This window comes from Eumetopias jubatus, unplaced genomic scaffold (genome assembly GCF_037043125.1).
Source record: "Eumetopias jubatus isolate StellerSeaLion01/CBP00866 unplaced genomic scaffold, mEumJub1_p1.0 scaffold_9, whole genome shotgun sequence".
Lineage (NCBI taxonomy): Eukaryota > Metazoa > Chordata > Mammalia > Carnivora > Otariidae > Eumetopias > Eumetopias jubatus.
This window is the reverse complement of record NW_028274815.1, coordinates 32,950,226-33,465,092: the sequence shown is the minus strand read 5'-3', so window position 1 is coordinate 33,465,092 and position 514,867 is coordinate 32,950,226. Positions and strand designations below refer to the sequence as shown.

General features: G+C 40.1%; 1 protein-coding gene and 2 pseudogenes across 6 annotated transcripts; all 3 read left to right on the top strand.

Moving 5' to 3' along the window:
* Window positions 1–27,782: 27,782 nt before the first annotated feature.
* SLC8A1 (solute carrier family 8 member A1) lies at window positions 27,783–340,516 on the top strand. Of its 6 annotated transcripts, XM_088026404.1 has the most exons (11): window positions 28,199–28,418; window positions 47,120–48,951; window positions 274,722–274,828; window positions 278,051–278,071; window positions 278,509–278,526; window positions 278,641–278,655; window positions 282,379–282,447; window positions 286,729–286,859; window positions 290,773–290,872; window positions 312,796–313,071; window positions 337,048–340,516. In XM_088026404.1, the coding sequence occupies exons 1-11, from the start codon at window positions 28,350–28,352 to the stop codon at window positions 337,422–337,424; spliced, it is 3,015 nt and encodes a 1,004-aa protein (XP_087882530.1). In that variant the 5' UTR covers window positions 28,199–28,349; the 3' UTR covers window positions 337,425–340,516. The 6 variants fall into 6 exon arrangements, with proteins under 6 accessions (XP_027972927.1, XP_027972926.1, XP_087882530.1 ...); XM_028117126.2 differs by lacking the exons at window positions 28,199–28,418; window positions 274,722–274,828; window positions 278,641–278,655; window positions 282,379–282,447 and adding exons at window positions 27,783–27,984; window positions 275,372–275,475; XM_028117125.2 differs by lacking the exons at window positions 28,199–28,418; window positions 274,722–274,828; window positions 278,641–278,655; window positions 282,379–282,447 and adding exons at window positions 27,783–27,984; window positions 275,372–275,475 and having other exon boundaries at window positions 47,117–48,951.
* On the top strand, window positions 231,959–232,928 carry LOC114219588 (small ribosomal subunit protein eS28 pseudogene; annotated as a pseudogene).
* Window positions 340,517–442,866: 102,350 nt separating the features above from the next.
* Window positions 442,867–443,783, top strand: LOC114219676 (Y-box-binding protein 1 pseudogene; annotated as a pseudogene).
* Window positions 443,784–514,867: the final 71,084 nt, after the last annotated feature.

Sequence of the window (514,867 nt, the reverse complement as noted above, 5' to 3'; positions counted from 1 at the left end):
GCAACTGAATCAGAGATACTTAGGATATTTGTTTGCCAGATGGAAGGTGGAAAAGGGTTTGGATGAACTAGGTGTCGGGGATTAAGGAGAGCACCGGGTGATGTATGGAAATGTTGAATCAGTGAATTGTACACCTGACACTAATATTACACTGTATGTTAACTAACTGGAATTTAAATGAAAACTTAAAAAAAAATGTAGGAACTCAGGGCTTACACCTCCAGAATGAGAATCTTTGAGGATAGGTTCTGCAAATCTCCATTTTGATCAAGCTTCTCAAGTGATTCTAATGTACCTCAAAACTTAAGACACTCTGTTGTAATAGCTCTTCCAACTCTGAAATTCTAACTTTGAACTACATAATCTCGATTCAGAAATCACCAATCAAAGGAAGAATCAGAAGATTGTGTGGAGGAATCAGAAACCTGGACCCCTCTTTCGGGGTTTGCCCAAGGCAAGGAATGCTCTGAATTTTGAGAGAGACAGAGAGGGGTGGAGCTATGAAGAGCTGAGATCCCACTTTCCAGCCTGTAAACACAACTTGTCTACAAGTGTTAAGACTTGTGAACCACCAGTTCTCCTTAGGTTTATTTTCAAGAATAAATAAATTACTTTGTTTCCTTCCTCTACCCATAAGCCCAGTGGCAAAGATTATGATCATTCTCTGCGAGATGAGATTTTATTAGCCCAAATCAAGCTATGTTCTTTTATGGGGAGAGAAAAGGGATCTAAGAGTTACTGTTACTCTTTCCCAGACACACTGTTAGATGCTCTACAAATGTGATCTTGTTGAATGTTAACAGCTAGTCTGCAAGAAAGGGGTCATTCCTATTTGTATGAATAAGAAAACTACAGCTCAAGCACATAAAATAATCTTGCATAAAATCACACAGCTAACATATGGCAGGGATTCAAACCCAGGTATGACTGAATTCAAAGCCTATTTTGTCCTCCCAACACCATGGCACTTACAAATAAATATGGCATTCATTTGTATGTGCAGTGACATTCAAAACCTAAACCTTAAAAAGATATATGATATATGATATGATATGATATGATATGATGTGATATACCTCAGATCTAATAAATTGCCCTTTCTAATGTCTATTGCTCCCCATGGCAACTCATGTTCTTTAAAATACTAAAAGCATACGCTTTTGTGCAAACACACACACACACACACAAAAGGAGAACATTTGCTTCCTTTTGGAAAAGGACTCTGAATGACGCCATCTTTCTAAAACAGTTGTATCTAAGGGCAAAGAATACACTCCTTTCGCCCCCTCCCACATAAAGGATATCTCCATAATTAGAAGATTGTGGATGTGATGCTTTGCATTGCTAGGCATTCGTGCTGAAGCATCAGACAGTGATGAATCTCTTCAAAATATAAGATTACACAGTGGGTGCTGGTGACAAATGCTGCGCGATATTGTGGTCTTCATCTCTTAGCATATCATTGAGTTCATTCATTCCTGACAACGTATGGACTGGTAAAAGATGTGTATTTTGGAGCAGTCAATTACTCAGCACAACTTGAAAATGAACCCCTTTCACCCCAATAAGACCTGTTGGTAGGATTCAACTAACACACTCAACCTCCTTCATCAAAGCATCAACTTTGATGCTTTGATGAAGGGCAACTAACAACTAACATTTGGCAACCAAAAGCACTTCATCTGGGGAAGAGAGCAACATTTGGTTTCCTTTTTCAATGCTTCACGAGGCTTTTTGTTTTGGTTCTAAACAATACACATTTGTAGCCTCTGTACTGGCACCACAGAAAATCAGAACATAATTTGAAAAAACAATAATGAAAATACGCAGTTTTTATCTTAGGATCTTTCTTTCTCCCATTTTTCTCCCATTCCTCAGTAAAGTCAAGTCACTATGGAAACCTTATAATGTGATGTATCAACAGATGTGGCGTCAGGAAGAAATTGCCCTGCTACGTTAATTAGCGACCCACGGGTGGGGACTGAGGATAAGCATTTATACAGCTATTAAAAGGGCCACTATGAAGAGACAAACAACGCAAGGGATATTAAATAGGCTTGTATTTTTCTCCCAATAGTCTCGGCTTTTAAAATGGTTTCCACAAATCCAGAAGTGTTAAGATGTCAAAGCAGCTTGTTCAAAGCTAAGATGGAAACATTTATCATTATTACTTTAGTGAAATTTCCCAATTAGAAATGAAACTAGTGTTTTCAGAAATAGGAACATGAAACCTCTATTTATTGCCCCTGGACTGTTTTCTCTTTCTAACCAGGTTGAGAAATTTCTGTTTCCTCATCTGTGGAATAGAAGAGGTATTTATCACTATTATCTCTGTATCAGGAAACCTTGAGAAAAAAAGTGGTATCCAGCCAGGTGACCAAGAGAAAGATTTTTATGAGTTTAAAGAACATTTATGATTTTCCTAAGCCTGAGAAAATTCATGATTAGAAGATAAATAGTATACCAAAAATGTGGGGTTCAGGTTCTAGAGGAGCAATGGAATTCACTGTGATTATATACTATAAGCATAAAAAAATTACACAAAAAAGCAGTTTTAAATGTGTAAGTTAAAATTACATACAAAACCCCACAAATTCTGACATCTCTTGAACATTTATTTTCTTAAAATGCTGATTTAGAATTTAATTCCCCCAAAAAAGGACCTCAGAAATTCAGTCAAATATTTTAAATGTTTATTCAATAATAACCACATGTCTAAATGTTTACACATTCTGAATTAGTGGTCCCAGCTGATGAAGCTTGAGAGTTTTCCTGAAATGTGAAATTAGTTGATTGATAATAAAGCGCAACATCCAGTGAAATGGATGTGAATTTCCTTAGAAAGTCCATCAAAGAATAAAATCATATTGAAATCTGGTTATCTCGGAGATTCTTTGGAACCCATTAGAAACTGATCTTTTAAAAAGGAGAGAGAACGGGCTCCCTGCTCCTTGGGAGGCTGCTTCTCCCTCTGCCTCTCTCTCTCTCTCTCTGTCTCTCATGAATAAATAAATAAAAAGGAGAGAGAAATGCACTCTATATGTATAGGAGAGTTTTTCAATGAGAAAACTAACCACCTGGGTTTTACTACTCAAACAAAATCATAGGCTCTTAAATGGACAGTGCATTTGATTCTCTAACACATGTTGCTTTAAAGACTTTTTTTAATGTTTGGATTTAAAAATACTAAGATGACTACCCAGTGCAATTTGTCGGGATAGTTTAGCTCTGTAAAGGTCATATTGAGTTTAGTTGGCCTCAGCAATATGTAAACAGGGACAGAAAGACACCTGGTTCAGCCCAGTACTATGCTGATTAAATAACAGGTTGTCCTCACTGTGACAAGTAGAACAGCCTCAAACAGGTGGCTTGTTTTGTTTTGCAGAAAAATGGTAAGTGTGTGTGTGTGTGTGTGTGTGTGTGTGCGCGTGCGCGCGTGCACACACACGCAGTTGGAGGTGGCGGGGGAGGGTGGGGGGGATGTGTGTGTGGAGAGTAGAAAAACTGAGTGAGAAAAGGACTTTTATCAGAATAAAGAAATTACCTCTCAAACAATATTAATGAACAGGAAAAAGAGAGGGAGAGTAAAACAACCCTCCAGAAGTTATAATACTGGATTTTCACAGTTTGATAACAAAATGTGTTCCCAAAGGAGGCAGACTGGAATAATAACAAAGCCATGTATACAGCATTTTTTTCTGAAAAGCTGTTAACACATGGTGATCATCTCTGGCTTTTTCCCCGAGCTGCAGTCCAAACAGCTCCTGAGAAGTACTGCATCACAACTATTCTGGAAATTTGCTATGCCGTATCAAGCTACTCTAAGTCAGAAATGGACCTTTACCGAACATATCCTGGGCCTCTTGGAACTTTATTAACCAATGTCTTTGCGTTCAGTTCGCATGTTGGACAAATCTCCCCCTATATACAAACACATGTGCACACACACACACACACACACACATCTACTGACACTCAGCAGTTCAACTCAAGGGTAAATTACTCAGGCGGCTTAAGTGTACAGAGCAGAGAAAAACTCAGTGAAGTTCATCTTCAGCCAGAGGAAGGAAACTTTCCATGCCAGCTGACCCCTTTTCTTCCTTCAGCAAAAGGTCAAGAGTCTTTTTCATTTGGGTGGTGACTATAAAGTTGAGCAATCATTTCTAAAATATTGTTTACGTGGCAAGAAATTACCTCTTTTTAATAATGTGAGACAAAGAAATAGGGAGGGTGTTGGGGGAGAGGAGCAGATGGATTATTTTACAGATAACCACCTGACGGAGAAAGGATTGAATTGATTTACTTGCATGCATTCAGAGGGTTCCAAGAATAGGGAGTTACAAAACCTCAGTTCCCAATCTAGGACTACATCGTAACGTCTTTCATCTTTTAAGATAATAGAAACCTGACATTTTCTTCAGACTCCAATGGCAGCTTAGCCTACTAAGAATAAATTTTAAGAGGTTATGTTGCCCAAGAAATTTACCTGTTTAACAAGCGTTCTGTTCCTGTTTTCAGAGAACAGTATTATGTGTTTTTAAACATTGAATGTTACAAATATTGCATGACACTGTCATTGCAATACTATGTTCGCTGTAGGTAAGACGCACCCATCCATTAATCATAACCATGTTTTCCAGACCAAAATATCAGAGAAAATAGACTGTTAAATTTTATTCATTGATTTAATGGTTCACTCGCCCCTTTAAAAATTTAATGTGTACTTAATATGCAGTGGGCATTAGGTTTGGTGATATTAACAAAGGAGTGAACAAGACAGACTATGGAAAGGTGATTATATTAGACCATCTGAAATGGATGATCACTATTCCCAGATACTCAGAAATCAAGAGAATAATTCATGTCCTCCATCCCAATTAGCTTTTCTTGGACAGAAAAGAAATGTACATTTCTCATAAGATACTCTACTCTTCTTGATATAGTCATACCATCAGGACAGAAGTTAATACTGGAGGTGCAGCCTCCAATGTGCTCCCCACTTTCTTATGGATTTTAACAACCATACCGCATGTCAATAATGCTCAGATTTTTATTTCAGGCCACAACCCTGTGTTCCAGACTCACATATTCACCTGAGAAGTCAACATCCCTTCTTAGATACCTAGTAGGTATCTCAAACCTCATACATTCAAAACAAAACTTCATGTTTAAGCCCTGGATTCCCTATCTTAGTAAATAGCACCTACATCCACCCAGTTGCTCAACAGAAAGATCCACTTACCTTGTTGACTTACTTTTTCATATATCCCAGTTTTGATCCATCAACTAATTCTGCTGTCTCTGTTATCCAAAAAGATCTCAAATTGGACCCCTCTTCTCCCACTTCTGACCTCTTAGTGAAAGCCACTGGCAACTCTCCCCACACTGGTCTTCCTACTTCCATCATGCTCCTGAGGCAGTTCTCCACAGTGGAGTGATTCTCTTTAAACTCAACACTCTTCTACTCAAAACCTTCCAAGAGCTTCCAGCACTCTTAGAAAAAATGGTAACAGCCTCTCCTGGTCTTTTTCACATTTTCTCTATCTCTTTCACTTGTTCTCTTTGCTCTAGCCACACTGGCTCCTGCTCTTTCCTCAAAGGCAAGTGATCCAAGTTTCTTCTGACCTGAGGGAATCAGCGTGTTCTATGATCTCTACCAGGACTGCTCTTGCCCCAGAAACAGACATTCTCCTTTCTTTATTCAGATTTCTGGGCAAATGTTACTTGCTGAGGGAGGCCCTCTCTGACCGTCTCACCTGAAAACCTCCTTTGTCCCTCTCTATCCCTGTAACTTGATTAAGTTTTTTTCTAGGGCGATTGTTATCTAACATTAGATTATATATGTGTTTCTTGTCAGTCTTCCTCAGCTAACACACACCTCAGAAGGGTAAGACTCAACTTCTCTATCCCTAAATGAATGCATTGACTCTAGAGGGTATCAAGAATTCAGCCTCCTTGCACATGCAGTCAGGGAAAGGAGTCCGGACAAGAGCACATGGTGTCCTTGGGAAATGGACAGCACTCTGTTTTAGGCCCTAGGCCCAGAGATTTTGTAGGGTCCCCACAGGGGAAAACAAGGGAAAATAGGTTGTTGCAAATTGGATGATATGAAGAATATGCACATAGGAAAAGGTCATAGTTTTTGTTTTGTTTTAAAAGATTTTATTTCTTTATTTGACAGAGAGAGACACAGCGAGAGAGGGAACACAAGCAGGGGGAGTGGGAGAGGGAGAAGCAGGCTTCCCGCCAAGCAGGGAGCCCAATGCGGGGCTCGATCCCAGGACCCTGGGACCATGACCTGAGCCGAAGGCAGACACTTAACCGTCTGAGCCACCCAGGTGCCCCAAGGTCATAATTCTTAAAAGAGAATCTTACACAACTGACTTCTAAAAATTGCTTTTAATTTCTCATTACTTATTTAGTCCCACCCTTTGAAACAGAACAAAGGCTCTTAGAGATAAAACAAGTCTGGGAATATGTTAAGGTTGTTAACTATATTTTTAATAGAAAATTGCTGAGGGGAGCAAAATTCCTCCAAATTCCTCAAAAATTCTGAGGCATCATAGAAAGCTATGTGTTGTGTTTTTTTTTTTTTTTTTTGAAGACAGAACTGAAAATAGGGGAATCTACAGCTTATGTAATTACCTAAAGGAAGTCTAAGTCTTTCTAAAAGAAACTAAGGTTTCTTTTGTTTTTTTCCTCATCTATCAGTGTAAGACAGCTGTTCTCAAAGTGTGATCTGGGTGCTCCTGAATATCTCAGAAATTCTTTCAGGGGCTCCATAAGGTCAATGCTCTTTTCTTCATAATAATATAAGATGTTATTTTCCTTTGTCATTCTCGTTTTCTCACAAGTGTACACTGGAGTTTTCCAGAGGTTACATGGTGTGTGATATTGTGACAAATCAGATTAAATGGAAAATCAGATATGCAAATCCAGCTGTAGTCTCTTAAGCCAAACATTAGAAATATTTGCAAATATGGAAAACAAGACCATTCTCATTGCTAACTATTTTTGTTATAGAAAATGTAGTTATTTGGGTAAAAATTTATCATTTATGTTAACATGTAGTGGGTATATTATTGTTCTCTTTATTGAATAAATAACCACTTAATAAATTCTTAATTTCTAATAAATATCTATAGATATAACCACATAACCAAAGATCTGTTTGATCCTCACTAATTTTTAAGAGTATAATGGGGTCCACAAAGTTTGAGAACTGCTGATCTAAGACACTAAACTATCAACACATAGATTCCTCAATAAATATTTTATAACTTAAATTTAAGATATAAACAAATAAAGGAGTTATGATAAAGACATAGTTAAATACCTTGGTTACCTTAGTTAAATATATTTCTGAGGACTCCAAGAAAATAATGATTTTTTTTTTGCATTCATTATGTCTACCTCTTTCCACAAGGTTTTTAGTGTATACTCAAGACAATTGTTTCAGCTTATTTGCACATGCAATTAACTAAAGCTTTGCAAACATGAATCCAAATGGGAACCCATAGAAAATCTGAAGATCTAACACTGTGGTCATGAGCACAGGCTCCCCGAAAACTGCCTACATTTACTCAACCCTTCTATGCCTCAGTTTCTTTAACTTTAAAATGTAGATACTATTAGTACCTGAATCAAAGGGCTGATAAGAAGATTAAATAATTTCATACTTATGAAGTGTCCAGAACAGTGCTAGGTACATTCAGTAAGTGTTAGCTACTATTATAGTTAATATAGAAATGGTAGCTAACATTATAAACGTTACTGAGAATAATATCAAAATATTAGAAGGAACCGTGGAGGAAAAAAGGGAAGCCGATATCAACACTTTAGGACATACTGAGATTTCAAAGTAATTAGAAATTGAAAGATAAATTTAATCTTACCATTGAGACAGTATCCTTTTCTGAGAAATCATATATGTTTTTGTCCAAGAGTAAATTTCCCTTTCTGGTACTCTCTCATAACCATGTGATAATGATTTATTATGCAGATTAAACATATGCCCCAAAGAAGAAAACAAAGACTGTATTATGAAGATTAGTAATTATAGAAAAGATAATCTGTTAAGGCTAAGAATATCATCTCTTGATAACATTGTTTCCTGAGCCAGAACACCATATTTAAAATCATCTGGCTAGAGGGCAACTGTCCTGGTAAAGGATAATGGGAGTCAGTGAGAGCCAGCCTCGGAGGAAGACAGCCTGTTGAGAGAGCCAGTCTTACCATTTGCACCATGGAAAGGACAGCAGTGGAAATAATCTTAAATGGAATGCTCTAAATCACGTAATTTTTTTTATTAGTACCATGACTAGATCTTGTAAAAGTTATATTCTAGGCATGTTTTCAGTCCTAAACTGGTTTATATCTACTTCTATATTGAATATCAATTCATATTGGAATTAGGATCACTAAATAGAGATTTCAGAGTGGCAGAATTTGGTTCAGTGTAAGAAGAAAACAGGAAGGATCAGAGTTGTCTACCCACCTTGCCTGAGGAAATGAGTTCCCCAACATTGGATGTATAAAAGGAAAAGTGTATTTTTCTATCAGGAAAAAAAATCATAGGTCCATCTGATTATACTCCTTACCCATAGCATTAATACTCAAACAAATCCATTAAACTTTCAGTTGTCTATAATGGAAATAAAATGTTCTATGTGGCATTTCATATTCTGGACAACTCTCATTCATTGATTCAACGAATATTTATAGGGCAGACATTCTTTTAGGAACTTTAAATATAGCTGTAAACAAAACATAAAATCTCTGCCTTTACATGACGTATTATTTGAGACAAGGTGGATTAATAATTAGTAAGTCAAATATGTATATTCAGAAGGTGGTACGTGCTTTGGAGAAAAGCAAAGCAGGGAGGAGGAAAAGGAATGTCAGAAAGGAGACGAGGGGTTGTTAGCTGGTTAAATAGTGAGGGAAAGATGTTTCCAGAAGAAATAGAAGAAATGGGAGTGGGGATTTTAGGAAGATTTATATTTGGCCATTGACTGAAATATGCTATCTGAAATCACACCAAATAAATTTATTTTTATTTATAATTAGGTATTTATTAGGTTTAAGTCTTTAATAATCCAAGATAAATATCTTCAGTTTTTGTTATCATTTACCATGTGCTAGGACTTGTAGATCCTCTTTGTCTCAGGTCTGTCCCTTGGACATACTCAACCAGGAACACTATACTCAAAAATGCAGAGCAGAATGGGAAAATTACCACCACCTGTCTTCTGTGTTCTGTCTTCCGGTATGCACAGTACTTCCTTCGGGATGCTCTCCCGACTCCTAAATCTGATTTAAGTGTCTCCTCGTGGCATTATCTTAGCTGTATTGTGCTGTATCATGGACCGTCTTAGACTTGGCAGACTCCAGGCTGTCTTCTAAGCCATGAACTTCACAACAGGGGCACCTGCGTGGCTCAGCTGTTAAGCGTCTGCCTTCGGCTCAGGTCATGATCCCAGGGTCTTGGGATCGAGCCCCGCATCGGGCTCCCCGCTCCGCGGGAAGCCTGCCTCTCCCTCTCCCACTCCCCCTGCTTGTGTTCCCTCCCTCGCTGTGTCTCTCTCTGTCAAATAAATAAATAAAATCTTTAAAAAAACAAAACAAAAAACAAAAAAAAACTTCACAACAGGTAGTGTGCACGTTCTATTCCATAACTGTGCTTGACGCAAGGAGGTGCTCAGGAATTTTTGTTGAGTTGGATGTACTAATATCCCTTACAAATCTAGTAGTCTATAATTTTGCTCTCCACTGATTGGATATGTAAACTCCAGAAGGGCAGTAAGTTTTCTTGTGCTATACTCACAGTACCTAGAACAGGCCTGGTATGTCCTAGACATTCAGAAAACATTTGTTGGAGGACTATACATCTTTGAAACAGGCAAGAACATCATATGTAAGTCAGAAGGTCGCTGTTGACAGCACTTGGCCTTCTATACGACTTTGATTCCTCTGCTTTCATGCCCATGCTTCTAATACTGGCTTAGACATAGGTCAAGTATGTTCATAGTGCATCTCAGTACATTCCTGCCCCAAGCCAGAAAAGTGCTCTCTCCTATATACTTGATGCCCCATCCTTTTCATTTATCAGATGATGCATCATAGATTGATAAACATCTTTTACAATGTCTTAATTCTTAAAGATTTGCCAGTGTGATATAGAAACATGTATATTAAAGTTTTGTCTTAGAATGTTTTGACTAAAAAAACGAATCTTGCCCTATCTTGCCAAACTTATCTGATATTTTCACTATTTGTAATTTCAAACAACCTGTTTTCAGCACACTGCAACTGCAGTGATCATTCCAGATTTCCTGTCAACTTTCTTGCCTTGGGGTGAATGAATAAGGTATTTCCAGACCGATATCTAAGGTCAGTTACTTCTTACTGTAATGAAGGGTGTGCTTCCTCTATGTGACTGATGGAAAACCTTTGTGTTTAGGCAGCAATAGCAGTTCAGTGTGCTTGGCTCACAATTTATGACCGTCTCAGTACCTAGGGTGGTGGAGGAAGTAGAATGTGCCTCTTTCAAAGGAGCTGAAGCTGTGCTAGGTGCACAAGAGCTTAGACAGTGATGGATAAGGTAATCTATTCCAACAGAAATGTGGTGGCAGAGAGTTAAGTAAGATATTCTCTGTGTGGTTAAGACTTGTCAGGTAAGACTTTCAAGGTAGAAAAGAGGTGAATGAGACCGAGAGGAGATGCAGTGGTCAAGCAGGCAAAGAAGGGACTTGAGAGTCAAAAGTCCCGGGTCCGATTCCCAGTTTAGGAGTTTATTAGCTGTGTGAACATGGGCTTTCCTCTCATCTGTAAAGTGAGGTTATTGATACTTAACACCACAGAGTGGTTCTAAAGATTAAATAGCATACTATGTATGCTATACTATGTATAGAGTCTCCATGGACTACAGAACATTAGCAGTGGCAAAGGCTTCTGTTTGAGAAACTTGACCTTCAATGTAAAGCTTCCAGCAGTCCAGTTCGGTATAAAAGCAGCAATTTCACAGGTGATAAGAAGCATCGAGTCCAGACATAAAATTTTAAAAGTGGGAAGGTAGAAATCATTTCAATAGCAAAACCACTTCACTGTTTGGGATCTGCACCATGATGTTTAAGGGAAGAGGAACGGGTGAGGCACATTAGCTTAAGTGACAATGAACAGGGATAGTCTTTATTTACAAATTGAAAATTGATTTATTGGGTTTTTTGCGATTAAAGAAATGTTTTTTATTGTTGGTTGGAAATACTTCTTTAATCATAATCATGTTGTTAATTGTGAAAAAATTCACATGTTAATGAAAGTAAGTAAAGTAAAAGAGAAAATTACTCAAATGTCACAGTCCAGAAATCAATAAATATAAGTAACATTTGAAAGGATAAGCTTTCTTAATTTATATATATATACATATATCTGTATCTATTCTTATGAAATTATTCTTTTTACAATTATAGCATTTAACTCTACATGATATTTTGTAACCTGCTTTTAACACAATATATGTTTATGTCAGTATCGATCTATATTCTATACGATCCATAGATCATTCTGTTCATGTCAACATGGATCTAGAATTCCATTTTTAATGGCAACTCGTGGTTAACATGTGTTACACAGCCTATTGGTAGACATTTAGATTGTTTGCAATAATTTTTAGCTATTATAAACAATGCTGTATTGAATTTCTGTGCATTTATATTTGTGCATACTTTTTAATTATTCTCTTTGGCTAAGTTGCTTGATGTAGAATTACTCTGACTAAAGGCATGTTAAAAATAAAAAGTTTGTCAGCTTGCCCTCTAGAAAAACTGCTTGGACTTAAACATAAGAGGAAATTTTAAGTCTCTATAAAGTATGGAGCTCTAACTGAATCAAAGCTGTTTTTAAATTTTTAATTAAATGCTGTTTTAAAGGGGTGGGTTACATTAAAAAGTGGATTAAGCCAAGTAAGAGCAAATAGGGAAAGAATGTGCATAAGCAGGATTAGTGAAAGCATTAAAACTGTTCAAATCAAACTTCAGGGTAACCAAATAGTTGATGAGAGTGTAGAGGAGGAAAAAATAATTTTCCTTCTACTTTCCTAGGTTCTTGGCTGAGATCCCCTGTAATAAAATACAGATTGACAGGAGAAAAACAAACAGAAGTTTAATAACATGTATACCTCCTGTATACACGGGACATGCAGAAAAACTGAGTAACTCCCAGAATGGCCCCAACCATCACCTTAAATGCCATCTCCATATAAAGACAAAAGAAAAATGCTGGGGGTGGGGGGAAGCAGCCAGTTATGGAAGGTCATCAAGAAAAGCACAGAAATCAAGTTTATTGTTGTTATTTGGATTTAAGTACAAGGCTTCTCCATTGATAAGAGTTTCTAGAGATTTGGTCATTCCCCTTCTCCGATATAGAGGGTAAGACACTCTTACAAATGGAGATTTCCCTATAAAAGTAAATGTTTCTTACAACATGGTAGCTTCTATTCAGTTTTCAGAGCTTCTCCTGTGTTGCCTGCTTCTGAAAAATCATCACTCTAAAATAATCCTTGTACCAAAACATATTTTGGGGTGGCAAATTCTGCTTCCCTTCAAGAGAAAGTTCTGCTTTTAAGAATTCCAACTAGTAAATTATGAAGTAATGACAGATAGAATATTTTCAATTTGAAATCTCCAATGAAATTAAGGATCCAGGCAATAATCATCAACGGCTGCTGAAAACATTAGGTGGGGAAGTTTATGATAGATGAATCAAGCTGATGATACCTGAACACACCAAAGGAGAGCAAACAGATATTATTTGCTTTTTGATATGACAAAATGGAAGATATACACAAAAGACTCCCTATCACACAGTCATGCTAGATAAGCAACAAGTTTATAGAAAAGATAGAAGACAGAAATCTATTAAATGCATTACCACAGTAATGCATTCAGTAAATTCCAGAATGTGTGAAACTTGACAGAACAAAGGACTTGACTTCTAAGGATATTAAATTGTAAAAATAGAGAGGAAGAATTTATAAAGAGCTTCTTCAAGACATCTCATACATATGTAATGTTTTAATGTTATTTGGATCACTGTTCTCACAAACTACCTGCAAACATATTGTTTATTCAGAGAATCAGAGAAATTTCTACACTGGATATCTGATGAAATTAAGTAATTATTGCTAAGTGTGACAATGTTGTAGTTATGAAAAACAAAGAGCTCTCTTTTAGAAATACACATTGAAGTATTTACTGATGAAATAGTGTAATATCCAGGAGTGGCGTTGAAATATCAAACCTGGACATTGGAGGGAGATCCAGATGTCACAGAATTGACAATTTGTTGTTAACTGGTGAAGCTGAAGGTGGGTATGTGGGGACTAGCTCTACTTCTCTCTTTACTTTTGCTTATGTTTGAAACTTATTACCATAAAAAGTGAGGAATGTATTTAAACATAGATTATTGTTATACAAAAGATTTATGCACACTGGGAATTCATGAAATGCAGAGAAGAAAATCTAATTTTAATTAAGAGAAAATAAAATAAAAATAGAAAATTGTGATACTCTAAAAATTCTTTTGGTTTCAGGAGGAACGGGCACCGCTAGGAACCACGTGGAAAGACATGAAAAATCTTCATAATCAAAATAATTGAGTGATTATTGACTTTATTTAGATGGACGGGAAAGAACCCTTTTCTGTAAAAAGCAGTCACAGTAAACAGTAAAAAATACATGAACACTGCTTATTTTTAAATAAATCAATACCAGGAAGTCAGTACTATCTGAAAGTTATCTTTCCAGAGAAAATGAATGACTATAATCCCGATCATGGAGGAGGTTGCTGATAATTCCATATCATCTCTCTTATAAGATGCAGTATAGACCAAATGATGGAACATGAGCTTTGAAACCTAGAGTAAGCACTGAGACTTTATATCCTGAAATCTCAACGTTTTAATGGAAGAAAGAAGGAAAAATCAGTTCCAGATACCCATTTTACAGATATTCAACCTGAAATCTAGGATCCTGAAGTAGTTTGCTTATTGTTATACACATAGTTAATAATAACTAAATGAATTTTTCACAGTAATATGGTCATATATGAAAAAGTCTTCATTCCCATTTTGTTATTAAAAATTCTTTTGTGAGGATTACAAGGTGATAGCCATAAAAATTTAATGTCATGAATATAATAGATAAAGGTGGTGAATTTACATAGTAAGTTCAAAAATATCAAAGGAAACTGCTATTGTTTTCTTTGGGAAAAAGTGGAAATTAATCAAGATTTAATTAAAGCAAACAGCATTCTGGGAGGAATAAGAAGGATAGAGTTGTTTATGTGAATGTCAGTTGCAGAGAGACATTTCATGAAGGAGCGTAAGGTCGCAAATCATCGTTCTGTAGAAGAGGCAAAAGGAGACAAAGATGGCAGTTGGCAATGTTTTTCAGAGGAGAGAGAGCATTTAGGGAAGTGAATGGAACAGTTTAGAGTTGGCCCTTCTGCCATTGTCCTTAAACAATTAATAGCACCATCACCTCTCATGAGAAGCAACTCTAACCATCAGGGTGCTGACCTTTGTTTAGGAGGACAGTGCTGCTGTGTGATCTACGGGCCACACTTTATAAAGCAGCTCCTTTCACTTTGAGCTGATCTTTAGCAGTGGTATTGGGTTTGCCTCCGTCCCCCATCACACTCTCAGCTCTGTGCACTGGGAGACATTTTCAAGACAGGCAGCTTGGGCTTAATGGTGAAGTCTTTGGACAGATAAAAATTGAAGCTCAACAACCCTCCTGAGGGTCAGATACAAACTGTAAGGGGCACAATAAACACTCTGTTCTACCAGTTTAGACTCCAGCCAGCCTTGGGGATCTACTCCACTCTTTTCACAGGATTTAATTAACTGTTCCCCTGGTGGGATTTCACTCTCAGATTAATCCATCTTTTAAAACACTTACCCAGCTTCTTTCTTTCTCTGTACATTTTGTTTTTAGAGTACTTGTTCCTATAAAATATATGATTAATTCACCTCAATATCTAGACACTACTATACATAGTGCTTTCTTGGGCCCTTTATAAAGGAGTTAATGATGTCAAGTAATCATAGTTTTTTCAGGTACATCATACATGTGAATAAAGAAAGTAGAATCATCCACTGGAAATATAAAGACCAAGTCAAAATTCCCAGCGTCTGTGCTTGTTGGGCTGGGGAGGGGAGGAGGCCATATTCAACCAACTAACCAAAATGAGCTATAGGTCTGAGTACTTTGGAATGTAAGAAGGTACAGAATCACATTTCCTGTCATGTTTATAGGACCAAATGATTCTCAGAATAATCTTGAAAGAGACAGAAAGTTTATTAGTATTTCCAGTTTGCAAGAGAAGCAAAGCTCCGTGCTGTTATGACCTTTTTAAAAAAGATTATCTATCTATCTATCTATCTATCTATCTATCTATCTATCTATTTATTTAGAGAAAGAGAGAGAGAGAGAATGTGAGTGGGGAGGGGCAGAGGGAGAGAATCCCAAGCAGACCCCGATTCATGGCTCAGTCTTCCAACCTGATCATGACCTGAGCCAAAATCAAGAGTTGATTCCTTGACTGACTGAGCCACCCAGGTGCCCCGAGTGCTGTTATGATCTTTAATGAAGGAGCAAAAGGTAGCAAATCATTGTTCTGTAGAAAAAATAAAACGAGACAAAGTTGGCAGTAGCTAGGTAGTAGCAAAACTGTAACTACACGCTCTAAAACTGTAACTACACGCTCTTTCCGCTCTTCCAGTATGTGGTCATCCAATTGGCTATAAAAGCTGCAGGGAAGACCCTTGAGTCGTGTTGGAATGATCTGCCTCCAGTGGAGCTCTGGTGCAGCCCTTTCCTACAGTGGTTCCTTAATACCAGATCAGAAAATTATGGTCGATTTCCGTTCTTGAAAGAGCCTCATTATTATAATTGACTCCTTCATAGTTATTGTTAAGTTTCAATCTCCTAATAGATTCAAATTTCTCCCACAACTCCTGCCCTTGACACCGCAGGCTATATTTGCAAGTATTGGACAGTTATGAACTTGGAGAGGTGATCGATTCCTTCAGATCCAATTTCCCTCTTTTCCAACAAATATGCGGCGGCAACTTCTTCATTATTCTGAAATAAAATTAATTGATAATATAACCTATTCCATACGTAATTTTTAAAAATTTTATAAAATGTTCTAATTATAAAATGTTGGTTAACAAGCAACATTGCCATCAGTGAAGTGATTTTCCAAAATGGTGAACAGCTCTTTTTAAAATTCAAATAAAACAAAGTACAGCCTTTCCTCAATATACACAATAGTTTTATTCCTGGAAAAATCTGTGTAAGTTAAAACATGCCAAAAATACTTCGCTCTTATACAAAAACTAGTGTAAGCTTCTAGACTCAGATAATAAGTTTTTCGCCTATATGAGGGCTTCGTAGAACATCTGAAAGTTATATGAAATAAAGGACAATTATTCACTGTATGGGACTGGCTCATGCATTGTAAGATGTGTTGCATTCCTGGCCCTAGCCCAGTAAATGTCTGTAGCAACTTCCATATTATTGTGACAACAACAAAACATCCCCATGAATTTCCAAATTGCCCCTAAGCAGCCCTACCACCCCAATTGAGACCCAGTGCTCTAGAGACTTAGGGAAGGAAGGGGATATTGTCTACCTTCTGCCCACCCTCTTTCCTCTACATTCCCGTACTATTCCAGTAGGAAAGAAGGATGGCTGCTGAGCCATCTCATTGGTTATATGTTCAGTGTGGTTAGATAAAGTCCTCAACTGTTCCCACGGGGGAGGGACCCTTTACTCAGCATCTTTTCCAGGCATTGAGCAACTTCTGTGTGATTGGATTATTATTTTGGGTCTTAGTTCCTGTGGTGGAACCCTTGGCAGGTATACAAGCCCAATCTCATTTCCCTGTTGCAGCCCCATTTCTGAAACCACTACACCCCATTTCTCCCAGGTGGTCTTTCCACCATCCCAGGACTATATAATGCAAAAGTAGACTGGAGACTCAGAAACCAGCTAGCAGTCTGTGCTTCTTCCAGTCTTTAAAGCAATTCGTCTGGGAGCCTCCTCTCTTTACCTCAAAGAGGAGGACCTGGTTGAGTATTGTCCTCCCACAGCTCCTGGCAGAGCGTGTAATACACCAGGCTTAGTTGCTTATTTGTTTATATACCACAATGCAGAAATCTTAACTTTGGTAGAAATATAGGAATCTTTTAGTTATGAAATGCATTGTCTCCATGCCAGAATTAAGCCAGAATTAATTTGTTCACTTTGGCTATCAATACTTCTTTTTATCCATAAATATAAGAGAGTAATTTGTAAGAGCATTTCTGGAAGATATGTAGATAAAAAAAGAACAGATTCTTCTAAAAATGGTCATCTTCCTGCATTAGAAATTATATAATTTGTTTAATGTCTCTTTTATTCCCCAAGATGAAAGCCCCATTTTTTCATGTGTTCATTGATGATTCCTATGTCTAACATAGTCCCTTGCTTAATAGTTACTTTTAAAAACTCAATAAATAAGTGATCGCATGAATAAATGATTTTTATCTTTGATTGTATAGCTAACAGTTCACTTCCAAAATTCAAGCCTATTTCCACAAATTCAAGCACACATCTGCTCTGACCATAAGATACTTTCTCTCACAGAAAAAAGAAAGATGTTTCCAAACTTGTCAGAAATATTCATTAGGCATTTTTTCTAATATCAGTATGAATGAAATTTTATTTAAGCATATGTATTAAAACTTAATCTTAATAATCAAATGTATTAAATTTATTTAAATAAAATAAATAACATTTCACTTTAAAAGAAAGGGATGAAGATCTAAAAATCTAGCACATGCTTTCCATTTTAAAAATATATCCTACAATGTCAAGTAGTGTTAGTGTAAATTAACACTAGATTTCTCCTAATGATGAATGTACAATCTTTTGGTTTGTGTCAGAATATGGGTGTGTCACCAGCGATGTCAGAAATACATAGGAAAAATCAAGCTAATTGGCTCATCTTGGATCTGTTATTCAACAAATAAGACTGCTTTTAGCAAATCAGTGCTCTTCTGAATGTGTGTGTGTTCAAAAGACAATAAATATTTGATTAAATGTTCTGACTACATTCAGATTTCCTTAATTGATTCTGTATATTTCTAAAATAATATTAAAAGCAGCTGTAGTTAGGGGAAGCAAGAGGCTCTTTATAAAGGCCATCCTTTGTCAAACTTAGCTCCATTTGGCTTTCCCACACAGTAGATTTAAATGTCTGGTGATTTACTAGTAGAGTGGCTGTGAAGGTGGGGTAAGGGGGAAAGGATCTTACCACCTGCTGCCCACCTACAAGTCAGATCTATGTCATAGAAAGGATACCAGATACTCCCAGTCTCCTATAACCTATTAAAAAGGCAGCCACACATCAAGGGGGTCAGGCAGTGGGAGGAGTGACTCTGAGGTACAAAGAATAAGGGGATGCGTTGTCTGAAGACAATTTAAAAACAATAACAAAACCAACTAAGGGTTGTCCACTCTTCATTATCACCATGCACCATCGCAGTGATGAAATACTCTCCTTGTCTGCTGGAGCAGATGACCGCCCCCTGCCCCCGCCGCCTTTAGCATGCCACCCTCAAAGGAGACTTGTTTCCTAGAACACTAGCAGCCTTACAGAAATCATATGTGCTCCAATTGGAACTATCCAGAAGGATTCCCGTGAAAGTGAAAACTCAGTAATTTTAAAAAGTACTGGGCTGGGAAAGGAGCAGTAACGAGACTCTGCTGAAGATCTGAGCCAAGGAGAAGAATAACTATATTCCCTTACTTCTCCAGTCATTGCTTAGAGTCCTCAAACTGGTTGGGGTTTCTGCAAGATGACTATAATCATCTCCTTACTCGTCTCTTTATCCCTGACCATGGTCACTTTGACACATCTCATACCTTCCTCAAGTTGTACCTTCATGAAATGCATATTTGGCTATAGCACTCATGTGCTCAGAAATCTTCAGAGTCTAATTCTTACTATGAAGCTGAACTCCTAGAGGTATCTAATTCATGTTTTTAACCACCCCAGGACTCAGTTCATGTCACTGAATGGAGTAGTCACTCACTGTTTGCTGCCTGAATGATTTACAAGTTCAGCCAATAAATGTGCTACAGAGTTTCCTTTACATGATTGCCCTATAATAAGGCATGTTCCATTAAATTTGCATCATTTATTCAACACGTATTTATTGATCACCTCCTTTGAGTTAGGTTGGCATTTTGCTGTGAATATTTCCATCTAAAATCTTTCCTTGAGCAATTTCTGGATTCAGAGATTTTTTTTTTTTGACAAAAGAAACAGGAAGACAAAAACCAAATGTCTCTCAAGATCTGTATGATACATGAATCAAGTATCTTTTTTAGGTCTCAAATCTATCATCATTCTTTTTGAAAGAGAGCAGTGCATGGGTCATACTCTGCATTAGCCTTTGAGCCTCAAAGGAGACTTGAAACCAAGTATATAAGATTTGGCCAATAAAAGACCATGAAGGTTAAATAAAATTAGAAAAAAACAACAAAAAACAAGAAGTCAGCTATTATTTCCATGTGTTTTTGCAAATTTGCAAATAGTGATTTTCCAATAATTATATATTTAGCCACAGTTAAGATTTGTGTATGCAAGTGTGTGAGTTTGTGCAGGAGTGTGTGTGTAGGAGTGCAATGTGTATGTGTGTGTATGCGTGCATGCTCTATTGTGTGATCTCAGAGAAGAATATAGGAAGAAGGATATAGGAGGCGTGACAAACTCATGGAAAGAAGCACTGGAACCATCAGTAAGCTACGCACATGTTATTCCCCTCCCTCCTCACCAGTGCTGTTGACTTTGTGGGAAGATGTTCCCTGCACGAGAGCTCACTTGTGAAGTTTGCCATCCAGTTGCATTAAAGCACCATTCTTTAAATAAAACCCAAAGGGGTGGTCAGAATTCTTGCAACAGTTCTGCCTTAGAAAGAATACAATCATTTTATATGCCACTTCTGGGAACTATCTGTCGTTTTGGAACAATGCTTGGATTTATATCAGATGAACATGCACCTGAATGCAGAGGCGCAAACCTGTGGCTGAGCCTCTGCAGCTGAGCCTGACCAAGGCTGGCTGCTTTGAGGTGGGAATTCCTCAAGATACCGCGACTCACTCACCGCAGAAACAAAGTATCAAACAAACAAGACACTGTGCTCTATCCTTTCATCTGTGTAGTACTCTCAGAGGGATGGCATGGTCAATGAGAAATTGTGACTTCACTGAGGTGTCTGCAAAACTGACCACCTAAACTCATACTTGCTTCCTGAAGTCACTAGCTTGTTTTCCTTGCTTCATTTCTCCATAGCAGTATCTCCAGCTGATACCCTAGCATGAGTCCATTTGTTTATTTTGCGTACTGCCTCTTCTTTTTCCAGTGCAATGTAAGTCCCAGAGGATGGGAAATTTAACTGATGTTTTCTCTATTGTATCTCTAGGTCTGGGACAGTGCCTGGCTCAGGGTAGGCCCTCATCAATAGTTGTTGAATAAATACATGAAGGAATGAATGAGAAAATGAATTAATATGACTATTCTCAACTGCGTTTTGTCTCTGCTCTGCTCAGCTTTTTGCCTTTAGCAAGAGTTGCTTGATGACTGACTTTGAGCATATCAGAAAATTCACAGGTCCCTCGATTTTTGAAAAATAGTCAATGAGAAAATTAATTATGTGCCTAAAGAGACTCTCTTAACAGGAAATAAGAGATTCTCTGACATTCTTACAAAGTGGGCCAAATGAGCTTAGAAGTAATTCCTGAGATAATTGACAAAGGGTCAGCTTACCCTTGTAAGCCTGGGGCTTGGTCAGATTGCCATCACTGTGTGGTCTGGTCTCCTGCAATGTCCCCCACAGACAATCTGTCTGTCATCGCAGAGCAGGTGGCCAGGCAGGATTGTGGGTGTGGATATGGTATGGTCGTCATTTGCTAACTAGGGCCTGCACTATAGCTACAAGGTGTTTGCTCCTGAGTTGCAATTTGCACTGGACAGGGGCCAAAGAGTTTACTTTACCCTAGAACCCAAATCCATCTTCTGTCAACACAGGGCAGTCCTTTACAGGGCACAATATGTGCTTTATTAATTCATCAACCATGTACCCAAAACTGCTCTACATGCTGGGGATTGAGTGTTCAACAAAACAGAAAGAGGCCCTGCAGTCAACGGACTCACTTTTCTTGATCATCTCTTCCAATCTGCTTATCTATCTTTGTCAATTACAAAACCGACTTGGGCCCCTTAGAAATGTAAAAAGGCTCTCAAGTTTCCAAGAAGAGTCCCCATTTCTATATTCTGTTAAATATCAATGTTTGATGGGACAGCAGAATACAAGCAGCATTGTGGCAGATGTAAAGGGATTTTTTTCACTCGTCTTTACCACTAATTAGCTATTTGATCTGAGGCCAGAGGTTCTCAGCTCTGGCTGAAACTTAGAACCACAGAGGGAACTTAAAAATTTTCCCATGCCCAGACTCCACTTTCAATCAATGAGGGCCAAATTTCCAAGAGTGGGTCTGGGCTTCCATATTTTGAAACAATATAACTGATACTGTGTAGCCAGGGTGAGACAAATCTCCTTGATCTCAATCTGTAAAATGAGGGTAATCATAATTCCCTCCTTAGTTCCTAAGGATTTCTTAAATAAAAGTTAGGTGGTAGATGGCAAATAATTTTAATATCTACACAAATAACTAGTACAAAGCACCCCGGAGCCTTCATCTTCAGTCTCTTTTGGTAGAGAGTCCTTGAATTGATGTTGAGGAAAGTTTATGCAAACTTAGCAAAAAAGTTTATGTCACAGATAAGGTCATCTGTTAATATAAATGATAGGACAGGGGCTCCTGGGTGGCTCAATCGGTTAAGTGTCTGCCTTTGGCTCAGGTCATGATCTCAGGGTCCTGGGATTGAGTCCCACATTGGGCTCCCTGCTCCTGGGGGGGTCAGCTTCTGCTTCTCCCTCCCTGCCCCCTGCCCGGCTCATGCTCTCCTTCTCTCTCTCTTTCTCTCAAATAAATTAATAAAATCTTTAAAAAATATATAATTGATAGGACAAGCAAAATCTTCATTGTAGTGAAATTTGTTTAACTCTATTGGAAATTATGCCCCCAGATTATAATGGAGATGGGATGAAGTTAATACTCAGACATAAAGGAAAAGAAATATTGCGACCCAGCAAGAATGTTGCTTTGTTTTGGAAAGCAAATTAATGCTCAGAGACTGAGGGGGTTTTTTGCCAGCAATTTATTTAACACAGGTTCACTGTGGGAATTCCACAAGTCAATAGCATACAGGATGTCTCTTAATAAAGCCAATAAAGAAATAATATACTCCGAATCAATGATAGATTAATCACATGATTGTTCCAGGCAAGAGGAGAGGAAAGGAATAAAGTCCACATTCAGTAGGGTTGAACCTTTATAGGAGTTGGTACTTGGGAGAGACAGGTTAGCCAACTGCGAGCTGAGGTCCAGCTATCAGTGCAAAAGGTAAAGTTCCCTGTTGCTAGAGCATGTTGCTAGGGAACGGTAGCTCTGGTGTTGATGGACAAGATGAGCTTTGCCAAGAGCTGCTGCATGATTTTCACCTCTGCCAATAAGAGTTGCCTTGACCAAGGCAAGAGCTAATGCCCCAAGGTCTTTGGAGAGCTATTTTAGATGAGAAGGAGTGGCCTTGCCCAGACTGAACACTCTCATATAGGCCTCACAAACTCTTGGTATTTATAGTCTAAATGTCCCTTTGACATGGTTGCTTCTTTATATGTTTCTATCGAGAAGATCCTCCCCCTCCCCCCCGCCCGGCTGCGGGGGTGGCCTCCAGCAGCTGAACTGCTGACTTCTTATTGGTGAGAGGAGAGGAGATGGTGATTTCCTGACACAACTTACTTCATTCTTATAACAAAACAAATTTACTTCTAAAAACAACTATTTGTTTTGGTCTTTGTCATAAATAAGTGGATTTGAAATTGTACCAAACCAGTATATAACAGATGTGGTGCTCCCTGTATCAAACATATAACTACACTCTGTACTTACAGATTTAGAAAGTATGCAACAGCTTCTTTCATTACTGAGAAGGAAAGTACTCTCAAAGTGTAGAGCATTCACTTTCCTGGATTTATTTCTTGCATAGAATTCTGTATACTACAAATGATAGCATAATCATTATTGAAAATGAGATGGCTGATTATGTGGAACCTAATTATACAGATACTTTTTTTAATTTTATGAATATCATTTTTATGGAACTTTACCAACAATAGTAATAACAACAGCATTACTTATTGAATAATTACTATAATCAGGGACTATGTCAAGCACATTATATACATTTTATCCTTCCTATAACTCCTTTAAGGAAATTCTATAATCTAGGTTTTCCAGACAAAGATACTGTGACTCAGAGAGATTAAAGAACTTCCCTAAGATCACACAGCCAGAGGTGAGATTCAAACCCAGATATTCTGACTCCAAATCCTTAACTCTTAACAGTTTCGGTTCTTTTCTGACCCACTAATTGCTCTAGATAATGATTCGGCCATGAAGTTAGTCACTGGTAAAGTTGTGGGACAGTGACTAGAGAATGTCCTTACTGTGTTAAGGGGCAGAAATGGAAAATAAGTGTGTCAGGATTTTGTACAAGCCCAATCCTTGACCATAAATTGCTCAAATATGGAAGTGCAGGTCCCTGATCCAAATACTGTGACAAATTCAGAGGAAGTGGGTTGACCCCCCTGCCCAGTGAAGAAATTATGGGTTAGAACTGTGAGTCTACTGGGGAGGCAGTAAGGCCCCAGTAGTAGGGCCAACTACTAGATGGAATTCAGGGTGGTGCTGAACTAGTCAAAACAAAACAGAGAAGTAAAAGTTTACTTGCAGGAACAAGACCACAGTGAGGAGAAATAATAGTGCTTAGAAATCAACAAAAAATTCCCTGCAGTCACACTTGAAGCAAAAAACCCTGGATCCAATCAGCAGCAATGGAAACCCAAAACACAAATCATGCCAGTGATCTAGCTGGAGTTCCTAGGTGTGGAAGAATGGCTAATGCTGAGCTCCACGTGGTATGCTTGCTACGCTACTGTCTTCTTATATGGAAATCAGTATCCAACTGAGCTCAAGGGTGAGCAGATAGTTGAGTATGAAGGTTGGCAGAGAAGGAAATGAGGTGGGGAATACTAACTCTATATGAACACACTTGCGAAGACCCAAGGCTAGAAAAACAAGGATGGTAACTCTGACCTACACGATTCAAAGTAAAAATGAAAGAAATTACAACAAAGTACTTGTTTTTCTTATGTTGAAAAATTATCAAGAGCTTTAGTAAAATATTAAATATATTATAAAATTTTCATAGCCCTGATCATATGTCCAGTTTCTCTGTAGACTGGATGAAAAAGTAGGGCCTAATTCTCAACACTTATACTTGGTCTGAAAGTGAGTTTGCTAAAAGATCTCCTGAAGGTTTGTAGGGAATTAGTTCATGAAAATCTGAACCATCTTTAGAATATATGAAATCTTAGTGATTTCCCTGTGGAGTCCCCAAAATGGTCATGCCCTATTGCTTCAGATACATAACAGAAGAGACCCAGATCCCATATCTCTGAACCCTAAGCCCGAAGAAAAGAATGGCAATCAAGATTCAAGAATACAATTAAGAAATAACTATTGGCATTGGAATGTAAATCACCACCTTCCTACATACAATATTTCTTCTTTCCAAAGCCACAGCCTGCAGAAACCACTCTATTTCCTTACCTAGAGCCTTGTGCCAGTGATGTAGCCTTTGATAATTCTTGCAATAAAAATCCAGTCATGTATGACATTTAGGAGGGAGCAAAAGGTTTGACTTGCCGTGGGGCCCTGGAACCCTTATAAAGATGCCTTTAATGATAAATGAAAGGAAAAAAAAAATTAAGGATTCAGAAATTGAGCCAAATCAGAAAGGGTGTGCCAAATCACTAGGCATTAGGCTGCCTTTTAATGGTTCTAGGTAAAGAGAGGACCTTAATGTAAATCCCCCCCAAATTCAAATTAACCTAATACCAGACTAGATTGGAAAAGAAGAGGAGTAAAGAGGACCAAGATGAAGCCTTAATGCTTTCTCAGCTACTGACAAGGTGAATTTTGGACAGCACTGGAATATAGACATTTAAGAACCGGGCTGGTGTCACCCATGTCACAAGCATGCTTACACTTCCAAGAAAATCTGAGCTTTCACCAAGTAGTCCCTAATAGCAAGAATAGGCCACGCCCCTTCCACAGAATCTATTCCAGTGAGATGTAGTCCGCTCACATTTTCATTCAGCTCTTTTGCTAAGTTCCTTCAGTTAGCCTGGTCCTATTTCCTGTGGAGGGGTGGGGGGAGTTTTTAGTTACAGGCCATGCTCTGTGTCATTTAGAAAACAGCCACTCTTCTCTCTAAGTCCCTTTCATTGAGTGTGAGCCAAACGTCTGCCTCTCACACTCCCTTGAAATCAGTACCCTAAGTAATTTTTGGCTAAGGATATGCTCTCACAGAGAGATGGTGACCTTCTGTGTCTCCCCACATGTCATTCTGTTTACACCCACTAGTCAGTGCAGTCTAACAAAAAGTCTGTGGCAAGTCAAGAATATTTATCTCCTACGAGGAAAGGAAAATGTTCTTAGGCGAGAATGATTCCTGGGAATATACAAGACAAGAAGAAGCTTGGTTTCCTCCATCAAGCTGGGTATCCCCGAGCATTAGATGGACACAGCAGACCCTTGTTAATTAAAGCACAATCTTCATCCAGGCAGTACCAACAGCACTCGTAAGTTTGCTAGAAATACAGATCCTAGGCCTTCTCCAGATCAGCTCCAGAAGAACCTGCAATCCCCAGGTGATTCATATTCACATTCAGGGTTGAGGGGTACTGGCACAGAACAGTGGTTCTCAACCTTGGGTACAGGTAAGAATCAACCTGGGAATCTTAAAAAAAAGTTACTGATGACTGGGTCCTACCCCCAGAGATTCCAAGTTAATCAGTCTGGGGTGTGGCATAAGCACTGGGATTTTTAAAAGCTCCCCAGGAGATTCTGAAGCAGTCAGGGTTGAGAGCCACCGGCCTCATAGTCAAACAGTGGGATTCGTGGAGTCAGAATCGCCTTTCCCCTGTGGCCTGGCGGCCAGAGAGCTGCAGAGTAAGTAGTGGGGAGATCTCTGCTAAGGACTTAACTTTCTGCCTGGTGCTCTGTTCCTCTCAGCTTCTCCACACAGCTGTCCCTGACCCCTCACCCTTCTGCCAAACTACACCAGTGGTGAACGTCAACTGGTGCTTTAAAGACGCAAGCTCCGAGTCACCCTTGAGGACTACAACATCAGAGTCTCAAGATGGGATGCTAAAATCTGCATTTTTTAAAAAGTGGTTCTTTAAGATTTTATTTGACAGAAAGAGATACAGCGAGAGAGGAAACACAAGCAGGAGGAGTGAGAGAGGGAGAAGCAGGCTTCCCGCGGAGCAGGGAGCCCAATGGAGCCCAACGCAATGTGGGGCTCCATCCCAGGACTCTGGGATCATGACCTGGGCCGAAGGCAGACGCTTAACGACTGAGCCACCCAGGCGCCCCCTAAAATCTGCATTTTTAACAAGCTTCCCAGGTGTGTCTGATGTGCAGCCAGGTTTGTGAACTCCACAGTGGGTCTAGCCTTTCATCCTGCCAAGTCATTAAGGATTTGTAAGGATGAATGAGCTGTCAAGAGAGCAAGGGCCTGGTGCAGTGCTCCTTTATTAATTATGGGGAAGTGATGTATTGGCAATGATAATGCTTCTCTTGGAAAGGCCAATGAATGGTTCGTCGATTGCTGCATTAGATTTTTCCCAACTCAACCTTAATGCTCAGCTTTTACTCCTCTGTGTAGTTTAGAAGCCGAACGGCTTTCGCGTTAAACAGCTTCTTGGTCTTTATTCCCAGGTGAGCTGCAATCTTTGAGGGAAATACCAACACGGAGAATCTTTCCGAGATCTTGGCTGGGGAACACCTCTCCCCTCACCCCCACATCCTTATGTGCTTGTGTCAGCAGCTTCTAGCCACGGTACTGCTGTGCATGTCTATACATAGGAAAAACACAGGATATAAGAGAAAATCATTGATACATCCCCAGGTCCCTTTGCTAAACGAAAGCTTCCTTTCGCAGAGGGCTAGAAAGCGGAGGAAGAAAGATATATCTGGATGAACAATTTCAGAGGTGAGAAATGGGTAGGCAAGTCAGGGTGAGGGTTCTGCCTGTGGGAGAGGCGAGGAAGGTTGAAAAGAAAAGTTGCAGCTCCCGTCTGCGCGTGTAATCGATGGGCTGGGTGCCCGCCCCGGAGAGCGCTAGCGCGCGGCCAGAACGCACTGCGGGGCCCAGGGCCGGGAGCAAATCGAAAAACCTCGGCGGCGGAGGCTGGGAGGCTGGGAGGCTGGAAAGGCTCCCCGCCCGCTCGGGGCTCCAGAAACGCGCCGGCTCTCCTCCCGGGCGGTCGCCGAGGGCGCCGGGACTCGGCGGGCCGCGGAGGCGGCGGCGGCGGCGGCGGCGGGGCCGAGCGCGCGTGTGAGCGAGTGCGAGGCTGCGGGCGGCGGGCGGGCGGCAGGCGGGCGAGTGTGCGCGGGAGGGAGGGGGAGCGCGCGCGCCGCCCGGGCCCCGGCCCTCCCAGCCTCCCGGCCTCCGCGCCTGCCTCCCGCCCGCGCGCACCGGCTGCCCGCAGCCGCCGCTCCCGCTCGCGCCGGCGCTGCACGGGAGCCTGCCCGGCGCCGCCGCCCGCTTTGTGCTTCCCCCCAGAAGATGGGAGCGACCTCTTCCCGGTCGGGAGCTATTTAAAAGGAGGGAGTGCGCCGTATTGCCTGCTAGCGTGGAGGAACTGGGGAAGGATCCATCCACACTCCCCCAAACCAGGTAGGATCTTATAATGGGCAGCAGGAGGGATTTGGTCAGCTACCGCCAACTATTTTCCATTTCTTGTTCGTAAGGCTACACTTCCCTCCGCTTGGGCGAAGGACCGGCTGCTGAATTGTGTGTGTGTGTGTGTGTGTGTGTGTGTGTGTGTGTGTGCGCGCGCGCGCGTGTGTCCCTACACGTTTTCTGGGGTGTCCACGCTTCTCGGGGAGCGAAATTGCTCGGGCTGGTGCGTCTGGGCGTGAGTGTGCCCGCCTGCCAGTGCCGGCTGCCGGAGGTAAAAAGGGCTGCTAAGGAGAGATGCTGCACCCTGCACGGCGCTGGGCTCTGAGGCTTCAGGGCGCGAAGAGCTAAGTCCACCCGGAATGCAGCGCTGCTGGGGATCCAGGCGTCCCCACCCACTGGGCTCTGCTCCGCGGTCATCCCACCTCCTGGTAATCCTTGGGGTCTTCCCCAAGGCCACACTCGCGAGTCTCTTTTTTCCGGCCAGGTCTGGGTGCTCCTTCACCACCGACTGCGGAGAGGAGGGAGTTGTGGCCGGGGCAGGAGGAACAGGCAAGGGGGGATTACAGCGGGGAGGGGGGCGGGGAGTGGGCTGAAGGGTCCGGGTCTCTGGGCACGATGCCGGGGTGTGCACGTTGGGGATTCTGCACACACAGGCATCTCTCTCCCCCACGAGATTCGAAGGGAACTTTGCAGCTGCATTATCTGCCTCTGGAGCTTTGCTGGCTCTTGGGGAAATGGTCTGTGTTCTGAGATGTGAGGATATCCTTCTTGGCTCCTCCTTAATGAAGAAGAGGGAGGTCTTATGGGTGGACGGTCAGCTAAAGAAACCAAATCTGCCCAGAGGATGCTTTTAAAAATACAGTGTGTGTGCATCCTTGATTTTAACACCCCCCCTCCCCATGGATTCTGTTGACTATTTGATGAATGACTGGGGCTGGCAATTTGTATTTCCCTCTCCAAAGTGGCAGTGGTTGGGTTGAAAGCAGAGTGATCAAATTTAACAAAGCATTTTTTGAAGAGAGCAATAGTGCGTGGTGTCCGCATTCATCGGAAAGAAAGTCATGCTTTGCACTAGGTTATCTCTTTACCCCCCCCCCCCCCCCAGCCTGGCTCCCTTGCTGGCACTCTGTATCTCTCCTGCTAGTCAGCCACTAGTGGTTGTGACTATAACAATACAAACTTTGTCCTGCTGGAGGTGTAAAGACTAAAAAGAGAAAAAAGGATATCAGTAGGAGGTGTAGTGGAAGAAGCTTTTTAAAAAATGACAGATGTGGTAAAGACAGTACTGGCATCCAGATCATGGAGGAGCTAGCAGAGTAGGTGGAGATTCTGATCAGATCTGGTTAAAGGCATAGGCTGAGTATCTCCAAATATGAGCAATTGGAGCACCCACAATCCAGCATCTGTGGGAAGATTTGCTAAGGGAAATGGGGAAATGGGGAGCAACCAGGAGGGGATTCTGCAAGTATGCCTCCCACCCATGCCCCCCCCCCCGTAAACACACACATGCACACACTTGCATGTTCTCTCTCTCTCTCTCTCTCTCTCAAAGCTACCCCTGCAGCAAGTCGAGAAAGGAGGATAGAAATGTATCTAGATGTTTCATTCATTTCAGATAAAGCAAAACCAGAATAGGGGTGAAGGCTGTTAGGTTCCTCTTTCAAATCCTGTGTTACTTGGATTTAGCTCTATGGGTTTGCTAAACTTGCTTAATTGGCTGCTTAGGCTGGTGTGAAAGGAGGAAGGAAAGGAGAGCTAGCTCTATCTTTGGGGCCTTGTGAGTGAGAAGGTGGGGGAAGACCCACTTACTTGATCAAGAAGCAGGATGTGTTTTCTTAAATGGTTTTCATTTTACAAATCCTGCCTGTTTGAAGAATTCCATTTGATTCTGAGGGCTATTTTGCTAAGATTTCTCCCACCTACTAAAAAAAGAGCCCTGATTTTTTTTTCCTCCCTAAAATGGCTGTTGTCTTGTATTAAATATGGAATGATTAATTACTAGGGAATTAAAGAACTGGATAGAGGTAAACCATTATTGACTATTGAGCTGTGCAGGGTTGCAAAGGATGCAAGTGTCCATGACAATCCGACTTCATTTACTCTGTCCTGAAAGCTTCACAGGGCTGGAAGAGGAGAGTGATGAATTAAAAGAATATGAAGGCTGTGCTTTATATCTATCTATCAATCTGTCCATCTACCCATCTACCTACCTATTTATCCATCTGTCTTTCTAGTCTTTCTATTTTATCATTACTATTGAATGGTTTCTGCTATATCATTTTGGATTAAGATTAAGAGCTAGCTAACCATTTTGTTGACCATGAAGGGGAAGAGAAGTGATAGCAGTGCTTTTACTCCAAATAAAATTACAAAAGGAAGATGAAGTATAGTCAGGACTGTATGCAGGATTTACATTAATTGCTCTTTCAAGCTTACTATGTTTTGAAAAAAAAAATTCCAAGAGAGCTTCAGCATTTTGTTAGCAAGCTATATTTAACATGTTTTTTATCAGACAAAAATAGACTTTTATTTATCTTGCAAAGTAAACGCACGGTTTCTTCCCTATCAGTATTTAATCCGTTTCTTTGAAAAAAAAATAAATGATGATAAAAGCTCTGCAGATCCAATGAGGTTACATTCCTGCTTTAAAGCAAGTTAAAGCATTCATTTAGGTCATGGATGTGTTTCTCCCAAAGTAAGTGCATTATAGGACTTTGCCATCTGATTTTTGTGTTGCAATACAGTGAAAGGAGCCCTTTCTCCATAACACCTTCAGGTAGAGAGAGCATAGCATGGAGGTTAGTAGCAAGTGGTCTACCCCATCAGCATGGAAATAACCAAGGTCCGGGCTGAAATAGAAATTAAATCTGGAAAAAGAAATATATGATTAAAAGAGGGTGGTAGAGCACCTATCTTGCATGTTTTGTATTTTTGCAGGGTGAATGTGTGTTGCTTCTAACCAAAAATTAAATTGTTGCTTTACATTTGCTGAGAATTTAGGAATCAACGTGTTGCAATCCCTCTCTTCTTCCTGTTCCTTTCATCCCCCCACACTTTTTTTCTTATAAGGGATAGATGTCTCTTGCCAAAACATCTTCCAATATTGTCCATACCTCATACTTAGACCCCTCATCATAACCTCTACCAGATAGTCTCCCATCTGATCAAATTCTCCTGCTCCCTCTTGTGGCAAATATTCTCCCTGACTTTCCCTAGATTTCAGAATCACAGAACATCGCTCACAGCTCCCTTAGCTGCCTATCACTTGGGTTCTAATTTCAGTAATACTTGTGGCTAACCAAGCCAGTGGGTTGATGAACTAGCCATTTCAAGTTTTCTCTCTGAACAAAGGGATGTCTATCCCCTGGAGACATACTTGAGATTTAGTGGAAGTAAATGTCAGATGCTTTGTGACCCATTGGGTTGGAATAGATTCAGGAAATGTGAGCTTTCAGAGTTGGCCTCTGAGATTTTGATTTGGACTCAGAGCTAGTCCGGTGGGGCCTCATTAAATGCAGTGAGATGATTTTCAGTTTTCTTTCTTTCTCTTCCAAAAGATACCTCTTTCCCTGTGTGTCTGGGTCTGTGTCTCCATCTCTCTCTCTCTTTACTGCCGCCCTCCCTCCCTCCTTAGGCTCTCATGCGTGCGTGCGCACACACACACACACCACAAAATATATTTCCTACAACACATATTTTGAAGACTTAAACTAATCAATAATTAGGTTCTCAGTGAAGTTTGTAAATCAAACAACCTATTTTCTGAACTGGAGACTTCTAGGGTAAGCTACTCTCACTGGCATGTTTTCATCAGGAGCAGGTCAGAATACAGATGAGGAGATCGGGTGCCTTCTTCCAGTGTGTTGACTCAACTGGGGAGACAGTTGCTTGCAGCCCTTGCTGCCTCAAGTGTTTTGTGTAGACTCTCCTTGCTGGCGACTCTTATTGAACTCTAAGTGTTTTATATCCACTCTGTGATAGTCCTTTGATCTGCCTAGCCAAGAGAGTGTAGTACAGAACAAGAGAGACAAAGGTTCAAGAGAATCACATTTTCTCTTTATCTGAAACTGTCTAGCCAATTTCAGGAGGAGGAGGAGGAGGACGTGTGGAAGGAGAAAAGTCCTGACTGGCAGCTGAAGTGAAGGAAATGTGTTTGTGGTCAAGGGCCAGTGCATTATAGGCAGCCACGTGTAAAGTGATCTGGAGGTGGGCGGTGCAAAACATCCTTGGGGTGGAAGCATTTATCCATCCACCAACATAAGATCAGAAATTCTCACTATTAGACATTAATTCGAATTCAGTAATTCTATCTAGTAGATCCCTAATAAAATGCAATGACATCACTTAGGAAAGAGCTACCTTTAATTCTTTTTTTTTTAAAGATTTTATTTATTTATTTGAGAGAGAGAGAATGAGAGATAGAGAGCACGAGAGGGAAGAGGGTCAGAGGGAGAAGCAGACTCCCTGCTGAGCAGGGAGCCCGATGTGGGGCTCGATCCCGGGACTCCAGGATCATGACCTGAGCCGAAGGTAGTCGCTTAACCAACTGAGCCACCCAGGCGCCCAGAGCTACCTTTAATTCTTATAGACCACTGTCATTTGTTTGTCTGCTAACTTGTATTGGTTTATCAGGTCAGCTGACAGAAAAGTCCTGAGGGCCTGGAACACAGGAAGGTACAGAGGAAGTGAAAGTAGTTTTTGAAACTGGGTTGGTGCCCAGTTTGTGCCCTCAGAGGCTCCTTCTGGTGGGGAAGTGTGAGGACCTGCGTGCCCAGCAATGGGGCCGCTGACAGAGGGAGTAGAGAGTAGCCAGACAGAGACAGCGATGCACTCCCACACTGAAATTTTACTTCTGGGGCAGCAAAGCTATCAAAAATTTGATCCTTTCTGGAAAATGTAGCCTTTTGAATTCTTCTGAGAATGGGCAAATTATGTTCCCCAGTGAGAAATGATATCTTTAAAATCTTGAATGGCTTCTACTATATGCTGTTTTGGAATATTCATACCAGTAACCTATAAAATACACATGCAATACCAGTTCAGACAAATGGTTTCTTGCATATATAATAGAGATAGAAAAATAAATTTAAATATTAGAATTCATCTTAATTTAAAAAAAAGACCTAAAACATAATCACTCAGTGGATGTCATTACATGTGAAGTCAGAATAATTAATAATTTCTTCATGGAATCTAACGTGAGATGAAGTCAGACAGACAAGAGGGTGATTCAGCAATTTACTACAAACCAACTGTGATATTTATTGAGCACTCACTGTATGCAAGGCACTGCCCTGGGCTTTTCAGAGAATGCAGATGATGAAGAGGAGTTATTTGACATTTGCTGAGTGCCCATTGTATGCCCAGGGCCAATCTAAGCACTCGGAATGTGTTTTCTCATTTAATGCTTATAAGTGCCCTGCAAGGAAGCAGCCTTATCATGATATAAAAATGAAGACTATGGCTCTGTTAAATAACTTACCTGAGGGTTAATAGGTGATAGTACGAGTTTTTGATGCTGTTCAAAAGCCATGTTCTTTGTGCCATGTTCTCTCTTCTTAAGGTTGTCATGGTCTAGAACACCTAAATGATGAACCAACTGGGAAATATTGCTACAACTGTCTAATGAGCAAAATGCTGCAGAGTTGGAAGGAAGAAGAGAATATTGGAAGAGGCTTCATGGGGGAGGAGGCATTTCAGTTTATTTTCCAAGAGTGAAAAGGGCTTCTAAAATAAATAAAGCCAGGTGGTGCAGTCAGTTAAGCACCCGATTCTTGGTTTCGGCTCAGGTGATGATCTTAGGGTTGTAAGATCCAGCCCCGCGGCCAACCCCGCATGGGGCTCCGTGATCATATTCAGCTTGAGACTCTCCTCTGCCCCTCCCCGCCACTCCCTGCTGCCCACGCACACACAGGCGCTTGCTCTCTCTCAAATAAATAAATAAATCTTTAAAAAAAATAAATGAAGCCTAGCTATTTTTGAAGCCTGTAAACCAGCCCCAGCTAATTTATGACAAGGACAACCCTGGGGCAACATTAGGGCTTTTCAGATCAGCTGTGTGTCCCAGTCAGAACCATGCCATGGGAACCGTGGATCTGGAACAAAGGATAACATACGCCACTGCTCACACGCATTTTACAAGTGAAGCCAAAATTCAGGGTGAATTTCCAGCATGGCCTTTAAAGAGAGATACTGTAACAGTCTGAGAGGTCAGGCAAAGGACAGACCACCTGCCATCCCCTTCCTCCCTTAAATTTGATGGTTATGTTTTCTGGGCCATTACAGGTGATTTTCCTTTTTTTTTTTTTTTTTTTTTTTTTGAGCACCGAATGGCTCTGGTGCTTTCTCCCTTGAGATTCTTGAACTCCTGCTCATTACCACTTCCCCATAAAGCACAGGACCCAGGGCCTGCTGCAGCTCTGCCCTGCTCGATGTAGAGCATCTAGTTCCAAGAGCAAGTTTAGAGAATCCGACTGCTTCCCCTTGCCTGCAAACCTAAACTTCCTGCATAGACCCACGGTAGAGCCCCCAAAGTGAATAGCACTGGGCAGAGGCAAAAGGATAGAGTCTGGAGACGTGCTAAGTCATATATCATATGTCTCTCAGAAGTTCCAAGTCACTCTTCCAAAATAACCTACCTGCCAGATATTGGGGGACGTGAGCTCCCTAGAGCTGAAATTTGTGAATTGGTCCTGGGCAGAGTTGGTGGCTCGTCACTGCCTCTCTCCTCTCTCCTCCTGGCCCTGCACCTGTCAGCAGCCCCTTCTAAGAGCTTCTCCTTCTCCGTGCTCTTGCTGCTTAGAACCACAGCTAGCTCTGGAAGGAACAGCAGAAATCAAATAGTTCTTTCTAAACAAATGAGCAAATGAAGGCCACATGAAAATAAATGACTTTTGAGAGTGAAATAGGAGATAGTTGAATTCAGATCTAGGGTTCTGAGGTCATGTCACCAAAGTCACATCTTCCTTTTTTGTCTGACAAGTGGAAGGCCTCCAGGAATGCATCTGTGTTTTCTGGCCTCAGGAGTCCCTGGATGTCTCCTAATGGTTCCCCAAGGTGGAAAGAGAACGGTGACTTTGGCTTCTAGGTTGAGGGTATTGATTAACAAAGTGAGGGACCCTGGAATACCCAGGCTACAGTTCTCTGAAGTCAACAGGCATATCATGACAGTCATAATATTTATTTGGATCCAACAAATGGCATATTTAAGATCGTGCTGGGTACTTCACTTCTCTGGGCCTCATTCTGCTCATCTATTAAATGGGAATGACAATAGTAAAAAGCCATGTGGGTTTTTTTTTGAGGAATAATACATTAATACTTGTAAAACATTTGGAACAGTTTCTGGCACGTGAGTCCTCAATAAGGATTTGTTCTTATTTCTTGAGATGAATAGTGAGAGAGTCTCTGTCCCTGCCTGCGTGCCTTCATATGAACATGCTAACTGTGGGAGTTTGCCACACAGAGGAGGAAGATAAGGACACATATAATGACATATACCAGAGGTCACAAACCTGTTTTTCAAAGGGCCACATAGTAAACACTTTTGGCTTCGTGGACCACAGGATCCGTGACCATTACTTGTCATAGCTGTCACACCCATTGACAATCCTTAAGTGAATGGACATGCTGTGGGCCGTAAAACATTATTTATTGACACTGAAATTTGAACACCGTATAATTTTCACATCACTAAACGTTGTTTTTTTTCATTGTTTCAATTATTTAACAAAGTAAAAAAAAAATTAATGAAATGGGCCTTAGAAAACTAGGTGGCGGGCTACATTTGACCTGTTGGCCCTAGTTCACCACCTCCTGACACACAGCTAGACTGTGAGAGACACAAAGGCAATATCAGTGAGCTTGAAGAATCCCAGCAGTTGGGGTTGGTGTCGTGCAAAGAGAGGTGGCCTAGAAACTGAGACCTGGTTTTAGAGCCTAACTCTGTCAAATCGGAGATGTGTGCCTTTGAAAAAGTCTTTAAAGTTATCATGGCCTGAGTTTTTGTGTTGGGAAAAAGGGGGTAAGAGGCAGAGTTAGGTGGCTTTCAGGGGCTTTCCTAGCAGTAAAAGCAGTTTTATGAAGGGAAATTGGACATTTAAGATGGATCATGGCGGGCAGATAGAAAAGCATGAGAAAGGAAAACATGGTACATATTTGGGTAATTTTTATTTAGTAGCTCAGTTGATTACTAGGGACAGTAACCTGGGAACGTAGACACATGCTGTATTATGGATGATGACCTTGAATGCCAAATTGAGGGATTAGGGTATTAGGTATTCCTATTGTTAGCAAAATTCCCCAGTTTTACAGATCAGGTTGAGAAAGGGAAAATGCCTTGTCCAAGGCCACAGGACTGGTACTTGAGAGCTGAGACCAGCACTCATTTCTTTTGGACCCCGGACCAATGATCCTCTGTCCACCACATTGCCCCCAGCACCGTGGTAGAATGAAATTAACTGCAATTACATGATTGTGACCTCAGAGGGGCAAGTCTCAAAAAAATAACAGAAGCCACTTTGAGTGTTTTCTTTTTTTAAAAAGAGATTTATTTATTCCAGAAAAAGAGAGAGAGAGAAGGGGGAGGGTCAGAGAGAGAGGGAGAGAGAGAATCTCAAGCAGACTCCCCACTGAGCAAGGAGCCGCGTGTGGGGCTCAATCCCAGAATCCTGAGGTCATGATCTGAGCTGAAGTCAAGAGTCGGCTGCTTAACCAACTGAGCCACCCAGGTGCCCACCCACCCTGTGCACCGCTTCGCCATCCCCGCTTTAAGTATTTTCTGAACATGATCTCATTCCTCCCCCACAGCATATCTAAGAAGGTAGGTCTGTGAGTAACCCCATTACAGAGAAGGTGAATTGCAAAAAGTTTAACCCAAGACCTGGCCCTCCAACAATCTTTGGCCTGCCTTTTTGCTGACTATCTTTATTTTCAGCTCACATGTTATTTCTTCAGCAAAAAACCTTCCCTGATACCCTAGTAGGTCAGGTCCTCCATTACTTAGTCTTGGAGGACAGTGTTCTTGCCTATACAACATTTAGCAGAGTTGATAATGATGTTTCTTTTGGAAATAACAAATTAACCTCTGTCCTCTGTCTTCCCAGCTACATAATACATTCCAGGAGGGGAGAGATTGTATCTGTTTACTTCATGGCTCTAGCCCCCTGTCTCTCCCACTCCAGGCACGTAATAGACATTCAGGGTTTGTTGAATGAATGAGTGACTGAGTGTTCTCACGTAAGTCATTGATATTGATGAAAGCAGTCCTTGCTTAAAAGGCAGAAGTTACTGTCTTCACTTGCTAATGAAATAATTAAATGATTGGCATTTCTTCCTCCACTGACTTTTTTTCTCAACTCTTCCAGAGAAGGTGGATTCTTCAAATATCCTTCGAATATAGGTATATGGGATTGGTGTAAAGGGCATATTCATTAGATGCTTTATCTAGTGGAGAAACTATGTTTCATAAACTGTGCTCAGGGATTTGTATAAAAATTTCATGTTTTCCTATAAGCTACTCAATTATTCCTATAAATACTAAAGTTTGGCCAGTTCCTTTCTAAGCTGCTTCCATTTAAAAAATTTATTTGTTCTATGTACATATATACCTGGTCTTAGAGCCATGTCACTGTGTATATTGTCAGAAACTTTAGAAAATTGTTGTACAGAATACTGACGAAGGGTCACTATTACATGAGCATCTATTAACTTGAATCTAAAAAAAATATTTTTTTCTTCCTTCTACTTTTTTCAGGAGCATCTTATTCTTTCAAAGACTGTGATTTGACACTATGCAGGAAAATTTAAAAGACTTACAAACTTCAAGTTGATAGGGTTCCATCTCCTGAAAAGTAATCTACTTGAAGATGAAGCTTAATGACTCAGGGAAAAAACTGATGAAATTCACCAGCTTCTGCTCACATAACCAGCATTTTCCTTGTTAAGAAAGATTTTTTTTTTAAAAGGCATTCTGGATGTTCCTATCATGTAGCTTGAAATTAGATTCTGTGTTAAATATCTCTAGTCCCAAGAGACAGACTAGAATGCAGAAAGTGACCACAAAGATTTACCCTTGAGTTGAGGTGAACAAAGGGAGTGGTGATACCCCATAAAGACCCTATGATTTAAAGAGCACAATTTTCCTCACCACCCAAGGATTCAGGTTTGGGGTTTATGTTTCTACATACTGTCTACTTTATTCAGGAATTGTGCATGGAACCTGGATAGAAGGTCTCCAAAGACTTCCATTTATCCTGGGTCTTTGTCACGTATTGATGTAGGGTCCTAGCAGTCCTTAGCTGTTGCTATTTAAAGAGGGCAGAGCTAGCCCTTGGCAAAGTTATGAAGTAGGTGTAAGTTACTCCCAATGCTTTAACCTCCTCTTTTCGGGGCCCCTGTGATCTCCCATTAGGGTTCATTCTTCTCCATCGTCCGCCCTCCTGTCTCCCCCCAACTCACCAAGGGCCTCCATATTTTGATGCTGTCTGGAGTCCCAATCTGTGAGAAGGAAAGCCCTTCTGATATATTATTTCACATTGACGTTTTACTGATATGGCAAGAAACACTATCTTCTAATTTTTAGGCACTACCTTTGGTCAAGCATCTTGTCTCAGTGCTCTGCAGTCTGTATTTGCTAAAGATACCCCATGCCCCTTCTTCTCTCTACCCAGTTCTGCCCTTTATGCCAGTGCCCCTAAGGGGTGGTGCCAAGACTGCCTATATCAAATCAGCTGGGGTGCTTACTAAAGTTCAAATTTGGGTTTCCTCTTTAGAGCTACTGTACATCTGATGGTAGCACCCAGTTATCTGCATATTAATGAATTTCCCAGGTGATTCTTAGGTGAACTTAAGTTGAAGAAGCAGCACTCTATGCCTTTATGCACATCATTCCTTCCTTCTGGAATGTCCTCTCACTCTCTCTAGCTTTCATCATCCTTCCAATCCTCTCCTTCTAGGGAATCTTCCATATCCTTCCTAGTACTCATGGCCATTTGAGTAAATAGTTGAGTTGCTTGAACACTGTCAGTTCATCAGGCACAGGTGCAATTATCTTTGTAAGCCCCTCAGCGTTTGGTTTGGTGCTTTGCGCACAGACGCCACTCAATGAATGCTTGATGAATAAATGACTGGTTCACTTTCTAGAAGTAGAAATAGAGAGACAGCTGTCCTTCACTCAGAAAAACACACACACGTTTCTTAAGGTTAAATGTCAACAAGCTAGTGTGGAAAATATTTTTAGGTAGTAAATCTTTTTTGGTGACCCAGATATAAATGCATGCATGTGACCTCATTTTTTAGTTCCCAGTGTGTAAGGTCAGACATCAAAGAAAGGTGGCTCTTTCTCTTCAGAGTGGATGGTGACAAATTATTATCTGAAATAGTTATTATTGTCCATCACAAGGCTCCTGAAAGATGCACAGAGTACAGACAAGGTGATCCAAGGCCCTGACTCCGGGAGTTCATGACACTTGAAAACCCTGGGTGGTAGAACTATAGGCTGAGCAGTCTGAGGTTTCTAGAAACCTGGTTGTGTTAACCCAAGAGCTCAGGTGCGTTAACCTGGGAATGAGGTGGTCACTTTGAGTGTGTCAAGGTGTACCCATGATCTCACTCTCTGAATGCCCAGAAAGTCTCTCCTTTTCTGGGATTCTCTAGAAATGAAAGAGTTCTGTACCAGAAAGGAGACTCACACCTTGACTTTTGTAATACCCCACTAGAATGTGAGCTTCTTGGAGGATATTATCTTATTCATCTTTTTAAGACAGTATCTGGCATATGTGAGTGGCTAAGAAAGCTTGGCAGACACAACCATGAATGAATGTGTTGTTTTCCTGTCACTTTGAATTACTTACTGGTTTAAAATTAAAAAAAAAAAAAAAAAAGTCTTGACCCCAAGACAGCAGATTTGTGAGCTCTGCTGAAATTCTTGAAAAAAAAAATACTGATTTATTGTTATTAGAGCAAAGTATTCACTTCTTATGCTAAAATTCAGTATCATTCTCCCCAACTCCACCCATCTTTTATTTTAATTTTGCTTACCCACTGCTAGGATTCCTTTCTCTATTTTCCTTTCTCCTGACCAAATGGAAAAACCTTGAGATTATTACACGACTTTGGAGTGATTTCAGACCTCAGATTTTAGCTGATGATCCCCCAAATGGATCATCTTTCCCTTGCTACAGTGATGAATAGGAGTGCTTACAAAACCCTTGCTCAGCGGGTGGGGAGGCATGAGACAGGAGAGGCAAACATGAAGGCTCTTGAGAAGGTAGTGCAAACGACATGCATTTATTCAGGGGGAAAGCAGGGCAGCATGGAAAGGTTATTCTGCACTAAGTATCTAAGTAGGGAGCTCTCTGCTACCAGAGAACAGTATTGTTCACCTAGGTAGCGAAAACAAATAAAAAGATGCTGCCATTTTGGAAAGCGCGATGGCATAATTAACGCGAAGTGCCTGGATCAAAATCCTAGTTCCCTTCTGTTTGTACAATGTCAGTCAGTTTACTTTTATGAACCATTTATTTTTCTCATTTCTAAAATGAGAACAATAATACCTCCTTCCGGTATTGTTAGAAAGGTTAGGGACGGTGAATGCAAAGCAGTCAGTGAAGCACCTGGGACAAAGCAAGTGCTCAGTCAATGGTTTCAGTCATTATTGTCATAAATGCCAATTTATGACCATAAGTGGGGCCCTTACTCTGTCCTTGGCACTGGCAAAATTAATCTGAGGATAGTCCTGGCCCAAGATTAGCAGAGCAGCTTCCCTTTGAATTCCTCTCTATTTATTTACTATTGAAAGACTCTCTTTATTCCCCAGCTTTCTTTCTCTTACTCCTATTTCCATGCCGGTATGCAGAGTTGATAAATTTAAATTCGTGATGCACTTTCCCTTTTATGAGGCTTCTATAATGGAGCTCATTTTTGGTTGGTGCTTGACCAGATGTCTTCTTATTGCACTGGAGGGAGAAGATATGCTTTGTTGAGGATGTCTGAAATATCCCGACCCTCTCAACAGAGCAGATGAACTTGGCATTCCAAAAGAAATCAGCAAGCTAGGGCTCATGGAGGAGGACCCGCCCCCAGGTTGCTGGGGGAAATGTCAGAGCCCCATCTCTATGCTGGAGGTCAGTTTTTCCAGCCTGAGGTTCTCTGCCCATAAGCCTGCATCACATTTCCTCTCCTCCATTTAATACTGCCATTGGCTTTTCAGTGTGATACTGGCATCTGCTCATTTTAGGGGTGTCTGCTTCACGCAGGGCACATTTTTAAATGCAAATGCCTAGTCCCAGCTCCCAGATTCTGATTCACCTTCAGAGATTTGGTGAGTCAGCACATGACCTGATGAGAATTATTTTATTCATTCAATAAGCAGGTGCTATGTATCATTTATGTGCCAGATTCTGTTCCAGGAACTGGGGATCCATCAATGAACAAAAGAGATAGAGACAGAAATCTCCTCCTGTACGGAGTTTACATCTATCAGAGAGAGAAAGGCAATAAACAGAACCATGAGATAAATTATATTAGCACATAAAGAGGAAGAAGTTCTACACAGAAAAACAAAGTAGGGTAAAGGGCCATGGATTACATCTCATGACTTTTCAGTAAGTTCTTCATTATTTAAAATCCTAAATTCATCTCTCTGTTTTTGGCCGCATTGCCTGACCACCACCCCAGTGTCTTCCTTTGATGAATGAGGTGAGTGTTTCCTGCCACGGCACAGGATCCTGACTGGAGTCTCATACGTTCAACCAGACGGCGAGAGCCCCTTAAATGACCTCTCGCTGCCTGGACTCTAGAGGACCTGTCCCAATTTATTAAGCAACAAAGAGGAAATTCTCTCTTTGAAAATAAAAAGAAAGTAACAGCAGAGAGTCCTTGTGGGAAGAGAGCTCCATTGTAACACGGGGTCACAGTCTGTTGGCCAGACCAGTAATTCGCACCCTAGATGGATGGTCAGGTAAGGAAAGTCATCCTCTGGCATCATCTCTTTGTCTAAAAGCATTCGAAAGTGCTTGTCTCGGTAGTGGATAAGAACTTAGGGTTGCTTTAATGTTGCCTTAGAAACAAATTAATGGCTTTGCTTTGATGCTTTCAGTCAGCAAGAATTACATAGAAGGGAATTCCAGGTCCTGATGAGGGAGAGTCAAGGAGTTCCTTTGAATCACCCCAGCTGACAATCAATAGAATGAGATTCGGTCGCCTTGCGCCTGGGGCTGGCGGGAATGCCAAGCGTATTTCTTCTCTCCGAGCCAGGTCCTCCTTGGTGGTCAACCCTGGCTCCAGCTTCCCACAAGGAACCCATTGCTCTGCAGCCTGATGACTCTTCAGGCCTCCGCAGGGGGTGGGGGGGGGGCTCTTCCTCATGCTTTACAAAGGCAGTTTGCCAAAAATCTGTCTTGCAGGTGCATGGATTCAAAATAAATAGTGAGCAGAAGACAATCTGGGTCTTCTTGCTATGGTGCTGAAGCCTCATTTGGATGACACAATGGCTATTCCTAAGCAAGAACTGGCTGAGGACGTAAGAGTTGATCTGAAAGCACCGTGAAAACCAGCCTACCCTTACAGAGTTCAGGAGACCAGGGCAGAATATAAAAAAAGCCAGGCAGCAGAACAACATAGTAGCAGCCTTTATTTCCTGCTGAATTTTTATGGAAATACACAGTTGAGGAGACAGTGGGGAGGGTCAGGTAGATCTGCTTGAATCTGATGATGGAGAAAAGATCCTGAAAGGAAAGAATGAAGAGGGCCATTTCATTTAGATGATATCTGTCCCCCCCCTCCTCCCAAACATTTGAATTTGGTATTAATTTAATAAAGAAAGAAACTGAAGTCCAGAGAATTCTTTCCAGTTGCTGCATTGCCTAAAACCTGTATTAGTGTTTTGTGTCCACTGATTTCACAAATTATAATTCTACCACCTTTTGAATATAATTGTGATGTTTTGGACTTAACCTCAGAAAGCCCCTTCCTTTTTCTCTGATCGGAATTTTTATAGATGCATCCACTCTTAGACATCTGTACCCTTTTGGCCAAGAGCAACTGCGAAATGCAGGTTGGGGGAGGGCTTCTTTTTTTGGCTGACCTAAGAGATTTTCCTGAGAATGTGTGCAGGAAGAGGTGGCCAGGTAATTGCTAAAAACCTGGCAGGTGAAGGGCAGCTGTCTCTAGGAGCGTGCCAGCCCACACGTTACATCACAGCTGTCAATGCCTGTCTGTTGGAGTCTCTAATCCATAAGATAAAAGCCAGGCTGTTGGAAACCTTCCATGGGACTTTTGCTACTGAGGCCCTCCTTACCCTGCATGGAAACCAAGAGGTTTGCCAATAGGCCAGTCCGAGCCCAAATCCAATACTCTCTGAGATGACTTCATACACTATCAGGGATGCTCTTATAGGGCAGTTAATAATATCAGTCTTAGCGACAGACCAGGGTTTGGATCTTAGTTCAGGAGTTTCCTATCTGTCTGACTTCCAACAAGCACTTAACCTGTCTGAGCCTCAGTGATCCCATCTCCGAAATGGGCTAATAATATCTACTGCATAGGGTCATTGTTAGGGCACTGTGCATTGCACAACTCCAGGTGGTGCCATTCTCATGGGCCGTAATGGAAATGACAACACCAGGAGCTGTGTAAAATAGCAATGCTGGCTAGTGTTAAGTATTAGGTATAATACTACATATAAAGAATTTAGCATAGTGTCTGCTATCATGTTTATGAATTAAACCTACTGTTACTCTCTCGGGCAACTGACCATGATTCGTTGTTGTGAGATTTTGACATTTGCTTCTAAGAAACAAAATAATTGGGGGCACAGGAAACACAATCCTCAAAGCCCTGGAGGTAAGAAAGTGTTGTCGTGGTCAGGGAATGGAAATAATTTCCATATTCTAGAACTCAGAGGCTAGATCCTAAAAGGTCTGAACAGCCTATTGAGGGGATTGGGTTTGGTTTTAGGGCAAGAGGCAACCCATGAAAAGCTTTAAGGGGGAGTAAGAGAGTCAGATCTGTGCTTCAGGAAGCTCATTTTGGCTAAAATGTGAAAATGGAAGGATGAGATTTGGCAGGAATTTGAAGGAAGTGGTTGATTATATCAGTCCTAGAGACAGGCACAGGTTGGAATCTCTGTTCTGTGTTTACTCTCTCTTTTCCCTACTCCCTGGGAGCAAATACTTAACCTTTCTGATTCTCACAGGTTCCCAAGACATTTGAAGTTGTAAATCTTCCAAAGGGTCACTACAAATTGTTTCTTTCTCCTCTTCTAAATTTGAGATCTCTACTGTATCGTTTTTTATACCTGCCAGGCATCAGGATCATTTATAATTCAGATTTTTTTTTATAAAAGGCAAAAACGGGTCTTCTTGTTTCCTCCCTTACCCCTATACTCTATTCTTCACGGAACCAGCAGAAAGATGTATTTAATAGGAAAAGCAGCTGATACCACACTTCTGATCAGAACCTCCCTGCGAGCCCCATCTCTTTCACAATCGAAGCCAGTGCCTTATGGTAGCCTCCATGCCCCTCATAATCCATCTCCAGTGTGTTCCCAGCTCCGGAGCCCTGTTCCCCTGGCTCATGGCCCTCTCATCACACTGGTTCCTCTGTGTTTCCTAGATGATGCAAAGACAAGTCCCACAGGGTCTTGGCATTTGCTTGGAATTTTCTTCCTGTAGATATCCACGAGGCTTGGTCTCTTACTTCCTTCAGGATTTTGCTCCAATGTCGCCTTATCGGAGAGGCCTTCCTTAACCATCCAGTATAAAATCCTGCATGCCATGTGTGTACACACACACACACACACACACACACACACACTCACACACACACTCATGCAGGCAGACTCCCTGTCCTAATTAACACTGCTTCCGCCCCTACCCCTCCAGCACTTTCTAGCATCTGACATTTACATTTATTTGTTTATTTCCTCCCTGATGGAATAGAAGGTCTGCAAGGACAGAGACTTTGTGTTTTTTTGTGTTTTTTTGGTTTTTAATTCTCTGATGAACTCTTAGGACCTAGAAGAGAGCCTAGCAAGTGATTCTAAAACACATAGTTAGGCGGCACTCATAAATATTTATGGAATAAATGGCTGCATGATGGATTTAGAGCTAGACCTTCCGCTACTCTTGTAGGTTGCTTCACTGTTGCCTTGTTTTAGGTGGTGATCCCACCCACGCCCTGTAGTGACTGAATAAGTAGACTCACTGACCATGAATCTTGCATATTTTGGAAATACGCCTTTTCTATTTTTCAGCCTTTTATGCAGAATGTAATTGTGCCATCACAACCCTCTGCTGTGTGTTCATCTGGGAAAAATGTCAGAGCTTATCTACCCATAGTGATGAGCTAAAAGGGGCTTTAGGCAAATGGTGGGCTCTTTGAGGGTCTGCCAGAATGTACTGGGCCAGGGGGTTCTTCCCGGGCCCTAGTGAATTTCCACTGCATGCCATGAGCAGCAAAGGTAGGTGAGTGTGTGGGTGGCTCTCAGACCACCCCAGGCTATGGAAGGCTCCAGTCTAGCTCCACTGTGAACTTTTTATCAGGCCACAAGGCTATGTTCTGACTTAGGACCCCCTTCTTGCCACCACTTTATCTGATGTCCGAACTGGCCTTCCAGGCCAGAGTTACCCTGACTTGGAGCAGACCCTCCTCTCTGTCAGCACCTTTCAAGCCTTAGAGGCAGAAGTGATGTATGGGCGGGGTGGCGTTTTGCCTGAGCTGGTGGGTGAATTCAGACCATGGTTTTTCAGTCGCCACTTGGCTTTGTTTACCAAGCTTTGTGCGGCTCAGTGACTCTGTTGCTCTATCTCTAATTGCCTCCAGCCCTTCATCATATGTATACTTTGTGGTCACTGCTGTTCTGCCACACGAGCTAATTTAGATGGAATTATTGCTCCTGTATTTTTTGGTCACTTGAACCCTCTGTAGAACTAATATGTGTTTTAGAATGACCATGGAAAGGATGACATCAACACCGAGAAGGAACATTTTATGGCTGGTAAAGCTGATTTCACAGCCTGCCAGACAGGAGTCTTAACACACAACTAAACCCAGGCCTGGTTATCTCCCTTTCCTGCTGTGGACAGCCTGCAGATTCTAAAGAGAGATCTGTCCCCAGATGTGAGGAGCTGTGCTTCAAGATCCAGATGCCCAGCTGCTAACATATCAGCAGCACTGGGCTTGCTGAAAATTAGGAGGAAATGTGCTTTCATCATAAAATGCTTTTAGGGTCGCCTGGGTGGCTCAGCCGGTTAAGCGGCTGCCTTTGGCTCAGGTCATGATCCCAGGGTCCTGGGATCGAGACCCGCATCCGGCTCCCTGCTCAGTGGAGAGTCTGCTTCTCCCTCTCCCTCTGCCTGCCGCTCTGCCTACTTGTGCTCTCTCTCTCTGTCAAATAAATACATAAAATCTTTAAAAACAAAATATGCTTTTAAAAACTGTACTTTGTGTGCGGAAAGATTGCATTACAGAATATTTTTTCCCCCTCAAGTACAACTACCATTGACTTTGTAAGAAAGCTTGAAGGTATCTCTGTGTTCCCAAGTAAGTTTGGAGCAATAGGACATGATTTCAAAAAATGAGGTAGAAGGTCTGCTCCAGAATTTAAGATCATCAAGAGGCCTTGTACTGGTTAAGTTTTTAGAGTCTGAACTTTAAAGCATCAATCTTAATAAGGTGATTTTGGTAATGAAACAGTTTCTGGAAGGTGATTGTACTAAACAAAATTTAAAAGAAAATCTGCATTAGCAACAAGGAGAAAATTATTTAATGCATCAAAAGGTTCCCCCCTCCCCATTGGCTCTTAGCATGCATAACTATGTATTCAACAAGGCAAGGCTATAATTGAACTTTTCATTTCCAGTAAGTCAATTGTGTACATTGCTCAGTGAATGGAGACTACAGGTAGAAAATCCACACACGGAGAGATTGAGTTATAAATTGTACAAAGGATTGCTTAATCGCTGATGGATACTTAGAATAATGATTCACTATAGGTGTTATGGTAGTCAAATATAAACAAATCATTGGTAAAAGCAATAAAAATCAGTAACTGGTCATGTTTTGGATCTGGCTCTGATGATGTGATTTTTTTTCCCCCACCCTCCCTCCATCTTATTTTTACCAGTAGGTTGGGACACTTGGAAGTCTACCGTTGTACAACATGCTGCCGTTAAGACTCTCACCTACCTTTTCGATGGGATGTCATCTGTTAGCCATTGTGGCTCTCTTATTTTCCCACGTGGACCTTGTAAGTGCTGAGACAGAAATGGAAGGAGAAGGCAATGAAACCGGCGAGTGTACTGGCTCATATTACTGTAAGAAAGGGGTGATTTTACCCATTTGGGAGCCCCAAGACCCTTCCTTTGGAGACAAAATTGCTAGAGCTACTGTGTATTTTGTGGCCATGGTCTACATGTTTCTTGGAGTCTCTATCATTGCCGACCGGTTCATGTCCTCTATAGAAGTCATCACATCTCAAGAAAAAGAAATAACCATAAAGAAACCCAATGGAGAGACCACCAAGACCACTGTGAGGATCTGGAATGAGACCGTTTCCAACCTGACCTTGATGGCCCTGGGATCTTCTGCTCCAGAGATTCTCCTTTCAGTAATTGAAGTGTGTGGCCATAACTTCACTGCAGGAGACTTGGGTCCTAGCACAATCGTGGGAAGTGCTGCGTTCAATATGTTCATCATTATCGCGCTTTGTGTTTACGTGGTCCCAGATGGAGAGACAAGGAAGATTAAGCATTTGCGTGTGTTCTTTGTGACAGCAGCCTGGAGCATCTTTGCCTATACCTGGCTTTACATTATTTTGTCTGTCATCTCTCCTGGGGTTGTGGAGGTCTGGGAAGGTTTGCTTACCTTCTTCTTCTTTCCCATCTGTGTCGTGTTCGCCTGGGTAGCAGATAGGAGGCTTCTGTTTTACAAGTATGTCTACAAGAGGTATCGGGCTGGCAAGCAGAGGGGAATGATTATCGAGCATGAAGGAGATAGACCATCTTCCAAGACCGAAATTGAAATGGATGGGAAAGTGATCAATTCCCATGTTGACAATTTCTTAGATGGCGCTCTGGTTCTGGAGGTCGATGAGAGGGACCAAGATGATGAAGAGGCTAGGCGAGAAATGGCTCGGATTCTGAAGGAGCTCAAGCAGAAACATCCAGAGAAAGAAATCGAGCAATTAATAGAACTAGCTAACTACCAAGTCCTAAGTCAGCAGCAAAAAAGTCGAGCATTTTACCGCATCCAAGCTACTCGCCTGATGACTGGAGCTGGCAACATTTTAAAGAGGCATGCAGCCGACCAGGCGAGGAAGGCTGTCAGCATGCATGAGGTCAACACTGAAGTGGCTGAAAATGACCCTGTGAGTAAGATCTTCTTTGAACAAGGGACCTATCAGTGTCTGGAGAACTGTGGTACCGTCGCCCTGACCATTATCCGCAGAGGTGGTGATTTGACTAACACTGTGTTTGTTGACTTCAGAACAGAGGATGGCACGGCCAATGCTGGGTCTGATTATGAATTTACCGAAGGAACTGTGGTCTTCAAGCCTGGTGAGACCCAGAAGGAGATCAGAGTTGGCATCATCGATGACGATATCTTTGAGGAGGATGAAAATTTCCTAGTGCATTTGAGCAATGTTAAAGTATCTTCGGAAGCCTCAGAAGATGGCATCCTGGAAGCCAATCATGTTTCTACACTCGCTTGCCTCGGATCTCCTTCCACCGCCACTGTGACCATTTTTGATGACGACCATGCAGGCATCTTTACCTTTGAGGAGCCCATGACTCACGTGAGTGAGAGCATTGGCATTATGGAGGTGAAGGTACTGAGAACATCTGGAGCTCGAGGAAATGTTATCGTTCCCTATAAAACCATCGAAGGGACTGCCAGAGGTGGAGGGGAGGACTTCGAGGACACTTGTGGAGAGCTCGAATTCCAGAACGATGAAATTGTGTAAGTTCTTTTTTTATACATACGTGTGGGGTCGAGTGCCTTGGTGGATGGGAGAGTGGGTGCAATTTTTTTTTTTTAAACTAAATGGTACACAAAGAATGGAATATTTGCTATACAAGACCGCTTTAAAACTATCCCTGCTATGCCACACTTATCAATATGCTCCATACAGAGATCTTAATTTGGTTTTATTTTTCACTTCCGTGCTTTTGCGTATTTTAAGTACATTATAGCAATTATGATAAAATGAGTTCTGTGACACAATTTATCAAACCGCTTATGATGGGTTGGAAAATTTGTATTCTATTTTGAATCACATAATATACACACAGAAAGGGAACATTTATTTATTTATTTATTTATTGAAAGCGAACATTTAGAACATCACATTAGGTCCCCAACTTTATTACTGAGTACAAATTGGGAAAGCTCAAAAAGGAAACACCTTTGAAAAGAATTTCCTGGTTACCAAGGCCGGCCTGGAACATTTTTTTGCTGCTTTTATCTGATGCTGTGTTTTTGTGACAATCTAAGATAATGTTTCTGCTTACATGCTAATGCTTAATTATGACTTGATGACCAGCCCTGCTTTTTTTAGTCTTATGCCAAAGTGGGAAAAGTCATATAGTTGTTATGGAAATCCAGTCTATTTTTATCTTCCGTGGTTAAGTAAACCCTTTTACCCTACTGATACAGTAACGGGGAGAGAATAAGATTCTGTCCAAGCATCCTAGTTGACAGGGAACAGGTCAAAGAAAAGAACTGGGAACAGTTTACTCTTCCTATTGGCACTTTACAGTGACACTTGCCAATGTTGTAACACCAAGTGCCTGGTTGTGCGATGATTCTGCCATGACAGCTGCTATTCAGAGCTATTCCTTCTTCCTTGCCTGGGAGGGGGCATTACACTCACCAAATGCAAACCAGAAAGCTGACTCAATGAGCAGTGTCCAAACTGGAAGGAAGGAAGGAAGGAGCGAGAAGAGGAAGGAAGGAAGGAAAGAAGGAAGGAAGGAAGGAAGGAAGGATATTATTTATGATATCTGTAGTACAGCAAAGGACATTCAAATGAATGATTATGTTGGTCGAATCTTTGGCAACTTAAAAATTTCCAGGAAAGAAAAAAGTACATATAACACAGTTTGTTCTAAAAATGGGTAACTCTTGAGTAAATGTTATGTGATATGTCAAATGCCAAGTACATTCTCTCCAAAATGAAATTTCTCCTGCTGAACGTGGAGGGTGGAGCGAGCCGGGGAGGAAATGGGCAGAGGGAAGAGATTTTCCTGCAGAGACCTTCCTCTTTACCTCTCTTTGATGTTGTATTATAGAGATGAACAATTACTGAGTGTGATATCATGATGAAATCAAGCAAAGCAGAGATTATAATATCCACCTTTAGATGTGTGGAGGGTAACTTTGGATGAATATCTATTTTATGTTGGTTCTTATATTGTTAATGTTCCACGTGTTGAAGTGTGTTTTGTTGGACATGTATTTTACTGAAAGATAATAATATAAAAGCAAATGAATATCCTGCATACTTAAGGAAGGATTTTCCCAGAGGACTTGCATTGAATGGGATCCTGACCATGTTAGCTCATAAACTTTATTCCTTTGTTAGGAATTCTTTCTCATTACATTTTCTAATCCTTTCAGTTATTGAACCCTGTTGTATTAGATAGCACTTGTAATCCATGTAAAAGTATATTGCATGTTACTAAAGGAGTACTGAATATTATTAAATGAACTCACAAGGGTAGCACTTAAATGTGACCAAATGGGTGTTTTGTCTTGTTTGTGTATTCATTTTACTTAGGATGTTTTCTCCTGAAAATTTGGTCTTGCTTTTTGTTAAGAATAATGGCTCTGTACTTGTTTATTTGAGAGGCAGTCTTTCCTTATCTATTCTGCTGTCCAGGACATTACCAAACTGTAAATAAATAACCTTTTTTTGGATACAGTATAGAAGAGGAAGAAGAAGGAAAAAAAAAAAAAGACTGACAGTGATTTGATGGAATAATTTATTCTGCCAAGCTCCATTTAAAACATTCACCCTATGCCATTAAATTGATTTAATTCTTGCTAAGGAAGGAATATTGCCAAATTCCAGCTTCAGAAATTTAAATATCTTGTGAAGATTGGTAAGAATGGGTAGAATTATTGGCATGCCATCTGTGTGTATGTGTGTGTTCTTAGGAGTATTCTAGATCAATCACTAGTTCCTAGTTTAATAAAACTCTTACTATATTTTATTCACTAAGTTAAAATACGAAATTTTATAGATGTCAAACATTTTATTTATCAGTGGAATAAAATTACAGCCCTCCATTTTTTTCTTTTTTCTAGAATTTTAATTTTAAAGAGTCTTCATCCTGACCTTATAGAGTGCTGACAAGCTTTGTAGATGCTTACTACATCTGTTGCTTAAATAAATTTGTGTAGGTGACTGGGACTTAGCCTTCAGCTAGGCACCGAGGATTACAACATAATGTTTCTAGAAAAACATGATATTATCAAAGGTCCCTTGTTTTTCTTCTTCTCCTCCTCCTTCTTCTTCATGGATCATTCTTCCTCTGGAAGTTGTTTCTAATGCCAGGTCCCCACAGTCAGACCCAAGCGACAGAGTCTGTCATCAGGCAGTGAAGCTGAACCATGTGGACTTCAACCCAGTTTTTCTTGAAAAATGAATTTATGTCTCATCCAATTACGTAGTTAATCTTGAGAGGTGACTTTCTTAAAAACCTACAATATATAGAGAGGACTGTTGATGCCACTGAACTTTATTAACTATTAAAATATTTTTTGTTGTTGTTTAATGTTGTGCACAAAGCCAGAATTTATGATTCTTTCCAGAGGACCATAAAGAGATGCTTGGAAAAGCCTGGATTTAAATCTTACCTATTTTAAAAAGCCATTAAGGAAGGTAGATATTTCTACCTTGGGTCCAATGTAATCAGGGATGGAGATCAAGAGGCAGTCAGCTTTATTGATTCTTTGGTTTCAAGAACAAGATAGATTCCTAATCTTATTTATTCCTGATCTTATTTTTGTAGAAGTCATTTAAATTTATAATTAACCATATCTTTGCCTATTCATTCACGTTTTTATATAAATGAGTTGAATTATTTCAACTTGACCTTTTTTAAGATCAAAATCTGTATCTGAGACAGATACTGATAAGTGATAAGTGGTGCTTGTCGTCTTAAATAAAGTATATTGTTGGCAAGACATTTTAAAATCATAATGCAAAACACATTAATCGATATAATTAACAATTAGCATGTGCTTTTGTATAAACTCAATCAGTGACAAATACTAAGCCCATGCCCGCTAATCTTGACTTTCAACAGGGAATTCTGCCTAATGTTAACAGCTAATAAAAAATAAATGAAGAACATGTTAATTTGATTTGTGGTTTGGTAGGTGATATCCACAAATTTGAAGGGCTACTAATGGTTGTTTTTTAATGATGCTAGTTTAGTGGTAATGATTATTATAAAATGTTGTTTGGTCTTCCAGGGTCTAACATGAGCTTGACTATTCTGGAAAATAATTAGGTTAATTAACTAATGTAGATACAAATCAAATTCAATTACTTAGTTATAACCCAATAGTAATACTTTTGGAGGAGGACTCAAAAGGTCATGAGCATTTACTATTACCTATTTAAAATACAGAGTTGAAAGATGAGGTATGCAGGTTGGAAAATGCATGGAATATATTGCTCAGCAAATCAGTTTCCTGGGGGCTCCTAGCTACAACATAATTTATTAATAAATGGATCTGTCCAAAATTAATTTTGTTTCCACAACTATTATGTTTTCAAGTATGATTGTGACTTCATTAACTTTAGGAAATATGATATGCAAGACATCCCAACAAATATAGTTGTTTGACACTAAATATTTATATTGCTTTTTCTGGAGAAAGAAAGAGAAAAGAAATAAAATTTCAGTATTACATAGGTTCTATGGAATTATTATTATTATACTCCAGGGAAAATAAATACTTTGTTTTTGCTACTTATATTACCAGTATTTTGTTCTTGCTGAATAGGATTCCAGGGAGCAAAGACCTAGCTTTATGAGAGAGCAATTCAGTTCAGAGAGTAGGACAAATGTGTAATACAAGAAAGCAGCCAACTGTAAAAAAAAAAAAAAAGAAAGAAAAAGACAAAGAAAAAAAGAGATGAAACAAAAATAGTAAGAAAACTTTTAGTGGTCAGAACAGAAGAATAATTTTGTGTCTTTGGGGGAATCAGAAACGATGAAAAGTACTACAGAAAATAATGTTAGATAAGAAAGGCCATTAGTACGTATATGAATCCAACATACTCAAGATTTACTTTATGGAAGAAGAATTTTATTTGCTACATTTAACCTATTAAAATGATGGAACCATGATTTTATATTGACATAAAACTTTCTTAGGTAATAAGCTAATGTAAAAAATTTAGATGAAATGATTTTAGGATTTTAATGGTTTTTTGCTTTGGTGGATTATCTTTTCAGACTGGAATATTGATCTCTTCTTAGATCCAAATCACATGTAGTATCATCTGCAAATCTAAATTATAACTACAAGAAGTGTTTTTATAAATGCATATGTTTTCATGAGTGCAGAACTATTACAAACATAAGACAGGGTAAGAGCCAAAAAATATTTTGACTTCCCATTCAGTATTGCCAGGAGCCTAAATTGATTATGTGCAGCAGGGTTGTTTACTATGTCAACCAAATTGCCATGTTTACTGTTGTAATCTCATTTTCCCACTGCTAATTAGAGTTTAGGGTTATAATATAGTTAGGTAAAGAAGTTTTATCTTAGCAAATGAGGAGATGTCATAGTTCAGACACACTGAAGTGTTTAAATTATGGATTCTTTTCTGTATCATCATTCAAGGCCATTCCATTGGGGGATGATTACTTCACTTGGTTAAGGCTAGAAAAGAATTTATATATCAATCACTCTGCACATGCTTAATAAGCTAACTGATTTGTGCCCAGTACTGGGCCAGTTATTATGAAGGGAACAGAAGAAATCTACTCCTTATACTCTAAAATGGGAGATGATGAGATAACTCATGTTTTGATAAGTACATACATCATTATGAAGACATGGTGGATGCTCTAGGAGAAGTCTTAATTTTGGGCAAAATATTTGCAGTTGCTTTTGAAGGACAGAAGCCATAACCGGAGAGAAAAATGTGGTGTTTTTTAGGATGGAGTGGTATCTTGGTAAACCTGAAAGTATGGACCATTTCACTAAATAGACAGGATGGTTATCAAACTGAATGAAAGACTCAATGAACATTGATTTTCTTTAATGGGATTTTAAATAGTCACGAAGGTATTTAAATTAATCTGAGTATATGCCCCTTTAAGCTAGTTACAGAAGAACAAACACCTAATGATTCTACTTATATGAGATACCTAAAATAGTCACTCCTAGAAGCAGAAAGCGGAATGGTGGTTGCCAGGGAGTGGGAGGAAAGGGGGAGGGGGTCCAAATCAACAGGTATAAAGTTTCAGTAATGCAAAATGAATTAGTTCTAGAGAGCTACTGTACAACATTGTGCCTATCATTAGCACTATCTGTTAAGAGGGTAAATCTCATGTTACGAGTTTTATATTAAATTAAATAAATAAATAAAAGAGCTGATCTACTTTTTTTAAAGAAAGCTCATGTGCTTGCCCCTCTCTACCAGATTGCCTCTTGTATTTCTGAAGAAAATTTACAAGATTTCTAATAACACTGGTCAATATTTTGTTTTGCACTTTGTGAATTAGTGCTTGTTCTCTAGGGATGGTTTTGACTTATTCATCTCTAGGGATGAATCCTGTACCCCCTTGAGCAGCCCTTAATTCATTGCACCTCCTGCTCTTGTCCCATTTTTTTCACAGTTAGCAGGGCACAGCCACCGTCTTGGTAAAGCCTGAGCAGATTTTATACTAAATAGTGAAGTGGGAAGATATTTTCTCTTTCTTTCTTTTCTTTTCTTTCTTTTCTTTTCTTTTTCTTTCTTTCTTTCTTTCTTTCTTTCTTTCTTTCTTTCTTTCTTTCTTTCTTTCTTTCTTTCTTTCTTTCTTTCTTTCTTTCTTTCTTTCTTTCTTTCTTTCTTTCTTTCTTTCTTTCTTTCTTTCTTTCTTTCTTTCTTTCTTTCTTTCTTTCTTTCTTTCTTTCTTTCTTTCTTTCTTTCTTTCTTTCTTTCTTTCTTTCTTTTCTTTTCTTTTCTTTTCTTTTCTTTTCTTTTCTTTTCTTTTCTTTTCTTTTTGTTTGTTTTGTTTCTTTCCTGAGGACACTGGTAACCCAGGGAAAGAGACTTAGGCATGCTTAATTCTTTTGAATGGAGCAACCTTGGGGGTCTAACACCTGTCATGGGATTATTGGTTGTTACGCTGCTCTGTTCTTACTAGCTGAGGTGTGGAAACTTACTTGTGGGTTACAGTATCTTGAGAACTGTAGAGGCTTTCCCATAAAATATCTCCATCATGTTCTGTCATGGTTCCTGACATCTGCTCATGGGAGGTTCATCTGGAGGGGATGGGAAAGCCGTTAGGCTCCTATTACATTATACACGCCACGTGATTCTTAAGTGTTATCTTTGCAAGGATAGAATAGAAGCGGCTTCGGGCCAGGTGGCAGGAAAGGAAGAGAGGACAGCCAAATGTAAGGCGGGTGAGTGGCACTAGCACTGATCTTTGTTTTTAAAAAGATTTTATTTATTTATTTGACAGAGAGAGAGAGAGAGAGAGAGCGCGCACAAGTAGGCAGAGAGAGAGGGAGAAGCAGGTTCCTCACTGAGCAGGGAGCCTGACGCGGGGCTTGATCCCAGGACCCTGGAATCATGACCTGAGCCGAAGGCAGCCGCTTAACCCACTGAGCCACCCAGGTGCCCCACTAGCACTGATCTTTATAACTGCTCAGGGCGTGCCCGCAGCGGGGAGCCCTGTGGGAAGGGCCGACCAAGGAAGCACATAGCTGTGGCAGGGAGTGGCTTTAGCTGCTGGCTTCCCACACGGCCTTGCACTTTCTGCTCTGGTAGTGGGGGAATCCAGAAGGCCCTGGGAAGGAAAGTAAGCAGTCAACAATATGGGCAGAATTAAAGGAAATCTCCTCCTTTGCTTCCTCTCCTGGCTCGACAGACTGCCTACGTAATAGCCATCTACTTGCCAAAGGCTGAGCCAGCCACGGCTCATTCTTTTCCCAGGCCTATACAGCTGTCTCACTGTAGAGCCAGGCGAAATAAACAATGCCTTTTCATTTCCTGCCTTTCTCCTGAGGATTTGTGCTCTAGATGACAGTTTCTTTCCTTCTTACAATGTCTCCGCAGGGCCAGATAGGGGAATGGACATTGTGTTCTTTGGTGACAGCTGAAGAGATGGAGGTAGGGGGCAAAAACGGAGCCCAACACAGAACTTTGCCTTTCAGGCTGGGGTTCATAGCAGAGCACCCTGGGGAATTTCACTGTACCTGGTGATTCCGATATTAATGAAACAGCCTGGGATATTGTCTTTCCAGGAGCCTGAGGCATGAGGGATCTGGAGTTCTGGGTACTCTTGAAGCCCTGCGATGACCCTTGAAACTAAGACCACTCCACTTTCCATGTTAGACTCCCTGAGATAAAGATGGACTTAGAAGGAGTCCTCAACCTGGATTCCACACCCAAGTTTGAGCTCTACCTTGGTTTCCTCCAAGCTTTGTGATTTTGAGGAAATTATTCAAGCTTACCTCATCTGTAAAATGAGGATGATGGTGGTAGATGGTGGCAGGGGTAGTGGTGATTGGGGTGGTGATGGTAGATGGTGGCAAGGGTGGTGGAGGCAGATGTGGTAGTGGTGGTGCTGTTGGAGGTGATGGTTTTGGATATGGTGGTGGTACCGGCGGCGGTGGTGATGGTGGTGCTGTTGGAGGTGATGGTTTGGGGTATGGTTGTGGTACCGGCAGCAGTGGTGATGGTGGTGCTGTTGGAGGTGATGGTTTTGGACATGGTGGTGGTACCGGTGGCGGTGGTGGTGATGGTGGTGCTGTTGGAGGTGATGGTTTTCGATATGGTGGTAGTACCGGTGGCGGTGGTGGTGATGGTGGTGCTGTTGGAGGTGATGGTTTTGGATATGGTGGTCGTCCAGGCAGCAGTGGCGGTCATGGTGGTGCTGTTGGAGGTGATGGTTTTGGATATGGTGGTGGTATAGGAGGTGATGACGATGGCAGAGATGGTAGTGATCCAAGATGTATTGAGAGCCAGGTTTTAGCTGTTTTTCTTACAGTGTTCATTTGATTTTATCTTCACAACAACTACATTAGCTAGGTGCTTTCATACTCCTTTTACAAATGGAGAAACTGAGGCTTCGAGAATACTAACTTTCTTAGCGTCATGCAGCTAATAGGGCTGGATCTAGAATTTAGCGGTAGGACTGCCTGACCGTAAAACCTGCACAGCTTCATACAGGGTTGTTCCTTTTCTGAACGGCCTTTCCAGGTGAGGATGAGCATGCAGGGGGCTTGTAATGCGGTGACCCTGACTACAGCATTTACTCATGCGGCTCAGAAGATGAGAAACTAGAGCAGCCATTTATCTTTTCTGGAACTGTTGAACATGCATTAACCACATTGTACCCCACCCACACTCTCTGTTAACCCAGAAGGGCCATGATTAAACTGAGTGTGAAAAGCAAGAAAAATGCTAATGTTAAAATTCTTCCATGTACCTGACTGGTTCAATTATTGTCCCTTGTGGTATTTGTTTTCCCTTTGTGCCTAAATGAAAAAGAAACTTCTTTATTAGTAGCTTCCTGTCATTGCCTGCCCTGGCCCTGTACCGTGGAACTTCCTTATAGGGCTGAACAGTGAATGTAGCTTTTCTCCATACTTAAAATAGCAGTTTCTTGGTCTGTCTTTCTTATGTATATTACAAGACAATGTAAATTAATGACAACAGAGAAGCAGTACCAGAGGATGCTTGTTACCTTGCGTCACTACAACCAACAGGTTACAAAAATCAATTCTCTGTCCCCCCAGAAAAGGTAAGAATTCTTAGTTAGGAAGTTTCCTAGAACAAGTGACCCACGTGGCAGTTCTTCTGATATAAACCTTCTCAGGGCAAATGGAATTTTTAGATACTTTGTTAAAAGTCCAATTCCAAGTCACTCTTGCTTCCAAACTACATTTTCTCTAGGGGACAAGAAGAGTAACAAAAAAACTTCTATATAAAATCAGATACACACATACTCATTTACCAAGATAAAGGTGGGAAAGTAGAATTAATTCCTGTTTACATAGAGTTTAATTTTTAGGGCGCAATTAAAAAAAAATACCCAGAGGACAGCTTTCATTCTCACACACAAAATGTTATAATCTTGACACAGTTTTTAAAATGAGCTATTTAGTTCAATGTGTGTATCTTTGAGTGTGAGACTTAGGTATTAGCTGAAAGAGGGAGAGAGAGCTGGGGGGGGGGGGGTGGAGAGAGGGGAGGGGGAGAGGGGAGGCAGGCTGAGGGACAGAGACAGAGGCAAAGAATTTGCAACCCTGATTAGATTTCAGTTATTACTAAAATGATGTGAAGCCTGAAGTTAGTCCAGATTCTTGCTCAAGCAAACAAAAGGCAGTAGGAGAGTACGGGGATTCACTCAAGCTGCTTCTTTACTAAAAATAGACAGCAACTCTGTCCTTGAAATCAGATGTACACACAACTGCCTCAGTATGTTTGGGGAGCCAGAGGAAACTTGTGGAATCTTCCCAGGTTTGATAGAAGGGGTAGGGCTGCTACCTTTCCACTGGTTGCTGCTTCTAGCAAATGTTTTATGAGCATCTGTTCTGTGTCAAGTTCCTTGCAAGATTATGGAAAAACAGTGGGGACAGAGGCATGGTCCCTGCCATGGAGAACCTCATGTCTTTTCCTCTACTTGAGGTGGAGGTGCAGATATTCAGCCAAGCACCAATGCGGATGTTTCACTACCTCTGTGCCTTCCTTGGCATCATTCTCTCAGTGCTCTTAGCACTGATGGGGCTCTTGCTGCTGGTGTTTAGGCTGGGAACAAATGATAATGAGCTGGCAGCATCGTCTGGCCACCTCTGACCAAAGCAGCCCACTCTGCCTCCTCTTCCCCAGGAGAGCCTTCTCCCTGCCCGTCTCCAGCCCACATGTCTCTTGTCACCGCCATTTGGCTGCCCTCTTTAATGGAGATCAGAGCAGTAGATATTGGGAGCAATTCAAATCTGATTCTTTGTTCATAGAAGTGATGAACCCAGAGGGGTGTGATGTGAGGAAATGTGGCCATATTGGTTTCACCTGGCTCCGTCTGTTTCCTCATCCTGTGCATTACCGAGGGAGGTTATGCCACTCGATCTGAGTCCTTCTTCTAAATGATATGGTTTTGTTGAGCATGAACAAGGAAGGCTATTACAGATACCATAGCTAGCTACCCAGGAATTTACTGGGGCTCAGTGCCTTCGGGGTCTCAGACTCTGGTAGGCTAGCATCGCAGAATATCCTGACATGGTGTTGAAGGCTATGGCTAAAATATCCTGCAAAACTTAATTGTTTGAGTAACTGAGGCCTATTCTATAGGTTTGAGTTCTTTCAGGAAAGGAACATCTTTCCTAATATTCCGTGGCTTCCATAGTCATTGTACACTCTATAGTCTCTTAAATTAATCTGTTTTTTATTTGGGTTTTAATTTAACCACTCATTCCTGCATATGAAGCCCTTGAGATATTTTGAGATGGATCCAGGGCTTGGGCCCTGCAGTAAAGTTTTCCAGTCTTCTGGTCTAAGTTTTGAGTCTTTGCATGTACTATATATATATTTATTACATATGTAACATAAATATAGAAAATATATTTTTTCCTTTTTTTACAGGGTATCAGGGAATCAGTGTGCCTAATTCTAACTATGTTCCTTTTAATTTTGTTGCTTCCCAAACTTGTGCATAGAATAAGAATGAATGGTAGGTATTCATTGTGGACAAAAATGACAACCTTATGAAGTCAAGTGCTTAGCATTTCTCTTAGTGGATGGGTTTCGTGACAGTTGTTAGGGCCACCCGGAGCATCTTCTGCAGCAATATAATTATTGAGAACACAGGCTTTGGGGCCAGATTAGCAGGGGTTTAAATCCTCCCTCTCACTCATAAACTGCATAAATGCATAAATATTTAACCTCTTTCCATTTCAGCTCCATCATCTATAGAATGAGGGTCATAATACCTATTATAAAAGATTACATCTGGTTAGCCAGTATCTGCCATATAGTAAGTACTTAGTAAATGTTCGTTGTTATTGTTCTCACTTTTACTTCCTTTCCCGATGATTGTTTGTACAAGTCTAATCTAGGCTTGCTGGGAATTAGGCACAGGTGCACCTCCTCTTTCTTCCTTTTCTTAAAAAAAAAAAAAGGACCTTGGATTTTGTGATTCTGTGTATGTGTATTTTGTGTGTATGTGCGTGCTTACATTTAAGGTAGGGGCACTCAAGGCATATAGTTTTCTTCTAATAGCCTAGTAAAAAGGATAGCTATGGAAAGTGATCAAAATTATAACAAGATGCTGTCCAGTGTGTGCCCCATGAATGCAATCATCATTTTGGTGGGGAAGGGGAGGAAAGAAGATAAAATGTGGAGCCCGGGGAGCTAGAGCTGCTAGGGAACATGGGAAGGGTCAGAGATACACGACTTTTTCCTTTTACATAACACTGTGCTGTTTACAAGGTGCCTGCATGTCTGTTTCATCTTCACACCAACCAGGCATTAGCACATCTATTTTAGGCCACAGGGAGTGCCACAGTGATTAATACGTAATAGAAGCTCAACAAACGGTTTTTTATTAGACAGCAGAAAGCAAGAAGGAAGCAACAAAGACTTTTACAGATGGGAAATTTAAGTTCCAAGAGTTAAATGAATTGTTCTAAGTGGCAGAGCCCAAACTAGAAACTGGCTACATTGACACCTCCTCTGGTAATCTTGACATTCCCCCAAGTGGGGTAGTCTAGGACTTAGCCTACGGCTCTTTCATTCGCTTGCCGCAAGTCCGACTCAGGAGAAGCTGCCTGGCTGGGTACCTGCTCATTCCCACAAAGCTTTCATGGCATCTCTTTGCCTTATTATCCTTTTAGAGAGTATTTTAACAAGTTTCCATCTAGATTGAATTGTTTGTCCAAGGAGGGAAAAATGTGTTGCATTTTGATTCCCTGTGCTCTGCATCTCCTTGACTCAGAGGGATGTCTCTGATGACTATAAATATGCCTGAGAAATTTTCATAAGACATATCGAATCATTCAGGATTAGAGTTGGGGGAGGGTTATGACTGAAATAGTAAGGATAATAATATATTTATCAAAGTAGTGGGTTGTTCACTTCTATTAAGGCTTCTATGAAATGAAATTCCTCATGTGATGCTGCCAGGATCACGTTCTTACTCTTAGCCCAGAACAAAAAGGTCTGTGGAATTGGGTGATTCCTGTTCCTTTTGCTGCCTTAAAAGAAGCCAGTTCCACTAGCAACTTACCCATGAATCCTTCTCATGCCTGACATGCCGCTGTTGTCCTTACTGTCTAAATTTATCTTTATTCCTCACCAACTGTGATACTGCATCCATCCATGTATTAGTGGACCATTTAATTCAGCACAAATCTATTAACTTCTTAATTGTGGCTTGTTTTGCACTTAACCTAGATATTTGAAGAATATCAGGAGAGTCCCCTTTTTCATCCAAGCTCAGAATTTAGTGGGGGAAAAAAGAAATATAATTATAATACAAAGTGATGTAATTCTGATTGATAGAGAGAGAAACAAAATGCCAGGGGAGTTCAGTAACTCTGGTCCATAGTTTACTACTTTAATTTTTTGTCTTCTTTCTTTTTCTTTTTTTTTTTAATGATCCCAGGACATGTTTGTTATAAAAACTAAATCCTCTTGGTAATTGTGGAAAATATGTGGAAATCTCATCTGAGCTGTCTGGAAATGTAATACATTTTTTCACAATTATGACCGTACTGGATATTCACAGCATGTTGACTGATTCCTTGATGGAAAATAATTCCTAAATAAACATGATTCATCTAAATTTGTATAGGTGTAGGACAGATGGGGTCATCAGATATATATTAAACCTTCATGTAGGAAATTTCAGTGTGTTAAAATCCAGTTAGTGAAACTGCTTCTCCTCGAATTTATTGATAATATAAATTCTGTAAATAAACATATTTCCCTGAATTCAGATGCACATTCTAATTCAACTCAGTAACTAACACAGTACATAAATCTGTGTTAGGAAGGCAATAAAAGCACTTAAAAATGTTTTTTTTTTTTAACTATAGTAGTTTTGTTTTAAAGAGTTCATTGCTTTGAACACATTTGTATTTTCAAAATTTTACCTTTAAATTCTTCAGCAAAACTAATCCTAACACTTGCTTTAGAACCAATTAAACTTTGTATTACACTGAGTTAAAAATAAGTCTTGGCTATGTTTTTCTTAAACTCAGAATTCCCAGTGATAGCTTGTGGGCCAGTCCTCCCCAAGTCCCTGCTCCTCTTTCGTGTTAAAGTCTGTTGCATTAAAACCAGGGACAAGATGCAGAGCCAGCAGAACCCGCTTTGCATTATTTCAAGAAGCAGTCAGATATCAACAGTCTAGGAAATTTTATAACCCTGATTTACAGACACTACTTTACCTTGCCCCCTGAGAGAGAAGTTGGTAAGTTAAAATTTTTATTTGGGGTCCTTGCCTTTTTCTATCTCCCTTTCCCTATTGGAAAATGTACTGCTTAGGGAAAAGCTAGATTTTGATGACTTTCTCCCTGCCAGAAGGGTGGTCAGTACTAAAATAAGTGAAGAGTATAATGTAGGAGACAATGGAATGCAGAAGGAAGCACACATGTTTGGACCTGAGTCCTCAGACCTAACTCTGTACTAACCTGACCCACGGCTTTGGGCAAGTCATTTCATTTCCCCGAGCTTTGGTTTTCTTGAAAACAAAATCAAGGAGTTGAAGTAAAGTTCTAGGTTTTCCTCTATCTCGAAAATGGTTGTTGTTCTTCTGAGAGAAAACATTAAAAAAATCACATAACACTGAAAAAGACTTACAGTCAAGTGTGAAGAACCTTGATTTGTATTTGTGTTTTTAAGTCACTCCCTGCCTTAGTTTTTTTGACATAATTTTTTATTAATAAGAAACATGTGGAGGGACGCCTGGGTGGCTCAGTCAGTTAAGCGTCTGCCTTCGGCTCAGGTCATGATCCCAGGGTCCTGGGATCGAGCCCCACGTTGGGCTCCCTGCTCAGTGGGTGTTTGCTTCTTCCTCTGCTGCTCCCGCTCCCTGTGCTCATGCGTGCTCTCTCTCAATAAAAAAATAAAATCTTTTTTTAAAAAAAGAAACATTTTGAAAGGCAACAGTATAAAAACAAGTAAGAGAAGCTTGCATCCTTTCTTAGGAAGCCCTGAAAAGTTCTGAACTTGCAAAATTATATATGTCCACGGGCATATATCTATGCCAGCGGTAAAGAGGTCGTATCAAGTTAGTTTCAATGTCTTATGTAAATTGACATTCCTGTCACCACATATCTAAGGAAACCACTTAATTTATTGTCCAAATGAGAGCATTTTTTCGAGTAAAAGGGGGCACTATAATAATTATGCAGGTATAATAATTACAAAATGTGGCGGAGCCAACCTTGTTTTGACCACGTGCTATGTGTGTGGTGTCTCAGAAAAGTAGAAAAGTAGAGATTGCTCTTCTGTTAAAGACATTTGTAATAAGAAGGCAATAGTCCTAAGAAATGAAAGACTTTGATGTTTCTGTCTATTTGCTTCTCTTGCCCACATCCTCTCCATTTTTTTCAATGAAGCTATTCAAAAATCATCTTAATACAACTTGGCTAGTAAACACGTCTGCTGGAATGGAGACAGATATGAGGAATTAATTAGATTAGAGACAATGGAAGAGGGAATCCATTATATCTAAACCACAACTCCAGTGGTTTGCTAGTCAAACCACATTGGCAGGGGTTTTTCTTCTTCTTCTTTTTTTCACATAGATTAAATAATTGATTTTTCTTCTGTGACTTCAGGGAACTTGTAGGCTTGCAGCCGAAACAGATTTGTGAGATTTTCAGTATAGTGTTCTCTGCATCACTCAAAAAGTTACCAATTTTGTCTTTATTTAAAAAAAAAAATCTCTCATGTCTCTTCCAGCTCTAAAATGCAATTATTCAGCAGTTACACCCTCATGAGACCCCATGACCTTGTCTTACCTTATTTTGCTCTTAGTCTTGGTTGTCCAAGCATAGGGATATGCCTCGTATGCTTCTAATCTACCACTCCTCTTTAGGCTATCCCCATCAGCTTCTTCATGCTGATGTCCACAGGCACTCCTCAGGGCTCTGTCCTTAAGTACTCTTCCATTCTCTTCTACCACAACTATCTGAGCCAGATCGTCCGTCAGAGGACACAGATCTGTGTCTTTTCTCCCCCAATATTGCCATCTGCAAAGGGTTTTCTCAAGTTGATGCCTATTGTCCTCTTATAAATAAACATCATTACTTACCTTCTTTATTTAACCAATAGCATGTTTCAAGATGGCTATAGGAGTAGAAAGAATAATAAATTGATCCCTAGGCATAAGCCAGTTCATTTCCAATCAAGTTAGCTCTGTTTTCTGTAATATATATATATTGACTTATCCTAAAGGTATGACAAATGAAGCTTATTTATTTATTCAAAAAGAAAAGGGAAAAGGTATTGCAAAAGTACATGAACAATGAATGAACCTCCAAGAGACTAAAACAAGTCCTTACTTAAACATAAGACTGTGGATGGAACAGAAAAACAATTGAAGAATGGAATATTTTAATTAATGAAGTAATAGGTAATTGTAGATCGGTGAAGGTGTGGACAATACAGAGTTTAAATCAATGAGGCAAGAATCAGAGTTAGTAGACCTGGAAATATTCTAAAGTAAGAGAATATCTGAGAGTTTTAATTGACCACAAGTTTGAAGTTACTCAGCACAGTGTACGGGTAGCACCATGTAATGGTCCCAATGTGCTTGGCAAACATCACCTACACTGTGTCATTAAGACATAGGTTGTTGCTACATCTCTTGGGACTTCTGTGGATGCAGATGTGTATAGATATTTGCATCCCCACAGTTTAGCTGTCTCTGTGGCTAGAACCTCAATAGTTCTCAGAGTTTTGACCTCAATATAGGATGTTGTTTTCCAATAAAATCAATACCTAAAATAAAAGACAGAAAAAAGACAGCAATTTCAGTCATGAGTTGTTCTGTATACACTTCGATTTGTGTTTCATTTTATAAAATACTTGAAGGATATGAATAATATTTTTACCTTGTAGAAATCAAGGTTTTAATTTTCTGTTTGTAAATTGCTCATACAGTTAAGGTGCTATTTAGACATTAGGTTATTTCTCTTGCATGATTGTCATAAATTTTCTTTTTCAGTTGGTATAAAATATAGTACTCAAGAAACAAATTTTATTAGCATCTTTTAGGTGGTAAACCAGTATGTATTATTACATGCAACATGCAGTGAGATAGCTCATCATATGCCTGCAGTGGGTCAAGTCAGTTCATGAGAACATAACGCATCTTCTTCTCTTTATATCTTTTATATTCCTACCTATTTATCCAGGAATGAGTAAATATAAATATCTGCCTTATAAACAAAGAAAGTTGGAATAAAACTTATTGACATACATTACACCTTTGTATGCCTTTGAGTTCCTACCTAAAAGATGTTGATTTATAGCATGCTGTGCAATGATATTATATATAATAAAGCTTCAGACAAGCTATAGGACATGAGTGTTCTCACTTGCACTTGATTCAGAAGACTCACGTGGTATTTGGAGAGAAGAAACGAATACAAGGTTTAAAGTAAATACATGCTAGTAATACCTGAATTCTTCCTGACTCTTTTTTATTAAGAAAAACAGGGATCTGGTTGTAACTAGATAATTTTAATAACCAACAGTAATGACCAGAAAAAAAACCCACTCTATATCAGTCTCTGATTTTTCAGAGGGCACTTAAATGGAATCAGTAGCAACAAAAGTGTCCATCGGTAGTTTTCATCCCTAGTAAAATTATGTTTGTGTCTTCCTAGTTGATACAATCATTATCATACTCCATTTTTATTGTTATGACTGATTTACACCTTTGCAATTTTAGCAGCTGTGGTTTTGTGGACATGTTTGCTGGTGAATTTAACAGGAATTTCGGAAACCAACAAAATTACTTGTTGTCTTTGATCTATTCAGGCAGTAATGCCTAAGAAGCTATTTTAGCAAGAAACAATCTGAATCTCCCTGCTCTTAAAGTAGTGTTCCTTTCCTATGGACAAGAAACAGCCTCAGTTAAGAGCACATGCCCCCTCCAAGGTAGTGTTAAATTTGTGGCAAGGAGAGCTATCACTTCCTAATTATTCTTGACTTTAGTTCAGTGCTTGGTATACGGTAAATAGATGATCGCAAAACGGACTTAAATGGACCTTAATGTCCCTCCATGTAAAACAGCGTTGGTGTTCTCAGGATTAAGAAGTAACACATTCATGAAAACTGGTTATATAGAGAGTAAAATACACTTAATACACCATCAGAATCACAAGCCAGCTCACCAATAGGGTTATGCAACTTCATAGGCAAGGGTCACAGGTGTAAGAGATCGCTTTCTCCATGACCTTAATGTGTTCCGACACATCACTGAGCAGGCTGTGTAATATGAAGAGAATAGGATGGCCGGGAGGAGTATGAGTTCTGGAATCAGGTGATTTGGTTCAAAACCCAGCTCACATACTTAACTTGGAAGGTGATGTGGGGCCAGTTACTTAGCGTCTCTCTGCCCTAGTTTCTCATCTCTTAAACAGGATAAATAGCTCTAAATCAGTAATTTTTACAAGAAGTAAATGAGATAATACATATAAAAAGGTTAGAACCATACCTGACACGTGGTAAAAACTCAATCCATGTTGACCATTGTTTAATTCCTGACTTTAAAGTAACTTAGGTGTCTGTATAAAAATAAATAAAACATTTTCAAAAGATAAGGAGAGAATTGTAAATAATCTCACAAACCAGAGATGATTACCTTTTACCTTTTAGTATATGTAATCTTTGTTTTGCTCCTGCAGGTCTGTGTTTAAAGTATTCTTACGTAAATAAAATTCTTTAAAATAATAGCTTAAAGCTGAATAATAGTCTATTATATACATACAGTTTTACTTCCTGAATCCCCTATTCTTGGTTTTTGTTTTGATATTGTTTTGTTTTCTTTTTACAAGTGTGTACACATAAATAACGAATATGTGTGAATATTTAAACATTTAATAACATTTAGTACATTTAATAGTTTAATGTAGTGAACATTTAGAAAAGAAAATCTTGGTTGACATCTTAAATTAATTCTTTAGGTTAAATCTTTAAATTGGAATAAATAGACCAAAATATATGTTAAGGCTCTTAATAACTTTTACCAAGTTATTTTAAGAGCATCTGTATCAATTTGCATTTCTAATGTCTATGCATAATTTTCTGATGAAACTGATTATTTACTAGAAAACCTTATTAGTGGGGCACCTGGCTGGCTCAGTGGGTTAAGCATCCGACTCCTGGTTTTGGCTCAGGTCATGATCTCAGGGTTGTGAGATCCACAGGGGGCTCCATGCTCAGCATAGAGTCTGCTTGAGATTCTCTCCCTGTCCCTCCCCCTCCCCCTTTGCCCCTCACCCTGCTTGCTGTCTCTCTCTCTCGAATAAATAAATAAAATCATAAAAAAAGAAAACCTTATCAGTGCTTATATATGGAAGTGCCACCTTTAAAATTTTTCTGCTAGTATTTATTGAGTGCCTACTATGTGCAAAATATTGTGCCAGTCATTATCATACTTTAAATTTGTTACCTTTAAAATGTGCCCGGATTCCAATATACCATTATTTTTCAGAAATTTTAAATTCCTCTCTTGAAATTATGTTGAGAACCATAGATAATATCTGTTTTTTAAAAATTTCATATGGCACTATCTGACCTGCACATTTACTTTATTCAAAAGTCTTAGTGCCAAACAACTTTAGGCTGGTCCCCAAATCAAATCCAATCTAAGGAAATTGTTGTTTTTCAAAATTATGTATCAAGCTTGCAGCTGTATTTCAGTATTATAGAATGGGAACATTTTGGTGTTGAAAATCTCATTTTGAATTCAATTCGCTGGCTTTAGGGGCATAGTTAAGTTAGTTATGTGTTGTTAGACTCAGTTTCCTTTTCTGAAAAATCACGAAATTCGTTCTTAACCAAAGTGCTGGAATGAGTGTCATGAGATAAGGTATGTGAAAATGAGAAATGAGAGAAAATGGTATTTGATAATATTATTTTTGGAAAATATTGGAGATAATTTGTAGGTGAGTTCAAAGAGTGGAAAGACATGTTAAAATGGCATGTTAGAATTATGATGAGGATTATATTTATATAGTACAAAAATCTCACTTACCACTCTACTAAGATGTTGACTTCACCCCGATTCAGCCAGTAACAAGTCAAATTGAAAGGTTTTGCTATGATTTCTGTAAGTTGAGGTAGTTTAGTGTTCTGATATTGATTTTTTAATTGCATCCTTTTGTTGCCCTCAGAGGGGTACTATCATAATCTAACAAAGCATCTCTAAGACTTACTGCCACAGGCGTTTGTGAAAACAGGCATGCATTCTTTCCCTTACCCCATGATTTATTGAGAAATTAAACCAGAAAATTTTTATTTAGTAGGTTTCCTCTAGTATTTGCTTTCACAGTTTGCCTCTCCATTTTCTCTTTCTTTTTCCTCCTCCTTCCCCTTCTTACTCTTCTCACCCTTATCCCATGGTTGCCCGTATACACTGGGGCTGTTTTTTCACACAGCTCCCAGCACTTCATTTTTGGGGGTGAAAGTACAGGAGGTATGCAATAGCACCATTAATAAATTTGCAGCTAAATTGGTTGGGCGATAGGCAGTTGTGAGACTGAAGGCAAAGCAGGAACAAGGGGCCCATACATGGAAGAGTACATTCTCATCACCACTTCTGCTCTTTAGATTGATAATGTCAACTGTTGGACAATATGGCACCGGAATGCATAATTTCTTAATTTCTACTGTATTCTGAGCAAGATGATTTCTATTTTAATTACTTCCAAAAACTTGAGCATCTTATTTTTCTTATTCCTTTGCACCCTCCAGCCACATTATTTACCACCACCTCCAACTTTTTTTCTCCTCAGCAAGCTAGAAGACAGAGGGAAGTTGTGCTGTGAGAATGAGTATTCTAAATTGTTGACTGCATACCCACACAGGATAAACTGAAGCTCTGATGTGGTATTTTGTGGGCAAGTTTCTGAAGGTTTGTGAATTTAAAAGTCTTTGGGGGGGGGTTCAAATTTATTTCTGGCCAGCTGTTTGCTTTGGACAATTCTGAAGCAAGAGTTCTTGACAAATTGCCTAAGAATCCATTATCTTTTGGCTATGAAGCAAGGCAGAAACCCTGATTTTTCTGTTGACTCCAAGTGTATTTCTAAGCCTGAATCTGCAGATTTGTTTTCCCAATAGAATAAAAGTTCAGAAAATAGCCCTATAAAAAAATATGACAAGGTACTTATAGGTGTTATTTTATTCAACAAATAGGCAATTTCAAATGAGTACCAAAAGCTGAACAGTGTGACTGTTTCAGGGAGATTTGATCTCTCTGAGGAAAGTACCTTGCATTCTTTGCTCAGGATCTCAAAAATAGGAAGGAAGAATTTTATAGACCTTTCTTGAATTGGTGTTTTGCAATCATATCAAAAGTGATGTTTAAATGTAATCATTTACTCTGATTTAAACATGTTATATAATTATAACATATTTTTCATTCCTGTGCATTTGCAGTTAAGTTACCAAGGAGAATTCATTTTTTAAGGCATCCTGAGGCTGTAAATTATTCCTCATATTTATGTCTTTTAATTCAGTTCTGCAGTTAAAATGTGTTCCAATGCTGTATCTTTCTACGTAGCAGAATTGGTCAAGCCCAAGGGACAAGTAATTTATATTGCTAAACCTTGATCAAGCTCATGAATTTTAAGTATCTAACTAGAGCTACTCCAAAATACGGGCCTTTGGTGCTGTTTTACCACTTCTGTGAGCATGAAGGCATGCTTCAGTGTGCCGTGGTTTGTTAATTAGTAGCTCTGTCATTGTCGTTTCAGTTCCCCCAGTTAGGCCACCTACTTGTCACTCTCTTCTTTCCCAAAGCTATCCTAATTGCTGTCTCCCTTGCCCAGATTTTTAGGCAGTTGAATTGTGTCTTATTGTGTGAAGGGAATGTCCCAAGTACCAAAGCCCCACGTGGTTTGCAAAGGGAAATGTAGAAAATAAAACATAATATAAGGTACAGCAAGCGTGGTGACTGGAGTTAATAATGCTATCTTGTATATTTGAAAATTGCTAAGGGTGTAGATCTTAAATGTCCTCATCACAAGAAAAAAAAAATGTGTAACTGTGTGTGGTGATGGATGCTCTCCACTTACTGTGGCAGTCATTTCACAGTATATGGTGAATCCCTGGGTTGTACATCTGCAACTAATGCATCGCTACAAGTCAGTCATGATAATCTTGCCCCCAAAAATAGATAAAAGAAAATGTTGATAAATTAAGGCCAGGGGGTTATCTGAGTGCCGGCATATCTTACAGAGAGCAACATAAGATAAAGACTTTGAAGGGTATAAGTTCAGATTCAGTGGGATCTGGGTCAACCCCGAACAGACTTTCATTAAAAACATATTAAACCTAATATTTGATGCCCCAGACTATGTCAGGAGCTGGATGCTTGGGACAAAAGAGATAAAGAAGGAAATTTGGAGGGATGAAGAAAATATGGCCTTTTCCATGGCCAATCTCATGGTCCAGTATGATAGAAGATTATTAAATTGTTATGGACAGAGATAACATATTTCTTACTTATTACTTATGGGATATACTCCTTGGTGCTGACACAGTTATTTGCCTACCCTTGTGAGTGAATAAATGCAAAGTGGTCAGTCATTATAGCAGGGAAGATCTACAGCTCAAAAAAGTCACCTCAGAAGAGACAGGAGACAATGTTGGCTCTTTGTGAAGAGAATTGGCCAGAAAAGCAAAGTGTGACTCCTCTTGACTCTTCCGTCTGCTGAAAGGGACCCTCCAGGAGAAGGTTAGGAAAGTCAGTTATTTAAAAGGTATTTATTGAATACATGCCAAGTGTCACAAAGTTGGGAACATGGAAAAGGTCTTTGTTGAAAGAAGCTGACGTTTCTGGAGGCAGAGCAATCAAAATGCAACGTGCCCAGAGCTGTGGGAGTTGCAGTTATAGAGTGGTGGTGTTTTCCCAGGGTTGGGGGTATGGGGTGGGAGAGGCTCCACTGAGGTGAAGGATTTATGACTTCCTAAAATAGAAATGAAATGGACACGGGCAACAGGCAGGGAGAGAGCAAAGTACCAAGAAAGGAGAAACCACTGAAATTTGGAAGTGAAGGAACTATAGATAGCATTGAGTTAAACATCTCCTTTCACAGATAAGGAAACAGTCTTAAAAGAAGCCTAGCAAGTGACCTACTAAGATCACACAGTAGGAACTGCCTAGAACTCACTTAGCCTAACCTTCAGTCCACTTTTTGCATTTGCATGATGAAGTAAGAAAATTAAACAGAAGTGGGAGAACACAATGCAGAGAGGGACCGACTTGTTCCTGTTTTATGTATATGCAGTCAGCCTGTGACATAGATATGGGGAATATGTATCATATGCTAACTTTCCTAAGTTTAAACCCTAAGTGGGAAATGTGGGACATTAAGTTCTTGTGCGGATGTCTCTGAGCTTCAGAGAAGTGACTCACCAAAAGGTTTTGCATGGAACTAACAGAGGATGAGCTGACAATGGTCACATTGTAGGCTTGGTGGAAATGCCCAACCACACCGGCTCTGTCTTCATGGCCAGGCCCTCAGTACCACACATGCAGCAGTGATGGGGGGCGGGGGCGAGCCCCTTGGCTTTCTCACAGCTCCCCCACACTGATCTCATCAGTCGGTCTGGGAAGAAACTCCACACCTCTGGCTGACTGGCATACCCTCCACACTCAGCCCTTAACCACAGGGCATGGCTTCGCATCCTCTCCCACACTTACCTGTCTGGTAGTGAAAAGCTATGGACGTTGATAGCTCTGCAACTCATTTAGAAGTTTTAAAATGTCCTGTTTGGCATTTATATATCTAATGTTACATTTACATGGCTTGGGGGAACATTCTGGCATCTTGCCAAAATAACTATGCATTCACAAAGAATTAGAAAGTCCAGGAATGCACAAAGCTCCAAGAGCAGTGATATCTTCTATTATCTTTCAATTGCATGTCAGAGGGAGCATGCTCTAAATGTTCCCTGAGACCCGACTTAGCATAATCTTTGGCTTATTTGTATGGATTTTTGAGGAAATGCATTATTTAAAAACTGGAGCTTCTCTGTATTTGTGTACATGCATTTATTGTAAAGATAGCTGACGACAGATGAATCCAATATTAATTACATTTTCCCACGAGTGGAAAACATTTAGAAGCTCTAAGCTATGGGAAGAGGAGGATGTATAGGTAGCATACATTGATGTAAGGCACATTGAATAAAGTGATTTTGTCAAGATTGTGATAGTCTTGGAGAACTCACCTAACAGAGTTTTCGAACTCATGCTAATTATTTTCAAGAAACAGGGCAAATTTATGGAAATTTAAATTAGATTTCATGTCAAAGCTTAATAATACAATCAGAATTGTATTGCCACTAGTGTGTTACATGGATTGACCAGAGTAGGAAAAAAAGTAGAGTGGACAGGGAAAAAATAAAACACGTTAGCTCAAGTATAAACACTGTATTTTCTTAAAATTGTTAAAGATTGAGACAGTTGAAGAATTATCTCATCCTTTCCATTCTAACACTTCTAAAAAGGAAACATGCCCAGACCAACCATAAACCATCATTCAAGCCCTGCAATGCAATGAAAATGCAATGTAAAAAGGTGAAGTACCTCCTCTGTTGGAAATTGGAAGATGAATTAGGGCACGAGGTCTCACAAGAATTCTAATTTGTAGAATGTGCTGGAAAAGGGCCAGCTGTTATATCATGACTCATCCATTTAAAAGATAACTTCTTAAAAACTACCATTTACAAGATATGGAAACATCCATGTCCTTTTCCTAAGCAATGTCTGTTTAAGACATTCCTTGGCTTTGTTCTACAGTGTTTCCCATATTTATCTTCTCTTGTAGTAATTGCTTTAGCAAATATAGGTATATGGCCCATCCTAATTCTAAGCCACTAATTCTGCCCTGACATCTCCACTTAGCAACAAAAATGAGATTCATTTGTGCTCTGAAATATGGCTATTCTGTCCAACAATTGGGCTATTTCTTATGGAAATTGGGCAGTATGTTTTCCTAGCATTTTTTTGCCTTCTACCTATGAGGACTACCTCATTTACATCATTGACTCCATTTCTCTGTTGAAATGAGCTACATCCTATGGGGCCAGGGAGGGGGAGTAGCATGGACTTGCTCAGTGGTTCAGTAAATTACAGAATTTTCATGGGATTATAAGTCCACAAACAGAGATAATTGCTGTTACCCATAAGCTTTCATCAGCTTCTGAATAAAGGGAAAAAACCAGTCTTTGTCAATTGCTTGGATTTAGCTTCTCTATAAAGCAAAATCACCATGGCACCCTACTTTCCAGCATTCATTTGAACAGTAATGGGGTCATTTTTACACAGTCTGTTTAGCTGTTCAGCAACTAGTTTTCTGGTTAATTATGCATTTCAAGCCAGGAAGCAAAGTACTCGTGCCAGCCTAAAACTGCTGAAATGCTTTAGTTCTACTTTCCAATCATGAAAATACAGGAAATGTCATTGTAAGTCAGACCCGTGGGCCTCAGTGTCTGTATTCTATTTTTTAGTGAATCTAGGGCATTGATGACCAGTGAAGAAATGATGATTCATGAATTTAGTTAAATATTTCTTGGATTTGTTTCCCCAATATGCACAAACTCTTTGGGATATCGAATTTTACAAATTTGATCGCTGTTGCATAGTATGGCCTTTTCAATTTACCATATTTATTTCAGAAAGTATATTCCTTGAAGGCATCGGCAAGAGGTATGTATCACAGATGGAGTGGAGAAGTGATCTTAGTGTTTGCAAATGACTGAAAACAGTGCCAGGTTTGGTGATCATCAGCATATACACACAAGGACAAAAAACAGAGAAAAAAGATTTGTTGTCAGATATGTATAGGGAGAAGCATTTCTCCCCGTAATGATTGACAAGTGAGAAAGCTGTGGAGAAATATCTTAAAATTCATGGATCTACTTTATCTTGATAGTCTCAGGTTAATATGCTCTGTTAGATACCAGTGGATCTGTAAATGCGTATTTATCTTAAATTTATGAAGCGTTACATTTTAAAATAATCAAGTGAAATAGTGACACAATGTTCAAAAGCAACAAAAACTTTCCACTTATTTCCTTGAGGGCACATAATGGCCCTGTCAGGAGTTTATTTTTACTTCATAGCTATATATTCGTGTTCTTGCTTTCAGAGACAATGCTATTATTATTCATTATTAGTTACACATTTGTTTTGGATGCCAGAGTGCTTTCTATGAATAGGTTCTGTACTTTTTCGGTCTCACACAATAAATGTTCTCTTACTAGTTTGAAGCTAATGTTGAATTTCAAGCCAACCCCGTATGAGCAGAGGAATAACAGAGAGAGGAAATTGTAACCGAAGCATTTTCCAGATTAGGGTGAAGATTGCCTAAAACAGCTAGGAGTCAGATGGTCAATGACTTGACTGTTTCAGACCAATTAAAGGGTTCTACTGAATTTCCTCCTATATGGAAAGTGAGGGCGAAGTCCTAAGCACTCCCTCGGTAGATAGTAATGTCTTCCTCAATATGGGAAACTGTGGCTAATGGACAAAGGTGTTGGTTCCTGTGGCTTGCGGGGAATGAGGGAGTGGAGTCTTGACTGGGGCTCTTTAGAAGGGCAGCCACTGAGAGCCCTCGCTGGGCTGTTTACACAGCTAACCACGGAGCAAATGAATTTCCTTCTTGAGTAATTAAGACTCTACTTTCTTCTTAATGCTTGAATTTAATGGGAGATTTTTTTGCTTTGGAAAATGTTTGCTTTTGAATCAAGGGAATTGGCATGCTACGCTGAATAATGCCAAATTGCTTGGTATTTTTGAAACTAGCCTCATTTTTAATGTTTCCTATTCAGTGAGGATTAACTTTAAATACCAATTTGAATCTAAATTTAAGTTCCAAAATGATCTCATGTGGTGCTATTGATGTGTCTTGTGCATAGAACCTATATCTTATAACATTCGAGTGTCATTTGTGAGAGGCGCAAATGCCTAATTGGGGGAGAAATCCGTGGCCTTAAATTTTGTGAACTGTGATTCGGAGCCATTAAGTCACAAATAACAACTATAAATGGTGCAGATGTGTCAGGAGCTAACAGCGAAGGCTTTAATCTGAGAGAGGCATTTTACTGAGCGCAGAGTTGCAGGAGTGAGTGAGGAGGTGTAGTCAAGGTGAGTAGCTGAAGGATGACTCTGGAATAGCACCTGCAAGTTTTCTTTTCCCTTCCCTGTGGTGGGAAGGGTAGGGTGGAAGCACTGCAGTGAGATGTGGTGGAGACAGTTTTTCTTTAGCCTGGAAACATGGCAGCCATGCGAAGGGGGAAAAATGAATACCAGTCTGGGTCATGACAGAAGTCGATGTGAAATCTGAGGTTCTATTTAGCCCCTGTGTTTTAATCAATAAAAGCCTAGAATTGTACACCAGAAGCTAGAAATCCAGATGTGGGACAGTTGGCACGTGGATTTTCAGTACCTGACTGCATACGCTATTTCAGCAAGCACGGACTTCTGTACTTAGACATGACTGATAAACTCAACAAAGATGAAAAATTTCCACTCATTTTAATGAATTACAGAGCCCTACAACCACACACACAAATTGCTGTGTCATTATATAGAAATAGATACAGATAGTTTTCCATAAGTATGGGATATGAAATTCAGTTAGTAAAACTTTACACTAATTGTAAATAGAATCTGATTTGGTTTTAGGGAATATTTTTCATTTAATGTACAAGGAAATACATATTAAAAACTCAAAAAGTTTTTTTTTTGCTAGTCCATTCATTCAAAACTAAATTCTTACAGTATGCAAAGAGTTTTAGTAAGCATTACAATGTTAACTTTAGTATGGGAGAAGAAATATATATAAATATCTATAATACAAAGAATCATGATAAAAATATCATCGAAGAAAAACAGTTAATGTGGAGATTTAAACCTAGAAAAATATGGGTAACATTCTAACAATCCAGATTGGGCAAAAGGAGTTCAGGAGGCAGAAAAGAGCATGAGCAAAGGCATAAAAGCAGAAAAACTTGCAGCAAACATGTTTAAAGAATAGTTCTCATTCAGTTTGCCTAAAGGAAAGGATCCTGAAAATAAGTGGTGTCTGGAAGATAACACTGAAGAGGTTAGCTGGGCTCAACTTTTCAAAGTCCTTAAATGCCAAGGTGATTTTTTGCTATTCAGAGGGCAAGTGGCTGAGCAGTTTTGAGCAGGAGCTTAAGGTTAGCTTCATGTTCTATGAAAGTTAATCTGATGGAACTTTAGTGTAAGTTTGTTAGTTGGATTAGAATTGGAAAAAAAAAAAACTTGAACATCGAAGGAAGGCAGAATGGAAAGAAGGAATATGCCTTGTTAGATCCCATGGCATTCAGAGATATTATGAACTCTAAGAACCTATAGGGCTTGGCAACCGATTGGAAGTCAAAAAAAAAAAAAAAAAAAAAAAAACAGGTAAGGAATAACCAGAAAGGAAGCTGAGGTAGAAAGGGGGAATTTTAGCGTTTCAGATCTTGGATTTGAATCAGTTCCTGAAAGATGGCCGTCCATGCATGCAGTAGCGTAAAGAGAAGGACTCCGGAATGGAGGGCAAGCCACTTCAAAGCCAGGGTACCAGAAGGTTCTTGATGCTGCCGTTTGAAATTTATAATCAAAAACAGAAACTACCAAAGAAATAAACAAATGAATAAAAATAAAAACAGAAAATATCAAAATTGGACATCTTACTTTGTGATTATATTCAAATTTCTAAGAATCTCAACCTGAAATGCCACATTAACTACAGTTACATGCATTGCATACAATGATGAACAGGATTTTTAAGTCTTTTTATTGCTAAATTTCACTAAGAAATGTGGATGAGGGATAAATGTAATTATTTGTTATCAGCTCTGTGTAGGTTATGGCTTTTGCAGTGATAAGTAAACTGTACAAAAGTGTGACTCTGCACTGGGTGTCCCAGGCTACAGAGCTGCAGGTGGAATTGAGCCCTAGACTAAGCAACGGGTTCACCATGCAGGGGAGAAAGCCAAAGAACAGGTGGATAGGTGGATAGAACTCTGTGAATACAAACTTAGTTTAAAGGCAACACTCAGTTGTCAGTTTCATTTCTGGCTGGGCCCCCCCGGGCTGGCACACAGTAGGCACTTAGTAAACATTTGTGGAATCAATGCATAAACCATCATTGATCAATGTATGGATTGTCAAACTTATAAAAAAAATAATAAAAAAGGCAACCTTCTGGGGCACCTGGGTGGCTCAGTCAGTTAAGCCTCTGGCTCTTGAGTTCAGCTCAGAGCTCAGGTTGTGATCACAGGGTTGTGAGTTCGAGCCCCCTATTGGGCTGTGTTCTTAAGGTGGAGTCTGCTTCAGATTTTCTCTCTCCCCCTTCTTCCTCTGCCCCTCCCCCACTCTAAATAAAGAAATAAATACATCTTTTTTTTTTTTTTAAAAGGGCAACCTTCAAAAGATACTGTCCATCATCTCTGAAGCTTATAAATTAGATGAGGGAAAAATGATTTTCAGGTGTCATGGAGAAAGTTGAAAGTTTTACTGTTCTAGATGTGGGGAAGGGTGGCTTCCCTGTATGCTGACTGTTCAAGATAACTTGGTTGTTACCTAACTTCAATGAGCTTCAGTTTCTCGTCTGCGTGGTGGGGTTTAGATCTACCTTGCGTGTTACCATGAGGGTTAAAGATGCTCTATGTAAACCACATGGCACCGAAGAGGCCCTCAAAGAGAGCCATTGTTAGGATTTCCTAGCATGTCACTAGGAGGTGGAGAGGGAATCAGACCCGAGATTTGGGTCTCTATCCTTGTCCAGCAGCCTGTTGATGATGCCATATTGTGTCCACTCACTGCAGAGAGGCAAAAGCTGCCCGAACCCACATGTTCAACCAGGGCCTTTCTCAACAGTAAACTCAGTGTGCTCTGGAGCAGGATGAAGTTAAATGAGGATCCTAAACCCAATGAAATGTGTATTTTTTGAAACAGATATTCGAACACATAACAAAATCAAAGCTGTACTTGGATTCAGCAGAAGCCTCAGATTTGATACTGTATCCCCATTTATTTCCCGCTGTTATAGAATTGTCCCTTACCTGTCCCATTCATAAAGAGGGCTGACAGCACATGGAAGGTGGGGTTGGGAGGCAGCAAAGTGAGATGATTTAGAGGTTAAGAGAGGCCAAGATCTATCCTCTTTGGGATTTAGATTTAGAGGTCAAAGGAAGCTCCTCTGGTGGTCAGTGGATGAATTAGGCCCTTGATAACATATTTTCCCTCTAAACTCAGAGTTTGTGCCTTCTTTCCTTCTACCTATGGAAAGATTGACTGTTTCTAAGTGTGAACTGGCCTAATAACATTGCAAATAGAAATAACTAGTAATTTACGAATACATTACTGTTTTACAAAGTCCCTCTTATTGTACTCATTCAGTGCAAACCTGCCCCAGAGAAGCTGCTCAGATATACAGAGTAGAAAGAGCATCAGAACATTTGACCTGTATGAGAAGACTTGCAATCAAGTGGATCACTTATTTCTGGGTGATCATTTCTTCATCTGGGAAATAGTGATAATTCTGCCGGCCTCTACAGATCACTGTGAGGTTTCAACATGAGGATGTGTGTGTTTTGTAAACTGTAACACACCATGCAAATATAAAATACAGATGTCTTCCTCACTGAGGATACCAGGACTCTGGTGGGGGTTCCCTTTCTGTCCCTTCTCCTGTCCTTCAAAGGTGGCTTTTCCCACTGTGTTTAATGCTCCCTGCCCATGTCCTGCCTTTCCTTATTACAAGGGGAATTGGCACTCTGGACCGTGCCCCCTTTGCCAGTTGGCAAGTGCTTAGAAGGCAGGTGCTCCGCTTCTGACATCACCACCAAAATCTCTCCCAGTGTTCAGAGAAGAGCCCTCCCCTGTCCCCTACTTGCAAGGAACCTGGCGCCTTTCTCTCCCATGGTGAGCTGTCCCTCCCACTTCGTTCACTGCTGAATTTGCCAGCAGGAATACCCTCTCATTTCCTCCCTCCCTGCTTTCTCTCCTTCTCCCCTTTCCTCCCCATCTGACCCACCAATATTTTACAGATGACCTTTACCCAGAGGCCAAGAGACAACAAAAGATTGGAAAAGAAGAATCCAATGAATGTATAGTTTAATTGCAAATGACTTTGCCGTGTTGCTAGGGACATTTTGACTGGCGTAGCGTCTAGTTTCCTTGGTGAATTCTCAGATAGCCCGGTCTGATTCCTTTTCTTTTTCTCTGCTGGATGAGTCTTCCCCTCAATTATCCACCCTCATCTTTCCGTTCTAGGATCTGCCTTCAGCCTCTAAGTCTGTTCTCCTTAAACTTAATATACCTATTTGTGAAATGGAATTTAATGTAATGACTAGTGATATAGGTTGTTAACTGGCTACGGAATTTCAAAAAAAAAAGGACGGTTTTCATTTTGTCAGTTTTAGCTTAAAATAGCATCCTGTTCTTCATCAGTGATTTTATTTTTTCTAGTGTTCTGAGTAAAAGAGAGAGGGGCTATTATTGAATATTAGTGTTTCCCACAGTATAGCATTTTTGGAAACAACAATTTAAGGCCCCTAGGGAACATTTAGATAGTTTTTCATTCTGGTGAGAGTCAGATGAAAAATTGCAGTCTCTTTATTTTTTGGATCCAGACCTTGAGAGACTGGGCCATTCTGGACCTGAGTAAAATTCCTTCAACTGATTTTTTTCTCTAAGGGTTCTGCAGAAATCATGCTAGAATAGCCCTGACATGGAGCAAAGTCCCAGGGACCACAACCAGTCTCGTATGTGGTCCTGCTGACATTGTTCCCCAAAGGACCCTGATTCCCAGGTGAGGGAGGTCCTCACAAAAGTCATGTCAGCCAATCTTGCCTTTGATTTCCCCAAAGTGTCTTGTTAGCCACAGTTTGCTGTTTCCTGCTAAGAAGCTCAAGCTCGGGGCAAATCTTCTAGCACTTCTGCAACTCTGGTCTAACCCAGTCAAAGGGAATGAAGTCATACTTGTCCTTTCTGCTTTTATACCCACGGAAATGTTAGCAAATAGAAGTGGACTTTCTAAATAGCAGCTAATCCCAACTGATGAATCTCTGAGAGATGCTCTCCCAGTTGGGGCTCTGGCCTATTTGTACCTCCACATTCCTCATTTCATTTTTAAAAGTTTTTAAATTGTTTTGCCAAATATGGATATCATATATCAGATATATGTTTGCATTATGGTGGACTTTATTGTTGTCCCACTCTAACACCACAGTAAAAAGGGATTTGCAAGCTCTAGGCCTGTACCATGCATGGCTACTGCAAAAACAGGACCCACTCGAACACATTCACCCACCACCCAAACCTACTTACAGGATAGATATGTGTTACAATTAAAAAGAAAAAAAATAGAACAGGGGCGCCTGGGTGGCTCAGTCAGTTAAGCATCTGCCTTTGGCTCAGGTCATGATCCCAATGTCCTGGGATGGAGCCCCACATTGGGCTCCCTGCTCAGTGGGAGCCTGCTTCTCCCTTGCCCCCCCACCATGCTCTTGCTTGCTCTCTCTCTCTCTCTCTCTCAAATGAATAAATAAAAAATCTTAAAAAAAATAGAACAAATGAATAGCTTCAGTGATGAACACCAACAGTGATTTGAAAAATTAAATGTAAATTTTAAATGGTAACAGGGCAAGAACTTAAGACTGACTCTCCTCACCCCTTTTGTTTCCCCAGCTAATAGTGAAAAAATAGTGACAAATAGGAGATTTGAGATATATAGATATAAATATACATAAAATATATACACACACACATAAACTCTCCTTTCAGTGAACAGCAATGCTTCTGTCGAAGCATTGGCTATGATAATACAGATTGGCCTGTTTGTTGATAAGCCACAGTGACAGGCTTTGTAAACGTCAGAATCTGTTGCTTCTTCCTAGGCCATCGGCCAGTCGTGATGGCTTAGGAGCAGTTGAAGAGCTTATGAGTATCACCGAAGCATAGTTTTTAACAGCAGAATATACAAAACAACTAAGTGTCGTTGTGAAGATGGTTCTGTAAGTTACAAGGGGAAACTGTACAACCAGGAAATATAATATTCTAAATGAATAATTATTGACAAAAAGATATTCATATATTTGATTTCATGAAAAAGGAAGATTATACAATATTGAGCATATTGTGATTGCATTTTTGTAAAAATGAAAAAGAGTATGTATGTAGGAAAAGCATAGGGAAGTTGCGTTAACAGTTGTTAACCTTTGGTGGTATGATAATGGACATTTTCTTTCTGTTTATTTATAAAATTTATAACGAACTTGTATTGATATCATAATTTTCCTAAGTTATTTAAAATTTAACAACATACGGTAGAAAAAAACCAATATACTACCAGTAATCAGGAACAGGAAAGGATCTAGGTAATATGGTATATTTGTTAGCAACATAGCTCAGAAGGCCACTCTACTAATAGAGCTAATAGACTTCTCTGGAAAGCCAGCCAGGTTGGAGCCCAGTCAGAGGAATTGAAAAAGCAGATCAGGACTTAGCAAAGAGGCACCAAGGCACACTCTTTACTCCTGTTGAACCTGGAATCTGGTTTGGGTTGAAAAGAAACTGGAAAGGAAACCATGGCTCTGTATTTTAAGAGCTAAAAGGCAATGGGTGTTGCTAGATTATCTTTCAATAGCTGCAATGGAAAAAATGCTGTTCTGCTAAGTGGGCACCCATGTCAGATGCACAGAGGGTCTCCCCATCCTGTGATTTCTTTGGCTTATGGAGAATCCATTGGCTCAGCTGTGTGATGTGTAAGTTCGGGGTCTCATGGGCCATAGCAGCAGCTACCCACCCATGATAAATTCAGAGTCAGGTCTGGATTCAGAGCACACTGTGTCCCACACTATGCGGGTCATGTGGCCCGCCATAGAGATCTGTGCAAATGCTGGTGATTCCCAGAGGAGAAAGAATATTTTCCTTTGACCCATGATCTCTATTTCTATTGATTCTCAGGGTGGTCATCTTGGTGAGAATCCTTTCCATTTCAGAAGGCTTTGCTCCACTTTTCTCAGGGTAGAGCCTGAGCATGGACATGTTTATGAAGCTGCATTAGTGATTCTCATGTGCAGCCAGTATTGAGAAGATTCATCTGGAACGGTCAGGCCCAGCAAATGTATCCAGATAGGTAATAATGACCATATAGAAACTTTCGAGTGCAGAGATGGTGCTCATGACGGGCGGGCAATGCTTTTCCTTGATTTTCCACCAGGGAAAGCAGATTTGTGGCTAGTCTTTTCCCTTGTCTTCACTGTGAGTGATGGAAAACTTGGTTGAGTTTTCCATCAACTATGGAATAAGACAAGCCAGCTAATCTTTGTTGGAACCAATCCTGAACTTTATTGTCCATAATTCTCATTTTATCAGCTGAGAAAACTGGACTGATGGCCATAAGCTAGACCATCCAATGAACACATTAGCTAATAACATGTTTACACCACTGATACCGAACACTGGAGTGTGGCTTAGAAGGAGAGAAAGGGGGAGAGTGGAGTCAGACACGTTATTAGACACTTGTTCTGTCTCAGGAATTGCTTTAAACACTATGTATTTATTTTTCTTTAATCCATAAAACAACAGTTCAGTTTTCTTCAGTTTAATAAAACTTGCTGATCCAGGACCTACATGAAGTGCCAAAGGATGCCCATCACATTTTCAGTTACAGAGCTAAGGATATTAACTTTCACGGGGCCATAGGAATTACAGATTTCAATCCTGGTCTTTCTGCCTAGAACCTGTCAAAATGTATGGAGACTGACAAAGTATACTTTGCCTGCACCATCCTTAGAGGTAAGTCCCTGTGGACTAGCTGGAGGACTGACCTAGAAAGTCAAGCTGTCATTGCTGGATTACTTGCTGTCGACACGGCCACCTATAGTTTCTTTGGCTTATTTCTTTTATATCTCTTTTTGGGTTTTACTTAGTTTTTAGAGACCATGGTGGCTAAAGGATGCTGCCTGACAAAGATCAAAGCTCATTTACACCAATAACTTCTCTTTTTAATGAAAACATCAGGTTCCAGAAAAATATAATGAGTTAATCAGGTACTTCTTATCACACTTTTCATTGTCAGCTCTTTCTTTTCAGGCTGTGTAGTCAATGGAAAGGTGTTGCTTGGCCTGTTATCCTTGTAGGCAGGCTTGTTTTGCTTGTTTCAAATTTCTGTCATTGTTTTCTAATGATCTTTAATTTGTATTAGATTACCGGAATAGAGGGGCGCCTGGGTGGCTCATTTGGTCAAGTGACAGACTCTTGATTTCTGCTCAGGTCCTGATCTCAGGGTCTGGAGATGGAGCCCCCTGTTGGGCTCTGTGCTCTGCGGGGAGTCTGCTTGAGATTCTCTCCCTCTCCCTCGGCCCTGCTTCCGCTGACACTCGCTCTAAATAAATAAATAAATCTTTAAAAAAAAGGATTACTGGAATAGAATGGTGGTATTATTATTACTGACAACAGAATTGAAGGTAGGCCTTACAAATGGTTTGCTGACCATCCACAGAGTCATGTAATCTTGGAGATATATGAATTAGCAACTGACATCCGGAGGAAAGGTGATAACCTCTCAGGTTGCTGCCTACTTAACAAATACTTCCTTTCTGAATGGAGGATATGAAGCCGACTAGTGGTCTTACTTACTGACCTAGGATGCATATTTGTTCCTGATTACATATTTCTCACATTTTCCCTTAGAGACCGATTGTTTAAAAAACATTTTGTCAAGTGTTTTGTTATTGTAGCAGAGATTCATTCCTTTAAGAGTGTTTTCAGCAAAACATCCAAGGTTTCAGGAAGTAGTATCTTCCATTTAAACCCTTGCCCATTTCCATGAAGTTGAAAGGAAATGCATAGGAAAACAATAGGAAACGTGCTGAACTTGCAGGACAATATGGACACTTCTAAGACTCTATTTAAAAGGCCATGTGTGTTCATTCTCCATGCATACTCTTAGTAAAAAATGAGTGGTTCTGCCCTTCATCTGTTCTCATTTACAGCAGGTCTTTCTTGGTTGAGCCTCCTGTGTAAGCCAGGATCCACTTCTGGAAAGCCTTTGAGTAAGTGATGGCTTTAATTCTCCCTTTTGAATCTTTTCTTTCCCAGTGCCTTAATTTTCAGTTCCCATCGTTCTGATAATAAGCAGGCATTTCTGAATATGGAAAATCCTTCCATTATGCCTTTGTTTCTTTTCTCTCCACTGCCTTTCTTCTCTTAGAACAGTAAATAGGTCTGGAATTTTAGGGAGTCTGAGGTCAACCTTTGTTCCTTCTTCCCCTCGCTCAAATGCTCCAAGTTGGTGGCATTTCCCATCAGGCCTTGGGCACACATATGGAACACCATAGACAGAAGAGCCAGTGGATTTGTCTTGAAAAATTGGGAAGAATCTGGCCTTTGCAGATTGGAGTATCAGTTATAAAAATTTAGGTTAGCACAGACCATTGTCATAAGACAGGCCTGGACACAGTTCTGGGTAAGTATGTTTATAGGCATTCTGCAATCGGAATAGCAAGGCTAGATCAGATTTAAGATCTGATTACCTAATACGAGAAAGAATTCAGTCAGTCAGGAGGCTCCAGCAGGATTTTTTGTTTTATCAAGAATTGATCAGTCGATTTTTGGTTTCTTCAACAAGGGTTTCCTACTTTGTATATCCATCACCTCAAAGGATTGTTTTGTTTGTTTTTATTGTTCTTGTTGTTGCTCTACCCTCAGAGGTAAGTAGATTAACTTTTAAGGTTCATTTTTGTCTTGCAAAGTATTATGTAGTTAGTCACTGTTTTCTGGACATCAGTGGTCTTTTAAAGCTATATCCAGGAGGCAGACATCATATTGTACCAGGGAGTTTTAGGGTTCACACCCTGCTGCGAAACTTTGTGGGAAAGAAGAGAGATCTTACCTCCTTAGCTCCAGAGTCTTTTATTTCTGTGTCCCATTTCCTCTCTGGGACTGGGGTAGAGTTCTTGGCACAAAAGATACTAACAATTAACTTTTTGGAATTTTTGCATAAGTGACAAATTCTATGGCCTTCAACTTCCCTAAACAAGCATAATGGGTAGATTAATATGTTCCTTCTTGGCAGGAATGGAAACTAACTGTTTTAAAAGAAGGAGGAAAAAACATGTTGTTGTGCTAGATCAGTGGTTGTTATGGCAGCAGGTACTCTAGACATATTGGAAAAAGAGGGAAAATGCAATCACCGTTCTCTAGAAAGGAAGAGAGCAGACATCAGTTTATGAACTCCCCCCCCCCACAAATCAATAAACATTACTAGATCTCTGCTATATGCTTACTATGATCTTATTGAAGAGTGCAGCAGAAACTTGATGATAAAATTAAATGTCATTTGCTTTGTCACAGTGATCTCTATTGCAGAAAATCACATACATACAAAAACCACAAGGAACACACATCATATTTTAAATACAATAGTTACATTTCACTACCCTGATAAATCCATGTTAGAGGAGTAAACATCTTATTAGTTTAGAGGTAAGAAGTCCCAAAGTGGAACAAATGTCTGCTTATTATCAGAGTGATGGGAGGAATGGTTGTCCTACCCCAAACCCAACCCCCTCCCCACCCCCCCCCCCAGAATGTAGGGATTTGTACAACATGTTGCAATGGCACTGGGTGTCCAGTTCTTCTTAGTGTTTAGGAGAGGATTTCTCAACCTGAGCACTCTTGACATTTGATCCCAGCTAATCCTTTGTTATGGGGGCTGTCTTGTGCATTTGAGATGTTTCACAGCATTCCTGGGCCCTGTTCCCTACATGCCAGTAGCATCCCCCAAATTTTGACAACTAAAAATGTCTCTAGACGTTGCCATGTCAGCTAGGGGGCAAACGGTCGCTGGTTTAGAACCACTGGTTTAGAGTAACCTACTTGTGTTCCCAGGGCTTGTAGTATCTGCAGGAGCCCACTGCCATGCCAAGGGCAATATGCCTAGGTATGAATGCTGAACTTTTCAACTTTCTGGTTGATTGGGTGACTCAGATGATGACTATCAGGGATTTAACCCACTTGGATTACACTCGTTCTTTGTCTAATGACAGAGCCTATTATATAAATAAATGACTGATTTTTTCCAACTGTGGTATTCAGTTGTGTTACAAGGTAAATTTTGACAAATCAAAGAACACAGGGATAATATTCCGAATCTTTACCTCTTTCCATTAAAATTTTTTTTTCCCTGATTGTTTTTGCTGGGAGCATCTTCATATGGGTTTATATGGAATTGGAAAGGATTTACCTAAATTGGAGTATATATCTGGAATGAAGATTTCACAATGGAAATAAGAAGAGTGTAATAATATTTTACTGCAAATGGGAGTGCAGATTGTTTTTATGGACTGAAAAACCATTGAATTAAAAGAGCGCAGATAAACATTTGGAGAATAGAAATCCTTCCTCTGATCTTGTAAGTGCCTGATAAATTTTATTTGTGAGATTTTATTATATTATAATGCCGGATAAAGTGACCACAAGCAAAGATTGCTAGGTTTCTAAATGTACACACTCTGAGAAATGACCCCAAAGTATAATAGAATATTCTTGGGTGGTTGTTGGGATTTTTAAGTTACTAAATAATACAGAGCTGTGAGTTTGGAAGAATGTTCTAATGGTCCCACTTTTTTGAATTTTCAGAAAGAGTAGAGGGGATGCTAACTTGTGTTTCATATATTATTACTTTGTTCCTCACATTTTATAATTCTGTAAAGAGTTATCAAATGTAAAAGATTAGACAGTTTTCACATTAAAAAAATGTGAATGAGCTTATATATCTGGGTTAAAAATGAAAGGACACTACAATTCAGTCAGTAGCAGCACTGCTCTGACAATTTATTTCTCTGCCCCGTTTTTTCTACTGTCTTATGTCCCCAAAAGCGTATGCATTTACTAGTACACTGTGATCATTAGGGTTCTCAGGAGGCACAAATAAGTATTTAATTTCATGCAGGGTAATAATAAGGGAACCCAGAGATGAGTAGTATAATCTGCCTCAGTATTTGTACACAGTAATGCCAGAAGCCCTCCTTTGCTCCATAAATCATAACCATGATGTTTCCCTTGTCCTCTTACCCACTTCCCTGTCTTTTCTTTGACTACTTTGATCATCAGTATGTCATTGCCAACACACAAGAGTGAATGTGAAGAAGGTAGACAGGATAGACAGAGTAGGTAAAATCTTGAAAAGTCTTGGAAGTTTCCAAGATGTTTTAACAAAAGCACCAAGCAAATTTGGTAGCTCTTTAGCAGTTAGCACTTATCTATAATTGATGGCCAGCTTGTTATATCGAGATATACATGATACCATATAGTGTTACAGAAATGCCTAGAGTCAGTTCATTTTGCTCACTTTCATCAGTAAATAAGCCTACACACTTATATGTCCTGAATTTATCAAGGCATTTCTCCTCCTTTCTGGAAATCTTTAGTAACAGAGAGGTTTCTAGCTGTTTTTGTTCTCTGTTCAGTAATGTCTGGGTGCAAGGGGTAGATAAGATGGCCTCTTGAGATGTCTTCTGATCTGAAATTCTATGATACAAGTTATTATAAAGATCTTTAGGTTCATGGATTTACCAGCATTTTGCTGTCTCCACTTGAAGACTGAATGAGAAGAAATGATGCTGAACATGGTCATGGATAACTTAGTTCAATTCTGTGTAAAAATATCCTAGTGGTACAGACATTTAGTCACTAGGATGATATTGGTAGCCATGGAGGATAGTGACTTGAGACTAAGGGCTCTGCTTGACCATGGGGAGCCCTGGCTCTTTGTCACTGTGTGGTACGGGTAAACCTCTTTGTCCACCTGACTTCATTTTATCAGCTGACAAATGCTTTCAGTGCCCCTAAATTTCCTCTAATGTTTGGTAAGTCTAGAGTCTGGGACTCAGAGTTTTACAGTGTGGAAGCGGGATGATTGCCGAGTGGCTCTTCTAGTCCCAGAAGACTTTGAAGTAAAAACTCTGGGAAAGAAAGAGCATGAAAGACATAATGCCCTCATAAATCTTGGGAGATTTACAGGAGGAGCTTTTTATGGTTAGTGTCAAATTCCTCATGGCTGTATGACTTCCCCACATTGAATGGGAAGAGAGAAATTAGGCTGTAAGCTCCTGGTTTACCATTAGCCTGAACAATGGGATTTTCTTAAAATAGGAGATCAGAGTTTCCAGAAAGTACTTCTAGTTCTATACTCTGCTTTTTCAAAATGTTGCATATTTCTACTTTATACAAATCCTTTAAGGTCATACCAGCATCACCTTCTCATTCTGAATAATAAACTACTTTTCCTCAAAGTAGCCTTGCCCCTAAAATGGAGTTATTTATATATATTTTAAGATATATTATGATACATATATATATATATATATTTTAAAAGAGAAAAGAACACTTGGCAGAACAGTAGAGGAGTACCCTTTAGGAGCCACATTTTTCAAGATAGAAAAAAATCAAGAGGAAATAAAGACAGTTTCTGTAAAATGAACTATCTAGATATAGCTCCACAGCATTCTAGACCTGCCTCAAGATACATGCACCAAGAGTCACTCAGTAGCTTCCATATTTACTATTTGCCCCTTCGGGCAGTTTCCTACCTGGGGTTAGAAATGCTAGGATATGATAAAACCTCTATCAAATTGGTTCGAGATCTTTGAAGAAATGTACCTCTCATTTTGTTAAGCAGCTTGTTTGGAATGATCACACCAAAGTATTCAGATTAAGAAAAATGCAGACTAGTGATATTAAAATGTTGCTGGGAGGAATGTTGTGCATCAGACTGTTAAAAGAATTAGTGGATGGCTTGGTGGGGTTAAGCTTGTGTGAAAATGCCTTACTCAACAGCATGGTCTATGTATAAGATAATGCTTGAGCAAGCATCAAGAACACCTGGAGGTTTGTTAAAACACAGATCGCAAAATCTAATCCCCAGAGTTTATGATTTAGTAGGTCTGGATGGTGCCCAAGAATTGCCATTTTAGCAAACTCTCAGGTAACTGATATTTCTGGTCCAGAGATCACATTTGGAGGACCACTGGGGTCATAAATATGCTCCTGTAGCTATTTAGGATAATTAGCAGGAAGTATGTGAGAAATTGCTATAAGTTTTGTAGCTGAGGTGAGTCAGCCCCATTTAAGATAACACCTTGTTCACAACGGAAAACTTTGAGAAACAAGTGGTGAATAATTGTGTGATTCTAATCCAAGAGATAGTTGCAAGATAAACAGAATCTTCCATTTAAGGAACACCAATGAAGAGAGCAGGGAAAGGCAGCTGAATCTGTCACTTAAACAACATCTGAAAATATTAAATTTTCTATGAATACTTATTTTACTACAGTGACAAAGTAGTGTAACCCAGATCTTCCAGAAAAATGTTTCTTTTACTCTTGTCCAACCATAAATTATGTTGTATCCATATAATGGAATATCATGTAGCCACTGAAAAGCATGATTTTGAGGAATTTTGAATGATGAGGAGAAAATGTTCATGACAGGCTGTTAACTGGTAGAATACCAAATTGTGCATGTGCATGTGTATGTGTGTGTGTGTGTCTATAAATTGGAAGAAAGGTTATTGGTTGTGGTAGTTTTTGGGAGACTGCATTATAGTAACAGTAATTTTCTTCATTATACTTTTCCATATTTCCCAGGTTTTTAAAGTTTCATAATAAAAATTTAGGTGAAGGGGCCCCTGGGTGGCTCAGTCGGTTAAGCGTCTGCCTTCAGCTCAGGTCATGATCCCATGGTCCTGGGATCGAGCCCCACATCGGGCTCCCTGCTCAGCAGGGTGTCTGCTTCTCTCTCTCCCCCTGCTCATTCTCTCTCTCTCTCTCAAATAAATAAAACGAATCTTTAAAAAAATTTATGTGAAAACAATTTCTTATAATTTAAACCTCTCTTCTTTGCTCCCCTACACCTGGTTATGAGACCCACAGACTGACATGGGTTAGGAAAAGAGTAACACTGGGGGACCGGGGGCTGCTCCTTCAGTTGGATGGGGTGGGACAGGGAGTTTTTTTTTAGGTGAGACATAAGATCTAAGTGGTAGACTTTTGATTTTTGGTAAGTGACAGAATTTTGTAACCTCGTTGAGTCCCATCCATATTAGAACACTTTCATTTCCTAAAACTTAGGCATCATGGTAAATATTTTAAAATGCCTGTTGTATCTCTCAGGGTAGGAAAACCCTGGAAGCTTAGGTTAGATTATAAACAGGAAATAACGCGAATTCATGGTTTAAGATTGCCACCAAAGGGTTTAGGAATTGGGTGTTCAGATCACCCTCTTAGGACACAAGGCATTTACCAGGTGATTGGGGATAAGGGATTCCGACCACTCTCTTGGGCAGCTAAAACATTAAGGGCTTAGTAAGGGGGGGGAGGAAATATACATATATAATAAATATAAATACATAAATAATTAAAGATACATACACATAATTCATTTGAGTTATCATTTGATTTGGCCCACACTTCTGAGCAAAACAAGATATTTAAAGATTTTATTTATTTATTTATTTATTTATTTATTTATTTATTTATTTGACGGGGGTAGAGAGAGAGAGAGCACAAGTAGGCAGAGGGTTAGACAGAGGCAAAGGGAGAAACAGACATCCTGCTGAGCAGAGAGCCAGACGCGGAGCTAGATCCCAAGACCCTGGGATCATGACCTGAGCCGAAGGCAGATGCTTAACCGACTGAGCCACCCAGGCGCCCCTAAAACAAGATATTTAGAAAAGGAAAACGTTTAACAAAAATGGTCAGAAAGCAGTGGGCTTAACAAAAGCAATTACCAAGGTGACATGAACTACTCACAATATTACACAGTGTTGCTTATGTATAAGGAGATTTTGTGTTGCCCACTCTCCTCAATAAAAGAGCTTAAATTTAAATCTTAAGCAGACCCTTTTTGTGGTCTAGAATCTTGAAGTCAGTATTGAAAGAGATGTTTTCCACTATTTTCTCCATTTGTTTTCATACTGTGAAGTGAGAGTTACAGTACTAATGTGATAATGTCATCTTCTAGGAAGTAGACCGGCAGAACACATCCTGCAACAACAAATACATATTTTATGTTTACTTGGGACACACACACATTAACATGATCCATAAACATTTCCAAATGGCTGCCATATTTTGTAGCAATTCAGGTTTGATCACTTTCATGCATTTAATTACACTCTCAAATGCAGTATCCTAATCATTGTAAAAGCAATCCCTAAAGCAAGTTACAATGATTTCCAAGTGGCTCCACTCATCAATAACATAAACATTTATTTATCTGGCCTAAGAGGAAACATTTTTCCACAGTGACTCTCTTTGAAAAACGATCATATAGTTTTCAGTCACAGTTGCCAGGGGTCAATCTGAGATGCTTTACCAGGATTGTGCTTTTATCTGTACAGTAATTTCATCTGTCTATCAGTTTGCCGAATTGATTAATTAGCGCAAAGGATTCCCTTAGTTAGTGGCCCAGCAGTCTCAACTAATTCTTAACTCTAAGTTAATATCTTGCTGGCAGCAGTCTAACTCAACATAATCAGCATAGCTAGTCGTATTATGAAAACACAACCATAAATTCTATGGTGCCCCTTTATGCAGATATATAGCAGTGAAAGTCAGAAATAACCAAAAAGGAACAATCAACCCCTCTTAGGTAGATTGGCTACAAAGTTATGTGTCTGGTTTCAATTTTCAATTAACTTTGTAATAACGTGGAAAAACATATTTGAAGTTTGAATACTTCAGCCAGTTCATGAAAAACTTATTTCTTCCCACCTTTACCCTGGGTGATACGTCAACTACATTTTTTTTGAGTGAGAGGATGTGTCAAAAGAGGACACATTTAAAAACACAGAATCAAAGTAAGGATCAACAGGTTCATTAATTCATTAATTATTCAACCATTGAGTACCTCTAATTTGCCAACCACTATATCTCACACTCATATGTCAACATGCTTATAACCATAGGACAAAAGATTGTGCATTCAATAATATATAAGGTAGTATTTGTGAGATAGTCAAATGAATCAATCAAGATGGACATAAAATAATTGCAGTAGAATCCTTCTAGTATTTTAAAAGAATAATTAAAATTTTTCTGTAAGTGAGGATCCAGCAGTTGTAATTCTGTTTTCTTATTTGCTTAAACCACACCCATAATGTACGATTTCAGTTTCAGTTTCTTTAAAGATAGTTAGTTGCAAGGCAATTTATTGGCAGAGTTCATCCATGTTTTTCCCAATCTCTTACAATTGTCTTGTTTACATAAAATTAGCTTTTTTATTTTTAAAGGTTTTTATTTATTTATTTTTAAAGATTTTTGTGTATTTATTTGAGATAGAGCAAGAGTGAGCGAGAGAGAACGCAAGAGGGAGGGGAGGGGCAGAGGGAGAGAGAGAAGCAGGCTCTCCACTGAGCAGGGAGCCTGACGCAGGGTTCTATCCCAGGACCCTGGGATCATGACCTGAGCCGAAGGTAGATGCTTAACCCACTGAGCTACCCAGGTGCCCCAAAATTAGACTGTTTTTTTAAAAAAATAGTATTAGTTGAGTATTTACAAAGCATTCTACTTGATTGGCATAGGATTAACTGTCTTTTTAAATAGTCCTTTTGCATTAGTTCATATAATATTTGATCAAATTATGTGTTGACAACAAGAGAAGGGGCATAGCATATTGGGAATAAATAAATGGACCCTTGGTGACTGTACAGGTCTGCCATCTCAGGCATACCTGGGAATAATCTACAAGGTGCAGGTGCTTAATGTGCCATGGAGAACATTAAGCTTATCATCAAGGTCATGATCAGTTCATCATTAAGTAGAGATTGGTTAGGGGAGCTTCTACTCTGAAGTCCTACTGAGCACCTACAATGTGCTAGGCTCTGTGGAAGGCCACTGTGTTTAGCTTACCTTGATGAATTCATAATCTAGTGAGGATAGAGATGTAAAGAAATAACTACAATTCAGTGTGTCAACTATACTCAAATTAAAAAAAGAAATAATTATAGTATTAAGTGCTTCAATAGAGGGATGTGTAAGTGTCTGAAATTGTGGAGTAAGGTTAGACTCGTTGTATGGCACCAGGAGGAATGGGGCACAGGAGAGGACATTTGACCTGAATTTTGCAAAATGAATAGAATTGTGGCAAACTGAAGAGGGAGAAGTCTGTTCTAGAAATAAAAGGTTGAGGGTTTACAAATTCATGGAGATAACGTAAGAAGTAGCAGCTGTGAAGTTTATCACACTGGAACCTCTCTGATTCTAGGCAGCTTATTATAATCACTTGAAGAGAAGTATAAAAGGAAACTTATGGAAGGACAAAGGAATGGAAAGGTTAGTTCCAGCTGGGCGTTTGGTGTTGGGGGTTTCGAGGGGTGGAACATGTGATGTTTGGGCAGGCTTCCTGGAGGAGGTGACAGTCATGCAGTAAACCGTCTCAGGTAGGGCTAGTGGTGTTGCAGAGGACAGCCAACCCCTGATTCTGATGTCTGGAGCAACCATAGAGGTTGTTGACGTGGATATACAAACTGATGAGCTTGGCTAGCCTGCTTGGAAATTTTTCTCTCTTTGGTCGCATCCTCTTATAGGAAATATAGAGTTTCATGGGGCCCGTGGATTCTGGTTGTTTCATTCTGGGGAAAACTTCAAACTCAGACCCTGAGAGGTGTGGAAACTCAGTGAGTCAAAGCTGAGGGAGGGAAAGAATCTGGCATGTCACAGAAAAAGAGACATTTTTACTGCCCTACTTTGGGTCAGATATGCAGGGTGATTTGTTGAAAAATAGCACATTCCCTAAAGAAGTAGGACACCTGGTAACCCTTATTTTAGTAGAAAGGCCAAATTTGGCTGTAGCCAGATTAGTAAGTGATTTCTGCTTTCCTGAAGTTGTGAAAAGCCCACTGAGATCCATGTGGACCCTCTTTATTCAGGAAATTCTATTAAGTATAATCATTGAAATCCTAATAAGTGTAGCAATAAAATAATTGAGGCGTTCATCACTTGCCAAGTTACTTTATTTTGCTTTATTAGGACGATGAAGTATGCTTCAAGTATGGCTGCCGGAACCCACTTGTGTGGAATAATTAGTGATGATTTCAGTCAAACTTTGACCAGCAAATCAAAGAATTATCTAAACATCTGTCTTAGAGCCCTTGGTTTAAAAAAAAGAAGTAGGATGACACAGATAAGGTTTTTTTTTTCCTTGTGAAACTTTTTTATGGAGACTAGAGAGTCTCATGAAAAAATCAAGTAAGTCACACATCCGTCACACATTAATGCCTACATTTGTGGCCTTTCATAGCAATTCTTATGACTGATTTATCCTTTTTCGAGGGTGTTTTGTGACACTCTTTGGAAGCAAGGACCTGGAACCCTTGACACGTAATTGAGTTTAACTCCTACTGCCTATCAGCATGGCTGGGGGTGGGGGGGCTTGACCCCTGTTTTGTTATAAGGAAAATAAGTACAGGAATAATTGTCTGGCTGACCTATTAATACTGCTATTAAGATGAAGCAACAAAGAGTGCTTTGCAAATTGCAAAGCGCTAAGCAAGTTAAAAGTATTAATTTGCAATTTTGCATAACCCTCACTGTGGACATTATGACACAATTATAGTGCCACAAAGTGCTGGTGTATGGTATCGAGTTACATAAACCAGATGTGAAATGCTTTAGTAATGTTCACAGCTCAACCAATATTAGATCTACCAGAGCTCTTTCTTAATAGTTCCACATGGGCAAAATAGTTGAGGGAGCTGTTAAACCTTTACGGTAGGTATGTATTTTACATTAAATTTAGCCTGAGAACTTCATTCTTTAACAGCAGCTCCTAGAACAATGCCTGGAACGTAGTAGGTGCTTAATAAATATTCAATGAGTAAATGAATGGATGCCAAGGCGTACAGGATTATTTTCTACAAAGCCTATGAGTTGAAGGTGAGTTTAGGGTGGGATTTATAAGGCAGTGAGAAGGGTTACAGCTGGGTGGAGTAAGAAATATTTCAGATGGCCGTGAGACTTTCAAGAGGTGAGGCTTTGGTCTTAGTCTTCAACTGCATGACCTTGAGTCGCTGCAACTTTCTGTAATAGGGAGAGGGTGGTAGAAATGGAGAAGCAGGGAAGGGACTAAACACTATTTGTGGATGCTTCCAGCTCTCACTCTGTAATGTAACACCTAAAGCCCAAAGACCAAATATGTGGAACCGAATATTTTAGTGTCTATGTGGACATTGAGTGAAACAACACCCAAGAATAAACAGTGTGGCGCTGCTCCAGGCTCTTACTTAGCATCTGAAGCACCCATCCCAGCAGCTGTGCTTAAGGAAAGCACTTCACATCTCTTTCTCATAATCCATATGTATCTGTTTCCTTTTGGCACATAACATATTGCCAGCAACATAGCGGCTTATAACAACATGCGTTTATTACCTCACAGATTCCATGGGTTAGAAGGCCTTGCAGTGTTTAACTGGGCCCTCTGCTCAGGGTCTCACAAGCCTGCAGTCAAGGTGTTGGCCAAGACTGGGGTCTTATCTGATGCTTGGGGTGTTCTTCAAAGTTCATGCTGTTGTTGGCAGAATTCTTTTCCTTGCATCCATAGACTTCATGGTGGCTCACTTATTCAAGGCCGGGAGGAGAGTTTCATGGCATGTCTTTTTTCAATGAAGGTCTGGACCCCCCTTTAAAAAGTTTACCTGATTAGATCAGACCCACCCAGGAAAACCTCTCTTTGATTAAGTCTAAGTCAAATTATTAGGGACCTAATACATCTGCATACTCCCTTCGTCTTTGCCATATTATATAACTTAGTTTTAAGAGTGGCATCCCATCACCTTTGCCACATTCTGTTGGTTAGAAGCAAGTAATTATCATGCTGGAGAAAAGGGGAATAAGCCATTGGAGGTCATCTTAGCATTTTGTCTATCATACCATAATAGAGAGTTTGGTGATTATCATGAGATAGAAGAAATACCTTTCCATTTTGAAAATAAGAATTGTTCAGAATATGGTGGACCAGAGAGATATTATGGGCCCCACGGTGCCTATATTAAGCATGTATAGGAGCAGCTAGCCAAGCTGCCCAACATCTTTGAAATAGTTCTCTTGGTAAGAGTATCATTGGTCCTGGGGCCCCTGGGTGGCTCAGTCAGTTGAGCATCGAACTCTTGATTTCGGCTCAGATCATGATCTCAGGTTGTGAGATTGAGCTCTGCATTTCTCCCTCTCCCTCTGCCTCTGTCTCTAATAAAAAAAAAAAAGTATCAATGGTCCCATTATCTCCCATTTCAGGGGGGATCTGCTGCTCAACCTGCCTATATGATTGCCTGGTTTTGCCATGCAAGACGGTGACATCGGCCTCAGCATGAGCATTTCTTATGAGGCACATGACAGAGTGTCAACAGAATGGGCCTTCCCTGGGTTTACAATGTCCATTTTTGTGCCTGTTTATGACTAGGAATTTGTTTATTTAGTTTTAAAAAGTTTTTTTTTAAAGATTTTATTTACTTGTCAGAGAGAGAGAGAGAGAGAGAGCACAAGCAGGGGGAGCAGCAGACAGAGGGAGAAGCAGGGTCCTCCCTGAGCAGGGAGCCCGATGAGGGACTCGATCCCAGGACCCTGGGATCTTGACCTGAGCCGAAGGCAGACACTTAACTGACTGAGCCACCCAGGCATCCCTATGACTAAGAATTTAAAGTTTGGCAGAATTTAATTTAAGATTCGCTTTCAGGGAAAAGCCCACTTGATAGTGAAATTGTAGAAGAGACCATAGCTACCATCTACCTCTAATTTCAAGTGACTGTGAATCTTTCCCAAAATATTAAGAAGCAAATTGGTTTAGGTCAGTTTATATAAGAAAGAATTCATTAGGGTGCTTAACATTGTTCATTGTCACACACTTGAGGTTGCCAAGAAATACTAGAAGGCTAGGTTAATGGTTAAGTCACAAATTTGTGTAGCAATTAGTGAAACTTAAAAATAGCATGATAATGATGTTGGAAAAATGGACTCTGGGGAAACTTTTAAGTTGGAAGGTCTGCCTCTTTTATTCAGAGTTCTAAATACCTTGCTGAAGAAGTCAACCTATAAACCTAAACATCTGGGTCCATACAGTTGCTGAATTTTTCAGTTGCTTTAGTTTCTTGAGGGCTGGCTCTCACCCTATTTAAAATCTCTAATACCTTTTAACAAAATAATTGGCTAGAAAACTCTAAATCAATTTCATTTAATTCTGTGGTAATGATCCAGAGTCGTATGTTTTACATGGAAGTTTAACGAGGATGAACAGTATTTGACATCATGTTGAAAATAGAACATATAAAAAATCTCCTAAAACTATCCAATTACAATATATCTCTTAAAAATGAACAGTACTTTACAAAATGGATTTATTGTAAGTTTGTTAGTTAGAAAAACCCCTGCTCCAGACTCCATTGTTTTATAATTGCCTACTTGGATTGAAAAAGAAACAAAACAAACCAACAGGAAGAGAAATATTACCAATATCTTGCATTCATCAAAGCCAAAGGCATAGATATCTGAATATTCGCTGTTCTACAACTCCATTTTTTTGTCTATTTGCTGTGTTTTGTGGTTGCTAATGAACTGATTGAGCACTCCTTCAATCTCTGAACGTCTTTAAAATATCAAGTGTGTCTTATGACCACTGTCAGCTGCAAACACAGCATCAATTAACTTACCAAAACAGAGTCTTTGGTGATTAATCCATAATGACAGGGCTGTTCTCCTGACTGATTAAATTCATTATCAAGCAGCCAGAGGTAGAGCACTTTCCATGGAAGATTTATTGCTCTGGAATTACCTTTCTCCCTCATCCTGATGAAGCTAGATCTGGTAAATAAAAAAGATGACAATGCAAGGGGCTACTTTTTAAAAGATAAGGATGGTTCTTTTTTAAAGAACCTATGTCTATGTTTCAGTGCCTCAACTCCAAAAAACTAAGTACCTCCTTAAACATATGTCATCTTTGGTTATTCACAAAGCAGTTGGAACTGCCTTATGATCACAAGGTGGAGTGATGGGGTTCTTGTAGATCCTGTGTGTGAGTCAGGCTGGGAAGCTGATGGTTCCTTCTCTTTCTGCTGCCCACTTGGTTCACCTCATCCTCAGCAAGGCCGGATTTGGATAATAGCTTCTAAATGGTTTCTTTGCCAGTTCTCCCCCTCTGTAAGCCTAATTCATAGCTGAATTCATATCTCCCTTGCTATGATCTAGTCTCCCTTGCGCAAAATTATTCACACACACACACACACATACACAGACACACACATCCCAGAATAGCCTATGCCTTTCCTGTATCGAAATTCTTTTAAATTCTATTCATTCACCCCATTCTTTCTTTAAAGTTTTCCTAATCACCTGAACCCAAAGTGACTTCCCTTTTATTGTCTGTATGATTTTTGGCATTTAAAGAGTTCTTTCTGTACCTTAACATTATTTCTGGATGTTCGTTGTGAATCCTCAGTGAACTTGGGGGTGCCCTCAGCATAAAAAAAAAAAAAAAAAAAAGCCCAGACTTTTACTTCATTTTTCATACTGGGTCAGGCAAGGAGTATATCTGTAAATAGACCAGTGTCTCTGAGGTTCCTTGGGAAGGTGACATGAACTTATTTTCTCTCAAGTTGCCTCCTATCCCATCTGATCCATACTCCTTTGAAGATTTATGAAGAATCCCTCAACCTACTGCTTTCGGGGCAGTGTTAGGAGATGTAGAGCATAAAGAGGAAAGAGAGAGAGAAAGGAGAGCTAGGGATATAAATATGATGGGATCCGGTATCTCTACACCACTTGCCATTGATCCTTACCTTGTTTTGTTTATCTACTGCTTGGTTTGTTTGCTGGCAGGAGAAATGAGAATTCTGTGCTCCAGATCTCACTGTGCAATTTTGTTTGTTATTCAAGTTTTCTGAGCATTCGCTTCCTTATCTGTAATTTAGATATATTAATACCTATTTCAGGTAAATATTGTCACATGTGTAAAACAACTTGCAAAATGCCTACCTTAAAATAGATACTCAAGAGATCTTAGTTTTCCTCCAAACTCTACATTAGTCTTGGACTCATTTTAGCAGGAAGGAAGGAGAGTGACCATAACTTTATTATTGGTGACTTAGGATATTATTCATATTGACACTGAATTACAGGCTGTAAATTTTGAGCGTGGGAGATTTAATGACAACCGTGATTATCTATTTTTGAAGATACATGCTTTTGCTGAGATTGACCCAAGCAGAGGAGCTGTGGGTGGAAAACTAGGTATAAGACAGTTTTGTATATTAGCAAAAGGACAGTCATGTTTGCAAGCGACATTCACCCTTTTATAAATTCACTCTGTTTTTTTCACCTATTTCACTTTCCCTCCCCACCCTTCCCCACTCTGGGAACCACCAGTTTATTCTCTGTATCTACAAGTCTGTTTCTGTTTCTGTTTTGTTTGTTTTGTTTCTTAGACTCCACATATAAGCAAAATCATACGGTACTTGTCTTTCTGTATCTAACTCACTTCACTTAGCATAATACCCTCTAGGTCCATCCATATTGCCAATGGCAAGATTTCATTCTTTTTTTTTTTTTTTGGCTGAGTAATATTTCATTGTATGCATATGCCACTTTATGTATTCAATGTATACCACCAGATACTCAATTGTTTATTCAGCTACCGATGAACACCTAGGTTGCTTGTATAACTTAGCTATTGTAAATAATGCCGCAGTAAACATAGGGGTGCACATACCTCTTCGAATTGGTGTTTTCATTTTCTCTGGGTAAATACTCAGTGGTAGAATTGCTGGATTGCATGATAGTTCTATTGTTAATTTTTTCAGGAACCTCCATACTCTTTTTCATAGTGGCTGCAATAATGTGCATTCCCATCAATAGTGCGTGAGGGTTTACTTTTCTCTACATCCTCACCAACACTTGTTATTTCTTGTCTTTTTGATACTAGCCAATCTGACAGGTGTGAGGTTATATCTCATTGTGGCTTTGATTTGCCTTTCCCTGTTGATAAAGGATGTTGAGCACCTTTTCCTATGTCTGTTGGCCATCTCTATGTCTTCTTTGGAAAAATGCCCATTCATGCCCTCTGCCCATTTTTTAATTGGGTTGTTTGTTTTTTGATATTAAGTTGTGTAAGTTCTCTATACATTTTGGATATTAACCCCTTATCGATGTATGATTTTCAAATATCTTCTCCCATTCAGTAGGTTGCCTTTTTGTTTTGTTGATGGTTTCCTTCACTGTGCAGAAGCTCCTCAGTTTGATGTAGTCCCATTTGTTTATTTTAGCTTTTGTTGCCCTTGCCTGAGGAGACTGGTCCAGAAAAAAATATTGCTAAGACCAATGTCAAGGACTTTACTGCCTATGTTTTCTTCTGGGAGTTTTATGGTTTCAGGTCTTAAATTCAACTCTTTAATACATTTGGAATTTATTTTTTTTTGTGCGTGGTGTAAGGCAGTGATCCAGTTTCATTTTTTGCATGTAGCTATCCCATTTTTCCAACACCATTTACTGAAGAGACTTTTCTCCATTTTGTCTTCTCGCCTCCTTTGTCATAGATTTATTGACCACTGATGCGTGGGTTGGTTGGTTTGTTTGTCTGCTTGTTTTTCTGAGCTCTCCATTTTACTCTGTTTATCTATGTGTCTGGTTTTGTGCCAGGACCATACTGTTTTGATTACTATAGCTCTGTAGTATAGTTTGAAATCAGGAAACATGACCTTTGCAGCTTTGTAAACTCACTCTTAATGTTGTGACAACACAAAATCTACTAAGAATAGCTTTTTAAAGGGACATTCTTCAGAGCAAAAAAGGAATAAAAAATGTTGATGGTATAAGTATTTTGACATTTCTGGACTCTGTTCTTCAGTTTACAGGTGATGACATAGTTTAATTTTTTTTTCTAAGTTGGTTGGGTAAGTTTCAGTCTCTAAGGCTGATAGGGATATTCTGTAAGAATTCATTTTTTTTTTTTCCCTTTAGCATTCTTCCTCCTTTGCATTCCCTCAACACCACTCCCCATAAACCACCTGGGATTCCCTTCCATTCACTAGTAGGTGAGGCAGTTTGCTATCCCTTCCTATGTTAAGATCAAAGCCAGGGATAATGACTTTCCATTGTTACACTGGGGAAATGAAACAACAAACTATCATCCTATAAACAATGGATTGTTAACTGCAGGGGAGGAAGTGTCTCCAGCAAGATTCCTTAGAACCCAGATTGATCCTGGAAATGTCTTCAACCTCGAAAGAATACAGGAAAATGTGGCCATTTCCAAGAATATTTGAACACTTTCAAGATACATTCTTTTGAAACAAAAAGCCAGAAAAGGTAGAGAGAAAGGAGGGGGGCGGGGGAAGAGTAGAGAGAGTATTCATAAAGTTGGCCACAAGAAAAATTAATTTCTTTGGCCCTCTTTGGGGCTCTTCAGCCCATAGGATGTGTAATCCAGCTGTCTTTGATGCTTGGTGTAGCAGTTTTATCTGTGAAGAAAATACTTAAGCATGACAAACAGGGAGATTTCCCAAAGGGAGGGGAGTTTGTGGCTTCTTAAAATGGAGAGCACTACGTGTGCTTGAGTAAAGCTGATTAATGAACCTCACTTGTAAATTTTGCTCCAGTTAACAGGTCCCCATGGTGGGGCATAAACACAAATTATGAGACATGGCATCTGAGGTTTTTTTCCTCCTTCTTTTCCTTTTCCTTCCCCGTAGGAGTTCTGTGACCATATATAGCCATGGCTTCAGTTTACAGTCTGTAGGATTAAAGTTTTCTCTTTAGATGCATAGATGAAAGTCTGGAGCTGAATGTGATTATTGTAAATATTCCTCGATTTCTGGTAGCAAGCGGTCTAATCCTTACTGCATTATGAGGGGCTTATCGTCATTTTCTTCTTTTTAAATTACTTGGCGTTTGCAACCATGCCCTGGAAAAGCACTGAATTTGCGCTGAAGGGCATAAACAATGCTTAGAAATTAAGAAATGGGTAGGACACTGCATCCTGATTTCATGGACGAATATAGCCCTGCTTTTGGTCCTCCGTGCCTGCCCCCCGAGACCGACTCCGAGCCTCGTTCTGTTGTAAAACTGTGTTGTCTGGCCGCTGGGCTGCTGCTAGGGCAACAGAGGACTGAGCCAGTGATGTCACATGCTCAGAATCTGCCTGCCAGAGACAGCCTTTCCACGGAACAGGGTCAACCCTACACAGAGACAATTTGGCATCCCCCATTCCAAAGAATTATCGCTTAACCTTTCATTTTTTCATATGCTCTCTTTAAATATATTTGTCTCTGTTCTATCTCCAGAATCAGAAAACATCTCATCGTAATAACAAGAGCTAGGGTTGATTGAGCATTTACTCTGTACAAGTTAGTATGCATTGTGCTCGACTCTCAGTAGCTCCTTCAGTTCTCACAAAAACCCTGAGGTAGAAGATACTACTTTTCTTCTGTTCCCTTTATGAATCGGGAAAGTGAGGCTGGAGAAAACTGGGACTCCAGCTTTGCCAGACACAAAAGCCTGTGTTGGGAAACACCAGAAATTATACTCAGCTTTCCCAGTCAGGTCCGTGATAGTTGACAGGGCTGCCCTGGACCTCTGGCCCTTTTTCCCTTGATCCCCACCCCCCAAGCTTCCTGATTTCTAAGGTTGTGATGTTTAGGTGAAAGACAAAAGTGTAGAAACTTTTTAAAATTGTGTTTATTTATTGATTTTTAAGTAAGTTCTATGCCCAGCGTGGGCCTTGAACTCACAACCCAGAGATCGAGCGTCGCATGCTCTGCTGACTGAGCCAGCCAGGCGCCCCCACAACAATGTAGAAACTTAATCTGAGAAATTTTCTTCAGAGCTGACCCCTACACTTGAAATTCAGGTTCTTGTGTAAAGACCCTGAAATGAAGTAAACTAGAATCATTCCAGGCGTGGGTTTGGGACTACTAGTATCATACTTAGAAATCCTTAAACACTGGGATTTTGCCAAAAGAGACACAATTTTGTGACACAGTTTTGTCAAGAGACCCCTCTGTTATTGCCCCCTTAAGACAAACCTTTCTGAAACTTGGAGGGGGCTGAGAGTCTTAAGCCTCCTAAGACCAGAAATGAAATTCAGGTGGTCCTTACAGCTGTGGAGGTGGTGTGCTTTCAGATAGCTAACTAGTGAGCTGGGTCAAAAACCAAAAATGCACTGAATTTAGAATCATGAGCTTTGGGGTTAAATTCCCCAGTATCCCAAGTTACTTAACTTCTCTGAGTTTCTGGGTTTTTTTGTTTGTAAAATGGAGATGATAAGAATAATGTGGTATTAAACACATTGTTAATACTGTGGTTGTCATCATTAAGTCCAAGTGCAGATGTGAAAGTGCTTGGTAAATTGTAAAACACTAGAGTTGGTATTAATTTCTTGAGCTACTGACCCAAGAGTACAATAGAGGCTCTCTTCGTTCTCACTGTAATGCGTTTATTATCTTAGTACTTTGTAGATTTAACTTATTTTGTAATTCATTATTAGAGATAAACACACTTTTTTAGCAAGAAGCTCAAGTCGTGGGATGCCTGGTTGGCTCAGTCGGTTAAGGGTCTGCCTTCGGCTCAGGTGTCCTGGGATCGAGTCCTGCGTCAGGCGCCTTGCTCAGCAGGGAGTCTGCTTCTCCCTCTCCCTCTGCCCCTCTCCCCTGCTTGTGTGCATGAGCTCTCTCTCTCTGTCAAATTAAATAAGTAAAATCTTTAAAAAAATAAAAATAAATTTTTATTTTAAAATAAAAGAAAATTAAATAAATAAAATAAAAATAAAATTTTATTTAAAAAAAAAAGAAGCTCAGGTCAGTCTGATAAGAATAAGATACCTAAGAAATAAAATTTCTACCGGGAGATTGTGTTAGAATAGGATAGGCTGTTAATTACACAGGATAAAGCAAAGTTGCTTTAAAAACGCTAGACCAGTGAGGCCAACACACAAGTTTGAGGTGAAATGAAGGGGAAATGAGACAAGAAGGCATTTGAGAGGTTTTTTTTTTTTTTTTGATACAGGAAGTTGCGGGGGAGTATACACCCCAGGGAAGGTTGGAAATGTAAATTGATTTCCTAGGGATCTGGTGTCCTATCCTCTCTTTACTTTTTTAGAAAAATGCCCGAGCCCTAAGAACTCACCAGCGTATGGTAGGGTTCTAGCAGAAGTTCTGAAAGGGTTATCACTCTGGCCCATACAGTGACTCAGTGACAAACACAGAGAAAAGAGATCCTTTTCCTTAATTTTAAGATGCACTATATCTCTGTTGAATCCGTTGCCCAGAATTTATATCCAGAAATTGCAGATGTGCAGCTGGTACTAGCGCGTACTGAAATGGCTGACAGCCACAGAAAGAAGGACAGGGGCCTTGGGGCTGGCTAGTCCATGACCCACTAAGCATGACATAGACAACCGAGATTTGGCCGGAGTACAGTGAAACACCCGAGGACAAATGATGGCTGAAAAATAAGACAAACTCCTAAAATTAGCATTGCTAACACTATCCAATTTTTCTTGGAGTGGAGCTGTTCAAGCCTGTGCACATTAACAATTAAGAGATTATGTGCTGATGTTTCTGCTCCCAGCTTAATGCTGTATGTCCTCAGCTAATGGCTGTCATATAGTTACATCTCTGAGCATCATGGAACTTTGCAGACATGGAGGACACAGCTCATCTTGGATGATGACAACATGAGCGGGGCAAAAACAAGTAATAATAGAAAATGTTCCTCAATTTTCATGAATGAGAAGGGAATTATCTTGGAGTTAACAAATCCCACCTCTTCCCAATAAACTTCAAAGTCAGAATATTAATAATAGCTAGGTTATATTAAAAGAATGATGATTATGTTGATTAAATTAATATTACTTTGATTATATTACTAATACTCTAATAATTAAATAATATTTAATTAATATTAAATAGATTATAGAAAGAATGTCGGATACACCTAAAGAACTGAATTTTGACTTAAACAGAATGGCAAGTGCATAGTAAGGATGTGGGAGACCCTTGGCACCAATTCCTGTGAACAAGATATGGAGGGTTTTGTTGCCTTCAAGTTTCATGTGCGTCAATGGGATAAAGTGTCTGTGAACAAAACTAGTGTAACCCTAGATGGCATTTTAACAGAAGCACTGTATCCAGATCCCTTAGATGTCATTGTCTCCCTATCTACCCTTTGTACTGGGTAGACCACAGCTCCCGTATTCAATTCCACTGTGGACCTGCATGTTCAGATGTCACTGACAGTCTAGAGGTCATCCCGACGGATGGTTTACCAATTACAGCAGAGTGGTACAGGCTGATAATACATGCACATTTGTCTCACTGGAGAGTGGCTGATTGGTATTCAACAGGATAAGGAAAAGACCTACTGTAGTTTAGTAAATTGTGTTTCTGTTGGAAGAAGCAATTTCCCGGCCCTTATCAGAAATCAACAGAGCAAGGATAGGAACGGGTCTGGACTTTATGTCAAGAAGCCACAACTTGGTGGGAAATCAGTAAGGGCAAAGGGGACGTGTAGATCCTATGAATGCAGAGGGCAAAGCATAGGTCGGAGTTGGATGTTAGAAGTCATAGCGTGGTGGCGGAGAAGGTGAGCTGGGGCCAATGTCAGGAAGTTCCGAGTTGGCTGGAAGACAGAGGCTGAAGCAGATTCTGGACTAGAGACTCAACATTTGATGTGCAGGAACTGAATGGAAGCAGAGATAAGGAGGAGGAACAAGGAGACCAGACGTCGCAGCTCAGAGTCCAGCACAAGTGAGAGCTCTAGGACTAGAGATCCTACGTGGTCCCATCTACTTGATGAAGCAAGAGTTGGTGTGAGCTTTTGCCACGTGGAAATTTGTCTTTGGGGACAAGTACACTGTCAGGGGCCGGGGCTCTCTAAGGGGACCGGCCTCAAACTCTACCAGTTTGCTTTCGTGAAATATCCCTGTGAAATCACCCAGAAGCAGAGCAATTCATCTCTCTTTTTTGACAACCCGCCTTCAAACCTTTAAACATCAGACACCGAAGGTTAAGGTCAGGTGAAACTTTAAGATGTTTAGTTTTAATATTTGTAATCTAAAACTGATAGATGAAGCCTTCTTAAGAGCGCTTTAGATTGATTAAACTTGTTAATTACTGTCAGTGGATTGCTGCCACACACTTTTTTTTAATTCCTTGATGATGACAGAATATCCCTAAAAATATAAGCTATATTTTTATTAACATTATCAAATGCCATTTATTAAAAAAAAAACAAGCCTAGAAATAATGCTATGGAGAGATCATAGCTTTGTATGAGCAGTTAGGAAGTAGTGAAAAGGATCCTGGAGTTGGAGGTACAAAAAAAAAAAGACCTATTTTTGGTCTGAGTAGTCCTCCAAGCATCTAAATGACCTTGAGCAGTTCCATAATCCTCTTTAAGCCTGTTGCCTCAACTATAAAATGGAGATAATCACATCTGCAGAACAGTGTATTTGTGAGGATGAAAATGGAGTATAAACATGATAATTAACATTTATTTCACACTTTATAATTTATAAAGCATTCCTGACATACATTATTCCATTTGATCCTCAGAATAGCCCTGTGAAGCAGTTTTCATTATTGTTGGTGTTATATTCTTATTTTCCTCATGAAATAATTCTCCCACAGGGCGCCTGGGTGGCTCAGTTGGTTAAGCGACTGCCTTCGGCTCAGATCATGATCCTGGAGTCCCGGGATTGAGTCCCGCGTCGGGCTCCCTGCTCGGCGGGGAGTCTGCTTCTCCCTCAGACCGGTCCTCTTCCCTCTCGTGCTCTCTCTCATTCTCTCTCTCTCAAATAAATAAATAAAATCTTTAAAAAAAAAAGAAATAATTCTCCCACAGATCACATGTTGGCAAAACTGGGACTCATAAAATGTGAGCCCCACAAATTTCTTTTGTGACTACTATGTGCTAGAATTATTTAAGAAACATTGGCAAATGTAATATTAATAAAACTAAAAGCTAACATTTATGGAGTGCTTACTATAAGTTGCTCTAAGAACATATGTGTGTTAGCGCATTCAACAGTGCCCTCATGGAGGCAGGTGCTCTTACTATCCTCATTTCACAAACAGGGATTATAGAGATAAAGGTGGTATATCCATTACCTGTTTTTAGGGAACTTATAATGTGCTGGGGAAGAATGACGACTGGGTTCTCTGGCTTTAAAATCTATTTTTTAAAGGTATAGTAAAGCATTTCTTACACCCTCAAGTACAATGCAAATGAGTGACATGTTTGTGTGTGTAAATGTAGGTATGGTCAGGTTGTTAGCTAAACAGGAACCCTGACCTATGTCATCTGCATAAGAAGGGCTATTCCTGAAGAGATCTTCCAAAGGGAACTCAGAGCCTTCCTACGTAGGAATTCTTAAGTGGTGTGATTAAGTCCAAGGGTAGAAAAATAACTAGTTGGCCACATATATCTAGGTGAAAAGTGAAATGGGCAGTTAATCATTTCTCTGTTGTATGTGAATGCCAAAAATTTGGATAATTGTAAACACAGAAGTCACTGATTTTATTTTCTGCAGGTTATTTAGATCTTTGAATTTATAATGATATATCTCTGAGGCAAATCCACATTAAGCTAAGTATCAAAATATGATGTATCAATATATAGCTGATAGAAGGACCACCAACTCGGGTGCTAGAAAGAAGGTCTTGTACCATTTTCATCTTTTTGGTCCAGTCATATGTAAAATCTGAGTGTAATTCTTTCCCAGCTGACCCTATGGTTTTCTGAGCTTCAAATGAGGGAAAGCATTTAAATACAGTCTAAAAATAGTAGAGTACCATAAATAACTCATTGAGAACATGGTCAGTGTGGACCAGTCCCAGAGTGGTGGCAGGCTTGAAAGAATACATGCCATGTAATATAATAATAGCATAAAATAATGCAAGTCCCTTACTTGATTTCTTGATTAAAGAGACATGTGCTCTAGCCATAAACTTAAAATCCCCTTTTCTTCTCTCTTCTGTTATCTGCACAAACCCTCAAGCTGCTCCCTTTCTTCTCTGAATAAAAACGGTTAAAAGGAATAAAAAATTGTGTCCGTTGCCTTTCCTCTTTCTTACCTCCTTATTTTTTCCTCCTAGTTTTCCCCATAAAAATTACCAAGAAACAGGCTGGCAAGTGGGGATCTTCATGGAGGGCAGTGTCTTCTTTAACAGATAGAGGAGAGGGGGCACCTGGGTGGTTCAGTCGTTAAGCATCTGCCTTCTGCTCAGGTCATGATCCCAGGGTCCTGGTATCGAGTCCCGTCCCGCATCGGGCTCCCTGCTTGTCAGGAAGCCTGCTTCTCCCTCTCCCACTCCCCCTGCTTGTGTTCCTGCTCTCGCTGTGTCTCTCTCTGTCAAATAAATAAATAAAATCTATTTTAAAAAAAGGGGGGGACGCCTGGGTGGCTCAGTCGTTAAGCATCTGTCTTCGGCTCAGGTCATGATCCCAGGGTCCTGGGATCGAGCCCCACATTGGGCTCCCTGATCAATGGGAAGCCTGCTTCTCCCTCTTCCACTCCCCCTGCTTGTGTTCGCTCTCTCACTGTGTCTCACTCTGTCAAATAAATAATAAATAAAAATAAAAAAAAAAAAACAGAGGAGAGGAAGCTGGGGATGGATTTAAAAAAAAAAAAATTCCCTCTTGTATATTTGTAAATGAGTGGGGCAGGGGTTTAGTAGTAAGAGCAGCGAGTACCTTTGTCATCTCCCAGCAAAGGTAATCTAATATCCGAGGATGGAAAAATATATTGAAAATATTTGGTGGACATACATGTGAATGGAACAAAGTACTTGTTTAGAGAAGGGACAAAAAAAAAGTTACTCAATTGTATTAGTATTAGACTGTGAACTTTTAGATGGAAAGGCTCTAATTTTTTTAGTTCTACTTGCCGTACCCTCTAGCTTATTTTATTCATAGTTTAAATGAATCATTAAAGCCTATTACCCTAAAAAAGCCCCACGGCTCTTAGTAGTTGGATGATTTCAATGAGTTTCACATTTGTTAAAATTAAGACCTCATGGTTTTAGAACTATTTTTTCTAAATTATTTTGTTTCTTTATGTTTCCATCACTTAATTCATCTATCGATCACTGAGAAAAATCATATCAACTGATATGTTTTAATTGCTTTTATCAACTGTTATTTCTTTTTTAAAAATCTGAACAGTATGGAATTATACGAGCCAACTATTATCAAATGGTTGTACTTTTATACATACTATCTTATACAGAGAGAAATAAAAGCTACTCTTATAAAAACTTTAGTGCTGTGGGTGCAGAGGTAACAAGGTGAAAAAAAAATCCAGGGTATTTCTAATTAGTCATTTTCAAAACAACTTATATTGTGCTCACAAATTTTTTTCTCCGCAGACTCACAGGCACACAGGTAAACGCTACCCCCAAAAAATGTCCCTTGGAAAATTTCTTGCCCTACTGAACAGGCAAATAATGTGAACGTCCAGAATCAATCAACCATAAAGAAATGAACGTTACAACTCAGGGCCCAAACACAAAGCTACCATTCCCTGCATTAGGCAGAGTCCATACAACAACCAGTTATACATAATCTAAGCCACGCCCATGGATTATTGCCTGCCAGAGAGGTGCAAATCTAAAGGAAGTCTCGGGCTCTGATGTGCTTGTTTCCATGCATATTTTAAGAAATGTATTGTTCATGGTATAAATAAATAATTACTGAACAACTGACGGTAAGCCGTGCTTTCTTTTGAGTTACTGCTTCAGGGTGCTTTGGAATTTAATGATAATAGCTTTGGGTTTTTAACCCTTTACCACGCGTGAGATGGTATGTCAGGTTATTTCTCGTGGATCATCTTGAGTCTTCACAGAGACCTCGCCAACGAGCTCAGGGGGCTATTGTGTAGCTTATGTGCATTTTAAAGCCCTTAGTTTAGTTGTGGCACAAAATAAGTGTTTAAGTAAATAGAAGTTAAGCTATCGTCACATAAATCATCCTCATCATGTCAGTGCGTCTAAACGTTGGGCAGGAAAAGGGCAAGAAGACAGCTTTTGCTATCACTTGTGTTTTTTATCCTTTGGGCAATAAGCTGTAAGTTTGAAAAAGAAACTATGTTGAATGTATGGCTTATCTCATTGACTGGAAGTAGGGTTTGTGCCTCTGAGTTTTATTTGCATGAAGAAGAATGATTGTAACACTCATCTGAGTCTAACCTTCACCAGTGAAAATGATCTCATTCCTCTAGATCGGGTGTGCAAATTGATACAGAAGAGTCCTAAGCCAGTAGTCCTGAATGGAAGCAGCACCTCCTAGGCTTACAGGTGTGGGGGCGGGATGACTTGGGATATCTGTGGGGGTCTGTTACTGTTATCCTAGTGACCATGAGGGAGCAGAGTGAGAATTTAGTGAGTGGGGGCTAAGGTGGCTTCATAAACTGCGTTGTATCGTGTGGCCTCAAATAACAAAACATGTCCTTGAGTTCTAGGTCACTCTGAGTGTCTCTGAGAAATCCACACAAGTAAAAATTCAGTTTATAAGTATCTGATCCATAGAACCTAAGTTCAAAATGCAGAGTAGTCTTGGCAGTGTTTCAGTCTATACCAAATGTTTGAGTAATGCCATTATGGTGTAAATCGAGGGAAGATTCTACTTGACTTGGTTTAGAATTGTGCCAAGAATTATTTACAATTTTGGAAAATCATATCGGCATTTGAGTTACCAAGGCAATACATCCATATCACTCGGCAGTTACAACTGTTGCAGGCAAATACGTAATTTTATTAACATGGTATATTGTTAATATTAAGAGATGAAGCATTTAAAAATATTTTGGTTTTTGCTGTCCTGTATATTAAAAAACAGTTGGTGGCACAATGACAAGTCCTTTCTTTCTTTAATTGGGGTTGGTAATTTGTCCTGGACATATTATTCCTACTTAAATTACGATTATTTGCATTTTTCCATTTTCACATAGACAGAAATCTGTCTGTCACTACTTATCCTAATACTGGCTTTTGGTTTTGTTTTCCTTTTCTCTTCTGGGACCCACCTAAATATTGCCTGTTTTTTACTTTTCAGTATTCTTTAGACAGGAATAGCTTCTAATCTTTTCTTTTACATCCATACTATTCATTATAGGAAGGCATAACCATCTGGCTGTCTAGTGAAATTAGTGAATAATTACATATTTTATTAATAATTATACAATATTTTATTATAAATTAGTTTCTTTTGTTTTTCATTTATATCACAAGCTAGGCATTTTACTACATATTTGTCTTTGATTAGGGATGTGGGTAAGTTTAATTACCTAAGAATTTCATTTCAGGATAATGAAGAAGGGTGTTATAAAACATTTGTTATAAAGGGGAGTTGGATCTGATAAGGTCGATAGACACCATTCAAAGTCAAACTGTGGAAACACTGCTAATTTAGAACCAATCCCTTAAACATTCATTCATCATTATTTTTTCCTAGGGGATAGTTTTCATGAGGTAAATGTATGAAACTGGTGTTGAATCGTGATAAAAAGATGATCAAATTGGATTATAGTTCATATGGGGACATACAGTTTCCTTTTGGGATCTCCCAGAATTGGCTGTGAGGAAGTTGAAGGGATTGCCATTCCTTCAAATAGAGCCATAGAAATACTTTTGGTTCCTGCTGGTGTGGACCTGTTTTAATTTATAGACTCCTGTGGTCTGGGTGACACACCTGGTCAAGGTAAATTGCCAGATGGAGAGGAGATAAGCCTGGAAAGACAAGTGGGGCCAGACTGGGAAGAACTTGGAGAATGCTCTTCTGTGGAGTTGTGGCTTCAACTTAAGTGACACAGGGCTACGCAACTTGTTAAGCAGGGAAGTGACAAGATGAAGCTTTTATTTTACAAAGATAGTCTGGACATAATGGGGAAAGCATTTTAAAGCTGGGAGCCAACTGGGAGAAAAGAAACCAGTTTTGCAAGTTATTTAGATTTTAACCAGAGGTGCTAATGGGGGTGGAAATGTGGACAGGGATTTAGAAGATATCCAGAAAAGAAAACTGATAAAACTTGGTGTCTGACAGGATACGGGCAGATGGAAGAAAGAAGCAGGAGAAAGACCTGGAAGTAAATGTGATCCCTAAGTTTCCACCTTGAGTAATGTCTTTCATCAAGGTAGAAGACTCTGGGTGGTAAGGAGATCTTGGCGGCCCTGCTAGGTTAGTTTGGCATGTGAGCCATTTAGCTTCAGATGCCTCTGGGACATCCAGATAGAGGTGCAAACTACTCCCGTATTAGTTGAAAGGTTGGGAGATAGATAGTGGAGATGTCCTATAAAGCTTGAAAGTAACATAAAGCATATTACCTACCTTGTGAAGTTAATCCAAGTTTCCAGATCATTTGATCTTCTAAGAGAAAAGAACCTGAAGAAGACCTAGTTTTTATATAACTTTCTTTAAAATTTTCCACTTGAACAAGTTTGTGCCATAGTCATTGGTTTTGTCTACAGCTGTCATTTTACCTGGGGGCAATGTGAAGTGGGGCCACGATCCAGTCCCATCAGTCCTCATCTCCATGGTGTGGAACCAGTTCCAGAATATTCCAAACCAGTTACCCTTGAGGCACTACTGTAAATTACTGCTGCACTAAATTTGACTGAAATAAAATTAAAAACAGCTGATATGATGCTTAAAAGAAAGAAGCAATATTCAAAGAGGAAGCTATACAGGTTTCAAAGAATCTTTTCCTAGGTGAATTATAAAAATAATCATGTAAAAATAATGTAGTGTCCCTCTTCGTTTCGTGTTACAAAATACAAAATGAAAAACCTCCCAACCCCACCCGCATTGTATCAATTCCTGATCTTTTCTCTCCAAATGAAATATATCTGACTATTCTTGAATGCCTCTTTTATTTCTTCACTGTAACAAATTCTCAAATAAAAACTTTCAGTTACCCCTTTCCCTACTACCTCCTCTCTCTTCACCCCAATCCAATTATTACCAGCCTTCATTTTCTGGTCTTAGAATGTTGTCTGAATGTTAGCACACTTATAAAGACCATCAGAGAACATTGTGGAGAACACATTTTTAGAACACTATTTTTATTCTTCTAAAACTCTTAATTTACTGACAACATCTAATGCAACATACAAAAGTAGTTGTATTTGTTAATTAACTGTGTGTTGCCTGTGTACTATATGTCAGGCATTGTACTAGATGCTAGGGGTGTAGTAATTAAAATGAGCAATGCGAGATTTGCCCTCCCAGAGTTATTAGTCTAGCAGAAGAGAAAATTAGACAAGCAATTATAATATGGTATAATAAGTTCTCTGACAGAACAAGTGTTGGGAATCTTGGCAGAATTACTTCTCATGGTTGCTGGGTGGGCATGGGCAGTCGTGGGAGAGACCCCCCCCATCTGTTCTGTATGGTCACTTCCGTGACTTTATAGTGGCCGAAGATGAAATCAATGAGTAGGGAAGCATCATGTTGCTGTCAGTCTATAGGCAGTTGAGGCACTTAGATTAGGCCAGTTTATAATGAATTCTTGATTGCACTTCAGGCCATCTTGATGGGCATATATAAAGCAGTGGGACCCCTTTATATCAAACTGCCAGATACAAATATTATTCTAAAATTTTTACAGGATTAGTAAGGCTATTTTTTAAAGAAACAAAATGGGATTCCTTTAGGAACTCTGCTAATGTGCATGACAATTTTAAAGTCTCAAGAGAAATGAAATGTTCACATTAGGTCCATAGTTGGCCAACAGGTTTTTCCGAATCAAAGCCCTAAGCCCTCTTACCCATCACAGAATCAATCTGTAATTTGACACTTGAAGTAAATGGCACATATAAAATGCCTAGATAGCTGGTCATAACCATCTAGTTCATTATCTGAACTGCTAGCAAGCACTTAATGCCCAGTGTGCTTAGAGAGTATCTTAACTATTAAGCTCCATTAGTGAACAAGGGTCTCTTGAATTCACTTGTTAACACCCTACTGAGATGGTCTCCGCTGTTGGGAAATCTTCAACTTGCTAAGGCTCTGGCTTCACCTCTTTTCCCTGCTCTGTCTGCTGCCATCAGAGACAATTGATAGCTTCCTGCCAGTGGACATTTCAAGACCTAGGAAAAATGTGCTCTTTGCACTGAATGAGATGCACACAGATCCATAGGCTCTCTTTGTACTCATTTTGCTCTGATTCTCCAAATGTCTGACTCACTATTTAGCTTTGAATGATTTCCTAGATTCACAAAGGGTGTGTCCTAATAAATCATCACATTGTGTGGCCCCAGGAGAGGGTGCTGGACCAATGCCAGAAAAGCAGACTTTGCCCTAATCCTGGGGAGGTCTTTGTAAGAACCAGGGTCCCGTGGAGTAGAGGGCTCAGTCTCTTAGTGGCTAAGAGTGTAGAAGGGGCTTTCAAGTTGGCTTCCTTGGGCTTAATTCCTTGACAGCTGTGTGACTTGGGGCAAATGACTGAACCTCTTTGTGCCTCAGTTTCCCAGTTTATAACGTGAGAAAAATAATAGTACCCACTCCACAGAGTTGGTAAGAATGAAGCATAAATAAAATAAATCAAGTGAAATGATTAGACAGTGTCTGGCGCACAGTACATTTTCAGGAAATGTTGACAGTTTTTATTATTCAATGAAGTGTGGGATCGCCATCTGTCTGATAAAGAGCTCTTACATAAATACCTGTTAACCACATACAAATATATAAGCTAGCTCTGCCTCTATGGTTTTTAAATTTCAACTTTGGTACCCTGAGCCTGAGTGAAAATACAACAGAGCTAGTTTTACCCCTCAGGACCTGGACAGCCTTTATTCACTCACTCCGCCTATATTTGTTGAGAATTTATTCTATGCTAGGCAGTACACTGGGGCATCAGAGATATAGTGGGATGCAAGATCAGAGTGTCCTCTTTCTGTCTGGAGGTTCAGTCAACTTTTTAACCTCCTGGAGCCTCATTTTCCTTATCTCTAAAACGGGCTAATGAGACGACCTCATAAAATTCTTAGGAGGATTGAATGAGTCAAACATAGAAGGCTCCTGGCACATGATAGTGGGCCCAGAATACATGTTAGTTCCTTTTCCTTTTCCCTTGAAGCCCTTTTTAGGGTCTCTAGCCCGTAGTTGATGCTCATTAGGTATCTGTTGATTTGAGACCAACTCTGGTTAAAAGATACTTAGTGTTCCCACCAGAACACCATTTCTTGATGTGGTGTTAGACCCTGACTTCTTCCAGTGAAGCCCACCTTAAAACAGAAGCAGAAACAGCAGCGCTGGTGCCATAAAGCACTTCTTCCCACTTCATGTTCCCACTGCCCAGAACTCTGACCTCTACTATCAGACACATGGTGTTACATTTTCTATTTGCATATATATCTTCATATTCCCAGTGGGCCTTCTTCCCCACGCGGGTTCTTGATGCCATATCCAATTCACTAGGACGTGTCCCTCCTAAAATATCTTTCCATTCCCTCTGCTCGTCATCTCTGTACTTCTTGACCCTAAACCAAGCTGTTCTGAAGCTTCTGGCCTGTCTGGTGTAGTGCACGGCCCCTTTTCTGTATCCCCTCTGGCTGCCTTTTGGTCTGTTCTCCGTCTGGAAGCTGGAACGATCCCGTCATCCCTCTGCCCAAAGCTTTCCAGGGCTCCCCATTGTGCTCAGGATAGAAACTCTTGTCCAGAATTAAAGGACTCTGCACGTACAACTAGCAGTGTCCAATAACAATATAGTGTGAGCCATGTATGTACCTTTAACTTTTCTAGTAATTACCTCAAGAAAGTAAAAAAATTCAGATGAAATTAATTTTCATAATGTCCTTTAACCCATTGTATTTGAAATGTTATCATTTAAACATGTCATCAATATACACAATTATTGATGTATTTTACGTTTTTTCATGCTACGTCTTCAAAATCCAGTGTGAATTTGACATTCACAGCCCATTTCACTTTGAACAGCTACATATGTGCTGAACACTCCCACCCCACCTCGACCTCCACTTGCTCTTCTTTCCTGCCCATTCCTGACCTTCCAGCCACATTGACCTTCCCGCAGTTCCCCCTCTCTGTCATGTTGTGAGGCTTTAGCACATGCTGTTTCACCCACACCCATCTCCACCCCTTCACCCAGTGCTTTCATTTACCTCTTAGGTACAAAGTGTCTCCCTTAGTGAAGCCTGCTGCAGTGTCCCTGTCTTTGTTGGTTCACTTTTTAAGCTTGAAGAAGCAGGTCCCTCCATCAGAGCACACACTCTAATTTGTCATTATGAATTCATTGGTGTGGTTATTTTATCAGCATCTGGCTCCCTAAGACATGAAGAACCCCATGAGAGTAGGGGCTGTGTCTATTTTTTCTCACCCTGTATTTCTTCCGCACCTAGAACAGTACCCTGGTCATTGTAGGGCTTGTTGAGTGAATGAATGAATGCATGCATGCATGCATACATGAACCAAACGCTTGTTGCATTAATTAACTTTTTTGATCCTCAGTTCAGTTCCACAAAGTAAAAAGAATAAGTAGGAGGAGACAGGGCTGGGTCTCAAACTCAGGATTTTCACACTCCAAACCCTTTGTTCTTTCCTTGATGCTGCAATGAAGAAGAAAACCCAAACTTATGAACTTTCTGATATATGCATTGCCTTTGATCTTCCCAAGTTCCCAAGCACCCAATTCTTTAGCTATCAGGATGTCTATGAAAATATGCTTTATGTGGACTATGGGTATTTCTGCAATCACACTTGTTAGGACACATTTAAACATAGGCACCATGTGGTAGGCTTTTTTTTTTTTTAATCCTCTGCCTGGATTTCAATTTTAATTTTAAAAAGTATATGCATTTGAGGAATGATGTAAAACCTGCTGCTAGTTACTGAATCTTGCTTGAATGAATAATGAATGAATGGGGGATGGGGATGGATGGATGAATGCATTTCTCATCCTTCCTCCTGTTTCCCCATCATAACAGGGATGAGGGCTAGGTCGCTACCAACACCCCCACCCCCCGTCTTTATTTATATTTTTTGCTTCAGTTGCATATAATTTCTGACATTCAGTGAGCAAAAATAATTTTGTGATGGATTCAAAAACACATCGGGATAAAATATTTGACAGTAGAGAGGAACTGTGCAACTCAAAAACAAAGATTTGTCTTCCTAACAGCTGAAATCTCCCTAAAGTCAGGCACGAGAAGAGAAAGGGAGCAGGGGAGCAAGAAGTCATCAGGCTGGACTTCCTTTAAGAGGAATGATGGGCACCAAAGGAAGGCCACAGAAGCCACCGGGGTCTGAATCTCTTTGAGTAGCATTCAGTGATGTAGCTGGCATTTTCTATGACAGTTAGTAATGTGAGGAGGGGGCTTCGGCACTGAGCACAGAAATATTGCTGTTTTCATCCTTTCTTTAAATACATTTAAGTATCTTTTAGAATGTCATTTCAAGGGTATGTGGTTATCATAAAAAAATACACTCTCCGGGTGATTTGTTCAGACGAAGCAAGCATGCTTTTTTAAATGCCCCCTACCCATTTCAGCGTCCATTTCTGAAAGGCCCACTGCAGGCTTCTGCAGGTGTACCTACCTGGCAGGCTAGCTGGTGTAGTGTAATTAGGCTCTGAAGACGTGTGCAGCATCCTTGTTTACAATAGGGCAAGGCAGCCGGTGACGAGAAGCAGAGAGGACATGACATGTACCTTTTGTCATTTTTTTAATAATTGGGGCTTATGGAGATGTAAGGCTTATATTTCTGTAATTAAACACTGGATTCTCCCCACGTTAACAGGCATGCGAAAGCAGAAGCAGGAAGAGATGACAGCCCCCCAAAAGCGGGCAGATTTACACAGGGGGATGTGCCCTAATGTCTCTCTCAGCTGTGTTTTAGTCTGGCCTTACCTTTGGCTCCTTCTCTGTCCAGAACCCATGACTGAGCTTGAGACCAACATCAGATAATTTTAACACTATGTGAATTCTCTGTGAAAGGTAAATTGGAACGTTTCATAATTCAAAAATATCTATGTATTTAAGAGGCATTCGTACAATTTGTATTTAAGATGTTATAATTACGTTACTAGGTTTTTTAAGTAACTTAGAAAAGCTGAACTAGATTTTATGTGCTCTTTGAGAACAAGAAGTGTTTGCTCATACCTCGATCCATGAATCTGCCGTAAATCTGGGTACGTCCTATGTGGCAGTCACTGCCATCGATGCTGAGGTGATGGAGATTAAGGGGGGAGGCAGGCATACCGTAGTATAAGTGTGGTGTTGTGTCTGTAGAAGGAGCTCTTTGGGAAGGTGTGTGTGCAGGGGGGGTTGGAGGGGTGGGGTGGGTACCATATAAACCAGACTGAGGTGAGGTGAAGCTCAGTAAGGCTTCCTGGAAGAGGAGGCCTCCTAGCTGCATCTGTAGGGAGAGTGGCAGAGCAGTGAGAAAAGACAGTGCGTGCACCACCACGAATGCCTTTGTACCCCTTGCCCTCAGCAGAGTGCCCGGCATCCGTAGGCTCAGTGCATTTTATGACCGAAGGACTGAAGGAGCCAAGAAGAGCATGAGGCTTTTCCAACAGATCCTACTTCAGGCGTTTATAGAACCTGGTTACATCATAATAATTTGGTGACATTGACAGATTTGAATCTCTGTTGTAATAAAACAACATAAACTACCAGGAAGAGCAAATGCCAAAGACACAGAATGATTGGGACTCACCTGTGGGTTTGTTTTGACATTTAACTGATGAGCTGGATCAGAGGACAGGTGTACTTTATATGCGTGCACCGCGAGCTAAGCAAAGCTGGATTCTGACTGACTTGGTGACCCAATCTTAGGGTCAACTGTTACCTAGACAGGTAAGTCCAGAAAATCAGTAAGAAGGGGGCAGACTCTCCATCTGAGAAGAATGGTGATAAGTGTCAAGTTCTCCGTGATATCGTGTGAGAGAAGAGCCTTCCTGTTTCTTCAGCTATTTCTTACGGTGTTACAGAAGTGTTGACTTACTCCCTTTAGATAGTACCCTTGAGATGGACCAAGGGAGCCACTTGCTGAGTGAACGAAAGGCTAGGCCATTAAGATGTCTTGTGCAGCACACTCCACCTTGTGGGTCAAAGGCAGTGAGAACTGAAGGTGACCTTGGAAGGAAAGCCCCACTTTAGAGATGAGTAACCTGAGCCCTGAGAGGCTAAGACACAAAGCGTGTTGTCACAATTCCGACTCCTCTGGATCACCTGGTTAGATGCTTTTCTCCCTATACCACCATTTCCCAGCATTACCACAAACACTAGATCCTTGTTTTTTGTTTGTTTATTGTTTTGTTTTTTGTTTTTCTGGGACAAGGGTTCTGCAGCCAGATTCTGCTGGGAGAAGCTGATTAAGGCTTCTTCCTATTAAAGGCTTTGAGAGATCTTGCAATAAAAGAGCTTGCTTATATCTTTATTCAATCCAGCACTTCCCATATGTATTTGCCAACAGAACACTTATTTTTTTCAAGAAGTACTTATTAATAGTTAATAGAAATTTTATTATGTATAACACTCTGTAGGAGGCACTTCTCTATGCCATGCTACCTGCTTACTCCCAAAGCTTTCCAGGGATTTCTGGAGGCAGTCTGAAGGGGAAAGGGTGCCAGCGGGGCCCTCCAAGTTCCCTATGTTTGTCAGAATTAAACTACAATACAAAACTAAGATGATGTTATATGTCAATTATATCTCAGTCTTAAAAAAGCAGAAGCAACCAGAGGAATACATAATAAGCAAATAAACAAAACTTAACGAGGTGTGTCTGGAAATGAAATGCCATAAACCACATTGAAGGTCAGATGTGAGAAGTTTTTCTTAATATTTCCTCCCTCCCTCCCTCTCTCTTATTTCTTCTTCTTTCTCTTTCCCTTTCCTTCCTTCCTTCCTTCCTTCCTTCCTTCCTTCCTTCCTTCCTTCCTTCCTTCCTCTCTCTCTCCCTTCCTTCCTTCCTTCCTCCCTCTATTTCTCTTTTTTCCTCCCTCACTCCCTCCCTCTCTTTCTCTCTAAGATTTGCACAAGTTTCAGAAGTACAAACACTACATTTTAGAAAAAAAGAGAAGGCAAATCGTCCAGGGCAAGATTCCCAAATAGCACAGCATATAAATTTACAGAACCAGCCATCCCTCCTTACTGTAGCCTGCAGAGTCACCTTCACGTGCTTCATTCGGCTGCTGCGAAATCAGTAACTAGTGACTGATTATGAGAAGTATGAAGGCTTTTAGGTCCCATTGCTCCTTTGACACATATGTCAATCTATTCTCACGGAATTCCCAGAACATGTATAAGCAGCATTGGCCTTATATTCTGCAGACGGGTGGGCTGCCCATGGGGTGTGACTCGAAGGTAAAGAAACAGTGCTTTGGACTGAAAAATGCCTTCTGTCGAATATGGAAATCTAAGGGAGAATACAAATGGCCCATAAACATATGATAATCTCACTCATAATAATGTAAATGCAAACTGCACTGAGAAACTATTTCTCATTCATAAGACGAACAAAAATTCAGTTGTTTGACATCACGCTCGGTTGCAAAGCTGGGAGGGAAAGAAGCACTTTTGTACATCTCTGGAATGCAAAGTGGTATAACCCTTATGGAGGACGATCTGGAAATAATTAACAGAATTAGAGATGCGTTTGTCCTTTGACCTGGCAACCTTATTTCTGGGACTCTGTCCTATAAAAACATCTGCACAAGAATGGAATGACTTATGTATAATGTTTTTCAATTGGGTGTTGTTTTTCATTGTTTGACCACTTACTGTGTATCGGGTCAGTAAAATAATATGCTTATTAAATGTCTAATTCCCTTTCCCTTCTCTGAGTCAGAGAGTCTGGGGCCTTGAGCAAGTAGCTCCTATGATGATCCCTGCCTCCCTTTCAAAGGGCTTTACCTGTGTTGAAGGGTGTGCAGCTTACAGGGTGGAACCGTAGTTAAGGTAGTGTCATTTACCACCATCAGAGACCGACTCAGGAGGTGAAAATGGGACACAAGCTTCCAGAGGGCTGAGTAGGAGGGGACTTGAGGAGAGGAAGTAGAAAAGTGTGTGGACAGTATTAAGGGAGAAGGGTGGACTATACCATGCCAAAAGTACACTGCAGTTGGGGATTCTTCTCGCAGTTCACAGCTCCAGAGAGAGAATGCTTTGTACTCATAATATTAGACTGTTGGACTCCATGTGTTAGTAACGTTATAGTGGGGACATGAGAGAAGGGAGGTTTGGGTGGCAATTGTTTGATAATGGTTTAGGGCCATTTTCCTTAATGAAAAACCAGCAGTCCTTGGAGAGCCTGCAAAGAACAAGAGGAGCACAGATGAAGCCAGGTTTTCATGGTGGAGTGACCAGGAGAGGGATGGGGCCACAAGGAAGGGCTCCGGGAGAAGGAGTGCTTTCTTTGCTTCATCTTTTTTTTTCTTTTTTTTAGCTCTCACGAGGTGGCCTCCAAGGAGTCTCAGAGACCTAGCCATATGACAGCCAGCACGTGTTTGAGGAAGGGAGGATTTGAGCAGGCAGAAGGTTTCCTGAAAAAACTCCCGTCAAGAAAAAATTTTTTTATCTAGCTCTGAAAGAGATTAACCCCCCCTCCCCCCAAATAACTTCGTAACTGGTGATAGAAAGTTATAGATGAATCAGGAGTAGGTCAGAAGTTGAACACAAAAGCATGGCTATGAAATCAGCCCTTCCGGAAGTCAAAGATAAAGACATTAAAAATAAGGTGGGATGTGGACTTTTTGTAAATGAGCTTTACACCCTGCCAGCTTTCAACACCCTCCTGGTTTCTTGTAGAAACATCAGATAAGCTACAAAGATTTGGAAGACTCTTACTTGTATAGACGCGACTGGAGAGCGGGGACTAGCCCACCTGGATCCAACAGACAAACATCAGTGCCTGTTTTTAATGACTTAGCACTCTGGTATTAATTTAAAGCAATACTCTCCTTCTTAAGTCAGTCAAGTCGTATGAAAAAATTAATTTTTTTCTGACTAAAATGTGACTATATCAGTAAGGTCCCTTAAGTCATTCTTTGCCTATAGCCAAAATTGCATCCAGATTTTTAGAGACCAAAGTTGTGTGTTATAGTCTTCATAATGTCTAGGAAATTAGATTTCACTCCCATTTGTGATAATGACTTCTGATGACTCATAGGCTTCTTTGAATTCCCAAAGATTATGGAAAGAGAATTTACCAGATTTGGCTAACAGGGAGAGATGTCCATTCCCCAGTGGAAGGAAAAACATGGGAACACATATGGTAGCTATTTGAGATATTCACTGGAATCTAATGCTCCACAATAACCATAATGGATTGTTCTTAGCTTTGGAAAATATTATTTCAGAGATAATAATCTTAATTTTCTGGGCTAAGTTTAGCTCCTGCTACTTTAATTCCCTAATTGAGTATGTTCTTAAATTGAATTGTTCACAGGGTACATTGACTCCAAACCCTAATACAACTGCAAGTTTCTTCTCTGAATTCTTGTGAATAAATTAAAAAAAAAAAAAAGCAATCTAAGCACACAAAAACCACTTATTTAATCTATTTCTGAAGGAATAAGTTGTCCCAGGTGCAAGGTATAACTATTAGGGTAGATTGATATAAGCAATGTCCATTTAAAAAACCTTTCCATTTTCCTTATATTAGCTTTTTGCTTCTTTTGGATAAGAGTTGAATTCTTTATAAATACACGTATACGTATTTTGCATAGTACAAGAGAGATCTCTGAAAACCCCTTAATTTGTATTTGTTATCCATTGCCTTTGGATCATAGGGGATCATTCGGATAATCTGCACAAGCTCAAATAGTCAGGTGCGCTAACCCATTCACTGTAATTCATGGAGTTTTTCAGTGTCACCATCAAATCTCCCCGCCCTGTCTTTCTTTAATTTAATGAGAAAGGAGCAGATTGTAACATATGTAGAGAGTTGCTGGGGAGTGTTTGGTCTGTCCTGGGGGGTAATGGGACTAAAATATAGGTTTTCTGGCTCTCTGATGAAAGCAGGAGTCAGTAGGCCGATCTCCTCAGATCTAATGCATTGCTGAGAACAGACACTAGAGTGGAGGTTAGGGCACTGAGGCATCTCAGAACGTAAGTCCCGTAAGTCCCGGGCTGCCAGGGAGCCACGTGGAAGGGGACGTGTTGTACCGGAGCCTCTATGGCTGGTGCATCCTTCCCCCCTTTAGGACTTCCCATTGCAAACACTGTCTTCATAGAGTTTGGATGAAACCCGTATCCTGAGTTTGGATGTCTACTCTGTGCAGAAATATAATTCAGATTCCATCTCTGCCTTCTAAAGTGGGTAAGACGTGGCCCCTGACATAAATAACAAACATACAAATATTATAAAATATAAGACAAAGTACAGAGGGAGGTTTCAATCTCAGAGAAAATTCAGTAATAATGCTTTACCTAAGATTGTCTACATTTTCTTAGTGTATTCAGTATTACTTGGAAGATGATTTAATGCTGTGCATTACAGTGAACGGAATAAGAACTTGGCTGTGAGGTTGAGGTTGATCTGTGTTTGCTTTCAGCTCTGTCACATAATAGCCCTGGGCCCTGGGACAGGTCACATCCTTCTTGTCACGTAATAGCCTTGGGCCCCGGGACAGGTCACATCCCTCTTGAAGTCCCAATTTCATCAACTATAAAATGGCAACAGTAATAATATCTTCTTTGCAGGAATAATTTGAGGATTAGAGATCATTTGTAGAAAGTGCCTACCAGAGAGTCCGGCTCATTACAGGCTTTCAGAAAATGGTAGTTTATACTCGTTACCCAAAGATTAGTTCTTGTGCCTTTATAATTTATAACATCTTTTAATTTTGTACAAGAGATACATTAAGCTTAAAATAATAATACACATAAAATGAATGCCAAATTACTGACCTTTTTCTTTCAGTAGATACATAAATGTTGGAGCAAATACAGCTTATGTTTTAAAACCTTAGAGTGCATTTTAAAAATTCCAATTCCAATTATTTATAAATTTGAATGTGCCTTTTTAGACCACACACACACATGCATGCATGCACGCGCACACACACAAAGGACATATTTACTGTGAGCCATTGTTTTATTTCTTTTTTTAAAAGAAATAGATCAACCACATGGTTGATACAAAAGTGAAAATACATGGACTTTAGAAGTAGAGAAATCTTGGCGCACCTGGGTGGCTCAGTCGGTTAAGCTTCTGCCTTCGGCTCAGGTCATGATCCCAGGGTCCTGGAATCGAGCCCCGCATCATCATCGGGCTCCCTGCTCAGTGGGGAGCCTGCTTCTCCCTCTCCCACTCCCCCTGCTTGTGTTCTCTCTCTCGCTGTGTCTCTATCTGTCAAATAAATAAATAAATAATCTTAAAAAAAAAAAAAAGAAATCTTGGCGTAAACTTCGGGTTAAACACATATCTCTGTTGGCTTTCACATTTGATAATTCTAAGCCCGTTTGCAAATATGTAAAATGGGGATAATGATAAATTGTTGTGTTCTTAGGAATAAAGAAGGTGATCTAGGAAAGCACCTGGTAGTCTGCCTTATAGAAGATACTTAGTAACTTTTACTTCACTAACTGTATATAACAGGTGAGGGAGGGGCAAAAATCTCATTATGAACAACTCCCTAGATGGGATAAAAAAAGACAAAATTTCCTAATTGTGCATTATTTCCTTTCAATATACTCTCCTACTCTCCTACTGACCCTTGAATCTTCCCTTGTCTCCACCATGAAGTGTGTGTTCTTCTCTCAGATTTCATTGCCGTTTTTTCCTTTTAAACAAGGCTACTGTGCTTGACAACAAATCGCTGCATTTATTTAATTTTACCTTCTAAAATAAAGAATGTAACAACCAAAAATATAAGTACATGGGGACTAAATAAAGATCTCTCTTCGGCCAATAAAGTTCAACCTCTTTTTCAGGGGTCATAAGTTAATGCAATGCACAATATTTTGAAAGTATTTAGTTTCCTTTATTTAGAAATTGTTAGCACAGAGTTTCGTTAAAACTAGTAGACGTTATACACAGCTAAAAGAAAATCTTAGTGTCACTGAAGGAAAATGACGTTTTCTCATGGAACGTTCCCCAGAGCTCTGTGATGTGGGTGTTATACTCATTTATAGGTAAGGAAACTAGCCGTCAGAGAGGTGAGGTAAGTAACTTCTTTGATGTCACATATACAGCAACAGGTGAAGCTAGACCTTGAACTCAAGTAGTCTGGCTCAGAACTGTGGGTTCTCCGCATTGTTCCATGCTGACTTCTTTGATAGTATGTGTAAAGGGCCTGCAGTGGGAGAAAGCGTGGCATAGGAGATTCTCAAAAAGATTCTGCCTTTCATGAGCTGAAATTTATAGGTTAGAAGCATGAAGTGTGGCTTTCTTTACTTTAAGAAGTGTTGAGGTAACACTGGTTTCAGTATTTATTGCAACTTCAACACCCAGTCACATCATTCTTAAATGATCTTATTCTAGCCTGAGAAAAATAACAACACACAGGTTTCTCTGGAAGGACTGAGATACTATGTCTCCCCTTACTATTGATTTACTGCATGTTTCTTATATGCCTTATATTGTGCTAAGGGTTTCATAAGTACTATATCCATTCAGTGCTCTACATACTCTAGAATGTGTCCACTATACCCCTAAAGATTAGCAAATAGGTATCTCAAATTTAACACGTCGGAACCCATTACACTCATTTTCTTACCCACACCTGCTGATTTCACCAAACATGATTACCATTTACCTAGTTCTTCTGAGCAGAAGCCTGGCAGTCATCCCTGATTCTTTTCATCAGTAAATTGGTTAGCTCCTCCGACAAAAAAAAAAAAAAAATGCCCTACCTATCCATCTCTCATCTCCACAGCTTGTCCAAGACACTACCCTCTCTCTCCAGTCTCCCCAGTTCTTTTCTTGCCCATGATCCACTCCCTCCTGTCAGCTCCACAGTGAATTCTCACACAGCAGCTGGAATGATCCTTTAAAGTCCAAGCTAGACCCAGCATTCTCCTGCTTAAAAACCTCCAATGTGTTTCTCTCACACTTGAAAAAAAAAAAAAAAAGCCAGACATGGGACAGATACTACATGATACCGCATATATGAGGAATCCAAAGTATCAGACTCCTAGAAGCAGAGAGTAGAACATGGTTGCCAGAGAGTGGAGGGAGGGGGAATAGGAGAGGTATTAGTGAAAGGGTACTAAGTTTCAATTTTGCAACATGGATTAAGTCCTGCATATCTACTGTGCAGCATGGTGCCTATAGTTAACAATAGTGGATAGTCTACTTAAAGATTTGCTAAGAGGGTGGATCTTATGTTGTGTTCTTATCACACACACATAAAAATTCATAACCCTTGGCTACAGGCCCCATGTGATCTAGCTCTACTCTCGTCCTCCCTTATGCCTCTTGGCTACACTGGCCTTCTTGATGTGCCAACCACTCCACACTCATTTCTGCCCCAGGACCTTTGCACTTACTATTCTCTCTGATAAGTTCTTTCCCAGCTAGCATGATGTCTCATTTTATTCAGCTCTCTGCTCATGTATCAGAGGCTTTTACTGCTCACTTAGGTTGAAGATGATACCTTCACCATCACCCATTTTCTGTCCCCACTACCCTAGTTTATTTTTATTTATTGTATTGATATTATTTTATATATGTTATTATTTGACTGTTTTTTTAATCTTCCTCTGGAATGTTTGTTTTATGAGATGAGAGCATCATTCTTGTTCACTGTGTATGCATTCTGTACGTAACAGTTTTGGGTACATAATAGGCACTCAAAGCATCATTGTTGAATGAATGAATAAATCAATGAATGAGTCCTACAGAGGGTAAGTTAGTTGCCACATTTCAATTCAAATAGCCAGTAAGTAGCAGAGACAGAATGTGAACCCAGGCACAGAAAACTACCCAAAGTCTGTCTAAAATGCTATCTATTACCTGGATGTGAAAGGTGTTCTTGGCACATGCTATACCTGGATGTGTAAACAAAAGGACATGTGGGAAATAAAAAATGATGTATGTGTTTTTCTACCTTTTAACCTGTCTGTATGAGGGCTGATTCCTCAGGAGAGTAAAAGCCATTCTGCAACTTGGTAGAGCACACATGCTGACTGAAAATATACTCAGATTATTGCTCAATTTAAAATCACTCCAAACTTGAAAGATCACTGAGCTCCAAGACTTTTTTTTTTTTTTTTGTCCTTCCCTCAGTTTATTCTCTGTAAATTTTGGTGCCTTTAGACAGGATGCAGACAAAACAACTTAGCCATACAGGTCATTCTTCTCTGTTTGGCACTCGGACTTTTTTCCCCTCTCGGCTTTCCTGTGGGCTGCATTCCATTTTTGGGACTGCGCTTGAAAGGCCAGACTTGGAAATTCCGTCATAGCATGAGTTCTGGTGAAAGAGAATAAAACATTGACTCAAGCTTTGCTCTCTTTCCCAGAAAGGGTCACACTAACTGATGGCAGGCTGTGACCCTGGGAGGAATGGGGCTGTGACCGCAAAGCAGGGCTTGTCACAACACTGAGTGCTGGGCCCCACTCCCAGAGATTCGAATTCATGCGGGGGAGAGCCCTGGAATTTCTATTTCTAACAAGTTCCTGGTGATGGTGATGTTGCTGCTGATCCACTTGAGCCCAGGGTACGGTGCATTTACTCATGATGTGGCAGGAAACAGCCCATCCCAACTCTAGCAAAAGAACAACCCAGGAAAGGGAGGGCTTAGCTATCTTGTCACTCACTCCATCAATCACTCACTGTTTGCAGTACAGGGGAACAACAATGACCCCACAAATAGAGGTGTATAGCCAGGCTTCCTGAGAAATGAACCGATTCAGAGTCTTAAGCCAGCTTTTGTTAGTTCTGGAGATTACAGTTGAGAGCCTACAAAAAATTAGAGGTTCTCAAGATGCAGATTTGCTTGCTGGTCAGTGTAAAGCACATTGGTTCAGAGTTAGGTATACTCAGACCCAAATTTGCTTTGTTTCTTTCTTTTATTCATAGGCTAACAACTCTGGGAATAAATTGGTGGTCCTGTCCCTGTCAGAATTGAAGGGTATCATTTTTCTTGTTTTTAACTGTATGGATTTTTTTTTTTTTCTCTGACATTCTCCCTGGGCTCAGAGTAATCTTCTGACTGCTCTCCTGCATAATTAAGAAAAAAACATGTTTTCTTCCCCATCACTCCAACTTCCTTTACAGGAAAACGGAAATACAATTTATGAAGCACTCCCAACATTTTTAAAGCATGTTTATTTTTAAAAATGTGGTCCTTGAGGCAAGGGTGTAGTGATTCCTTTTAAGGCATGTGATAGGAGGTAGGGATCTGGGAAGAGTAGCAGGACCCAGAGTGAATGCTTTTTGCTGTGCTTGCATTGGAACCAAGGGAGATGAAGTGTTAAAATACCTAACATTCACTGTCATCACCACGAAACATGAGAATGCACTACACAACAAAGATTATGTCTGGACTTTGGGAGAGCAAACAATATTGGAGAAGTGCTACCTTTCAAGCTTGGACTGCTCTAGTTGAACCAGTTATAAAAGGTGAAAATCTGTGGCTTATAACGTCTTGCCCCTTTTTGAAAACAGACAAACAAAACACAGACCATGACTCTCAGAGCTCTTGATAGTTCGCCCATCCTGACCTGTGCTCATTGGTTTGGTGTGGGTGTCAGGGCAAGGGAGATGGGGTGGAGAAGCATGGTTATGTGCCCTGGGATCTCACATGCTTATTACTGTGTTTAATACTTGGTTCTGAGTGTCAGGTTCAAGAATTCTTGGCATCAGTCCGGTAATCTAGGTCCTGCTAGGTACATGACCTACGCCCAAATCTGAATAAGAGTTTCCTGGCAGCCCCAACCACAAGATTTTAGGTTTGTGTATGTTGAGCTAGATTGGCCAAAACTCAGGCTACTGGGCGACCTGAAGTTTTGGGATTTCTTTTTCCTCATGGCATTTAAATATTGCTTCATAAGATTGCTTACTCTCAACAGATGCTTTTTTGAGTGCATTTCTTCCAGATGTTTTCCTCTCCAATAGTTTACATTAAAATAAATAGCAGATCTGGGTGTCTTCCTCAAAGACCAACTTTCTTAGAGCCAGAACCACTATGGTATGTTTGCAGTGGACACCTGGAGTGACCTGGTGTCTTGTCCCTTTGCTTTTGTGTCCTTGGGTGGCACAGGAGGGTTGGGTAGAAACTACCAGAAATTTGCACCGAATCCCTCCCTTCAGTGCATCTTACATCACCTGTGTTGGCATATACTCAGACCTTGACACCATAAAAGAATATTGCAAAAAATTCCAAACATCTTGTGCAGTCAGCAAGCTGATCTGAGTGGGTTGATACCTGTTCAGTGAACAGAGCAGTGCCTGGCAGCTACTGAGTGCTATATACAGGTTAAGTCAGTAGTTGTGCTGGTTAGAATCTCAAGCGACCTTAGAGGGGATGAATCTAGAATTTCCTAAAGTGCTGCTTAAAACTTGAGTTTTCAGTTCATAGGTAATGTTCATAGGCACGTTCCCAGGTGTTGGACAAGAAAAGGTGTGGCAGGAGGGGGTCAGCCTATGGCCAGATTGAGGAAATGAGTAGTTAAACAGAATTGAAAAGGTTAACTTGCAGCTGAACTCTTTAGAAGGTTGACTAGATGTTGCTCTCTCTTTTTAAGTAGATGTTTCCCAGGTTTTACATTCGATCATATATCTTTTGCCTTCCCTTTTTTTATAGAACATTTCACAGAGGAGTGAGAAATTTGAGGTAGCCCAACATCCTCATGTCACTCATCATTGAAATGAGGTCCTGAAAACTTAAGTCTTAAAAGCTCACGCGTATGTGGAAATTTCAGGATATAACTGGAAATGTTCCTATAGTCTCTTATTGTAATGTGGTGAGGACCGCTGCAGGGACACATCTCACCCAGGTATAAATCTAAACGTGGTTAGTACATTGAGCACAGTGTCAAGGATACTGCATACTGTTTGTATTTTCAGTGACCAGTCTTTTTGGTAACCCCCAAAACTCTCTGGGTCGCCACCATCTCAGACATAAAGTGTAAGCAGATGATAATGTTCACTGAAGTTTATTCTGTCAGAATTTAGAATCACCAAGTACAGTTGTAATGGTGTATATTCCAGTTATTAGTCAGAAAGTGCCACTATTTAAGTAAGTTCCCCAACTTGTGACCATAAACCACATAATAGCATGTGGACACCCCCCCCAAGAGAAATATAGAGAGAAAGCAAATTTTAACATTTTTCATTTAAATTTTCCAGAGACTGTGTTCCCAACTAGCCATTCATCCATCTCTCTTCCTGTTCACATTCTAACACTTTTTTTCCAATACCAGAATATATGCTACCGTCTACTAAATCCCATTATACCGATCTCCACAAAAACAAAATGTCTTTATCACAGTGAAAGTATAATGTAAAAAAATTTAAAACATGACTTACATACATAAAATGAATATGTGTCAAAAAATTCATTCAACTCATTTTTTACTTAGGGATCTAGTAAGATGGCTGGATGATTTTAAAGAGCTGAGTATGTGCAGTCCATTTAATAAATGTTAGAATAAAATTGCTGTGTTAGATATAGAAGTGGTTAATATATACCTTACAGGGAAATAAATCACAAGCTTTGGGGTTATCTTTACCTCTAGACAAAAATTATTTGTATCTCTACCAGACAGAATTTTCCAGGTTAATATGAAACTTCACTAAGTCTTGTACTTTTCATCAAAAATAAACAGAGTGAGTCAACAAAATGCACTTTCCCTATATAATTTGATAACCCTTGATTAGGTCTCTGCTCTCATATGCTACTGAAAGGACATGGTACCCACGTTTGCCTTCCTCTCTCTCTCTTTTTTAAAGATTTAGTTATTCATTTAAGAGAGCGAGAGAGAGCATGTGCGCTCATGAGCTGGGGGAGGGGCAGAGGGCAGAGGGTGAAGGGGAGAGAGATTCTCAAGCAGACTCTATGCTGAGAATGAAGCCCTGATGTAGGGCTTGATGTGACCCTGAGAACATGACCCGAGCCGAAACCAAGATCGGATGGCTTAACCAACTAAGACACCCAGGTGCCCTCACATTTGCCTTTTTCTAAGGTTATAAATGTTTTTCTTTATTATCATAAACAGTGTCCATGCTCTAGGCAGATAGGGTACATAATTTTAGAAGGATTCACTTACAGGTAAATCTACTTCAAGGATAAGAATTGTGTTCTTCCTTGGTGGTCCATGCAGTGGGATTTGACCTATGATCACTATTGCCCTATGGATGTCAGAAATGGAAGTCCTGCATTAATACTAATGTTCTAAAAATAACCTTATAGTTTAGAAGAGTACATTCACATACACTTGTATAATCTTAAAAACAATTTTAAGAAGTAGGTGATAGTAATTGTATTTTATACATAAAAAAGAGAAACTCAGAGAAGTGAAGGAACTTTCCCCAAAACATAATGTTAATATGTGGCAAAGATTACGACTAGAATTTAGATCCAGAAGCGTGATATTTTAACTGTGTGTTGATATTTTCTGGAATCTCAGAAGACCTCAAAGACACAATAGTGTGATTTGTTTTCTATTTTGAAAACACTGAAACATTTTTGTCACTTCTAGCAAAGAAAACATCCTTAATTCATAGAGGGTAAGTTAAGGAAGGACCTTGTAAAATCAGCAGTCATAGAAAGAGCTCTCCTTCATTTTATAAAGTAACCTGCAGAAATGCCGAGAGTTTCCATCTCAGTTACTTGACTTGGACTCCAGAGTAAACTAAATGAGTCGTGATGTTGTGATTCTAATCAGCAGGACAGTCAAGGCCAGGTAAGAAGGGAAGTGTTACCTCTGCCATGCTTGCTTATCCTAATTATTTATTCATCCAAATTTGAGACATGCTTTTGAAAATCAAGTTAACCCCAGGGAGAAGTGCTTGCTAGTGCTCTTTGAGCTCCTTCAGGAAGATGAATTAACCTGTTTCAGGGAACCAATGAATTGCTGATCTCACTTTTCTGCATATGAAAACATAGGCACAAAGGACCCGGGAGCACACAAAGCAAAACTAGTACTATGCCAGACAAGGAAATGGGCCAGGTTGCTCCCTCTCCTTGGTACCACTCCATTCCTTTCTTCTCCATACCACTCCACCCCTTTCTACTCTTGGGCATCAGCCCCTGCAAGCTCCTTCTCCCGTATGAATCACATAAAACATTTCATAGTAGGTTTAAAATGGCTGGTAATAGCTCAGAATGTAGACTTGCTCAAGGTAATTTGTCTTTGTGCAGGGATTGAAGACTTCAGCAAAAAGAACAAAAACTCAAGCATAACTTTCCAGTGTGTTTTGGGCAGAGATCTCATTGTCTCTGAAATAACTGCTTTAGACTTCTTCCTACCCTCAAGACCCATAAGGCTGATTAGCATGATGAATTTGCATTTTCCCTACTCCCACACTGAGCTGGCAATTTAGCAAGAAATGGATGAGCCCAGGCCAGACTTGGGAATTAAATTCAGTAAACCTTGAACACTGTGGGGCCCTTCTGCTGGGCAGAGGATTGCAGAGCAAAAATCCTAAGCCTGGGATTCTCAAGGAGGGGATGGGGAGCTGTGTTTGATACACCCAGCATCCCAACTCCTCTTTTGACCAATTTGCCCAAGTGATTCCCCAGAAATGAGACATTTGAAATAGGGTATTTGAAATGGACATGTTCCTCATGGCTATTAGAGGTATAGGTTGGTCAGAATCACAGACCACCATTTTTAATATGCAATGAGTACCTAATTTATCTTGACTAAAAAGCAAATTGGCCAAAAATTACCAGGGGTACAGGCCACAGTGAACAATGGGATGTTCTATTCTCTGCATATGAACATTTTTGTTCTGCCTCATGTACTATTTATTCTCAATAGACATCCAGACTGCAGGTTAGAGACTCTGAAAAGTCATGAAGTAATGAAATATATTTCTCTTTATTGACCAGCATTTTCAACTGAATTTGTGAAGGTATACACAATAGGTATACAATAGGGTACATTGTATATTGATTACTTTCTGCATCATGATATTTGTTCAAGATTTTTCTGACTGCATTTTGGCTCTGCCTAACTTTAGAGAACCCTGGCCTTCTCTGTAACTGGATCACTACAGCCCCTGAGAGAGGCTCAAAGCATTGCTGCTCCTTCTACTGAAGTACAATGTAACAAGAGAATGCATGTTACCTTTATCTAATCCCCCGCCATCTTTAAACAGGATACTGGGTCCCACATGAAGCATGACAGCCTTCGAGATAGCAGTTGCTGCTGGTAATGGCATCTTGGAATGAGTGACCTATTATTTCCATGCTTACTAAGAACTAAACAAAGAAACATGGAAGAAGATGCTTTAGAGAAATAGCTGCATTTGTTTATTAATTTGTTTGGTTCTTGAAATTTGGACAGATTCTGTGTGTGTGTATGGGATCTGTGTTGTGGAGTAGCTAATTTTCTTTGCCTTAGGAATATGAGAACAGTCCTTTATCTAAAGCCACCATTTTATTTTCCAGGAAAGCTCCTTGTCTCTAGCCTAGAGATAGTTCCATCAGAAGATCATGTATTAGTCATTTAAATTTTCATCCCTGTTTTTCATTTCAGTTATTTTTATATTTATGTTTACTTATATCTATCATGTATAGCATATTGTTTCCAGATCTTTCAAAACACAGCTATGACTTCAGGCTAAGCTAGTATTTTATTGGATTCCTGTAGTGTATAGTGTAATTTGGTCAGCCCCTATTAGGAAATTTTAAAAAGCAGAAAATCCAGTTACTGAAGACATTCACCATTTAGTTTCAAAGTAAGAATCGTCACTAGATTTTGTGATGGAAACTTGTTTTATTGTGACTTACTGATACAAACATGCCCATAGTCGTCAATTTTGCTTCTCAATAACTGTTGACATATATTTGAGTGCTTTCAGTAAGATCTGATGCCATGTGAGGAAGTTTACAGAGCAGCAATGGAATCAAAGCCATGATTTGTGGGCCAGAAGCTTTGACTTGGGTTGCATTCCATTCCAGAGTAATCTTCAGTTATCAGGTTCAGTGTTCTCAGAATAGCTGGGGTTCATTCATATTATCCAGTTTGGAGAAAGCTGGCTTTGGGACACCTGGGTGGCTCAGTCAGTAAGTGTCTGACTCTTGATTCAGCTCAGGTCATGATTTCAGGGCCATGAGATCGAGCTCTGGGATACAGGCTCCACACTGGGCATGGAGACTGCTTGAGACTCTCTGTCTCCCTCTACCCCTCCTCCCTCCCCCACCTCGAGTAAGTGCACATGTGCACTCTCTCTCTATCAAACAAAACAAAACAAAAAAACTGGCCTTCACACACACACACACACACACACACACACACACGCACGCACACATATCCTGTTGTTTGTTTTTACAAGTTAATAGGTGCCAAATTTATTTTTATGTGTGTCAGGATTTATCTTACAGGCAGGATAGCTGTTGTTCTATTGTAAATCCATAAATATTCCTGCCTTCTGGAAAATTTACCAGATACTGACCCACTAGGATTATCCATTGGCTGAATTTTAACCTCACTGAAGAATGTATATATGTGTGTGTATGTGTGTGTGTGTGTGTGAGAGAGAGAGAGAGAGGGAGAGAGAAGTTGGGAGAGAAGGTTAAAACAGAGCACAGCTTCTGAACTTTCATATTTTCTAGATTTATCTGAGCTGGGTGATACTGTTCCTGTTACTTTACTTCTCTGTGCCTTGGACCTCTCCTTTACAGTTATGTCTCATAATTAAACATGATTTTGTGAGCTAAATGCTAGTAAAACATATAATTTTCATGATTGATGATTTAGGATTATTGAATGAGAGATAGAAGTGGTAGGTGAAAAGGAATCAAGGAATTTCATGTTAATAAGTATTGTGGAAAATTTACAATAATTAAAAGAGGCAGACTTCCTGGAGTCATCAGGATGGTATATTTCTCCACAAATAGGGAGAAGAATGTCATATATTCCTAAAGGCATAAATAAGAATATAGGACTATAACTAACAAGAAAAATAAATTGATTGGAAACCAAGGGGGGGAAATGTCTAAGAGATGATGAGAAAAGTATCTAGAGAAAAAGAAAAGTAAGAGATTAATCCATATCAAATATTATCCCTGCATTCCTGCTATTTGGATCTACTAACTATGGGTGCATTATTAAAGATGGGCTGGATGGAGATGAATAGTTTGTTGTTTTTCTTGCTTTTTTACCCCTTGATAGGCTCTCTGTTGAGTCAGGTACTTTCTTAAAGCTTAGAGAATTCAATGCCATAAGGCAAGAAAGTAAAACTATTCTGCATGAATCAGCTCCTCAGAGTAGCATTCCAATATTTATAAAACAATATCACTCTTTATGATGATGCATCCTTTCCTGGAAAGTCATTCCTAACAAACTATTGCAATTCAGGTATAAATCTCAAAATACCACTCTGAGACAGTGAATTTATTTCCTTCCCCCCCTCCATTCTTAAAGTAAAAAGAAAAGAAAATTAATTTTATGTTTTTAAAGATAAACAATAGCAGAAAAATATACCCAGTACATTAATTAAGTAGTTAACACAATTACCATGCTTCTATTTAAACAGACATTTGCCTTGTTTCCAACTATCTTGAGAGAAATTGGTTGATTTTGTGCATTACAAAAATGTTCCTGTTTTCTTAGGCATAAGGTCAGTATTTACTGAATATCTATTTGGTATACTGTGTTGGTGTATCATATTGGATGCTCACTACCCCCTATGAAGTAAGCACTATTATCCCCATTTTCCAGATAAGGACATGGAGGCTCAGGGAGTTAACTTACCCGGGGTCAAGAATAAAACTCCGGTATCTGACACCAAACTCTGTGATCTTTCCATGAATTTAATATTATATTTTTTCATTTTTTTTATTTAAAAAGGAAGCAGGAATAAAAATACTAAGGTGTCCTAAATTGGAACATGCTGGCAAGACACAGAGGTTTGTGCCTGTTTTGGTGGTAAACCAAAGTGAACCTAGCAACCCGTATCTATGATAGCATCTCCAGAAATGGAGCCTAGACCAGGAGCTGGAGGAGTCCCAGTGGAAAGGGCCAGTTTAAGTAACCTCCCTAAGGGATGTGAAGTTATTTTTCAGAGAAGAGAAGTTTGGTTAAACAAGATTTATCTAGAACTCTAGGGAGTCCTCTGAACTAATTTAGACCTTCCAGGGGTATTCAGAACTGACTGTCTATAGTATGGGGCATTCTGAGCTTTTTTAGTGAACATCATTATAAACTGCAGGCAGAGTGGCCCCTGCAAGGCCTTTGCTGTCTTGGTTACATCTTCATTCATGCATTGATCTGTTTAGCCATTTGAGTGTATAGAATATGTCAGACACTGGTGCAGTATGATATATAAATACATCCCCTGTCTTCAAGTGGAGGAGATGTGCAAACACGATTACAAGGCTACATTACAATGTAGCATAATCACCATACTAGAGATGCTCACATCTTCAGGGTTCCACCCAAACTGGTCCTACCGAGGCCAAAGTCATCCTTGAGGTTGGAGCAAAGTGGAGAATCTCAGAGACCAGCCATTTGCCCTGAGCCATAGGTAGAGATTTTAGTTTGTCACCATAGCATGCCATCGTAGGGAGATAATACAGCCCTATCTTCTCTGACTTGTAAATCCCATTTTTTTTTTTTTTTTTTTTTGAGATGTAGCTTGAACATTACCCTCTCTGTGGACTCCTTCCTTCCTCCCCACTGATTCTCAAGCATCTGGTTCATCTACCAACTAGCAGTGTTTTCCAAACTCATTCATTTATCTCTTTCTTGACTCTTTTTCCATAGGCCCATTCCACTCACCCCAATAAGGTCAGATTTCAAAGAGCCTATATTCACATAGAGCCAGCTAATCATGAAAAAGACAGAGCCTCAAAACACATTCATTTCCTGTTCAGAAAAGAAAATCAGCTTATTTCAAATTACTTAAAATTCTGTGAGCCCGGCAGTTTGTAGGAAAGGCTGATCCTGGGCTGGCTTTGGGGTCCATGGAAAGAACCATTCCCAGTCTTCTTTTGGGGCTGTCACATTTCTAAGTTTGAAAGGAAGGTACTTTTATATTATTCACATGATTTGTAAGAAAATACAAGGGAAAGAAAGCTCTGCTCGTCATATTTCTTAAAAGAAGTTGGTTTACTATCATTTCTTATTTTCCTATTTATGGACAGCGTTCTTTGCAGATTTAACCTGACCAAACAATGTAAATTTCACCACAGTTAAAGAGCGACCATTTTTACGTAATTAGAGGAGGTGTGTTTTCCAGATGAAGCCATGTTTGAATCTGAAAGAAATCAATAAGCAGTAAACATTAGTTCTTTGAGTGGTTATTTATGCTTTGATATTTTAGGAAATTAGAAAAATTTATGAACATGTTGCTAACTTTCTGAGTATATATCTGTATTTTTTCTCAACAACTTAAATTTCTAAGATAGTAGGAATGAAAGCCACCTGTAGGAAGATGAATATATATATAAAAAATATATATGAAATCCAACCACCTGGCTGGTTCAGTCAGTAGGACATGCGACTCTTGACCTCAGGATTGTGAGTTCAAGCCCCACGTTGGGGGTAAAGTTTACTTTAAAAAAAAAAGACCTTTAAAAATATATATAAAATCTATCTATCTATCTATCTATCTATCTATCTATCTATCTATCTATCATCTATCATCTGTCTATTTATCTTAACTAGAAACTCATTTGGGGCTCAGAATATGGCTGTTTACAAACCTGGAGCACTGGTGTCCACCTGGAGGTTGAGATCCATGAGTTGATATAAATAAGTGTTTTGGCTTTTTGGTGACAGGAGGGATGAACAACTTTTACTGAGGCCTTGGTAGGGGTCAGGGAGAGAAAAAGGTAGTGGCCGGATGGCATGAAGTGTTCCACCCAATCCCAGCAGGCTGAGGGATGAGTTTTAGGATCAGAATGAGAGAGAATGACTATAGGAAGGACACTTCAGCAGTTCTCTGTCATTGGATTTAATTTAAATGTTCCAGATACAAATTAGATATCTTTTCCCTTCACTATATTGGTGTTATCTGCCTGAAAATAGGACACATCCTTTCATCAATGGTTTGAGAATTTTGTCATTATAATCCTCCGCTTCAAGTATTCATATTTATGGCTGAATAAAAATGTTTTGGGAGACATTTTAAGGGCATTCTTCTTAGAGTGATTCTTGCCCTTAGAGGGCTTTTCTTCTTTCTCCATAGTAGAATCACAGAGAGTGCTTTTGGTACTGGTACCAATAAAAAACAGCTTTTAAGAATGTTAATGCATACTCATTATTTATTACAAACTAAATTGTATCATAAATTTCATTTTTAGTATTATTTTAAAAATATGCCCACTGACTGTTAAAAATGTCCTTGTCCAGATATGTGACCTTAAGCTATACTAAGATATCTATATATAAAGCTGAAATGACAATACATGTGACAGTACATTGTTGAGTGTGTTTGAATGGGCTAAAAGGCGTGAAAGCCTCATACAATATTCAGTACATGGTAGTATTACCTTCCTCCATCTACAACACACTGGACTGGAACTTGGGGTGGGGGCGGAGGATCAGATACAAGCTTTTCTGGGAGAAATGACTAATGTCCCTGAACCCCGTTTTATTTGCTTCTGAAATAAGGTGGCTGGATAATCTTTACGGCTCCTTTTAACTAACTCTAACATTCTGTGTCTCTATGTATATGTTGATGATGGCACAACATAATGGGATATCTATTAGTATGCAGATAGATATATTTAAAATGTGATGATTACTGACTCCAAGCTAATAGGGGACAGCTGATTATATGCTGAAATAATACTAAGTTATGGAAGCCCTAAAAATCTAAATTGGTGTGTTTTTTTTTTGTCGTTGTTCTTCCTTATACTATTGAGAACATAGGGTGATCAGAAAAATGTATGTTTTCCATTACAAAGCAGAATATACTCAAATGGGAGGCCTGGGTCTTGAGTAAAATAGACCCGAGAATCCCCATAACATTGGTTGCCTCACCATTCTGACAATGAAATTCTGGAATGAAAGAGACTTTTTATTGAGTGCAACAAGCATTTTTGTTAAGAGTTTTCTCCCCCACAATTTATCATCCTACTCAGCCAACCTTCAATCCAACTGGAAGCCCTAAAATTCTAACATAACTTAGAAGCATTAAAAAAAAAAAAAAGTGAGGAAAGAAGACTGTGTGTTTGTTTCAGCTTGTACAGTATGGTGTTAAAAAGTACGTTCACAGGGCTAGTTGGCTTTTTCTGTCTATGAACAAACTTGGCAGTCCCCAAGGGTATCTCTTAAGCTTCTTCTGCTTCACATTGCCATTTTGGTCAAAAGTATTCATGTAAAATATATTGCTTTGTTTATCTGATAACAGATAGCCCTGGAAAAGCTAATCAGTCTAACATAATTCAGGGAAATATCAGAGTGACTCAACTGGATGGTTAATTTTGGTAGTCTGGGATTATAAAATCACTTCAGAAGATTTTTAAACAGGTTTGAAATTCCTTTCCCATAAGAAAGTCTGTATATATTTGACCTTTGGAGTTCAGCCAACTTTGTTCTTCTTTTCTACAGCATTCTAGAGAATTATGTTCCTAACCCATTTTTGACTTGCTGATCTTTTTTCCACCCTAGCTTCACCACACAGTGCTGAAACATAAAGTTAAAAGAATCAGAATAAGAAGTTTAGGGAAGAGTGGAACCCTTTCATGAGAATGGACTGGCTTGATAAAGGTACATAAGAAGGCGCAAGGGGAAACACGCTTCTTCCCCCTGAGGTGTACTAGAGAGTGAGGATAATCATGTTGCCGTTTGAACTGAAATATGTGGTAAAGTGAAGGGTAAATCCAGAGTCAGGACTTGCAGTGCCAAAGGTTCAAAGCCACTTAATGAAAAACAGAAGGTCTTCACCATCTCAAAAAGCATTTCCTAAGCAGCCAATTGCATGTGGTGCTGAGAAGAGAATTACATAGACCCAGCCCATGACCTTTACAAAGACATAAAAGGATTTAGAAATAAAATGCTTATAGTTTGCCACGTCACCACAGAAATCCTTCAGTAAATCTCTGTTTAGAAAAACCATCATAAGGGAACATAATTGATAAGGTTCTGTACAAAGCCCATTCCATTCAATGGAGTTAACGCACACAAAACCCCACTAATATATAGAACATTTTGATTATCCTGAGGGTTCTTTGCTGTGGGGTTGTGTATGCATCAGAATGGGCCATGGAAGTGAATCTGAGAAGTACCAAGCACAGCTGAGCACTGGTGGAAATATTTTCAGTGTTGTGTGTGTGTGTGTGTGTGTGTGTGTGTGTGTGTGTGTGTGTGAACTAGATTATTCTCTGAACTTCCTGTAGAATCTGAAGTTAAGAGCACTGTCTAGACAGTTCAGTTTTTCAGCTTTACTGATAATAATATTTATAAAAAGCCCACATTTACTGAGAATGTATCATGTGTCAGACACTAAGCTTAGCATGATTTATGGCATTCTCTCAATTTGTATAACATTGATATTATCACCCTCCTTTTCCAAGAGAGGAAACTGAGGTACAAGGTGATTAGGTCAACTTCCTGAAATCATGAGCTGGTAAGTGCTGATAGAGGCAGGATTTGAGCCCTTGACTGTGGGCGTACAAAGCCAGGGCTCCTGGCCTGCACCTATATGGCTCCACAAACAGCATAATAAGCCCCTTACTATAGTTGAAAAGAAAAATGATTTATGATTGTCTTGAGACAAGTGTATCCACTCCATGTTGTATGTGGCTCTTATTTGCAGGTAACTGCATAGTATTAGATCAGATACTTATCTCTCGATATTGGCCTGGGTTTAGCAAATGCATTCAATAGATCACAAATTAGTGAATTTAGCCATTTGTCTAGAATGTCTTAATTTACTGAATCATAAACAGTCAGTTCCTTAGCAGTCAATGCAAAAAAGGGACTATATTTTCATTTTCTTTCCTTCCCTGAGCTAGTTCTTGGTGAAATGATGACAATTTCTGCATTCGACTTTGCAAATACAAGCAACAGACTCAAAATATGAGATGTTCTGTGTACAGTTTCCTGTCTTTGGGATTGTAATCTGTTGGTGTACATGCACCAAGTTGGAGTAACTGGCTGATTTGGTAATTCCAGGAAAGCATCAGGTTCCACGCTTATGTCTTCTAGCTTTCTCTTTCATTTTAGCTTATTAAATGTAGTCAGCCTTTGAGATTACCTTTATCATTCACTGGTTATTTTATTCTTTTCATACATTTAATCCAACAACATGTGCAGTTTTTGAACAAATAAGACTAAATCTCAGGGAGTTTAGCCTGAAGAATAGCAGGAAGAACTGGTCTTGGTGAGACATGACCATTTATCTTCATCATTTTAATGTGTTTCTTCTACCAGTCTCGCTTCAGGCAAAAGCAGATACTATCATTATCATGACTCTACTACTCAAATGGAAAAAACACACCGCCACCTAATGTCATGAACCCAGGAAGTCAGAAATGGGTCTTGAGAATAACCCTAAATTCTAATAAACAAGGCTATATAGATCATTCAAAAAATATCATTTAAAACTCAGCTTTCTTAAGATATGGCATCTACTTTGAAAAAAAAAGACTCATGCTCCACACCCTTTTTTATTTAGAAACATTAGTTTATGTTTCTGATGTTTTAGCTCCTGCTCTTTAAATAACTTGGGTTTTTTTTTCCCCCTTTTATTATTAGCTCAGTACTTTCCCAGGGTAAGCAATAAATAAAGTTGGAGTGTTAGTTGCAAATTCCCTTCCTTTCTCTCCTCTCTATCCTACCTCAGACTTATTTGTAGACCAGGGCATCATCCCACAGCATGCTAGGACGCGAGTCAGCCTCACGTGCAGTGGTAAGAGATTGGGGAACCCTTGCAACCTGGGAGTCTTGTGAACTCAAGAGCTTTCACTTTAAACTAAGCAGGGGCCTTCAATGGAGACAAAAGAGCCAGGCACAAGAACTTGAATTTGCAATGCCACATTTTTGCTAATGAACCCACTAGAACAAGTGATTAGAGGTCTTGGCTCATTTCGAAGATACGTCCTAGGGCTGATTCGAAAGAAAAATCATCGGTAACTTCTCAAAGCTTTTCCTTCTTTCTTCCCATCCTCCTCTCCACACGTGTTAGATAAAGATTCTGTTGAACATCTTGAAGGCTTTTAGGTTTAGCTGGTGATCTTCTAATAGCTACTTTATCAAGTAGCAGGAGGAAGCTCAGCCTTTGGCCAGAGAAATTAAAAATTAAAACACACCTGCATTTATTGGATTTCTTGACTTGGCCTTCAGAAAGGGAACACTGTAATTATACAGATAGAAATGTAAATTACTTTGTTCTGTAGAATACAGGAAAGGAGATGGAGGTCTAGGAAGATTTTTTGGAAGTTGGTTGGATCTAAAGATTATATATAATTTCAGTTGGCCAGAGTGTGTGAGAGTGTTCAATTCAAAGGAAGTTGTAGAAGAAATGGTTCAGCTTGGTGAAATTCCATGTCTGTTTTCAGTTGTAGGGTAAGGAGATTAAATTAGAGAAGTGGAATAGGTCCAAATCATAAAGGACCAGGGGAGACACATCAATGTGTTTGGATTCAACTCTGCCTGCTGATTAGATCTGTCCTTGGGTAGACAAGTGGCATAATCTACCCTATGCTTTAGGAAGGTACCTGGTAATAGTGTGGAGCACAGATTGAAGGGGATGAGGCTAGAGGCAGGCAGATCAGATAGGAATTCTCACAATAGTCTAGGTGAGGGATTTTGATGGCCTAAAATAGGAGAAAATTGGATTTGCTGTGTTGTTAGGACCAAATTTGAAAACTTGACTGAATGTGAACTATGAAGATGAAAGAGCCAACAAAGATGATGTTCTTGTGAACTGCAGTGCTTTCAAATGGTCTGGAGAACACAGAAAGAGTTCACTTTTGGACATGTTGGATTTCAAATGCTGTCAGTGGCAGGTAGAAACGTATGTATCAGGCCAAAAAAGACAATTGAGAGCTGGAAATTGAGATTAGGGAGTTAGAAGGGAGAAGTTATAGTTAGAGCCAACAGATGAAGTGACATTACCTACAGAAAGACTATGAAGATACAAAAGGACTGGAAGAGAACTTTGAGAAATGCTTTATTTACAGGGGTTGGTGGAGGAAGAAAATGAAAGAAAAAAGATAAGGACTGGTTAGAGGCAGGGGGAGGTGAACCTCTAGTAGCACATCAGCTGTAACAAGGGAAGGGAAAGTTTCAAGGACAAGGGTGAATAACTATTCCTAGTAATGGAACTATCCTTGGGGAGTTTGTAACTTTTGTGGATCAGGCTAATGAGTTATATTTATTCATATGGTGCTTTGAGTCACAGGGAATTCCTTAGATTGCTTAATGTTCTTTCTTATCACACTATTTACCAGCCTTGATATTCTCTCATCTCAAATAATCCAAACCTATGAATTCCTAAGACTCAAAAGCCTAAATCTTCAGCTACTTTTGCTGAAAATGATCTTGTTCTTTCTTCCCTCAATCCCTGTAGTTGATATAGTTAGTTCTCTTTTCACATGTGTATATCTTATTTCACCAACTAGACTGTATGATTTTCAGGGCAAAGTCTGTATTTTAAATTCATTCATTTCTGCCTCAAAGTTTAGCAAAATGCTTTGTATGAAGAAAGTACTCAAAACTTTTTTTGTTTTTTTTTTTTTTTGGAAAAAGCTATGATGTGAAATTTTGTAATATGTATTAGGTATCATAAAATGATTACCACCTTTGACACATTAATACCTCTTCTGGGATTATATTTTATAAGAAGGATAGGAAATGTGGAAACGTCATACACACAAACATATTTGCCAGAGTCCTATTCAAAATAGTTCAAAGGCCCAATATTGTAACAACTGAATGTTTATGTGAATTATATAAATATTTCATTCAATGGAATTATACAACTGTTAAAAACCATGAAGACTATTTACCAACTTAGAATTGTGATTATTATTTTTTTAAAAAACAGGACACAAAGTAATTCGTGCACTATGGTTTCAAATGTATAAAATGTGCATAGGAAAATATTGGAAGAGAATAGATAAAAATAAATTTTAAGAGGTAAAATTCCAAGTAAGTGGTTTCTTTCTTTTTTAAAATTTGCTATAATATATTATTGTAATAAGTCATCATACATCAAAACGATGTTTTATTTTCCTATGAAGGACCTAGTACTGGGCAGTGAACTTGGAAGGTTATTTGGGCCATCAGAAGTTTCTATTAATGAACCAAGGTCTTGGGGTCAATACCTGTGCACTCTGGTTAGGACCCTTCTCTCTTATTTCCACACATTCATCTTTAAACTCACATTGTTGATCCAGATAGATCAAATAGATTTGACTAAGGCCATACACTTAAGGTACAGACCCTTCTGGAAGTGGCTCAAAATCTTATTTACTTGTTTGTTTGTTCATTTATATATTTATTTTTATTCAAGTATAATTAACATACAGTGTTATATTAGTTTCAGGTGTACAATATCAGGATTCAACAATTCTATACATTTCTCAGTGCTCATCGTGATAAGTGTACTCCTAATTTGCATTATCTATTTCCCCTATTACCCCATCCAAAAAGTGTCCTTTTTAAATATACAAGTTCGTACCAGGCTGTCATGATTCATTACTGGCCCATGGTAGTGACCATCACTGTTGAGCTGCACCACCAATTTGTTTCAGCTTATGATGTTGGACAGGGTGACCATCTTGTCCCCTAACAGTTGGCAGTTCTAAGGGCAAAAGAGAAAGAAAAAGTAAGAAGAGTCAAGAGGGTGGAAATCCAAGAAGAGGGGAGCAAGCAAATATGTGGGCTGTGCAAGAAGTAGGAAGAGACAAGAAAAGACCAAGAGCAAAGCATAAAGATTTTTCACTCTAAGATAAGTGTGTCTGCCTCCCTCTGATGCCTTTTTCTCCACTTCTGAAAAATCTCTTCCCTGCTGCTCCATGGAGCCTTTCAGACAGAAGCACTGTATTTTCAAAAGCCATGACTATTTTTGGTCTTTCCTCTAATCAATATTCTGAGATGGTCTTGACAAGAAAGAGACCTGCTCTCTTCAATCGCAGAGTATACTATACCAGAAGTGGGAACCTCAGGCTCACAGCCAAGACACAGGACAAAATAATGTGGTAAATAGAATACTCATAATAGGAAGGGGAAATGAGAATGTAGGCTTATAAGTAAACTATAGGACACATGCCCCAGGCACCATTTAGCCTTTACCACGTAAGGTCCCTAGCTCTGAATTTGAAAAGGTGCTGATGAGCGGGTTCTATATCTCTGCTACCTAGGCTTGCCTGAAAAATCCAGAGCAAATGATCCCTGATTCCAGCACCACACAAACTGCATGACAGCTCATACAGGTACATAACATGTGCTTGTGAATCGAGTAGGTTCAGTTTAGAGCTGCAGGTTTTCTCTGTTGGGCTACTGAAGAAGACAGGCCATGCTTCCTGACATAATGCAGGCCCAGTTGGGAGCCCCAGCACAGACATTAGTGTGCATTTACCTTTCTACTTGCTGTAGGTAATCTATAAAGGTCAGCAAAACTTAAAGAGGGTATCAAAGCAAAGAGGTGTTTATTCTTTATGACAGTAAATCAGATACCTCTCAATTCAGGTTTCAGGACTGGATCTGAAGGGAACTGAAACAAGGTTTTTTTGTTGGTTTTTTTTTTTTTCTAATGGTATTCTTGTAACATAAAAATACATATTATAATGTATAATAATGAAATATTAAATAGGTACAACCTTCTTCTATGCTCACGTGGCTCATAAATTGGTTAATAGCCTTCTAGAGGAAGTAGCCATTCCGCCTAGACTTTTTCAGGCATGCCATTAGCCAGATTATTGATCTGCACTCCCCATTTGAAAGGAAAGAGCAACGCCCCTCGGTTAGACTGGGACTCCTCCCAAGTTCCGGGGGCCTAACAGGCCTCTCAAAAAAAAAAAAAAAAATGTTCTCCTTCTGACCTACCTCAGGAGGTCAGGTTTTTTTCATTGTATTTACTGGAAAGGGCAGAGCTGTGTTTCCCTTAAATCACCAAGCATCAACCAAGAGCCTAACAGGTAAACTGCTTTTTTCAGGTCCTGCAACAGAAAATATGTTATATTCTCCATACAAGAATTAATTGCAGGTTTTCTCTACAGAGTTTGTGGGGAGAAAGCAGGCCTTTAAATAAATTAAATAAATAAATTGGGTCATTATTTAAGGAAAGAGTAGGAAGGGATGTGTTGGGAATTTCCAGGGAATAAAGAAAAGGCGTTGGAGTGCCCAGTGCTGAGGACTATGCTGAGCACACCGTCAGGGTCTGGAGGGAATGACAGGAAAGAAATAAGCAAGGACTAAAGCTTGTGGCACAGACCGTGGGCCACATGGTCTGATCTCCATGCCATGCTGTCCTCCCATAGCAGGGGGTGAGGTAATGGCAATACTCACCTGAAAACAACCTGCACCCTCCGAAGATGCTGTGGAGAGGCTTGTATAACAAGTCATGGCGCCGTGACATTTCCGGTTAAACCAAGAGCTTGGCAAGATACAGCTTTTGTGAGTAATGAAAAGTTTTAGTATGTTTCCGATGAGCTCCAGATTTCAGACTTGGATGCTACTATTTAAAAGAAAGAGAGAAAGGGAGGGAGGACGGAAGGCAGGGGGACAGAGAGAGAACGAGAGGGAAAGAGAAAAAGAGAGAGAAAACAGAAAGCGGCCATATTGTGGAAACTAAAACCTTACATTCTTAATAAATGCATGAGCTACTTCACTTTGAATCATATTTAGAACAGGAATTTTTGACATTTCCTGTTATAGTGACAAGAAAGAGAAAGGACACTTGTGCAGAGTTAGAAGAGAAGAAAATGGAAGGCTTTGTCCTATTTAGGCATACAACAGGAAATTTAAATAATCCTGTGGTGTGGATTTAGGAAGTGCCTCTGAGATAGCCTCATTTTTTTTTTATTTTTTATTGTTATGTTAATCACCATACATTACATGCTTAGTTTTTGATGTAGTGTTCCATGATTCATTGTTTGTGCATAACACCCAGTGCTCCACTCAGAACGTGCCCTCTTTAATACCCATCACCAGGCTAACCCATCCCCCACCCCCCTCCCCTCTAGAACCCTCAGTTTGTTTCTGAGAGTCCATCATGAGATAGCCTCATTTTAACCTTGAACACCGTCTTACAGTTGTCGGTTCAAAACCAGACCGACTCTCATTCTCATTCCTTGGTTTTTGTGAGCATTTCCCCTGTTTTAAAATGTAGGCCTTTCTTACCTTCGCCTATAATGATGTTGATTAGTGCCACCTCTTTACTTCCAATCTGGTGGCTGTTTAAATGTTAAAAGCTCTTTACTGATTTTTTTTTTTTAAGATTTTTATTTATTTGAGAGAGAGAGAATGAGAGATAGAGAGCATGAGAGGGAAGAGGGTCAGAGGGAGAAGCAGACTCCCTGCTGAGCAGGGAGCCCAATGTTGGGACTCGATCCCGGGACTCCAGGATCATGACCTGAGCCGAAGGCAGCCGCTTAACCAACTGAGCCACCCAGGTGCCCAAAAGCTCTTTACTGATTTTTAAGCTCATCCTATTTCATTCTCATGGATTTCTGTTTAGATATCTCTATTTATTATATAAGTTTATTTATAAATAAGATGAGACAATCTCAATTTCATGAGACAATCTCTGTTTATACATACTCTAATTATTAATAGTGCCCCTTTTACTCACCAAGTGTCCCACTTTAGAATGTAAGTCATATGGTAACTCTGTTTATCAGCGAAGTGTGCATGGAAATGAGAAAGATATTTTTACAGACTCCTTCTTATTCTAATCATTCTTATAAAAAAATTACACTCACAAAACTAGAATTACCTCTCTCATCATTTTCTGATTCAGAGACAAAATAAGCCCCTTGGTAGGAGAGCTATCTGACATCCTTTCAAATCACTTAAACAATTTGGAATATTTCTAAATCCCTACAAGGCATTTAGAATCTAGTTCCACGCTCCCAGAGGCTGCTTCGGTAGGAGAATTCGTTTTTGTTCTATTTCCCCTTCCAGAAACTGGGCAGAGGGACAAATGATCATCGAGTTGCAGCTGTTTTGGTCATATGCTCCTTTATAGTGCCGCTCTGTTAATTTTGCATTATGCTCTTTCCTGGTACTTGAATTTTGCCGTACAAATATTTGTGGAATGGGTGTTAATAGAATTCTTAAATTGGGGATGTTAAAGAGAAGATTATGATAAGCAAGTGAGCCAGAAATCCAGATTTGTTTTATGTCCAATAGATTATTCAGTCAGGGTTATTTTTAGCTAAGGAAATTGACCCTTTTTTTTTTTTTTGTAAACCAGATGAAATAATTTGAGACTCAAAAGAGACAATTCTATTTCCAAGACCTTTGAACTTTTCACTGACAGTTTTTTATGAGGGTCAAAGTCTTAAGTTCCTTCTGTTTGTATTTCAGATCCTGAAAGGAAGTATTGATAAAAATCAGGATGATTATTTATCAAATATTTACTGTGTATGAATGTCAATCTTTATAGCTTTTCAAAGAAAATAATTATCAATTTTGTAATTTGTGATAGAGTAGAAGGAAAGCATTATGGTGCCTATGCGGTATTGCTTTACAAAGAATTGGGAATGTAGTGGCGCCTGGGTGGCTCAGTCATTAAGCGTCTGCCTTCGGCTCAGGTCATGGTCCCAGGGTCCTGGAATCGAGCCCCACATCGGGCTCCCTGCTCAGCGGGAAAGCCTGCTTCTCCCTCTCCCACTCCCCCTGCTTGTGTTCCCTCTCTTGCTGTGTCTCTCTGTCAAATAAATAAACAAAATCTTTAAAAAAAAAAAAACAAAGAATTGAGAATGTTTCTATAAATATTATCCCCTCTGTCAGTAACCTTAGAATTTACCTGTCATTAATTTTAACTGTTAATCAATTGAGTTTTAAATTATAAAATCCCTCGGACTAAAATTTTAGTAGGAATGGAATGGACTATGACTCCTCCTTCTTGAACAATGCTAAATACATCTCAATTTATTTATATTTAAATATGGGTATAAATCTATCATAAAGGATTGTTCTAAGGATTAAGTAGAAATATAAATACATTTATATTTTTAGAATATTACATAATTATTTAAAAGATTATATGGTAGATATGTGTGTATATAGTAATATGTGTATATGTGTATATATACACACACATATATATGTATATTACCCAATACATGATATATAACAGGGTCAATACAAGTAGCATTTATATGATCATCTTTGATGTTATTTCATACTAAATTGATTAAATTGATATTGTTCAAACTTGGCTTAATAGCAACTAGGGAAGTATTACATGTGAGAAAATTATGGCTTACTTGTCCTTCAACAAACATTTATGGATTAACCATACTTACTGTGGGATAGTTCCTTAGAATTAAAAAAAAATGAATAACATAGTTTTCTGATTCAAGAAACCTAGCTGTTGAACCAAGGGGGATACCTGGAAAACCCTGTTCTTATATTATACAAAGCCACAGAGCAGCTTCCTGAAGTCATTACTGATGCAGTCTTTTTTTAACCTCATTCGGTGAAGTATAACAGGAGTAAGGAAAGTCAAAGAAATTGATTTACTGCTTAAGAGTGTGTGAATTTTATGAATAAATGTTGTATCAGCTCCAGTAGCAGACATCACGGTCCTTTCCATTTCCATAGAGCCTCAGTAGCAAATTTTAAGGTGATCAATGAATAGCAGGATTCCTTAGTTGAAGCAGACAGTAGAAGCTTAATAAATGCTTGAGAATTGATGTAATGAGTAGGAAATACTTTATATATCTGTATCTCCAGTGACTCATGACATAGAAATATAACCCATCCCCGTGCCTTAGTGAGAGCCTTCTGGTTTCAGATCACTGCCTGTCTGAGCATATCAATCTTGAGGCTCAGTTTTTTCTGATAAACAGAGTCCCAGTTACAACTGATGCAAATGGTCATGATGGTCATAAATGTCTTAGATAATTGACTTGTGCAAACCATACACCAACATATATGAAAAATCAAGTACATTTCTTATACAGATGTCTTCCGTGCAATGTTAATTATTTCAGAAGGGAAAATCCAGCTGTTGGATTTATATGACAAAAAGATATATACTAGGACGTAGGAAAAATCAAGTTTCATATGCTGTTTAATTTGTAGATGAGGAAATTTGAGACAGTGGAACCATAAGTAGATGTATAACCTTGAAAAAATACAGACCCAAATCTAACGCAGGCTTTCCAACTCTCAGACTAGGGATTTTACAGACTTTTACCTTTGATTTGCATGGCTCTTTCTCACTCGCAGTCCCTCCACCTGCATGATTCGAATAGGAAGCCCAGTGGGACAGGCTGTTAGAATGGGGAATAAAAGCTATTGATGACAAACAGCTAAATTGGCTAATTTTGTTCTGATGGGATGTTCTGAGGGCACAGGGAGGAAAGAAGTCAGCCACGTGTGATTTTAATGCATTTTCATTAGTTCACCAAATTCTTTTTTGAGGAGAGTCTTAAAAGATCAAGTTTAATAAATATTGAAAATGGAGGAAAATGTCCCTTTTAAGTATGATCTGTGTTACCTGATCCATTTAAGATCAAGCCATTCCTCACTGTCCTTGACAATGAGACACACATCAAAGTGATTCAAAGAGGAAATGTTAAAGAGTTTAAAGAAACCTAATACTGCTCATCTGAAAGTGATTTCCTTATTATACTAGTCCGCCCCCTGCCCCCCTCATCCTCAGTTTCACTTTCCGTGGTTCCAGTTAACTTCTGTCCACTGGGTTCCGGAAGCAGGCGATCCTCCTTCTGACTTACTTCTGAAGGTCAGTAGTAGCCTAATGCGATGTCATTCACCTCTCTTCATCTTATCATGTAGGCATTTTATCTTCTCACATCATCATAAGAAGATAAGGATGAGTACCATAAAGTAAGATATTTTGAGAGCTAGAGAGACCATATTCACAGAATGTTTATTACAGAATATCGTTATAATCGTTCAATTTTATTATTAGTTATTGTTGTTAATCTCTTACTGTGCCTACTTTATAAATTAAACTTCATCATACATATGTATACACAGAAAAACACAGTGTATGTAAGTTGGGTTGGGTACTAGCCACGGGTTTCAGGCATTTACTGGGGGTCTTGGAATGTATCCCTGTGGATAAGGGAGGACTACTGTATTTAATAAATTTCTGAGCTTAGGAAGATTCCATTCTTTTTCATTTTTAACATCAAGTTGTAGTTTGATGTGGATTTGTTTAGGGTTATCCTAAGCTATCTTGAAACATACATGAAAGTAGACTATATAGGGTCAAAAAGGCATCAGCTAGTCCCAGGCAAAGTGGACCAGCCAACTAAGCGCTGGAGTGCTATGAGACATAATGGTTTGGGGAATTATGTAATAATGGAGGATAAAGTTGTCTCCCTCCTACCCACCCCCTGCCGCCCTTCAGCATGGCCAATATTTTAATCAGTATTTTGATGAAGACATTGGATGTTTATTAAGTTTGCATTGAATAACAGAATAATCACTCAATTTTTTTCTGGAATAAATTGAATAATATGTGTTATGCATGCAAATATATGGCACTTAAGTTAAAAATAAAAAACAACTGCAACTGCATAGGCTGTGACTTAGATAATGGTGATGATGGTGGTGATGGTAACAACAGTGACAACAAATACTAATATTAATTGAATCCCAACTCAATGCATGGTTCTACACTTGGCAGTTTATCTACATCCTGCATCCTCGCAACCTCCTTACAAAGGAGGTACCTTAATCCCCACAAAAAGATAGAGCAACCATCCACTTATTCAGGAAAACATTGATTGAATACTTCCTCTTTGCTCAAATGACAGAAAGGTCAATGTACTGAAGGTGAATAATAGAGAAAGTTCTTCCTGGATCCTGAGACTACCCTTGTTCCTTCTGTTATACCATTTATCTTCACATAGGCTAAGTGTACCTCCTAGTATGTTGCACATAGTAGGGGATCAAAAAAAATATTTACGTCCCATGTTTTTAAAGTGCAGCATTTAGGAAAAATAATGACATTTTAGTCCATCGTAAGCCATTGCTCACCTAAAGGAACTCATAAATTCTTGTAATCTATGTTGATAACACATATTGGTTTTTTGGAGGCAGCAAGGGTGTTGAGGAGAAGAAATGTAAAGGTTCAAAGGAAACTGCAATGTTCAGCTCACATCAGGAATACTGTGCTCTGCACCACGTTTTCACGGGGACATGGACCACCTCTCTCCAGAGAAAGGTGATCAAAATTGTGAAATATCTAGAAGTCATATTATGAAAGAAACGATGAGAAATTTGGACAAAGAATTAGGACTTAGGAGTTCTTGGTAGCTTCTTTCAGTTATTAAAAGAGTTGCTCTCTAGAGGAGTTTGTTTGTAGCTCCATGGTGACTAAAGGAGAGCTGAATGAAGGAGAGTAGTGTGTAATGTGAGCAGCTTTATGACAGGCAGGATTGCTCACACTTGGAATTATGGCATGGGCTGGTTAGTGAGGCATGCATTCTTTCATTAATTTAATTATTTGTTCAGGAAACATGTATTGAACATCTCCTATAAAGAACATATGGCCCAGGGAAGGATCGATACTGCCAAAGCTGGAGCAACCAGGTAACAAAGGAAGCTCTTAAGAATTAATTGAATAGCAACTGTAAAGATCCATGCTGCAGGGAACCAGAGAGAGGAATAAAAGCCTGATGATGTAAAGTGAGACACAGTTGGTCCCTTAGTCCAGCTGCCTTGGAGCAGAGTGAAGGAAAGCAAAATTAAATAGAGTCAATGTTGAGCAATCTGTGTCTTATTCTAAATGGTATTACCTGCTAGAGGCTTCATGAACACCTGCTAATTGTTCCACTTAGGAGACTGGAAATTCTCATTGTAATCGCATGCATCTCGTAAAATGATTTGTCATTTTGATTTCTCTCTGATGTGAAAGGAAGCCATTCTCGCAACCCCTTATAAACAGGAGTGTGCCAGGAAATAAAGACCCTCTCATTGTGTCTCCCTGTATTCCCTACTCAGCTGCCTGCTCATGCCTTACTTTCCAATCCAGGTTCCTGCAAGCTGAAAGTCCTCCAGTGGGCATTTTTATAGTAGACAAACCCATGGAATGGTTGTTCAAATCCGAGTCACTCTAACATCCATAGGAATTCTATACCTCGGGCACCAATCTTATATTCAAACATCTCTTTAAAAGGGTGAGAAGGAAACAAAACAAAACAACTTCCAAATAATAACCTTTCAAGCACTGCACACAGAAGGCACTTAATACAACAGTTAGGTTCCTGCCTGATCCATCCTCATGTAACTTCAAGAGTCCTAATGACTGACTTTCAATACAGGTATTTTTTCCTTATTGGTTACACTTGGTAGATAAAAATAATAGCATTATTTTTGGATCAGTTCCCATGAATAGCTCTACGTTTTACTTAGACAGCAATGGTCTACATTTATATGGGGCATTAAACTCCATATGGGTAGAGGCAATTTTGTATAGTGGTTAAGTGTGTGAGTGAGTTTTGGAGATGATTCTAGTCTTTTCACTTACTGCTCATGTGACCTTGGGAAAGGTACCAAGTCTTTGTTTCCTTCTCCGCAAAATGGGGATAATAATACTACTTGCCTCATAGAGTTGTAGTGAAGGTTATTAAGCTAACTAATGTGGTACCTAGAAATAGTTTGGTATAGTTCATGGTACATGGTAAGTGTGAAATTGAAGCCAGCACCTCGGAAATTGGGCTGAGTCTCAGAATCACCTGGAATGGCTTTTTAAAAGTACAGATGTCCACCCCACTTCCACGAGGGTCTCTGATTAGGCAATTCTGGGATGGGGCTCAGATGCTCAAATTTTGAGTCATTTGTCCAGGAAATTCTGATGCACACCAGAGTTTGAAATTCACCTGGTGATTTGGATTTTTTTGCCCTTCAAAACTTAGCACTTGTTACCATGGATCCATATTTAAACCACTCTTTTCCAACCAAATCATGGTTGGCCCCTTGTGGCTCTCATACATTTCTCAGCCCTGACCCCACCAGGTAATCTGCACTGTCCATGTATGCTGAATATCCGCGCAGTGACCTCAAAGAATGCAGAACCCACTTCAAGGCAGGAAGCAAATGCCAACATCAGTTTTCTGGCATGATGAAAATAAAACGCAATTTCTAAAAATTGAGGAAATGGGACAGTTTATTGTCTTATTTACATGCTGCCATGATTTTCAGACAAAAATAGTCCTTTTGAATAAGGATCACTTAAAGTGATAGACTTAAAGGATTTGAGGAATTTTAGATTCAAATTAAAAATGGAGCTTGTTTCATTTTTCAGTTGTTTTTATCTTTTAAAAAAAGCACAATGCAGAATAACCTTTTAAATAAATATTCTTATCTTTCTAATTATTACATGTTCTATTTTTAAATCATTGGCACATAGCCCGTGTATGTTTTTGTTTTAAAGGATATTGAGCCAACCTGTAAATTCACCAATAGTTATGTAGAGTTGTTGCAGGTTTTCTCTAATAAAAGCTGCTTTCAGTTTTTTTTTTTTTTATTTCTATCAGTGCCTGGTTTGTCAGTGATTTGTTGACATGAGTCAGAATTCTACTCTAGCCTAAACCAAAACAGCTATTTTTCCTAACTCAGAAAAAGATGAATCATAAAACCAATATGATTACATGATGTGGGTAGCTTATTTTATTCCCAGTGCCTTGCATCAGTCTGAGAAATGATGGATACTGTGTGTCTCCAGCCTGAAGTAAAAATCAGGGAGAAGTTGAGCAAGAGAAGTTTGAAAATGAGATCTGTACTTGAGTCAGGGAGATTTACCTCAAGTTCAAAGTTGAACTTTTTAGTTCCTTATCAACTTAATTCTGGAAGAATTTATTTTCAGTAGTATTTCACTAATTAATATTGCTAAAGTGAACGTTACAGTTTAACAAAATTTTTGAACACCTACTGCAAGCCAGTGAACAAAATTAATTCTCTGTCCCCATGGAGCTTATATTTGAGTAGAAGGGGGAAGAAATAAATGGGTCAGGTGGTGAAAACATAAGGCAGGGTAAGGGGGATACAGAGAGTTTGAGGGATGGCAAAGACCCTGAAACCTGGTTGTTTTCTCTTATCCTGATGAGGCTGAAATTAGATCTTGGCCACTTTGAGATGCTGGACGGGGTAATATGTGGAGAGAAAATGCCAAACGAGGCAGGGAACTGTTTTGGATGGCAGCCATGCAGGGCTCTGCATGTCAGGCAAGACTCCCGTTTGGAAATATGCTCAGAGTGGATCTGAGAAGAAGCGGAAGTGAGGAGGATTGCCTAAGACTACTATCGGGCAAAACCTGTGGGAGGGGAGTCGACATCGGCCTCATAGATTATTGTCTTCATTTTGTGGTGGCTTCTTTTTTCTTCTGCTTCCTGCAGGCGGGGGGTGTTTGTTAGAAAGGCACATTCCGGACCCCATCCAAGACCTACTGAATCAGGAACTCTGGAGGTGGAGCCTTGCAGTCTGTGTCTGATAGGACCATCAGGTCATTCTAGAGCCTTGTTTTTGAAGAGGCTCCTAGCCTGTGAAGGAACTTAATTCTGTCTTCCATTCCTTCTCTTGGAACAATTTCACTAAATAGGGCTGTTGACCAGCCCCCAAGGACCCCCTCGTTAAGGTAAGGAAGCTCTTTGAAGTTGTCTGTAGGATCTTTAGGGATCCAATGGTAGGGAAAAGTCTCTCTTGTGGGTGACTTGGGTACACCATTTCTTGTTTTCCATCCCATAGCATAACAAAACCTACTCAAGTGTTAATAAAATTATGATTCCATTAAGAGAAGCCTAGAATGAAAAGAAACGAGGATTACAAAAAAAAAAAAAAAAGGCACACAATCAAATGGGCCAATATAGAAGGCACCTATGGAGGCAAAGCTAGGTTGAAGTTCCCAAGGTTTGCTAAGCTCTTAGGCACATCACATCAGAGCAGTTGTGTCCACGATGCTGGGGCAGCCAGATGTGCTGAGAATGTATTAGAATGTGGCTGTCCTCTCCGCAGCCTCCAGCTTCAAACTGCCTAGGTTCAAACCTTTGTTCTATAGCAGCACTCAAAAGATAAAATTTTTATCAAACATATTTTACAGGTTAGGAAATGGGGGCACTATGGCTCTGTTTCATCATCTTTAAGATGAGGATAATGTTAATAATGATGATAACAGATCATTGTTGAGTGCTAAGTACCACGCACTGTACTAAGCATGTTAAATGCATATGCCATTTACTACTAACATCACTGTAGGTTAGATATAACCTACTGTACTAACATCACTGTAGGTTAGATATAATATATTATTATTCCCATTTTGAAGATGAGGAAACTGAGCCCAGAAAAATTAAATAACATGCCCGAGACCATACTACTAGCTTAGTGGAAGAACTGGTATATAGGACCAGTGTGGCTTAACTACTCTTACACATTAATGTAACGTTGTTCTAATTCTAATTTTAAATTCACCATTTTTCAAAGGTAGTATAGAAACACATCTCGAAGCCAAATATCAATGACTTCTTGAATTATCTGCCAGCAAATACCTTTTCATTTTTCCAGGTACAACTTCTATGCCTTCCTCTCTGTGAAGGCTTCTCCTGACTCTCCCCTGAAAGTTCCTATTTCACCCGCTTACACTGATGATCTGTCTCTCTCTGACCAATAAAATGAAGCATAGGGGTTGTTTTATTTACTTGTCTATTTCTAACACTGGCATGTATTCCTTCCTTTTCTCTTGCCACATCCTTGCATTGGTGCACATGACCAAGGGCTATGTTTTAAGGTGCAAGCAATACTCTGTGACGTGAACTGACGTACAAGCCTGTGTGTGCAGCAGATGGAACCATATAACGGAGGAGGCTTTCATTAAAAAAAAAGAGAGAGAGGGTAAGAGAGTAATGGAGACTTTCATTGGCACTTGGTGAAAGACTTTTCAAAATGGCAGTAGATAGTATTCTGAGAATCCAGAATGTCATTGGGCTTACAGCATCACACATCACACTCCAATTATGTTAGCTTTCTGCACATTGGTTATCTTTATGCCTTTTTTCACTGAGCTATCTTTAAGCAGACTTCTCCAGGTTTTTCATTGAATTAGGGTGTGAAAACTTGAAAAACAAACCCATATAATACTATACTACTTCCCAAGACTACATTCAAAACCCAGGTAATAACTGGCAAAGGGGTAGAGGGGGAATCAGAAGTGAGTAGTCTCAAGTTTGGTAATTTTTTAAACCTCATCTATTAAATGGAGGGCCCGGAGGCTCTCAAGAATCAGTAGCCTTGGAATTACAAGTGTACTTGCTCAACCCAGTGCGTTTCCATTCACAAATATATCTGGGAGATGCTGCAGGCGGATTCTGAGAAAAATATAATTCAGTCCCTAGAAGACCATACTGACCAAATCAACCGGGTTTATCCTTTCTAATATTCCTGATAAGGTAGTCTAGTCTTCTGTTTTCTAAATTCCTTTTGTTTGCTTTTGAATTCATTTTGTTTATGCTTAAGTATTTAGGGAACATCCACTTTTTCCTTGGCTGAGTTTTTGTTCAGATTAACTAAACTCATTTAAGTTCACAAGTCATTTAAGAATGATATATGGAAATATTCAGGGTCTGCAGCTTCTTTGTGAAATTTAAAGAGAAAGCATGCTTTTTCCCAAAGAATTGAGTGGAATAACTTGACAAGTATACCTCCTCGTCCTGTTAATCTGTAGTTGTATATTGATTTTACAATCACTTTATTTGGCCCTTGTAATGATTTCATTAACAACAGTCCTGATCGCAGTGTAACCTCCCAGGCGTTGTTGGCCTATATATCACCAATAACTAGTTGGTTTATAGGAATATCAGTAATTTTACCAAAGAAATTTTTTTCTGAATGAATGATCATGGGTAAAATGTTGGCCTCTATAATTCTGTAAAAGTACAATCTGACATCAACAGGCGTTTCCTTTTCATTAAACAGTTGAATATCAATGAACATTTAAATGGATATATGTAGTTCTGGAACTTTTAGTTTATACTGAGTGTTCTGGGCATTACTATTATTGTTATTTTTTGTAATACCATATGACCTATGTAAGAATTCAGACTTTTTATCAAAAATTAACTTAGAAATGCTGGTTAGTCATTAAAAATGGTGGAGAAATTTTCTTTACAAGTTGATGTCCTTGAATTCATGCTTATCGCTATTTTAAAAGAGAAACAAACTTTGACAATGGAAAATCCTTTGTTGCGGAAGTTCATGATCTCAGCTAAATTGTTATCATGCTCAAACAAAGAAAATATGCTCTTAATTTTAATATTTATAATGAGCTAAGCAGACTTCTTATGTAAAATGTATTTACTAGTATTTATCCAAATTCTGTGTTCATACACGATGCTCATATTAATGCAAAAAATCCTTCTAATCCCTTAAGCTCTTTGACTGCCTCTAGGTGTTTTGCAGTAAAGTGAACACATTGCTTTGTGGAGGTATCTAAACTTATTCAAGTGGTGTTCCTTTTAGTAAATTACTTTTTTCTAGCAAGTTTACCTCCTAGTCTCCTTATGCCCTTGAACTGTAAAAGAAAGTCTGGTTTACTCCAGAATCATACCAGTATGAATGGATCCTGGCTTATAGGCCAAATATGTTTTTATTGACTGTGATAAGCACAAACCAACACTTCCCCTTGCACCACACATACTATGTAAAAGGAGTTCTACACACCCACAGAGCTTGTCTTGCCAACAGAAACTCAGGTCCTGCTTGGAGAACAAAAGGCTTCCATATCATGTTTTTTTCCACATAAGGTTTGAATACAAAGCCTGTGAACTTTTTTCTGCATAGACGGTCTATAGTACACAATTTAAATTGGCCTGGGACCAGTGCAATTACTTACCTTGGTTGCATGCCCAGGTTCATTTCTTGATACAGACCAGTGATAAATGTTCTCATTGCAAGAAGCTTTTAAATATTCCCCCCACTTTTGTTTCTTAATGTATTGTAAGCATGTGCCAAAGGCTACATAGAACCAAGGTAAAATTTAGATAAATTCATATCTCTAGGACCCTATTACTGGAAAATCATTTTCTAAGATGATTGCTACTCTAGCTTCATGAAAAGACTCTAGATAAATATTCCAGAAGGTTTATTTTGGATAAGAAAGTGCCATTAAAGATATGTGATCCCTTTTTGTTTGTAATTATCTATTTTGACCAGTTCTTCAGGCAGAAATCATGCTTTGGAGCTACATTTTAAGTTACATATCAACTTTAAAATTGACTGCATATTTTCCCTTTGCTAATGCTAGTTCAGAACTAATTCATTTGGATCTAGCAAATTCAGACAGAAAGGCAGTTATAACAGATTTAGACAATTGAAATTCAAAAGCATTCCTAGGATAGAAAGTAGTTATTTATTTACTTAGCTCAGGCCAATCTAATGTTATGGAGGCAGCAACCTTGATTAACCTTCTGCTTATTCAGAAACTGCTTTGTTTTAGAATTTAACAGCAGCAACAATAATAAATTAACCATATGATTATGCTGATGAGCACCATATTAACAAATTGAAATAGAAAAACATATGATCATCTTAATAGAAGTAGAAAAAGAATGAATAAACTAAACATCCATTCCTAATAAAAACTCAGAAAAACTGGGGAAGTTCTTTGATCTAATAAAGGGTATATATGAGAAACTTACAACTAGCATCACACATAATAGTAAAAGACTGCTTTTTCCCTACGATCAGGAGCAAGAGAGGATATCTGATCTCACCAGTTTCATTCAACATTATACTGGAGATTTTAGCCAGTGCAATAAAGGGGAGAAAAAAAGCATCCAGATCGAAAAGGCAGAAGTAAAACTATGTATTCACAGAAAACATGATTGTCTATATTGAAAATTCAACAGAATCTACAAAAGTAGAACTAATACTAGTAAGGGAATTTAACAAGTTTGCAGGGTTCAAGATCAGTATGTAAAAATTAATTGTATTTCTATATACTAGTAATAAATGAAAATAGACCTTAGAAAATCAGTACCATTTACAAAATCATGAGATACTTGAAGCTAAATCTGACAAAAGATGGGCAAGACCCATACCCTGAAAGCGTCAAAACCTAAGTGAGAGAAATGAAAGAAAACCTAAATAAATGGAGAGATGTACCTTTCATGAATGATCAATATTTTTAAGATATTAGTTCTTTCCAAATTGGCAAAAGATTCAACATAATCGCAGCAAAAATCCCAGTAGCCTTTTTTTTTTTTTTTTGGTAGAAATTGTCAAGTTCTTTCTGAATTTCTAAAATTCATTTGGAAAGGCAAAGGATCTACTCAACAGCTTTGAAAACAAAGTACGAAATTCGATGGTTAACACTACCTGGTTTCAAGACTTATTCTGTAGCTGCAGTAATCAAGATAGTGTGGTAGTGGCATAAAAATAAAAGATCAGTCAAACAAAATGGAGATAATAGAAATAGATTTGCACATATGAACAGCTTTTTTTAATGAAAAACTTTTTTTTAAAAACAAAAATGCAAAGGCAGTTCAGGGAAGAACAAATGTTGCTGAAAACATTGCAAAGAAAGATACCTCATACTATATTGCAAAAATTTATTCAACATGGATTTAACCTAAACTATAAAACTTTTAGAAGAAAAACAAGAAATTCTTTGAGACGTTACGTTAGGCAAAATATCTTAGGTGCCTGACCAAAAACATAATGAAAATTGATAAAATTTAAACCTATTTTTGTAGAACTGTTGGAGATTCAAACCAATCTATAGTGACAGAAAGATCAGTGGTTGCCTGAGGAGGGAACAAATAAGTGTCTGAGGAAATTTTGGGGGGTGAATCATTATGTTCATTATCTTGATTGACGCAATATTTTCACAGATATATATTTCCAAATTTACCAGATTTGTAAAATTGAATACTTTAAATATGTTCAGTTTATTGCATGTTAGTGGTATATCAATAAAAATGTTTATTAAAAAACTAGAGCTATAGACATTGAGGATATGAAAATAATTATGAAAAATTATAAGATATAAAACTGACCTATATTTGCTGCAATTAATAAAGGCTAATACTATATCTGACAAGCCATGATTCTAAATCTAAAAGTAGGAGCTTTTGCTTCTGTTTATATGATCAGCTTGCTATCCAATGGTATCTTGTATTTTTCAATGAATGTGGTCCATTGGTTTTGGAATTAGAAGTCTATCCTTAAAAATATCTGTGAAATTTACAGGATACACGAGGAGAATGTGCCTGTATCTATAGTCAAATACTGAATAAAAATGGAATTAAGTTAAAATGTTACAGAATGAAATTTTCTGGACCACTGTTAGAGAATGTACACTCCACAACTCTAGAGAAAACCATCACTGTAATATATGGTGAAAATGGTGCTTCTCAAAATTGTTCATCATGATGACCCTGGAACATAAACATGATCTATTTTTACAGATTTCAACTTCATGAATTAGGAAGGAAATGGGGTGATTCAAAGTGCCCTGTTATTAATAGGACTTTTCTCTGAGGTAAACATTTGGTGAAAACAAGCTCAGCAGATATGCCTTTGGAAGTGATGCACCTGTAAACTTTGCAACAGGGCAGAGGTGACTTTCTTGTTTCAGATGTAAAGTCAACAGCCTAAAGCTTGAGAATAAATTCTAAACCATGAATTTTATGGCTGGTCTAGAGAGAAGATGCTGATTTAATAAATCACAATCAATGAAAAGAAGCTGTACCTCTTTGAGCTACAAGGACATGGGCACCAAAGGGGAGGGGAGAAAAGTAAATCAAGATCCCATGCATATATTTCCTTCACAAGCTTCCTTTTGTACTGATTCATATTTGATGTAGAAAAATTGGATATTTTCTGAGTTCCAAAGATGATAAGGACAACTAGGTTTTGTTTTGTTGTGAATTCTAAAAGATATTTTTGTAGGAACAAGTAATAATGAACCAGTCTTACAATCAGAATATTCAAAATGAAGTCTATTTTTAACATTTTTAATTATGGAAAGGATCTGTTTTCATTGTGGGAAAGTTAGAAGATAAAGATAAGAGAACAAAACAAAGCAAAACCCAGATCCTCCTGTAATTCCACTGTGGGGATACAATTCTTAATATGTTATGGATGTCCTTCCAGATATTTTCTTTATATATCTATATCTATATCTATATTAAATATATATATATATCTTTATATATATATACACATACACATACATACCTAAATATAAAATGTATTTATATATTTTATATATTGTGTATATATATTTATATGTATTATATACATTTATAAATATATATATATTTTTATATATTTATATATATTTTATATTTAGGTATATCTATCTATATAGACATACATATTTATAGCCGTCTATCTATAGACATCAGACCTTAAATATGGCCTTTATCCTTTTAACAAATTATCAAACTCTCCATGTCAATAAATATACATCCATACCACCATTTTAATGCCTTCAATTGTTCCATTATATATGAATGCACCAAAAAATTCCTAACCAATCTCAAGGCTGTTAAGGTCTGTTTATTTTTAATTTCTCTTTCATTTTTCTGAGGTATCAAAGATTTCCTCTATCACATGATTCTAGCAAAAAATAGATTAAAAAAACTACAGTTCTGAATTTTCAATGGCAAAGTGCTTTGGAGTCATGCCTGTTGAACTGTTAATTTTACAATGCTGTTGAACACTAAGTGCTTTTTAGTGGTCATTACATGATATTTATGTACAAATTCTAGGCATCACTGTTGTAACCACAGTAACAGAATTAGGCCTTTTTCTTTGGCTGACCTCTCAGGGAACCCCATTCATTTTCCTCAGTTTCTAAGTCTATACATTGATACTAATTTATGAAATTTATTTTAAATATAAAGGAACCTTATCTGTTTAGACAATTCGTCAATAAACATTAGGTCAAAGGACACCAAGTTTTTCTTTTAAGCTAATGTAAAAATACCTTAAGATCTCTAGCTGGCGCTTGCATACCATGAGGGTATATGCCTGCTAAGCTGCATTTTGACACTAACATATGACCAAATCCAATTGTTGCCCATGTGGCAATGAGCTATTGTGGAAAATGTATTCTATGGAGAGGAAGGAGACTAAAGGGGTAATCCCTGAAATTTGTGAACTTGGGGAGGTCTCAGCCTCTCTGGGGCCCAGACTGTTCATCTTTAAAATGAAGGAGTTGGAGAAGGGAGCTCTAAGTTCCTCCAGTGCAAATATTCTATGCTTCTGTCATAGAGAACTCTGGAGCCCATGCCTTTAGTCAGGGCCCTGTTACAGACCCATATACTTCATCCCTGGCTGTTTGGATTGTATCCCTGGCCACTGACCTCATCTTATCTACTGTTTTTTCTCTCTTACCTGGTTTCTCTTCTGGTACCTAGATCATAACTGTGCCCCTCGGGTACTTTCTTTTTTTTTTTTTTAATTTAAACTCAATCAGCCAACATATAGTACATCATTAGTTTCAGATGTAGACTGCAGTAATTCATCAGTTGCATATAACACCCAGTACTCATCACATCACGTGCCCTCCTTAATGCCCATCACCCAGTTACCCTATCCCCTCCCACTCATCTCCCCTCTAGCAACCCTCAGTTTGTTTCCTAGAGTTAAGTTTCTCTCATGGTTTGTCTCCCTCTCTGATTTCTTCCCAGTGTTCCCTTCCTTCCCCTATGATCCTCTGTCTGTTTCTTATATTCCATATATGAGTGAAACCGTACGATAATTGTCTTTCTCTGATTGACTTATTTCACTCAGCATAGCCACTCTGCAAAACAGTATGGAGGTTCCTCAAGAAGTTAAAAATAGAGCTACCCTACAACCCAGCAACTGTGCTACTAGGTATTTACCCCAAAGATACAGATGTAGTGATCTGAAGGGGCACCTGTACCCCAATGTTTATAGCAACAATGTCCATAATGGTCGAACTATGGAAATAGCCCAGATGTCCATCTACAGAAAAATGAATAAAGAAGATATGGTGTGTGTGTGTATATATATATATATATATATATATATATATATGTGTGTTTATATATGTTTATATATAATGGAATATTATTTGGATACTTCCTTTATTTTGCTCTTTCTTTCCTCACTCTCCAGTTATGCCCTGTCTTTTGCTTATGTTCTATGAAACTTGCCATGTCCCATTGGGTTAACCCAACTATTTTTGGTCCTGGTAACCCTTGGCCTGTACCACAAGCATGTAGCCTGTGACCTATGCATCCAAGACTGGTGAGGGTAAGTTGGGTCTGCTTCAACTCCATACATCCAGAAGAAGAGAAAAGCTTCAGCACCTAGCAATCTTGTACATAGTAATTGCTTACAAGATGTTAGTACTGACACATGCTATAACATGATCTTGAAAACATTATGCTAAGTGAAAGAAGGCAATCACAAAAAGCCATACACTGTATGATTCCATTTATATGAAATATCCAGAATAGGTCAATACATAGAGACAGAAAGGAGGTTAGTGATTGCTAGGGCTGGAGGAAGGGGAAAATAGGAGTCACTGGTAATCAGGACAAGGCTTTCTTTTTCAGGTGATCAAAATGTTCTGGAATTATAAAGTGATGATGGTTGCCCAACCTTGTGAATACACTAAAAACTACTAAATTATACAGTTTAATAAGGTAGATTTTATGGTATGTAAATTATATCTAAAAAAATTTGGTTAAAGTATTCAGGTAACCATTATTTGTATAATATGAATTGCTTAGACATTTGGAAATATTTCAACAACCAGTTTTAGGGAGATGGTCAGGACCGTGTAGGTACAGCCAAAAACACAGCTGCTTTTTATCTGGGTGCCTTCCAGGGCCTAACATCCTTCTTCCCTAGGGAGGCACTTCTCTTGTTACTGTTGAGAGAGCACAGCAAATGTCTGCAAACTTTATTCCTGGGTTGATAATGTGTTTCCTGTCTAAAACATTAAAATGCATCTTGACTAAGAAGGTAAAGAGGCAAGAAATGAGATTCAGCCTGAAGCACAGTTCCCTTGGTATCTGGCCCCTCAAGGCTAAAGCTAAAGATATTTTGCTAAAGCAAAATAGATAGATATAGATAGATAGATAGATAGATAGATAGATAGATAGATAGATAGATAGATAGATAGATAGATGATAGATGATAGATAAGGCAACATCAACAATAACAAAAACAAGTTGGGTTTCACTGGCCAGTTTTTTTTTTTCTTAAAAAGAATTGATTCAACTGGATTGATTCACTGGGTCCCCGAGCTTTAGGTTGAATAAACATAATCTCAATATCTTCAGTTAGCTTTAGAGTTCAACTATCTATGAGACCCAATGCCCCAAATATTTTGGAAGGCCATATTCCCTATCCACTTCCCCCAGGTAGGTTTATACCTCGTCATCTTACCCGCTGAGAGCATGTCCTATTTTTAAAGGCCTCCAGAGAAGACGCTTCTTCAAAGAGATGGGATGACAGAGCTTTGCCCTATGCAGCGTTCCCTGTGGAGCTAATTGGCCAGGTGTCTGATCTCCATGGCGTCTACCTGGCTCCCTCCTCCCCCACAGGACTGAACCGCTCTCAGAAATAATTGTGAGCCCAATACACCTTTAGGGCTTTGTTGTTATTTTGTTTTGATTATTTTTCCGACAGAGAAATTCCTTCTGCTTACGGAGTCAAGTACAGCATTAGGATATCAGTGATGCTCCCCAGAAGTCCCGGTGGCTCAGAGCTTCACAGCCTCACTTCCCAAGCTGCTGCTTCTCATTCACCGCCCCACACAAAGGACCCAAGTTCACCCAAGCTGTGGAGTCGCTGGTTACTTTCCATCACACGTTGCCTCATTGTATCCTCTGACTGACTCTTCCACGTCATCCTCTCTGTCTTTTCCTGGCAGATTGGAAGGTATCAGGCACAGTCTTGTCACTTTGCAGAAGAGGAAACTAAGGTGAGGTACAGACTTGCCCAGGATGATCCAGTGAAGTAGTGATTGATTGAGATCCAGATCTTGAGGCGCTAGCTGAGAGGCTCCCTACTCCCAGCATGCCACGCCGTCATTCCATTGCATTCCCATCATGCCAGTTAGATTCATACCCCTTTCACAACAGTAAGAATTACTAAGATGATATCACTGCAGCAATATGTGGGCATTTTCTGCTCCAAAACTAGCCAAAGGCAGATACCACAAAAAAAGATCCCCTCTTGCTTTAGTAGGGACCAGAAATTCTCTGGTATATTGAGCCAACACAGGTTTCTTAGACGTTAAGAAACAAAACTCTCTTGAGTAGTGTTTGTTTTGATTTGTGTCATTTCATTTCATTATTTCTTTTTTCTGAATGTCTTAGTGCTTTGTTTTGTTTTGTTTTTCTTGCTCTTAATGACACAGAACTGGCAATTGTCTTCGGAGTTGGTTGCTCTGGATGTTACATAGTCACAACCCTGTGCCGTCAATGGCAGCCAACCCAGACTCAGTACTGACTGTCCATCTTCCCCTCTGGATGGTTCCAGGGGCTTTGCTGTTATCACATGCCACTGAAAGACACAAACTAGATAGAACATGAGATAATAGGCCTACATTGACATTTGTGGGTTTGCTTTGCTTCCTTTATATGAACTGTGTTACTAACCAGACGCCTCTGGGAAACAGGAGCTTAGATTGCCCTTGCTAAGAAATCTAACCAGAAACTGTATCCTTCTGTCCAATTTCTGATACCAAAACCAAAGGCTCTTATTATAGGGTTTTGGGTTTTCTTTGGTTGAATTATTTATATTATTGTTTTTAAAATTTATGGATTGAAAGAGAAGAAGCCTTTATTATAGTAAATTCAGGAACACTCTGCATTAAATAACAACCAAAAAAATCAGAGATTTGCCCTCTGATTTATCACAGAATTCCTTTAGCATAGATTGGTGGAAAGGATTAGCTTCCCCATCCTACAGATAGGAAAACTGGAGCAACGATGTTGTTTCTCACAGCCAACCAACTGTGGAGCCTGGCCTCTGCATCAGATCTGCTGATTTCCACTTCTGTGCAGGAACTGACATTGTGGTTTAAATTAAGAAACTGTATTCTAAAAGGAAAGGTTTGCCATTATTTGGGCCAAGGCTTACTGACTTTGGCAGTGGGACCAAGTGTCACACTTTACTTTGGCAACTGTGGGTATTCCAGTCCAATTGGTATATATCTCCAAGGACTTTCCCCGTGGACCTCTTTTTGGCTTCCATTTACAAAGTGTTAAGGGATAATAACATCTACCAAGTACATGTCTAAAAAATTTGCACTGAAATGTTCCATGCTATGCACCCCCTTCTCCATTCCTCTTCTTTTTAGATGTCCTCGAATGCCCTTGAACCTCTGTATTCTCCAGGCATAGACTCATTGTTCTGCCTCCAAATTACACTCTTCTCTCTTCCTGCCTCCTTAATAAGATAAATCACCCAAACATCTTCAACTTACAACCCTGTTACATGAATCCAAATGCTGACATTATTTTTGCTCTACCACTTGACGCCAAGACCACAACCCTACAGCTCTGCTCCTCATCTCCATTCCAGAAATATGAACTCTCCCCAGCTTCCCTCTTACTTGGGTCCCCTAAGCTTATCTGCTTGCTGGCTTGCCATCCTGTTTATGCGTGGTCAGATGTCAGATGCATCTGTGTAGGAACATGAGCATCTCAGAATAGAGTGTCTTGGAAATGTATTCATCCTCACAAAACCTGTAGGGGAAAAGACACAGCTGCTTAAGAGAATGCATTAAGGTGAGCCAAGCTACAAAATGCGCTATTCTGCTTGAATTCATTTACAGAGTTTTATGTACACACACTCCGTTCTGTCATTCTCTAGTATGAATGTGCTTATAATGTCAAAAAAAAAACAGTAAAAATTCCCTTTTAAAAAACTGTTATTTATTATTGGAAGAGTCTCATCTTTTTACGAATAGCCCTACTCCATCTGAATTATTCGGAAAGATAAGCTTTCTTTCTTTCCTTTTAATGCACCTGGTAAATAAATATATCTATGGAAATTTGTTATGTCAGTAAAGTAGTTAGATGTTTATCTTTGGAATGTGCAAGTATCTTTTCCACTAGCTGAGGCCAGCAAGGTAAATTGTTACAGTTACCAGGAAATGTGAGGACATTGGCAGCTCATTTGTTTACCTAACAAACTTTTCCTGAGCACCTACTGTGTGGCTGATGGTCATCACGCCCTCTGAAGTGTGAGTAATCCCTTTTCCTAAACTTTGCTCTCTAATTTGATCCTTCATTTCACTTATTATTAACATGTCTGTTTCCTGCCTAGACCAAAGATTCTCAACCAGGGCCAGTTTTTTCCCCCGGGGGACATTTGGCAATGCCTGAAGACAGTTTTTTATCGTCACAATTGGTAGGTGCTTCGATATCTGGTGGGTAGAAGTGCTACGGGTGTATAGTGGTTAGAAGCCAGGGATGCTGCTAAACATCTTACCATTCACAGGACAGCCCACCACAACCAAGCCTTGTCAGCCCCAAATGTGAATAATACTGAGGGTGAGAACCCCACCCCAGACTATATGCTCTTGGGGAACAGGGACTGTGTCATAATCATCTTTTTAATTTTAATTCTGCTATAGTTGACATACAGTGTTATATTAGTTTCAGGTATACAATATAGTGATTCAGCAATTCTATACATTACTCAGTGCTCATCACAATAAGTGTACTCTTCATCCCCATCACCTAGTTCACCCATCTCTCCACCCCCACCTCCTCTCTGGTAACCATCCATTTGTTCTCTATAGTTAAGAGTCTGTTTTTTGGTTTGTCTTTTTTTTTTTTTTCTGTCCATTTTGTTTCTTGAATTCCACAAATGAATGAAACCATACAGTAATTTTTCTTTCTCCTATTTATTTCACTTAGCATTATACTCTGATATCCATCCATATTGTTGCAAGTGGCAAATTGCTGTCACCTGGGAAGTTTTTAGAAAGGCAGAATCTCAACCCCTACTCCAGACCTACTGAAGCCCAATCTACATTTTAACAAAACCCTCTGGTGATTCATACGTACATTAAGGTTGAGAAGCCCTGACTGAAAGGGTTTTAGAGTTAAATGGATGGATAGGCTGAAGATGCTCAGAAGCAAAGGTCCAAGTTCATCTGGCGGCAAGGGGCACAGGAATTCCATCTGGATTTACCTGTGTAGCTTGAGGTTTAGGCGAGCAAGGGTGCAGCCTGGAAAATAGCTGGACCTGGGGACTGAGAGCCACAGCCGGTAACCCAGGAGTAACCATGCAGGACCAAGAAACTAGAAGGCCGGGGTGGTGATGAATGGGCAGGCGCTGAGGCACGAGTGGCAGCGGCTGGGTCGAGGGAAAGGGGTGGGACAAGACTCTGGGCGGTCCGTGTGGAAGAGAAGGACTGCCAAGCAGCGCCAAGGAGGCTGACAGTGGGGAAGGACAGGCCATGAGCCAAACCCAGGAGAGACCAAGGCTCTGAGACTGTGGGGGTGAGAGGTAGCAGCCCAGACTGGCTACAGGCCGTTCATTCCATTGTCTGGGTGGCTTGAGTTCATTAGGGGAATCGAGTTACTCAGAATCCTTATACAATAGCTCACAGTCCTTCCAGGACCTGATAATGTGGTAATTAACATGGGGATTCCAGGAATGCCTTGGATTTGAGTTCTGTCTGTAGCAGGCCGATATGTCTGGAATCTGGATATTGGAAATTGCTATTCCAACATCCTCCTTATTTCCTTCACCAAGAATCAAGTGGCCTAAAAATCCAAGCGAAAGGGCAAATATGAACTAGACTCAGGAAATTTCTGAGGAGCTCGTTCTGGTAGCATTTGTCAGGTTTCCCAGCAGTCCTTTTGTATTTGCCTGTGGTCAAAATACTACCATTGTTTTGGAATATTGTGACATTATGAAAACATATGACACATATTAGAAGACTTTGATATTGTGTGTTTGTTCACCAGCCACTGGAGCCAATTTTTAAGGCAATGGTGACTTAACCAAGCTCTCTTGGTAAATGACATCTTGTGGTTCAAAGGCTCTTGTCACAGCCTAACCATGGCCTGGGCATTTTACTTGCTCTGGAAGATGAAGGAGAGTTGCCAGCTGGCCAGACTGTGCCTGGATGCAGACCCATGTCCCTTAGTAGAGTCACTTGAGTTACTTGGAGGAACCTAGCATCCCATGGTCAGCTGAGAATGGTACCTCTGGAAGCCACTTGTCCAAAATAAATCAGATTCTGGCAAAGTATAGTCACAGTACCCAGGTTCAGTTCATTTTGCTAGTGCTTGCGGTCTGTAAAGAGGGAAGAATTTGAAAATGCCTTATTGGCTTTGCCTCTTTTAGATGTTTAGATCTCCATGGACTCCCAGAGCTAGGCTGGCAAGCTCTCAGATCCTGTGGAGCCAAGTTCAGAATGGCATGGATAAGGAAACAGAGACTTGAAGTCAAAGTAGCCTAGAGGCCATGAGTTTGAGTGTTGGATTCATTACCAGCTTAGCCACTAACTGGCCTTGTGACCATGGGCAAGTTCTATCAACTCCTCCATGCTTAATTTCTTTATCTCTAAGTAAGGCCTTATAACACCTGGTTTATAGGGTTGATCTAAATCCTAAATGAAACAATACATATAAAGTACTTAGCAAATTCTTGACATACAGAATTCAAGGAACAAAGGTTAACGCTGTTTTATTGTTGTTACTGTGCAAGGTCACGGAGCTAGTCAGTGCAAGAGACGGGCTGCAAAACTGGACCGCCTGACTCCCAGTCACGGGAACTTGCTGCTCCTCCCCCCCCACCCTGTTCCTACAAAATTGTAGGGCCCAATCACATTTTCCCATTTCTCTTCACCTTGGAAAATCCAGGTCCTCCAAAAAGATGATGATTAAATATTGATTTTTCCCGAATTTGAAACAAGTTGCCTTAACGTACCAGTGAGAGACAGGTCACCCCTTCCCAGCTCTTTGGTCTACATATTTGGTTAAATAGCTCTCCATATGGCTCTTTAAGATCGTCAAAGCAAAAAGATTCTCTCTAAGGCTAAACAAAGAATGAGCACTGCTGTAGCTGGCTACTGTCTTCAGCCTTTCCCTGAGGAGGCTGCTTAGCGCATTTGCTTCTGGATAGCCATCCCTTGCCCAAATACCCTAGTCCCTTTCAGAGATCAGGGTGACTGGGTTTCTGGTCCCAAGTTTGAGCTCAGTTTCTAGGCTGTGGCAAAATTCAGAGCTGCAGCTCAGAGCTTGTGTCTGAGGCTTGAACTGCAGAGAATTCCTTCGCTTGTGGGGTACGGTGGGACTCAGAAGAATTCTAGTCTCCTGTGCATCCCTTGTTTCAGCCTTCTTCTGAGGAGCTGAAACAACGCTTTATCATGAGCCAGCCTAGGGAACAAATAGCAAATGTACAGTGTCCTCTCTGTAGAATTAAACATTCTAGATTTCAAGCACCCAACTTTCTAATGCAGTGAAACAGAAAGACTTCGGAATCATCCAGAGCTGGATGGGAAACCCTGGCTCCACAGTTTACTAATTGCTTGATTTTCTGTTAATTATGTGACCTCTCAAAGCCTGCCTTCTCATGTGTAAAGTGAGTATAATAGCAATAATGACTTTGTAGGATTGCTGTGTGGATAACATGAGATAGTATTCAACACACGTCTGGCATATGCTAGAGGAACTTAAGTGTCCTAGATTTTATTGAGAGAGCAGTTGGTGCATGAGGAATTAAAAAAAAAAAAGAAAACAAAACAAAACCGTGCTTGTTTTCGATGTTTGTCACCAAAGCAAGTAGCTGGTTTTATGTCTTTCCCTTTGGAAGTACTAGCATAATGTGCTCAGCTCTTTCCCAAGGGCCAGGACTGTGATGGAAGCAGCTATGTGTGCATGGGGTTCAGGAGGCTCAGGGATGCTCGCAGGGAGATTCTTCTGGAGACTTTGTCACTGTTTTGTTTGAAGGCAAAAATACAGAGTGATGGAATTGAAGGTGAAGGAGGATGGAGGCGAGAAGCCAGGCTTCCAGTTCCCTGGATGACCACCCCCGAGAGTCCAAATGTTCCCTCATCACCTCTCAGTCCTCCTTCCTGAGAAGCAAGCCAGCAACATGTCACTTTCCTACATCTCCCTCCCCTTCTTCATGTCACATCCAGTTTCAGGACAGGATTAACATACGTCCCAGGAATGTTGACCTCTCGTTGAACAATCCACGCGGGGAATAAGTTGATCCACAGTTTCTATTAGAGAATGAGGGTGAGAGAGAGGAAGCAAGGAGGAGAGCCTGACCGCTGACAGTGCAATCTTGTGGCTAAAAGTGCCTTTAATAGTTGTTCACCACTCTGTGGAAAGCAGGCAAATCACTTAGGCAATCAACTCCTTTCGTGGATAATGAGTATGGACATCTTTCCCGGGATCCTGATGGCACAAGATGTAGAAACAAATTGTTTATGACACAGAGCCACAGAAACATTCGCTGGTAGGATCAGTGCAAGCCCCTCACATAGCTCTGCTGCCCAGGGAGCTGGCTTATGCGGTGCCCACCAGCCTCAGATCCAGGTCACCCCCAGCTTCAGATCCAGGTCACCCCCGGAGAGATGCCGGGCTAACTGCCTTGCTGGAGAATCAAGTCTAGAACTTTGCTTTTTGTTACTCTTTGATTAGCCTGCACCTCTGTGCCCAGTCGGTCCAGGTTCATTGCCACTCTTCCTACTCCCTATATGTGGCCAGGACGGGTCGGTGGGGGCAAGAAGGTATGAGTCCAGGGCAGAGTATGGACGAATTGAATAGTTGTTGTAAATGTCTAAATCATTCAGTCAGAGTGCTCTATATAAATATTTTAAAAATCTAAATAAACTATCATTTATTGTATTTCACCATCAATAATAGTACTCTGCGAATATATTTAATATATCATATAAGTTTTTATAGCCTTCAGCCTGCTGTCCTGTGCCATCTCTCATACCATCCTTACAATAGTGCCCCACAATATGTAATTTATTACCATTTTACAAGTTCAACGCTGACCACAATGTTGAAACCATAGCTTTTTAACTTCTTTTAAAATGGAGTAAATGGTAGGACTTCTCTGGAACGAATCTAAAAAAGATTAAACTAATTAATCATTTTGGGGGACAGCAAAATATTGGTGATTATTGTCTGTATATAGTTTCTTTTCCCCCTGAAATTAATACTTCCATCCATTCCCCATATGCCTCACGCCCCATCCCCTAGTTAGCTGCTCTTTTTTAATAAAAACAGAAGATTTCATTCATAAGCCCAATTAAACTAAAGCTGCTGAAAATAAAATATATCCCATTTTCCAAACCTTATAACCAAATCCATTTATGGGAAGAAAATAGCAAGAAGTCAGTGTGACTCCCAGTAGGAAGCAGGTGGAAGCAATTTACTGGACAGAGTAGCCATTTTATGTTTGGGATGTGTTCCCCATTTCTACCATCCACACACTAATTAGCCTAGTGAAAAACACTAGGGTTTTTCAGAATGTGGATTTCATAGTTCTCCCATTCTGTATGAAGCTCATTCTTAAAGCATACCTCTTTCTCTTAGTTGAGCACAGATTTCTTCAGTTTACATATTACAGTAGTAGTCCCTCCTCTTTAAGGGATTGATTGAAGATGAGTCGTTAAGGGTTCACTCATTCCCTGAAATTGTCAATCTATATCAGTCTAATGCTAAGATTATCACCCTTCCAGTAAAGTGTTTTAGGGTTTCTAAGTTCATATTTACATATGTAAAACAGCTGGATGAAAGATCCAGACTGCATTATTTTTCCAAACTTGCAAATGATGGGCACCATATTGTCTTTAGACATGTGATTAGATATTTGCTTTACACATGTGGAAATAACATACTTGCTTTTATCTCAGGATATATTGACAAATTAAAAAAATACATATATATATATTTTTAAAGATTTTATTTATTTATTTGACAGAGAGAGGGAACACAAGCAGGGGGAGCAGCAGGCAGAGGGAGAAGCAGGCTCCCTGCTGAGCAGGGAGCCCAATGCGGGACTGGATCCCAGGACCCTGGGATCATGACCTGAGCTGAAGGCAGAGGCTTAACGACTGAGCCACCCACGCGCCCCTAAAAACATTTTTTAAATTTCTTTCAGAAAAATACATAGAGTTGGGGAAACAGGCTCCCGTTCCACTTTCTTACAAGGTAAAAAGTGCTCAGTCTAGGTAGAATCTTGTATCTGAAAGAGATCTTAGAATTAGATTCTTAGATACTAAGAGTCACATAGCAAGAAGATGGCATATCTAGGACCACAGAGCAACTTCTTCAAAAGCCTGAGAGTCTCCCAATAAAAATATTATTTAACCCATATTTAATGTCATGTGGCCACTGGGTCTAAAACTGGGAATTCAGAGATGGATAGGATATAATGTCTGCCCTCAAGGAATCCACCTGCTATTCCTATGTCTTTGACCTAGCTCCTAGTGGGAAGACCAGGAGAATATCACATGTATCCTTGGCCTTCGGTTCAGTACAACATTTAAAAAAAGCTTTCATTATAGTCATGTGACCCAGACCAGCTGTGAGATCAGGGAGAGCTGGATTATGGGACTGTTAGGGGACAACCATACCAAAGTGTGGTGCTTGGTGTCAGTAAGGCCTGGAGGGAGTCTCTGGTGGAGTGGCATAAAAGAGTACTTGGAGAGGTCCATCTAATGCTTTGTCAATTATTTGGGTAAAAATACTGGTTGATAATGAACTTGATGATAACATACGTACAAGAAAGAGAGCAAAAACTCTGTGACAGTTTCAGTATTAACAAACAATTCCTACGGAAGGGAAAACGAGTTAAAAATAAAATAAGGAAAAGTAACAGGAATAAATATAAAATGCTACATGGAGCTATCTAACTTGATGATAAATACATTTAATTAAAAAGGCTTAGCTGTTTTATTTCCATTGAATGTTTTTAGCAGAGTTTTGTCTTTATTTTGTTTTATTTGGTAAAAAGAGAAATAAAAAAGAATCAGTAAAATGTAGGAAACTGTACTACGAATATATATTAAGGGGTGGGTTTATTGCTGCCTTAAAGCAACAGTTTGAATTTTGTACATTTGATAGTAAATCTTTTATATTCAGTATTTTGTTTCAAGACATTTGCAGAAGAAATGGTGGATGTTTTAAGTATATCATAGCTATGCCTTGAGTTTCATCTGTTCGCGTGTATTTGTCTATAGAAAACATGCAGTTTAGCATTCAGGTCCAACATCAAATGTCCAGTTACCAAAAGTCACCAAAAGTTAATGGAGAGTTTGAAGAGACCACCAATGAGTTTTTCCCACCCATGTGGTTAATAGGGGAAAATAAGTAAATGTTTCTTAAAGCTACAGAAGGTAGCAAAGTCTCATTTTAACTGGAAGTGTAATAGAGCTCCTAAATGAGGCATACATATTTATAAAAAGAAATCAGTTTACTGCTATTGCTTGGCTGGTGTTTTCTTTACTCTCTCTTTAAATAACTGGGAGTGTCTCAGGAGTTAGACTGTCACAACTGCATATTTCAGGTTGCTCCCCACAAGGAGATGTCATTCCTAGAAATTTGGGGACCTACTCCTTCTGCCCTTGGGCTCTCTTAGTTAAGGAAAGAATACCTGAAGCACTTTCTGGCATACTTTTTTTTTTTTTTTCTTTAAATCACTTTTAATATTCTTCAGTTGCCATAGAGTGAGTACTAATATACAAGGCAAATCAGAGTTGACTAAATGGGTTAAGAGAGTGGATTGAAGCCTGTTCCTCATTTCTTTGCAAAATTGAGTAAAAGATGAGGTTTTCTAGACAAAACTCAAGACCAGTTCTACACACAGTAAGGGCACTTCCCAAATTCTCAATATGGCGCCTGGACACTCGGCAATTCTCTCTTCACCACCAGCAGGCACACCCTGAGTCTTTCCCCCATCTCCTGCTCACAAAAGTAAGAACTCTGCTTTTCAGTCTTACTGTAGCTGTGTCTCTAGATATAATACATGCTAAATGTATATTGTTTGTGGATGGACTGATAATAAAGTGCTTATGTTCACAGGAGCTTATTAAATTGAATTTAAAGGGTTAATAATCTTTTGGTCACATTATTGCTAGATAGGACTTATCAAAATTCCATGTCAACATGTCATGATTCACAGGTGCTTCTTGTATCATATTTCCTTCCTGTGATCAAAATCTTGTCTTGGGCTATCATCCTGCCTTCTAGCATTCATCACATAGATGGATTTCAGAGCATCACACTAAATAAACACAGCGAATATCAAGACAGAATTTCCCATTTCTTTAGTCATGTTTATAGATAGATTTTTTTTAAATAAACTTAAAAAAATAAAAATTTAAAAATGAATCCTGTAAGCATGATGACAGTATATACTAAATCATTACAACTCCCTTTATGATTTTTACATTCAATATATTTATTTTAATCCATTATTAATACTGTTGTCTTTATGGATTCATCGTGTCATCATTTTTCTCATATATATGCTGTGTATCTAAAGAAATTTGGGAGTAGTTCTGAACTTAACATAATCTAACTTTCCTTGTGTTCTTTCTTTTCTTCCGCAAAAGTCATCTATTTAGGACTCTACGTTTGTTACATACGGAATACATGTACATGCAAAGGTAGACTATTTAAAATTGGGTTCTTTAATAACATCTTTTCATTATTAGGAAACAAAAATACAACCAGTAAGTGTTATACCTTTTTAATCACTGCCTTTAGGGCAGGGGTGGGAATGTGAGTTGCATTTAATTTTATTTTAATAACCCAGGAAGTCATTTCTTTGCCATTTAAATATATAAAATTTAACTAATTCAGAAGTGTAAAAAATGTAAAAGATGAAACTCCACTTTAAACCTCTGCTTAGAAAAAAGAGTTGGGGCGCCTGGGTGGCTCAGTCGTTAAGCGTCTGCCTTCGGCTCAGGTCATGATTCCAGGCTCCTGGGATCAAGCCCCGCATCGGGGCTCCCTGCTTCGCGGGAAGCCTGCTTCTCCCTCTCCCACTGCCCCTGCTTGTGTTCCCTCTCTTGCTGTGTCTCTCTCTGTCAAATAAATAAAATCTTTAAAAAAAAAGAAAGAAGTAAGAGTTAACAGCTCACTGGTTTGGATAGATGCTTCTAGATCTTTTCTAGGCACTTATATACATATGTAGATATACATATAGAGTGCTGTTTATTTAGAACTATATTTAATATGCAACTGGATTCTTTTTTATAACCCAAAAATGTGTCCTGGATATTGTGTCAGTAAATTTAGGTCTACCTCCTTTTTTAAAATGTTTGCTTAGATTCAAACCCTAGCTAAGCCACTTAATATCTCTGCTACTCTACGTCATTTTTAAAGTGGAGACAATAACTGAAGATTGTCGTTATGAAGATTAACTGAGTGTGTGAAAAATACTTAGAACAATTTCTGGCAGAGAGCAAACAATGTATGGTAGGGGAATAGTCCCATATTGATTGACATTTAAGTTGTTTCTGGGGTTTTTGTCTTTAAACAAAAATGTTACATAAAAAATTTTTATACACTTATGCAACAGTCTGTAAAATAAAGTCTTTGAAGTAGAATTGCTGGGTTACAGGGCATGCATAAATAATCTCCTTGCTAGTTTTGACCATAAAGATATCTCATTGCAGTTGTAGGCAAATCATAGCACATTCTAGTTGGTTTCTCTCGTACCATTTTGTGCTTTATTTAAAACACTGAGCAGGGGTGTGCCTGGGTGGCTCAGTTGGTTAAGCGTCTGCCTTCCGCTCAGGTCATGATCTCAGGGTCCTGGGATCGAGCCCCGCTTCAGACTCTGCTCAAGGGGGAGCCTGCTTCTCCCTCTCCCTCTGCCCTTCCCCCCTGCTCGTGCTTGCTCTCTCTCATGCTCTCTCTCTCTTTCACTCAAATAAATAAATAAAATCTTAAAAAAAAAAATAAAACATTAAATAGCTTGTCATGGATTCTATTAATCCCAACACTTTCTATACAAAAAATTTACTAAACCTGCCACATAAACCTTTATATAATAATCGAAAATGCCTTGAACTCTGTACCAATCAATACTGTTTCTAAAGTAACATCCGGATACCTTGTTTTACAACAGATTCAATAACATCAAGAGTTTGACCTTTTTTTTCTTCTTGATGGCAGAAAATTATGTAAGTGAATAGGACATAGATAAGTCTATAAAACCTATTCTATCTATATGCTTCTGACCGGACAGCAGTGCAATAGCCACCTTCAAATTGTACCCAGTTGAGGACTTTTCAATTGCCTTCAAGAAACCAGAGAGAAAGAAAGTAGGTCAACAGCTTAATAGAATTGCTTTCTCTACCCTTCACTTAGTGTCAATACAGTGATTTTTCTGGTACTTACAAAGCCCTATAAAGCTAGATATTAAAAATTCTCTGATATTAAGGGAAGATAGAAGTGTGTAAATTTCACCCAGAGGACGTGCTTCTTTTGAGAAAAACTGGATTTTTAAATATGCATGATTGAGTCTTCCCCTGATTTGTGTACAAACTCTAAACTCCTAGTTTGAAGTTTACTTAATTGAACACAATGACATCAGCACAACTTTATTTAAAATCCACAATTATTGCTGCCAGTTATTTTTTCAGAAACTCTATTTATTCACTTACTTTTTTTATAAAAATTCTTCCGTATGGCAAATATTTACTTAGCTCCTACTATATGTTAGCATACATGTTCCTTTGTGAGGCTTTCATGCCCATGGCATATACGGAAATAAGAAAGGAGACAAGCCTAAAATATAAATGCAGATTGTGAAAAAATGTGCAAAATTAAAAGGTTCAGGAGAGGACTGAACAGGGCACCTGATTTGGATTCCTTTGCTAAGGAAGTAGCATTTAGATGGAAACCTGTAGTACAGGTAAGATTCAGGAAAATGAGCAGTAGAGAGGAAAAGCATTCTAGATGAACAAACAGCATGTGCAAAGATTTTGTAGCAGGAAAAAAATGTGCTCTACTCAAAGAAGGGAAAGAAGGCCACTGGAACAAAATGATGGAGTAAGTAGCTCAGAATTAAGATGGAGAAGCACACAGGCCCTCTCTCACGTGATTGATGGTCTTTCAAAAATCAGTTGAGGATGAATTTTCAAATGCCTATTGTCTCTGCCTTTCCTGAAAGTCCACTAGATGAAGGAAGAGAGGCTTGGATTACTGCATTTGGTAAGACAATAGGCAAAATAATAGAACATTCTTTTTATCCCCTGTTGACACTATTCGAGGTCTAAAATCCCCTGGCCCAGGCTTTTGCTCTGAAGGCTTAAGAAAAGACAAATCAAAAAATATAAGTGGTGTGTTGAGAAGGGAACCATGATTTTCTGAGGCTTCCAAGGTTTTATTGACTTAAAAGATCACAATCATCCCTCTGGGTGCACTTCTATTAGGTCTTCTGTCCATACCATATTCTGTTCTGAAATGAGCTTTCCTTGGATGCATTTATCCCCATGATGGATAATCATGTAAATCATGGCAGGTGACCAGGTCTGTCTCTGGAAACAGCTGTCCGCGGCAGCACGACTCCACACCAGCTCAGACACTGGAGACAAAGCCCAAAGCCCCACATGAGATTCCCTGGTTCTTTGGGTTTTTAAGTTCTATCGCCTCACTTTCCAAAGGCCATTATGATGCAGGAGGAAGAAAAATGACAGAGCGGATGGGTCAATAGTCTGACTTGGCCGTCGTTGGCATTTGAAGTGTCCTCCAGTGTGTGTTGACGTCGTAGGTAAAAAAGTCCTGAAGAAACCTATTTTCATTTGTCATTGCCTTGATGAGAGCACATAGGTTATAGAAAGAGAAAACTCTGTATATTGATCTCATGCTTCGGTTTTCCTTCCTCTTTTCTTGATTGCTTTCCACTGTTTCCCATGTAACACTCTTTATGTAGTTTATCTTTAACTCATAAGTACATGTAAAGACTAAACTAAAATAATAAACAGCTAACCATATGGTGCTATAGGTTAATGTGGCCTCAGATTGCTGACATATGTGTGTTGTACAGGTGTTCTTAATGATTTTCAACTTGTACGATTTTAAAAGTGAGCAGGTGGGTGGTGATAGAGATAAAGCTGCCTTTTCCAATCATCAGTGTATTGTTGTGACTCAGTATGACCTCAATCTCATGGTCAAAATTAAGAGTGAATCCACTTTAGCTTGTTTTATGAAACTATGATAAGAAGTTTACATTAACTGAAAGGTCCAATGGATAAATGCACTAATGTAAAATAACAAAGGACCTTTTGAGGGACATGGGAAGTTACTCTTTAAATATTTGAGGTCCTGTGGTGTTTCAAAGGTGACTGAAGCAACACTACTTTGGAGTGACATGGTGGCAGAGTCACCAGGAGGCCTTTGCAAAATGCATATCCCCATTATGACATTGATAGACGTGCACCCCACTTTCCTGTCTCTATGGGGAAAATACCCCAGTGACTCATCTACACACGGGAGTGGATCATATTGTGACAGTGGAACCCTGGGTTTTATCAAGGGACTCTTAGTTTGGGATCCAGGTAATGACCAGAATTTTAGCAGGGAAACCTACCTCCCTATTGCTCATGGACAGACTTTGTTTTTATTTTTAAAATTGTGTTCAACACAGTAAGGCCCTCAGATGCAAAGCCGTGGAGTCATTAACTCTCAAAGTCACTCACGTAACACTTTGGACTCGCCTTCCCTTTGCTTCATCTGTGGCTTTACATTGTAGGCTGGCAAGTTTGTTTGAGAAAGCACTTCTTATAATAAAAAACACAGATGTTTAGTTGGCATAAACTTCGCTTGCCGGTATATGGCATTGAATTTTTATGTCTAGAAAATCTGCCCAGCGGTTCTACGTTTCTGTCATGGGCTCAAACCATGGGGGTAAATATCAGAGTTGCCGGGGGAATCAATTAGAGTTTAACCAAATTGCTTGAAATATCTTTGGTTTCGTTTTTGTTATTTAACTGCTGTGTATCAAAGGTGAAGACGGGGAGGTACTGATATGAACCACTTTCGAATATCTGTGAAAACAGAGGAAAAGTCATTACTTCTCATAAAATGTAGTAAAGGGATCATTAGGGTCCTTCAAACCCTGATGACTAAAACATAAAATTACCTACAGCAACTAGAATCCTCTTCTAGTTTTTAAAAAATGCATGGTTGTTTTTAGAGACCCAATTTCCCTTTGCTGGAATTCTTTTATTTGTGAGCATCTAACAAAGCCTCATAGGACAGTGAACCTGGATAATGAGAAAGCCATAAGACCTCTCAGGAGATACATTATTGCAAATGTGGCCCTGATTCTGCCATGGTCTTTCTCTCTGATGATTCATCAGCTTGGCTTCCTCATCTATAGGAAGAGAAGGAGTCATCACTATAGAAAGAACCTAAGTTTAAAATCCAGTGTTCTCGCCACACCTTGTGAGAATTAATACTATAAGTGGGTCAAAGGGAAGACATAGAATTTGCCTAAAACTCTCCTGAAGCCAGTATTACCATATATGTCAACTAGAATTTAAATAAAAACTTGAAGAAAAAAAAAAAAATTTGCCTAAAACTGTATTATCTCACCTATGTTCCAAACTATGATAAAAACACAGAAAATTTTTGAAAAATAGTAATTTTTTGATTTTCATATCACATTCCTCATTCATTCAACTGATATTTGAACTTTAATACAATCCAGTGCCATCAGGACATAGCAGGGAGGAAGACACAGAGTCCTTGATTTAGTGGAGCCGACTGTCTAGCCTGCAAACTGAGACCGAATCAAGGGCAAAAATTCTCCCTCCTTCCGGTTCCCTCCAAGTGCCCTTACATTGTCCCAGATGCGCTCTTCTGGATCTCTTATCCTACAAGAAAACACTTGCTCAAGACTTCTTGTAGGTCCAGCTACCTACCAAAATATGTTTGTCCTCCACCCCACTCCTCAAGCCGTATCTCTGTCCACTAATCTGATAAAAAATATATAATTTTTGCTAATCTTTTATTGCCATGTTACCTTTCCAGGGTACCAGTGTGTATTTTAGTGAGATCGTCTGGACACGGTAGCTCAATGCTGCAGATAATCTACAAGTAAGGCATATAGGGCTTTAAAGGTCCCAGGCAAAAAATTCATTAGAGGCTCTTTGGGATTCCCTCACCTCCCCACTCAACGTGAAATTATGTTTGTAACTCAAAGAGGAAAGATTTTGCCCTTTGCCTTGTAACACAATCCATATTCATAAATCTTATAACCAGAAACAGTATTCCCAATAATTTAACATTTTTATCAGATTCTATCAAATTATTCTTTGAAAAATTAGGATTTGGTTAATCTACCTGCTTTCCTATTCTTTAATAGCTTCCATTCCTGTACTTTCCCCAAAGGGGAAAAATGATATTGTTTATGATTTTATAATGCATTTGAGCGACAAAGAAAAAAAAATCACTGTAGCTGAGCATTAAATTTAGCTCTTAAGACTATGTTTTTATAGAACATGTAGTAATAGTCTAAGTCAAAATATCAGGTCATTTAGTAGAGGTATTTTAGAAGTGAAGTACTTTTTGAGGTTCTCTGGGGAAAAAAATGTGGTTCTGTTTTTGTTTTTGTTTTTACTTTTACCCAGTGGTATGCTGGTAGACTATCCCCTCCAAAGATTTGTGGCAATTGTCTATTCCCATGATGTCAATACTTGTGTGATGGATGACTTCAAGTGCCCAACATGAATTTACCGAACACAGAGTTGGAAGGGGTATGCATAACTGATTCTCAAGAGCCAGGATACTCTGGCTTGTGCACAACACAGGAGTTAGGCTCACTTTGAAGATATCCTCCGTGTGTGTGTCTCAGCCGAGGGAGAAGGTGAAGTCAGGGGGCAGGTGGTGGGGGAGAACTTTGCCCAAATTATGGCGAACAAGAACATCTCATCTCATTCTTGGGAGCCACGCTGAAACCGAACTTTCCCCGGTGGAACTTCTGTCATTTCTCTTTTTCTTCAACTGAACATACATTCCCTTTGAAGGCTATTTTTAAAAACCCTTTTCTCTGTGTTAGATTTTTTAATGACACATGATTTAGCTTTCCCGAAATACGGTTCTGTTCAATAAAAACAAGGCAGATGAAAAGTTCATTTCGTGTGCGAAGCCCTAGAAACAATTCTCCAGGAGGGTATTTATTTGCTTTTTAAATGAGAATTCATGAGAGCACTGTCATGAATCCAGACTCCGTGGCAGTTTTATTATCAGAACAGACCACCTCGCCTTAAGTAGCACATATGGTTGGCAGAGTCTGCAGGGGGCAGTAGGGCTGAGGACAGTGGAAGGGGAAAGAAGTGGTTTCTAAGCCAAAGGATCAGGACCTGCTTTCACACTGCACTCCACTTCTTTTTCTTGTTCTTGTTGCTTCAGACCACCACCCATTAAAGTTTTATGACCTGGTGTGTGCTCCTTCCCTTTCCAGAATCCCTGCGGGAACCGTTATCAAGTGTGGGGCTTGGCGGGGCAGAGCTGGTGAAGCAAAGGGAAAAGTGCCTTCTGTTTCCATCCTTCCTCTCTGCTCTCTAGAACCAGCCAGGAGTTAAAGAAGTAACCAAGGGTTGACTCGTTACTGCTGCGCTACCCCATCTTTCTGCAGAGGGAGAAAGTGCCCAGCTCCGAGTCACACTGTGAGTTAAGTAGAGCAGGTGGGAGGAGAGGAGACAAACTTGAATCCTCCCACTTGCCAGGATGGCTCTTCACAATCACACCCTGCAGAGCCCCCATTTTAGTTTCCTATCCTTCCATCTTCATCTCTCATCCACCCTGTCCCTCACTCCAGGCTCATGCCCCTGTCCTCCTGGGGTAGTGAGCTGGAGTTATGAACCCCCTTGTCCTCGTCCATATACACACATACAGACACACAACCTTTCCCCTGCCTGATTGGCTGAGAGGGTAAGGAATCGAATTATCCTCAGCAGCAAGCTTCTGGGCGGGAATATTCCTGGCATGCCAGGTATTTTTCCTCTTGGAACAATAAAACATCATGAGTTTGTATTCTTAAGTCTCTGGTTCAGGGGCATTATAGATAATGTAAGCTTTTGTAAGTGCCTAGCTCTCACTGTTTTTTCTGAGAACATACATAGACTGCTGCCAACCCACAAACATGTTTTGGAAGCAGAACAGTTTTGTATGCTCTTGACTCACTGACATCTCAACGAACCACTTAGTTCTACAGCTAGGCTGGCTTGTATTGCTCTATAATTATTACATTTGTGTTTGTCTTTTCTACTCAACTGAACACCCCAGTACTGCACGTTATACTGTGGTTTTGTCTCAAGGTGGTATTGTTCAGTACAGGTTTACTGACAGACTGGGAACATGGTGAGTCTTATATCCTTTTAAATATTCTCTGCCAGACAAACAAGATTGGGAAGCTCAGTATAACATCACTTATTCGGTTCCAAGTTGTTTTAAATATCTTTTAGGGAGTGGGGGAGGGGAGCCTGATGGCCTGTTCCACCTCTGGAAGAGGACAGACACTACTTACGCACCCTTGGAAGTCACAGTTTAAAGTCTGACTCCACATGGCATTCATAACGGCCTGAAGGCATGACTCCATCCTGCCCATTGTTGAGGGATGTCTAAGTGGAAAGTTCAAGGAAGAACACATGCGCAGAGCTGGCTCAGTCATAACTTTGGTCTGACCAGTTAAACCCACGTGACTTAGGAGACATGATCCATGCAGTCTGAGAATCATCAGTTGCTCCGAGTTGCACATGGTAGGTCCATGGTTATTTGGTTTCAACCGGAAGTTACCTTAAGGATGGTTCTCAATGGACTGTGTGTGAATGTAGTTGTCCATCTTAGCTCAAGACTATGTAGAAGGTCATCAGTGGACAAAGACACCAGTATAAGTTGCTTGATGCGGAGTTCATTAGACTGGGACTTCAGCCCAGCTGCCTTAGAACTTAAACTTGCCATCTTACAGACCAACCATTACTGTGCAGTCAAGTTTTTCAATTGGAAAAAAAATATATATATATATTTATATTTATAATAGATATATGTAAATAATAAATAACTTTTTAATTGAAAGCTTCAGAAGAAATGGCAACAAGATGGGCGTGCAGGGCTTTATACAGATAAAAATATTTTTTCAAAATTAACCTCCTGAGCATCTAGGCAATACATATTTTCAGAGGTGGTCTATAATACGGGCAAGACCACTGCTTCTCTTAAATCACTAGAATTACACGAACAGTTACAAGTCCACTTTTCCTGGACTTCACCAAAATCCCCAGGTGCATGGCCATACAGCTTTGCTTTTCAGGAAAAAAAAAATTGAGGGAGGGGATGGGTAACTCTGCCAAACCACTGACTGTTCCAGTTATTTTCCTTCTGCGTGATCATAGCTCTCTGTCTGCAAAGCCTTCCTCGTCCACGAAAGCCTAACTCTATCCCATCTTCAGTGTCTATTGCTGGGAAGGCTTTTTATGGATCGGGTAGGGCCTTCAGATTCTTCCAGAGATGGAGTTGTTTTGCATGTGGCAAAAAGGACAGCCGAAGTGAAGCCCAGAATAAAGAGCTCTGGATCGGACATTTTCAAGGACTGGGTGCAAGAGACAATGAAGCAGCGTCTATTTTCCCTCTTCATACTTTGTCTTTGTTTTTGTTTTGTTGTGTGATTCTGGAAAGGGCAGGCCTATAGAGTGTTGGGATGAGGTAAAACTTCCTCGGTGTCACTGGAAGCTGACAGCTCTTGTGTAGGCGTCTTTCAGAGGGAGGCTCTGAACAAACACATTTAAAGCCGTCCCTGATGAACCGTAAAACGCTCTCCAGATAACTGTTTGTTTTTCTCTTTTATGTCATTGCCTGTCAGAGATCCACGTGTTTTACCATTTGTTTAACTTGTTTCTCAGCTTTATCAAGAAAAAAACAAAGATAGTGCTAGCATCCAGCTCTCACTCTGACACCAGTACCACTGGATGAGAAGTCATGAAATCAGTGGAGACACCAGCTTTATGTCCTTCACATTCCTATCCTCCTCTTCCCATTGGGGGGAAGAAAAGGGAAAGTGTTTAAAGTTTTGGGATTTTCTTTTGTCACTGAATAGGCGGTTTTTTGAACATCATGTAACAACCTCAGTAGCTCCTTAATGTCTTGTGATCTGGGAGAATATTTAACTTAACAAAGAAAACTAGTGGCTTGATCAAGAACCAAGGCTGTTTTGAGAATAAGCGAATGAGAGAGAAAACTGATGAAAATTAGATCCTTCCAGGAAGAAGCTTCCATGAGGCAGGACCAATGGAGCATACGCTCAGGCCATCGCTGCATGGACAGAATAATCAGCCTAGCTCCAAGGTTTTCAATATTCTTGCAGGGGAGGGGCACACGGTCAGGGGTGTGGGAAGGATGTCTGCTTCTTCTGGGTTTATACTGGCTCAGAGGTCAAGCTTCCCTTGCAGTCAGGGTTTGGATACTTCTTTTTTTTTTTGGTGGGGGGCATAGTTCTTTTTTTTTTAATGTTATATTAATCACCATACATTTCATCATTAAACTGAGGGTTGCTGGAGTGGTGGTGGGTGGGAGGGATGGGGTGGCTGGTTTTGGATACTTCTAATAGCTGTCCTTTATTGCTGGGCAGAGAAGATGATGATCCCTTCTAAAATTCCTGGTGACTGGTTCCACCAAGAGCAAACAAGACCTCACTCTTTCCCCCAAAAGCTACAACATGTCTTTCTTTTGGTACTAGACTGAATCAAGCAAAACAAGGGTGTGAAATGAAACCGATACATCTTACCTAGCATGGCAGTTGGTGGAAGGAAGTTCTCTTGAGAGCAGAATTGTCCAGTTTCCATTTATATTTTTAATCTCGGATAATAATAATAATGTTAGCAGCCTGTATGTGCCCGAGTGCATGACCAAATGTACATAAGCAACAGTCAAAAGTAGACAGCCTTTGCATTTCAGTAAGTGTGACGCTTGCTCACAATATGATACTCAATGTTCTGGCTCGCACAGAGATACAGAAGTTGTAGTCTGTATCCCCTGCTGGGTGAGAAAAAGACTTCATAGGGCAACTGTAACACCTGTTCTTCCCTCTTCCAAATATTGGTTGGCTTTACTGTGTTTTGTACCTGGGGTAAGAAAGCTGATTATTAGTGGAGTTGATCCCGGATCAGAAATTACTTCCTGCTACTACTCCAATCTTAAGGATTTACAGAATGTTTCCTTTCAGATTTAGATTTCCCAGCATTCTTCTGAATTAATAAGAAAAATAAATGCCCTAGAAGAAGAAGAAGGAAAAAAGGAAAAAAAAGCAGAAACAGTGGCATTTTATTGCCTTTTTTTTATTTTGTTGTTAAAAGGAAGCGAGCTGACGTGCCCGCTCTAGTCATAAAGTTGTACTCTTCTGTTAGTGTGACTGGACTGATGCATAGAAGCCAGGAGTGAATCTACCGTTACTACACTACTTAGAAGAAAAAACAGAGTCCTGTGAATCACCAGCTTTGAGTATTAGATTAGGAAGAATCCAGGAGGGCTTTATTCTACCCAGGATACAAGTGAAGACAAAGCCTCAAAAGCACCAGGATGAAAAATCACTTCCTGAAGATCAGGGAACATTTACCTTTAATAAGCACCATTAGCTGATCCTGGCTACAGAAATTCTCCTGAGAACTGCCGTGGAAACAATCACTGCTCTCTGCTTTACTTCCTTAAAAAAAAAAAGAGAACTCTGTTTTAGATGCTAGGCCTCCCTCTTTCCCAGAAATTCCCAGCTCCACATGCTTAACGCTTTCTTTTGTTAAGTTGCCTAAAGAGAGCAGAGCCCTACTTCTGCTCTAGAAATGAACGTCTTTCTCTGTGGGACCCGGCCAGGACCCTGGCTCTGCCGGGGAAGGTGGCTCTCCATTCAGAGCGACTTTCACAAATACTGGTTGGGACTCCAAAGCCATGAGACAGAGCTCCCCAGCCCTGGCTGATTTGATTTGCCACTCCAGAGCTATTCTTGGCCATGGGGCCTGGGTGGACACGGCCTATCAGACTTTTCCCTGTTTATAGCACCTTTCGACTCAGGCACTGAGAATGCTGACCAACACGGATGCTTTTTTTGTTCTTATTGCCTTTTCCAGAAACTGTGTAGAAGGCAAAACAGCTCCCATTCCTCATTCCAGCCATGCCATCTGAGAGCACATTTCCCAGACCCTTTTTCCACATGACCACAAAAATGTCTTGGGGATGAGAGTCTTTGAAAAGACTTAAGAGTTTCTCCTGCCTCTGCCCTGGGAATGGAGCCATGTTTGCAGAAACCAAGAGTCTCTCCTGTTAATGAGTGGTTCAGTCGATGTTTGGGCAAAGTATGTATTTCACAGGTGATCTTATTAAACCTCGCGGTAATTCATTTGTTCTTTCCATCAAACCTGTGCTGGCAAGTTATAAGCGCCAGACGAAATAGGAGGTACAAAGATGGATCGACACCATTCAGGTATCACCTTGTCTTAGGAGCTTTTCCCAATACTGCCGATCTGGATCCCTTGTCTCTCCTCCATTCACTCCATTTATCTCTATCACAGAGCTAATGGCATCATATTTTAATTGTTTGGTGCTTGACTTTCCTGGCAAAAGTGTGAGCTCCTCAGAGCAGGGATTACATTTTTTATTTCGGCATTCCCAGTGCCTGGATGTCGCTCACTTTTCAAAAGGAAAGAATGAATACATGAATGGGTTCATGAAGCATGCAGGATGGCATTGCAACTCTGGGACTTATCAGACTTTAGTGATTGAAGGCAAATGTGATATTTGTGTTTTTCACCACTGAGTCTTTTTAACATCAAGAAAGAGTAGTTATCTAAAAATGGAATACATATTTCCAACTACGCATGTGAAAAATTCTCCGTGGAGCTTTTCAGAAATGGATTTTTGTTATTTTTCCATTAGAACAGATGTTTTATTCTGTGACTACGCATGGTGAAATTAAATTTCAGGACTTTTAAGGAAGAGAAAATAACCTGCTATTTTCTCATTCTAATATTTCCTCAGGTTTTATTATCACTAGATTCTTTTATAATAGCATTCATATTTTAGGGTCCTGTTTTAGTCAGGTTTACATTGTCAATGTTCATGTCTGCTTTTGCAATTTATGGGGGCCAGAGATAATCCTAAAAAGCTGCAACCCATATCCCAAAGTCTAAGATTTCCAATTCTTTATTGTCCTCCTCTGACTTCTCAATATGGCATTCAATGCTGTCCGTAGTTTGCAATTCAGAAATGCCTTATTCATTAAAAAACAAAAACAAAAACAAAAAACACAACAAAAAACGGATTCCATAATTTTAAATATCATATGGTCTGCATACCACATACAAATACAATTGTGTATTAATTGGGTTATTTTTTTTGTCAGAATAGAAAAGAGGCAGGGGACTTTTTTTTTTTAATTCAAACATTTATACAGTGCTTTCTCTGTGCCTGACATAATTCTAACATTTTACAAATATAAATGAATGTAATGCTTCTAACAATCCTATGATATTATTGCTACCATTTTATAGATAAGTATACTAAGGAATAAAATGTTAATGTCAGAGGATTGAAGCATAAGTGAGCAAAGCAAAGGCTAAAAGCAAATGCAAACAATAGGAGGGTCAAGAGCTGGAGCTCTTTAGTGAAGTCTGCATATTAGAGGCATGTTGGAGCCAAAAACCAGAATGTGTCCATTTTTTACCCTGGTAACAGATTTTAGTTTGTATACCAGTGTATACACCACCTATATACCAGGCTTATCCCATTTTCAAGACTGATACAATGACTTTTTCTCTTTAAAAGAAGGTCTGGAACAGGATTTCCAGTGCACACTTGGAAAGAGAGGTGTCAGACCCTATCGAACATGGAATCAGATAGAACACTTCCAAAACCATATCCATGTGTAATACAAGTTGGTTAGTTTGCCGTAAAAGCCTTGCTTTGTTCCTCAATGACAACATTAGGAGTCATTCCACTGAGTCTCAGATATCACAATGCCCAAAACTGATACTGTATTAATCACGTCTCCTTACAGTGAAGAAGTTACCCACCCCAACACTAGGTTATGCGATTTTTCTCTCAGTTTCTGGCACTTGCTTTTTTGTCCAAGAGTCATTTTCTGTTTCACTAGCGTCTAAGTCGCTCGTTTAGAAACCTATATTATAGATCATCGCTAAATTGCCCAAGTGCCCTGTGAATGTCTGAATGCTATGAGGCTATAGTAAGCATAAGAGAACCAAAAATTGATGGTTGAAGGAAAAGCTGTCTAAAATGAGAATGAAATTAATAGCAGCCCCAGGAGGATCAGCTCTGGACTCTCCGTGATGTCGGGCACAAAGAGACCACAGCTGTAAACCACTCATAAATAGCTGTGGACCACACATTTCAAAATGTCTACATCAGTGGGAAAACAGTTTTGATTCTTAAAATTACAGACTTGATTCAGGGTTTTGGCCTTGTAAAATAATCAAGCTGTCACGTCTTAAAAGTCTGAGATCAAATTTAAAATTCCATGGCTCTGGAGTAACCATTAAGACCCAGAGCAACCAATCTTTAAGCATCTGGGCTTAGAAGACGAGTAAAAAAAAATGTAGGGGGAAATCATTATAAAATAAGAAGGGAAAGAAGCTGTAAAAAAGGAATACTGATGAAACTGTACAAGATTTTTAAGAGCGCCGTTGTCAAGTAGGGGCGGGGGGGGTGTTTCTGTTTTTTTATAATTTTTAGTTACAGAATAGGAGCTTGATGTACAGAAAGAAAAGAGGGATAAAGGGCTACCTTGTAATAAGTCCAGGCATCCCATCAGTTTATGCCTTGTATGAAAAAGCAGAAGAGAGGTCAAAATGCCCTTAATCTCCAAAGCTTACTCTCCAACACTGAAAGGATATTGCTTTGCCCACATTTGGCATGAGATAGTTTTCCCCCCACTTGTGAATGAATAATATACAAAACAACTCTAATTTCCCCATATCATCATTTTTGTGATGCCTTTATTTTGAGTGATAGAAGTAAACAAATTGGAGAGTTGATGGCTGCTATAAATAACCATTGCATATTTTAAAAGTCAGAAACCAGTGATGTGATAAACAAGATTATAAAAACAAAAAGATGTGCTAATTCACTTCAGGAAAAATTGAGGTACCTATAGATTGCCTGGCCAAATCCTAGCTCCATCATGGAGAGCTGGGTAAGTCACTTTGCCTTTCTGTGCCTTGGTTTCCCTGTCTGTACAATGGGGATAATAGTTACCTTATGAAATTTGTTGTTAAAATTAAATACTAGTAGATACAATATTTGTATGTATTTAGGACAGTGCCCAGAACTTAGGGAGCAAACTATCTACGTGCTTGTTGTTGTTCTCATTCTTAGTTTTTTATTTATTCATGCAGTCAAATGAATAAGTGTTACTGATCTTCTCACAGCTAATGTTTGTTGAACATTTACAAAATTTCCGCCACTGTGCTAAATACTTGGCAGTGATTTTTTCATTTAATTTTCATGACGACTTCATGAGGTAGCTACTATTACTGTCCCTATTTGAAAGATGGAAAAGCTACAAATGTGGCACAGAGAGGGAAAGTAACTTGTCAGAGTAACAGAGCTAGCAAGTGGTAATAGTAGAACCAGAATATGCCCATTTGGTCATTGTCATTGTCAGCAGAAGCCATTTATACTTTCGTTCTATGAGCTTCTTCTTCTCTCCCCTTGCACGTTGTGCTGTGATGTTGATGCAGCAGGGTTCCATCGTTGATTTGTAATTTACATGTCACATTATGTTTGGTTGAATAACTTTAGGCCGCTGAGTAGAATCTCACTGTCCTTCTATTGAGACTTTCTAACCTAGACCACATCACTCAAAATAGCCATTGTAAGCTGAACCACCACAAAATGTTAAGCTTTCCCCATAAAATTTTCAGTGTAAGTTGGGCATTGGCAGTGTCCAGAAGAAATCCTCTAAAGTGAATCATTTTAACCATGAGAAATGCCTCATAGAGATGTAAGCAAAGCAGAGAAACAAAAAATCCTTGCACTCTGGAATAAAGATGTCCAGGAAAAACAACGACCTCTCTAAAACGCATTTTGAAAGATTAACGAAGTAGTAGTTTCCTGAAATTATCAACACACTGAATAAGACAAAGAAATCTCAGGAAACAAACTGAGAGTTGCTGGAGTGGTGGGGGGTGGGAGGGATGGGGTGGCTGGGTGATAGACATTGGGGAGGGTATGTGCTATGGTGAGTGCTGTGAATTGTGCAAGACTGTTGAATCACAGATCTGTACCTTTGAAACAAATAATGCAATATATGTTAAGAAAACAAACAAAAAAAGAAGATAGCAGGAGGGGAAGAATGAAGGGGGGGAATCGGAGGGGGAGACGAACCATGAGAGACAATGGACTCTGAAAAACAAACTGAGGGTTCTAGAGGGGAGGGGGGTGGGGGGATGGGTTAGCCTGGTGATGGGTATTAAAGAGGGCACGTTCTGCATGGAGCACTGGGTGTTATACGCAAACAATGACTCATGGAACACTACATCAAAAACTAATGATGTAATGTATGGTGATTAACATAACAATAAAAATTTTTTAAAAAAAGACAAAGAAAGAGAAGTCCTGTTCTTCACCACACCCCTACCTGAATATTTTATATCCTCCATTTTGCTGACCTTGATATGAGTTGAAATCACTAGATTGTTTTGGTAGCTGAGAGGCTCCGTCCTTTAAAGCCACAGTGTCCATGAAGAAGGAATGAGCCGGCATCTTTTTTCTGTTGGCTAGAGAAAAATGCGTCGGGAATAAATGTTCTCTGAAATGAGGAAAATGCATTGAATCTGTTTAAGGGTCTTTTGTTTTCACCCATTGTCTCATGAAGCCTTGGAGATTTGATTGGGAACCTAATCTCACTATTGTATCCTCGGTGTTTACCACATGCAGCAGTTTAACCAACTTCTCTTATGAAGACCTCCACTTAAGGAACATGTAGTCACAAGGAGAGGCCCTAAAGATCAGGCGGCAAGACCCTTTGCTCTCTGCTCTCTCTTCCTCCTCTGGCTTAGAACAGGTACAAGAACATGAAGCAAGGGAAAGCCGCTGTTAGCTCCCCAAGGTACATTTCCCAAATATTTGCCAAATTTGCCAATATAAAGCCATCGGATTGGCAAAATTGAGACCAGATTTCACCTGTTTGATTTTTACAACTAGCCATATAGATCTGTTCATCAGTTAGAATAGAGACGTCTTTGATGCCCAGTCAGCTCTCGTGATGGATAACAAAAGCTCTGGCGGATGAATCGTTCAGAGGCTAATTGCACTGTGCTGTGTACAGGGGTCCAGCCCGGGGGTATTCAGCCCCCATAGCTTGAAGGAGGTGACTGTCAGGCAGAGAAGTTAGCACATCCCTCTCTGTACCCCTCACCTCACATGCATCTGGGCTGACCTCCCTGCAGAACATCCAGACTCGAATCTGGATGGCCCAGTGCCCTGCCTTATTAATGTATTTCTCACTTTACAAAGCACCTTTCACATAATTATCCCATGTGATCCTCACAACAGCCCTTCGAGGTAGACAGAGCTAGGTTCTTCTGTGTTCATTGTAAAGCCAGGGGAAATCAGGCTACTTGGGGACTGCGGCTTACCCAAGCTTACATGAAGGCCAAATGATGAGAGAGGCCTCAGACCCAGGCCTTCTGGCTTTAGGTCGCCTTCTCTTTCCAGACTTCCAGACAATCTGCTACTGTGGAGGAAAGCAGACTGCACCCCAAGCAACATAGAATATATCACTTTTGGAAATTAACTTTAAGAATTTTCTCCATAGGTAGTAGACTGGCTTCTTTGCAAAAACTTGCACACTTTATTTAAGGTTGGAGTGACATTTGTAGCCAATGGCTAACTCTGTGGATCCTTCACATAAAACAGTTCTCTCCTCTGCAGATAATAAGGATTTGAGGCTCATAGCCTTTCCATCCTGTAGGTACCTCGTGGTCAGAATTAGTAACTTAACTACAGTGGTGTGGGCAGATTCTTCAGCCTGTTAGCTTGTTCCAAGATGATAAAAACTGTAATACAGTAGTTTCCACTCAATTTTAATGTGCTCTAATTATAAAACACAAGTATATATTTCCTGTCCCATTTATTTAAAATAAGGCAGTATTGGGGAATTTAGCCATTTGTCATATATTTCGATACCAATTTATTAACCTTTGTATATTAAGTAAAAATGTTTCAGAGATGATGCCCTTCTGCAGTCAAGAAAGGAATGAATTCATATTTTCTGAGTCTACCTACTGCTTATGGAAAACAGGCACTTTGTGCCATTATAATTTCATATCTATATATAGCCTCAATTTAATATAAGGGGAAAACCAAATGGTCGATGCACAACACAGCTTCAACCCTTGTCCATTTGTTGAGGGACCTTTGGAAAAGCCAGTCCCCACTGAAAACAATCAGATTATATGTAGGAGCACTTTGAGTTTTTATTAAGTGTTTGCTGTTCTTTTTTCTATGGAGATGTGTAACTTATAGTCATTTTTATTTATTGAGGTGTCCCTGGAGCATTTTGATTTACTGTCCGTAGTGAAATTAGTTTTCTGATGAAAAAAAACCCAAGAATCCCTGTATCTGGATTCTCTTCAGCACAAATAGAAGCCTGCTGATCGTGCTGTTGCACGTATCATTACCTAATCTTTTGTAAAAAACTATTAGTGTGCATTTAAAAAGTCAAGTGGTCAGGAGAGTTTCCCATCTCTTGATCACAGCCCCCCCCCAACACACACAGAATCTCTAGGTCTCTCTGATATTCTCATTTTCCAGCCAGCCCCATTCTGTGGCTTTTCACATGGCTGTGGTTGGAAAGTCTTGGGACACAATTTCCATAGCCCTTCAGTGTGGAAGCTGGACAGCCTAGCTTTGGCATGACTCATTTATTTTAACCCTAGACATTATGTTTATTTACACAACAAGCAAATTTGGATAAATCAATACACGTAGGTGGGGCTAAGCACAGAAGATGCTGTGCGCTAGGTTTCTTTGATGGAAGGCAGTATGGGAATGTCATCAAAGAAGGCAAACAGCTCGGAAGGCAGTGGCCCCCAGTGTCTTCTGTCCAGAAGGACTGCCCCACATCCTCCTACGGTCCTCTCATCTGAGACTGCTCAGTGAAGGAAACGTGCCAATGTGACAAAATGAGCTAGCAGCGGTGCGGAGCTTTCTTTATAAGGGGCTGAAGGGCAGGGCTGTAAATGGGGGTACGCAGACCCTTCTGTGAGTACCGACACCCAGCAGTCCTGGGAGACATGGAGCCCCCCCAGAGAAGCAGGACCACCTCGCTGTGCTCTGGCCAAGACAGAAGACGTTCGGCCAACTGAGCTAAAAATGAGTCGAGAGGAGCATGATGTATGAACTTATTCCTTCAGCTTCCTCTGCTGTGTGAGTGTCCCTGACCCTGAATGAATGACTTAGAAATTTCACCCCATCCTGAGGCATTAAATCAGAGAGAGGAAAAGTTCATAGAAATGCTGTGGTGTTATTTAACGAACTTACTTAGTGAATTACCGGTTACTGAGCCTCACTTTCAAAGTATATGCTTAGCCCTTATCAGTCCTTATTAGAACTACGAAATGATACCGCATTTTGGATACTCTGTAAAGTACTTTGTGGCTTTCCACATCACTTATACTCAAAATGAAGTTTCTGACATCAAGCTTTTATTTATTTTTTTTAACCACAGATTAGGGAGCAGGACTAGGATGTGTGTGCCTTGTGCAACTTCTTCTTGGGTCCTCTGTTCCTAGGAAGCATCTCCTTGCGTGTCTTTTTTTTTTTTTGCATGGCAAATTTCTTTTCTTTTTTTTATTATGCTATGTTATTATTAAGAGTATTTGAAATATGTGCCTCTTCCCACACAGAGTGCAAACTAACTCTGCATAACACATCTTGTAGTATGCACAGGGCGTGGGTCAATGCTCCCTATCTGATTTGCCACAGGCAACAGAGTGAGCTCCAGGTTGAAATTAGCTCAGGCTAATTTAGAGCCACTTATTTAGCATATGTTCTGTAAGTAAAACATAGAATTACAAGCATAATGGTGAACAAGAAGTGGAAAATGTTAAAAGGGCAATGCCTGGTGCATTGCCGCCGACGCTGGGCTGGAAATCAGGATCGCACGCCTATTCTAACTTGGCCAGTGGTAAAGTAGGGTGACCTTCGAGACCTATGTGGCGGGATCTGCAGAGACGCAGTGACCTGACACCATCCACATGGCACAGTCTTTGAATGGTTGGTACCAGGATCGTGTCTCTTGCCTCCTACATTACTGAAATACTTTGATCATCTAGGGAGTCTCTGTTGTCATTTCTCAAGATGCTTTCATCTTTGTCCGCAAAGGAATTCATATGAGAAAAGAGGAAGTACGGAGGATTCTAGGAGGGAGAGAATGTGTGCGTAGAATCTTTCTATCCCTTGTCTGTTTCTCGTCTCGGCCACCAGCCAAAGTAACCTCCCTACCCAATAATGTTCTGATTTCAGGGACAGGGACCTAGTATGGCTCTAGCTTAGGTGCTCCAACTAAATATATGTTGATGAGATGAAAGAATAAAAGAATGAATGAGCACAGGGGAGAGCCATGAGATGGAAAGGGGAATTAAAAAATCACCTCTGGTCATCAGTAAAAGTTGACTCGGCAGGAAAACCAATGAGTGAGTGGGACACTTGGAGAGAAGGGTTTTCCGTGTGTGTCTTTTTCGTTGCCATATTAAAGTGTCTTTCACAAAATTGGTCCTCAACTCATATGTGTCGAATCCATTCTCCCAGCAAATAGTTGCAGGCCTCTGATGTGTAAGGCACTGTGGTTGGCTTATGGGAATTCCCTGCCCTTGGGTTTCTTCTGCATTCTGGTGGCGGAGACACATCATCCACCAGGAGAATAAGCAAACAAATGCAGTGTCAGGTAGCACAAGGGACATGAAAAATAAATAAATATGTTCAGTTTGGGGGATAGAGAGGGAAGGAAGGGGTTGGTCAGAGGGAGCGAGGGTGGTCAGAGTTCTCCGAGGAGGTGACGTGTCATCTGGGCCTGGAAAGAAGGGAGAGAACAAACCACGGGAAGGGCTTAATAGGAACCAAGGTGAGAGCTGTCTTAGGGAGCTTGAGGAACATCAAAGAAGGGGTGCTGCTGGAGCCCAGGGGCCCCGGAGGCAGTGGAGTGAGGGCCATGGTGAGGGGCTTGGGGTCTTGTTGTAAATGTGAGAGAAAGGTATTAAAGAGTTTTGAACATGGGAGTGATGGAATATGACTGAGTTTTTAAGGCTAACTCCGACTGCTCTGTGGAGGATAAACCTGGGGACAGGGCACATGTGGGGGTTAGGGCCACAGGGGACCAGTGAGGAAGGATTAGTGCATAATCCAGCTGAGAAGGGATGGGCCAGAATGACAGTAGTAGCAGTGAAGATGATTTTTAAAAAGTGGGGACTTTAGAAAACCAGCCTGAACTATTTAAAGGGTCCTGGAAAGATAGAACCAACCTGAGGCCCCACAAAGATAGCCTCCTCCAGCTAGCCTCTTATCTGGATTCTTTGAATCTCTGGGAACCTCCCTCCTCACCACGTTTTACCCCGTGTGGTGGGCAGAGTAATGCCCCTACACGCGCGCGCACACACACACACACACACGCGCGCGCACACACACACGTCCAGGTCCCAATTCCCAGCACCTATGAATGTGTTACCTGCCCTGGCAAAGGGGACTTGGCAGATGTAATTAAGTTAAGGACTTCAAGATGGGGAAATTCTCCTGGATTTCCCAGTGGGTCCAGTCTAATTGCATGGGTCCTTAGAAACAGAGAACCTTTCTTGTCTGGACTCAGAGGCAGATGTGACTATGGAAGAATGGTCAGAGAGACACAGTGCTGCTGGCTTGGAGGAAGGGGGCCATGAGCCAAGGATGCGTGTGTGGCCTCTAGAAGGTAGAAGAGGCAACACAACAGATTCTCCCTCCAGCCTCCAGAAAGGAACACAGCCTGGCTGACACCCTGATCTCAACCTGATGATATCTGTCTAGGCCTTCCACCCCATGGAACTGTAAGATCATAGATTTGTGTTGTTTTAAGCCACTGCATTGTGGGGGTTCGTCACAGCAACATTAGAAAATGAATACAACATCCTGTACCATCCCTTTTTTCAAAGCTCCTGGCCACCACCTTGGACCTGAAGCTAGAGCTGGAAAGTTCCTGATCCTATGGTGGAGAAAGTGAAAAGATCCTGGCATTAAAAAAACTGGGCTCTTGGGCACCTGGGTGGCTCAGTTGGTTAAGCGACTGCCTTCGGCTCAGGTCATGATCCCGGAGTGCCGGGATCGAGTCCCGCATCGGGCTCCCTGCTCAGCAGGGAGTCTGCTTCTCCCTCTGACTCTCCCCCTTCTCATGCTCTCTCTCTCTCTCTCTCTCTCTCAAATAAATAAATAAAATCTTTAAAAAAAAAAAACTGGGCTCTTGAATTTCCCCATAGACACAGTGGTGGTAATTATGGGGTTCTGCACTCTGCCCAATGCCTCAAGGATAGCATGGTTCACACCAGGGCTGGCTTGGAAGCCTACTGATCATTTATCTTGGGGGGTTTTGTATAGACTAGGGGCTTTAGTCTAGGGACTCTTCGTTAGGGAGCCCTCAGGCTCTCAGACACTCCAAAAGGCAAATGGTATGAGATATGCCATTCATCCTCCATGCCACGTGCCCTGGGAGGCTTCACCCTTTCCATGGCTCAGCTTAGTCGGTGCTTTACAAAGAGCACCAGTCAACATGACCCATGAGAAGTAACTGAAAGGCAGTGTGGTGATGGGGAGTACCAACCTGTAAATTCTGCTGAGCCCAGAACTCACCAGCCCTCATGCTCCTTTGTAATCAGGAGCTTCCTGCTCCAAGACCTGACTGATGTTCATATCCAGACTGATCTTGCTAAGTCCTCTCTTGCCTTAAAATTCCTCACCCGTTTCTAGAACTTCTCTCCTTTAATAGAAATGGTCAATAATAGAGTTGAGTTGTAAAGCCTTCTGAATGCTCACTACTCTTTTCTGCCAGTTTCCCTGACTTTCTCAGGGCGTATAGACCTGTCATCCTCACGCTTTTCATAGGAATTTGAGGGTCTGGAAACCTTGTGGACATCATGTGTTCATATCTGGAGTTCTTTGGCTGTCCAAATTGTGTTTCTGAATCTCATGCCGCTCTCTAACTGCAAGCGAGGTTATTTGGGGTAGCAATGTGTTCTTTGCGGAGGTTAATAGCTTTTAACAAGTTTATTCCATACTTTATCTTTTGGGGATGATTTGCTTCATGTGTTTTCTTGCTATTGAAACTTCGTTTCCTTAAATTTTGGACTCACTCTGACCTCTCTTAGCTCTGGGGCTGTCACTCACTGGGGCGAGCAGGAGAGTAGGGTGCCTTTCAGGACTTCAGAGTTTGCTGATACGATGCAATTGTTTCCAGAAAGTAGCTTACCAACTGTGACCTATTTTCTGCCCTTATACATGTGCACAGGAATCCAGATGGTTTGATTAAATATAGCCTCTCCTGGTTCTAAAGGGAACACTTTTCAGCATGGAACATAGAGAATAAGCCACATGATTCCCATTAACATTAATGGGGAGTACCAATGCATTCTTCATATTCTGAGCTGCAAATGCAACCCTAATGCTTGCTAGAGGGACATTTCTTCCATTTATCATCTAGCATCTGGCTCCTCGTGTTGTGCAAGTGCATGAAAAATTTCTTGCCCCAAGAATATGCATTTAGGGGCAGCTGGACGTAGACCAGCACTTCTCAAACTTGGGTTGCCATTAGAACCATCTAGTGAGTTGCTAAGAATGGAGATTCTGGGGCCCTGTTTTCAGGAATTGCACTGTAGTGACTCAGGCAGGGCCCAGGAACCTTCATCTTTAGCACCTGTCGCATGAGCACTGTGGATTGGAGTCTGGGAAAAGCCATTTCTCCCCTAACTTCCGGTTGCTCATTTGACTATAAGACTGCTAATGTCAGCACGATAAGATGGTTTCCGGGATTAAAAGCGTTAAAGTATGTAAAACACCCACCATGATTCAATAATTGTGCTTTCCTTCTCCCTCCCATCCCACTGACCAAGAGGCAAGTGCTCAAAAGGCAAAGCAAGCCATCTTTAACCTGTCGTTTTCATGCCATCCCGCTGACTGGACACAGGGACTCAGGAAAATATGCAGGAAGGGCCCCGATTGTCACAGGGGAGAGCGTCGCTGCCCAACAGTTCCCTGCGTGCTGGACACACTCCTGAAATTCACTGAAGCTGTTTCTCCTCCTATAATACAAGACAAATAATATCTACTTTGTAGAGTTGTTCTGAGAGTTCAAAATATGGTTAGTAAAATGCCTTGCATCCCCCTCCCCACCCCTGCATAGCAGGTGCCTAATCAATGGCAGCTTCTATCATTTTTTTCTCGTTCATTAATTCATTGAACAAATAGTTGCTAAATACCTTCTGCACATCAGGCACTACAGTGGCTGCTGGGACAGACAGTCAATGTAAGTGTTTCTTGCTTTCACAGAGCTTACCACTGAGTGGGGGCAGGTGGGTTAGGACAGTACTGTGTGTTGAGTACTTAGTGTCTCTTTCTGGACTGGTAATAGCAGAGACAACTCTAGGACTTGAGAAGAAGAAAAGCATCGCGTGCAGAAACGTGGCATGGCAGGAAAATGTGAATGAAAAAAATTTGTATGTGTCATGAGCTCACTTACTAAGCAAATATTATTAAGTTTCTAGGATGTCAGTCCATATAGTCTCCCAGCCTACATCCCTTTACTTCTTTTACTTACAAATGATAAGGGTTATAGCTGAAGTTATCTAGAGACATAAGACTCATCGAGGTGACTCAAGCAAAGGTAGTCTTTGTCCCACAGGGAAAGGATGCAGGGTCTTTTTAATATATCAGCAAAGCCCTTGCTCTTTCGTTTTCTTGTTTTATATTCCAGTTAATGAAAGTGTCTCAACATCACTGATGGTGGAAGAGTCCTTTATTTTTTTTAACCCTATTTTTAACCACTTTGCCCACCTTTTGGCCCAACAAACCTAATGAACTGGGATTCCCAAAGTTTGCTGATAGGTGATGAACCCCATCACAAAACAAACTGCAAACAAGAAGAAAAGCCCCTGGCCTCTGCCCTTTGGCTGTACGTCTTTTATTTCCGGAGGGCTTAACAAATAACCTGTGTTGACAGGATATCACATCCTTTGTCAAACCGTTTCAAGCCATTTATTGATGAGGAGCCATGCCTTTCAAACTATCCACGTTAGTGAGAGTAGAAGCAGAGTACTAATTTGATCCATAACCCACTTGAGGGTTATGGCATGCTTAATGATGCAAGAAATAGTGATCCATAGGCATCAACCTGCAGCTTAGCCAATATCATTAGCCTGATGAGGAGAAAATGTGCAATGATCCGAGGAAAAGGATGTGGTACGAAATGTACACGAATCTGTGAATGGTCTCCGGTATGGAGCTGGTATTTAATCAAACTGGCTTCTCCTAATTGTTCCTTTGGGAAATTTTGTCTTAGGTGATGGTAGAAGAGAAGGTGGCAGGCGCCATTCTCCACAGCCTTCTAACTTTCTAGTGTCTAGAAGCAGTGGGCAGACTTCTTTCCAATGGTCTCAGAGTTGTTTCTGTTTTCCCTCCTTGCTATACAGGGTCCTTACCCCAAACCTGAAAGTCACGGGTGGAAAGGAAATACAAAGTGACTCCTCATTATCAGATGATTGTGGGCCTTGGGCTAGGAATTTCAGGGCAATATGGTCAATGAGAAAAATTTGAACCTTGCACTGAGTGGGGTTGATTCTCAGATAGTGATAGACATACTGGGTTCAGGCTGGCAAGCTGAAGAGTAGGGAGCCTGGGAATATAGTTCTGCTGCAGTTTTGAAAAAAAAGAAAAAAGAAATACCTACATATGGTGGCTCAGAAGAGACATCCTTTTAGCATTTTTTTTAAAATGCCACATTTATTTAAAATTAAGTTGAAATATGCTATGTCCACCAAATTCTAGAAACTTTTTGAACTCAGTCTTCTAGGGGAACAAAAACGATAGGAATTCTAAGTTCTTTATCCTCTCCTTGTTGAAGTTAGTGGTGAGTATGAATTGATATTAGAATGGCTCCTGTTGGGAAATTAATTTGGCCTGCTTACCTTAAATGGATTGAGCTGAATAGATTGGAAGATTTGGCCTTGGAAAGTTTTTATAATGGTTATTTTAGTGCATGTTGAGATCTTTGGCTTTTAGTAGATTTTTTTTTTTCTTTTTGCCTGGGACTTCCCTAGATAAATAATTTCATGCTATAGAAATGTCATGCTCTCAAATCTTGTTTCCAGTAATGTGTGAGGGGAGGCACGGTGTAAATAAAAATTAATCATTTTTCAACATCTAAGCAGCAGCCTGAATGCCACGTGGGAATGAATTACTGCCTTTGGTCCTGAAGAACATCACATAAATCATTGAAAAATTGATTCTGTTGCTGCAGAGTTGCAGGCTTTTGATAAGGGCCTCCCTTCATCCTGTGTAATCTTCGGGTCATGCACCTGTGGGAAATAAAGAGTTCTGCAAAACGAATGAATCTTTTCCACCAGTTTTATGATCTGCCCACCTCTCTCCAACTTTTTAGTTACTTTCCATTGACCTTTGCTCAGAGAATTTTCTTCCTGTATCCGTGAGGGGGAAAAAACTAATTTTGTTCCAAGTCAAGGATAAGAGCAATAGGAAAGTCAATTTTCCCCTGAAGAAGTGACAGTCTACTGGGTGTCTTATTAGTAATAAGCAGTAAGGATATCGGATAGGTGCTATAAGAAGCATTGGCCTTAGTATCCTAAGACCTGAGTTTGAATCCTGGATCCAGATAGTTTTAACCTCGGGCAAATGAGGATAAACCAGGTTTTGCTGCAGGAATAGGCAACTCCAAAAATCTCAGTGGCAAAAACAACAGAGACTTCTTTCTTGTGCATGCTGCATTCCATCAGCCTCCTCTGGGGGCTCTGCTCTGCCCTGTCCTCACTTCAAGACACAAGATGCTGGACGATCCTTCTTCTGAAACTTCACTGTTCGTGGTGGCACAGGGAAGGGAAGGTGGCTTCTATAGGCTTCCACCCAAAAGCAACACATGTCTGTCTCCTAATATTTCATTAGCCAAAGCAAGTCATCTGGCCTTATCTCATTTCAATGGGAAGGTGAAGTGCAAACCTCCCCTGTGCCCAGAGCAGTGAAAGCACTGGTGTTCCACCCCTTTAAGCCTCAATTTTCTTACCTACCAATTATATATACTGCGCTTCTCTGAGTGTTGTGATTAATGAAATGTGGGCTCTATCTCTATTGAATAATAACGCATTCAGCTGCTATTATGTGTCACTTACCCTGCTCACAATGCACTGTATTATTTTATATTGTGTTCACGACAACCCTATAACCTAGGTATTATTATCTCCTCTCTACATATGAAACTGATGCTTAGAAACGTGCAGTAACTTTCTCATGAATCAATCAGCAAATAGTGGAGCTATCTATGACTTCAATTTATCCTTGCCAACTGACTCCCCAACCTGCTCTATAGGTTGTTCAAACCTTAGATCATTATGATCTCTGAAGGGAGGTTTACATCATGGAACCATTTTAATAAGAGTTGGCATGGCCATATCATGAGATCAGTTCAATACTTAAATATCTTAACATCTTGAAATTACCAGAGAACCATTTGCTAAGAACAATGTTACTGCACTGATCCCTAGTCACCTCTCTTCCCACTTCATTCTGTGTTTCCAGGTGCACCTCCTCCTATCCAACTTAGTTGGTGAGCAAGGTGGCAGGAGAGCTAAATATATTCAAAATTTTAGCCGTTCCCCCGTGATATCCACATCATTTGTTTAGAGCAGTTTGGCTTAGAACTGCTATTTTGGACTCCATGCCCACCAGTTTCTATCGTATATGCATTATGAGACTGAACGCTCCATGAGCAACCATGTGCCATGTTCATCAGGAATCAACAGCAGTTCCCGGCACAAAATAGGGGCTCAGAAAAATATTTCTTGACTGTATAAATGAATGCTGTTATATTTTATCTTTAAAAAGGACAGAGTTAGGGTTTCTATTTTATGGCTCAAGAAGAGTTTACAAACCAGTACACCAAAAGGGGCTAGGAAATACTAGAATTTTATGCATTGGATATCCAAGTCAGATATTGTTAGAATTCCCAGTAAATCAGCGATCATGTTTGCCAGCTAGTCTTCATTCCACTACTGGCTTTGGTCATCATCAAGCCTCAAGAAAGTCCATACCAACTTCACACTTGGAGAGGAATGAGAACCAGCGGTTTAAAGGAGACAAAGTATTTGTCCCTTCTTGCAGTGTGCCAAGAACTGTGGTGGGTCGTGGCAATATAGTAATGAACAGAGCAGACGTATTCCCTGTCTCCATGGAGCTTAGAATTTATTTGTGGAGCAAGCACCAAATAGGACACAAAGGAAGACAAAATTGTAAACTTCAGTAGGAGTAATAAAGGAATGTCCTTCTCTTATCTACCCCCCAAAGCTCCCTTTATATCTGCCCCATCATCATCTTTTGTTTGTCTTAGGAATACATAAGAAAATCTTTTATACTTCTTGAAAAATCCAGTGCAGAGACTGAGTTGCATCCCTGTGCAGTGCCCACTCCCGCATTTTCCCCTTTAAATAATTCATTCACACCTGCACACAAATGAAGGCATCGTATCTTGACATCCAGAATAGCATGGGATTTTCCACCACTGAATGGCTGATGTAAAAGCTTCCTCATTTTCAGGGTCTACCAGACCTCCTGTCTCAAACTAGCATTGCCTAAATCTCTAAGAGCAGGAAATCAAATCCTCCTAGTGAGACCTTAGAGTTGAAGTCACCCAAATCACCCTAAAATTTTCATCACATTTTGTTTGAGCCCTTCAACCCCAGGAGAACTTCAGCAAAATACCAATAGAGCAGATTCTAATGCATTCTCTTAGATTGGTGCCTCTGCTTAGTATGAAGGAGAAACCTTTTCAGCCAAGGGGGAAAATAAACAATAAATAGAATCTGAAAGCAGCTGAGAAATGATTGCCTCTGTGAGCACAAGCTGTTAGTGTGTGTGTACGCAGAATACCAATGGCCCAGGCTTCCCCTGGTCTTGCCAAAGAGAAGCTCCACGGGGACTTGTGGGTAATTGATCTCAACACCTCCAGTGAGCACACCTGGGACTGGCCTGCCAGGTAGTGTGATAGACCCACCCCACCTTTCTACTACAGAAGATCCTTATAGCCAAGATTTCCTAAAGCACAGGAAGGGCCATTTTGATGTGGTTCTGTTGCAATCTTCATATGCACAATGTATTTAGTTTGTAAAGAAGAATATATAGAATTCCTTCAATTTCTATCCCTTCCTGTTTCTCTATTCTCTATCTCCAAACTCTAATTCCAGCTGTGGCTACATTGGGTAATTCTACCCCTTTTAATTTGTGGATGGAAACAAGATGAAAAATTCATGAAAAAACTTTGAATTCTGAAATGTTTGCTACATGTCTTAGGTTTGATTATGAGGGAGAGAAAACTGTATACCTAGCTCTGTGGTCTGTAAGAGTCCAGATATATAAAAGGAGCCACTTTGTTTCATGTAGAAGATCTAAAACAAACAAAACCACACACACACACACACACACACACACACACACACACACACACACACTCACATTAAACTTCTTATCTCAGAAAGGAAAGATAACATATTCCAGTCCTATCACATGTTAGACTACGTCATAATAGGGTTTGAAAGGAACCCAAAGTTAACATCTCAGTCTCTTCTTTACTAGAAATGTGAGCTCATACTACCTTTCCTCCAGTAACTGTGGATATAACTGATATAAATTTGATGTTTTTGAACAAGAGAGAAGGCTTCTAAAGATAGTTCATTTATTTTGGTCTTTGCTGCTTGCCTTTGTGTCTGATCAGCCTAGATCAATCGGGGTAGTTTGGAAGCCCACAGGACAAAAGGGTGTTAAAATTGATCTGGTCAGGTTGGTCAAGAAGCTGTGAGTTGTGCATTCTGTAGCTGAGATGGGTTTTCAGTGAGCTCTGCACATCCTTTACCTGGTCCTTCCTTACGGGTTTTTTCCTTGAGAAGCCAGCTTCCAGAATTAGATGAACAGGTTGTGGGGGATAACTCACATTTGTCTATGAGGAGGAATGAGAAAGAGAAAAGAGAAAGAGAGGAAGAAAGAAAGAAAATGAAACCTCTGTTTCCTTTGTTGGGCTAAGGAAATGAGTTATTGTTTATGTGTAAATGTTAGTTGGGTGGCAATATATTAAAGCGTTTTTTTTTTTTTAAGTGTTCCGATAGAAGCTGTCAACACCCTAGTTTAAATTAGTCCATTGAATTTATTATCAGCTTTCTCAGATGTGAGACATAGGACACATGGATTTTGGTAGGAAAGCTTGTTGGAAAAGGTGCTAAATGCCATCCACTAGGGCTTAATGTAGTGAGAGGGTCCCTGGGCAGCCAGCAGTGAGCATGAAGGTATTGAATGCCTATGAAAAGATTAATAGAAGAAGATACATGGTCAGGGGGAAATTAGAGCTCATTTACTCTGAGTGCTAACCTACATGATTTGCTATATTCCAAGTAGAATGACTGTTTCCTGTTTCTAAAAATCAAAATCTAAATAAAATAAGGATTTACTCTACTGATGATACTCAGTGACCAACCAAACTGTCACAAAAGTGGGTCAAGAGAAAGAATGGTTCTCTTGTGGGTATCAAGATTGAGAAAAGGGTGGAGGAAGGAGTGGGAAGGAGCCCTTACAACAGCATGGAAGGAAATGGCTATTCAAACAAGGCCATAGATAGGGGGTAGATAGATAGATCTCACCCTTGAGTGGATCTTGATGTCAGGATGGGGTAGGAGGAGCCGTTGCAGACACGAAAGATCCAAATCTTAGGTTTTTCAGCAGCCAACTGTTTGTAAGGGAAGGGCTGCCTCATCTCCATCCTTGGAAACGTTCCAGTTCAGAACCTCAGCCAGAAGTATCATAGACAGGATTTCTCTCATTAGTTGAAAAGGTAAATTATATGACCTCCAAGGTCCATTTCAACACTTAGGGGCCCAGACATCTAAGTTAGAGACTGCCTCTGGACTCTATTAAATCATCATATTAGTACCTTATGTCTGTCTCATTGGCCCAGAACCCTTGGAAGGAGGTCTCCTTGCAGTACTTCTCAATTTATAAGAATTTATCTGTAGGGGCGCCTGGGTGGCTCAGTTGTTAAGCATCTGCCTTCGGCTCAGGTCATGGTCCCAGGGTCCTGGGATCGAGCCCCGCATTGGGCTCCCTGGTAGGCGGGAAGCCTGCTTCTCCCTCTCCCACTCCCCCTGCTTGTGTTCCCTCTCTCACTGTGTCTCTCTCTGTCAAATAAATAAATAAATCTTTAAAAAAAAATTATCTGTAGAACTGAGCCAAACTCTCAACAAAATAGATTAGAGTAGCATTGTTTCCATTTCTTTTTCTTTCTGGTTCAATTACAGCCACTGGGGACATCGTCTGGAAGTTTGATTTTATATTGAAAAGATCAAAGCCCTTAAAATACACTTTTAACTGAGTCCAGAACCCCAAACTGGGTCTTGGGTGGAAAGGGAGGAAGAGGTGATGGTAGGAGCCTTGGTGCAAAAGACCATATTTCCAAGTTCTAGGACCAGTGTGACCCAGAGAATCTAAGAAGGAAATGTGGATGGCAGTTACTTTATTTCGTTTTGATGTCTGAAAGGCAAGTGGGTTCCCATGCATCGAGAAGTGCTTTGTTCTTGCTCTTGGCACACCCGCTCTCCCCGACAGGGGCTAGAACCCACCCCAGCGACCTGCTCAATGAATGAGGGAAAAAATTGCTGAGCATTGCATCTGATATTGGAGATGTCAGCCTTGCAGGCAGTCACGAAGGCTGGAGGTTGTAATTTGAACAAAATGTCACTGTTTATAGAGATTTTTTTTTTAATGCACTTTTTCTGTGATGATAAATCACAGGCCTGCGCAGGGGATAATAACACAAAATGTTTGACAGCTTTTCTTACAATTGTTTGGCATTCTGTTTGCCTAATTATTGTCAGCATCACCCACACTGGTAAATTGTTGTTGAAGAGAGCTCAGTGGTGACTGTCAGAGTGTGCATCTGCCATTCTGCTCCTGTCACTGGGGTTAGCTTTTGCACATCACCAGTCTTTGCTATGTGAAAGGGTTAATTAACCTTGGAGTCCTGTGTCCATGTGCGGATGTGGTTCTACCGTCCCACCAGATAGGAGGACAAAGCAGAAAAAGTTGATGGAGAATTTCCACAAGGTCTTATTTTAAAAAAGGATAATTCAGTTCAGTTACGTTCTTTGACACACTGAGGGAAGTGCAGAGAAATCACTTGCCTTATGGGTATGGATTGGGAAATTATCTATTTATGTAATCACCCTGCTTTGAAAAGGAAGGGAATTAATTGCTTTAATTAACTCCAGTAAAAACTAGATTGTCGCAGGGGGAGTGTTGACATAATGTGCTTGGCCATGATCTGATATGCTCTTGGAAATAGTGGCTATCTCTCTAATCATTTTTCTTTCTCTGGGACCTCGCTTGATGATGTTCCTGCCATAAACTAAGGCTTCCTATGAGGAGGATCCAAAAAAAAAAAAAAAAAAAAAACAAGAAGGAAAGAAAGGTCACAGAAAGGGTGGTAAAGAGCTCATTTCCGTAATTGTCATTGATTCGTTGATTTTTTTTTTTTTAACCAGGAGTTTCGTTATTATTTCTTACTTTTCCTCTGACTTTGGCCCATCTAACTCTCCCCCAGGAGCTGATGACAAGTGAATGGGACATAATGAGTCAAATGCCATCACTGTTTAGGAGCTGCATGAAGGGAACTTGTTTAAAAGACATTCCCCTGCAGTATATCTAAAAAGGTTTTCTGAAATACATGAAAGAGTGTGGGTGTGTTAGGAAGCCTCCATAGTACACCAGCGTTCATTTAAAATGAGCTAAGTTTGGGGCACCTGGGTGGCTCAGTCGGTTAAGCAGCAGACTCTTGATTTCGGCTCAGGTCATGATCTCAGGGTCCTGGGATGGAGCCCCTGGGGCTCCCTTCACAGCAGGGAGTCTGCTTCTCTTCCTCTCTCTATGCCCCTCCCTCCACTCATGTGCTCTCTCTAAAATAAGTAAATCTTTAAAAAATAATAAAATAAAATGAGCTAAGATCTGCAAGCAGTTTTCACCATGCCTTTAGCTAAAATACAACTAGAAAGATTATAACAGACTATAAGATTTAGGCTGAGAACTATGAATATGTTCTATGCCCACATATATATAAATTATATGAACACATATATACATATACACATACATATAAGTAATGTATTTCTTTATTGATGGGCTCAGTCCCATTTTTGGGCAGGTGGAGCTGCAGAGATGGTGGGGCTGGACTTTCGACGGGCTCATCTACTGTTCTAAATTGTAGCAGTATTTTCCCTCCACCCCTCCCCATTGCTACCCCCAACTACAGAGAGGGCAACGCCAGAGTGTGGTGTGACAGGCCGTCCCGTCTCAGGTCGCATGTTGGAGGAACAGACCCAGCGTTCCCAACCCTGTGGTTGCAGGAAGTGCCTTTGGCCTCACTGGTGCAGTAGGTCTGGGTGTGTTCTGGAGAAAGCCCAGCTCAGGACTGAAGACAGGCTCTCTGGCTTCTCTACAGACTATATGGTTCCCCGACTGCTTGGCTTAAGCATGAGGAAGCTTTGAGTGTGTCAAAAACAAAAATAAAAAACAACCAAAAAAAACTTATCAAGCTCATGTATAGAACAAAAATGTGCCCAAGAGGGAATGTATAATTTAATAAAGAAGGAACAAGAATACTACATAGATCCAATAAAAGACTATAGATGGTAAAAACAGAATTATTTCCATTAAAGAGCATTTGAAACAAGGGTTGTCTTTTACGTTCACTTGGGCATTTTTGTCCTATAAATGCATGCACACGTAGAGGGCTGTGTCATAACCATTGTGTATTCTCAAACTCAGGAAAGCGTATCTGGACCAGTGAGCCTTGGTTTTAAAACATATTAGAGTTACCCCCTTAGAACTCCAAGCAGCCACCCCAAAAAGTAATTTCATATTCTTTATCTCTCCTGGCTTCTTCCCCAGAACTTGTGAAGTGTCCTTAAGACTGTGTTGAATGTTGACATGACATTCAGTTAGGAGTGGGAGGGACCAATTATCACTGGATGTGCATTTTAGGAATTAAATTAAAATGTTGTGTATCTTATGGTTTTATTAAATTTCTTACAAGGTTACAAGGTGACTTTTCATACAAATATTGTCATGTCGCTACTCCATTGTGGTTATCCCTCCTGTGGCTTATGTTAGTTTTTTGTGTCCCAGCCTAGCACCAGAAACAGTGCCTAGGGCCTGTCAGCCCCACTCTCCCTGCTTGCAAACAGGATGACCATACCATGGCCCGAACTTCCATTTTGACACACACATGGACACAAGTTGGCACCACTGAGGGCACCAAATGGAGTCACTGCCTCCATCTTTTTAGTGGATCTCTTGGGCTCATAGTAATCACATTTCCTCAATTAATTGATGGGAAGAGTATGGCATTTTGTTTACTTTTTGGCCACAACTCTTGCCTCAGAGCCATATTTTGGAAGTTACTCTTAACATAATTTGTCAACCAAGGCAAAGGAGACATCCCTAAATTATTTTCATTCTTCTCTTAATTCTGCACATATTTTCCATAACAAAATCATGGAATTTTAAAGCTGGAAGCTGTCCCTTTTGAAATGAGAAAACCAAACTCCAGAGAGGTGAAGCGACAGACCTGAGATCCCAAAATTGCAAACGGAAGACCCCCCAAGGACTCGGTTCCCTAACACTGAGTCCAGAACACCATCCCCTACTCTACCCTAGCCTTCTGTTTAGTGGAGATCTTCTCTATACACAGTTGGTTGGAAAAATGTTTCACATCGTCCCTTTGAATGTACATGACAAGAGATAATCCAATAGCTAGGAGGTATCGTGAGCTTCTAGGACCTCCCAGAAGCTGAGGCTCTGGATCCCTGCCATGGACTGCATCTCCAGCTGGTTTTCTGCCCACTCACAGCCTGCGAATGTGCAGATGGTGAGGATATCATCATTTCCACCATGGAGGTGGGGGAGAGAAGAGCCACTGTTTCGTGTCAGTTTATTTCTAATTCCTTGTTGTTTGTCATGTTAAAATCCTCTCACATTTGCAGATGTTAACCAACAACTAGGAGGAAAGACTTCTTGTTTCAAGTGCAGCCATGGAGATGGCATTAAAAAAAAAATCTGTCATTTATGGGGGGTGGGGAGAAGAGAAAGAAAGCAGAAAAGAAAGGAAATCTAGAAGAAATAGAAGAATTGGGAGAAAGAGAAGATGGAAGGAATGGAAGAAGGAATGACAGAGCTCAATCCCATACTGTTCTTATTAAATGGTGCCTCGTGCATCAACCCAAATGTTCACTCTTTGATATAATTGTCTACTCACTAACATATGCAAAATTACAGTTGCACAGTGTGAGCTCTCAAGTAGATATGTCCATATTACCATAATGAGCCTGTCAATCTTGTTGCAAATGAACAGAAACCAATATGCCCGCAGAAGTTCACAGTCTCCTGAGAGTTGGGTGGATCTGAGATGTTTACCAACTATGCAGACTGACTAGATCTCACAAGGGTGGCATTACCTTGGAGTATGTGTCTTGATGGTTAAAACACAATTTTCTGGAGTGAAACTTGAAATACAAAAAACAAGATAATGTTTCACCCTGTGGTATAAAGAAAATGATATTTTTGAGAGTTGAAAACAGTAATTCTTTGCTACATTTAACTTCATGTTTTCTGATGACCTTTCTGAAGAGGCCATCTGTATGATGGGGCAGCGGAACAGCCTGCAAGGAAAAAAGCACCTTATTTAACGACTCAAGTTAAGAGCAGCTTGATAGGCAGTGTTATTAATTCAACTTCCCAAGTCTGGGCACTGCGCATTGGCTACCTTCTTACAAAGTGGTGTTCTTTTTGATCCTTCCCATGAAGGGAAATGACTTAAGACCCCAATCTCATTTCTATTTTTAATCTATTGATGACTTAGCAATTGGGAAGAACTCTTCTTTTCTTCTTTTTAATGTGTAATTACCAGTGCTAACATTTGCCTTCTGATTAGGTGCAAACTTTCCAAGGAAGTAAGAGCTGGTTTGCAATCTCATTTTATCCCCCTTCAAAACAAGCAACTTCTACAGTGACAGGTTTGAAGAGACACATTAGAAAAAGGCATTTTTCTTTAAAAAAAAAAAACTTGCAAACAAACTTACAGATGTAGAAAGAACTGTTTTATATATTGGTTTTGTCAAACTTCATTGTGCTCGCCTCGGACTCAATAAAAGAATAAACTACAAAGTTCAACATGTGAAACCAGAGTCACATTAAGAAACTATAAATTCTTATATGGGCACATTATAGAAAATTTGGAGACAGAAATTAAAAGAAGGAAGAAGACAAGAATCCCTAGTTTTCATATCTGTCATTAATGATCCCTATTTACTTATTGTTTGCTAAAAAGTTTTACAGATGTGTAATCATACTGCATATATGGTGGTGGAAAAACAACATTTTTCTCACTAGAGCTTATAACGAGAGCATTTTTCTATACCATGTACTGTAAACGTCTTGAACAGGATCATTTGAAACTCCACTTCATTTGTGTGTAATACCTCATATGTGTTAAAGTTAATGCAGGGGAAATAATTGCATTTGGATATGTGGTTGGATTAGATAAACTTCCAAGAGGAAAGAGATGTAAGTCAGATGAGGCTTACTTTGTATTTACTTGTTAAATGGTGACCTCCATCAGTCAGACAGACTCAGTTACTCACCCTTTCCCCCAACCTCCAGGCATTGCCCCTATCTGGAAAACACAAAGTAAACATAGGCTGAAAGCTCGAATTAAAAGATCCCCCATGTGGGAGGTGGGTGGCTGGGTGGCTGGGTCAGTGAAGCATCTGACTCTTGATTTTGGCTTAGGTCATGATCTCAGGTTCATGAAATTGAGGTTCTTGGGCTCTGTGCTCAGTGAGGAGTCAGCATGAGATTCTCTCTCCCTCCCCCTCTGTCCTTCCCCCCCTCTGAAAAAAAAAAGAGAAGAAAGAAAGAAAGAAAAGAAAGAAAGAAAGAAAGAAAGAAAGAAAGAAAGAAAGAAAGAAAGAAAGAAAGAAAGAAAGAAAGAAAAGAGAGAGAGAGAGAGAGAAAGAAAGAAAGGAAAGAAAAGAGAGAGAGAGAAAGAAAGAAAAAGATCCCCTATGAGACCGCTTCCTCGTGCAGCTGGTCAAAGAAGAGAGGTTTAAGTAATAAGGGAATCGTGAGACAATCTGTAGACCTTCCAAGTGATTGACTAAGATGTTGACCCGCGTGGGCTAAGTTTATTCCTCAGGGACTCCAATGCCGATCTTTGGAAGAAAGACTGTTCTATTCTTGTTTTTCTCCCTTTCTGCTGGCCACCTGTTCCTGCTCTTCCGAAAAGAAGGACGCCCCACGACAAGGGGGAGGTTATCCACGTTAACCTGATGCCAACCAGCCACTTCTCTTTGTTTAAGTCTGTTTACACAGTCTCTTTGGCAACATGAAGTAGAAATTGATTTTTTTTTTTTTTTTTTGTATCACTGACTAGCAGGTTTTGTTTTTCCTTTGCCTAAAGCTTATCCACCTCACACACTGAATTTTTTCTAGTGAGATTTTTTTCTTTTTTTAATTTTAAGAAGAGAATTATTTTCACGTCCTGGTATTTTAGTAATATCCCATTCTGACATCCAGTATTTTAGGGAGTTCCTTAAAACAAAACCTGCAAAATGTTTATGGAATAATGCATTTCTTCTTTATTACAACTTGCTAATGTTGAACTCTTCCCAGTAATTTCAGGAGGTTCTGTAGATCAGCACCTATGCTGCTTCCTGATGCCTTCATGCAATGGCTTATAGGGCCCAGGGCCCGAGAAGCCGAGAAAACGGAAGAGCCTTAGTGGGAATCAAACTCTTACCTCCCTTAGTTCCATCATCCCATTAGTGGAACTACTGAATAGCCATAGGCACTTTTTTGCATACAAATATAGTTCAGGGTTGTTTTTTCAACTATCCAGCACTGAAGCACTCTGAGAAAACATCCCGTCTGTCCTTCCCCAAACTCCAAATTAAGTCCGGACCATAGACTTGGTTAGGAGAAAGTTTCTTCAGTAGCAGATCACTGCAGTGGTGACCAAAAAATATTCCAAACGCATCTCTATTGAAAAGATGGAAATTAACTGGACCAGTCATTCTTAACCAGAGGCACGCATCAGAATTATCTGGGAACCTTTCTCCAAACACATGAGTAACGCTTGGGATTCAGATCCTCTTGTCATAGGACCAGGGCATATGTATGTTGAAAATTTGTCCAGATTATTTTATTGTAAAGCGCTAGTTAATAATCACCAACTTTAATGACAGTGATAATGTTAAGTACCTGTTTTTGGCCAAGCATGTCTTACATAGTTTCACCTAGTTAGTACTTATAATCTCTTCTTAATGCATATGCTATTTTCACTCTCTAGATTAAGAAATTGAGCTTCAAGATGGTAAGTGATTTGTCTAATGTCACTTACTGATAGGGCAAGTATTTTAACTCAACCTAATTCCAAAATTCTATTCTCTTTACACTATATTAAAGTTCTTCCTCCCCTAATAACAAAGCAACACCGAAGAAGCCATTCTCTATATTTCCAGACAATATTTATTCTGCTAACATTTTTAATATTCATCACAATATCCATTTAACAATTAAGGAATTGTTTCATAGGTTGTTAAGTCAGGGTACAGAAAAATGGCTCGGTTTGAATTACTTTAAAAATGTCACACACACATGCACACACACGTTTTGAGAGTAGATCCCTAGATTAATAGATTTGGATGTGTACTTTTAATACAGCCTCAATACTTTTCTTTAAAACAAATATTAGTACTTACCAAAACACCTTTTTTTTTGTTCAAATAAAATCCACAAATTGAATATCATGAGTCATTTCCAGTGAAGTCTCCACCCTTCCTTGTCTTAAATAAGGTCTTGGTAGCTAATCAGATTGGGAAGCATTTTGAGCCACAGAATACATTATAGTTCGTCAGTACTCTCAGTATTTAAATGATTCTTGGGCAATTTTCACTACCATACGACCTGAGAAACAAAACAGAGGTAATAGTCACCCTAACTTTACATAAAAACATTTTTTAAAAAACCAGTTTTTTAAAAGCTTATTTTTGGAGGATTCATCTAAAAAAATGCTTCTCAGGGTGCGAAATGGAAGAAAGGCAACACGCCCTCTGCCTCTTACCACCTGTTGGAGACTGGGTGGGTAAGCCCAGGCCTCTCCACCTACCTGAGAAGCACGAAGGCTTATGAAAGTATGAAATGTGGTGAATGATGGGAAAGAACCACACAGGCACTAACCAGTGTGTAATGGGACACATTGGTTTTTTTTATTTGTTGGCACTTATCCCAAGTAAAGATACTTAAAATTTTATAACTGATATTCTATTTATTTCAAAAGGTATTGAGAGAAACTACTTCCAAGAATGTATGGGCATTTGTAGAGCAATAGGCCTGTTTTCCATTTGGTTGACATTGTAACAGAGATATTTCTGATGAGCTAATGGCAGCCCTGAGAGGCGCCACACCAAAGGAATTCATCTGCTTAAGTTGTCAGGGTGGTATGCAGCTCTTAGCTTGGTCTCCTTCAGCAGTCATTGTTTTGTTTTATTAAAAAATTTTTTTCAAAAATAATTTTTTTCATCTGTCTATAAAATCTTGAAGAAAATTGGAAGGAGCCATAATTCCATCTCCAGAGCAATAGAGTTTTGTGAAATTTGGGTTTCATCTGTGTGTGTTTCCTAGAGGTATTGCAGCAGGTCACAAAGGCCTCCAGGACCCAGTCCTGTGACAATTGGCAAGCTTATCCTATCTTCAGCTCTGCTAGTCATCTTGTTCTCGCTGAATGTCCCTAGAAATAAAAATCTTTTGCCCCTGGTAATGTGGAATCAAGATAGAAGACATCATCAGGTATAGATTTGTTTGTTTTGAAATTGCTTATGACCAAAATGTTACTTTACAATGAACAAATAATATAATACTTTCAAAACCAGAAATGACCTAAGGTTCCTAAGATTAGAGCTAGATCTTCTCTATCAGTAAGCGGTAGGCCCACCTTCAGGTTTCTCCCTGGCTACCATCGTCTTAATTTGCTTATATATATGCAATTTATTCCCAACTATATATCACTAAAAGGAAATTTATTAAACCTAGGGAAAAAACTGACCTTTTTTAATCCCCCCAATAAGACCTCAATAGGAAAACCTTATAATAAATTTCAAATGACCACAAAAAAAGGCACCCCATAGTTTGTACTTTATTTTTAATCTACAATCTGGAACATTTTGTTTGCTTAATATGCCTGAGTGTCCTCAAAAACTGAAGATTTTATTTATTTATCCCCTAGAAAGTGATTTTTTAAAAAAATTCTATAAATAGTTTTGGTGGAATAGAGAACTAAGATTCAAAAAAATCAAGCAATCTGTTTTAATGGACTCAGAATCACTACCTTGCAACAAGTTTGAAGTCAGGGAATACACACTTACAAAATATTGTTGCAGCATTTTATGGGAATTGAACGTAGTTGACACAAGTTAATTTTTTCACCTCTAAATCTATTATAGGTGATAGTGGAAATACCACTGAACATGGAGTCAGAGAATCTATATTTTATTTTATTTTTTTTTTAAGATTTTATTTATTTATTTGAGAGAGAGAGAGAATGAGAGATAGAAAGCACGAGAGGGAAGAGGGTCAGAGGGAGAAACAGGCTCCCTGCCGAGCAGGGAGCCCGATACGGGACTCGATCCTGGGACTCCAGGATCATGACCTGAGCCGAAGGCAGTCGCTTAACCAACTGAGCCACCCAGGCGCCCGAGAATCTATATTTTAATCACAGTTCTACTCTTTATTACCTGTAAGACCTTTAGCGAGTCACTGAACTTCTCTGCAATTTGGTTTAATTCTTGACCTCACCTTTAAAATGAGGGCTGGAGGAGCTAATCCCTAAGGTCCTTTTCTCTTGTAAAGTCTAGTTATTTATGCATTTTTATTAGAATTCTGTGTGCAAATTTGCATTTTCTATTAACATATTAACAAAAAATTTAAAACAGAGCTATGACCTGGAGTGATTAAAATGTTTATCATTTGAATGCAGGCCAATATAGCTAATGTGACATATATGCCCTGAGCCTTTTTTCTTCATTTTTGTAGCACCATCTGCTACTGTAGCATTTGGGAGAGTTTATTTAAATAATCACATTAGTGAAATCCATGCCTCAGACCCATCTCTACACACACACACACCCCCCCAAGAAACACACATACACATATACACACACCTTTGTTGTATTCTTTTTTTAAAATTCTTTTTAAATTTTATTTTATTATGTGATGTTAGTCACCATTCATTACATCATTAGTTTTTGATGTAGTGTTCCGTGATTCATTGTTTGCGTATAACACCCAGCACTCCATTCAGTAGGTGCCCTCTTTAATACCCATCACCAGGCTAACCCATCCCCCCACCCCCCTCCCCTCTAGAACCCTCAGTTTGTTTCTCAGAGTCCGTAGTCTCTCATGGTTCGTCTCCCACCTCCGATTTCCCCCCTTCATTTTTTCCCTTCCTACTATCTTCTTTTTTTTTTTTTTTAACATATAATGAATGTATTATTTGTTTCAGAGGTACAGGTCTGTGATTCATCAGTCTTACACAATTCACAGCTCTCACCATACCTTTGCTGTGTTCTAAAATTGCTTCGGTCAGGCTTCTTCTGCATTCTGACATGAAGCATTTTCAATCACCTGTCAATTGATGTGAAACAAAGCCCCTCTGGGATTTGGCCTAACCTGGAGACTGACTGGTCAGGGCCATGGTGGGCCTCAGCTAAGCAGTGTACTCACGTGCACCTGCCATGCTTTCTGGGGGCAATAGCCTTCTTCCTTCAAGGCTATAGAAAGCCAATGACCTGTGCTTGGAAAATTCCCCAAGGCTCAAAGCTTTCACATAGTTCAGAGCTGATTCTAAGGTACCAAATCCCCACTGCTGCCCAGAATGATGACCAAATTCTCCTCTGGGGTAATCTACAGGAAATGGCCTTTCCACTCCAGCATGTTTTCACACGAAAATGACGGTTTTCTACCCTTTAGAGATTACATTTCAGAAAATGTGGGGAAAGAAGGAAGACTCTGAGGCAATGATGGAAAATGCTCATTTTTTTTTTCAACAGAAGTCTGTTAGGCTGCAGGCTTTGTCGGGCACTTGCAGCAAGACCGGGTCTGCACAGCCCTAGTTGCCTCTGACCATTTTCCTTGCAAGTGACAGAATTAAAAACAAATAAAAAAGTATGTTCTCAAAAGTGTCGTAATAGAAGCCCATGAACAAGTAGTCAGAATTTTTAAAAACTGGTATGCTTAAGAGAACGCAAACCTCCCGTGAACAGACTGAGTGTGGAAGCATATCAAAGCAATATGCGTTCACCATCTACTTTCTGAAATGAATTAAACAGCAGCTACTTTTCCTTATAAAAGGTCTGTTTGGAAGGCAGTACTGGAAACACCACACACTCAACTGGCAGATCTTAAGGGTGATGGGCAGAGGGATCGACTGCTGAGCAGACTGACCAGCCCAGTGTTTGGGCCCCCACCTTGCTCTGATCTGAGGTTCTGCTTACTGAAATTCAAGAGGAACTGCAATGAGCAAAATCTCTCATGGGGACTGGTTGGAAGCATTGACAAAGGAACCATATTGAATAAAATCCAAGTAGAAAAACATCATTGCTCTATTGGACTCTGGCTAAAAGTTTTATGATTACAGGGTAAACCCAATAAAAGCAGACATTATTAAGTGGTGTCAAGACCAGCGTCTGCATAGTTCAAGTTTTCCCTGTTCAAAATGGGTTTCTAAAGGAAGGTCTGGATGAACGTGTATCATGTGCTTGTAGTGTGGGTGTAACTGCCCCTCAGCAAGAAATGCAACTATAGTCTCTATCTGGAGCATGCGTTTGGTGGTTTGTTTGTTTTTGTTTTTCCCCCATCTGCACTTATGTGTGTGTTCAGCTTAAAACTTAAATTATTGACTAGCGAGGAAAAGAAATACTTAAAATCTACTAAAACTGTTAAAAGAAGAGAGGTTAATCGAAGAGCTATTTTATGAACCAATCCAAGATAGGTCATGTAGGATAACAAATACAATCTCAGGCTGCTGAGACAAACCTATCAAGTCCCAATTCAGCTACTTCCTTACTGTGCAAACTTGGACAAGTTGCTTGACCTCTGTAAACGTCAGTTTCCTCATTTACAAAATGGGTTTTATGGAATAAAATAAGGTAATATATATAAAACATTCAACATCTCTCTGACACATAATTATATAATTATATTAAGTATTATAGTAATATGCAAGGCGTCATTGCCGCTTAGAAACCGAACATGATGTCTGTCTGGGGACATTTGGCATTATTTTAAAACATTTGTTTGCGTTCATCACAATATACATCTCAAGAGAGCAGCAAATAGCGCAGGGAAGGAGTGATTTATTTATTTTTTAAAAATCTGAATGTAGTTGACACACAATGTTACATTAGTTTCAGGCGTACAACAAAGTGATTTAATAAGTTTATACATTATGCTATGCTCATCACAAGTGTAGCTCCCATCTGTCATCATATACTGTTACAATATCATTGACTATATTCCCTAGGCTGTACCTTTTATTCCCATGATTTATTCATAACATAACTGGAAGCCTGTATCTCTTACTCTCCTTCCCATTGTGCCCCTTCCCTTCCCTTGCTTCCCTCTGGCAACCATCGGTTTGTTCTCTATATTTATAGGTCTGATTCTGCTTTTCGTTTGCTTGTTTTTTATTTTTAAAATTTTTTTAAATACTTATTTATTTGAGAGAGAGAGTTCACGAGTGGGAAGAGGGGCAGAGGGTGAGAGGGGGCGGAAAGCAGACTCCCTGCTGAGTGGGGAGCCCAACTCAAGGCTGATCTCACCACCCTGAGATCCCTGAGATCATGACCTGAGCCAAAACCAAGAGTCAGATGCTTAACTGACTGAGCCACTCAGGCGTCCCATAGATTCCACATATAAATGAAATGGTATGGCATTTGTCTTTCTCTGTCTGACTTACTTCACTTAACATATTACCCTCCAGGTCCATCCATTTTGTCACAAATGACAAGATCTCATCCGTTTCTACGGTTGAGTAATATTCCATATATATATATATGTGTGTGTATATATATATGTCTTATTTATCCATCCACCTATGGTTGGACCTGTGGGTTGCTTCCCCATTTTGGCTATTATAAATAATGCTGTAAAAAAACATAGGGGTGCACACATATAAGGAGTGATTATTTTTTTAAAAATGAGTTACCTTTATAAATAAGATGAAACCAAATGAAAATATTAATGCAAAGACATGCCTTCTTTGGTTTGGTTTCTTCTGCTAAATTAGGTGGTTCAAGCGGGTCTCGTATATTAATGGTTCTTTCCCAAGCAGAAACAAATAGATATGTAGAGCATACAGTCAGAACGTGCAAAAATTTTACCTTGTCAAATTCCATGCTTGCTAAAATTTTCCTCCCAAGCACTCTGTCTTGAGAAATTCTCACTAATCTCCTTTAGATTTACACATTGATCTTTCCAGGTGGGCATTTACTATTTATGTTTACTTTTACTGTTAATTCTGTCACAAGATAAAAATGGCTTGAACATTTCTCTTCATTTATAGGCACTTAATGTGACTATGTAATATGTGTTGGGAGCAGGGAGGGGTAGAGGAGGGATCAGGCATAGACTCTCAAAACTTAAAGAGGAGGGTGTCATACTGGGGAGAAAAATCTGTACGTAGAACAGCACAAGGCATAGAATTCCAATCAATGTGCCACTTCCATGAGATTGGGTCAATTCAAGTGGGAATGATTCTCAATTGATACTGAATTCCTTTTCTTTTGATTTTTCATGGCCATTTCATATGGTGTGTATCACAGCCTATTTCAGGTTACTCCATTATATTGGTTGCCTATTTTTAACATAGCCATTTATATAATTCTTTCAAGAGCTAGGAAGCTACCTTTGAACACTGTAAATAGTCAAGTGGCCTTTGATTTACTAGATTTCCTAGATTCCTTATCACTTGGCAAATATATAAAACAGACATTTTCCAAAGAATGAGCGCACTAAGTCTTATCCTCCAGACATTCCTTCCCTTTGTTAAACACACCCACAGTCTCCTCTGGGACTCTAGTGACTCTTTCCTGGGTAGGAAGCCGCCTCAGGATCTCAGGAGTGCCCCCCTGTGGCTGCTCTACAGTGTAATGGATCTTAAAAATACCCGGCAGTAGGAAAAAGGCCTTGATCATGCCTAGAGGGGCTGAAACTGACTGGTGCTTTGTGTCAGATTCCTCTCTCTCTCTCTCTCTCTCTCTCTCTCTCTTTTTTTTTTTGTTTGTTTTTCATATCATGCACAACACTTGGCTACCCAACTCCAAAAACAACATTCTCTCACAGCAGTTGCCAGGGAAAAACATGAGGTGGAAAAATCAGAATAACGTCTCCCCTAAGGGCGAGATTATACAGGAAAAGTCACTGGACAACTCCCAGCCTGGGCTTCATAGGTTGGCAGGAAAGGCGGTCATTACCTTAGCTATGTTGGGAAATTTAAAGAGATAACAGATGTGAAACGCTCAGAATGAGACTCTCACATAGTAGGTGCTCAATGAATGAAATGGTGGTGGTTAGCCTGGGGCCCTCCTCGTTTGCATTGACTCTCTCCTGATTCACCTCCCATTGCTAAATCCAAGGGCTCAGAGCTTCTACTTACTTTCTAATCCCCTAGGGAGAAGGTCTGGAAGGCTTCAAATTTTCTAAATCGGAAAGCTTAGAGGAAGCAATCTCGCTGGAATGTAACGCTTGCAGCTGCGTTTTCACAGCTTTCCATTAAATTGCTCAAATGTTCATTTTTCGTATCAGAGAAGGCGGGCTGCTGATGGAGAGTTGGCCCTCCGACTCCAGAACCTTCTGCACTCAGTAATTACTCAGAAATGTCACAATCTGCCTGCAAGCTGTCCCCATTCTACTTTCTTACTTTCCTTTTGCATTGCTCCTGATTCAAGTGGTCCTCTTGAGGTCTTGGAAATGCTTCTCCGGCACTTAGACATATCAGAGGGTGGCCCTAGAGCATGGAAATTCTTCTCTCCTCTGAATATCTTTATCTACCAGGGAAAGAAAAATAGATTCAACTATAATGCACAGCAGAGTTGGTGCCTTCTCCATGGTGAATATATTTCAGGTGCATGGGCCGATCCATCACAAAGGAGAAGCGCAAGACTCCCCTTCAGGAGACATAAGGCCCTGGTATCATTTTGCATTCCTTTGATGGTTTTCCCAGAGTGAGGTTATGGGCTGCAGCCTCCATTTGAATGGACTTCTTAGTCTAAAACAGGTAAAAACAACCCTAAAGCCATGATGTCCCTAATATTTTGATATTGAAATTTAGAGTTCAGAAATTATTCTAGTTTCTTTCCACAAGTCGAAAAGAACTCCAGTAAGTAACTGACTTAGTTTGGTCTAAAAATTTAGGGGCTACCTTGGTTTCCAAAGCATTGTGGCTACTTACTGTAGAAACTACGGGTCGTGAAATGACTCCTTCATGTCACTGGCCCTGCTCCTGCTGACATTCAGTAGGCACTTGTATGCATGTTCGTTGAAGGAACAAATGATTTGTCATAATTGCACTATCTCTTCGGAGATCCCAGATTTAGAAAAATAATCTTAACCCCCATGGAATAAAGAGCAGAGCCCCATTAGCTTTGCTTTTCTCAAATGGAGATAGCACAAAGTAGCCTCTGCATTTCAAGTTTCTCCTTCTAGTCTGGCTAACTTGGCTCAGAGCCACAAATTTAGCTTCTTTTCTTTCTAAGCGAGCCTAGCAAGTCTTGAAACGCGTGATGGTCGCATCCCTCTTTGTCTTTTGCTGTTACTGAGTAATTACAGGCATGGTCTCTTAAAAATCTCTGGTCTTCGGTTTGCTCCTGACAGGATGGATAAAGTGATACCATGAGTAAATGTTAAAAGAGGCGCCTGACGCAAAGAACCAGCGGCAGCTGGTTTCCTAACATTTTTAGGCCTTTGACATTCAAAGCAGTATCTACGCCATTCTGTTTCCTATGTAGAGCTTCACAGAGGGAGTGTCCAGTTGCTGGGGGCAGCCATTGTTCTTGGTAGTGGATGGAGATTTATAATGATAGCCTTTTCTGCTCCGAGCTCATGCCACAGGGAGAAGCTACGTAAACACGGGCGGCCTGATGGGGGGACATCCAAGATGACAGTGAAATTCCAAGTTACACAAAGCCATTTTACTACTGATGGAATGGGCTTTATTTGCAAATATGAAATGAAATGTAGACTTTTTACCCTTCTGTCTTAGTTCATTTCCTAAAATGATATTTACAAAGACCTAGACAGGCCTACTTAAATGTCTTTGAGGTTTTCAGTTCTGGCTTGTCGTAAAATTCTAGTGGACTCATTTCTCCTCAATAGTCACATAAACGTTCTCTCCCCAACCCTCTCTCACTCTCTCTTTTCTCTCTCTCTCTCACACACATACTACACATCTTTTCCTCTGTTTAAGGAAGTCATAAGACCTTGCTGCTATGTAGAACAATATCTGTAGTCAAAATTGAGACTGTATAGTCCCTTTATGTTCATTTCTTGGGAGTCTGCCCCAAAGTCAAGAGCAAGCTATAGGAAATACACCAAACCATTGAGTGGAACATTGCTTGAATTGTAGAATTATACATAATTATTTTTTTTTATCCCAAATATTCAACAACATAAATGTGTTAATTTCATAGTCAGAAAAAAAATACCTATATCTATCTGTCTGCTCTCACTGGATTTGGACAAATTAGCAGATATTTATGCTGGAAAAACTCCCACCCCTTCTGGATCCGAAAGGTGACAAGCCAGAGTCTGTGGGCGCCTTCTTTAGAAGTAGAAGGTTTCTCATGGCTGTCACAGGCTCGGAATTGGGCTTACAACGGATCACTCTCACACCCTTCCTTGTCTCCCATGTGGAGGGTAGTTTGCAGAATTTGGAAGGACAGAAAGGTTATTCATATCCCAAAGCTGGGGGATGGCAAAGAAGAAATGTAAAGGGAATTAATATTTATGGCAGCCTTCTACACCCCGTATACTTTACTCAGGCTATGTCTTGTAATACCTGTGAGGAAAGAATTCATTATCTGTTTTAAAAGTGACACACATGTGCGTCTATATGTGTGTGTAGATGCAAGTACATACTGGAACAGTGTTCCATTGAGTATGTGCTCAATACATATTTATGGGATGAATTATTCTAGGAATATAGATTTATATAACTTTGAGCATCTTCTATACCTGTATATCTATACAAAAAGTGTTCATAATCACATTCATCTGCAAACACGAGAATGATAGAAAGATGTCTCCTCTGAGACTTGCTGAATGTGGCTGGCACATTTTTCCTTCTCCACTGCTGCAGTGGAGTTCAATTCAAAAATTCCTCTTAACCAATCCAAATAATATCATTTTCCAGCTGTGGTGTTACATTGGGGCCAGTTCAAGTGCCAAAAGCCAAACCCAAAGGAAGCCAAAACAATCCACATCTTGAACGGTGAGAGTATTTTCCACCCATCATCACCACATGACACACTGTCTCAGGAGCCTCCTAGAGCCTGGGGAGTCCTCCGCGCTGCCAGAGACTCAGCCCAGAGCCTGCCTCACCATCAGCCCTTAACGAGCGTTACATAATAAGTATTCTCTGTCTCTGGGAGTACCCATTTCCTACTCATAATTTATGACCATGAGGGCTTTCTTTCCCCGCATATAATGCCATAACTATGTGCTCAAAATAATATACTGAAATCCCAACCATCATCAGATAGCTTTAAATTCAGTCTTATCGATGGGTTTCCCAGGCTCTTGTCGTGGAAGTGAACACCAATTTCACAGTTGGCTTTATTATGAGACATCAAAGTACAGAAGAGGTGAAGCAATGATTACAAATCAAAAAAACTGTCCCCTTTTTTATTATATTAAGATATTAGTTCAGTTTCTGAAGTGCAAAGTAGTAATCCCCACGTAATCAATAGATTTTGTGAGGAGACACATACTTTAAGGGAGTAGTTGAAATTTTATTTCATTTAGCAAATTGGACTAGTTCATTTGAAGACAGAAGTGGGCAATAAAGGTCCAGATATTCAAATCCAGAGCTTGATTTTCTTGCTCCATGAAAGAATGCACCAGCTTTAACTGGTGGGGAGGTGGGCAGTATTCCCAAGGTGGCACAGTGATTGAGTGTGGGGAGGAGAGTCAGGGACCTGCGTTTTGGTCCAGCCACATGAACTTGTGTACCGTGGACAAGTCGTTTACCTTTGTGGACCTCGGTTCCCTCATCTGGAAAGTAAGGGGCTAGAATAGACATCTTTCAGGTCTCTCAGCTCTGAAAACATTGTAGCTCTAGATTTGTTTACTTTCTTTTTTTTATAGTTTTTTTTAAAGATTTTATTTATTTATTTGAGCGAGAGCAGGAGAGGGGGGAAGGTCAGAGGGAGAAGCAGACTCCCCGCTGAGCGGGGAGCCCGATGCGGGGCTCGATCCCCAGACTCCAGGATCATGACCTGAGCCGAAGGCAGTCGCTTAACCAACTGAGCCACCCAGGCGCCCTTGTTTACTTTCTAACAGCAGAGAGACCAAAGAAGACAGAAACTAGAAAAATCTTCAGATAACTCCGTGATCTCAGTATGCACCACCCGACAGCTAAGACTATGCTTCAACCAATGATAGGGGTAGTGATTGAAAACAATGTTAAAGATAAACACTGAAAAGGTAGCATTTGGGTGCTTCACTTACCTTTAAACAAACCGTCTTGATGTTCCTTTATGTATGCTTGACATTTACTGATTGTTGTTTCCTATTCAGATGAAGGTTACCCGTGTGGTTTTAGTAAGATTTTAGTCACAAACTTCACTAAATAATTTAAAATTAGTCTCCATAAAATTCTTCTTTTTTTCCCTCTTACAGTTTCATTAAAATTTATTTGGGAAACTATATGGGCCTCAATAATAGAATTGTGTCTTATGTTTTGGAGCTGTTTCCATGGCAACAATGACAGGTGCAAGTTCTGGTGTATGCATATGTTCCTTTAAAAAGCTACTGCAATTACCACTGTAAAGGTAAATTCCATTGCAAATAACACCTAAGTACCTACATTGTTACTCTTAGAAGAGAAGGACTTCTAGAGCTAATGACATACATTAATCTCCAGAAGAAAAAAAATTTTTCACAAAAGAAATTCTTTGAACAATATTTGAGCTACTTTATGTAATAGAAACACACTTAACTTCATAGAATATGCAGATTTAAGGAATTTGGAAGACTTACTGCAATGCTGCGACTCCGGGGGTATTGCCAGCAAGAAACAGAAGAGGAAGTTGGACAGTAACAAAGTGATTAGGGCAGCTTCTACAAAGGCCATCCAGTTTGAGGATAGGCATCAAGCCTCTGTTTTTCTATCTAATCTTACTCTCCTAATCTTCAGCCTCTGTGCATAGATAGATGCCATATAAACAACACATCATTCTGAATATATATACCTTGTCATTCCTTGAAAATAAGTTGGAAACCAAAACAATAGTGATCTGTGTATTCACATGCTCCATCTCTCTTAAAATAACATACTTTGTCTGTAATCGGAACATCTATGTGCCCACCAAAAGTGGACCCCCCCCCAACCTATATGCCCCTGATTTTCTTTGCCTTTCGTTACAATCCTATGACTTAGGTGCCCAGATAGAGTTGAAGGTTCAAAAGACGGAGCACAGATAGTATTTTGGGTCACATCCAAGGTCTCCTCAGGGTGCCTATTTCCACAAACCCCTAACTAGATTCTGACCCTTCCTGTACTTGACCTTTAATGATCTACCACCTCTCTCAAGCCTTGCTTTACTCTTTGAACTGGACCCATTCATTGCCCGCTAACACCTTCCTGGCCTGCTCTTAGGACACAGCATCATTCTATTAGATTGTGAGCTTCTGCATCTCAGAAACTTTATCTTACTCCTGTTGACCACACCCCTCCAGTTCCTAGTCCAGTGCCTCCCACATTATAGGGGGCCCAGGCCAGAGCCCAGGGACAGCCAGACCTGGCTCCAGTGTCCCTGTCCTGGGCCAGATTCACATTCAAACAGGAATGCTGAAGAAAAGAAGATAGGTTTCCCAAAGTGTAAGATGCTTTCGCAGGTGTCAGTGAAGGTAGGTGCTGCTGGCTCTCAATGAGAAACGCACACACCCAACAGCAGTCTAACCTGAGGGGTTTGTCTTCCAAGTGAGATTTATGTGAAGGAGATGAGAGAATGCAATTGCCCAAAGCTCGGGGGAGAAGATCCGTGTAAGGAGCTCTGCAGAAGAATGAATGTTAAGAGAAAAGTGAGAGTACCAGATTCACAATAGTTGGGGAAACCCATCTGAAGCGAATCCCGGAAGAAAAGAATGGGTATTTTGACCTCAAATCAAGAAGAAAGGAAAAGAGGGGATGAAAACATAGCACGAGTACAGCCATTTTGAGAGAAATAGACAGTCACTTCTCCTATGTGCCACCCATGAATAAAGTGGGAAGATTTGGAGTCCTGAGCCACCAAAAAGATCTGTAGTTGCGTATCAGGTACTCCCACCAAAATTAGAGGTTAATGCTAAAAGGGTAATGGATATTTTCCATTTCTTTTATGTATATTAAACTCTTCAAAAATTTAACTCAATTTTTGCTTTATATTTTTCATACCACCTTTTTTCAGTTCAGAAAAAAAAACTGTGCCAAGAACCAGTACATCTCTTGCATTAAGTGGCATTTACTACTATTGTGGAAATACTGAGTATTCTTTATCATGTGTCCTAAGATGAAACAGACCAGGAAGATTTTAGCAAGCAGTGGTGGGTCCAGTTCAGAGAATCAAGCAAGACTTGAGAAAGTTGGCAGATCATTAAAGTTCAGTCTTGATTTCCACCTTCCCTCTTGGTTTGGTGATACAATCTGAGCATTTAACTACTTGTACCTCGAAACAGGTTTGTTTTAAACTGCTTGTAGCCATATCCATCAATTCTGCCTTCCGTATATATGGCAGCAGATATCTGCATATGGAAAACTCCCTCCCACATGAAGCTTTCAAACAAAGACAAAGGGACTCTTCTAAAGGGAGAGCAAAGTCATCCTTTTAATTTATTTATAAAAATACATTTAGCTCTTGTTTCTTGTAGGCTATAAAGTAAATATGATAAAGAGCCAGATTTGATTTATATACCAGATTTGCCTTGAATTTTATATTAAATATCTATATAGGCTCATTAATCCTAAACAGCACTCAATTAATTATAATTTTAAAGGAAAATTGAACAATGCATGAACATTTCCCATTCACTGAGCCATTCATAATGTGCTCCGGCCTGTCACGCACATCCTTTTAGTGATCAAGTAAAAGTGGAGATGGAAAGTTATAATTATCTCATTTGTTGAGCTAAGATTGTAAAACAGATAAGAGCAAGTGTTTATCTTGTTTTACATTGTAGATCAAAGTAGTGCTTCTCATCTGACCTGGGATGTAATACATGAGTTGTTAGGATGAAAGCCATCCTCTGGAATGTACATTAAGGGGACTAGAAGGAACTGATGAGGGTCAGAGCATTCTAGGAAGTGGGAAAGGCACAAACAAAGTCAAAACAACTGGAAGGCAGGAGTGCCCAGGGTTTGTTTAGAGTTGAGGATTTGTATACAAAATGGGGGAAACAGGGCAAACCTAGCAAAAGCTGAATCTTTAAAAGAACCCATAACGTTTCTGAACTTGCTGGGACTCACCATAAGCAAGTACCCTTCTCATAATACAGTGGCTTGTCTTTGAGCCTGGAGTCTGTAAAAAGGTCCCAAACTGCGGACCTAGAGATATATTGTAGCCGCAGCTCTGTTGCCAACTTTGGAACTTATTAAAAAAAAAAAAAAAAAAATCAGTTCATCTTCCTAGACCTTAATTCCAAATCTGAATAATGAGTTTTGTTTGACTGCTCTCTTAAGACTTTTTACAGATCAAAAGTGTCGGAATCCATCGAGTAAGACAGGAACTAACCCAGCTTTTTGTACCAATGTCACGGTCATTAGTAACTGGACTGTCATGGATGTATGTTATTCACAGCTTCAACCTACATACTTTTTCCTAATGCTCTTTCTTTTACCCATGAATAATTGCTCCTTAAGGGAGCAAACACAGAATACAATGGGGCAAAAAGATAGTGTGTATGACACACAACACAAATGTGGCCAGGCTGTTTCCAGAACATTTTTAGAAAAGTATTGTCATCAGGTTATGCTCAGGAGAGCCTAGTGAACCTTTCCAGGAGAGAACATGGAGCCGAAATGCAGGGACAACAATGATGCAGTGCTGTGGAAACAGAGATCTATCAGTATTTCTTTCAGAGATTTGTCAGCAGAGCATCTTGCAGATAATATGGACTCCTGATTGACTACACAAATGAAGTTTTGTAGCTGCATAGAAAGAACCAAAGAGAGAGAAATGCAAGGACAAGTTCTCCTAGCTTTGAAAAGATTTAAGGGGTTTCTCGGACAATGGATTTTTTTGAACTGTTTTCTCTGTTTAATTAGTTCCCACGTTGTGTTCTTAAATACAGATTATATTTATTTATGGGAAAATAGATTTCTCGGAAGTGGCATTTTTATTTCCCTATTTTTTATAATTATGAAAATGGTATTCTTTCAACTTAGTGGGGTCAGAGGCCATTAGCTATCTCTAATTGGCACCTTTTCGACTCAAGGTTTATCCCTGTTAATTGCACATGGAACAAATTCAGTGATGTGTGAACAGTAGCCAGGTCAACAGCTTTCTGGAACACAGTCAAAATGAAAGGTTGAAATCAGTCAGCTTGGTCATTATGGTTATTAGGTTACATATAAAAATAAATACAACATATTAACATGTGAACATTGTAGCATATAACCATTATGAAATTAATCATGACTGCCACATCATAGCCTTTCAATCAGTAATGGTGTGCATACGTGAAAGAACAATTGCTTTCCCTTCCTTAAAGGTTAATAAAAGGGAAGCAATTTTAGCACAACACGCTATTTGCAAGAACTAAAAAGTGAGCACCCTTCATGTAAAATACTTAGCAAATAATGTCTGTAAGTCTAGGTGTCACTTGATTCCATCACCACCATTCCCACCATGATTTGGTGATATAGTCTAGAATTCTCAATTATTTGTGCAGCAAAACAGGCTTGTTTTAAACCACTTCTAGTCACACACCCCCATTTGCGCTCTCCATATAGACCCCAGTAGGTCTGTGTATGTGAAAAGCTCCCTGCCGCCCAAACCTTTAATGAGGACCAGAATATGGCAATATTAGAGTTAGCCCATGATGAAGACCTAGGGGTCTTTTCATTAAGTGCAGTTCAGTGATGCCAATCCACCAGTGCCTTTGCCCGTCCCCGCAGTGGGGCTTTCGACATCCTGGGGTTTGGGCTGCAACCGTTGGCCTCTGCTGTCAAATTACCCCGCTTTGTTTCTCAGGCAGCTGCAGCTGCTTCCAGTTGGCTCTAATTCCAGCGTCATGCCAGTGTAGACTGCAGCCTTTTCCACATTGTCGCATATCCCTAAGAGCTAAAACTAACTCCATCTTGCTGCTTTACGTATGTGAGTTCTCATGTAGGCATCTCTGGTTCTTTCTTGTTTTGTGTGTAGGTTGTCTATACGCAGGCATAGCTAAAGCCAGGATCTCTTGCAGGGAGAAAAAAAGATAACACATATATGATCCCAGAACTTGGGTATCCTTTACATTGAGATGAAATTAGATGGAGAATGACTGACTTTGAAGATTTCTATATTTCATAGCAGAGAGCTATGTCAGGGCTTTGTCAATAATTTTATTTGCGAAGAGCAGTAATCAAGGCAATTTTTTTTTAAATAAATGATTGCATTTGGAGAGAGAAAAGTCACTTTAAGCACGCATTACAAATATGCTAATTACATTTCCTCTTTAAGGTATTCATGTGTCAGCATAAGCTGGATTCTATATATGTATGGCTAGACCCTAAGCCCTTTGAAGGCAGGGAGCAGCTCCTTGTTCTCTGAGTTGCCTACAACCTAGGCACAAACTGAGTCTAAACAACACAATTATCTCTTTGGTCACAGTAATTAGCATGGCCCTGGCCTTGTTGCAGAGCCTGGTGCTGGCTGTAGGGGATCAGAGATAAAAGACCGAATCCCTGATTCCGAGGAACCTCATCAAGGAGATACATTAATGGTTATTTGCACATGGTATGATTGAGCTATAAAGAAAGAAACAAAACACTCTATGAGAACACAGATTATGGAACTCACTCAAGCCTGAGCTGCAGTTTGGTGAGAAGGAAAAGAGTGAGGGAAGACATCCTATTATGGATAGAGTCCCTAGTTTCTATTGCTAATAATTTACAACACCTATAAAACAAAGAACCATAAAGAAACTTAAGTGTTGCATTAAAAGGCATGAACTCCTTGTTATGTAATAAGAGTTCAAAGAAATGATCAGAGCTTTGACACCCAGTAAGAATAATCAAGAAAGGTCCTATGGAGAATGAGGGTCTCAAAGTACAGCTGTCCGTTACTTCATTTAAAACTCAATGGTGAGCTCTCCACCCGACCGCCGCCGCGCCGTCATCATGGACACGAGCTGTGTGCAGCCCATCAAGTTGGCCAGGGTCACCAAGGTTCTGGGCAGGATCAGCTTGCAAGGACAGTGCACGCAGGTGCGCGGGGAGTTCATGGAAGACACGAGCCGCTCCATCATCTGCAACGTGAACGGGCCATGAGCGAGGGGGACTTGCTCACCCTATTGGAGTCAGAGCGAGAAGCTCGGAGGTGGCGCTGAACTTGTGTCTGGGTCCTGGATGTCTGGGTCGACCACTTGGCTCACAGGGATGATCCGCGATTGTTAATAAAGCGTTTATGTTGTATGTAAAAAAAAAAAAAAAACTCAATGGTGAGCGCCCCCCAAGCAATGACCCTGTTGTTAAAACATCTCCCCGTTGTGATCATTTTCCAGGTGTGCATTTTTCAAGCGAGCTACTTTGATACAAAACAGTATTAGGTTTGCTTCATCCACGTGTTTTATTACACCTCCTGGCCATTACATTAGCTGTGTTACATCAGTTGCCCCTATTAATAGATGTTCATTAATGGCACTTCCATTAACTAATTTCAGGATTAGACTAAAAGCCACCAAGTAATCTTTTAGATCATTCATTAACAGTGGGATGCCGGCATTTGCTACTTTTTATGGACATTCGAGTGTGGACACATTAGTGAAGAATGCTTCCACTTCATGTCTAACAAGGAAACAAAATTCAGGTCAGTCCAATACCCACACTGTTGGTTCTCCTCTGCCCCCAGAGCGGAAGGGATTAGGGTAGGAGAATCCAGGTCTTTTCCAGAATCCTAAGTGTCTATACCTGACTCCTCTGTGGAGGTAGGATCCAGAGGTAAGGTCTGTATACAGAAACCAGGTTTTTCTCAAGTGCCTTGACATTCTAGGCCTTTCCTGTGCCTGAGCAGGTGTGTGGCTCCCGCAGTCTATGACTTTGCAAGCCTCCATTTCAGTTTTGTATGGAACACAGAGCTGACCCTTGAAACCATAGAAGTTTGCAGTATAGAGAGTACACATGGTATATAATGCCTCCAAACCTCCATCTTCTTGAGTCTTGGAGCATTATGTAATTACAGAAGTGCTGTATAGTCTCAGCAAGGCTAAGTTTGAGCAATTATGTTGCGAGAGTTGAACCAGACTGATAGGCCATCCCTTGCCCCGCCTATCATCCAGCAGGCTCCCCTGTGTTTGTAAATGAACTGTCTTATCAAGGCCCAACTTTTAGAGGGAAAACAATAAAACCCACTGTCATCTCATGTACTTTAAAACAGGCAAGTTAGCCGGAATAATTAGAAGGGGAGCTGGCTCATGAATTCATCATACACCTATACGGAAAAAAAGAGTACTGTTTCCCATCTTATTTTCTCCTCCACTGAGCCAGTGGAGCTCACCAATTCTGTGAAAGCATCAGGATTGGCAAAGTATAAATAGAGTAATGCTAACGCCGAAGCTCACCGTTCAAGTGATGAACGTACTTGTCTATGTCTGGCAGCTCCTAGGATTACACCAGATGAATCTGTTTATCCAAGTGAGGCAGAGGTAAAGTGTGATGCTTAAGGAGAGGCGTCATCTTTGGGAGGGGCTTTCACCTCCCCACACCAGTCTCCATCTGAGAAAAAAATAAAGGGTTTGATAGGCAGAGACAGACAGCAGCTTCAAGATGCGTCCCACCTGATTTTCCCCTTGAGCCCCATGGAGAGAAATTATGCATCCTGCACTGGGTGTAAGAGGGATTCTGCAGGATTCATTGGGATCTCTGACTCCATCCCACCTCTCATGCCTTCTCCCCAGTCACCACATTCTTTTGTTTACAGAAAAAGGGAAAGAATAAGAGAATGGGCTAAATGCCATTGTCTGGCAAAGAGAAAGTTATTAGTAGCCATAAACATAGCAATAAGCACTAGGACCTGTTCAGTGCTGTGAACGGTTTGTACACTACTGCTATGTTCCAGGCATTATTTTAACTATTTTATGCACTTTTTTTCTCATTTACTAGTCTGATGCAATCTGGAGTGCAATATTGTTTTGCATTCCCATTATACAAATGAGAAACTGAGGCTTAGCAAGGTGGCATGTCATTTAGTCACCCAACTAACCAAAATTAAAAGCACTGCAATGCAAATGCTTATGCTCTTTTCTGTATCCCTTGCTGCTGGCAAATATATTCCTTGGTTTCTCATGAAACAATCACTCAGAGGATAAAGTGAAATACAGTTGGAAGTCCCACGGTTATCCGCTCTAAACCTAAGACTTCAACCCTCCAGGGAAGCTGTTGTGTTCAATGGAAAAAAAAACAAGGAACGAGAAATTATAGACCTGGGTTCTAGTCCCCCAAAGACATGAACTTCACTGTCATCTTCTGGAGAAGATAGGGTAATATTCCTGCCTCAAAGAATTGTGAGAATTAAACAAATATTCTTCAACCCTGCAGTGACTCAGAATCATTTGTGCAACTAAAAACAAAACAAAAAAACCAAAACACTATACTGGCCTAGCTCTAACCCAAAGCCTAAAGAATCTGAGTGTCTAGTGGGTGGTGAATGGGAACACAGAAGCAACTATGTATTTTCTCGTTGCCATGGGTGATTAAGATGCACCACCATGGCTGGTAATCACTGGATTAGACGAGGTATGCGCACCTCATACCACTTAGCCCAGTGCCAAGCACGTATAAAATATTCCTCTTTTCCAGCTGTGACTTCTTTAACACCTCCATGAGGTTCAGCTCCCTTTCTCATAAAGTGATGGAGTTGTAGCTCTTGGTATCTTCCGGTTCTAAATAGTGAAGTTAGGAGGGGCTTTTCGGAAAGCCTGATTTGTGCCAAATCTGCAAGAGAGGCAAGGTCCAGCCTCTCTTTGACTCTGCCTCTCTTGAAACCTCTCATTAACAGAGTCTCAGTCTTTTTTAACCTCCCCAGGACCCCAACCACACTCTAGGAGGTAGCGTCATCTCATGCTAAGCCCAGATCTTTGCCGTTCAGTTAAAATAGAGCTAAGTGATCCGTTAAAATGACTCTATCTCAGTAGACAATTAGCTATCATTTCCCTGCCAGATATCATGTATGAGTCCCCGTGAAATGAAAATTTCAGGCCCTTTCGTATCTTTGTGGTAGATATATTTATAGCTGAGCTACTTTGGACCCATACCAACTTAGGTGGCTCTCTGTGTAGCTTCTGGGCAAGACCCGCTCTGGTTCTTGGAGGTTCGTTCCTGCTTTGTCTCTGACAGTCTCAGAGACAGGGCAAACCTCTTGTGCATCCTCCCCCAATTTTCCTATTGTAAATCAGAATATGCTCACTTCGAATACACTGACAATCCAACAAATTAGCGAAAAAGTCGTTCTTGCAATAAAAATACTTAATGGAAATGGATCAAACAGATATTTAATCATTTGTATATATAACCTATTCACTGCTGCTTGCTTTCCTGAGGCCAACATTTAGTGCATTAGATAATCTGAGGTAGTGATTGGCACAGCACCAGGGACTAGTTACAAATGGGTCTTCCCCGATGCCCCACCCCCCCCAGTCATCTGCATAACCTAGGAAGAGATGGAGGCTGTATGGGGCGCAAGAGGATTTTAATTTTTCCCCTAGGAAGGTAAGAGCATTCAAATAGCAGCGACCAATACTTAAGTGCACTCAGACATTCTCTTAAGAAAACATTATATATATATATATATATACATTCTTTTTTAAACTATTAAGAAGAAAGGGGGCTCTTCCTGAGCTCCCTCCCTCCTTCATCCAGTCTGAGCCTGTTACACCGTTCTTATACCCATCAGGCAGCCTGTCAGGAGAAGGAGGAACAAAGAAGACAGAGCGGAGAAGAGAGAGATGAATGCAGACAGCTGTAAGCCAAGCAGAGTTTTAACCGCCCTCATATCCAGGCCCTAAAATAGACGCAAAATGGCACATGCTTATATTTCATTGGCCAGGTTAAGAGTGAGCAGAAATTAATAGCTGAGTGCCTTTTTCTTAATGAAGTACTGCTCTGTCAGGGAAAAAAAAAAAAAAAACCAAACCAAACCAAACAAAACAGAAGGGCCGGGAGATGAAACCCGTCTTTGGACCAGGTGGCTAGCAGGCCTGCAAGTGGCAAGCCAAATGCACGAAGACCTGTGCCCAGCTTAGGGCCCTCCCAGCAGGCACCCCAGCCCTGAGGGCTAGAGCCTCAAGCCTGAGCCTGACTCACGCATGTCCTTCCGAAACACTGCTATTCTTCCCTCACTCGGGGCGGGAGGGGGGTGGCGAAGGAGCCACGCTGGAGAGCTGCACTCCCCTGGGAGCCCTGAGGCACAGTTGCCTTTTGTCCTCCTTTCTTGCCTCTCTGTTACCTCCATGCCCCTACATGTTCTCCTCTCTCCACCACTTTCCTCCCTCTTCTTTCCCTGCTTCTCTCCTCTTCCTTTGTTTCTGTCTCTTCTTTTTCTTTTTTTTTTTCTTTAAAGATTTTGTTTATTTGTTTGAGATAGAGTAAGAGAGAGAGAGAGAGAGCACAAACAGGAGGCGCAGCAGAGGGAGAGGTTAGAAGCAGGCTCCCCGCCGAGCAGGGAGCCCGATGCGGGGCTCGATCCCAGGACCCTGGGATCATGACCTGAGCCGAAGGCAGACGCTTAACCCACTGAGCCACCCAATCGCCCCAGTCTCTTCTTTTTCTTCAAAGAAAAGCCTCTTAAGGCATGGCCATGGTTATTCTTTTTGGTTCATTGTTGGCCAGTTGCAAGGTCCGAGGTTCAAAGATGGAAGAACAGCCAAGGGACTTTGGCCTCATTTGCCTGAGATGAAAAAAGGAAACATAAGAAATAGCGTTATACACAAACAATGAATCATGGAACACTACATCAAAAACTAATGATGTACTGTATGGTGATTAACATAACAATTAAAAAATTTAAAAAAAAAAAAAGAAATAGTGATCCCGCTCTCTCAGGCAAGACAAAAATCATCTTATTTACTTGCAGTTTCAGTCAAATTCCGCCTAACCAAACTTGGCCAGAAAGATAGATAAAAAATCATCCTGTCATAGGGGAGCTGTGCTGGGGCTGCATCCCAGTTTCCAAGCCATCTCTTGGATGGCAAACTGACTTAGATGACATCTCTCCTACGGACCTAGTAAGACTAGTGAAAATACTGATTTGACTCCTTTATGGCTATTTCTAAAACTTAAAAGAAAACGGGCTGAAGTGGCTTCAGAAGACGTTACTTATGAGATAGGCTAAGAATTTATTTGGAATGAAGACCAAAGGGGAAAAAATGCCTTGTAATGGGGGTTTCGAGGCCTTTTAAAAAACGCCAGTAAGTTCTATCGTAGATCAGCAAGCGTCGCTGAAGGAGACTGTAACCATACACTTCAACTGCATTTGTCATTCTGCTGCTTGGGAATACTTCGTGAGCATTGAATTGGACAGAGAATTTCTGATGTTTCCAATCCTCTCTACGGGTTGATGAGAAATTTAAGAAAATGTTGCTGATATTTTGAATGTTTGGAAAGAACTCCCTGCTGTCCTACCCACAGCGAACTTGCCATGTGCTGACAGGAGGAGATGAGGCAATTGCTACGATTATTCCTTGGAAGCCTCTGCCAGTTTCTGAAATGCAATTCCATGCAGGAAGCCTACAAGGTCAAGTGAGAGCTACTCTTCTTCACTTTCCCTTTTTTGGCATGCTCTGCTCTTCCTCCTCTGTGCACATACACACCCCTTAGGATTCATCTCTACCGCCCCACCTCTCTCCTGCATCCCTTTTGAAAGGGGTACATTGACTGGGTTCCCCCAAACTAGGAGAGTCCTATCTGCACTCCCCCCTCTTTAGCTGCACCAACAGAGAGTTGTGTGAGTATGGCGATGATACCAGCCCAAGCAGGCTGATCCCTGGCTGCAGGTGGAAATAGGATTTGAGTTTGACGGTTATAGAAAGGAAAGCCCAGTTTCCCTCTGATGCACCGGCAGATCTTGCTTTCTAAGTCAAAACTTTAGCGTAAGTTAAAAAAAGCACTCGGGGGTAACTCCCTGCCACAAAAGCTGGGCACGCAGCCAGGACGCTGTGCTCATTAGCCTTGGGGTGAGCCAAGATTCCCAGAACACACTGGTCAGCATTTTTCATCCAAAGATGGGGGTGTCCTGGTGAAATCTAAGATACAAGAAACAAGGTTACCAATCTCTGCAAGCAAGGACTTTAATTGGTTTTTCCTCCCACAAGAATGTTTTCATCTTATATAAAGCATTCTAGGCCCTAGATAAATGTGATCATCCATAAAATCAGAAAAGAACACAGGCTAATGCCTGCAGTATGCTTCCTCTTTTTTTCCCTTTGCTCTGTAGACATAACATTCAATAAATAAAAATGTATAGTGGTAATCCTAACCTACTTGGTCATGCCAAATTTGTTGTCATTCAGAGACCATTTTTTCAAGCTGCTTATATTTTATTCAAAAAATGCTATGCCTAATTTATTGCCATTCCCTTGTTCACAATGCAGTAATTACACACAATTTGCAACGAGTTTATCAAAGCAAAACACAACTAGCATCAGGAAATAAGATATTTTTAATGTAAATCAAGTAGTCCAGGCATCCTAATAGGTAGAAGAGGGGAGAAATACCAATAATGTGACATTTAGATCCAAAATGGTTATTAATTAAAACTTTCGTTAATAACAGTGCCAGAATTAAGTCAGTTTTCAAATGAACCATAAGTAGTTGAAATATGACCTCCCATGACATTCTGAAGTGTGTGTCCCTTTGCTACCACAATGAGACAATTTGGTTGTTCCCTCCCTCTTAATACTGGTTCTGGATGTGAAGACACGCCTTCATGCAATCCATTCACCACATGTTTGTTTCAGAATACAGAAATGCTTGCTGGTAGGTAAATATAAATTAACCATATGGTTACTTAACATGCTTCACTTTTCAACCTCAGGTCTGTTGCCATGCAGGGATGACTTCGATGGGCTTTTCAGTTAAGTTACATAACTGTATGACATTAGCATTATGTGTGTCAATGTTGTGATTAAAATCTTCAAACTAGTGGTTTCACAGACTGACAGATGGGATAATTTTAGCAGAGCCTTACCTTGTTGTTCTATTTAAGTTGGCTCCCGCACATGGTCTAGGGTGGAGTTTGGGATCACAGTTCCCTCTACAGTGTGAATCCTCTGAACTCAGAAGATGACGGCTACTTACCTAAACATAAGAAGCTTTAGGGCCGGGAAGAGAGGCATCTGAGAAACTATACAGGACAGAAGAGAAGCCAGAAAGCAGCGGAATCCTGAAGGAGAGGTCAGGTCATGAAATAACATGCACTAGGAAGGCATAGGTGTCAACCCACCGTCACCCATTAACACCTTAGGGCAAGTTATTTTGTCAGGTATCAGACCAGCACAGCTGAGTTTGTTAGGATCATGAAGGACAGGGAACCTGGGTGGCTCAGTCGGTTAAGCGTCTGCTTTCGGCTCAGGTCATAATCCCAGGGTACTGGGATTGAGTCCCACGTCGGGCTCCTTGCTGAGTGGGGAGCCTACTTCTCCCTCTGCCTCTGTCCCTCCACGCCCCCCCCCCCCCGCCACGGCTCATGCTCTCTCTGTCTGACAAATAAATAAATAAAATCTTAAAAAAAAAAAAAAAAGGATCATGAGGGACAGAAGGGAACTTCCATTGGTTTTGGGGCTGGGAGCCATGAAATATGATTAGCTTCAGCAATTATAGGATAAAAATAATAAGAACTAACCTATATTAAGCTCTTTCTATATGCATACTTTTATAAATGTTTTAGCAGGGCAAGAAAGGGAAACCGTTGAAGTACCCATACTAATCAGCACAAAAAAGAAATTAGGAAAATATTTATAGTGCATTTCAGAATTCATGAGACCCTGCCTGACTTTACAGCATTCCTGAATTTGAAAGTAGAGACTGACCCAAGCTGTTCCTCTGCACCCCAGGAATTGATCCTATAATCATTACCATATCCATAGAAACAAAAAATGAGGAGACAAAAAGTGAGCCAGCAGCCTACTCTGTGTGAACTGGAGAGGGGAGAAAAACAATGGACTCCTAGCTGACATTTGTGTTCTCTTGTGCAGACCTCACACTGCTGGGGTTGCTTTGCTTTCTCTGAAGTTAGAGGCACAGTGTGGTCCTGGTCTGGAATCTGTAATGAACACATACTTGGCATGTTAACATACTCAGATGGCATGGTCCTGGATCAGAAAAGTAGTAGGAGCATCTGAAAGTGGCTTCCTACTCAGGATTAGACTCTCAGCCCCAGATATCCTTCCATTTACCCACTAATCACCCACTCAAAATGCCCACCAACCGCATTCCTTTGAATGTTGGCCTGGAAATCCTCTGTAAAACACTGATCCATTAACATAATATACCAATAGATGACCTGCGAAGCAGTTTCTGAACACCTGGCTCAGGAAACACAAAAGACAGCAGACATATAGGTAGGGAGAGTTGAGTGATTGAGGACAACTCCCCAACAGGGCTTGCTGATCTAGAGGGAGGTGCTGTTTGGTTCCTGCTCCAAGGGGCCTTGGATGATCAAGGAGACACACTGAGGGCACCAGGAGATTGAGGAAAGAGCAGACCCCAGAGACAGTGAGGAAAACTTCGCCTGATTCATAACCAGAAGAGGCTATAATTCCTCCATTAGCATCCAACACTGGTGTGTTTTGGTCTTGCACATGTGAGGGTTCACGTGTGCATGTGTGTACCTATTCATGTAGGGACATGTACAGAAAAAGACAGATGTGGAAGCAGATGCACATGCCAATTCCTAATACCCATGAAACCAGGCTTCTCCAGGCTTCTCCGGGCACACAGTCATTATTCCCACCACTAGTGGCCACACTCAGGCTTTCTGAGGATTTCTGAATATCCATGATCATCTGTGGCGGTTCATTTTCCATGGCCCATTTAATTGAAAGGTGGTGCGGTTACTGTTTTTCTTTTAGGAAAGTGGAGTTTATTGCCCTGCTGTCTCTGGAAATTAGCCACAGCTTGCAAATTTGGAACATCCAAAGCAAGCATGATAAATTATCCCCAGTGTAATATCCCCAGTGCTTCTGCCAAAAGAAAGGCTTGGCAGCCTTTGAGAGTTGACGCAACTCTCTTCTGTGTCGCACCAGCTGTGAAGTGGACTTCCCCCCATCCCATCCCGCCCTTTTACCAAACCACAGAATAAAATGATCACTTTTGAAAAGCATTTAAGATGAAGGGGGGAAGAATGCACTTGGGGTTGTTTCCCAGATGCTGGGCTGGTGTTAGGCAAAATTGTGTAGAAATGAAGGGATTTTGGTACCCCAAGTTTACTCGGTGCCCTACTGCTTCCCTTCATTTACTCATATATCCAGGTATATATATACTCATACATCCATATAGATATAGATATGATAGCATGAATGCCTCCCTCTTACACAACATTGCAGGCAAGAGCCATCCATGTCATTGATTACATTCACCAGCTGCAATTATACATTAAGTTCCATAATTAGTTGTTGGTGAGGGCTTTGTCTCTTTTTGAAAGACTACCGCAGTAACTAGCAAGTACAGGGTTCTGGGAACCACTTACTCCATCTACTGGTAAAACACATTCTGTCTTGAAAAGGCTATTATTTCTCTTAGCTGTAGACCATAGGTACGGTGGGGGTGGGGTGGGGTGAGATGGGGGGGGAGCAAGGAATACAGTTCTAAATAGACCTCTTGAACCTTTAGCAGTAGCTTTCATTCCTGAGTCACTTTGTGATCGCCCCAGCAAATGATCTACGCATGCTAATATCACCAGGAACTGGATGAGGCTGGAAATTAGAAATGGAAAATGTGCCATCGATTCCGAAGTCAAAGAGGGGGCCTGCAGGGAAGAGTCAACTTGGTCATCTACTTTAGATTATAAAGATTTAAAGCTGGCAAACCACAGTTGAGTTCTTAAATTTTGGCCAATATTGATCTGGAGCTAATGAGGATGTCACTTCCACAAATCAGACATGAGTGTTCTGTTGAGCTAACTGGAGGCAGCGGCTGGCCCTGACTTAGTCTTCCCTCTCTTGCCCACCCCCAACCCCGCCTCCACACATACCCTGTGTGGTCCCAAACTTATAGACCCATCCATGGGACATGTGCCTGCTGGAAGGAGACAGCACAGCTGAACAAAGAGGAACTCGGAATCCAAGACACTTCGCTTAGGGATTTGAAAATTGTTAATGTTTCTTTCCTAGAGGAAAGAAAGGGGCTAGAGGTATTTACTCTTTAGTGCTTCTAAATCCTTCCTTCCTTCTTCGAGATGCTCATGACGCCTTCAAGATACTGCATGTCTTCTCACTAACACTGGGTGGTAAGGAGCAGATAGTCCTCAGGAAAAGGCGCTGTCCCTCTCATGCGCTCCCTTAGGATGCCTAGGGATTATGTCCTCTCCTCAGCCCCCTTTCTGGGTCATAGTGAAATTCTTATCTTCTCCTCCTCCTCCTCGTCTTCGTTCCTTATTTAAATTCCATAAAATATGTATAGATTTCAAAAACTAAGACAAATGCAATGTGCTGGAGAATATATTATGAATTCATTCAAAATTCCTTTTTATATCTTTTTTTTTAAAGTTTTTAATTTTAATTCCAGTAGAGGTAACATACAGCGTTATATCAGTTTCAGGCGTACAGTCCAGTGATTCAGCACTTCCATACGTGACTCAGTGCTCCTCAGGACAAGGGCCCTCCTTCATCCCCATCACCTGTTTCACCCATCCCCCACCCACCTCCCCTCTGGTAACTGTCAGCTTCTTCTCTATAGTTAAGAGTCTGTTTCGTGGTTTGTCTCTTTTTTTCCCTTGGTTCATTTGTTTTGTTTCTTAAATTCCACGTATGAGTGAAATCATATGGTATTTGTCTTTCTCTGACTGACTTATTTCGCTTACCACTATAGTCTAGTTCTATCCATGTTGTTGCAAATGGCAAGATTTCATTCTTTTTTATGGCTAACTAATATTCCATTGTGTGTATATGCCACATCTTCTTTGATTTCTGCTTTAAATTTTGGTCACTGAATTTTAATTTAGTATAGAATCATGTTATTATATACAGTTCCATATTTTATTCATGTGTCACTTTTTAGGCTTTTATTGTGGTATTCATGAATCGCTCAACACTTCACTGATTTTCTAAAAGTAACATTCTTTCACTTGTCCCCACGATTCTGTCTACTCCTGTGAAATAAAAGAGGATTATTAGTCCCTTGGAACGGGGCTTTTTCACCCATCATGTTGCTGAGTTAACCCTGTTAAGGATGATTTGATTTTTTTTCACGTTCCAGATCTGTAAGAGTTTCACAGTGCTGACCCCTAGAGCCCTGACCATTTGAAGTACCTTCAAGAGCTGTTCCTTTGACTTTCATAACAGTTTCAGAAGTCCGCTGCTTAGCTTTTTCCATTGCCCCTAACGGATCCTTTTATGGCTTGTCTTTCTCTTCCTACTACCTAAATATGAAAATCTCCCAAGATGCTGCTGTCAGCCACATCTTGTGCCTCCCAGGGTCTTTTTCCTTTGCTAGACCTACACCTCCCACTCTCTGCTTAGCATTGACGATTTGCTCATCTATCTCTTTAGCCCCAGTCTTTGTTGTAAACGTCAGGTCCACATTAGTATTTGTGTATTGGAAAAACCCAACTATGCGTTCCACTGGCTCTTCACCATGACAAACAAAATGTCAAAAACTGAATTTAAAAGTCCCAACATCATTAACAATTTTTATAGGACAAACTATGGCAGTTAATTTAGAGGTGCCAGTCTGCATGAGTTTCAGATCTAATGAGTATCCACAGTAAAAAAAATGGAAAGGGACAAGGCTGGCATGGTTGTTGGGGGGGTGGCCGGAGACACTCTCACTAGCTCCACACCCCAGGAGCACTACTGAGTAGTAAGCATTGATGATGCCATCAGTCACTCAGTCAACAGCAGCCGTTCATTTTATTATTGAACTTGACACAGCAATAATTTCCAGACTGGAAAAACAAAGAAAAGATCTACTTAGGAATGGCCTGATTTTTCTAAAAGTGATAGACCACGTGAAAATGAGGGTCTTGGTAAAATCCAACAAGGACTCTGCTGTGTGTGAGCTAGCCCTGGGTGTCTATTTAGAACTGCATGCGGCTTTATGGTGTTAATGGTGCCTTGTGAACTTACCCATTCTAAGAAGCTCTCTATGAGAAAAGGGACAGACTTATGAGCAGACTAAGATCAGGTGAGAGAGAGGAAATGATTGTAAAGGTCAACAAGGCTTCCAAGAAGTAAACTGAGTGGGAAAGAGAGTAGAGAGAGAACTGATGAGAAGCAGTTCAGAAGAGCGGGAAGTTCTGAAGGTCACAAACCAATTCCCAGTGTGGGTGCAGAAATGTCAATAAATGCTTTGGTTATTCAGCATTCATTAGGTAAGACTAAATTACTGGTAAAGCAGGAAGGTTATTTGTGTTTCAGATTTACCCCTTCCCTAACTTTTATTTTATAGCAGGAACCCTTTTAGGATGACTTAAATAGACCTTCCCCCCCACCCTCAAGTTGCAGAAGCAAGCATATACACACTACATTCAGTAGTGACTAACGCATTCTTAATTATCTCCTCAGTTTCTTGAAATCAGATGTGACTGTCGGGTCCTGTGTAAAAATCATGCCAGTCAATTCAAAAGACAAAAAAACCCTGGCTGATCTCCCTGGCACCTTTTGAAAAATGAAGCCGGTATGTGCAGAAGATAGAACTTTGAACCAGAATGGAAAGAGCTAAGAGTTAAGGAGAAATCCGTGGAGCAGGTGTCTTCTTCCTGTGTCATTAACCGAAACCTGGCTCAGACACTCAGCTGCAGCCCTTGGTACCCTTATCCTATAGCCTGAATTTCCCAAAGTCATAGTTATCAGGCCCCCCATGGTGCATGATATTTAGATAGGCATTCTAATTGTTTTCCTTACTAGGGCACTTGCTAATTGGTAATTCAAAGGATCCTCAAAGATGGAAATTTAAAACATACTCTCTGGACTTCAGTTTACCAAAGGAGTAGGTTAGATTAGATCAAAACCGTCAAATACATGTTCTCTCATCTGCCATCTCAGATCAATCAACAGGGCTGCCTAAAGTTTCTGCGGTGGAGAAAGATTTTGATACTTGTGGGAACGGAGGCACTACTGAGTAGTAAGCATTGATGATGCCATCAGTCACCCTGTATTTCCCTAGTTTTCGTTTCTTCTCCACCATCCAGCTATTTCAGTCCAGCCCTTTCCTTGCTCGTATGTCCAGTGCCTACCCTCCCCTCTGTCCCCATCCCCAGCTAATGATCTGGCTCCCTATCTCCCGGAGGAAAGAGAAGCAATCAGAATAGACTTTCCATAGACTCCCACCACCATGCCAACCCATCTGCCAGCGTCTAGAGCTCTGCACTTTGCCCTCCTGAGTGTTGCTATTCCTTTCTGAGGCACCACGGTCTTTTGCCTGAAGCTACCGTAGCCTCCCGGTTACCATCCTTATCGCAACAATCTATTCTCCACAAATTGCCAGAGTGATCCATTAAAGCTCAAGTCAAATTAAATCCCTTCTAGGCTCAAAACAGTGTTCCTGATTTCACTCAGGACCAAAGTTCTCTCTCTCTCTCAAATAAATAAATAAAATCTTAAAAAAAAAAAAAAAGAGTCTATGTGGCCCACTTGATCTGGCCTCATCAAACACCCTCCTCCCCAACCATGCTCTTACCTCTGGATCATTTACAGAAACCTCCTTAAACCGTAAACAAGGCAAGCATTTCCCTACCCTAGGACATACATGCACTGGCTGGACCTTCTTAACCTCTGATTCCCCTCCCCTCCCACCCCGCTGGAAAAAATTTGGGTAGCGAACTCCTTTGTTTCTTTGAAGTCTTTTCTTAAATGCCATATTTTCAATAGGGACTACCCTGACCGGTCTATTTAAAATCACAACTGCCACCCCCTGCCCAGCACTCCTCTCTCTAACTCTCCTCTATGGTTTCCATAGCACTTCTAGCATACTCTGTAGTTTAATTATTTATTATATATATTGTCCACATCTGTCTCACCTCAAGGAGAAGGCAAGGACCTTTTCCTCTTTTGTTTTGCTGATCTGTATCCAGCTCCAAGAACAGTCTCTATGGCTAAGTGAATGAATCAGTGGATGATATCTGGCATGAGTGGGGGAAGGGAAAATGGAAGCCTTCATCTCTGGAATGAACAATCTCAAAAGCCTCCTAAGTTTGACATTCTCTGATTCTTTTCCCCTCAAAAGCATGCATTTAGTGTGCAGAGTTCTGAAGTCTTTAAAGACATTTAAGCCTAAGTGGGCATATGAGAGGAGAAGAGGAAACAGACCCTCATTGCTCCCTGGTTTCTCATTTCAGCTCCTGTTTGCTTCCCATCGGGGAAGAGGAGTTGACTTCTGAGGCCCAGAGGATTCCTCTGGTACCCAAATTGGTTCACTCTTCCCTGTTTATGGGACCTTCTAAGCAGAGCTGATTGATTAATGTGCCAAAGAGAAAACTGTTGCCCTCTGTATAATTTTACTTCCAAGTATAGCAACCAAAGCCCCAGCATGAAAATGAAAGGGGGGGGGGGTGGTTCCTGTTGCATTCCCAGACAAGCTGCCATATTCTCTGAAACAATGTCAGGATCTCTCTCCCGTCCCTTCCTTCCTGACCAGTGGTACATGAAAGACTAACACTCGGAGTATTCACTTGACTTCAATTTCACTCCCTTTTGAGGTACAAGTGCCTAGTGATTCCCAGGAGAGATTTAAGCAGTTACCCGTCATGTGTGTAAATGATATTTAGATCTATTCTTGTAAGGAGGATTTGATAAGCAAGACGGGAGGTGGGGCCTTTGGGACCTTGACCAGGGAGAGCAGTCCAGAACTAGAAAGTGAGAAGCCCAGGAGACCAACTTTTGAATGTGCTTCAATACTTACTGGCTTAGGGCATAAATTGGGTTCTTTCTCTAAACCAGACACTATAACTGTCTTTCTTATTGTTGCCCCTCCCTTCATCCTCCATGTTCTCTTCTCTTTCCTTGGCTGTGGGTACTCAAGGTGCATAAAACATGTATAACAGTTCTTTTGGACAGCTTGGATTCTAGAGAGAGAAGTCTTTCCAGTGATGTGGCAATGAGGGAGGTCTGGTTCATAAACCTTAAGGTTACTTCAATCTGGCCAATTTAAAAGAGCTGCAACATACTTTGAAAAGAGGTCTAGCACATATTTTCGGGTCTTGTCCTTGGAAACCTTTCAAATAAAATAAGTTGCAGCTAGTGGGAGCTCCAGAGAACAGTACCCCATCGATGCTAAAAAAGGGGAAGGGAGGAAACATTTCACCAACTTAATACATTTCCTAGGACCAGCCGTATAGATGATTAAACCAAACATTCCAGAAGTCATGATTCCATATTCTAATTTAGAAACTTGGAACCAGCATCTATGATAGGGGGACCTCATGTCTCCTATTTTCTTGAGCAGTCATGTCATATTATTTTTGTTAAATGTATAAATATAATCCATTTTGTATAGTATTCAGTCATTTCAAGTAATTAGATTAGAAAATCAAAATAAACAGTTCTTTTGTCTTACCTTGGATCACTTGTTGAGGTTTAAGGTAGTGTAATCCTGATTTCTGTAGAGCTTATTCAAGAAGTAGAATCCCATTGTTTGTGCAGGCATCCATCATTATACTGGTTCTAATCTCGTGCTTTTGATGATTGCCTTTTAGGATAATCAAAGGCAGTATTTAGGTCATTTGATGAATCTGATTTTTGATTCGTATTAAAACCCTCAGAACTTCTCTGAATTTCTTAAGCCTAAATATATCGTTAGGATGAACCATAATATTATCCCATTCTCATTGTGAGGCTGATGTTCAGAACATCAGGTAGAAAACAATTCTTAAAAATCAAAAAGATGTAAGAATCCTTAAGGTGATCCTTCATATTGGCTGCCTGAAACTTGCACTTAATAGGCATTGAAATCAAGGAATGAGTAGGGAGTGAATAATGCAATCACTCTCTGAGTTAATAGGATTTTGTGACAATAGCTTGATGGAATAATTACATTCAGGACAGATTAAAATAAATGTCCCAAGGTGATGAGATGACATCTTTTAATTCTAGAAGTAGATATTGAGGGAAGTGGCAGGTACCCTGACTTTAAGCCTAAAATTCAACAGTTTTCCACAGCTCTGGTATTTGTTCTAACACTGGCCTTCCAGAAGTTAGGTGGAGGGAGCAATCTGATGGGTTCTATCTTGGTTCTTCATAGCCCCAATCCTTATGTCCCATGATCACTGCCAAGTACAAGCTTAGTTGTTTCTTCTCCCTAAGTTTGGCGAACTCTCTGAAAACAAACTAATTTTCTATAATTTTGTTTGCTCCAGTCAAATCTTTTCACTAAATATATTTTATTCCCATGTCTGGATGAGGATTTTTATGTCAACAAATCACACAGGCACAATTCATTCCTTTGTCAGATCATGTTTCCCTACTTCTAGGAAGGAGACTACGCTCATGATACCCACAGGCGAGTTATACACAACTGAAGACGAAATTTTGGAAAAGACTTATTCAGACTCAAACTTTCACATCATGCCTTAAGGTGCTTGAAGCATTCTGTAATCCCTTACTTCAGAATGGGTCAGCAAGCTAAAGGGTTGGGCCTTACTCTGTCCCTAACACTTTTTAGACCTAGAAAAAAAATACGATGTGGTTTTCATTAGAGATGTTTTCCTTAATAGGGAGCAGGCTGGCTTTTATTCTCGTATCTTTAGGTTAACTTACCATTATGAATGGCTATATGTCTAGCTAATGTACAGGCGTGAAGAGTGAAGGATTAAACTCTTGAAAAAGACTGTGGGTAGGAACAATAGAAAGATATGGAGCGCTGTGTCTTACCACTCAATCCTGGGCTATCCAGTACATCAGTCACTAATCCCAGATGGCTATTAAAAATGAAGTAATTGAAATGTGGCCAGTTCGCATTAAGAGATGTCATAACTGTAAAACGTACACCTGATTTCAAAGATTTCATATGAGAAAAAGAATATAACATATCTCATTAACAAATTTGATACTGAGTCTCTGTCAGAATGATAATATTTGGGACATTTTGGGTAAATAAAATATGTGCTTATAATTAACTCTGCCTTTTCTTTTTCCTTAAGAAAAATTATATATGTGATTTGCACTCATCCGTCCAACCTGTTCAAAATGAGGCAAACTTCTCTAGGTTGCTCTGAAACAAGATACCATTAGCTCGGCCAGAGGGATGGAATCATTAAAATGCAGCTAATCCATGCTCTCTCACTGGTTGGGCTTTGTAAATTTGATTAGCTAATGGAGTGCTGGCTAAGAACAAGGTCCGTATGGTTGTTTTCCCTTCAGTTAAGGGCAAAAACGTGTGGTCGCTTCTGCTAAAAACTGAAGTACGTAGTTGTTATTGTGGTTGCCCTTAATTGGGATGGAAAAACAATCTGAAAATCTGTAGTTGATTTTGTTACAGGATCATGGGAATTAGGATAAATTTAAAATGCCTTTAGAGGCTTATAGGAATTTTCAGACCTTAGAATTGTCTATAAATGTTGCACCTGGAATAATTCCCCAATTATTATAAAGTAAGTAGCCATCTAAACCAATCTTAAAGGATAGAACAACAAACCCCACATTTAAGATGTTTTCTGAACATTCAAGCATGCCACCTGAATAGCAACAGCAACAAATGGTTTTTAAAAACATGCAAGTGTGTTTCAAATGTCATCTAAAGAACACACAGATCTTTCTGAATTTTTTCCCTTCCGCTCTTAAACTTAGGTTTATAAAATTGCTTCGAACCCTCATCATGTCAGAATGAAGGAACTTAGGTTAAAGCTCCCCCTGCCCCAGTAGCCGCGGTGCATTTGTTCATCTTTTTCCATTTACCCTTCTTTTGGTTTCCTCCCTCTGTTGTAATTATGTATTTTTGGCCACGACTTCTCCGAGCTCTTCTTGCAGCTCTCTTGGGCAACAAAGGGAAGCCTTAGCAGTAGGCATCCTACAGAATGGCATTTTTTCAGGCCAGTGATTTGGGAATGGTTCATGGATGTGCAACACTTTCTGTTTAGGTTTGCTGGCAACCCAACCGGGCAAGCATAAAGAGCTAGTAGTGGTGAAACATTATGGGGGAGTAGAATGCCTGGTTTTTCTGAATCGATGACAGTGATGCTCTCAGCCTCAAGCTGCCCCAATCTTCCCCGCCCTTTCACTTATTTATCTCTGGATACACTCTGAGCCTCTTTCCATTTGCTAATGAGAGCTGTGTGTCCAGGTTTATTACCTCCAGGATCAGGAATGCAGAATTTCTAATAAGGGACATTTGGAAGGAATTGCAAGGAAACATGCTTCAGGGGGCCTGGGCAAAAAGCAGCACTAATAACATCAGTCAATTACAGAGAATGAGGGAAGGCTGCCTAAAGTTACCCTTTTGTTTTATCGAATGTGAGCAGTTGGCGGAAGGGCAACAGTCCCGAAATGTCTGAGCTGACTCTGAGCAGAGCACGGCTGTAGGATCCCTGAGTCCTTTCACGTAGCGTGTCCGCTCTCGTGGCTCATCCGTGGGGGCACTTTTTAAAGCATGCCTAAAGTTGCTTACAGAGATGCCATTCTGGTTGGCGTTCCCTTCCTCTAGAAAAGCCAGCAAGACACTTTCTCTGGGCCTAGAGACAGTTTCTTAGTCATGAACATTATGCTTTCAAACCAAATGGTCATTGCGATTCATGAACAGTGACTTTTTAATGAAGTGACACATTGGCTGTCCAGTGTACTTCTAAAGCTTGCCACTGTCATGGTGTGAGCCTCAGTGCTTTCTGCAAATGCTTTTTTCAGAGTGGCGGGGTGAGGGTCGGGGGGAGGGGATGGTTTTAGCCTAGAAGAAAAACTACATATGTATGGCTCTCATGAGATATTCTGATTAAAAAAATATGGGTTCTGACCCTGGATTTAAAGTTGTTATCTTCCAAGTTCCAACTGTTAAAATGGGAAAGATAGTGCACACGATACTCTTAAGTATTGGACTGTAAATTAATTCAGAGTCACCAGGGCCCAAGAAGGAAGGGCAAAGGAAACAGGCAATAAAAGAGCTCCAGCCAATGAAAACTTTGGCCTTCTACCCACCACAAGAACAAGTACCTGTAATTTCCTCCAGGAATCAAAGAAATCAGTAGAAAGGGCATTTTATATTGCAATGACCTGAAATGTGCTGCAGAGCGATATGGAGATATATAGGCTGTGAGCCAGCTAGTGAGTGCCCTGAGAAAATCTTAACTCCTCCTATAGTTGCTACTTGGCAAGTCCTCTGGAAAGATCTAGCTCACTCTCTCCATGACAGTATACAGAGGAACATTACTGTGATCTATTTAAGAGTGATGTAAGCTGACTTTGTTATGAAAACAATGTAATTTTAACATTGAAATGACATCTGGTCTGTGTCACAGCTCTATCAGGATGGATGATAATCGTAGGGGAGAGAGACCTGCCTTTGCCAAATACGGCCACTGATGAGTAATGCTTTATGCCTCTCCTTGTTCGCCTATTAAGACTGGAACTAAGAACAAGAGCCTAATGTAAGTCCTGTCAATTTCCAAGTGATCAATTACCATGTAGAATCATCAACATGTATCAAAACACACAAACCTTGAAGCTGAATTTCTGTAGTTGTGTTTTTCTAAATGAGGAGAGGAATTTTGAGGACAGAGTTTCCTGGCAAGGAGTATAGGAGAATTTGCTCTGGTTGTTTCCAGAATCCTAATTCAAATGGTCTGGGAAATACAAAGAAGGATCTGCTCCTTAAACAAGTTTGCCTAATCATTAAAGCCTTCCTTCGTCATCTCATCATTATTCTGGAGTAGAATCTATCCCTTGGAAAAGAAATCCTATTGGCTGCCAGCGTTTTGATCACATGTGGTCTAGTATGGACAGACTCTACTTATTATCCTTATGGAGGCCTATTCTCTGTAGTCTGACCATGACAGATGAAGAGCATCATGTGTTGGTCTAGAGGAGTGCTACTTCAGGAGACCCAGCCCCTGCACCCCAGGCTCCATGCTAAGCAAACCATTGACCCAATGTTAATGCAATCAAGGTTTCCAAAGTGAGTAGCTTCCAGTTCCACCGCTGCTGTAGAGCTGTGTAACGCACATTATATTATTTAATTCCTCTGTTTTCCAGGATTCCAAGCAGGCCTCATCACAGACCTTAAATCTGATGACGAAAACTGGCTTTCCATAAAGCTGTGCAGTTCCTCTAGAAGCTCAAAGCGCAGAGCACTGAGAAATTCCTTCAACCGCATGTCCCTAATGAAAAGGACTGACGATTGAGTTGATGTGAATTTTGCCACAGGCGTTAAGGGTCTGGGAGCTCCACGTTAGAGTCAATCTAAACTTCAGGGTGGTTAGTGCCCGAAATAGGGAACTACCCAGCACCACGCCTGTGTTGTTAACATACTTCCAAAGCTTGCTTCCGGTGAAAACTGGAGAGTAGATCCGACATCAAGTTCTCAGACTTGGTGTCTTATTCTCCTAACTTTCCATACCACTGTGGAATTCATTTTTCACTGTGAGTTATGTTCTGTATTTATAGCTTGAGTCAGTTTTACTACATGCCATCTGGCCAAAAAAAAAAAAAAATGAATAAATAATTTTCTCCTAGCAAATGAAATTAATAACACTTGAAATATTTTATAGAACTTCTATGAGTTAGATATGTCACCAAGTATTTGGGGGATTTAAGAAATTATAGTCCATAAATATAGAATGCTGATACTTATTTGTCATCCTTCCAGGCTAGGGAAATGTAGGTACCAACTCTGGTTAGTAGCATCCCCTGGAAGAATGTCCACTCAGTTAAGCCAGTGTGCGCATGTGACTAAGCCTCCATTTCAAGCACAATTGTTTCCCAGGTGAAGGGATTTTTTTTACTACCATTATCTTCTCTACCACTAACTCCTTTATTTCTCATTTTTATGTTTTACCCATGTTGTCATGGTTTCTTTGTACCTATATCTTTCATTGAAACTACCACAATTTCATTTGAGAAGTTAACACACGCGACTTTGTCAGTTGTTTAAGGTAGCACTAAATTTTAGTTATATAATTTCATCTTCTATTTTCACAGTGTAATAGACTCAAAGATCCTCCATATTTCCTTCTTCTCAAAGGCCCAACTAGAGTTGGCAAGTCCTTCTAGAAGTTTGGAGCTGACCTAAGTCTTATGGTCCTCTGCTTGTCCCCCTCTGGCTGGTGCCGATGGGCCCTCATCTGGCCTGGCTTCTATTTGGCACTCGAAGGCTAGTGAGAGAGCCGAAGATACAGGAGAGAGGCACTATTGTTCCCCTACCAAAGCCATCCCCAGGAAGCACTCTTAGGCAGTCTTTCTCTCCTGGAACTTTGGCAATAGATCCGATTTTGAACCTCACAGATAACAGCACTCTCTTGGTTCCACAGAGGTGGGGAAAAAAAAAGATAGATCCAGATGAGAAGATTTCCAAAGAGGAAAGAGTCTTGGAGACAATCCGTTTCACTCTCAAGACTCCATTCTCTCCCATTCTAAGAACACTCACTTTGGCCTGACCGTCCTTGTTTATAAAAGAAGGAACCCAAGAGCGTATCTACCAGAGAGCAAGGGTGCAAGCCAGAGGAGAAGATGAAAGAGAGGTCTCGTGCTAAAGAGGGAAAGCACCTCATTTTATCATAACTGTCTGCTTAATTAAATGCAATTCCTGGGCTGTTTTATTCATAAGAGTCAGTGTGTAGGTTAGGGAATAATTGATTGCCCAGAAATTGGCACGTTCTTCCTAAGGAACATTTTTCTTTATGATGTCTTTGGCATTTGCAGTTTACTACTTCCATTTCCAGCCTTGGACACCACACCATAAAATTATAGCTCCATCCTGAGGCACCAGCTGTTACTTCTGCCAAAAATCTCGGGGCTCGGAGAAAACGGTGCTGTTACCGCATGCGTGGAAAGTGGATCCCTCAGTAAATGCCAAATTTATCAGGAAGGATATCACTATTGAAGTACACTGACTATTATTTCATCTGGCCCCAGATAGGAACTGTGTGGAGTCGTGCCCGACAAGCTTGGTACAATTTCACAATAATAAATGCCAGACTTCATTTTATTTGCAGCCACTGATGCGCACGATACATCCAGGAGCATTTCCATGAAAGCTTCTAAGCGACAATTATACAGGTTACAGAGCCATTTGGTCTACCAGAAAGAATACCCCCGTCTGCAGAATGCTTTATAGACTTAGTAATTCAATGAGATAATAAATGGATGTTACCACTAATCAATGTACTGAGAGTAGACTTGATAGAAAAATTACCTGCTATGTTACAGCGGGCAGAATCCACAAAGGCTGTAAAGAACCACCTTTTGTTTCTACCCTGAACAATAGATAATACGATATCCGATCAATCTAAGAAATTGTTACGGAAGAGGATAAATTTCATGAACTATTGAAATATGGAAAGTGAGTTGATATGAAAGATGGGTTTTTAAAGGCTCTTCTCTTAATGATGTTTGCTGTTGAGTCCCTTAAGCTGAGGATAGGAGCAGGGCTAGTAAAATATTTTCCTCATGCCAATGAATGGATCATTGCTGTAGAATTATTAGGGGAGCTTTTTAACTCTAGAGAGCCCCCCACTCACCCTTCCCCTACACATCCAGAGAATCTGAGTCTACGGTAAGGACAAGAAATCTTTGTGTTTGTTTTTTTTAAAACTTTGCAGGAGGGCTCAGTTGGTTAAGCGACTGCCTTCGGCTCAGGTCATGATCCTGGAGTCCCAGGATCGAGTCCCGCATCGGGCTCCCTGCTCAGCGGGGAGTCTGCTTCTCCCTCTGACCCTCTTCCCTCTTGTGCTCTCTATCTCTCATTCTCTCTCTCTCAAATAAATAAATAAAATCTTTTAAAAATAAATAAATAAATAAAACTTTGCAGGAAATTCTAATGGTCAGCTGGAGCTGAGGACCTATTGGTCTAATATAATATTCCTTCCATATGCCTCAGGACCACACAAGTTTACACTCTGATTTCTCAAGATGCCACAAGTCTTCTTTTCACTAGGAATCCATTTCAGGTCACTTCCTATGTAGAAAGTCACCATTCACTATGACTACCCCTACTATATGCCATCTCATTCCCTTTCTCTTTTGTGTTGAAACCACCAGCAACATTCCTAACTCAAAAATCTTTCCTATCTCCCTTCAAATCACTACACAAACCAGCTCTTCAGCTTTATTTCCAATAGTCTCGCCTTGGCCCAAACCATGACCTCTTTTTTTTTTTTTTCTCTACAATTGTAGAGATCTTCTGATTTTGACATGCTAGAGTCTCCCTCTTCAAGTTAAAGGACATCCTACCTAAAGTTTCAATTTCCCACCTTCCCATGACTGGTGCCTTGGTGTGTGTGTGTGTGTGTGTGTGTGTGTGTGTGTGTGTGTGTGTGTGTGTGTGTGTGTGTGTGGATGTGTGTGTGCATCAGCGTCTCCTCTTTTTCACACTGTTACCAAAGATATTACAGTATCAGGTTCTACATTCCTTGGCTTTTGTTTTCTGAGCTCACTCTTTTAGGGAAAGTCTATCAGCTCACATGAAGGGCTTTAGTTTCCATTTCAATAGGCATGACAGAGACCCCTCATTTAGACACTTCATCTTCACTGAAGGCCCATATTCCACACATAGGATAAGACATTTCCCATAATAGCTTAGATTAAGTATATCAAGATCAGAGTCTATTATCTCCTCCCCACAAAATTCCTTAGCCTTCCATATTATTATGTCAGCTATCTCCTGTGCTTAGACCGTTGAAAACATCATTTATGTAAATATCTTATAGTTATTAAACAATCACAAAGAAAGATATAACCACATAGAAGAGAGTTGAGAGGCAGCAGGTAGAAAGAGTCCAAGAGAAGGCATTGTGGTGGCCAAATTCTTTCTCAGCTTAATCTCTTTCCTCAGATCTCCACACCCCTGGGCTGACCCCAACGGGCTTTCTCAGCCCCCGCCACCCCCCCACCTGAAGTAGGAGGGATTTTAGAAACCCTAACCTAGCCCTCTAGCCTAGCCTAGCCTAGCATCACAATAAGCTTGTTGATCATCAGATTCTGACCTCTTCCCCAGTCCCAATAGTCCAGTCTGTGATCAAGTCAGGCCCTCGGACATGACCCCAACTACTGTTGCCGAACCCTTGTCATCTCTTTTGCCTTCAACCTCTCACTGCTCCTGTCTGCCTAAACAAAGAAGAGCAAGGAGCAGATGTCATTATATTCATGCCTTCCATCTTCTTACATCTCATTTACCTCCTAGAGTAAATCACTATTTCTCATCAGAAACCTCAAGACACTTTATTCTTTCTGTTTCCTCTTTCTCTGTCTCCCTCTCTCTCTTCTCTCTGTGTGCACTTGTATGCGCACGTGCATGCACACACACACACACACACACACACACACACACACACACACAGCCTCCTAAGTAACTTAAGAATCAATCACTCTTCTTAGTGACTGCTCACTGTATCAGCAGAATCATATTCGTTTTACCCTTTCCACACCCCAACTTGTAAATTTCTAATTCATTACATCATTTTGGTTGTAATTCTCTCACCAATCCTCCTGGCAATACTGTATAAGTTAATGTAATGTGACAGCAATTTTCCATGTAATTCATTAACCTGAGACTTTAGTTTTTGATACTTTCATTTAAAAACTCAATGTGTACATCTAGATATTTTGTCATAAAGCTTGCCAAAACCACTCACACCTGATAAAAATAAAATGAAATATGTGCCCAGACCTGAATTGATGGCAGATAATTAGATTTTCTGTTCATGAAAATTGGGTCAGCTTTACAATCTGATGTTTTCTCCAACAGAGTTTGTACTTTACGACGCCCACCTTGCTGTAAGAAATTGATTGTTGCGTGAGAAAGGAGGAGCTCAGAGAGACCATTTCATGGAATTTCAATTTATTTTCTCTAACCCACAGACAAGTTTTCAGGAAGGAGAGGTTGCAGAAAAGAAATTAAAACATTAAAGCAATTTCTATTTCTTCAGCTTTGACAGATGTAGACTAGAGGCTGGGGGCCAATTTCTCAAAACGTGCTGCAGGCAGGGTACCTGGCCAGCTAATCTGGCAGGGACGTTAGATTCTGCCCATCCAGAAATCCATGGCATTCTCTCCATGGCTGCTTCTCTGTGCTCTCCTTCACTTTCATTCTATTCCTCTACAACATAAGCTCTACTCAGTAAGACTGATTGTCCTTAAGGTCAAAATTGATCATGGCAGCCCATAATCAAAAAGGCCCATTGGCTCTTTGTTACAAGATTGTGCCCACATGACAACATTTCTTCTGACTCCTAGCCCTCTTTCCTGGTTCATCTCCCATCAATCCTCCTCCACCTACATGAGCACCAAAACAGGAGCCCAACAGCACCTCACACTTCTCATGCCTGTTCATTTCTCTGTTACTTGCACCAGGCTTGTTTGTGTTTCCTCTTTTTGAGCCTAAATGTATTTCTGCCTGGCAAAACGCTACTCTTCCTTTAAGACCCAGTCCAGTTATTCCTGAACTTGTGAAATTTGTGAAATTCCCCACCCTCTGAGCTCCCTCTGCACAAAGCCCTGGCTTCTATGTAGCACATAAGGAGGTAGGTGACCTTTGGTTTCCATACCTGTCCCCCCCTCTAAGCTGTGGCTTCCTATTCTTCTTTCTATCCCTGACACCAGTCGTGGATCTGACACATAGTTGGACTGTGGAATGGCTGGAGGGAATAACATGCCATAGGAATCTGAAGTATGCCTGATAACTTCATCTGGCCCTTCATGGTGAGGTCCAAGTCATGAACGTGAATTCTACACACTGCCCATTTTGCTCACTCTCGTGGCCAAACCCACACCAAGGAGCCTGTCTTTTCATCTAAAAAATATGTGGGCTGCTTTTTACCAAGAAATCTCAGAGACCTTGATAGAGCAATACAAGACTCAAGTACAAATGTGTGACAGTGAGAATAGCTGTGTCATCACAAATGTCTTTTAAGCAAATACCTCATGCCGGCCCTGGGCTCCCTGTCATGAGGGACGCACGTGACATACCTACTGGTATTCTGGCCCTTGGCAGCTACACTGCTATTGAGCACAGGTGGCTTGGACAAAAAATTTTACATCTGGGGGGCTCTGAAGACCCAGAACTGTGTTTTTATGGATTCTCTTCAATTTGCCACCATCTTCACTAAACTTTGAATACCTATATCAGGAAGTCTGACCTCATGAAAGAAATTTAGTTAAAACTACGGAGAACATTTTGATTATTCTAGAAACTCAAAGATGATTTAATAGAAAAAAGTATTCAGGCCCTGTGAATGTTACACCGAGTCAGCAAGTTAATATAACGAGGAAAATCCATAAATAAAATTTTAAGGCTTCTCTGATCTAATTAGTACAAACTACTAAAAAATTCTTATTTCTACTGAGTTAGTAAGATTTACTCAGGATACATAGACCAGTCTGTGAGATGTACTCGCATGCCTCCCTTATTTCTCCATTTTATTAAATGAACCATATATTATAATTAATAATGAGTTAAATCTAATTCTATATAATAAAAGTTAATAGAAGTGTTAAAATCCAATAGGACAGTATCATAATACATATGTAATAAAGTATTAGCTCATGTTCTAGCAGTCAATTTTATCTGCTGCCATAATTTCTATGTTTTAGTGATATAAATATAAAACAACTCTGAAAGGAGATCCATGGATAGGTGTCTGATATTAGTGCCTGACTGTTCACACAGTAAACCGTTACTTTCCAAAATGAATATTGGAAGATTAATATTAAGACCCTATCCATATTTTAGAGTGGAGCTGAGGAAGCTCTAATGGAAAGATGGTTGGAATCAAGAGACCCAAGTTTGTTCAGTTGTGAAATGAGAAGATAAAACTAGATAGTAATAATAAAAGCACCTGACATTTGAAAATGCTTCCAGTCGGAAAGGCTCTTTCATATACAGTATTTCATTTGTTTTTCTTTTTTTTTAATGAACATATTATGTGTTATTTATTTCAGGGGTACAGATCTGTGATTCAGCAGTCTTACACAATTCACAGCACTCACCACAGCACATACCCTCCCCAATGTCCATCACCCAGCGACCCCATCCTTCATTTGTTTTTCATGTCAGCCCTGGGGGGTTCTCACTTTACATTTGATGAAATTGAAATTTGGAGAGGGAGGGCACCTGGGTGGCTTAGTTGGTTAAGTGTCTGCCTTCGGCTCAGGTCATGATCCCGGAGTCCCAGGATCGAGTTCCGCATCGGGCTCCCTGCTCAGCGGAGAGTCTGCTTTTCCATCTGACCCTACCCTTCTTGTGCTCTCTCTCTCACTCTCTCTCTCAAATAAATGAAATTTAAAAAAAAGAAATTTGGAGAGGGAAAGTGAATTGACCAAGGTCATGGTGCTAAGAGCTGTTACATTTATACAGTTACAGCTAACAGCTATAAATCCAACAATGCTGCCAGTACCGGTCTAGATACCATATGTCCTCTCCACCTACCAGAGTCTCTGAACAAAAGTGCAGACTTTCTAGAGAATTTGTCAAATAGCACAAATCATAACAACAATAACCCTTCCCTGTAAGAAGATTACACCTGGGTCAAAAGGTGAAATGATGAGGATTTGCTATTTGAGCACTAACTGTGAACAACATACAATCCATCACAAAATAAAAAACTTAAAAAAAATGTAAAAGCCTACTTACAGATTTCCTCCTAAAATCGATGTGCATTTTTAAATGCATCTCATCAGAAGCCCTGTAATTAATCCAAGAATTGCTCACCAAGTACTTTCTCACTGTGTTTGGTCTAGTGGTTCAATTTTGTTAAACAATGGCATTATTCGCGTTCTGTAAACCTGTTCTGGTTCTGGAAAGTCTAACTGGAAAACTTCCATTACAAACAAAAAATATAAAAGGGAAAAAGGCAAAACGCATTTTCAATTCAAAGCCAATAAACTCTATTCTGCTTTTGGTTAATTTTGATTTTAAGCTTTAAATTGCTGGCATCAATAGGAAGCTAAATTGTCTTCTTGCTGATTTTCTCTTGCGATGATTACCTATAAAGTGCCTTGGGTCCCTTCTGTTAAGAATATGAGCGCCAAACGATAACTGTGTGGAGCAGTTTTAAACCAAGTGGAATACCTGAAAGAGATTTAAACATCCAAGTAAGTGCTGCACTGAAAAGTTCAGCGAGAGTCCACAGCCAGTGAATCATTGTGTTTTGCACAGAGTGGAAAGCAGCAGGGCAAAGCAGGGGGGCATACTGAGGCCCTTGATATTTTGCTGGTAATAATTTTTGATTCATAGTTTATATCACTTTTAATTTTTGCCTGGCTGGATTAGACACTGAGGAAGGATTTCACCACACAGAGGCACACAATTCAGGGCATTTACGGCTCACCACGTTGCTGCAAAACCAGTGCCTTCTTCCATAATTACTCTCTTTGAATTAAGAAAATGGGGACCCTTTAAAATTGAACTATCTTCTTTAAGTGGAAAAAAATTACACGTAATTATTGAGCATTCTCATCTTGGTACAAAGGGATCTTCGGGTTCCCTATCTAGTAGCTACTAGGGGTACACCGTGACTCTGGTGGGAAGAAGGAAGGAAACAGAGAAAAAGGCCAAGATGGACAGCTGCTAACGGTGAGACCCAGAAGACTTGAGATACAATTAAGACCATGGGTTTGTTTTGATTTCTTCTTCTTCACTGAGTGTTTCTGTGGATGTTGCAGACCGTTTTCATGTCAAAGACTCACCAGGTCACGGTTATACACAGCCATCCTTACTAAAGGAAGTCCATGTTTCCAATGTATGGGCCATTTACTTCATAAAGCATTCATCCGCATGACAGACAATGATACAAGGCAGGGAGTTAACAAAGAAAATCATGCCTTTCCTTCTATTATCAGCATCAGCTCTTACTTCATTAAAAAGAGAGTAGGGAAAGGAAGATTTCCTCCAGGGGCGTGAATGGGATTCCAGCTAAGCACCAGAGAAGAAAAACACTAGGATAATAACAGAATAAACAAATGCCAGATATGGACCGAAAGTCTGGAGATGAATTTTAATCCTGACTCTGCTATCTAGTTTTGAGGTGTTGGCCAATGTCATTGCGTCTGTTTGCTCATCTGTATCACGAGACGTGCCTTTCTGTGATCGAAGATTGGAAGATTGTGCTTCTAGACTGGAAGGTGGGGTATTTGGAAAGCAAGGGCTGAATTTGAGTAGAAAATGACTAATGCCATTTTGATGACAAACGGGAGTGGGTGATTAGGGGAAGGGCATAATCGTGGGTATTTCTGAGTGATTTAGCATGAGGAATTATTTGCTACAGAATGAACAGGAGCTTAGTGAGGTAGCCAGAATGGCCTTCTAGGGAAACAACATTGGCAGATGATTCCTGAAAAAATTTTCCAGCAAAACTAGCCAGACGGTTAGTAATGACTGAGAAGAGAATTTCCCTGTTTAAAAATGGATGTACAATTTTTCTACAGGGCAGGCAAGAACTTCAGAAAAGGCCAACAGAAGATGTAGCTGAGGAAGGTTACCACCTAGAGTAGGAGTCCAGAGTGGAACCCACACATGTAGGAACATTATAGGGAAAATAACCTTTCACCTCTAACAAAACTAATCCCAAGTAGTGCATCCCCAGGAAAGCATCAAATGTTCATAATATTTTTGGCTTGTTTTATTTATTTCCCCCTATAAAACAGAGATCAGTCTAGATGGATAGGGACAGCAAAGAGAAAAACAATGACTCACAATTCATTCATAAAGAGTTAATTACAATATTGTAAAGACATTTCATGGAATACCTTGTGCCATTCTAAAGGAAAGGTTTAAAAATTTTGTGCCACAGGAAATGTTCAAAATACATTGGGTGAAAAATCATGGCACTGAATTTTATTTACACACATACAAATGCAATATAGTCCAAATTCTGTAGTTATGTATTTTAAAAGCAAAAAGCGAACATTTTTAAATGTTAAATGGTGATCTCTGGTGGTAACCTTACGGGTAATTTTTATTTTTTTCCATTTCTGCATTTGTCAAATTCTCAACAATGAGCAAGGATTACTTTAATAAGCAGGAAAAGCAATTTAAGAGAAATAACACAAATTATCTGAAAGCAATTCATATTATTTTAGCTGTATTTAGTGAAAAAAGCCCATGAAATACAGGCTTGCTGATATTTCACATGCACAAGGACAGAATTCTGTTCAGAATCAAGTTTTTTTTTTTCCCTAGGTTATCAGGGAAAGCAAAAGCCAAAGACAGACACTGAAAATTTGATTTTTTTTAAAAAAGGACTGTATTATCGATTTCTACTAACCTACCCCTTCATGTTAGTAAATAAGCTTCATGAAATACTTTAGTTCTCCTTGCTCTCCACAATAATAATTTTGATAACCATCACTTATTGATTGCTTACTATTCTGTTTTCCTCTCTAATCCTCTCGACAAACTTATAATATAGATCTAATTATTCCATTTTTATAGAGGAGAAAACTAATGTGTAGATTAAGCCACTTGCAAGTTATAGGCAGTTCATTCCCAAAAGTCCCAGTTCTTAACTTGATACAATATTGATCATGGTCGTAATAGAAATAGCTAATATTCAGGTAGCACTTAATATATGCCAACCTCTGTGTTAAGCATTTTGTACGCATTATCACAATTACTGTTTGCAGCAATTAGATGAGATAAATACCATCACTTTAACCACTTTACAGAGCAGGAGCTTGAGACTTAGAAAGAATAAGTTAATTCATATAGGTGCAGCTAGTAAATGGCAGAGGGAGAATTTCGCAACCTGATTCCCTTTCTTTCTTTTTTTTAAAAGATTTTATTTATTTATTTGACAGAGAGAGAGAGAGAGAGAGAGACAGCGAGAGAGGGAACACAAGCAGGGGGAGTGGGAGAGGGAGAAGCAGGCTTCCCGCGGAGCAGGGAGCCCAATGTGGGGCTCCATCCCAGGACCCTGGGATCATGACCTGAGCCGAAGGCAGACACTTAACGACTGAGCCACCCAGGCGCCCCCTCATTCCCTTTCTTAAGAAAGCATTTTAGGAGGTCATTTTCTCTACCCATATTGTGGAATGACAATGACTCAGAGCCATGGATAGGGTCACAGAGTCCTGGGTTGCCTTAATAATTGTTATTTTTGGAAAAAAATGAACATTGGAATAGTTTAATAGACTTTCTGGAAAGCTTCTTACATGACATCTTCAGTGTAAACAAACCTGAGCCCAGTCTGCATTTCTAACATCACACCCCACTGAGTAGGTAGTCAATAAATATTATTATTATTTGCTGTTTTTGATTTTTCGTAAACCCTAAGCCCCCATTGTGAAATGCAAAACTAAAACCAAAACATATTTATAGAATATATAGTAAGAACACATAAGGATTGATTGCTTAATCTAATGTAAAATAGCAATAAAATGTTAGACATGCAACAGAAACGTGAAATAAAAAAATCAGCAACAATTCACTAACTATTGATTTCGTTTGGCTCTGTTCAAGAAAATACGTGGCATCTTATCTTTTAGAGCATTTTATATGAATGCGTGCAGAGAGAGACTGATTTGCCATCGAATATTTTGTGGCCATCGAGAAAGAAGGGGAGGAAGGAAAAGAGAGAGAATAAAAAAGCTGAAGAAAGCCTGGCTTGCTTGCTTGGTGTTCTGTCTTTAAAGCTGGCCTCTCTCGGATGGAGATGCTTTCGGCGTAGGCTGTCCGCTGTTCTATAACATTCGGGGAGTGAAATCTCTCCACCGTCTTCCAGGGGTACTCCACTTTGAACAAAGAATCTTGACAAAGGAGGAAGGTCCAAATGCATAAATAATCTCTGGAGGGAGTTCAGTAAAACCCAGGAATGTTTAAAATGTCCAGTATGAAGAGAGCTCTTGAAAAGGATGGGACTCCAAAAACTTCTTTGCATTTCAACCGCATCAATTCCACTGAATTCCATATTCTTAGAAAGGGCAGTGGCAAATCGAGGACTTCACAGAAGCTTCTAAAACGGAACCAAAGACGTTTGTGTTCAGTTTAACGAAAAGATGCTTCATGCCACAAAGTATTCAATGTTATCCTCACCTTTGAGGGATTTGTCAAAACATTTTCTAGAGAATTTGACCTTTCTCATTCGCTTTAAGGAGTACAGCGAAGATCTCAGATTATAGACAATTATGGAAGTTTTTTAAGGAAGTTAAAGAAGCAGTTTTAAGATGATGAGAACCCTCCACCGTTTGGTTAAAAGTCTCTCTCTCATGGAAATGGCACAATGCCAATATTATTAAACAATTTTTAAAAATCTAGACGAAGATCTGTAGTCAGCCTGATGTCCAATGCTTGATCCACTTTATTTTTCACGAAGTTGACAAATTGTCTCAGCATGCACATTTAGGTAACAAACCCAGGATCTTTATGACTCCACCCTCCTTAAGACTGCAGTTTATTGACTGCAGAGAAGCAGGGCAATAGTCAGGTGTAGATTTTATATATCACAGAATGATGGTCACTTTTTAACACATTCGTATCATTTTCTCTTAAACCCTCAACTCATGTGATTTTCACACTAGACTGCCATAATAGACTAGAACCTTGGAGGATACTAGCATATTCTTCGTATACTAGCATATGTTAGCATATTCTTTATTGGAACAATAACTCTAGGATCCCTGCAGTGTCTCTTTCAAGCGGCCAACCAGTGAGTCTTCTAGGAACAGGAAGGTAGCTCACAGGTTTTTCTTTGGAGACTAATGTTGACAATGCTAAAGGGGGAGAGACCAAAAATGAATTACAGTGGTTCCTATTTTGCATTTGGAAAAAAGAAATTGGTGACTTTTCAGTTGCAAAAGTAAGCAGAAGGAAAGGAAATAGAGCAAGTTTCTATTGGAAAAGCCCCACTCCAGTTCTCTGTAAAATTCTCCTGGTATCCCCAGAGAACAGCAGGGTTTTAGCTGTCCCTGCCTCTTGCCTTGCTTGAAGCAGTCATTTCAATTACCACTTGATAACGCAGAGCTCAGTGCATGGATGACAAGGCCTTCTGGAGAATTACTTTGGTTTAGCTACTTTAGCAACTCTGAGCCTCAAAGTCTATTCAAGTTACAGAATAGTACAATCCCTGTTCATCAGGCTCTGCTTCATAGCTGGAGCTCCAGGAAAAGCATGATTTCAGTCCCCTCCATGTAACTAGTTGACGTGGTCAAAGGGGACCTAGAGGAGCTGGGACTGAGAAGCTGACCAGTAGCCCTTGTGCCCCTTGCTTCTCTGAATTTAGGATCCTGTACTTGGGTAGCCCATAATATGCGATGTGATCCCTCACTACATTTGAAAGTGAACTTGAGCATATGGCCCATCACTCCATCAAATATTTCCTGACCCCCACCTCTGCCATCTGCCCGCTACCCCTTTTGGTGGCTGGGAGAACACACAAGTAAGAACTAGAGAGTAAACCACTCCTTTTCAACTAATAATAACAACTGTTCCTAATATCTTACAGTTCTTTGCAAAATTATTTGGCATGCATTGCATTATTTGATCTTGGCAACACCCTGTGAAGTTGTATTATCTACAGTTGATGAATGATGACACCCGTGATTTGATCTTCACAATCACTGTGAAGTGAGTTGTATTATCCGCATTTGATAGACGGTAACACTGATGTTTAGAAAGATGCCAGAACTGGTCCAAAAACCTCAGCTAGGAAGTGGCAGAACCAAGAGAAGAACTTGGGTAATCTGCATCCTGGTATGATGCTCCTGACGTGTCATCAAAGGACACAACAGGTTGAGTCATGGCCCGGCCCCTCCTCTATGACCCATCTTAACATGGGATCTTGAGCAAATTCGCAAGTGAGTCCACGCCCAAAGTTTCTCTTAAGCTAAAAATGATGGGAGAATGTTATTAGAAATATATGAATAGCAGCCTGTTTTATCCTAATTTGGAATGTTCATTGGACAGGGGAGTTGATTTGGGTCACTTACAGAAAATGAGGAGAATAATGCATGGGTCTTCTCTGACTGCCCCTTTCTTTCCCTAACTCCAAATCCCCAAGCCACTCATCAAACCAATTTTTTAAGGAAAAAAAAAAAAAAAAGCTGAAAACGGGCCAGGCATGTAAACCAAGGGATACAGAGGCCATCCACAGTGAGCCCATCTTTCCTCATAGGCCGAGAGAAATGAATGCCCGCGAGGGTGCTGGTAATGCCCGAGGTGATACGAACAGAGCTGGGGACTCTGCGAGGGGGCAGCGGCATGACCTAGGATTACAGTCCTCTCCTTTTCTTTTTAAATAAATGCCATGAAGGAAATACCACTTCTGACATTTCTATAACACTCTGTACTTTGGGGAAAAGAAATCAGCCAAGGAAGCAGGCCTGAGGCCAGAGCCACCAGAAATGCTTAGGATGTTAAAGTACAACATCAGTAGCCCTTGATCCTGGAGGGACGGATTCTGCAGGGAACCTGGGGCAAGGGGTGGACTGAGGTGAGCGGAGCTGACAGGCTGAGCAGTGGCACTTAGCTTTGGGGCCTGTGGCTCTCCCGTCTGGGGCATGCGGCCCTCTGGTTTTCTGTTTGGGGGGCTGGCAAACTTTGTAACTCCATACTGAAAAGCCTAAATGTTCTCACCACCTTTTCTCACCCAAGAAACAGTCCTTTCTAAGGGATTTATGCTGAAGCTTGCTTTTTTTTTTTTAAATAACAGCTTTGTTAAGATATAATTTCACATGTCATAGATTCACTTAATTAAAATATGCGATTCAATGAGTTTTAGTGTATTTTTGGAATTGTGTAACCATTGCTACAATCAACTGTAGAACATTTTCATCACCCCCAAAGGAAAACGCATACCCATTGATCGTCACCACCCATTTACCCCCCAACCCTCAGCCCTAGGCAACCACTGAGCTAGTTTCTGTCCCTATGGATTTGCCTATTCCGGACTTTTCATATAAATGGAATTATATAATATGAGAACTTTTGTGTCTGGCTTCTTTCATTCAGTGTAATGTTTTCAAGGTTCATCTGTGTTGTAGTGTAGGGGAGGAAAAATAACTTTCCCTCTACCTTTTAGAGTTTATAGCTGAGACCATGTAATAAAAGAAAGATAAACAAGAGGGAAAAACCCGAATTTATTAACATGTACACCTCATGCATACATGAGAGACACCCAGGGAAAAATGAGTCACTCTCTAAGGTATCTGAAATGTAGGCTTCAATACCATCTTGGTAGGGAATGGGGTGGGGGATGAAGGCCTCTTAGGGGAAAGTAGGTGATTTTTAGGAAAGATGAAGAGATCCTTAGAAGAACAGATGGGAGGTATGACAGTTTGTGACAAAGTTTGTCAGGATGTGGCATCTACTTCTAGTCTCCTCTCCTGTGATAATGGCTGATGACATTCCCAGGGAGGGGATCTGTGACAATCAAGTTCATTTTGGAGCATCGGTCTTTAGGCAGACAGGGGAGTTCAGAGACAGGCTCTCCCTGCATCTGCTGTTTTTCAAGTGCCCATAGCTCCAAATTATCATTATACCAAAGTGGCATATTCTGGGGTGGCATGTTCTGCTATCCTTCAGTAGCATGTGTCAAGATTTCATTTCTTTTTATTGTTGAATAATATTCCGTTGTGTAGATAGACCACATTATGTTTATTCATTCATTAGTTGGCGGATATTTAGGTTGTTGCCACTTTGGGGCTCTCATGAATAATGCTGCTATGAGTATTGATTTATAAGTTTTTATGTGGACATATGTTTTTAAATCTCTTATATGCCTAGATGTGGAATTGCTGGGTCATAAGTGGAATTGCTGGGTCACTCTATCTTTCAATTTCTGAGGAACTGCTAAGTTTTTCCAAAGCAGCTGCAAGCATTTTACATTCCTACCAGCAGTGTAAGAAAGTTCTAATCGCTCTATGTTCTCTACAACCCTTGTTATTATCTTTTTGATTCTAGCCATCTTAGTGGGTTTGAATTGGTATCTCATTGTGGCTTTCATTTGCATTTCCCCACTAACTAATGATGTTGAGCATTTCTTCACATACATATTGGCCATTGTTGATCTTCTTTGGAGAAGTGTCTATTCAGATCCTTAGCCCATTTTTAAGTTGGCTTGTCTTTTTGAGTAATAGGAGTTTATCCTGAAGCTTTTAACACCAGGTGTACTGGGGATGAAATTTCAAATTTGCCTCACCTGATGACATCACTTGTGTGGTCAGAGAAGTTGCCAGATCTTTTGCCTTCCTGTGTGATCAATCCTGGGTCATTTCTTTCTTCTCAGTGTGGTGGCCCTGATGGGGAACGTTTCTAGTTCCACAAAACGTGGCCTCTTGCTGACGTGGCTCAGAGGTTCGCTGAGAGCAGGGATATGAGGCGTTACTGTCTTCTGTGGCAGTTGAAATCCTTAGTTTTTCTACTCTCCAAATAGAACTTCCATTGTGTAAAAGCCTATCAGCAGACTTCCTATCACTTTGTGGGGAAGGAAATCACTCTGGACGAGTGTAAACGCTGCTGCCAGAATGCTGACAGTGTTTTCTCGCCTGTACTCTGAAGGTGGCCTGGGGAGACCAGCCTTTCCTCAGGGGAGAAAACAACAGTTTTAAATACTCTGTGTAATCCAGAAAAGAACACTGGCAAAGAACAAAGCAAAATGGTTCTCCCATGTTTCAGTCTAGATTGCTAATTAGATCTGAAATTTAGTTTTGACTGACTTTCTCACAATTCTGTTCTTTATTTAATACATTCTTTGAAACATCAGGCATACATTCTTGCCCCCCATTAGCCAGCTGCCAGTCCCTGCTGCCTACTGGAACCACCTGAAAAACGTTTAAAAACTATCTTCATGTTGGGGCCCCATAACCAGAGAGTTTGATGTCACTGGTTATGAGTGGGTCCTGCCCCACACTCAAAGTTTGCAGAGCTCCAGATGTGATTCTAATACGCAGACAGGTCCAAAACACAGGCCCAGCTTTTACCAGCCTCTTAATTCATTCTCTGACTTAATAAAAGAACACATTGTCCTCTCTAGATCCATGCTTCTCAAACTTTCACATGCATAGCATCATCTGGGTATCTTGTTAATATGTAGATCTGATTTGGTGGGTCTGGGGTGGACCCTGAGATTCTGTAGTTCTAACAAGCCCCCGCCCAGAATTTCAACAGAGTTGAAATTCTGTCATTGCTAATGTAGGCAGTCCTTGTTAACATGAAGATAAAACAATAAACCTTTATATTTATTTAAAATAATGATCCAGATCCTTTAAAGTGGTCATAAAAATACTGCACAGCTGAATGAATAAGGAACTTTGTGGTCATATATTTGAAGGTATCAGTCTTTGGAGCCAGTTACAGGAATCTCACTTTGTGACCTTGGGAGTTACTTAACTTCTGAGTCATTGTTTCCTCTGTGAATGGTAAGTAGCAGAAGCTACTTCCAGGGCTGTTACGAAGACAGGTGAATTAAGAAATATAAAGTGCTCATAGGTCCATTGACCTCTCAGTATGCCTAAAGAGCGTTTAATTTTTTTAATAATAATTTTTAAAGCAGCCATTGCAGTATCTAAATATGTGAAATCCTCACTAAAATCCTTTGCATGGGGATTTAAAAGGAGCGTCTCTTCTCTTTAACGTTCCAAACTCATCTTTTTCTCACTTCTAACATCAAGGGCAGCCTTGAGAAAAAGAAACCACAGAAGGGCAAATCAAGGTGGAAATAGAAAAAGAGGCCCAGATGCTACTTTGGCTTACTGAGGAGAGATCGGAATATATTTCAAAGAGATTTTTTCTTTTCTTTTCTTTTCTCTTTTTTCTTTTCTTTTCTTTTTTTTTCTTTTCTTTTCTTTTCTTTTCTTCTCTTTTCTTTTCTTTTCTTTTCTTTACCTCCATTAATAAAGCCACCTCTTTCTTTCCTTTCTACCATCTGCCTGAGTCACCACCAGACATACAAACTCCTTGGTGAAATGTTGGAAGGTGCTCAGGTCTTTTGAGACCCATCAGATAAGAGAGAGACTGAGAAGTCAAGTATACATGTTGGTTTAGTATTACCAAAGGAAAAGCACTGCAAAAAAAAAAAAAGAAAAGAAAAGAAAAAGAAAGAAAGAAAGAAAAAAAAATCAAAAGGAATGACCTGCATTTTTCCACTCAATAAACTGATCTTTCTTAATCAAATAATTTTCCCCCTAGAAATGGAACCAAGATGGATTTCCATAAAAACTTTGGCCACATTGAGAAATTATTTAGTGTTATCATAAGATTTGTAACTGCTTTGCTAGTTTCCAGAAAACATCACTTTTATAGTACACTATTCAGCTTTAGAGATGTGTAAAAAATCAAGTGAAAAGCTCTCATTACCTTCCTCATAATTATGGTAGTTGAAAATTGCATGACATCAGTTTTTCTATTTGTTCCTTATTGGGGCAATAAGAGCATAAGAGTTGCCATTGGATGAAGGGCTCTGTCTGCCTTACTGTTCTGGACTTGTTTGGGTTAACCTGTCAATCCAAAGAAAAAAACTTTACCAACTTCACCCCGTTGGTAAAGAGAACAAAAGAACAGCCAGCATGAATCTGTGTTCTCAGGGAGAAGGAGTCCTTATGACAGAGCAAAAGCTCAGTGACTGTGGGATTGGTGTGGCAATGGGGGAGGGGGTCGGGGGAGAGGGTGCAAATGGGCGGGGCTCCAAGTTTCCTTCAATCCTTGAGATTCTATATCCACTGTGGAATTGTGAGGAACAGAGGTATGCTTCTGCTGATTATCAAACTAGACCTGGAGTCCTCACCAAATGAGCCCCATCTCCTGTAACTTCCCATGTGATGAAAGAGGAGGCATTAGGCTCTGGGAAGTGAACAAGGGACAGCCTAAGGATCTGTTCCTTTAAAAATTACATTGATTAATTTCAACTTTGCTACCTTTGCTGGGGGGAGAAGCGAAAGGTGAGCATTAGCAATCCCTTCTGATTTTTACCTCTCTTGCTTCAAAGGGCTTATTCATAAGGATTGACTTTATCCTGCCTCTTTAAATGGACTGAAATGCCCTTTAATAAGCAAGCTTCCTATTAATCATTTTACTATGCAAGAGCACCAAAATCAATTTATAATTTAATGGCTCCTCCTGTCAGGGACACTACTGATGGTATTATTAATGATTTTGAAATATGCCATTATGCAAATCCCATCTATTTTAGGTGTCTTGACCAGGCACCTACAGAAGTACTGGTTTCTTTTTCTTCTTCTTTGATTTTCCAGTGTCACAGTTATCAAATACTGAAACATTTTCTAAGGATTATTATCCTAGTAAATAGTGATAATCTAAAGATCAACTTTCAGTGCTTATTTTATTATGCAAACAAATTGTGTGGGGCTTCATATATCTCACACTCATCAGCTACTCAGAGTATAGAAAATAAAGCTGTTAGGACAATAGAGGATTAAATTTGCCAGGAATAAGAAACAATGTTATTTGGTTGCTTCTATTTATTTCTGAATGAGTTGTCATGTTGCTCTTTGGGAATAAAACTGGAAGCTTTTTCTAAACAAAGGCACCCTATTAGCCAGGCTACCCCAACCATCTCTACTGTACTCTATTTCTGCAATCTAATAAAACGTGTGATGTGGTGTAGGATGGGTTGGGAGCACAAGATGGAGAAAGAGAAGTCAAATGTTTTTAGGTAATATAAGCAAGAACATTGCAACATGGCATCCACCTTAGTGTACCCTATCATGAAGTGATAACAAATAATGGGCCATGAGCTCCAAAAGATGGTAGCATGGCCCTTCTAATGCCCATTAACACTTTTCCACACTTGGTCTTATGGCTAATTGCTTTAGTAGAGCTGAACAACTGTAGTTTATGATTATAAGGCAGGAAGATAGAAATCCAAAATGCATAAGTTTGATGACAAAAAGGGTAAACTTTTGGCAGGTTTTTGTAGAATAGATTTGATTTCACTTAAAACATCAAATCCAGTTCTGAAGTAAAGAGCACATGTATCGTCACTTCTTACATCTTCTTGTGCTTTCTCTAATAATTTGTAACTTTTGGAGATTGAGGAATGATCAGATATCCTAGTGTAGTCGGGGTAGACTGATTTTATATGTATTTACACACACACACATACACACACACACACATACACACGTAAATAGGTCAATTCCAGAGAATAGTTTCAGAAGTTAGACAGGAACTGTGCACTACGTACCTGTAGTTGGACTTTGTCACACCGTTGGAAGTTTGTAAATATCTAACTACTCTGAAAAAATGATTATTGCTTTAGTCATTTATAGCTGCTCATCTGGCCTTCGTATTTCAGTCTTTGAGGACACAGCTGAGGTAAGAAAGAAAAGGCACTGTCATGAGCCCAACTCCTTGGTAATGAGAAATTGGATATGAGCATCATGCGGGGATGTTCGTAAGCTGAGGAGCAGGGAGCTGGTTATGGGGCTCTGGAGGGCCAGAAGCAATCATTTGATCTCACGTCTACAGTGTTAACCCAAGAAAGCGAGACTAAAGCATTTAGCCTCAGGGCCTAGGGAATTCAGAGAATTCAAAGCAACTTCTACCTTTCTTCTCCTTTATACTAGGAAAGAATACTGATGCTCTTTGGCATATATAGGTATAAATAAAACTTGGTGGCTTTGATCAATAATTTAAAAAGGGGGGAGCACCTAGGTGGCTCAGTGAGTTAAGTGTCCAACTCTGGCTTTTGGCTCAGGTCATGATCTCAGGGTGGAGCCTACTTAGATCCTCTCTCCCTCCCCCTCAACCCCTTCCCACCCCACTCTCCCTGTCTCTTAAAAAAAAGGGGGGGAGTTACAAACTAATTTCCTTCCAGAAGACCTAGAAAATTCCACCGAAACTAAATAATGTCAATGACTAAAACTGTGCGTCCGTGTAAACTCAGTGTTTCAAAAACTTCAGTCGGAAATGTTCTTGGCCAGTGTTCCTGGAAAAAAAATTTTTTTCAAGGACAAACAAGTGTTTAGGGGGCTCCGAGTAAGTGGTAATATAGGAATTGATTAAGCCCTTATTAATTAGAAGGTAACATTAGGTATAGCTTCAGAGTCATCAGGCTTATGGGAAACTGAGATTTGCATAATATTTGCATTTGTCCTACAGTCTGCCATTTCACTCACAACCAGAGGACCCTAAGGCTAGAAGTGCTAACGGATGGATTGCGGGAAAAATTCTTAACTAAATGCTTTGGTGTATGGGTGGGGTTTGAAAGTGGTGTAAATAGTGTATTTTGTCAAAGTTGAACCTCAGCTTTGGTGGGATGAAAATCACTATAGCGTCATGACCCCCCATCCCCCACCTTTCAAAATAGCTATTGGGAGGTCTCAGCTTCCATGTTTAGAAAGACATATAAAACATGAACATTTTCCCTTTGTGATCTAGGTGGAAAATCTGACTAGCCTGAGTAAGAGTTCGATTCTAGGACATTGGGTGGAGTAAGATTAAGGAGTTTGATTTTATTTTGTGATGGTCTTATACATTTATTACAAAAATATTATGTTTGGAAATACAGTAAAGCAGAATGAAGGCCAAGAAAAATGACCCATAAACCTATTGCTCACAGACAACCTCTTTTGATATTTTGATGTGATTTACTGATTTGTTCTAAATGAGTAAATTCCAGGGCATGGTTCAGACAATCCTACAGTTAAGGCATTTATTAAATAAATATATTTTTCTTTTCTTATTATTGTGATCTGTGTTCTTCTGCTTTCCCTTCTCATGGTGATGATAAACCTACGAGTCCTGAGTGCTCTCTGTTGCCTAAAATCATTCCATGGCCTTGGGCAGGGGAGCTGTGCTTTGGGCGACCTCTCCAATCTTCCGGACCTATCCCATAACCCTCCTGGAAGAAGACAGTCACAGTACAGAAGTTTCTCAGTGGCCATTTGTCTGGAAGTGCAACTCGTTAACCTTGCTTTCGTCTTCTCTGTGTTCCTTCTCTTCTCTTTCTTTCCTCTTCCCCTTGTTCGTCAATTTCTATTCTTCTCTGTTTCAGCAAAACAATATCAGTCAAGGTAATTGATGATGAGGAGTATGAGAAAAACAAGACCTTCTTCCTTGAGATTGGAGAGCCCCGCCTGGTGGAGATGAGTGAGAAGAAAGGTGGGGGAGCTGCTCCAGGGCTGAGCCCAACAGCTTCTGCTGGCCTGTGCCACCCCTGGATGCCTGCACTCTTCAGACGTGGCTCACAACACACACATCCCTCCACCTATGTAACAGGGCATAGATCTCACCCCGGGGCCACAGCGGGCCCAGCCTGTAGCTCCATCGGCCAATTCTGGCCACTCTGCACATGGCAGGTCTGAGAGACGAATTTTCAGGGCAGTCAATCCTGCCTGTTTCCGGGAAGGGTGGTACTGATGCTGGCCATGCCAAAATGAAGCCCGCGTTCTGCTTTCTCTTCCTAAGTCGGGGTACTTCCTGCTAGCTCACTGAAGCAGGAAGCATTTGTGAAAGTGGCAAATGAGGAGACAAGGTCACGGGGGCCCGCTGAGAGTAGCTGCCATGCCCTATTACATACTTGCGAGGTCCATGTGTTGCCAGTTCTCCCTTCCATAACATCACGGTAACATGCAGCTTGGTGAACACCTAGCATGAGCGTGTGACTCCAACCATTTGTTTTGCCTTTGTCTTGTGTTCCCACAGGAAGATCATTACCATTAGAATATTTGACCGTGAGGAATATGAGAAAGAGTGCAGTTTCTCCCTTGTGCTTGAGGAGCCAAAATGGATAAGAAGAGGAATGAAAGGTGTGAGAGTATACAAAGACATACCAGCGAGAAATTGTACTCTTCTCTCTCCGTGTCTCCTACTCTCACACTTAACTCTCTCCTCTTCCTCAGCTCCAAGTACTATCCTTCATTTCCTTTGAAGCTTTAACAGTTTCATCTCCCTTCCCTAATTCACAAACGCACCAGACAATGCCCATTTTCCTCAAGGAAATGCCCACTAACTTTGATTGAAAGCAGATTGAAGAAATACTAGAAGAGATTTCTGTAATTCAGAAGTGATGATCTAAAAAGCGTGATTTCTGTGTTCAGGTATTTACTACTCAGGGATCGTTCTAAAATGTCCTTCCAACTACTAAATCTCCCCTTGAACATTCGTGATAAAGACTACCTAATACCTATTAGTAGTGACAGATGAGTCTAATGGCAACTAATGAGTACTTTCAGAAGAATTCAATAATTAGGCTTCTTTAGACAACCCCATTTTCAAAAAATATATATTTAATAAGAACAAAGATCCTTGAAGAGTAATGTTATCCACATTCTAGCATTCATTTTGGCCTGAGATTTTTTTTATATTGTCAAATATGATATTTAGAAGGGACCAGATGTAGGAAACTATAGTCATACAAATTTTCTTTTGTAGGAAGGATATGGTCCTTTAGGAAGAATTTAGCCCTCGCTTAAGGCCTAACCAGCCTTATGCTCTGAAATGTTTTGATTCTTATAGAATCTACAAACTTATAATATGTGTAGTAAAAAAAGAAAAGAAATAAACAGTATCCTATAACTAGATTTTTTTGTAGTTGATTTGTACTTACATATTTTTAGGAAAATATTTGAACAAAAGCCAATTTCTTTGTCCTCTTTGATTTTATTTCTATTTTCTGCCGCCTATTTTTGATAAGGAAGGACAGGAATTTTATACCACCCTTAAAGATAATTTTTTATTCTGAATTTTTACAAGGGCTTCCTACGATTATCCTCTAACAGTGGCCACTTTAAAGGGATTATGTAATTATACATGTAAAATGAGCTTACTACACATTAATAGCTCTTACTCATTGCAACCAAACAATTGATGACTAGCATAGAAGATGATTAGATGGACCCCTTTGTAAGAAATTTATACTTTTACATGTAAGGAAAAATATCAAATATATAGGACTAATTCCTATATAGACCCAACATTTGGGGGAATTTAATCTCACATTTGTAAGAACTCACTGACTTCAGAGTCCATCAGAAAAAGAAAAAAAAAAAAAAGTGTATGTCCCTGACCTAATCATGTCCCAAATGGTAACGGGAACCGTTTGGAATGATGGAGAATGGAGCACTGGGGACCCATTTTAATGCAGCCTATTTAATATGTTTCATAGGCAGTAGGCAGAAGGAAAAGACACTAGAAAACTGAGCTGATTTCTTACAAAGATGGGATCAAAAATGCCTCATTAGCATACAGGAAAAAAGCACTTACTTCTAAATGTATTCCTCCAAAACACTGTCTTTTATCTAAAGGAAGAGCATCTTGGATACAGCTCTTTCAATTGTCGTTTTAGTAAAATATGCCCTCATGTAAAGGCAAATTAAAATTCCTTGATAGCACTATCTGGTTTCACACCCTCCAAGTGGATTCTTGTCACTATAAATAAAATTACTGACTTGTTTTAGAAAGTATCCTCTAATGCCACTAACCGTTAGCAGCAAAATGGGGCTGAAAACAGAATTGTAGCATTCCCCTCCACAGCTCCTGAAGAAATTTATATAATATGTTTAGCTAGGGAGCTTTCACCAAAATAAATTGCTACTGTATAGTCTGGGCTTAAAGCACATAACCTGGAAGACAAATTATGGATGCGATGCCCCCTCCCCACCACCTGCCTTGTCAGTTTCCATGGAATTATGTGTCCACAAGAATTGTGATTGTCTAATTATAACATGCAGAAGTCATAGAGAAGGACGCACAAACAAATGCAAATTCCTGGCACCCAAGTTCTGAGGATTTCAAAAACATAAGCATCCCTTGATGGCCAAGGAATACCCTGCAAATAGAACCTCCAGGGAGAGCATTACCTTGGACCAAAGTCTCCTTCAGGCAGGGCAGCCAAAATGGAATTTCCTAAGATGTTTTATCGGTTTCCATTGAACGGAAGGTGTCACACCTGAGATCCTGGATGATTTAAGACTTCCGTGTGTTGAATTCAGGAACTCCTGGGCAATATTTAATGAGGAAGACTCACTCAAATGCAGTTAAGATTAACTTCATAAAACATTTCTACTCTATTTGGTAAACTAGATACATTTACTGTATGTAAACATATATAGTAGAAATGTTTTATTAAATGCCAAAAAATAACAGATAAGTGGAATTGTATCCATATATAATAAGTCACACACATTTGCAAAAACTTAGTATTGGGATTGTTTATTGGAAACTGTTCCCAATGCCACATTTCCCTGGGAGGCACCCACGTTAGCAGTGTCTTCCTACCACTGGAATCAGATCTGCCTGGATTTCTTTCTGCTGATATTCCTCTTACTTTCATTATTCATCTGGTCTCTTATTCTGTGTTGTCTTTGTCTGTTTCCTCCACAGCCCTGTTATTGAATGAGCTTGGTAAGCATTTCATTTCTTCCATTTCCTTTCCATTTCTCTAGGTGATTTTCCGTGAATGTCAGGTGGTACAGGAGTTTTCTGACCTTTATTTCTATTGATTTACTGGCAGGATTGTCATGTAGGGCCATTGGCCTCATTTTTGTGTAGGTTAGATAGTTAATATTCCATTTTTAGTTTAGTATGATCTTTTTAAAAACCAGTGATTGCTTAGGTCTGCACAAGAATGAAATGTGTGCACTAAGTCCCATAATCTTAAAAGAATGAGTAGTGATTAAATCACAAATGGATGTTATCTGATTTTTCTTAATTGTAAATGTAATTAGGCAAGTTGCTGTATCTTATATGGGTGGCCAGGCAGTCCGATGTCACTGGTATTTGTCATTTAGAATGTAAGTTAAATAAATTGTAACATTTCTTCTTTTTTTTTTCTTTTTTAGGTGGCTTCACAATAACAGGTATGAATTTTTAAAGCTAATGACGTCGAATTTTATTTTTTTGCTTTCTGTCTTCGCCATATGTTGTTTACATTTTTAAAAATCGCTTCTCATTTTTATTTGCTTTGAATGAAGGAAAATACCTGTATGGTAAGACAGATATTTTTTTTAATGTTCTTCCTTTTCCCCCAAATGCCCTTAAAAATCAAAACCACATTTTATGCAACCTGTGTTAACATTTAGCTGTGGCACACGGTGTGCTCTTGCTGATTTTACACACTTAACATTGTACACATTAACAGTGTGTGTGTTGTGTTTATGTACAAGCAAATCTGTATGGAGAACCTGTAACTGTTCACATTTTGATACTGGTCGATTTGAAAATGTTCACGTAGCACTGATGATGTGCAGTGTATTCTGCTAGATGCTCCAGGGTACCAGATTAGATAAGACAATTGCTGGCCTCAAGGAAACATAGGAATTGACATCCAGGACAAAGCTCGGTCTCCTAATACTATATGATGCCCTGATAGCAAAAGGCAGAGCAGTCCCTTCTCATTCTACGACGTCAGTCTGAGCCCCTCTTTGGGGACTTGGGTTTGAGGATTATTAACATGATCCCTAGAAGTGCATTACACAGTGCTCTATGCAAACCCAAAATGCCACTCAAAGGGTTTAAAACTCTTAAATTCATGTTGGCATCCATCCTGCGTTGATCACGTTACTTAACACAACTCTAAAGCTATTTTCTTGTGTACAGAAGGAAGAAGGTGTCTCCTTACGGTATCTTCCCTTTTGACCCTAGGTTTATTCCCACCCTTTGAGAATCATCTAGGCAGATTTAGAGAGAGAGAAATATCAAGTGGTCGGCGTGATGTGTTTGAAACTGCAGGTTAAAGATGTCTCTAAGGGCATCCTGTTGGCCACAGCGTTTTCCGATATATTGTGCAGATAACACTACTGTAATTATTTTTTTCTGCAATCAGCTGAACCAAAATACTTAAAGGAGGAAATATTCCCCCAGATTCCAATTTTGCAAATGCTGTGGTAAGGGAATTGGGGGTTAATTGAACCACTGTTCTTGTAAACTCATGATCAGGTAGTTCCAGCATGATTCTATCCCAAGTAGAACTTTCTGAATATGAGCAATTTCACAGGGGCTGTTGGCTCTCCACTGATTTTCTCCAGACGTGGCATCTAATGACGAAATGATCCAAAGACTCTCAGAGACACAGAAATTGAAAAGGATAAAAATGTTAAACAGGACAAGTCCTCACAGAGGATTTTTAAAACCTGAGCCATCTCAAGCTCTCCCAGGTCAAGTCTCCCTCACTGTGCGCTGCTGAAGATGCTATTTTTGAATCTAATGCAGGAATTTCCATTTATTTTAAGTTGGTTATCCTTGTGAGATTTGAGGGAGGAAGAAATTGGGGAAGACAGCCTTCATGGCTTCTGAAGTAATTAGAAAGAAAAAGTCAACCATTTTAGAAATAGTATAGCGTCTAGCAGCACCTTCAGCCTTATGCAGCCTGATAATGAGATCTTCACCAAAAATCTTGGGCTATAGAATGCTTTGTTAAAATGCATTGATATATTTAGGTATTTTCCTATTTTCCTTATTGAATATGTCAGGATTTTCCTTTTAGGGCCTTCCTTCCCTATCACTTGAAGTATCTAGGTAATAACAGAATCCTATTTTTCTTTTCTCAGGAATTGTTCATATCATGTTCTAGACTATCTGTCTGGTAATGTCCAACATTCCCTGCCTAGGACACATCTTGCATTCAAGAGAACAGAATCACTTCTTCCAAAGATTTCTATCATTTCATGTACTTCATTAAATTCTTTCTTTTGGCTTCAATTTGAAATAATAGTTTGTCTATTGTTACCACCTTTTCCCAACACTTGAAATTGATACAGTTAGAACAAGTCAATGTTCCAAAAACTCTCTGGGAATCTCTACATTGGCCTGTTCTTCTCACAGTATATGACCCTTCTTCTCCCAATCCAGGTCAGAGTGCCTAGGATCTACTCTCTATAGATGCCCTGGGGAAGGTTCTAAAACTTAGGTCTACACAGTGAAAAGCAGCTTTAAGTCTAAAGAACTTTTCTTTAAAGTCAATTTGAGGCTTTGAAGTCAAGGCTTTGAGATGCAGGGGCAATAGAGAAGAATTAATCTAGCCCTTGGACTCTGCCTGCAGCTTTTACATGGTTTTGTGCAGCTGAGTGTGAAAATCTAAATTTGAAACAGGATATATGGAAATTGAAAAAGTCATTTGGTCCACAGCCCAATATGTTTCAGAGATTTCATTAGTGGTGGACATTAAGTGCTGGAGGTGATTTTGGAATTTGCAAATCTTTATGTGTTGCTCCTAGACCTTGCCTCATTGAAAGGCCCTTGTTGGAACCTATGATCTCATTGTCCCTTGACCTTTTTGGCATATAACATGATAACCCCCTATACATTATAGCTCATTAGAGTTTGTAAAGCATTTCGTATTCATTATATCATTTAATCTTCAACCTTATGGAGTACGATTTTATTTTTCTCACTTATAGGGAGGAAATGAAGCTTGAAAGCGATTAATTAATCTACCCCAAATCACCCATCCAGGATTCAGAGCCTGGCCCTCTGACTTTAAGTCCACAGCCATTTGATGAGTGTTCTAACCCCAGCACTTTCATCTCCTCCCTCTCAGTCTCTTTATTCCTACCTTCATCTTAACCCCTTGGCAATCCAAAGCCCAGCTATGCCACATAAATGCCATCAGTGTGAATTCCAGTCAAATGAGAAATGAGAGGGACCCTGGGAGGGGAAAACTAGAGCACCTTAATTTGTATTGCTTAAAAAAATTAAGTGTTCTGATTCAATTTGGAGAGGAGAGAGGCATGTCTGATTCCCCCAAACAAGCAGCCATAGAGTTATATATTAAAAGTCAATATACTTCTTTAAAAGTTGCTTTCCCAATTATATTATGCTCATCATATAATAGACTTTAACAAGGTACATGGCTTTTTTAAAACATTTCAATCACTCCAGTACCAAGGGTAGAGGAACAAATCCCCTTCAACTTTAGCTTCATTTATAGTTGAGGAAACTGAGTCTCAGAGAAGAGAAATCCTCTACCCTTATTTCGATGGCAAACATATGGCAGAGTTGGCACCAAGTCCCAATCTCACGATTCTCAGATCAGTTCAAGGTAGCTCTTGGTAGAAGCCAACAGCAGGTAGATTTGGCAGTCAACTAAGCCAGAAGTTTAATGAAAACCCTAGGCCTAGGTAACCTAACAGTTACTGTGATGATGGCATACCCTCGCAAAGCCTACCAGTGTATGAAACCTTCTCCCATTCGGACTGCTCAGGAAATAGATAAGTATGTTCCCAGATGCTAAGTTACTCAACCCTCAAACAAACTTGTAATATGGATGGAGCAGGTGTTAATATCCCCATTTACCTGTGGGGAAACTGGGAAAATGGCCTGCTCAAGGTTATGTCATTGGCACCAGTACGCTTCAAAACCAAGTTGCCTGTCATCACACTAAGTGCTTTCCATTGTTTCACGAGGCCTCTGGAAGCAGTAACTTGAAGGACAAGGACACTCCCCTTAGATGCCTGCAGGAACCTAGCTGCACCCCCTCTTGAGGAGTGTGTGGTTCATTCACATAATCTGGTTTGGCTCATAGCACACTTGACCCATTATTTGCTCACTTCTGTGGCCTCCATAGCGGTGGCCTCTAACCATTCAACCCCTAAACTAACACTGCTTGTGATGTGTGCATCTGGGTGTGATGTTTAGCTGACTAATTCCACAGAGCTCTGGTAGCAAACCAACGCAGTCCATTCTAATGATTTTCTGCCTGTCCTTTTCGCTAGGCCAACCTGTCTTCCGGAAAGTTCACGCTAGAGAACATCCTATTCCCTCTACTGTAATCACCATTGCAGGTACTCAGTGCATCATGGTCCTTGAAAACCACAGTTTAATTTGCTTGAAGTTAACTGCCTTCAAGTGTTCTTTAAGTCTTTAGACATTAAAGTAGCACAGTTTGGCCCGTGTCCCCACTAGAACATTGCTAAATAATGCAGTGGTTTCTCTGAAGCTCTGAGCATGGTGGGTCGGTAACAAAACACAAGCGTATGCATGCAGGACAGGAGGCCTGGTAGAGGGAGCAGCACGGGCGTGCAGAGAAGGTTGACCGCCATGACCTCTCCCTCTCAAGGTTCAATGGATTCCAGATTTCCTGCAAATCTCCCCCCTCAAACATGGGTCTTTCATTCCAAGTATAATGACGTTTCTTTAAAAGCAAGCTATACTTCTTTCTAGAACCTGCCTTTCTTGCCTCCAGGCAATGTTAGCCACATATGCATGGGTGATAGTACATCTGTGGGGGTTCTTCAGAGGGAACATTGCCAAGGTGACTAGAGGATCACACAACCATCCCGGGTCTACTGTAAGCTTAGAGCCCAGGCAGCATCTCCAAGTCTGCGTGAGGACAGGGCTGTTCCTTCCTCGGTCATCCCCATCGCCATCACTGGCCATGGTGGGAGAAACATTTCCTCCTTTCCTCATCCTCACATGCCACTTCCCTACTCGATGATCATGATACCAAGACCTGACTGCAGACTTGTTCCAGAATATTCCTAGTGGAAATAAATAGACCAGTCTCCTGGCTCTAACCAGCAAGGCCAGTCAGGTGCTGAAAACTGTCAAGAGGTCTCTACTCTCAGACTTGTCACAGCACAGATCTGAGCGAAGGATTAAAATAACCTTGAGCAAAGTGTCCCACCGCTGGCCTTGTACCCCTTTCCGAATTTGACATTGTTGGTTAAGATTAAAGATTGCCACGACGTCAAAGAATAGCAACAGTAGCTCCTCAGGTGCAGATCTGCATGTGGTTGTTCTGTTTTCTAATAGGGATTCTCCCTCTGAGCCCTTCACCTCTCATGGCCCTCCTGCTTCAAAAAGCAGCCGAGCCAGAAAGCATTAGCAGCAGCTTTTTCAGACATCTCAGGTACCTATTAGCTTCTGTAATTTGTCATTTGCAAAATCAATTACTCAAAAGAAGGGAGGTCCTCTACTGGTGGTTTTATCACAGGCTGGCTTTATGTCCTGTCAATACGGATTTTAACAGGGGGTATGGATTATCCATTTGATCTTTAGCTTGTGTTGGTTAGTTAAGACCGTGATGTTCTGTGATTGATTATCAACTTCTCAGTAAAATATGGTGAATTTAAAAAGCATACATGTATCTGTATGGAGAGACAGAGACAGAGAATGACTTTTCTGTCTGAGAAGGAAAACTAAAATGGCAGCATGTTGTCACTGGGCATAAATAAGGAGGTAAAACTGACTTGGCCAGAGTGAAATGGACTGCATTTGATCCAGCATTCAAAGTGAAAAGGAAACAAAACAAAACAAAACAAAAATAAAGTGAAAAGGAAACAAACATAATAGACGATCCCAAAAAAATGGTGTTCAACTATTTCCCCAATCAATACGAGATACTAAAGAGAGGACACTTTTTAAAAATACTCCCAGCTCTCTTCTTTGCCAATATCAAAAATCTGCACCATAGATAGTAATTTATCAGGATCGTTGTAGAGCAACGATCCAGTTGTCTCCTCCATGACATAGAATTCTCCCTTAAATGCTCGTGACATTTACTAAGTGAAAATAGCTCTGACCCCTCCATGAAATTATGCCTTTGTGCTTTGACTTCTGTCTGTGGAATGCCCCTTCTTACTCTAGCACCTCCTACCCCAACCTTAGCACCACCTTCCCCTGGCAAGCTTCTCTGCAGGTTTCAATGCCAATTTCAAATATGTCCTCTTTCCTGAAGCCTTCCCTGAGTCCCTTAGGCAGAGCAAGCTGCTTCCCCACCCTGACCCCTCAGCCCTCACCTTGCTGCACTAGAAGTTGTCCCATCTCTATGCCTCACCTCCCATGTGAACAATGAACAAAGGATCTTTATATGCATAGAGCAAATGTCAGGAACTAGTTACAGGCATAATGGTACCAAACGAAGCATTTCTTCCTGATCCAAAGGACTGAAAGATGATTAAAAAGGGAATAACCTTTCTAATCACTGTGATTTGATTTCATTTACTACCATGTCCATTTATCTAATACCATGTTCCAAATAATTTCATTTTGTGAAATATGGTATTAAACAATGCTACCACATCACCATTCTTTTGTAATTTCCCCAGTTTTCTACCTAAATTGCCTTGAACCCCATTTAAAGCAAATTATCATTTATAAGTAAATTACAGAAAAGGAAGCCATAATAAATATACTCTCCCAATGGCTTTGCAATTCAAAAAATAAACCCAGTTGTTCTTCTGGAAAAATAATTTTCATTTGATGTGAGTCTCTAAGACATCCATGTTCAGCCAAGGTTTTGACCAAAGACACTAATGTGACCTGCTGCTAAGAAACTACCAATAACCTTATCCTGGGTTCAAGGATCAGAAAACAGTGGGAATCACAATATGATTGATTTGAGCACTGGATAGATTGGACATCACATATCCCAGCCTCCCACTTCCTTGACTACACATAATTTCAAGGACAAATCCTACGGACACCAGTTGTAACCCTTTGCCCTCTCTTGGGTCATAACGTCCCAAGCCTACTATAAAACACATTACTACTTTTACAGTTAAAATTAGTCTCCTTGCACCTCTCCTTTGCTAACTTTCAGCAGTTTCTGGCCAGTTCAAAATCACGTATTTTTTAGTCTTCATCTAATCTCCTCGGGGCCCCGTAAAAACTGGGAATAGAAAAGCAGATTCTAAAATACTCCTTTAGGAAGACACTATTGAGTACATACTAAAGAATTAATTAATATGCTACATTCTGCTTCTGCCTTGGGTAGGTTTTGACACTTGGTATATAAAATGCTAGCAGTATCCCTAGCCCCTCTGCTCCGTGCCCTAGCAGTGAACAACCTGCCCAGGAACCAGTTCTCTACGAAATTTACTAGAGCAACAAATGGAACCACCACAGCAGGGTCCTCAGCAGAGGGAAACCATGTCTTTGGAGGGAATGAGAGACGTGGACTCCTACAGAGCTGATGCCTAAAGGCAAAAGGCAAGAAGAGTGGGCTAGAAGTCCCTTCCTTTCTCATGTTTTCCTCAGTCAACAGATTCCTACTGCAGGCAATTTGCCTGGAAAGTTCTAGAAGCAAAGGCATCAGGGCTGAAGTCTTTCCATACCACCATACTACTTCCTTGAGATGAAGTACCTTTGACTTGACTCTGAGGGGAAGTAGCCTGTCTTGTTCCAGCATCCTAGGCCTGAAGGACAAGGAGGTAGCGTCATTACAGGAACACTGTTTGCCCTTCACATGTGCGTGGCCTTTTCGGTCTGGGATTTATCCTAATGATCTTCACACAGAGAGGAGCCAACTGTGAGCTTCCTCTCATTAATGGACTCTCAAGTCCATTAACATTTTCTTAACACCCACTAGCCTCTCCTGGAGTGTCAGCTACATGGTGGTTCTGGAAATAATCACGCTCACATGGTGAGTAGTATTAACTCCCAAAGGCCTCACCTTTGCCCTCCCTGTTTACTTTAAGATGAACGTGGTCAAGGTCTTCCTAACAAATGCGAACTCTTCACCAGAGAGAGGAAGCACTAGAGCCCAGGCATCTTGGTGAGATGGAATGGATGTTTTGCTTCTTACCTTGCAACAGGGGCTCTGGCTAAGATCAGACTTTCCCTTCCACCAACTCCTGGGCCCGGGGGCGTTTTTGTTGCCTCTAGAAAGTGGAGAGGCGGGGGCCAGATTCCTCCATCCCTTGTGGGACTCTAGCAGTTTTCATTGCGGTTCCTTTGGTCACCTGCTAAGGGAATGTGTTCCAACAGCCAGATGACCCAGCATCACAGGGGACAATTAGGGGGATTCCCTCAACAGGGACAATGTGCAGGCAGAGACTTTCTCGGTGACATGCGTCTATGTGTTGCTTTCCCGATCTGCACATTGGCTTATGCTCAGGTTGTGGGTCATCACAGCCACTTGCTGTCAACAAGCACAACAGTGGTGTGCTGCCTGACCTGCCCAGAGCCTCTGTGCAATTCTCCCCTCGAGTGATGATCTCGCCCGAGGGACTTTTAGTGGGTCATCAGGGCTTCCTTCCTTCTTGGTTTCCTTGTAGCAGAATCCAGGGATTTCCAAAGAGGATTGAGCACACTGCTAACTTTCTTGCCCTTCCCTTTCACAGAGGAATGTGATGACAGGCAACCACTGACCAGCAAAGAGGAAGAGGAGAGGCGCATTGCAGAAATGGGGCGCCCCATTCTGGGAGAACACACCAAGCTGGAAGTGATCATTGAAGAATCCTATGAATTCAAGGTATGCTTACCAACACTGCCCACAAGGGGAGGCCAGGTCCAGCTTGGAACCAAGACTATTCATAGTGTTAGCGATTTCGGGAACCGGCTCATTAACCGAGAAGCTTCTCAGAGCAGAACTAGAATTGGAAAGTTGGTAGGGAACCAAGAGGTCCTGCAAACCAAATGGTATCAGAACCAGGGTCCAGAGGGTGGCATCTGTCCCTGCATAGGGTCAGGGGTGCCCCAAAGCGAGGACGTTGTCTGAGGGCATAGCAAGGAAGAAGCAAAGGTAGATTCCAGGAGATTTTTCTGTGTGGAAGGAACCAGGCTGTGTTTGAAGAAGGGAATAAATCTATCAGAAGCAAAGCATTCACACTGCTGACAATTAGGAGGCTTTTGTTGGTGGAGGGGAGATGGCAAACTCTCCCTATAGCACATCCATCCCATTGACAAGTTCTCATTTATATTTAGTCCGCTTCAGATCCCGGGACCTATTAGCACAGTCAACCTACCAAAGGTATATAGTGCCTATAACCAGAGAGTTTACAACTGAGCTGATAAAATTGGATTCCTGGTTCGCTGGGTGATGAAAGTCCTTTTTCAGAAGTTAATCAGATGGGCCTTAGGGTGAGCTTAGCATTTTGAGGTGAAACTTCCTGTCCATCTTAGGTGCTCCCTCTGCCCCCTACCCCACCTTCCATCCCACCGTGTCCACAACAGCCCTGATGTCTGAGAACACCCTTCAGGAGAGCCACACTTGACGTCTGCAGTGGGACATGAAAAGGAACGTTGTTCTCTGGTTTTCCAGAACCACAAACCCAGACAGCAGATGTACTTTCCCCACTTATTTTTCAAAAGCAGACTCTGCTCCTCTTTGCAAAACCAGAATGAGGATCCCAAAAGAGAGAAGCGGGCCAGGAACTTGAAAGCCTCAATATTTTATCTTAGATATTTCATGTCAGTGGTCTCTTTTCCTTTAGCTGGATCCATGAATTTTTTTTTAAATTGGTCCACAAATTGAGGTGCCTGAGAGGAGACAGGTAGAAAGAAAAAATGTCTTTTGCAATCAAAGTGGAATTTTTAAGATAAAAATGCAATTAAACTTCCCCCTTCAGGCTGCTACAAATCACTGTTTCTTTCACTCATTCCCATGGAAAGAAGGAGCAGGGGTAAAGACCGGGGCCAGTGCTTTCTAGGCAGACCCCAACTATCAGAGCTCAGCTGTTGTTCGATCTAGAACCTGCCTCACTCCACACGTAAGACTGGCACACATACACACAGGTTCCCTGTGCTCCCGGGATACAGATGACTCAGACTATCCATTTCTATGGACCAGTCTGTCCAGACGTATTCAACCTCTCTCTTCCTCATTCACCCTCTTTTCATCTGGAATCAGAGGGCCTGGTGCAAGCTTGTCCCCCACCCCCAGGGCTCTCATGGGGAACAATTGTGTGTTCTCTCCCTTATCGGACAACCCTCAACCTTCCCCTTCCACGTACCCATGACTAAGAGGAGCAATCACAGAAGTTTCTGGAGGAAGCATTAGGTTGGGCATGGCAGGGCACAGTCTCCTAGGCAGCAAAGCTTTCTTGGGTCCAGAGTTCTCTCTGGTAACCACTCCAATGACCTGAACATTTGAAAGTCCCCCAGTCTCTTTACCTAAGTTCACTTGTTCAGGGTTCTTTTCTTCCTAGAATAGCTCCCATAGACTATTTCCTCCCACCTCCTCAAAGTTCATCAGTAGTTACTGTTAACACAAAAGGGAAATTGGGAGCATGTCCCTGAGGTGCCCTCAAATATCAATTTTGGATATTATGTCATTCTTTTAAGAAATTTCTTTTTCTAGACCATAGCTATTTTAAAGACCTTTTTCAAAGCTCTCAGAACTGCTTGAAGACCCAAATCTGGGTGATACCTCACCATGTCCCACTCTGCCTTTGCCCACTGGGTTCTTTACTATGTTGTGACTAAGGGCTTGACTTTCCTAATACCCACTGTTGAGGGTGAGGTTACAACAATCGCTTCCAGGTCTAGGGCAGTGAGAGTTGATCATTGGCATATAGGAAACCTCCAGGTGAATATAGTTGGACAGGTCTAAGTTCAAATTCATCTTAGTCAGTTCCCCTCCTCTCATAGGTCAAGGGAGGACACATATGCAAAATAAGTCCCAGGTAGAACCCAGGCTCTCCCATAGTCCCCCAGGATCAACATGAACTAAAGTTTATAATCTACCCTGGGTTTTTCCTCCACATAAATTTTAACTTTCATTTATTTTAAAACTTCGTTCTTTAGAGAGATTTCTTGAGGCAAGTCTGTGTGTTGAGCTCTTACAGCAGTTTCTCTCTTTCATTGTTTATCTGCCAGGTGATGGGATTCTCTGCCTTGGCATGAGAACAGAGGGCTCCCTTGGGGAGGCCTGTTCCATGTTTCCAAGACATTTAGGAAAGATCAAGGTCATTTCTTGTTACATTCTCCACAGAACTTGGAACTGGCATCAGCCAAGATATTCAGAGTGCTTGATGAAATGGGGCTGAGGCCAGAGAGAAAAGACATGCTTGTCATGTGCTTCAAGTTATACCGTGGCCAAGAGCAGTGACGGTTAGAGCTGTTATCAGGGGCACTGGCATTCTGAGACACAGGCTTGGAGTGGAGAGGTCACCACCCTGAGGAAACAACCAAGCAAAGAATGTTGAAAATACAGAGTGGGCCAGTGGGAGATGGGCCTTTTCATGCTTATCATCTCTCTGTTCACACGACTCTTGTTGAACGAACCCACTTGACATTCTGACTGAGCTTTGGCCTTCCATACAGGCTGCTCAGATCCCATTTTCCTTACTCCCAGTTTGCTGATAACTTGCTTTATTCCCAAACTGTAGTCAATTCAGGTACATTGCATTAAACATGTACAGAGTTTGACCTCAGACAAATAAGATGTGTTTTCTGCATCTTTGCAATTAGTGGGAATTCGAGGCTGCTCTGACAGTAAGTGTAGATGTATGGTAGACTAGTCTGTGTGGTAGTTTCTCTGGGAAGAGCGGCCTCATGTCCTGGAAGTGACCCTTCTCCCTCTAGTCACTATGATTTGTGGTAGCGCTTTGGGTGCATCCGCTTGCTTAGTTTTCCTGTGAACGTTTGGCTATTCCTGTTGTTCCCTTAACTGACATTTAGAAAGCTAGAGAGTGCTAATTGTGTAAAGCCAAGTGCTTAAAAAAAAAAGTCTAAGAAAAAAAAAAGTCTAAAGAGAAGAGTAAAGCATGGGGAAATTCAGAGCTACGCCAATTGCCATGGGCCCTAAGCCCTATGAATTTACCTGTTCTCGACTCATCTTTTCTTGCTTGCAACAGAAGTAGAGTTAGAGTGAATTCTCTAACAGCTGCCTGGCTGACAAAATCAGTAGCCAAAGAAAAATCTATTTGTTGATGAGCATGCAGGAGCATTGGGGCTCTGCTGTCTGGCTGCATTTCGTCGACAAACAAAAGTACAATAATAACGGTTTTTAGTTTCATAATCTATCTACCAACTGTGGCTATTCAGAGATATGTAATGCTGAGCAGGTCATATCTTAATTCAGTTGTAGGCAGCATCCTACAGATGAAGCCAGGAGAGAAGCCAGTCCATAAAGCATTCAAGGGGAAGGGGTGGGCTTTTGCAACATCTGCTGTTCTTTAAACACCGAGGCCATTCTTCCTTGGCCATTAGACAGTGAAGGAAGCTCCTATCTGCTATGAAGAAATTTCTATTTCAGAAGGGTTCCAAGCAAGGACTATGCTTGTTTGCATAATCGTGACAGTGTTTGATGTCAACACTTGTTCCGAGCTTAACATCCGCCATCCCTTGTAGAACTCTGGGGTTTCGGAATTAACAAGGCCTTAGATTTCCCGAGGCCTTAACCAGCCCAGCAGTTATTATCTTATTCTTTCCAACCTTTCTAGAGTACCGTGGACAAACTTATTAAGAAGACAAACTTAGCCCTTGTGGTTGGGACAAACAGCTGGAGGGAGCAGTTTATTGAAGCAATCACTGTCAGTGCTGGTGAGTGCCTTTCTCTGCATGCTATAAATTACAACGGCCCAAACTGCACTTGCTTTTCCCACTGTGACCACTTGGTCTGTGTCAAAGCACCGGAGAACTTCCAGGGTAATATGAAAAGGGAAATAAATGTATTTGTAGCACACCTGCACATTTCGGAGACTGATTTAGACTTTCTAGATGAAGCAAATGTCTTCAAACGCGGCATTCTTCTCCATCTACATTGTGTCTTTCTCTCTGGAAATAGACGAGATAAATTTAAAAGGCTTTTGTTGTCTCTACCTCACAGATAGCCAATCACGAGGCTTTGTCTGGAAAATTCCCTGAAGGCAGAAGTGGCCAAGTGAAGGTCACAAAGGAGGCAGCAAACTCCTAGGTGGGATAAGGGGACGTTAAGACCCTTCACCGCTCCCATCTGTGTCATTTTACACTCCCTTCAGCAACGTCTAACGAATAAGCCTTTGCGCTGGCTCTAGAAGTGGAAATAGAATCACATTCTGTTTCTTCCTCTACAAGCAAAGTGCAGAGTCTTATTTAGGAAAATCCTACAAAAATGAAGTTGTTTTCAAACTCAAGAAGTCAGAGACCTGAGGGAATTAAATACAGAAAGAAGCGTCTTTTTCCTGGATTGTCAAACCTTGTCCCTCGTCTGTGTGATTTTATAAAGACAGAGGAAAGTCTCTCTCCAAGATGCATGAAAGCAACACCGTTATGGGCTCCCCTGACCCCCAGTTCTTCTGCTCTATCTCTACTGGTTCTTTCTCTTTAACATTCCCCTCAGGTTCATCTTCTGTTGCAACTAATGAACAAAACTAGAATTTTTAAAATAGTGATTCCCACCGTAAAGTACAGAGCCAGCATCACTGGTGGTTGGGCCATGACTCCTAACACAACCCCCTCTTTCCAATCTGCCACAGAACCATTTGACAGATCTCTGAAGCACTGTGGGAACAGAGGGTGGTAAAACTTTCATGCCTCTTTATTATTAGTGCTGTTTATAATCACACTTCGGTTTCTTGAGATTGAGTATACAAAGGAAATTTATGAACATTAAATGGTGGGAAACTGCTTGGAGAATAGATTCGGAATTTACCCACAAATTCTACTTAGGGGAGGGGAAAATTCCCTGTCTTAGTCCCTTTGGGCTGCCATTACCAAATACCAGAGAATGGGCGGTGTATAAACAAGCTCACAGCTCATGAGGCTGGAAAATCCAAGATCAAGACCCTGACAAATTGGGTGTCTGGTGAGAAGCCACTTCCTGGTTCATAGACAGCTGTCTTCTTACTGTGTCCTCACATGGCGGAGTGAGCAAGAGAGATCGCTGAGGTCTTTTTTATAAAGATACCAATCTCATCCGTAGGGCTTTGTCCTCAAAGCCTAATCACCTCTCAAAGGCCCCATCTCCTAATACCATCATCCTGGAGACGAGGTTTCAACATATGGATTTGGGGGTGGGGGGGCCACAGTCAGTCTCCAGCACTCCCTCATTATGGCTTGTGTTTTTCTAGAAATCTAACATTAGTGTCTGAGACATGAGCTATACCCCATCTTCACAGAGATAAAAACTAAAAGGACAAAACTGGCTCAAATAAGAAAGTGCTGATGAGGCCAGTTGAAAACATTAAAAATAATAAAATTGTTTTATGGGCTTTGATATACCAGAATCAGAACCTTAAAAACATTAAAAGCAACATAAACTTTAATGAACCATTCCCAATGGTTCCCAGGTTTCCTTGGGCTGCAGATATATGAGCATTTATATAATGGTCACAAGCTGGAGATCATTAATTCATGTTTCTATATGTCAGTCGTTCTTGGTGGAAGAGATGCGACAGTGCGTGAAACAGACAGATAGCCCTACCCAAGTGGAGCTTACATCCTGCTGAAGGAGATAGGGAATAAGGCAAATAAGGAAATAAAGTGGATGTATGATGGTGAGCTTGTCGTGGAGAACAACAAAGCTGTGGAGAGAGACAAGAAGTATGTGTAGGGGCCGCACTGGGCTGTGGCCCAGAAAACACCATCGACAGACCCATTAATGATGCAGTTTGTTTTCTAGCAGTGGAGTGGGTTTGTGGTGCTTTATTTACACATTCTAGTAACTCCCAGAGACCAGAGCAGACATTTTATGGTGGCAAAGGGCAGCTTTAAACAGCAAGAGAGATTATGCCAGGCACAAGACCAAAGTTGTGATCCTGGTCAAAACAGATATAGAGTGAAACAATGATAAAGATGCTAATACTCCCTTTAAAGGGGCGGATTTCGTTTGCAAACACTTTCATATATAATGTTGAATTAAATCCTCTCCACATCGTGGGTGATGGGTGTTATGATTATCCTTATCTTCTAGAATCTGAGCATCGGTGAGGCAGTATTGGCTTTGGAACAGTGCTCAGAGCCCTGATCTACCAAACACCAGTCCAATGGGCTGTCTACCTCCCTTAAGAGAGAGAGGTTTCAAAATGAGGAAAATTGCTCCCCACCTCTGTATCCTTGAGGGACGCTGGTCTTGTCACCTCTCTGGTGCCACGGTTTCAGCACTCTCTCTATGGGACAAGTTCCTGCCCAAATCTTTTGAAGAACTGTTGTTAATGAATGAAATGTAAAACCTCTCAAGTGTTCTTATTTGTCACGCAGTATGTTGTGTTTTATGTTTCTGAATGACTGCTTGGGAATAACACAAAATTGCTCAGAAATTTGCAGGCTGCTGGGTAAATTGACCTTATTTACAATTTTGAGACAAAATATCAGAAAAGCAAACCCATATTTTATGGGCACTAAATTACATGAAGGGCAGTTAGAGAGCTCAATATTTGTCACTATGATTAAATTTAAGTGTCTAAAGAATGTTAATATTCTTTAGTTGTTAAATGGACAGTAAAACTTGTAAAGCAGCATTTATTGAAAACAGACTTTCATTAGATTTTAAGATTTCATGGCTAAAGAGTTGAGAATCAGAACCATTTGCCTTATTAAAAATATTAAATTGCTTTTAAACAGCTCTCCTGAGAGGCTTTTTCCTACACAATTTTCTGTGCGAAATTGAGTCTATGTATCTTGCTAAACAAAAATAATAATTTTGGAAATAGGATTTTGCTTCTGCTTCTCACTGATTATATTTAAATTAGTTTCAAGGTAACCCCCCGGCAGTCTTTTTGTCCCCCTGCTTTTCCTAAACTTCATAGCTCAGTATCTGGGCCTCCGATGACCGTACTGTTTCTGGGAACCCAGCTGATAGAGTCTAACGTTTGAAGAGATCAAGGACTCATGAGACTCTGGAGATTCGGTAGGGATCCAGCAGTCCTGTTCCGGCGGTTCTCCTTCAGTGGCCTCCTGGGTAGAACACCAGGAGCAGTAGCCTGCAGCCAGTTAGGCAGCTGTCAGATGCTTGCGAGGCGAGTCCAGTACCATCAGGTGCTTCTAAGATGTGTCAGCAGATGCACCGACAAGTGAGGCTAGCATTCACTGTATGGCCAGTTTGAATTGTCCCCAGGTCCTCCTTTAAAAAAAAAAAAAAATTATGTATTTTAGAAGAGAGAGAGCACGCGCACGCACACATGCAGGAGCAGGGTGAGGGGCAGAGGGAGAGAGAATCTCAAGCAGACTCTGCGCTGAGTGCAGAACCCAATGCAGGGCTCGATCTTATGACCCTGAGATCATGACCTGAGCCAAAACCAAGAGTCAGACGCTCAACCGACTGAGCCACCCAGGCGTCCCCCGACACAAGTCCTCCTTCTTTCTAGTGTCTCCACCCAGGCAGAATGGAGGGATGACCTTAAGAAATTGTGGATGAGCCGGGATATAGAGGAGAAGCAGAAGTGTCAAGGAAGAGGGCAAACATTAGCTGGGTGAGGAGAAACCAGATACCAGTGCTGCCAATTGTGCAGCCACCAACAGTCTTGGGCCGTGGTGAGGTGAAGGACGATGGTTGCAAGCTTGGCTTTGGAGTCAGATGTGTGTTTGTGTCCCAGATCTCCAGGAATTCTCTGAGTGACTCAGGACAGATTACCTGCCCTCTCAATCTCTGTTCCCTCAAATGTAAAGCAGAGATAACTGCTCCTCACTCATGGAGTTGCTGTAAGGATTAATCAAGGCAATTCATATTTTCATGAGGGCTGTCTGTAAGTTTAGATATCACAATTGGCTCTTTGGGAGGCCAATCTTGTTGAAGAATCTACAGTAAAAGATAACCAAATTTTGTGTGAATAGAGTCAATTCAGTTTAATTGCTAAAATGACTAAGTGACTAAACCCACTGCTTTTCCCTTTTATAGTGAGAGTCACACACACACACACACACACACACACACACACACACACACACACCCCATTTTATAGGTAAAAAACTGAGGTTCAGAAAAACACTGTAACTTGCTCAAGAAGCAAAGCTGGTAAATGACAATACAAATCAGCCCAGGATTCTCTCCAGTGTCAAGAGTGCACTCACCTGCTATAGCTGGGGGCTGAGTATGTGCCCGTGCGTACACATGTGGACATACATGTAGAACACACAAATGCACACTACTCTGATACACACAGACATGTGTGCACACAAACACACATGAACACACAGAGACACACATACCCAGACATATGTGTGCACACACACACACAAACACGCACAGAGACATGCACATTATCTTATATAGCATGTATCTTTATTCATTTGGACAATTGAGCCACAGCTTAAAATATGAAGGGCTATTTTCCTTTAATATTCATTCAGCCTCCTTAAGCCTCATTCAGAGGCCCCCATGGAGAACACCAGCCAGTTCGCTAAAGTACCAAGGGAAGCCTTTGTTTGCCTAATGCATCCATAGTCTTCTCCTGCCCAGTAGCTTGTGACATTCTTTAAAGAAAGTCAACACCCTGCCCTCTCTTTTCCCTGATAATTTTAGGTATCCAGCACCAAAGTTTTTTCCGAAATTCTTTTACTACTTCTGATACAGAGTTTGCCTAACAGAGCATCTATTGGCCTTCTTACAATGAAGGAACATCTCAAAGTGGCAAAAAAAAAAAAAAAAAAGGCCTTTTTGTGGTCTTCGTTCTGTCTCTGACCAACTGTAAAACCTTGACAGAGTATTTCACCTTTCTGAATTTTTGTTTCAGCAGCGGCAGAATGAGAGGGTTTGACTAGGCAAGTTCTAAGATCCCATCTAGTATTGAAATTTGGGAGTTCTGTCAGTGGCCGGTATCGTTCTGCGATATCCCTGATGACATTGTGCTTCGTGGCCCATCTGATTTGGGCATGGACATGTCTACTCTTCCCACCCACCCAGCTTTCTTATGTTAGGTATTTAGCACAATAGCAGCATACAGTTCACAGCTATTCTCCTAGAAGGAAAGGGATGGGAGGATAGTTTTCAAAGGTAGCCTCAAAAAAAACGAAGTGAGATGATGCTTTGAAAATGCCTAATTTTCTTCCTGCTCCTTAACTGGAAATCAGAAAGCCCTGCGAAATCCTTTACAGTAGAAGGGCAGACATTCAACACTAGGCCAGCCTGGTAGATGCAGCTGGCCTGTCCACACTCACCCTGCTTCACGTAGATTATAGCCAGAGACCTGACTTCAGCCACATAATGAGGGCATGCTCTCCCAAGTCTACCAAACCAACTTGGAGGCTAGTTCGGTTTGGGGGATATTTCTATCATCAGCTCATCATCCATGCATGCTATGTGGAGAAATAGTGCTATCAATTAAATTGAATTATTTAATAGCAGAAACTGTCAACTCGATGGTGCCCCAGACAGTAATTCACTAGAAAATACTGTCAGCCTGAAGACTGACCCACTCCATGAGCCTAAATAATAATAAAAATGGTGCCTCAAATGAGCTTCACGGGATTGCCATGCAACTGGGTCTAAGCAGGAATCTTTCTAGCATCTTTTCTATTATTGAACATCATTACAGAGGAGACACTCTCGTTACTTAATGTGATAACCCTGGGTCATTTGAAAATCCCATTTAAGCATTAGAGAAAATGCTGCTGGGTCAAGTTTGGCACAGCCTCAGCATAACTATAAGACAATGAGGGAAGGAAGGAAGGAAGGAAGGAAGGAAGGAAGGAAGGAAGGAAGGAAGGAAGGAAGGAAGGGCAAACAAAGTGGAGGGAGAAGGTGCTAGAGATTAGTAGGAGTTTTCATTTTTGCCCTGTTTCTTATGTGACTACAGATTCCTAATTATCCTTTATCTAAAAATCATAAGCTGACTTTTTCATTTCATAAACAAGGGTGTTATTTTCATGCTGGTTTTTCAGTAGGTACAACAGCCTTAAAGATAATCTATCAAAGACCTGTGTATGAAATTATGGCTCACATTCTGCTTCAGTAATGTTATCATTTGTTGACTGTCTTCTACATAGCCAATCCTCTATTTATGTTATTTCTATCCCTCACAGCTATACCCTGAGGTAAGGTTTGTTTTTTGTTGTTGTTTTTTTTTCTGAATTGGTAACTCTGAGGCCCAGGGTGCTTACATAAACAGGTTTAGTTAGGGTCACAGAACTAGCAAGTGGCCAGCTAGAATAGGGAGCCCCATTGTTGTCAGTCCAAAGCTCGTAAGCTTTTAGCGCAACCCTGGGGGTCCCTCCTACCATCTTAATTCAGGGCTTAAGTAGCCAGATTTCAAATGAGTTAATTCAGGAGAAAGAGACAAACGTTGATGAGTCCTTCACTCTCAGTTACACATGGTGAAGTTAAGGGTTTGGAACTGAGTGTGAAAGCACTGGACAGAGGTGCCGAAGGACCAGAAAGAATACCAGGTGTGGAAAGTGGACAGGATCCATCACTGCAAGATTAATCCCATCATGAGGAACCCAGAAGCACTTCCAGATTCTTTTTGCAGTCTTGGAACTGTAGTTACATCTACTGCTAGAAATCACGTCCGGTCTTCAGAAACAAAAAGAATCAATGCCCATCCTTTTTTGTTTGTTTGTTCTTTTGTTCTTTTTGAGTTCCTGCTGTTTCCTGGTGGTATGATTAGTTATTCAGGTAGGTTTTTCATGCTCCGAATCACTAGCATGCTTGAACTAAGAGGAATAGCAATTATTTTAAACTCTAACAGGAGATGTGAACCTCACTGCTGTCGTCCAGCTTCGTTTTCGTTCCTTTTTCTAGTATACAGCTAAAATATTTATATTCATTGTGATAGAGAGTGCATGTAACATGGGTGACAAAGCATTTCATGTAAAAATTGTATGTTGGAATCTTTGGCTTCTCTGGAGACTTGAGTTCAAGGGGTCAAAGACCCACCAACTAGTTGGATAGCTCTAGACAAGTCCTCTGACTTCCCATGTGAAACTGGGGTTTGGAGTAGGTGACCTCTATCTCTGGAACATGGAAATACTGAAGGGTCCTCTGAAGGACCCTTCATTTTCAGCAATAGATGTCAACTTGCTTTCCCTGGTCCTGCTCCTTGAAATTTAGGGCTCTGACTTGCATCAAGTGGACTCTCTGCCTTACAGTACCTGTTAGATAAATTGGGTAATTACGCCAACTCAGCTAAAGCTCATTTAAGACATCTAACGCTTAAGACACACCATCGGGGGTCACATTAACTAACTTCAGTAGCTGCTCTTCCTTGCTTTGAAGTAGATTATTAAGAAAGTAAAGCTGCTTTAACTTTTTATCAAAGCCCTTTTCAAAACGGCCTTCACTGAATTATAATTTAGTTTTAATTTTTATCTTTAAAATATAGTATTTGAAAAGTGTTATTTTATCTTTCCTTAGAGTTATAATAATTATTCATGATGTCACTCACTATAAAGAAAACATGATCAATTCCTACTTTAACTTAAGAAATTTTTCCAGCAAGTTAATTCTTATCGCTTCTGTAGTTAGAAAATCATAAGTGTATAATTCAATATTTTTTTAATTTGCTTTGACCATCAGAAAGCTTACTCAATTTTTTTTTTTTTTTTTTTTTTGCCCAACTGGTCAAAATTCACTCAATTCAGATGTCTGAAAGCATCCTTTATTTTTGCTTTCTTCAGACATTTGTGTCCCATTTTATCTTAAAGTATGTTATGCTGTATTGGTAGGTACAGATCTGTTCAAGTCCTCTAAGAAGTAGTAAGAATCTAAATTAAAGTCCTTTTTTGTTTTAAATAACAGCAAATCTGTCCTGTTAACCATTATTTCCCTAGCACTTAGGGCAGTGTTCAGCAATAAGTTATTTGTGGGAAAAGAATGAATGAGTTTATGTGTCAGTGTTTTTCAATCCACATATAACTGGATTAAAAGCCTGTTTTCACTACATCATACAGCTATGTCTGATCTAGAAGAAAATCTGTATAAATACATGCTCTCACACAGACATATGCCATGTTTCAAAAATTTCCAGACATATGTAATTCATGTATAATGAATACATATACACAGGACATGCAGATACTCAGATGCATGTATTTGTACACATAAAATACTATTTTTGTATGTGCAAATTGGATCTGCAAATCTCTATTTTACAATGGCCTTGTCTATCTGTTTTCTTAGTGAAATTTTACTGGTGTTTAGCTGATAATCATGATGCTAACTGAGAAAGAGGAAAAGCAGAGGGCTTGAGGAAGAAAAGCTTATAGTAAGTTAACAGAGAGAAAACTACTTGGGGCCATACTGGTAGGTAGGCAAGGCAACTCTAGAATATCTATCAACTTAAAAATGTCAGTGGTAGCAGGATAAAATGTTAAATCAGGTAGCTTCAACTCTGTTTCCAAAAGAGGCAGGCCAGCCACACAGGGGTGGGAGTACAAGAGGGCAGGAGAAACTAGCAATTATCTTCTGGCCCTTGGATATGCTTTAGCTGATATTTCTGAAAAGAATATTGGCTTGTTGAGCTGTTTTTCTCTAAATTGCTTATTACAAAACCTTGAGGGAAACACTGTGCTGAAGGGCTCCAGAATGATTCGGGCGCTCTTATTTGTAAGCCTGGAGTCTCTTCTCTGATGCAGCTTTTGTGTGAAGCGGCATCTGTGCAGCTCTGCAAACAATGAGCCGTCACTGGATCCAGTAGCTCTTTTGTTGGCGTTGGCTGCTTCGCTGTGAATACAGTTTTAGTGGTTGCTTACAAATCAGTGCTGGAGGCGTGGGGGGCTTTTCTTCCCCAGGCAAGGCCTTTGTACACTGTTTATAGTGGGGGAAACATTGCAGCATAATCCAAAGAGGTGGAAGGAGGAGAAAACACAGCCACCCCCCACCACATACGCGCACCCCGAAGACAGAGGGGAGCCTCCTCAAAGTGACTTGCAACATCAATTCTTGCTCTTCACAGTCTGCTCTCTTGATAAAGACCTTGGCATTCTGATTCCTGCAACCAGAAGCCACTTAACCAGACAGGCTTTGACACCAACCCCTGATCCCCCACCCCATTCATCTCTCCTGCCTTGTGGTTGCCTGACCACGTCTGGCTGGGGGTCATGTCTTATGACATCTTAGAGCATCTTAGACCAGAAGCCAGTGCAGAACAAAACAAGAGCTTACTGATCAGCTATTCCAACTTCCCCTTATTTTGATAAAGAAACTGAGACCAGAGAGGGCAAGTGTCTCATCCAAGGTCACACAGGACCTGTTTTAGAATCCTTGGTTCTTGCCAAACTTTACAGCATTGCTCTCATTTTTCTTTTCAAGTTGGCATTTGTAGAACCAGCACCTTAGCCCTTGGTCCATCCATGCCTAGCCCCTGATCTTCCCTAAGGACCTCTCAGCAAAGACCAAAAGTTTCCTGAGCCAACTACTTAGCAGCACTGAATGAATGAATGGTCTCACCCTTGGTGGACAGTTTCCTGATCACACAAGGCTCACGGCAACCCTGTGCATTAGGTATTCACGAACCCATTTATGAGATCGGGAAACAGAAACTGGAATTCAGACCCCGACCTGCAGGTTCTGATTTCAAGCTCAATCCTCCTTCCATCTCGTCACACTTGTGCCTCCCAGAGTTTAATGCCCGTAAGCCATAGGCTTATTCCTATTCTTCACACTATGCTCTTGCCTCAGGGCCTTTGCACAAGCTGCCCCCCCCCCCCACCCTGCCCCATCCCATGGAAGGCTTTCCCTCTGTCTGGATGTTCTCACCATTAAGGTCTCAGCTCACAAGTCACCTCTTCAGAGGAGTTTCTCAAACACCCACGCACAAGGACGCCACTTGACTTCACTGTCTTCATAGCCCACCTCGGTATCTGAAATCATCATGTTTGTTTGTTTGACTTGATTGCTGTCGATCTCTCCTGGATGGAATGGAAGTTCTATGGGGTATTTGTCTGCATTTCCAATGCCTGGAACTGTGCCTGACACACAAATTATTACTAGTCACTGAAAAAAATGAATGGTACAAATAAAGTCACTCTTTCAACCACTCCATTCCCTTTAAAGATTTACTGCAGATATTGGTCCAGGTGAGGGGTTCAGCCCAGGCTTGCAGTACAAAAGAGTGACTTAAAATATTTTTAGAGTTCTGACCTATAAAGTTAATAGCATTGTTGCATGCTTTAACCAGATAAGAAAAACAGGCCATAGACTTACAGATGATGAGAGGGAAAGAGATATCTTTAAGATAGTTTATATGGAAGAAAACCATCACAACAGCTCCATTCAAGGTTATTATTTATGAGAGATTAAAAAGCCAATGGCAGACAGACTTGATTGTCAACCTCCACAGTGGCCAGCCTGCCCTCTAAGAGAAGTGTACATGAGCATGCTCTGTCTGAATGAGCTAATCCTCCATCCAAAACAGATTGTACTACATATAAGCATATAACCTCTCTTAAAAATCTCATTTATCTTCTCCTCAGCACTTTGGAGTTAGTAATGGCTCTCCTCAGTTTCTGGGAGACAAAGCACACAGGGAATCTGTGAAGTGCCCAAGAACATGGAAATCACTGAGGTCCCTTTGTTGTCAGCAGCAGGCCTCTTTACTAGGGGCTCACTGAAAATCACCACAGAGAGAAGGGGACCCAGGAGAGCAGATGAGGGGTGCCCAGTCACTGCAACCACTCCGATTGTGTAAACCAAAGCCACAATTAGAATCTTAGATACTCAGCCATCAGAAAGGATGAATACCCAACTTTTACATCAACATGGATGGGACTGGAGGAGATTATGCTAAGTGAAATAAGTCCAGCAGAGAAAGTCAATTATCATATGGTTTCACTTATTCGTGGAACCTAAGGAATAGTATAGAGGACATCAGGAGAAGGAAGGGAGAAATGAAGGGAGGGAAATCGGAGGGAGAGATGAACCATGAGAGACTATGGACTCTGAGAAACAAACTGAGGGTTCTAGAGGGGAGGGGGGAGGGGGGACGGGTTAGCCCGGTGATGGGTGTTAAGGAGGGCACGTACTGCATGGAGCACTGGGTGTTATACGAAAACAATGAATCGTGGATCACCCCATCAAAAACTAATGATGTATTGTATGGTGACTAACATAATATAATAAAATTAAATTTAAAAAACACTTAGGTACTCAACTTACATTGCCACTTGGCCAGCACATCAACTCACAAACCTCACGATCAGAACAAAGTCTGGTCAGGTGATCCTGAGACCAGGAAGGCAAGCAAGGAGCAGGGGGTGCTGGGGGAGCAGGGGGTACTGGGGGTGGGGAGCAGTTGCTGAGGAGCTGGATTCCTTCTGTTGGCTATGCAGAGAGAGAGATGTTAGCTACCAGAATGAAAAGGATCCCACTTCTCAATAGGGCCAATATAAACCACCCATTGAGGATTTTGCCTAAGATGAAAGGACATTCAGACTGTTGGGAAAGCAGAAACGAGAGCCATCCATTCATTCCCCGAAAGAACATTCAGTATTTTACACATGATATATGCAGGGGTGCCTGGATGGCGTCCAACCCTTGATTTTGGCTCAGGTGATGATCTCAGGGTCAGAGTCATGAGATTGAGCCCCATATGGGGCTCCGCAGTCAGGGGGCAGTCTTCTGGAGATCTTCTCTCTCCCTCTCCCTCTGCCCCTCCCCTACTCATGCTCTCTCTCTCTCTAAAATAAATAAATAAATCTTTAAAAAATTATATATGCAGGGCGCCTGGGTGGCTCAGATGGTTAAGTGTCTGCCTTCGGCTCAGGTCATGATCCCAGGGTCCTGGGATCGAGTCCCGCATCGGGCTCCCTGCTCCTTGGGAGCCTGCTTCTCCCTCTGCCTCTCTCTCTCTCTCTCTCTCTCTCTCTCTGTCTCTCATGAATAGATAAATAAAATCTTTAAAAAAAAATTATATATGCAAAGGATTATTTTAAGAAGGGCTATTATTTGGGGCGCCTGGGTGGCTCAGTCAGTTGAGCGTCCAGCTCACGTCATGATCTCAGGGTTGTGAGATCGAGCCCCGAATTTGGCTCCATGCTCATGCTTGAGATTCTCTATCTTCCTTTGTCCCTCCCCCAACTTGCCCTCACACGCATGCTCTCTCTCTCTCTCAAAAAAAAAAGAAGGGTAGTTATTTTCTAATTAAACTTTTCATAAAACAATGCCAAATGAGCTTTGATTTTATCAGAATGGATTTCTGCTGGACAAACCGCAGAGAATTTTTTCTCTGGCAACAGTGGGTCAAGTAATTTCAGCGAAGTGGTGGAAAGAGGTTTAGCCTCATAAGCAAGTCACTTAAACTCTTTGAGCCTTGGTTTCATCTTTAAAATGGAGAAAGAAATGCCTACTTGAGCAGGTTGCAAGGAGGATGAAGATTAGGTGGGTGTATTTATTTACCCACGTGCATGAGGGTAAGCACTCAGTAAGGGAACCTGACCTCTTAGCTTGATTAGAGCAGCATCTTAAGAGAATCTGGACAGTCTCTATGCTGCTCTGCATGTGGGGCAGGCTTTGGTACACATCTAACCTTACATAAATTTCAACATTTTCCTAGGACACAACATTGAGCTGTTTGTTGAAAATTACAGGGTTATTGCTGCCCAAACAGTTCCTCCAAAGCTCAACTGCCTACACTCTAGGAGGCTAATTCAGACGCAGCTGCTGATATTTACAAAGTGTCATCAGAGCCCTCAGGCCAATCTTAGAACCTGGTGTGCTCACAAACCACCCACTCTGACTAAACCATCGAAACTAGCAGGAGGCATCTACACTTGCTGAGTATCAGTTCTACTTGTTGAAGGTGTATTTCTTAGGTGCTCGCGTCTGTAGGGACTATGCTTCCCTATTGCAGGAGCCTGGAATTCTGTTAATCCTACAATCAATAAAGGGTAAGGGTACACTGAATTTCAAGATATTTAGCCTGACTTGGAGTTATTTTGCAAAAACAAAGCTTGGGGCAAAACCGCATGACTAATTATGTCAACTTACAATCATTTAGGAACACTCAGTTCACAGAGAAGTCTTTAAGAAGAGAAAGAGGCTAAGGCACACAGTCAGTTTTCAGCTTTAAACTGATTGGTTTTGCTAAAATCAAACTTACATAGAACTGGAACTCCTTAGTGGATCGTTTTTCGCTTTGACACTGGCCACATTTGCTGAGAAATATTTCTGATACGTTAGATATCTCTTGCTTCAGCCATCCTAACAAGGTCCACAATGGCCTAAGCTGGTAAGGATTCTGTTCTTTCATCCAGGGGTTCATTTGTTCCAGACATGGTGGAAAGTTATTCACAGAGAGTGAGTGGCCTTCTTGTGTCCCTTCCAACCCTGTCACACATCACAGGTCCCTAGCCCCCCAAGTATGGACCGAAACCAGCACTGGTCCTATAGAACAGAATGGCCCATAGCTGTCTCTCACTTGGAATTGGGGGATGGGGATGATTAACAGGGACTGTGTAGGTGTCCTCTCCATCCCAGAACAGGCCAGCAGTCCGAGTTACAAATCTATAGCAATCTTGAACTCACATTTCATGCACAGTGGTGTTGCTGTCCAATGCATTTCTTTACCTAGGGACATAGAATAAAAACTAGAGACCAGTGAAGTATCCGGGAGTAAATTACATACACTTAGATGTAGGCATGCCGGCACGTTGTAGTCTAGACATCGAGTGTCCACACTAATTCAAATCCCCACTAGCTGGTGAAGAAGGAGCCCTCGGTATACCCCTAGGCTTGCTCACAGGCTTTTGCCTGCAGGCACTAGGGCAGAAAGATGGGAGACCAACAGCGAGCCTCATACCCTTCCCAAGGATGACTAGCTTCCCAGGGACTTTTCCACAGTCCACATCCATTTCGGAGAAAGCTTCAAGAAGGAAAGTTCTCAGAAAGAGCTAGCGTGATATCAACGTTACAGGTATTCTAATAACGGTTCTACTGTACTGAAAAGACAATAAGGAGTCACTTCTCTTAAAGAGCCTAATAAGCACAGATTCAACATTGTACAGTTGCGGGGCACCTGGGTAGGGTAGCTCAGTCAGTTAAGCATCTGACTCTTGGTTTCCAGCTCAGGTCATGATCTCAGGGTCATGAGATCAAGCCCCGTGTCAGCCTTGGTGCTCCGTGTGGAGTCAGCTTAAGACTCTCTCTCCCTCTCCCTCTGCTCCTCCCGCTTGCCCTCCCTCTCTAAAATAAATAAATAAATCTTAAACACACACACACACACACACACACACACACACACAAAAAAACTTTGTGTCCCCAGAAGTCAATTATACTAGTATGAGAAACGGAAGACAGGAGCTAGAAATGGCATTGAAAGAGTTGTTGCTGATTTATAGGTTTAAGTTATATGTAGGACAGTGTGTGAGGTGGCTGGCTACCAAAAGCCCAATGTGTACATTAATGAAAGTGAATAGTATCCAGAATGCCAAAGGTAGAAGACCTTCCCCAGTGCGGGTGAGTTAGGTGTCTCTTGAAGTTACACTCAGCGCCACGCATCATATTCGATGATTCTGTGACTTAGCGCTCAGAGGAAAGTGGAGCAAGGAGAGGTTGAAAGGGGAGTAGCCAGCTTCAACTGCCTGAAGGAATGGCATGCGGAGCAAGATTGGACCTATTCCATATGGCTTACTGTCCTATGGGGCCTGGGCAAATGAATGGAACACAACAGCCAGAGCCGCTAAAACTTGGATTGTTGAGATCATGAACTCTCTAGTAGCTAAGACTCTCAAGTGTGGCACGGGTGACCATTTGGTAGACAGATTTTAAAGGAATGCATGTTAAGCAGAGAGTTGACCTTAGCAAGCTCTGAAACCCTCCCAGTGCTTTAAGTCCAGGTATTTTATAATACCCACATGTTTCATTTGATAAAAGCAAATACCGGCATGTTTTTCTCTGTGCTTCGACAATGCACAGATGTAGGAATCTGAGTAAATTGTGTTTTGAGATCTCTCTTGATAAGGAATTATCTTGCAATATACCTGGTGGAAAAATTGCTGATATCTTCTACTTTTCATCAGAGAATATGTAAGTACTTCCCAACCATTAGGTTATAGGAAAATGTTTACAGCACTTCTCCAAAATCCAAAACAAGAGGTAAATTCTTGTTTGGGGATGAATCTTTGGGTTACTGAATTTAGTGGCATATAGAAAGTGTTATGAGTGGGAAGAGATGAATAAATGTTTTCTCACTAGAAATAAGATATAAATGCATAAAAGGGGAATTGGAGAGGAAAGGTTTTAGATCCCTGAGTGAGCAAGACAGTATAAGCCACTGGGTTTAACTCAAGCCCTCATGTATCAAATGGGAGGGAGAGATACAAGAAATCAAGAGAACAAAAAATTCAATCAAATCACAGTTTGTCATATTTCCTCTTAAAATGAGGAGGGGTGAATTTGCAGATTGCTAAGGTTTCTTTCGTCTTAAACATTTTATGATTCTGTCAGAACCTTTGAAAACAAAGAGAAATGGAAATCTACAACTGAAGAGAAGAACTTTTTGTGTAATTCCTGTGTATCGGGTTGCAAAAAAAAAAAAGTGATAGCTATGGAGGAAAAAGCCCATTCAATTAAGTAAGCTTGTTAATTTGTTTGAAGGCAACAAATCATTTTGCTCAGAAACTGGAGAGACACAAAATCAAATCAACCCCACTTGGAAAAAAAGGAATAAAATTTCATAAAGAACTTAGGCCGCAAACAATGCATGTTGAACGTAGAAAACCAGTGCGGTGATCTAGCTTCACAGTTATTGATTTGTATATTACATGCGGCTTTTGAGTAACACTTGCTGGGCTCGGATCACATGGATGACAGTGTGGTTGGCAGATGTCATTCTATATCCACTCTGTCATACTCCTGGAAAGCATCTGATCATTCTCATTAATCCCTTAGTTGGAGGATACTCTTGCAAAATAAAAATGGACTAATTATAGGTAAATACCTAAAAGTAATTGAAAGTCAGACCCTTCCTCAGATTAATAGCAGCATGGATTCCCCAAAGTGCTTTCCATCACAGACTTGTGACAATGTAGGCCAGTTTCCCAAATTCTAGAGTGAAGAGCTGGATGTAAAACAGGGTGTTTGATTCAAAACTACATGGTTGACCTTTGACAACTAGAAATGGAAATAAGAACTTGCTCTACTCGGGTAGAGATTCCAAAATGGTCACAGCCATGATGCCCTCCGTTTATTTATTGTTTTCCGTGTTTAGTTGGTCCCCAAGGTCTTGAGAAAGATCATATGGCCTACTGTGCCAAAAATGTATCGTATCTAGAAAATAAATTACAATATAAACATGGTGCATCAGTGTTTTCAAGTTCCTTAAAAAAAAAGGCAACATTGTATCTATATAGCACTAGGCATTGAAAGTGTTCTCAAATTCAAACTTTGAATCAAGATGTGAATGATATTATACTCAACTTGCTTCAGCAAGACATCATGTGTAGCAGAATGTTCCCTGGGCTGTTAGATCAAATCGCAACTCAGCCACTTACCAACTATGTGATAATTTTAGAAAGTCATAAACTCTCCGAACTTCAGGTTTTTTCTATGTACAATGGGATTAATAATGCTTACCTTGCAGCATTATTGTAAGGATTAAATAAGATCAGGTATGTGAAAAAGTTTAGTGCCTGTCACTTAGAAGACACCCTATCATGTTCCCTCCCTCTGTTCCTTCCTTTCTTTCTTTCTTTTCTTAAAATCAAGGGCTTGGGGAAGCAGTGGTGATAATGACTCATTCAAACAGAATATAGCTTCTGTGAAATCAGGATACTCAGATCATATTGATTTGCTGCCTGCCTTCTGACAAGTAACAGTGATGGACTATGGCACAGCTGTCTGTAAAGGGGTTCACAGTTTTACAGAAGACTTTCACATTTCCTCTTCCGATCCTCACAACAGATCAATAATGTGGGAGTTAAGAAACTCGGTTGACAGATAAGGAGCTGAGGCTCAGGAAGGTCAAGTCCTGCTCCCAAACAAGCTCTGAGAACTAGAAATTTTGTTAAGTCTTCTGGCCCGAGTGTCCACTACACCTCAGTCGCCTCTTTTTCCGGTTGTCGAAGCTCTCCCTGAGGCCAAACCCTGAGTGCCTCCGGAGGGATGCCCACCAACACCTGGTCTACATTAGATGCTCGGTTATCTGCAGGCGCCAAGCCCAGGGTTCCCTTTCATGATCAATTGTGCTGATGCCACCTTTGTTCTCATGCTCCAGAGCAAGGTCAGTGCAAGTTCTGTTAGGTCAGTAGTTGAAGTGATTCTCTCTCTTCTATCAGTGGTTTTAATGATTTGGCTATTTTTGTAGTTATATTTAGGAAGTCCCAACATGTCTCAAGGAAACCATGTGAAGGGCCACGGGAAGGATTAATTGAATGCAGCTTCTTATCTTTCCATTAGGGGAATCCATAAAGCTGAAAAGAAGGATTCTGAGATAAGAAGATCCTTTGCTTGGGATGTATAAAAGGGACCCCCCTCCCCCATTGCCTGTTTTTCTTTGCTAATGCAGAGGGACTTGAAAGGATTACATAGCCTCCAGTAAGCCTGAGCTGGCGCACATACAGAACTGGCAGATTACTATCTTTGCCATCACATAAAAATGCTCCAGATGTTTTGTTTTTGTTTTTAATCTTCCACCGCTCTTTGCAAAGAACAAACTTTTAAGTATAGTCCTGATGGTGGCGGATGAACATCCCATTTCTTTTACCTTCTCCAAGACCAGGTAATTGTGCATCATACGTGGCAGCCCATGGTCATTTTTAATATTTAAATGGCATCTGAGTTGGAGATTAAAATTTATAAAGAACAGTGTGATCCCGGGGAAGAGGAGAGGAGGGCATTTCTACTTTCAAATGTAATAAAACAGATGGGCCTCCCATTCCAGACTTGAGTGCTAAAATATTTCAGATACCTTGTAATGCTGGAAACCTCCAGAAGGAAACTTCTCTGTCCCTCTGTCCCTTTCTCTCTTGCACACACACACTTATTTTGCATTCCACACGTATAGATCATGAAGCTAATTCCAGAGGGCAAGATTAACTTTTGTTTCTAAAAGCCTAGGCTGTAACCGTAGGACCCAGCATGTTGACTAAGCAATTACGTAATGACAGGGAAACACAGTACAATCCTAAGTGGAGGACAATAACGCTAACTACCATGCTCATCATTATCTTGAACTATCCTCACTTTGAAGAGATGATCTAATTATTCCTTTGCACATCCCTCATGGGAAAGGTGTTATTATTTCCATCTTGAAGACAAATGTAATATCTACTCTCGATTTATAAGTGTCATTTCTTCTGAGATGCTTCACTATTTGCTTTCTTGCTCATCTTCACACTGTGAGTCTTAGACACGCCAAATTAAGCAATTTCGTAGAATTAGAGGCAGAATGATCTGTTTCCATAAATGATTAAAATTCAGTGTTTTCCAAATTGTTTCAATCATATACCCTATGAAGTTACAAAATGTCCAAAAATATAGAATATAGGAACTTACAAGGATCATGTTCAAAATAAAAATAAAGTCTAGTGCTTTCCCCAAGCTTTTGTAGGGCATGAGCAACTCTCTCCTCTTTGGGATGGGGAGTGGGGGAGGGGAGAAGTGAGAGGAAGGATTAACATGATCCTCTTCTCCCTCTCTCTCTCCAATAAGCCCTGACAACTGCAGCTCTCACAGTAAGTTCTTCCTGGAGCTAAAGCATAGGGCAAAAGGGAAATGGGAAGAAAAGTAAGAGGAGGAGCAAAGAAGCAATGGACGAGCAAACAAGAAAGGAACGGGTGATAGAAACACCGAGGGGTTGGCCTTCAATATCAGTGTCACGCCACAGGAGGCTTCCGAAGGGACTGTGCTAGGTTCCTAGGGCTGCCATAACAAAAGACCACAGCCCAGGTAGCTTCAACAGTTGAAATTTAGTTTCTCACGGGTCCAGAAGATAAATGTCCCAAGACCAACACGTGGGCGGGTTTGGTTTCTCCGGAAGCCTCTCTCCTTGATTTGGGAGAAGGGCTGCCTTCCTGCTGTGCTTCACACGGTCTTTCCTTTACATGCGTGCACCCCTGCTGTCAATATGCGCCAGTGCCCTCCTCTCACAAGGATACCAGCCTGATTAGATTGGGGTTCCACCCTAACAGCCTCATTTTAACTTACTCATCTCTTTAAGGCCCTATTTCCAAATACAGTCACATACTGAGCTTAGGGCTTCACCAGGTGAATCTGGGGGAGATAATTGAGCCCATAATGTGTGCTTTGGTTTAAAATCATCTTCTACTTTCAGGCAAGATATTAGAAATATGTAATAGCCATACAGCATGACACTATAGGAAACAGTTATCAAAAGGGAAACTGAGGCACATTAAAACTTTTAAGAGTTTTATTTGAGCAAATATGTATTCAAATCAGGCAGAGCCACGTCAAAGTGGTTTAGGGACAGGAGCGAGGGGAAAGGCTTTTTGTGGAGCAGAGGCAGAAGCAAAGCAAGGAAATTATTTGATTGGCTGTAGCTTAAGTGGGTGCCTTATTTGGTAAAGCCTAGGTGGCTGCTTGTGATTGGTTGCTCTAAAATTGTGTTTTCTCGGATACAAGTGTACTGAATGAAACTGATGTGGTTTAGGCTGTGATTTGCCTTCATAGATCACCAAGGCATTAGGACCATCTCAGTCTGAGGGCCTCCATCAGTTACTTTAACATGGTCAACAATGCTTTCTTACTCCAGTGAGTCACATACTTTTCTACCAGCTGGCCTGACTTGAGTTCCCTACCTACCTAGTCTCCAAAGGTCATTCTATTCATCTGCTGGGGGCATCCTCCCAAGACTTCGCTGGAGACAGTCCAAAGCCTGAAAGGGGAGCTATTTTCTCCACAGACCCACAAAGTTTGTTTGCATAATAATTCTGACCATGTGCTCACGGCAGAGCAAGCCGTAGCCTCGTCTCGCTTCCTGTGACATGACAGGTGACAAATGGAGATACTCCTCTTTCCGTGTTTTGCGAGAGGCACTTTTCCCTCAAAGCTCCTCTGCCTTAAGGGTTTTCCCAGTAATGATCTGCACCAGATGGCCTCACCACTGAGTGCCTCACAGAGAACACACATATTTGCTCCTCGCTGGTAATCTCAGGTCACACGATCAGCTGGAAAGTCTGACAGCCTCACCTGCCAACGGCATTACTTGGACAAAGGAAAGTAGATCCCCGGTGACAAGGTTTGGGGGTGGGGGAGTGAACAAAGGCCTCGAGGGGTTCTTTCCAAAATGGCACAAAACACATGAAATTTCTTTGCCACCACTTCGAGGAGAGTTGGCATTCAGTACCTCAATGTTAAAATATGTGAGTGGGGATTATATCCCATTATAAATGAAGTCTCTGTTTTAGGATACTATTATTGATTTCCTGGTTCCTTTCAGTAGTAAGCTTGGTGCATTTCTTTATGCACTGATTATATGATGTAATTGGCAGAATTGGGTTATGTGTGCATATATTATATAATTAAGCAGTTATATAAAGTCGGTGGAAATTCGTGCATGCATTCATTCATTTAATAAGCCCTTAGCCAGCTTATTCCATGTGTTGGAGATTGGACCAAACACTAGGGACACAAAAATGAACATGAACAAACGCCTGACCTCGCTGGGCTCGCGGTCAACTGGAGAAGAAAATGAAAGGGCCGTCTAGAGCGAGGTTGGTTCTCAAGCTGCGTGTGCATCCGAATCACCCCCAGGCCTCTAGTTTCCGATTCAGTGGGGCCAGGAATTTGCTTTTCCAACAAGTTCCCTGGTGAGGCTGATACCGCTGGTCCAGGGACCACAGCTGGAGAACCACTGATGCGGCGTCCCAAGTGTCCGAAGGCCGTGGAAGCTCTGAGGAGGGGTTTCCAGCCCTGGCTGGAGGGCAAGGGGGCCGTCAGAGGTTGCACGAAGGAAGTGAGTTTTAAAGGATGAGTGGGGAAGGGGAAGGAGGGGAGATTAGGACACGCCAAACACATTCAGGGCTAGCGGATAAAAGTAGGAGAAAGTACGGTTTGGGGGAAAAAAAATGCAGATAATTCCGTTGCCTAGGATGAAGTCTGAGTTTGAAGTAATTGCAAGAGATAAAGCTGGAGAACTCTGTAGGGCCCAGAGCTGTGCTTGAGGGCCTTGTCTGAACACTGTCCCGTGGGTGATTATTCAACGGTGAATCCCCAGAGCCGGGCTCCAGGCTGGAAGAACCCTGGTGAGGGAAAGTCTGTCATTGTTATCTTTGGCCAAAAGAGGCTTCTTTCTGAGGCGGACACAGGGCTTCCCAGTCTTTTGGAAGAAATCCTTTTCATTTCCCTGACATGACAACTCCCCCTGGAGGTGATAGAACCACAGAAAGGGTGTGTCGACTGCACATAACCAAAACCGGGTGGCGGCTTAAGTTTTTGCCATTGACCCATCAGCCACAGCGCGCGGGTAGGTCAGTAGCTTAATAACTAATTGGTTAATTATGATTGACTCTTAGAAAACCCTAAGCCTCAGTCATCTCTCATGACCTCCTGCTTCACTCAGAGGGGAGGGAGGACAAGGCGGAGGATGGAGGGAGACAGACAAGACGACCCCGCCGAGCCCAGGTTGCGATGACATGTGCCCCGTTCCTCCCTCCAGGGGAAGATGATGACGACGACGAATGTGGAGAGGAGAAGCTGCCCTCCTGCTTCGATTATGTGATGCATTTTCTGACCGTGTTCTGGAAGGTTCTCTTCGCCTTCGTCCCCCCTACAGAGTACTGGAACGGCTGGGCCTGTTTCATCGTCTCCATCCTCATGATCGGCATACTGACGGCTTTCATCGGAGACCTGGCTTCCCACTTCGGATGCACCATTGGCCTGAAAGATTCTGTGACCGCGGTGGTGTTCGTCGCCCTCGGCACCTCGGTACCAGGTAGAGAATACGTTTGTATATGATTTCCCCCAGCCGTGGCGGCCCGTTCACCTTCTTGACCTTTTCTTTCTCACAGTTTCAAGGACTGTGATAACAAACAGGCCTATGAAAGGCAAGAGCCCAGAGATAGAAATAATGTCACTGCCGGAAGACTGTCATGGCATTTTTCAAGGTCAGAAGGCTGGTCAGTATCATCTTGATGACAGAAAAGCATTCCCAGAGGGACTGCCTGGTGAGAACAGATTGGTTTGATGGCTAGACCGACAGATCAGCTTCCCATTACAGTTAGCACTTTCTAAAACACAAAACAAAATTACAGAATCCTCTTCAAGCACAAAATCTGTCTTTTTTATATTTACTAACATTTGGATAATTTCCATGAAACTCTATTGGTTGAGTAACTGAGATAAATACCTACTGAAGACCTGATACAATAGTCTCTTGACCCAAAAGTTGATGTGAGTAAATTAAAAAAAAAAAAAAGTAGACATTGATCAGGGCAAAAGTAATCCCAGCCAAAGCAAGCAGGCCAAGGACACGTTTCGTGGATGTCCCTTCATGCATTCCTTATAAGACAAATTTTTCTTCCAATCTACAACTGTAGCTCATTATATTTGCCCAGACTTCTAAGAAATCATCCTCCCAGACATGACCTTGACAGCAGTAATTTTCAAGCTTGGGTGAGCATCAGAATTACCTGGGAGCTTGTTTAAAAAATACAAATGCCTGCAACCCACGAATCAGAAGGCCTAGAGGAAGGACCCAGACATGCGTGTTTTAAGCTCACAGGTGATTCTGGTGCACATTTGGAGCCTACTGTAACCAAAGTTCTGGATGCGGGCCCAGTGCTAATTGACATCTTGACAGATATCCAGCTAACCCTGGCTTTTGGTTGGGACTCTGAAAACAAGTGCAGTTTAAATCATGCATATATCTCTTCAGTGGAGCTCACTAGTTGTTCTTCTCCATTCAGGTATTTGTCACTTCCGTGTCTCTGAGTCTTTCTTTATTTGTAAAATAGGGATAATCATACTGAACTTGCAGAATCATGGCAAGGACTAGAGAAGACACCTATAAATTATGCATCTAGTAAAGCATTTGAAACATAGAAGGAATTTGATTAAAACAACAGCTTTTGTTATTATTTATGAATAGCTGCAGATGATCTGACCAGTATAGGTTTGGATACTTCATCCTTGAATAACCAGAAGTAAAGTGTCCAGATTCATAGTGGTGAGCCATTGCCCATGGGGCTATCCAGATGATCGACCATGTGGGAGTCCTGGTCAAGACGCCTGACGGGGTTCTGGTGTAAGTGAGTTAATGGAGGACTCAGGGGATTTAGGGGGTCCTTCTCTGACTGTCTTAGTGAGTAGAACTATGTAAAGTCTTCCGGTTGACTGCTGATCCTCAGAGGAGATCAGACTCCCTCTCAACACCAGCTGTTTCTAGCAGTTCCAATTTTGGTCTTTATTTTGATTTTTTTTTTTTCTGAAAATAACCAGAAATTTAGCAAGCAGGAGGAAAACCTTAAAATATTCATATTGTGAGTTATTTTGTTTAGAGAACATATATACCCAATGAAACTAAACATAACAGTTCCTCTATCTCAGGTTACTATACCCATCACTCTCAGGTTACTGTAGGAATATGTTTTGGAGTCTACTCTCCCTAAGGCTTAAATCACTGTATCAAATGGTGCCCAAGTTAGCACACACTTCTGGCCCCAGGTTTAACCCTTAAGGAGAATATGTGCAAATTATGATAATGAGAGCAAAATTAGGTCTCTCATTAGAGGTACTCAAAATCAACCTACTTCTCTGGAAAGTCAGCAGTTGGTCCTACCAAATGCCTCTCTTGTTTTCCAAATGATCAAAAGAAATGCTTTTACTACATCAAATCCTTGTTTCTAAAAATATATGTTTTTTAAATTTCCCTGCTCCTCATCTCAATACCTCAAAACTGGCTCTTTTTCCTGTACACTAGTCTTCCAAAGTAGCTTTGTGCATCTCTTGTACTAAACTCTCTTGAAAAGTGTGGCAGCCATACCATATCATTAACTTTTTTTTTTCTGTAACATGAAATGTGGATTACACTAAACCCTAGTGTACAAACCTCATTTGTTCTGCCACTTAAAACTGGCTCAGAACCCAGGTAGGGGCATCAAGAGGTAAGAAAGCCTGTTGGGGAGAATACAACAGAATCATTAGCTGTCAAAAGGGTTTCCCTTCACCGCCATAAATTCTTCCCATCAGGAAACAGATTTCTATGCTGTTATCAGGAGAATTCCTGTAATTTGCTGTAATATGAGCTGGGCAGCATGTTCCCCACACAATATAGTCATAGGTAATATCATAATCATATTTATATAAACATACATCCCCACAAAAAAAGCTGTGCAGATTGAACAAGATGCTGAACAAACATATTTCTGACTTTATTCTTGAACCCTGATGATTCAGAGCAGTGCTTTTTTTAATCTCCTGACTCAAAAAAAAAAAAAAAAAATTCTATTATTCCCAGATGACAAAGTTCAGTTGCTACAGGTGGAAGAATAAAAGAGACTAATTCTTTTCACTCAAAGCTTACTACTAATCATTGGTCCTGAGGCCCAGCTTTTTCTCTAGGCTGATGTCTTGACCCTTTTCCTAAAGTAGAAGGTCTCCAAGCTAGCGTTTGATGTATTGCTGCCTCTTGGTAGGTGAGACCCTTGGATTCTCAGCTTCCGATGGCCTGCCCCAAGGCAGGATTAAATATTTAAATAGCTCATTTAAAGTATTTTTTTTATCATATTCAAAATCTATGGGGCAAAGAGCTTATGCCTTTCCAGGTGAGACAGAGCTTCTTCCTCCTACCACTGGTAATCAAGTGCTCATAATAATCTGTTGGCAGAGGAGGACTCCTGAGGGTCTTCATGGGGAATGAGGGGGCTCAACCTTAAAGACTCACACTTGTTAAAAGAGTAAGAGCCTTCTTTTCCTGAATCACCCTCTGCAGAGCTCCTTGTCTGGAGAAGAGGGGCTTCCTGAATAGTTTCCTTCCACTTTTAAATGTTGAAGTAAGTAGAGCCTGGTCTCCAACTCTCTTCTCTTCCCCATCTGGGCTCATTCCCTGGCCCATCACACCAGTCTCCATGACTTAAATGCCACCAACATGCCAATGATTACCAAATGTTTATCCCAAGCCTCAACTTTCCCGAGTTCTAGATTCACACGCCAACTTCCTTCCCTGTATTGATGCTGGATGTGTAATGTGGGGCTCCGAATCACCGTGTCCAGAGTAGAACTGCTTATTTCCACTGCCCACGGCCTTATCCTTCAACCAAACCTATTCCTTCCAGATCTTGCCTTTTTTTCTGGAAAACAATATCATCATCTAGCCAGTGTCCTTGATTCCTTTTTTCTCATCCCCACAGTCAAGCCATCCATAACTCCCGGAGATCTTACCCCTACAGTGCATCTCTCTCTACCATCAGGTCCGGGTAGGCCGTTCTCTCGGACCCCTGCAGGGGCCTCCTGTCTCTTTTCATGCTTCTGCTAAGGATTGTTTTAAGTTGTAAATCCAGACCACATTTCTGCCTACAGTCTTCCGAGGGCTCCCTACTTAGGATAAACTTGAGAAGTATCCACCAGGCTTACAAAGACCTATGTGATTTGGCCCCTGCCTGTCTTTCCATTCTGTGTTCCCCCTTGCCCACTGTTCTTCAGCCCCACTGGCCTGTTTACTGCCCTCCATGCCCCAGGTTCACTCCTTTCTCAAGGTTGCACTAGCTGTCTAAAATGCTCTTTCCCTTCATTTACACAAGACTGGCTCTTTGTCTTCAAGTATATCTCATCTTAAATGTCACTTCATCAAAGAGATCTTTCCTAACCGCCAATGTGAAGTATGTTATATCACCCTATTTTCTGTAGAGCCTTTATTACTTTCTGGACAATTTAGTTTGTTTTTGAATGTTATTGTCTACCTCTCCCCACTGAAACGTAAGCTTCATGGGAGCAGAAACTCTGCCCTTCCAATCTCTCCTATCTTTGGCTCCTAAAATGATGCCTAGCTAATACATAAGTAATGCAGTTGTATATGCCCATGTGTTTGCGTGTGTGTGTGTGTGTGTGTGTGTGTGTGTGTGTGTGTGCTGTGTCTATAAATGAATGTACAAATCAGTCATTAACACACTAGTATGAGTTACTTAAATCAGATGGCTTTCTTAACACCTTCTAGAGACAGCGAAGAATTGAAGTTATGATTGAGGGAGATGAACAGATGTTTTTTAATATTTTATTTACTTACTTATTTGAGAGAGAGAATGAGATAGAGAGAGCATGAGATGGGGGAGGGTCAGAGGGAGAAGCAGACTCCCTCCTGCTCAGCAGGGAGCCCGATGCGGGACTCGATCCCGGGACCCCAGGATCATGACCTGAGCCGAAGGCAGTCGCTTAACCAACTGAGCCACCCAGGCACCCGAACGGTAGATGCTTTTATAGTGTGGCTTATTCTTGAGGAATGTATGTGGGTAGGTTATTGTAGTAAGAAGGGCAAGCATAACTTAAGAGCACTGAGTCTCCTCTTTCACAATTTGGCTATGGTGGAAAGTGTGATGAGGAGCAAGATACGTTGTCTCTTCTTCATTCTTTTCTCTGCTATCATCCCTGCTTTTGAGGTCCAGAACTCAGGCCAATACTTTTAAAACTTTAGATATACTCTGTGTAGTGCTAAATTGGTATTTTGCAGTAGTCTGACTTGGGTCCATAACTATGTTATATCAGATTGTTTCTAAAGAAAACAGGCTCAAAATTCAGGAGAAATTAATGCAAGAAGTTTAAAACTCAGCCATTTTTGTACTAGGCACTACCTGTATCACACGCTCTTTTAGCTTAAAATTATTTACTTGGCTAAAACTGGGTATATTGGGTCAAGACATTCCAGCTTCTATATCACATTTGAAACATGTATTTTTCCTTTCACCTGTTGCTCCTACTGGAAACAAACATTCTTCCTTAATTACAGAGAAAACTCTTAGATGTTAATGAGTTGGGAATATTTTTACCTCACTCAGTGCTACCTTGGTCTTTCTCCATACATCCTGATTAAGGCTTGTGCCTGAATCTTGCCTGCTACCCCCTGTAACTTCCCATTATGAGTTGTTCACTCCTGGGACCACAACACTTTAAAAATCGGGTATCCTATGGCTGTTTCTTAGCCTCTGGCATCGTTAGATTTTCTGTTAATTTCCAGTGTTTTGAATATCCTTTGAGTTTTGTCAAGTAGGAATTATTTCACTGTAGAAATTTTAAGTCATGAAGGGAAAGAAAATAGATGATTTTAGGCATTTTCCCCACTCTGTATATAGAGACTTTTGTTAAAAATAAAGCCTTATTTTCGAGAAAATGTGTGCTATTTTTAAGTTACATTACTTCCAGATTTCTAACTATCATAGGAAGAATTTGACAAAAAAATGGTTATCCTAGCTGTTCACTATGTTCTCGCAGCGCAGTGTCAGTGACAGCACATCGCGGGGGTGTAAGGATGAGAACATTAGAACTGAATCCAGGAAAGCCGGACTTCCAACCGTTACTCATTTGTATGACTGGGATCAGTTTTTTGACTCAGCCTTGGTTTTCTTGCCTGTAAAACAGGCATGCTAATACATGGCAATTTAAGCAGAGTTGATGAGAGGATTAAGTACTATGGACCTCAGAGCACTCTGTCAAATGAAAATTGGTATAAATCCAGGAAATAGGAATTATCATTGACTACACTGACATCAAGTCTCAAAATGTCAAAAGGAATAGAAACCACCACAAAATGAGAATGAATGGGAAATGTTTTATGAGCAGAGGTGGAAATTTTAAAATATTTACCACATCACTCCACTGTGTGCTAGACATGCACACTGTATTTATATTACCTATTATCTTATTTAGGTTATATCATTAAGTGATATGAAGTGGTTTTGTCTCTCTGAGGTTTATTTTTTTGTTGTTCCTTAGACCCTTCTTCTAAAAATGAGTTCTATTTTTTACCTCTTTGACACTGTGCTAGAAAACATTTGTTTTTGCAGAAAAAAATTCACTGTAGATGGTTAACATATTTTAGTTTTTAGTTTCCTGACCTCTAATAACTCTAAAAATTACAATACTGAATAGTATAGTTGGGTAATAGGACATTGCAATTTATTTTATCTTGCTGCTTTATTTCCCAGTGGATCCTAAAATAACTTGCATGGTTGTATACTACAATACCAGAGGATTGTAGTATAATCTGAATGATACCACTGGAGATGTATGGGGTATCATACCCATGGATGAATACAGTGGTGGTCCTGACCAAAAGTCACTTTATCACATAAAGAGAAAGAGCACCAATGTCTTCAGTTACATGAGGAAATTAAGGCTCCAAGAGAACAAATGATTTGCTCATATTCAGTTCAAATTTAAATCAACGATAAATTGTGTCTCTATTATAATCTGTACTTAGCCACTCTGTCATTCCACCTGGATTCATTTTTAAAGTAAGCACTCCATACATTCTTTCCCAAATACCTTATAATTTTGAGGAAATTACTTCTCTCTTTGCTTCAATTTAGGATTCCCTACTTTTAAAGCATGCAGCAGAATTATATTCAAGCTCTTTGAAGTTAGGCACCATCATTATTCCCTTTGGCATGGAAAACACCTAGTAGAGTACATGCTTCAAAAAATTTCAGAAATGATAAAGGCCTATTTCTATACCAATAAACACTTAGCATTTCCTACATGTAAAAATTTAAACACTAAGACCACTGGAAACCCTTTTAAACATATTCAGCTCTGACCTGTCAAAAAAAAAAAAAAAAAGAATGCCAAGATAATCTCATCAGCACAGCCATGTGTTGCTAATGGAAGTGACCACAAGGTTTGGTCATTCTGCGCCAAGACCAAAGATTCCTGTGATACATGGCTGACCAGGCACTGGGGTCAGTGGGACCCAAGAAGGACATATTGAGGATGTTCTTCCAGCAGTCATATTCTGGAAAGACTTACTGACAATTCTGGAAATCAAGCCGAGTCTTCTAAGTGTCTGAGCAGAAAGAAGTAGGAGCCCGGGAACAGGATCACGAGACGTAACTGTCCGAGGCATCTGTCAGGACACACACTCAGCCTACCCCTTACTTACCAACAGAGATGGGGTCAAAAGGAAACACAGCACCCTGCACAAATCAGATATTCTTCTCGGGAAATTGTATCCTGCCATGCTGAAATCCCACAGCCATCTGATCTACCCTGGAGTACAACAAGGAATCCGACTGATGCAATCATTTCCTCTCCCTCCATCCTACTTGAGACAGATTTAGTGTTCTCATTTCTGGGCTCACAGATGAACTGGTTAACTCAATATCAGAAAAATTATGCAAAATCTTCTTAGTGCAGTGTTAATGGATATCCACAAGGAGGTATAAAAGAACATGAGCTTTAGAGTCAGATAGACATGAGTTCAAACCCACCCACACCACTTACTTACAAGTAAGTACGACACCCCTGGAGGCCAACTGCTTAACTCCTGTCAACCTTAGTTCCTTAACCTGAATAATGGGGACATGAAAATCTGTCCCAGAGTTGTAGTGAGGATGACACGAGAGCACCTTTACCAAGCACCCAGGACAGGGCCTCGCATATGACTGCTGCTCAAAAAAATGTTAGATCTCTTTTCTTTTCTACCTAAGTAGACTGATAAGGGGGTTTAGGCCTGTCAGTACTTAGCTCAGCTGTATCACAGCAAGTGAAAATAGCAAACCAAGTAAATTCTCGGCCTATCTTCATTATGGTCCTATGTTAGGAATTCCGGTGAGGTGGACATTCCCAGTTGTGTTCCTGTTTCCTGCAATTTTACTCTCTCTGAGCTTAATCCTCTGAACATTGGCATTTTGACTCAGCCACAGGTTGAACAGGAAGTGCCGTAGCTACAGTGTGTATACATATTTAATTGGATGATTAACATTTCACATCAGCTTAAATGGGAATGAAAACAGAATCGCTTCACTCTGCACCATGATTTCCCCATGGCTTTAATGTCTGTTCCCCCAAGAGGATCCTAAAGGGCAGATATATTTCGTTTCTAGATACCCTAATAAGCAGTCAGTTTCTTTGCCACCAAGAAAGGTCAGCACTGCTGAAAATGGGCTCTCTGATCGTAGTCAGGCCAAGAGGCAGAGCCACCCAGGGACATGGCCAGAGTGCAGCACCAGGCAGCCCTAATCCATCAGAGGGCTTTCCCTAGGACTTTATCTCAACCTCATGCCAGGGACCAGCTAGCAGGAGGTCAAACACTCAGTATGTTTCAGCACACTTTCTTACGAATAGGTGATGCCATAGGAGTTGAAAGCAGTTTACAAAAGCAAACATAAGGACAGAGCAAAACAAAGGAAGGCTGGATACCAGATTTCACAAGATTTGCTCCATAAATGGCACAAGAACTGCCTGTTATCTGAAACTGAAAAAACAACGGGGAAGAGACTACACGCAGCAGACCCAAAGCATCTTGTAAAAAACCTGGGAAAGACCCATTTCAAAACTATTTGCATTCTTTGTTGCTATGGCCCAAAAGAAGAGTTTGTATTCAGTACTTTCAAGTTTTCTTATTGGCAGTTACAATCCGTGATTTGTCTCCAGGGGCAGCAGGCATGAACACAAGGCTGGAGGGGGACCAGGATGCTAACCATGAGGTCCCCTACTGGGAGGTGGTCCAGGAAGCTGAGAATTCAGCACGTATCATGCCCAATCTGAAACTCCACCGTCTTTAGTGCCCCAATCCCACACCAGCCACCTTCACTCAGTCCCACAAAAATCACACTGTAAAAGAAGGGAAGCTAAAAATATTTCATCCTGGTCATACCTGGGCCTTCTTACAAGAGTCTAGGTCAGCCAAAGCAAGGACATCGGCAGAAACATCACCCCGTTCAGGGACGTGTGTGTGTGTGTGTGTGTGTGTGTGTGTGTGTGTGTGTGTGTGTCTTCAGAGAGCTGGTGTTATGAACGTGCAATGTGAATGGATGTAAATTTCCTCTCCTTTTTAGTCTCAAGGTGTATTCCAAAGGGAGCAAACATCAAGTGCACTGAAGGCCTTAGGCCTGTTTGCTCCAAGGGGATTAACAAGAGCACAGATCTCTTACAAGTGATTTGTAAATAATGTTGAGGTGGTAACTTTCATTTCTCCCTTCTCCAATTTGAAAATAAGATAATGAAAATGAAAAATTTCAAGAACCACTCTTTTGCATTTTTCTTTCAAATTCAGGCCTCGGGCTGCATTTTTTTTTAACAACTTTATTGAGACATAATTTATATACCAGAAATGAGGGATACAGTTCAGTGATTTTCTTAGCAAATCTCCAATGCCCTGCAACCACTACCCTAATCCAGTTTTAGAACATTTCATCACCCCAGTAAGATCCCTCTTGCCTACCAAGAGGTAATCCCCACTCCTGCCTCCTGCCCCAGGCAACCACTAATGTAACTTCCTGACCCACAGATTTGTCTTTTTTCAACATTTCACAAGGGCCAATTTTAATGTAAAAAGGTCATGGATTCTCTACATGATAGTAATTATGTTTTAGTAATACAAAAGGTAGGAATTTACCTCAGATTCTGTAAGATTTTAAAATAATTTTTGTTTCGTCCACCACAAAATCTCCACAGACGTTTGCAAACTACAAGTGTGAGATGCTCTTGGTCTTCACTGCTTTGTGAGTGTATGGGTTTGTGCGCCCTTTGAAGCAATCCCACTATTCTCCTGCAACGTTAATCTTGGCTCATATATTCAAAATTGCCGGGAGAAAATATCACCCAATGGTATTCTGAATTAGCACTATGAACTTTGGGGTAACACCCTGTTTAATGATCTATAGAGCCTAAATATCCTTGGCCCAGTCAGCTAGGTGATCATAACACAAGGCTAAGGAGGCAACTCTCATGGGTTCACCTTCTGACCCTTCTCCCTGGCCCCAGCATGTCACCCTGTAGATACCGGTAATTGGCCCCTGGATCCATTAGGAAGAGAGTAGAGACCAGGGCCTTGAACAGAGGCCATGTGCACCATCTCCCTACACACAGAATGACATATTATTAATAAATTCAAAAGAAAAAAGCGTGCTATAAAAAAGTAGAACTTAATTACCGTGTCATGGGTACTGCATGAGCAACACATTTAAGGCCCATTGGTATTTTTAGAAAAGAAGGCAAATAAAATGTGACTCAATTTAAAAAGCAAATCTTACATGTGACTGCAAAAGCATTTTACTATCTGTTGGGGATACTGTGTATTATAGACATGAAATCATGGTCCTTGGCATTTACGCACAAAGCCGGCCGGAAGGCCCTCAGTGCTCCTGAGCACACAGGCCTCACATCCTGCCTTTTCCTAAGAAGGAAACATAAACTATGTATTAGTAGTTCATATTCTGCTTCATTCCAGAAAGGGATTTAAATCCATAAAACGCCTTACATTCTTCGGCCACCTTTCCTGCATGTGACCCAGAAATGCCAGATCTATTGGTGGCCATATTTGATAACCTTTGTTTAGCTCAGCACATATAAATCCTATATTCTGTGCTAAGGAGAAAATAGCTTACTTTGGTTCCATTATTTACAATCAGGAAACTATGTGTGGTGTTTGTTTTCTTTCTCTCCTCCCCTGCCCTCTGGAGCCCAGGGGGCTTTTTGACATGGTCCCTCCATAAACTGTAAACTATTATTAGGTTATCACTATAAAAAATCGTTGGCCGAGACAATAAGCAAGACTTGCTGCAGTCCCGAACTGCAAAGATCCCCAGTGGGGTCTACAAATGGACCCAGCAGGGGACTAATTATACCTTTTCATTCCTGCATTACAGTTGTAAAACAACACATAGCCACAAATGTGCAAAAGGATCATGAAAACGTCCTTCTCTGAAGGATTCTATGTATGATATTTCAGATGGCTGAAATATGGCAAGCCCAAACCCCTAAACTAACCCAATTGTCAAACTAGAGGACTGCAGGGCAGGCTGCTCAGAAAGGGATCAACACTCAGGGTGAGGTTGCCTCAGAAGTGGCTCAGGTGCTGCCGGTCCTTTCTTCTGTGCTCCTAGAATTTCACATTTAGGGAGACAAGGGTCAAACCACCCAGAAGAACCTGACATTGGTAACTTCAGTATCCAGTCGTCTTGTCCTGAGAATGTGGATTAAGCCCTTTCTTCTATAACTTCTACACCTGGGTTGAGTCCACAGTGGGATATTAGTGAAAAGTAATCTTCAAAATAAAAAGCTATGTTCTGACAGAGATGCCAGGAGCCAAGATGTGCAAACTGAGTGAGACAGTACGGCATTCTTGATCATCAAATATTCAAGTGGTCTTCTCTCTACACTAGTCATCAGGCCTTAAAAAGGAGATTAATGCCATTTTTTAAACATTAAGTTATGCTAAGGGGCACAGCATAGGATCCAGAACCATTCTGCACTCAGTTTTGTTGATTCTACAAATATTTAGTGGGTACCCACTAAGCAGTTGGCTCTGTTTGACACAGTAAAGATAGAGGGATAAACAAGACCTCTGTTACGTTGAATCCACGAAGTTCATACTCCAGTGGAAGAAAATGGATGCTTCACAAAAATAGGATACATTTTCAGACAGCAATGAGGATGAACATTGTTGAGAAGAAAAATAAAGCAGAATCATGGAATCCTGGCGTCAAGAGCACATATGTTCTACACACATGGAGGAGGCTTTTAATAAAGGGGTGGTATGACTCCTTATACCACGAATCTTCAGCAAAATACCTACTCACTCAAACCTCTAGTTAATCCCCTTGCAAATTCACCAGGCAGTTCTAATCTTAGAAATTATGATAAGGTGTTACTTTTTCCTGGCCTATTCCTTTAAATAACCCCTTTGAGTTATTTGGTGGTTTACTTCTCTCTTTGGGCAGCTGCGACTCTCTTCTCACCCCCTACCACATCTGTTCTTACGGGAGAGTACCCAGGTGCCCTGGCTTCTTCTCCCCAACGCTTCTTTCCCTCCCCTTGGAAATGTTTCGTGGTAGTTATTACTTCGGAATATCCAACAAATGGATGCATAAAGGCATCAGGGATTCATGATGATTTCATAAGGGCAGAGCATTTGCATTTTACCCAAAAAGTGTTTCAACGGGAACATTTGCATAGCTTCATTGTTTAAAAAGTACATTTGGATAATTTATCTCTTCGATATCCACAGCAGCCCTAGAAGTTAGGCAATTTAGATGTGTTATCTGGTTCAGAGCACGGGATAATATCTGGCAAGGAACGGGATTTGATGAAGGGTCCTGGAAACAAGCCTACAGCATGAGGACCTGCATTCCCACCCCATCTGACTCCTAGGGAGCTTCAGCTTTCTCCCCTGAAAAGATCACGGCTAATGGTAGCTGCTCCCATCCACCCACCCACTGAATTGTCAGAAAGAGCGGATATGTAACATCTATGGAAGTGCTCTGAAAATTCTAAGATGTAAAAATAAGAAATTTTTGTCAAAAGACATTTTAAAAGTATCTACCAAGAGCTATACAAGGTGCCTGGGAGACAAGGACAAAACTTGACATTAGAGTTCAGGCCTTGTCACATATCCTTAGCAGCTTGGATACAGCTCTACACCTTCCTTTCTAGTGTCTGCATTACAAATCCCATCTCTATTAAGAGCCCAAGGACAAATGAACACTTGGGTATCACGTCCCTTCCCGGAAATCTCAAGGGGACGGAGATCTTAACAAATGAATATGTGAAGTAATTTTGTGGGTTGAAGTCAATGGAATATACTATTAGTAAATATAATACGTTGTTGCTGGAACAAAAATACAAAATTGAGAGGATTTTGGCCTTGTTCTACAGTCCATCTGTACTTGACAGGAATGGCTGGAAGAAAACTAAGACCCACACATCTCTTCCCTTCCCAGTTGGTCCTCAGAAAACTTCTATAGTGGGTGAAGTTTGTTTTCAGAATCCTTGTTCCACTTTATGGCCTGTCCTGGGCACCCTCCTGACTCTGAACTCCAGGCCAGCCCCTGACGGACAGGAAATCTCTTCATCACTCTGCCCCCCTAACCCTGACGCCCGTTGAAATGCACTTGCTCCGTGTGTCATACATATGATACCTTCCCTCTTAGCATCCCGCTACCACAGCCCTGACCACTGAAAGGACCAGAAAAGTCTGAAAATCAGCTTTCATCCCTTCCCAGACTCTATTATGTAGATGAGATTTTTTTTAAAAATGTAAATTAGCCCTTTAATAATGCAATAAACAAAATCTTTGTAAATAAAATGGGAAATATTAATAAGCACAGAATTAAAAAAATCATCCAGCAGTCCCACCATCCATTTGCATTCTTATATCTATATTTCATTTTAAAATCCTGGGACATTTAAATAAATTGCACAAAAACATATATACAAGGATAGATCTAATTACCCACACTTTTTAATGGCCTTATATTCGGCATAGTTACAGAACCTTTTTCACTTAGCAGTGTCATGAACATTTTGTTACTGTACCTTTAACCATAATTTTAACAGTTGCACATTAAAGTTGAAATTTTACCAGAAACAATAGGTTTCTAATTTTTCTCTAACATAAAAATTCTGCACTGACCACCCCCATACATAAACTTTCACACTTGGCAGGATTACTTCAGTAGACTTTGAATTACACCAATATAGCCCAGCTGATTGGGAAGTTCTCTTTTAACCTAGTAAGGCTACTTGGAAGTGAGAGTAAGGGTGTCTGTTTTCTCCAAGTTACAGTACAGTCTGTCACGTCCCACTCAGCCACCTCTAGTTCTGGCAAGATTTGGAGCACCTATGGCTTTATCATCTCTAAAGTAGGACTTGAGAAGATTCAGAGAAGAGATGGATGTTCCGGAAATAGAACAAAGTATAAAAGAACGAACCAGGCTTCAAAGGCAAGGACGGTTTAGCGAAAGAGGGAGATTATGGGGAAGGAAGGAAGAAGTGAGTTGGAAGGACCCTGTTTCATGCAGGGCAGCCCTGTTCTGTGTTTGAGGCAAGGAGTTCCAGTTGTATCTAGTAACAAAATGGTTTGGGAAAATGACAGCTATTTGTTTTAGCCCCAAACATGCCCTTTTGTGGCTTTTCAAAATTAGCAAAATGTTGCTTGACTAAATCTCAACAATATTTTACCCTCATGGACTGAGGATTAATAGAATAAAGGTTTATTATAGGGGCAACCTGAGTGGCTCAGTCCATTAAGCATCCAACTCTTGGTTTTGGCTCAGGTTCTTATCTCATGCCTTATGAGATCAGCCCCGAGTTGGGCTCCAGGTCCAGCAGGGGTCTGCTTGGATATTCTCTCCCTGTGACCCTTCCCACACTCAGGCTCTCTCTCAAATCAATCTTTAAAAAAAATAAAAGGTTTATTATAAAAATAGAATTATGGCTCAAAATTGAAAATATCAGAACCATGATGTTATCTTAAAAGTAGGTTCTCTCAAGCCTATTTTTATGTACTAGAAAGACAGTGTAAATGTAATACCCAAGAGAAACCAGGAACTTAAGGAATTGAAAAAAATACTTTGTCAGTGATCTCTAATATTGTTCTAAAGGAATGAAGGGTCGTCCATGAAAATAGCCCCTTCTTTAATCTGTTTCTGACCCATGCAAATATTTTTCTAAAGGAGTCAGGCGGGGGCACCTGGGTGGCTCAGTTGTTAAGCATCTGCCTTCGGCCCAGGTCATGATCCCAGGGTCCTGGGATCAAGCCCTACATCGGGCTCCCTGCTCGGCAGGAAGCCTGCTTCTCCCTCTCCCACTCCCCCTGTTTGCGTTCCCTCTCTCACTGTGATTTAAATAAAATCTTTAAAAAAGTAAAAAATAAAGGAGTCAGGCAGACGTTTCTGTGTACAATGATTTTAATCCTTTTCTTTCAACTGATCAGCTATTTTAATATTGTGCAGTTATAGTTAGAGGTGAACATGATGAAGTTTCTGGATATGTTCTTTGAACCCTTTGTCCATTTTCAAATTTCAGATATATTATTTAGTCCTTGTTAATACCTGTGCTCTTGTGCTCTGGGGCACCTGGGTGGCTCAGTCTGTTGAGCGTCCGACTCTTGGTTTCATTTCAGATCATGATCTCAGGGTCATAAGATTGAGCCCTGTGTCCAGCTCTGTGCTCAGCCCAGAGTCTGCTTAAGATTCTCTCTCTCCCTCTGCTCCTCCCCCTGCATGCTCACTCCCTCTAAAATAAATAAATCATAGAAAATAAACCACCATGGACCTGTGGTTAAGAACACGAACTCTAGCTAGGATCACATTCATTTGGTCTCAATCCAAGTTTCGCTTCTTACTGGCTATATAACTTTGGACAAATTTCTTATACTCAGGGATTCAGTTTTCTCATCATACGAAGATAATAGAAGTTCCTACCTCGTATGGTTGTTTTGTAGATTAAATGAGAAGCCGTATGTAGAGCCGTGCCTAGGAGCCCCATAAGTGGTAACTATTATTGCCTTCTCACCACCATTATTGCTGGACATCAAAGAGACACACATTCTCCCCAAATCCCACATAAGAGCTATGAAGCTTAAATCACCTAGCTGAAGGAAACCGTAATGGAAGATTTTAATATCATTAACATTCCCTTTGTTATCACCCAAACAAAGAATTCTGAAATATAACTACATTTGCTGTGAACCTACTAATTTCTGGATACCATGCTAAGCTGTTTTGCAGTACTTTTGATCATCTTCATGGCTATATAAATGGAGACTTTTATTTTCCCTATTTTACTGATATCAGAGGCTTAAAGAGAGGTTATCCCAAGGCCACAGTGCCAGCACATGGCAAATGGGACTGGGACCAGGTCTTACTCCATAGCTTAGGCTCCTTACTACTGTAACTAGAGACATTATGCAGCCCACAGGCATCAGGACCGGCATTCTTCAGTCATGACCATAGTTAACCACAGAGTACATGGAACCAGGTGACCAAATGAACTACTTACAGTAACCTCAGCTTGCTACATATCTTGATGCCAAGCAGAACCGCTGATTCACAGGAACCCACTGGGAACTGCGCAATATTATGGCCATCCTCAAGCTGCCTGTTCACCACTTGACCAGAGACAGGAAACTTTCCTCAAGTCAGTCAACTCTGTACCCCTTAGTTTTTCAGGCACACATTTGGAACTTCCACCACTGTAATCTGCATGAACCTTTTAATTTGGGGAAGGAAACAAGCAGGACTCCCAAAGTGAAAGTACCAACCCTGCTCAACATACATAATCCAGTCCACTCCAGAACTACGTTAAACCAAGTCTCAAGAGACAACCAGGTCAGACCACCACTTCTTTGCTCCACACCCAGCTAGTTGGCCTGGGGCTTTTTTCAGGATCAAGAGTTGGGGTGGGGAGAGTGATGGAGCGATTGAGTAGAATAAGCTCCATCTCAGAGTTCTTTGAGAGGCTCAAATGTTTTTATTGGCCTCAAAGATTTAGAACCAGGGATTTTAGAAAATTTTAGCAAACCTCATGAAGCTAGATGTTTGAACAAGGAAGGGGAACCTTGGATCCTCTCTTGGGTGTTCACAATTATGGATGTGTTTAAGAGTGGAGTATTATCATTTTCTTTTGAAAACATGGATCAAATTACGTTTTGGAAGACCGATCAAATGGCACTGTTGGTTTGTGTTCATTCTCTTCTCTTTGTGTTCCCTGGAAAATAAACCCCTATTATTTTTCTCTTTTAATTAGAATTCATTTCTTTCTTTGAATTTAAAATCTACCAGGAAGTCATTTCTTTAAAAGATTTTATTTATTTGATGGGGGAGGGGAGAGAGAGAGAGAGAGTGCACAAGCAGGGGGAGCAGGAGAGGGAGAAGCAGGCTCCCCGCTGAGCAGGGAGACCAATGCAGGGCTCAATTCCAGGACCCCTGGATCATGACCGAAGCCAAAGGCAGTTGCTTAACGAAATGAGCCACCCAGGCACCCCTAAAATCTACCAGGATTTCAAATACATAATAGGAAAATTAAGTCCCAAGTTACCCTTGCAAAGTGCAAACACTCACGTTAACATATCAAAACAAAAAGTTATTCGATAACAACAACAAAAAAAATGGTATCAGGGCTATTCCATAGGTTATCTGGGCTAATCTGTAAGAGTTGCCATTGTCCGTACACAGATGAAGAAACAAAGGCTCTGAGTGCTTAGTGGATCTCAATCTAGTTGGGGGAGCTTTAAAAAATACTGGTGTCCAGGGATGCCTGGGTGGCTTAGTTCAGTTAAGTGTCCGACTCTTGATTTTGGCTCAGGTCATGATCTCAGGATTGTGGGATCGAGCCCCATGTCAGGCTCTGCACTGGGCGTGGAGCCTGCTGAGGATTCTTTCTCCCCCTCTGCCCGCCCCCAATCCCTCTGTGAATAAATAATTTTTAAAAACACTGGTGTTCAGACCAATGAAGCAGAAACTCAGGTGGGGCTAGAAAGCTGGCATTTTTCAGAAGTTGCCCTGGTGCTTGATTTGCAGTTGGGGATAAAAATGACCAGAAGCAGGTGTTCTGATCTGCCAACACGAGTCCTCTGGAGCTTTTTTACTTACCTCCGTTTTCTTCTCTTCCAAAAATAGGTCATGTCACCGTCTCTATTTCTTTCTCTCTTTCAGGAGCAGCTTTTATGGGCAGAAATCTCTTTTAAGTGTTTTTCCCTTTTTCTGTTTTTACAACTCCTGACTGGTCATTAATCAATAAAACATTAGTAATTCCTTGATCTCTTGAACTTCGCTTGGAAGTCAAATAAGGACTGTTTTGAGATGAACCAGCGGAGTGTGTGAGGCAGTGTGGTTTTTGTATTTACTTGGGTAAACGTCACAAGTAAAGAAAAAACCTTGTTTAAAGTCCTTAGTGACAGAAGAATTAGTACATAAACTATTTCCATTTGAATTCTACAAGAGCAAGAGAACAGCATGTGTAGAGGAGAGGCGCGAGAGAGGAATAGGAACACTGTTTCAGCAGAGATGCCTGCCTTTCAGTAAGATTAGGGCCTTAGAAACCAGAACATCTCCAGTGTCATTTTATGACTTAGGTTACATGGAATTTTCAAAATAAAAAATGTCTTTGATTTTTAAGAATAATTTTATGCTCTACCACATTTTTAAATGCATAGGATCATAAAGTAAATCTTTAAAGGATATGATAACTCCCTAAAAGTTTAGAATTAGCACATTAAGTCTGAATTCCTTACCACTTATTGATTCTCTTGGGACCTGGTGCTGTTATATTATAAAAATAGCTAATAATACTGAACACTCATTAGTTACCAGGCCCTCATCTGAGTGCTGTTCATGTTAACACATTTCTTTCAAAGCCCTATGAAATAGGTAAGCTTCTTACCTGGCAAGTGACAGAGCCAGAACTCAACTAAAATAAATTTCCTTCCTCCTCTGGCCTTTCATAGCATCTATGCTAGAACGAGGTTTAAAGATAATAAGAGCATTGGGGCACCTGAGTGGCTCAGTCAGTTGAGTGTGCAACACTTGGTTTGGTTTTGGCTCAGGTCATGATCTCAGGGTCCCGGGATGGAGCCCAGGGGCTCTGCACTCAGCAGGGAGTCTGCTTGAAGATTCCCTCCCTCTGCCCCTCCCCCACCCATGCGCTCTTTTGCGCTAAAACCAACCAACTTTAAAAAAAATAGTAGTAAGAGCATAGCATAACATGAGAGTGGGAGGACATTACAGTTAAGCAGCCCCAGCCCCTCCACCAAGCCCACCCAAGTGGTTCTATGAGTAAAACAATCCCTATATCTGAGGGCATCACTGTTTCTAAGAGAAATTAGCTGCTTCCTCAAAACTGAAACATCTATCCCTCTCAGCAAGACAGACTGGGCATTTGGAACAATAGCCATTTCCATGCCTTAGAGCCACGGTTCTCAAACACTGGTGTCAAGGAGCATCACCTGATGCACTTGTTAAAATGAATATTCCTGTGTCCTTTCTTCATAGAGTCTGATTATGTGGGTTGAGGGTAGAGCCTCAGATCTTATAACCAGGCTCTCCCAGTATCCCCCATGCCAGGGGTGTGCAAACTTGACGTTACACGCGCTGTTTGCAACAGTTGTCACTGCCACCATGTATACCATGGCTTTGCTCCTATAGATGGATGGCTGGTCAAAGTGACATCAAGTAAATAATTTTGCCAACATTTCTCTATTTGGAAAAGGTAAATGACTCTGCGACGTATGGTTTGATTTCATATATACTGTCACAATTTGATCAATGGCAATAACTTCTTCAGCTCTAGAGATCTTCCTAGGATCTTTGAAGATTTCATTTAGGCCATTCTTTAAAAGGAGAAGATATTACCATTAATCAAGTCTAATGAATAAGGGTGCCCGCGTACCAACTCCTACAAAAAAAGAGAAACACTGAAATCATACATGTGAATTTAACATTTTGATGTGCTCTGTGTACCACCCAAACAATAAACGTAGGGATAGTCCTAGAGATATTCTAGTTTAAAGCCTTTATTTTAGATGAAGAAACTAGAACCTAAAAAAAGTGAAGTGTCTTGCCCAAGAACACACAGAAGAACTAAAACTGTCTCCTTAATGAAGCTCCATATCCCCTGGTCTGTCTTTATATTGTCAGGAATTCATAGGTGGCTGGGCAGGAGCAGACGAGATCCCAGTTAAAATCACCATCAGTGTCAGTTCCTGAGCACAGACTGCCTGAGAATTGAATACCTGGCCCCCCAAATATGCTAAGAGTCAAGAATAAATCATCTGGGATGAAACCCTTGCTCTAGATCAGAAACCCTATGTGTGACCTGCAGGCATATAATAAGTATCCTTTTCACAGAAGAGACACTTAAGTCTGTATGTAGCTATAAAGTTTGAGAAATTCAAGTAAAAAATAATTTCTGGAGGAAAGGGGAGTGTACTGACCTCTTGTGCTCATTGACCAAATGACGTGGCCAAGGTTACACACAATAAACTCAAGATAGGTCTGCAGAGAACAGTGATGTCCTGACTCTGTGACATATGGTTTAGCTCCAGCCACACTGTCTCCCAGCCGAATTTTCCGTTACTGATTTATGGTCATGGGTACCGGGAGGCAGAACCAAAAGTCTAAGACTATATGGCTAATTCAAAATTTATTAGAATTCAAGGTGAGAGTTAAAAGCAAAAATTCCTACTAGAAATCTGATCTAAGGTGTATATGTAGGAAGATTATATATATATGTAATTATCAACATGTCTTAGTTTATGCCAATCACATGGGAAATCTGATTTGTACAGGTTTATTTAATGGGCCAAGTTCTGCATATGATTACAACCTCTCTGAGACCACAGTGGTAGTTACTGCTTGGATTTTACTTTGGGGAATGGTATATAAGTGGCTTTTGCCTTGTTCAACCATAAGCAGGTTATGGGCTTAGTGTTCAGGGTAAGGCTTGGCAGTGCCTGACATATGGTGCGTGATGTGTTGCTCTTTGCACAAAGCAGCAAAGCAGTGATAGAAAGTAATTTGGGGAGATTCCATCATACTTTATTTGAAAAACAGAGTTGTCTCTGATGGAGCCAAGGTTAATGGTTTGGATTTGCATATGTCTCTATAATTTTTGCGCAGCTTGTGAATTAAAACAGACAAAAGGCCTGATGTAGAACCCAGGTAAATAAAACCTACCAGACTCCAGAAGGCCCCAAATAGGTTTCATTTATGTGACAAGCTAGTTACTTTGGCCACTAATTTTGTAGGGAAGCCAGAGAAAGGCATTTGGAAAACAGGAGCCTGTTATGACAAGAATTCCTTCAATATTCACAACAGGCTATGGGGAAAATGAGGGAGGGAGATATCCCTGCAGACCCAGGTGTGCCCTGTGTTTCAGGCAAAAGGACTGGTGTGGGTATTTATGATTTGGGAGCACCTCTGGGACAGGTCAGTAGAAGAAGGATAATTTTAAACCAAACTGATTCACTTTTGGAGCCCATTTCTCTGTCCGCACCACACTGCAGCTCCCAGGAAGATGAAAGTTTTCCCTTCCTCAGTTCAGATTGCCCTGTTCCTTCCACTCGGAAACACCGACACAGGTTCTTGCAGGGTGCTCTTTCCTGTCTCAGAGCAAAGACTGCAGAAGGGGTCAGCAGTCTGCTCAGCCACCCGCCTGGACGTGCGCGGCTCTGTGTGTTCAGATCACACACTGCAGCCCAGTGAGGACTGTTTTGGAGGCTGGTGAGTCAAAGCCCAAGCGAGACAAATCTTAATGGTCCCTTGCACTTCGTTATGAAGAGTTATCAGGAGCTGCAGGAATTTTTGATGTTATGCCTCATTCCCTTCTGGCACAGTGGCAGAAACCTCCAGAAAGTCTAGGGGTTGAGCGGAGACTGGGCACCCAGGAAGTCCAGGGTGCCCTGTAGCACCTGCCAGGGGAGGTAAGCAGGTGTGGCCCAGCGCCAGGCTGCCTGCCCCCGCAGCATGGGCAGGGGACGTCCCCGTCCCAACGGCCCAGCCTAACACGGCCATCTGTTCGCCACCAGCAGGTGCCGGCTGCCATGTCAGCACAGAACAGCATCTCAGGTGTTCCTCAGCAGCAGCTGAGCTGTGGGCTGCCTTCTCCTGCCTTCCACTCTTCTCCTTTACTTTCCTTGCTCAGCTGCCTTGAAAAAGAAAAGCAGAACTTCATTTTTTTTTTTTTGAGGCTGCTGCTGCAGCTCCTGATAACTCTTCATAACGAAGTGCAAGGGACCATTAAGATTTGTCTTGCTTGGGCTTTGACTCACCAGCCTCCAAAACAGTCCTCACTGGGCTGCAGTGTGTGATCTGAACACACAGAGCCGCGCACGTCCAGGCGGGTGGCTGAGCAGACTGCCGACCCCTTCTGCAGTCTTTGCTCTGAGACAGGAAAGAGCACCCTGCAAGAACCTGTGTCGGTGTTTCCAAGTGGAAGGAACAGGGCAATCTGAACTGAGGAAGGGAAAACTTTCATCTTCCTGGGAGCTGCAGTGTGGTGCGGACAGAGAATGGGCTCCAAAAGTGAATCAGTTTGGTTTAAAATTATCCTTCTTCTACTGACCTGTCCCAGAGGTGCTCCCAAATCATAAAAGGGGAACAGCAGCCTCTTTAAAGCTGATAAGGGAGTTGAATGGGAACACACGTGTAATATGTGTAGGATAGTGCCTGGTACAGAGGAAGCAGTGTTTGCCTGAGTTTAATTATAGAACAGTAAGTAAAACCTGCTTTTCCATTGCAAAGGTCAGGTTTAATGAGATGGGGCCCTCCATGTTGACTGACTTCCTTTCAAAAAAAAGGGGGGGGGGCGGATACCGCTTCTGCAGTAACCTCTGAGCAGCCTGAATAACCTACTTACCAGAGTAAAGCACAAAAATCTACAGGCTGATATAAGCTCACATGCCTTATGTATCATCCCCATTGGGGATTTACCGAAGATCAGTGGTGGCAACAGAATAGCAACAGGGGAGAAAAGTAGTCCCGATAGCCCACAAGCCCGTGCGTGCGCAGAGCATCCCGAGAACGTCCAGAGGACCAGAGCAGATGACACGACGATACCTTGCTCTAATAGCATCCCTGCCATTGCTGGCTCTGCAAATGTGAGTTCGATCTGACACTTACTCACATCTTCTATAAACCTTCTGTGCAAGGTATTCTGCCAAGGTAGCTGAGAGGACTCTGACATTATTAACGAGACAATTACATAGAAAAGAAACGGAATATCTTGCAAGTTCTATCTACGTGCTTAATAAAGGGAGCCATATCAGATCCTGCCTCAACTTTTAGTAAACTGATCTAGCCTGCTTTACATTGTCTTCGCAAAGCAACAAAAAAGAGCTACTCTTACTTTGTACCAAGAAAGATAAACAGTTCACATATAGTATTTCAGGTTAACAGCACCCTGAAGTGGGTGTCACTATCCCCATTTCACAGATTAAAAAATTGGAGGCTCGGAGAAATTGAGTAATCTGCCTGGGGTCGCACATTCCATTGTGAAGGCAGGATTTGAAACCTTCTGGCTCAAACATGCTTGAAATCCCTATGCTCTCCTCATCAAGAAACTTCTTGTCCGACTCCTTGCATGGGCCGTGATTTTCCTCCCTTCAGAAAAAGATGCACTCGGGATTATTGGTGAACAAAGCTTTGCAGATGGCCATTGGTATGCATGGCATAGTGAAAGGTGAGATGGCACAGTGATAAAGCATTTGTAGTGAAGGCAGGAGACCCACGTGCCAGCCCTAAAATGCCACCTTCCTTGTTGTGTGATGTTGCACCCATTACTTATTGTCCCAAGGCCAATGTCCTCACCTACAAAGTGCCCTCGCCTTACAGAATTGTCACAGTCCGTGCAATAATATAGGTGCGTCAGCTTTCCTATCCATAAGGCTCTAGGCAAACGCCAGCTATTACTATGGTTCAGTTAGCTTCAGTTCCACTGCTGATTTGCTCTTGAAGCTTTGGAAGGATCTCCTGATGCCTCACTTTTCTCATCTGTGAACTAGAGCTAATGATACAGAACCTTTTAGTAATACCCTCCAGCAGCCATTCACAAACTTTAGCGACCTACCATCTTTTGGGAGGTTGTTACAATGGATTCCTGGGCCCTGGTGATCCTGCTCCATCCCAGCTGGATGGAGCCTTGTGCTGTTCACTCTTACGATTCTGATGTCAACGGGCCACGATCACTCTGAAAAATACTGCCCTGCAAGATCAATATGACAAAGAACTGTGGTACTTGCGGGTAAAGAACTTGACCAAGATCATCTGGTCAGTAACACAGCCAACACCAAACCTTTGATTTCTGAGGTCTTGATCCTGTCGTCCTGACCACAGGACCGGGACCCCAGAGAACAGCAAAACCCTCTCCTGGCCACTGGGTTTCCACTGGGGGATTAGATCCTAGAGGACACGGCTGAACCTTCCAGCGCACCACAGGCCTCTTTAAAATACCGAGTGTCACTGCCTTTTTTCTTTTTCCTCCACAGACACATTTGCAAGCAAAGTGGCAGCCACCCAGGACCAGTATGCAGATGCGTCCATAGGTAACGTCACCGGCAGCAACGCGGTGAACGTCTTCCTGGGGATCGGCGTGGCCTGGTCCATCGCTGCCATCTACCATGCAGCCAATGGGGAACAGTTCAAAGTGTCCCCTGGCACGCTAGCTTTCTCTGTCACTCTCTTCACCATTTTTGCTTTCATCAATGTGGGGGTGCTGCTGTATCGGCGGAGGCCGGAAATTGGAGGTGAGCTGGGTGGGCCCCGGACTGCCAAGCTCCTCACATCCTGCCTCTTCGTGCTCCTATGGCTCTTGTACATTTTCTTCTCCTCCCTGGAGGCCTACTGCCACATAAAAGGCTTCTAAAGGAACAATCAGATATAGTAAATTTATATATATATATACGTATATATATACATAAAATATTATGTATAATGAACAGAGGAAACTGACATTTGTCCTGTTCCCTTACCTGCTGATGGAATCCAGCTTCAAGAGCATACTCTGTGCTAGGGCCGAAGTGAGAAACCATCACCTCCCATTCCCAGGGGCATCGTCACATTGAACAAAGGCGTGGAGGCAGGGGCATCTGTGCAGCTCAGCCCAGAAGGACTGTGTTCTCTCCAGGTTCATAAATCGTTAAGTCTTTGATTTTGTTTTCTGTTTCTGCTTGGTTTTGGTGGGGGCTGGGAGGTGGCTGATGTTTGACTTTTGTGTTCTGTCGTTTTGTTGGGAGGGTCAAAGCTTTTGTTTCTCTGGTGGGAGGTGATGACCAATCTAAATGCAAATGGGTTTTTGGTGAAAATTTAAATCATTACAATTACTCTCTCCAAACACTTTGAAAAATTATTTTGGATTCAGAAAGGATATGGGCATGGAAAAGCAGCATGTCTTCACTAGGTCACTAAATTTCATGCTTATCTCTGGAACATGAGCAGAGGTAAAGCTGCCTCTGAGAAGCAGCATGGGAGCTCGAATGCAGCCAGGAAGAGTGATGGTTCTAGATACAGTCGGATATTTAAAGATAGGATGCCTGGCACTCTTGTTCAACAGGTACAGGAATAATGTGCCTCGATTCCCAAGAACATGCAAAATCATTTATTTCTTATCTCTTTAGCTCTGGACTGTGATTAGCAAGGCCCTCATTCTGGTTTTCCAGCCTGGCTAGCCACCCCCTGCCCAGGCCCCCATCCCAAACCTCCTCCTCCTGCCCACCACCTCTCATGCAAATAGGAATAACCCCACTCAAAAAGCATATCATCCTTTTCCATTTGCATCACTGTGTCCCAGTCCCATGTTTGCTGTTGCCTGGGATCGTTCGTCAGTTTCATTTTCAAAAGCATCCATGGCTTGCACAGTCCTGTTCCAGTCATGACTGAACATTGGCTCCCTCTTCATGTGCCTGTTTGGGAATGTTGTTGTGATACCTGTTACACAGTGCATGGATGAAAAACAAAATAAGTGTATCTGTATATAGTAGAGTGTAGCGTGTACTGTTCTCCCATCCAGCAATGTTGACTGGACATTGAAGACATAAGTGAGTTTCCTTTTCACCTGAGTTGTAACTTTCGTGTTGTTGTTGAGTTTGATTTTACTAAGGACAAAAGGAGAAAATGGCTTATTGTTCATGGACCTGCACATTCATTTCTAAGAAGCAATAACAGTTCACTGGGAAGTTAAAGCTATTGAGAGGACAGCAGGCAAACTACCAAGTATCTGCATGGAAAATTAGCCATGTGGAATACACCAGAGGCCTCTAAACAGTCACCTGTTGATTCTGGAAGGCCAAGGAGAGAGGTATAGAGCAGTGGCTGGATTCGAAGTGCCCAGGCTTTGAGAGCCTCCGTTTCCATGACACCCCTGCCCCTAAAGTATTTATTTCACTTCTGCTCTGTCTGGCACAGATGGTAGATAGTGGTTTGTTCATTTTATTTTTTTATGTAAAAGGCTATTTTGAGCCCTGTTTCTTTCATCGCCCAGACTCCTCTGATTGTATCTGCAGTTCCTGAGTAGGAAAGGAGCCAGGGAGACCAATGGGTCTTTACAAGTGCATCTTCTGCACTTATGACTAAGGAGTAAGCAATTAAATGAGATTAGTGCCTCCCAGGAGGATTGCGCTGGGAGGTTTTTCACCCTGGAAAAGGAATGGCTCTTTCTATTTCAAAATACCAAAGAGCAAGGGTAAACCCAACATTCCAAAGTAGTGAATCCAGTAATGAGGAAAAATGGAATGACGTTGGTCCCGCCTCAGAGACTTCTCTATCTATAAAGAATCCCAGGCCAGAGACACCGCTGGCCCTTTGTATTGATTCAAAGATACCTAAGAGATAAAAGCTGTTCAGAGTTATTTCCTCTTTTTCTACTCAGTAATCATGATCATTCATCATTTAATAAACATTTGGTGACTGAATGAATAATTAAATGCTGGTTACTACTCAATATGCCAGGTACTGTGCTACTCTTGGGGCCTAAACCATGAACAAGATAGCCCAGATCCCTGCCCTCAGGGGGCTCACGGCTGATGTGATTGTGATTTCCATGGGTAAAAGTTAGCACAGCCATATGGAAACAGTTTTATCTTGCAAGGAAAAACACAATTACAAAACTCTTAACATAAACATGTTGAAATTGTCCCAATACAGTTGTCCAAATATCTAAGATTTTAACCAAGAGATAAAGCACAGATTAGGGGCAGAAGCATCCTATGTATCTTTGGCTGATCTTGCAGATATATACACCTCCCCATCGTAAGCCAAGAAAGGCAATCATGTTGGTGATCCAGATGACTGAAAAGGTCCAGTTAACCCCAGTTTTTATCTTTGTTGGTCAACAGTACTTTTCTACGCCCCACACCTCTACAGTTCCTCGTATCTCCAGGAGACTCACCCCAGCAGGCCATGGCCCAACACTGTGGGTCTAAGTCTTTTGGGGGCACATTCTAACCCATTTTTTTTTTTAAGATGTACTAAACGGAAAGCTAGCCTAGAAAACACCAAGTAAATATAGTCCAAGGATGTGGGTTGTTTAAACATTAGATTTTGCACTCAATTTTAGCCATATCTGGAACGTCGATAATCCCATAGCAAATTTTCACCGAGGACTTTCAGAAATTCTTGCCATTGAATTTTAATTTCAAAGCTTTTTGGTTTGTTTGCTTTTTCAAGTTTCATGTTATAGAGAAAATATGATTCTGATTGTTCAGAGTTGTTAATAATTGTAGTTGTGTAAAATTATTTCATTTTATTTTGTGTGTATTGTGCACAGCTTTAGGGGGGAAGTGCACGAATTGTGCCGTTCCTTATAAATGGTACACATTATTGACACAGACAAATAAAGTTTCTAATTGTTTCTGATTTAATCACTAGTGATACAGCATAATCTGTATGGAATGTTTCCTCTCATTGTCATTGACTTCATTTTTGTTTTCATGTTTTGAAGAAATAAAGACCAAAAAGGTATTATTGTGCAGTTGGTATCCTCATCCAAAAGAAAGAAAACAGATACCCAGTATTCAGACTCTTGCAAATGTCAACCCTTTGGTCATACAAGTTTTCCTTTTTAATGTCCCAAGAGAGCAGAGTGTGAGAATATGTGTCTATCTGATGGTACGGAGATAAATGTTGGATGTTTCTCCATTTCACTAATTGTTTTGTTTTTTTTTTTACATCTTTTAGCACCACTTTATCCTTTCTGCAGCCAAGAATATGAACCTATAAACAGTTACACATCAGACCACTTTTTAGCAGAATATCACAGCAAATAAATCAATCCCAATGAAACTGATCAGAAGTAACTAGTTGTTTCCTAAGGGATACTTAGTATCATATACTGTATTCCTCTTGATTCCCCAAAAAACTTCCTGTAATAATTTCTGATTAATTACCTGTTATTGACTTTATGTATCATATAGTCAAGAGTATAGGAAGAGGTGACACCAGAAATCAGCATTTGTGGAAAAAAAGAAATGTGACCTCTCATTTGTGTACTTATTTGCAAGCCTACATTAATAACAGTGGATTGAGTTCTTATAATAGAATCTGTCCACTATGTACATGTAAATAATTTATTCATCTGATCATCTTTTTAAAATTTGCTTTGAATTCATTATGTCTATATATGATTATGTGTGGCACACTTTCACATATGAAGGAAATAAGGTATAACTTAAATATTTTCTTGGATCAATAATTAATGTCTCCTAGTTACCAATCTTTGGTTTAACACAAAATGAGCAGCCAACATTTATTTCTTCAAATACCAAAGACAGTAATTCAATGACCAGAGTAGTCTTCACTGTTTAACTACCCTTCAACAAAATGTCATGGCTCAATGATTCGCAACCTCTTATAAGCTAATTTTAGTTCAAAGATAATGAATGATTCAAGCCCACCACCAGTGAAGATTTCAGAGAGCTTTGCTTTCTATACAGAATAAAAGCAACAAGTAAAACTGTTTTTCAAAGAAAAAAAAAATATGCTCTTTTAAACCACCCTGCAGGTATTCTGATAGGTGGATCCCGTTCACAATGAGAATCCCTAACACAGCATCTTTCCCCCAGTGGTCTCACAGGTAACAGAAGCACTTTGCCTTTTCCACACAGGGCTAGATTCCTTGTTGATTCCCCAGCCCAGGATCCCTGATCCTAATCTGTCAAAATAGAGATTGACTGGTTTGTTCTACACACATCTGCAATTAGAAAAACAATAAATTTCCTCAGGTAGATGATGAAGCCTTCCATTCTCTAACAGTGACAAAACGTCACCGTCTCAAGAATGTAAATCAGCCCCTTTAAGACTTCTTTTAAAAAGTGTTTCCTGGTTCAAGATGTAGTGTGTCTTTTGATTCTGGTTTTCTGTCTCTGATCTTGGGCAGTTGCATTCAGAGCAAGTAGAGTATAGTTTCGTAACTTCAAGAATATTTGGCCGTGTCATGATTGACAATGCACAACCTTAAATCTCTCCCAAACTTACAAGTGGCACTCACAGCTTTTGTTATAGTAATCACTTCCCTTGGCGAAAGCATTGTAGCTATTGGTAAAATGTAGCATTTTAACTGATAAACAAGTGAGTGAATTATGTAGAAGAGCTTCACACAATCATATTTTTCTTACAGAGAAAGAAAGATGCTGTTATGAGTGCATTTATTAGCTTTCATTCAGATCTACCTACAGATTTTTGTTAATGGACTGCATTTCTGCTCTTCAATATTACATTTCAGTCACTTCTAGCTATGTTGTCTTGCACCCAACACATTGTAAGTGTTCGGTGGTCCAGATGGTATTCCACCTACAAGGACACAGGGAGGGGAAACAATTGCACTAGTTAGATATTTCATTGTTGGAACTTAATCAGGCCATGGTTAATCACCTCCCAAGGCAGAGAATGTCCCATAGAAAGAACCACCACGAGAGCTAGGTCTCCCAAGGGAGAGCACACTTCAGCTTTCCAGCCCACAAGAACTAGTGAGTAGCTTCCTATGACTTTTCCCCCTGCCTGCCAAGATGTCCAAAAAGATGTCCTCAGAGGCTCTACCAATTTTCACTTTTGTCAAAGTTCCTCTGATTTAATCCGAGGGACCTTTAAATAAAGTCATTCTATCACTATTTTGATGTATTTGTAGGAAAACATTACTTCATGACTTCAAAAGGCAACAGGACTTTGTAGTTCAAACCACAACTCATATCTTTACAAGGAAGACTTGCTTGCCCAGAATCACCCTATCTGTAATCAGTGAAGTACTTGACCTACTCACATTCTCTAGAATCATGCTGTCCTAACTTTATCAAAGATCTGGAGAGGGATTCACTTTGTAATATGCAATCTTAGTCTTTCTTTTCCCTAATTCCAAACATTGTATTTGTTCCATGCTTATCCCCATCATATTCATCACCCTTAGTAATGCTATTACCTCTCAGCGGTAATACCTCAGAGAGGCTCATGATAAAGTGCTCTGGGCATGTTTTTCTGAAAGTGAACGTATCATAGGAAGACACAAATATAATGGCATTCTACTTGGAAAACAATCATTTGGTATGTATCTCTATAAATGTTTAGGAGAGATTATACCCTACACCTACCCACTACAGCAGTATTGATTTTCCTCTCTGGATCACATTTTTCATGCTTCAGTGCCATCTACCTAGCCTTTTATCCTATTGATAGATGTAGGTATGGATCAGGAGTAAGGAGCCCACCCTAACACACACAGACACACACTCACACTCAGCTCCTACGAAAGTTTCTACAAAGAAGTATGTAAACATAGAAAAACAATGTATAGCTTCCATGCCTCCAAAAAATGAGTGGATCAAATGTTTATCTGTGGGTATTATATTCCTGATAGGCAAATGATAGCAAAATTTCACATTAATAAGCAAACACACCAAAAGAGAACTTAGCTAACTTCAATTTACGGACTCGATTTTGACAGTCAATGAACAGCCCAGCCCTCCTAATTTGTTGCCTGCAAAGACAGATCTACCTAGCCAAATCCAAGAGTGTACTGGGGGTGACAGGGGACTTAATATACTAGCAGCCCTCTATATTGGAAATTGTTTATTCACCAAGGAGGATCTGGCCCAGAGATTTCCAAAGACCTCTCTCTACATTCCCAAGTTGAAATAACCCACTTTCAATTCACAGAACTTTTTATTAGACCCCTTGAACCCACATGGTAGGACAAGAGATAAATTCTCTAGGGAGAGCTTTCTTAAAAATGCGATTCTGTTTGTTATGGCCCTATTTTCTCATGTGAAGATCCTATTCTTTCTAATTGGAAGGAACAATTCTAATAACCAAATATATAACCGCTTTTCAAAATGTTTCACTTAGAAAATTAACTTTATAAATACTTAAAAGTTATATGACCTAGCCAGTTCAGAGAAAAATAATTTTCTCTATATGTACATTTCTCTACCTTCTTATACTTATCTTAACATTAAACTTTGAAAAATGCTCCAAAGAAGAAATCTTGAAAGATTTTACATTCTAATAATGTTCATGTAAGTGAATAATATGGCTAAAATAATGTTTTAGGAGACAATTATCTATGTTTTGACAGAACACACTTAAAAATGAGAGAATTTAGCACAAATGTGTGAGGTAATATTTCATCACAAATTATTCTTCTCTAAAATATTTGAAAGTCGGGCGCCTGGGTGGCTCAGTCGGTTGAGCGACTGCCTTCGGCTCAGGTCATGATCCTGGAGTCCCGAGATCGAGTCCCGCATCGGGCTCCCTGCTCAGCAGGGAGTCTGCTTCTCCCTCTGACCCTCCCCCCTCTCATGTGCTCTCTTTCTCTCTCTCATTCTTTCTCTCAAATAAATAAAATCTTTAAAAAAAAATAGTAAAATAAAATATTTGAAAGTCATTAACCCTAACGAAGATACACTTCCAGTTTCCAAAAACACTAGTACAATTTCAGCTTGTGATCTGTTTTTATATGAAAATCAAAGCTGGGCATACATAACTTTTGACTTTGGCAACCCCCCCCCCCCCGCAAAAGTATGCTTTTGGCCCTTTTCCATATTACTGAGTTATTTTTTGTAATACACTGGATCTATATAGGTGTCTCATAAAAATGCCTTCAATAATTTCCTTTTTTTTTAGGCCAAGAAGTTTCTAAATTTTAGAACTTAACTTGACAATTTAATTTATAAAAGGCTGATTCCATTTTGACGTTATTAATATTTCATAATTTTAATATTTTAAATAATCATCAGATGGGATATTGAGCTTGAGTCTAACCCAAATAAACAATAAAGCCCAGAAAGACCTACCAGTAGTTAAAAGGCTTCTGAAAAACTGGTCTTTTCATGCAAAGCAAATAGAAGGGCTGTTTTGATCTTTTTTTTCTACCAGAGGTTGCCATTTCAACGAGTGTAAAAACAAAAAGTATTTGAAGTGGTAGTTTGAAGATTATTTTTATAAGAATTACATACAATTTCAGCATTAAATCTCCTCTATCCCATCTTTTCCTAGGGCACAGAGATACATACATAAATACAAAAACAGACAATGTACGTCAAATAACTTGAACTACATTTTTGGATGTCTAAGATTACCCTAAAAGCCCATGTCAGGTTAAGTATTCCTTTTAGCACATGTCTTTTATAAATGAAAAAAGGGAGAGAAATACAGAAGGAAACACATTCCTGATTTTCTTTTTTTGTGAAAGATGCACATTCAAAGTTGTTTGAAAACTGCCTAGAATGTTAATTATATGGATCCTTCTAAAAACGTAAGTAGATCTTTCAAAGAAAAAGATTTCATTTGTCTTCCCTTCATTTAGCAAGCATTTCTGATAGGAAGTCTTTAGGATCAATTAGGGCGCTCCTCTGACTTTTCCAATTACCTTCTGTTATTTGGAGGGTGTTGAAAACTGCTCTTGAAAAAACTTATGCTCGTCTAGGTCAAATCCTGGGGGATTAAAAGGATGAGATTTTATATTTTCCCTGGCAACACAGCACTGAGCAGGCAGGCTCCCCTACATCACTTGACATTTTCTAGAAATGTGTTTTGGCACAACAGGAACAAAGGAATGAGACTCCTACCCACTTCTGCCATAAAATCCTAATCATTTACCACCACAGATCCTCCACTAACTATAATTTAACTTAGATATTTTCACCGAAGCAACACTCAACTTTCAAACTTTCATATACACTGGTTGTGTGGTGCCTAGCATTTTCCCTCCAAGATCTTATTAACAGGCAAACTGACCCTTTCAACTAACGAGTAATGAAGTTTCTCCAAGGGGTCCAGTCAGGGTGAGGAGTGAGTAGAGAGGGGGGTAGTAATATTGATGTCAGATCATTGGAACCTATTTAACCAACTGCTTCATTACATATTGGACCTCGTTTGGGACTCTGACTATTGGAAATACTGGAAGGACTTTATCTTATTGCTATTTCAACAAAATTTTTGTGGTATTGGATCTAAGTAAAGGCTAACATCATGCAAAAACTGAAAGTCCTTTATTAGCTCTGTTATTGTTACATTTTCTAAGAAAATATTACCCTTGAAGTTGCAATCTAAAGTTCTTAAGAACAACAAGGATTGTGCTGCCCTTAGTAATCCCTTAGGAAATTTGACACTTCGAGTTTTCTTTGAGACAGATGATACTGTGGTAAATGTATGCATGTGGCTTAAAATATTCTTGATAGTCTCAGGTTGTCCTCACAGATCTGCATAGATTTACTTTTTAAAAAATGAGTCTCTTTCTCATCAAAATGGATTGGGAAGTTCTCCAACCACTGGTTTCATTTTGTTGAAAAAAGGAGTCTAGCACCCAGAGAAGCTGTGAACAGTAGGGTTGCATCCACAACCCTTCTTCTAGGCCCCTTTGCATATTCCTGACTCTTAATCCCCGTGGCACAGCTTTTAGAAACAACTGTAGGTGATGGGAAAGCCAAAAGAAAAGGGTTGTGCTCACTTTCAAAATGGACTAAATCTGCTTATCACCTTGAAAATTTTGTTTAAATTTTGAAACTTTAAACACCAAGAGGGATGCTTTTAAATGCCAATTCTGAAGTCAAGATCACATTTTTTGCAAAGCCATAAGGAAAATGTATGTTAATTATTGAGACATGGGATTTAGTAAAATCAGTGCCCAACCCTTGCCCCCCCCCCCCACCCCTGCATCCCATTCACACAGTATTTAGAGGCAAACAAGCAGCTGGGAAGGGGAGAGAAATCACTATCAATGTCCTAAGTCATATCACCATTCAGTTACTAGATGGGGTCAGGAACTAGACAAAATAGATGGGACCAATACTAGCTCTCGAGTCTGACCACCACCCTTGCTCACCCCCATTATGGATATGGTCTATGAACATTAGAACGATGCCAGCGTATTCTTTTCACTTAATGCGAATATTACCTACAGCGATTCCTCTCTGCTCTGAGCCAGGCTGTTTTGTTTGTTGCAAATCTTTCCAGAGTTGTGCAGCTCAGTCAGATACTGGTTGCCTGGCTGGAGAATGAACTGGTCTTTTCAAACCGGTTGCCATGGACCCAATTTTCAAAAACACTAAGAAAGCAGCATAGCCAAGTGGATTGGACCTAGCAAGGAGTCTAAACTTAAAAGGAGTGCAAGCTTGTATTTTTTCTTCCTGGCCAGTACTCTCACCCTCCAACTCTAGAGCTCGTTTCATTAGTAAAATGAAAATAATAGTTTTATTGCTATTGAGAAATCATACCTCTTTAGAACTTGACACTTCCATTAACCAAAACCAGATCCATATGTAGTATTATTAGGACTTTACCCAAAGACAGTTTTCTGTTGTAGAGAAACCAGAACTGGTTTGGGTCCCTTTAAAACAGACAAGATATTTAATAACATTCGAAGACAATGAAAAAGGTTCGCTGCAGGCTTCTGGGCTAAAGGGGAGGGCAGAGCTTCTGACAGACTCTCTTGATGTTTTGTTCGTCCTTGTAAGTTTTTATCTGTCATGGTTCCCAGTGGAGTATTTCCCCATACTTATTCTGTGGGAGGATACTGACATAGCTCCAGACTTTGCCTTTTATTTCCTAATTCTCCCAGGAGAAACAGCCATTCCTTAGCTTCTAATACAAAGAAATAAGAAATGACAGCTGCCGTCACTGGTTGATTCACAAGTTTTGTACAAAAGTGGAGACCATTCAGAGTATCTTTATAAAGTATTTGAGGAAACATTTCCAGCTCCTAATCAAAAGTCAGAAATTGCTTTGACACTAGGATCTTAAATGTCACTTTATCTTCCTGCCTGGTCCTCACAAATCAGTAAGGGTTGAGAGATGCAGAGTGTGTTTGGACGGTGCTAATCAATTAAAATTCAGATCTGGATACCGGGGCTAGATAAATATCAAATGGCAAATTACCTGAGGAAAAAAAATCAGAAGTTAAACCAAAGAGGGCAGAAAATTAGTCAACTTAGCAACTATGTCTTCCAGAATTGTTGATTCACTTTATATCCAGTCAAAACTTTAAAAAAAAAAAAAAAAATCTATATAGTCAAGACTGTGAAACAATTTTTAAATCAAATGTCAGAGTCTATTATATTTTTTTCAATACTACAATTCTGTAAACCTCAAGCATTTATTGTGTGCAAAGTATTGTATTAGGCACCCTGGGAAGATACGAAGAATTCAAGACAAAGTAGTTTTAAGAAAATTAACACTGGGGGCGCCTGGGTGGCTCAGTCATTAAGCATCTGCCTTCAGCTCAGGTCATGATCCCAGGGTCCTGGGATCGAGCCCCACATCGGGCTCCCTGCTCAGCGGGAAGCCTGCTTCTCCCTCTCCCACTCCCCCTGCTTGTGTTCCCTCTCTCACTGTCTCACTGTTTCTCTGTCAAAAAATAAATAAAATCTTTTTAAAAAGAAAGAAAGAAAATTAACACTAGTCCTGAATTCAGTTAAGAAGAGGCCATGTGGCACTCAAATTAACCTTCCATTTTGTTGGAGACATTTTATCAATTTCAGACTGCTTGATGGAACCATTCTGAAACCTTTCAAGAAGCTTTTCTTTAATAGAAATACTAATTTTCTTAACTTCATAATCTTTCACCAATGAGATAAATGATTTCAGACTCAACTAACAGATCCTGAGTCTACAATGAGCCAAATTCTATGTGAAGCTGACATATGGTCTTTCACATTTCCAGTTGAAAAAAACTGATTACAAAGATCATTTGTCTCCCCACTCCTGAATTTTTTTCTATTGGGTGTTGATACTAAGACATCACTGGATTTTCTTAACTCTGCCTATTGCTCTTTTGACTTTGAGGCATCTGGCTATATTTCAGTCAGTTACAACTCCAGCTGTCATATTTTAACAGCCAACTAGAAGAGACTTCAGTCCCCACATCTGAATACACAAGGTTCTCTTCATTTCAAAATCAAATAGTCATCAGAGAAGAGACCCAAAGGCTCTCGTCTTCTGAAAATTGGTATTTGTTTCAGAGGGTTATGAATCTTCGGCTCTTTCTGAACTTGAATTCCCTCATCATTAAAGGAGGGACTTTACCTTTAGCTTGCTTTCCCAGAATACATCAAGCCCTACATAATCTGTGGTTCCCTGTTATCATCCACTGGGTATGGATGAAGGTGCTTTCCACTGTGAATCAGTTTCTCCCCATAATACTTGATTGCAAGTGTCAAGCCAATAAAACCACATTAAGTCTGATGGGAATTTAAAGGTCTATTTGAAATAACTCTTTGTGCGCTGCTGGAAAAAAATTTCCATTCCCAAACAGGGAGTGAAAAGTTTCTCCCTTTGGGGTAAACTTACAATAGAAAATTTAATGAGATTGGAATGTATTCCACATCAGTGACCTTTATAAGGCTGAATCCACTATCCTTTTAAATGTAAACTTTAAGTTCACACAATTTCCCATAATAATTCCACTTACTTTTCATTCTTTGTACTCAATGACAATCTTTTAGGAGAGAGACTGACAGCAGTTATTTTATACTAAAGTGAGTGAATACAAACAGGATGCGTGTTGACCAGAGAGAAAGATATTAAAAGATTGTAAAGGAAGATGAAAAAGGAATTTCATTTGCTCCAAATTCAACTCTTTCTCAAGCCTCCCTTGTTACAGAGAAAATGACCACTCAAAAAGCTTTTACAAAGACTTAAATCCCACCCCTAGCAATCATCTGGTTTGCCCACAGTGCAAGTGCCTCATTAGCAATCTGAAATTACACACAGTTGGAGAAAATATAGCAAGAGAATGTAGGCATTGCCACGGGGAAAAGAAAAAGCAACCATGGTGAACTCTGCCTATATAAACAAAAAGATGTTTTAGTGGAATAAACGTAAGCTTTCTCTTGAAGGAATCCCAGTTAGAATGTATTGGGAAATGGCAAAACCATTTCAACATCGTAATAGTCATATATTCCAGCTTTATTAGCACTGAGGCACGATGCCAAATTTTTCAGGGGGAAAGGTAAACAAACGTTCCCAGCACTGTAACAGATAAAGTGATCTCATGAACCTCCCTGTTGAGAGAAAAAAAATAGGTAATATTTTTATGTAACTATATTAATGTCTATGACTTCCACCTAGGGAGAGAATGATTTTTTCTTTCTCATTACTAATCTTTCTATAGAGCTGCTGTTCAGTTGCAGTAGGCATGGTATTTTTATATTTTGATAAGTCCCTCACATTGACTTTGACCCCTATTTCACATTTGATTAGGAGATCCTAAATTGGAAAGGTAGGATTTTCTGTCTTTTTTTGAACAAATCTGCACCATAAGCATTTTCTAAAGATGACTGCCTTAAGCCATCTAAGTGGCTCTGTCAATCTGGTAGGTGCTTAGTGTAAGGCAGAGAAGCTGTGAATAGATTGAGCCTCCCTTCTGCATAGGCACCTGCTCATTCAGACCCTCATGTCTCTTGCCCCTCAAGTCCTTGTACCAATCCGGTCTCTCGAACTGACCCAGCTCCACCTGTCAAACAAATGGCAGTCTCTACGTGCGCTGACAGTTTGTTTAACTTAATTCCTCATCAGCTGCATTTCTCTGACGTTCTTGCCCTCTCTTTACTCATGTAGGTAGGTCCTTACATTTGATATACATATATTTAAAAAAGATTTTACTAGAAAAAAAATCAACAAACCTTTGTGCTCAGTGAAGAAGCTGCGAACAAACTTTACTATTACGTTAATCACCTTGAGGTAATAGGGAGAATATCACCTGTGTGGCAAGAGAAAACCTTAATGCTATTACTAAAATAATACCCTCTGCAGGGAAACTGTAAAGTCTTCTACAAAGCCTTTCAAAGGGGGCCTGGGTAGCTCAGTCAGTTGAACATTCAACTCTTGATTTTGGCTCAGGTCATGATCTCAGGGTTGTGAGATCGAGCCCGATGTCAGGCTCCGGGCTGGGTGTGGAGCCTGCTTCAGATTCTTTCTCTCCCTCTGCCTCTGCCTTCTCAAAAAAAAAAAAAAAAAAAAAAAAAAAAAAGGGCCTTTTAGAGACTCATTTAATGGTATGGAAAATATTCCCTTCAGAGGCAGTTCATAAGTTAAAGCACAAGTTTGATTCACATTTTACTTAAAGGTTTGCACTTAAACTGCTGGACCTTTCTCTAATATTAAATTAGCATCTATTGAATCTGTCCCTTACCTACATTATAAAAATGTCTTATGGGGGGTGGGGGATCTAATACCGACCTTCACCTTCCACAGGGAAAAGCTTTGTCTTGGGAGCACATTAAGGTGATTTGGGTAACTATAGTGTGTTTTAGAATAAGCTACGGCAGTGATTCTCAACATTTGGTCCCCAACAAAGCAGTATCAGCAAAAACCTTAAAATTTGTTATTTATGTAAATTCTCTGGTCTCACCAGAGACCCCAGCCCAGACCTATGAATCAAATTCTAGAAATGGGCCCAGGAATGTGGCCTCTGACAAGCCCTTAAGGATGATTCTGGTGCATGTTCAAGTTTGAGAGCTACTGAACAGCGCTCTGAAAGGTCCAGGAAAGTTACTGTCACCAATAAACTCTGCTTCCTCAGAGGAAAAAGCTTAAAAGCTTAAACAGCAGGTTCCACGTAGGCCCAAAACATTCTGATATATGGACAGAAATGTTCACTGTTTGCACTTAAAGTATAATTTGGAGGCAAATTATTCCTTACAAATATTAACTGAGTTTCAGGCAGCCTCTCCAGAGAGATTTCTAATCAACTTTTCTAGTTCTTTCAAAAAACCAACAACTAATCTGCTTTGCTTGACTGGCCCAGGGCCCCTAGAATGACCTTGGACACTTTTCTCTTGATTGATGAGTTCTGGACCATTTGCCTTAATGCTACACCACCGTGTATCAGTACTAAGTTATACTTAAGGACACAGTCTACTGGTTTAAAGACTGGGTGTAAACTGATTAAGCTAAAATGACTACTGGTTATGAGTGAATTTGGGTTTAGAAGATAGTTTCAAAGGCTCAGTATGGCTTATCAAACCCGGAAACCACAGACAACGTAGACACCATCCCAAGTCCCTCAGGAGCTCCTTTCTAGGCTCTGTCATTTGAATTGGTGCAGAAATGGAGTGGAGAGTCAGCAAGTGACTTTGTTTATAGTCAGGTCTTGCAAAGAGGTCTTGCAAAATAGAACTTAAGATTGTTATTGTGTGCGTACATGTGTGTATGTTTCCTAAAATCTCACCTCTAAAGATCACACGTATAGGTACTTAAAACATCCATATACATTTTTCCCCCTTTTTGCAGGATCCAGAGAAGTAATTCAAAGTGTACAAAAGGTAGCCTAAAATGGAGGCTTAACAATGATATTCTGGAGAATTCTATAACTGTCACTCACTCCAGGCCTCCCTTAAAAGGAGTCAAATTTGTTGGATATTTTGGAATGACTGCTTTTTCAGGAATTACTGAAAAAGAATAACTGATACATCATAATGTGTTCTGCCTGCTTCTCTAAAAATATGTGCTCCTCTCCTGTTGCTGGTCAAAGTTTGAGCATTTGAGTGTCTGTGTTCTGTCTCCAAGAATATTTCCTCATTGGCTCTTTCCCCATTATCCTATTTCTCTTTCATACCTGATCACCAAATAGCTCCAGCTAAAGCAGTCCCTCCTTCCTCCATCTCCATAATTGTATAGTATCCATTTACATATTCTTTTACTAAAAGTTAAAGTCTAAGAGGATGCTTTCTAGAATAATCACCAATGTCAAGACATTGGTAATGGGAAGCACACCTTTACGCGGAGGGCGGGGTTGGGGTGGCGCTGAATCAGATTGCCTGGGATTCAGCCCCTCCAGAAGGCCTTGACCTTCTTCCAGAACTTGAGAGTCTATTGTGTTATTTTTACACTCTTAAACCCAGGGCAAAGTTACAGTGGTGGCTTGCTTTAGTCCACAACCCATGGTTTGTGTTACTGGCTCAAGTCCTAAAACCTTGAAAAAAACCTGGAATAAAAATTTCTTTCAGAAAGATTAGGGGGAAAAGTTATATGCTCTAAAGACTCTTACTCATGAGGCACATCAAAAAGGCCTTGGTATTAGAAGGTAACAGATAATTGTTTTCGTCTCCCAACAGTTTTGCCTTTCAGGGCCATTCTCAGTGATTTTCCTAGGTCAGTGGTGCAATTCAACACTATTCTAATAAGCCATAATAATTGTTGGCACAACTTTTTACAACGGGACTTTCCTGGGTTTTATCCATTAATTTTTGTAGACAGTGGGAAGCTCATGCTGAGAAGACCATCGGTAGCTTCCCAGACAAGGGCAAGGAAAGGAAGTAGCATCTTGTACATACTGTATATATGTTCTGCTCTGTGCAACTGCAAGTATTCTAAAGAGGGGCAAATGAGAAAGGAGAATTTAGGCAGGAAACTAATTTAGAACTTTTCTGTTGCCTTTGATGGTTACTGATGGCAAGTCGTGCCCACTGAATAAGCCTGGTAAAGACTTTTATAGTAAACCGAACTCATCCTGAGGCAGAACAGGCAATCCATAAAGAAAGAAGTGGCAGATCACTGGGCCAGAAACCACCTCTCCTGAGGAGGTAATCACAAATTGCCTGCACAGGGCAAAAGAAGGAAAAACCACTTGTTCACATCCTGTATGTGCAGTTTAAAGGACCCATTACAAATAACTTTCAAACACAGAGAGGGGGAGAGTGGGAAGGAGAGATTAAAAATGGAGAGGAGGCGATTTTATCTTGAAAAATGAAATAAGCAATCCTAATATTCCTCTAGTTGATCCTGAAAATGTTCACATGTCTAAAGCTATTTATAAAGTAACTTCACTGCACTTAGAAATTCCTGAGTGGTGGTATGCCAGTAATGCATTTGGATACTTGAGTTTTTCGGTTTTTACTCTCAATGCCAATGAATGTTATCTCTAAACTTGCCATTCTGAGTACACACAAACACACGCAACTACATGCACACAGATATTAAGGTAAATGCATCATCCATTACTCATTTTGTAGGAAACACTATGTATAAAAAGATTCCAGTGGATTCGTTCAGTGTATGTTAATGATAACATGTAGTGGGGAATAAAGGTACTCTCATATCCTCCTTGCTGACCATATTGTTAAAATTATAATCTTAAGCAACACTGTTAAAAAATGCCTGTGTAAAATATCTTCTCTAGTATCAATGAATCGATATATTTTGAATTCAACTTTCAAAAATATGTGCTAAACTTAAATATTTTTATATCTGTGGTGTTTTCCCATTAACTTACAGTAGTGAACAAGTGACCACACCCCTGATACTATCAAGAGGGAAAATGTTCTAAATGAAAAGTAGAAGGGGAGGTTATTTATAGTCTTCTGCCAAAGAGCATTGTTTAATGAAAATGTAGGATCATTTCTTTCATTATGAATGTAATTATAAGAAATGCTCACCCTATCATCCTCTATCTTTTGAAAATCAATGTTTTGTATTCCTGAGGGCCAAGGAAAATATTCTTCAAACCAGTGTAATACACGGACACCTTGGGAATGAAAGGTACAGTAACTTGGATTACCTGCATAATGCTGATTAGCATTCCAACATTCAAGGGCACATACATCAGTCTTCCCTATGATTCTTACACTGCAATGAATCACTTTTGGGAATTTCAGCTAATCCTTTTAAATGAAAGGCACCAACATTAATGACCGCTCTTGTCTAACATGGAAGGCATTAACATGTTCCCTTTCACGCACTGTCGTGAGTGGATGGAAATTACCATCTAATCTTATCACCTAATCATCTCATGTAAGTTAACTCCAAGGTCTAACAATGTTGCACAGAAGGCTAACAGACTATGTGTACCAGGGATATTTAATTTGTGCAGTTAGCAAGAACTAGCCATTTACAAAATATATTCAACGATTTGTAAATAAAATTTTTGATTCCTATAGTTTTGTTCAAACTGCTATCTTTTAAAATACTTAGATTTTATTTGAATTTTGAAAATAATCTGTTATAAGTTAGATGTTGCTTTTTGACTCTGTAATTCAATGTACACTCAGCCATATTCCTGTGGGGAAATATCAATTCTATTGACTTTCTTGGCATGAGCCAGAGATTCATAGTTTCTTTAAGGACTCTAAGTATGAGACAAAACCAAAATTAAATACTAGTGAAGAAATTAGAAACCTATTGTAGAAAATGTATTTTTAAAATCTTAAGATATACGTGAATTACACTGCCTGTTAATCTAGTCTCTTTGTGAAATAACCACAGCATAATATTTGTTAAGACTCTTAAACACCAAATATTTGTGATGTTTGTATAGCACCATTGTTATAATATGTGATTTCAAATGGTAAGCATCTTTGTTGTAATCATGTGAGCCCACAAAATTCCTGCTGTTATGTACAACCAGCTCTCAGAATTCAGATTTCCTGCAGCTGCTGTATCACCAATAAATGAGAATTGTGGGAAAAAAATTTTTTAAAGAATTGAATTTATGCTCACTGTGCATTTTCCTAATGAATGAATTCAGAGAGTTTTATTTTTACCAGAAATGCTCTCTCTCAGTCAGTAAATACAACTGTTGATTTCAACCATACTATCATTTCAACGGTTTCTATATTCTTGATCTAACTACCCAAAACTGGAAGCTTATTGCAAGGTGTGTCCTAACAAATGTACAATAAAAGACTTTTCCTGCATGTTGCCTGAGATATGTTATAATTTGAAATGTCTTATAAAAAAAAAAAAAAAACAACCCTACATATTTCTTAACCCAAAATTGAACTGGCAATATTTCTCATGTGTATAATTGATGAAATCAGAAGCACTGTCTGTCATATATGTTTTATGTGACATTTAATCTTGTTAAACTGTAATCTATGAAGTAGTCACTGCCTGAACTAGTCAATTCTGTACGAATCATTGTCTTAACTGTTTTCCTAATCTTAACCATATTTCCTGACACTTAAATATAAATGTTTGTAAATTAGCCATTCATTTTTTTAATCAACTTTTATGTATCTTCAGTGTGATTCCATTAACTAACCTGAAACAAAGAAGAATCAAAGCCTTCCTTGTCATAGTCCAGTCCAAGGCTCAGGGACAGTTCAGCTAGGCAAAAATCCATTCATTCATCCAGCAAATATTGAGCATCTACTGTGAATTAGGCTCCATACCAAATATTAGGAGAATTCTAAAGAACCAGAGAAATCACAAACCTCTATCTCCCAGTGAGAAATTCCTGACCTCCCCTTAGGCCATTCTTCCATAATCTCCATGGAATTAAGAAATTATTTTGTTTCTCCTACATTATAACAAAGATAGAAATTATCCAATTAAAACACAGTCCATCTGGCTCAAGAAAATGCAACTATCACAGAAGTAATGTCTTAAAGTCATATTTAAAAATAAATTAAAATAAAACCCAATTTAAGGGATTAACCCTGACTCTGGAAGAAATGCAAATGCTTAAAAGGTCTCCCCTTGAAACCTGTATATTGTGTTGGTTTTAAAATATTAAGTTTCTTTGTTAACATTTCCTAAAATGGTGTCCCTGCAGGGGATTAAGAAATTCTGTGAAAGAGGAGGAAAATGGCCGATGAAGGGATATTTATCTACATAATACCACAGAAGGGAATATGCCTAGGATGTTTTCTCAATGACATATTTCCTTATATGTACCATGTCTGTTTCCCATTTTTTAAAAGTGCTTGTGTGTGTCACCCACTCACTTGCAGCCAGATTCACATTTGAAATGTGACACATTCTCATTTTTCTTATTCAAGGAGATGCTGCCTCTGTCTTTCAGGGTGAACTGTTGCTATGACAGAGATAAGGGGGCTTCAGATCCATCCAAGTCAGAAGGCAGGAGATCAAGCATGGTCAAAGAATGAAGCCCAAAGTTCCAAGGCAATGGAATAACTTGGAAGAAATATAAAACTTCGTGATTCCTTCCACTGTGGTGCTTAGGGTAATAAGGTTGACAGGTGCTCTGTGCCTTGACCCTGTATCACAAATTAATTTTGGTAGCATCTGAAGTTCCTCTGAACCTGTTGAAACCAATTGTAACTTGCCATTCTCACAGATATTCATTCAGTCATTCATTTGCAGTAAATGTGTGCTACTCACTGGAGGTAAGATTAGATCTATCCATACAGCCACACATGCACAAGATAAAGCAGCACTCACAGATGCTGGTTTGCAGAATCAGAAAACTCTGGATTCAAATTCCAGCTTCGTAGTCTAGGCTTGTGAAAATCCCATCACCACTCAGAACCTCAATTTCCTGGTGTATAAAAATCAGACTAATAGCACCTGCTCTTTAGGACTATCCTAAGGGTTCAGTGAAATAATTAACATTTACTAAATGCCTGGCACAGTACCTGATATGCATAAGCCACTCAATAAATGTTAGTTGGTATTTATGTCCTATACAATATCTGTGTCCCTTATACCAGTGATAAAAATTCTCTCCTTGACCAAACCTAAGTCCCACTCCTGTGAGACTTCTTCTTGAGAAGGCCCTGACCTTGGGATCTGTCCCTGGCCCACTTAGTCCAGTCTTAGCAAAAATCCTGCTGGGTCATTTTAGTGAAAATTCTCCCACCTTGATAGCTGATCAAATTCATCATCCCTCACCCTTGATATCTTAACACCCTGGCTTGCCTTCAGCGAGAATCCTGTTGAGTCAGTCTAGCGAAAATCGACCTAGTTTGGTTGCATCCTCTTAGTAATGTTCCTTCCTTGACCTCCTCTTTGCTTCTTGGCTATAAATCCCCACTGTCCTCATTCTATTCAGAGCTGAGCTCAGTCTCTCTCCCACACTCCCCATTGCAGTAGTCCCCTTCTTGAATGAAGCCTTCCTGTCTTTAACAAGTGTCTGATAATTTTTTCTTTAACACTAGCAACTTCTTCCATGCTGAGAGATGAAAAGACCAAATGAGATTAATTCTAACTCTAACTACTAACTAATTCTAACTACAACAAGTATCTTTAGCCAACATTTACTGAGTGCTTGCTATCAACCAAGCAATGTACTATATCCCTGTTCCTCACGATAAACCTCTGAAAAGAGTATAATTTCTGCTGCCTTTTACACATGAAAACTTGAAGCTGAGAGAACTTACATATTTGCCACAAATCACATAGCTACTAAGTGGCAGAACCAGAATTTGAATTCAAGTCTGTCTGACCCCAAAGGTCAAATTTATGATCATTGGGCTATTCTGCCTCTATCAATCTTTAAAGTATCTACTTGGTTTGAACAAACTCCCAAGATGACATAAAATGATAGCAATATCTACCAATATATGCAACCTATGCAATCACCATGAATAGGTCAAAAAATTCCACACAGATTTGATATACAACTCCACAGTAACAATCCTACATCATTATTATCACAGGTCTTATAACTTGTGACAAGAAATCCTATAGAATGTTGTACCAGTAAAGAGACTCTAGCTAATAGCCCCCAGATGCAAGGTAAGTTCACTAAGCTTTTCATGCCTCATCAAAGTCACCTCAGACACAGATCACCCAACATCACCTTCAATATTTCAGACAACAATGGAGAACAGAGATACTTATTTCTTGCTCTTTTGGCATGCTTGTCTGTAGACATCCGATTTGGGAACAAAACTAAGTCTAATTCTGCTCACAAATTTAAGCACAATTCTTTTAAGAAATCAAGTTACAAGATTATCCAGAGCAACAAGAAGGCCATGCCTATGTGCATAATCCATGAATGCGCACAATTACCAGTCCAAAACGTGCTTGGGTATACCACGAGTTCCCCCTTATTGCAAATGACCATTTCATTCTAAGACTGTCCATAACAGCGGCCACAGTGCAGCACCACTTCCGTCATCTGTGAACAACCATGATTCTCCAATTATGTCCAGTCTCTGTGTGTACCGGCTGCATAACACGGAGTCACCCAGACAGGGAAGGACAATATAAGCAGATCCAGAGATAGGCCGGTAAACTCTTGATTTTCTTTTCAATTTCAATAATTAAACACATCTAAGCGAAGACTCTCAAGATCCTACAACTTTACCTGCTTATGTATGTGAAAGCAGGATCTGCGCTCAGCTACACAATGGCAGATAAAACCTCACCACATTTCGAGGAATAATGGTGGACGTGCTGTAAGTATACATCTAGTAAAAGTTCATATTCAATCCTTACTTGGCCCCTGAGTCAGATGCTTTTTAAGTGCCTTTGCTTCCACATTTCAACTACGGATTAAAAATAGAATTCCATAAAATATTGCCAGAAATTCTGAGATAACAAGTCGGTAATATAGGCAGGTTATCTGTCATGGTCCCATGCATATCCCAACTACTGAAAGGAGATCATTTCATCCGAGCAATAACATTGGCCTACATCACCAAAGATCTGATACTGCAGGGAAATTTTTATTTCCATATAGCAATGAAAAATTATTAAATAGGCTATATGCAATAAAAAATTTATTCTATGTTCTTTTCTTACTATATGTAACTAAAAATAAGGTCCACGGGCAATAAGAGTCCAGCGACACAAACTAGAAAATACAACAAAAGGTCTAGCCCTCATCGAACAGCTGCACCTGTCCTGACAGTTCTGCTGGTTTTACTTTGTGAGGAAAAATGTTAACAGCCTTCTTTGGTTACCATGAGAACTAGAGGACAAACAACCAAGCAAGTTTCCTAGAGGGAAAAAAGAACGTGGCCATCTGCTTTAAAATTCTAGCCAACAAATTCCAAGCGTATGTAAGTCCCAGCCCGAAAGAAGCCAGAATCTAAAGACGCAAAAACAAAACAAAACAAAACAAAAAAAACAAAAAAACTCATCTTTATTGATCAGAGCGCACTCATGTTTGGGGACACTGCAAGAAAAAAAAAATGGGGTAAAAATTATGGTTCCTGTTATTGATTACAGAAAATCTGTATTTTTGTGACTGAAGCCTCCATGATACCTCATCCCTCAACACATTTGTGAGGGTTCTTTCTAAGCCAGAGTTCCATAAATTCCAAGGGAAAGATTAACTCAAAATTCTTAACTAATCTCCTTCTGTTGACAGATCAGAACAGAGACTTCTCTCAAGCATCCTTCTCCAAAGACTTCTCAATTCAATAGAAAAATAACCAGAGTGCCCATGTCTTTCCAAAGATGATCAGTAGCAAAGTCCGATGTCAAAAAAATCCAAAAAGTCCAATTGTCAAAAAACAATCAAGACACACACATATACATATGGCTACAAGTAGAGTAAAAAATATATATATCAGCGCCTTTTAAGAATTGGTGAAGGATGAAATAGAAAAAAAATTGGCAAACGTCAGACCCTTTAAGGTCAGTCAACCAGGGCACTTCATTTCATTTCAGTCAGAGGAAGCCTGAGATGGAGCAACAAATTTTGTAGTCACAGGAAGCACTAGTGCTTGACCTGCTGTGACCTTTGAAAAATTGCTGTGCCTCAGTTCTGTGTCGGGGGAACACGTGAGTCCAAGTGTCACTGTATTGCAGGTGCCTGACTCCTAATATTCCTCCAGAGGGGCACGACAGAATAACGGCTCAGAGCCTAAATTCTGAAGCCACAGTACTTGGGTTCAAATCCCGGGTCTGCTAAGCTCTGTGATCATGGGCAAGTTACTTACTTTGTGCCTCAGTTTCTTCATCAGTAAAATGGGAAAATAATGGCACCTATCTCATGGAGTTCTTGTAAAAATGAAACGAGTTAAGATACCCAGAATCCATAGAGCGTGCCAGGTAAATGTCACATACCTCCCTTCCCTGCCAGAAGACGGAGAGCTGTAATTGGTTCTATTTGCTCTCCATCCATAGTGAAGTAGGATTTGACTCTTAATGTTTAGGAAAATAGAAGGAGAGAAGAACAGAAGCCACTGAGACGCAACTGGGAAAAGCCAAAAGGAAAAATACAAAAGTGAGAGAAAACAGTGACATGCTATGGACACCAAAGGGACGCACTTTAATGTAAAAGAAGGAAAGGGAGGTGAAGTGACGAGGGAAACTTGGTGGGTTTAAAGTATTGATACAATTAGCGATGCCTGCTAAAGTACCCCATGACCTTTAGCATTGTATAATAAACAGAAATAACACCAAGAGTTCACATTTAGCAAGTGCCAGCCACTGCTAGGTACTTCGCACACATTATCTCATTCACCCCTCACAAAAAATCTCCCCATGAGTCCGATAGTATTACCCCCATATTTCACATGAAAAACTTGACAATTAAAGAGGCTCCTAATGTGTGGAGCTTCTGTGATAATCAGTGCAGAGCCAACATGAAGATCAGTCTGACTCCAGAGGCTGCTCCCCTTCCCCACTGTGCTGCACGCACTCCCACACAGGCACCAGGACACGGATCCGGTTCTGGAAAAATCCAAATGTTGAGCTCAATGGAAACAGCCATTAAAAAAATCCTGCTCCGAACTCTTCTTTCCTGTTCTCCTTCTTGTAGGTTTGTGTGCACGTATGTGTGTGTGTTATATTAATAGTTTTCTATTGTGTAACTCCAGCAGTAGCAAAGAACTTTTCCTCTTTGATGGTCTTAATGAATCTGTGGATACATTATATTTGTTACTGCATTTATGCAAAAAACAAAACAAAACAAAACAAACCAGCAGTGTTTCAGAAAGCAGCATAATTGCAGAACCAGGCCTCTACTATGAGCAGAATAAAAGTAATCTTCACATTACAAATATACATGTGTGTATGTGTGTGTGTGTGTACGTGTGTGTGTGTGTGTGTGTATTTTAGTCCCACACATCAAAATATTGCAAATCAAGCCTAACTTTCCCACATGGGGAAAAATGTGAAAAATGGGAAGTTAGGTTTATAACCACAGGCACTTAGGCTTGATAAATGATTACATTCCAGAAGACTGAAATACATCATTTTCTAAGCTGAAATGCATGGTTTTCTAAAATGCATACAAATCTTTTTCACAAGAAAACTAACTGCAGAAAACTATGTCAAAGTTAACACTGCATCATGGCATACCTGACAAAGTTCTTACCTTAGGAATTTTTCAAAGCTCCTTCAATATTTCCATAGTACCAGGTCAGAAGGTAAAAGAACATGTTTACTGTGATCATAAAATTCATGAAGTATGTTTTGGGAAGAAACTTAACAAAAATCCCTGAGAAAGATGCAGAGTCACTAATCATCCACAGAAACTTATACAGTGTCCCCTTCATTCCACTGTAATGACACTATATCCATGGCAGGCACAAGAGAGCAAGTCATTGTTCAAAGTTGGGATTAATTTCCTCCAACCAGCAAGATGACAAATGATCCCTTACATGCTGCACATTGGAATCTCTCAGGAATAACATGTGTTTAATTGGTGAAGTGCTTTAAGGTTAATTACTTTGCATCAAAGACTGCTTATACGAATTTAGGACGAAATCTCTGACCAGGATAGGGCATTTCCTTTTGATCTACTTATAATCAGAAGCATCGAATAAACTATTGTCTTTATGTAACTGATTAAATGGAATTGAACATGAGTTAAAACATCTTAGAACCAATAGAAGATTTACTCCCACCCCCCCCATATGCCAGAGTATAGAAGTCCTTCTTGACTACTTCTGGGGGATAATTTTACTAAATTGCCTTATTTAGTCACACTGAAGATGTTCAGGGAATTAAGCCAAAGCCATATGCTTGACCTAGGGTTGGTACTCGTGTATTGAATGGATGAATGAATGAAGGATGGAAGGGTGGATGGATGGATAGCCCAGGAAGAGACAGGACCTAAGGATAAGATGAGACCCACTATGGTGGATCAGGTTATTGGGAAGATTTCGGTCCTATACAATTAGAGAAATGGTTTTAACTCTGGCTACACATTAACAGCACTAGGGCAATGTTTATATAAATACTTGGCTTAGAACCCACTACAGACCAATTAAATCAAAATCTTGACATATAAGGGTAAATGGTACAACTTAGGTACAAGCATTTTTCAAAAACTTTCCCTAGTAGAGTTAACAAGTTCTATACATAAAAAAACAATAATCATTTTTAGGGGCACCTGGTGGCTCAGTCAGTTAAGCATCTGCCGTCAGCTCAGTCATGATCTCAGGGTGCTAGGATTGACCCGGCATCGGGCTCCTTGCTCAGTGGAGGGGGGGGGGTCTGCTTCTCCCTCCCCCCTCTGCCTCCCGCTCATGCTCTCTCTCTTTCAAATAAATAAAATCTTAAAGAATTTTTTGTTTAAGTATGCCCCAGATATTATACAGAATATACTTATACTAAAAATCATGGGATTTGTGAAATTCATATTTAACTGGGAGTCATTATATCTGCAACCTTATTCCCCAATACATTCTAATGTATGGTACTTAGAACCATTGAATTACACTAAGATAAGTGGGTGGAGCGTAACATCAAGAAAATACAACAGCAACAAACAAGGATGCCCAGGACACCCGGGATTTGGCAAACAACAACGGGGATACGGGTTTCAAAGCAGTACCTTACCACGGAAAGATTTATGGGGGTCAAAGAAAATCCCCAATTTCAGAGAAATTGGGGCATCTAATAAGCCACCTAGGCAGAGAACTCAAGTTCAAATAAACAAAACAGGGACCCGACTGTTTACTATGATACACTATGGGTGTTTTGATGGGCAGAATACTGTTGTGGAAGCAGAGTAGGAAGGTGAGAACAGAATTCACAAATAAGTAAAATCCTTCACTCTGGTATCAAAGTATGGATCCAAGAGACTTAGTGTTTTCTCTGCTAAGGAATGAATTCATTCCAGAGACTAGGGTGTGTAATTCCAAGAGAGCTCTGAAGTGACCTTAGTTCTGTGACTGGAGGCCTTTTGGGTTGAGAGCTGGACATTCCATTAGGGCAGAATCAGCGAGTAAGCCAACATTCACATCAAAAACTCTTAAAAGTGTCTCTTTTGACTGGTATGCGTGTCAAACAACAGTCCAGATGAGGATAGTACAAAGAAGGTAAGCCTTGAGCAAGATAAATGTCAGTCACTACCTGTGAGAGTTTCCTTTTACAAACTGAAGATGGCGAAATAAAAATAGATTTTGACACTAATGGAACTATCAAAGGAAAAAGATTTAAGGATTCTTGCTACCCCTTAAAGAATCCAAAGATACTCTGGCAAAAAAAAAAAAAAAAATCAGAATATATCTTATTTGGAATGCCAGTTTAAAAATATAAGAATAATCTTAACAAATATAGATCTTTAAAAACTCAATAACTTCTATGTGTAAATATGAAAAAAAGAGACATTAACAGAAAAATGGACATGAGTGTATGAACAAGCACTTGCAAAATAGGGTATCCAAGTTAACAAAAACAGAACACAAAAAGGCACTTAACTACTTTAGCAACCAGAAAATTGCACATTAAAACTACACAGTACTACATAGCCACCAAAATGCCTAAAATTAAAAGAACAATGTCAAATGTTGGTGAGAGTTAATTGAAACTCATGCACTGTTGGTAGGAGTATATATTAGATGAATCATTTCAGAAAATCATTCAGCACTACCTATCATATTTAAAAATATGCATATCCTATGGCCCAGCGATTTTATACCTCAGTACTCAACAAAAATGTGTGCAATATTAACCAAAACTCATACATACGTATATTAATAACCCAGACTGGAAAAAAGTGTGTGATAAGAGAATGGTTCCATAGATGGTGGTATATTTATGAAGTGGATACAAATATAGAAATGAAATTGAATAAACTAAAGCTATTCAAAGATTTGATGAATCTCCCAAACATAAGGTTGAAGAAGCCAGACATAAAAGAATACATTCTGTATGATTTTATTTGTGTAAGTCCAAGAACAAGTAAAATAGTTTTAATGCTACAAGTCAGAACACAAATTATCTTGGCAGAAGACGGGGAGTAGTAACTGGGAGGAAATAAGATAAAAATATTTGAGATGCTGATAATGTTTTGTTTATTCACCTGATGGTAGTCACACGGGTATGTTAACTTTGATAAATGTATGCTCACTTTACTTTTCTCTGTGTACTTTTTTATATTTTATATTTTAATAAAAAGCTTTTAAAAATTAATGAGTTATGAGGGGAACTAAAAGAATATTTGCATATATGGAAATGCCCTAGTCTTGTATAGGAAAACTCAGTAATAAGGTAAATTATACTTAACTAATCTGTAACTATAACATAATCCCAATCAAAATACCAACAGTTCTTTAGGTTAAGGGGACGGTCAGTAGATAAAACTTAAATTCTCATGAAAAATACAGAATAGGGTAGGCTCAGGATACTTTAAAAGAAAAATGAGATAGTTCTTCCTAGACAATAAGTGTACTCTTAGATCTCTTCACTTATTTCACCCATTCCCCAACCCAACTCACCTCAGTAACGATCAGTTTGTTCTCTATAGTTAAGAGTGTGTTTTGGGGGGGCGCCTGGTTAAGCGTCTGCCTTTGTTTCAGGTCATGATCCCAGGACCCTGGCTCAGTCTGAGCAAGGAGCCTGCTTCTCCCTCTCTCTCTGCCTGCCACTCCCCCTGCTTGTGCTCTGTCAAATAAATAAAATCTTAAAAAAAAAAAAAAGCCTGTTTTTTGGTTTGTCTTTTGTTCCTTAAATTCCACATATGTGTCAAATCATATGGTATTTGTCTTTCTCTGGCTGACTTATTTCACTTAGGATTATATTCTCTAGCTCCATCCATGTTGTTGCAATGGCAAGATCTCATTCTTTCTTATTGCTGAGTAATACTCCATCATATATATAAACCACCTCTCCTTTATCCATTCCTCTATAGATGGACACTTGGGCTGCTTCCAAAATTTGGCTATTGTAAATACTGCAATTAACATAGTAGTACATATATCTTTTGAATTAGTATTTTCATATTCTTTGGGTAAATACCCAGTAGTCAAATTACTGGATCCTACAGTAATTCTATTTTTAATTTTGGGGGGAATCTTTATATTATTTTCCATAGCAGGTGCACCAGTTTGCATTTGTACCAACAGTGCATGGGGTTCTTCTTCTCCACATCCTCACCAACAATTGTTGTTTCTTCTGTTTTTGATTTTAACCATTCTGACACGTGTGGGGTGATCTCACTGTGGTTTTGATTTGCATTTCCCAGATGATGAGTGATGTTGAGACAACATTTTCCTGTGTCTGTTGGCCATCTATACATCTTCTTTGGAGAAATGTCTGTTCATGTCTTCTGCCCATTTTTATTTGGATTTTTTTGACATTGTAGAAGTTCTTTATGTATTTTGAATACTAACCCTTTACCAGGTATGTCATTTGCAAATATCTTCTTCCTTTCAGATTGTTTCCTGTGCTGTGCATAAACTTTTAATTTTGACACAGTCCCAATAGTTTATTTCTCCTTTTGGTTCCCTTGCCTCAGGAGACATGCCTAGAAAAATGTTGTTATGGCTGATGTCAGAGAAATTACTGCCTGTGTGCTTTTCTAAGATTTTTATGGTTTCAGGTCTCACATGTAGGTCTTTAATCCATTTCAAGATTATTTTTGTGTATGGTATAAGAAAGTGGTCCAGTTTTCCCAACCGTTTGCTGAAGAGACTTTTTCCCATGGCATATTCTTGCATCCTTTGTCAAAGATTAATTGACCACATAATTGTGGGTTTATTTCTGGGCTCTCTATTTGGTACCATTGATCTATGTGTCTACTTTTGTGACAGTACCCTACTGTTTTGATTACTACAGCTTCATAGTATGTCTTGAAATCTAGGATTGTGGTACCTCCTGTTTTGTTCTTTTTCAAGACTGCTTTGGCTATTTGGGGTCTTCTGTGGTTCCATACAAATTTTAGGATTATTTATTCTAGTTCTGTGAAAAATGCTATTGGTATTTTAGTAGACATTACCTTAAATCTGCAGATTGCTTTGGGTAGTAATGGATATTTTAACAATATTTGTTCTTCCAAGCCATGAGCATGGAATATCTTTCCATTTGTGTGTGTCATCTTTAATTTCTTTCATCAATGTTTATAGCTTTCAGAGTTCAGGTCCTTCACACCTCCTTGGTTAAGCTTATTACTTTTGTTTTTGGTACAATTGTAAATGGGATTGTCTTCCTCTCTTCCTGCTACTTCATCATCAGTGTATAGCAATGCAATGGATTTCTGTATACTGATTTTATAATCTTGTGACCTTACTGAATTCATTTATCAGTTCTAGTATTTTATTGATAGAGTTGTTAGGATTTTCTATATTTAGTATCATGCCATGTGCAAATAGTGAAAGTTTTACTTCTTTACCAGTCTGGATGCCTTTTGTTGCTTTTTGTCATCTGATTGCTGTGCTTTCCAGTACTACCTTGAATAAAAGTGGGGAGAGTGGACATTCTTGTCTTATTCCTGACCTTAGGGGAAAAACTCTGTTTTTCATCACTGAGCATGCTATTAGCTCTGGGTTTTTCAGATACAGCTTTTATTATGTTGAAGCATGTTCCCTCTAAATCTACTTTGTTGAGGATTTTTATTATGAATGGATAGTGTACTTTGTCAAATGCTTTTTTTGCATCTAGTGAAATGATGGTTTTTTATCCTTTCTCTTGATGTAACACTTTGATTGGCAAATATTGAGCCACCCTTACTTCTCAGGAATAAATCCCACTTGATTGTGGTGAATGATTTTTTAAAAATATATCATTGGATTTGGTTTACTAATATTTTGTTGAGGAAATATTTTTGCATCTATGTTTATCGGAGATATTAGCCTGGGGTTTTCTTTTTTTTATAATGTCTTTAAGTGGTTTGGGTGTCAAGGTGATGCTGCCCTCATAGAATAAATTTGGAAGCTTTCCTTCCTCTTCTGTTTTTTTAATAGTTTGAGAAGAATAGGTATTAACTCTTTTGTAAATGTTTGCTAGAATTCACCTGTGAGGCCATCTGGTTCCAGGCTTCTGTTTGTTGGGAATTTTTTGATTACTGTTCAATTTCATTGCTGGTACTCTGTTCAAATTTTCTATTTCTTCCTACTTCTGTTTTGGGAGGTTATATGTTTCTAGGAGCTTATCCATTTCTTCTAGGTTGTTCAATTTGTTGGCATATGCTTTTCAAAATGTTCTTTTATAATTCTTTATATTTCTGTGGTTTTGCTTATTTATTCTCTATTTTTGTTTCAGTCTTTTTTTTTTTTTTTTCTAATGACTCCGGCCAGTTTTGTTGATCTTTTCAAATAACCAGCTCCTGGCTTTCTTGATCTGTTCTATTGTGTTTTTAGTTTCTATTTATTACTGCTCTAATCTTTATTTCCTCTCTTCTACTGGTTTGGGTTTTTTTTTTTTTTTTCCTAGCTTGTTTAGGTATAAGGTTAGGTTGTTTGAGATTTTTCTTGCTTCTTGAGGTAGGCCTGTAATGCTATAAACGTCCTTCTTAGAATAGCTTCTGCAGCATCCCAAAGATTTTTGGACTATTGTGTTGTAATTTTCATTTGTCTCCATATATTTTTCATTTCCTCTTTGATTGCACAATTGACCCATTATTTAGTAACATGTTACTTAACCTCCACGTATTTATGTTCTTTCCAGATTTTTTCTTATGACTGATTTCTAGTTCCATAGCATTGTGGTTGGAAAAGATGCATGGTAGAACATCAGTCTTTTTGATAGCCTAACATGTGAACTATTCTGAAGAATGTTCCATGTGCAATTGAAAAGAATGTGTATTTTGCTGTTTTAGGATGGAATGTTCTGAATCTATCTGTTAGATCATCTGCTCCAATGTGTCATTCAAAGCCATTGATTTTCTGTTTAGATGGTCCATTGATGTAAGTGGGGTGTTCAAGTCCCCTACTATTATAGTATTACTGTCGAGTACTTCCTTTATGTTTGTTTTTAGCTGCTTTATAGATCTGGATGCTCCCATGTTGGGTGCATATTTATAATTGTTATATCTTCTAGTTGGGTTGTTCCCTTTGTGATCATATATTGTCCTCTTTGTCTCTTATTACAGTCTTTGTTTTAAAGTCTATTTTGTCTGATAATAAGTATTGCTGCTATGGCTTTCTTTTCACTTCTGTTTGCATGATAAGTGCTTTCCATCCCTTCACTTTCAATCATGTGCATTTAGGTCTGAAATGGATCTCTGGCAAGCAGCATACTGATGGGTCTTCCTTTTTTTATCCATTCCATCACCCTATGTCTTTTGATTGGAACATTCAGTCCATTTACATTCAAAGTCATTATTATTAGGTATGTACTTATCGCCATTTTGTTCCTTGTTTTATGGTTATTTTTGTAGTTTCTCTCTGTTCTTCTCTTGCTCTCTTCTCTCATGATTTGCTGACTTTATGATCTACTTAGATTGCTTTCTCTTTAATTTTGCTCATCTATTACCATTAGGTTTATATATAACATCTTATGCATATAATAGTATATATTAAGTTGATAGTTACTTAAGTTTGAACTCATTCTTTACTCCTCCCCCCCCACCACGTTTTAGGTATAGTGTGTTATACTTTACATCCTTTTGTGAATCCCTTGACTGATATTTATAGATATAATTTTACTGCTTTTGTGCTTCCTACCTTTCTTACTCTTGCATATGGTCTTTCCTCTCCACTCAGCAAGTCCCATATAACATTTCTTATATGGCTGGTTTAGTCATGATGAATTCCTTTAACTTTTGTTTGTCTGGGAAACTCTTCCTCTTATTTTGAATGCTAGCCTTGCTAGATAGAATGTTCTTGGTTACACATTTTCTTCTTTCAGCACTTTGAATAGATCATGCCACTCTCTTCTGGCCTACAAAATTTCTGCTGAAAAATAAGCTGACAGCCTTATGGGGTTTCCCTTTTGTGTAACCATTTTCTTTTCTCTTGTTGCTCTAAAAATTCTCTATCACTACTTTTGCCATTTTAGTTACTGTGTGTCAACTCCTGGGGTTGATTTTGTTGTGGGCTCTCTGTGTCTCCTGGATCTGGATTTCTGTTTCCTTCCTCAGACATGGGAGGTTTTCTTCTATTCCTTCAAATAAATTTTCTGCCCCCTTTTCTCTTTTCCTTCTGGGATCCCTCTAATGCGAATGTTATTATGCTTGATGGAGTCACTGAGTTCCTTTAGTCTATTTTCATTTTTCTCTCTCCTGTTCAGCTTGATTGCTTTCCATTCTCTGTCCTCCAGCTTGCTGATCCATTCTCCTGCTTCCTCTAGTCTATTATTTATTCCATCTAGTGTATTTTTAATTTCAGTTGTTGAGTTGTTCATCTGATTAGTTCTTAATGTTTTCTCTTTGTTGAGGCTCTCACTGGGATCCTCCACTCTTAAGTCCAGTGAGTATTTTTATGACCATTACTTCCAATTCTCTATCAGGCATATTATCTCCATTTCATTTTAGCTCTCTTGCTGTGATTTTTGTCGTGTTCTTTCATTTGGGATATATTCCTGTTTCATTTTGTCTAGCTCATTGTATATGTTTCTATGGGTTAAGAAAGTCAGCTACATGTCTTCTGATCTTGAAAGTAGTGGCCTCATGAAGAAGAGGTCCTGTAGTGCCCTGCACTGCAATGTTCCCTGTTCACCAGAACCCAGCACTCCAGGGGTATCATCTATGTGTGTTGCATGCACCCTACTGTTGTGGCTGAGCTGTGTTTGCCTTTAGTCATCTGCAATGGCTCTCATTGCCTATTATAGGCAGGATTTGGTCCCTGTGTTGTTAGTGGGCCAGTCTGAGGCCTCCTTGGGCTTGAGTTGAGTCAGACCAGGTATCTGCCAGAAATGCAGTAGCACCGAATTGCAGGGCACTTTCCCCTGAGCTTTCACTGGTGGGTGGGACCTGCAGTCAGACTACTGTTTTCCTCCAGCCCACCCCTGGGGATAGAGTTGGGCTGGTGTGTGTGGTTATCTTTCCCTCTCCCTGAGGCAGGAGTCATAATGGAGTGGTGCCAGCCCCAGTAGGGGCTGCTTACACATTGCCTGGCTTGTGGCACCACTTTGGATGGGCTCTGGCCAAGAGCATATTGAAGCGGGGCAGGTCCACAGAATTCAAGAGTAGGGCATAAGAATCCAGCCAGTCTGTGCCATCAGCTGCAGGAAGGAACTTGTAGCTCCTCAGGACACTGCCCAGACTGGGATGGAGAGGGCAAGTCCTCTAAGAGCACAGGGACAGGACATGCTGTTAACAAGCTAACTGCGGAGTATATTTGCTGTGCTGGTTCCTGCAACTCAGGCTGGGGGAGGGAAATGCCACCTGTAGCTCTTTTGTCCTTAGAGGAGTCTCCCAAAGTTCCCTACCCCTCCAGCACACAGATAAGTAAATGAATCTCCTTTCTGTGTACCCCAGATGTTTTTCTTTTTCTTTTAAAGAGTATTTATTTATTTATTTATTTATTTATTTGACAGAGAGAGACACAGCGAGAGAGGGAACACAAGCAGGGGGAGTGGGAGAGGGAGAAGCAGGCTTCCCGCCGAGCAGGGAGCCCGATGCGGGGCTCGATCCCAGGACCCCGAGATCGTGACCTGAGCTGAAGGCAGACACTTAACGCCTGAGCCACCCAGGTGCCCCTCGCCCCAGGTGTTTTTCAAACTGCCTCTTCTATGCTGTATCTCAGTGAGGCTGTTAGTTGTGCTTTTTAAAAGCAGGAACTCAGTTTCCTATCACCCTCCAGCTCTCCCAGAGCTGAGCCCTTTTCCTTTTGTTTTTTTTTTAAGTTCCAGGTGTTAAGTCCCGCTGATTGTAATACCTCACAGAATTAGACCCCTCTGGTTTTCAAAGCCAAATGTCATGGGGATTCATCTTCCCAGGATGAGTCCCCTGTGCCTGGGGTGCCTGGGGTGGGGTCTGCTCCTTTAGCTTCTCCATGCAACATCCCTCCCTCTTAGGGACAGTCCTCAGGGTTTGTTTCGCTCCTGACCACATCTTTATCCTTCCTACCCACTTCTATGTGGTCTCTTCTACATATTTAGCTGTGGGGAGTCTGTTCTGCCAGTTTTCAGGTGATTTTTCTGGGTTTTTTACACTGATGTGGGTGTTATCTACTTGTATCCTTGGGACTAGGTGAGCCTAGGATCCTCCTACTCCACCATCTTTCCCAGAAGCCCCCTGAAATTTACATTCTTTTTAGTGTCAATAGCACTAAGTTTACTTGCTTGTAGCTGATTGGCTAGTAAACTGCAAGGCCATGCTGACATGAAGAAGCATTATTGCTTAAGGTGAGAGTCAGGAGTTCAGGGAAATCAGGACAGTTTTAGTTACTTGACTATGGGAGCTTGGCTTACAGGTATACTCAAAATTGCGGCCTCCATTTTGTTTTTATCCATAGTAAAACATTTAAAAGCTCAGTAAATAAAAATATTAAAAAGTATATAAAATGTATAAAATCACAATAAAAACAGTGTGTGTAGGATGTGCAAATCAGTCCAGAAATAGAGTCAACTACATGTGGAAATCTGGTAGCATTCTAACTCAGCAGAGGAAAAATCGAATTAATAAGACAAATTGGAGCAACTGCACATTCATCTTACAAACATGTGAGATCCTTGCCTCACTCTCTAAAACAAAAATCTTTTGGGTGGATTAAGTATTTAAATGTAAAATTAAAGAAAAAATATATAATCACAAAAATATTTCTGAAAGATCAAATGTCAAACGGGTGTTTTGAATTACACATGCAAATTTTTTTAATCTAAGTTGAAAAAATGCTATAAACTTCATAAAAATTAAAAACTGGGAAAACTATTCACAGCAGATGGCAAAGAGCTATTATCCTTAATATAAAAAGAGCTCTTAAAACCCAGTAAGGAAAAGTGCATTAAACCAATAAAAAAATGGACAAAGGACAGGAACAATGCATATAGGGTTTAAATGTATTAAAATATATAAATTTATACTTTTACCATCTTAGTCATTGAAGTGTACAGTTCAGTGTATATATTCATGTTGTTAAAGAGATCTTCAGATATGCTCTTAATATATGAAACACAAACTAAAACTAAATTTTCACTTAATAAATTGGCCATAATCAAAAGTTTCATAATGTGCAACATTGATGAAAGAGACAATTACTCTAATCCTAACTGATAGGAGTGCAAGTTAGTTCACCATCTTTGGATGACAATTCGGTAATTTCCAAATTTTAAGTGCAGACATTCTGATACAGGATTTATACTCCTAGATTTTTTTCTGTAATGATATGGCCACATATGAACATTTGGTTCAGCATTGTTTACAAACCCAAATGTCCATAAATAATGTTATATATATTCAGTGGAACCAATGTAATGGAATACTAAGTAGTCCCTATAAAGAATAAGGTCAATTTTTGGTTAATGATATGGAATAACCTCCAAGATACAATAGAAGGTGTAGAATTCAATATGCTGCCAATTGTGCTAAAAAAAAAAAAAAACTATATCGTCAGGAGGGATAAGCAATGATGTCCTCGGATATACAGAGAATTCCTCTGGAACCATTCACAAGAGTGTTTGGAGAGTTACCTCTTGGGGCCGGAAGAGTAAGGTCAGGAGCACATAAGACAAAAGCATTTTTCACTGTAACATCTTGTGCTACTTGAAATATGCCACATCTATGTCTTACTAAAACCAACAACAGCAAAACAAAGAAACTCTGAAATACAGTAATTTTCTTGCCTTTGAATCTGCAGAAGTTTTATTATCTGGGCATTTTTCTCTCAGAGTTGAAGTTGTTCCTAGCAGTTGGATCACCTGGACTTTGCTGAGGAAAGGAGGTGGGGAAAATGTTGCTATTACCTGGTGTTGGATGCCAGGTTATATAATGGTTTCTGAACTTTCAACATAAGAGGGAACATCACTAGTCCAATATTGTTTGGGTTCTCCTGAAAGGTAGATTTAAGCACTTAACCACTCCACATCTCTGTTTTCTGTTCATCTGCAAACTGAGAATGATAATGCCTGCCTACTTCAGAGGTTTGTGTGATGAAATGAAATCATGTTCCTGAAAATGTTTCATCAACAAACATCATCATTTGTTTTATTCATTTAGGGCTGAAATAGTTTTCAAAAAAACACTAGCTTACATGTTCAATAGGTCATCTGATGTCACAGAAATGCCACCCTTGCTTGTACTAATTAACCAAGGCAAGTCCAGCCCATTGTTCTCTCATCCTATGTGAAATATGAGTTTCAACAGGCTTAACTTTCAGACACAGCAGGCATTTGTGGATGATCATGTATCTCCCCCCACATCCAGGAAGCAATTTCCTATAGCCTCTCAGAAAATGAGACAGATTATTCATTATATCCCTTATATTCACTATTCCTCTACTCAGTTTTCTCAGTGATATTCATCAAAAGTTTCCACAGTTTCATATTTGAAATTTGACATTTCATGAATAGCAAGTGCCCTACAGAAAGGACTTGTTAATATTGAAGTAAATTGAGGTGTAATGGGTGACTTGTTTCTCTCCTGTTCTTACTCCATGCAGAGAGATCTTAGAGAGAGAGTAAAACTTACCTTCTCTTCCTTTTCCTTTAACTCATGCCAACTATACTTCCAGGGGCAGTGGTCCCTCTGAGGCTTCTGCTGGCTCAACACAGCCCATACCTGCCTTTGTACCAGTCCATAGGCAGATCACTCTAGATTAATTCTCTGCATGATTGAGTCCCCCTCTGGCATCATACCTGCCTCTCCTCTACCATGTGCAGTTTTAAAGTTGGCTTTAATCAGCTGTCTCTCTTCCTTCCCCTTTCCATCACAAATATTAAGGTGAGGGTTTTTTCCCAAAAATTTTTCCTTAGTAAAGAGGGAGTCACATTACCCCATCCTTAAAAAGCCTCAAAAAAGGGGGGCACACTCTACAAAACTTTATTTGGAATAAAGTATCTTTTGATTAAAGATACTAGCCTGAAATGCCCATAACCAATATTAGTTAAATGTTTATAGAGGTCACATGACAGATTAGCTTGCATACAATGAGGAAACAAGAAATCTAATAAAGGTGTAGTAATTATTCCTAGGGCATGAGTTCATAATTGTGAGTGTTAGATGCCATTATAAACAAGCTTTTTAAAGATTTGAAAAATCAACGTAAGTTACGTTGTAGCTATCAAACACACACAAAAGAAATAAAAATCAGGTATACTAATGTCTTTTGAAAGAGTATTTGTGGTGAGGGACAATAAATGCCAATTAAATCATCATATACAGATTCAAAAGGGACTATGTCTTAGACGGAAGTGAAGACAGCATACTCTGGAAAACTGAGATGGTTCAAAAGTGGCTCTAGTCATGATGATGCCAATGCTGCACATTTTATGTGTTTAAAATTTATGAAACACGAGAGTAAAAATACTATATGACTAATCTTTATAAAATATGCTATTTTAATATGTCTGCATAACTAAAATATATTTTAACATTCACTTGCATCCTGAAAAGTGTACTTATTATAATTGAACAAAACCTGTTTTGTGTGCTTGTGATACTTCCCAATGGGAAAATGGGAAACACCATATTTGGAATCTCCTCATATTTATGCTTGTATAGTGGTCATTTGAAGACCCTCCTCATCTCATGTACTCACATATTTAAGAGAACTGAGGCCCAAGGAGATGGTGTTACCATCAAGTCTCAAGAGTAGTTAACGGCAAAGATTGGATTAGAACCCTGTTCTCTGTTAGAAATCCTGTCCCTAAGGGAATTTACTGTAGGCAGGGGGCAAATGCTACATGCCAGATAAATGGGTTTACTCATCTTCCCAACAGGGAGATCTGCCATGTGAAAATGGGGGATTGGAGGAGGGCATCTAGAAGCTATGGCATGCCTGAGGCTACCAGAGGCTAGGAGAGAAGCATGAACAGTTCATTCCCTTGTGCCTTCAGAGGGAGTGTGGCCCTGCTGACAACTTGATTTCAGATCTCTGGCCTCCAGAACTGTGGGACACAAACTCTGTTTAGGTTACCCAGTTTGCCATACATTGATATTCTGGCCCACGTGCCTTTTCCCACCATACACTGCCTCCTCTTGGGCTCCCACCCCAACCTTGGGTATCTGGGGTCAGAGGTCAGACTTCTTCTGGTCCATAGGGACTCTGCAGAGATTTCACTTCTCTGTATTTTATTGCTGCTAAAGCTTTTTCTACCTCCTCATGTTGATTTCTAATGTTCCTATCTGGATTCCTATCTGATAGTTGATATTTCAAGTATACTTGCTGCCAAAAGAGCTAGACCGAGCCATATTCTGGTTGATCCACCATTCTTAGTACAGTGTGAGGTTAATAAGGATCCATAGTCTACTTTATTGACTCCTGCCACAGAGACACTGATTTGCAAACTTGATCATTGATCAGAATCACCTGGAAGACTGATTGAAACATAGGTTATTAAGCTCTAGCTCCAGAGTCTCTGAGTCAGTAGGTCTGGGACAGGGCCTAAGTATTTTCATTTTCAACAAGTTCCAAGGTGCTGCTGAATTAAGATGCCACACTTTGAGAACCACAACACTGACATAACCATGCTGGGGTGGAGGTTGGAGAGGGTTGTGATATCCTGGGGAGGTTGGAAGGCAGGCAAGTTCAGGTTGCAAAAACTCAAACCACCTGGGAAATCCAGTGCACATTTTAAAATTATTTAATGTTTGTTGTCTACAGTGAAAGTACCAGGGCAGATTCTTCAAACAAGTAGATTTGTACCCACAAAGGAAAATATTTTTGTATCTTTGCATCTTATGAGTCAATCTCAGGTGAATGTGGAGTAATTCTCTCATCCTCCTACCCAACTTTTATGGTTCAAGAGTCCTGGGGACTTGTTTTATAGCTCCTAGTGCCTGTCCCTCTCCACACCCATCAGTCATTCTTTAAGATTAAAGATCCTAAAAGTGCCAGTTCAATGCAAACACATTGAGAAGGTGGTAAGTCAATAAGAGTCAGTGAGCATGGGGATTAGGAGTGCAGTCCTGAAGTCAGATGGCCTTTCAATTTCTATTCTGCAATGTGCAAGCAATATGGTCAAGGGCAAGTCACTCAACATCTCCATGCCTAAGTTCCATTTTTGGAACAAGGATAGCAAGACTACCTTCTCTTAGAGTGGTTATGAGAGTATAATGAACTAATCCCATTTCTGACATGTAGTAAATGTTCGTGCTAGTTCCATCCCAGTATTTTTCATGAACACCTAAGCAAGCATGAAATCCTCTATCAGATGAATAGTCTGCCAATGAGTAAAGCATGAGTTACAAAAATACGGGGAACTGCGTTAGGGGATCACGAGGTTGGAGCACTCCGTGAAAACGGACATACAAGGGGCCCAGAGGAGGACGACACCCAGAGATAGTAAAAGTTAGATGCTTTAGTCACAGTGTTGCCTCGGGCTTGAAGAGAGGGCTCCCATGCTATGAATTAGACTAAAGCATCCTGGTATTTGTTTATGTCTTTCCTTTCTGGAACTGAACATCAATCTCTATTAACTAAATCCAGAAGACGCTTCTCAGCTTTCCCTCCAAACATTTAGAGGAGTTAGGTGTAAATGAGTATGAAGCAGATGGATTAAATTGCCACTTAAGTGCACAAGGAGTTGAGAAGCAAATGGAAAAGGCAGTTAAGCAAAAATACATCCAGAGTTCACTGAATCTGAAACACCTGACAAGGTGTTTGCCAGGTGGAACATTCCTGAAATGCAGCTCTCCAGACGGAGCCCTCTCCAGACAGATGCCCTGGAGTCCCCATCTTCCACTTACCTCCCTCTGTTTTCACCAAAGAGCCATACAGACAAGCAGCCAAGTTTCATTTTCACCATGGGAACATATTCCAATTAATTATACTTTTTAACAATGAAACTGCTCTGAAAATTCTCTGACCTTCAAGGCTTGCCTGTATTTCTTGCCTCTGACAATCATAACAGGAGATTGAGGTTAATGACTACCTGGGTTTGAAATTGTAATCACTGTATTCATGTAATTGGCAGGTAACAAGTAACTGCAATATGGAAGGAAGGAATGAATGAACCAACAAACATGCAAACACTGTGTCCTTACCCAGAGGGAGACACCAAGATGAGCGACATGCCCTCAAAGACATTATACTTAGGAAAAAACACAGGCAAAAATCAATCTGGAAAGAAATGAGGTAGTGCCACATTTGTGGCCAAAGTGTTACAGGTGTTCAGCAAATAGAATCCAGAAAGCAGCAAACTCAAGTAGAAACTATGAAAGCGATCTGACTTCTCTTCCTGGTTGTACCACTCACCAATTGTTTCCCTCTGGTGAGTCATTCTGGTAGTTGGAATAGATTAATCTCCCAGCAGCAGCGCCCTTTTATTTTCTGTAAATGAAATCTCAACACAGAATTCCAGTATATTAAGTAAAATCAGATCTTTTCTAGGAGACCTTGAGTGGAGTCCCCACTTACCATGCCACCCAAATCCCACAAAACAGAAGTAGAAACCTCTGGCCTACATGTTTGAAGTTATCAAGTCTAAACAACCATAATCCTACAAAGGAGAAAGAGAAAACCAGATACATACAAAGGAATTTAAGGAAGGAGCACGTCCTCATGGTGTAAGACCTCCAAGCGGCAGAGCAGCCTACAGGGATGAGCTTGATCACTCTTGTGGAGCAAGATGACTAGGAGGGGCACTGGCTTTGGAGTCAGATGACTGAGTTTAAATCCTTATTCTGCTATTAACATGGCTGGGTAACTGCATAAATCACTATTTCTTTGAACCTAATTTCCACGCCTTTAAAGTGATTTAATACTGTCTATCCTCACAGGGTCGAACAGTGCTAAATGAATAGTATATTTTAACAACTGTGATTCTCCATTAAGTATTGGCTCTTTTTGTGATGTTTTGTTCTTTAGCAAAGATCATCATGACTGGTCATTTATATTTTATGGATTTTGCTCTTCTATTTACACTACATTATCTTTTTTTCAGATTTATTTTAGGAGAAAGCACGTGTGAGCCAGCACATGATCAGGGGGATGGGCAGAGGGAGAGGGAGAGGATCTCAAGGAGACTCCTCACTGAGTATGGAGCCTGACACGGGGCTTGATCGCACAACCCTGAAATCATGATCTGAGCCAAAATCAAGAATCAGACACTTAACCAACTGAGCCGCCCAGGTGTCCCTATAGTTAAATTTGTTTTATAGCTCTATTTTTCCTCTTACCAGAATCCTTATCCACTGATATTTTAAGTTGATGCCTTCTCAAACAGAGAAAAAGTAACTCTGCAGTTACAGCAAAGGACAGACACAACCTCTTGAAGTTTAAATTTTATTCAATAGTGCTTTAAAACATTATTTTAAAACAAATATGTATATTATGGAGTAGAATGTAAAAGCAACATGAATATGTGAGATAAAACTGAAGACTACAGAAATGTTTTTGTTTTGTTTTTTCTGGGAGGCTGCTTTGGGTTACCTTCCCACCCTCAGGACCCCCAGAAGTATAACTTCATTTTCCTTTATTAGGAGCATTCATGAAAAATTTTATGAAGCACAAAGACCTGAGTATATATGCACAGCATCAGGGCTGAAAGGGCAGGGAATGAGAATGCAGGTAAGAGAGGTTGGGGACAGAAGGATCTCCCTCTTCTGTCATAGGATGAAATATGGTTTTTCACCTCAATTTCTGGCCTCTGATGGTTTTATACCATAGTGGGCATCCTGACTGCATTTATGAAGGAATATCTTATCTCTTGCTCTCTTCTACTACAGTGGTTTTCAAACTTATATGTCTGTAAGACTCATTGAGGGAATTTTTTTGAACATCCAGACTCCCAGTCCCCACTTCCCAAGGATCTGATTCTGTAGTCTGAAGTAGGGCTCAGGAATCTGCAAGCCCATCAAGCGCCTCGATGATTCTGATGCTCCTCTGACAATGCAGAGAACCATTCCTCTGTCATGTATCACAAGTGCAAATGTGAGGAGGGTATGAAACCTATCAGTATTTCTTAGTGGGCCATTGACAGGAAAACAATACCAACTGTTGAATAAAAACTTATTTCAGCCATATTTTCTGACATAATTATTTTAGTTAACCAAGCAAAAGCTAGTTCCTTAATGCTATAAAATTCACTGAATGGCTCAATGTACTGGGATCTTAGACCACAAAATCAGAATCACATATTCCCTAAACTCAAGCAGCTTACATGTTAGTTGAAAAGACAGATGCCTGAGCAGTTAAGTTACAGCACAAATTTGTTAAGTATTATCAGAGATAGAAAGTGGGAGACAGCTAACTGCTTGGAGGCAGTCAGTAAAACCCACATTAAGTCAGTGACATTTAGGCCAGGAGTTGAAGAATAAGTGCACGTTTTCAGCAAAACAAGGGGCAAAGAACAGGTGCAAAGTGCCTACTGATCCTCTTTTCCTGTCCATGGAATAGCCAGAAATTCAGTGTGGCACAGGACTGGCTGATGAGATGTAGGAAGAAAAGCCCATTACTTCAAACTATAACAGGTGAATTGGACCAACAGCTAAAGAAAAGGGCATATGTGGGGCAAGGACCAAGGATAAGGTGCTAGGGGGGTTGTGTAAATCCAGCCAAGATGCATCCTGGGGCCTACTCTATGTCTCTCTAGAGTCAGAGTTGTTTAAATGCCCAGAAAATTGTACCCAGATGTTTTGACATGAGGACCTCACTTTCCAGGAAGTCAATTAGATGCATGTGTTGCTTATACATAGAGCTCTGGTCTCTGCCAGATTATTATGCACTCCAGGGGGATGTGTTGTTCAACCCTGTCGTGTCTCCCCAGTGTAATTGTCATGTATGTGTCTGGAGCTAATTGATGCTTGCTTGCTTTTTAATAATTAGTCAGGTGGTGGTAATAAAAGCTGAACCAGAAAAAAAAAAAAACGTGGGCTGAGTTTCATTTAATGACTATTTGGGTAATGAAGATTAATAGCAGAAGAGTCAAGCACAACATGCTTCGACCTTATGTGCCGAAGTGGAGGGTGGCTGAGGCAGGTCTTCCTGTGATTCCCTCAGCCATGTCTCCCACTGAGCACCAGAGGTGGGGAGAGAGAAAGAATACTGGGTGTAGTCTGAGACTGTTTCAGTTCCCTGAAGACACTGAGCAGTGATCAGTAGAGTAGACAAAACCTGTCTTTAGAACATTCCCTTCTCATTGTCTTCCCCCTTTCCCCACTCCCGGCACTTTTTTCCCCAAGGTGCTTCCTGTGGCCTTATTTTGCCAAGCTCCCCTCTGGAAAATTGCGTGAGACATTTCCAACCAGTAGGATCCTCTGGGTACCACCTTGATCTACCACGTCCAGCAGGAAATGTTAATGGAGGACTCTAGCAAATGCACCTACTCACAGCTCCATCAAAGTCCCAGAAACCTCTGAAATAAAGGTCTAGATCACTTTATTAGACAAAGAAACCCAACCAGTTAAAGCTTTGGCTAAAAGGTGGGGAGAACATAGAACCAGTAATGTCAGAGACAATTCATTAATAACAACTAGACCCTTGCAAGTAGTTTGTAAAGAATTATTTCAGCATCTACATGTATTCTTCTTCCATCTTATGTTTACCACTCAAGCCTGGATCTCTCTAGTGAACACCAGACTCCCATATCCTGTTGACCTTGATACCTGCTCTTAGAAGTCTCATAAGCATTTGAAATTTAATATATTTGAAGACAGCCTCTTTATCTCTCCCAATCATGTACATTTCAATAGGTGGCAACCACCAGCTTTCCATTTGCTGTGGCCCAAAACCATGACATCATTTTTATTCTTCTTTTTCTTGCACTTCATATTTGATCCATTAGCAAATACAGTTGGCATTCTAACTTCTATGTAAGGCCAGAATCTCATTATCATCTCTACTACTATATCTCCCTGGCCCATGCCATCTCTCCATTAGCCAGTCTTTCCATTGGCAGCCCCACAGATTTTCTGCGTTCGGGCTAAGAGATCATTTTTATTGAGTGCTTACTACACGTGAGCCCCTGTTCTAAGAATTTCATGAGTATTAACTCATTTCATCCTAATAGAAACTTCACAAAGTCAGCACTATATTTATCTCCAAAGTCCCTAAATGAGGAATCTGAGGCACAAGGAGGTAGGCATCTCACCTAAGTTCTCAGATTTACTCTGATTTTTGTCCTTCTTAAGGCCTGATTGGCTGCCTCTTCTCTAATGCTGGGCACCACCGGTGTCTTTCCAATAAGTTATTATTGACAGAGATAACTTTCTTTTGCTTCCATCCAAAGAACTGTCGTGTGCTGGTCTCACCTATCAGAATGTCCTTCCCAGTGTTTCCCTCCCATAAAGATAGCTATTTGATTAATTCCCAGTCTGTAACTGGGAAGTGGGGTGCATGTACACTTATGTGCACACCCCTAAGACCTCATAGGGAAAAAAGCCTGCATCTTCAAAGACTCCTAAGTATATAATCCCTTAATCCCGGAGGAATAAATAATTAATGGCTAAATTCCTGGCACTATAATAGGTTTGTGATGGCAGTATTTTGGGGGGGAAATCTGCTCATAGATGATTCCCCTGAAGTCACATCACATTATCCCAGTCCGGGAAATAGTCTCTAAACTTCTCTATGTTCAGCCTGATGCCTCAAGGTAAGATTGATCAGTCCCCCCAACTGCCTCAATACCCACATTTTTCTGAAAACTCATCTACTGGTAAGTTCCATAATCATTTTGGAAGAGGGTTTAGAATGTCAGGTTAAGATATTTGGCCAACTATACAAAGAAAAATAATCTCTTTATCCTCCCACAATTTCTTTTCTGTTTCTCTTTCCAATTTCTTTTTCACTGTCATTTCCAAGAGGCTAAAAGGAAATCTATATATCATACTCAAGAGATTTTTCAACTCTCTATTCTTTAAAATGCTCCAAAGGTAACATTGGAGATGTACATTAAGTAGAGACGTTGGCCAATTATTTGTTCAATGTGACCAATAATTGCCTCTCATATGAAAAATATTAAAATGACCTCTGGAGCCAATTCCTTTAGAACTGTTTTTACATAGTTTAATATAAGGACAAATTTGCCAATGAAACCAGCAGTAAAAATGAAACCTTCAGGAAATGATTTAATCTAAACCATAATCGAAATGGATGGATTTATCAAAATTTCAAAAACTCACCCTTAGTTTGCCAACCACATACAAAGGGATAGAAGGTGCTTTGCATTAAGAATCACTCAACAGAATCAAGGGTGTTCCAGATCTGATTATGTCCAAGATCAGAAGAATCTGTCTCAGTAGAGGACATTAAAGCAAGGAATTAAAAAAAAAAAATCTTGGTTACTAACATAAAAACAGACATCACATCTCCAATTCCTGTGTCTATCTCATCTTATTTCATACTCCATAGACTGGCAAAATAAGAATTCAGAAATTGAAAGGAAAGGGAGAAACAACAAAGGGAATATACAAGTCAACTATATTAGTAGGGTGGGATGGTGTGAATTACTCATATTGGTGAATATTTCATTCATCCATCCATCCACCCATCCTTTCATTCAGCAAAGATTTCTATGATATATGCTGTATAATAGAAACTATAGTGAGCAAGAGTCCCAGATTTTATGCTAGTGTGGAATATAGGCACTACATACATTTTTAAAGGTGTGAAAAGTACTATGAAATGGGCAGCAGAGAGTGTTATGGAAGCATATAATGGCAAAAGTTGCCTGGAGGTCAAGTCAGGCTTATCTGAGCAGGGAGAAAGTAGTACCAAACATAAAGAATTAACAGAAGTTAGCAAAGTAGAACAGCATGGCGAAGAGTGTTGTAGGAAAGAGCATGTTTAAACATCTAGAGAGAGGGAAACTAAAAGATACCCAAGTGGCTAAATGGGAGCAGGGGCACTGAGATTGGAAAAGAGGGCAAAGGTTGCTTAAGCAAGTTTTAGATTTAATTTTAGGAGCAAATATATGTCATTGAAGGCATTTAAACTACAATAGGAGGAGGAATATAATCAGACTTGAAGTTTTCAAAGAATATTCTGGGTAGTATTGTACACTCAGATGATGACCATAAATTTATAGCAGTGCCAATCATTTTCTCAAGAGATACCCAAGACAACAGACACAAGTACATGAGAAAGCAGGTGGTTAGATTCATCTGGGATTTGGGATTTCTCCAAGTGGGTATAATGAACATAAGACATGGGAGGTTAGGTTGTTAGACGAGAGTGGTTGAAATGATAGAATATTGCATAGGAGATGACTAAGAGTATGGGAGAGGCAGAGGGTAAAGGAGTCAATGAATGAGAAGTCCTGATGTAGTGGAATAAATGTCATGATGAGTCTGAATTATGACTTCGGAACAGGTTTGGCTGATGACAGGCTCCAGACTGTAGGTGTGCAAGGGTGAAACTGAATGGAGGTAGAGGTCCTTGGAGAGAAAAAAACAGAGACCAAGGTGTTAGATGGGTCATCCACACAGCACGAAAATCACTCTGGATAAAGACTGAACTTTGGAAGCAGAGGGAAACCACAGTCAGGATTAAAATCTCAATGAGGAGGAGCAACTAGATGGTCAGTAGATAATAGCAAAGACAGAGATTAGAGGGTGATGGAACCAAAACACAGAAGCCTCAGAGAAACGAAGTAGCAGAATCAAGCTCTGGAAGCCTAAAGGAATGAAAATAATGGCACGCAATCTCAGAACCTGAGATAATGCCACAGTGGCTAGATCAGATTGGAGGATCAAAGGCCCTTCTCCCATTTTCTGAATCATCATTAGAGAGATCTAATCAAAATAAGCTCAACTTTTATTCTCCTTTTTATGTCAGAAACATTTCCTATTTGTGGTTTTTCTCCTTCAGTTCTCCTTCATGATCGTCTAAACCAGACAATTTCTTAGAAAGCATGTTAAGTTATCTGAATTTTAAATAATAAATTACTCATTTTTAGTACATGGAACAATGCCATACATTGTTCAGTTTTTCTAGCCAAGTGAGACATGAGGTGCCAGCTGGCTGATCTTAAGGCTGATGAGTATAATGTGTAGGCACAGAGATGAGATTAGTAGAAATGAAAAAAATATTTTAAAGTGTTTTCATCAAAGATTATTTTTTAAAGATTTGAGAGAGAGCGCACGTGAGGGTACAAGCAGGAAAAGGGGCAGGGAGAGGGAGAGAATCTCAGACAGACTCCTTGCTGAGCGGGGAGCCCAAGGCAGGGCCCCATCTTACTCTGAGATCACAACCAGAGCTGAAATCATGAGTTGGACACTTAACCAACTGAGCCACCCAGGTGCCCCTCATCGAAGATTGTTATCCCGGAGTCCTACCTGAAATGGGGTAAATCTGTATTTCCTATAAGGAAATCTGAGTTAACTAGCCCCATATTTCCAACATTTCTAAGAATTTGGACACGCCCCTTAATCTCCTTCTACTGGAAAGCACAGAAGTGCAGATTGGATTGTCTTTGAGAGGATGCCTGAGATAGTGAGACGAAGCAAGAGAGTTGGAATGGTGGGAGCCAGACCTCACAGTGTCCTTGCTGAGGAGGCAGTAGGGCTTTGAAACAGAGCAAGGGGCTCCTTTGCCTCTTGGTTCAATGAAGGACCAGCAGATGCCTGGCTTAAAAGGTTGAGCACGAACCTTGATACCCTGTACATGTGGGTGGATAAGATTCCTGTCCATCTTCCTCAACTACAGTTTGGGTTTAGCTCTGAGTTTGGGTCAGCCCTGAGGAGGCATCTCTGCTGGGCAGCTAGCTGTAATACTCTGAGTGTTGTACAGTTTAGATTTTTTCCTCAAGTACTATTTGCTAGACTTATGCTTCTGAAGACTATTTTGTCTTTGTTCTTAGTTGATATAGTTATTTATTAACTTCTTTGTGTTTGTCTAGCATCTATCTATAACCCTTCCAATCTGCACATCATCTTTCTGTGGGGCCTTGTGGAAGGGTAATTTCTAACACCTGCCTGCCCCAGCAGGCTCCTATGGAAACTCATAGGATCTATGATCAATCAATTGGACACTTGTTCCTGGGACCCAGAATCTTGAGCAACTATAACCAACACAGAAGGACATTTAGATGTCAAATTGATCAGAAGTGATGGAAGAGCAGTGGCACTTGGGCCAAAGTGATTTGCAGTGTGACCCCACATGGGTATCTGGCTGTTATACCTCGAGGACTCCCTTGGTCTGCTGTCCATTTGCCAGTCTTGGCTCATGAGTCGCCTGTCACTTCAGGGACCCCCTCCTAGCAACATGATGGCAAGCATCCTTTTTGTTAAGGTGGTTTGCTTACAATCAGAAACCTGTTATATTTTCTATGAAGCCTTTTTAGCTCATCAGCCAAAATACACCAAGAAACAACATTTGATATTCTCCCCTGTTCCAATAAAAAGTTGAGTTGGGAGGGAACTTGTTATGATGAGCACTGGGTGTTATATGTAAGTAATGAATCACTAAATTCTACTCCTGAAACCAGCATTACACCATATGTTAACTAACTAGAATTTAAACAAAAATTCGAAGAAAAAAAAAAAAGCAAATACACATACACAAAAAAAGTGGAGTTGGGATGAGAATGAGGACAGAGGAAGAGGAGCATAGATCACTTAGGAGTTGGACTGGTTCTGTGCATTATTTCTAAGAATAGTATGATCTACTCCCAGTACAAATGAGAGAGAATGGATTTGTTGAGAAATGGTGAGATAGGAGGACCACAATGTTTCCTAGCATTCTTCTGTGTTGGTGACATTATTTTTGAGGAAATACTGAGAATTCCCACAACTCCCGATACAGCAATTAAAATTTAATCACAAAATTACTTTCCAACATAAAATATATTCTATAAGATTAACTACTTGGATTATCTCAGATAATCATATATAATCAACTGTTACCAGAATTCAGAGAGATTAACTGGTGCAGAATAATTGAAAAGTGCAATGGAAGAAAAAAATATTCAAAAATCCTGGAAGGTATAGAAAGAGGGAGCAGATAGATCACTCAAATTCTTTGGGATTCCAAAACCATCCTAGGCCCCACAGAGAGATTCCAATCCATCTCTCTCTTATTTCACATTGATATATAAGACTGTGCTTACCAGTGAAAATTCTAAAGTTAATAGCTTTTATTTAAAGAAAAATACTAAAAGCTTAAAAAATGTAGACCCAACATAAAATGACAGGTGTGATATCAGCCAGCAAAAGATCCAGAGGTCAGAAAAAAAAATTTCAGTTGAAATGATCTAGAGAAGACATGCTTCCTAGAAGAGGTAATAAGAGAGCCATTTGCCAAGTTAAACAATATGGCAATAATTGGTTTTCAATTAGGCCACTGTAACTAACCACGTAAATTAAAAGTCAAACAGCAGCCCATCCATCAAGGTACTGACATTGGTTTATTAATTCCAAGGATACTATGTGAAAGCTAAACAGCTGATTACTAAGTACAGAAAAGATGAATTAACAGGTAGATCACTGCCAACACTAAGGAATTTTTGTAAATTAAACAGCAACAGGGACTGCTCAGTTATCACATTCAAAGCTCCATTACTAAAGAACTCTGGGAACTTATAGCTTGAATCATTTAGTAATATACAATATTTACTTGTAATTTAGGTCTTAAAAAAATTCTTATCTCGTGTTAAATGTGAATGAAATTATATTCTTTCATTTTGGGTGCTTTTCCTACACGTTATCTGTTTCTCACCCACCCCAAACTGGGAAAAAGATGAGAGTATATAGATCTTGAATATTTGTAAAATACTTTTAATTTCACCCTGTCTCCTTCACTTATTCAGTCATATCTGTTGGCATTTGTATCGACTCATATGTTGAATTAGAAACATTTATTCAAACCAATATCTGTCAACAGTACATTGAAAACATAAAATGGCAGCGATGCAGTATCTGCTATCAAAGGAATAGGCACTTCCTAGTTTGATCTCTCCAGCCCATCTTTCTGCTGTTTATGTCAGATATGAATGGGAACACCAAGTCAATGAGAACAGCCTCAAGCTTAAGAGGTTCTGTGGGTGTGGCTGAGACTCCCTCTCCAGAGTCCCACTCCCTTCCAATCCACCCCATGCTCATTACCAATGCACCCAACTTCTGGGTCTTGATGCCAGAGGAGCATAAGAGCCTTCAGAGAGAGAGAAACTGGCCTCTAGCAGCAAAATGCACAGTGCCTCAAACTGAAGGTTCTAGAGGGGAAGGAGGTGGGGGGATGGGTTAGCCCGGTGATAGGTATTAAGGAGGGCACATATTGAACGGAGCACTGGATGTTATACACAAACAATGAATCATGGAACACTACATCAAAAACTAATGATGTAATAATGTATGGTGATTAACATAACATAATAAAATAAAATAAATTTTTTTTTAAAAATCTAAAAAATAAAAACGCACAGTGCCCCTGGCTGTGCTAGCAGCCTCCAGTGGTAGAGCTACATGTTCTGCAGCCCTTAGCTGCTGCCCAACTGGAGCTGCCCCCTGTGTGTGGCAAGGGAGGGAAATGACTAAGTCTGTAGACTCAGCTGGCTGGAGGCAAGGTCTTTGATTTTAAGTCAGAAGAAAGGCAGGAGAGGCCGCTTGTGGAGAGGAGAGTTAGGAAAGACTCAGGACTGGCAGCAGCCAAAATAAAAATCCTAACTTCGATATCTAGGAAAGAAAATTTTCAAGGTATGGATAAACAGTCACATCTTGATTCTCCCAGAAATGCTCCATATATAGATTTATTAATTTTATCATTCTCCATATATGTAGATTACATATATATGACCACTATTATCACTTGTTATCCACACTCTTCTTAACACGGCATTAAATATAGACCCTTATGTAATAATACTATATTCATTCATTGGAATAGAAATTATGTGGGAATATTTTATGAATGAACATCTATTTTTATAATGATGACTGCTATCCAGATGCATCTGGGGTATAATCCTTATGACAATGTGCTTACTCAGAGCTTTATAATAATGTCCTTTTCAGTAGAAATCTCTTGGTGAGGTTAGAATAGTAAATATTTATTTTTCTGAAATCCTGCTAATATAGAATTACTTAGGGAAGGGTGCCTGGGTGGCTCAGTCAGTTAAGTATCTGCCTTCAGTTCAGGTCATGATCTCAGGGTCCTGGGATTGAGTCCCATGTCAGGCTCCCTGCTCAGAGGGGAGTCTGTTTCTCCCTCTGCCCCTCCCCCTGCTCATGAGCTCTCGTGTGCACGCGCTCTCTCTCTCGCAAAAATGAAAATTAAAAAAAAACTTAAAAAAATACTTAGGGAACAAATACTTTTATAAATATCTTACTTTGTTCCAGAATGAGTTAATGCAGCAAGTAAAATAAATTAGAACTAAGTGGGAGGGAAACACCAAACCAAACAAGAAACAAAATTAGCAAATGAACACAAAAGGATGTAAAATAGAGGCCGGAGTGAGATTGATTTGACTGCATTCTTCTTAAATAGCCTGTACCATTTAGCACGGTTGAATGCCCTTCCATTTATTTTAATAATTAAATATTTAGTGTCGTGTGCCAGACATGAACTTTTCCCTCCTTAGCTTTCAGAGCAATGTCTTCTTATGATGGTCCTCCTCTATCCTCTTAATTGGTTCCTGTTCCTTCTTCCATACCTTAAACAATCTTTTTGTGTTCTCTCTTAACCCCTTTGTTTTTAGCTTCTAAAATAAGTAATTCCTAAATACAGGAACAATCTCTCCAACCTTCGAGTTCTTTATTTCTAAAAGGCCAAGGGATGTCTCCATGTTAATGTTCAGCCAGCACCACAAACTCATGTGACAAAACAGCTCTGTTTAAGAAATCCCACTCCTCCGAGTGCCCACTCGCACACAACAAACTAGCTCATCGTCTCCTTTACTTCACACTATGGTCACTGCCAAACCTCCAGCCTCCCCCCAACCCCAGGCATTAAGCCATGGAAGCATCTTGTCTGGTGCCTCCCCATCTCTCTTGATCACCCCACCACCAACATTAAAAAAAAGGGAGGTGGACAATCAGGCACATACTGCCACGTGCACTCCCATAAAAAAGGGAAGACAAGCTATCTGCTTATGGAAAGAGGAGCTGGTGAAAAACAGCCAGATTTAGAGAGAAAAAAATTAGCAAAAATAGGCTAGCTCAGAAATGATAAAGACACATCACTGTGCGAGCTGCAAAAGGTTAAAATATTTATAATAGTGCTACGTGCAACTCTGTGGCAACAAATATGAAAAACTCAGGCTCAAACATTTGATTACTGCCTTCAGTAAACATACACTGACTCAACCAATAACTTTCCCAATGCCGTTTCTTATGATGAATAATTGGTTCTAAATACAAACAAGAAACATGGCCACTGAAATTGCTTGGGAGTATTTACATGCTTATTCTAACAATTTTGTCTTAGGTTTTAATCATCCTCACGCACAATTGTCACCAAAAAGCTATTACTTCTTGAACATTTTTTATGTACCAGACAGTATTTTAAGCACCTCATATTGGTTGTCTCCTTGCAACTCTGTAAGTAAGGTCCTCCTATGGAAGAATGAAGAAACTGAAGCTTAGTAAGATTAACTTTTTAAAGTCAAATAGCTAGAAAATAGTAGGGCATAGAATGGAGCCTAGAAAGTCTGATTCCAGAGTTGGTCATGTTTATCAGATTAAGGCTTAACCATTACTTGAGAATATGCTATTATAAGATAGCCCCTAAATCTTAGGGACCTGAGATAACAGTTTATTTCCCAATCAGATCACCAAGTCCAATTCAGCCAAGCAGTTCTCCGGAAGGCAGCCCTGTGGTCCCAGGTTGCTTCCATTTTGCAGCTCTACCATCTCAGCACATAGCTTTCACAGGCGCTGCGGCAGAGAGATTGCTGGAGGGTGGCACACTGCCTGGTAAATACTCCGCCTGGAAGTGACACCTGTCTCTTGGCTCCTGGCTCATAGCTCAGACTAATCACAAAGCTACAACCTACCTACAAGGGGAGCCAAAGAACATCTTCCTGAGTGCCCAAGAAGAGAAAAATGAAATGGAACTTGGTGTCTCTGCCATAATGCTCTCCATCACTTAACTTGAAAATTCTTAAAGAGGCTGTTTTATATAGGATAAATGTAACTTTAATCAACAGAATGCCTTTTAAGAAGGGTACTGTCTATATCTAGAACATTTCCTTAAGGTAACTGTGAAAGAATAGGAGACTCTCAAGGGCATGATCAAGCTCCAAAAAGTCATTAGTAACATAATAAAATGAAAAAGAGAAATTTGTTTTGCTTCGCAGAAGGATGATCAAGAACATGCAATATGGGGCACCTGAGTGGCACAGCTGGTTAAGTGTCCAACTCTTGGTTTTGGCTCAGGTCATGATCTCAGGGTCATGAGATTGGGCAGGCTCAGTGTGGAGTCTGCTTGAGATTCTCTCTCCCTCCCCCCTCCCGCTGCTGTACACTCTCTGAGATAAAGAAATAAATCTTAAAAAAGAAAGAACAATATATTTAATAACTAATCAGAACAGACCAAATAGGAACAAACACCAGCCTAAAAAGTCAGGGATAGCCATAGGATCCCATTCTTGCTACCAGAGGAAAGGGGAGACATAGAAAGAAAAAAGATAGTTGGAGAGATGGCATGGGACTTCAGATAATGTCATCTCTCTCTGACTCCCCAAGTCTTTAATGAAGTTGACCAGATGAAGTAGAAAATGATGAAAGAGTTACATATCTGGGTCATTGTGAGCTGCATCAGAGGCAGTAGGCTGGACTCAGAAGACAGAAACCAAACAGGCCATGAGAAAGTAATCCCTCAGGAAACAACAGAAGTCTAAAATTTAAATCCTTACTTTGTTCTATTTCTTAATCAAACTAAAGCTGATTATAAGCCCACAGGGGTGATGATATAATTCATATCAGTCATTTTTAGGGGTTCCCCTCCTCAGGGTTTTGGCAGTCTTAGAGCATTATGCAGAGCCAAGCACCAGGGAGCCCTCTGAGGTCATCACTCATCACTCTTGGCCTACATCAGTCACTCACCCCATCCCCAGATGCTACTGCCCTACAGGTTTGAGACTTTTAGAAAGGCAAATCTGTTTCTTCTGTACCTCTTGTGGGGTCCTGGGAGCATTGGTCTGGCTGAGAGCCACTGTGCCCCAGGCCAGTCTTTCCACCCTGATCATTTACCCAGGGTACAGCCATAGCCTGGGAAGAGGTCTGATGTATCTGAGAATCTCAGGCCTGTAACATCCCTCCAGTCTTTGGCTGAATCTCCTTCTCCCTTGCTATTGCCAAGGTGCTATAGACTGAAAGTCTGTGCCTCTCCCAAATTCATATGGTAATCTTACCCCTGAAAGTGATGGTATTTTGAGGTGGGGTCTTTCGGAGGTAAATAGATCATGAGGATGGAGCTCTGATGAATGGGATTAGCTCTCATGAAATGGAATTTTATAAGTGCCCTTATAAAAGAGACCCCAGACAACTCTCTGCTATGTGAGGATACTACAGGTTGGCAGCCTACATACCGAGCAAGGGCCCTAACCAGAACTCAACCATGCTAGCACCCTGATCCCAGACTTCCAGCCTCCAAAATGGAGAAATTTCTCATTATAAGCCACCTGTTCTGTGTATTCTGTTATAATAGCCCAAACTAAGACCCAGGGGCTCCCTGGTTCCCCACCCCCCCAACACCGTTTCCTCCAGAACATCCAAAATAACCTCCACAACATTTTTAGGTCTTTAACAAAAGACAGGAAGATGCCCTAACCTCACATATTGTCTACTTTCAATTCTTCAGAACTTTGAGATAAGTAAGTATCAAGGATTAGCTGCTTTAAAGAGTGAAGAAAAAGTAAGAAAAACAAAGTAAAAGCTCAAAACAAAGGAAAACCCCACCAATATACATATATAGAATACACACATACACTAGGAAAAAATTTTTCACAGGAAGTCCAGCAGAATGATGACAGAGTTACTTCTGAGAAGTAGGATTATGAAATGTGCTTTATTTTCCAAACTTTCTGTGGTGAACACATGTAACCACTATAATAAACAGCAATCTTCTAGGCTGAGGTGAGTTCACTGACAAATGGTTTCCAGCCTGCCACAGCTCCCACCTCCAGCTCCTGCTTATCTGTCAGGAAGCCTTCTCAAAGCCCTGGAGCACCTGCTCAGCCTGTGGAAGTGCTCTGGAGTTGCTGAGCTCAGGGCCAATCCCCAGCTAATGGGGAATGGGAGTCAGCAAATATCTAAACTCCCCATCCTCTGGTAGTGCAAGTCTGGCAGGTGTACCACAGGGTACTTCAGAGAGCTCCAGTGGGATCCACCCCCACCTGTCTAGACTGGGACCTGCTCATCAACATACCTTTTATTGGCTTTTCTCCCTTCCCCATTTCCTCCGCTGTGTTTCCTGAGATCTCTTCCCAGATAAACTACTCGCAGCAGGGTCTGCTTTGGGGGGAAGGTGAACTAAGAGAGAAAGTCAACATTTCACAATCATGAGCTTGTTTGCATGTGTCTATAATGCAGGGGGCTCTGCTAAGATCTTCACAGAACCAGGAAACCTGGATTACCAAGCACTTTATCTCTGTACCTCTACATCATCTAGTATAGAGCCTTGCCCACATTAGATGCACTATTCAATGCCTGTGGAATTCAATCAGTATTTTTTATGTTTTTTTAATTTTTTTAAATGTTATTTATTATGTTCAGTTAGCCACCATATAGTACATCATTAGTTTTTGATGTAGTGTTCAACGATTCATCAGTTGCATATAACACCCAGTGCTCATCACAACACATGCCCTCCTTAATACCCATCACCTGGTTACCCCACCCCTGCAACCCCCTCCCCTCTGAAACCCTGCTTGTTTCCCGGGGTCCATAGTCTCTCGTGGTTTGTCTCCCTCTCTGATTTCCCCCCCTTCAGTTTCCCCTCCCTTCCCCTGTGGTCCTCCGTGCTATTCCTTATGTTTCACATATGAGTGAAACCTTATGATAACTGTCTTTCTCTGCATCAACGTGGATGGAACTGGAAGGGATTATGCTAAGTGAAATAAGTCTTAATTCACCATTGCCATAACAGAAACTTGAATGCTCCCTTCAATGAGCCAGCAGCAACATAGATTCAAAATCAGGCCTTTGAGTCACTGTTTGCAGCACGACCAAAGTGTGCACCTTAGAAGGGCACTGTGTAGTGACAGTGAATTTTTGTAACTCATCACAGTACCCAGGAACACAAGATGGCTGAATGTTGTTAGTTTACAAATCAGTTCAAGTGGGCACCATTTCAATGACGGCAAACCTTAGAAGAGGCCTCTCCTGCCCATCTCCTCTAGAGTTGTCACGTCCTTTGCCACCAGCAGAATCTCCCCAACGTCAGCTACCCTCAGAGAGTAAATACTGGTTCATTGACATTCCCTTAATAAGCTCTCCATGAGCCACTGCTTCCACAATTTGCTGGTAGAGGAGAATTTTATATTCCTAATGATGACAGAAACACTAATTGCATGATCTTCAAGTGCTATCAAAGAAAAATTGAATCAAGTTTAATTGTAGCATTTTTCAAAAATTGGCAGTCCATCTCGGGACAACTAGTACCTCTCAGTTAACCAGGACATTTTATTAGAGCGAGCCCCCAAGCATGCTGAGCAATCTGAAGTATACTGACTACCACACAAGCCACTGTTAACAGTCCTGCCCCTCTGCCCCATGGCTAGTGCGTAGCTTGAGCCTTTGAGCTTGGCATCCTGAAAGCAAAGGAGGCTGAGTAGAAGAGAGGGGAGTCTATAATAGCTTTGACTTTGGAGTCAGACACACATTTGTAATTTTTGTTTCCACATTTAAACTAGCTCATTATGACCTAAGCGATACTTGAACAAATAAGGTGAGCATTTTCATGGCTTTTTAAACACCCAGAAAAAAGTCTCAGGCACTTGGTGGCCCCGAGAACTTCCAGAAAATGCTTCCCATCTCCCATTGCACTTGAAGCACGGGATTCATTTAGGACTGATCTTGCCGAAGGAAAGTCAGCAAAATTTCTCCTCTCTTCTGGTGCCCTCAGTCTCTCACTCTTCCTCTTGAGTGCTCCCCTATCAGGGAAGAGGGGGTAGATTACAAACATAGAACTTTGCTCCACAGACCACCACCCTCATTTGGAGTTTCGTTCAAAATCAAATTTCACCGTGAATCTTTACTAGATGAAAAGAGATTCATGTTTCAATTGTGCTTATGTCTGACTTGAGACAAGAGCTGGCGAAGACAACAGTGAAGGGCTGACGGAGAAGGCTGGTGGACTCCTACCTTATAGAGTCCTACATCTTTGGACGTATGTTCCAGTTTCCTTTCTTTTCCGTCCTATTGCTATCACTACTTCACCTTCTCTTAGTCTTATTACGTGCCAGGCACCATTCAAGATATTTTCCTATGTAACACTTTAGTGTATCTGCTTACATTCAAACCCAGTTCTCCATCCTCTAAATTGAGTATTATGTTCTCTACCCAAAATTATTAAGCAAAAGGTAGTCAAAGTTAACTAGCAAAAATGCCCTTGTATTTCTTTTGCCCAAGTACCCATTTTGAGGTTAAATCCAAAAGCAACTATGAATTCAAAAGAACCAAAAATATGTACGCCTACGTCTTCCTCAATGAGCAACAAGAAATAACTGAAAGAAAAGTGCTATTATAGCTGTGATCAAGTACTACTGTAGCTGTGACCCAGATAAGGTACCCAGAATGGCAGAGTGGCTACAACTTGGGGTTTTTTAGTTAGGTTGCCAGCTCCCACTGTCCACTAAAGTTTCTAAGCCTCAGTTTCCTTATCAAGTAAAGGGAGACCCAATAATCCTAGGCCATAGCAGCACTAAACGATCACATGAGATAATGCATGTAAAACACTTAGCACAATCCTAAAACATAATTATCCATAAAAGGGAGAAGCTGATTCTGAGCACAGAGTCATTTCTTTCTGTTAAAATTCATTTTCCTTCTCTTCATTTTCATTTCATGTAGTTTATGCTTAAAATTAATAGCCTTCTTTCCTTCCTGATGTGCTTGTGTTCTCTGTGTGTTATCAGTTAGAATCTCAGCTATTCTGGGAAACAAGGCCTGATTCACCATGGGTGTTGCCACTTTCACTGATAGTAATTATGCTAAAAGCAGTGGCTGCTCTTGAACTTTAACTAGAGCTGTCTTCAAAGGCACTGACTAGTTTTCTAGTGGCATCCTGATTATGCATTTTCCTACCTCACTCTCCCATGCTCCCATCACGGTATTTATGAGCCCTACCCTCTAGCTCTCTACCTCAGTAAAACCAGCCTGAAACACTGCCCAGTTTCAGCTCAGTTTGAGAAACTGGAGGGTAATGAGGAAATAGGGAGTGAGTTGATAAAGCAGCCAAGGATGATGGAAAGTCTGACATGATACACACATAAAAAAATCAATGGTGAATAGGTAGAGAAAAAAAATACAACAGAGCTGAGACAGAAAATAAGTGCAAATTTCATGTTATATTTTAAGATCTTCACAATCCCAAAGGAAAGAAGTGAAACTTGCCAATAAGCCTATGAGCAAATCATTCAATTATTTAAGTGCCTTCTATAGAACAGGCACTCTTCAGGATGCTGTGATACAATGCTGAACAAAGCAAAATCTCTACCACCAGAGAGCTGAAGTAGGTTGCTTGCTAGCTTGGACCAACTTAGTTTTTCTCTTCTTGCCCTATGGGTCTGAAAATTTTATGGGTTTAAAAGAAGCCAAAAAATGTTCACTGGCTTTATTAATTTTTTTTAGCAGGAGGCTCTTGAAGGAGTCACACTTGTGCATAAAAATATATCGCAAGTGATAGGGGAGAAGACAGAGATAGGAAAAAGAGCTTTCATAAGCTAGAAGGTACACAAAGGCCAGCCCATCAAAATCAGAAACTGTATTGATAATAATAAGTGAAGGAATCAGAGAGCCTTTATTACTTTTCCCAAGCTAACTCAGTTAAAAGCCAGCAAGCATCATGGAAGAAATATAGAACTGTTAGGATTTCCCTTAATGAAAGCAGCAGAACCACGGTCTGTAGGTCATGCACTTTATATGATAGAACCTAGAAATAAGAGTAATATGAATCTGTCTTCTGATTATCCATAAAATTGGGGAGAAAGATACATGTTGATAGTGGACTAGTGAATAATTCTTAACATCTAGAGGTTTTACTGAGAAAAGTCTATTTAAGAATCAAAAGATCAGGGGGGCACCTGGGTAGCTCAGTCAGTTGAGTGTCTGCCTTTGGCTCAGATCATGATCTGGGGTCCTGGGATTGAGCCCTAAGTCAGGGTCCCTGCTCAGCGGGGAGTCTACTTCTCCCTCTCCTTCTGCCCACACTCGTTCTCCCTCTCTCTCTCTCTCTCTCTCTCTCTCAAATAAATAAAATCTTTAAAAAAAAAAGGATCAAAAGATCAGGTGACATCACAAGCAATTATCAAGAGAATGGTGTTTAGTGAGTATGTTGCCTTTCCTCCTGTTACCACACCTCCTATTAGTAACTCATGTCAGAAATGCTGCTGTAACCAAATATTTTGAAAATATCCAGTAATTTATAACTTTCCCATCTCTAGACCCCGGCTCCCATTCCCAGACTGTATTAACTTTCATAGCAACACACAGTTCTCTTTATAGCAATTATTATGGTTATATTTTTATATTGACTTGGATGATTAATTAGTCTCATTTCCAGAGGGTTACTACCAGGCTATAAGTGCCCTGAGAGCAAAAACCAAGTTATGTTTGTACTTATTACTGAATTACAAGCATGTAGCACATAGTAGGACCTCAATAAATATTTGTTAATTGAATAAACTTTCAACCTCTAAGGTTGTGGAATTGGTTATATTCTGAACATAACATTAAGATGGACAAAGTTGGTGTGAATAAGTCATGAGGAATTGGGGAAAGGGAAGCAAAACGAGATTCTTTGTGAAAAACAGTAAACTGGGCTTGTGGGAAAGTCCAGTTCAATTCCAGGAAAGAACAGGCATAAATCCATGGGAATCAGATGTGCTGATGTCAGCCGCTTCAGCAGTTTTCAAAGCTGATATTGTCAATAGTTGCCATCATCATCATCCACACTATTTGGGGCTGTTTTTGTGCTAGGCACTTTAGATATATTATTAACTTCCAATAATCCTCAGGCATTCATTACCCCCATTTTACAGCTGAAGAGATTAAGACCCCCAGAGTTCCTAAGCAGTAGAACAAGAACTCAAACTCAACCCAACTCCAAGTATACTGGACTCCCTTCCCAATACTGGCTCAGAAATCACAATCATCTTTTCCAGTGGGAGGTCTTCTCAAAAATTCACCATCTTCGACCTCACAGCTCCAGAGTTTTGCCTCCCCATCTGACTTGGTTTGACCCTACTGGCGGCCATTAGATTCATCTTGTTTTTTCAAAGAAAAGGTTTCCGTCCATGATGTATTCATTTCTTATAGAATCCTGTTCTGACAGCTCTGGCTACTCTAGCAATAGAGTAAATGTGACAGACAGCCCTAGGAGGAATTACCCTATAAGTGATGTGCTGAAATCATTCCTTTTTTGGCTTGTGGGATAGAGCCAGCTTGAGACTACTACTCTTTTCTCACTAGAAAGCCACAGATTATGAACAAAGGGGTCCTTTTGTTAAAGTAGCCTTTAAAAAGCTTAATTCTTTTTTGTTTTCACATATAAGAAATTCAATGGCTCAATAAAGGAAAATGCCAAGTTTTAATCATGTTGCACTTTCCCATCTATAGGCGCAATTATTTGCATAACAGAAACCTCATAAGTGTTTACTGAATCTAACTAGGGTTTTAATAGATCCTATATCCCAGGGAGAAAGGAAGATCCAGTTTGAAAATGATATTGAAGACAAGAAATCGACCTAATCAGATTTGGTGGCAAGTCTTGAGTGTACTTGAGTGGAATTTTACAAAAGCGCATGGCTCTACCTAGTCCATGCTGTGACACCTTAGTGAGCACTAACCCGTAATACCAAGACCAGAGAATACCAAGACCATCAGAGCAGGCTTGGAGAGACTAGGATTAGATTTAATGGGGCTTTCTTTCCTCTCATTTACAGATGGCTTTGGGAAAGTGATGGTATTTCTCATTGACCCATCTTTACATGAAACTTCAGGTCCCCTGTGGGTGGCTAGGATAGAAAAACTAGGAAATCATGTCAGGTACAATGTAAATAGCATACATCAACTAGTCTACCCTCACTGATTTTTTTTTTTTTTTTTTTGAGAGAGAGCACGTACGAGAGAGCACAAGCAGGGGGGAGTGGCAGAGGGAGTAGGAGAAGATGACTCCCCACTGAGCAGGGAGCCTAATGTGGGGCTTGATCACAGGGTCCTGGGATCATGACCTGAGCCGAAGGCAGACGCTCAACTGACTGAGCCACCCAGGCATCCCAAAATCATTCTTAATAATCAGTGAGGGTAGGGGCACGTGGGTGGCTCAGTCGGTTAAGCAGCTGCTGCCTTCAGCTCAGGTCATGATCCCAGGGTCCTAGGATCAAGCTGCACATTAGGCTCCCTGCTCAGTGGGGAGTCTGCTTCTCCCACTTCCTCTGCCGCTCCCCCTGCTTGTGCACTCTCGCTCTCTCAAATAAATCTTTAGTCTACGGCCATACCACCCTGAACGTGCCCGATCTCGTCAAATAAATCTTTAAATAAAAAAAAAAGAATAATTTTATTTTGGGGGGGCCTGGATGGCTCAGTAGGTTAAGCGTCTGACTCCTGATTTCGGTTCAGGTCATCTCAGGGTCCTGATTCTCTCCACTCCCGCCCCCCGTTCGCATGCTCGCTTTCAAAAGAATAATAATTTTATTCTCTTTATTGGATCTCAGTATCTAGTATGTAAAAAAAAAAAAATCCTAGCTATACACCTTCTATTTTTCATCCAATTTAAAAATGTTTGGTCTTTTGCCAAAATATCGATAAATATAATAAATAAACTGAAGGAAAGAACATCTCTTGGGAAACATTTCAAGTTAAAAGTGCTCCCCACTTTAGGGAAATCCAATTTATGAAATTCTAAGATTTCAACCCAAAGTCTGTGTACAAATTATGTATTGGAAGAAGGAGTGAAGGATTTATTTAAATTACTAAAATAATCTGTTCTATTATTACACAAGATTCTCTGAAGGTTTCCTTTAAATGGTGCATTAGGGCATTCAAAATATGGGATAGGACTTAATGGCATGAATGAAATTAATACAGTGTCCCAAGGCTCCTTCTTTCAGATACTCAACGTCTGGATTCAATTCAACAAATTTACAAGGAAGGCTTGGCTGTGGTAAATACTGGAGGTGTGGGAAGAAGGTACAGAAGCAGTGAGTTACCTTACCTCCCAGGAACATAAAAATACAGGATTTTCTTTTGTTCCACAGGGTCTTGGATTCCAAGACCAGCAACCGCAATTTAAAAGAATCCCCGAATGAATTAACCTTATTGTTTTAATAAACTAGATGGAGGATTCATGACATGAAAGCAGAGTTTAATTAAAACTGAAGCATAGATGAGCTGGAACTGAAGAGAGAGGAAGTGCTATTAAAACCAAAGCTGTCTTTCCTCTCCTACCCTCTATGCCCAAGCACACAAAACAAGCAGTAGTATGCAGAGGGGATATCAGAGCCCTATTAGGATAAAAATTATCATGCTAGTAATACTACTATGGACAACTCTTACCATGATTATAAAGCATTAATAATATCAAACTGTACTGCTGATGATATCAGCAGTGATATGACTACTTTAAATGACTAATGACTACTTTATGGAAGTAAATCTTGAAAACTAGTTTCAATTATTTACAGCAATCATAACATCTGAAATTGCTTCCCCTATCCTCCAATAAGGAGGCATTCTCTCAATGGCAGGGATTAAGATGACACATATTTAAAAGTCTGGACAAAGACTTCTAAAGATAAGATAAGATGACCCCTTTTGCACCCCCAAGTGGCACTGAAGATAGGTCCACTTCTTCCTGATTCCTACTGAGATGATTTCCTGTCTTTTCTCACTTCTTCATCTACTCTTCGAATAACTCATCACCAAAATGCCCACTCATTCACTGTTTCTTTTAACCTGAAAAAACATAGTTAACTCACATGGCTAATTCCAAGTCCGCCTAACTGCTTAAGCTCACCCCATTGTTTTAAGAGATTTTAGGAAGAAAAGAGAAAAATCTCCCCCCCCACCATCTTCCCACTACTACTTCCATTCTTGCCTAATATCCAATGACATTAAGACTTCAGAGAAATAAAAAAAAATTATCATGAAAAGATTAGGAATCCTTAATCTATTTTCCTCGCTGACACTCATAATGCAATCTGGGGTAAAACGTCTCATAAGACAGTCAGAGGTTACTCAATGTCCTAATAAGCCACCTTCAAGTGACAGACGCAGTAGAACAGACAGAAGAGGCAGCTCTGTATTGCAGCTACTTCAGTCATGCTAGATGTTTCCTGTCCCAAACCCGGCCTTACTTAGCTCGCTAAGTAAGTCTGAAATTTGGTACCCTTATGTGTAACGTTTACGTACATTTTATGAGCTAGATCTCTCATAAGCAACATGTCATTGAGTTTTGGGATTCTTCAAATTTAGTCTGACAATCTTTATCTTTAAATTGGAGTATTTTTAGCATGTTTACTTCAAATGTAACTACTCATGTATTTGAGTTTAAACTACCATATTACTGTTCACTTTCTACTGGTTCCATCTGGTCTGTGTTCTTTTCTTCTCTCTCTTTCCTCCCCACCCTCCTACCTCGGCTTCTTTCAGATTTATAGAATGTATTAATTTTAGTCTGTTTTCCTCTTATTTTCTTTGTATTAGTCCTACTTGGGTGTGTATCTGTGGCTTGAAGGTTTTTGTCACTTCTGGAAATGTCCGCACCATTTATCTCTTTAAATATCATGTCATATTCTCTCACTCTCCATCTCACCTTTTCTTTTCTTGAAAATATCAAGCATAGTTAAAGTCTCACAGAGTCTCATGACTCCATATCTAGATCCCCTGTGGGTCTGGTTCCGTTGTCTCTTGTTTCTTTTGGTCTGTGGTCACAAATTTGTGTTTCCTCATATTATATGGAAAAATGTAGAGAAAAATTGAGGCCCTGCAATACAGCATCTTCCTATTAAGGAGTTTTTAAATTTGCTTCTGGATCTAGGTTAGGGGTGCTCGCAATTCCAGAATACAATTCAATCGAGGACTGACAAGATTCAAAACCTATCTGCTTCCAATTTATCCTTACTCCTAGGGGGTGCACCTTTGAGGTTTGAACACAAAACCCGATGAGTTTGGCAGAGCTCCCTCCTTGGTGAACCATCAACTCTGGTGTTTGTCTCACCAGCCCTATAAGACTATCAAAGCTCTGCTTAAGCTTCTCAGCCTTTGAATTTCCTACTATAGAAATCTCCTCAGGAAAGCAGCCCCCAAAGCCAGCCTTGCCTCTTTGGGTTTTGTTCTTCTCCCAGATCTTGGATCCCTAAGTTGTCACTGTCTTGCTACTTTGTTAAGCCTTAGAACAGTTGTTTTCCATAGTTGATCCAGCTTTTCCACTATTTCCAGTGGGAAGATTGGCCCAAACGACCCGGTTCACCATTACCAGAAATGAATTCCAAGTGCCTGGAATCTAACCATTTGAAATATGTCTTTAGCTGAAGGCTTTGCTCCTACTTAAAATCTAAACACCAACAAAGAGTATATTAAGCCTGTTACACATTTACGTTTTCAAGGAAATACATTTGGGGAGGGGGGTTGAGTTGGGGATAGAGAACACAGGAGGAAATTTTGGACGCTTTAAGTTACAGTTTAGCCGGTGGGAATGATTTTTCCAGAGCCCCTTGGATATACAGATAACAGGGACAAACCAGTGTAACACACTAATTGACAAATGTTTTATTGTAGAGTTTTGTAGATGCTGCTGTCTGGATGGTTCTTTGCTAAGAGTACTACACTGAAAAGAACAGTGTAAGGACAGCAACCCATCTATCTGTGGCTGCCAATGGCATCACTTGTACTGTTTCCCTTAGCATGAAAAATCTGCTCAACCTTAGCCTGATAAGCAACTCTGATGCCTTTCCTCAGGGAAGCACTGGCTGCTAATTGTGAAATGATTCTCTTGGTATTTCATAAAATTTATGCTCCCAGCCAAGGGTTGGGATTTAATTATTTATTATTTAAATGTTTATTCTTAAGAATTTTTTTTGCGTGTGTAAAGCACTAGGTAATATAAAAGGTAAAAAAGATGAATCTTATTCCCACCCTTTCATAGCATTCTGGTTACCATGGTTTTAAGAGTTTTATTGTATGCATTTTTTATTGTAAGTCACTTCAAGTCCTTTTTGAAAGCAGTCAAAGCATAAATAATTAATAAGTCTATGAACAAATCTTTATCCCTGTTCTCAAGGAGTTTATGATCCAGAACTAACTCAGCTTACTGCAGAGTTAATCAGGATTGGGTTGCCCTTGAATGGGAGGTTATTGAGCTACTTCGGAGCATACAGGGACTCTTTTGAAGCAGACACTGTGAGTTCTCTTCCCAACAGCCAATGCTCATCCTTTTTTTTTTTTTTTTAAACATAACCCAATTCTCTTCATGTATTTACCTTCCCTACCCATTGTCAGGAGCCTCAGGGAAAGCTGACCAACCATCCCTCCCCCTACAGCTCCAGGGAAATGTGGATCTATCTAAAGTTAATTCTCTTCCCCTGGCCAGAAATTAGGGCAGTGATAGGCACATGACCCAGTTCTGGCCATTGAGATGAGAGAGCAAGTCTCCCAAGCAGTTCCTATGACAAAGCCACTGGACATTTCTGCATTTTAACTATGGCACCTACAACTGTAACAGGCATATCGCAATAAGGCTGAGGATGAAACCAACATAAAGAATGCTCTAGAGATGGAAAAGACACAGCACCTTGATGACACCATTGAGCCAATGGGTTTAAAGTATAACTCACTCATTATAGCCATGATTTTCAAGGAGAGACTATAAAAAGTAAAAGTTCTTTAAAAATGACAAAAAATAAAACTTGTGGTAAAACTGGATGGAGTTTTTGTAATGTCCTTTAATATTCCAAGAAAAAAATAATAGGATGAAGAATAGGATCTCTGATGACTATATCTATCAGGTTCAACTATACTCCCTAAAGATTTTAGAGGCAATTACTCAATCTCTTCATCATAATTAGTACGTTTCTATCAGCTGTTCTTGATCCAATGACTAAGATCTCAACCTTAGCACTATCGACATTTGGGCCTGATAATTCTTTGTTGTGGGGGCAGGACTTGTCCTATGTTGGGTATATATCAGCATTGCTGGTCCCTACCCACTAGATGCCAGGGGTATCCCCCAATACTTGGTTGTGACAACTAAAAATGCCTCCAGATAGTGCCAAACGTCCCCTGGAGGGGGAGGCCAAAATCACCTCCAGTTGAGAGCAATGACCTAGATAAAATGACTGTTTTACCCACCTCAATCCATTATGAAGGAAAAGATGCATTTCTTTTAAAAATACACCTTATTTTATTCTTAAAAAAATTAACATTTTGAACAGTACAGAAATATGTAATGCAGAAAGTCATTCATATAACCCCTTTCAAATATTAACAATTTAGTGTATAAGCCTCATTATTTTTTCCATTCATATGTCTCTGTATGTCATTGCATATGGAGCTAATTTTGTAAATATAAACAGGATTGTAATATATGTTCTATTTCAAATTTTTTATTTCCTTATAAATGTATATAATGCATCTTTTCACATTTATATAGATTTATACATATTATATATGTATATTTTCAAGGCTTATTCTTTATAATAGCTCAGTGGTATTATATTGCATAAACGGTCCACAATTTATCTACCTAACTACACAAAAATAAACATTGGATATTTCCAATTATCTGCCATTATGAACAATGCAATGAACATACTTCCATATAAACTTTGTATACACCTGCATTTCTTTAGGAAAAATTACTTGAAGTGGAATTAATGAATCAAAGGTTATAAAACCAGCTTTTTGAAAGTTTAAGTGTACCCCCAAATGTGGAATAAGAATACAAGGATGAGGAGGAATCTACTATATAACATTTGGCTAATTTATGTGTGAGAAAAATTAAATCTAGGGAGTTTGGGGATAAATTACTTAAGGTCACCCTGCAGTGGGGTGGGGGGGGGCAGTAAAGCCAAGACTAGAACCTGGGCCTCCTGACTCCTATTCTGGCATATTAAATTGGGAGAAGCATGTGGAATCCCAATTTACAGTACTACATTTTAGATTTTAGAGAAAGCTGTTCTCTGTTTGGCTGGCTTACAAAAAATAAGAAACAAGCATTGAGTTTTATAGGGAGCAGTGGTTCTCAACAGGGAGTGAGCTTGCCCCCCTCCCCATCCCCAGGGGATATTTGGCAATGTCTGGAGACATTTTTTTATTGTCATAACTGGGTAGGTGCTATTGGCACCAAGTAGACAGAAGCCAGAGATGCTGCTAATTTCCTACAATGCAAGAACAGTCATGATAAACAATTATAGGGTTCAAAATGCCAACAATGCTGAGAGTGAGAAACCCTACACAGAGAAAAAAATTTTTAGATATACAGATGTAAACTATTTTCCAATGTTTGGTCCAGGAAAACAGCCAAGGATCCTGGCACATCCCTTCCTTACCTCATTCTACCCATATTAACAAATGCAAGAACCAGGTGGAAGTCACCAGATTTGGGAGATAATCATTAACTACATCCTTCTCTCCATTAAGAATTTGGCTCCATTTGATAAAACACAGGAATTGGACAAATGATAATGAAAATGACAGCATTAGACTTTCAGAGACGATGGCAGAGTAGGAGGATCCTAAGGTCACCTTGTCCTACGGATACACCAAGATAATACCCACAAAAGTGTAAGTAACCCAGAAAACAACCCAAAGACTGGCAAACAGACTCTCCACAGTTAAATGAAGAGGAGAGGCCACATCGAAGAGGGTAGGAAGGGCAGAGACATGAAGCCAAACTGACGCACATGATTGTCTGCAGGAGGGAGGGACACTGCAAGCACAGAGAGAGGAGAGGACAAGGCTCCACACCAGGTACCCCAGGTATAGGAGACCCACATGGGAAGATGAATCCCTGTAACATTTGGCTTTGAAAACCAGAGGGACCTAACAAACCGCGCCCCCCCCAAGTGGGGCTTAACACTTGGAACTTTAAAAATCAGTGGGCTTTGCTTTGAGTGAGCTGGGAGGGTGAGAGTAAGGGGAGTCCCCACCCTTAAAGACACAGCACAATACAGCCCCACTGAGATACAGCATATAAGGAGCAGTTTGAAGAATGCCCGAGGTATACAGGAAAAAGATTTATTGACTAATTTCAGAGCATGTGCTGGAAGGGCAGGAACCTTGAAGGCACTTCTCCAAGAACAAAAGAGCTGGCAGGCTCCATTTCCATCCCCCTGCCCCCAAAATAGATACACAGATACTTGGAGGAACTAGTGCTGTGGGAACTCTGTCTAGCCTTCCAACAGTGTGTGCTGTCCCCGGGCACTTTTGCAAAAACACTGCCTCCATCTTGGCCAGGGCAGGAATTTTCCCAGTTGGTGGCAGGTCCCCTCCAGAGGACCAGCATAGACCTTGCTGGTACTGTGCACCCTATCCCCATGTTCTCTTACAGATATGCCCCCTCCAATGTACCCTGGACAGGAGCCCACCCAAAGCAGGGGTCACAAGTCTGGCAGGGTACAAGCAGCCCCGACAGGGGCCAGCACCACTCCAAAGTGATTCCTGAACCAGAAAGAGGGGAAGATAACTACACGCACCAGTCCAACTTGTCCCCAGCTGTGTCTGAGAGCAGGTATCTGGTCTGACTGCTGGTCCCACCCACCAACCAAAGCTTCTCAGGGACAACACAGGGAAAGCGCCCTGCAGTTCACAGTGCTACTGTATCTCTGGCAAACACCTGGTCTGGCTCACCTCAAGTCTAAGGCAGTCCCAGATCAGCACACTAACACCACAGGAACCAAACCCTGCCTACAAAAGGTAAAGAGAGCCATTGCAGATGACTGGACTGAAGGCAAACACAGCTTAGCCACAACAATAGGGCACATACAGCACACATAGGAGACACCCCTGAAGCACCAGGCTCTGGTGAACAGGGGACATTGCACTGCAGGGCACTATAGGACCTCTTTTTCATAAGGCCACTACTTTCAAGATCAGAAGACATAGCTGACTTTCCTAACACATACAGACAGACACCAAGAATTAGACAAAATGAGGAGATAGAGGAATGTGTCCCAAATGAAAGAACATTACAAAATCACAGCGAGAGAGCTAAACGAAATGGAGATAATATGCCTGATAGAGAACCGAAAGTAATGGACATAAAGATAATCTCTGGACTTGAGGAAAGAGTGGAGAATCTCAGTGTAATCCTCAACAAAAAGACAGAAAACATTAAAAAAAAGAACCAATCAGAGGTGAAGAATAATGAAATTAAAAATACACTAGATGGAATAAATAGTAGACTAGAGGAAGCAGGAGAACAGATTAGCAAGCTGGAAGACAGAGAATGGAAAGCAATCAAGCTGAACAGGAGAGAAAAAAATGAAAATAGACTAAAGGAAATCAGTGACTCCATCAAGCATAATAACATTTGCATTATAAGGATCCCAGAAGGAAAAGAGAAAAGGGGACAGAAAATTTATTTGAAGGAATAGAAGAAAACCCCCCAAATCTGAGGAAGGAAACAAATCCAGATCCAGAAGACAGAGAGTCCACAACAAAATCAACCCAAGGAGGTCAACACCAAGACCCATAGTAATTAAAATGGCAAAATTAGTGGTAAAAAGAGAATTTTAAAAGAAGAGAAAACAGTTACATATGAGGGAAACCCTATAAGGCTGAAGGCCAAAAGGGTGTGGCACAAAATATTCAGAGTGCTGAAGGGTTCTTGGGTGGTTCAGTCAGTTAAGCATCTGACTTCAGCTCAGGTCATGATCCCAGGACCCTGGGATTAAGCCCCCCATTGGGCTCCCTGCCCAATGGGGAGTCTACTTCTCTCTGACCTCCTATGCCTCTCCTTCTGCCTCTCTTCCTCAAATAAATAAATAAAATATTTTTAAAAAAGAAAAAAGAAAAAAAATGTGCAATTAAGAACACACTATCCAGCAAAACTATCATTCAGAATAGAAGGAGAGTTTCTCAGACAAATAAAAGTTAAAGGAATTTATCAACACTAAACCAGCCCTACAAGAAATGTTAAAGGGGACTCTGAGTGGAAAGGAAAGACAGTAAGCAGGAGTAAGAAAAGTAGGAAGCACAAATGCAGTAAAATTAAATGTATCTACAAAAATCAGTCAAGGGATTCACAAAATAAAAAATGTAAAGTATGACACCATGTACCTAAAATGTGGGGGGAAAGAGAAAAAAAATTTAGTGCTTGTAGAATGGGTTCAAACTTAAGTGACTATCAATTTAATATAGACTGCTATATGCCTAAGATTTTATATATAAACCTAATGTTAACCACAAATCAAAAACCAGTCATAAATGAGCAAAAAACAAAGAGAAAGGAATCCAAGTACATCACTAAAGAAAACTGGCAAATCATGATAGAAAAGAACAGAGAAACTACAAAAACAATGATAAAATAACAAAATGGCAATAAGTACATACCCATCGGTAATTACTTTGAATGTAAATGGACTAAAGTCTCCAGTCAAAAGACCATGACAGAATGGATAAAAAAGCTAGACCCATCAATATGCTGCCTATAAGAGACTCATTTCAGATCTAAAGACATGCAGTTGAAAGTGAAGGGATAGGAAAGCATTTATCATGCCAATGGAAGTGAAAAGCCTGGGTTAGCAATACTTTTATCAGACAAAATAGAGTTTAAAACAAAGACTGTAACAACAGATGAAGTGGTCAATATAGGATCCTAAAGAGGAGAATCCAACTAGAAGATATAGCAATGTAAATACTTATGCACCCAACATTGGAGTACCAAATACATAAAGCAGCTAATAACAAAGTAATCAACAGTAATAAAATAATAGTAGGGGACTTTAACACCCCACTTACGTCAATGGACCATCCAAACAGAAAATCAGTAAGGAAACAATGGCTTTGAATGACACATTGGACCAAATAGATCTAACAGGTATATTCAGAACATTCCATCCTAAAACAGCAGAATACATACTCTTTTCAAGTACACATGGAACATTCTCCAGAATAGATCACATGTTAGGCCAAAAACAGTCTCAGCAAATTCAAAAATGTTGAAGCCCTACCATGCATCTTTTCCAACCACAATGCTATGGAACTAGAAATCAGCCACAAGAAAAAATCTGGAAAGAACAAAAATACATGGGGGTTAAATAACATGCTACTACACAATGACTGGGTCAACCAAGAAATCAAAGAGGAAATCAAAAAATACATAGAGATAATCGAAAATTACAACAAAGCAGCCCAAAATCTTTGGGATGCTATAGAGGTGTTGTAAGAGGGAAGTTTATAGCAATGCAGGCCTACCTCAAGAAGCAAGAAAAATCTGAAATAGACAACCTAAACATATACCTAAATGAGACAGAAAAAGAACAAAATTCAAAAGCAATAGAAAGAAGAAATTAAGATTAGAGCAGAATAAATGAAATAGAAACTAAAAAAAAAACAATATAACAGCTCAATGAAACTAGGAGCTGATTCTCTGGGGGGGAAAAATCAACAAAACTGATGAACCTTTAGCAAGACTCATTAAAAAAAAGGGGAGGGACTCAAAAAATCAGAAATGGAGAATCACAACCAACACCACAGAAATACAAAAAGATTTTAAGAGAATATCATGAAAAAGTATATGCCAACAAATTAGACAACCTAGAAGAAATGGATAGATTCCTAGAAACATATAACCTCCCAAAACTGAACCAGAAATAGAAAATTTGAACAGACCTATTACTAGCAATGAAATTGAATCAGTAATCAAAAAACAAAAATCATAGGGTGCCTGGGTGGCTCAGCCAGTGAAACGTCCGCCCTCTGCTCAGGTCATGATCTCAGGGTCCTGGGAGGAGCCCCACATCAGGCTCCCTCCTCACTGGGGAGTCTGCTTCTCCCTCTCCCTCTGCTTCTCTCTTTCCTCTGCTCCTCCCCGCTGCTCGTGCTCTCCCCTCCCCAAATAAGTAAATCTTTAAAACAAACCGATGGACATTAGGGAGGGTATGTGCTATGGTGAGTGCTGTGAATTGTGTAAGACTGATGAATCACAGATCTGTACCCCCTGAAACAAATAATACGTTATATGTTAATAAAAGACAGACATGTAAGAAAAAAAACAAAAACAAAAACAAACCAAAAAACTCAAAAATCAAACAAAAGCCCAGGACTAGAGGGCTTCATAGGTGAATTCTACCAAACATCTGAAGAGTTAGTACCTATTCTTAAACTATTGCAAAAAATAGGAGAGGAAGTAAAGCTTCCAAATTCATTCTATAAGGGCAGCATTACCCTAATACCAAAATCAGAGAAAGACATGAGCGAGAGAGAGAAAGAGAACTACAGGCAATAGCTCTGATGAACATAGATGCAAAAATCCTCAACAAAATATTAGCAAATCGAATCCAACGGTACATTAAAAAAAAAAATCACTCACCCTGATCAAGTGAGATGTATTCCTGAGAAGCAAGGGTGGCTCAATATTCTCACATCAATCAATGTAATACATCACATCAACAAGAAAAAGGATAAAAAATATGATCATTTCAATAGATGCAGAAAAAGCATTTGACAAAGTACAACATACATCCATGATAAAAACTCTCAACAAAGTAGGTTTAGAGGGAATATATCTCAACATAATAAAGACCTTATATGAAAAACCCACAGCTAACATCATGCTCAGTGGTGAAAAACTGAGAGCTTTCCCCCCTAAGGTCAGGAACAAGACAAGGATGTCTACTCTCACCACTTCTATTCAACATAGTAAGGGAAGTTCTAGCCACAGCAATCAGAAAACAAAAAGAAAAGGAATCTAGACTGGTAAAGCATTGTGTGTTGTGTAAGACTGATGAATCACAGACCTGTACCCCTGAAACAAATAATACATTATATGTTAAAAAAAAAAGAAAGAAAATATACCTAAGAAAAAAATAGGATAAACAATAAATCATTTCAGGAGTTAAAAAAAAACCTTGCCTGCATGACACAAAAAGTGCAATGTAAACTACTGACTTCAGTTAGTATTAATATTATGTATCAATACTAGTTCCTCAATTGTAATCAATGTACGACACTAACACAAATAGGGGAAATTGTGGGGGTAGAGGGAGACAGGCCATAAGGCAACTCTGAGCTTTCTGCTCAATTTTTCTGTTAATATAAAACTGTTTTAAAAATAAAGTCTATTAATAATCTTAAAAAAAAAGTAAAACTTCCCTACTTGCACATGGCCTAATACTATATATAGAAAACTCTAAAGGCTCCACCAAAAAACTACTAGAACTGATAAATGAATTCAGTAAGGTTGCAGGATTACAAAAATCAATATACAGAAATCCGTTACATTCCTGTACACTAATGATGGAGTAGCAGAAAGAGAAATTAAGAAAACAATCCCATTTACAATTACACCAAAATAATAAAGTACCTAGGAATAAACTTAACCAAAGAGGTAAAAGACCTGTACTCTGAAAACTGTAAAACACTGATAAAGAAACTGAAGATGACGCAAACAAATGGAAAGACATTCCACGCTCATGGATTGGAAGAACAATATTGTTAAAATGTCCATACCAGGGGCACCTGGGTGGCTCAGTCATTAAGCATCTGCCTTTAGCTCACGTCATGATCCCAGGGTCCTGGGATCGAGCCCCACATCGGGCTCCCAGCTCCGCAGGAAGCTTGCTTCTCCCTCTCCCACTCCCCCTGCTTGTGTTCCCTCTCTTGCTGTCTCTCTCTCTCTCTGTGTCAAATAAATAAAAATAAAAAACCTTAAAAAAAAAAAAGTCCATACCACCCAAAGCAATCTGCAGATTTAATGCAATCCTTAATTAGAATACCAACAGCATTTTTCACAGAACTGGAACAAATAATCCTAAAATTTGTACTGAATCACAAAGACCCTGACTAGCCAAAGGAATCTTGGGGTGGTCGGGGGGGGAGAGAATAAAAGAGGAAGTGTCACAATCCTAGATTTCAACGTATACCACAAAGCTGTAGTAATCAAAACAGTGTAGTACTGGCACAAAAACAGACACATAGATCAATGGTACCAAACAGCCCAGAAATAAACCCACAATTATATGGTCTTTCTTTGACAAAGGGTTCAAGAATATGCAATGGGAAAGAGACAATCTCTTCAACAAATGGTGTTGAGAAAACTAGACAGCTACAAGCAAAAGATGAAATTGGACCACTTCCTTATATGATACACAAAAAATAATCTCAAAATGGATTAAAGACCTAAATGTGAGACCTGAAACCATAAAAATCCTTGAAGAGAGGACAGGCAGTAATTTCTTTGACATTGACTGTAGCAACATTTTCTAGATCAGTCTCCTCAGGTAAGGTGAACAAAAGCAAAAATAAACTATTGGGACTACATCGAAATAAAAAGCTTCTGAACAGCAAAGGAAGCAACCAATAAAACTGAAAAAACAACCTACTGAATCAGAGAATATAATTGCAAAGGACATATCTGATAAAGGGTTAGTATCCAAAATATATTAAGAACTTATACCACATAAAAAGAAATACAAATAAAAATGGGCACAAGACATGAGTAGACATTTCTCCAAAGACATACAAATAGTCAACAGACACATGAAAAGATATTTAACATCACTCATCAGGGAAATGCAAATCAAAACTATAATGAGATATCTACCTCTTCACACCTCTCTGAGTGGCTAAAATAAACACAAGAAACAACAAATGTTGGCAAGGATGTGGAGAAAAAGGAACTTTCAGGCACTGTTATGGGAATGCAGACTGGTACAGCCACTGTGAAAAACAATATGGACGTTCCTCAAAAAATTAAAAATAGAATCACCATATGAGTCCGTAATTTCACTACTGGGTATTTATTCAAGGAATTCAAAACACTAATTCAAAAAGATGTAGGCACCCCTATGTTTATTGCAGTATTTACAATAGCCAAAGTATGGGAGCAACCCAAGCATCCATCAATAGATGAATGGATAAAGATGTGAATGATGTGTGTGTGTGTGTGTGTGATAGAATATTACTCAGCCATAAAAAGAATGAAATCTTGCCATTTGCAGCAACATGGATGGATCTAGAGGGTATAATGCCAAGTGAAATAAGTCAGAGAAAGACAAATCCCATATGATTTCACTCTTGTGGAATTAAACAAAACAAAGAAAAAAAAGAGAGAGAGACAAACCAAGAAACAGACTCTTAACTAGAGAGAACTGATGGTTACTAGAGGGGAGTTGGGTGGTGCAATTTGTGAAATAGGTGACGGGGATTAAGAATACACTTATGCTGGGCACTGAGTAATGTTCAGAACTGTTGAATCACTATATTGTATACCTGAAACTAATATAACACTGTATGTTAACTATACTGGAATTAAAATTAAAAAAAAAATAAATCCGTGATAGAAAAGAAAAAGACAAAAAAGAAAATGACAGCATCATTCCTGATAAGGCTAAAGAGTTTGGCTTGACCTATGGCCAGAACTGAGTTTCCTAAATTCTCTAAAGTATACTTTGCCCCACAAAGGAAGCTTCCCTACCCCTTGTGGGGACAGGAAGCTACCCAGAAAGCTCATCAGAGATAAGAGCAAAGAAGTAATGCTGAGAACAGGTCATTCCAATAGACACCTGAGCAAGGCTGAGCTCTCCATGTTCAATCCCTTCATTTTCCACACTCATGGATCTTCTGTCGCTCCCTCCCCAATTTTCCCTGAGAAATACAATGAGGGCTTAGGAAAAGCCATGTATGTTTCTCCCATTCTTCTCCACATTCCGTGTTGGGCAGTGGTAGTTCCTATCTATGAAAACTTGAGGAAGGGGACAGCCCTTTCACTAGAACAGTGAAATGGAAAATCAAATTTAAAGGCATCAGTTTTAAAAACCTTGGTGAGTCACATATCCAAGAATACTAATACTCAGAATCTCCTCAAAATGAAGTGTATCCATTGAAAAGAGATCAGCCTCACTCTTGATTTAGGGAGTACCAGCTCAGGGCCTTCGTACAGTTGATCCATCATCAAAGCAAAGAATTGCTGGGCTCAGGGAGGAGTTCAGCAGTTCAAAGTACTAATGGTTCAAAAAAAAAAAAAAATGCTTTTGAGTCCTACTGTAATTTTCCAGCCAAACAAAGTAAAGCCCCCTAGGAGGGCAGGTGCAAAATCAATACTGAAGAGAACATTCAACAGGAGCATAGAAAACTGCTGTCCAAGAAATGTTCAAGAAACATTTGAATGGCCAACCATCCTTGATCTGAAGCTGACAGGGGGTAAACAGATCCTACAGAGCTGAGAGCCCTCAGTCACACAAATGAGGTTTAGTATTTTCTCACACGAATCTCTAGCCGAGATAAAAGAGAAGTAACATGGACTTAAGCAAAGATTAAATAGATGCATTAAAATAACACATTCTGCATTCTTTCTTTCTAAATGAAACTTTTAAAAAATAAATTTTACCAAGAAAATTAAGAGGATAATATAAGGGACCATCTGTGCACATACCAGCTAACTTGAAAAATAAAATATTATAGACACATGTGAAGCCTTTCTCATTTGCATTACCTTCTCTCCCTACCCACACCCCACAGCTAAATACTCTTCTGAATTTGCTGTTTACCATTTTGATGTGTGACACTTTTCCCCCATATATATGTAATCCATAAACGTACATAGTATTGTTTTAATAGTTTTCAAAAATATAGAACTAGCACCCTACTGTGAATATCACTTTTGCAAGTTTCATTTTTTTTCTCTCAACATATTTCCCAGATTTAGTAAGCAATGAGTAGTGATTTAAGACTTTTGAGCAGAGGAATGACAAGATTTTTCTTCTTGTTTTGATTTAAACCATCAGTCTTGGGAACAATCAGGTAGATGACTGATAATCACTCTAAGACCTCCCACCAAGGTTATCAGGTTTACCTCTAATGAGCTAGAATCGATACTCTTTGAACAACTGGGGGAAAAAAAATTCCTTCTTCTATACATTTTGCATATCATTTCTCCTTTCATAAACACCACTCCCATCATTCCACACTCCTCCATCCTTTCTAACTGCCACTATCCCTCTAAGACAAAGAGAAATATGTAGATACCAAAATATCTCACAGTAGGAAGGAAGTAGATAAGTATGGGATTCATCATGCTTGATCCTAGAAAAATAGGAGTTATCTTTGAAGAGTTATGATGGAATGGATACAAAGTGAAGGCAGGGGTATGTTTCTATCTCTCTGTACCCAGTGTTTGATGTATGCCTTACACAAAGCTAGTTCACAGTCAATATTTCTTGGTGAATTTGATAATGGTGATAATGACACACACACACACACACACACACACACACACACACACACACACGCAACATTAACTCAATTTAACTCAATGTCAGGGTTTGAATGATCAAGATTATAGCCCTGTTGCATTTTTATGTAAATTCTCCTAATCCTTTCCAATTTTTTCATCACAAACATCCCATTTAGTGTTTTCTCAATCTCATTAGTAAAAAGGGAAAACTTACCATCTTCGAATAGTAGTTATCCTAACACTTTGATACCTGAGGCTAAATGTATCATCAATGAGCTTTAACCTTATCAGTTCAAGCCCTGCATCACTGTGCTGACAGGAGGGCCAGCCAGTGCCCAGAAGGTATTCTGTCACGGCTACAAATCAAGATCTTTTTCAAGGAATCAGCAAACCCTGCTTCATGTAGGCCATTTAAGGAAAAATAAAATGCATGTGTCCAAAAGCCAATAATTAACTCACAAGAAGAAACAGATCTACCCAGGAGAACAGACTATGCCAGCTACCAAGCTTGACCATCCTCTTTCTCACAAAGTGCTAGAGATGTGCTGATGGCATTTGTTTTCCAGAAGGTCACCTGTGTGTGTGCCTCTTTGCAGATGTGCAAAGGTTGTATCATTCTCAGAGGGAGTATCCTGTTTGACCTTAACCTAAGCTGACCATTCTCAAAGATCTATTTTACATTCTGTGGGCTTCTAAGTAGAAGTGTGATTCCCTGCTTTCAATCCCCTTTTGAGTCCCAGTTTTTCCTTCTATTAGTCTTTATTCTTAAAACTTAGCTGATTAAGCCTGGATCCCAAAAGCAAACCTCATAAAGATACTGAGCAATGTGCATGTAAGGGTGAGCTTAGGACCATAAAAACCCAAGGAGGCTCTTTCTATATCTAAAGAGTTTGGACTAGATCTACTGGATCCAATCTGTATTTACAGGCATCTAAAGATTAACTTAAATATTACTATCTCATGAAAGAAACACATCTCTTCAAAGACATATAGTAGTTTGTCAGCAAAGCTCTCAATTCTGAAAATTGTATTAACTCAAGCTGAATTGGTGAAGATATAGACAAGGAAATAGAAGAATATTACCCATGCTGAAAAACAAGAAAAGGCAAATGAATCCTTTATGACACTGTTACTAATATTTTTGTGTGGTTTAAAAAAATTAATAGAGTTTTAGGACAAATCTCATAGTAATGTTTAAATTGGCTTTGTATGGCCAAAATAAGCCAAGCTATCACTGAATATGTTGTCAGGATATTAAACATTTGAATCAAACAATAAATGAAAAATACCTGAACAATGAATTATTTAAAAATTAACCACTGATATGATCAAAATTTATATTAAAAGCAAAAACACTGAATCCATCATATGCAGGTCAAGTATGCTCCAGCGTAAACTGACCTGGCAAAACTAAACCAGCGTAAGATTCTCCATAATGCCCAGTAATTAAATATTTATGGATTTTACTTACTCTCAAAACCCATACAAAAGAACTGGGATCCAGTCAGATTGTTAGAAGGCCCATCATCTACTGATTTTAAAGCCACTTAAATAATTTGAAAAACCCCAAAGAAATTCTTAGAAAAGGATTTAAAGCAATTATAAGTTCTAGCTTATGTTAAAAGCCAATCTTTCAATAATTCCCTTGTGAATTTAATAAAACCTGAGCTGATATAAAGCAAAATTCTTTGGCATAAGATCCAAAAGCTTAAGATAAGGTGTTCAGTTTCCATCTAGTAAAATTAGATAGGTTTGTGTTCTAAAAAAAAAAAAAATATATATATATATATATATATATATTGCATCATGTTGGAGCACCTGGGTGGCTCAGTCGGTTAAGTGTTGGCCTTCGGCTCAGATCATGATTCCAGGGCCCTGGGATTGAGCCCCACATCCGGTTCCCTGCCCAGCCGGGAGCCTGCTTCTCCTTTTCCCTCTGCAACCTCCCCTCCCTTGTGCTCTCTGGCTCTCTCTCTCTGTCCAATAAATAAAATCTTTAAAAAAAATGCATCACTTTCTAATTTGAAAATCGCCCCCCTTTCTAACGTCAAAGCCAGAATATGAGCTTGTGCATTGACTTCAGAGGATGGGAGTCCAGTTGCTATCCTCATGCTGAATGCTGAAAACCAAGCCATTACAAGAGTCAGAGGCGGAGAAGATCAAAATAGCTCCAAACATTGACCCTGCATTGGCCAGTGAGTATAAAAGACGGGATAGAGCGGCTAAATGGATGTCCATATCCTCAAGCCAGGAGAAAACAAATCCTACACATTATGACATTTGGAACAAACCTTTAGTAATCTAATAATCTTTATCCAAGTCGTCTCTAATTATTAGCCAGCAATGGAGTTCATCTCATCCAGCATTCAGCAGCTATACTAAAGAGCACCAAAGCATTTCCCAAGCAGTGTGGGATAAGATCCAAAACACAGCTCCAGGTCCATCCTGGATTTTCTACCACTTACAAGTCTTTTGGCTTCGAACAAGTTCATCAACCTCTCTGAGTCAGTTTCTTCTTGCAGGACTATGGCCAAGATCTCAAGAAAAGATGAGCTATTGTCATTTCATGGGACAGTGCATGGTCTTTCTTGTCAGATAGCCTCGTGCAGAAGGAGCACAGAATGTTAAGGGTCTGCATCTCACATCAACCAACCAGTCCTACATTAACTCAGGAACAATAGTGAACATGTCTAGGTTTTATTTTCCTTATCTGTAAAATGGGGGCAAGGATATCTACCTTGCTTTTTAAGAGACTTCTTTGAAATGAGTTTGGCAAAGGCAGGGACTGGAACATAGGAGGTAGTAAGGGAATAGTCATTGTTGCTGTTATTTTAAATATCATCATCCTTATGCTGGTTGATTGATATGGGGCTATGGGATGGACTGAATAATAAGGCAAAGGAGGAAAGGAGATGAGAAGTGGAGCCACCCTGACAGAAAGAAAGGGAAAGAGTGGCACTGGGGAGGAGAAATAGGTCAAGAAAAATAGAAGTAAAATCTTGAGAAAGCCAGGCTAAGAAGTCCCTTCTGGGAGAAAGCCAATAACCAAGTGAAAATAGGTTGAGGGAAGGAGAAACAGAGATCAAGGGGATGGCAGTGCTGGAGTTGTTCTAGCAAAACCATCAAACAAACACCTAAGAAGAAAATGCTCCCCTGGTTAACAGGACCACGGGTGGCACTATGATAAAGAGGATTTGCAGAGTCCTTGGAAAAAGCATGCCGTCACTACAGCCAGTTGGAAGCTCTGGGAAAGGTGTGATTGATGCTGATATGCAGGCATCTGACAAGAATGGCTTTGATTACACTAAGAAATATAACAAATATACACAAATTCACTCTCCTGCTGCCTCCCAGTTTAAGGGAAAGGAAAGAGGGTAACGGGGAAAACAGTACATCAATTCCAGTCAATTCGTACATAGTACTGAATAGCAGAAATACTATGGAGCAGGGACACTAAGTTTCCATCAGCCTTCAGGACTTTAAGTACCAAAACATTAGGTCCTCCTAGTCCACAGACACCACACATGGTTCAGGGGAAATTTCTTTAGAAGGAATTCATTGGTATATAAATCAAGTTTGCCAAACCACAACCAACCGGTTTACTTAAAGAAATCAATGTTTCTTCGTAAATACCACACCAGGATCCTACTTTTTAGCCACACAGTGGAAGGTCTCCCTAGCTCTGTATCGTGGACTGAAGGTGCCTCTCACGAGCTCTATCTTATCTTCATTAATATAGATCCTTCAGGGCACTTGGGTAGCTCAGTGGGTTAAGCTCTGACTTCAGCTCAGGTCATGATCCCAGGGTCTTGAGATCCAGCCCCTTCTCAGGCTCTGCACTAAACAGGAAGTCTGCTTGTCCCTCTCCCTTCCCCTTTGTCCCTCCCCTTGCTTGTTCTCTCTCTCTCTCTCTTTCTAATAAAATCTTTAAAAAAGAAATGTAGATTCTTCACTTCATCTCCTCCCTTACTCAAGGCATCCTGCTGTTGGGTTACAGAACTCTTCATCAACCAGGAAGCTGAAGCATACTCACAATAAAATGGAGGTAAACCTAATAACCTCAGCTTCTGAGGAATCAGAACACCTGATATTAACTGGGCTTCTTGCCCCTCCTAACCTCTCCGTCAAGGGAAGAAACAGATCAGTTTCTTGAAGCAATGAAAAACCTACCAGGCTATACTAATAGAGGGCATGCCTTCCTAGCAAAGATAGTTCAGCCCCAAACAAGACAAGCAGAACAAACCCCAACATGGGCAGGCAACACACAGAGACGCAGCTTGAGTGTGACAGACAACACTGAGTGGAACCAGAGGCCTAGCAATGCTGTACCTATCCAAGGAGCTCAAGGTAGGAGGTTAAGGGTGGGGGCACTCACATGGGAGTAGGCATGGAGTTAGCCGCAGAGAAGAATGGGTAGAAGCGAGATGATAAAACTTTTTTCTGCAGTCTCAGCTTGTAACTTACTTATGGTTGCTTCTGTGATGCGCCACAATAAAGCTGCTTGGCCTTCTTAGTGCAGACTGTTACAAAGACCTCCTACTTCGCCATATTTTACAGAAAGCCATGATTTCTGAGGTGAAAACATCGGTGCAGGGTGAGAACATACATTGCTAGGATGTGAGGGGCTTCCATCAGGCAAAGGGTAAAAGATGTAGCGTTTATTCTTACCTATCGGCTTTCCAGTGATCTTCATCAAGACATATTCCTCAAATGCCTACAGAGGACAGGGTTCAACGAGCAAACAAATGCTTACTTATTTTCAATCAGGTCTCAAAATATTAAAATCGAAGAACAAATCCCTTTTAATCTTCAGGAAAGGAAAATGCTCACAAGAATAAAAAGATGGAAGTGAACTCCAAAGTCCTGTTATTCTGGTCTCTCAGCTGCTTAGTTACTAACTTTAAATACTCATCACTGGCCCTTTTGCAGAACTGAGCAGCCACAAATCTTTTATTGAATTATCATTCTTTAATAAAATAAATTCTTCAGGCAGATTTACCCAGACCCAAGAAAATGCATTTACCATCAAAAACTAAAAGCAACAAATGTTTACAATGCTACATAATTTAACATTTGACCTGGAGAGAGAGATACCCCACCCATTGCCAGGTGTTGCTGAAATCAGCCAATAACCGCATAATCACCTGGAGAGGTAAAGGAGTTCTCACATAGGGACCAGAAACCTGTCTCCACTGCATCTTATTGGCATTTCTAGTCTTTACTGTGAAAAAATGACTCACAGTGTATGATACTGGGTGATACAACCTATGACAGACCATCCTGGAATGATGTTTAGGTAGGGTCAGTGAAGCAGCTACTAAATAAATATTCCTGATGTCTGATTCTTTGCAAGATGTTTTAAAATACAAAATGTTGTTATAAAATAAACAAAACATGGCATACCAACAAAATAGTTTCTCTACTAATATGGTCATAACCTTATTTTAGATGAAACAGTGGTAAATACCCATTGCAACTGGGTTTCATGAGTTAAAAAGATTCAGAGACTCTTTGCTGCTCTGTCAAAGATTAATTGGTCATATAATCATGGGTTTATTTCTGGTTTTTCCATTCTGTTCTACTGATTTGTGTCTATTTTTGTGCTGGTACCATACTGCTTGATTACTATAGCTTCGTAATATAACTTGAAGTCTGGAACTGCGATATCTCCAGCTTTGCTTTGCTTTTTCAAAATTGCTTTGGCTATTTGGGGTCTTTTGTAGTTCCACACAAATTTTGGGATTGTTTATTCCAGTTCTGTGAAAAATGCTGTTGGTATTCTAATGGGGATTGCATTACATCTGCAGATTACTTTGGGCAGTATGGACTTTTTTGACAATATTTGTTCTTCTAATCCATGAACATGGAATATCTTCCCATTTGTTTGTGTCATCTTCAATTTCATTCATCAGGGTTTTATAGCTTTCAGAGAAGAGGTCTTTCAACCTCTTTGGTTAGGTTTATTCCTAGGTATTTTGTTATTTTTGGTGCAATTGTAAATTGTTTTAATTTCTCTTTCTACCGCTTCCTTATGAGTGTACAGAAATGCAACAGATTTCTACACACTGATTTTGTATCCTGAGACTTTACTGAATTCATTTATCGTGATGAGCACTGGGTGATATACGGAATTGTTGAATCACTATATTATACACCTGAAACCAATGTAACACTATATTAACTCTACTAGAATTTAAAATAAATTATAAAAAAAAAACAATTCAGAGATACATTTTGGTTTACTTTCTATAACTCACCTGAGGGCTCTTCATCAACTTTTAAAGCCTGCATGGGACAGTGGTCCTCAAAGGGAAGATGGGCAGAATATTTATTGGTTTTACACATGGGTGGTGATCAATAAAATATTTAGTTTGTTCACTTTAAAGCCATGTGTCCTCCCTCCCCCGTCCTTTCTACCACTTTTGGTGTTTAGATATCCAAGTGTGTAGCATGAACCCCATGAATAGCATGATTATATCCAAATATAGGACTTGCATTTTTAGGGTCAAACAGTGTAGGAGTCTACAGTAAATACTGATTCCTAAAATTTAAAGATAAAGCGATCCCTGGAGAATGAGACTACTAAGATTCAACACATGACTCAGAAGTGGTTTGAAAACACACTGCTGATGAAGAATTGGGAAACACTCCAGATCAGTATAGCTTGCCAGCAATTAATGAAAGTTATAAAGGAATCCTTTGTCCCAAAACCTATCTGAGGAAAGACTGGGTTAAAGAAGTTGAGTGGTCTGCGCAGAGGTTTCCCAAGTATCTGCTGGGAAATACTTTCTAGTTAAGAGCAATGCCATATCTATTGTAGAACAGGCATGGCTCATAATTCATCATACTACTCTAAAATATAGGTTTCATATTTTTCAGGACAATTTTCTTGCTTTTGTTCTGACTCCTTGATTTGAAAACAACTTTATGATCATTAATCTGGTGGGACAGGTACCATATCAAGAAGATATTCTGGATACCAAACACATTATTAGTCCAGTCATGAGAAAGGCATTTACCCCAGTGTAAATCAATAGATCAACCTCTAAGCTTATGTATTTCTTGGGGGTTTAGTGTGTCAATACCTAAAAGCCCTGGGAACTCTGGGAAAATTGAATCCAGAAAGCTGTCTCTTGCCCTTAATCCTTAGCATCCCCACCAAGAAATATCTACTGAACCTTAACTGAGCTATACCTAACTTCACTCAGAAGCATTTTTTTAAAGCAGAAAAGACAAGACGTTCTAAGTACTCTTCAGTCTTACTCCAACAGCACTGTGTGCTCTCAACAGATCAAATGCATCCCCCACTATCATGCTTATGTTTTGTGTTTCTGGTGAATAGTAGCTCCAAAGGCAGATGTTAGAACAACAAAGACTCATTTTTATTGTGAAGCCTTGATAAGTATACTTCAAACCTGTAAATTCGATAACTTCTCATTCTAGCACCCAAAGGAAATGTGTCTTGTCTTCCTCATTGCAATCAAATGCCCTACAGCACACTGAAAACCTATTTAGAAAGAACAAGACACTCCAAATACTTGTGGCACCAAGTCAGACAATTCTTGCCAGTTGCACATGTGAGATCTCAGGCCCTTGAAAATGGGAAATTACATAGTTTCTTCATGAAAAAAATCATTATTTCCTTCACTGGGATGCTCTAAAATAGAGAAAAAGGAATCCTTGTGCACTGTTGGTGGGAATATAAATCGGTACAGCCACTGTGGAAAAAACAGAATTATCATATGATCCAGTAATTCCACTATTGGGTATATATCCAGAAAAACAAAAACAGTAATTTGAAAAGATATATGCACCCCTATGTTCATTACTTTTATTTACAATAGCCAAGATATGTGCGTGCACACACACACACTCTCCCTCACACACACACTCATACACACACCATAAAATACAATTCAGCCACACACACACACACACACACACACACACACAAGAGGGAAATCTTGCCATTTGTGACTGGATGGACCTTGAAAGTACTGTGCTAAGTGAAATAAATCCAAGAAAGATAAATACCCTAAAATTTCACTCACCTAAAGAAAAAACAAAACCCAGACTCAGATACAGAGCAGATTGGTGATTGCCAGAGGAGTGGGGAGTTGTGGGGTAAAAAATAGGTGAAGGGGATTAAGAAGTTACAAACTTTTGGCTAAAAAATAAGTCAGGAGGATGTAATGTACAGCATGCAGAATACGGCCAATGATATTGTATTAACTTTGTAGGGTGACAGATACCCAGACTCATTGTGATCATTTCAGTGTATATAAACATCAAATCACTACGTTACACACCTAAAAATAAAATATCATATGTCAATTATACCTCAATTTTAAAAAGTGTAATCAATACTAGTCACTTTTTTCCCTTTTCCTTGGAGCCCTAGGCCCTTCATAAAATACTTCATTCACTGTTATGTATGTAAAATATATATCTGAAGAAGTATCCGGATGGGTCAAAGATGATTTGTCAGTGTAGATGAGGCTTAGAATTTGGCTTGGACTTAGACTTGAAAGTAATTTAGAAAGTTGGCTTAAGGGGCGCCTGGGTGGGTCAGTTAGGTGGCTGCCTTCGGCTCAGGTCATGATCCTGGGGTCCTGGGATGGAGTCCCACATCAGGCTCCCTGCTCACTGGGGAGTCTTGCTTCTGCCTCTCCCTGTGTGTGTGCGCACCTTCTCTCTGTCTCTAATAAAATCTTAAAAAAAAAAAAAAAAAGAAAGAAAAGTAGGCTTGAAAAGGCAGTTCTGCTCCTACTACTACTCCCTCTTCCTCTTCTTCTTCTTATTGCTAGACGGTACCTAGGGCCAAACAGTGCCTGGGAGCTTCTGACATGTTTATAATTCTGCCAACTATTCTGCAAGATAATTATTATCCAGTTCTTACTAATGGAGAAACCGAGGCTTAGGAAGGTTAACTGACTTTCCCAAGGTTACACAGCCAGACGGTAAGAGAGACAGATCTACCCGATGTCTGAAAGTGTTTTCCTTGAAATACACTGGAGCACCTCTCCAAACATCTTTGCTCAGTTCTGGATCAATGTAAACAAATAGGCTCTCTTTGCCTCAGTTTTTTCCTCTGTAAAATAAAGGCAAAACACTAATTGTGAGCTTCCTTCCTGCTTTAAACGTTAGGACCCCACGTGAATTCCACTGCTAAAGACCACACCGTGTAATATATCCTGTAGCATTGGCTCCCCAGGACCACAGAAGCTTTTGAAATTCTAAAACACAAAATCGTGTTTATAATCTATTGATCAAACATTATGCCGGCAATTACTTTCAATAGGCAATTACAAATATTAGGCCTGGAGGACAACAAGTTGTCACTGTGGTTCCTTAAAGTTTGAGAGTCAGCAGCAGAAAGAGCAGACATTCCTCAATGAAATCTAATTGTAGTCCCGCCTTTGCTGAGTCATCTTTGGAGGCGGGGCCTGCAGACGATGTCGGCAGCCACAGTTCTAATAGTGTCTCCCAAACGCTTTGGGCTACCTTTTCCTTTCAATGATGCCTCTTCCTTATGTAATAAGAGGATCTGAAAACTGAAACACGACAGGTGACACTTTCTGCAAAATTCCAGGTTCATGTAATCGAGTCCATTGCAAGATGCCTTGTTAGTATTTTGAGTTTTTTTAAACTAGACAACATAGTTTTGCTGTAATTGTGAACTACTGCTGTCAATTTAGCAAAGTAGTTAAAGTCAGACCCAGGTTCAAGTCCTGTTCTGCCATGAACGGTGTGTGTGACAGACTTAAAGAGCTGACTGACTTCCTCTGAACCTCAGCTTCTCACTGGTCAACGGGCATAATATACTTACCTTAAGAAGTGGTTGTGAGAAATAAGTAAGATCAAGTATAACACCTTGGCTAGGCCACCATCATATCATACTTGGATTCCTGGAACAGCCTCCTCACTGGCCTCTCTGCCTCTACTCCAACCCCTACAGATTTCCTCAACACAGTAGTGAAAGGGATCCTGATCGAAATGTAAGGGAAAGGACTTGCTATCTCCTTCACATACAAGAAAAAGCCAAATGTTCTTAGCTGAACCTGAATGATCTCTGCACTCCTTCACCCCCTACCCTTCTTTGACCTTGCTTCTGGTCACCGCCCCCCCCCCACCCTGTAACAGCCACCGGGCTTCCCTGCAGGTTCTTGAGTGCCCCAGACATGCTCCTGCATGAGGACCTTTGAACTTGCCTTGAATTCTCCCTTCCCTGGATACATGCATGGCTCATTCTCACACTCCTTTGGGTCTTCAAGGAGTATCTCCTTTGTATGGACTTCCTCAGCATTTTTTCCAAAATTATACTTCCTTTACCTTCAGGACTTGCTTTCTCCTTTCTCTGCCATGTATTTTTTTAGCCTTAGTATTTATTACCATATAACAGACTACACATTTTACTTGTCTTTTTTTTTTTTTGATACTATATTTGAGAGAGAATGAGAGAGAGAGAGAGAGAGAGAGCGAGCATGGGGGGGAGGGTCAGAGGGAGAAGCAGACTCCCCGCTGAGCAGGGAGCCCAATGTGGGACTCGATCCCGGGACTCCAGGATCATGACCTGAGCCCAAGGCAGTCGCTTAACCAACTGAGCCACCCAGGTGCCCTTACTTGTCTTTTATTAGCTGTTTGCCCTCTAGAATTTGAGCTACAAAGACAGAGATCTTTGTCTGGTTTTCCACTGTTACATCCCCAGTTTTTAAAATAGTACCTGGCATATTAGTATTCAATACTTTTTTCTTTTAATAAAGAAAAGGAAGGAAGGGCAGCATTGTCCCTGGTAGCAAAAAGCTGGAAAAAAATATTTGTTAACAGCTGAGCGGATACATTGTGGTATATACACACACAAAAAATATTCAGTAATGAAAAATCAATGCAACCATGTGGAAAACACACATGGCTCTTAGAAATACAAATTGAGTGAATAAAGCAAGTTGCAGAAGATTAAACACAGAATACCAAAGCCCTATGAGGGAAAATGGAATGGCATATTGTTAAGGATACATTCATATGTAATAATAATAAAAAACTTTTTTTTTTTAAAGGGATGAATTTGGTTCCCCGGGAATCCCTGAACACTATTCTTCCTCTAGCTCTCACATATGTTAAGTCTGGCTTACCACACAAAACAACAGTATATATTATTTAAAGATGCATATACAGAGTGAAGGTATAAAAATAATCATAAAGTGATGTGTGATTGCTTCAGATTAATGGTTCTCTCAGGAGAGAAAACTGAAATGGAATGTAAAGGATTATCTCTAGCTCTATTTTCTCCATTTCTTATTTCCTTCCTTCTTCCCCCCTCCATCTTCCTTTCTCTTTAAGAGATTTGAAGTATGCAAATAGTTGGAACCTATTTAACTTGATGGGATTTTATATGACTGTTATATCATTTTCCATATATTTTTCAATAGGTTTCAAGTGTTAAGAATTTGAAGGTGAAATTTATGAGAAATTTTGTGTTAATATGAACACCGAACAAATGGACAATTTTCTAAGGAACATGTAACTTATCAAAATAAAATAGAAATAAAACAAGAATAAACCTAAAACTGCTTAAGAAATTAAAGAGTAATTTAAAATCTACCTACTTGGGGAGGAAAAAAAAAAGCCCCAGGTGATTTTACAGACAAGTTCTACCAAATATTCAAGGAATAGGTAATACCAGTATTATGCGAAGTATTCCTGACAATATGGAGGAAAAAAAAAAAAAGGAAATTTTCCCTCTTTTTAAGAGGGACAGGTAAAGCCTGGATTGCAATATCAGACATGGATTATAAGAGACTGTAAAGGTTTGAGATTTGGAAAAGAAGAAAAAAACTTTCCTTCGCTGAAATTATAATTGTAGATTTTAGAAAATCCAAAAGATTTGTATTCAAACTAGTAAGACTAATGAGAAAAATAGGGAATTTCCTACATAAAAACTAAACATATAATATGCAATTGTGTTTTTATACAGAAATTTTAAAGGTAGAAATAAACTTGTAAAAAAATTACTATTTACAGCAGCATCAAAAACAATACACTTTTCAAGAATAAATTTAAAGAGGGGTGCCTGGGTGGCTCAGTCGGTTAAGTGTCCGACTCTTGATTTTGGCTCAGGTCATAATCTCGGGGTCATGCCATCGAGCCCTGTGTCAGGCTCCACACTCGGCATGGAGTCTGCATGGGATTCTCTCTCTCTTCCTCTCCTTCTGCCCTCCCCCTCTTGCACTCTCTCCTCTCAAATAATAAATGTTTTTTTAAAAAAGAATAAATTTAAAGAAAGAATGGAGAGATGCCATGCCCTCATAAAGAAGATTATTTTAAAAATCATTTAAGGAGACAAAGTCAATAAAGAGGAGAGAGAGAACACACTCACTCATGGGAAGAAACAATGGTGTGAAAGTATTAAGTTTTCCCAAAGTATAATTTCCACATAATTAAAAATTCCAACAGGATTTGGAAAAATCTGACAAGCATGTAATCCTAAAACTCAAGGGCCAAGAATAGCCATGAAAAATATAAAGAAGATGAATAAGAACAAGGCTATCTACCCAGACACCAGAGCATAGAGGTTAAGCACACAAACTCTCAAACTAGATTTTATGGGTTTGAATCATTGTTCTCCCCACTCACTGCCCATGTGAGCTTGGCTGAGGTTTTTCCACAAGACTCCCTTTTAGGTTAAAGGGCTTCATATATAAAGCCCTATAGATTTTGCCTGACCTGTAGTAAGTGCTTTGTGTTAGGTGTTATTAGGAATATGAGAAACTAGCAAAGATATAAATAGACAATTCACTGAAGTAGAAATCTGAATGTCCAATAAACATAAAAAATGTTCTTAACCTCACTAGCAACTAGGGAAATGCAAGTTAAAGCAAAAAAGTCATAGGCAAAAATTAAAAGTGTCTGACAATACCAAGTATTGAGGAAGAGGTGGGGAAAATAATTCTGAAAATTACAAAACCTCCCCTCACTCCCCCCAGAAATCTGGCAGTATTTGTTAAAGCTGAATAGCGCATAAGCTACAGCCCGACAACTCCACTCATGGGTCCGTGCTCTCCAGAAACTCTCTCAAGTCTTGTACAGGAAAACCACCAATAGCAACTGTTACAATTTTGTTTGTTAGAACAGTATTAGAAACCCTACAGCGAGTATTAGAAACCCTACAGACATCCCCAGACGGGAGAATGACTAAATAACTCACGGTTTGTTCACACAATAGAACACCCCATGCAGTAAGTATATAAATGAGCTGAAATTCTGTTGAGCCATGTGAACAAACCTAATAGAGTGAAAAAAAGTTGTAGATGGATATGTACAGTTCACCATTGACAGAATCTCAACTACATTCAAAATAATGCTAACATTTTTACATATAAAAACACATTTAGTGCAAGTATAAAAACACGCATTGGGGTGGAATAAGCACTAAATTCAAAACAGATTACTTTTGAAGGGACAAAAGGATTAAGCAGGGTATAAATGAAGCATCAATATCTCTAATGTATAACTTCCCAAATATACAAACCAAATAAAGTAAAATGTAATCATTTCATAAAGTTTAGGTTGTGGGTGTGTGGATATTATTGTTTTATATGTGCTTGAAATACTTTATCATTTTTTAAAAACCTGATATTATTCAGCATATTTCTGAATGCCACATTTAGAATGATCACACTCCTGCAAAATAAATAAAATAGACAGGAGGAGCGAGGATAGATGCATATATGTCATTGTATTAGTGAAGGCCTGGAAGATGCATATTGACCATTGACAGTGGCTACCTCTGGACTAAGAAATACAAATGAGGAGGAAGAAAGGAAAGGCACTTCCAGGTTTTGCTCTCTACGCTTCTGTATTGTTTCTAACTTATTTGAGAATATATTGGGTCATAACAGAAGTCATAATAAAGAGAAAACACAACAGGATCAAGCCCAGAGGAAAGGCAAAGGCAAAATTCAAAGAACATAGAGGTCAGGCCCCAGTTATGTAACAAAACTAGAACGCTGGTTGAGAGAAAGTTCTCCCCTCTTCAGTACCAGCAAATTCCTTTAAGGGCACTGCAGAGTGCTAAAATATATGAGGCACGGGGTCGGGGCGGGGTAGGAGGTGATGATTACCAGTGTTATCCTAAAGCTACACTTCTCTTAGCAGAAGGAGACTTAGCCTTACAATGATACAAAGATTATTACCATCCCATTTACTCATGCAGGACAGTTTCCTAACCCAAGGAGTATTCATGAAATGCAACCATCTTGAGTCCTATAGATTAATGGCAAGATAGTGCTGGGGTCAGGGGTGGTTGAGAAGATGTTCTTCTGATCTCCAAAGATGAGGGAACACATTCTCATTAATCACAGTGCAATCAGAGTTCAGCAATAAAAGCAGCTGGCTTTAGAATGAGCTGTTTTCCAGGAGCCATTTATTTATTTGATGTTATGTCACTGATAAACCGCGCCAACCATGACTTGCCATGATTAAGCCAAGTTTATTCAGATGCAAACCACTGCCTCCTGAAACAGCTAAGGCCAGAGCCCTCAATCTTTGTCAGGGACTCCAAACTATTTGGGAAACTCAACAACAGGTCTCTGGTGGTAGCAAACAGTGCTTTAAAAGTAAATTGTGCCCATCGAGGTATCTAAAAAGCAAAGGGAAGGAAGTCTGGGGGTGGTTGGGAGGAGTAGGAGACTACAGAACCATGTCAGGGAATCTTATCAAAGTCAGGAGGATTGTTTGCTGTTTTCTGAAATTCAAATATTTAGAGCAATACATAGCAACAAGAATATTAACTGCCATTTCTTCTGGAACAATCCTATGCCCAGCAGGATGCTCGGTGCTATTTGTTTCCTACTTCCTTTAATGGTAACCCCATGTAGGCAACCCCATGTCATCAGGCTAAGCTCTCTGAGTCCACAGCAGAGCTGGGCTATCAGGAGGCTGGTGATGGATAGCAGGAATTGTAGAAATCTAGTTCTGTCACTTACATGCTGAATATCTTTAGGCAAATCACTTAACTTCTCTGATTCCAGATTCCTCTCCTTAAAATTGGGTATGTCAATCCATACAATTTTTGTGAGGATAAAATGGATGTAGAAAGTTTTTGAAAAAATTTTTAACTATTAGTTGCTATAAAACCTGGATGAATAGTAATGAGGTATGGTATTCCTCCAACATCTCTCTCTCTCTCTCTCTCTCTCTCTCTCACACACACACACACACACACACACACACCCCTGTCCTCCATTTCATAGGCACCATGTCATCTTCCCTCTCTCTCAAAAGAAAGGCATATTCTCAGCCTCTTTCCTCAAAGCAACATCGTTCTCTTAAAGTTCAAGTATCTGGAGACATTGGAGGATTCACTTTAGTGCTATTTAGTTTACTATTTCTACACCATCAGCTAACATTTGGAATTTTGCTGGGCACACTTAGGAGATAGCCATAGCTCACAGGGGAAGGAAGTGGAGAACCGCAGCTGTTATGACAAAGCTGAGAGGGCTTCAATAATCCCAAATGAGTGGCTAGGGAGTCCAGCCAAAGTCCACATTCCAAAATGACGTAAACCAAATCCTCAGAAGAAGACAAAGAAACAGAGCAAAACATGAGGCTGGTGAGTAAGCTTGAGTAAGGCTTGAGTAAGCATCCAGAATAGAGCAATACACACTTGTACCATCTCTGTATATCATACTGCCCATCTTACAAAAGACTTCCAACAACCACTCCCCGTCCCACCTTACAAACACCAAATGCATCTGTTCACATAGCTGACCAACTTCTTCGGCTCCATTCTTAGTGACCCAATGTAGTTGCCATCTAAAGATGGCAAATCATTTTATCACCAACAAAAATTAGTGTAGTTAGTTCTATTGTTTTTAATTATTTAAAATAAAGAATACCTTCCTCTCAGGTGCCTGGGTGGCTCAGTTGTTTGAGAGTCTAGCTCTTGGTTTCAGCTCAGATCATGATCTCATGGGTCGTGGGATTAAGACCCATGCTGGGCCTGTGCTCAGCAGGGAGTCTGCATGATTCTTTGCCTCTGCCCCCCTATATCCCCCGCCCCCTCGCTTTCTCAAGTAAATAAATCAAACAAAAAACAAAACAAAAAAAACCTTTCTTGTTAAAATCATAGATAAGCCCTAAATTCTCTTTGACTACTACCCCAATCATTTTGTATGCATTATGTATAGGCTTACGCACACATAAAATTGTTATACATGTCACACTGTACATATTCTGTGGCTTGCTTTCCTGCAACAATATGTTTAGAACTTCTATCCATGTCAGCTGTGACGTCCTGTTTACATAGACTCTCTTCTGTGGAACTTGAGATTGAATGTAGCCTATTTATTGTTACTTAAAAGTGAGGACAGCTTCCATTTTCAATTGAGAAGAGAGAGGAACAGAAAGAAACAACTACTGGGCTGCTTTCTGGGACATCAGGTGTCCTGATCCTCAGTTCCTCAGTTGAATGATGAATCCATACTTCATCCCTTATTTATAAGGGCCAGTGTCAGGAATTAGGCAAATCAGCATAAAACAGAGAGTAATTGATCTCAGGGCTTTAAAACACAAACACATTTTTCAGATGAAGGAGCAAGATTTCAGATTTCAAATCCTTTATTTTACAGATAAGAAATCAAAGACTAAGAAATATTATTCATTTATCCAAGGTTACACAGCCCAAGTTTCCTGGCTTTGCCCCAGGATTGGGTTTTCTTTTTCCTACGTCCAAAGATCTGTCTCAAGGACTTCAGCAATAATCGATAAAGTGGTCCATATTTTTAAAACAAACTTTTGCAGCTCACCAGCTATAAAAAAAAAAAAAAAAAAGGTGCTGTATTTGAATATTTCTTCGAGCAGGGACACTGCAGTAAGAATTGGTACTTGGGTGCCTGGGTGGCTCAGTCATTAAGCATCTGCCTTCAGCTCAAGTCATGGTCTCATGGTCCTGGAGTCGAACCCCGCACTGGGCTCCCTGCTCTCGCTATCTCTCTCTCCGTCAAATGAATAAATAAAAGAATCTTAAAAAAAAAGAATTAATTGGTACTTAATCAATCAACAGGGATGGTGACAGACTGCTTCAGTCATTTCCAAAGACCTAAAAAGTCAACATTTGCTCAGGTGGGATGACCACAGGACCTCTACCAGCCATAAATAATACCTGTGCTGAGAACTAAATTTAACTGATACATGTGATGAATTTAGTTAGCACAAAGCCTGGTACATAAATACTTCCTACTGGTTAAGCATTCTTAAAGACGCCCTCTTTGCTGAAACCTCTCTCATTGCTCTGAAATGAAAGAAACTGAGGACCACTGTGTCCTCCTTACCAATACCCTAGCCCAAGTCAACTCCCCAGCACTTGTTTTAATCAAAGAAGGGGTGATGGTTATGTTGAATACAGAGCCATCTGGGTCAATCCCAGAAGAAAAAATAAATCCTATTTTATTTCATTAGGAAAACTGTCTTCCCGTTGTGGAAGTCAACACTTTTCCTCCTTGGCATCTCTGCTCAGTTATGAGTGGAAATGGTTTCTAATCTTCCTCCCAGCCCCTCTCCAAGTCTTCAGGCAACTGCCATGTACCAGCTGGCAACAGGCTCTTGAGTTAAGAGACCCCTTCTCAGGTTTTTCACATTTGCTGTATTAACAAGTTCATCCATTTGCTTTTTTCCAAGGCTTTCTCTTTAAATGAAAAGTAAACATGCCATTGTCCTTGGATAAGAGCTTCTTTGACCTTCTCTCTTAGCAGCTTATGAGAAGCAGATGCTATGTGGTTATAATTTGGGCTGAGGGAAACCCATCAGTGTTCTAATCATATATGTGTAAACCAGATGTTGGCCAAGGAATCCTGGCCCCTTGAAATGTAGACAATCAGCTTCAATCCCTGTTCCGTGCCCGTTGAACATGCAAAACATCTGCGCTCCCTCCCAGTTTCCCTTCTGACTTCCTGGACAGTCTCATTCTCCCTGTCACCTCTGCTCAAGGCTATTCCTCATGTGCTTCCTCTCTTTTCTCAGCACTGAATTTCCCCAAATGTCAAACTTAGCCTTATAAGCAATTTCTAGTCAATCAAACACATCCCCAAAGCACATATGATTATGATTCAAGGAACTTAAGATCTATCACAACTTTTATGCATTCCAGTTCTTAGGACGTCTTTTGGCCACCCCACCTTGGGAAATTTCCACTAGCTGCTTTGATGAGACCAGCTTCACCCAAATTTTCCAGTTTTCTTGTCCAACCTATCTTGTCTTACCCCTTATTCGTGGAACTCCAAATTCTTCTCCTTCAGTTATGCCAAGCCATTCAATTCTCCCAAGATAACAAATTGGCTTACCTTTACTCACCAAATCCAAACCCAACAAACTCTTCAGCAGGACTGTGTAAGCTCCCCCCGTCCTTAGAAGGCAGTTTTCACAGCTAACGGAAGCCTTCCCCCGACTCACCCATTTTGTTACAGAGGAATCAAGTTCCTGGTTGGGGATGGGACCAGAGGACTACATTGGTCATATCGAGGTTTTTATGGATTGCAGCCCTCGGAGTTGTGCAGTGCTCAGGTATATGGCCATTTACAGCCACCTTGAATGGAACCAAGGAACAAACTGATTGAAGTTGTAGAAATTGATACCTGGGGGAGAAACATTCAAGACATAGGACAGAAATGAGTGAACAACTAAAATTACTGGCAGAGAAAGTAATGTAAAAGAGTGAAGAAACAGGTGAAAAAGAAAGAAGCAAAAGGAGCTAAAAGGGGAAGTGGGGGCAGCTTTTATGACAAACAGGGAGAAAGGAAAATTGTGAAGAGAAGAACACTGAACACTGAGGGGGCAGTGGGGGACTGGCGACGGCAGAGAAGGGGCTATTCTGCCAACATTTTCTCCTGGCTCCACCACCCTTCCGATGTCACCCAGCCTGTAGGTCACTGGCAGGGTAGTCTAATGAAACAGAATGCAAGGCTTAAGCTCTGGCCCAAATTCTGATGAGTGTCTGTAGGTAGATCATTTACTCTCTCTGGTCTGATCAATCTCTAAAAGAGAGGAATTAACGTCAATGTAAAGATCCCTTCTATTTACAAGATACATTGTCTCCATGAGGTAGGATACTGAATTCTTTAATCTCCTACCCTACTGCACCTAGTTGCTACCTACCTTCCCACCTCCTCTTCTTTATCTGGGCATACTGGGGCCAGAAACCAGGGAAGGAAGCTCATGCTGGATGAAATATCCTTCTACTATCTAGGTTGCTATTAGCTACCAAACAGGGTCCTCCCATCCCCCAGGAGGCAGCACAATGTTCAAAAACGCATCTTTTTAACCACTATTCCAGCCACTTTAAGTATCATATAAAATCAGGTGAAATTAAAATAAACTGGTTTTATGATTTAGTAATTAGTATCACTGTTTGACCTAAAAGGGCAAAATGCAGATCTGCCTCTTCAACATTCATCAAGTTCCAGAGTAGCAGATCTCTACTACACACTATGGGAGTTTCCAGAATCAAAGTCAGGTGGATTGAGGAATAAGGAGCACCGTGACCAAGGAAGACTAGAGATGGTAAATGATGGATGGGGTTAGAAGTTTCTTGAGGGAGAGTGTAAAACCCGTCACAGCTCTCATCAAAATTCCCACCCTCTCAAAGCCCCATCTCTAAAGGCTTTGGGAGGAAAACAGAACTAGAGAATCTATTTGCCAGATGCTATCATTGGCTACAATATATTCTTTCTAAGGCAATACTAATAAAGCTCTATATAGGAATCATTAAGTATATCATTCAGGTCATGTAATGGGCTAAAGAAAAATAGTTTTGAGCAAAGGTATCTCTTCTGTGTTTCTGAAATTATACTACACAGACTAGATATTTCTCCACCTGTATGTCAAGTTGCATTTTTAAATTAAAAAAAAAAAATTGCCATGTGCTGATACTACAAAGGGAAGAAAATGAGGGGGAAAAGCCTGGGAGATAAAAGCTAAGAAACTGATCAGGAGTACTAGGGATGCGGAACCATTATACTTGGAGCAGGCTTGAATATAGAGAGCAAGCCTGGCTGTAGCAGATTATGTGTCTGAGAATTAGGTCAGATATTGGATGGCACTTACAGTTCTGTAAAAGAGAAGCTTTCCATGGTCAAATATATTTGGGAAATGCTAAATTCTATAACCTTGTCTTTGATATCCACAATACATATTAAAGACCCTGAGGTTTCTATCAGTAAAAATTACCTGATTCAATAAAGCTCAGCCTTGCCAAAACCCATTGGGCCAGAGAACGTTTTCCCCATAATGCCTCTTCTGGGGAAATGCCTACACTTGGGGAAGGACTGACCCAACGTCATTCTGATGTTCATAATTAACCTCTCCATCATAGGGAGATGACAGAGCCTGGGAGCAATATAGCATTAAAATAAAATTACCCCAGCTGGTGTTCACAAATGAAAAGCGGTGGGAGAAGGGGGTTATAATTTTGTCAGGTGTTTTCTTGCTGGAATAAGATGCAGATTGGCCAAAATCACTGAGATGTTTATTACCATAGGGTGGAAGTCTTTATTGCTCTGGACATGTAAAGGACCACATGATACTGAGCTACCTTTGTTTGACATATTACCTGACCTCCTTCCCAGTCAGTCATTTTTCCTTCTTAATTCTTCAATGATATGGTTTTGTCATTAATGCAAAAGTGGTCTAAGTGTCACAAAACCAGAGACTCTTACGGTAAAATACATGCAGTTCAGTACTGCCTGCGAGAACGAATAAGTGCAGATTCTTGAACAAGGCCAAGCCACCAACTAGCTGCTATGTAACCTTGCCCAGACCACTTAACATTTGGCCATGACTGCCTTACTTCTGAAATGAGAGTACAGGACTTGATTCAGCTCAGAAGTCCCAGTCAGCTCCAATAGGACAGGAAACAAGATGAAAGAGTGGTCAAATAGTCAGGCTTTAGAGTCAGACCAACCTTAACTTCAATCCCAGTTCCACCACTTACTGTCTGCATGCTTGGACCAATTATGGAACTGCTCTTTACTTGGGGGTAATAGTTACCCCCAAGTGTCCATTAATATTTAGTTGACCTAATACATGTGGATTAAATAAAATTAAAATATTTACAGCCTGAAACATAAAAAGGGATCTGTAAATATTCCTATTATGATTATCATTAATTTCCTATGCCATTGAATGCTGGGAATCTAGATAATGGGTGGAGCCAAAAAAAAAAAAAAAAAGCGGGGGCAGGGGGCAGACTGGGCCAAGTAAAGTCCAGACACATGTAGCATAATAGCTTGATCATACCAGCCTACACCATGGGTCAGGACACTCTACTGTCAGGTCAGTGAGAACTTGAAATAAATTAAAATACGACCTAGTGTCAGGGCCCTGCTTATAACTCATTATTGGCTGCTGGTTGCACTGAGAATACCAAATGCCAATAGATCCTGGTATCATCTGGCCCAGATTCTCCCTCCTCCTCACTGCTCCAGCCACATTGCTCTGACTTCAGGATTATGCTCCTGCTGTTACCCCTGCCTGGATGACACTTGCCCTCATTCTTTGATAGCCTGTTTATTTTTTTATTTTTTTTAAAGACTTAATTTGACAGAGAGAGACCCAGTGAGAGAGGGAATACAAGCAGGCGGGGTGGGAGAGGGAGAAGCAGGCTTCCCGCCGAGCAGGGAGCCCGATGCGGGCCTCGATCCCAGAACCCTGGGATCATGACCTGAGCCAAAGGCAGACGCTTAATGACTGAGCCACCCAGGCGCCCCGATAGCCTGTTTATGCTCATCTTTCGGACCCCAACTGAAATACCACCTCCTCAGAGAGGTCTTCCATAACCATACCAACAAAAGTGGCTTTCATCCCCTAACTACACCATCCAAAGTGGCTTCCAATTATCTTCACTTCCCTTGCCAAATCCCATACTCTTTATCTTAGCACGCTCTGATCAATTCATTTGTTGATTTATTTGGGTCAAGCTAAAATATCCCAGAGCCCATCTTAATAGTTTGTGAAAGCAGAGAGGAAAATTAAATCTAAAATTATTTTAGTCTTTATCTTTTGACTCCCGTGTTCTCTACCCCCAACAATGGCCTCTGTCTATTAAAAGCCTAAAAAAGAGAGCATCTTATTGGTGCAGCCAAGGTTAGACATTCATCCTTGGCCCAAACAACTGTGGTAATGCAATGGAACCATGTCGTACAAACATGACCTACCATCGTGAGCATGGACTGGACACATACCCCCAGAAACATGTCTGAGGAGTGTTCAAGGCCCATGAAGCACAGTAAGAAAATGCAGCGCTGACCAAAAGCCAGAAAACTTCTGCTCATTGAAGACTAACTCAGCATTTCCTCCTCCTTCTCCTCTTCCATGAGGCGTCCTTTACCCACATGAAATCTTTTCCTAAGCAGCAATGACCACTCCCTCCTTTTGGAGAGTGCCCACATTAAAGCATGGATCTTACTGCACTGTGATTCTTTATGAGTACGTCCATCTCCCCTAGTGGGCTACAAGCACTTCATACAGTGCTAGTGCATACTAGATGTTCAATAATTCTTTAATAAATGAATAGATTAATATGTGAACTGCTTAACTGGAAATTAACTGGTAACAATGACATTTTCAATAGAAGGAGAGCAAAGAATCATATTGTGCAAAGCCAGATCAGATGTTAGTGGTGTTGAGATATGGCCATGAGGTAGTAAGAGATAATCTGTGTACCCCAGTGACTGGCACACAGTAAACCTTCAGTAATTGGCAATTGTTCATTATAATGATGATGATTCTAGCACTTATGATGAGGTAGTTTTTTCGCTTCTAATAAAAAGATAAAAATTGTCCATTTTCATCTTCTCTCCTCTCTACATACTTTTAAGGGTTACTTTTTTTTTAAGATTTTATTTATTTGACAGAGAGAGACACAGCGAGAGGGGGAACACAAGCAGGGGGAGTGGGAAAGGGAGAAGCAGGCTTCCCACAGAGCAGGGAGCCCAATGCAGGGCTCAATCCCAAGACCCTGGGATCATGACCTGAGCAGAAGGCAGACACTTAACGACTGAGCCACCCAGGTGCCCCTAAAGGTGACTTTTTTAAAAGACCATTTTATCCTGGTTCTATGCGAGGATAATTAAAATATCTGCATTTCAGAGAATGCCTTAAGCTACACTGAAATTAAAATTAAAAAAAATAATTCCATTTTTGTCCTAAACATCTTGAAGCTCTTTTGGTCTTTAGCAAGGAAGGGCAATCCAGTTTTTATCATTTACTTTGCTTGAATACAGCTGCTTCCTTTTGCTGAAGCAGATGGAATTTATCTCATTTCCAAAGTTTTGCTTCAGAATTTGGCTTTTCCCCCTTTTTCCAGGCCTGGTGTAAATAAGGACATGGGCTAAGAGAACGAAAACAAAAACCAGGAGGAGCCATTGAAGGAGTTCTAAAGTATGTTTTTATCATAAGCATTGCTGAAACTCCAGTCCATCACCAATTTCCCAGGAATGTTTAGGTTTTGGATGGAAGACCAATTACAGATCGTCTGCAGAGAGCAATTGGTGTCAACATGGACAGAGCTTCGGAGAAACAGACAGTTCTGTAAAAACCTGTATGTTTCTCAGAATAACAACTTAATTTGGGCGATGTGAATGAAGCCTGCGGAAGCATCACTCCATGTCCAACATTCTTGGAATCAGGCCAAATGTACTGCTAAGCAACAAATGGGTATTGTTAGACTGGACCTCAGTCACTGACTTTCCAAATTAAGAATGTTTCATGAGAGTCCTGGGAGATGTTTGATAAAAGGGTAGTTTCTTTCCACATACTAACAATAATGATGGTGATTCCATAATTATTAATAAAAAATATCAATGATATTTGATAGCTTAACAGTTATTGACAACTGGGTTTGAATCTCAACTCTGCCACTTACTAGCGATGTGACCTATAAGTTATTTAATCTCTCTGTGCCTCAGTTTTTTCATCTGTAGTGTGAATAGTATTCATCTCATAGAACCGTGTGAGGATTAAACAGTGCATGGTAGAGAATAAATGCTCTATAAATATTAGCTCAATTGTTATTGAGGTCTTATTATCTATCTCAGGTTGGTTTGACACTGAAGTCTCTGTTCTTAATCATTGTTCCAACTTGCATCCTGGATGATGGATGGTAGGTGGGGTGGGTGAGGATGGACAGATGGGTAAGAAAGAACAAGTAGACTCAAGACTTGTAACAGTTCACTTGGTGATGCGTATCATAAATTCGGAGAGAGAGTTATAAACCATGGTCTCTTTAGAGAGGAGGGAATCTTGGAACAAATCTCATTGTGTACTCTATATTTCTTCCAGACTATAATATTTTCAAGCAGGAAAATTCTGATTAAAATTAAAATTTATTTAACAAAGTTTTGTTGAATTAGAAGTGAATGAACCAAGGATAAACCTTGGGTAGTGAGAAGAGAAGTCTGCAGAAGGTAAAGGACAAGCTGTAGCGTGTGGCAGAGGGCAAAGTGGCAGAAGCTGGGGTGGGGGGAGGTGCGAAGATGGGGCTACAGACAGAGTGGAGGGTATCTCAATGAGCCCTCCTCTGTCTGGAGGACAGAGCCTGGATGAACACCTGTTTACAAACAAGGTCTCTATTAAGCCAACTCTAAGTGTCTAATGTGCAAGATTTTTTTTAATTTTATTTATTTGAGAAAGAGAATGAGCAAGAGAGAGCACACACAAGCAGAGGGAGAGGGAGCAGTTTCCCCCGATGAGCAGGAAGCCCAATGTGGGGCTGGATCCCAGGACCCTGGGATCACCACCTGAGCCACCCAGGTGCCCCTAATGTGCAAGAAATTTATTAGAACGTGCCCTCTGGATCAATTCTGATGGAAGTTGAGCTGTGAAGTGAGGCCCACCCCACCTCAGCTGCTGCCATAAGGTGCTCTGGAGCTAAATGGCCCATCAGATTGGCCTATGACCAGATGAATTGGCCTTTGTACTCCTGGCTGGAGTCACCAGATGTGAGAAGAGGCACATGGGAGAGGCAGTTTTCTGCAGCTGAGGCAATCTCTGAAGGGTTGCAGAGCTGAAGGCCATTTGCTGATGGCACTCCTAACGGCTGGGGCAACAATCCTTTTTAGAAGGGTGCTTTGGGCAACAAAACTGGCTATCCCTTGCAGCCCCAGATTATTGTTTCCCTACCTGCAGGCAAACCACCACCTGCATCAGCATCACCCAAAAGGGGCAGATTTCTGGGCCCCAACTCCTAACCTAATGAATCAGTCTCTAGGGCTAAGGCCTGAGTACCCATTTTCATAAGCTCCGTGGGTGATTTTGGTCCACAGTGAAGATTAAGAATAGCTATACAATGAGAAAAAAGAAACTTGCTGCCAAACCAAGTAGGAACTTGAAAAAGAGAATTTCCAAATTTGGCTAATTCCACAATGTTCAATGTAATTTACAAAGTAAATTTTTGCCTAAAATAAATTTTCCCCTCAGCAGCTCCTGTAAAGCAGATTTTCCTCTGTGAGCATGGACGCATTATCCGTAGCTGGCCATCCATCCTGTATGTCTGCCCACAGACACCTACAGAGACACAGGGCTTCCAATATATCAGCACGAGCCTGGCAGGCGTGGTTCTGCAAAGGCTGATTCATCATGCCAACAAGGTCCACAGGCTCATTTATGCCTGTCTTCAGTAGAAACCTTGTTACTTCTGAAGAGCCCATATGTTAATAGTATATGCCAGCTAAATTACTACCTGGTATAAGGAAGCTTTGGGGGGTCATTAAATAAACCCCCAGGTTCCACAACCCTCCAAGCACCAGAATATTTGGAAGGCAGTTTCATCTGAAACCCATCCTCTGGGCCACTGCCATGCTTACCCTTCTCTTCCAGCCTTCCTTCTGATAAAGTCTGAGGCTAGCAATGACACATCAACCTATAGCCTTTAAACCTAAACCAGAAATTGAACGAGCCAGGCAAAATTAGACTTATGGAAAATAGCATTTCTGAGAAAGTAAATATTTGTCATACACATAAGACTTAAAGTTCACATGCTTTGCTGGAATTCACCTAAGAAATAATAAAAAATGCAGGAAAAGCACAAAAATGTTCATCACAAGATAACCTGTAACAGTGACAAAAAAAGAAAAAAGCTAATAGGCTACAAAATGAGTATACAATATTACATTATGTAGTTGTTAAAATGTTTACAGATAGTTTTAGGTAATACTCAATGAAAGCACTTCCCTTTAAGTGAGAAGTGCAGGATACATTGTTTACGCAAAAAAATAAATAAATAAATAAAATCCAAACATTAAAAATGCTTAGAAAATAAGACCAATTCACCAAAATGTTCATAGCTATGTGTCTGGAAATATAGAATTTCTTCTTTGAGAATTTTAACTTTTACACTCTAAGTTTACAATTTTAAAGACATATATAAAATGTTAAACGCTTGAGCTTCTAAGTCTCATTCTTTACTATCTACATTAAAATGCAGATTCCTAGATAGGACGACAGTATTTGCTTCATAGAGCTAGCCTATGTTCATAGAGAAAGAATATAGACGTGATCATCTGTTAATAGGTATAGGCAATCCATAGACTTGGGAACTGTTTTTTCTTCTGTGTTTTCTGCAGAGTTTTGTTGATAATCCCCAAAGGAACTAGCCCTTCCCTGGTGATACAGTCACAGTCACAAGCACGTGCCTCTGGAAAGCAGCTTACCACTGGCTGCCCCATACATGTGATATCTACAGATTGCTTTGTTTTCTGATCTGTCTCTACAGGATCCTCAGGTATTATTTCTGGCCATTCTGTAAGGATTAATCCTCTCTGCTTATTCTTTCATGGAGAGACATTAACAATAGACTGGATGGCAAGTTCATTTACATAAAAATTATGAACAAAATTAAAAGGATAAAAGTTTCAAAAGCAAATAAGCTGGGGAAACGTGCCACAAATATAAAAGGGTAGCATCCTTTTATTAAAGGACTAACCAAAATGATCTTTTTTGTACAAAAAGAGCTGCCCTATAGAACCTGTTTTTTGCCTTTTCACCCTTTGTTCTAGTTCCTGAGGCTAGGAAGAGATAAAAAGAACACTACCCTAAAAGATTTCTACAAATCAAGAAGAAAAATAGTTCACATAAAATGGCTATTAGAAATATATTAAGTAAACAAGTTAACACTCAAAAATTAGAAGTGATTTTTGATATATTCAATGCTGGCAAGTGCACAGCGAAACAGACACGTTCATACACTAATGATGGGAGGGGATATTGATATAGTCCTTCTTGAGGTCTACAAGGCAATATGGATCAACAGCTTTTAAAATATTTATATGCTTAGTCTTTCCTAAGAATCTAGTCTAAGAAGACAAACAGAAAGTGTTCTGGTTATTTACTGCTGTGTAATAAATCTTTCAAAACTTAACTGCTTAAAACAACAGCAACCCAGAACGGACCCCAGAGAGCCCTGAGCAGCTGCCGCCTCCGGCCCCGGTCACCATCACCGCAACCATGAGCAGCGAGGCGGAGACCCAGCAGCCGCCCGCCGCCCCCGCCCGCAGCGCGGCCAACACCAAGCCCGGCAGCACCGGCCGCGGCGGCTCGGGCGGCCTCACATCGGCGGCGCGTGCCGGCGGGGACAAAAAAAGTCATCGCAACGAAGGTTTTGGGAACAGTAAAATGGTTCAATGTAAGAAACGGACATGGTTTCATCAACGGGAATGACACCAAGGAAGATGTATTTGGACACCAGACCGCCATAAAGAAGAATAACCCCAGGAAGTACCTTCGCAGTGCAGGAGATGGAGAGACTGCGGAGTTTGATGTTGTTGAAGGAGAAAAGGGTGCGGAGGCAGCAAATGTGGCAGGCCCTGGTGGAGTTCCAGGGCAAGGCAGTAAACATGCAGCAGACCGTAACCATTACAGATGCCATCCACGTCGCAAGGGTCCTCCACGCAATTCCCAGCAGAATTACCAGAATAGTGAGTGGGGAAAAGAACGAGGAAAGGGCTCCTGAAGGCCAGGCCCAACAGCGCCGGCCCTACCGCGGGCGACGCTTCCCACCTTACTGCATGCGTGGACCACAGTATTCCAACCCTCCTGTGCAGGGAGAAGGGATGGAAGGTGCTGACAACCAGGGTGCCGGAGAGCAAGGTAGACCAGTGAGACAGAATATGTATCGGGGTTATAGACCACGATTCCGCAGGGGTCCTCCTCTCCAAAGACAGCCTAAAGAGGGTGGCAATGAGGAAAATAAGGAAAATCAAGATGAGACCCAAGGTCAGCAGCCACCTCAACGTCGGTACCGCCGCGACTTCAATTACCGACGCAGACGCCCAGAAAACCCTAAACCACAAGATGGCAAAGAGGCAAAAGCAGCCGATCCACCAGCTGAGAATTCGTCCGCTCCCGAGGCTGAGCAAGGCTGAGTAAACGCTGGCTTACCATCTCTACCCTCATCCGGTTTAGTCATCCAACACGAAGAAATGAAGATGAAATTCCAGCAGTAAGAAATGAACAAAAGATTAGAGCTGAAGACCTTAAGTGCTTGCTTTTTGCCCATTGACCAGATAAATAGAACTATCTGCATTATCTACACAGCATGGGGTTTTTATTATTTTTACCTAAAGACGTCTTTTTTGGTAATGACAAACGTGTTTTAAAAAAAAAACAACTAGTTTTTCTCATTACATCTTTAAAGGTTTTTGTTTAATATCTGGTCAAGTTGAGATTTTTAAGAACCTCATTTTTAATTTGTAATAAAAAGTTTACAACTTGATTTTTTCAAAAACACCAACAAACGGCAAGCACCCGTTAATAAAGGTCAAAAAAAAAAAAAAAAACCCAACAGCAACCCATATTTAGCTCACAAATGTGCGATTCTGCAGGAAAGGCTCATCTCTGCTTCCTGAAGCATAAGCTGGGGCAGCTGGGGCAGGAAGAGCTACTTCAAGGCTGGTAAGCTAGGGCCAGCTGGGAGCTGGGATTGGCTGAGTTCTGAGGTCAATTCCTCCCAACCCCGGTGTGTGGGCTTCTGCATATGGACCACTCCACAGGCTGCTGGGGCTGTCTCACAGCATAGAGTCTGGGGGGCCAAGAGTTTGAGTCTCAGGAGACAGGAAGTGGAGTCTGCTGGTTTCTTAAGGCTTATGCCCTAAAACCGGCCTAGGTCCCTTCCATCCAAGATTTAAAGGGAGGGACCTAGAACCTACCCCTAGATAGGAGAATTATCAAAGAATATAAGGGCCATGTTTTTACACTGCCACAGAAACATTAATAAAAATGTACAGTATAAGACATTCATTGAAGTATTATATATGTCAATCAGTAAAAACACAAAAACTGAATATTCAATATTAGGGAAGTAGTTATGGTACATCTAAGAAATGGAACAGATCATTAAAAATTATGTTTATAAAGAGTTTCAAGTATCAAGGAAAATGCTGTCATATAAAAAATTATGGACAAAACCAGCATAGGATTGTGTAAAAAGGACAGTAGTCTTATATGTCTACAAATCACTAGTTTTTATTTTTTGCTTTATTTTTTTTCTAGTATTTCCCTAACATCCCACAAGTCCTCTCTTATAAAAGATAAATATTTGATTTAATGCATTGGGGAGAAGCCCACAGACTAAAGTATCAGTTTTTTGTTTTTTTTTAAAGAGATTTATTTTTTTTCCTTTTAAGATTTTTTTATTTATTTATTCATGAGAGACAGAGGGAGAGAGAGAGAGGGAGGGGGAGAGGGAGGGAGAGAGAGAGAGAGAGAGAGAAGCAGAGGGAGAAGCAGGCTCCCCAAGGAGCAGGGAGCCCGATGTGGGACTCGATCCCAGGACCCTGGGATCATGACCTGAGCCGAAGGCAGACGCTTAACCATCTGAGCCACCCAGGCGCCCTAAAGTATCAGTTTTAACATGGTTCATCAGCCAGTCCTGGGCCCTGGACTAGAGGAGCTTAAAATATGCCCTTATCCCTACCTGTAATGGGTACCCTTGCACCGCAACTTAGCTTTAAACTTGCTTGGACTTCTGCCTTCCACACTACCTGTGTAATTTACTCTCTGACTTTACTGACCTCAGTGTCTCAAATATGCACCAACTTGGCTACGGTTGGCTGAAATGACACGTCCAGTAATAGCTGTGCCCTGCTCCTCCTCCCTTAGCAATTACTGGCCACGCCATCCAATGCAGGACTGACCCTTGGTGTACCAGAAGGAACTGGGCCTGTCTACCCCATTTCCTTTTCTCTTTCCATTCCTCAGCTCACTCCGCTCCACTACCCAAAAACATTCTAACTACATCTATCTTCGCCCCCATTGATAGACTGAGCAATATTCAAGTAAAATGATATTATCCAGGAGATTCCACCTTATCTCTTTCCCTCTAAATGTTTATAAGCTCATTTTCACCACAATTATGGCATTGAGTACTTTTATCTACATGCCATTTCTCTCCTTGATAACTCAAATTAGATGTGGCTTCCCTGATATCCCCCAAAACCTAATCCCCACACATGGCTACGCTATGCCCTTTCTGTCTGCTCCTGTAAGAATCTATACTGATCCTTCTCATTGTACGTATCTGTAGAATTCCTTGTTTATTGTCCATCTTCCCTAGCAAATCATCAGCTCCTTCAGGACAGGAATTATCCCATCCACCGTATTCGTGGTAGATGCTAGCTTCCCCCAAAGCCATCTGCAAAACCTTCTCCTTTGCCACATCTCCCAACACAGATTGGAAAGTCTAATGCTTGTGTTGCTGGCTCTCCTTTTATCCAGGAGTTATGGCCCATGAGACATGCAAGTCTGCCATGAGGACTTCTATTAATATTCTTCAGTGACCCAGCCCTTCTCCTTTCCCTGTTAAAAAATTTCTACCTGAAGTGTCCTCCTAATAGCTGGAGAAGAGCAGTCATCTTGCAACCATAGGGAAAAAGCCAAAAGATTTCGGGGACAGTGGAACTAACCTGAATTGAGCCTCTAATACAATAATTGCTATCTGGGGGTATCCCAGCTAAGAATAATAAAGTCCCATTTGTTTAAACCAGCGAACTATGGCCTTGGGCCAAATGGGCCCATGTCTTGTTTTTTTGTAAATAAAGGTTTATTGGAATATAGTCATGCCCCTTCATTTACATATGGTCTCTGGCTGCTCTTACAATGCCTGAGTAGTTGCAATAAAGACCATATGGAAAAGCCTTAAGTATTTACTAACTGACCCTTTATAGAAAAAGTTAACCGACCCTGGTTTAAGCGCCTGTTGGTCAAGTTTCCTGTTGATTACAGCCAAGTGACCTTGATTAACTTAATATTCCCAGTACCTAACACAGAGCCTATCCCACAGAAAATGCTAAGTGATTGTCTGGTGAATGGATGAGTCAATGATTTGAGATCAGTAATGATTTCTCCATTAAAAAAAAAAAATCCTCCCTCAGTGCCCAGCAGTGACCTACATGAACACTTAAGTATATATAGATTTTTGTCTAAATGTGGATATAAGAAATAACTTCAAACCAATTAGAGAAAAATACTAAGCTGTGTAGACAAGTTTAGGAGTTCTGAGAATGCTGGGCTATATGTGTGGCATAGTGCAGAATTTTCATGGTGCAGCTGGGAATCTTAACTATTCTCCTTTCTGGGTGGAATTAAATTCAAATAAGTTCACATAGCATTTGATCAATAAAGATGGGCTTTTAGAGGTATGTTAACTCAGAATGATCCAGAAGAACATCTCCTAGAACTTCTGGTCCTCAGGATTTGACAAGGACTCTCTGGTAACTTAACATTGTTTAACCAAGTAGGATTTAAAGAGGAGCCGGTTAAGGGGGAATTGCAGACGGAAGGGAGAAGGAGTTGGCACAAGTATAAAGCACAAAGCTAAGAAAAACCCCGACATACATAATACAGGCCAGAATTCCATTTCCCCGTTTATTTTGGAATGTTGTTTTCCTTCTAAATAAAAACAAACACTGATTCAGAATATTAATGGGACCTCTTACCCGATAATATTCATGGTTACATATCTAGAGGTCTATTTTTCTGAAATGATCGATGATTTTAAACCACAAACTATACTTCTACCTTAGGCTGAGTTGTGGGTAGAAGAGTCTTTTTATAGTGTATGTCTTTAATCTGAAAACTCAGGCAAATCCATCAATAATCCAAAATCCTTTTGCATTTCAAAGTCATTTCTATCATAAAAACAATGTGTTCAAATAAAGATTCTACTTTTGATATACTTCTATTTCAAGACCAATGGAAGCCCAATATTAAAGACATTGTTTAAGGGCACCTGGGTGGCTCAATAGGTTGAGCATGTGACTCTTGATTTCAGTTCAGGTCATGATCTCAGGGTCCTGAGATCAAGCCACATGTGGGGCTCCACGCTCAGCAGGGAGTCTGCTTGAGATTCTCTCTCTCCCTCTGCACTCGGGCATGTGCACCCACTCTCTCTCTAAAATAAATACATAAAATCTTTAGACACTGTTAAACCACTGTGCCATCCTTGCCAACTATTATCTGCCAAACTGCCAGAAATTTGAAATAAAAATCTAATGCTCGATGAAGAACAAACAAAAAGCACATTTCTAGGAATGTAAACATGGTTTTATTGGGAGCGGGAAAAGAAAAATGGAAGTGAAGGAAACCTTATCTTGAACTGGGCCAAACTAAAAACATAATAAAGACCATAACGGATCTACCCAAAGCTGAGATGAATGAGTGAGTCACGGGATCAAGGTTGGGATAACTGAGTTTATCGGGAGATAAAAATGGATGAAGAGCAGGCATATAAAACCAACTTGCTGTTTCTACAATCTTGAGCTTGACTCTCTTAAACCCCACCCTAGCTTGGTCAGCTGAAGCCCTGACAGGAAGACAAAAACAAGCCTCACTGAATCTGTTTCTCTTATACTTGAAATCATTAACTCACCAGGAGACCCAGTGATAAAATTTCTGCCTCTCTCATAACAACTTTATTCTCCTTCTTTGAAAGACTTCCATTCAAACCACACACAAAGCATTGGCTATTAAAGGGCTTTTAAAAGTATATTGACCCCTGATGATTCAGAAGAAAATCTCAAAAGATTTCTGATCCTAAGGATTTGATAAGTCAATTTCATCTAAAGACTCTGACACCTTGGGGTGTTCAAGAACACTTTGCCATATAGATTCTGTTTTTGCCTTTTCACCCTTTGTTCTAGCTCCTGAGGCTAGTAAGAGATAAAAAAGAACACTGTTATAAAATCAAGACCTGAATTCTGGCCAAGGATCTGCCACAAATCAGCCTATGGCTTCAGTCAAGTCACTTAACATTTCTGTGTCTTAATTATATCTTCCGTAAAATAACGGTTTAGAGCTCTAGAGTCCTTCCCAGCAATGTGGGTCCTGATAGCAACCGAAGATCATGTAGTGATTATTATTCTGTACTGTTACTGCTCTAACATCACTTCTGAGCTCCTGTGGAAACAATTTTAAAGAGTGCATTTGGGAAGGTGGCAGGACATAACAAGGCATTTGTATTTGGAGTCAGAGACCTAAGCTGACAAAGCCAAAGGAGCTGCTCTACATAATCCATGTGACCTTGAGCTGGTTACTCAACCTCTTTGAGCTTCATTTGAATATAAGGGTATTTTGAGAGTTACATAAAGCAAAATATAGAAAATATTTGGCAAGTTGTCTAATAAATGTCAGGTACTTAATTAATGTTAGTTCCACACCCTCTATACCTCCTCACTGATTAAAGATGAAGAGAGGCAAGAGTTGAAAATTACTAAGGGCTTGACCAAGAGTAACTAGGCGTATAGAGAGTAAATAGAAATATAAATTTAGAATAAAATAGTTTGAGGTACAGAGTTCAGTTTTAGGAATATCAATTTAAGATAAAAACTAAACAACCCAGAGAAAATGTCTGCTAGGCAGATAAGAACACAGAATGTAAGGCTTATAAGAGGAAAGATTTGAGAGTGTAATTCATCAGTAAAAATTCTCTAGAGCAAAGTTTTTCAAATACTGACTGCAAACCACCTGAAGAAATACATTTGGTATTTCCAGCTAGTACTTGTTAAAGTATATATGTGTGCGCACACATGTGTATACAGACATAGCACACTAAACTTAACATTAAGAAGTTTTTTTCTGGACGCCTGGGTGGCTCAGTCAGTTGAGGGTCTGCCTTCGGCTTGGGTCATGATCCCAAGGTCCCGGGATCAAGCCCCATGTCTTCATCTGGGTCCCTGCTCAGTGGGGAGTCTGCTTTTCCCTCTGTCTCTGCCCCTCCCCCTACTCATGCTCTCTCTCAAATTTTTTTTAAAAGTTTGTTTCCTTACTACATGAGCTATAGCTATATATTTTTCTATTGTATTCTAGTCTATTCTACTTTTTCTGTTTCATTTAGGAAAAAAAATCGTGGTGACAACTCTAAATTGATTGCAATTCCCAATAAGGAGCTGAAATATAGTTTGAAAAACACTGTTTTGGAGGAAATAGAGTCATCATTTATAAACTATTATCTAAACCACCCAAGTTATGAACTCAGTAATGACCTCCTAGCTTTCTCCACAAAATGAGAACAATCCCTGCTTTCTTGTGACATGGTAAACTATACCATGTGTTTGCTAATTTGTTGGGTGGTTTAATGTTATGCCCTTGAATAACTGACATAAATGGAAGCCCTTAACAGTTTTAAACTGAGTTCATCTGTACTTGAACCTTTGATCTCCTCAACTCTAGTGAGAATTAACATTCTTTCATTTTATTCACAAATCAAGGTCCCCAAGTCACACAGCTGTGAGTCCAGATTTCCTGAATCTAGAGATCTTGCCCTTTACAAATACAACTTGCATTACTATTTTGTTCAAAGCACCATACAAATCAATAAATTACAGATGAAGTATTCTTACTCAAATCAATTCTGACTACTGCTCAATAGGCAATCATTTTACAAATTCCCAACAAGACATAGTACGACCTAGACTTGTGTCTCCCTCTAACAAGGTCTCCAAAGTCAAGGTTCTAGGTATCTGTCTCCTGTCTGCAGCTAGCCTTCAAGGCTCTGCTGTTTCCATGTCACAAGATGAGACAGATATGATCAGAATCAGAATCATCAACAGAAATGATCATAATTATTATTCCCCCTTATCTCTGAGTGGTTTCCATTAAACCAACTCCTTGGCTAGTCTCAATAAGAGGTAATTTCCTAATTGAGTAACTCAAATGGGGAAAAGAATGCCTTTTCTCATAATCTTTGCCCTACAAAAATTTTCCACCTAAAAGAGAGAAACATGAGGAACATAAGCTGGTTTGTTTTGTTCCCTTTAGATTGCTGTTCTACCCCTTTTACCTGCTTTGGTTAACATTAAGCTAGATCACCAAATAACCAATTTTGCACATGATTTTCTTCTTGAAATTCTCCTCCTTCAAGATCCACAGTAAACGCATCTTTTTTTACAAAGATTTCCCCGGACGTAAGTAATGACTCCTTCTAATGTCACATAACATGCTCTATGCATCTCTGTCTTACCTGTCTCATTCTATTTTCATTATTTAACTTTTTTTTATTTTAAAAGCATTTAAATTTTATAATAAAATTACTTATAGGTTATATATTTATTATTCTGTTTTTATTTTTTGTTGACAACCAGATTCCTTCAAAAGTCTAGATGTCATTCATAATTTTTAGTCTCGGGACATAACACCTTATACATAGGAAGCCTACAAGAGTGAGATTCAATCATCCATATGTTGGAAATCAATGCAGTTTCACAATGTTCTCTGGCATTAATATAAACAGTTCTTATACTGATACTACATCTTGGAGAAAGAAAATCATAATTAAAACCATGGGTAGAGAGAAAACTTTTACAGCGGGCAAAGAAAGCAAGAAAGACATAGTCAATCATGGATAATTCCAGCAATTAACAGCTTAGAAGGTGAATGGGAACTTAGAAAAAAATTTCACACAGAAATCAATGTAAAGATGTAAAACTATGAGATAAGAATTGGAGGGAATGGCCTAGCACTCACTAAAAACCTAGTATACAGCAAATATACACAGTGATTTACCCAGTTCTCACTAGTGCAACAAAGGGGCCGACAGAGCCTTCCACATAAGGAAATTAAAGCTCGGAGAAGCTAAATACTTTGCAAAAATTGCACTGGTTTAAGTGCTTGAATCAGGATTTAAATTTGGGTCTCTCCCCTTACACAACTGCCTCAAATAGTCTTTCCTATTTCAATTAAAAGGAAATATAAACACAGATACGGTGTAATGTGTTCGAATTTCCACCTTTCAGCTCTAATTTCTGCCTTCACCTTACTATTTCCCCAGGTAACATATGCCCCAACTTGTAATAATGCGACTGGCTTTATTTGCTTTCCCACAGACCCTTGACCATAATCCACTGGACTCTGACGATACTTCTATCAAGGAACTATCAGACCTGCTAACTTGTAATCATAGGTCTCAGGACAAGTCTCCTTAGGGCTTAATATGGAAACAGCAAGAGTGAGGGCCCCAAAAGGGATAGGAAGCCTTGTTTACAGGTAACTCAAGCTACATACTCCATTAGTTTGGGACAGGTTAGGGGTGGAGGGCAGTGTGGGTGCTGGAATCATCAGGGTTTTGCATCAATCTACAATGTCTTTCCTCATTTGCACTGATTGTAAGAGTTGGAAGAACAAATACTTAACAGAGTAGCAAATAACACTAGCCTCCCAAAATGCAGTTGAATGAATTTTTCTAACCCCAGTCCTGAGACCTTAGTATCTGATTAAAAGCTAAGCCTATCCCTGGCCAGATGCAGCAATAGTCAAATTCACTGAAGCAGAGACTAGAACAGTGGTTTCCAGGGCCTGGGGGGTGGGCGGGAGTGGGATGTGGAGTTGTTCAATATGTCTAAAGTCCCTGCTGTGCAAGATGAAGGAGTTCTGAGATCCATACAACAAAGTATCTATAGATAAATATGGTGTTGCTGCGTACTTAAAACTTTGTTAAGAGGACTGATCTCATGTTAAGTGTTCTTGCTTCCAGGAAGAAGGAAGGACTTATACTATGGAGAGAGGGATCTGAGAGTCCAGGATACCAGTTTTACACTGAGCCTGTCATCAGCTTCTCATTTAAACTTCCTGTATTTATTTTGCACAGATGAGCAGATACTTTTTCCTACATTTTGTTCTTACTTACACAAAGAGTTCTATGTTATAGACATTATTTGGACTTTGTTTTTTTCACGTAACCAATATCTCCTGGCAAAACACCCCAATATCAGTTCACAGAGAACTTCATTCTTTTCACACCATACGGAAGTCCTGAATGGAGGTACCGCAGTCAATGCAACACCCCTACTGTGGATGGGCATTTAGATTTTTTCCCAATATTTTCCAGTTACAAATGATAAGTTTTGTGCATTTGTATTTTCATACGGTTGGAGCTGTATCTTCAGGTTAGATCCCTAGAAGTGAGATTGCTGGGTCAAAGGGTAAATACTTAACGTTGTTTTGTGAGGTACTGCCAAATAACACTTAGGAAGGGCTGCACCAGTTTGCATCACAAGTGGCAGGTCTCCCCACAGCCTCACCAACGCAACATGTTGTAAAGACCGATTTTCACTAATCTTATAGGTGAAAAATGGCATCACAGTGGGGTGTATCACTTTGCATTTTTTTATGTTAGTCACCATACAGTACCTCATTAGTTTTTGATGTGGTGATCCATGATTCATTGTTTTCGTATAACACCCAGTGCTCCATGCAGTACGTGCCCTCCTTAATACCCATCACTGGGCTAACCCATCCCCCCACCCCCCTCCCCTCTAGAACCCTCGGTTCGTTTCTCGGAGTCCATAGTCTCTCATGGTTCATCTCCCCCTCCGATTCCCCCCCCATTCTTCCCTTCCTTCTCCTAATGTCCTCCATGCTCTTCCTTATGTTCCACAAATAAGTGAAACCATATGATAATTGACTTTCTCTGCTGGACTTATTTCACTTAGTATACTTTGCCTTTCTTTAAGAATGTAAAATTTTACTGTGTTCAAGGGCCATTTTTACATGTTAATTTGTGATTTATCTGATAAGGTCTCCTTTCCCACTTTTCTGCTGTGTTTTTGGTCTTTTGTTTCTCACTGTTTAAGGTTTCTTCTTTACATGTAAGGAATAGTTGGCCTTTGTAGTATATGTCCCAAATACCATCTCCTAGTTTTTCAGTTCTGGTGTATTGACTGCAAAAATATTTTACGTAGTCAAAGTTATCAGTCTTCTTTTACTGCCTATAGATTTGGAGGCTTTGCCTACAGTAGGATTAAAGACAAATTCGCTCATGTCTTCTTATAGTACTTCACTGTGAAACCATCTGAGCCTGGTCTTTTTGTTGTGGGACAGTTTTTTTTTTTTTAAGATTTTATTTATTTGACAGAGACAGCAAGAGCAGGTACACAAGCAGGGGGAGTGGAAGAGGGAGAAGCAGGCCTCCCGCGGAGCAGGGAGCCCGGTGTGGGACTCGATCCTAGGACCCTGAGACCATGACCTGAGCCGAAGGCAGACACTTAACGACTGAGCCACCCAGGAGCCTGTGGGACAGTTCTTTAATAACTTTCTCTATTTCTACTAAGACAATGGAACTTTCCAACACTAGTTGGGTCAATTTTGGTAATCTCTAGTCTCCTAAAATATCCATTTCATCTAAATTTTAATATTTATGTAAAGGTCTACAGTCCATTCATAATTAAAAGATTTCTTGTTTCAATTATTTCTGTCTTGTCAATTATTTTGTATATAAATGCTTCCTCCCCTTGTTCTTGATCAAATTAGCTAGTTTTGTTTTTTTTTTTTAAACTGGATTTTGGAGTCTACTATTTTGTTACTCTTTACCTCATTAACTTCTGCTTTTATCCTTATGATTCCCTTATGTTTTATTTACTTTGTTGTCCCTTTAGTTTTTTGAGGTAAGTATATTCACATTTCATTTTTGCTGGTAAAAGTATTTGGTGGTATACATTTCTTTGACAACTGTTTAAAATGTATCCCATAGATCCTGATCTATAGAGATCCTCTCCTTGTCTTAATTTCTAGTTCTGTAATTTCCTCTTGTATTTCCCCTTTCACTCAAGGGTTGTTTAATAAAAGGTTTTTAGATTTCAAGATAGACTTTCTATTGGTAATTTCTAGTTTTGTTGCTTTGGTGATAAGATAGAAATATTACAAATGATACTCCATGAAACAGAGTGGTGTACTAGAGCAGACTTGTACTGGCTTATGAAAGTCAATTGTGTAGCTCTCTTCCCAGCTTCTTGATCAGTGACATCACATGGGTAGCTTCAAATTGACTGTAGGAGGATTTACATCAGAAAAATCAACAAATGCTATAAATCAGGGCTTCCCCTACCCCCCCCAAAGAGCTGCTTGTTATTTACCAGCCTACCAGTGAACTTAATTTGTGTCAATGTACAACTTACGAGACTGTTACATGAGCTTGAGAAGATGTATTTTCTATTGTGAGGGTAGAGAGTTTGATATTTATTCATAAGATCTTCTCCATTGATCTTGTTTAGGTCTTGCTCTCATTTTTCGTCCACCTTGTCTTTCCTATATTAGGAGTGCTGTATGAATATATCCTATTATTACTGTGATTCTGTTTCCCTTTATCTCTTGTATTTTTTTATAAAGATGATTGCTGTGTTATTTGATGTAAAAATATCCACAAGGCTATATCTACATTGTGAATTGTGACTTTCCCATCAGAAAGTGCCTCTGATTTTCTGGGGGTTTTTTGGTTGGTTGGATTTTGTTTTTGACAGTCTGGTTTGCCAGTTTTTGTTACCATTCTATAACTCCCACCCACTGCTTCTACAACAATCAACATGTCTCATGTTCACAGCAGCATTATTCACAATAGCTAAAAGGTGGAAATTATCCCAGTTTCTAAAGGATGAATGGATATGCAAAGTGTGGTATATACATAAAATGAAATTTTATTCAGCCTTCAAAAGGAAGGAAATTCTGACATATGTTACAAGATGAACCTTGAGGACATCGTGCTCAGCTAAATAAGCCACTCACAAAAAGACATACTGTATGATTCCACTTTTAAGAGGTACCTGGAATAGTCAAATTCATAGAAACAAAGTAGAATGGTGGTTATCAGGGGCTGAAAGGGGGAGGGGGTGTTATGGTTTAATGGGTATAGAGTTTCAGTTTTGCCAGATTAAGAAGTTCTAGAGATGGAAGGTGGTAAAATGGCTGAACACAAAATAACGCATGTACTTAATACCACTGATCTGTACATTGTAAAATGGTTTAGATTTTGTTACATGTATCCTACAATAAAAGGGAAAATACCCCCTTTTTCTCAATTCTATTTTGTCCGATGTCAGACTTACTAAATTCCTTATTTCATTTGCCTGGTAGGTCTTTGTTCACCATTTTTAGCCTTTCAAAATTACTTGGTTTCAGGTATCTCTCTTGTATACAGTATATACATGGTATATGTTTTATGAGCCAAACTGAATGTTCTTCTCTTAGTACATGAGATAAACCTATTCTCACTTATTGATATGATTGATGTTTGGTCTTATCTGTGGCAAAATATATGTATTTTGTTATAACTGCTATGTTTCTTTTTCTATAATATATATATTCTTCACCCTTTAAAATTTTTTTGATATTTAGAAGTGTTTGTATTTTTGTTCTGATGGTTATCGTTGTACTTATTAGTGCCTCTAATTTCTTGGCATTTTTTGGTTGGATTTTGCCCTTGAAGATCTGGTTTACCACGTTGTAACCCTATTTTAACTCCCACCTACTGCTTATACAACAATCAAAAGCTTATTCTATTTCCCTTCTCTCTCACTTTCCAGCTGCATTATCTACTTTGTCACAACATACAACATTTGTACTTTAGATTTCCACCTGCCTCCCTACCAAGTTTTTATTATATCTACATTTACATACTGAAATAGTCACCTGAGTTTTAGGATTTTCAGCAAAATCCTTCGGCTGAAATTTTCCCAGTTATCTCTTGGTTAGCTGAAACTTTATAACCGGCAAAAATCAATCAAACCTCTTCAATTCATTCTTATTCTATAACTATATTGCCATTTTCCATGAACTAAATTAGTGACAAAATATCAACTCTTTCCCCTTCCCATCCACCTCCCACAGGAAGAATTTTTTTAAAGATTTAATTTATTTAGGGGCACCTGGGTGGCTCAGTTGTTAAGCGTCTGCCTTCGGCTCAGGTCACGGTCCCAGGGTCCTGGGATCGAGCCCCGCATCGGGCTCTCTGCTCAGCGGGAAGCCTGCTTCTCCCTCTTCCACTCCCCCTGCTTGTGTTCCCTCTCTCGCTGTGTCTGTCAAATAAATCTTTTTTAAGAAGTGAAATAAAATCCTAAATGGGCCTGGGCCTTCAATCACATGTACATTAGCTCACCAGGAAAAACCTCTAGCATTTAACCATAAATGAAAATGTCATAATTTTGGAAGACCTTTTTGCAGTTCCAGGTCCATTTCTTTCACCTGAAACTTATAAAAGGAGCAATTTCTCTGACCTTATTTTCTCAGTACCCTTCCATATCCTTTTCCTCCTTACCATCCTCTTGCACAGAAACTCTAAATATCTATTCCTTGAACCTACTTGCTTAGGTACTTGGCAGCTTGACTCAGTTCCCAAGGAAGATGTGGTTTGGATTCATGTGTCTAAATCACTTGCTTTAACAATACATTTCTCAAAAATACACCTCGAGTCTAAATGAAGGCTAGAGACATATAATGCGGTTTGTAAAGCTAAAATTCTCTTTGGAAAAAAAAGGAAAAAAAAAATCTTGCCATTATAGTATGTTGTTCTGCAATGTAAGAGACTGAATAAGTCTCAAGGACGGAACATACCAGAACATGTTCTGTGCACAGACAACAAATATTCAGAAGTGTATAACCAGAGCAGGTTCACTGTTAATCCCATTCATTCTATGTACCCTAAAATAAGAAAACGAAAACCTTAAAGGCCTTTATGCCCCAAGAATTTCAAGGACAGGTGCGTGTGAATTTAAGTCTTGATGAGGTGGTTAGTGTACAAAGGGAACATAAATGACTCATTCTCAGTGATTCACTCTCTCAAATTTTTAAAAACACCATGTAATTTCAAAGGTTCAAATTATGTGACTGATTTTTCAATGACATGTGTTAAATCCCTCACAGCAATTAAAAATTTCCTGGGAGGAAGGGTATGATGGTTATCTGCAAGTATCTTTTTTATACTGATGTATATTTTTCTAAAATATCTCAAATCCTTTTAATTATTCTCAAAAGTTTTCTAATAGTGTAATTTTTAGCCTTCTCTAGTCTAGATGTAGATAGGACAATAAGTGTACCTAGAATGAAAATGATTACCAAGAAGGATAATATAGTGCAAAAGTGTGAATTTAGGACAGAAAGGGCAGGCATATGATGTACGAGACAGAGGCTTTTGCCCGAAACAGGCAGATTGAAAATATGCCAAGAGGCCTGAGGCCCATTGGACATTATACCTAGATAAATCTATCATGACATTGTTCTTATTCTCAACCTTATAGTCCTTGGTACTGGAGACTCAGAAATGACCAGATTATTACTGATAGGTACAAAATTAAATTCAAATGAGACTTGTAAATAAACCAGAAGGCCAGTTTGTGAAATTTCCAGTGGGGGTGTGGTGGCCATGGAGATTCGAGAGAGAACCTGCCACCATGAGTGTGGTTAGATCCTGGGGATCTGCTGCAGTGTCTGAGCAGAGGCTATGCTATACCTGGCAACCCCTGCCAATTACTGAGCACAGCACTGAGCAGGGATACTGCTCAACACAGACTTTTCCTTTCCGTGGGCCTGGACATCTCTGCCCAACACAGATCTTCATTCTTTAGGGAATCACTAGAGCTCCCCTTAGTTTGGCAAACATTTTCTGAGAATTGCAGCACAGTCTACGGCTCTTCCTACCCAGTCTTCCTTTTTACCTCCTCTCCTTTCAGAAGTGTGATTCTTGCATTACAGACTGGTCCTTCTCTGCCTTCTCCTGTTCCCTCTGCCCTTTGTCTACTATAGTCATCACCCCCAATAAATAAATCTCTTCTCTTTTTCAGCATCTTATGGTATTAACTAGGGCTCAATAAATGCATGATATGGAAGGGCTTCTGATTTTGAAGTGATAGCAAAATAAGGTAACTTGAAAATTTTCCCACTACAAACATCTACAAATACTATTGAAACCTAAGAAATCTTCCTTAAGATACATTACTAGGCTTACAAGGAAGGGGAACACCCAAATGTCAAGAGACTGAGAACAGTTATAGCTTCCATCTGTAAATCCCCACTGTGACCTAAAATACACAAAGAGGGGCACCTGGGTGGCTCAGTTGGTGGAGGGTCTCTTGGTTTCAACTCAGGTCATGATCTCAGGGTCGTGGGACTGAGACCCACATTGTAGAGTCTGCTTGTCCCTCTCTGCCCCTCCCCCCACTCTCTAAAAATAAATAAATCTTTAAGAAAATAAAATACACAAAGGGACAACCCATTTTGAACTAGAGACAGTGTAAGTATTCCAAAAGAATATACAAGAAAACATCAAATAAGGTTTTAAAATTATTACATACAGCAATGGAAGAATCAAAGTCCTAAGATGACACTATAAAAAAACATGCAATTCAGGAAAACTTCACCTAATGCTACAGAATCTCAAATACAAAATGTTATAAAAGAAAAAGAAGAAATACACTATGGGGAAAAAAAGAACAATTAAACCACCAATATGTCTCAGAATAAGATATGGGCACTGAAATTGAATAGTAAACAGTTTTAGAGACTTAAACTGGAAAATAGATCTGTGGAAATCCAGAATGAAACAGAAAATATAAAAAGTTAAGAGAAATAGAAGAGAAAGAGCAGCTCTAATTTACATCTAGAAGGAGTAAATGGAGAGGCGATTTTAAGAAAGCAATGGCTGACATGGCCTAGGATGAAAAAGACAAGAATCCTAAGATTCAAGAAGCATAACGAGTCCCAAGAATAAAAACCACTGAAATTATAGAAAACACATACAAAAGGAAAATCATGAGTAACCAAGGAAAAAGGAACGATTAGACTAACAGATCTCTGTTCAAGAACAGAAACTAGAAAATCTTCATGGAATGAATTAAAAAATGAGTTTGACTTAGGCCAGAGAGGACGAATCGATTCTATATGCCCTCTTATCTAGGTACATCTCCCTAGAAGGATTTTAAAGTTCATTCAGTCCTAACAGGGAAAAAAAAAAAAAATCCCTTAATTATTGCTATCAGTATCAGAAGAAAGGCAATAAAACTCCAGAGTGAGGGTGAGATCCATCTAAGATATAGGCCATGGTGAGGATCAGTGAAGTTATGACACCACAAAAGAAAACATCTTTCTTCTATGGCCAAAATCTCACAATAATGGCTCTGAAGTTTATCTAAGGAGATTTCAAGAATCAAGCTAATATATATAACATGTCTCTAGAAAGATGTGCCTTCACTAAGTGGGATGGCACTAGTGAGGACACTGCTGAAAAGTCTTCAGCAACAGCCTCTGAGCCCAGCACTTGGCACCCAGACGTGGCCTCTTCAACTTGGCGGAAGTGGATCCCTGTGACATGGAGACTGAAGATGAAACTCAAGGGCGCTAATACCAGACTAGCCCTGATTAACTGAATTTTCCTCAACAATGGCTTGGCATTTATGAGCACAGAGGTCAGCATCATCATAATTGGTTTTGTAAAGGCAGACTCCGAATTAAGGAAAATGGACGTTCTGACTAAAATACTATGAAATACATGTTCAATCACTACGTTGTACACCTGAAACTAATATAACACTGTGTGTTAACTATAATGGAATTTTTTAAATAAAAAGCAAAAAAAAAAAAAAAGTCAATACCATAAAGTACATAAAGGTTTTGGAACCTGGGAACTATTTTCTCGTATCGACAGTGTAACAAAATGATCGCGTCTCAAACCAACTTGACAAAAATCCGCATCGCTTATAATGAACCTGAAACAGAATGTGTATTACTCAGTACCACTTCACCAGGTATCTTGTCCCTAAGGGAATGTCCACATACAGATCCAATGTAAAATGTCAGAAGACCAAAGTCCTTTCCTCCAGCCATGGCTTTTCCACTACACCATCTACCAGCCCTCCTGCCTCTGGACACTGAACCCCTCTTAACCCCAAACCCAGAGGAGGTTGAAGCAGGGATGAGGGGCTCCAATAATGCCTGTGTGGACTTGGGAGTGGTTTGCAAGGAAGATTTCCTCTCTTGGAGAAAATATAGTCATGCTTGTAGGCTAAGAAGTTTAAAAAAAAAAGAAAAAAGACAAGGTGACAAAGGCAGGATGCTTCTATAAATTTTGTGTAATGAAGAAATCAGTGTATTAAACTCTAACTCAAGTAATAACGTTTAAGTGTTTTGGGGCGCGTGGGTGGCTCAGTTGATTAAGCGACTGCCTTCGTCTCAGGTCTTGATCCTGGAGTCCCGGGATCGAGTCCCGCATCGGGCTCCCTGCTGAGCAGGGAGTCTGCTTCTTCCTCTGACCCTCCCCGCTCTCATGCTCTATCTCCTCTCTCTCTCTCAAATAAAATCTTTTAAAAAAAATATAACGTTTAAGTGTTTCAATGAACCTGGTAAGGCCCTGTATTAAGTATTAAGCACTTTAATTTTATTCTCCTAGTTACTTCTAAGACAGGTATTAATATTTTCCCCATTTTATGGAGGAGAAGACAGAGGCTTGGAAATGTTAAGATGTTCATGTAGGATCAAAGGGCTAGCAAGTGATGGGGACAGGATTTGATAAGACAAAGATGAAGTCCGGCTCCAGCTGCACCACTGCATAGTAGTCTCCTGTCCAATCCTATTGAGCTGTCAGGAAGAATGATTACACACAAAAATGGCAAGTGGGTTTTAACTCATGCCAACTCTGATCTATTTGTGGTTATTTTGATAAAGATTCCAATGCTCCCTCAGGGCTCAGTGACAAAGAACACTGTGATCATTCAGCAAGGTCTGCCATTAGTGAGAAAGTGGTAGAGTGACAATATTTGCTACATATTTGCCATCCCTGGAATAGTGAGTTTTTTTTGGAGAGTTTCTATCTTTAACACTCGAGTTAAAATTACAAGGAAAGGAACATTGACAATTGCTGCCACTTCTAAATTTTTTTTTAATGGAAAGACACCCATCTGTGATGTAAAACTTAAAAATGGAATACAAGCTGCTAAATTGTTCCAAAGTCCGTATGGGTGAAGGTTAACCTCAAATACCATTGCTCACAACATTCCATAATTTTTAATAAAAAAGTGATAATCCAGCAGCTGGGACAAAATGAAATAGTATGATTAAAAGGAAAAAAAAAAGAAAGAAAGAAAAAGTATCCTATCAACCAACTGCCATGAGTTTCATGAGTCAAGCCCCCAGACTAATAAATCCTTGTTTCTTCAAATCCAGGGAAACACATAGGGAAAAAATCACATATGTCTAAATAGACCTGACCACTTCTCATCACCACACCAGCAACCACCCCCCTTGTCTCTCACCGGAATGACTAATATCCCCCTACATAGCCACATGGCTTCTACCTTTAGCCTGTACAGATTTTAGCACAGGTGCTAGAATGATTCTAAAACCATCCAATGACATTCCATATTACTCAGGAAAAGCCAAAGTTTGTACAGGGGCCTACAGGGCTCTAAGAGGCCCCCTTTCCCATGTTCACCTCCCTACTCTCGCCTGCCCTCTACTTAACTACACCAGCCTTCTTGTTATTTTGTCAGCATGCCAGGCTTGCTCCATCTCTAGGCTTTTGTAGTTTGAATTCCCTCGGGCTAGAATATTCTCCCCTCAGATATCCCCACAGCTCACTTTGTCACCTCCCTCTTGTCTTTACTCCCCATGTCCTCTTCTCCAAGAGGCCTTTTGATTTAAAACTGACACTCCATACCCTCTTACTATATTGCTTTCTTTCTAAAAAAGTGTTTTTCTCTGTATCACTTACAGCCATTCTAGAAATTACATATTGACTTTTAGTGGGACTCGCCCCTTCTCTTCACCCCCACTAAAGTGTAAACTTCACGATGGTGGGGACATTTTCCATTTTGTGCTCTGCTCTATGCTCAGTGTCTAAAATTGTGGCTGCCATAGAGTAGGCACTCTGGTGATCCATAATCCTGTTTCCTGGACAACAGGAAGAAAGTAAACTCAAAATTTCAAAAAAAAATATTTTTACACAGTGGATCCGAAACCCAAAGATTGTCCTAAATGTCGCTTTAGGTACACTATTTCTTGACAGAGATGCCAATTTCTAGAGGCCTTAGTGCCTAAGACTCCACACTAAAGCACTCAGTCCACAGTGACCACAAGAACATATTCCATCCCAACTACTGCACATACCGTCTAGAGACATGGAGCACCAGCTACAAGTTTGCTAGAAATGCAGATCTTGGTTCTCATCCCAGAACTTAGGAGCCATAACGTACATTTTAACACACATATACATACAACAGGGCGGTTTTTAGGCACAAAGTCTGAGCAGCATTATCTTATGAGTTTCTGGCAAAGGGCTCTGAGGGCTTATCAAGGGAAGCACAAGCCAGTCTTCGGGAAATTTAGATGTTGCTTGTTTCCTAAAAAAACAAAACAAAACAAAACAAACAAGCTTTAACAAGCAGTGGAGTGCAAGTGTCAGCCTTCCATTTCTAAGTCCTATGACAGTGACGTGACATCTCTAAAAGTTAAAAAAACAAAAACAAAAAACAAAAAAAAAACCCAAAACCCACAATCCTTAATATCCCATGCCACCTTTAGTTAGTGTCCCGCTCCCAGCACACATCACAGCTTAGCGAGGAAAACAGCACATGAGGAAAGTGATGCCTGAGCTCTTGAGTCGTAGGGTCTTAGATAAATCACGTTTTCCTCCTTGGGGTCCAGCTGACTCATTTGTTTAGGTGGGTAGGAATACAGGCTCCCCCTCCCTCGAGTACGTTTTGAGTTTCAGATGGGATATTTGTCAAAGTTCTCTGAAAATAGTCTTGCATAAAATGAGGTATTATTTAAGCATTAGTATTTTGCTTGCCATCTCCTAACACATGCTTGGTTCATGCTTAGTGAGATGGATTCACGCCATATCACGACTGGCATTTGAAGACCAACTGTTGTTTGTTCTTATACTAGAAGCCACAGCAGCTAAGGTAGGACATCTTCCAATTAAACGGTTTGGGTTCTAATTATCTTGCACCCACACAGCAGTAAGTTTTCCCTTGCCACTAGCAGAATTACAAGAATCATTCCTTCCTGTATCACTACAATCATTAGAACTGAACTCTTCACAGAGAATTTCATTATTTTTCTGTGTGCCCACTACTAGGTCCCTAGTGACTCTTATCGCACTGTGAGGACCAAAATAGCCCTGTACTTACCAAGAAGGAAATTTCTCCCCTACCGGAGGAGACAGTCGTCATCCTTGGATCAACAGGCAAGCTACAGCTTCAGAGTTGCATGTTGTCTGTATGTAGGGACATGCTGTCCCTGATCTCCTGGACTGAGCCCTTGAGCCCTGTCTACCACCTGTTTCCTGGTACATGATCTCCTGCCCATGTGTAAATTTGTATTACTCTCAAAACCCTTTTATTTCCTGAGGATATGTGGTTGTCAATCTCAGCTCACCTGCTCTGTTTTGCTTTTCACAAGCTCCTCTGACTTCGTTATTCTCTGAATTCATAGGATTTACCCAGGCAAGTTCCACTATCCTCCCCAAACCCTCCAGTTGTGATCCTTGCCTATATGCTGCATCATCAGTTAGAGCCAAAGTACTTGGACCTGGCTCCTTCTGGGTCTCTTGATCCCAAGACCACTCAAGACCTAGTACTGAACACCAACATGTTGGTCCTCCTAACAAAACAGCACTCTTTTTGTTACATTTAGGTGCCATTGTGATTTACAACCCCATGGCTGTTCTATGGGAAACTCTCTAACAGCTCCCAGGTTATACTCACTTTTTAAAAAGTAAATTTATTTACTGAAGTATAATACACATACAGAAAAGTACACATAAATGGCTCAATAAATATTCAGAGTGAACAGACCTGTATAATGCCCATTCAGATCAAGAAACAGAACACTACCAGCATCTTGGAAAGCCCATCCATGCCCTGGGTCGTTAAAATCCCTAAGATAAATGCTTTTTCCTCCCAGTCGTTACACACCTCCCCAAAAACAGCCATTCCCTTGACTTTTTAGCACCAGATTTCAGTTTTGCCTACCTTTGAACTTAATACATGGAATCATGCAGCATGTAACACTTTTGTGCTTGCCTTTTACTCAACTTGATGTTTATGAAATTCATCCACATTGTTGCATGCAATTTACAACTCTATAGCATTCTATTGTATGAATATACAAATATTTACCTATTTTTGATGGACATTTTTATTTCCAGTTTTGTTCTATTATAAACAATATTGCTATAAACATCCTGTGCATGTCTCTGGTGAGCATAATGTACACATTTCCTGTTGAGTGTATAACTGGTACTGAGTTATACACCCAAATAGTTTTAGAGGATATCTACAGGAGAAATGCATTAATAAGTGCTTGTTGAAACATTTCTATTTTTCATTTAAGATAATGATTATATCTTCACTAAAATGAGTGTTTCACAGTTAACTTTTTCAAAATGTGGGGACATAAAATAATCATCATTGATTTTTCTCAGGAAAATAAGGGTCAGCAATTTAGGCTGTGCTGACCTGAATGGTTCTTCTCATCTTAATAGGACTCACATTTGTGTTCAACTACAAATCAGCTACACAGCTCTGCTCCTGGGGTTCACCGGATAGCTCCTGGGATGATGGAGTACCTGGGCCATGTGCGTACCATCTAGAGGGCAGCCTGGGCTTACTCACATGGTGGTCCCATGGTCTGAGAGCAAATGGAAGTGTGCAAAGCTTCTGTGTGAGGAGCCTAGGTTCAGAAACAGCAAACCATTTTTGCTACATTCTGTTAGTCAAAGCAAGTCACAAGTTGTTAGAGATCATGGAGAGGTTGTGACTGCTGTTTGATCCTGGGGAATCAGGAAGCTCCTCACCCCCTTCCGTTCTTGGAATGTATGCCACACCTATAATTCCCATGCTAGCAACCATTTCAAGGATATAGGCCTGAGAATAAGAGGCTGTTGAGTTACCATCTAGACTGAATACAGGACTAAACCCTTTTAAGGCCTCTACATAAACTATATAAACTGTCGGTGGGCAGGTGTAGATATCTATTCATCTTTGCAAAAGACACATTGGGGGAAAAAAAGTCACATTGAAAAAGTTAGATATGGGAAGGAAAAATTATGGCCATTTTTGGAAGTGTTTACCATAATATAAATAAGTGTTAGATAAACATGCTGACTCTATCCTTGTTTGGATTAGAATTCCTGTTATCTTTTAGTTAAAAAAAAAAAAAAAGCTTTCCCAGCACTCATTAAGGTGAGGATTTATATTTTTCTATCACATGAATACTGAAAAATTATGATACCTAGAGTTGATAAGGGAGTCGGGAAATGGGTCCTTTCATATACAGATATGCATCAAAGTACATACTTTTGAATCAGGAATTCCATGATGAAGTTATTATTTAAAAAAATGATCATGGGTTCGTCAAAGAGATATACTTCTACGGCTATATAATGAAGCATTTTTAATATTGGAAAAACTAGAAAAATGTCCAACAAAAAAACCAATTGGTTAAACACATTACGATATAATCATATAATGGAATGCTATATCACTAAAGTGAAGCTGTAGTAAGCTATTAAATGATACAGGAAGACAGTCATAACATTAAGGTCAAAAAATTATATTGGTATTATTTGCTCTACTTGTGTTTTTTTGGTATAACTCTTCTAAAGATAATACAATTAGTTTTAGTTCTGCAATCAGAAGGATAAATGCCCTTCGACAATAAACTTGTCTATCCTCTCACTTGCTGCAAATGTAGCATAAAAAACACTCCTGATCTACCTTCACCAGTATGGTATTATCACTGAAGAACTTACAAATCTCATGTACTGTGAGGCATTGTTTAAAACTTGAAGCTCTGCAATGAGTCATGACCCTGTGCTGGCCAGTCATTTGCTGTTTTAACGCTCCAATAACTGGTATAGGCAGTACAATTTATTTGGAATAGGAGACATAAAAATGTTAATAGGTCCAGCTTTGCCACGTTCTGGTCAGATGACTTGGAGAAAGTCACCATCTCTTCATTTTCCCCATCTGTCAAATGAGGATTTAACAGACTTCAAACTCCTTCAGAAAAAAACTGACCAGGCCTAATTCAACTTTGTGTCCTCAACCTCATCTGTGGATACATTATATGTGCTCAAATGGTGTACCTGCCTAATTCATAGAGGTATTGGGGGGGAACCATGGAGACTGTATGAAACATATAAGTGTACCATCACTCCACAAGGTTTCTATAAGGAGGGAAGATGAACTGGACATTTCTTACATACCAAGTCATATCCTTTCATATTCACCTATCCCCAGGGCATTTGGCCACCTATTCCAACCTCAGTGGCTGCAGTAGCTACTAACTCTGTGGGAAGTTTGACCAACTTCACAGGGGTACAGCGCAACAGCATTTCACCACATACCCCTATCACATCCCCTTTTGCCTCCTGCCCCAGGTTTCATATATGTGACCTGAAAGTACCTAGGAATATTCAGGGGTAAAACCCTGACCAGTGGAAGTCTTCTCCCTTCCTCTCCAATCACACTGTCCTGAGAAATGGTCATTCGTGGGGTCACTGTCCCTGATATCAGTTTGGTAATATGCCTTTATGGTAGATCTTCCACCTTGCCTGCTTCACTTCCCTTTTCCTCCTACATCCCTACTTCCTGGGATTTCAGGCTCTCTCAGGGAGGGCTTTAAAGGGCAACAGTTCAAGAAATCCTAATGGTCAGAGCTGTCAACAGTATATTCTATTGTTCACTTTGTAGGAGACAGAAATGCCCTGAAATACAGATATACAAGTAATCCTGGGCAGCAGTGAATGAGCTGGCTGGCTGGTCAGGGGCCTGGTGGAAACAGATTAGACGAATGGAGAGAAAGGTCTGAAAGAAATATAATGGACATGTGAGCATGGGAAAAACTTTGTCTTACATTGTCCTCCAGAGAGCATTCACCACAGAGACGACCATTAAAAATGAAATGGATTGAGATGATTCATCCTGTGGACATCAGCCAGGATGTCTTCTTGACCACTTCCAGATGGTATAACAGGACCATGAACAGTGACCATGGTGGTAGGAATGGAGGCTGTGCAAGAACCTGCAGCATGGACTCCCTCTCAGCAAGACTCATCTAGTTCTCCTGCTGAATGTATAAACTTCTAGCAGTAAAGACTAATGCTATCCCTCATATGGCACCATTCTGCAGGAAACCCAGCAACAATTTGATGATAGGCTAATTATATCAGATCCATTTATCCTGGAAGCGATAGCAATTAATCCCAACTAGAATCCCTACCTACTCTGGATACAGGATTGGCTTCCCTGCTACAGTGCTACTGCAAGCATGGCCATCTATGGACTTACAGAATGCCTGCCTTACTGACATGATATCCCATATAATATCGCTTTAGACCAACGGACCCATTTCTCATCAACAGCATTCAACAATGGGTACATGACCATGTGATCAATTGCTCATTACCCTCCCAAAGCAGCCAACCTAACAAAACAGTGATTAGCCTGTTAAAGGCTCAGCTAAAGTACGAGGTTGAGGACCACCATTATGAGGTTGGGACTCTCTTCTGTAGAATATAGTATGTGTATTTAAGGAATATGTGCTATGTCCTCAGTACTTAGGATACAGACGTTCAGGAACCAAGGAATGAAAGAGGAGTGGCCCTTATCATTCCTGATGACTCACTAGGGAATTTGTGTTTCTTATCCTATTTTCCAATTCTGGGTGGGGGTGGAAATGGGATGAGCGGAGCGAGCAACAGATTTTTCCCTGGGGGGATGGTGCACATAAGGGTTCCAGTGAACAGCTCACTGTAATACCAAAGGTCAATTCTTCCTCATGCTACTAGACAAAAACGTCATTCTATTGGTAGGAGTGGTTTGATCCTGACTGCCATGGGGATAAAGGGGAGCTGTTACACAATGGATGAAGGGAAGAGCAAGTCTAGAAGCAGAAGATTCCCTGGAACATCGCTTGGTGCTTCTCGGCTCATCAAGAACAATCAACAGACAATTGAAGCAATCACAACCTGACATTAATAATATGTAGAATTCCATAACCACTGAAGTATAGGCCACAGGTGGGGAAAAAAAATCGAAGAAATGGAGGAAGATGATAAATATCAATTAGGGCCTTATGACTAGCTATAAGAGCAGCAACTATAGTTTGTTTCATTAACCCCTTTTTCAGGGCACCTGGGTGGCTCAGTTGGTAGAACATGCAACTCTTGATCTTGGGGTCATGAGTTCAAGCCCCATGTTGGGTGTAGAATTTACTTAAATCAAGAAATACTTATTTTTAAAGACCCTTAAAAAAAAAAAAAAAAACCTTGTCCAAGTCTTTTCAGAGTTTGCAGCTGGTCATTACAGTGATGGAGCCACTCTGACTGCACCTCCCTCCCCAAGAGGGTACCCCAAGAAAGCAGCAAAATGTAACACCTCTTCTCATACCTGCACCAAGTGCTTCTTGCCTCCTGCCCAGGGTTTCTTGTTGATACTGAGATGGGACACATTGCAGAGCCCACATATGCATATTCAAGAAGTTCAGAGAAATTAACACCCAGGAAGTTAACTTTTGACCAAGGGCAGATAGGAAGAAGAATTTATCCACTGGCTCCTTTCTCCCTTGGACAGACCTCTTGCAAACTCGTCAAACAATCTCAGAAAGTAATGCTGCAAGACTGAGCTCTCAGGTGCTCTTAACACCAAGTGGTAGCTGGTTTAATGATGTACCTTTGTATTGGCTTTCCCTCCTTTCCTGACTCATTTCAGTTTTCCTTTCCTCCTGTTCGCTGGGATTGCACTCCCCAATAAAGAAGTAGCACATAAGTCTCTGCCTCACGCTCTGATTCCTGGCAAAACCAGGATAAGACCTAAAACAACTGGCAGGCACAGCTGTGGTATTCATACCAGGGGGGAGAGATTTTTGGGACAGGCATCAAGGCTTTCCATCCAAGAGATGGGAGGACACAACACAACCCACACTTCCCAGACACAAGGTAGTCTTCATGAATTTCCTCAAGGGACCTGGTCCTTTGCCAAGATTAAGGCAAAGAGTCGCCCTTGCTTATCCAAATGGACAGTCCCATAATCCCTTTCTTTAACAGCCTTTGAGCACATCTTTCCTATTCTGATGGTGCTGGTCCCATCTTCACCCCAAATGATGATCATGAAATTAGGCCTGGCCTGTCAAAAGCTTCCTTTCCCCTAAGTATCATGACTGCCTCAGGGATTAGTCTCTGATTGGAGCCAAGCCAGTCAGGATCTTCCTACTAGTTCTACAAATGCTTTCTCTCTGCTGGGGGTACGAGTCTAGTGGTCTTCATGGATGCCACATGGAATCTGCCCAATAACGAAGCCAGCAGAAAAAAAGTAGAGCTTAGAGGTGAAAATGGAGACTTTTGTTGCTGCCACCACGGCTGTGGGCCCAGCTGGGATGATCAAGAGATAAGCATACATTAGCTTCTAGGAAAGGAGTCAGGGTTTTTAATGACCACAGCACTGGAACAATGTATTGGGACTTTATTAGCCAAGATTTGAAGGCTGTCAAAATGCCATTAAAGCTAGTATAAGCAGAGTAGTCCAAAAGGTAGTGCTGGCTTCAGACATGGCTGGATCTGGGGGTCCAAACAATATAATCATGACTATCTCTTCAGCTCTGAGCTCTGCTTTTTCTCTTTTGGCTTCATTATTGGGCATATGCCATATGGAGAGCAGCCATATCCTTTAGTTCAGTGTGACTGCAGTAACTGGTGGCTGCAGTAGGCAGGAAGTAGGAGAGGGAGCAGCTCTGAAGGGGTAGGAGCACGTCCATCCCCAAGTTAAGGGTGAGCAATAGTTACCAAGGGCAGCAGGGACAACAGATGCACCATCCCATTCCTGTATTTGGTGGGGGAAAAGGCAGGCAGAAATCAAAGTCAGAGTTCTAGGGATCACAGTGGAAAAAGCGAGGGAGAGAAATTATACTTTTGATTGGCACTTCCTTCTATAGCTCCACCTGTATCTTAATATAAGCATGAACCAGATCAAACGTTAAGCAGATGACATTTGACAGTCCCAAAGCAGTATTTCCTCTTCTCATCACTGCACCATTTCCTTGCTACACCATTTGGAATTCTCACTCCTGCCCAGAATTCTAAAAGCTGAGTCATGAGAAGTGACAGACTTAAATTTTTTTTTAGTTGAATATAAGCACCTAACTGTAAAGCCTGAGCATATAGGAAATTTAGTTTTAAATTAAACAAATCTCCCAACAGAGTTCATGTCTTACCCTCCATGGTGTACATAGACAGCATTCTTGTGATGGCCAGGAATTGAATATGTAAGATGAGTGTCCCAAGGAAATGAGTATTGTTGCATTTCTCATAAAGTCAAATCAAATGTGTTTCCGTCAGTTGTAAAGAGGGGAAAGAAAAATGGTTCCCTCTCTCCTGCCAAAGAAGCAATGCTTGGAGGAGATAATCATTGCTGCAAGAACCCCATCCCCATCTTGCCCCTAACGATCAAGGCCAAGACTATGTTCAGCTGGTGGTTTCTAGAACATCTGGAACCTCCATTCACATACACAGAAACCTCAGGAGTGTCTTCAACTCACCCCATAACTAATCCAAAGGATTCCAGGGAAGCTCCCTGTTTCTTTCAGGGAACACAAAACTTTCAACAAGAGGATTTTGAAGTTGGCAAGAAGTTTCCAAAATGTGCAATAAAGTACCGAGTTTTGCCAAAAATAAGAGGTTTTCCTGTTACCAATGCTGTCTGCTTTCTAAAGGATTTTAGTATACTTTGAGTGCAAAGAAGAGACCAATAAGGGGTGAATTGCAATCCTTCCAGAAAACAAACAAAAACAAAAAACCTGTAACAAGACAGATGAAGCAAACACTAATAGTTGCTTGAAGAAAATGTGATGCTTTCATGTTTTTAAAAGGCAGCCAAAATTAAAAAACAAAAAACAAACATATTGCCCTTTCCCAAACAGCCCATCTCCCTTCCATGCCTCTAGCGATTGCACTGCCATCTTTCCATCAGGAATGGCATTATACTGAGGGCACAAAATGGTGAGGAAAAAGAAATTAAATCCCTGCCTGTTTACAAGCAGGGAAGCACAGAGTATGCAGAAGTGGTGAGAAGGAGCCCCTTACCCAGACTCTGGGGGTTAGATAACCTTCCTGCAGAGAGTTTAGCCAAAAATGAAAAATCAAGTTTTAGGCAAATGGGGAGGATAGTATTCCAGGCAGAAGAATGACATGTTAAACCTAGAGAGGATAGAATCACTGAAAGTAGCTCAGGAGAGTTCATTTACTGGGGGGTTGGAAGTAGAGAAAAAGAGATGAAAATGGGAAATGGGGTGAAGAGGAGAGAAATGACAAGGGAGGAACACAGGAGCCAAATCATGAAGGGTTTTTAAAGTCATGCTTTGGTTTTCACAATTTATCCCAAGAAAATGAGAAGACACTGAGGAGACTTAAACTGGCACAAGAAATGAACGTATGTATTTGAGAATCTTTGTAATCCCAGTGTCTGACCGAGTGCCAGACTCTTAACAGGTGCTAAATAAATGCAGGGGTGGTGGGGTGTGGCAGGTATGGAAGAGAGGACACACCAATGGAACAGTCTTTATAAAAACAACCTTTTAAATAAGAAATCATTATAAACATTGTAAGGTTTGTAAATGTATAGTACAAAACAGTAAACTGATTAGATCATGGTCACAAAAAGAACCAAAATATTTAGGAGGAAAACACTGCAACCTAAATATTAAAAACAAAACCACAAATTATTCATGAGCGTTTCCTCATTGTATAAATCATAGTTTTCCTAATGCTAACACTAAGGTTGGTTTCTGAAGAAGAGGGAAGAAAGCAAGAATGTTCTGGAACCTGGGGCAGGGAGAGAGGAGAGCATAGCTGTGAGGAACATGGACTCTGACTTTACTTATATTCAAATCCTAGATCCTAACAAGATTCTCAGAGGTGGAACCTTGGCCTCTGTACCTTAGTTTCCTCATTTATAAGAAGGTTATCAACTATCTCAAGTTTATTATAGCGACTGACTTACAGAGTTACCTATAAAACAACTATACCATGCCTGGCATAGAGTGATGACTCAAGGACTATACACTCCCACAGGTCAAAGAGGTAGGCTTTGAAGAACACTGTGGACATTTTAGAGACAGCATGGTACTCTTGAGGGTTGGAGGCCGTAGAATACGATTTAGAAAGAGAGAGGGTGCCAGAGAATCCTGATCTATTCTGAAATCTTAAAGATAGGCAGGCCCACCTCCTTTGAGAATTTAGAATTGAAACCAAGTTTTGGCTCATTTTAGGTTTATTCATTCCCCCAAACATTTGTTAAGCACCTACTGTATACTAGGCACTATTCTAGGAACTAGTTGACAAAAAAGTTCAAAAAGAAAAAGCCAGGAGAATTATATGAAAAATTACTTCAAAGGAGGTTTATACCCACAAAAAGGAAATGGAGCAATTTGGCTGGGGTTCTTAGACATTGTGTGAAAGATGGGCTTCTTTTTACTTCCCTAAGCCCAGAGATGAAGCATGGGCAGTAAAAGCCCTGAGCCAAATAAACATACCAACACACACACACAATGGTAATGACCAGTGACTGGAGATGTAGCAGATACATATGGGCACCACCAGCAGGTCCTGGTATACCGATTAAAGTCACAGGGTTGGCAGAGTTTGAGGGGACTTCCTGAAGAGTCTTTAAAATTTAAGAATTAGGGAAAAGTAGAGATAGCACATGGAACATTTTAATACCTTTTTTGTTTAGGCCAACAACTAAGTTCAAGGAAAGGTGGTAGAGTACCTGCTCAAGAGATTGGGGTGGGGGTGGGAAAGGAGGAGCTGCAGCAGCTTCTTCAAAAGGTGCTAGAGAACTGAGAACCATGTGTGGAGGATTTGGGATTGGTGAGCCAGGTATACAAGTGGGAGCAGACTAAACACAAAAGGAGAAGAAAACCAACACATTTTTCTGGATCTCATTAAAAGAGGAAGGGAAAGGAGGTCACTAAGAATTATAATTCACATCTGTTGCTCAATAAGGGTCCAGGAGGACATCAAAAGAATAGAGCATATTTTCCTATAAAAGCGAAAACTACAAAGTAATTTATCAATGTAACCAGTGTGGGTCCATCTCTCTCATGAATCCCTAAGTCCCCAAATTACAATATCTGAGATCCTTATCCCATCTGACTGAGTAAGTTTAGTCTTTATCAAATTTACATCCCAAGTACTCCAGACTCCTTGGGAAATGCTTGCCTGCCCTTCAAATCTATCTTGTCACCTGATCCCTGAGCCAGCCACTTGGCTCCAGGCCTCTTATGTGGACCAATGCTTGCATATATGACCTCCTGCCACCTCCTCAGAGTTTATGGTTTTCATTGTTGTTTTAACCACTCCTCCCCTTAGACTGCTTTGTCTAAAGCCTGGGTATAATGCCTCCTCAAGTTCAAATACAGCAGAGATCAAGTCAACCAGGTTTTATTGCTGTTTGGGGGATAACAGATCAAAGAAAAGGAAATAAGGCAGTAAAATTGAAACCATTTTTTTTAATATATGGTGCTCTCATAACCTACAAACCAAGACCCAAGACTAACTTCAAGAGATCCACACCTGTAGCTCTCCCACCTAGACCATGTTTTAGGAGCCAGCTTATGATCACCACACATATTTCCTAGCAGACGGTCCTTGAACACATCCCGGTTTTCAGTGAAATAAGTTCTTAATCTCAAGACCCAGAAAAATAAAGGAGTTTATCCCTTACTTCCCAGGGCTCATTCCATGATCTGAGAGCTGCCTCTCCCCTTCAAGGTAAAACTCCCATGATAAGGTTTTGCTCAATGGCCTTTAGAATGAGTGTTGGGGGAAGTCATCAACAAGATGTGCCCGCCAGTTGACATACAACTGGACCCAGGCAATCAGTTTCCTCACCCCTTTCCCTGTCCTTGGAACATGCATTCAGCTTGCCTTACCATTAGAAGCTTCCTCAAGGACATACCCTTGAATGTGTTGAGATCATCTGGACAGTAATATGTGACTAAGAACACAGTTAGGGCCTATATATAAACTCTTAAGATTTGGCAGCCAGGTACTGGAGATCTGCTTGTCTTGTGCTCACCCAAGACAAGCCTTGTAAGTAAGTTTCCTTGCTTATTAAAATTGCCAGTTGCCAATTTGGAGTAGTTTGCCGCTTTCTTTGGTCCCTCTCTACCTTCCACATAAAGGTGGCCAGTTTGCAAACCAAGAGGGAACCCAAAAATACACAATAGTTCATGTAGATTAATTCCCAGGTCTGGATATTCACTCTTCAATGTAAGATTTGGGGCCTCAACAGTCTATCTTGTGTTGAGCTGCATCAGACTCAGGCCACATAAGGTTAAGATCCTATCTACCCATGTTTTCCAGCCAGATCTTATATTCTATTCTCCTATCAGTGGTGGCTTAAGCAAATGCACATGAACTTATCCAGAGCAAAGGCAAGACTACATTGCTATAGGGATATCCAAATCTACACACAGGAAAGACACATGTTCTTAAGAAAATAATCCTCTGAGATGCAATTCTGTCTGCTGTAAAGACATACTTTTAAATTATCGAGTCAAACAGTTTAGTCTTTGGGACCAAGAAGTCTCAACCCCTTTGCAGTCCAGAAAGGAAACTTTGCTCTGAGTTTACCTAAAGTTCCATGGGATGGGGGATGATGATCCCAGAATAAAGAATGATAATGAACCTCTGGATAAGTAGCTGCTCTTCATGAAACTAAGCTTTTTTTCAACTTCTACCCACCACACTGTTAGGGACTGTCATATAAGGGCTTTGATATATAACCAATTTGATATTTGTGAACTTTTTTACTATTGTAACAGTAAATATTTATATTACACATTTATCTTTCACAACTAAAAAAATGTGGAAGGGCAAATATATGTGAAAGAGTTTTAGCAAGTATAAAGTATTGCCTTAACAATTTTGGAAAGCTGAAGACAAACTAATTTAGAGACAATGCAGATTAAAATAAGCCCAAGACCTTGCATATCACAAAGAGAGGGGCAGTCCTCAAATTTTTTTTATATCCCAAATTATATCCTTAGTATATTTTGAAAACCCATTGCCACATATCCCTGGCCAGAGGTCTTAGAGGCCATTCAGCTCGCTAAGCCCTAATCCTTAACTATTTTAAAGTTCTTCGGTGCCAGAGAGTCACTAGTTGATCAGTTGCTACTCAAACTGCATATGCTCCTTGTATCTCAAGTCCTCTTACAGAAATTGTATTGAATATAGATGAATTTTCCATAAATCTCTATCGACCTTGGGGTTCCAACTAAACATAATCTAAACACAGATTTATCTTCACTTCTTCCCAACCTCACTAAAATTGCAATGAACTCATTTCAAAAGACAGGCCAAATTCCTTAAGACACAGGAATTCCCTGGAGGTACCAAGTGCCTCTGAAGTCATGGGAATTCCGTAAAAACCCACATGCTGAATGTGAAATTTCTAGTTCTTTTCCCAGTTTAAGTTCCCAAACTCAAAGCAGCCAGGCATACGCTCCTCAGCCAGGAGACTGGAGAATTCTCCCTAGGAAAAACTGTAACTCAATAGAAAGACCCACATATACTGAATTTTGCATCCAGCACTCCCCAGTGAAATTCAATCCCAAAAGGCAGGAAGTCCCGTGCTCACATGAGACTTTCCAAAGAGCATTTCAATACCCCACTCTTAAAATGCACAGCCCAAGATCACCAGATGTGTAGGAAATACTTCTGAAATGAAGATAGAGGAAGGAGAGAATATTTGAAAGGAACTATATTAGTCATTATGCTCTAGGAGATAAGAGTTTTGAAAACATTACAAGAATGAGGTGCTTGGAGGGGATACCAGCATCATGGTGGCATAAGCTGTTTCTCATTCTTGCCCACATTCACGCCCCCCCCCCGGCCCGCCCCAGACACACACAAATTCAGCATCCATCCATGGACAAAGGAACCTCTGAAGGAGCTGTGGGATCTGGTACCAAACGCCAAGGGACCCAGGAGTCCTCTCACCCACTCACAAATCAGGTAACGGGCAGACAGACCTCGGCCTAAGGTATAGACCTAGCAGTAGCCCATAAACCAGTTCTAGCAATCTCCACTGCAGTCCAGGAGCCCTTAGAAAACATGGCCTTAGACACTCACCCATGGATGAAAGAGCTCTTGTGGAAGTCCAGAGGAGGTTTCCAGAGAAGTTCCAGCACCCTGTTGGAGGGGGAAAAAGGAGAAAAAAAAAAAAAAAAGTTTGTATGCATTGGAGTAGATAACAGTATTTAGTAACATGAAAATACACAACACACTGGTAAAAGTATATAGACTTATGTTTTATGTAAGCTTCATAGTAACTACAAAGCAAAAACCTGCAGATTCACAAAAAGTAAAGAGGACATCAAAACATACCATTACAAAAATAATCAATTTACAAAGTAAGGCAGCAAGAAAAATGAACAAGGCAATTACAAAACAGCTAGAAAATGGTATTAGTAAGTCCATACCCATCAATACTCTGAATATAAATGGATTGAATTCTGCCCCCCTACCAAAAAAAAAAAAAAAAAAAAAGGGAAAAGGAAAAACAGAGTGGCTGAATGGATTAAAAATAAGAACAAAAAGGACTGAACTATATATGTTGCTTACAAGACACTCATTTTAGCTTTAAGGACACACAAAGGAGAGAAGGGATAGTTATATATGACAAAATAGACTAAGCTAAAAATGATAAGACAAAGTCATTATATAAGGATATAGGGGCCAATTCTTTGAGAAGATGGATCATAAATATATATTCACCCAATATCAGAGTACCAAAATACATTAATATTAAAATCTGAAGGAAGAAATAAACAATACAATAATAGTATGGGGACTTGAATATCAACTTTCAACAATGGTTTTCTGTTTCGATGACTGATTCAACAAAAAAATATTGGACTTGAACCGTACCTTAGACCAAATGGACCTAAAAGACATGTACAGAGCATTCCATCCAATGGCCGCAGAATATATATTCAAGTACATATAAAACATTTTCTAGGATAGTTCATATGACAGGTCACAAAGCAAGTCTTAACAAGTTTACAATTGAAATCATATCACCACAAATATTTTCCCACCATAACATAAAACTAGATATCAATAACAGGAGGAAAGCCGGAAAATTCACAAACACATGAAAATTAAACAACATGCTCCTGAAACAATGGGTTAAAGCAGCAATCAAAAATGGGTACCGGACATCTTGAAGAAAAAAAAAATGGAAACTGAAACACAACATATCAAAAGCTACAAGATAATGCAAAAGCAATTCTAAGAGGAAAACTTACAATGATAAATTCCACATTAAGAAAAGAAACATTTCAACATGGATGGTACTGGAGGGTACTACGCTAAGTGAAATAAGTCAGCTGGGGAAAGATAATTATCATATGGTTTCACTCATAATGTGGACTATAAGAAATAGTGCAGAGAACCATAGGGGAAGGGAGGGAAAACTGAAGGGGAAGAAATCAGAGGGAGACAAGCCATGAGAGACTCTGGACTCTGGGAAACAAACTGAGGGTTGAGGAAGGGGAGGTGGGGGGGGATGGGGCAACTGGGTGATGGGCATTAAAGAGGGCACGTGATGTGATGAGCACTGGGTGTTATAAGCAACCGATGAATTGAGAACTACATCTTAAACTAATGATGTACTATATGTTGGCTAATTGAATTTAAATTAAATAAAATCTTCAGATGGGAAAAAAGTTTGCAAATTAAAAAGAAATATTTCAAATAAACAACCTATATTCACACCTCAAGAAACAAGAAAACTAAGCCCAAAGTTAACAGGAGGGAAAAAAAAAGATGAGGAAGTAAATGAGACCAGAAAATAGCAAAGATCAATGGAACTAAGAACTGCTTTCTTGAAAAGATAAACAAAATTAACCAATGTTTAGCAGGACTAAGATGGTACAAATCAAATGAAAGACATTTCAACTGATACCACACAAATACAAAGGATCATAAGAGACTACTATGAACATTATATTGCCAACAAATTGTGTAACCTAGAAGAAATGGATCAATTCCTAGAAACACATAGCCTAACAAAACTTAAAGACATAAAAAAAAATCTTAACAGACCAATAATGAGTAAGGAGAGTGAATCAGTAGTTAAAAACTTTCCAAAGAAGGTCCAAGAACAGATGGCTTCACAGGTGAATTCTACCAAACATTCAAAGAATTCGCACCAATCCTTCTGAAACTCTTCAAAAACAACTGGAGAAAATAATGCCCAAATTCCTTTTAGGAGGCCACCATTACCCCGGTACCAAGGCCCCATAAGAACACTACAAGAAAACTATAGGCCAGTATTCCTGATGAATATAGATGCAAAAATTCCCAACAAAATATTAGCAAACCAAAATCAACAACGCACTGGAAAAAAAAAGATCATACATAATGACCAAGAGGGATTTATCCCTGGGATGCAAGGACAATTCAATATATGCTTATCAGTAAATGTGATACCCAATATTAATAAAAGATTAAAACACACGATCTCAGTAGATGCAGAAAAAGTATTTGACAAAATACAACCTTTCATAAGAGCTCAACAAATTCAGTATAGAAGGGATATATCTCAGTATACTAAAGAGAAACCCACAGTATACTATATGAGAAGCCCACAGCTAACATCACACTCAATGGTAAAAGGCTACCTCCAAGATCAGGACCAAGACCAGGGTGCCCGTTTTAGCTATTTTTATTCAGATAAGATTGGAGGTCCTAGCCAGAGCAGGCAAGAGAAACAAAAAGCATCCAAATAAGAATGGTAGTAAAATTGTCTTTGCAGATGGTATAATCTTTTTAAGTTTTTATTAAATTCCAGTTAACCTACAATGTAATATTAGTTTCAGGTGCACAAGTTAGTGACTCAAAACTTCCACATAGCACCCAGTGCTCATCACAGTAAGTGCACGCCTTAATTCCCATATAATCTTTTATATTTAAAATGCCAAAGACTCCATTACAAAAAAAAAAAAAACTGTTAGAACCAATAAACAAATTTAGTAAAGTTGCAGAATACAAAAATCAACGTGTTGAAATCAGTAGCATTTCTATACTCTAACAAAATATCTAAAAAAGAAACAATCCCATTCACAGTGTCAAAAGCAAACAAACATAGGAGTAAATTTAAATCAAGGAGGCAAAAAGACCTGTACCCTGAAAACTACAAGATTTTGGTGAAAAGAAATTGAAGAGGAAAACAGAAAGCTGTCCTGTGTCCATGGATCTTGAGAGTATTGTTAAAATGTCCACACTACCCAATACCACCTATAGATTTAATGCAATTCCTACAAATTCCAATGGAATTTTTCATAGAAATAGAAAAAAAAATCCTAAAATTTGAATGGAAACCAAAAACCCTGAATAGCCAAAGCAATCCTGAGAAAGATCAAAGCTGGAGGGATCACATGTCCTGATTTCAAACTATACTACAAAGCTATGGTTAAAAAAAAAAAAAAACAAAACAGTATAGTACCAGGAAAAAACAAAAACAAAAAACCCCACACAGTCCAGTGGAACTCTCACATATATAGTCAACTAATATTTGACAAGGGATCCAAAAACACTCAATGGCAAAAGGATGGTCTCTTCAATAAATGGTGTTAGAGAAACTGGATAACCACAAAAAGACTGAAATTGGACCTCTACCTCATACAACTCTCAAAAATTAATTTGAGGGGCACCTGGGTGGCTCAGTCATTAAGTGGCTGCCTTTGGCTAGGGCCATGATCCCAGGGTCCTGGGATCGAGCCCTGCATAGGGCTCCCTGCTCAGCAGGAAGCCTGCTTCTCCCTCTCCCACTCCCCCTGCTTGTGTTCCCTCTCTGTCTCTCTCTCTCTCTAATAAATAAAATCTTAAAAAAAAAGATTCTCTCATCCTCTCCCTTTAAAAAAAAATTAATTTGAAAGGGATTCAAGACTTAAACATAACACATGAAGCCATAAAACTCCTAGAAGAAAACATAGGGAAACCACTCCTGGATGTTGGCAATTGTTTTTTGGATAAGACACCAAAATCACAAGCAGCAAAAGCAAAAATTAGTAAGTGGGACTGCATCAAACTAAAAAGCTTTTCAACAGCAAAAGAATAGACAAAATGAAAGGCAACCTGCATAGTGAGAGAAAAATATATACTGGTCATATATTTAATAAAGGGTTAATATCCAAATATGTAAACAGAATAGCAAAATTACAAACAATCCAATTCTAAAACGGGCAGAGGAACTGAATAGACATTTTTCCAAAAAAGACATACAAATGGCCAACAAATATATTAAAAAGGTACTCAAAATCATTAATCATGAAGGAAATGCAAATCAGAACCACAATGAGGGATCACCGCACATCTATTAGGATGGCTATCATCTGAAAGACAAGAGAGAACATGTTTGCAAGGATGTGGAGAAAAGGGATCCTTTATACACCGTTGGTAGGAATGTAAACTGGTACAGCCATTATGGAAAACAGTATGTCCATTCCTCAAAAACTTGAAACTACCATATGATCAGCAATCCCACTTCTGTGTGTGTGTGTGTGTGTGTGTGTGTGTGTGTGTGTGTGTATCCAAAGTAAATGAAAATGGGATCTTAAGATATCTGCACTCCATGTTCATAGCAGCATTATTCACAATAGCCAAGATATGGAAATAACGTAAGTGTCCATCAATAGATGAACGGTTGGAGGAGAGGTATTAGATCTATATAATGGAGTATCCTTCAGCCCCGAGAAAGAAAATGCTGGTGTTTACAACATGGATCTTGAGGGCATTATGCTAGTGAAAAAGGTCAGAAAGACAAATACTGTATGGCCTTACATGTGGAATCTAAAAAAGTCAAACTCGCAGAAACAAAATGGTGGTTACCATGGACTAGGGGAAATTGGGATATTTTGGTCAAAGGGTACAAACTTCCAGATACAAGGTGTATAAGTTCTAGAGATCTAGTGCACAGTGTGATTATTTACACTGTATATATTGTACCATATTACATATTTGAAAATTGCCAAGAGATTAGATCTTAAATGTTCTCAGCACAAAAAAGAGATGGTAAATATATGTGATGGAGGGGTTAGCTATTGCTTATGGGGGTAATCATGCAATATATAAGTATCAAATCAACATGTTATACATCTTCAGCTTATGCATCAATTATATCTCAAAGCTTAAAAAAACAATGGTAAAAACTATGATCAATATAATTTGATATGCATCTAAAAAATGTATGGTGGGGGCACCTGGGTGGCTCAGTCAGTTAAGTGTCTGCCTTCGGCTCAGGTCGTGATCCCGGGGTCCTGGGATCGGGCCCCGCATCAGGCTCCCTGCTCAGTGGGAAGTCTGCTTCTCCCTCTCCCACTCCCCCTGCTAGTGTTCCCTCTCTCGCTGTCTCTCTCTCTGTCAAATAAAAAAAAAAATCTAAAAAAAAAAAAATGTATGGTGAATTAAATTGTGAATTGATCCCCATGGAATATTTCAGAAAAGTAAATATTTTTTTAAATTAAAAAAAAATGGTGCTTTAAAGAATAAAAACGTATTTACCCCAAAGATACAGACGTAGTGGAAAGGGGCACCTGCACCCCAATATTCATAGCAGCAATGTCCACAATAGCCAAACTGTGGAAGGAACCAAGATGTCTTTCAGTAGATGAATGGATAAAGATGTGGTTCATATACACAATGGAATATTACTCAGCCATCAGAAAAGATGAATACCTACCACTTACATTGACATGGATGGAACTGGAGGGTATTATGCTAAATGAAATAAGTCAGAGAAAGATAATTATCGTATGGTTTCACTCACATGTGGAACATAAGAAATAGTGCAGAGGATCATAGGGGAAGGGAAGGAAAACTGAAGGGGAAGAAATCAGAGAGGGAGACAAACCATAAGAGACTCTTGACTCTGGGAAACAAACTGAGGGTTGAGGAAAGGGAGGTGGGTGGGGGTATGGGGTAACTGGGTAATGGGCATTAAGGAGGGCACGTGATGTGATGAGCACTGTGTGTTATACGCAACTAACGAATCACTGAATACATCAAAAACTAATGATGTACTCTATGTTGGCTAACTGAATTTAAATTTAAAAACAAAAAGGAACACTATGGAACAAGAGACGATTTGTGATCATTAAAAATACCATACATATTAAAATTCAGTACATCTTAGAAGATAACAGTGGAACAAATCTCCTAGGGCGACAAGCAGCAGTGGTGGTTTCAGGGTGTAAGCCACTGAAAAGCTGTAATGTGAGTGACTGTCACAGTCACGGCTGCCGCTGGTGCTGGGCCACATCTGGCCCTGCTCCAGAACAGAGCTTCGAGGGCACTTTATAAATTTAGTCCATCCTAAACAGTCTGAAGCAAAGCCTTTTGAGCTTTTGTTCCTCCTTCTCATCACGAAGCACCAAAACGTTCTAATCAATGTGATCATTTACTTCATTAGACAGATAGCTGGAATGCAGGATGCCAACTCTCTCAATACTGGGTTCGGTCTATATAGGCACTGCCCTCAAGCAGGGAGGAGAGACCCGCAAATGTCCCATGTACTGTGCAATGTGCACTGCACAACAAGAGAGCATTTCCCCATCCACAGTCAGTTCTAAAGAAATGATTAAAACATGGGAAAATATGAGCTTTTGTCACCCATCACTGTTGAGTAATGATCACTGTAGTCACGAAGGAGTCTGCTCTGATAAGGAAACGCGCTGCCTGGAAAATGTAATGTTTCATACTCATGCATCTGCGCTCTTGCAAATGCTTTCTTGGCACCATCATATTTTGTGTGATTGATTTTCCACTAGATTTACAAAGGAATAAAATTCCTTCTTTATAAAAGTTTGACTTGAATTTTCTGAGTAACTCCTGAAACCAAATGCTGAAATTATGCCTTAGGGGGTTCATCAGGATAAAAAGTTATTTTCTTCAGCTGGACATTTTTAGTTGGACATTATCTTTTCTACTATACAGTAGAAATAGTAAATAGTCAATTTGCTATATCACATTTAGCAAAGCACATACTGAATATGCATTGAAATACAGAGTCAGGGGCACCTGGGTGGTTCAGTCAGTTAAGCGTCTGCCTTCCACTCAGGTTCTGGGACGGAGCCCTGCATTGGGCTCTCTGCTCAGCGGGGAGCCTGTTTCTCTCTCTGCCTCTGCTTGCCGCTCCCCCTGCTTGTGCTCGCATGCTCTGTCAAATAAATGGATAAAATCATTTTTAAAAATACACTGAGTCATCAGGCCTATTGTAGGCCTCCTAAACTCTTGTATAGAAAGACAAGAGAGTAAAATGGAGGATCCCCCATTGTCCAGTCTATGAGGTACAGAGCAGGCTACTAGAGACCCATCAGAACACAATTCCAAGAACGCAAGCAGGAGAGCTCTATAGGAGAACAGCATGGCACTGAGCTGGGCTTGCTGTCCATTCTAAGATTACAGAATTATCCCTCTTATGAATTTGAGTCACAGTCCTAGAAAAGTTACAGAAACCTCAGGATCCTGTGTTAAACACAGAACCAGAAAGTAAGCTATATAAACACTAGGTGCCCTGCATATAGGAGGCACTATATTTTATAGACCGTTTTTGTAGACCATAAGTGTTTTACAACAAAAAAAGCTTTTCACATCCCTCTAACCCACCATGCCCTCAAACACACACACAATTTAATTCATTATGTGTAAGATGGGGCTTGAGAATCCATAGCTTTTAAAACCTCCCAAGAGATACTGATCATCAACTAAGGAACTGCTTCTCCAAGTGAGCTTTTAAGTCCCTTCCAGAGCTTTGGTAGATAAACAAGATGGCTACGCCCTCCAGGAACTTGAAATACAAAGTTAAGGGCAATGTAAGGTGGTGTAGGAGCTAGGTAAGTATATTAAATAACAAGAGTCCTAAGAATATAAGGTTCAGAAGCTCATCTCTGGAGGATAAAGACCCTGATAGAAATCTCAGAATTTTTAGAATGCACGATAGCAGGAGAGATGGAGGAGGGCACTCGCGGAGAGACCTAGCAGAGCACGGGCGTGAGGTGCAGGAGGTCCAGCGATACATGCAGCTGAATACTGGCTGTGAGCAGTGACAGCATGGTCTGGACCCAGTAATTCTCCCCTCTGGAGAGTCTTTTCCCAGGTTTGTTTTCCTAAAGATTTCCTGCAGGGGAAGAAGAGAGCATCAGATGAGTACTCATTCTACTACATTACGAAAGCTACACCAGGCTACTCTCATAAAGCCTTCTCAGACCAAACCAAACTTCTCTTCTTCCTCTGAACTCAGTTAAAGATGAATTAAAAGCACTTAATTCAACTATTTTATAGATCATACTGAGAGGTTTAGTTACTTCCCAGTGTCACACAGGTAGAAGAGCCAAGAGAAGAAGATCCATGGTCTCCTGTTGACAATCCAATGTTCTCTTTATTATTTCACCTTTCTCTCTTACTGAGGGGACGTCGCATCTATTCATAATGTCTAAACCTGTGTTTTCATCATGATCCGTAGGATCTAGTGTAGCGTCAGACATATGGAGTACCCAATAAATACTTGTGAAGTAGAATAAATTCCTTTAACTGTTTATTGAATAGAAGACAGACAATATGAATAGAACAGAAAAGTCTTGAATAGAGGACAGAAAGAGCAACAAAGATTATTAGCCTCAGCAAAGCTTTCCCCAAACTCCCCATGTTCTCTTTTCCTTTATGTCTCTGAACACGCTCCCTTGAAATTCTTCTCCCTACATCCTTCCTCCTCCTCCTCTGGATATGGGTAATGCATACACTTTCAAACAACATGCCTTGCAGCTGAGAACTCTTTGGGAAGCCATCCTAGTTTGGTGTCCCTACTCCATATTCCCATAGCACCATATATGCTTACCCCAAAGAACAATACACAGGGAATGTCAATCCTTCCAAATGGACTCTGAGCCACTTGCAAAAAGGCACCCTGTCTTTAGCCACTTCTATTTCCCAACTATAGCAGGGTCTCTGGTAGAGAAATACCCAGAAGTTCATATGATATGTGCCCTCACTAAATCATAAAGTTATTCATATAATAGACAAATAGGCACTACTAGGGAAAAGGCAACAGACTAAGCAAGTTATAGGTAAGTATAACTTAACTGAAACATTTGGTTTGACTAAACTAAAAAACTTACACTCAAGTACAATTTTTCAACATTTATATTTTGTTTTGTCAAGCTATAGTTAAATTTTTTTGTGCAATCCTACATTAAGGCAGTAGTATATCCATACAATTGAATATTTGATAATAAAAAGTGAAATACTGATCCACGCTACAACATGGATGAATTTTGAAAACATTGTTAAGTGAAAGAAGCCAGTTGCAAAGGACTACATATGATTCTGTTTATATGAAATATCCAGAATAGGCTGGTAAATTATTGTTTGCCTAGGGCTGGGAGAAGGTAGGAGGTGGGGGAGGTGAGTTAAGGGGTGATAGCTAAAGGGTATGGAGTTTCCTTTTGGATAAAGATTCTAAAATTGATTTGGTGATAGCACAATTCTGTGAATACACTAAAAGCCACTGAATTGTACAGTTCAAATAGGTGAACTGTATAGCATGTGAATATTTCTCAATAAAACTGTTAATAAAAATAATGCCAGACTTCCATTTTTGGGAAGATGAAGACCTACTTTTCCCTATTCCCCCCTTCTGCCAAGTTTAACTGAAAAATCCGTGGACATTGTATATAAAACAAACATAAGACTTTGATAGGTAGAGAGAAGACTCAAGGGTGTCTGGGTAACTCAGTCTGTTAAGCATCTGACTCTTCATTTCTACTCAGGTCATGATCTCATGACCCTGAGATCGACCTCTGAACTGGGCATAAGCCTGATTAAGATTCTCTTTCTACTTCTCCCTCAGCTCTTTCCCCTTTCCCCTTAAAAAAAAAAAAAAGAGAGAGAGAGAGACAGAAAACTCAAAAAACTACAGATCTTTCAAGATGCTGAAAAGTTGTTCAACTATCCCATAGAAAGGCAGGGGAAAAAAATTAAAATGGCAGATTTAAGTCCTAATATACAAAAAATATATTAAATATAAGTGGTCTAAATATTAAAGACTGGCAGACTGGATTTTAAGAAGTGATCCAACTATAATGCTATCTACAAAAAGCTCCCTTTAAATACAAACATATAGGCAGGTATTAGGTAAAAAGCTAAGGATATACAATGCAATTTTTAAACAAAGGAAAGCAGTAATAGCTATATCAATATTGGATAAGTAGACTTCAGAGCAAGGAAAATTGCCAGTGACAAAGTTATATAATGATAAAAGATAATCCACAAAGACAGCAATACTATATATGTAAAACATCAAACAATAGAACTGCAAAATATGCAAAGCAAACACTGATAGATTAAGAAAAATATACAAATCCACAATTATACTTTGAGGCTTCAATATTTCTCTCTCACTACCGATAGAAGTACTCAGAAAATCAGCAAGGATATCAAAGAACTCAATATCATCAATCAACAAGACCCAATAAGCATAGAACACTCCACCCAAAAACAGAATATACCCTCAAGCACCCCCAGAACATACATCAAGATAGACCATATCCTGAGCCATAAAATAAACTTCAACAAATTTAAAATAATTGAAGTCAATAGAGTCACTAACCACAATGAAATCAAACTGAAAATCAGTAACATAACAGGTGCCCCTCTAAGGAAATTTAAAAATACACTGAATTGAGGGGCCCCTGGGTGGCTCAGTCAGTTAAGCCACCAACTTTTGGTTTTGCCTCAGGTCATTATCTCAGTGTTATGAGATTGAGTCCTGCGTGGGGCTCCACACTCAGTGTGGAGTTTACTTAAGATTCTCTTGCCTCTTCCTTTGTCCCTCACCCCACTTGCGCCTGTGTGCACACACATACATGTGCTCTAAAATAAAATCTTAAAAAAAAAAGGGAAGATCTCAAATCAAATAAGCTCATGTCTCACCAACCAAAAGACCAAAGTAAAAAAAGCAAGCAGAATAAACAAAAAGATAAACAAGAGTCAAACTGAAAACAGCAAAAATTGTGAAAGCGATGAAACAAAAAGTTGGTTGTTTAAAAAGATTGATAAAATTGTCAAGCCTTAAGACTGACAAAAATGATACAAATTACCAGTATCAGGAAGGAAACAGGTGATATCATTCCAGATACCTCAGACATCAAAAGGATAATGAGAGAATACTAGGATTATCTCTGCATGCATAAATTTAACAACTTAGATGAAATGGACCAATTTCTCAAAAACAAACTACAACTCAACCAACATGAGACACAAAACTTCAATACCCTGTAACTATTAAAGAAACCGAATTATAATTTTAGAACTTCCAAAGAAGAATTCATGAGGCTAACATGGCTTCACTGGCAATTCTGCCAAATATTTAAATTAACATCCATTCTACGTTATTTCTTCCAGAAAATGGGCGAGAACACTTCCTACCATGTTTTATGAAGCAAGTACTGCCCTAATACCAAAACCACACAATATTTTAAAAAGAAAAACTACAGAGCAATATTCTTATCAACATGGATGCATAACATCCTTAAAGTAATAGCAAATATAATTCTTTTTATAAATTGCTGAATTCTGGGCCAATTATACTTCAGTTTTTTTAAAAAAGTTAATTATACACCATAACCAAGTAGAGTTTATTCTAAGAATATAAGCCTGGTTCAATATTTGATAAGTCAATATCATCTGGTGTATTAACAAGCTGAAAAGAAAAATCCTGTGATGCCATTAAAGTGGAAAATGCATTCAACAAAATTCGACACCCATTCTTGGTTTAAAAACAAAAACAAAACTCTCAATAAGGAGGGAACTTCCCAAACTTCATCAAGAAAATCTATTAACCCCACAGCTAAAATCATACTTAATGAGGAATGACTGAATGCTTTCTCAATTTAGGAGGAAGGATGCTTGCTCTCACCACTCTTATCCATGATTGTACTGGAAACTGTAGCCAGTGCAAGAAAAAAGCAACACAGATTGAAAAGAGAAATTGTCCATGACTGTAGATGACATGGTCTATATAAAATCCCAAGACACCTACTCCCCCATATATAGATCTCCTAGAATTGAGTCTACAAAGTCACAGAATACAAGATAAACATACAGAAATCAACTGTATTCTTATATACTAAGCAATGAACACTTGAACACTCATAGTTAAAAAATACGATACCATTTACTACTGTTGAACAACAACAAAAAAAAACAAGTTGTAAATCTAACAAAACCTGATAGGACTTGTAGGCTGAAAACTACACCATGCTGGTGAAAGACCTCAAAGAAGATCTAAAAAGAATTATTAGAATAAACAAAAATAGTGACAATGCCAAAGGCTGGTGAGATTGCAGAGAGCTGGATCACTCACATATTGCTGTGGGCAATGTAATGATGCAGTCACTCTAGAAAACAGGTTGGCAGTTTCTTTAAAATATAAAGTTACCATATAACCCAAAAATTGCCCTTCTGGACATTTGTCTCATAGAAGTGCAAACTTACACCACAAAAACCTAGACATGAATGTTCATAGCAGCTTTATTCACAACAGCCCAAGTGGAAATGACCCAAGTCATTTCAAGTAAATGGTTAAACCATGGTATAGCTATACCATGGATTACTACTTAGCAATGAAAAAGAATAAACTGATACACTCAATGACTTAGATAAATATCTAGAGGAATCTGATGAGTATAAAGAGACAATCCCAAAATGTTATATACTGTATAATTCCATTTAGATACCACTCTTGAAATTACAAAATCCTAGAAATGTTAAACAGGGCAGTGGTTGTAACAGGAAAGGGAAGTGGGTATGGCTATAAAGGGGCAACTCAAAAGATCCTTGTGGTGATGGATATGTTCTATATCTTGACTATGTCAATGTTAATATCTTGGCTGAGATGCTGTGCCATAGTTTTACAAGACGTTACCAACAGGGCAAAGTGGGTAAAGAGTACATGGGATCCCTCTGCATTATTTCCTACAACTGCATGAAAAGCTACAATCTTGAGATCTACCATCTTAAAATAATTTTTAAAAAATAGGTGGCATACTTCATGAGATAACATGAATAAAATTTTGAGTAAACAAAACTATTTCTGGAAGAAAAAAGTCTTTAAAATCTTGCCGTGGATAACCACCTACGACCTTCAACCTGATGGTTCCAGGGACTATGAGGGGAAGCAGGGTGGACAAAGGGCTAAGAAGGTCATACACCTGAACACGGGAAATCAATCAACGGAGTTAAACAAAATGCATTCCTTAATCCAGCCCCTGCCCTACAGCCAAACAGGGGGGAGACATGGAAGCTCAAGGACTTTATCCTTTGGTCTCTGTAAAAGGGCACCCACCACAGAGCTCTAACGCGAGGATCGGCAGGAGCACATCTGGAACAAGAATTGAATTCCTTCAGACACTTACGTGAGGAATCAACTTAATTTGGTTGCAGCTTGAAAAACAGAAGGTAACTCATGCCCCCAATTTGCAAACGGAAAAGTGAAGCAGAATTGAGGTAGAAAAGGGAGAAGGGTTTCGTCCCAAATGGCACATGATATTGATCTGTGGCCTGAGGTAAATCACCCCACCCCCATGACCCACAGGCACTGGACCTTAAGAATTCCCTTCAGGATGTATGCTGCCATTAACAGCAGAATCCAGTTACATTCGTGTGGTGTCTCCTGTCATATCAAATTGTTTCGTCACATCATTTTATATAAATTTAGCAATAGTCCACATTTCACACACGGCATCCTCTCAATTTGAGGAACTGTAAATGTCTACGTGTCATTTCAATGCCAATACCACCCTCTAGTGGCCAGAACAGGTACCTGGTCTGACAGAGCTGAGCTTGCCTGTTTTTCTTGTCCTAGTATAGCGCTCTCCTCATCAAAAGCCACTTCACTAAATGGTTTCTTTTGACTAACAATCCATTCTATAGTCCCGTGGATTAGCATGCTAGGACAGTATTAGCTGGTAGGTTAGCTCTCCTACTTAAGCCCCCCAGTACTATCTAAATTCACCAAAAAGTTAAGATTTCATAGGATTCTATCTAAATATCAATATTCCTTGTAAATTTGGAATGTAATTGGATTTACAAAAGCAATTTCTTTGCCCACAATTCTCAGAGTACACCTATGGTGTGAGTACATAGGTTTTCACTGCCATTTAAGGGTAAAAGGATGGTTTCTGCCTCCTCAGAGGGCAAGGATGTTTAAGAAGTTGTGGGAGGTAAAAGACACATTTTGGAGGATCTCAGATGCAAATTTAGATCCAGTCCTGCCACTGGTTAAGGGTCCTGGTCAAGTCACTCAATATTGTGATGCCGTGATTGCCTCTTCAAAAAAAAAAGGGGGGGTGGGGGCACCTGGGTGGCTCAGTCAGTTAAGCGTCTGACTCTTGATTTCAGCTCAGGGTTGTGAAATCCAGCCCTACCTCAGGCTCTGTGCTCAGCACTCAGGGGAAAGTCGGCTTCAGATTCTCTTTCTTTCCCTCTCCCCCTCCCCCCGGCTTTCTCAAAAATATAAATCTTTAAAAAAAAAAAAAGGAAAGGAAAATGTATAATTCCTGGCATGTCATAGGTACTCAAGAAAGTACATTACTAGGTATAAGTTTGGACCAGCGCACACATGCCCAAAAAACAAATTTTCAGTGAAATGTCATTTGGGAGAATTATAAAAAATGAGACAGATGCTAGCCTTTCCTTTGCAATTTAATTACTGAGATAGGACCGAAAGACCTTATCTCTAATAGCTGTATCTTTTAATAAATAAAATCTTTAAAAGCTGTATCTTTTAGAAATTCTTTGAAATACATTTACTGTATACTAACTGCTGCTCATGATACTTTACATGAAATATATCAATCCTACCAGTACCCTACAAGAAAATAAGGTCACATGGCTTGTATGTGGCCAGATAGGTACTGAACCCAGATACCTAAACTCTGGCTGCACTCCCCTACTCTTCTAACCCATCTCCCTAAAGCAAACCCAGGCAGGTAGAGAACACTGATTAGGGATTTTTGTTACTGGTGGCTTATTCTCAAGACAAGATCAGGCTGACCAGGCTTTAGAGGATAGAGAAGTGAGCTTCTACCCAAAAGTCAAAATGTTTCTAATTAAAAACTCTTCCTACCCACTCACATTTTATTTGTTGGCCATGCATAAAACCAGAAAACATGCAAAATGTTTACAATTGTTCAGCACTTTACAGTATGTGGTTTCTTCAAACTACTGAAGACTATTTTCATCCTCACAATGCTGACCCAGGAAAATATTATTTCCTGTTTTATACATCTGAGGCTAAGACCGTTAAGTGGATCATCCAAGATCCCACAGCTAGGAAATGGCGCGGCTACGACCCTTAAACCCCATCTTTGCTGCCAATCCTTACAAGGTCTCTGTGGATAAGATTGGCAGAAAACCCGGTTTCTAAATGGAAGATCTCAAAAACCTACTTTCAACAGTGCCAGTAGTTCAAAATCCAGTCTTCATTAGGGAGAAAAATGGAAGTAAGTTTAAGGTTCAGGCTAGAGGTACCACATTCTCAAGGGGCCATTGTTGCCTTTTTCTCTTCCCAGGTCAGCTATGGTCTGCCAAGCCTTAAAAAAGATTAGGACAAGGAGAGAGCGCGGTAGATGGGACCCTTCACATCCATCCGTGAATCCATCAGTACTAACAGAAGCAAATCCTCATGTGCCAACTTTCTGGGTCAGTAACTGCATTACTGCATTCGGAGGACACACACCATATTTTGCCTTACAGTCAGACAATGGAATTGGGTTTGTGTACTGGTATTTGAGCTATCCTTTCAAGCTGTATCTATCACATCCTAAAACCTCATTTTTCAAAAAGATCTTTGAGAGGTTAAGCTGGAAGGGCCCAGCCCCTTGAAATCACTCTCCTCTACCCTGGATAACCTATCAATTTTCATGTTTGTAATTTTCACTCAAAATGGAACCATACTGATTTTTTTTTTTTTTTATTGAAGGGGGTTAAAAACCTATAAAGATAAAATTGGCTGCCTGTCCCCCAGCTACCATGATCTCTCATGCGAGGGTGGAAGCTTCAGTGGCTTTTCAATTCAAGAGGCAAGGTCACCCTCGAGCATATGGGGACAACCAAGACTACACTCTGCAAAGTTGTCTGGCAAATTATCTTGTCCCCTACTAAAGGAAAAACAAATCCCTATAGATATGTGCAGCTGCAAGCAATTACTCATCTCCATTATACACTCACTTAAAAGACTAATTCAAACCCTGCAGCCTACACCTGTGAGAGGCAAGTAAACAAGTTATAAGGGGAAAGGGCAACAATGAAAAAACCTGTCTCTAACAGTATGTATATGGTCATTTCCAAAACCCCAACATTAACTAATCAAGCATCAAATAACTGTTCTCATTACTGAGTGGTCTGGGTTACTCCCAGGACAAGCAACGTATTGCTTCTGTTGCTAAATATTGTCGATCTCTTATGGAAATACAAGTCCCATGCCTCCCTTTAGAAACGGCATAAATTTAATGATTTGAAAGGGACTTTAGGGTCCAATAGCCTCCTATTTTCACCCAGGGACAGAAGAATGTATGCTTAAAGGTTTCACGAAGCAACCAAAATTCTGCAGAGCATGAATGAGAGATATGAAAGTTCTACCTCCCCTAGACCGTACCTATGTCACAGGCTGTGTGCTGGAAATGTTTCATGCGGTATTTAATTTTTCACCACAAATAAGACATTGTTAGTGTCTTTCAAGCTTTAGAGAAGGGAGGAAATCAGCCCATGATCACACAACTTGAAAGCCACCAAACGGAAATCAGAATCCTCTTACTCCTAAGCTCAGGGCATTAAGCACTCTGCTAGGATACCTCAGGGGCTAAGCATTTAACACGCGGAGTCTCAAAGTTGGCGGCATGTTGGAGTCACCTGAAGAGCTTTATTATTTAATGCTACTATCTGGATCCCAACCTCAGGGAATTTGATTTAATAGGTTTCAAGTGTGTCCCGGGCTTGGGTTTTTTTTTTTTCCCCTAAAGCTTCTCAGTTAATTCTCCTGTGCAGCTACATTTGCAAACCACTGATGAAACACAACCAGTGGGTGCCAGAAATGGGAGTTTAGCATAGGGCTTAAAACAATCATTTCAGGGATCATTTGGATCTGGACCTCCATCTCAGCTTTGTCACTTCATAGTTTTATTATCTGGGCAAAATTAACCTCTCTACACCTTTGTTTTCTCACTTGTAAAACGGAAACTCAGTGTTCACGATGATTAAGTTGAATAGGATTATATAAGCACTTAGCAGAGTGCCTGACAGACAGTAAAGTACTCCAAAAATGTCATTATTCCTATCATCTTTGAAATTCATAGAAGTCTAGTGATTTCATTTAATCTAGATAAGAAATCATGCATAAAATATTAATGTTGATAACTACCCTGAGAATACCCAGTTTGTGAGATATATTCACATATCTCATTTAACACTCCTCACATCTCTGACATACCCCATATTAAAAGTGAAAATGAAGTTCAGGGACACCAACTATCCTTTCTACTGGCACCCATTCCTAAATGACAAAATGAGAATTTGAACGGACTAACGGCTCAGGATGGCTCAGGTTCAAATCAAGTAACACTTGATACAATGAGAATTTTTGCTGCATTTTGAAAAAATACAAGTTTTTCTATAATATAGACTCCTTACTCTAGAAAATTTGAGGAATTATCTTTTGAACTACCTTTGGAGCCAGTTTTTAAGTACAGATAAAAAAAACACTCTCTTGCTGTTCTGTCTTATATACTAGAAAGTATTACCCTATTTAATCACTCGATCCATGGTGCTTATTTTTAAATTATATTTGAGCATGGACCTGATTTCAAAAAATGAACACTAGAGAATGAACATGTTCAAAAGATTCTTCAAGTAGTTTCAGAAAAGGAATTTCAAAATGAAACTAATAGCTTATCAAAAAATCAGGATATAAAAGATCTGCTTTGCTTTTAGTTCATTTCCTTATTTTATTGAGGCACCTTGTATATATGTAGATCTCTAAGAAGGCACAAGTGACACTTCAGGAAATGTCCAATAACTTGTATCATTACAGAAAAAAATATTTACCTTCAATTCCAGCCAATCCAAAGGCCCCCAAGTCTTTTTTGTCAATTGGGAGTCATTTTTCCTGATACATACAGGTGAAGTCATCTGATTTCATTTTTTTCATGTTATAGAAATGATCTCTGTATCTTAGAGGGTATCCTAGAAGTTTATGAATTCTCAATTTCTTTATATTTTAATTGTTCCTGAAGTTACATAGCTATACTCTTATCAATCCTATAGTCTTTATGAAATTGAGACTATTCTTTTAAAAATGCCTGAAAACTAATCTCAGAAACTTGGTCCTAACACATATAAAATATAAGACAAGAAAAATTAAAAGCCAGGATAGGCAGCAAATGTAAGTTATATGCAAAGGCTGTTAAAACTAGAAGGGATAGGAGACCACCCACCCACCCTCCCAGGAGTTAAACTGCAAACGAAGATGTTAAAGGACTTGTCTAGTTTCTCAACAGGCATAACAAATTCATAAAACATAAAGGGTGCCACAACAATGTTTGATTTGCTCCAAACATCAACAGGACAGCTCCTACAGCTGTAACAATTTTTAAAATGTGATCACAGTGAGATATTATAAGGGTAAGGAAAAAAAAAAAGAACTGATGTTGAGTCCAAACAATGTTATACGGTTGAAAGTCTATAGATTCCAGAGGCTAGAAAATCAATAAGCATCTAGGTCCTACAAAGAGATCATCTCTTCACTTTATAAGAAATCCACAAAGGAGGACATAAAAAATAACAGTAATAATAGCACACACTGATTTTGCTCTGGGTTAAGCACTCAGCCAAGCCACTGATGCGCATTCTCCTTATCACAACAGCCTTAAAAGGTAGGTTCTATTAGTATTCCTGTTTTTTAAAATAAGGACACTAAGCAAGAGTGTCAGCAACTTACCAAAGCCACATGGTTGTTGGAGTAGGCAGTCTCTCAAAATGGCCCGGAGCAATCCCTGCCTTCTAGTATTCACATTTACTAGTGACTGATTTCTAACAAATACAGCAAAAGTGATGGGAATCACTTCTGAGACTAGGTTTACAAAAGACAGACTTCTGACTTGCTGGCACTCTTTCTAGTTCTAGCTTGCTCGTGGCAGTGAAGTCAGATGCCATGACATGAGCTGCCCCACGGAATGGAGGAGCTTCTGGCCAAGGGTCAGCAACAAGCTGAAGCCTTCAATCCAACAGCACACGAGGGACTGAGGCCTACCAACCACCACGTGATTGAGTTTAGAAGCTAATCTACCCTCGGTAGGATCTTGAGACAACCACAGCCCAGCCCAACACCTTGGCTACAGTTTGTGGGAGACTCTACAGATCCAGCTAAGTTTCACCAAGATGGCAGACCTACAGAAACTGGGATAATACCATTTTAAGCCACTAAGATTTGAGATAATGTTATGCAACAATTGATAGTATACCTAGTACCTTAAAATCTCAAGATTTCAGGGTATCTGACTTTAAGGTCTATTCTCGTACCTTACCCAACGATATCACAAGCTCAGTCTATGCAGATCATCATCATAACCTACGGTATGATGGCTATGTCCATGTTTTTATCCTTCGGTTCATTTAAAAATTACTGAAAATTACTGCTAGGTATCAGGAACTCCCCTACATTCCAAGATATGAAGACAAGTTTTCTGATCTCATTCACCTTCTATTAGGGAAGAAAAACATGCAAACAAGTCAACATTGTTAAGTTACCACTCAAATTCAAATTGTAGATATTTTCATGATTGAGTATGCAGTTCTGACCTTTCCAGATTTTAATGTAGTTACCACTGAGCATCTAATTCCTACTTTCGTTAGTCTTTTTTTAGCAGCACAGAAATGAACCCTATTTTACACACAATGTTACTTAGTATAAAAACCATTATTCAAAAAGAACTAAAATCTAACCAAATCGAAATCAAAAAGGCTATTGATGAGGTGCAATCAAAAATGGGGGCACTAAATGCTAGGATAAATGAGGCAGAAGAGAGAATCAGCGATATAGAAGACCAAATGATGGAAAATAAAGAGGCTGAGAAAAAGAGAGAGAAACAACTACAGGATCACGAGGGCAGAATTCGAGAGATAAGTGATACGATAAGACGAAACAACATTAGAATAATTGGGATCCCAGAAGAAGAAGAGAGAGAGAGAGGGGCAGAAGGTATATTGGAGCAAATTATAGCAGAGAACTTCCCTAATGTGAGGAAGGAAACAGGCATTAAAATCCAGGAGGCACAGAGAACCCCTCTCAAAATCAATAAAAATAGGTCAACACCCCGACATCTAATAGTAAAACTTACGAGTCTCAGAGACAAAGAGAAAATCCTGAAAGCAGCTCGGGAGAAGAGATATGTAACCTACAATGGTAGAAACATTAGATTGGCAACAGACCTATCCACAGAGACCTGGCAGGCCAGAAAGGACTGGCAAGATATCTTCAGAGCACTAAACGAGAAAAATATGCAGCCAAGAATACTATATCCAGCTAGGCTATCATTGAAAATAGAAGGAGAGATCAAAAGCTTCCAGAACAAACAAAAACTAAAGGAATTTGCAAACACGAAACCAGCCCTCCAAGAAATATTGAGAGGGGTCCTCTAAGCAAAGAGAGAACCTAAAAGCAGCAAAGAGCAGAAACGAACACAGACAACAGACAGTTAACAGTCACCTTACAGGTAATACAATGGCACTAAATTCATACCTTTCAATAGTTACCCTGAATGTAAATGGGCTAAATGCCCCAATCAAAAGACACAGGCTATCAGATTGGATTAAAAAACAAGATCCATCAATATGCTGTCTGCAAGAGACTCATTTTACACCCAAAGACACCCCCAGATTGAAAGTGAGGGGGTGGAAAACCATTTACCATGCTAATGGACACCAAAAGAAAGCTGGGGTGGCAATCCTTATATCAGACAAACTAGATTTTAAAACAAAGACTGTAATAAGAGATGAGGAAGGACACTATATCCTACTTAAAGGGTCTATCCAACAAGAAGATCTAACAATTGTAAATATCTATGCCCCGAACATGGGAGCAGCCAATTATATAAGGCAATTAATAACAAAAGCAAAGGAACACATTGACAACAATACAATAATAGTGGGGGACTTTAACACCCCCCTGACTGAAATGGACAGATCATCTAAGCAAAAGATCAACAAGGAAATAAAGACGTTAAATGACACACTGGACCAAATGGACTTCACAGACATATTCAGAACATTCCATCCCAAAGCAACGGAATACACATTCTTCTCTAGTGCCCATGGAACATTCTCCAGAATTGATCACATCCTAGGTCACAAATCAGGTCTCAATCGGTACCAAAAGATTGGGATCATTCCCTGCATATTTTCAGACCACAATGCTTTGAAACTAGAACTCAACCACAAGAGGAAAGTCGGAAAGAACTCAAATACATGGAGGCTAAAGAGCATCCTACTAAAGAATGAATGGGTCAACCAAGAAATTAAAGAAGAATTAAAAAAATTCATGGAAACCAATGAAAATGAAAACACAACTGTTCAAAATCTTTGGGATACAGCAAAGGCAGTCCTGAGAGGAAAGTATATAGCAATACAAGCCTTTCTCAAGAAACAAGAAAGGTCTCAAATACACAACCTAACCCTACACCTAAAGGAGCTGGAGAAAGAACAGCAAAGAAAGCCTAAACCCAGCAGGAGAAGAGAAATCATAAAGATCAGAGCAGAAATCAATGAACTAGAAACCAAAAGAACAGTAGAACAGATCAACGAAACTAGGAGCTGGTTCTTTGAAAGAATTAACAAGATTGATAAACCCCTGGCCAGACTGATCAAAAAGAAAAGAGAAATGACCCAAATCAACAAAATCATGAATGAAAGAGGAGAGATCACAAGCAACACCAAAGAAATACAAACAATTATAAGAACATATTATGAGCAACTCTATGCCAGCAAATTAGATAACCTGGAAGAAATGGGTGCATTCCTAGAGATGTATCAACTACCAAAATTGAACCAGGAAGAAATGCAAAACCTGAACAGACCTATAACCACCAAGGAAATTGAAGCAGTCATCAAAAATCTCCCAACAAACAAGAGCCCAGGGCCAGATGGCTTCCCAGGGGAATTCTATCAGACATTTCAAGAAGAATTAATACCTATTCTCCTGAAACTGTTCCAAAAAATAGAAATGGAAGGGAAACTTCCAAACTCATTTTATGAGGCCAGCATTACCTTGATCCCAAAACCAGACAAAGACCCCATCAAAAAAGAGAATTACAGACCAATATCCTTGATGAACATGGATGCAAAAATTCTCACCAAAATACTAGCCAATAGGATCCAACAGTACATTAAAAGGATTATTCACCACGACCAAGTGGGATTTATTCCTGGGCTGCAAGGCTGGTTCAACATCCGCAAATCAATCAACGTGATACAATACATTAACAAAAGAAAGAACAAGAATCATATGATCCTCTCAATAGATGCAGAAAAAGCATTTGACAAAGTACAACATCCTTTCTTGATCAAAACTCTTCAGAGTATAGGGATAGAGGGTACATACCTCAATATCATAAAAGCCATCTACGAAAAACCTACAGCGAATATCATTCTCAATGGGGAAAGGCTGAGAGCTTTTCCCCTAAGGTCAGGAACGCGGCAGGGATGTCCACTCTCACCACTGCTATTCAACATAGTATTAGAAGTCCTAGCCACAGCAATCAGACAACAAAAAGAAATCAAAGGCATCCAAATCGGCAAAGAGGAAGTCAAACTCTCACTCTTTGCAGATGATATGATACTGTATGTGGAAAACCCAAAAGACTCCACCCCAAAACTGCTAGAACTCATACAGGAATTCAGTAAAGTAGCAGGATATAAAATCAATGCACAGAAATCAGTGGCATTCCTATACACCAACAACAAGACAGAAGAGAGACAAATCAAGGAGTCTATCCCATTTACAATTGCACCCAAAACCATTAGATACCTAGGAATAAATCTAACCAAAGAGGCAAAGGATCTGTACTCAGAAAACTATAAAATACTCAGGAAAGAAATTGAAGAAGACACAAAGAAATGGAAAAACGTTCCATGCTCATGGATTGGGAGAATCAACATTGTGAAGATGTCAATGCTACCTAGAGCAATCTACACATTCAATGCAATCCCCATCAAAATACCATCCACTTTTTTCAAAGAAATGGAACAAATAATCCTAAAATTTGTATGGAACCAGAAGAGACCCAGAATAGCCAGAGGAATACTGAAAAAGAAAAGCAAAGCTGGCGGCATCACAATTCCGGACTTCCAGCTCTATTACAAAGCTGTCATCATCAAGACAGTATGGTACTGGCACAAAAACAGACACATAGATCAATGGAACAGAATTGAGAGCCCAGAAATGGACCCTCAACTCTATGGTCAACTTATTTTTGACAAAGCAGGAAAGAATGTCCAATGGCAAAAAGACAGTCTCTTCAACAAATGGTGTTGGGAAAATTGGACAGCCACATGCAGAAGAATGAAACTGGACCATTTCCTTACACCACACACAAAAATAGACTCCAAATGGTTGAAAGACTTAAACGTGAGACAGGAGTCCATCCAAATCCTAAAGGAGAACACAGGTAGCAACCTTTTCGACCTTAGCCGCAGCAACTTCTTCCTAGAAACATCGCCAAAGGCACGGGAAGCCAGGGCAAAAATGAACTATTGGGATTTCATCAAGATAAAAAGCTTCTGCACAGCAAAAGAAACAGTCCACAAAACCAAAAGACAACCGACAGAATGGGAGAAAATATTTGCAAATGACATATCAGATAAAGGGCTAGTATCCAAAATCTATAAAGAACTTATCAAACTCAACACCCAAAGAACAAATAATCCAATCAAGAAATGGGCAGAAGACATGAACAGACATTTCTCCAAAGAAGACATCCAAATGGCCAACAGGCACATGAAAAAGTGCTCAACATCGCTTGGCATCAGGGAAATCCAAATCAAAACCTCAATGAGATACCACCTCACACCCGTCAGAATGGCTAAAATTAACAAGTCAGGGAACGACAGATGTTGGCGGGGATGTGGAGAAAGGGGAACCCTCCTACACTGTTGGTGGGAATGCAAGCTGGTGCAACCCCTCTGGAAAACAGTATGGAGGTTCCTCAAACAGTTGAAATTAGAGCTACCGTTCGATCCAGCAATTGCACTACTGGGTATTTACCACAAAGATACAAATGTAGGGACCCGAAGGGGTACGTGTACCCCAATGTTTATAGCAGCAATGTCCACCATAGCCAAACTGTGGAAAGAGCCAAGATGCCCATCGACAGATGAATGGATAAAGAAGATGTGGTATATATACACAATGGAATATTATGCAGCCATCAAAAGGAATGAGATCTTGCCATTTGCAACGACGTGGATGGAACTGGAGGGTGTTATGCTGAGTGAAATAAGTCAATCAGAGAAAGACATGTATCACATGACCTCACTGATATGAGGAATTCTTAATCTCAGGAAAGAAACTGAGTGTTACTGGAGTGGTTGGGGGTGGGAGGGATGGGGTGGCTGGGTGATAGATATTGGGGAGGGTATGTGCTACGGTGAGCGCTGTGAATTGTGCAAGACTGTTGAATCACAGATCTGTACTTCTGAAACAAATAATGCAACATATTTTAAGAAAAAAGAAAAAGAAGAAGATAACAGGAGAGGAAGAAAAGGGGAGTATGTCAGAGGGGGAGACGAACCATGAGAGATGATGGACTCTGAAAAACAAACTGAGGGTTCTAGAGGGGAGGGGGGTAGGGGGATGGGTTAGCCTGGTGATGGGTATTGAGGAGGGCACGTTCTGCATGGAGCACTGGGTGTTATGAACAAACAATGAATCATGGAACACTGCACCAAAAACTAATGATGTAATATATGGTGATTAACATAACAATAAAAAAATTTAAAAAAAAAACATTATTCACTTCTCTTTGCTCAACCTAGGCACAGTATTTTAAATAATGTTTCCTAAAATTAATAAAGTAAATATACAGCAGATGGGGTATTAGAAAAATCTATAGGGAAAGAACAATGGGAGATTTAGAAGTATAAACTGGAAGGACATTTTTAGGAGGAAAAAAGGCAAGGATGACATTAAAACAAGCAGTAAAGAGCTGATAGAGTATTGACTGGTTGCTGTAGCAAACCCACGTCCTGACTCCTCCCCCCACCCTTTTTTTTTTGCAGCAGTTGAGGAGAGTTCACACTAAAATGATAATCCATGGCTTATGTGAAAATGTATCTAACTTAATTATCAGAGAATGACAGAGTGGATAATGATGGCACTGAATGTTGACTTTGGGTTCCTAATGGTTTTCAGGAGAATTTGTCTCAGTTTGGTTGAGGAGACTGACAGGCTATGAAGTGAAAACAGCGACAGAATGAAAAATGATGTGTTTTTCTTCAAGCTATTTGATCAAGAGCTGGAGCAGTAGATATATTTTTTTCATGAATTTACATTTTAATATCCATACATTTCTTTCTGCTTCAGACAGATTAGCCTTTTTCATCTTTTCAAAAATATTAGCTTTGGCTTGATGGTTTTACATATTTTCCTTAACGGTCCCAAGTGCTGTATGTTCCACCCTACAAATGACTCTTATGGGAATTAAAGCAATGTTTTTAAAAATGTTCTCTGAAGTAAAAAAACTTCATACTAAATTAGTCATGTCCTAATCATTCCTGCCAGACCATGTGTCCAGCAGGTAAATACCTTCTCAAGGGAATTATCCACCAAGAACACAAAGACTCCATTTGAATTTCTAGACTGGATGGCTTAAACAACAGACTATTCTCAGTTCTAGAAAATGAAAGGTCGAATTCCCAGCCGATCCCAACAGATCCCAGGTCGAGATCTGTTAAGAACCCTCTTCCTAGGTTACAATGGCTGCCTGCTTGCTGTATCCTCACATGGCAGGGGGAGGGAGGGGGAGTTAGCAGGAGGGAGATCATTCCAGCCGTTTTTTCTATTCTTATAAGGACACTCATCTCATCAAGGGAGGTGGTCTACCTTCACGACATCCTCTAAACCTAATTACCTCCCAAAGGCCCACACCTCCAAGTATCATCACATTTGGGATTAAGTCTCCAACATGAATTTGGAGAGGACACAAATATCCAGTCCTGACCTTCCTTTTAGTGCTAATGGAAGGGCTAATGAGCCCAAGTAGAGTGAGAAGATGCTGTGCTCAGCCTGTGGTGCCATAGTCCTGAGCAGCTAAGGCAAGGCAATCTGGTCAAACTGGGCTATCTATGAAGCACAAGCACAACATTAGAATAACCTATGTATGAGGAAAACCGATGGAACAAATTTAAAACAAGTATAACAAGTACACAGGACTGAAGATAAAATAAGCACAGTAAAGACCTGAAAGCTGGGACAAGATAAAGGATTTTAAAAAACTATACAAGGAAGATACTGAGTTGAAATGAAAACTCAGTTGAAGGAATTACCATCAGAGTGGACAAAGTTAAATAGCAAATTAGTGAGCTGAAAGACTGGGTTGAGGAAGTTCTCCAGAAAACACGAAGAAGAATATAGGTACCAAAAAAAGTACACATAAAAAAATATAAAGATATAAAGAAGTAGAATCATCCAAAGAGAAAGGGGAGAAATTATTTGAAGAAATGACAGATGAAGACTTTCCCAGAACCATAGACAGATCAGGGATCACAGAAAGAATTTACAATGTAAAAGGGCTTGACAAAAAGTCATTCTGAGACCAAGACAATTTTTAACACAAAGACTTCTGAAAGGGAAGGGGGAAGCAGTCTTCAGGAAAACCTGAAACTGATATCCGATGTCTCAGCTGCATTGGATACACGAATACAATGTGTTAATATCTTCAAATCGCTGAAGAGATCATTAACCCTAGAATATTATATCCTACTATGCTAGCTAAAAGAAAAGCTTTTTCAGGTTTATGAGAGGTGAGAAAATATACCAACACTGAAGCTGTTTGAAAGATATTCTACAGGAAGAGGAGAAATGAATACAGGAGGCGATATGGGAAGCAAGCAGAAATAAATTTATAAATGCGGCTTAAATGAAGAACAGAAGGAGGAGGAAGGAACACAACGAGGGAGGTAGAGTAGGGGAGGACAGAAAAGGACAACAGAAAAACAAGAAAATACACCCTCACTCTGGAAGGGGGGCGGAACAAAACCTTAAGAGACTAAGAAAAGAATTCAGAAATGGAGGTGAGGCAGGAGACAGCAGGAAGGTCAGAGTGTGCTCCTGCCCTCTCCTTACTTGAGAAGGATCGATGCACTTTATAAAGGGGTAAAGGAAATAGGTACAAATATGGCTTTCAACTCAGGAGTAACTAGCAGGACAGAAATTAAAGCTCAACTTTCAAGCCTATCCAAAAAAAAAAAAAAGAAGAAAGAAAAAGAAACATTCTCAAAAATCCTTTTTTCCATAAGCATAGTAAACTACATTTTCTGACTTTGACTCTCTCCTTGATATAAACTATACTTACTCAGGATGCATAAAAAAAAAGCTATCAAATTTGTCTATACAATATATTAAGATTTTTGCATCTATGTTCATAAATGAATGCCCCTATAATTTTCGTGGTTTGTGTGGTATTTATAACAAAATTAATCAACCCCTGTATAATGATCCAAGCAGTTTGGTTTTTTTTTAATCTAAGTTACAGAAAAACTTAGATACCTTTACTATTTGTGCTCTGAAGAACCTATACAACACTTTGGACCCAGCACATTTTATGCAAGGGTGGATTCTTGCCATTTTAAGGTCTTTAATGGTTAACCAATAATCAAGATCTTTTCATCTGGCCCATCGTTATCTCCAGATACATCATCCTCAACTTCTTACAATGTGTGGTCCAAACTAGCTTATTTGTAGTCGTATGAAACTTACCTCCTCCCCCCAGCCCCTATCCCTGCTCACTTGTCTTTTGCACAGGTTAGGTCTTCTTCCTGGAATCACCACTCATCCACCTACCTATACTTACCGGCAAGGATAAATTTGGCATTTCGCATCTCAGCCTGTGCTTTTAGTTCTTCTCCTGAACGCTGCCTTAATCCATCCTCTAAGGAGCCTACACAGGTCCTGCCCATTGGATTGAGTCAACTCCCACAAACACCACTTTTTCCATTTGCACATCTCCCAGTTCCATGCTGGACACGTTCTCACAGTTCCCATAGGTCAGGACCCAAAAACATGGAACACATGGTCCCTGCCGCATCTCCTCTGTTCTAGTGAGCCACACATGACCTCGATGCAGGACCAATTCTCAGGCCTCAGCAACCCAAGGATGCTAAGAAGGGAATTTTAAAAGATCAATATGTGAGAAAGAGTGCTATTTTTGGATTAACAGGAACCATCTTTTGCAGGACCATCAACTTACCAGGATATACCATTCAGGCTGAGAGAAAGAAGCCTCGGGGCATTCTTTGGTCAACTGTCCTTCCTTGGCTCAACCTCTTCACAGAAGCCGACCACCACACTTCACAACCCTGTTTACCACTAACAAAATCCTGAACACATTGTTCTGATACCTTTCCATCTCTGTGTGTTGCTTAGACGGGAAGTTGGAGAGAGGCAACTGGTAAGAGGCCACTGGGCTAAAGGTAGACCTGAAATCAGAAACGAGGCTAAGGCCCAGCTGCAAAATTTGGTACATTGGGATAGTGACTTCAGCACTGCCTTACCTTCTCCCTTGCTAAGCATTCCCATCTAGCTCACAGGAGCCCTACCGAAGAGGGGATAAAGTGAGATTTCTCATTTGAAGGGGTTTTATAAACTGAAGAATTAGAAGGTAGGAAGTGAGCAAAGACTTGCTGGCTGGCCTTAAAAAGGGCTGCAATATTTTGTCCTTAACTTCTCAATCCACTTTAGATATAATCTGATTCAATAATTTAAAGAGTCCTTTAAAATAGTATTTCACGTCTCTAAGAAAGGTTGCTCAGAGTTCCAGGTTCCCCTCTATCTGCCCTTTCCCTCTGTCCTGGCATGCAGATGTACGGAGGAGTCAGGTGTGAGAGTCCTTGGTGACACCGGGAGTCCCCCTATCTTGTACTGGGCCTCTGGAACAATAGCCCTAGTCGGCCTGGGTGCCCCAAGGCTCTCCTGGCCTTCCCTGAAGATGGCTGAACTCAGCTCATTCTTCTGACTCAGATGTGCTCCGATGCTGACCTGCTGTGGTTTGCCTTCAACAGGCTTCAGGCCCACAAGTTACGTCATCCATTGGTCGAGGATCACACTGCACATGGCTCTATCGGCCCCCTGAACAGGCCCTCGGGCTCTCAATTCAGTGACTTCCTGACAGACATTGGTACAACTCAGGGAAGATCCACCGCTGCCTCCCCTAGACTGACCACTCAGTACGCTTTCCTGCAGTGCTGCTCCGGAGAAACAAGGACCAAGTCGCCCCCTTCTCTGGCACCAGTCTCCTTTCCCCAAAACATCAATTTCTTAAGCCTAAACCTGAAGGACAAATGGGCAACATGGGTCCTGCCATCTCCCTTCCTCATCTCTGTTCTCTGCACACAGCAGAGGCAGTGTTTTCTTTGTTCGCCTACACCCTCCCTCTCTCCCTCAGGGGAACTGGGCTCGTATTGACAGACAAGGCGTCTTCCTCACACCTGGGAAGATTCGGCTTATTGGCTTATTTGTTGATCCATCAGCCTCATTTGTTGATACTCTTAAGGGAACTGGAACATCCTTCCTCAAGACCCTTATGGCTTACACACCTATTATCTTGCTGACTAATCGGATTTTGGTCATCAAAATCAAAAGGTCCTTGCTCTTTCCCTTAACATGCCCTTTGTAATGTATTCTGTTCCCCCCGAACTTTCCCCTCCCAATGCTCCCCCCACAAAACAACTGACAAAGGAGGTGTAGCAAGAGTGCTTATATTTCAGGAAGGGAAAAGAGGAAAGCAAACTAGTGAGTTTGAAAGTATTACCCCTGCACCAGACAGGTAAACACACTGTGGTGAAATATAACACTTTCTCGGAAAGATGAGGAATAGAATGCAGACACAGACCTCCTTTGGAAGCCTGAGCTTCTCAGGCTTCTTTAGATTTTAGTACAAAGGACTCCCTGGTATTCAGGGAACCTGGAAGATGGAGCCCTAGAGAGGTTCCAAGTCTGAGTGGTCAATTTTTTTTTTTTTTTTTTTTAAGATTTATTTGAGAGGGAGAACAGCAGAGGGAGAGCAAGAGGCAGACTCCCGCTGAGCAGGGAGCCCGATACAGGGCTCGATCCCAGGACCCTGGGATCAGGACCTGAGGCTGAAGGCAGCCGCTTAACTGACTGAGCCACCCAGGCGCCCTGAGTGGTCAATCCTAATAATCCATGGTCAAGATCCTAACTACTCATGATGGTGATAATGGGGAAGCATCTGCCTAGAGCTAGCCAGAATCTCCATGTTTGTAGACAGCAGAGACCACCAGCCCAGGTGTTTAACAGGCAGCAGGCTGAGGGCATGTGTCTGAAGCAGTTGGCTATAATAGGATATCAGAGTGGATAGGCCTTCTAGGGAACTAGAGAAGTTTCTTAAAGCACCCCAACACTGAGCATTTATTAAGGATATAGCCTGTAATCAGAGTTTCCCAACTTTGGGATTTACCCAAGATTAAAATGATCCTAAATGATTAGTGTTCTCCAAGTGAATAGGGGGTTGGCAGCATTGAGAAGGTAATAAAACAAAAAAGCATCTCAGAAATACACCAAGTGTAGTAACTTGCTACATTTCACTTCATGTAAAATAAGAATGAATCTTTAGAGTAAACCTTATTTTGTCTATTTATGGTGGGGGTAATAGGATATAGTGGGGAACTGGTTTCTATCACCATTGAACCTAAAGTATGTTTAAGTCAGGGGTCACAAATCCACGTGGACCCAGGGTTCTTGCAGGCAGGACCACTATGTGGGGCGGGGAGGGAGGCACAGGGTTTGTGGGATGTGAAAACAGAAGCATGCCTTCCCATAAATATAAAAAAATCTACATTTTATCTAACGCTGGGTGACAAGACAGCTGCTGCATCCCTTTCGTCAGCAGGGCACCACTTACAACCTCCAGCATATACAGACAATTCATGGATCTTCTAAAGAAATGGAATTGGTTGCCATTTCATAAAACAAGTTTATGGTGTGTGAAGTAGATTTCTGTGTGTCCAAATGCATAAGCACGTATGGAGAGAGACAAAGAACAAGTCTATCTCCTTTGAAGGAGTGAAAATAAGGCAAACAGCTAATTAAGATACAAATACCACAGGTTTCAAATCTTTCTCCATAAGACATGAGCCTAATACACTCATCCCTTTCATATCTTCTCATCTTTGAGGATAACTTGAGTTGGAGAAAACCATGGATTGGTGGGTGGGAGGAGGAGATGGTGAAGGGAAGATAAATACAAAGAGAAAGCCCCAGGCTTCTCATGTATTCATCCTACATGCACTGAAGTCCTTCCCTCGCTTTAGGACATTGGGTCTTTTTACAATAATCCAAATCAGTCAAATTTCCCTACAGACATGTTTCCTTTTGCTTGTCCAGTGTTTTTAAATCTTTGAATTATTTTCTCTCCTTTAAAAACTGGGAGATTTCAGAAAGCCCAGCAGCCCTAGAGCCAACAGCCTGCCTGAGCTGAACAGAGGATGCCTCCCCGGACGGGAAATGTACTCTCCAGTTCAACACAGTCCCCACCATGGCACTTGCCTTTTATCACCATCTCGGGCTATTGTTGGGTTTTATTTTTAAACAGCAAATTACTTAGGTTTCCTGCCTGGCACCACGGGCATCAGAGTCTATAATCCCTCTTCTAGAGTTCCCTTCCCATCCCCCCTTCCCTACTGTGCCCTCATCACCAGGCTGTATTCAGGATCGCCACCCCATGCTCAACACTATGTCTGTGTACACACTGGAATGCCAGAGAGAAAATGCGGTGCATGCATAGTCAGATGGGTTTTACCAACTAGGGAGTAATGGTTTCAGAAGAATAGTCAGGACTCCACCAATCCTGACTCTGCCTCCTGCCCTAAGGCAGACCAGGCTCTTGACTTCAGCCCTGGACAGCACTTAGCACAGTTTCTAGAGAGATTCTCACATAAATGCCTAAAGGGACTTGTTCCAAGTGTTGTCGTACATAAATTTCCTTTTTCTAGAAAATGAGCTAACAGATCTTAGTGATACTTGCTTAATAGTCATAGTTTTGATTTTCTTTTTCTGAGAGAAAATAAATATCATCAAACCTGAGGAGTGTTATTAGGAGGGTGTGAACAAGCTATGCTTGAGATAAAAATAGACTTTTTTTCTAAGTTTGTTTCGTTTTCTGCCTCCATGTATGGAATAGAACTTACCAAGATCTTGCAATTGGTTCTCAAAAACCTACACTTCTAGCCTCACTGATTGTAGGAATTCATCCTGTTTACGACAAGCATTTGACCACCTTGGAAGCTTAGCCTGTGACTCAGGGTGTGACACTGCCATGGACCCTCTGAAGATCTCATGGGCTGATGGCTTCTCTTCTTCCAAGCGAAAGCCAATCCTAAGAAAGTAAAAGATGTCATTTGTGAAAAGTGCGTACTAGCTGTTCCGTGAAAGCAAGCATAGAGTTAGAAGTGGCAGGCAAGGAATAGAGACAGAATTTTGACCAAATGTCATTTGCCTGTATGTACAACAGGAATAGGTTTAATTATCTCCTAGCATATTTGTCCTTGGTAACTGTTTCCTTGCAGCCCTTCAATTTTTGCCCTGGAGAAGAGGAAGGCAGTTACCACCTGGGGCAGAAGAAAATGTAGAGGCAGTTCCTATTAATCAAGGAAGGGAAACAGAAGTTCTTGGTGTGAGTGAAGTACCTGTGAAAAAGATAGCCTGTGAGCAGTCAGATACATTTCAACTGGCACAGTAGGGAATAAATTAAGAAATCCAACTGGCTATGGGTCATGTTCTAGAATCGACTATCAGAAATGGACCACTTTTCATTTTTAAACTCATTTTCTTTTCCAACTGGTTATAAATAGAAAACAGGATTTAGCAATTCCTCCACAAACCCCAATAACTAGCAGTAGGAGATTGAGTACAGAATATTAGCAATTCTCCTTAAGTGCGGCTTTGATTAAATTCTAACATCTTAAACAATGATAGGGATAAAATGGGCCATTGAATCTGGCTAAGGATCATTGTCAGCCTTCCATGAGAAATAGAAATGAAACTGTACTGTCATACAGCTGGTCAAACGGAAGGGACTTAAGAGATGAGCAGTGAAAGAAAACTCTTGGCTGCAGAACTAAAACTTTGAAGAAACTGTGCCATTAAACCAAAATCAGATTTCTATTCTTCCCAAAGGCCAAGTCTAAGAGAATGGAAGATGTCATTTGTGAAAGAGAACAGGTATATATACCCATCTAAAAATTATATAGAATAAAAAGTTACAAGGCATGCCAAGGAAATTTACAATGTTAACATCAGAAATATGTTTCACCTTGAACTCCTACCAAAAAATGGCAGAACAAATGCTGATGTTCTAAAACTATTTCCTGTGACAGAAACCCTGCAAATAACAAAGGACAAAATATGAGAGAGCCAAAGTAAAGGGCATTGTGAAGATCAAAAGTAGAAAGTAAAAGAACATGAAGACACATCACCCTACACGTCCTGTCCCTTCCTCTCCTATAGTAAGGTGCATAGACAAGGCCCTGACCCTCTCTCACGAGTAAAGCACATATTCAATGAACCACCTATGACTTCCTTCATCAAACCTCAACGTTAGGCCAAAGGGTATTTGTTCCCCCTCCACAAACTCCTTAAGACCTATAGCCAGATCCTGCTGAACTGGAGACATGGACAAGGCAGTGGGTTCCCAAAGCCCTTCACCTCATGACTTCAATCTATTTCCTTTTTTCATTCAGCTCTCAAACTAGTTTCTCTACAATTTGCTTTTCTGTGATTTGATATTTTCACTCTCACCTGAAAGGTTTCTCACAGGGCATACCTCACAGAATTTCTTCCTCATCTTGGCTCCTACTCTAGCCAGCCACTTCTACCTCACCCCTCACCAATTCATAGGTTTTTCACGAATTTTCCCAAAAGCTTTCCCTATCCACATTTCCTAACCCTGACTTATTAGAAAAGGACCCTCTTAGGACCCACTCTGCTTAAACATACCAGTTCTAGAAACTTCTGTTTATTCACAGAATTTTTATAGCCTATGCAAGCAAAAGGATAAATGCAGTTTATGGAGATAGTGAGGATTTCTAGATCATTCTTTCGTCAGTTTCTGGAGGGTAAGAAAAGATCTTGCCTCTGCTATGTATCTCCCAGAATAGCAATAATAATGCTTTTAATAATGAAGTTGAAATTCCCCACAAGTCTGCTTCCATTCTTCAAGGCATTAAAAAAAAAAAAGAAGAAGAAGAAGAAGAAGAAAGGTCACTTCATGCCTAGTAGGATAATTACCATCCAAAAAAAAGTGTTCACGACAGGGAGAAAAGGGAACCCTTGCACACAGTTTATGGGAATGTAAAATGGCACAACCACTATGGAGAACAGTATGAAAAGTCCTAAAGGAATTTAAAAAATGGGTATGGCAACTAACATAATAAAATTTTTTTAAAAATTTAAAAATGGAAGTACCATATGGTCTAGCAATCCCACTTCTGAGTCTCTATCCCAAAGAATTGAAAGCAAATCTCAAAGAGATCCTTGCACACCCTTGTTCATAGCAACATCCACAACAGCCAAGAGGTGGAAGCAACCCCAACATCCAACAGATGAATGGATTAACTAAATGTGATATACACATAGAAAGAATATTATTCAGCCTTAAAAAGGAAGGAAAAATCCTGTCAGATGCTACCACATGGATGAACCTTCAGGACATTATGCTAAGTGAAGCCAATCACAAGAAGACTGCATGATTCCACTTAGGAGTTATCAAAATTCATCAAATTCATAGAAACAAAGTAGAATGGTGGTTGTCAGGGGCTGGAGGAAGGGGGAAGAGTTGTTTAGTGAGTACAGAATTTCAGTTTTGCAAGATTAAAAAAGTTCTGGAGATCTGTTTCCCAAAAACATGAATATATTTAACCCTACTGAGCTGTACACTTTAAAATAGTTAAGATGGTAAATTTTTGTGTTTCACAACACAATATAAAGTGTATTCAGCCTCATACCTAAATATTACTTGCTGGGTTGTAACATTCTCAAATCTGATTCATACTATATTGTACACCTGAAATACTACACTGTATGTTAACTGGAATTTAAGTACCTTAAAAATCCTGCTGGTTCAGTGTATTCAATAAAATCTTATTGAATTGATGTAAACTGAATAGCTCGTTAGTTTTTGCATTGAATTAACTAAAATTTCCATAGATAAGCATGTGAAGGTATCTGTATGGCTCATCCAGTATATGAAAATAATAGCATCCCCACTGGGGACCCCTGCCAAATATTGTGATAGAAAGCATAGTGAGGATGGAGGGGACCAGTGTCCCTTTCCCCAAGAAGCAGGAACTGGAGCTTTCTTCCTGTGGTGTTTGGGAGTCTGAAATGGGAATAGAGATGGAGACTATAAGCTTTAATGATTGAAATAATGCAGATGGTTTGGGGTCACTGTCCTGAAAAAAGAATCCAAAAAGAATGCCCATTTGAAGAGGGAGGGCAGATCAAGAAAAGTGGATGGAGTCCAAGGAAGAGAGTGGATAAGAAGGCTGGAAATCTCTCTTGACTTCCCTTACCAGGTCAAATGGCCCCATCTCTTCTACTCTTCCAAAACCACAAGCTCTTCATAGCCTTCATTTCAGTGACAATTACCATAGGATAAATGTAAATATCTGACCTGAACCCACTACTCTGTCTTACCAGAAGGGAAAAGAGGGAAGCCACCTTCTTAATCCTATCACAGACAAGGAAACCTGCAGAGTTGTGGAGGGTCAGTCTTCAAGATTGGTAACTCTACATCTGTAAGATACAGCTTAATCCAGTAAATGGCTGTACACATGTTAACCCTTATTTCCTAATATTTGCCAGGTTGGTTAAGACTGGTTCGGTCTGAATCTTTGTACTTAAACACGTGACCAAACCTCCATCAAATGAAGTTCACTCATCTAAAATAGGAAAAAGCATGTGTCTCCTTCAGAGTTCAGTGAGGTTTAAATGAGATAACCCATGTAAAGCATTTCACCTAGTGCCTGGTCCATGCTAACTTCTCAATTTTTGTTTTAGCTTTCATACATTATCAGCTTTTGAAGTCATTCTACTTAAGGCATTGGGCAAAGAGACAGTCTCTTATTCTCGGAAGTCTTATTCCCTCTTACAGAATTAAGACATTTATCATTATGATGTGGGGGAAGTGCTAGAAGAGTGGACAGCACAGGTAAATCATAGGCAGAGTGCCAAGGACGGAGACTCAGGACAAGGCCTCATGGAGGGATGGCATCTGAACCAAACTTTAAGAAAGGATGGCAAGACTTTGAGGGATAGAAATAGGGGACTGGGTATAGCCGTATCTTACAGATGAATAAATGGAGTCTAGAAAGCTAAAGTCACTAGTCTCAGAACCCTCAATTAGTAAGGGGTGTGACCCAGGCCTGCATCCTGGCCACTTGGAGCAGAGCCTATGTTCTCCTATGGTTTCACCCAGGTTCCTCCAGCAGTCTTTCATCTCTCCTCTTGTGGAACAGTATTTAGAGAATACATTTTAAATATTAAATACTTCAGGGGCACCTGGGTGGCTCAGTCGGTTAAGCATCTGACTTCAGCTCACACGATCTCAGGGTCCTGGGATTGAGCCCCCACATCCTGCCCCCACACTCAGCGGGGAGTCTGCTTCTCCCTCACCCTCTTCCTCTGTCCCTGCCCCGACTTGTGCTCTCTCCCTCTAATAAAATCTTTAAAAATAATATTTAGACTAAACTAGAAAAAACTTCCTGGCTCAATTAACATCCTCCTTCCCATGGCTATAAGCCTCTAGCTGTTCTTTCTTTATTCACTGAGACCTAGGCCTCCATCACAACCCAAGTGCTGGGAAGGCCCATGCGGTTAAATAAAAAAGCACACTGCATTTGGAGGATGAGAGACCTGCTGGCCTGCTTTCATCTTGGCATTGTCTTCACTCCAGATGTTTGTAGAGCTGCTGTTTAGGAGAGGGCCAATCCCCTCAAGGGGGGGGTAGGAAGAATGACAGATGGCACTAACATTGAGTGACCTTGAGAGACTTCATCTTGAGTTTTTCCTCCCAGAGTGGAAATGGTGACATTTACTATATATTCCTCACATCGACCAAGGCCCAAGTTTATTAATGTTTATGTTTTTTCTCAGGGAGGCACTGAAACCTTTAAGGAAAACAAATCAGGAGCTCTTTGATATTGACTGACACTCATGATCCAGTGGGGACCCACTGGTTACCCACAGCAGTGACTTTTCAGAATAGCTCACTATAAACCAAGTTAACTACCAAGGGTAATGGCCTATCCTCTTCTGTCCACTAGACAGATTAACCTATTTTTCACTGATTATAGTTTGTTCTCAAGTAGTTTTCTTCCCATAGTCTCTTTCAAGTTGTGGGTCATAGAAGACTTGGAATGATACCAGATGCAATTAGATTTGCCAAAAGGTAAGAATTTGTCAGGAATAGTTAAGTAGATTATTCCAGAGAGTAGAGAAAGTGGGATTATTATTCTGGAGAGGGATGGAGAGACAGAAGAACACCTTCCTTCTCCCTCCCTAACATCTAGAGAGATCGACAGTCCCCGCCAATGGGGTGTTTACTGGAGGTCAGGCACTGCAGCCATGTGCTTTACACACCCCAGTTAATCCATACAATTCTGGAAGATACACACAATTGCTTAGATTTTACAGTTAAAAAAAAAAAGCCTGAAGCTGAAAGGAAACTTGTCCTAGGTCACAGAGCTACTAAGTGGCAGAGCTGACATTTGAAAATACCACCACCTGATTCCAAATCTGCTATCCCTCTCCACATACTGTGATCTTGAGAATGGCCCAATGGTCTCATTGGAGACCCC

What these genes read in the sequence shown, in the direction of transcription:
- SLC8A1 (XM_088026404.1), top strand. Translation starts at nt 28,350, where the DNA reads ATGCAGCGCTGCTGGGGATCCAGGCGTCCCCACCCACTGGGCTCTGCT. An exon ending in GGAGATGAGTGAGAAGAAAG is followed by an intron (nt 274,829 to 278,050) that starts GTGGGGGAGCTG and finishes TTTCCTCCACAG; the next exon opens with CCCTGTTATTGAATGAGCTT. An exon ending in AAGAATCCTATGAATTCAAG is followed by an intron (nt 286,860 to 290,772) that starts GTATGCTTACCA and finishes CAACCTTTCTAG; the next exon opens with AGTACCGTGGACAAACTTAT.